This window comes from Miniopterus natalensis, chromosome 7 (assembly GCF_054644295.1).
Source record: "Miniopterus natalensis isolate mMinNat1 chromosome 7, mMinNat1.hap1, whole genome shotgun sequence".
In the NCBI taxonomy this organism is placed as follows: Eukaryota; Metazoa; Chordata; class Mammalia; order Chiroptera; family Miniopteridae; genus Miniopterus; species Miniopterus natalensis.
Genome location: NC_142087.1, coordinates 57,813,027 through 58,301,799, shown reverse-complemented (window position 1 = coordinate 58,301,799; position 488,773 = coordinate 57,813,027). Strand labels below are relative to the sequence as shown.

The following is a 488,773-nucleotide window of genomic DNA, read 5'->3' as shown; positions in this document are numbered from 1 at the left end:
CACACATACTGGGGAGGCCATGTAAAGAAGGTAGAGATTGGTGTGGTGCTTCTACAAGCCAAGGAATGCCAAGGGCTACCTACAAGCCAAGAGAAGTTAGGGGAGAGGCACAGAACTGATTCTCCCTCGCAGCTCTCACTAGGAGCAAATCCTGCCAACACTTTGATATTGTATCTCTTGCCTCCAGAACCATAAGACAACAAATTTCTATTCTTTAAGCCATCCAGTTTGTGGTGATTTGTGAAGACAACCCTAGCAAGCCAGTACATAGGCCTAGCATCCACCATGACATCTATGGTTTTTTGGTGGCAGTTATTCAAAGCTCCCATGGAAGCTCCAAAGAAGTTCTCATTCCTTAGAAGACGAGATTCATCAGTCCCAAATTCAACTGTTGTGGGAACATCATTCATTTCACTCCTTTTTGGTCTGTATCTCTCACTGTTTAATAATGTCCTTGCCTGGCCGATGTGGCTCAGCGGTTGAGCGTCGACCTAGGATCCAGACGATCGGGGTTCGATTCCTTGTCAGGGCACATTCCCGGGTTGCGGGCTCGATCAGTGACTCTCTCATCTTTGATGTTTCTATCTCTCTCTCTTCCTCTCCTTTCCTCTCTCTGAAATCAATAAAGATATATTTAAAAATAATAATAATAATGTCCTTATCTCCCCCCTTAGGGACCATTTCCTTTGATGCAAAGCACAGTGTCTAAATTCTCTTTGCATCTTGACACAAGCTATGATATCAATAGAAATAGCAGAAAAACATTGAGATCTGAGGTTTGTTTGTTGTTGTTGTTGTTTTACACAGCAAATCTTGTTCTAGCAGCAGTTGTTCCATGACCTTGGTTTTAATGTTACAAGAACGAGTTCTTCTCAGAGGCACTTGGGAATTCAAATAGTCACACCATTATCTGTGTAACAATTATTTAGTCTTCTTTCTGGGCACATAAAATAATATTTTATAGGTGGTTATCTCTGGGTAGGCAACTATAGGTACTTTTATATTCTTCTATTTGTTTATTTTTAACAAACACTGATTACATGTGCAATAAAAAGTTTTTGTGTAAAAATAAATTTTTATTAACTCAGCTTATACACCACTTACGGTGCACATAGACTGATTACAGCCAAATTTGGGGTCTTTTCTCTTCAGGAAAGAATACAAATAGAAATTAGTCTCCTAGTATTCAGTTGTAGTTCTTTCTGAGTTCAACTGAAGTTTAGCAGTCATATAAATCATCATCAGTCTTGACAAGATTCAGTGGGTGGCCAATTTAACATAGATTGACATCAAAATGTCAGCTTTAGAAATTTACGCCAAAGTGGATTTTTATTTTTGTTCCCGGAGAGGCTGGAATGAGATGACCTGAGGAGGTGGGAATGGAAACAAGAGAGCATTTAATTGAAAAAAAGAGAAAAGTCCATGTTGGTTTCAGAATCTCCAGTGCTTTATTAGAATTTCAGGAAGGAAACAGACCTTATAAAATTGGTAACTGAATACAGCTCCTCCAATATACTCTCCATCCCTCTAAGTCATTGGCCTTTTTCTAGCAGCTTTAGAAAATCAATTTTCCTATGGGACTTGCACTTGTTCAATTTTATAGGTTTAATTTAGTTAAGTCCCCTATATGTTTTCCCAAGAGTCTGATTCGTAAAGATACTTCTTTAAAAATCAAAATAGTTTATATGAGTATAAAATACAGCAATATAAGCTATTTATAATAGTTAACATTCACAATGATTTATGAATTATAGATCGTTTTCAAATATATAACTTAATTTTTTTCCCACATAGCAAACCTGTAAACATAGCTATTTTTAATTCCATATTTATAGATGAAGAATTTTAACCATATCCCGTAGTCACTCATGCTAGCCTAGCAATCATAATAACAACACAAGAACAAGAAATTACGCTTTCTGAGGGGCTAAAACGTGGGCCAGGCACTTCGCTAGTACTACTTCATATGTAAAGTTTGTTTCTAATCTTTATAATAGGTATGGAAGTTAAGTATTTTTGCTCCCATACAAAATATTTGGAAATTATGACACACAAATGTTAACTTGCCTGAGATCGCCTGGCTAGTAAGTAACATTTTCCACTCCCTTAGATTCAATTCTGATGCACAGATTCTTGTTTACATAAATGCTTATATCCAGTGCTTGGGAAGAAAACAGATTGGATTAAAATATGGCCATTTGGGGATTTTTGAACCAAGCCAGCCATCCTTTCCAAAGGCAGGGAGGGTCAACAGTCACTTGTGTGATCCAGTTTGGAAAAGCTCATGTCTGTCTAACTGCCTACAACAGAGAGAAAGTTAATTGTAAGATTTTATAGTTTTTCCTTCCTCCCTGGAACAATTAAGAAAAAATTAGGAGGCACAACTGCCTAGAAAAAAAAAAAATCTATAGAACAGGGAAAATATTAAAGTTTAAGAGGGCATAGCAGAATATGAAGTCAGAGACTTGGCTAAAATTGTCCCCTAGCTGTAACCTTAGGACCTTATATAAACTTGATCACATTTAACGTTACATAAATTTGTCCATAAAAATGGACATAGGGAGCATATTTAACCATGAGTTGTACATATACTTCTAATTAAATCAATTAAAAATGTGTGCTTCTTAAGTGAAAAGAAACTCACTACATTAATTAAAGAAATGAAATTTAAAAGGAAAACAAGGCTGCTGTTTAGTTTTTGGCGTTTTTTTTAAAGGAACTTATTACTTCTTATTTGGAATAAACTAAGCATTTGTTTTAGTTAGGAAATGTAATTATCATAAACTCTGAAAAAATGTTCTGTTCAGTTAGACATCAGAGATACTCAATTTAGAATAATACAGAGATTAGATTAGATTAGATAAATTAGATTACTAAAAGCCTATGATTAGCACACAATATTATAAATGGAAATTACGTTCTCCCACTTTGAGGATACTTTAAAGGTGTCTTATTTGCTCATTTATTCACATTGCAAACTCTTTCAGGTGGTTCAATGACAACAAAGCTGAGCACCTTTTCATTTTAAGACTTTCTTAGAGATATGCTTGATTAAAGTATATTAAAGCATTAAATTTTTAGAATGGTGTTTCCAGCCTAGGCTACAGACATGAGAATTCCTTAGGAGTTTTACAAAATACCAATCAATGTCTAGGACTCACCTCCAGAGTTCCTAATTTAATGGGTCTGGGGTATGGCCTAGGCATCAGGTATTTTTAAAGCTGCCTGAGGAGCACTAGTGTTTGAGGAGCCCCATTATTCCTGAAAGTCTCTGGTTGGCATCCACTAAGGCAGCCGCAGTCCAAGGCAGGGCTGGGGAAACAAGACAGAAGCAAAAAGTGCTCATTTCATGTGTTCCCTGGATAGATAACTGTCTATCCTCTTGATCGGTAAATATGTTGGGGAGTGTAGGAAGCTTGATTAAGGAAAGAACTCTATAATGGAGAAACATTTCTACATGATTTTTTATAGGATCTTCAGGATTTTTTCTGATACAGCTTGCCTACTTTGGCTGTTCATTTATTCAGTAACTATTTATGAGCACCAGCTGTGTATTAAAGATAGCGATGAAAAGGGAAATAAATAATATATAAACCTTACCCTGAGAGCTTACACATAAAAAGATAACGCATGTACACACAGAGCTACACATATTACATACACCCACAGACACGCCTCAAAGATATATGATCAATACTATAGCAGAAGTACAAGTCAACCAATCATATCATGAGCTCAGAGGAGAAAGATCCATTCTTCCAGAATTGCACATTGCCAATTACATTGTAAATAACTATAGAAAAAAACATATTTTATCAAACATATTTCTTAATATATGTGCATTTTGTTCATAAATAAAAAATTTTTGAAGACAAGAATCAGGTTGTGGGTCTGAGTTCTTAACCAGAGAGAGTACTCTATCTAGTTTGTAGAGAAAAGGATTTTGTAAAGTTGCATAGATAATACACCAAGAATTCTCAAAGCATTGAAAAAGGCTAATGAAACGGACTCTAGGCTGAGTTTCCAGGACAATTTCCATTCCACCTTTCGGAACCTGCTCAGCATTGTAATACTGTGCAGGAAGTTTTCAAATACGGAAGCCACAACCATAGCGTGAGGTACAGAGCCAGGCTGACTCTATAGCAATACGCAGAAGCAAAATTGATTCACTCACACCTCTCTTCTTTTCCCTACATAATTCAACTCTGAATCATCTGTGCATCTTTCATGGATGTACCTGATTGGCAGAACCTAAATCTCATGTCTGCATTTAGAATTAATAGCAATTATTATTTCCTAGCACAGCAGCATTTACACTGCCAACAACAAATGGTCTGAAATGAAAAGAAAGAACCCTGGGACCCTGAAGGTCTACCTTCTCCAGACACTGGAGGCTTGAATCATGGCAAGAGAACTACAAATGACATCCACCATAACAGTGGGTATATGTTAGGAAGAAAAAGTCACTTCACTAAATTTTCTAGGCTGTTGAGCCCTTTAGTAATTGACTAGAAAGCCCCCTTCTGGGAAAGGTCCGCCTTGCCCTGGAAAAGAACACTCTCTAAAAGCTTTCATTGCCCATGCCCCAGGGAACTATGCCTAGAGCTGAACTGGAAACCTAAATATTTTGCCAGGCTAGTCTTCATTGCAGCACCCTGATCAAGCCTCAGGCCTAGTGTAATTCTCTGTCTGTGTGTGCAGGTCTTGCAGCCTAAGTGCTCCCTGATATTGTCCATTTCTTCTCAGTCCTCCTACCCCCGTCCTTTCATTCTCTCACCCCTAGATCTTCTGTCCTGGAGTCACTGTTCCTGCTGCTTCTCTCCTGAGCTGTTGAGACCAAGTGAGATGCATATAGAACAATCTTCCTGATCAATAATCCCACTGGAAATGCTGATGGTCTAGTCATAAATCACTGTGCTTTTTATCAGTCCTATCAGATGTGATCAAAGAAGTCTTTGCTTCTTCTTAAATGGTCAGGAAAAAATAATAAAACAAAGAGAAATAGGCCATTTTTCATGGAAAAAGCATGAAGGGACCTGGAGACATAAGTTTTTCAAATAGAATATGCACAAGAAAAAGCATCAGACTAAACAGCACTATCAAATGAGAGCACCTCTAATACTGTAGTTAGGTTGACAGGTATTTCTACCAAGATTTCCAGCTAATGATCAAGTTATTTTTCTGTCCAAGACCATGTTTGTTCTCTCCAACTAGACTAACTCACTTGAAGATGGAGAAAAGTCTGGTACACATTAGATTTAGTTTGGAACACATTGTTTAGCTCTTGCTAAGTGAGCTGTACTGTTCAAGTAAATTTGGAAACTAACCTGGTATTACTTTGCTTATAATTTTCTTTTGTTATTTTAAAACTATCTGACCATTTCCTTCACAGTTTGCAAGATCAGTGAAGATCAGTGAGTGATTGTCTACTGGGGTGATTGTTCATAATTTAGAATGTTTTAGGTTCTTTTGAGTTTCCATAGCAATAAAATTCATATTTAAATAATTGTCTAATAAATTCTCAAACTTTGCTCCTGCTCAAAGCTAATTCATTATTTCTGTTGGAATAATTCTGTGGTTTTATTACTGCTCAAGTTCATCATTGGAAGTCTTAGCTACTATACTTCTATGTTCTTTTCTTAATTCACAAAGTTCTGGTTTTTCATTTTTCTAAATTCCCTGTCATTTTTTTTAAAGAAAAGAAAATGGATTTATTATGCTTTCTGATTTCTTTTATAAAATTGAATTTATTAAGGTGACATTGGTTAATAAAATTATATAGGTTTCAGGTACATAATTCTGTAATACATCATCTGTATATTGTATTGTGTGTTCACCACCCTAACTTGTATATATTTACTACTTTCAATCTCATTCTTAAAATTTCTCATTTTTAATTTATATTCCTAATAGATAATTTCAAATTATTTATGTTTTGAAAAGATACATTTAAACATTACTCTCAAATTGCAAACATTTTAGAACTTTATGCTACTAGAGAACTCTTGGCACTACACAAAATCCTACCATTGCAAAAACAAAACCAAACAAACAAGCAAAATGAATGAATCATGGATGTGGATATGTAAATTTACATAATGGGTGAAAATCAATGGCTTTTGTTCAATTAGAGACAAAAAGGAAAGAAGAAAGAAAGAAAGAAAGAAAGAAAGAAAGAAAAAGAAAGAAAGAAAGAAAGAAAGAAAGAAAGAAAGAAAGAAAGAAAGAAAGAAAGAAAGAAAGAAAGAAAAGAAAGAAAGAAAAGAAGGAAGAAGGAAGGAAGGAAGGAAGGAAGGAAGGAAGGAAGGAAGGAAGGAAGGAAGGAAGGAAGGAAGAGAGAGAGAGAGAGAGAGAGAGAGAGAGAGAGAGAGAGAGAGGAGAGAGGGAAGGAAGGAAGGAAGGAAGGAAGAAGGAAGGAAGGAAGGAAGGAAGGAGAGGAAGGAAGGAAGGAAGGAAGGAAGGGAGGAAGGGAGGGGAGGGGAGGGAGGAAGGAGGGAAGAAAGAAAGGAAAGAAGAAAGAAAGAAAGAAAGAAAGAAAGAAAGAAAGAAAGAAAGAAAGAAAGAAAGAAAGAAAGAAAGAAAGAAAGAAAGAAAGAAAGAAAGAAAAGAAAGAGAGAGAGAGAGAGAGAGAGAGAGAGAGAGGAGGGAAGGAAGGAAGGAAGGAAGGAAGGAAGGAAGGAAGGAAGGAAGGAAGGAAGGAAGGAAGGAAGGAAGGAAGGGAGGGAAAGAAAGGAAAGAAGAAAGAAAGAAAGAAAGAAAGAAAGAAAGAAAGAAAGAGAGAGAGAGAGAGAGAGAGAGAGAGAGAGAGAGAGAGAGAGAAAGAAAGAAAGAAAGAAAGAAGAAAGAAAGAAAGAAAGAAAGAAAGAAAGAAAGAAAGAAAGAAAGGAAGAGAGAGAGAGGAGGAAGGAAGGGAAGGAAGGAAGGAAGGAAGGAAGGAAGGAAAGAAAGAAAGAAAGAAAGAAAGAAAGAAAGAAAGAAAGAAAGAAAGAAAGAAAGAAAGAAAGAAAGAAAGAAGAAAGAAAGAAAGAACACACCACCCACTGGTTCTCTGATAGGATTTATGACTTTTTTTTTACATTAGTCCTGCAGACACTGTAGAATAGCAGGAATCACTTGGCTAATGACTTTTTTAGTAATAAGAATGCTTACATAGTTTCTACAAAAAAATGTTCCAAGTACTTGTCATTTATTAATTCATTTAATTCCCATTTTTAAAAAATAAGGAGAAATGTAGGAGTTTGTTTCTCTAGAATTTTCCATTTTGCAGATGAGGCAACACGACGACCAGAGAGGTTAGCACAGTCAGTATGCACAGAAGCAGGTTCTACATCCTGAAGTTTGGTTCCAGAGTCCATATTCTTGAAGCTAACCTATGCAGCCTTTCAAAGGTGGCCTCAAAACAGTTGGTGCTTACTGAGGTGCTTATAGTGTGCTAGACACTCACTCTAAGCACTTTCCATGTGTATAATTGTATACTCTCCATACCCATGGCAAGTAGGTGCCTCTGCCAGGCTGTGCAGGCTTCGCTTGCAAACACTGTGTGGGATCTATTGAAAGAGCAAGAGGTGTGTTTTGGGGTACTCCTTCCAGAAGTTGCACTCTGAATAATACCTCTGTTGGTCTATATCTTCCACAAGAGCTAAAGACAGCAGTCATGCTCATTTCACTAGTTTGTTTCAGGAGCCACATGACTGGCATTTGTAGGACCATTTGTCGTCTGCCCTGTCTCCTTGCTGTCTGCCTCCCTGCATGCTGCACTCTCTCCCAGGCTCCCTCCCACCACTTCTCAGAAAAGTTGACCTTGCTCAGAACATTTTCTGGCTTTGTGACTTATATAAACAGAGCCACTTTTCCTCTGAACCTCCTCCTGGGTAATTTAATTGCTCTAAAAGAGACATCACATTTATACATTTGAAGGGTACAGAACATGCCACTGTGGCATAAAACATTATTTTGAGCAGAAGGCCTTTGAGGTCCTGAAATCTCTTATGTGTCTAAAGCAATGTCTCCTAAAAGAACTCATTTATGATGATAGACCCCCTTCCTGCAAGCGAGGAGGTGAAAAGTCTCTATACCACACATGAACATTGACACAAACCTATTATATCTCTCATCAGCTCTCTGAAGGGCTCATTTATATTCCTAGTTTCTCTGCCTTTTCCCTTTTTTTGTAAATATGTATTAATTTTTACATCTCGATTGAAAAACATGTTCATTACAGAGGCATTGTGAAGATGCTGCCTAGCTCCTGACCCACTTTCAGCTGTTCAGCTTAGTCAACCGGTGGACCCTGAAAGCTATTTTGTATAATGTGACCTTGACTCTTAGTAATTGTAGCTCCAACCAGGGTGTGGGGCATTCATTATAAGTGTAGCCAAACAAGTGATCTTTGTAAGAATTTTGGAACTGGGACTGAGAAGCAGAGATATTCACATTTTCTTTGGCTGTGGGAGGGCAATTTTAATGTACCATATGGACCAGAGAAGAAGGAAAAATGAACATTGGGACACAGGTTTGGAGGAGAGAGAGAAACAGAAAAGAATGAAATCCTGATAGAAATAAGCAAATATGAGAGAGAGAGAGAGAGAGAGAGAGAGAGAGAGAGAGAGAGAGAGAGAGAGAGAGAGAGAAAGAGAGAGAAGGTTTGGGGAGCTTCTAATGATCTCGTTTCAGTTTTCTCTAGCCCACATGAAACTCTCTATGATAAATTACTGTTTTCTTCTTAAACAAGCTTAAAGTCAGTTTCTTATATTTGTAGACAAAACAATTCCAAATTATTAAACATTGCTTATTGTATTTTAAAGTACTGTTGATGGCAGGTGATGTGTTTTATGCATAAAATCTCTGAGTGTAGTCCTTTTGCCAGAGGACTGCTAAGAAAATACTTCTTAACCCAAAGGAATGACCCCTTTTGTTGATAATTGCAGATGTCAGGTCAGGACAGTGAGGAAAATGTTTTATGGATTGGATGACCTTCCAATACCTCCTCAGATTTCATAGTTTATAACATGCGTTAAGGCAATAGCACTAACGTCACACCTAGACCACAGACAATCTCCTAACTTGTGAGTCACACTTTCCACTCTGTTATCATAATGAAAACATGAGTTAATCTTGAGCATCATTTCTTGAAATGTCAGCAGGATCAGCCACTATGCCTCTGGTTACCCTGGTGATTGTGGAGGAACAGATCTGTACTCCTCACAGCTTCTTTTGACTGTCAGCTCCTGCAGCCACAGGCAGATGTTTCTGTGATTGCACCCAAACTCATTAAATCTCTTCAACCTGGAGCAGCAAACACAAAGATTTTTCAGAGAATGGTACCCAAAGACTAACTTATGTCAGCGATGTGATGTGAGAACAAATTATAATTTGCGAAAGTCAATTCATTCAATCTTGCCTTATATGTTTGTATAGCTTATCAGATATTCATGCTTTAACTTCAACTGAAAAATAAATGTGTTGTGTGATTTTTAACATATCTTTAATATTTTTAAAAGTTAAATATGTTTACTTTTATGCAAAGACTTTAAGCTCTGTGAGGCATGTTGTATTTTTATTTTTTTCGTACATCTCAAAATAATTTCTAATTTTCTTTGTGATTTCTTCTTTGATCCATTGGTCATTTAACAGTGTGTCTTTTAATTTCTACATATTTGTGAATTTACCAAATTTTCTTCTGTGTTGTTTTTTTAAAAATTGCATTATGGTCAGGGGACATAGTTTATGCTTCAATTCTCCAAAATTCATTGATGATTGTTTTATGGCCTAGCCTATAGGCCACCCTGAGGAAGGTCCATGTGTACTTGAAAAATGTGCTTGAAAAGAATCTATACTCTGCTGCTGTTGAGTACTGTTTTAAAGCTGTTTGCTTCATGTAGTTGTTTAATGATGTTGCTCAAGTCTAATTGTTGATCTTCTGCCTAGTTGTTCTTTCCATTATTGAGTGAGAAGCATGAAAGTCTTTATTATTGTTGAATGGTATATTTCTCCCTTCAATTATATTAGTTTTTTCTTTATGTATTTTTGAGCTCTTTTTTAGGTGTATAAATGTTTATAATTATTGTGTCTTCCTGAAAAATTTACCCTTTTATCATTCAGAGATATCTCTATTTTCAATAATATTTTTTGCTTTAAAATCTACTTTAATATTAGCATAATACCCAGCTCTTTTATGGTTACTTGTTTGAATGATATACCTTTACCCATCCTACTTGCAACCTATTTGTATTTTTTTTAATATGAAGTGTGTCTCTTACAGATGGCATAGAGTTGGTTCTTTTTTTAATGGAGGAGGCAGTTTTCTAATCAATCTATGTTTTCCAAATGGATTGTTTAATTCATTAACATTTAATATTATTGATAGGGTTGAATTAACATTTAACAATTTTCTTTTTTTTCTTTGTCTTATGGAATTTTCGCTTCTCTTCTGTTGCCTTCTTTTTATTAAGTGGATATTTCTTAGTATAACATTTTAATTGTTCAATGATTTCTTAATTTTTGTTTTTGTTTTTCCTTTAGTAGTTGTTCTGTGGTTCAATATATATTAAGTAATCAGAGTCTACTTTAGCTTTATACTGAATTAGTTCCAAAAAATATAGGAACTTTAATCCTATATAGATTTATTCCTCTTCCCCCTTATTGGTTATATAAATGCACATATATATTTATATTTATAAATATATATTTATATATTTGTATATATTACATATTAAATATATTTACATATAATGTATATATTTTGAACCCAATAATACATTATTAAAATTATTACTTTATATATTTGCTATTAACTGAATATGTGTGTCCTCCAAATTTTATATGTTAAAATCTTAATCCTCAATAGTATTTGGAAATAAAGTCCTTGGGAGGTAATTAGGTCATGAGGGTGAAGTCTTCATGATAGGTTTAGTGCATAAAAAGAGGGACAAAAGAGTTTGTTTCCTCTTTCTTTCTTTTCTTCTAGGTGAGGAAACAATGAAAAGATAGCTATCTACAAACCAGAAAGCAGGCTTTCATCAGACACCAGATTTGTCAGCACTTAGATTTTTTAGTCTCCAGACCTGTGATCCTTAAATGTTTGTCATTTAATCCACTCAGTCAATGGTATTTTGTAAAGCAGTCCAAACTGACTAAGATAATAATTATATATTTTTTTGTTATGCTGAGAGAATAAATAAAAGCAAGTATATATTTATAGTTTGTTATAACAAATTTATTAACCTTATTTTTAAAGATACATTTTTATTGATTTTAGAGAGAGAGGAAGGAAGAGGGAGAGAGAGAGAAACATCTATCCACTGGCTCCCGCATGCCCCACACCAGGGATTGAACCAGAAATCTGGGTATGTGCCCTGACTGGGAATCGAACCAGTGACCTTTTGGTGCATGGCACAACACTCAACCAACTGAGCCACACCAGCCAGGGCAAATTTGTTTGTTTGTTTATTTATTTGTTTGTTTTCTTTTATGTTTCTCTTCATTTATTCCTGTGGATTTGTGTCACCATCTGTTGTCATTTCTTACTCCTATATACCTTTTTCCACACCTACCTCCTTTTTGCTGTTATTGTCAAATATATTATAGGGCCATTAATACATATCATTTTATGCAATTTATTTTTGAAATCAGGAGAAGAAAGAAAAAGAAATGGCAATTATATTTTATTTTGTAATTATCTATTTATTTTCTTTTATTGGCTCTTTTTGTTTCCTTGTGTGGATTTGAATTACTGTCTAGTGTTCCTTGCAGATAGAACTTCCTTTAGCATTTCTTGGAAGACAAGTTGGCTAGTAATAAATTCCATTTTTCTTTTTTGTTTGTTTATTTTATAATGTGGGAAAGTATTTATTTGTCCTTTAATTTTGAAAGGTGGTTTTGCTGAATTTAAGATCCTTGGGTGAGGCCCGGCCGGGCATGGCTCAGCGGTTGAGCGTCGACCTAGGATCCAGGGATTGGGGTTGGATTCCCTGTCAGGGCACGAACCCGGGTTGCAGGCTCGATCCCCAGTCGGGGGTGAGCAGAGGCAGCCGATCAATGACTCTCTCATCTTTGATGTTTGTATCTCTCTTGCCCTCTCCCTCTCCTTTCCTCTCTCTGGGATCAATAAAGATATATTAAAAACATTTTTAAAAAGATCCTTGGGTGAGAATTTTATAAGTACTTTGCATATGTTTCCCACTGCCTTCTGTCCTCCATTTTCTAATGAGATGTCAACTGTTAATCGAAATGCCACTCCCCTTTATGTGATAAACCATTTTTTTCTTACTACTTTCAAGATTTTCTTTATATCTTTGACTTTCAACATTTTGACTAATATTTGTATGGGTATGTATCTCTTTGTGTTTATCTTACTTGGAGTTTATTGATCTTTTTGACTAAGTAGATTAAAGTTTTCATCAAATATGGGAGGTGGTCAGATATTATTTCTTTAAATATTTTTCTAAGCTTTTCCTCTCTTCTCTCTTCTGTTATTCCCATTTTACATATATTGGTGTAATTAACAGTGTTCCAGATTTCTATGAAGCTCTGTCTACTTTTGATATTTTTTATTTTATTCTATTTTGTCAGAAATATCACAAACATACTGCTACGTAAGTTAAAAAGTAAGAGAACTGTGGTTAAAGGAGACTGGCTGTTTTTTAAGTATTATAGAAATGTCCAAAAGGTGGATAAGCAACGCTGTTGTCTCTGAGAGGTAAAGAAGGCTGCAATACATCTTGAAGTGTTTAGGAAAGGGGGGACGCATGATAGAGGACATACTTTAGAAACACAAATCTGAATGCAGGTTGCAAGTAGATGTAGAAGTAGATGAGCCCTAGCCGGTTTTGCTCAGTGGTTAGAGCATCAGCTCATAGACTGAAGGGTCCCAGGTTTGATTCCAGCCAACAGCATGTACCTCAGTTGCAGGCTCAATCCCTGGCCCCTGTGGGTGCAGAGGTAACAAATCGATATGCCTCTCTCACATCGATGTTTCTCTTTCTCTCAAATGTATGAAGGGGAAATGGGCCTCATTTGGTAGCAGAAATATATCATCTTTTTAAAAATTTTGTTGGTGTCATATGCTAGATCAAAACAAAATGATGACTACAGCAACATTTTCATTTCTAATTATTTCATAGTGATCTGTAATTAGTTTTACTTCTAAGGAGCTAAAAGGCAAAATGCTTTTTATGTTTATTTTTCTATCCAAAGTAAGAGTCCTAATTGGCTATTATTTCTAAACCAACTTCTTACTAATATTCCCTGACAATCTCTAGAGAAATAAAATTTTCATAGCCTATTTCTCATTATAGAAAACTAATTAGAGTTCTAATTAGTATATAAATGGTTTTCAAAATAATCTTCTTTATAATACAAAATAATTTACTTTTTCAATTAAATATTCTGTTTGGCAAAATATTGAATTGGTTACATTTCTGAAAGACTTGGATTTTATGGCCCAGTCTCTGTTTTCCTTTTCCTCATGGGGAGCAAGGGAGAGAAGAAAAGAAAAACTGAATAATAGAGTTTGCTTTCATTGTATACTTTGTGAATGTGGTTATAAATTTTATTTTCTAAATCTTTTGTCATGTATTTTATTATTTATTTATTTATTTATTTATTTATTTATTTATTTATTTATTTATTTATTCTGTGTGTTTATGATGAAATAGGTGTTCCCCTAACAGGAGGGGATAAGTAAAATAATGGCCATTTAGTCTTTTTTTTTATTATCTATGTTCATTTCCTTTATTTTTTATTTATTTTATTTTTTAATTTTTAAATTTTATTTTTGTTAAAAATATTACAGATGTCCCTTTTTCTCCCCAATGACCCCTTCCACCCCATCCCATCCCCTTCTCCAGTCCCTCTCCCCACCATTGTCCATGTCCTTGGGCTGTGCATATATGCATGTAAATGTCAGAGGGGTGTGGGGGGTAGAGTAATCATGGCCATTTAGTCTTAAGAGAAAAGCCTACCAAATAAATTCAATACAATTTTAATAAAAATCCATTATGGTTTTTAAAGGATGAATATCAGCATTATTCTAAAATATTGAGTATGGAGGGAGATTATTTTAGCAAAATATATAAATGCCAGACCACACAAGTCCTTGTCTATCACCTGAGGGAGTATTATGTTTGCTTAAGAAAAATGAGAAACAATTAAATAGTTTTGAGAGAGGAGACAACATGATCAGAATTATACTTTAAAAGCCATACTGTTTAAACTATAGAGAATGGATTGAACAGGGACAGATTAAAGGGAATATAAATAGTCATGCTTCAATTCCTTTCAATGACTGTGCCTTCAGCAAATATTGTTAGAGTGCTTATCATGTGCTAGACCTAGCTAGAGATACACATTGAAGCTACTCTCTTTTTTACTTGGGTATATTGATAAATATATCATTTTAATATTTGCAGGTCTCTAACCCAAGACCCCACAGTCTTCCTATTTATTTAGTTTGCCTAGCTTGCTTTGCAGAAAAGAAAATTATCATCTGATTCTAACTCATTCAGTTTCTCTCCATTTTATGGTAAATGTTTACATATGTTTATATATATATACACACACATACTATGTGCCAAGCATTCTTGTAGGCACTAAACATATATCATTGAACTAAAGAAAAACCACCCCTCCTGAACCTTATATTATACTAAATCTGTACACACTAAACTAAGGAAAAAAGAGCTGAAATGAATAATAAATCAATATGAATATTAAAATCAGAAATAAAAAGGAGTTATTACAACTGATAATGCAGAAACACTAGGATCATAAAAAACCTACTCTGAACAATTATACATAATATATGGATAAATATATGAAGCATAATGAATAAATTTCTAGAAACATACAACCTACCAAGACTGAATCATAAAGAAAAAGAAAATCTGAACAGAACAATTAAGAGGGTTGAATCGATAATTAAAAACCTCCCAACAGAGAAAAGTCCAGGAGTAAATGGCTTCACTATTGAATTCTACAAAACATTTAAAGAAGAATTAATGCCAGTCTTTCTCAAACTCTTTCAAAAAACAGGAAAAAAACACTTCCAAAGTAATTTTATGAAGCCAACATTATCCTCATGCCAAAACCAAGTAAGGATACTACAAGAAAAGAAAATTACATTCCTAATGAACATAAATGCAAAAATCCCCAACAAAATATTAGCAGTCTGAATTTAATAGTACATGTAAAGGATCATACACTATGATCAAGTTAGATTTATTCAGGGACACAAGCGTGATTCAACATGCACAAATCAATAAATGTGATACACCACATTTACGAAATCACATGGTCATATCAATAGATGCAGAAAAAGAATTCAGCAAAATCCAGCACCCGTTTTTAATAAAAACTCTTAGCAAAGTGGGAATAGAGGGATCATACCTTAAAATAATAAAGACCATATATGACAAACCTAAAGCTAACATCATACTCAATGGGCAAAAACTAAAAGCATTTTTCTTAAGACCAGGAACAAGACAAGGATGTCAGCTTTCACCACTCTTATTCAACATAGTACTAGAAGTCTTAGCCACAGCCATCAGACAAGAAAAAATAAAATAAAAGTCATCAAAATTGGAAAGGAGGAAGTAAAACTGTCATTATTCACAGATGACATGATCATTGTACATCAAAAATCCTACCGAATTCCCTGAAATATTTTTAATACTTTGCATGATCTATCTATTCCTTGAATGTGTAAACATCTGAAAAACATTTTATTTTTATTTTTTTGTACAGGCAGATTTTAAAACTACCTAATTTCTTTAAAGATATAGATCCAGTTATACTACCTACTTTTGAAGTAATTTTTTGATGTTATATTTTTCTTGGAATTTATTCATTTCTTATAAGTTTTCCAAATTTTTGCCATAAAAGTCATTTAATTTTTTCTCTCTATGTTTTAAAACCCTGTGGTATCTATAGTCATGTCCTATTTTTCAATTGTTTCATTTTTTTCTCTTGATCTAGCTCACCAGAATTTTAATTTATGTATTCTATTAGCTGTTCCAAAGCCAACGCTTGAATTTATTGACTCTTTGTTCTATTCTTTAATATTTTTTATTATTATTATTCTCTTTTTACTTTTAATTTGGGGCAGTTATTTGTTCTGCTTTTATTTTTCAATGTTTAAAGTTGAGTGTTTTATATGTTAATTTTAAGCTTTAATTATTTTATTTTATAAGCACTTAATGTAATAGATTGTCTTCAATTACTGCCTTGCTGTATTATATGTCACAAGTTTTGAAATTTAGTATTTTTATTATCATTTGGCTCTAAGAACTATTATTTTTTCTATGATATTTTTGAGCCATAAATTATATTATTTCCAAGTATATGGGTACTTAACAGACTTACACATGGAAAGAAATGAAGAATTACAGGTGGTTTATAATTATATGGTGAATAAAGCATTATGGATTCTTTGTCTTTATATTCATTTTTCTGAACAATACAGAATCCTGTGAGAACCGTTTTTTTAAGTTTCCTTTCGAAGTGGTCTCATATACAGTGCTTGACAATGAAAAACAATTAAGATGCTGATCACACTCTTCCTAGGTTTTTTAATACAGTGCAATTCCCATATGTTAATCATAATTAGCTACCATCACTTAGCTTTCTCTGTCAAAAGAATCAGCTGGTTCTCCCTGTTTTCCATTTCCTTTCTCATATATATCTGAAACAAGGTCACTAGCTCTGTCAAGGACAAAAGTCCAGTTGTTAATATATGGTAATTTTTAAAGGTGCACATGATGAGAGTTTATAGTGACTTTAAATTTACAATCTCTTTAATAAACAAACAAAAAACTTCAGAGAAAATTAATATTCAAGACATGTGTTCTTTTTCTGGATATTGTTAACCAAAAGTATCTAAAAAGGCATTTGGTTAATTGAACATCATTCTGGTGACTGATTAAATCTATTTTCAGAATCAAGGTCTTTCTGCTCAAATAATCCATCTCTTACAACATAAGAATTAAATGGTGTAAAAATACTTAATCAAATGATTAAATATTTAATCACTCAACCAGTGTCTTTGTCTGACAGCTTCAAGTAATCATCTTGATGGATATACCTATAAATTCACTGGCATTTTAATTAATTTGATTACTCAAATAGTATTTTAAGCACCTACTATGAGTTTCAAACTATCCCAGGAACCATGAGGTACTCAAGAAATATATGAGGTTACTTCTCTCCATAGGGGATAAAATATACATTAAGAAATAAGAAGAAAACAGAATAAAATAGTAAATGTTGTGTATAGAAAGAACATTCTATAAAAATCAAATATTTAATTAACACTTTGTACTAAGTATTCATGCAAGAAAAATATTTTAGAAACTACTACGTGTAAAAGGCACTGGGAATACAACTATGAATAACAAAGAATCTCTCGCAAAGAACTAACAATAAAATGAAAAAAATATAGTAAGCAATTAATTAAACATGATAGGTTGACTGGTACGTACACCACACAAAAGCCAAAGTGTTTGGATGTCATGTTGGAGGGCTCACATCTGGTTTGTGCAGGTCAGGGAAGGTTGAAACACAAAGGCAAAAATCAAGGATAGAGGGTAAGCATAAACATTCCAGGAATCAGAATATCATGTGCAAAGGAAAAGAGAAAGGATAACACATTTGAAACATTACAATTAGCATAAGCAGTTGAAGATGACTAGAGAAATGGCCAAGAAACGCAGCTGACAAACTGGGACATGTAAGCAGAGTCTAGACATGAAAGAATTTATAAGCCATAGTAACAGACTGAGCTGTATTCTGAAAGCAATGCATCAGAAGTTTATAAGCACATGTGATCGAATTCATCTTTTGAAAAACTCAATCTTCATCATTGAGAAATGAATTGGAGAGAAGAAAGACTAGAGGCTTATATAGCAGCTGTGCCACTAATCCAAGAAAGGTGATTGAGACCTAATTTAAGGTAGTCAGAACTGGATAGAGAAGTGCTGATCCAAAAGTTATTCAGAAAATAAAATGGAAAGACCTGAGGATGTGTTATATGTGAAGCCACAGGAAGAATGAAAGTCAATGACGAAGTTTTAGTGGATGATTTCTACCATTTAGGGATGATGGTATCATTCACTAAGTTACGCAATACCAGAAGAGGTGTAGGTGAATGAAATAGTGAGTTTTAATATATTGACTTGAAAGTGCCTTTGAGATATCTACGTGAATATAGCCACTAGGTACAGATTGTATGATGGCTGCTCAACTCAGGAAAGATTCTGGATGAAATGTAAAAATCGGGGTCCATCATTACATAAATGATCCTATAAACCTCACAACTGTCTCATGAGAAAAGCATTATCTCTAACTTGTAAACAAAAACTCTGAGGCTGAGTTGTTAAAAGACCTGCCAATTTTTTACATCTGGTAAATAGTAGGACCAAGATAAAATCTACATCTACCTTGCCCCAAAGTCATTGTTTTTTAAAATTCATTTGCATATTAAATGCTTCTAAAGAAAATTAGTTCTTGTAAATCCATAGTTTATTTAAATTATTTTTTATTATAAAACTAAATATGTATCAAAATGAGTTACAATATTATTTTACCTAAACTTCTTATAACAATCAAAATAAAAATTACAAATCAAATGCAAAAAAAAAAAAATCCCACAAAATCAACAAAATTCATTTTCAGGACAATAATTAAATGGAACAGAAGTTATTTAACACCAAATCTATAGCTATCCTTTGCCTGTGGACTGATTTCCCAGAATAAAATGAATGGATGGGGAGGAAGATTACAAAGAAGCCAACACGGCATCTCATCTCGGGATTTTCAGGGAAGGTTGCAAATGAATTGGACCTCAGAAGACCTGGTCATTGTAGGGAAGGTATTAAAATGGGACAGGAGAGCGCATTGGGAAGAGAGGAAAGGAACAAGGAAAACTACACTTAAACATTAGACATAAAAATAACAGGGAGGAATGGTAAAGAAACCTGTACTGTAAAGAAAGCCCTGCTTTGTAGCTGACACAGGAATCAGCGGGTGGTGGGGTGAGATTCCCTGTGACACAACCACGCTTGTGGAGTAGCAGATGGGGTTTCCTCCAGCTACAGAAGGAGAAAGGGAGCCAGAGGGGCAGAGTGAGACACAGAAAATCCCAAAATTTATAGACAGACAAAGAAGGGGAGGAAGAAAAAAGAATTACGAAATGACAGAAAACATAGGTTTCATTTCTGCTATCCGGTGTCAAGTGCTGGCTTGTGTGCGCTGAATCCTTGGGGGAGCCTGCCATCCTCAGTTACCCTGCAGACGATTCTGGCATTGGCTGCTTTATTTTCCAGATCCAGTAATGAAGTGCGATGGGTTTCAAAGCCTGGTAATAAATGTGTCTGTGCTTCCTCAGGAGTCATTTTGATTGGCAAATAACTGTAACCGCATCATTACCGTTTAATGTCTCGGGCAGTTTCCGATGGTACCTGGGAAGATAATAAAGAAGTGTCAGTATTATTCATATCTTTTAATTGCTCCTATTCACATTTCTTTTGTTGTCCTGTGGGCAAAATTGTAACACTTGGCTAGGTATACAGTGGGTAAAGGAGATATAACAGTCCAGACTAAAATACATTCTTTAGTACCCATTACACTGGATAACTATAGGACTCTTCAATAAAACCTATTTACTGCTGAACATTAAGATAGCTTTTAACAGCTTTATTGCATGTAAACAATTAAAATAATTATATCAAGTTGTAGCAGCTGCTGTCCTGGTATGGCTGGCTAAGAAGTGAATTAAAAAGGAAAGGAAAATAAAGTATGGAAAGGGAAAGAAAAACAAAAGAAAATGTAAGTCCCAAGAGTAAAGGCAAAACCTTGGTGAAATCAGGTAATCTAGAATTTAGCATTGCCCTCTTTCCTCCAAGCCATTCACTATTTACGTGGTTGTAGGAATTTTTTATATACACTTCCATGTTTATAAGAGAAATAAGAGAATGCATCCCACGCTATAAGGCTTCAAGGAACATTTTGACCCCTTGGTTTGTGTGAGGTGTGAGAAACACCCCTTTACAGAACCCCTAAGCAGTCTCCTCACTTTGATTAAGAACACTTTGTCAACAAGCCAGGTATCCCGTGCCGTGATGAGTAAAATCATTTCAAAGGAACCCAGGAAACTGGAAATCTCGAAAGTTTTCCTTGACTGTATACTTTTGTGCATTAGTTTTAGGTAAACAGTTGTCTATTCTGAGAATTCAGTAAGAAACTGCGAATGACTTCTGAGTAAACGGGGTTATGTGAAGTTCTATGGGACAAGAGAAGGCAAGATAGGCATGCCTACCTATGTCAGGCAAGTGAAACCATACGAGTTCCGATTCAGTCTACATTCTGTTCTTTCTACAGTTTTATTAACATGCATGATTGAATAACTAGAGAAACAAGCATAGCCTGAGAAGACAAGACTGACACAAAATCAAGTATTATTCCCAAACTAGTACTAGGTTACCTGGTCCTATAATCCAGCATCATTTGCTAACTCATCACACATATACCAAGCATCTTTTATATGCTGGCATCCCGTTACTCATATAGAATGAAGAGGGCACGGTCCCTGACCTTGAGAAGCTCAGGGTGTATAGTGGGGAAAATTGACACAATAGTTACTACAGTGCTATCCATCCTCAAGAAAAAATGTGAACAAAATATATAGTGTTTCCTTAATTACATCAAGCAAGTAATATTTCTTCCCAACTGTAAAACCATGTTTCTTAGTTGTAAAGATGAATAATAATATGCATTTTGAAGGGCTGTTTGGAAAGTAATAATATGTAACTATCATTTATTGTGTCTGCTAAGTTTCAGTAACCATGCGTATCACATAAAAATTATTTACAGAGATGGGAAGGCAGGTTAGGTCCTGGTAGGACCTCAGATTCCGGTGTTAGGTAAGCTGGGTTTGAATTTTGCCTCTGCCAATTACTGGTTCTGTGACCTTGGCAAGCCAGTTTCCATATTTTCAAAACATGGATAATATAATAAAAATTTATCTCATGACATTATTGTAGAGATGAAATCAGTAAGGGCATGGTTTCTGGCACAGAGAAAGCACTCTATGGTGTTAGCTCTATGATTATGTCTGTTAGCTTCACAGAAAGCCTATGAAGTAAGGGTGCCCTTCCTATTTGGCAGATTGACACTCGGCTTCACAGAGCGAAGGACCCATGTGTTCCTTAGCCCATGAGCTGACCTAAGAGCAGATATTCAAATTCAAGTTCATCTAGCTCTGAAGATATTGTAATAAGCCTGGATTTCTATTTCAAACTGTTTCATCTATTCCTGTAAATTTACTTAATATACCCATCCAGGCTTTCTGTTGTTGCAATCCCACTTGGCTTTGAAAATCATTTAGTTATTTCTCTAGTGCCCAATATCATACCAGTTTATGGTTTCTGCCTTTTGATAAACAGAATTTTAAAATTTCAATTTATATGAGTCTTAATATCTCTTTCCTTTATGGCTTGTTCATTTTGTAGCTTGTTTCAGGAATCATTCCCCAATCAGAATCATAATTATCTTCTCCTATATTATCTTCCAAAAAAGTTATTTTTTATTTGTTCTCTTTAAATCACCTGTACTGGTTTATACCTGTGGTTTTAGGTACAATCTCATTGCTTTCCATTTGACAGTCAATAGTCAATTGTCCCAGGACCACTTGTGAAAATAAAGAACTGATTTATAATTTTCTCACCTACAATAACAGATTTATCATAAATCTAGTTTCCAAAAATGTATGGACCAAAATTTATCATATTGCCTATCTCTGTGCCAATATCACCCTGTCAAGATTGCTTATTAGGCACAGCTCCCTATTTTTTTAAGAATAGCCTTGACTCTTTAAGAATTTTTCTCTTCCATATAAGCTATAGACTTAGTTTGTTAAGTTCCAATAAATACATAAGGCATGACGTTTCTGGTTGGAACTGCATTGACTCTAAATATAAAATGAAGGATTGACGTTTCCAATCCATGGACATAGTGACTTCCTAAATATATTTAGGTATTAGCAAACATCTTTAAACATCTTATATTTTTCTCTTTACAGAATTGTGCATTCTTTTAGGTTCATTCTTAACTACTTTATAATTTACTCAATAAATGATATTTTTTAGAAATTATATATTTTGTTGTCATATATGTGTGTATAGTGAATAGATCATAATATATCGATCATAATATATGTACATATGCAACTGATAAATGTTTTGTATATAACAACTTGCTAAACTAATTGATTCTAATGATTTGTCTAGATTTTGTACATATTCCATTTAAAACCATTATATTGAATTTTTGTTGTTTCGTTCTAAACCTTATACTTTTTATTCTTGCTTTATTGGTTTCATAAGACTTTCAATACAGTGCTAAATAAAATGATGGTGATGGGAGAAGGCATCTTGTTTTTTAATCATTTAAAGAGAGTGCTTTAATATTTTGTTATATAGCAGGCTGTTTGCTGTGAGGTATTGTCAAAATATGTTTCATTCCTAATTTTTTCTTAAAATTATTTTATGAAAAAATTATCAAATCTATTTTGACCTCTGTTGACTGCAAAGATTATAATATTTTTCTCCTTTTACCTGTTAATGTGATTTTATTTATCAATGTCCTAAGGTTAAATTATTTATTTTTCCTTAATGTAAATCCAGTGTGGTCTTGATGTACCTTTCTGGGATTTGATGTACCAATATTTTGTTGAAAATTTCTGTTGAGTGGAACTACAGTTTTCCTTTTTCATGTTTCCTTGTCAGATTTTTGTATACCTATTAGAACAGACTCATAAAAATTGAGATGGGAAGTCTTCCCTCTAGTTTTAAAATCAGCTGGTGGAAGATTTGTAATTTGTTCCCTGCATGGGCAATAGAATTTGGCAGTATAACCCTCTGTACCTAGTGTCTTATTTGGAGGAAATTTTAAGTTTCTCTTTTAACTTTTAAAAGATTGAGAGACACTTCACATTTTTTATTTCTTTTTGGTTTTGTTTTGAGAAGTTAAGTTTCCAGGTATTTGATAATTTTGTATAAGCTTTTTAATGCATTGCTAAGATATGTTATAACATCCTTTCAGTATCTTTTTTATCACCTATGCCATATAATGTCGCTATTATCACTCCTGTGTGTGTGTGTGTGTGGTAGCCTTCTTTCTTACTTTGCCAATATCACTGGGTTTTGTCAATGTTACTAGCCTTTTAAGAAAACCAGCTTTTGTATTTTCAGTCTTCACCATTGATACTCAGGCAGTCTTGTTTTTTGCACTGTTATGATATGCATACATTTCACTTCTTATGACTTAAAATTTTAGTTACCACAGCATCTCCTCTGTGAGTAATTGCATAGTTGTGTCACCTTTTCTTAAACTCTGTTGGTGATTTGTCACTGAGCGCCTGTTATTTAGTTCATGAACAGACAGTAAAGTGCACAGCTGCGTTGCCTCCCAGTCTCCCAGTGGTGAACGTGAAAAGAAAGAATTGGTAAATGGTCAACAAAAATGAAAGTGCAGTAAAAAAAAATCGCTGAAAGTGATATTGGAAATGATTAGAAGATTTGAAAATGACAACAGCAAAGCGAAGACAGGACACTATCTAGGCTCGCATTGAAAAAGTCTGGTGAATTTCAAAAGCAAGGGGCAGTCCCTTCAACATCTTTTGGTTTAAATGTCCCTGAAAAGTAAAAAGATGTTTATGATTGAAATAGAATATTTCCTTCTGTTTTAGACAGAAGAAGTCTGCAATAAACAGAAATACCAATCAAGAATCCCATTCAGGTCAAAGTATCGAAGTTACCCTGTCTTATTGAAAGAAAATAATAATAATTACAAAGCAACTAGACATGCGATTTTATAAGCTTAACTTTGGAAGAAATATGACATAAAGAATACAACTGAAAGCATTGAAGCATTATGGCAGGGATGGGCAATGAGTTATTACTGTCTGCAGAATGGCAGAAATTTTTACCACACTTTGCAACTAATTTTTCAGAATTCAAATAGAATATAGAGGGAGTTATAATAGAAATAGCTGGCTGTGGGCCTGTCATTGTCACTGACACCTTGAGAGAGACTCTAGATACTAGCTAGAGGAATTTAACGACGGGCTTCATTGTTCCCTTTTACGTTTTGTTGAGGGTTTATCTATTTTTTTCCTAATTTCTTAGATCAAATACTTAACTCATTAATCTAGTCTTTATTACTGAAGTATGCATTGAAGGTAATCTTTTCCAGTTACTTTTGTGATTGTTTTGTGTGTTTTTTACATAAGAGTTTATTAGAAGATTATTGCTTAATTTCAAAATATTTAGCTGATGTCTCTTTGCTGTTAACACCTAACTAAATTGCATAGTGATAAGTCTTCATAATCTATATGCTGTCAATTATTTGAGGTTTATTTATGATTGCTTTCTGGCGCTTTATGGTATTTGCTTTCTGATATTTATTAGTACGTGACTAAATGTGTGGCCAACTTTTTAAAACATCTTTTGTTTGAAATCATGCTTGAGTTTATTTGGATTTATTGAATTTGTTGATTGTTGTCATTTATGTCTGAAAGCTTCTCAACCATTACATATTAAATGTTCTCTTTATATCCTTCATGCCTCTTGGTTATTCATATTTCATTTATTTTATACTATGTTGCATTCTGGATGACTTATTTTAGATTTATTTTATATTACAAATTTATTTTATATCACAAATTTTATATTATACCCAGCCGTTGTACTCAGCAGTCGAGCAGGAAGTCTCCATCCCCCATCAGAGCACATGTCTGGGTTGTGGGCTCCATGCCCAGTATGGGGCATGCAGGAGGCAGCCAATCAATGACTCTCTCATCACTGATGTTTTTATCTCTCTCTCTTCCTTCCTCTCTCTAAAATTAATAAAAACATATTTTAAAATATATGATTAATTTCCTTTCTAATGAGAATAATCTCTTGTCAGTATACTATGTTTTAAATTCCTATTATCATATACTTTTCATTTTTGTGTTTTCAATTAAAAAAGAAATTCTCCTTAGTCATTTTTTATGGTCTCTTACTTCTAATATTTTCAATTTCTTCTTTTTTAAAGTACTTTAAAAATAATTATTTTGTTTTGAATCCACAATGCTAATATCTGAGGAATTTGCAAATCTGATTCTGCTGTTTGTGTTTGTGTGTGTTTCTTTTGTTAAGAAAAAAAATACCTTTATTGATTTCAGAGAGGAATAGGGAGAGGGAGAGGGAGATAGAAACATCAATGATGAGAGAGTCATTGATCGGCTGCCTCCTGCACACCTCTGACTGGGATTGAGCCCACAACCCGGGCATGGGCCCTGACCGGGAATCAAACTTTGATCTAGATCCTAGGTAGATGCTCAACCGCTGAGCAACACTGGCTGGGCTGTGTGTGTGTTTCTCATGTGTAGCTCATAAAGCATCATTTCCGTGTGTGTGTGTGTGCATGTGTTTGATTGTGAGGTCATAGCTCTTGCCACTATACGTACGAAAAAAATCTTTAAGACTAAATTCAAGGTAGATCCTTTATGAGAAGATGTGCTTCTGATTTCCTGGAAAATTACATATCAGGGACCACTTTGCCACAAATCATTGGCCAGACTTCTTTCCCCCAGATCATTCAGGTTGCATGAATTTGCGCTTCAAAGCCATAGGGGAGCCTGGTAACGGTTATAAATTCTCAGGATAGGTCTTTTCCTTTTCATTCAGCAGCCAGGTTCATCACTGAAAATTACCTTTGGACTCTCCTATGACACTGAAAGTTTATTTCTGTGGAACCTACTCACTAAGAGTTAGCCCTTTGGGGTCTCTGCTTTGTGTGGAGTGGTCTCCTCTTAGCCTCCCCTTCTTGTGCAAACCTGACTTTCTTCCTTCACCCGTGTGTCCTCGGAGGCAATGAAAAACCAAAGTTCATGTTCACTGGGTTTGACAAATATTTTCAAGATAGAAGCCAGACTCTGTGCTCTTATCTTTACAAGCTCCGTCTCTCCTTCATTTTTGCTTTGTAAAATCCCTTTCTTTTTTTCTTTTTTCTAGTACATTGGAACACTTAAAAACATGCTTTAGAATATTTTTACATTTTTTCCTAATGTAATTCTGACATTGGTCACTATACCAGCTCTGCCATATAGCCAGAAATGGAAGCCCTCATTCATTTCTTTGTCACTTTGACATGTTTAGTTGTGTTTTATTGCTGTTTTAGCAGACTGAAATGATCTTTGTTTCATCTTTTCCTTTCTCTATGAACTAACATGTGAGTTCCATTAGCAGAGGAACATTTAGTTGTTGTTACTTTCATTTTTTCACTACTACAATTTCAATGCCTAGGGTAGTCCTTGGCACATAGGAGCTTAAGTATTTTTTTGAATGGAGTAATGATGAATTTCATGTGGTTACAGTGATCAGAGACTGAAGTAGCCCAGTCTTCCCTGACTCTCTTCAAATCTTCTCAACTTCTTTAATGGGACAGCTGGTCCCAAAGTTATTACACTGACATCAGAAAGCATTCATTTGGCATCTTACTGAAGTAGCAGATTCCAGAATTCAGATTTAAGATTGAGAAGACCAACGCCACCTGGGTCTGCAGTGTTGGCCAAAGCAGTGCTCCACTGGCCCAACACAAGTTTTTAGCTTCTTTAACGGCAAAACGCCAATCAATAATAGAGCAGCCCTGTGCTTGAATAACGCCAAGGAAGCATTTGAGTGTTTATTGTCCCCTTGCTTAAAACCATGGTAATGGCACTCCTGGCTCTCAGCTCTTCAGTAGTGCTCATTTGGAGTTTTATCACCTGTCCCAAGAACACCATCACTTGTCCACAGATTATTCTCTTGGGCTTAATTTGTTGTCGATGTTGTTGTTTTGTTTGCTTGCTTTTTGGCTATAGGCCAACTCCATGTGCCAGATACTCTGACTACAAACTTACATTTAGATCTCTGGCCACAAAGATTTGTCCCACATTATAACACTATTCCTAGGAGAGGGGTTCTAAATTTATGTGTGTGTGTGTGTGTGTGTGTGTGTGTGTGTGTGTGTGTGTGTGTACATAGGTGCTTATATTCCTTCAGTGAAAAGGCTCAACATTTTAGAGCAAAAACTAGATATATGACTCAGTCCTCACCCAACCTCAATTTATTCATTTATTTATCCACTCAATAAATCAATATTCCTTTTTTTTCTAGTTCCCATTAGACTTAATTAATGTCTAGTTTATAATCTATAGTTTTAAGTATGTGGCTAGGTCTATTTGCTTTAAATAAAACTATTTATTTCAAAAGTTTTACTATAAAAAATATGTTTTTATCTAAATGTGTTAATACGTCCCTTGGAAAAAATGCAACTCCTAAATTAAAGCTATAATTTCCTAACTTTAATTCATCACATGAAACCTTCCTTCCCTGTGCTGCTGAATTTTGTTCATTATCATTTGCAAAACACACTTCTGCTACTTTTCATATTACAATCTTTACTCTATATTAAACCTATCTCCTTTACAAGATTGTTCTAGGATAAAGCTGAATCGAATGTTTTATTGATGAGCCCCAAGAGAAAGGCTCTTTCAAAATCCACCCAGTTTGGAGAAAGCTATTGGCTACGTACATGTGGTATTATCTTAAATAACATCACTAATCTTTATAGAGCAAAAAAAGCAATATTTTTTTCATTGTTAAGTCTTAGTGCTGGATTTCAGAACTATCAAAACCTAAAGGCAATGCCTCAGGCATTTACATTGCTGATCATTAATATAAAATCGAGAAGTGCATTACTAGCTGTTGTTATCACACACTGAATTTACTTTTTATTTCTGGAGAGGAAAAAGGAATATATTAATGCTCCTGGTTCTCTTGGCTTTTTCTCCCTGCTGGTAATTAGAGTGCTTAGGAAATAAAATAGCTGCAGATCTTTATCAGGCACGCAAAAGGTATTAAAAACGATTGCATGTATCTTTCTTCCATTTGCAAGAAAGAGACAAGTTATTATTCAATTATTATGCATTTACCTGAGGCTATCTAAAAAGAGCCTGCTGCCACGTTTCTTGTCAAGCATTTTTGAAATTTCACTTTTTAAGACTATTTGTAGGATAAAACTCAGAATTACAAGAATGGTATTTTTAATAGGAAACTTTTATAAGCCGAGCACTAGAAACAAAGGATAATATATGAATTGAGGAATTAATAGAGAGAATATATACAAGAGTACCTGCATATTTTTTCTTGCATTTGAGGGGAAATGGGGAGATTTGCAAAAACAACAAAAATGTAGCTTAGTACTCACTTAATTTTCAGTTGTAGACACACTCTAAGAGGACTAAATATTTCTGATTCCAGTAGAAGAGATAATGGAAATATGAATGCCAATCTATAATTTTTTAAGTTTGGAAAACTAGAACATGGGGTTGTTTAAATAATTACATCTCTCATAATAAAATGCTTTACATGTCTTTCTAATCCCATTGTGGTCCTTTTGCTGATGCTGATCTCACAGCCAAATCCCACTGGAAACACTGGGCCATGTCATCAACGATCTTATAAATTTAAAAACCAAGTTCTCAGACTCTCAGATATATGGCACAAGATCCAAATATCTATATTCTAGTCCCTGTGTTGTTTCCAGATATCAAATTGCATTTTCAAACTGATTCCCCAAGTCCCCACAAACATAATCCAAACAAAATTAATAAGTGCATCATTCATCTTCTGAACCCCACTCGTAGCACACAACCTGTTTCAATTACTGGTTACCATTCATCAGGAATCATAAACTAGTGACTTTTAACCCCTCTTTTTCTCTACACATCTGCATAATTACCAGATCTCACAAATTCTCTCTTGAAAATGTCTCTTTGTGTGTGACTCACCTCTCCACCCCCTTTGGAATGTCTTAGTTCAGAATCTCACCTGATTCCTCTCCTAAAGTATTGCACCATTTTAAAGCTCTTGTTACTGCCAACAAATATCTCTTTATTCAAGTTTACTTGCCGTACTACTACTAAAACTATCAGCTAAAAAAATGTCAAATCATATTAATTCTCTGCTTTAAAAAAGTATCTTGGGTGTCCAAAGAGCAAAGGTAACCTCCTAAATATCAACCAATGCCTTCTAAAATCTCAACTCCACCTATTACCACAATCTCAAAGGACGGGAATCGCTTTCTACATCACAGTTCTTTCCATTGCTCAAATCTGCCAGATCTTTAATATTCCAGCACCTTTGCATATATTATTTCTCTTGTAAGGACTGTCCCTTCTCTTGCAACCACCAACTCATTATTAAAACCCCCTGCACATCTCCTCTCTGTGAAGCCCATTTCATCTGCTTTCATTAGAACTAGTAGTCTTCTTCTTTGCATTGCCACAAAAATTGTTCAAACGTCTATTAAAGTAATTACTTCACATTATTATTATTATTTGTCTATCTTTCTAATTGCTCTATGAGCTTTGTGGTAAATAGAATGGTGACCACATTATAACGAAAGCTATAGATGTTACCCTCACTTTGTATGTGCTCAATGCGTGTTTGAATAAAAAAATGAAAGTCTTACCACCTCTGTAAAGATGGCTCTATTTTTGCAGCATGTGCTGATTACCATAGTCAAAACTTTACCTAATACTTTAATCAAATAATTTGACAATGACTTATGTGAGTAAATCTTGCCTTAAAATTCAAGTTTTGAAATGTTGCTGTGTTTGACTTTGTCATTAAAATAACTCCTTACTTACTCAGGTCTCCATCCTCAAATTCCAGCACCTTTGGATGTGCCCTGCTGGCCTCTCTATTCTGATATTGGCCTGGGAAAATGTTGCATATCAAAGTTTCTGGAACTCAGCTTCTCACACAAACCAAAGGTTTACCAGATACTTAAATTCTGGTGTTCAGGGATTTATAATAAAAAGAAAGGGAAATCAATGTTATAGAAGAATGTAATACAGTAGGGTTTGCCTTTCTGCAATAATATATAGGGTGTCCCTAAAAATGTATACATGTACTTTGAATAATTATAAGGGCAGTGTTTATTAAAATATATTTCATTTTCAAAATTGAGCTATCAGCTGTTAAAGTGTATATAGATATTTTGGGGGACACTCTGTATAGTTTATTTTGCTTGATGGTGAGAGGCTCACCTAAGAAACCTCTTTTAATCTATTTCTAGTTCCCTATTTCAGAAAAGAAAGCTCAAAAATATTTTTATTTAGTAGAAACCAATTGAACTTCTGCAACTTGCAAGACATAGACTCACTTAAACTTGAGATTTCCTACCTTAAAATTTGCATTTAACTGTCATAGTATTAAGATGACTTTACCTTAATAAACTGACAACCTTATAGTACAGTAATTGCTTCTTAAATGCAATAATGTGAAGGTCTCTGAATCAAGTGAAATAAACTTTGGGCTATAAAAGCAATAAGCATTCTCATTCCTCCCTTTATTGCAATGTAAAAATTACTATCATTATACTTACTAATCTGCACAAATAAATATTCATCGAATGATCACATTTCCCTTTTATTAGGATTTTTACAATAATAAAGACATCTAAATTTCCCTTTTCATTATGTTCATATTAAACATCTCAGATGAAAACGAGATGAACAATGTGATCAGAGTAGTGAGAATAAACTATTTAAGAGAAAATAACTAATATTACTGCAAAAAAAAATCTCTCTCCTGAGATATTCTTTTTTTATTTCTTTTCTAACGCCCCCCCTTATCTCTCTTTCCTTCCCTTTCCTTTCTCCCTCTCCCCTCCCTCCCTTCCTTTTTTCATTTCTTCTTTCTTTCCTTCTTTTTTCTTTTTTGCTCTATTTCTTCCAATCATCAAGTATTTGCTGAGGACTGTATATGTGTCACACACACTGAAATCTGGGAATATCATAGTCAACCAGAAACAGTCACTGATCTCATAAAGTTTACAAATTAGTGACTTCTTTATACAACAAGATTTTTCTACACAAGCCCTAAGTGGAAATTACCACCTGGATGTCCTTGTACTATTGCAGCAAACAGAACCTGTCTACAGAGATTACACCGCCTCAAAATCTCTGAACCTTATGGACCCCTTTGACATCTTCATTCTTCACATCTGGTCACCAAAATAAGTTGCTTTTACTTTATATTTCTTCACCCTATATACCAGCTTTTGATTACTTCTTTCTCTGTCTCAATTTGGTTATTCCCCAAATTATTTTTCTTGTTACTGAGTGATCCCTGCAAAATCTAAATTGTATCATGTTTGAATGCATAATGAAAATGTGAAGACCTCTACAATGAAACCTGCAAAGTTTTACTTTGGGAGAAATAAAATAAAAGGAGGGATGTATTGTACTCAATATTGGAATACTTAACATTATAAAGATGTCAATTTTGCCAAAATTAATCTATAAATTTTTAACCAATCTCAATTAAAATCTAAGGTTTTCTTAAAAAAAAATTAACTAGTTAATTGTAAAATTCTTTTGGAAATGTAAAAGATCAAGAATGTCCTAGGCAGCTTTGAAAACCAAGGACATTTAACACAAAATATAAGACATACAGTAAAGATATATTAAATAAGACCATGTAGTGTTGATGCAAACAGAGACAAACCCACCAATAAAACTGATAGTTCAAAATTAGACCAGCATGTATGCTTTGACCTTACTTATATAACAGTGGTGCCATTACAGAGCAGCAGGGAAATTATTTTTTATTAAATCGTACTGAGCAATTGGCCGTATTTTCTTTCTACATCTAAATATCAGTATAAATAAATTTGGAATCCTGTAACAGTTATTCTAAGGAAAAGTTTCCCTTGATCTAGTATAGGAAATTGAAGACTGAATGGATTTACTAATAACTCTATATTTTCTTTTAATCCTAGGTGACTACTAATGGTAAAGTCATTGACAGGAACAAGGAAGTGGAAGGAGAATTACAGATTTGAGGTAAGAGGAGTTCATTGGTTAGGTTTTGGATACTTAGATAAGCTTGTCGTTGGCAGTGAGTGTACTTTGCTAGCCATTGTTACAGCAACCACAGGAATAATAACAAAAACAAAAACAAAAAACCTAAATGGATCAATTCCAGGAAAAGTTTACCGTCTGGAAACCCTTGTTTATTTTATAGACCTATAGAACATATTAACATTGCATATTCTTCAATGAATATATTATAGGAGATAGATGTGTTCCTAAAACTGCAAGAATGCTCCACTTAATTGGAATTATTAAGCTACTAATTATGTGTAAAATGACACAGAAGATGGAACGGTAAGGGCAGAGTTCTTTATTGCCTTTCAAAAGGTCCTTTGTCTGGTCCTTCCTTTCCTATGCCACTGACAATCCATGGTACTCTGCCACTTAGTCTTTGTACTTAGCCTAGCTGTGCGCATGCCGTTCAGTATATCATGGACCTTTAAAAATCGATAAAAACAATAAAGTCCAAGAGAGACTCTGAAGAAATGCAAAAACCTTGGAGCAAGCACTTGCATCTATTTCCTGCCTAAGGGCAAAACCAATCGAGGCCAGCCATTCTTCTGAGTTCTTTGTGTCTCTATGAACTTTTCAGAGAAGAAAGAATATTACTTATCCCTATGATAATGCTTCAGAGTCTTAAAGCAACACAAAAATCATGTTATTTTACAAACAGCAAAATTCTATGACAGGAAGGAGACAAACCAGAAGAGCGGCACCAATCTGCTGCTAGCTCAAATTCAATATGTTACCTGTTTGCTTTCAGGATTATTTCAAGAAGCACAGGTATTTTAGTGGGAACATGGTCATAATTATATTTTAAATGAGTAAAATGTTAATCTCTGGTACTTTCAGCAAGCCCATGGATAGTTTAATTACTTTGATTAACATTCTCCGTCATTAATGTTTTGTGTGACCTGCTGGAGCTGCATCCCTGAAAGAAAATGATCAGTTGATAGACTTTGTTGCTATTTTGATTTCTGAAGAAGCCTCCAAATCCCAGAGGCTTTCTTTGTCAGGGAGGAGAGGTGTTGAATTTCCTAGCTCTTCTTAATGTCCTCCTCACATGCTCATCAGTACAGACCAAGTACAGTTTTACATGGAAGAAAAATGACCTTCTTCATAAACTTAACATTTGATAAAACTGTGAAGTGTCAAACATAGAAAGCTGTTTGAAGTCTTTTTTTAAAGCAGGATTATTTGAAGTTTGGAAGGTAGTATATTATAGGGAAAGAAGGTTGGGTAACTAAGTGTCATGGGTATAGTTAGCATCTGAGTGACCTTGGACTGGTATTAAAATATCTAAATTCATTGATGTCATCTCTATGTTATAATTATCCACAGCTTGGTATCCTAAATGTATAAGTAATGCTTATAAATCAATAAGAAAAGTCTTATGATCTAATAAGAAAATAAAGAGGATATGAGCTCGCAATTCACAGGAGAGAGATTCTGAAGGCTAGTCCACATTTGAAGAAACATTTTCCTCACTAGTAACCAGAGAAATCAAAATAAAATGACAACTGGAAATACTTCATATCATCAGATTAGCAAAAATAAAACAAAATATAAAATTAATCCATTTTAGATATTGGTCAAAAGGTTGCAAAACAGGGGCTCTCCCACTTTTTGAGCTCCCCCAGTTACACCAGACAGTAATTTGGCTACACTTAGTGGAGGTGAATGTTAAAATGCCCTATGACAAATTTTACTCATAGGTATATACCTTAAAAGAATTCTTGCAAAGATATACAAGTAGTTACATAACGGGGTATTCATTATAGCAGTGTTTGCAATAGTAAAAGTAATTTATGACTATGTACAGCAATAGATTATTCTACATTGGGTAAAATGAAAGACCTAGATTCATTGTGTCAACATGGATAAATCTAAAAGTAAATTATTCATAAGGGAAGTTGCATAAGGTAGAATATAACATTTATTTAAAACTTTAAAACACAAAAATATTATACTATTTATAGATATATATCTGTATAATAAAGCTCAAGCATATATTGGTTGAAATCAAACTAAAATCATCTTTGTGCAACTGGGAAGGAAGAGAGATGGGACTGAGGAGTAGAATTGGGGGGATTTTAACATTATTTATTGTGTATTATTTTCCCCCAAATTATAGTGGGTTTGTTTTAACGAGGCCATTTTTAAAGAGACATTATGTTACATTTATTAGGAAGAGTAAAAATATGAAGCTATTTATATAAGCTTTTAAAAAACATTGTGTTGTGAGAAATTCATATACCAAAGTACACAGAATAGTTATATATCCATAACCCCAGATTCAACAATGGTCAAGTCCTGGTCAATTTGTTACATGTATATGACCACTCGCTACCCTCTTGGCATTCTTTTTATTTTTTTAAGCAAATCTCAGTCATCATCTCAAATAATACATTATTTCATATAAAATATAAAACATTTTATAGGATATTAACATTTGATAGTTCCGAGTAGTGAGTACATGAACATTTTTACGCTAACCATTGGACATTTCTGTAATTAACTTTTATTAAAAAGAGAAATAGTAAAATGGCAAGGGGGGTTAAAAGAAGTAAATAAAACATAAATAAAATAAATAACCCTTGACTATTTTTAACTGAGGTTTAGTGAGAGAAGGAAAGGGAGTGAGAGAGAAAGAAACATCAATTCCTTATTCCACCTACCCATGTATCCACTGGCTGTCTCCTGCACATACCCTGACTGGGCATCAAACCCACAACCCCAGTACATCAGGACAATGCTCCAACCAGCTGAGCTACCCAGCCAGTGCTAACCCTTGACTATTTATAATCATTTTCTCCAAAGTAATTGTTCATTTCCACCAAAAGACTTACTATAAGTTATATTCTTACTTTGAATTTCAAGTTATTGCTTTCATCTCTCCTCCAGTTATAGAATTCTCCTAACTACACAAAAAGAAGCAGAATTCCAAAAAAAATGTCATCGGAGAATATTATTATTATTTATTATTTTACAGAAGAGGGAGATGTTGAGTGTTTATTGCACTAGAATAATTTTCCTTCAGCAAGATTACTTAAATTTAGGAATTTCCTGGGCTGGACCCATCTATTCACTTTAAGCAAAGCAAAGCACTTGTTCTATAAAGAAAAGGTCAATGTGACATTTGTACTGTTGTCTTTAAACATTAGCTTTGTAAAGAAGATTTTCGGAAGTATTTTCATTAAGTTCACCAAAGGGCTCCTCAGATAGCCCCTGGCTTCAATAATCTAGAGAGGAAGGGGTTTTGCACTATTTTGGTTTATACAAATGGAAATAAATTCACACTCAGAGTTCCCAAGGCATGTGTCAGCCCCTATTTTTTGCCTGGAAAAAATCCTCCAAGTATTATGCAAGTTAGAAATTTAAACTCAGCCACACACCAGGGGATTGATCAATGACAAGAGACATAAAGTAGAAAGTGGTATAAAGAAATTTATCTTCCTTTCTTTTATGCATCGCACACATCATTTGCATGTAGGTGTCCAGAACAATTAACATCACTCAGGTGAGGGAGAAGATAATTAGCTACCAGGAGGAAGCATGGCTACACAGCACCATTTCCCCTTAAAATGTGAACATTTACTCTGCATTTCAAAGATTAATTTAAAATCTATTCTTAGAACTCATCAATTGAATTTAAGGTGAAAAAATGTTAGATGTCAAGAACTACTTGCTTAAATTCATGAATGGCCTAATTTAATTAACATTTTCTTAGATAAATACAGCCTTTACAAAATAAAAGATAAACCACAGAGATATTTGATAAACAGTTTAGGAAGAACTATAGTCACAAAATATGCCCAATAATTTTTATAAGAGCAAAAATGGAAAATATTATTTTTTAATGTATGTTAAATTTATTATAAACAATATTCTCATCAATTATATTTTAGGAAATTCTAAGACACTCACAAAATTAGCAGTATCCTCTCAGGAATGTAGAAGGTATAGCTATAAATTTTTTGCTTTTTAACTATGGCTTCTAATTTAAACAGAGTTGGTTTTATCTTCTACCAGGTTTTAAATGTTTTCTCCTCCACCCATTCATCCCCAAATCAGGTGGCCACCTCAGTTAACTACAAAGCTTAGTGGTTAAGAGCACAGATGCATACTTTTTATTCTTTAGCTCTTTGAATTTGGAATAGCAATTTAATCTCTCTAAGTCTGTTTTTTTTCACCTATAAAACAAGAATAAAAAGATAACTGCTTTGTGCTTACAATGAGAATTGAATGAAATACTGTGTACAAAGTTCTTTTCATTATGCTTGACAATAGTATGCATTGATTAAATGACAGTTATCATGATGATTAATGAATATGGCTAATGTATATTATTTTCTACTTATATATTTTCCTTGGGTAGAAATGTTGTAATGTTACCAGTGCTATTGATGTTAATATAGTTACTTGCATAATAACATTTTCTTCTTGGGTTAAAATTTTTATCAACGAACAAAAATGTCCTGCTTCAGACAAAAAATATCCTGGTCTGGGAGTAAAAAATCTGGATTTAAGTGCTGTCCCTTTAGGTGTAGAGTTAGCTGTCTTTCTTAGCCTTGGGAGGCATTAAGAGGACAGATCATAATAGGTTCTGTGTGCTATGCCGAATGCAGTAATTTTAGACTTTGTCTTAGAGCTGTAGTGGTAGTGGGGAGGAAGGTCAGCGGGAATTGAGGGACTCTGGGTAGGACAGTGAACAGTTACTCTGGCTAAATGAAAAGAATCATTTGAATGGGGGTGGGTTAGGCTTAGAAGGCAGGCCAAGAGAGGTTGTTGGAGTAATAAAGGCCAGAAATGTCGTGACGTGAACCTGCACTAAGACTACAGGAATGAGAAAGGAAAGAACAGGGTTTATATGAATGAGAGAGATGCATGGCATCACATGGAATATCAACAGATCTTGCCAATATGTGCCTGGTTGGCTTAAATACATTTCCTTTTGTTACTATACATAAGTGAGCCTAAAGAGTAATACAAGACCCATGACAATGAAAATGTCATGGTATGGGTAATACAGAACAAGAAAGGACTTTTCAGTTATATAATACCTTCCCCTAGAATCACATGAAAGTGGGGAAATCTGTCAGGAAGGTATTAATTTCAATTTTAAAGTGAATGCATAAACTGAGACTCAGAGAACTTGAGCAATTCAGTTATAGTGCCACAGTTTCAGATGCTCAGGTCTTCTGTGTCCCAGTCCTCTCCCCAGCTGCTGCCCCTGAGGTCACAGTGCACAGGCAACCACCCCCTCCCCATGATTAAAGCTGAGCCTCTGTGGGAGTCTCAGAGGGGATGAAAATACCATTTACTATGAGTAAGGCTGTCACACTCTGAAAAGGAGTCACCCTCATAAATGTCACTGTATCATTACAGAAGGATTCGAAGAGAGCCAGAAAGATCTGGTTCTGCTATATAGGAAATGCCTCTTGCAGAGGAGTCATATCAAGACCCCAAGGCCTTATTATCACCCCCCTTCCCCGTAATGATCCCTGGCATTGGCTACCTTCCCCTAGAATCAGAACTGAGAATGGCTGATTTGTCTGACATGATGGACACGTGCCCCAGACTATAGCCAAAGCTGACGCCTCAAGGACTGCTGACCCTTTAGCCTTACTATTCTTTTTCTCTCATTGTTATACTCATGAATATAGCAGCAGGCATGCTCCTGAGTCCTTTGCCCATCAGTTCCCCCTTTTATGATGGGTCTCTTCATTCTCTATTCTCTGTAAAACTCCAATCATTTTTCAGTTCCTAGCTCAGGTCTCATCACCTCTGTAAGGCTAACTTCCAGAAACCACCCACAACACTCACACATCCCAACATTTATTTGACTGTAATAAAATATTTTGTCACCTGCTCTTAGGAATTTATAAACACACACACACGTGTATATATATATATATACACACACATATAGATATTTTTTAAGTGAGAAAAGGAGTTATTCTTCAGCTTCCATCAAATGAACCATATAGTCTTGAAAAAGCTGCTTATGTTCTGTCATTAGGGTATTTATTGTTGTTATTGCTACTGTCATTAATATTTCAATATAAAATTGGCTAATATTAATAATACTTAGCAATCAGAACTAAGAATAATATATTTGAAGGTAATTTGCAATACTTTGCCAAGGTATGACTTGATTTTTCAATATAATTATAAGGTCCTCAAGAACCTTTCATATATTTATGTACTTTCCAGCGTGTCTAAAACAATGTCATTTACGTGTCAAGTAATAAATAAATATTTGCTGAATAAATATAACTTCAGCTCCCAATTTTCTTTGAAAGTGATGCAATACATTAGTGTATCCTCCAGCCCAGTTGCAAATTTCATCTATAAACTAAAGTTTGAACAATGAATGAAAATAGAATTAATAACTACAACTAGAGTTGACACACGAGTAACACAAATTATTAATACGAAATTTTCATTTTTCTACAGATTTCTTTTCTTGGATTGTGCCTTGGCTGCAAGTTTTCTTATTAAACTAATAAAGATGAAATGAAATATTAGCAATGAATCACTCTGATTATATTATGGTAATAAGTGAATTATTTTACCAAATGAACATTATAACAATAGCATAACCAAGATGTATAGGCAGAATTTTATATTCTCAGGTGTTAACCTAGTTATTGGTGAAATAATAGGTAGATAGATAAATAATCTCTGTCACCTTCATCAACTCATAAACCATTTTGTCTAGTGTACATTAACTAGATGATTGACAAAGTAATATAATACAACTTGTCAATATCTTTGAGAAAGGAGCTACATAGCTTTAAAATACTTACTCTTTGCCCTAGCTGGTTTGGCTCAGTGGTTAGAGCGTTGGCCCTTGGACTGAAGGGTCCCAGGTTCAATTTCTGCCAGGGGCACATACTTCAGTTGCAGGCTCAATCCTGGGTCCTGGCTAGGGCATGTGTAGGAGGCAACTATTCAATGTGTCTCTCTCACATCGATGTTTCTCTCTCTCTTTTTTTCTCTCTCTCCCTTTTACTCTCTCTGAAAAGCAATGGGAAAAAATCTCTTCAGTTGAGGATTTAGGAAAAACACACAAAAACCTCTTTGTATGGAATTACTTATTTAGGAGAAAGAGCTTGATATGACTGGCAAAATATTTTATGCACCCTTAACTTTCTCCTCTTCAGTCTTAAAGTACCATATAAAAAAAAAAAAAAGTTCTAATTCTGATGCATTTATAATGAGGGAACAAATGGAAAGTTGTGAAATGTACAAACCTCTATTCTTCTCCATCTCCTTCACTTCTGTGTCTAAAATTGGAGATGGGTAAGAATTTGCAAAATTGAATCAAACTAAAATAAGGAAGAGGCAATCTTTTTATTTGGTGTCCTTCAAAGGCCACATCTTGGGTGTATTGGAATTCTGACCCTGGGGCATTTGTCAGGACTTTGGCTCATGATAAAGTCTCCATTTTTATATGATAGTTGTTCAATTAATGTTTCCTTTATTTGTTTTGGTTCCATAAGCAGACTTGAATGAGAACAAATGTGTTAAAATTTGCATCTCTCAAAGTCTCTTACATAAAACACAACAAAGGTCATTTCAGGGCCATCGCAGAGTAGCAGATACCTGCTTGTCTTTCCAAAAAATACAACAGTATGTACAAGGTATATGTTAGCTGTCATAACATAAAGCACAGGACTGTAATACTTGAGAAAAAAGAATAACACTATGTGAGTTCCATGATTAAGTCTACTTTCTGCTTGGAGGCAGAAACATTCATTCATCTTAGAAACTCTCAGCCAGATTGGGCCAAGAAACAATAAAACATCCGTATTCAGGAGTCCACCTTGCACCCAGATCTTTGTTTCCAAATACCATTCTCCATTAAAAGAAACAGGGGTCCTTAGGAAAGAAGGCTGACTTCAGTGCTAAGGCAGTGAAAGTATGGATTAGCTGGATCATCTCATAACTCCAGAAAGTAAGGAAATGTTCATGGGACATATCAAACCTGGGACAGAGACCAGGTTGAAGGTGCTTTCACAGGCCAAACCTAGGACTGTTTGAGCATGAAAATAAAAAATGACAGAAATTAATAAAATAAGAATCCATGAAACCGTATTAGTAAATGAATAAATAAATAAATGGGAAGAAGGAAAAGCTCGTTTAAATATAGAAGGCATGTTTGAGTTAGACAATCATCAAGGAATTCAAAAACTAGTGGGTGATTGCTTGATGAGATAAATGACATTACATTTTCCCAAACTATCTCCAAAGTAATAATTAATTTAAATGCTCAAATGTTAACTTTATAGTGTGAATTCCTGGTGAACACCACCCTAAATAAATGATTAAAGTTAGCATCATCAAAGGGGGACTAACCAGCTGACATCATGTTACTCAGTGAAGAACTGAGAATGATGCAGCATTGCTTCTGAGAAAGCACGCCAGGGAGGGGTTACAGGGGTTGACCATGGCCTATCCTCTGGCTAAGGAGAGAATGGAGGAGTCTGAGAGATGTGTGCACTCGTCCTCACTTTACAGACAAAGGCACTGAGAACCAGAAGGTCAACTGACCTGTTCAAGTTGACCAATAATGAGTCCCAGACTAAAACAGTTCTAAGCCCTATATATTTTTATTCTTTTTTTTTTAATAATTTCAAGCAAGCAAAACATGAAATTAAGGAATGGAAATTAAATGGGTTTTCACCCAGAAAAAATGCACAATTTTAGACTCAACTTCCCTGGACATCTACTACCTTTGCCAATTTATAACTCTATTCTTATAGAGGCAGAATGCCTGTGACATAGAGTTATTCCTTTCCCTGGCAGCCCAATAAGCTCACATCAGGTCAATATATTTGTGAAAATTTTAACACATACACTTTCATGTGAAGCATACACACATATTGGAATTTTTTCCTGTTGTCCAGAAACTGTCAGAAACACCCAAAATGTTAGGCAGTACTTGCAGTATAAAACACTATACCAGCAATGTTTCTATGAAGATGTTGACATTGGAAATGGAGTCCTCTCACAGAGTTGCAAAAAAAGCATTTCCGAGGACCCACGTATAGGAGGATGAGACGTAGCGGTAAGATTTATTGGACCAGAAATGGAAGGCTGCTCCCAAATTTCCAGTGTCTCATCTCCATTCATCGAACTGTGGAAAAAGCTCAGCCTTGTCTTCATCAGATCCTAAAATAGGGGCGGTGTCCAGAAATTCTGTGCCATGCCAAAGCTTCGTCTAGTTCAGCCTCTGGCCCTGTCCAGCTATCATCGCCTCTGTTTGGGGCTGCACTCCAGCTGGCGCTGCACTGCCTTACCCAGGCTTGCCCTTGGACCTGTGCTTGGAGTCCATGCAGCTGCCAGGCCCACAAGCTGCTACGGAGAAAGAACTTGAAAACACATGAATGAATGCCTGTTACCCCGAGAGAGGGAGAGAGAGGGAGAGAGAGAAAGGCCACTGGCCTTTAAGCTTGGATGATCTTATCTTGGCCTTGGGGAGGGCCAGGCACTCTTTCAAACTGACCAATCAATTTGCCAGTCTTTTGTGGACTGGTGTGGGGTCCTCTCACTAACCAATCCATTTTCTACATCTTCCCGAGTTCTGTGTTTCTTATCCAATTTGATCCGTTTCCCAAGGTAGGCTCTGCCCCTTACATCACCATCTTGGCTCCTACTGCACATGTGCTTACCTTCCCCAGTGCCATCGTGGCTTCTGCTGGGCATGTGCCCTGCAGAGGAGTTCCCCTCTTTATTGTTTATTCCTCCCTGCCCCCCCCCGGCCCTGTAGTCTGGGCTAGTGGACAGATTGTACCCTGGGGAGATTGGAAAGCTGGTCCTTCCTCCCTATGTAGGGGAGGGAGGAGTGTTAGTTACCTGTTGGGTCAATGCTGCAGTCCTTTGCCAACTTATAACTGGGGAGCCTATGAATGCTGCAACTTCCCAGTGAAGCAGGCTTATTGTCCAAGTCAGCTCCCTAGTCTATTAGGCTTAATAATGTCTGATTCCCTTTACTCCCTTCCTTTATTAATATCTGGCTACCTACACTAACAAAGGAGTTTTCACTGAGAACACCTCGCTACTCAAAAACACTTAAGATATTACCCTTCAGAGTTTTCAAATCTCTGTTCACAGCTTCACTGCTATTTGGAAGCAGTTATAAATAATTGCTTCAAGTACAGAATTCTTTATAAGTTCATGTTGACTCCTTTAGTTTAAAATTTAAAAAGGTTATCAAAGCTTTCAGTTTCTCAGAAGTTTTATAGGAAAAATTTATAAAACATAACTACATATAAAAGATGGTGTCAGAGTAGAACTGCAACACTACCTCAAAAAATTCAAAATTTCACAGACCCAATATCCAATATCCATGCACACACAAACAGAGGGCCTCATATAGTTATAGAGAGCCATCAGCAGGCTTCTTACTTCAAAGGCAAAAGCACCCTGGGCTGGGTCTGAAATCAGAGTCTGAACAGGTACATTTGGATGACAGAGGATGGGTGGGGTTTGCCCAAAATGTCCAAATAGATAATAGATATGGAGGAATTCAGAAATGTAAAAGCATAGGTAAGCACAAGGTATTATATTTAACAGTCGTATCTAGTGTTCTGTAAGTTTCTTGTTCCCAGAGGTTAGAGTTTACCTGAGATAGGTTATATGAAAATATATTTTATATGAAGAAACTCATAGAAGCAATCACCCCATTGGTGACATGCCAATGAGCCTGCAGGAAATCTGCTGAAAGATTGGGGAGTCTGTCAATGGTTCCAGAATGGACCCCACCCCACTTCTTCCCAGTCTTGCTCTGGCTGCAGTGTCCCTGGGCATATCTGAGGCTATACTATCCTTAACAAACATTAGCACAAAGGGTGTGGGGGGAACTGCAAAGTTCTATTGCCATTCAAAGAGAAAATATGCCAAAGTTCCCCTGCAGCGATAAGGTGCGGAAACTCCCTAAACCCTGTATTAATGAAAAAATCACTTCAGCAACATCTACAAATTAGGTATGGTGATGTGTTTGCAGGGGAGATTAGCACCTACATTAAAGGTACATATTTTTATTGACTTAGAGATTTAGCATGGAATAACAAATAAAGTAAAAGTCTAATACAGTTATAGTCAATTGGGAGAGCTTTCTGCATAAGAAAATGGAAAGGCAGAAAGACTTCTACTTAAAGGAGAAGATTCCTTTTAACCCTGACAATTCAGTTCAAAATCACATAAAATTGTGACTCTTATATAACATTTATGTGCCCTAGGCACTGTTCTAATGTGTTAACATATATTTAGCTTTTTGAGATTTCTCAATGACTCTATGAAGTTAGTAACTCAACCAAGTTCACACAGTGAGTGAGTGGCTGAGACAATAGACAAAGCTATACATTATGGTCATGGAGACCTCGCTCACAACCACTGTACTATTAATCATCCAATATAGCAACTTCAGGGCTAGTCACTGAGAATCTAAGACTACATAAGATAAGGTTTTTAATCAAGAGAAAATAGCTATCTGGGGACAGAGAAAGGCAAATACTGTATGGCCTCATTTATATGTGGAACCTAAAAGTGCCAAACTCATAGTAACTCAGAGTAGAATGGTGATTGCCAGAGGTTGGGGGCTGAGAGGGAATGGAGAGATGTTGGTCAAAGGGTAGAAACTTCCAGTTATAAAATAAATAAGTTCTTGGGATTTAATGTATAGTATGGTGGCTATAGTTAACAATACTGTATTATATGTACTTGAAAGTTGCCAATATAGTAGATCTTAAATGTTTCCACCACACACACAGAAGGTAATTATGTGAGGTGATGGAGATGTTCACAAACATTTTGTAGTAATCATTTGGCAATATATGCACGTATCAAATCATGTTGGACACTTTAAACTTGACATTTTATGTTAATTACATCTCAAAAAAACTTGGGGGAGAATATCTGCCTGGTAAGATAAGATTTGATGGTGGAATGCACAGAGAGATGTGAGCTAGGACACAAAAGTCAGAACATCAAATCCAGTCTGGGAGTGAAATATGGGAAATGGTGGGAATATAAGAGTTTCCAGAGGATTTGGACTCTTTTTACAGGTTGTCTGTCCTAATATTTACTCAGTCTTTGCTCTGCTATCATGTGGTTGTGTATTTCATGTTGGAAAGATTCCTGCTAAATTTATATGAACCATGAAAGGGACAGCTGCCAGGCCAAGCTATTCTACTCTATAAGGAAATTCACGGATTGAGGAAACCCTCCCACTGAACAAGCTATTTATGTGGTGGACTAAACAAAGAGACAGCAGGACACAGTTGTGGCATTTGCCCAAGGCCACATCTGAATCATTAGCATGGCTCTTGGGCTGGTCTTTCACCTGAGCTATTCTGGACAGCAGTCAGTGACTGAACTGTCTCCTGAAACCAAAACTAATCACCTCTTCCATCCTCTGCTCCTAGCTTCTCCCTGAGCAAAATACACTTGCTACCATACTCTGCATTTTAAATCTTATTTATCTTCCAAGACCCCATTTAAATCCCACCTCTTCCTTGAAGCCATCCATGACCAATCCAGCTCATGTGTATTCTGCCCTCTTCTTAACCTTAAAATCATCATGTGTATGTTCAAATATAACTCATTTTATGATGAAATCATGCTTTTATTCCATCAAGAAATAACTACTGTATTAAGTATTCAGTAATACTGAAGAGAATAGCCTTGGAGCTAGACTGTGTGGGTTCAAATCCTGAATCTCCCACCTACTAATTCTGTCACCTTGAGTAAGTTGTGTGCTGCTATTTCCTCGTATTTCAAATGACTTTAATACATACCTCATAGCATGTAGTAAACACTAAATGAATTAACACCTCTAAGGTGTTTATAAGAATGCCTGACATGCACTATTTTAGTTTTAGACATTTTTACTTTGTTTCAGCTACTGTAATATGTGTGTCTCGGTACTGGGTAGTGCACATTTTGTCGTGTTCTTCACAGCCAATATGCAAAAAGTATGCAATATTCTGAATTAAAACCATAGTAAAAACTGATTGTATCCTGGAATATTGGGTTTTGAATGAATACTTTCCCAAATCTATTTACACCTATCTCAAAACTCAAACATTCACATCAAGTAAAGCACTGTGTGTGTGTGTGTGTGTGTGTGTGTGTGTGTGTGTGTGTGTGTATTTATAGTGTTTGATTGCATATTCTTACAATAGCCATTTGGTAAAATCAATAAAACCATAGGGTCTGGTTTTTGAAAAGAACAATCATCAATGTGTTACATAAAGTTAGCATCATAGAGTTGTCCAAAGACAGGAGAAAAACAATGAGTCATGGTGTTTCCCTTTTTTTTCCCTTTTAATCTATCGATACAATCAGGGATTCTGCTTCACTCAGGTTCTGAGTTCTGTTCCATTATACAGCAAACAATGATTTTTTTCTGTTCTTTCTTCACTAACAAACATCATGCCTGTGCTGCCTAGTATAATAATCACTATCTTCATGTGGTTAGCACATAAACTGTGGCTAGTGCAAATTGGAACGTGCCAACAGTATAAAATACATGCATGCTGCATTTATACCATTAAATATGAAAATTTAAAAGCACTGTTAACTATCTCAGTAATTTTTACATTGGTTGCTTGTTGAAATGATAATACATGAATATAACTGGTAAAATTATATTAGTAAAATCAATTTTACGTATTTCTTTGTAATTGTTTAACGTGGCTACCAGGAAATCTAGAATTGCATATGTGACTTGCATATATTTATCTCGGGCAGTAGAAGTGGGTCCAGGTAGTCAAAGTGTCCCATCCATATTGAGCCTCCAGTTGGTGTTAGGATACAGTGTTTGTCTTCTCTACTCCCTTCCTCATCATTCTTCTTTTTTTTATTTTTTATTTTCCCATCTTAACCATTTTTAAAAAATATATCTTTAGTGATTTCAGAGAGAGGAAGGGAGAGGGAGAGAGAGAGATAGAAACATCAATGATGAGAGAGTTGTCATTGATTGGCTGCCTCCTGCACACCCCGAACTGGCAACCCAGGCATGTGCCCTGACCGGGAATTGAACCCTGATCCCCTGGATCTTAGGTCGATGCTCAACTGCTGAGCCACGCCCGGCCGGGCCTCATCCTTCTTAATGCTTGTAGACAGCAGTGGCAGAAAGAACGTACTAGAAAGGTAAATACGTATTGAGAGATCATCCAATTTATTCTACAAACTATAAGAGAAAGTTTCTTAGCACCTATGGTCATGTCACTCTCTGAAAAAATAACTTTCAGTGACTTCTTGTTTTCCTAGGGTAACATCCAGGGTTCATCACACACCTTAAAAGGCTTTTTACGTAACCTGCCCCGGCCTTTGTTCAAGCTTCATCTCTTTCCACTCCCCACCTGACAGTCACATCACCTTCATGAAAATTTCCTTTCGTTCCTTCTAAAGAACAGACTTTTGTAAGTACCTCTCTCCAATTCCATATCATGTGAGTAACTTGTGTTCATGTTTTGGTTGCTATTACATTTGAAAGAACTTCCCTAATTCTCTAAAACTCTAAAGTTGGGTTAGACATCTCAAATATATGTTTTAATATTCCTCAGATGTGTCGCAATTCTGTATTTTAATTTTATATAAGTAATGCCTCATTTTAAATGCACATTAATTTTCTTCTGTAGTGTTTTTATTATTATTGTTATTTATAACTGCAAGTTTATACCTTTGACCACCTTCACCTATTTTGTCCACCCCCCAATCCCCACCTCCAGCAACCATCAACCTGTTCTTTGTATCTATGGTTTGGGGTTTTGTTTTGTTTTTTTCTCATATTCCACATGCAAGTGATAACGTACAGTATTTATTTCTCCATCTGACTTATTTCACTTTGTATAAAGCCCTCAGGTTCCACCCATGTTGTCTCAAATGGCAGGATTTCCTCCTGTAGTGTTTTACAAAGTGCTTATAGTTAAGCACTTTGAGCAGGAAATTCATTATTATATGGGTCTCCCCCAGGCAGTGCAGGATATGGACCTGGACCTTAACCCACAGCACTTCCTAATAATTATGTCATGTCATTCAGTAGCACCCAAGCTCTCCCCCCTCCATACATATATACACATTTAACCACGTTTCCACACCCTATGTAGGGAAGCTAATCACCCCTGGTTTGGACCCACATGACTATAAGCCCTATGAAATCAGAGACTATATAGAGACTGTATATGACTATTTGCTTGTTGAGTTCTCTGCTCCCAGTACAGTATCTGCCATACACAAGGGGCTCTTCACTTATTAAAGCATGATTTATCCTAGTATTAGTTTGAAAACATGACACACCCCTAGGCATTTTTAATGTAAAGCAGAGTAAGCTCAAGTGCATTCCTTCTCTTATTTAGCAAATATTCATGGAGGTGACCATCATCAGTATATTCCAGCCACTGTAAGTATCTATGAAATGAGAGTTGAAAAACTGTCTTTCCCTTCATAGCCTCTGAATTCCAAGCTCTTTAGTACATCAAGGTTTATATATTGGTGCATTTCAAATGAATTTATGCAACATTCAACTTAATAAAAAGTCATTTCTAATGGTTCAAATATTTAGTTCATGAATATTGTTCAATAAGCATTTTATTAAATTAGGATTAATATGTCAGCATCTCATTTCTACAAAAGATAATGTTTTTTACTAGAAATGAAAGTAGGTGTAACATTTAAAGCAAAAGGAATAATTGAGCTGAATTTTGTACTTTGTTGAGTAATTCATTGCTACCATATTTCTGTAATCTTCCAATTAGGTCTAGTTCCTGGTTGGTTGTTTTCTCATCAACTTGTCTAGAGGCTGAATTAATACTTACCTGGCCTGTCTCATTTCCATCTTCTCCTCTTGTCCCAACATTTCTCCTTTGCTACCCAATGTACCCAATGTTAGCAGAGCCCCAACATAATTTTTACAAGTGCATTTGTATCATTAGAGATTTTGTTCTAAATAGTGAGTTCTGAACCTCAGGCTCTGGCCATTAATGGTGCAAGATAGAAAATGGAATTCACGTCGGGTACAGAAATAAAAGCTAGATCCCAGCTTCAACAATTAATATTTAGACGAGTACTAAAGTATTCAGAAAATGGAAGTCAGCCTCTTAGAATACAACTAAGTCAACAAAATGTTTGTTTTGAAATACCATTATAAGCCACAAAAATCATTTTTTGGATTAAAGTTTGAGCATAAAGAAACTAAAAATAACATGTGTGAAAAGTTTTTTATTTTAAGGGGGAAAGAAGTTATTGATCTTGGTGGCTGCCATGAGAACAAAAATCAACATCTGCAGAACAGGAGTGATGACTGAATTGTTGTTGTTAGACAGATTTTTAAACCACCTGGTACACCATCTGCACCAAGAATCTGACAAACTTAAAAAAAAAAATTGTGTGCAAATGTGCAATCTTAGAAGTAAAACAATTTTTTCTCCCAGTTCCATACATAATCCACCACCTGAAAATATGTATTTATGTAGAATTTAAGAATAAACTATTTCAATTATTCCTATCCTTTCCCCAGAAATAGAACATTATTGTTTTAGTTAGATGATTCCAACAAACAGATTATCCAACCTTGTTGATTCTCAGCCAGAAATATATTCACCAAGACTGATGGTCTTATTTTTTCATTAGTTTCCTAGTCACAGCTCTTCTAACTAATTTTAGCAGTAAATTGTATCTTATTTAAGCTAATTACTATTCCATATGTTTGTCTTCTTTCTCAGATGTACTAAAATAACTCCTGGTCCAAGGACCATATCATTATAGTTGTACACATTCATGCAAATGTTTAGTTACTCATTAGCCATAAATTGAGCATTCACTGATAAAATGCAACACTGATACATATATCTAAATAAAATGCAAATATTGCCTACAAGGATGCTGCATTTAAATGGAGGAGGGATACTTGAATAAACTATTTTAATTAAAAGGAGTGTGAGTACAAGGAAGGAAGGCATGGTGCCTGGCGTACATTGAGAATGTAGATAATCATCCTCAAGTTTCCATACTGGAGTACCATGTGTATACCACATGTGTATGTATGTAAATGCATGTCTGTAACATGTGTGCCCTGTGTTTGTACCATTAGCAAGACAGGCATTTCTGAAAAACCAAAACACACTGACAGTACACCAGGTACTTGCATTTCTGCATATGTATTCCCAAAATGCCACCAAATTAGCTCCTGAAACTTGTGGCTGGCATCTGAAGTGACAGAAGTCCTGCGGAACTGGTCCCTTAAACCTATAAGTTTGATGCTAACTCCACGTAGCTAGTGTCAGAACAGAACTGAATTACATGTCACCCAGTTGGTATCAGAGGGCTAGTGTCAGAACATTAATGTTAATGGGCTTTTCAATTAAATAATGAATGTACCTAATATCTTCCTTATTCAGCGGCCTCTAGAGCTGGGCTTCATCTCACACTGTTAGGGTCCTCCGTTACCCTCACTTGCTGCTTCTGAGTCATGCAGCACTCAAATTGAAGAGTTCTCTGTGTTCTCATGGAAGCACTGTGGATTCCAGTTCCTCCTGGCATAGGCACATTCTTGTCTTCTTTGCATTATGGGACCACTCTGGCCACTAAAAAAGTATAATTGCATGTAAATACATTTCTCTCAGACATATGATATTTCCATAAATGGCCAAAGATGAAGGATAGGTGAGCATAGGCATGCACCGCTATCCCCACTTCCCTCTGACTTTTGCCTCTTACCTACCTGTGACGGGGAGTGTGTTCTCTGTCTTAGCTGCTTTGTGATTTGCTCAGGTCCCGGTCAACAGAGATAATGCAAGTGTTCCAGGGATCCAAGGACCTGAGGGTTCTTGGCTCCATGCAGGAAAAAATTCAAATTTAAGCCAGCATAGAGTTTAGAGTGAAAGAGAGTTTATTAGGAAAATGGTAGTACAGAGACCAGGCTACTCCCCAGACAGAGCAGCCCCTCCATAGTGGGATTTACTTCTTTTATTGAGGCTCACTTAATCAAGGGGGTAGGGCATTCAATAAGGAGGAGAAATATTCAAGATTTTTCTCAGAAAAGGGTAGAGGCTTCCAGGAAGAGTTTCATTGGCCATTTAGTATCCTTATATGAGCTTTCCATTTCTGTTCAAGGTGTGTGTTGTTTAGCATGCTAATGTATTACAATGAGCATATAATGAAGCTAGAGGTCATCAGAAGGGGAAATTAGTCCCCATGTTGGATTGAGCTGGTTTCTGCCAATTCTAAGCCATAAATCCGTTGATGGTTGGTCTCACTATCTCCTTGACAGTTCCTGTAGCCTTTTTCAGTCACATAGCCTATCTCAAAACCACCCACATTTCAGAATGTACAACTATATCTCACCTTTTCCTTATCTAAGGAAACTAACTTTGAAAAATATCTCCCTATAGGCAGCCAGAGTTTGTTTCCCTTGTGAAAGCCTGATCTATTAGAAGTAAGTGATTAGCATATAGACATTGTATAACTATAGGTTGATGATTAATTATAGTGTTTGACTGCCCTATTGCTAAAATTGTTTAACATTACATTGGAAGAAATATCTGAAAATCTGTTCTTCCTTGAGTGTGGAGTGGGTAGAGAAGCGGGTAAGGAAATAAAGAACTGAATGAAGTTAAAAGCACAAAGGAAATCCAGTGAGTAGTAGAGTATTTTGGACTTGGTTCTGGAGAAAACAAGACGTCTCCAAGTGTCCTTAAATGGGGCAGACATTATCTGACGTGACTTAAGAAGATAAACTGGGCCACAATGTGAAAGAAGCATTGTAGAAGAGCAATGACAGAGGAGTCAGGAGTCCATTGCCCCAATCGCACAGGTGAGGGGGAAAGGGGACCTGAACAGGAGCTGTAGCAGTGGCACTGAATCACGGGACACCATGACTGTCTAGACGCATGGAAGAGGCACAATTTAAAATGCTAGTTTGTTATGGAGAAGTTCAAGAGTTCATGTTTATGAATACTGAAGGTAACATGAATTTGGAGCCAGCCCAAAATGGAGATAGTGACTTTCTGGTGCTTTGGAGCTTTGGATGTAGCAGAAACACTATAATAGGGTCAGTTTTGATGTGGATTGATGTGAAATACTACAACAAAGAAGCACTGTTACATTTCCTCCTTCCAAATATTCATCTGTGCTCTCCTGTCACTCTAAAGCTAATGCTACCTAGTTAAAAATATTTTTTAGTACTGGAGAACATTCGAATCCCCAATTTCCTTTTTTGAATGCTATTTTATTTTAATGAGTGTCATTAGCCTTCATTGGGGTATGATTTGGGGGATGTCATATGGAGTCAATGACTCTTCAGTGAAACTCTCCTGTACCTAGAATGCATATAAATACACTAATTATTCCTAATTAAAACACCACCATTCATTATACAGCCTCTAGATTGGTCACATTATTATCTTAGAGCTAATTGGTGGTATTTTGGAAATATATATGCAGACATGCAGGCACCTGGTGTATTGTTGTTTTGTTTTATTTTGTGTGTTTTTTCTTTTTCACAAATGCATGCCTTGCTAATGGGCTATTTCAGGACTGAAACATAAAAGGGACTTTTGATATCACCCATTTTATTATGCAATATGTAGGTAAGCTCTCTTAGATTATGTCCATTTTTAAGTTGACAATATGCTTTATTGCTCTACTTCTACTATGTGATCATTTTAAGTTGAGTATCCCATAAAAGTAATGCCTAATGCTCCTGTAGGGCAGGCCAGCATGATGTCTTTATGAATGATGTGAAGATTAATTTAGTCAGCTGAACTAAATTATCCCATTTCTTAAACAACCCTATGATTTTTGAAGCACCTGCTCAATTTTTAATCAGCTCACTTAATACATTAGTGTTCTTCTAAAATATTTTCTATACAGTGGTACCTTGGTTTTTTAATGTAATTATTCCAGACGGCCGTTCGAGTTCTGAAACATTCAAAAACCAAGGGATCAACAGTTGACAGCTAGGCCTCAGGATCTTGCCCTCAGCGGAAGCTGTGTGGCATGTTCGACTTTCGAGGCAGGTTTGAAAACCAAAGCATTTCTTCCTGGGACTACAGCATTGGTAAACCTAAATGTACTAGTTGGCATAAAGAAAAGTTCTTGGCAAATATAAATATACATTTATAAGATATATTTTTTATTTTATCTCAAGAATGAATATAATTACCTTATCATTATTACAGATAATTAATTTTACTTAGTTAATTCATGCCCTTAAGCATAGTACTAACATTTACATAACCAGCAACAGAGAGAGCTAACATCCCTGGAATTTTTCAATCTTTATCAAGCTCTATCAGTCAGGGTTCTCCAGAAAAACAGATATGATATATATAGATATATATATATACATATCTGTCATATATATGTATATGTATGTAGAGTAAGATAAAGAGAGAGGAGATATATACAGTGGTGGGCAAAAGTAGGTTAATAATAATAAATAATATAATAATAAATAAATAATAATACAAGAATAAACTGTGTTTCGCTTACTCACAATTATAAACCTATTTTGCCAATCCCTGTATATGGTAAAGATATTTATTTTGAGGACTGATTGTGTTGGCTAGTATGTACAACATTTGTAGGGCAGACTAGCAGCCTAGGAAACTCGGCCTTAAGTTGATGTTGCAGTCCTGAGGCAAAATTCCTTCTTCTGTGGGAAACCTCTGTTTTTGCACTTAAGCCCTTTCACTTGTTGGATGTGGTCCACCTACATGATGAGCTAACCTCCTTTACTTAAAATCAACTGGTTGTAGCTATTAGTCACACCTGAAAAATGCCCTCACAGCAATACCTACACTAATGTGAGACTAAATAACTGGTTACGATAGCCTGGCTAAGTTGACACAGAAGACCATTACTCCTCCACGTGTCACAGTGTGTGTGTGGGGGGGAGGGTGCCAGTGCAGGAACACAGGGCACTGCCTTTTTACTGCCTTTTTGTTTCTAGTACACTGCAACCTAGACAACCATGGGTTTTGTCTTCAGACTTTAGAAAAATTATAAACTTGGCCTATGCTTTTATTTTTGGCCTTTCTATTTCTGCTTTCAGTGACTTCACCCCCATTTGCATCCTGGTCTTGATGCCACTCTCCTGGTAATCCTTGGATACTCAGAGCCTCCATAACAGTATCACCCTAAACTTACCCTCCCTGGGCAAAGCACGTTGGCCCCCTCTTTTACCTTCCTCAACTACAGCATCCCACAGAGAGTTAGACTCAGAGATTTTGGAATATACTTGTTTATTTGAGCCTGTTGAGTTTTTTTTTTTCAATCATCCTACACTAGAAAATCAAACAACACTTAAAAACAAAAAAGGGTTTTGTTGATTTTAGTAATTACACAAACTATGAGTGGCACAGCATCCCAGCTGAGCAGACCATACCAAATACCTTGGCGAAGCAAAAGAGGCATGCAAGCCTCCAAGATTCATGAAATAATGAAAACAATTATTAATGCATTTTTTTATATGTATTAGGCATCTGATATCTCTTTAAAGATAAACTTCCTTCAACTACCTAATGAACAAAGATATGTGATAAACTAATAAATATTCATTGCTTATAAGTATATTGTGCACATATACTTGCAAAATCGTATGAACTGTATATCACAGTAGGAAGTACATATTGTCTAGATCTATAAAAATCATTTGGTAGAACATGTGGATAAAACATAATATAGCAATGATCATTTGCTCTAATTGCTTACACTATCTTTCCAACATTTACAAATGTAGAAATCATTAATATTATTTGCAGTATGCCCCATTCTTGTTCTTACTCCTCTATCTGATTTTGATTATAACTTTGCATTTAACACAGAACCAGAGCTTTCAGTATTCTAACAGGAATACTTGCTAATCACCCTATGCAGAGAAAAATCACTGATCTTAAGAACAGTACCAAAAATAGAAGCAAACCGAGTTAAACACATTGAGAATTTTATATTTTACTACTGCTTTACCCTTCTAGTTAGAGCAGCCTGGCAGATGTCTCCTTACAGGGCTGAAACTGTGTGAGGCCCAGGTGCAGGAAGAAGATAGTACAGGTAACTCCACTCCTGGAGTCCCTTCTGACACATGAAAGGGACTCCTTCAGGAAAACATATTAGCCACACATTGTGCTGCACACACCTGACATGTGCTGACATGTGCTGACATGCTCTGACTGCTGGAAGGTGCTTCACCATCAGTCTTGGAAAAGCCGTCTTCTCTTCTTTGAAATGAAATGACAGTTTTCAGACTCAATGGGGCAATGTGCTGGAGAGGCAAGGAGATCATGTTTCATCAGCTCCAGACATCGTCTTCCTCTGCTTCCATAGGAAGGCAGGAGCCTGGGAACGCCAGCTTTGGTCTCCTGATCTCTCTAGAGGCTTGAGGGTAACTGTGGAGGCCAATGATCCTTTTTCTCTGTGACAACAGGGTTCTGAGCCCCATTAGCTGTATCATTGTCAAAAAGAGGGATTCTGTCCTTAGAATGTTGGGGCTCTCACCAGTGCAAGAAACCCATATGGGGCTGTGACTTTGGGAAGGTGTGGCAGTGACCAAGCAGCCCTGGTTGCTGTGTCTGAGGGATGCACAGCTCCTGGCACGTCCTTGCAGTCAGCAAGACCCTCAGCAAAGGCCAGCAAGTCCCTTTTCTGCAAAGTTTCTCTTCTCTTCACACTCTTCTGCTTTATGGAGTTCTCTGAGCTGCATGGGGCTGAGGGAGATCTGCTGCTGATCACATCCCATCTGATAGCCTTCTCTCTAGGCACCGGTCTTCTGGGAGTTTGACTGATTTTAGCTGACTGTCTACATGTGCCACATCCGGAGAGAGGATGAAGAATTTAGCGATGCCATCAGGAGTCATCACTCCTTGGAAAATGTTAGTTTATCTTCTGCTGCGGGCTTTCTTAGGCTGGAGCTGGTCCAAGCAAACATGCATTCAATCGCCCCAGCAGGGCGAGCGCTGCGGACTGTGTGATTTTAACCTGAGGGTAGATGGAGTCCCAGGCTGTGAGCCAATGGAGCTCTCTCTCCTGAAGTCCTGGAGGGGAACTCGCCTTTTATTAAATCAGGCAGCGCCCGTGATGTCACGTTCTGGTCAGATGTCATTGGCATGGCAACCAGAGATAGATAGCCTGCTGCACACGCCAGCTCAGACTCACCCAGTGAGTCCTGCAGCTCCATTGCATTAAAACAACTCAAAGCATTTTACATATAAAATGTTTCTGGAACCTCACTAATCTGAGTGCAAATTTTAGGAAAGGTGAAAAATGTAGTAAAGGTAAAATTATTCAGTAAACTTATCTAGAAAAATGCATATGTGCCAATATGTAAAGTTTGCTGCTGAAATATCAATGGGATAGTAAAAAAAAAAAAAAGTTTTTCAATGTACCAAACATGTACAAAAAGATTTAGATATGGTTGGGTTCACTAGAGAGGGCTTTGTAATTTACAGTGTCTTCTTATTGGTGACATGTATATTTGTTCCTGTTTTAAACGAAGCCTTTTCCATTTCCAACATCATCTTGAAAATGCCAAAGGATATTTGTAAAGAGGAAGGAAACAGGTATTTTGATAGGGATAGGGGACAAATTGCATATATATATATATGTGTGTGTATATATATATATATATATATATAATACTTGATAACACATGAGTCTGTCTTTTTATATGTTCTAGTGACCCACTAATGTGCTAATTCACCCGGAGGACTTAAAAAACACAACCCCTGACCTTCGGAAACATACAGCATAGACACATATGCTTGAAAAAATGGCACAGAGAAAATAAATGCTGAGCTATGTGTCTTCCAGGTTACACATGTGATTCTCAGAAGTATGGGGTGTGGCAATTAAGGAAACTAGATAAGATAGAATAAGTATTGTCTTTAGGAGAAAAGGGGGAAGAGAGCATGGAGCTTAGCATGGGGCAGGAGTGAGGCCCGAGGCTCAGGTGCCATTGTCTATTCTGACCACTTATGGGGAGATAGGGAGGAGTGCTCAGGGCGTGGAAACAGACACCTAGGAGAGCTTGAAAGATTAAAAGAGAATCATGAAACCCATGTGCAAGACAATCAGTAGGCACCACTGCACTGAGGATATAACCGCAGGCTCTGGTTAGGTCGCAGGCTGCACACTGCCTTTCCGTGCCTTGGTGAATCCTGCACTCTGGCTTACGACACTGAAGCTTCCTTTAAGGGCCAATTGCTATTTTGCACTCCCTGGATGCTTGAAGTCTTGCCTGGCCATCACTGATCATTCACTCATCGCATGCTGTATTCAGCTGCCCTAGGCCCCGGTGCTCTCTCAGCCTATCTGGTTTTCAGGGGTCTACAGATCTCCTGGAGCATTTGAAACTGGGCTTCAGTGGGGCCTCTGAGGTATCTTCAGTCCTCCCTGCTCCAACAAGCAAAACCAGACCTGGAAGAACCTCCTCTGCTTTTCATGTATCTGCATGTTAATAAAACAACACTAAATCTTCGGAGTAGGGGCCCATCGTTGTGACCTACCTGTACCCCAGGAAGCTTTGCTCCATCACGCTTACCACTGGCTATTGGAAGCAGCCCACTGAGTGAGGAGCGCTCTCCACAGCCTGCAGCTGCCCTGTTAGCGAGGGGCAGCTGTGTTGAAGCGAAAAGCTGAATGGCTGTTGATGCAGGAGGCCTCACTGAGCTCAGGCCCTGGACCTTCCTGCAGGCAACTCTTCTGAGGTCTTAGTTTATCTGAGAGCCGACCCCTGTTATCAGGGGTAAATGAAACAACTTTTGTAAAATACGTTGTAGTAACAAGAGGCTAAACATTCCTTTATTATTAAATAAACCCATCTGTTCAAGCAAATATAGACTCTCAAATATTTCCTATGACCCTTGCTTAGCACTGGGGATACCAGGGTAAAGGGATAGATGTGTTTCTCCCTCTTATGGAGCTTCCAACTTAGTAAGTTAGGGACTCAGAGGATGAGAAGACATCACTGAACTAGGAAGAAAGGAGACACTTGAAGGGTGCTCAGCTAAAAAGCATAAAAGATCAGGCACAGTAGCTGAACTGTAAGCTCTAATTTCCTCTACGTGGAATAAAATGTGTAAGACTTGAGTCTCCTCCTTCATGAGCTCTTTTTGTTAGTATCAGCCCGGCCGTGCCATAGAGGACCTGCTGCAGGTCTGGCACTACCGTCCCCTACAGTGTCGCAGCCAGATAGACACAGCACTCTCAGAAAGCCCATTTGTTGTTCTGGCATCACAGGCATCTTCTCAGGCTGCTGGAACAGAAGAGACCAGGAAGAAACAGAGAATGAATTAAGGCCAAAAAAAAGAAAAAGCAGAAAAAGAAAGAATGAAACAGAAAGACAAATAGGGCTAGAGGAAAAAAATCATTAAAATGTTGGCTTTTTCTTTTATCCCCCTGTCTTTAGAAGCTCACCCTGTTACTTTTTATGCCTTTTGCTTTCATTATATTTTTTATCAGTGCCACAAAATACAGCATTCAGTCATATTCAGTGATACAGGGTGGGGCACAAGTAGGTTTACAGTTGTGAGTGCATGAAACACAGAGTTTATTCTTGTATTGTTATTTATTAACTATTATATTATTTTCCATGGGAACAACTATAAACCTACTTGTGCCTCACCCTGAATAGATATGACTATGGTTGGTAAAAACAAAACCTAATTTGAATTAAATTAAAGCAATAAACTAAAAGCAAAAGCAATGAGAGTGACTTATCCTAACCTTCAAGGTTGGCATGCAGAACGAAACGGCAGAATTATCAGTAGGTTCAGGAGAATAAAAGCAGAAAATGCAAAGCTATCGTGTCTTTGACTCTTATTTCTTGCCCCCCGCCCCCCCCCCCCCCCCCCCGGGAGGCAGCTCTCTATTGCAGGCATGGTTTCTGGGATGCAGATGCTGAAAGAGTTGGGATGCAAGATATTTATCAGCCATCACTATGAAGGAAAGAGGGAAGAAACAGAATTAGGGGGAGGAAGAAATCTGAGGACCTGCCCAACCAGGCCTTCACCAACTAGGCAGGGAGCTCTGCAGCAAGTATTCGCCATCAGAGCGGCCCCCTCTCAGGCTGCAGCGGGGCTTCTCTATACCCCCTCCTTGCTCCTGCACAGGAGTTGGGTTGCCTCACGATGGGGAGAGAACACGACTTCTTAAGGAAAAGGAGGTTCCAGGTCCATGGAGCTGAGCAGGCACTGACAGTAAGCTCTCTGCTGCCTAAACTCTTAGATTCTAGAAGGCAGAAATGTCCCCTTTCCCACAAGAGCCCGAGCACTTAGAAATTAGACACCCGGGTCCATCACTACATGCATGACACTCAGTAAGCCCTGGTAAAATTCTTGATTGGTTTCCAAGCAGAATAAACTTAGACAAAATTAGGAATTTGTATTGTTTGGTTGATCAAAAAGAAAGGATTCCAGTGAGAAGGGACATAGAACAAGATACGAGGAACTTCATGGAACTTCTTTTCCTGGAGAACATTAATAGAAAAAGTAATAATTTGGGTGGGATTTTTTTCCAAGAAAATATGTACAAGACTTAATGTTGGCAGTTTAGTTTCTGCCTTAGTTCTACAATTAATTAGATGTGTGGTGTTGTTCAAGGAAGTTAGATTCTCCGGGATCCTGTTTTTCAATCTGTTAAAAAAGAGATTGGTATGAGATGTCACTTTTATTATACTATTTCATGAAATCTATAAGAATATAGATGGTGACATATTGGGTGTTTGAGCCATTCATCACTAAAAACGAAATGTCTGCCCCAAGGATTATGTGTATGTGTATGTGTATGTGTGTATGTGCTGTGTGTGTGTTTAGGATTTTTCTGATTGTAAAAATAAAGAATTTTTCTGATTGTAAAAATAAAGGATTGCATGATAAGTGAATAAAGAAGGCATAGAGAAAAAGGAAGCAACACTGAGAAAACAAATTGAAGTAAGGCACCTATGATAGGCCTTGGTAACTACAATAGAAGTATTTTTTGGAATCCCTAGGTTTAATGATAAGAAACTTTGAATTGAAATTTACCCTTTCCCAGTGATTAGCTCAGTGACTGTGGCTAGGCCACTTAAACCCTCTGAACCATTTCCCTCACCTTTTACAAGAGGTATGAATAATATCAAACATATGTACCTCAAGGGAATGTTGTAAGGTTATAATCTTGTAATATATGGGAAAAGGGGATTTATAAACTGTAAAAATGAATACACGCCTTAGTAATCTGGTGACAAAGCCTTCAGTCCTAAATAGATAATGCCTTTGGTGTTACAGAGAATTTAAACCATTAGCAGCTCTAGGTGGGTGGATTTATAAAAATACTTTTCATAATGGCGTGGGAACCTGGGATGATTTGAGCCATTAAACAATTGAGCAAGAGGTAGGGATGCTAGAAACATCTGAATTTCTCTTCAGATTCACATGACAGTTTTCTAATTTATCTCATGTATAGAAAACGGAGTTACGATAGGAAGGATATACTTCTGACTTCCAGTTTTTCTGCAATGTAGCCCTGGTTAGATATGTCATCTCTGCCCCAAGTCTGCCATTTCTTACTATTTCTTGAAAAATATATTTCTTACTCCTTAAGATAAAATGCAATTCATCAGCGGAATGAAGTAAAATTTAACTCTTAAAGAAATAAGACCAGCCATAGAATGAAAGCCCTCTTCAAGCCATAAACTTCATGAAGCCAATGCCTTCAATTAGAGCTCACTCTAAGCATCTATGTAATTTTCAACTTCTTCTCAGTCATCAGAATTTTCCATGGAGCAAACATAAACTCAGTAATGGGTTAATAGTTCTGTGACTGATCAAAGAATTGTAAAATCATTATTTTATATCACTCTAATTTACATATAAGAAATTGTACAATATCATAAATGATGTTCATAATCTCCTCACCTCTGAACCTATACTGATCAATTTTGTTTTATGATGGTAAAACCATGTGTAAATTAAATTAGTATAAATAAACACTTATAAGCCTGCTTGCTCAGGGAAATCCTTTGTAAAACAAAGATTAATTTTGTGAAATAAAGAGTGACTTACAGTTGAAGTGGCTTTTTATAATCATCTGTTGGGATTTTCAGAAATGAAGTATATCTAGGTATTAATATACAGTCACTTAAAGCTGAGAATAATATCTGAAATGATCTTGTCTAACCTCACTCACCTTTCTGAAACCCTGGAAGGTGAGGAGATCTGCCCAAAGCTCACAGCCCTGATGCTAACATTGCATCCTAAACCCGCCATGCCCCCAGCATGAGCCATCATTTCCAAAGGGTTCTGGATTCATCGACATTTGTGGTGCCCACTAGAGAGTGTCTTCTAGTTCTTGGTCCCCCAGTGTTTATTTTGGTGTGTTCAATAGCTCAGGGTGTTCCTATGGATACACGTAACCCCAGTCACAGGCTCCAAGATTCAGTCATGTGACGCCTTCAAACCAATTGATCATATAAATCAGATGAAGCACCTCTGAGGATGGAAACTTACCACTGTTAACAGATAATACTCTGGCTCAAATTTGAAGGTGTTTGAAGTAGCCATTGATCTTCTTACCTGACCTCCTTTCCAGGTAAACATAAATCCATGAGCTATGTGCTCACACATCGTATCTACTAAACCTCTTTTTTCTCAAAATTGATTAGGTCATTCACTCATTCCACAGGCACTTGAGAACAGGAAAATAAACTTGTAAATGGCACTATCATAATGAACTCATAGCCCAATGAAGGGAAAACTTAGGTGAGTAAGTATTTGGAAAACTCTGATTTAACCACAACCTAAGTTATGCGAGGCAGTTTAGAAACAAATGTTTGAGGGCATGTACCTCGAAAGTGGAAACAGGCAAAGGTTTCTAAAGTATGTGCACCTGACAGGCAAAGGTTTCTAAAGTGCATGTACTTGTGGAATAAATGCAAGGACCAGAAACAAAAGTGACATTAAAGAATACTTCCCGTTGGCTAATTTCAGAGATGGGGAAATGGAATCTCAGAGAAGTGACTTCTCCAATGTCCTTCAGCTTCTTTGTGGTAGAACTTGGGAAAAAGAGAGACTTTGCTGAGAAACGGGAGTTTTAACATGCCCAGAAAGGACCTAGAGGGAATTTAACAACCAACAAGGGGTGGAAAGGTCCTTCAGATCAGGGGAACAGCCATGAGCAGTTCCGTGTGGTGAGGCCATGTAGCACCAGGGAGGAAAATCACTATTAGTAAGAGTAAAATTCAAAAATCTCTAGTGCTTCTTTTATTATCCAGTTCCAATCTTCTCCAGCCTTCGCTGCCGGAGAATTCTTTCCTCTGTCTAACCTCATTTATTTGTTATAGTCTGTTAGATAGAATTAGAGAAAAGAAGTGCATGCAGTTGCTCTTTATTCATTATTTTTGCTAAAACAAATGGCTCTTCAGACTCACATGACAGTTTTTCTAATTTATGCCATGTAAAGGATTAGGGAGTAGATAAGGCTTTGCTTCCTGTCCGTTTGCACTGGTAGAGAAATGAGCCTCAGAGGCGAGAATCTCAGGAGTCAGGCCCCTGTGAATCAGCCATCAGGCTGATGTTCCATAGAAAGTAAATAAATGCTACCCTCTGCTGTTTTTCATCTGTAAACATGAGCGCGAACTCGGGAAGAAGAAAGGTGAAATCCCGTCTGCTTAACAACAAAATAGTAATGGGAAGCCTTAAAAGCCTACAATTTACCCAGAAGCTAAAACATCTCTACTCGAAATAACCAAAACAAAGAAATAATCTATGTAAAAGCCAGGAGCATTACAGGCTCTTAGCTCCAAATTACACCTTCCATTAAAGTGGGAAGAAACCACTGCGACGTGTTGTACAGATAAACAACAAATGTGCCTTGTGAGTCCCCTGGAAGCATGGAGGTGCTTGTGGCCTATAATTCAGCATAAGGAAGAGCAGATCGCCTCTCAGAAAATGGGGTGCCTGCTTCCGAGCAGACAGTTGCATATTCAGCAACAGAGAGAGACATGGATCCGGGATGGGAGTGTCCTGCATATGAACCAAATCTCTTCATGGCAAGATGAGAAATTTTTCAAGTGATGTCCTGAAACAATGGAATTGGATATTTAGATACCTTTGCAGAGTGGGGAGGTGGAAATTCTCTTTGTGGATTGCTTCCTTCTTCTCTTCTGCAACCACAGCCCCCCCACAACACACACACACACACACGTACTATGAATTTTGGACAGTCAGGTTATAAGACAAACCCCCACCTCCAGTCTCTAATATTAAACACTGAGAGTTATGACTATCTTCTAAAGACATCCTAAAATAACCCTTAAAAAATAGCCCTCAATAAATCTTGGAAATCAGCATTTTTTAATTAATTTATTGATTGATTCAACCAAGCTATCACTATGTGCCACAATTCTTGCTCTAGAACTTCTAGAAGGCCACAAGAGGAGACAGATGTGTGAACAAACACTGAAGAAAACAGCAGAGATCTAAATGCAGTCACTGGGGATTATCCCAGGAGGTATAGACACAGAAGTAGGAGGAACCTTTCAGGGAGAACTCCTTTGGCATTTGGACTCTCAGCTCCCCCAACTGTGCTGGCTTTATGCCCAGCTGGCATTCTCTTTCCTCACCAGATCCCCACTGCCTCTTGCTGCCCCATCTCCAGTGTTACCTCCCTCAGAACCTGCAAATCTGATCACTAATTTTTACACTGAGCTATAACTGCCGGGAGTTGTGGAGTGGGGGGAGGGGGTACATAAAATGCCAGGGGCGTTATTTGAGGCTTCATCCTGGACAAATGTGTGTCTGTGCAGGGTGTACAGTTAGGGAGGGACCAGGCATCAGGCTCCTGTCTAGGACCATTTACCAGTCCATGCTGATGTGGAAAGCTCGTACTGGCCACACAGGTCACCTGGCTATTTCTACCTTGGGACAAACACTAGTGGCTGTGTGACCGTTTGCTCTGCCCTCACATGCTGATGCAAAAGCCAGCTCCTTGCCACGTTTCTCTTCCCTGAAGAACCTGGGGAGTGTGCAGAAAGTAGCTTGCCTTTACTCAAGGATAAAACACATCTGATGTCATCTGCCACTTACTGCTACAGTTCTCTTCCACTGTTTCAACCTCCCCTTGCTTTGTAGTCTGAGGCCTTATGGATTTTCTGTGTTTTCAGTGATTTGAGAAGCTGGTGGTGCTTCCTGGGCTGGTTATCCTCTGATTGGAGGTTATTGCATTAGGATCTATGAAAGAGATATAACAAATCGCCTTCACCTGTTCAGATACAGTAAGTGTGATTTGCCAACCAAAACATATAGACTAACAAATGAATTCCTTTCATCTGAAAATTCTTACACTTTTACAAAAAATAAAGTCAACCTTTACTGATATGGTTACATTACTAAATTCTAGTACAGTTACATTATACAATGATTATTTAAATTATTATTTTAATCAATTATTGTGACTTGACATTCTTTCTGTTGCAGCTGTTGAAAACTCAGTTTGCACAATAAGTTTGGTGTGTTTTTTTAAGAGAAATGATTCAGTTTGATTCTAGTTATCATAACATTGGAGTATTCAGGGTATTTCTGTGGTATATGTGGAAAACAGGTAGGGATATTTGAGAATGGCATAAATAAAAAGTTCTCTGGCCCTCGAGTTCTCTATAGGAAGGAGATAAACAGAGTTGCAATGATTTTAGCAGTAAGTTATAATAATTTTGTTTTGATTTTGAGGTTAACTTACTTTAGGTTAGCAAATTAAACTGTTTTGCTTTTCTGCTGGTATAAAACTACCTAGTCAAACAGATGTTTGCTTAATTAAACAACAACAAAACATTTTGAAAACTAATCACAGCCATCACTGTTTTAAAGAATTATAGAGATTTTTACAGTGAATATATATATGTATATATATTACATAAAAATTGAAATATATGTAACTATAGGGGGTAGATTTCTCAGAAGAATATTAAAATTATTCACTTCTCCAATGTTGAGTGTAATTTAATAACTTAAACCTTTCTAAAAAATCAGTGTTTCATTTTTTTCCTAGGTTGTTTTAATTTCTTTTCAATTAGTTTGACAAAGACCAAGAAAAGCAAATGAAAGAGTGGTGAGAATGGGTGAAATCAATCAAAATATTGATTGAGGGACTCTCACTATACCTTATGACAGTTCTACACCATTTATTCATATAACAAATCCTATTTTAAAACTGTTGCAAAAATTCTAAGTTCAAAGTAACCCTGATATATATCACATTGTCTCGATATAAAAGGTCTTAAAAATAACTCCTCACTCAATGATGAAGTGTAATTTTATCTTTGTATTTGTAATTGTGTCATTTTATATAAAAATTATGATTATTTTTGTAACAGGAACTATAGGCACAAAGTGAATTGATGTCTAATGCAAGACTAATTTTAAACTAAGTGTAGAAGTACTTGAAATCTGTGGAGTAATGCACCTGAGGAGAAGTGCCCCCATGGACAGGAAAAGTGGTGGATCAGATCAATTCCACCACAGGTATTCAGTGCTTGTTATTTACAGGTCTGTTCTAGGACCTGAGAGTCCAAAAATGAATAAGCTACAGCTTCTCCCTGAAGGAAGGTGGAGAGAAGATGTCAATCCGTGATGCTGATCAAGTGTTAGCAGATGAAAGGAAACTGGCCCAAGTTTCAGATTCAGATATTTTAGAAAAGAATATGTGTGTGCTTACTCTTGAAGAAATGACTGAAGTTATCCAACTGAAGTAAAGCAAGAACATTGTTCTAAGGGGATGGAATGAAATCACCAAAAAATCTAAAGCATGAGATAAAAATACAGGCCTCTCTTAATAATATTTAAACACAAATTGCAGGATAGAATGTGGCTGGAAGAGTAGCTCAGAGTCTGTTTTTGCATGAGGAGCTTTGTTGGTCCTGATAAGAACCTGCAGAGGGGCTTAAAGCAGGAAAGAAATGGGGAAATATGGTTGAATCTTAGTTCTATATATTATAATGCTCACGAACTAGTCTCCTGTGGAGCAAAGCAGAATAGCTGAAACTAAAACATATTTTGCTGAAATGAGATTGGCGAGAAGGCAGAGACTAGCTCATCATAGGGTTTGAAGTCGAGCATGCATTGTTCTTAAAATCAAAACCACAAGGTAACAGCAAGGTGTGTTGGTATTGTTTTAATCACCTGCTTTTCACTGTCTTGGCAAGGAAGGAATTCCTGACCTCTGGTTAAGGGGGTGGCCAAATACATGACATCTGACCCTGGGCATATGAGGTAAACAGCAATTTATTAGCCACATGTCCTCACAGTCTAGGAGGAGGACACTGCATGCCACACACAGCCTCACAGGGGTCACACTCAGGAGCCAACTGAACAACCAGGGGCTGCGGGGGGTGAGTTTTGTAGTATGGAGAAAGTTGTTTCTCTTTTTCCTGTGGAAAGATGTGATTGGCTTGTTTGAATAGTTCTACAGCCTGGCAGGAAACTGAACCAACTCCTAGGGATAAGCAGGAGCTGTGCCTGGTCTCCATGAGCTAAGACATAAATGAAAGATGAAGGAGAGAAAATAGTGATGATTACTCTACAAAGAGAAGATAAATATAGTAAAACACACAAAACAAACAAAAAAAAACGACAAAGAAACTTAAGTAGAAGGATAAAGTTAACCCTAAGATTGGTGTGGGAGTTTTAAATATGGAAGACATTTGAACATATTTCATGCAGAGGGTACCAACAGGGAGAAAGAATTGGAAGCCTCCTAAGAGAGAGGGTAGTTGATAGAAAAATGTCTCTATTTTAGTCTAAGCTGAACACAAAAAAAAACGGAAGGGGAAAAAAGAAGAGAAAAAATGAAAATCTAGACTAAGGGTTCTTTAGAGGGAAAAAAGGCGTGGCAAAGGCCCTGGAGTGTTGAGAAGACAACAGAGTAGCTGGTGTGGGAGCAAGGGGCAGGGGCAGGAGCAATGAAAACTCAAGAGCGAATACTAGAAAGCGAGAAGTAAAACTTTGGAAGATACCAGAGTTCTCAGTGGGATTTGCTATTATTTCCTAGAAGTCCAAAAGGATTGTTTTCTTTCTTCCCCTGCTACAGGATTGTTACATGAATCACTTTCTGTCAGTGTTGTGGTATAATTTCCTTCTGGCATACACTTCAAATGATAACATCTGGGCTAAATATAGAAATAGGGATCTGGATTAAAATGAGAGTGTGACTTGATTGATTTTACAGAATGAATTCCTCACTTTTTCAGGCTTTATTTTATATGTCTAACATTCCAATGTCTTTTATAGATTTTGAAATTGAGTACCAGGCACTGTGCTAAATACATAAGCTTTAAGCCTGAGCAAGAGCAATAATAGGCCCTGCTCTCATGGACTCGATTTATTTTCCAAATGAATCACACATTGATTGGGTTCAGAAACTAGAGCAGTGCTACTCGAAGTGTGGTCCATGTGCCACCAGATAGGGACAGGGCCCCTAGTGGGTCTTCCTTGGGCTGGCCTGTAGTGTGTGGGTTATTGACTTTGGGCAGGAAAGATTTCACAGCATGAGTCCGGGTGATGTTGAGAGTTTTTCTATTAAATTTGGAGACAGTAAAATAAGGAGGGGCTTAGGGTAGAAGAAGCAACAGGAGAGAGCCTAGGCCTTGCTCTGCTTTGGCTCCCTAGAAACATTATAGGAAAGAAGTGAGCTCAGGTGGGGCTGCTTTTAGCTTATTGGAAAGTCAGAGAAAAAGGGGGCCTTGGAGACAGATTCAGAGGGTTAGCCCAGGATTAGGTGCCACTGCCCACTGGTCCCCTGGTTGCAAGTCTCACTGGGAACCCTTAAAGTTTAGGAGAAAGATAGTAAAAATTTCATGCCTGAGAAAAATTATAGGTGTGCTCCAAAGAGAGCCCACCCCAGCACCCTTTGCCTTGAGGGTCTGTACTCTCTTCTGTGGGCAGGAATGCTAGCCGAGGCCTCAGGGGAGAGTCTTAACAGAATATTTATTAATTTTCCAGGTGTGTCCTTCAATATGTTGCTTTATCAAAATGAGAGTATAAGGGACTTTGGGATTATTCTCTGGTCAGCTTCACTGCTTTACTTTTATCTTGGGCCTGTCTGGCTCTGTGTTTTTTTTTTTGTTATTTGTTCCCCTGCCTTCATCTGTCCTTGGGTTTGGCTGGCACAGATGGCACTAATTGGGTCTCTGTTACCTACCTCCCCAACCAGGGTGACTTAAGCTGTTTATTCTCTGGTTAGGGAGGAGAGGTATAAACCATTTGCTCTCAAGTGTTCTTGGTTAGGGAAGATAAGGTCTTGCAATCCACTAGCTGGCTGTAAATTGGTCAAATTGTTTGGCCCTGTTTAATTATCTTGTCTCAGTTTCACCATTCCATTTGCAAGGAATTTTCCTAGCTTCTTATTATCCTGCCTCATGTGGACCTACATAAGTTTAGGAACCGTTTGATACCAGTTGGCAATGAGTAATGAAATTGGGAGTGAGCATATGGACCAATCTGTAAGATTAAATTTTTTCTGGTCAATATAATAATAATAATAAATGAGCCTCAAATGGGTCATTGGGGAGAAAAAGAAACATCTGTAATATTTTGAACAATTATAAAAATAAATAAGTTTTTAAAAAATTTAAAAATTAGTCTCAATTGCCTTTTGTTTGTCCTTGTGTCTGTATTTCATTTTTCTACAAGTTTTCCTTTTTTTAAAATTTTTTGTTTTGTTTTGTTTAGAGAGAAAGAGGGAGGGGGAGAGAGAAAAACCCATGTGAGAGAGAAACATCAATCAGCTGCCTCCTGCACACCCCCTACTGGAGATTGCGCCTGCAACCCTGGGCATGTGCCCTGACCGGGAATGGAGCCAGTGACGTTTTGGTGGGTGGGATGACTCTCAACCAACTAAACCACACCGGCTCTACAAGGTTATTTTTATTGTTCTTTCTAAAAATAGCACTTATAACAGACGAAGGGAAAAATAAACCACAGGTAAGGTAGTTTAAGAAGCACTACCTTCTCACCAGTTATAGGCAGCTCTTAGATAAGAAATAGACATTGCATTTCAGGATTGCAGGGTTTATTTATGTCCCTGCCCCCTCTCCCATACTCCACATAACATAAGTCATGGAATCTGCATTTACAGATCTAAGCCACTAACTGGTATAGGATTTTGTGAGTAATAACATCAATAGAAAACGAAACCTTTGAGGCCACTTTTCTTAAACCCCAGAAAAGGAACTCAAGAAAATATTCCATTTTTGTTGCTAATTTCACCATAAATTCAAAAATAAATTTACTATTAACCACTAAGAATGAGGAACTCAGATAGATATCATCACATTTCAGGCTCCATTTTGAATATAAGTTAGCTTCTGGTTATATATGAAGTCTTTTAAATACCTCCTTTGTAAGTCACATGGATGCAAGTAAAGTGATTTCAAAAAAGTATCATTAAGCATTGGCAAACATAAATTGATTTGAATTGGATTACTTTGAATATATTATCATGCAAAAAACTATTTACATTTATTTTCATTCCTTTGAATGCTCTGATGTTACTAGTAGGGAAAATGAGTTGGACTACCTTTCAGTTTTAGAAATCTCTGGGACAATTCAGCCAACAAGCCAGGTTTCAGTTCTTTCAGGCATGTAACAAACCCAAGCAATAAATACATAAAAATGATTTAACCTCAGGACACAGTGTTACATGGAAACACAATGAAGCAAATACTGGATGCTGAAATGAGAAGCAGGCACAGCACACAAGAAAAACAATGCCTCCCTGCTGTTTTGTCCACGGGCTACAGAGAAATCTCAAATTAATTCTCTAGGTGGCAGCAGCATTCTAAAGACTTTGGTTCAGTAAAAAGAATGTCTGCCTTTGCCCAAAGAAAATCTAAGACAAAACCAATTTTGAAAAACAAGCTTTCTCTCTTTTATGTCTGGGAGATGTTAGAATTCCTTCACTGCACACAAAAAAAAAAATCTTAGGAATTTTAAAAAACCAATTGAATGCTATAATACTGAACTAATGGCCACAACAAAATAGTAATGACTCAACCGCTTCAGGTCTTCTACGTTGGAAAAGTAGATGGGTATCTAAATGTTATTTCAGGCAAAGAAGGGAGGTCTGAAAGAATGCAAATCTCCTCTCAACAGGACTATATGTGTCTGAAATTGAACTGTAAAAATCCTAACCATTTTCTTTAAGGCCTTGATCACAGTTAGATACACATTTCTTTGGGTAACTTAGCATTTAACAGACTAGATAGTCATCTATAATTTTAGATGTGAAAGACACACTCAAGTTCTTACCTTGCTGTCTTCTCATTTCTTTTTTCTCCCTTCTGCTGGATTTCTCTCTTTCCTCCTCATTTCTTACACCACTTTTCCCACCCTTCCCTTCCTGTTTATTTTTGTATTCTGGGCCACATTCACAATTTTAAATCTGTATCTTATTGGGCAGGAATAAAATATTTGGAATTTTAAAAAGTCACAAGAAAAATATTTTTGTAGGTGTTTTTCTTAGTGAAAGGTATTGGGCAAAACATAAAATTTATTTCAGAGCTATACATTATTTTTTAAAGGACTAAATGGTCTTGGTATTGAAAGGTAAAGTCTGGAGCTATTTTATTAAAAAAAGTGATTCAAAAATTAGAAATATGTAATAAATTAACATAATTTTAAATTTCCATGGGCAATCTGGGAAGTAGAGTGTCAGGTGCCCAGACCTGAAGGAAGAAGGAATGTGAGAAAAAGTTTCTGAAAAAGGAGGGCCTAGGTCCCTGCTACCCAGCAGAACTGGACATTGAGGGATAATTGTCAGTGACAATTATGCTGGGCATGGACAAGGACATTATGAACATTTCAAAAGGAAAATGTTTCTCTTACAGAAGCCCTTGCCTAGGATACCAAAACTTACTTTTGGGCTTCATTGCAACCAAGTCTAACCTGCTGAAGCTGATATTGGACCATGAACGTTGACCCTAAGACACCAGAGCGATACTGGAACTAACTGAATATTTTCCTGACCAGGGAACAAATAAATCATTTTGCCTCTCTAAACCCTACCAATGTTTAAGGACCTGATTAAAGTCCTTGGATTTCCAAGAAGCCTTTTAGAGCTTGTCCCTAATCATTTCTCATGGCCCAAAGGCCTAGATTTAATTACAGGTGCCATTTATTTAGTGACTAACATGGACCATCTGGTAGCCCCTCTCGACTTGTGATTCTGTGTTGTAATTTAGCTTTCCATTGGCTTTTCTTAAACTCATGCCATGTGAGGGTAGTTCTTTTCTTTTCCTCTTCATCATATTTTCCTCAGTAACTAACGTGGCCCAACTGTTAAGTTTAGTAAAATCTTGTTGAGCACTTATGATGAAGCAGCCTTCACTGTAGGCTCATGTGTGTATCAGAATCAGATGTACAGGGATATAAATTTGTCATATATAACCTGCAGATCTCAACAGCTTAAAACCACAAAGGCTTACGTCTCATTGAAACAACTGGTCTATCACAGGATGTCTAGGCATCCTGCTTGCTCACAGATCCAGGCTTCCAGAGCAGACACCATCAGGAACACAGCTACAACCTGGGCACAGAGAAAGAAATGATGGGATGCCTCACACTAACTCTAAATGTGTTTCACCTGGAATGATAAGCGGTACTTCTCCACATTTAAACTGGCAAAACAAGTCACATGGTCAAACCTTATATTGAGGGTGTAAAGAAGTAAAATCCTACCATATGCCCTGCAAGAGAGCTGGGAATATTTGCAGTAAAGAGAAATGTGTCACACACTACCTCAACATGAAAAAAACACAACCTCCAGTGAACACCTCGAGAGAATTATCTATTTATAACATCTATTATAAATTTTGCACATAAACTATTGAAACATGTCATATCTATCCAATCACCTGGCATTTAATTATATATTCTGTATATTTTCCTCCTTCAAATATTTATTAGACTTGCTAATAGTGAAGGATGAGTGCATCATAGTCCCAGCTTGGTCCTTCATAATATGTGCCAAACAGTTAAGCCTCATAGTTAAACACTCATCAAAGCTGAATGACAAGAAGCATTGAATTTAATTATTTCACTGACTAGTTCCTAAAAAGCAGAGCCAGTTAAAACAGAAAAGAAAAATAATTCAGGACTGGTAATAATCTTCTTAAACTTGTTTTGAAAGGTTACTTAAAATAAGGTGTGAATTTGTTTAAAAAATATGCTACCTAAAACATGGGCTTGGGGCAAAGTTTATACTGTAATTAATATTCAAAATAATGTAAAATACATTAACTGCACTAACAGCCATAAAATTCATAGGCTTTGGGGCAATCTCCGCACCTGAGTGCCTGTGGGAAGAGAAAACCTTGACATCTGCATTTAATTGGAAATTGCCTGTTGCTTTTGTTCCATAAAAAGTAATTTTATAAAAGACATCTGTGTTAGGGGGAAAAGGCAAAAGCAAAGCTCCAATAAAAACAACCTGCAGGCGTTGCTTTCCCCATATAGATATTGGTTCTGTAAATCCAGTCTTGCCTTGTAAAGTTAATGAGGCTCCTCCAAGCCTTTAAAATGACTACAATGTGGAATCCATATAACTAGAGAAATAAATGGAGGTTAACTGTACTCTGGGCTTATTATACTTGCTATGTTAACAGTCCCATAAAAACTAGGGCTAAGTGAACAGAGATATTAAACATTTTATTGCATATATACTAGGGCTACTGTGAACTGGGCAGTACAATTAGGCCATCACATATAAGGCCCTTGTGGAAAAGAAGGAAAGTGAATAATTCCAGAAGTAATATAAAGTAGGGGAAAAACCATGAAAGCTCTAGACAGACATTCAATAGCAGGGTAATTTAGGAGAGAGGAGCAAGGAATTGGACAAAGAAAAGATAGAGGGAGAGGTTATATTTGTAATACAATGATAAGCTATATCTGTAATAAGGACCTTTATTGTAATTGATAAAGGCACCTACCCTTTTTTTGAGGGGGGTGGTGTATGTGTATGTGTCTGGCTTGAAAATATTTTTTTATGAAGTATATTCATACCTACAACTAAAGGACCCAAATCCTAAATGTACAACTCAATGCATTTTTTAAAAAGTTAAACCATCCGTGTCATCACCACCCACACAAAGACTCAGAACATTTCCAGAACCCTAAAGGCTCTCTGATTTATTGCCTCCACAGTTCACTCCACCCAGCCGTGCTCTGTAGCCATATTTTAACTCCTATCGCCATAGATTGCTTTTAGCTATATTGGAACTTGTATAAAAATACCATTTTATGGCATGTACTCTTTTGTATCTAATTTTTTCCCCCTGAACTCTACGTCTTTGAGATTCACTCATGGTGTTTTTTATAGTTGTCATGTTTTTTCACTGCTCTATCATATTCTGTTCAGTGAATAAACCACCATTGCTTATCCATTCCTGTGTCCATGGACTTTAGGATTGCTCCTGATTTGAGGCTATTAGGAACTTTGCTGCGACCAGCCTTCTTGGATATGTCTTCTAAGGCACACGGTTGACCCTTGAACAGTATGGGTTTGAAGTGTGCTGCTCCACTTATATGTGGGTTTATTTCAATAAATATAATAAATGTATTTTCTCTTTCTGATGATCTTCTAAATAAAATTTCCTTTTCTCTAACTTACTTTATTATAAGAATACAGTATATAATACATAGAACATACAATATGTGTGTGAATCAACTGCTTATGTTATCAGTAAGCCTCTAGGGGAGTCAAAAGTTATATTATATGTAAATTTTCGACTGCATGGGGTTGGTGCCCCTAATCCCACATTGTTCAAGGGTCAACTATACACATTCTTTTTGGGTATATACTTAGTAGTGGAGTTTGAGGAGCACAAGGCATGTACATGATCAGCATCAGAGGATACTGTCAAATAGTTTTCCAGATGGTTGTACCAATTTATAGTGTCATCAGCAGTGTATAAAAATTAGATTCTCTATATTCTAATTAATAGTGGATATTGTCAGTATATTTATGTATGTATTTTAACTTTGCTATTCTGTTGATTGCATATTGTATCTTGTTTTGGTCTTCACTTGCATTTCTAGAATGACAACTGAAGTGAAGCACCTGTTTGCAAGTTTTTCACATTTCAGTATTCTCTTTGGGAGTTACGCATTCGGATCAACCATTTTGGAGAGGTTGTCTGTGTTTTTATTGATTTGTAGGTATTCTTTTTGTATTCCTAATACAAGTTATTTGTCAGGTAAGTGTATTACAAATATCTTCCCCACATTATTCCTTTCCTTTCACTCTCTTAAGTGTATAGATGTTTCTTAACTGTAATGAAGCCCAATTCATTAAACTTTTTACTTGACTTTGTTGCTTTTGCATAATTCTTTAAAAAAAAAATGTGCCCAACTGAATATCACAATATACAATCTGGCAGTTTAGAAGCTAAGTTTCAGTTCTACAATTTATTTAGAATTTGCTTTTGTTTCTGGTAAGAAAGAAAGGTCAAGGTTTGGGAACTTTTCCCCATATAGATATGTAGTTCCCATATAGGACGCAGCACTCTTTCCTGAAAAGTCCGTCATTCCTCTCCTCTGGTCCCGGCTCCAGCACTGGTGTAGCAGCTTCCTCTTCATCAGCTGATCCTATCCATGTGCATATGATTCTGGTATCTCTTTTCTGTCCCATTGATTTATTTAGCTATCTTTACATGATTTTTATTATTATGCTCTGTTAATTATATAGCCTTATAGTATGTCGTGCCAGTATAAATTCATCTCTCTTCTACCTCTTTGTGGCTGTTCTTGGCTCTTTGCATTTCCATGTACATTTTAGAGCTAGCGTATCAATATCCACATGCCAAAATAAATGACTGCTGGAGCTTTGGTTACATCTGTAGATAAATTTGAAAAATATTCAAATCCTTACATTACCGAGTCTTCCAATCTATGAACATGTTCTCTCTATTTATTTAGGTCTTGTTTAATTTATCTCAGTAATTTTTGTAATTTTAAGCATAGAGATATTTCACACTATCAGATTTATTCCTAAATATTTGATGTTATTATTAATGGTGTTTAAAATTTTCATTTTCACCTATTTGCTGCTATTATATCAAAATATAATTGAAGTGTTTATATTGGCCTTGTATCTCAAAACTTAATTAATATCACCTATTAATTATCATTTAGCTTTTAATTCTTCTGTATTTTCCACATATATAGTTAATTTTTTTCTTTTTTTATTGCACTGGCTAGGGCCTTCAGGACAGTTTTGAAGTGAACCAATAATAGCAGACATCTTTACTTTGTTTCTCATCTCTGGGATAAGCACTCAGTTGTTCTCCATAAATGTGATGATGACTGTAGATTTTGTTTATTTATTTTTGCAGATAGATTTTTTTAAAATCATATAAGGATGTTCTTTGTTAAGAGGTTTTAGGTCTTTGGTGCTTTTTTTTAAATCATGACTAGGTATTGAATTTGATTTTTTTAAATTTGCATCTATTGATATAAATATGTCATTACGTTAATGTGGTGATTATAATTGATCAACTTATTTTTAAAAATGGTTGACTTTTTAAAAATTGAAATCTGAATTATTCAGGTTTTCTCATTTCTTTCTGCATCAGATTTCTTAAGTTATGCTATTTTCAAGTAATCTTTTTACTTCAACTAAAATTTTATATTTATTGGCAAATATTTTTTATCCTATACTCTCATTAGCTATTAATATTTTGAGTATCTGTAGTAATGTACACCTTTTGAAATTCTCTCTTGTCCCTTGTGTTCCACTTAATGCATTGTTGTTCTTCTGTTTATATTTTCTTCATTCTACTTTTATTTGTGCTTAATTTGCTATAATTTTTTAAAGTTTCTTTAGGTGAATCTTTATAACATAATTTTCCAGCTTTTCTTATTGCCCATTCCCTATTTCCTTTCTTTTGTGATTCTCCAAAGACAGAGTATGGGTGTACCAAGAAGAGGGTGATCGTTTTTGTTTTTCTTATTACTTGGCATTAGTCCTTCTAGGGTCACAGTCAAAACTCTGAAAAGTGTTTACCTGGGCCTCTTTTACTTGGTGGGAACTGGAATCTAATTTTTTATCTTCCCAGAACAACAAGACTGCAGTATTCTCTACATAGGTCTTTAGTGTTTTAGAAGCTACTTGCTGTTTGGTTTCAGTGTGCTTTGTTCTGCACGCTCAGCTTAGGAGTCCGTGGATGCCTCGAGAGAACAGCGTGCACAGAATGTTGGGCTCCGTAGCTCTCTTTTCCCAGGGATCTTGGCCTCTCAAGTTCTGATTTCTTAATAGCCCTGAACTTCATTTTTGTGTGTGACTGCTGTGTTCATCATTTTACCTGCAGGAAGCTGGCAAATGTCCCAAGAAGGAGCAGCAGAGAGCTTGGAACTTAGTTTCTCCAGTCTTGACTGCCTTGGTTCTCCAGCGCTCCAGTGCTTTTGAGCAGCTGTTGCATGTATTGTATCCAGCTTTTACAACTGTTCTCAGTGGAATAGCTAGTCTGATACCAGCTTTTCTGATAATAGCCAATAACAGAAGTCTCCTCTCTTCTTTTATAAAAGTAATATTAGTTGACAAGAATATTGGCCCTGTTACATTCTAACATATTGCAGAAATGTGTCTATAAACATGTCAAAAATAAGGGTGTGTTGGGTATACAGTGCCTGTAAATGCCATGGATTATTTAATTATTTCACAGTAATCCTTGCCTGAGGAGATATATCAAAAAATTATCATTTTTCACAGTAATCCATGTTATAATAGAAGCAACTAATGTTACATATTTTTTCTACTGCCTATATATTAACAAATAATTGACTTTACTACTCCTTTCTTGCTTGCTTGCTAACAATTAAAGGAACAATATAAAAATATATCTGGACTCCTAATAATAACCAGGAGCCATTTTTTGTTACGATTGAATTCTATGGAAAACACAAAACTGACCCAATCAATGGGCTCATTCATGTGGACTCAAGGATTATGATCTGATTATGAATCAGATCAGAAACCTCTGAGACCTCTCTCTTGTAGATGACCCATAGCTATGCCATCAACAAAAACAAAGAAAGGAACAGACTGGGCAGTCAGTGTGAATCTACTCAGGCCACCAAAAACAGATCTTTTTAGAGATGCACATTTCACTTTTTTAAAATAAATGCCTCCTCTTGCTTAAATTGCACATAACAATACTGTTATTTTAGTTTTAGATAAAATTACACACAAGCCCGGCTGGGCGTGGCTCAGCGGTTGAGCGTGGACCTAGGATCTAGGTGACCAGGGTTCGGTTCCCGATCAGGGCACATGCCCGGGTTGCGGGCTCGATCAATGACTCTCATCATTGACGTCTCTCTCTCTCCCTCTCCTTTCCTCTCTGAAATCAATAAAGATATAAAAAAATAAAAATAAAATTACACACACAAAAAGACAATGTTATGAGGTATAGAGGAGAAGATACAGTTTACATATAATTCAGGAGTAAGACAAACTAACACTCGCCAGCCAAACAGAACCCGTGCCTGCAAATAAAGTGTTACAGGGCCCAGTCATATTCGACTGTTTACAGACTGTATGGCTGTTTCCACACTGTAGCTACAGGATTGAATAGTTATAATAGGGACTGTGTGTGGCCTGCAAAGCCAAAAATACTTCCTACTAGGTCCTTCACAGAAAATGTTTACTGACCCAGTAATTAGATATTCATACTGGACCTAATTCCCTAGTTTTAAGATAAGAAACTGATACCCCAGGGAAAGTTAGGAGACACAATTCCTAGGTATAAGAGGAACAGTTGAACACTAAACACACAAAGACAGGAGAATCTGCTTCCTCATGGAAGTTTTTCTGGTATGTCATCAAATCTACTTAAAATCATTTTCTTAATAGGATTGTCCTGATGAAGACACTGTTCAATAGAGTAAATACTCAATAACTTCTTACTATCTCTTGTTTCTCAAAATCTTCTCAGAGGGCACAAAGGAAATTTTTAGGAAAAGAGATAATAAAGAATTTTAATCAGTGAACTTTGACTTAGAGACAATTCTCTTTTAGCATGCCACCTACAGATATCAGAAACCTTTGCTTTCTAAGCCCTGTTTTAAGATTCTTAATGACCAATGCATAAGCATTAACATCCCTTTCACTCTTCAGATCAAGCAGGATAGGAGTTATGTTGCAAAAGAATCCTCTTAAAACACATAATTGGTTTTAAATATGACCTAATCATAAGGATTTAATATTTTAGATTTCATGGAATTTTACATCTTCAAGAAAATTAACTGAACATTCAGAAATTCCCTCCATGCATTCTGCAAATGTAAAGAGCTGACACCCAAAAACAATGAGTGATTTTTTTTTTCATAGATAATTAGGGAGCTGGGGTCATAACTGGGCATAAGACTTGCATCACATGATACTCAGGCCATTATTTACTCTTCTGTCTCTGACTCCCCTATTATTCATGCAGCACATTTTACGAGATTTCTTTTTCTCTTTGTTTCCAATAAATTTTTTTTTTCTGTTGTTGTTTTAACCAATTACCCCTGAGATTCATGAGTATACTGTTTAGGAGCATATAATTATGTCTTGATTACTGTTTGTTTGTTTGTTTGTTGTTTGTTTGAATCTAATAATGCTTTTAAGTCTTTTGAAATTCAACTTTTCCATTTCAATTAGTTTAGCTCTTAATTGACCGCAATTATTCATTTTATTCAGAGAAACTAAAGTAAGAGATGTGATTAAATTCTTCACTGCAATGACATGACATTCACTTGATCCTTCCTAAGTAATTTTGTTTTCGTTTTACATGGGATTCTTATGAGGGTGCTGTGAGGATTAATGATAAATGTATTACAGAGTAGTTGAAAGCTGAGAAGGAAATTTTCTTACAAATATAAAACATTACTAGTTTCATGCTCAGGTACTTGATAACAGGGTTAGTTTATATGTTTCTCAGCAGAAGGAGGAATCCAATTTAGTCATCTTGTGGGCCACTGGTTGACCTCACTATTCTCCATGGGCACAGAGCTCTGGCCCTCTAGCATGGAGCCAGCCATCTTGGAGACACATCCTTTTGTGCCCAAGGGATCATAAGTAGGAGTTGTTTATCAGGGTATGCATGCCTTCAAAGGAGCAGGTGAAACACTACTGCAATTCAGAATGAGCAGGGTACAATTTTACATTCTCACCTTATGACTCTATCCTACTAGTTAGTCAAGAGCATATGACATAAAGATCCAGTATGGGCTCTGGAGTTAAGTTGCCTGCGTTTTAAATTCAGCTACTACTTGCTTAAGTTGGTGGCTATGAAGAAATCATTAATATAGAGAAAATTTCTCTCATCAATAAATCATTAACTACTCTAGAGGGTTAGTCATTAGGATTGAATGGAAACACATGTAAGGCACTTAGCCAGTCCCTGACACATAGTAAAAACTCAGGAAATGTTAGTTATAATTATGATGGTTATTGTCATTGTTACTGTTATTAATAAGCCCACCTTTGCCACCTCTTCTATCATAGAATCATACAGTGTGGAAAGATCTTTAGATTCAAGCACACATTCATAACCAGACAGGAAGCATAGGGATGGACACTTGGCTGGACCCATAAACATATAAATAATGAAATATCCCACCAAGACAAGTCAACTTCATACGGAAGAGCCTTCTGTAGAATTCGAGAAACATTTAGTCCCAACATGAAAACTTCTAGTGACAGGAAAATTACAACTTCCTGAGCCAACATAATTCATGATTGGACAGAATGTACTTTAAATTTTCAAACCCAGTTCACCTGAGTGGTTAACAACAACAACAGCAATATCAGAAACCAACAAACCAGCAAACAAACAACAATCTGCTAGGCCTGAAGTTTGTGGTGATTTCAGTTATTATCAATGCATAACAAACCACCCCAAACATAGTGATAGAGAGCAATGTTTTTGCTCATGAATTTTTGGTTCAGTAATTAGGAAAAAAACAACAAAGAGATTGGAAACAACTAGGAAGACTTAATGGCTGGAGGCAAGTTAATGACTACAGGCTTGAGTCATCTGAAAGTTCATTCACTCAAATATCTGGTAGTTGGTATTCATTGTTGGCTGGGACCTGAACTGAGTTTGTTGGTTGGACACCTACATTTGGCTTCACCATGTGGCTATTTGAGCCTCATTACAGCATGGTAGTTCAATTCTGTGAGAACATGCTAAGAAAACCTGATGGAAGATGTATCACCTTTTATGATCTCACCTTAAAAATCACATAAAATCATTTCTGCTGTAATCAAAGTCTACCAAGAATGAATAGCAGTGAACATAGACCCCACCTTTTAGTGGAAGAATGCCAGAGTTACATTTAATTTAAAAAAAGTGGAGTGAGAGAGATTGTTGTAACCATTTTTGGAAAATGCAATCTGTCACAATGATAAGGAGATTCCACTGACATTATCAGAACTTGAACAGATTTTGGAGTTAATCTAATCTAGTTTTCTAATGTAGGCACAGGCTAGAGAGATAAACTAATGACATTTATTTGATCAGACCGTCTTTTGGTACTGTGCACCCTTGGAAATTATTCTCAAACCCTTTCCCAACTCCCCTTGCCTTAGTCTATTGAGGCTGCCATAATAAAATACCACAGACTGAGTAGCTTAAACAACAGAGATTTATTTCTTATAGTTCTAAAAGTAGAGAAGTCTAAGATCAAAGTGCCAATAAGGTAAATTTCATTCTGAGGCCTCTTCTCTTGATTTGTAGGCATCTCACTGTGCAGGCACATGACCTCTTCTTTGTGTGTTCTTGGAGAAAATGAACTCTGTTGTCTCTTCTTATAAAGACACAATTTCTACTTAGTCAGGGCACCACTTTTAGGACCCCATTTAACCTTACTTCCTTAGAGATCCCATGTCTAATATAGTCACACTGGGGATTGGTACTTCAAATATAAATTTGGGGGGACCCAAAGATTCATTCCCAAAACACTTGTCAGATAAAACCAATGATATTTTTTACTTATTGATTTATTGCTTTAATTCTCATGCAAGGACATGCATAGAAAGAGGAAGGGAGAGAGTAAGAGAGCAAGTGAGTGAGAGAAACATAGATATGCAAGAAAAACATCAATCAGTTGCCTTCTGTAGGTACCTCAACTGGGGAATGAACCCACAATCCAGGTATGTGCCCTGACCTGGAATCAAGCCAACAACCTTTCAGTGCACAGGAAGATGCTCAGTCAACTGAGCCACTCTAGCCAGGCTGAGATCAATGATATTTGTAATGCTACCTTTTATGTTCAAACTTATCCTGGAGTCACTGCCAGAAAAACCATCATTAATCCTAATTATTCCCTCCTGGCCCGGTCTTTCTCCTTAATTTTGTTTTTCCATGACTTCAGCTGATGGTACTACTTCAGATATAGACAGGCCATCGTCACTCTGTTTTCACTGTGTATTCACTGGAATAAGTATATCACTTTCTACTTGTCACCTTTTTCTGATAAATACCAAAGATTTGAACAAGTTGAATGTTTTTAAGCAGAAAAGTTGAGCTATGTTTAACTATCATAGCCTATGTCATATTTACGATTCACATAAAACATAAGGTTGTATATGAATAAAGAATTAAAAAACAAAACTGAAAAAGATAAAAATGTCTGCCATGTAAAAGTATAGGGACTACAAGAGATTTTCCCTTTTATGAGCTTCGCTGTTAGGATATTGTGTAATTCTTTTGTAAATATTGGAAACAGGCTCTATGAGATGGAATTATAATGATCCATTTTAAGATAGTTGAATGTGCCAGCTTGCCATTTAAGTGAAATAATTCTGCACTCTCTTTTTAAAGTTTATTGCTAGTTGATGTTCATTTTCTTTATGTTAAGAGAAAAACTTAGCATACTGGTCTCACTGCCTAGTACAAAAATAAACACTAATGACCATCAAGTCTTAGAAATGCAAAAGGCATGAAATAATTAAATTCGTGATGACCTTCTTCTGTGATCTGAGTTTGTGTTCAGCTTTGCTCTTTACCAAGGCTGCTCTCAAAGTTTACATGGGGATCTTGGTGAGAAATTTTGACCTTTAAAGAAACCAACTGTGCCTCTCAATATAGAAAAAAATCTTCATGCAAAACATTAATTTGAGAGAGAAGACTTTCAAGCCCTGTTTTGGCTTCCATAGATTTGAATTTTTATTCCACCTTCATGAATGCTTATTGTTTTTAACACAAAAATTATGATAGTTAATTATGCTTTCAATTATGCTTCTATGTATGTCCAGATATGAGTCAGTCAGACCTGAATAAAGAATGAACCACATGCAATCATCAATGCCTTTGACTGGAGATGGGTGAGACATCCTTGGGAAAGCCTGTTCTATAAGCCCCACTGGCCTCCCAATGAGTTACGTGAAGTCATTTGGGCAGAGGACAGGGGATGACGCAAAAAGATGGACAGCAACAGGCAGAAGGGGACTAACAATCAGGAGAGTATATAAACACCCATCAAAATATAAAAATTATTGATCAAAGTAATTCACTGAGCTAAACTTCCAAGTTTCATTTCTCTCTTCAATTTATCTTCCTAATTATGTGCCTTAAAGACTCTCAATTCTCTTCACATCCAGCTATTTGGGTTTTCTCAAATGAGAAGGTTGCTACCTTCCTTCTAACTTAGCAAGCTCTTGCTAATATTCCAAATTCAGCTCCAGCTTTATTTTTGTCTGAGAAATTTTCTTGACTTTTTTCATTACACTCTGTCATTATTTATTTAGAGTTAATTTAGCCCAGCCTTCAGAGGATCTCTTACATAAATTGGGACATTAAATTACAATTATTTGTCTACCTGCCTACCTCCTTCACCATACATTAGCCCTGTGAGCCTAAAAACTGAGCCTATTTACTTTTACATTTCTGTGGCCCAGCCACAGAGTAAATAGTATTTACTTTTCCACTCAGTGAAACGTGGAGGATGAATAGAATAAGGGATGAAGAAAGCTTGAGGAGGCGAACTGAGGACCAGAATAGAAGAATACATGTAAGTATGAAACACTGTGGTAATATGTTTTCAGGAGGAATTATAAGATGAGATTCAGAGTCAACTTAAAATTACATATGAAACCTTTAACAAGACAGGCTCAAGGCTTATTCTCTTTATAAAGTTTGTCCATACACAGCCAGTGGAATGATTTAAACAAGCCAATTACATCTTTGCGCAGGAACCGGAGGTCACCTCAATTCCTTGATACTACAAAGCCTGCATCCCACAGTTCCTGGATGTGCCCTATGTTCTCAAGTGTAGCTCCTGTGTGGTCCTACATGGCATTCAGTGTCCTTCTTTCTAGGCTGGGCTTTAAGTACATATGACTAACAAACTGCTATTGGTCTCATCTGTCCAGTGTCAGAGGTCATATATTTGACCTGCCCCACAACACTAGAGTAGAAATTCCTTCCTTAATAATAGGATGTAAAAGAGTCAGTAAAAACATCCCCAAATGGGCGAACGTGTTTCATGACCTGGTTCATGTGTGTCTTCTTCCTATTTACATTTAAAGTAAAAGTAAATTCTTCATGTATGAAATAGGAGCATTGGATTTAGTGGATACTGAGAAAACTTAATGTCCAGACATTCAAAGGAACAAATATGTCCTTGATTTTTATATAGTGTAATGTTTATGGTGCCACCTAGAGACAAAATACCCCACTAAGCTTGTTACGTTAACATACGGGAAATAATGGACCCAGGCTCATTCTCTCAGTGTAGTCTTTCTAATAAAAATGACAGAGGAAAAAACCTTCCCTTCATGTCTGTATTTGGTCTTCACAAAATGTAGCTCATCTAGTTCATCCATAAAGTTTCTTGAATACTTTCTATTCTCAGATAATTTGTTAATGCCTTTTGTGAGATACTTCACAAGAAACTACCAATTTTCATAGGAACACACTCTAAATTACCAAAAAGTAAAGTTTATAAGGTCAAGGAGAATGTCTTGTATGTGTATGTGTACATCTGAGTGTGCCCAGGCTAGGCCAGTGTCTGTGCCTCCAAGGATTTTACTGATTCCTGCTCTTAGAAAAAAGGTATTCACCAAAGGGCCAGCTAATGAGTACATCATTTCCAGTGTCTTAGATTTTACACCCTTTTTATCTATGCCTGGTTCTCTCAAATGAAATATACTAACTGAAACAATTCACATATTTACTTACATATATCAAATACTCTTTAAATATTACTTCTCTATTTTTTTTTCTTTTCCCCCTTACAATGAAAGCAATGTGGCCAAAGAAATTTAAATGAAATAAAGTCTAATCTCCATTTGCCACTTTCTTTGCACAAGACTGTGAGGATGGGAGAAGGCACTTTTCAAATCCTTGGCCACCTATAGACATATGATCTTGTTAGACAGCCCAAGTTTTTTGGTAATCTGCTGCCAAGAAAAGGTTTTAATGAAATTACTCTTACAGTAAATTACATAAATAAAACAAATCACTTATATGTACCGATGAGAGCAATATTGGCAAAATTGTACTGTCCCACAGTGGAAAATGTTTAAAAATGTATATAAAATTGAGATGAGAGCTAGCAAGTGAGGATTTTATAGTTGAAAATTCCTTAAATTCTCACCTATTAAAAATAGAAAAATTCTCTTAGATTTGTATTTAGAAAGTCTAACTACATAGTATCAAAAAGAGTTTAAGTAAGAAGAAAAAAACTTAGAAAAGTTTAAAGCAAACGATGAGCATTGTCTTTGCATGTGCAAACAAAAAACGAAGCAGGGTTGCAATATTAATAAGAGGCAGAGTTGCCCTGGCCGGTTTGGCTCCGTGGCTAGAGCATCGGCCTGCGGACTGAAGGGTCCCGGGTTCCATTTCGGCCAAGGGCACGTACCTGGGTTGCAGGCTCGATCCCTGGCCCTGGTCGGGAAGCAACCAATTGATGTGTCTCTCTCACATCGGTGTTCCTCTATCTCTCTCTCTCTCCCCCCCTCCCACTCCTTCTGAAAAAGCAATAGAAAAAATATCCTCCAGTGAGGATTGAAAAATAAAATTAAAATTAAAAAAATAAGAGGCAGAGTAGAATTCAAGGTAAAATGAGCTAAATAGAACAAAGAAGGTCGTGTTTTATTGTAAAATATGAAATCTGCAATGATGATATGACTGTCACAAATCTTTGCATGCTGAACAGCATAGCACCAAGTGAAACTCTTGTAAAGCAAAGTATTAAGTGAAACTCTTGTAAAGCAAAGAAACCTGAGAGGACATAAGTAGCAGAGGCTTTAGCACATCTCTTTTGATCCCAATCAGTCAAGCTGAAACAATGTGAATAAAGATAAAGAATACCGCCCTGGCTGGTGTGGCTCAGTTGGTTGAACGCTGTCCCATGCACCTGGAAGTCACCCTTGGGGTTCCCAGTCAGGGCACATGCCCAGGTTTTAGGCTTGATCCACAGTAGGGGGCATATAGGAGACAACCAATCAATGTTTCTCTCTCTCTCCCTCTCCCTTCCTTTCTCCAAAAATCAGTAAAAACATATTTTTTTTAAAAGAACACCTAAATAGTATACTGAATGAGCTTATTTAATAATTATACAGTACAAAATAACTTTCTTACTCTACACACACAAAATGTAGCCTCGTCAACATGCCCACATAATACTTCAAAAAAACTTCCTATGCATTAGGCACAAAGAATACACCTAAAAAGAGAGACAATACAATAGAGGCCATATTCTTTGAACACAAATCAATAAATCAGAAATTGATCAAAATTGAAAAACAAAAAACCCCAACTGCTTAAAAAATGATGTCACTCTTCTAAATTTGACTCCTGAGGTCACATACAAAATCAAAACTGTAAGTAATGAATACTTGGGAAATAATTAAGAAAGAACAAATAACCACATAAAATAAAATACATATGCTTGTAAGAAACTAGTGATACAAATTCAGCCTAAAACTGAAAATGTGGCTGAAAATGGAATATTACCTTCAATGCTCCTTATAACTCCAGCACAGAATAAGCCAATTTACACTCACTTTAAAGCAATGCCATTTCTGTGGGTCACAACTTTAAAGACCTTCTAGAGAAAAATCTAGTTTCTTGTCCTGTCAAAACAAAGTGTTGCCTCCTAGCTCTTATGCGTAACGGATCCCACTTCCAGGTGGCTCAATGTTTTTGTTCACAGAAGAAACAGGAGGCTATAAGCAGGTTCTTCTCCTTCTAGCCATCACCCTGCCTTCATTACATCACAATCAAGGCTCCGGGAAATGAGGAGTTTCCTAGCACCTCAGAACCAGTGCAGCCATTCAGTGTTAAAACTAATTAGATGAGTAATAAAAAAGATATGAGCTTCAGCACTTAATGGTGTAAAAACAAAGAATAAAATGCATATTATAATAATTAAATAAACCAGTCAAGGATTGAGAAGACTCTGAATAAATATTTAAGTGAATCTCAAAAATGTGTCAAAAGCTGACTTGTGAGTTTATACTTATTGATTATACACAGTAATCAACATGACTTAAAGCACAGAAATTTATGTGATGTTTGTTCTTATAGAAAAATAAGAAAAATATTTGTTTTAGTTATTTTCACAAGTATGTGAGCTGCTTGACAGCTGAGAAACTTTTTTCTTCTTTATTTCTCTAGTGCTTGGAGCAGTATCTGGCACATTATAGGAACTAAATAAATATTTGGTGAATATATGAAGTAAATAAACAGTTTAAATCTTTAACTCTGGGGGTCAAAGTTTGAGCAGTGACTAGTGAAGCACAGGAGTCCCCTTTGGGTACAGGTCAATCAGCAGCTTCAAATGCCCTTCAGAGAGTCACATTCCCTCCAGAAGGTGGGCAGACAGAGATGAACATTCTTTTAAATCTCACAATGTTTTGATGGCTGTGTAAGGACGTGAAAAGGGTGTTCAGTCTAAGTGACAAGGGTCAGTGCTTCGTGCTCAGAAGTGTCTCATAAAAGGGTGCCATTCATATTAAATTCACTCCTACTTTTCAGAAGAGTTTTGGGATTTATATTTAGAATCTCTTTATGAATGTTTAGATATAACCAGCTGAGTAGAGTGGGATGACCGTTTTGTGGTCTGTCTAATATGTGGTACACGTACAGGTAGGTTTGGCAATGTTGGTCCCTGATTTGTCCTATTCTTGCTGTATTTGTCATATAGATGTTTGCTCTATTGATTGGAGAGGAGAAGGTAAGACTCAGCTGTGAATTATGAGTAAATGTTGACATTTACTGCGTGAATAAGCCACCGAGAAGGGCCATGTGATGAGACATGCTCTGGTAAGGTCGGAGCCAAGCAGGTCAGGCGGGTAGGAGGCAAGACAGCGAATGCAGAGGTTGCTCGCTTCTCTAAACAGGCCTCCACCGAGGTCCTCAGAGCTGGAGCGACTCCCATCCAAGTCAGATCAGGGAGCTCATGTCCCGGTTGCAATCCGCTCTGAGAGCTCAGGGAGCCAGCTTGCACCTGCTGTTGATACGCAGGCCTTTAGCAGGGGAGCACAGCCCCTGCCCTTCCTCACTCTCTCTCCCTCTCACTCTTACACTCTCTCTGTTCACTGAATAACTTGCAGTGAGGCACACCGGCTTCATGTCGATTGTCCTTTGCATTAGAATTCAGTCCCCACACTGCAGCCAATCCACCATAACAGGACTTACCTTAAACACGTAGCAAAGCATGAAGACATGTCCAATTCCAGAAGAATCAGTCCCGCCCTCCATCAATTGTGTCATCTCTATTTGTAAGCATGTGAGGTCATTCCCTTCAATGGGCATGGGTGAGCACACAAGGTTGCCGTGACTTAGCAGCTATTTCCATCAAGCACTTAAGAACTATTCCAGGAAGAGTAAAGAAAGGCACATTGACCGACACTCATTTGTCCTTTTAAGATGCAGTCCATAACCATTTGGATCCTTAGCCATGCTGGCTGATTCTGAGCCAGGTGGAATAACCCCAAGTACCAGCATAACTATATAGACTTCTGAGGATAAATGGGTGTGTGATTCCCTTTCATCGCAGATCTTACTCTCAAACTAAGGATAATAATGAAAGAAAATATAATTATCACCAAATCAGATGCCTTTCTTCTGCTAGAATATGTAATGCAGTGGAAGTCATTAGGAAATCTTACATGGAACCAAGAGAAATTGAGTTGACTTTTCTGAATATCAACTTCCTTCCTTCCTTCCTTCCCTCCCTCCCTCCCTCCCTCCCTCCCTCCCTCCTTCCTTCCTTCCTTCCTTCCTTCCTTCCTTCCTTCCTTCCTTCCTTCCTTCCTCCTTTTTCCTTTCATTCCCTCACTTACTTCTTCCTTTCTCATAAAGGTTCAGACACTGACACTGAGAACACTTCATTCTGAACTTTAAATTTTGTAGTTTAAGAAATATAAGTTGATTGCTTTAATGCACTGAAATTATTGTTTTTCATTACCAGATTAGCCCCTCAGATCATTTTAAGGTTTGTTTGAAACCTTGTATCTCACTGCAGCCCAGTGTATTCTTTTCTGTGTGCAGAACTTTTAGAATCTGAAATCTATATTTGGCAATCTATTATCTGCTATAAGGGTCATCAATTTTATGTCTTCTCCACATTACTATTTTGAACATTTGTGTATGTATCACAAACATTTAGCGTGTTCCTATGTTATATGCATATCGTATGTCCCACAGTGTTTACTGCAACATCGGGCACCTAAGAAGTGCTAGGATGACAGACGATCCTGTGCAGCTGGCTAGGTTCACACATCACTGACATGCACACAGGAAGAAATGAAATAGGAAAGGCCAAGGCAAGATTTTACCTCTCTTTGGGGATACCATAGGCAGCTAGAAAGTGGAGGAGACCATAAAGGAAAAGATTGATAGACTTAATTTCAAGAAAAATGAAAAAGTACTCTACGCTATAAAAATAACAATTAAAAGTCAAACTGTGAACTGAGAAAAACTTACAACATATAAGACAAGTAATCGTCAATATTCTTTATATAGAAAGAAATACTACAAATGGTTCAAAAATAAATATGGACACTATTCTACATCTACAGAATATACCGATGGATAAAAATAACAAAGATCCATGTCTTCATTGCACTTATAGTCTAGTAGGAGGGAGTAGACAGAATGCATTTTAAAAATAAGTAAATTCTAAGATGTTGCTCTCTTCTGACTGTGGTTCGGGCATTTAAGCTACACTACATGCTCAGAAAATAAATATTCTAATTTTCTTTACATCACACACACACATAGACACACAAGAAAACACTCTGAAGTGGTAACTAACAAGGCAGCCGTGGAAAGTGCTAGCAAGGCAGCCTCAGGCACTTCAAGGGCAGCCAGTTAGTGTCATCATCAAGCTGAGGGTCAGGGTGGTCAGGCAGGAATGTGCAGCACAATTGCTTTGTTTGAAACAAAGCTGTTAACTTTTCAGAGCAGGAAACATTTGGCAGGATCAGAAGAAAGGGGGAAAGATGGGTGTTATTTGTTGGGGAGAAAGTAAATTACTATCCTGTTTCTTTTTTAAGACTATAAATCATAGCTAATGGTAGGGGAGACCTACTCATCATAGCTATATTGTGTCATTTTTTAACTCCTTGAAAAATGTTAAAATACAAATGGTACGCACAGTAAGATTTAGTTAACCAAATCCTATCACGTTGTGGATATGTGAGTGATGAAGATAGTTTTTTGTGTTTTTTATGCCTCAACCTGTCCAGTTCAGAAGCTGAAACACACAGAGAGAGCACCCACCAAAGGTCTTCTGACAGATGTTTCCCCTGCCAGGCCAACATGCCACTAAACTGGCACACCTGAAGGGCCAGCGAGAGCAGGCTGGCTGAGATTAGTCCACTGTAGTATCTCAAGCAAAAGGAGATATGGGCTAGATCTGCCTCAGCCTAAGAATTTTGTTAAAGCCATTGCAAGGGAGTAGGATCCAACTCTGTGATATTCCTAAGGTGGCAGTATAAATCTTTTTATAAAAATGACTGATCTGTATTTCAAAGGAAATTTCCTTTTAAAATCTGAGCAAAGTGCTTGAGGCTTTTCATAAGCATGGCATATGGAATATTAATACTCTTCCATCAACTCTGCATTTTACTCCAGTGAGATGCAGAAAAATCTCATTTTAGAGGAATCAGCCAAGTTTTTAAAGACAAGCAGATGATTTTTTTTTTTTTTGGACATATTTAGGTGTATTCACAGTCTTCTCAATCACTGCTAGGTGATATGCTTAAATACTGGCATCTCTTTCTTATGAACATTAGATTCAGTTTTAAAAGCCCTCTGGCAAAGCTCAGGTCCAGAAATGCTCCAATTTTATTAACATTTATAACTATGATACTATTTCAGTTGGGGAAAGAAATATCATGACTATTTTCTGTCTGGTTAGTAGATGTATTTGAGGTAAAGAACCTAGGCTTCTGAAAGACAAACACCCACATGATCTCACTTATATGTGGAATCTAAAGAATTTTAAAAACCGATGAACAAAATAGATTCAGTGACATGGAAGCATGGATCAGACTGACGAATCTCAGAGGGAAGGTGGGGGTGGGGGGGAGAGACTAACCAAAGAATTTATATACATATATGCATAACCCATGGACACAGACAATAGTGTGATGAAGGCTTGGCGGGGGGGGGGGGGGGGGGGGAGTGGGTGCCAGGTGGAAGGGGTCCATGAGGAAAAAAGGGGACATCTGTAATATTTTGAACAATAAGAAGAAAAAAAGTATCTAGGCTTCTTGAAATATATGCATGTTTCCTACCAAAGGGCACATTGAGATTTTTAGATAAGTGTTGCTTGAAATGCAGATTTGAATGGCCCACTGAACTGAGGTTGAGTGGTCCATTTGGCCACCTATGATCCATTAAAGAACCATGACTCATTTTATGAATTATTTTGCTTTTTTATTGAAAGACAATGGAATATGATGGAATGGAATGGAATGGAATGGAATGGAATGGAATGGAATGGAATGGAATGGAATAGAATAGAATAGAATAGAATAGAATAGAATAGAATAGAATAGAATAGAATAGAATAGAATAGAATAGAATAGAATAGAATAGAATAGAATAGAATAGAATAGAATAGAATAGAATAGAATAGAATAGAACAAAATAGATCAGAATTGATTACATATATATGTCACATGATATAGGTGTGTGTGTTGGGGGAGATGACACACACATTTCTGATTGTATATTTAGGTGAAAATGTTTATTAGAAAGTAATGGACACAGGAAGAACAAGTTTACTTCTGGATACTCTCAGACACAATGCTACTTTAAATAAGATGAAAATAAATATTTATGAAAAATGGTAAGCAGGGCAAGTTCCCACATTTAACTAATAAGCATTGACAGGGTTGTCACATCCCAGATCCTCTGTTGATGCTGAAGTCACAATTAACCCTCCTCAGGGGTTAACTGAATTATAAAACCACATTGATAATTTCCTAAATAAGTCTTATCTTTTGGGTCAAAATTTATTTGTAAATTATTAATTCTTACCTAATGCATAAACACTGGTATTTAATTGTATAATTAGCTATTATGCATTTTTTAAATAAATACATGAGTAAATCAGTACTCAGCAGTTAGGCGAATGATCTAAATCCATACAACCAGTAAGGGGAACATTCAGGACTTGAACCTGGGTATCCTGGGTCTAATTAGGTGTTCTTATTGTTTAAGGCACTCCAGAATATGGCCAGCTCACAATGTCATTGTACCTCTGACTTATTTCTTCATAAGGCATTCTCACCTTCATTCCTTTGCAAATGTCTGTCTGTCTTGACCTCTATCTCTGCCTGTCAAGATTTTATTCGTCCATAAAGGTTTTTTCTCAAATATCAACTATTCATAGTTTTAAAAACCTGGTAAGATTTAGAAAATCTTGATGGCCTGCCTACAGCCCACGCCAATTAAGTCAGTATCTCTGGAGGTGGAGAACAGGTATGAGTATTTCTTAAAGATTCCAGGTGATTCCAGTGTGCTTCCAAAGTTGAGAACCACAGCCTTAAAATCTTTCCTCATCTTATCATCAACATTTTAATCTTTGTCAACATTTGCTATTAGATTTTTATACTAGAACTACATTTTACTCATAGAGTCTTCTCTCTGCCCTGTTCCCATCAAACACAATACCTTACATATCTTAGACATTCAGGAATAATTTTATTTTTAATTTAATTTATTTTTAAATTTATTTTTAATTATAGCTGACATACAGTATTATGTTAGTTTCAGGCATCCATCATAGTAATTCACATTTATATACTTTATGAAGTATTCACAATGATTACTCTAGTAAAGTAATAATTTTCTTAATTGAAATGAATTGGATTCACCAGAATGAGTATGGAAAGTAAAGAAAGTGGTTCTAAACTCATTCTCTAGGAGATAATTTTTATTTTTTCCTCTGGAAAAGCAACTTGAACTTTTGGCCCGAAGTCCATTAAAGTGTAATTCAAATATAAGTCCATCTTTTAAGACTTTATGATGTTTTCTGACTTATTCTTTTGGTTGAAAGATTTTAAACTTAATGCACACATATTGAAATTTACCATTTAAAGTAATTACCCATTCATACTGTAATCTCTCCTATATTAAAGACAGCATTATAATGGACTGAAACTATATAACTGCCGTGCCTTTATATTTCCAGAAAGCCAAATGAGGACATTTTAGTCTGATTTACACTCTATATATTTTATTGCAATGGCCTTTCCTTGTTGGTACTGCAGAAATGTTCTCATACTGATAAAGCTCTTATCAACACCATCCCCATCAGCAACATCCCCTGCAGCATTACTGTCACTTCCTAGCTAATGTCCATACGATGTCATTGTTGCCCACTTTGGTTATTGCACAGCTTCCTTCCTCGCCACCTGCTCCTAGTCCATCCTCTTATATTTCTTCTACTTTGCATCTACAGGTAATTCTCTCTGACACAGATTTGCCTAGCTTAGTCCCCAACTCGAACACCTCCAATGGCTTCACAGACGTGTCAGCACCTGGCATTCAACACTTGCCATTCAAATTCCTGTCAAATATTAATTCTATGTGAAATTTGAGGTATTTTATCCCATAATAGATGCCCTTATACCTTAAAGTATGGAAACTCAGTCCTTTTCCCTGGATATAACCCAAATATGTTCTGCTACACCCAATATCTACCTAAGCAAATCCTAAAATGTCCTTAAGGTCACATTAACTCTATCCATAGAAAACCTTTGTGAAGTGTTGATCATATTTCTTTAGCATTTCTCTGGCTTTTCTAATGCAGGATCATGAATGGAATTTAATGGCTCGTTGATGGAATGTTATAGTCACAGCTCTGTGTGTATATGCAATTTCCCAAATGTCCATCTTTCATCAGTGTCTCAGAAATTCCATGACTCTAAAAGTGAATAAGAAACAATGGTCTGTGATAGCATTTGCTGGTATGGCTCTGTTCAAATTACTTATTCATTTCTTCATTCATACTGCAGTCTCCTAGATAACAAAGTCTGAGCCTTAATGATCTGTACAGTCCCCCTCAGAATTTGGCTCAAAATAAAGGAGGAGGGTCCTGTAAAGAGCATGTCCTAGAGAGGGTATAACCACTCTGGATTCTTAGACTGGTGTGATATATTCAGAAGAGCCAAATAATTTGCCCATTGCACTAGCACGTTTCATATAAAGGTGAAGTTGGAAAGCTTCATCCAGCCACAGGGAACTCCCTTCATCCCAGTGACAGCAACCATCCTATTACAGGTACAGCAGGAAGATAGCTTGAAGCAGGGCTTGTCACACTTGCCCAAAATTGGCCCGAGAACCCTGCTGTCCAAGTGGCCCGCCCATGGTTGTTCCAAACAAGGTAGGCCCTGCTCAGATCCAAGACCTAAGGCCTGTTAATGACTGCTATCATGCCAGCATTTCAGATGTTTGAGATGAGTAGTTCTTCTCATTTGGAGCAGGATTATATATTTTTTTCCTGGTCCCTTGGTAATTTATTTTTTGAGACGTGGTATATGTAAGTTGTTCCTGTTGTGGTTAAGGTGGTTTTTTGTTTTATTGTTTCTACCAAAATTTATGACAAAATGAAAATTTCCCTGAAGTGCGGACATATTATAGAAATCTTTAGCACTACAGAGAGTGTCTCAGTTACGTATGGCAGTGGTTCTCAGTCTTAAGTGTGCATCAGAGTCACCTGGAGGTGACTTGTTAAAACACATGTTTCTGCCCCCCTCTCCCCTCAGCATGTCTGATTCATTGGGTCTATAGCAGGGCCTGGGGTAGACACGCTGATGCTGCTGGTCCGTGGATCCCACTCTGAGAACCACTGATGTATGGGACTATGAGTCATAGTTAGGGAAGATGGGAAGGCTGCGAGGAAGCCATGCCATTTCTAAGATGCCATGTTACTTTTTTGTATGTGACTGTCACGATGCTGTCTTTGGACGTGCCGGACCTTGGTGTTCATTTGTTCGCCCCTGTCTACCCTCCAGGGGTAGAATAGGTTTCTTCCACTGTGGCCCGTCTCTTAGCCCACCACCTTCCCTCCAGTGGTCGTGGTTGAGAATCATCTAAAAGGCTACCAACTGCTTTGGAAGATGCTGATTCACACCAGCTCAGAGACTAAAACAAGACTGAGTCAAGGACTTAGTAAGAAAAGTATGTTTCCCAGTATTTCCAACTGAAGATGGTACAAAATATTAATGCTGTGTCTTCCTTCATCTTTGAAAGGAGTAGTGATCATTTTTCTGGTTTTCCTTTTCTTTCTTTCTCTTATTTTTACCCTTGGATTTGCAAGTTCAGCATCAAAGAAGTTCCTCATTTCCTTTTCTAAGCACTGGCCAGTCGGCAGCACTCAGCGAGATGACTCCCGCTCATGGCCTTAGGGTAAATAAGAGAAGGGTTTCAATTCTAGGCATAGGCACGTGAATGAACACATACACACGCACACGCACACGCACACACACACACACACACTATCATTTAAAGTCACCCTCAAAGAGAAGGACAGATTGCTTCAAATTGGGGCCATAGTGAGATGTCGCCCTGCACCTGTTGGAATGGCTGTCATTGATGGGCCAACAAGCGGGGGTGTTGGCAGAGGTGTGGGGGAAGGGTGCACTGGCACACTGTTGGTGGGAGTGCAAATTGATGTGGCCACTGTGGAGGACAGCGTCCAGTTTCCTCCAGGGATTAAAAACGGAGCTACCTCGTGACCCAGCAATTCCGCTTCTGGGACTATGCCTGAGGAGACCCGAAACTGATTGGAAGGCATGTGTGCACCCCTATGTCTACTGCAGCGTCGTTTACAGTCGCCAAGATTTGGAGGCAGCCCGCTTCCCATCAGATGAGTGGGTAAAAAAGCTGTGGGACATTCACACAAGGGAACACTGCTCAGCCTTAGAAAGACAGCAAATATGGCCTTTCGCGACAGCTTCGATGAACCCGGAGAGTTTTGTGCCGGGTGAGGTGGGCCAGTCAGAAAAAGACAGGTACCATATGATTTCAGTTGTGTGTGGACTCTAATGAGCAAAGTAAACGAACAGGATAGGGCAGGCTCATGGCTGTGGGCAACAGACTGCCTGCTGCAGACAGAAGCGGGGTCGGGGCTCAGTGGAAAGGTAAAGGGGTTAAGCAAAAAAGAAAAAACCTCATAGACATAGACAGTGCGGCGGTTACCAGAGTGACAGGGGAGTAGGGGAGGTGGAGTAGAGTATAGGGGGATAAATGGTGAAGGAAAGAAAACTTGACTTTGGGCGGCGAACACACAATACAGTACACAGATGATGTATTATAGAACTGTACACTTGCATCCTGTATAATTTTATTAACCAATGCCACCCCAATAAATTCAACAATTTTTAAAAAAATTAATATGAAGATAAAAAGTAGTTAGGGCCATTCCAGAGAAGGTTTTGTGAGAAAGTCTAATACAAGTTTATTTGAATTATTTTTCTATATTTCAACCTAATCTCAGGGGGAAAAATACTCTCAGCACACACACACTATGAAACATCTTTGTACTTGTAGCCCCTCGCAAGCTTCCTAACATACTATAAAGCCTCAATATATATATTGAGTAAATAAGCAAATCTTTATTTAAAAAGTTAAACATTTATAGATTCCAAATATACTAACAGCAAACAAAAGCTTTAACTTTGTATGTGGCTTCACAAATCTGGTTGAAAAATTAAAACTTCCATGAGAAATTTAGATGGTCTACTGTGACAAAATCCTAGGCAAGTCCAGCAAAACCATGCAGTGTGTGTGTGTCCAACTACTTTTCTGATTCATGAAAGTACTACTGTAATGAAAGGTTTTTTGAGAAATTAGAAAAATGTCTCCAAATGCTTTATATGTTTTCCGAAGTCTAACATTGGATCCTGCTTCACCTCTTGTGGGCAATAGGCAATTATAATTTTGGAAAAATTCTAAAACTTTGGACAAAAAGGGAAGGTTATGAATTTTTCTAGGCTAGAGATCATGTTTATTCTTCTGTCTTCCATAGTGTCTTGCACATAAAAGGTGATCAGTGTGTGTGTGTGTGGGGGGGGGGTGTTAATTGAGTAAACACCCAGAGAAGAGCTTGGGGCAGCCAGATTCCAGAAGATTTTTTTAAAATTACAAATAATAATGGATATGATAGACATAAAAATCCTGGATTAAAAAGGTTATGTTTGCACTGGTAGGTGGAGATGGGGTGTTATTACTATGCGGGGTGAAATACGCAGCATTCAGCCCTGCTGGGAAGTCAGAGTGTCAGCAAAATGGCCCACGCACATCTGTAATCATATCTTTATCGTCGCCCTGGGATTTGGACAGCAAATGGAGGTGGTTATGAAGCCTCCCTTTATGAACAGAATGTCTCCACCTTAAATGTGCCAGGATAAGTGCAGTAATGTTCCCTTCCTTCAGAGGAAGGGTCAAGTTACGCTATGGGCTCCAAGACAGAAACGAACACTAATGGGACAGATCTGTTTTTTTCTCCTATATTTTCTAACTGTGGCTCAGTAACACAGCAAAGTTTGTGGCTTAATTAACTCTCTATGAGTCTCCAGGGAAAATTTCTTTTCGAAGAGCTTCCAGTAAAAAAAAAAAAAATAGAAGTAATGACTGTCTCACCCACTCTTTTGTGGTGCAAAGTAAGGAAGAGTAGTCACCTCCGCCTGGGAAAGCTGCTGGCAGGCAAGTCTGTATCATACCACAGGCCTAGAATTTCATTGTCTCGGAAAGAAAATAGTGGTTTCGGGGCAAAGTGAACAAGTTTTTTTCTCTCACCCACTTATCTTTGTTTCTCTTCTTTCCCCTAGATGATCGACAGCTCTATTAAATATCCCTTGGCTAACCGGGAAGACAAATGGTTTGTCACAGAGATTGCTTATCCCAGAAGACACTAAACCTTTGTCTACCAGCCGGGATGTGCTGTCAGTGACACTGGGAAGGAACTTGTTAGAATTCCAGTTCTTTCCTCCCTGTGGACACAGATACAGAATCCTGTTTCCTATGGTAGGGCTTGCCTCCCTTCCCTCCCTTTCTTTCCCTTCCCTTCCCTTCCCTTGCTTTTCTCTCTCTCTCTCTCTCTCTCTCTCCCCCCCTCTTCTCTCTTTAATTTTTCAGCACATCCTTTCAATGTTATCTTTCATTAACTCTCATCTCTCTTCCACCCCACTCCCCAACCACCATCACCCAGAATATATGCTTCAAGAGAACAAGGGTGTTTTTTTTGCCTGATTTGTCAACATCTGCCTCCTCAGTGCTTAAGACTGAGCCCAGCACTTAATAAGGAAGAAATTTTGAGCAAATTATTCCTGTGTTATTAATAAGGAGCACGTAGGTGGTGCCCTACACAAAGTCCCAGAGCCACATGGAGCTGAGTTCCCTTCTGGGCTTGGCTCGGGCTTGCCTCAGCCCAGGGGAAGGAGGTGTTCCTTCTGTAAGACACCCGGGGTGTTTGCCACCCCTGCCCTGGAGACTCTCTGAGCTGAGGGGCTTAGCTCAGTTTTCTAGCATGAACAGTGGAGCTGGGGCAACACAAGTCCAAGTTCCATCTGACTGTAGCCGTGCTCTCCCCATTACACCAAAAAGGGAGTGTTTGCTTTTTAGCTAATGGTCTGTACCCAGTTCAGAGGTATATGGTGGTGAGGATGGTAGCCATACTCTGAAAAATTGATCGAAGCCCTGAAATCTCTACACACACACACAATTTTGCACACAATTTTTAATTGTTCATAGGAGGACCTGAAGCAGAGATGAATTCTTGGTTTGGTCATTACTCCAAGATAGTCATTACTTTGCTTGTGGTGAGCTAGTTTGGAAATTTAATAGAACACTGCCCTTTTTTCTAATAACGATCTACACTTGATTTTTAATGTAGAATCTAAAAGCATGAATTTTTCTCACCGGGTTTCTGAGTGTTGTAGTGTTCTATCCCTCTCTTGTCCCATGGTCAGCATCCAGTACTCATTACACTCCCACAATGAACACTGAGAAGTCCCCTTGCCCAGGACACTGCTAGTTTTTAGGAATCACACCTTTTGTTTGAAAAGGCATAGCCATGATGTTAGCATTCTGACAGTTAGTTGCAAACATCGACAACCCAGGGAAATTCATTAACTGTAAAATAAAGGATATGCACCCAATTTTATATGTAAATTTAGCTTTAAATCTCAGTAGAAATTTTCAGTATTTGAAAATGAAATCTATTTATGAATGTATTTTCTCTTAAGATTGACAATTCTGCTTTTTATTTCTAGAAATCTGAATTAATATAATTATAACAAACTTCTAAAAATCAGAAAACATTTATGAGTCAGACTTACTACCGTAGATCTGACTTACTGACCTCATAATTGGTCAGAAGTACATCTAGCCAAGGGACCTACCTTTTATTTATTTTTATTTATTTATTTATTTATTTATTTATTTATTTATTTATTTATTTATATATCTTTATTGATTTCATAGAGAGGAAAGGAGAGAGAGAGAGAGAGAGAGAAATAGAAACATCAACGATGAGAGAGTCATTGATCGGCTACAGCCCGCAACCCGGGCATGTGCCCTGACCGGGAATCGAACCCTGACCGCCTGGATCCTAGGTAGATGCTCAACCGCTGAGCCACGCCTGGCCGGGCTCCTCGGGACCTACTTTTTAAAAAATATATATATTTATTGAGAGAGAGGAAGTGAGAGTGAAAGAGAGAGAGAAACATCAATGTGAGAGTGAAACATGGATAGCTGCCTCCTGCACTCCCCCTACTGGGGATGGAGTCTGCAGCCTGGAAATATGCCCCTACCAGGAATTGAACCAGCAACCATTCGGTGCAAGGGATGAGTTCCAACCAACTGAGCCACACCGGCCAGGACAGGAACCTACTTTTGAATTAAAAAGAAAATAAGAATATTTGCTACAGAACCCATGGTTGTCATGGACAAAATCTGTTACAAGTGGTAAAGAACATCACTAAAAAAATTCTTACTTAATAATCCATTGGACTTTTATGCAACATCTTTTTAAAACTAGTTGTTTATTAGAAAAAAAATAATTATAGTGTGATCTTCTTGCTAAACAAATTTTTGTTTGATTCAGGATAAATGATAACTTTCACAGTGACGTTTCCTGGGTGGTTTTATTATACCCACATGTAAAGCCCATTTCCTGGACATTAGTTACTCGATTTGTTTATGTTTAAATGGCTCACGGATTTTTCACCTTCTATTTAAGTCCCTTAGATGCAAAGTTTCATATAAACACATAAATAAATTGCGAATAAGGCTTTACAGAAATGTTTCCTACTAACAACTGTAATGATTATGTGTTTTCTCTCATTTGTGATCTGAATCCTGATGCCACTTCCACCCTGAGTTTTGACACAGTAGCTTGAGTATCAATGCATTCCTAATTTAAGCAGTACAAATAAAGGCATTTTAAAAACAAAAATCTGTGTTTGCTTCTTGAATGAAAAGCAGCATAATTGTAATTAGGGACAAAAGCTGCTGTGGTTTTATTATTACAGTGATAGATAAATACTGTAACTACATTGTTGGCTCCTAAATGGAGTATAATAAGCTCTCTCAGCAGAAGATGGTTCTCTTTTAGATATGAATACATTTTGCCCTGTAAAACCAAAAAGTCATTGTGCTGTTATTAATTTCTTAATTATTTATTATGCAAACCATGCTCTATGAGATAAGAGCTTCACATTGCCCTGAATTCCTTGGTTCAAAAGAATGCTCTTTCCACCAATGCATAATAACTGAAATGCAAGAATAACTGAAATCTAGCTAGATGACATAGTGTTAAAGATAAGCAGAGAGGATAAATTGATTGGGAATGGCTGATGGTCCGGTACTTGGGACCATCTCATCTTATCTTATTCTTTATTAATGTACTAATTGTTCATTCGCTGATTTGTAGTGTGGAATATAACTTGCCTATACAGAGAAAAAATAAGCATAAGAACAATCCTCTCTGAATTTAGTGTAATTTGTCACTAATTTCAAAGTGATATCCAAACAGGTGATTCAATTTCTGGTATGTGGAGACCATACCTCAAACAGTTTTGCATTTTTGACTGGGTTGAGATATCTTTTCCTCTAACAGTTCCCTTGAGACTGTCATAGGGTCATTGATTTGATTTTCAGTTTGCTTTTACAGCTAGATTTCTCATGCTCACAGAAAAGAAGCTGAACCCTCTGCCCCTTAGTAATTTGATTCTTTGTGTGCACAATTGAGGACAGGGGAGTACGTTGCAATGCATTTCCAGCTGATCAATACGTATTGCTTATACAATATGATAAGGTAAAAGCTGGTTGCAATTAAGCTATAGGATGCTAGAATCTTCCCAAATTCTGGTATATGAGCAACCGGGGAAAAATCAGTAAAGGTACAACCCCTCGCCTTAGGGTTTCTCTACAGAGATCAAGTGGGAGCTCTTAGGAAACATCTGGGGTGCCACTCACCGCCTCTTCTTCCTCCAGCTGTGCACCCTCTGTACCTGCATCCGTGGAGCCGCAGCTTTCTGGCCAATATGTAGCACATACATCATTCCAGGTGGCACATGACTTCAGCAAAAAATAATGGCTGCGAAGAGGAAATTTTGAACCCTCCTGCAGCTGGAAAGCTGCTCGGCATGGCATTAATTGATGTGAGCACCGGAGACTCAAATCAGCTTCCCTCTCCCGTTCGCGGGCCAGAAGGCAGAGCCCGCCGGAGCCTCCCGGCCCACAGCTGTTTCGCACTTTCTGCCTCTGAGTGCAGAGGTGGGGCCGTCTGCGCGGCTTGAGGTTCTCTTTTGGGCACATTCCGTGCCCTGCTACAGGCTTTCTAATTAACTGAATGCCAGCTAAAGAAATGTTCAGCTATTGAAGCGAGAAAGTAGGAAAAACTAAACCAAAGAAAAAGCACATTTTTTATGATTATCATCTGATAACTCATATTCTGCAACAATACCTTGGAGGCAAGGCCCAATATTTTGAGCCAGTCGCTAGGGAACAAGAGCAAGTGCAAAAGAACAAAAACATTGATGCTGCATTAAGGAGGAGGGTCAGTCATCACAGTTATGCAAAGTAGACTGAACATTACCCTGTAGGGCTTTATGCATAGAACATAAGTGTTTGAGAATTATCATAAAGGTAAAATACATGAACTAAATAAAGTACAGCGTCCTGGTAAGTGTAATGCACCACGCAGTTTCCTTTTGATTTTGCTGGAGGTGTTTTCTAAATACCTCAAGTAAAATAATTTTCCCCACTTATGGTCTATATTCATGTAACTACAAATTTGTGCATATAATGGCATCATTCAAACCTACGTTCCTGTCTAAGTACCTGAGAAGGAACTTTATGGTTCTCTCTCTTCAAGCATTTGCCAGCTCTTTGCCCTGAGATCCTACTTCACAGTATTATCTTCCTGCTTCCACTCCCATATGTTCTACTCTCTCTGCTCTCCTGTGATTCTTGCTGCAGTTGTATAGATGAAAAATCTATTGTTTATTGCTGTGTAATATTCCATTATATATGTCACATCTTCTCTACCCATTTTATCTATTGATGGACACCTAGGTGGCTTTCATATCTAGGCTATAGCAAATAATGCTGCAATAAATGTAGGAGTGCATTTTTTTTTTCAAAATTATACTATCTGGTTGATTTTCTCAAGGAATCTTTGTTCTTCTCTGTCCTATAATTTTAGATACAGTTTATTAGATTTTTTTAAAAAAACAAACAGACATAAGAACCAATTTAGGTTGCTGATTTAGTTTTAAATCTACAGATCCATAGCCTTCATAGCATATTTTACTTCTCTATTTATTTAAATATTGAAATTGTCTTTAATTTCTTTTAACAAAATGCTATAATTTTGTCTATTTCAGCCTTGCATTATTGGTTACATTTATTTCTAAAACTTTATATATTTTATACATTATTAAATGAGCATTTTAAAATTACATTTTCTAACTGTTGCTAGTGGATGTGCAATTGCCATAACAATTATAACTATAACTGCTATATGTATATGTATATATATAGCAGTTACATATATAATTGATATGTACATAAAATTATCCAATTTTGTTAAACACAAGTCTTACTAGTTGCAGTATTTGACCTGCAGATTCTAATGTTAACCTTTATTGATGATCACAAATCTTTCAATCTAGGAAGATGGTGGGGTTGCACTTTTCCACCCATTTGAAGTTAAGCATATTCTTGATTTGCCTTGGCTGATGAAATAAAATGTGAGTGGAAATGACACTTGCCATTTCTAGGTGGAAAAAATATAATCGCTGATGATCAACTTCAATTTTCATTTCCACTCTCACAACAAGTGGTATCTTGAAAAGCATGTATGAAAGCTTGTGTCTCAATTGGGTCACCAGCAGCTGGAGTCCCTGGGAGAATGAAACAAGCAATTTCCTGTGCACCCTTCTTAGACATGTGATGTGAATAAAATGTAAGTTTTTGTTGGTTAAGCTTCTGAAATTGTGTGGTTCTTTGTACAGAATAATCTAGTCCATTTGAACTATTACAATCCTATTGAAATTTTACATACACAACTTAATGTCTATAATTTTTCTTACCATAAAGCACTAGTCAAGACCTCTAGTATATTATTGAATAAGTAAGGATATAGTGCACATTTCTGTTCATAATGATAAATATCATTTAGTATGAGGTTTGCCTTGGGCAATTTTAAGGATAATTTTAATCAGAGTAAAAAATAATTCTGTTCCTTCCCAAGTTTGCCAGAAAGGAGTTTAGTTTTTTCTTCTTTTTTTAAAAATCATCAGTTTGTTGTTAAATTTTATCAAAAGTTTTTTCTATATCTATTGGCTTGCAGATATAGTTTCTCTCTTTCAATCCTTTAATGTGGTGAATTATATTACTTGATTTTCTTAATGTTAAACCAAATTTACATTTCTGGGATTAATTGAACTTTATCACCCTTTAAAATGTATTGCTAGATTTAGTTCAATAACATTTTGTTTAAATTTTGCCATTTATATTCTTGATCAAGATTGGGCTATAGTTTTCTTTTTTCATATTTTTGTTGAGAGGTTTAGGTATCAAGATTATAAAACGAGTTAAAAAGTATTCCCTGATTATCTCTCTGAAGAAGTATATGTAATAGTGAACGTATTTGTTCCACATGTACAGAATTTATAGAAGAATAAATATTCACATAGTGGGAATGTACTCAAATTTTTCTTGATGAGGGGATATTAAAACTGCTGATGGGTCACATATATAAAAGGGATAAATTTTCTACCTTGGCATTTTAGGCTCTCTATGGTCTAGCTCTAAGGTCTCTTTACAAATCTGAAGCCTAAGGGAAAATATTATTCTTGATTTCCTAATACGTAGTTTAATGACAGAAGTACATTCTGAGTGATGTATCTTTAGGTGGTTTTGTTGTAGTGCAAACACCATAGAGTGCCCTTACACAGACCTAGATGGTCTAGCCCACCACACACCTAGGCTATACGGCGTAGCCTGTTGCTCCTGGGCTGCAAGCTTGTACAGCATGTTACTGTACTGGATACTACAGGTATTTGTAATACAGTGGTATTTGTGTACCTAAACATATCTAGACATAGAAAAGATACAGTAAAAATATGGTATAAAGATAAAAAATGGTACACCTGTAGGACCCTTACCATGAATGGAGCTTATTAGACTGAAAGTTGCTCAGTAAGTGAGAGGCGAGTGAATGTGAAGCCCTAAGACATTACTATACTCCTGTAGGCTCATAAACACGGCACACTAAGGCTACAATAAATGTACAAGACGCCCTGAAGTTAAATCAAGCACAAGAGAAAATGATGCAATCAAGAGATATGGTAAACGCTAGATGCTGCTGTGGGCTTAACACAGCATACAGTTTATGGCAAACTTTTCTAATAAGTGGAAAGGTTACACTCTAAAATAATGATAAAAAGGATAGTATAGTAAATATGTAATCCAATAACATAGTTGTTTATTCTCATTATCAAGTATTATGTACTGTACATAATTGTATGTGCCATGCTTTTATGCAATGGACATTAGGATTTGTGTACATGAGCATCACCACAGACAAGTGAGTAATGCACTGCACTGCAATGTTATGACAACTACAGTGTCATCAGGTGACAGGAATTTTTCAGCTCCATTATAATCTTATGGGACCCCTATCACATATTTGGTCTGTCCTTGACCAAAATGTTGTTATGTGGCACTTGGCTATATTTCTTTCTTTTCCCATAAATTTGTAGAATTCTTATTTTAAATCCATAAGAGAATGTGTATTGTCTCTGGTGGGTAAAATATTACCTCTTTCCCATTGAATTTATCTGGGATCAAGAGGGTTGAATTAGTTCCCTAAGGTAATATGAATAAAGATTTACCCTTTAATTTCTAACCTCCTCTGTGAGATTGTTTCTTGCTCATACACCCAGTCTCCTACAAACATGGTCTCACCACTGTGCAATTATAACACATTATATCCAGCTCATCTTCTCACCGTATCTGACCTGTTTAGAAGGCTTCTAATATTTATTACAGTTCATTGTTTATGTGGGTAGAAAATGTAAGGGATATTATAGACACACAATAAATATCTGTGTATTGGATACACTGTTGAATGAATGACTATGACAGTGTCTTCCATTAGATTGTAAACTTCCTGAAGACAGACTCAATGCACAGAAGGTGATCAACACACATATATTAAATTATGAAATACATGGAATAGACCATATAGTTTGAAATAAACGATAAACATACATGTGGATAAACTATAAAGTGCTAGAACCAACCCATTGATTAAAAAAAAAATCACTCTATTTTGCTACCCTGTTGACAAAGGAAATAAATTCACAAATAATACATATTTGAAACACTTCATGCTTCATGTTTTTTTCTGAAAAGGAACTGATCCTGCAGAAGAAATTTACAGAAGAAAGGATTTCCTAAGGAAATTTTCTCAGAAAACAGTCTATTTTGAAAGATTGCCTCAGGGACTGTTACTCTAAATGCTCACAGCAAAATGCAGAATAACATGGGATACATGTGCTCTTCATGTAACCAAACGAACCTTGCTGTTATGCGTGTGTCTCTTTTTCTGTGTGTGTGTGTGTACTTGTGTGTAACAAAGTAGAACATACATAAACATTTACAAAATAAAGTAAAGAATGACGTGCTTCCACAGTTAGGGACCACAAGGCATGCAAAAAGACAAAAAGTGTAATATTTTCTTTAATTAAGCATTTATAAATTAAAAACACAACTAAACATGCTAATTTAAAAGCTAAGGTTTTAAATAATTAGAGTTGATAATGTGCTTTTGTTTTTATTTATTTACCTGTGCATTTTGAGTGCCTATTAGTTATTGAAAATGAAAATGTAATTGAGACATTACCCTTGAAGCTTCGTGTATCTGGTTGTGATCCTTCTTATCACCAGGCTATGAGGTGAATCACACAGAGATTCTCTAAGGCCCTAAGAGCAGCATAAGCCATGGCCCAGTCAGGAGAGCCCTTGGGAGGTTGGAGAGAAAATATGATGCAGAAGTATTCAGGCTTCATTTATATTCCAAGCTGACGAGTTTGAATTGTATTCAAGAAATTACAGGAGTAGCAGGAATAAACTCAATTTAATTGTTAATTACATGATTTTTCAGTATAGTACATGGTTATGAGAAACAGTGTTGGGTAGCAGATAAGACCATGGACTCTGAAATAAGATTGTGCAAGTACATACCCAGTTCTACTTCTTATAAACCGCAAGACCTTCAGCAAGTTTTATACCTTCTTAGTTTCCTCATCTTTAGAGAAGGACAATAGTTGTAACTACCTCCTTGGGTGTTTGGGGAGGATGGATGAATTAATATATGTAAATTTGAAATAATGCCAGGCATTTTGAAGCAGCATATATATTATTATCATTATTATTGCACAGTATTAAAATAAAATTAACAGTAAACTCCCTAGTTGGGAGTGTGGAGAGCAAAATTTCACCTTAAAGAAAATAACTTTTAATAATGATCGAATATGTTGTATGTACTCCTCACCTCTTCTCTTCTGGTCAATTGAGATCAGACATAACTCTTTCTAAACAAAGATATTGGAAAGAAAATGACTAGAAAAGAAAATTGGCTACCTCTCTGGATCACACCCACACCTTTCCCCATCTCCTTCCCCCAGGCGCATTACCTCTGCTTTTTTTCTCCTAAGCTCCAAGGGCCCTTCTTTTGTCTCTGTCACTTGTTTCCTGAGCCCACACAGCCCAGCTGGCTCACTTCTTTCTATCTATGTGACTTTCTAAATAAACTTTCTCTTATAATTGGGAAAAAAGGAAAAGAAAATGACTGGAATATAAAATCTGGAATTTAGATGATTGAGACTTGAAATGGATAAGAAATTGTAACCTTATAGTAGCAACTTCTCCCAAGAAGTTTTTTTACTTTCTTCTATCAAACAGATGTAGGAATTATATGCTAAGAGGAGAATTTTATTGAAGGAATAAAATTTTGGAAATCAAGGTGATACAATCTTTGAGAAATGCTTTCTCTCTTTCTGTCAGCTTTGATCTTTATTATTCAGTGGTCTTGGAATGGTAGGCAACAGGATTCTTCAAACAGGCTCCAAACAGTTACTCTTAAGTCTTAAGTTACACATAACTGTTGGGGGTGGAGGTGTCGAGAAATAAATAGTTTTAAATGTCTAATACAACTAGATTTTTATTTTTATTTTTTTAGTGAGATTATTCTGGAGGAGGGACAGGAGTTAGGAGGCACTGAAACTAAGTAGATCAGGTATGGTTTCAATATTCCAAGGCAAGAAATGGTGACATTAGGACCACATTACTAGAGAGGGACACATATCTGAGGACAGACCATGTTCTGGGTTTGTTGGCTGTATGTGAGACTGAGGCAACTACATCAGCTTGATCTTGACAGTGTTAATTTTTCTTGAGCGTACAGAGGTTGAGGGTGTTGGGTTGATTAGAAAATCAGACGAGAGTTAAACATTTTAAGTTTATGTTGTCTGGAGCTGGTCTTACTTATGGTCTGTTGGAAATATAAGTCAAAATTTCTGCAAAGAAAATGCCTAAAATTTGTGAAAAGAAATTTATTTAACTTGGAGCCAAAGGTAAAAATAGATACAATCACCAAGAGGAAAACATATAAAGCAACCAAGAAAGGGGGGAAGGATGACAAGACCCTGGAAAACCTCCACATGAAAAAGGCAGATGAAAAAATAATGAGAAAGAAAAGTTATGCGTGTTATCCTCAATACCCACTTCCCTTTCTCTCCTTATGTAGTGATGTTCCCAGAGTTCCATGCACAACCCCTGTCCTTTGAGGTATACACCTATCTCTTGAGCTCAGAAGCCAAGTAGCCAACTCCCTACTAGACATTTCTTTTTTAATTTTAATTTTCTAATTACACTTGACATAAAATATTATATTAGTTTCAGGTGTACAGCATAGTGTTAGACATTTATTGAATTTATGAAGTGATTCCCCCTAGACATTTCCATTTCAACATCTTATAGACAATTCAAACTCCTCAAAGGAGTCCCTCCTCTGGCCCTATTAGATCAGGTACTCCTTTTATTTCCCTTATTCTAGTGAAGGGCATCATCATTCATCCAGTGACTCAAGTCTAAGCAATGCTCTGGATCAGCTATATTCCTTCTATATTTCCTACATTTAAGTTGACCTCATTCTAGGAATTTATATCCATTAGAGCTTTCTAACCTGTTCCTTCCTCTTAGTTAACCATAGTCACTCCCTTTTGAGTTAGGCTTTCATATTTTTCTAGTTTTGGTGCTGCACAATTTCTTAGTTGTGTGTCCTGTAGCCTCACCTCCCTCTGCAATGCCCCTGTGATTGTTTAGGTAATTTCCCTGCATAAAAATGTAGTAACAACTCACCGTGGATAAAATTCTAATTCCTTGAAATTGAACATAATGATACTTTGGGTCTTGGTTACTTACTCAGCTTTATTTTTCACAATTTCCTAAGTAAGAAAGCCCTAATATACCATGCTGGCTTGAGTTTCAATATGACCTGATGTACTTTACTTGAAATATTTAAATCATTGGTCACCAACTATGGCCTGTGGGCCAAATCAAGGAGGACACCTGCTTTTGTAAACAAAGTTTTATCGGAATACAGCCATGCCTCTTTATTTACACGTTATCTATGGATGCTTTCACACTATAAGGGGGAGTTGAATAATTGTGATAGATAGTATCTGGCCCTCCAAATCTATAATAGTTGCCCTCTGGCCCTGTATAGAGAAAGCTCTCCTAGCTCAGGACTAAATTAATGTTATAAATACTAAGGACACTTGATCCATAACAGGATTTCAGAAGTCGAAGGATGTTGTGTTTGCTGGCAAGTATTCATCAACTTCATACCAGTACATAAGTTCTATTTTTAAAACACCCTTTGGTTGCCATTTATTATAGGAAAAGCTTATATCCATTGTGTCTTCTTTATTCACAAGAACTGAGATGCTTAGGTCATCTTCCCACATTCCATCCTGACCCCATTACTCTCTACTTTGAAAATGTCCATCATTGATGGGCCAGGAATCTGAAATTCAAACACTTCCCAGCTTGTGACAGCTATGAGAAGGGGCTTCCCATACTTCCAATCACAGGGAACCTCACTGACTGGAGGCCTAAGCTGCTGAGCTTTGATGTCCGTGACTGCTTCTGCATGGAGGCCATGCCTCCCACGGGCTGTTTCCAGCCAGGGACTGAGTTCAGCATTAATTCTAAGGCAGACCTGTTCCGAGAACACATGTGCCCCTCTGATGCTGGCTTTGGCCTGAGGATTTCTTGAAGGCCTCGTCAAGCATTCCTTAGATCGCAAAGTGGCCTAGGAGGCTTAGACCCAACCTCCCTTCCTTCTTTCCTTCCTTGAGTCAGATTTACATCATGATCTGCCAGCTCTGCCTGCCTTCCATGGCTCCCTCCTTGTTTCCCTCTCACAGTCTATTACATTCTTGCTTTTTAGTTCTGTCTTGGTGTCTGTCCAAGAAACCTGGACTCGTTTCCCTTTTCCACAAAACAGGTCTTGTATTTTAACTTCCTCTCCTTTCCTTATTTCAATCTTTCCCCCAACTCCTTAAGAAAAGAAAATCAATTTATTTATTTATTTTTTTTGGTAGGGTGGTGAAAGGTCCCCAGTGGATCATTTTTTGTGAAGCAATGTGGTAGAAACATTCTGCACCTCCTTACCTCCTTAAAGGCATCACAGTTGGCAGAATCTCAGAATGAGGTGAGCATTATTTTCTGTGACCCACTCATGTGGCTTGAGAAATATCAGGCAAATTAGCCAAGTGTTTCTGTTTTCATCTCAGAGTTTTCTACTCAGATTAATGAAAGAAGTGAAGAAAACGAAATTGTGTTATTCTCACATGTGTCTCTTCATTGATTTATTAAGCAAATATTCACTGGATGCCTGCCGTGTGTGAGTTAGGCACTGTTCTAGCCCTATGAGTCAGGTCCTTCACTCACAGCCTTTAAGAAGTTAGTAACAAATATCGCATGCTATGCTATGCCTCTTGAGAAGATCTTGATGACTCATAGATTAGTCAAAAAATTACAAAGTACTCTTTGCCAAAATCTGCTAGCCCACATATTCTACAAATTAAATGTTAATCTGTGTCTCACTTTTAAATTGCAAATATACCTTTGAAAAGTTATGACTAAAATTGGATTCTACCTAGTGTTTTGATTCAATCAAACAATTATATCTCAAATACTGACTTGGGAAATTTTTCTGTATGAAGATTAGCAATATAAAATAGCTCAAGAAAGCATAAAAGAACCTAGTAAAAATACATGAAAAATATAATAACCAAAATAAATGTTAAAAAGAAAAGATGAGCTACAGCTGAGGAATTAACTAGCAAACTGGAAGATTAGATTTGGAAAATTCACCCCCTCAAAAATATGGCTAAGATATACAGAAAACAGAAGTAAATGTGATGACATACAGCTAGTTCCAGAAAGAAAGAAAAACTAAAATGAAGAGGTAGAAACACTTGAGTAAATAATGGAGATCATAGAGGAAAGAGGAAGGAAGGAAGGAAGGAAGGAAGGAAGGAAGGAAGGAAGGAAGGAAGGAAGGAAGGAAGGAAGGAAGGAAGGAAGGAAGGAAGGAAGGAAGGGAGGGAGGGAGGGAGGGAGGGAGGGAGGGAGGGAGGGAGGGAGGGAGGGAGGGAGGGAGGGAGGGAGGGAGGGAAGCAGACAGACCTCAGATTTGAAGTGTCTGTAAAAGGCCAAGGAGGAGAGACACTTAGACACACTGAAATGTAAGAATACTATAGATGCCAAAAAATTTCAAAAGCTTAGAGAAATAACAGATCATATTCAAAAGGAAAGACATTTTAAGATTGCAGTAGATGCAAGAGGGAATTTAGTTTTCAAAGTATTGAAGAAAAAGATCTTAGAACCTAGAATTTTTATCCAGCAATACTGTCATACTAAAATAATCAAATTGTACAAGCCCTTAGAAAGTTTATTCCACATCACTGATAAAGGATTAGTATAAAATAAATAAAAACTCTAAAAAATAAAAATAAAAGCATCAATAACCCAATTTTAAACCAGGGAAAACAAACATTTTTAGAAGAAGGAACACATATGACCTGTAAACAAGCTCGATATGATCAACGTCACTTACAATCAGAGAATTGCAATTTGGGATTTCAACTGAGGTAGCATTTTGGACCCACTCAATTAGAAAAAAAGTTTAACAATGACAAGAGGATATATTTGTTATACGTTGTTTGTTAGAACGCAAAATTTTACAATCATTTGGGATAATGGTTTCAATTTACCTCTTTTTGATTATTTATCTACTAGACCATTCTTATATCCACTGATCCAGCAATTCCATGTCTAAGTAAATGCCTACGAGAAAAACTTGCACCTGTGCAAAAAGAGATGTGTGCATGGACATTCTCAGAATCATCATTCACAGTAGCAACAGCATGGAAACAATGCAAGCATGTATACATATGCATATGTATATATAAATGCTGATGGAGCAAGTTTCCAAAAAAATTAGCAACTTAAAAAAGCACAAATTTATCATTGTACTACTGTGGAGGTCAGAAGTCTGAAACAGTCTCACTGGACTAAAATCAAGGTGTCAGCAGGGTTGTGTTTCTTTCTAGGGAAGAATCAATTTGTTGCCTTTTCCAGGTTTTAGAGGTTTTTTGCAATTTTTGGCTCATTGCTTGCTTCCATCTCCAAAGCCAGCAATGCCTGGTGGTGTCTTTCTCACATGGAATGTCTCTGATGTGTCTTCTCTATCCCCTTTCTTCTATTTATAAGAGCCTTATGGTGATATAAGACCCATGTAGATAATCCAGAATGATCTCCACATATCAAGGTCCTTAGCATCTACACCCTTAGTTATCCTTTGCCATGTAATTTAATGTATTCGCAGGTTCTGGGGATTGGGGCGGAGACATCTTTGGTTGATAATTTTTTTGCCTACCACAGTATACAAACATCAAAACAAATAAGCTGCTCCAATGTAACATCATAGGAATGAGCCCTAGCAATATAATAGTAAGTGAAAATAGTCATTCTCAAAAGATTACATATCATACCATGTCCTTTTTTATAAAGTGAAACCAAAAATGTTTTTAAATGCAGCATTCTAGAAATGTGAGTCCGGGGCACTGTATTTGCATCGCCGAAGGAGGTGGATGGGAAGTGGAAGCTGGGATGAGGGAGGTGACGTTTGGAACATGTACAGTGATGCCTCAGCTATAGCTTAGTTTGTAAGGAAACAACTTATCTTGCTCCATCAGGTAATTTTTAACAGTGTGGATTTTAAGCATGATGACTGTAATATGAAAATTTTTCTACATCTCACAGAAAATTCAAATCACTATTGCTGTCTTTTAGGTTAAAAAAGAATACCTGTGTTAAATTTTACAAACGCAACTCCATATATGCAAACAGTTATAAGGAACGAAATGGAAAAGCAGAGTAGTGAATTTAAACGCTCTGATCTGGGTGTTGAGAGTCAGGCCATGTGGCATCATCTTGCTGAGTGCTCACATCCACTTTGGTGATTTTCTCAGCTACACTCTGCTACAGTGAGATTAATCTGATTAAATCCTGAGTGAGGTTATAGATTCGGTTATGCTGAACTTTAGTCTTTAATTTAGCATTTTCCCTTTGAACAATTGTGCTCAGGGGAGTACATCCATACTGCGGTGTGAGAGGCAGGGCTCTCTGGAACCATGTGCTAACTCTCCCTTCAGAACATCACGTCCCTTCATCTATACTAATTAGAATTTCAGAAACTGAGTGGAAAATCATTTCTATGCAAAAGAAGCCAGATCTGTTGTTCAGAGCGGATGTGTCAATTCAATTTACTGGTCACTTAAGAGACCTGGGGCACCTCAAATTATTTTATAGTGCCTTGCACACATATCAAATGTCATGCTTTTCAGTGTTCTCTCAGATCCATTATCTCATTAAGGCTCTCTTGTGATCCTATATGATGGGTAGAAAAGGCATAATTAGTACCGTTCTACAGAAGAGGGTGCTGAGACACAGCAAGATTAACCTCATCTGAGTTTCAACCTCAGCACCGTCTGATGATAGAGCTCGTACCGGAATTCAAGACTTCACAATTCTAGCTATATTAATTAATGTTTTTCTTGCAGCGAATACCAACATGCATAATAGCTCATATGATAGAAGTTTCTCAGCCAGAAAAAAATCCCAAGATAAAGTCCTCCATAACGTGTGGGCAATTTTCCCCAAGTGTGAGAACACAGGCCATGGGCTTCGCCAGCGGCTTCTGAAGCCTCTCTCCCCCCTGAATGAGGCCAGTGTAAGAAGGAAGAACACGGAGAATGTGCAGCAGCCAGGCCCAGAGGTGGCATGCGTCATTCCCACTTGTGTTACATTCGTAAAACTCAGTTTAACGTCAAGAAAGGATGGGAAATGGCATCGAGTTGTAATGAAAAATAAGATCATTCACCAGTTTGGTGAACAGGCCGTCTGTTTTTGCCATCCTGGCCAAGCATTCTTTTCACTACACCAAGTTGCCACACAGGTTAATCTATATCCATTTCCCCACCAAAGCCACAAAGCCCTCAACGCCGAGGTTTATTCCCTGTTAGAATGTCTAAATGGTCAAGCGACCGTGTCCCATGAATGCTATGAGTGTGTTAATATCGACACAGATTTACAAGAGGTTCTCTGATAAGGGGACCTGGCTTTCGAGTCAGTCTTGCCGTGTTTAACATTGCATTGGCCACCTGCATGAAGACAGATGGAACCCTGACCTGTTTCTACTCACAACACTTCTAACGCCAAATGTGGGGGGATCTCTTCCACATCAATCAATTCTCCCATTCTCTGGAGACCACCTGGGTAACCTACAATTTCATTCAATTCTGACACTCGCTACCCAGAGTAAGAGATGCTTCAGGGAAGGCATAAAAGAAGGACCATGGGCCTTCGTGCCGTCTCCACGCGATACACTCCCAGCACCTAGGCATTTCACCAGTCCAGAAGTTCCAAACCCATTGCTTGGGGTGTTTATGGAGCTTCCAGTATACAGGCATGATCAGTTAAATGACTGGTCATTGGTAATTGAATCTGTTGCCCTCCCTGGAGGTCCAGGGATAGGGCTGAAAGTTCCAACCCTCTAATCACATGATTGGACTGTCAGGAGACTAGCCCCCATCCTGAAGCCATGAAGCAGTCTCTCAGCCAAGAGTCATCTCATTCCTTTACCAAAGGCACTCATCACTCAGAAATTCCAAGGATTTTAGGAACTCTGTGTCATGAACCAGGGGCAAAGACTAAATATATATTTATTATTGTATCACAACATCGAACACACCAATTTTATAGGTGCTACAATTTAATGAGGTAGCTAATGTTAAATGTCTGAAAATGGAAGAAGCTTCTTTATGATACGGTGTTTAACAACGTTCTCTATATTTAGTAAATACCTTTCTTTAATATATGTCACATACCAAATTCTAGTACTGAACAGTTTAAAATGCATTATTTCCTGGGTAAGGTAAGTACAGTAGATTCTCATTATCTGTGGCAACTATGTTCAATAAAGTTGCCAAGGGCACTGAATTAGCAAATCCTGAACCCATGCTCCTAGGGGAAACACATGGCTGTATTCCTTGGAGCCTCTGGTCACAACAATTTCATCAGCCAATCAATACACAATCTTGTTTTATGTGTGTGTCTGTTTAAAGACATCTTCTTTAATGCTTAATGTTCTCTCATTATCATTGAGTTCACAGCCAAGAGCCCTATAACTCATGGTTGAATAAAGCTTACCTAGCACAGGTATTTTCCCCACAAGGCACATCACAGCCTTCTTGTGTTTAGAAACACTAGACAGCATTTCAGCACTATAATTGGGAGCCATTATAAGCAACAAAATCACCAACAAAAAGCACAAAAAATGCATAAAACATGGCACTAAATATATCATGAAAAGGACAGTTGTTTACAGTAGGAGAACTGAACAAGGGGTAGAGTGTCACCTTGTTTGACCTCAGCTGGGGACCTGAGCATCAGACAATTTGAATTTTTCTCTGCTCTGTGCATGTCCATGCCTGACCACAAAAGCACTATGAGTATTGATTTGGGGGTTGCACATACATTTTAGTGAGTTAGCAAATTTACAAATACACAGCCTGAATAAGAAGGATTATTTGTACTATTACTATGCCCATTTTGCTAATGCAGAAATGTAGGCTTACAGTGGTCAAGTCACTTGCCAAAGTGATATAACTGCTGAGTGGTAGACTTGAGGTCGGCTTGGCTCCAGAGGCCAAGCTTTTAACCATGATGCTAATTATCTCGTGACCTCCTGGGTGTGTTCAGGAACCAATAACCCTCTGTGAGGAACCTTGCTCTGATTACTTTAACACTGAGTCATTAGACTAGATGACCTTTAAAATAAATTCAAGTCTTGAGATTTAATTATTTTAAGAGTTCTCTTAGTTGTGCAAATTCTAATGCTTTATGGGGCCAGATTTTAAACAAATTCTCTAATGAGCCATCACATTTTTCTATTAGCTTTCAACATTTTTAACTAGATTTCATGATGAACTATTTGCTTTGTAATATTTCTTTACCTCCCACTATAGTGTAAAAACATTAAATTTAGACTGTTTTACAAAATAGCCTATTTTACAAAAATCTACACTAAGAATTTCTCTGGATTTTGCCATTACCATTCAGGGCAAGCCACAGATCTAATTTTGTGTAGACTATTTTTCACTTTTTATTCATATCACGTACTTCTGCTGACCCTCAGGGGGTCACACACAACAATGTGGTCAAGAATTACAAATACTGAGTTGGCCTTTTTTGGGAACTCAATTGGACATCAGCCTTCATGTAGCTTTTGAAATTCTTCACCAGATGTGACATTTTGTATTATAATTTCTAACTTTAATTGCTCCTATGAATTACTCTACTTATAATTGGATAAAACACCCTCTTACTTTCCAGCACCCTGCCCATGAGCCCCCTTCCTGAGGCACCTTCTTCAGTCAGGGAGGAAAGGGGCAGGAATTGAATGGGAAACTGGGTACAATCTCAAAAAGGTACTTCCTGGACATTTAAACACAAACTCTCCAACAGCAACAGATTGTGCAAATCATTTTAGTGGAGCGGTTTCTGCCCCAACTACTAACACAGAGGTTACCCGAGAAGGACCTGTTTGTGGAACATAAGAATTCATCTTCTTCTTTTGCATCTTTTTAGCACAATATAATTAGAATTTATTCCTAGTAGTTAGGACCTGGCTTAATTTGTCATTTTTTTCTATGATAAAAATTACCATCTCTTCAGATTTCCTGCCAGAATATTTTTTGGAGAAATTATGTGAGTGACCCTTTGAACAAGTTTGCCCACCGCACCTGTCATTGGTCTTGACTTTTCTTACGTCCTGTTTGAATCAATGAATATTTCATGAATGGCCACAGCTACAATTATCTATAGTTCAGAGACAATGTATAAAGAAAATAGTATGGTGATCTGTGATGCTTTTAACCTTGTCACAGAAATTGGATTAAGTCGGTGGATAGGATGAAGAACCCCTGCACCTTTCCTTGTAAAATCAGAATCTGATCAAACCCCCGGCAACTGGCAGAGGTCACATACAAGAATCTGCCTCCAAACCTTAGTCACTGAGCACACAGCAGACACTGGCCCATGTACCCAACCCCTCAACAGTGTGCACTGCCTCTGGGAGTGTTCTGTCTACCTCAGCGGCCCCTGCTGTCCCCTTGCCCCTCTCTCTTAGTCAGCCAGCTCTGCAGAGGCTACTTCAGTTCTGCACCTGTCAGCAGGACCAGCAGAGGCCTATGTGCCACCATCCATCTTCAGAAGTGAGTCACGCTGCCCACCTGAACAGGACCCAGGTCTGGCTTCTGAGATGCTGTGTTCCCATCACCCTTCTGGACTTAGTCAAATAGTGTTTTAGAGGCTCTTTTAATGTTTGAATTCTTTCTTTAAAAGAAATATTTCATGTTGCATGAAATAAAGTTTCCTTCTTCACTGTATCTTCCTACCCTTTACCCCCCATTTTATCTTTCATGGAAGTCTACAATGCAAAATAGATAAAAGGTACTTACTGTGAAAAATAAAGTAGATGAAATCTAGGTTGAGGTGCTCAGATTTTCCTTGCTTAGCTACTATCCTTGCAAATGTCCCCTGAGACATCACCATAGGCCCCCATGGCTTTGGGGCCTGTGATCCAAATCCACTGGACTGGGCTTGGGCCTTAATTTCCTCCCACTCTCTGGAAATTCTCAGGCACTCTTCCTGCTTCCCCAAAGCTCCTTTCAGATTATGACTTATGCCAAGCCCCAGTAACTTGAGTGTGGCTTTTGGGCTTCCTCCATGCCACTCTCCCCTAGATTAGGACCCATTATCTGCCCCACTGTGAATGGAAAGATCACTCAGAACTTTGAATCTAGACACAGTTTCAAACTTCCTGCTTCTGCACCTTTTTCTGCCTCATTAGACCCTAAAGCTGACTGCTGTTGTTTGCTTTTATTGATTCAATCCTCCAAGCGAAGACCCCATTTAAGGCTATACCAGCGGCAAACAGAAGTCACTATGTGTGAAGACAGACACGTGCAAATTAGGTGTAACAGAGATCTGAGCCCTCAGGCTGGAACCCCTCCCAAGCCGTCATCCTCTGTCCCAAGTTGCACTTTCACTTGGGTATGATGCTCTGGACACCTGGCCCACAATTTCTCCCAGAGCTCTTTAGGCCCCTCCACCCACGAGACTGTTAAACACCCCGTCACTGACTGCTAAGGTAGGTGTTTTCATGATAAAGCTCACTCATGGCTGCACTCTGCTCAGCCAGATGGAACAGCAAGTCCAATTGTCCCCAGCATGCCCACTGAAGAGGGGACCTTGTGGCAGACCATGGAACTCTGGTCTAGGTGCTCTTGGATGAAGCTAATTGATGCTGGAGGTGATTGCCCAGGAGATTGGGCCCCATTAGCTCCAGCATGGCCGCCCTGAGTGCTGAGGGGATTAAGATCTTTGTACACACTAGCTCAGCTCTGCCCAGTGTGCACCACAAGCACATGAGTTAAACAAGAGCAAGAGGACTCAGCTCTGGGGCCTTGGTGACATATTTCCATGTGGAGTTCAAGCAGCTGTGCTGAGAGAACAAAAGGTATACAAGGGGAAATGACAATGGTGGATCCCTTTAAGAGTAGATAGGGTAATTTCTTCTATCCTCATGTCAGATACTTTCTTAAATTTCAGGTTCTAGATGTGCACCCTTGAGGTTCATTAGCTATAAGAAGGCTGTTTACCCGAGCCATGTATCAGCATCCACACGCAGGTGTGCGTGCATTTGCACCTGTTCCTGTCTGAATAAAATGTGCACCTAATTAGTTAATAATTTGGCATTTGCTTTGGTTTTATGTTAAGTGTTGCTTTTTGTTCTGAATGTCCATCCTTGAGATTCATTCTTATTTTTATTCATGAGATGAGTGCATACGGGGTGAGGAATTCTATAACTGAAAAATTTTGTTGAGATCTGATTATGATGACCAAACACAGTTGACCACCCCATAGTTCTGACCATTTTATTTTAGCCTGGAAAACAATGGCTATTGATCCTGTGCAGTTTAAAGGGACACAAATTCCAGTAGTTGGGGTATAGAAAGAAAACCACCACTTTTCTTATCTGGGGAAATACCATCAATGATGCATTACTTTACAAGCAAGAGTGAATGAAAGGGAACCAGCCACGGCACCATTTCTGCCACCAGATGGTGTTTGTCTGCTTCTGTGTACTAATTGCTATCAATAATTAAACACAGGTCTCTGATTCATATGCACAGAGGCAGTGATTCTTAAATTAAACATTTTAGAATCATTATAGTACATTTTATAGGTTCAGCTAAACACAGCGCTCTGGCTGATTATGATTAAACATACTGATACTAAATTACATATCGATCCCATAAATATCAATGCACACAGAGAAGCAATGAGAACACTTGTAACTAGAAGGAGCTTTTTAATTCGAGGCTATAATGGGGAAAGTTTTTAATGAAACATCATGCAGAGGGTTGGATTCTCTCAGTTGTCTGTTATCCCATAGAAAATAGATTTTATTTTTCCTTTCATAATATGAAACATTAACTATAAACTATGTCTAATTTTATGACCTACATAGCCTGCCTGTGTAGACTCAAATATTTTGAAAGTAAAAATAATTTGTGTTTTCTTGACATTTTCTTAGAACTTTAAACATAACAATTGTTCCCACTTCTGTGAATGTTTATCAATAAAAGAGATACTGGTTCACACCCAGCTGGGCGTGGCTCAGCGGTTGAGCGTTGACCTAGGATCCAGGCAATAGGGGTTCGATTCCCTGTCAGGGCACATGCCCAGGTTGCGGGCCCGATCCCCAGTCCGGGGCGTGCAGGAGGCAGCCGATCAATGACTCTCATCATTGATGTTTCTAGCTCCCTCTCCTTGCCTCTCTCTGAAATCAATAAAGATATTTTAATAGTGGTTCAAACTGGATACTGTGTGTGATCAGATATACTAACACTCTTAACTAGACTGAGTATTTGTGTCCCCCACACCCCCAGATTTTAAAGAAGAGGGAACAAAGGCCTCTGAAGTCCCTTACAGCTCTAAAATGAGATGATTCTATTATTAAATATCCACAGCAATTTGAGAGGAAGCTGCATTAGTGCAAATGGGAACTGAGATTGCTCATAGAAGCCAGTAGTTACACTGGATGATTCACTCACTTCCAGGCATTTCATCTGCAGATCCGTTGACTGATGCGGATGCTTTACAGTCTGCATGGTCATCCTCAATCAAAGCCGCCAGATGATGCAACACGTCCAAAGGACTATCAAATATGAGTCATGTATTCAATTGAGCTTGAAGAGACAATAAACAATGAAAATATGAGTAGAAGGGCACTGTTCTTTATAAAAATAGATAAATGAAGTAATGCTTCTTATTGCTGAATGGCTAACTATTTTCAAAAATATTGTGCCCTGGTTATAGAATGGTGGCAGGAGACTTCACTTTGGGGGGTGAACACACAATACAATACACAGATGATGCATTATAGAATCGTACACCTGAAACCAAAGTCATCCCAAAAAATTCAAAATAAAATTTTAAAAAAGAAAGCTTTGGGAAGTTATAGTGTGAGCATCTTAGCTATTCCTTCCTTAGAGCCTCAGATACTTTCTTAGAGTTTTTGTCTTCAAGGGGTTCCAAACACTTGGCAGTGAGTTTTAAATGTCATAGCTGAGGTATTTTCTTTTCTTCCCCATCATTTGGGTTTGCAATCAGAGTGCCTGTGCCAGGTTAGAGAGGAGTTCAATAGTAAGGCAACAAGCCCACGGTTTCAACAAGGTCAAAGGATTAACAAAAACGTATTCAGTGCAAACACAGCCCAATTTACTCAGTTTTATCAGTGTGACCTCAGGGGCTTATCAATCCCATCAGCACCCGTGAGACAGATTCTCCAGGGGTTTCTTTATAAGGTAGGTAAGCAACAAAAAAGAAAAACTGCTACTCTTCATGCCAGGCCTTAATATTCTCCTCTATAAAATAGATTTATTAATATTCTCATGAAAATATTAAATATGTTCCATAGGAAGGCTTGTCAATAAATGGGATGATATTAATTTCATGTTGTAGCCAGGTCTGAGTGCTGTATTTTATATCCATTCTGTTTTATTTTAAGATAAAACATTGTGCTTGTTGACCTCAGTGGCCTCTTTAAACTCTTCCTACCAAAAGTTATAATGACAATGCTTGGGTTTTGTGGTTTGCAGACTTTCACTAATGTACAGGAAATGATGTGATTTGGGATCAGCAATTTTCAGCCTTTTTCGTCTTATGGCACACATAAACTAGTTACTAAAAATCTGCACACACCAAAAAATGTATTTTTTGCCAATCTAACCAAAAAATGGTATAATTTTGATTGATTTATAAAAAATAATAATAGTAATAATTACCTACTCTCTTTGCTCCAAACTGATTTTTAAAAAAATCAGGTGCCTATACTTGTATATAAGGATTTCGGGTACCAAGAATTAACCAATCAGATGCAACCTTATTATGCAACATGACCAACAAGGTGAAATTCTATTATATGACCTATAGATTTATGGTTTAGACAAGACATTCACATCAAACAGCTATAGTCCTGTTAGCTGTTGTCATTTTTTTATTTGACAATCTAAGAAAACAAGAGTTCAGTGGCCCTGACTAAATCGTTAGGTATAGCAAGTTTTAAAAATTCTTGCGGCACAATGATTGCAAATTGCTCTTTTAGGTGGGGAAACTCATCACAAATCAGCATATGAGGTTTCCACATAACTGTAGGCTCATTTAGACTGCTTGTTCAGGGTTTTGAAGTAACCAAGAAACTTGATGTAAGGTTATTTATAGATTCAGTAAAAGAATTTTAATATATTGCTCTGTAATCTATAAGTTATAAAAAGACACAGTGAATAATAAAAAATAAATTAAAACAACAGGAATAGACAAGAAACGTAATAGGTTCTGCATGTTATAGAAAGGACCCATATGGTACCCAAGTACCCTATATACTTTTAGTGATGTAGAAAAATAAGATGGAAACATATTTTTATTTTTCTAACACTGTGTTTCAAGTGAAACCCCAATAACTATTGACACAATATAAACTAAAGCAAACATTACAACATCACAAGGGGCCATAAAGATGACAAGGAGATTGAATCGCTGTAGCTAAATCTATGGAGACCCTAAAAAGAAAACTCAGTTCATGGTCCAAACATGCTGCTTGTCCAGGCAGACAAGGAACATTATAAGCTCACGAAGGCCATGCGAAATGTAGAAGTAGCCAATGTGCAAGACTGCATGTGCCAGGCACGCTGTGACGCAGATGTGCGTGTACAGGTGGGCTCTGGAAAGAGAGAATTCCCATCCGTTGCCTTACCCAGATCAGAGCGTATTTTTGTGTAGACAAGAATGTTATTAACTTTTGAGTCTCTTCAGGAGGGCGCCCTTATCTTTGTCAGGATATTAGTGCCAAGTCTGGCTGATAAGAAGCCCATAATAGGGGAACGCTTTGGATATAGATCCTGAAGCATCCCTGGAAGTCACAAGAAGTGTGGCTCAAAGGATTTGGGCAATGCTTCCCACAGTATGCCCTTTAATCATTTAATCATCCGATTCTGAAAAGGCTCAGTGCCTTGGCATCTCTACAGTAAAGGGAGTCACTCCGACAGGTTCTTCAGTAATTGTGCATTATGCTTCACACCCGGTTACATTCATTTAGCCAGGCCCACGCACAGAAGGACGTTGTACATTTCAAGGAGCATGAGATTTTTTATTTTTTTTTACATCATTTTGGGTAAAAGTGCTTAACTTGTGTCTGGGAATTTATTATCAGCTCTATGCTCTTTGATTTTAGTTTTGACTCCAGAGTTATTGAAAGTAGTGTAAAAGCAGCGGAGAAAAATTGCTTCCCTCCTGGCCTTCTCGAATGAACCCTTGTGTGTAAGATCCACCTGAGGTTTTTTTCCTGGTTGTTCAGTGACCTCAAAACGTCTGACATAGAGAAAAAGTATATCCACTGATCACAGAGAAAATCTAGCTGTATTAGTGCTTTATTTTATTTGCTTTCCTCCCCTTCTTTCCTTCCTTCCTTCTGTTAGAGGTACCACTCACAGATACCAAAGAGCTGTTATCGGACGGCCCCGAGTGAGAGGGAAAGGGCCGTCCCCAACTTCGTATCTTGTCTTCTGATATAAATTAATTTAAATGAGAAAACTCCAGATGATTGTGTTGTGACGAAGCCAAATTTATTAAAGCAATTAAAGCATGCACCTTTATTTACAAAGCAAATCTACATATCTGGCTCATGAAATGAAGACAAGGCTCTCAGCTAACCTGGAGAGCGAGTTGGGTGGGGTTCTGAGGTGTTATATACTCTCCTATCAGAGGTTTCAAACGTCCTCTGCTGAATGTTTTGGTACAGATTACATCCCAAGGTCCTTTTTTACTTTGTTGTGGCCTTCCCAGAATTCAAGACAAGCACCTGGCAGTTTTATCTTGTCAAGCCTTGAGACTGCTGGCTTTTCCGCTTAGGGAGTAAAGCCCCTTTTTTCCTTTCCCCTTCCCCCCTCCTTTCCTGATTCTGTCTTAAGGAGGCTTTTAACCATTTGCTCTCAAGTGTTCTTGGCTGAAGAAGACAATGGCTTATTATTTGGCAAGCTGGCTTCAAATTGCCCACATTGTTTCACCTCGTTTTAACTTTCCTGTCTCAGTTTCCCTCTTCCACTTGCTCTGGAATTTTACTAGCTTTTCACCGCCCTGTAGTCCTTCCCTCCTCCCTCCCTCCCTCCCTCCCTTCCCTCCCTCCCTCCCTCCCTCCCTTCCCTCCTTCCCTCCCTCCCTCCCTCCCTTCCCTCCCTCCCTCCCTCGACCATGGACATTAGCATCTGTTAAGCCTTAGATGTTTTGATGACAGTTCATGATTTTTTAGAACTTCAGTAGAACTGATCGGCAATTCTGGAGCCATGACTGCACAGCAAATGGGCTAAACGTGGTTTGATGCCACAAATTAAACAGTAGGTTATACTTTAATTTTAAACATTTTATTCCAGTAAAAGATGAGAGGGGGCCGGAAAAATGTGCAAACCAGACTAAATTAATTTCTAACATATGTTGGTGGGCAGTTATTTAAACACATAACACTTCAATAGTTATGATTTGACTTACTAGGCTCTCACTGAGTGTTTCTTCCAGATAATGGATACCTTCTCAGGTATCAAAGGATTTCCTAAGTTAAATTTTTCAATTTCTTCTCTTTTTTTCTTCCTTGCCACTATTAAATTAATACCACTGAAACTTGATCTTAACTTTCCCACTATTGCCCATGAGTATATGTCCTGTTTTCCAAGAACGGGTACTCTAAAAGAGGCGAAACAAAGTAATTATTACATCATTTTTAGAGGCTCAGGATTTTTCACTCCTTTGTTAATTTCCCAGAGCAGAGAAGGATCTTCAGTTATATTTACCGATATAATTCTTTAAAATAAAAGTCACAAAAGTGACTTAAAGAGAAGTCACAAAAGGATTTTATTTCAAAGTATGCTATGAGCAACTGCCATTAGTGTTTCACTGGAGAGAAGGTCCGTGTTTGTGAAGAGAAGACAGGAAACCACAGATGAAGACTACACCTGCGAAGAGCGTGCTGTAAGGTAAAGAAGGTTCGCATAAAGCAAGGATGACGGTGTCAAAGACATACTGCACCGTGATTTTTTGGTTTTGGGCGTGTGCATTGCCAGACCTGGACTTGTGACACCGCAGGTGATCTTTGAAGCAGAGTGGATTCAGTAGTGGGGAGATTAAAGCAGTTTTCTCTGCATGTGAGAATTGTTTCTTAGTGTTGAGTAATTGAAAGGCAGCTTAAGGTCATAGAGCTCTAAACCTTCCCCTCCGGACCTCTCCAGTCTACTACCAGGCACTGGTGTCAGCTCCCTGAACTCTACCCTTCACTTCGTTATATGTAAGCAAATGCCCCAGGCGCTGCGGGCTTCCTAGGGCTGCCAGGTGAAATATACGACTCCCACCGTGCGCATTTCATTTAATGCTGGGGCCGTGGGAAGAACATTGAGAAATGCATATTAATTTTATGTAGAGGTTCAAGAAGTTCACGTTTCATAGGCATTTTCTTTATATAATCTTTGTGCAGAGCTGATTTCTAGCACAGTAAACCCTCAATTTTGTGGACCTCGATTTAACGGACTTCAAATTTCACAGACAAAATTTCAGGTCCATGTGTCATATGTGAAAATTAACACCCTGTTAATTTTACAATGCTTTTAACCAAGATGTGCTTATGATTAAATTAACAGGTTATTTTTGTTGTTATTATTAATTCACTGTTATGTTTAACAAATTTTAGCAAACCGGCCATATATTGAAAAAATGCTGTAGTAATTTAATCGACGTAAATAAATATTATATATCTATAACTATAGTCTATATTTAAATCCAAGAGTTGCCACTCAAACAATGTTCAGGGGAAAGATCTGCACATGCACGTGGTAACTGGTTCTGTTGTCATGTGGTGTGACTTTCTGCAGCAGTTTTAACAGTGCCCACGTTCCCACGGGCACTAAGCCACGCCCCAGCCGTGTGCATTTGTTTACTTGAGGTGACTGGTGAATGTGCCCATTTACTAGACCTATAAATTTAAAATTACAGTAACACATATAGAAAACTTTTCTGTGAAATTAAACTTTTCATACATACTTAATTTTAATTACACAAACATGTCTACATGAATAAAAACAGGTAAACTAATTTGTCAATTTTTTAACATACGCATTTGGAAAACCTACTTTACTATAAGATGGACTTTCGGCTTTAATGGACACCCCCTTGCTTGAATTAGTCCATTATATCAAGGTTTTACTGTACTTTCAATTCTCATACTAACCATCTATTTTTATAACATCTGTACCAGGGTGAAGGAAATAGTTCAGCCCGGCCGGCATGGCTCAGGGGTTCAGCATCGACCTAGGATCCAGGCGATCGTGGTTCGATTCCTGGTCAGGGCACATGCCCGGGTTGCAGGCTCGATTCCCAGTCGGGGCTGTGCAGGAGGGAGCCGACCAATGATGACTCTCTCATCATTGGTGTTTCTATCTCTCTCTCTCTCCTCCTCCCTTCCTCTCTCTGAAATCAATAAAGATATACTTGAAAAAAGGAAAAAAAGAAAAAAAAAAGAAATAGATCAGAACTGATATGTTACTGGTTACTGGTTACTGGTTACAAGGGGAAGTACAGATCTTTGACCCTAAGATAGAATTCAAAGAGAGTAGATAGTTGCAAAGTTAAAGTTTAGAAGAATACTCAGTTTTTGGAAAAAATTAAATCCCAGGTGTATAATAAGTTCTACACAGTCCATCTCTAATTTAGATCATTTTCTTGCCTTACATGCATCTGCCTTAATGTTTATCCTAACTTGATTATCTATGTCCTCAAAGATTGTTAAAGAACAACAGTTCAACTGGGTACATGTAAAAGCAGGTTGGCATTATTAAACAACATATGAATCAGAGAACATGCCATCCAGCAAATGGAAGGGAGCTCCCATGAATTGTACAAAATGGAAGGTTTCTAGAGGCCGAAAGAGGGTGAGACAAGGAAGTTTAAAGGGGGTTAGTTCAGGAAAGGTCACCTTTCCTTAGAGAATGCAGGGCAGCTTACCAGGTAGACGGCCTCCCTAGTGCTCACCAGGAACTTCCTGACTGATTCATTGAAATTCCGCTCCTGAGAGAAGCTGAGACTGCACTTAGGTTAGGTAGTAAGCCTTGGTGGGACTTTGCAAAATGACTCCACTTGGGGGCTGTTTTTCTTTTTTACAAAATTTACCTTCGTGAAATGTGGAACAATGTGAAGTGCACACACACACCAATTTTGGGTAAACTTTTTTGACATATGACATATACACAGAAGAGTACACAAAGTTTTACTGAGCAACTCAATGAATTTAAAAAAAAAAAAAAGCTTACTACTGTCCAGATTAAGATATAGAATGTTAACACCCAGACACCTCTACTGTGCTCCACCTCAGTTATTGCCTCCTGTAAAGATAATCACCATATGACTTATATTGATTAGTTTTATTTTTGTGTGTGAAATTTAAATTAGTGAATTTCATAGTGTATAACCTTTTCTGCCTGGTTTCTTTCGTTCAACATTATATTTGTGAGAATCACCCTTGTTATACAGAACAACATTTTTCATTTCCATATAGTATTCCACCATATAAAGTTATTTATCCAATCTAATATTGATAGGACAGGCTAGTTGTTTCCAATTTTGGGCTACTGCAAATAATGCTGCTATAAATATTCTAGTACTTCTATGTAGTATATATAATTTAGCAGTGGTTGGAATTGCAGGGTCATGATATACATGAAAAGTTAAGGTCAGTGGTGCATGGACAGGCTAAATAGCCATCTCAGATGGTAGATAAAGAAAAATTAAATTTACTTAATTAAAAGAGGGTGGGGGATGGAGATATCCAAAGGGAAGGGCTACACGGCATTGAGTCAAAGGGTACTGGGCCATGATGGCAGCAAAGATATACTTGGGACAGTGAAACAAGGAGGAGCATAGAAGAAGCAACAGGAGAGCTTAGGCTGGGCTGCTCTGGCTCACTGAGAAGTCAGAGAGAGAAGGGGCCTGGGAGACAGGTTCAGGGGGGTAGCCCTGGACGAGCTCCCCTGTGCTCCCCTGGTTGCAAGTCTCATGGGGTCCCCTGGGAGGGAAGAAGGGGGAAGGAGGTGGTACCGGCGTGCTCCCCTGAGGGTGGGGAGGGGGAGTGTACACTGGGTCCTTTGTCCTAAGCATATTTATCTCTTTTTTGCAGGTAGAAATCTTAGAGGCTGAAATACAATTGAGGCCTAGATGTTATCTTTAGGGAGGAAATGCTCAGGGGGTCTAAACTGCATGACCAGCGATTTGCTAGGGAAAGATAGGTTACCCTGGGGACAAGGTTCTTGTTTTCCCAGTTTTCCCCTTGCTAGGCATCCCTGGCTCTCTGCCCGGCTGAGTTTCTGTACCCCAGTTTTCTGTACCTGGCCTCTGCTCATGTGAAGTCTAACAACACGTCTATGTTCTACTTTAGCAGATACTGCCAGTTTCTCAAAATGCCTGTTACTAATATAAAAGCCCCAAAGGAATGACTAAGACTTCTTGTTGCCCCACATTCTTATCAACATTTGATAATGTTTTCCAGCACCTGTGGGGAGGTTTAATTTACATTTTTGATGATTGCTGCTGTTAAGCTCCTTTCATATAATCACGAGCCATTGGGATATTATATCTTTCTTAGTGAAGTGTGTATACAAAGCATTTGTCCATTTTTAATTGGAATATCTATCTTTTAAAAATGTACTTTCCTTTACATATTTCTAGATACAGTTCTTATTTCAGAAATATGCACTGTAAATATAGCCTCTAACTCCTTCTCTGTGGCTGACATTTTATGCTCTCTTGTGTCATTTGCAATGTGTATGTTTCCCTTTTTTTTTCTTGTCAAAGTTGCCGGGAATTATCAATAAGGTTAATCTTATCAAATAAATTATATTAGCTTGGTTGGTTCTCTTTACTGTAGCGTAAAAAATATCATGAATAAATTAGAACCTAATGGAATATTTGAAGTGAGCGTCAGTGGAGGCCTTTGGTTTATCTTTTTGAGAATTGCTCGTATATTGACAAGAATCTATCAAGCTGACTTAAAGGATTTCACTAGAGGTAGTGCTATAAGAATTCCAGTCAGACTAAACCCATGAGTGTTGCTAAATCACACACTTCAGAGTCAATATGAAACTTTAACTGACTCGTAAAAGAGAGAGAAGATGTGGACGGACATAGAAGATGGAAGAAGGCAAGTTGAATGTAAGAATCCATGAATCTACAGTCATGAAGAAAAAGGTCCATAAGGAGACTAAATGGGATAGTGGGTGACAGCTATGGCATAGTGCTGACCAAGCTTGGTAGAAATTACCGGGTAAAAGAAATATTAGTATATTTATGATCTAAGAAGTCCCCCTGCCCCCAGTTTTCAAGGAAGGGCTGCCCATTTCCCCTGCAGTCTTTAAGCTCCATGAGGTCCAGGATCATTTCTATCATCTTGGCCAGTTTATATTTCCTATTTACCAAAACCTAGGAGGTAGTTCGTGTTTAGTATGTGTTGAAAGAAAAAAAAAGGAAAGGGAGGAAGATGATAAGCTTTTTTAGGTTTGGCCTAATGATTTTTTTACTCAGGCGCCAATAAAACCTAATTTATATTGGCACATAGTAAATGCTGAATATGTTGAAGAAAAACCAACGTAGACCGGTGCATAATGAAGGGATTGCTGTGGTACCAATTGTGAAAACATTTGTCTTGCAGGATTTTGACTTGGGTGTGCTTGTAATGTAAATCGACTCCATTCACACCAGAGCCAGCGTTCTTAATAGAAGGATATGGAACATTACAACAATTATCCACTATCCATTATCAGATCCTTCACTCTGCTCCACCCACGTACCAGCAAAACGCCTTCCTATTACTAATCTAGGTATTGATCAAGAATACTGAAGCTCATTGCAACGTTCTTAAAACCTTTCAGAAATTTCTTGGCCTAACCGAAAGTTCTAAATACATCCACCCATGTTTTTAAGTAAGGCGATGAAGAAAATGTAATTAAACTATATAGCTGATAAGCTCTATAAACTATAAATCAAACTACATATTAAATTAAAATAAACAAAATGGATAAAAACAATCTTATCGTGAGTCATGGATTCAACTGGCTTTCTTAAAACCAAATTGAATTCGTCTTCTGTTCATTGCTTCTCAATATATATAAACACGTGCCATCGGAACAGGCAATAAAGTAGGGTAGGTGCTGAACTATTGCAACAGTCAAAGCATCATTCTGAGGTAAACACTGCCACTTGCACGGAACAGGCTGTTCCAGGGCAGGAACTTGTCGGAGGCCGTGTGTTTTGGGTGGCAAAAGGGTGGTTACCTAGCAACAGCCCCTCCTCCGAGGTCTCTGCTGCAAGGAGGGTATTGCTCACGTCAGCAAATTGATTACTTGTTTTCTGGATCTGAAAAGAACAATGTAACCATGTGGTAGGGTGTGAATCTCGAGTATAAGAAATTTGCAGGTTTTTTACTCTGTGTGAGATCAGCTTCTCCCTCCTCACCTGGTCCTGCTAGAAGCTCTTCTAAAGAGATTGGATATTGAATAATACGCGATTCGCCTAATGAAAAGGAGGAAAAACCTCTGGCGTTTTAATTAATAACATTTATTTTCAGTTTGCTTTTAAAGCAAGCAGTGAAACAGTTACTCTCCATCCACAGGAGCTTTAGCTCTGGGCAAGAGGTAATCTTATCACAAGGTGTCCTTAGAAATGAGACAGCCCGGGGGTGGGGTGGGGTTCTGTAGACACAGAGTTTAAACAATCTAGACAGATTTTAGATGACAGCATTTCCCACTTGAAGGTAAAGTTAATGAGATACTAATTTATAGGGAACATACACATAAGGTACTTATGTTTACAACAAATGAGGTTATCCATATGTTAGCAATAACTTAGCTAGAAAACACGCATATTAGTAAACCTCACGCTGTATATTTCGTCTACCTGAGATATGCACCACAAACAAATGTGGCTCTGTCTTTCATCTCCTGGATGTTTATTTCTAGCGACAGTCCCACCAGGTGCATGCTTAACTGAGGAAGCGAGTCATCTGAATGAAGTGAAAAGATAAAGCCACACATGGCAGATCCTGCCAATGGAAGATGAAATACAGTAGTCTGTGTGTTTTCATAGCATGAAGATACGACGTTAAAAAAAAAATCTGTTAGAAGAATGTTACAATGCCAAGTATGTGGGAGCCGTAGAAGAAGAGAAGGGACTTTCATTTGTAAAATTTTCCATGATGCAAAAGGCTGAAGCCAGTTTCTCCCCAGATACAGTCCTGACGCTCGGAGTGGCTGCTGGCCAATGTGCAGGGACCTGTCACTTGTACAGTAGCTTTTCTGAGACTCACCCAGCCCCCCCCGCCCCCCCCATCTCAGCACACACTGGGTGTCAGCTGCTCGCCGGGCTCCACAGCAAAAGAATTCTTTGCGGAGCAATAACTGACAGTTGGTGTTACAGCCTTAGTTCTCTCCTTTGGAAAATTCCTAAACATTTGTTTTTGAAAAGCAAAATTAATCAGAATCTGACACGGTATTTTTTCCCAGTTCCTCAACCCCAGGAAGATCGTGGTTCAGAAAAAAAAAAAAAAAATAGGTTTTCCTTTAAAAAATAACTCATAGTTATCAACATCATTTTAGATTTTGGTCTGATCTTGTGACTGTTTTTTGCACAGCCTGTTAGAAGCCAAGGCTTTTAACCAGAAATGTGATTCCAGACGTTGTCTTATTAGAGGCAAAAGTCCTGGAGGAGAGTGAGTCTGAGCACAGAAGGGATTCGCCCCATCTGTTCCCGAGTCTTCTAACCGGTCAAATGTCAGATGCGACAGGGAAGGGAGCTGACAGATGGAGCAACAGCAACAGCAAAATGTTTAGACCAAACATTTATTGCAAAACAAGTGATTATAAATGGAAAACTGTCCTCCTGTTTCAAGTGGACCCATGTGCAGTGAGTTGTTTTCTAACCTTAGAGATACCGAAGAAAAAATTCAGAAAACAAGAAAATACACACCAGCAGTTTACCACGGGCGGCTGGACGCAGAAACCTATCTTACTCTGCCCTTGCATTGCCTCTGTAACTCACATTGTTCCGAAAACTCCCAGCGCGTTCCCACTGATCTAGGTGATCAAAAGGTTCTCCGGGAGGCGCGGACAAGAGGTGAGTTTTCGGGTTCCTCCCCACGTGCCTCTGAGTCACCCCCCCCCCCCCCCAGCGTGGCAAAGCTAATATCCAGGAGGAGTCCAACAGTTAAAATAACTGATGAGTGTGTGCTGAATCCTCCCGAGAGAAGGGAGGAAGAAAGAAAAAAAAAAAAAAAAGAGCGAGAGGCGAGGCGAGGCGGGGGCGGGGGCGGGGCGGGGCGGGGGCGGGCGCGCCGGCCGCCGCGCGGCGTCAGGATTGCGTCAATTCGGCTCCAGCCGCGTCGGGAGCCGGGCGCAGCTTCTCCGGCGCGGGCGCGGGCGCGGGCGGATCGCTGCGCGAGGGCGCGCGCACCTCCCTGCCGGTCGCGGCTGCGGGCGCACGTCCCGGGCTCCGCGCCGCCGCCTCCAGCGCTCGGGGAAGCCGGCGCCGCCGCCTCGAGCCCGATTTCCCTTCAGCACCCCGGACAGAGCGCGCCGCGGAAAATGGCTCCGATCGCCACCAGCCGGGAGGAATTCGGTGAGCGACTTGCTCAACTTGGAACCGCCGCGGTGCTTCCAACGCTCCGCGTGCGCCGCGCCGTCCGTGCGCCCCCAGCCCGGCCCCGGCCCCGGCCCAGCCCCGGCCCCCCGGGAGGTGGACTGGAGATGCCCTTGGGAGTTCATCCGAGAGGAACTGAGAACAATGCGCGGCCGTCGAGGCTCCTCTCGGCCGCGGCCCCCTTCCCGGGCGTCTCCTTCCCACCCTCGCCTCCCGCTCGGGCTGCGGTGCGTCCGGGAAGTTCCCGCAAACGTCCGGGCAGCTCTGGGAATCGCAGCGCGCCCCGGGCGGGGAAAGGGGGCCTGTTGTTTGCTCCTGGGTTTCCTTGATCCTGTAGGTGGTTTGCATTTGCAGGTGAATTGAGGGGAAGCCAAATGATCTGCGATTACATAAGGGTCGGATCTTGGCGCACATCACGCAACTTAGGCGTGGGAGGCTTGGGGATGTGTATTTTGTTACGGGGTGGCCCCTGAGGATGTTTTCCTCCGGTCGGTTTTTATTGTATCCTCGATAGAGGCTGCTAGGGAAAGAGGCAGAGCCCTGGGGTGCTAGGTGGAGGTGAAGGGATGTTGGGGATGGAGGAGCTGAGCCCGCAGCGGAGCGCAGGTGAGCTGATGGGAGCTCGGGGAGCAGAGGGGAGTGTGCGGGCCAGTTAGCGAAAGGCTGGGGGAACTAGAATTCGTACTCCATTTTTCCAGTTCAGTTTTTCTTTTTTCCTATACCAAATTTTTGGCACCTTTGCTCTCGTCTCTTCTAATAAATAAAATCAGATGTACTTCTTTAAGCTAAAAAAAAAAAAAAAAAGAAAAAATCATATTTTTTAGGTCCCATTACATTCTGAAGATAAGAGATCAGAGTTTTACTTACTTTACAAGTATTCAGAAACACAGGGGATTTTATGGAAGTTTTTGAATAAGGAATGATATCTACAAATGCATGATAATTGCTACTAAGCTGAGTGAAATGACTGAGATTGTTGCTCTCAAAAGCTTAAGACCTTGTCAGTAGAAAATACAGAGGGAGCAAGGGAGTCTTTCTGTGTCATATTGAATATCTTGCCATTTGACACAAGTCTTAAATAGAGGCATTTGTGATGTTATATTCAGAATTTAGTTTCTTTCACAGCCTTCCCTTTGGGTGGTTGAGTTGATATTGCTGTGTTTGTTTATCACAAACAGCAGTATCAACTTTCCCAATTTCTGATTTGAAAGTCAGAAATTGTCTAACACTGAGGCATTTTCAGAGACTGTACTAGAGGAAATTCCGTTCTAGCCTGAGCCACCAGCCTATTTAAAAAACAGGCATTTGCTATCACTTTTATTGTTCTTCTTGCATTAGTTCATGGCTTTGCTTTTGCTTCCTGGCCTTGTTTTATTAGACAGTCCAGGAGGAGATACTTTTTTTCTGCCACGGAGACTTGAATAGAAGGAAAAACTGAAAAGCTGATACGTACTAAGTTTAGCTGATTATCTGTATCTCTGGCATCATTCTTCTTCTGTAGCGTTCACTGTTTTTTTCTGTTTGGGGAATTGAGAGGTTTATTTTTCATCTCAATGTGACTTAGTTTCTTGATATAATTAAGCTACAGGATATTTTATTGTTGTTTGCTTTTTTACCTTCTCAGATACTTCTGTTCTTGTTTGTCATTTCTTAATGTATGTTCTTTGAGCTTAGTTTTGTGATTATGAAGTAGATAGGCAGAGGATTTGAGGAAACGGGGAAGGGGAGGAACAAAAGATTATTCTTTCAGGGGTTATTTAAACAAGACTTAACCCTGTCCTGACTGGGACTTTTAACTTTATTCCTCAGTATTTGAGATGAAAAAAATAGATGGGAATGGAACTAAATACAGATAATATTACATTAGGTATATTCATTAACTTTCATTATGTTATACATTGACTAATCGGAGCAGTGTGTCCAGGTAGAGTAATACTGTTTTTTACACTATTTTTTTTAGTATTACTAATCATTTGTGGGAGAAATATGCTTCCATATGGAGCATGATAAGCTTCATGCATAATCAATGTTACCTAATGTCAGTGTAATTTAATGTGCCTTCATTCAAGGGAAGAATGCCAATTTTAATTTGATTACCATTTGCCGTGTGAAAATATGCTTGGAAAAAATTAGTTATGGATAAAATTGAACTCTAAATTATCCATACTCACTCTTCTCACTACGTGTTAAGGAATGATGATTCATTTAGAACCATTGTTCAGTGTTTATCCTATTTAGGTGTAATTAATTTGTACTTCAGATAATTCACTGTTGGAGGAATTTGGGGTTGATATACAAGGAGTTTGTAGTGTTATAAGTTATGTAATATTAACAGCCTGTTGTTCGTCTTTTATGTTAGTTTTCCCCAATATATGTACATTTCTCTTCCATAATTTGGATGGACATTTTTAATGAGTCTGTGACAATCGCAGATAATGTTCCAACATTTCTTAAAATTACTTGAATCACTGAGTCCCTAAGTGTTTGCTGCCTGGATCCTGGGTAAATAAAGAACTGCTAAGAATACAGACTCTCCCAGTATCTGAAGAATGTGCATTTAAAGTTCCATAGTCAGTAAGAATTGATGGTTCGGGAAAGCCTCAAAATGTCAATGCAAACATAACGCAATTAGTACTGACCCATCACGCTCTAGTTGACTTATGTTGTCTGTGAAAACAAAGGTAGGTCAGGGTCCTTCAGCATTCCCCCACCCCTCACCCAGACCCTGTTTCACCTTTTCATTTCATTTATGAAAACTACTGAAAAGGAGTTTCCATCCTACTGTACTTTTTTCCTGTGTGTCACAGAAAGGATGTGTTTATTACTGAAGGTGATGTGAAATATGTAGCTAACTCAAACCCAGAGCCGTTGGAAAGCAATTCAGCCTGTGCCACCTACAGCCATTGCCAGCTCTAGGATGCTTCCGTGTAGGCTCATGTCTCCAACTCTGCCCCTTTAATGTATGTTATTGGTCATTTGGTTTTTCAGATGAAATCCCCACAGTGGTGGGGATCTTCAGCGCGTTTGGCCTGGTCTTCACAGTCTCTCTGTTTGCCTGGATCTGCTGCCAGAGAAAATCATCCAAGTCCAACAAGACTCCTCCGTATAAGTTTGTGCATGTGCTTAAGGGGGTTGATATTTACCCTGAAAACCTAAGTAGCAAAAAGAAGTTTGGAGCAGACGACAAGAATGAAGTAAAGAATAAACCAGCTGTGCCAAAGAATTCATTACATCTCGACCTTGAGAAGAGAGATCTCAATGGCAATTTTCCCAAAACAAACCTCAAAGCCGGCAGCCCTCCCGGTCTGGAGAACGTGACCCCGAAGCTCCTTTCAGAAGGGGAAAGGGAGGGCGTTTCCCCTGATAGCTTGAAGTCCAGCACTGCCCTTAGCTCAGAAGAGAAACAGGAGAAGCTGGGAACCCTCTTCTTCTCCTTAGAGTACAACTTTGAGAAGAAAACGTTTGTGGTCAACATCAAGGAGGCCCGCGGCCTGCCAGCCATGGACGAGCAGTCGATGACCTCCGACCCATACATCAAAATGACCATCCTCCCAGAGAAGAAGCACAAAGTGAAAACCAGGGTCCTGAGAAAGACCTTGGACCCGGCTTTCGATGAGACCTTTACATTCTACGGGATCCCCTACACCCAGATCCAAGAGCTGGCCTTGCACTTCACAATCTTGAGTTTTGACAGGTTTTCAAGAGATGATGTCATTGGAGAGGTCCTCATTCCTCTGGCAGGAATTGAATTGTCTGATGGGAAAATGTTAATGAACAGAGAGATTATCAAGAGAAACGTTAGGGTAATTCATTTTTAGTGCTTAACCTATTTATAAACAATCTTTTATGTAGCTATTTTTGTATCGAAGGGGTTTTTATTAAGATGATAAGTTCTGTCTATATCATCTTTACCATCTTTAATTATTATTAATCATAATCAAATAGGGAGCATGGGAATAGAGTAGATGAAAGAAAATTTAATTCATAACTGGAAATGCTTAAAGTATTTTAATAATATAAAACAAATTGGCATTCTTTATGGGATACTTAAATATCACTTATATAAATATTTTTGGTAATTACTATCACAACTGTTTTGACTAAGATGCCATTTCAACTAAAAGGCAGGCACATATTTCTTATTCATGCACAAAGGAACAAAGATGTTTCAAGGTCAGCATAATTGAATCTGAAATTGAAATTTAAAATTAAATCAATGTCTCCTGAGGGTTTGGAAGTTGTATTGACTTTTCATAGAGCTGCTTTTCAAGAAGGAGACAGCACATCATATTGACTCATAAATGGTCATCCCTATGTTGTATAACAGGAAGTGAGTTACTCTGCCTTCAGAGTTATACTACTTCAGTAGCTCTGGGATTGTTAGCAAATGATCAGATGTTAATCAAATTTAATCCTATTTCCATATTACATACAGAATACAGAACTCCATTGAATTGATTCCAGTTGAGGTGTTTTAGAATAACTTGTGTCTCTAAGGCATAATTTCACAGAATTCCATAAAGCTCATCATTTTAACCATATCATTGCCTTTGTCTCTTTGTTGAAATGAATGAAAGTCAAGGTCCAGAAACATTAAGTAGCTTGTTTGAGACATCTGGCTGTTCAGTGGCACAGTGGGAATTCAGATCTGTGCCCTACTCGTATTTCTTCTTGAGGTATTTATTCATACAGCTACCCCATGTCAGCTGGTGTATAAATACATACTGAAGATTTTGGAGCTCTGGCCCAGCCATCATTCTTAGTTATAATCAAGCCCCAAGTTTACATTTTGTTACTTTCAGTTAAAATGTGTACTTTGAGCTCTTGGTAATCTTATATAACGTCCTTAAAGTACAGATCAAACCTGAGTACTATGCAGAGAAGGATCCTGTGCTACTGGCCAAACACAAAGCATTAAAAATTGAGTCAATTCTCTCCAATACTTAATTCACTCCTTGGATTAAACAAGGACTTTGGGTGGAGGCTAGTGGCAGAGAATTTTAACTCCAACATCCCTCTGGACCCAGGGAGTGATGGGGGTCAGAATAAATTTCAGTTGGTCTGAATTCAAATTCAAATCATCTCAGGGCTAAAGAATTGAAAATAAAATCAAACTTAACATGAGTCATTTTGCACTATACAGATTGATTCAAATTATTAGATAATCTGTTACTATTCATAACTTCAAAAAGTATAGATTTAATTTAAAGAGCAAAAGTTAAACATACCTCTGTCTGAGCCATGCTCTATCCTTTTAAACATTTTAGCAGTGGGTGTGGCGAACTCAGTACCATTTTAACATCCTGTAGTGCCCAAAGAGGCCACAAGGTGGCAGGCAGCGGTTTTCAGGAGGTGTTGGTGATGCACAAAAGCTCCTTGCCCTCGGATTCCTTAGCATGCTAAAATAAAAATACGTGGAAAAGTTACATGTAAATAACAACACTATTACATTGCTTTAAAATGTTAGTATAAGTACAAATTTCGAAACAAAAATAATAAAGATGCGTATACCACATGTCTCTCTTAGAAGTCTTCAGGACGGGGCGAGCTGCTGATCTCTCTCTGCTATCAGTCCACCACCAACACTCTCACCGTGGTCGTCTTAAAAGCTCGACACCTGCCCAAATCCGACGTGTCTGCGCTTTCAGGTAAGAATGCTGCCGAAAGGCTCGGGCTCAGGGTGTAAGTGAGCTACTCCCTGGGCAAAAGAGTTAACATAATCATGCTTTTAATTCACCTTTTATTCATAATCCACAAGTGATGCCACTGTTTTTCTGTTTTTCGTTTTGTGGAATAATAATGCGAGCCAGTGCCGTTAGCAAGAAGAAGAAAACAACATGGTTCTGAGATCTAAGCCAAAGAGCACAGTGTAGATGTCTGAATGGGGTTAAGCAGAGAGCAGTGATAAATGCAGGGGTGAGAGGCCATGGCCCAAAATACAGTGATGGATGTAAAGTAAAGGTTAGGGAGAAAAGTTCTTAATTTTAGTATTTTAAATGAACCTGCCTGTCTTTTCACTTCTATGATTATATTATGTTTCCTTTTAATTTTTCATATATGTGCTTTAAGAATTAGCTTTTTTGTTTTGTGGCTAATTAAAAAATACCTTGTTCTATAGTAAGATGCGAAAGAACACCTGACCTATGGGTTATAATGATCTGAGTTCACATCCTAACCCTCCCATTTCTTAGCACAGTAAGCTTGGCTATGTGTCTCTGTACAAACTGTACATCACACTTACCTTGAGGAGGACTGTGAGATCTAGAAACATGCACTTCATCAAATATCACTTATTATTATTATTATTATTAGTTGATAATAGAAGTTGAAAACATGGTATGGTCTTAAAGGTTTATATTAGGGAGCTAAAATTAACTCATGCTGCAACCAAGAAAAGGTAAAATAATACAATTAAATGTGTGATAATGTAGCATGATCCTAAAGTCCACACAATAACAGTGACACGGGGAAGGTCAACATCAGCAAATAGAAAGCAACCCTATAAGGCGATTAAAGAAGCACCAAAAATTTGAAGCCTGAAAGGGTATTGTCTCTGTGAACGCTAAGTGCCCGTTCAACAGAAAAAGCAACCCAAGCTCAAAGAGTCAGAGCCTTACCCAAAGCCATACAGCCCAGTGAGGTTAGGTGCTCGCTCCTGTTTTCCCTCCTATCCCATCCTCCGATGAGTTATTAGTAACCAGGCCGTGTCACTAGAACACTCCGTTCTTCCCCTTAACCTCTCTCCTGTCGCTGCAGTTCCTCTCTCAGCCTCTGGTTTAGAGCCGTTTTCTCTTTCGCTGCACATTCTCAGTCATTTCCCACTTGTTGACAAGAGAGGAGCCGACCTCTACGCGCCCTCTGCTCTGTCCCCTCTGTCCTGCCCCGTTTTCATTGCCCTCGCCTTTCGTGGGCACGCGGCCACCTCTAAGGGCGCCGCGCGCTGAGCTCAGCTCTCCAGCCGGGCCCGGGCCCTGTAACGTCTGTCCTTCCCCTTGCAGACCCCTACGTGAAAGTGAACCTGTACCACGCCAAGAAGAGAATCTCCAAAAAGAAGACTCACGTGAAGAAATGCACCCCCAATGCGGTGTTCAACGAACTGTTTGTCTTCGATATCCCTTGCGAGGGCCTGGAAGAGATAAGCGTTGAGTTTCTGGTGTTGGATTCCGAACGGGGGTCCCGCAACGAGGTGATCGGGCGGCTGGTCCTGGAAGCAGCTGCGGAAGGCACCGGTGGGGAGCACTGGAAGGAGATCTGTGACTATCCCAGGAGACAGATCGCCAAGTGGCATATGCTCTGTGATGGTTAGCACCCTAGCCATGCGTTGGGACTTAATGATTTTTACTAGGCGAGGAGTAATTTTCTTTCTTCCTGATATCTAATTGCAAGCTTGTGACAGCAAGCTACCTTTTTGTTGTTGTTGTTGTTAGAAATGGATTGAGTTAGCAGACCAGAAAGTAACTGTAAATTATCATGGTAATTTCCCCCTTTCCTAGAGACATTGGATAAATTTTCATAAGAGATTTAATTTCCCCTGCAGGTTACCAGTGATATAAATAAGAGTAGTCAAGCATTTTATGAATAGAGCAGTACATGGTTATATAGCAGTCCCCGTTTATGGCTGTAGTTTAGGAGGTGACCTCATAGGAGCATGTCACTGGAAGTCAATGGGATTGTTAAGATTTAGAAATGAAAAGCGTGTCTTATGAAAATTCATCCATTTTTCTTTAGGTGGGGAAATAAATTTTTCTTTAGATCCAAAGATATTAAAGAAGTGTTCTCTAGTTTGTTTTTATTAATTATGTCATGTGCAAATGGTGTCCTACATCTAAAAGTATATGGTCATTGCCCTTTGTTTTATAATTATTTGATGCCATTTTATCCTAAGAGGAGTAACTTAGGTTTGCTTCAAGGGGGCGGTGAACAAACTGAGTCATTATTTTATCAAAGGGCTGAGTTGAGAACACTGTGGCTGAAATACGACTTTTCTCCCCCCTAAGGTTATATGTGAGTCAAATGTTGTAAAATATAATCTCACATAGGACCATGGCCTGGAATTACTCACTGCCTGTCACAAGCATCGGTGTGGTCTAACAAAGCTCTGTTCACCTTTGTGAAGTTGTTGAATTAGCTAGTGGGTAAAGAAAGAAACTTCAGGTAGAAATCCAGTTAGAAATGACGTTATCTTATATGTGTAGTATGCAAGTGTGCATTCAAGGCTTTCCCTGGGACGCAGAGGGCAGGGCTAAGTAAGTCTTCACTAAGTCATTCTCCAGAAAGGACTAAGATACTATCTGAAAACAAACAAACACAAACAAATAAAGACTGAAGTTTTAACCATTGCCAGACGAAAAGCATTGCTTAAACTAACGAACTGGCAAGATTAAAAAGTAGTTCTACAGCAAGCCTAATATAATTTACATATGTTCACACAAAATAAATTCAGGCTGTCAAATTAGCACAATAAAGTATGTTTCAGTATCTTTTCTAGGCTAATTTGCCTTGAGCTGTTTTCTGTAGAACAGTTTATCAACAGAATTGTGTCTTCATACTGTTTTTCCACTGCCAGGGCCCTGAAATGCATTCAAAACCTAGAGTAAAGCAGTGCCCTGTGGCTATTTGGAAAGAATGGACTTGAGGTAATGTGAGTTTTTAGAGAAGTATGGGTGAAACTCGGGTACAGTTGAATTATTAAATATGCAAGTTAGAAAATAAAGTCTACTGAAAATTTTACATTTTGAGTCAGGTTTCGTGTCAGTACTTTAGCGGTTTTTGAGAATGTGTTTGATATCTCCGTGTTTGTAAATTCTATGACAATGCATTTTCAAGGCAACTTATACATGCTTTTTATGACTATGCTTAATGTAAAGAAAACGTTTTACATGTACAAAAATGGAAACCGACCTCTTTTCTGTGCTTTAAGATGACTTTGGGATTGAAAAGACCATTCCCCAATCATTGTCCTCATCCCACCACAAAGTCACCTCTCAACATCTTGGTCCACTCAGCATTTTTGTGAAAGCAACATGAAATGAATTGCCGTCAGTGTGTGGTTTGGGGGAGCCAATGGCCTTTTTATGTATGTATATTTGGTACATGGGCCATGGAATATAATATATTTTAGAGTTTTGAAAACGTGTCAGTAGTCAACCCTAAGCATCCTTCCCAGCTGCCAGAAGTTAGTGGTGGTACCAAGTAAAGTATGATTGTTGGAGGAGGGTGATTTTTTTTTTTAAAGCAAAACAACAAAACCTACAACAAACACTTTTTAAATTACAATGAATAATTTGTAAATAGTTTTTAGTTATTAAAACTTAAAGTGTTTTTGAGTGTGAAAAGTCTAGTCAAACTATTTGCAACTGCTTTTAAGTAAAGAAAGAAGAGAAACTAAAAAGTAATGGAAACAGGCAGGGACATGTGTGATCCCATCATCTCCTGACAGTTGTCCTGTTTTATAATGTATTACAATATCAATGTGAATATCTTGAATCCTGTTACCAATCCTGCACTGTATTAAACATGTAAATTAATTTGTTTGTCTAATTAGCCGATCTCACCGCCCTCATGGGGAGGTGCTCCCATTTGAAGAACTGTGTAACTCAGTGACTGACTTGTTCTGATGTTGTAACTCAATAGAAGTGATTTGGAAGGAAGCATGGCGTGTGAGATGGTGTCTGTCCTTTTGTGCCAGCAATGTATGATGTTTGTAAGACGATGTTTGTAAGACATGAATAAATTGCTGCTTTTGCCCAACCCATTTTACTCAAGCTTTCTGCAAATGGACTTTGTAATAAGGCTTCTCTTACTTCTTTCTAAGCTCTCACATTTCCCTAATAGATCCCCTGGCATAGATTAGGGAACATTAGTGATTCAGCACCAAGATCTTTCATGTATCTCATTTTATTTTGCTGAATCCTCATAACAACCACCTGGGACAATTATCATTAGCCCTGTTATACAGAAGCAAAACCTGAGACTCAAGGAGCTTAGGCAATGGACTCAAGTGCATATGAACATATATCCACATTTCCCTGTTTATTAGATGGATAAAAGCATGCCCTATACTACATAATAGAGATCTTTCCAGGATTCACAGAGGCAGTTTTCACCCCTTTTTACAGCTGCATAGTACTCCCTCACAGCATCATTTTTAAATAATCGTGAACATATAGTCTCCTATTATAAGTAAGGCTCTAGTAAAAATGAAATGTGTATTTTACTGATCTTTACATTCTATAGTAGCTAGGTTGCATATAGTAAGTTCAATTAATATTTAAGTCTGAGCCATCACAAGTCAGATTGGAAGCAAATTTAATTGATGATTATACAGAAAAACTATGAAAACCACTATTATTCTGAAATAGTAGTAGAAAAGAGCTACTCCAAAGATATAAAAAGGTTTTTTGTCATTCTGATGTACTTTAATAATAGATATCCCACCCTGGCCAGTGTGGCTCAGTTGGTTGGGTGCCATCCCATGTACTGAAATGTTGTGGGTTCAATTCCTGGTCAGGTCACATGCCCGGGTTGCAGGTACAATCCCTGGCAGGGGGCGTGCAGGAAGCAGCTGATCAAAGTTTTCCTCTCACATCAATGTCTCTCTCACTCTCCCCCTCCCTGTCTTTCTAAAGGTCAATAAAAATAGTTTTTAAAAATAAAAAGTAGACATCTCAACTTTTGTCAAATTAGTTTTGGGTTGAACTAGGTTTTTTGTTTGTTTCTGAGAATTGGATTTGCACTCCCAATTTCTAGTATTAAGCTAATACTGAAGTGTTTTTGTATTCCTTGTAGGATATCATCTGAGGTCAAAGAAAGATAATTTAAAAGCAATTATGATATGAATTTGATTTGAAAATTTACTGGGAGTGATTTGAAATCCTGTCATTGAGATTGTACAGCACACATGAAATGTGACCCAATAAAATGCCAAAGTTCATCTAAGAAAAAGATACTCGGCATAGAATTATGGGAGGACCTGCCCAGGTGGCCTGTGCAAAGTCATGCAGAGAGCAATTGCGAAATCACTGCAAGCAAGGAGATGTTTGGGCCAGCACCTCAAATGTCGGCAGGGCTCAGGCAGAGAAGTCGGAGCACATTGAATGTATTGCCTCAGGTTTACTACAATCATAGGTCATTTATTCAATGGAGAACCCTTAAATACACATGACCTTTGGATGGGAAATAGGTCTAGTTCTCAACTCTAATTTGCACCCCTGACCCAGTTTGCAGATAATACTGGTGATGCTAGTGACCTAGCTGCTCTATTGCCTCTAGTACTAACATCCACCACTGTCACATTCTATGATTCTGCATGTTCCTCCCAAATTTAATTCTATTGTGATATCATTTAGTCAAGTAACAACTCTGGTCAATTTGGTTCTTCCACATCTTTCTCGAAAGACAGTCTGGGGGGAAAAAAGACTGTAGCGAAATTTTAAGTGACAATGTTGAAACCAAGTCCTCTATTTGGCCAACATGGACCTTTTTTCTTTCTCTCCTGGCTCTTCCCCAGCTACTTCATCACCACCCTTGCACAGATATGCCCGATGAGAGGTAAAAGGATCATTCGACGTCTTCAGAGACTGAAGTACAAGTACAAGATGGTAAATTTAATAAAAGGGTGTACAAACAAATGGTAGATTCTGAAGGCAAACTTATGTTCCTCAGAATCGTCCTGTAGGTTTGGCCTTAGGATTGTTAATAGATTTGTGTTATCCCATGGAACATACCAATCGGAAAAGGTGGACTGAAACAAAGTTTTATATGCCAAATCCTATTTAATGCTGACTTCACTCCAAAGTGCTGCTTACATAAGGAAACACAATTTTTTAAATATACTATGTGTTTGTGATTGGTTTGGAGCAAGAAGTCTTAAAACTAGAAAGAGAGAGAAATTTGGGAAACTTGAATTTTCAGAAAGCCATCTACAAGCCCACTCTTGAAATTTCTGTCTTGATAGACTTCATGTAGGATCATATAATACGTTCTAAAAGCAAACATACAAACAAACAACAAACCAAAACCAAACAAAAACCTTAGCAAGACATTCTTATTGCCTACAACTTTTAGTCAATACTGATTTAGAGTTTATAAAGTACTTTGATACACTTTGAACTCATCAAATCTCCAAAAAGACCATGTTGATAATGTAGAAAATTTATTTTTGGACCAATTTTACAGATAAGGACACTGAGGCTTAGAGATATTATATAACTTGTCCAAAGTGGGAGAAAGGGAGATTTGAGCCTAAATCTTTTATGTTTTCTGTTTATTTTCATTCTTCAATACCATGCTATAGAGAATATTTTTAAAGTATAATCTTTTGATATGTGAAGATCTTCCTTCTCATTTTCTAAATATAAAGGTTGGTGTGTGTTTTTCACTTGGTGTTTCCTTCTGTCTGTTCTACACAAGAATTCTACTTGGACGTGTAATTGGCCTGTCAAATTTAGCACATCCAAAACAGAACCCACAATGAACCAGCTTCTTATCAACTACAGGTCTCTTACCACAGTCTTCCACTTCTAGTAAATGGCCACTCCACTCCAGTTAATTAGCCCTAAAATTTTGTGGCTTTAAATTCATTTATTTTTCTCAGACCCACATATCCAGGCCATCAGGACACCCTGTCAACTGAAAACAACTCACCATCCTCTACTTTCAGCTACCACCAGCTCTTTACTGGACTATTCCAAGACTCCCTAATGGCCTCTCTGCTTCCATCCTCAAAGTACGCGGCAGCCAGAATTATTCTTTAAAAACAGACAAACAAATCAACAAACAAAAAAAGTAAGTCATTCCATGTCCCTTCTGTTCCGAAAACCTCCCAGAGCCTTCCTCCCTGAACCTGGCCAACCTCGGCGGCCTTCCTCCCTCACCTCCCTGACCGTTCCTTGGTCTTCCTCTTCACTGTGCTTCAGTCTCATGGGCCCTGCTACTCCTCAGCCCCACCAAACACGCTGCTCTTTCAGGACCTTTCCCTGTACGTCCCGTACCTTGGATGCCCTGCCCTGCAAAATTCCAACATGCTTTGCTCCCTTATTTTCTCCAGATATATACTCAGTAGCCCTTCAAGAGAGACGCTTTCTGTGAACTCCATCACCTGCCCCGCCTCCACCTTCACTCTACTTTTCTCCATAGCTCTAATTCCCTCCTGAGAAAATACATATTTACTTCGTGATTATCTGTCTCCAACCACTAGGACTAGGATGTAGTCCCCATTAGAGCAATGACTTGATTTTTTAGTCCCAGGTCCTAGAACAGGGCCTTACACATGTCCTGTGTTTAGTCAACATTTGTTAAGCAGATGTACGAATGAAAGTAATCAGGCCCACAAATGTTCAAAGCAAACCTTCTTTAGTTATGTTCAATATTTGTGGGTTATGCCTCTTTAGTGAAAACCCATTCCTTTCTGTGGCAGCCCGGGAATCCATGGAATGAAAGGAAACAGATCTACAGTTAGGATTCCCTAGAATTCTCTGGGAAATGATTTGGGTATTCTATGGTGCAATGGAAATGAGAAGAGCCAGTCACCTCACTGTTTCCTTAATATGCTATCCTGCTTCCAAATGCTGTATTTAACAATTTAATAGTTGGGCATTTTCAGAGCCTAAGTCCCTAATTATTCACCATTAGGAACTTTGGGGAAAGGATGTCAGTAGCTGAAAAACAAAATTTAGGTTCTTTAATTTTCACTTTTATCCAATTTCTTAATTTAGGGAAGTTCAACAAGAGAGGAAAATCATTTCAAGAAGACTGTATGCAGGACTTTCTCTCCTGAGTCTTAAGCATAAAATACTTTCAGATATTGTACCTGACCTTCGGAACATGACTGTCATCTACTTTAATTGACAACTTCCCCTTTGCCATGAGGTGAAGAGGCTAACCTGTTACCGGTATGCTAGAAGCAAAGTGGATACACAATTGAATTCAACCCAGGGAACAGGAGACTGCTTCTTTTGTGGTATTGTGATTTGAAATAACTTTCAAGAGATAAAAATGTCACCAGTAACATGATGTGTTCCATATAGGTTTACAAGTCAACAGAGGGGGTTTAGGTCTGTGAGCTTAAAGGGGGCTAAATGCAGAGAGCTTTCTTCTCTTGGGAAAGGTGGCTACTGCCCACTGCTGCATCCTACAGTCCTGAAATTCCCAAGAATGGCAACAGACATATTCAGCTGTCTTATAAAAATCTCAAACTTTAATCAAAATACAAGGGATAGAGCCCTAGCCAGTTTTGCTCAGTGGTTAGAGTGTCAGCCTATGGACTGAAGAGTCCTGGGTTTGATTCCAGCCAGGGGCACATACCTCGGTTGCAGGCTCAATCGGTTGGTGTGAGAGCAGGAGGCAACCAATCGATGTGTGTCTCACATAGATGTTTCTATCTCTCTCTCTCTTTCCCCTACCCCCTTCCACTCTCTCTGCAAAGCAATAGAAAAAAATATCCTTGGGTGAGGATTCTAAATAAATAAATAAAGGAAAATTTAAAAAATTAAAAATATAAGGGATAGAATTTTTAGGACTTGCACATGCCATAGAGATCTAATCAACCTAACATGCTCCTTTAATAGATAACAGGACTTTAGTGACTCGCCTGGTAAATAAGAGTTTCATCTGTAGAACCTGCTCACGGATAGATCAGAGCATGATATGCCACTTCAGAGAGCTGGGTGTGCTAGTTTCCCAGTACTTCACATATCAGACTACCTAAACAACTTATTCATTGCCTCTTTGCATTGTCACAGCAATGCTCTCCCTTTGGATGGATTGTCTCCCTTAGGACTCTAAGGTATCAAGTAAAAGGAACACTAGGGCAGTCCTTGTAAGACACCCCCACCACGTTCTCCAAACATCCCTAATACTAGGGTGAGTGGAGCCCAGCTTTGTGCCTGGTAGACTCTTGTTGCCTTAACATTGGGAGATGGTTCAGATGACCTCTATAGTTCTCCCAGCCCCAAAACACTGGCCTCAAGTTAAATATTTGGCAGCATAATTATGGTGACACCATAAGTCATCAAAATTCCTCTCTGAGCTCTGGCTGGGTGGCTCATTTGGTTGGAGTGCCCTCCTGTACACCAAAAGGTTGTAGGTTTCATTCCAGGTCAGGGCACATAGGTTGTAGGTTCGATCCTTGGTTGGGGTTGAGTTCAGGGAGGCAACCAATTGATGTTTCTCTCTCACATCAATTCTCTATCTCTCTCAGATCAATAAAAACATATCTTCAAATGAGGATTTAAAAAATCCTATCTCTGAGAAGCAAAACTAGAGCTCTGAGATTTTGTAATTGCTCAGTTTCCTTGATCTAACAGTCTGGTCTTGCAGAGATCCAGGGATGTTTCCAAAGTATAAATTGTGTAGTGGCAGAGTACTTTGGAGTCAACTGGTATACTAAAAGAGCAATGGGAATTTATTTCAAATCAAGAAAAGTGTTAGGCACAGAATTGTAACTGATGGGATTAAAAGATCAATAAACATTGTTCTTGCCCTCAAGGCCTCCACACACACAAGAAATAGACACATGTACAAGACTTAAAGTACAAGAAAGAATGTGCTACATGTGTAATATTGATATAAAGTAAGATGGGATTACAGGGAATGGAGAAAATAATTGTAACAAAAAGATCTGATATTGCAGAAATAGCTTTAGGCTAAAATTTAAAAGTTTGATATTAATAGGCATTTATATAAGAAAAAATATGGATAAAACAAAAAAAGTGCATGGCTTATGACAAACTATCAGGCAAGCCGCTGTGATTGGGGGTAATTTGTTTGTAAAATAATGATAAACTATATGCATTGACCAGATTCTGGAAGGCTATTTATGATCTGTTAAGGCAACTTAAATATTCTTCTCTTTATATTGGGTAAATTGAAAGTTGTTTATGATTGTTTTCCTCCCATTTGGGTTCCAATTTTTAACCAAACAATGAAAGAAACAGATATAGAGTTTCAAATACTTAGTGGCTTTATTTATTTATTTATTTAATCCCCCCCCCCCCCCCCCAGGTAATACTTCACCTCAAAAGACTGCTGAAAAAAATGTTCTTTCTCCTTGAATATATATATCGAATTCTAAGCAGGTAGAAACAAAAGTTGAAACTGAAAATTAAATTTCATATCATATATTATTTTCCAGGGTTGGTTATAAATTTGGAGTGGTTCAGTGACAGCATGTCTTGATGACTGGTTGCTATTAAATCACAGAATTCCTCTCCTTCCATCCTGTCCCGGCCAAAGTGAATGTCTGGGTTCTTTTTTTCTGTTTGTATGAAGTGTATAGTTTTTTTTTTGGAGGGGGGGGCGGGTCTGTCACATAGGTTAATCAAATAACCATGTAGTTTAACATCTCTAAGAATTCTAAAGAAAATGACTTCTGTCTTGCACAGTGTCTTATAAGATCTAGTGTGATCATAAAGTAGAGGTATAAAACTTCCAGATTATAATCATCATCATGACTGCTAATATTATCAACAATAATATGAAGAATTAGCTTGAGGAACCGTTCCGCCTCATTCCTTTTTCCTCGGTGTCCAGAGCTTTGGGGCACCCTTTCACCGCCTCTATCGCATGCATGTCCAGGCGTTGAATCCCAAGACCTCGGCTCCTGGGGCAGTGCCCGAACATCCTTCCCTCTCCCTCACGGAAACCCAGACAAATCCAGGTCATATGATGACTGGGCTGAGTTTTGGTGTAGTGAAAACAGGCATCGATGTGTTAGTCAAGTAATCTAGCCTATTCTCTTCTTTTCGCTGATTTGTGCTACCTTTCCAGGGTCGGGAGGGATTCAGTTAAAACCAATCCATTTTCAGGAGACCTTCAGGGGACAACTCTGCTTCTGGCAGTGACCGTAGCTGAGGCCAGCGCTCCATCTGAGCGAGGAGACTTTCACACAGAGCACTGCCTCCCCATCGCGTCACATCGACAGTCCCAGCAGTCGCCTCCCCAGGCATGTGTTACAAGGTAACTCACGGTGGCAGGACCTTCTGAAGTCCTGAGCTCCTTCGCCTTCACCAACATGAAAAGATTGCACTTTCCCTACGCATCTGGAGAAGGGTGAGGGCCTATGATTTATTTGGGTCATTTAAGTGTCTTCAAAAAGTATGTTCTCATTTCATGTGGAATTTTGAAGAGCAAGGGATGCTTTGCTAGATAGATTCTCTCTTCCTCCGCCCTGGTCGGTATTTGGTGATTTTGAGATGAAGTTGTTGCCCTCTGACCCTGGCTCCCCTCTGTGGAGCTGGACTCGCAGCTAATCCGCTGTTGTTAAAGCCACTGAGAGTTAGGTGTTGTTTGTTACTGCAATTCTCCCAGAAGTCTCAAAAAATTCTCATCTCAGAAGTAGCGTGGTTTTCCCAAGGTCATACTAGTTTGAAGCAGAGGACCTTAACATCTTACTATCAAGTCTGTGATTTCCCCACCTGGCTCTTCTCTCAGACTTAAGTGCTAACATTTCCTTAGCTATTCTGTTCATCTAGCATGCTCTTTTGAAACCATTATATCTTCAGCTTATCAAAGTTCTAGCCACTGTTTCTCTTTGCAGAACTGCCTTTCTTTAACTGTACTAAATTTGATCTCATCCAGCCTAGCTTTAGTATACTACGGATTTTTCAAACAGTGTCTCATTCTTACATAAGTGGAAGACCCAAATACCATTTTAAAACTACGAATTTAGGACAATTTTCTTGTGCAAAGTAGTGATGAAAGGAAAACCTGGGAATGCTGGAGCCATGAGTTGAAAGTACAGCTGGCAATAGAGCTCAGGTAGCCTCCTGCCAACCATATTTATTTTTAGATCAGATGGCATGTTATTCAAATTATGCACACTCCATTGAAAATTTTTTCAGAAAATTAAAACATATACATAATTCTCTAAGAATACTAAAGAATCTAGGAAAAATGAATTAGTCGATTACTTCATTGTAGTGGAGTAAGAAATTTAGGTTACATTTCTTGATGTGTTTTTATGTCTGGAAGTATTTGTTAAGGTACTAAGTATTTTAGGGCAAAATTTTATTTTATTTTATTTTTAATTTATCTTTATTATTGAAAGTATTACAGGTGTCCCATTTTTCCCCCCAGTTGACCCTCTCTTTGTCTTTAACCTTTGGCATTTTAATGATGATGTGTCTTGCTGTGGGCTTCTTTGGGTTCCTCTTGTTTGGGACTCTCTGTGCTTCCTGGACTTGCAAGTCTGTTTCATTCACCAGGTAGGGGAAGTTTTCTGTCATTATTTTTTCAAATAGGTTTTCAATTTCTTGCTTTATTTCTTCCCCTTCTGGTACCCCAATAATACGAATGTTGGGCCTCTTAAGTTGTCCCAGAGGCTCCTTATGCTATCTTCATATTTCTGGATTCTTTTTTCTTTTTGCTCTTCTGGTTGGGTGTTTTTTGTTTCCTCATGTTCCAAATTGCTGATTTGATTCTCAGTGTCCTCTACTCTGCTGTTGATTCCCTGTAAATTATTCCTCATTTCAGTTCGTGTAGGCTTCATTTCAAATTGGTGCTTTATTGTGTCATCAATTTTCTCATTTTTGTCATATTCTTACTAATATCCTTGAGCATCCTTATAACCATTATTCTGAACTCTGTATCTGTTAGCTTGCTTGGATCTATTTCATTTAGTTCCTCTTCTAGAGATTTCTTCTGTTCTTTGCTTTGTGACATGTTTCTTTGCCTCCACATTTTGGCTGCTTCCAGGTGTTTGTTTCTATGTATTAGGTAGAGCTGCTATGTCTCCTGGAATTGGTAGAGTGGCTTTGTATAGTAGGTGTCCTGTAGGGTCCAGTGGCTCAGCCTCCCCAGTCACCTGAGCTGGGCCTTCTAGGTGCTCCTCTGTGTGGGCTGTGTGCACTGTCCTGTTGTAGTTGAGCCTTGGTTGCTGTTGGCGTCCCTGGGAGGAATTGACCCCCAGGCCAATCGGCTGTGAGGACCAGCTGCAACTGCAGCCAGAGAGCTGCTGTGCTGGAGACACTCCTATGGAGCAGGATTTACTTCAGTGGAGCTTTGATGTTCACCAAGTGCTCCCCTTGAGTGTGTCAGTCATGGATGTGGTAGGGTTGTAATCCAGCCTGGTCGAGTCTGACCACCAGGTGCACTGTCTCGGGGGCCTCCTGGGAGGTGCAAAGTCAGCCTGTGCCAGTGCCTTGCCCAGGGCCATCCTGCATGAGCTACACAGCAAACCGTAGTTGGCTGCTCCTTGTGCTGGGCTTGGAGGTGTCCAGGAGAGGCCAAGCTATGAGCCAGTGCAGGCTGCTGATAGTGCCCGGCCTGGGGCCACTTATCAAGCCGCATGGGGCCCGCTGCTGCTTGTTTGAGAGATTTTAGGAAAGTCCTAAGCATGAGGCTCAAGAGGCCACTTGCACAGAAAAGCCCCTGGAAATGGCCTGGATGAGCTGCAGGTGGGGAGGGCGGGGCCTCCGGGAATCACGGGGCGGGGCCAGAGGTGTGAGTCAGGCGCTGGTGATTCAAATATGACGCCCGCCTGCCGGCCGTGTTCGGGGAGGACTCGCCAACAGAGCCTCGGCCTCCGCCAGCCCTTCTGCCTGGGAGGAAGCCGCCCTCCACCTCTCGCCCGGATCTCAGGCAGGTTAGTTCCTCCCCGAGTGTCCCGGGTCCTTTCCGGCTGCTGCCCGGCGCTGGGCTCAGAGGGAGCGTCCGAGTGAGTCCGTGCCGGGCCCTTTAGAGGAGCTGCTGGGGCTCCCGCAGCCTCGGCGACCCTCAGAGACAGTCCCTTCTGGTTTCACAGCCCGAAGGTGTGGGGACGTCTCTTCCCGGCCCTGGAGCCCTGGGCTGGGCGCCTGTTGTGGGGCTGGAACCCCTCGTTCCTCCGGGAAACCTCCGCCACCGAGATTCCCTCCCGGGTTTAACCGCGGCACAGGGTGTGGGCCCACCGCGGGGTCTCCGCGATTCAGCCCCGATCCGCCCGCGTCTCTGCCCCTCCTACCGCTCTGGTAGCTTCTTCGGGTCCCTGGTTGTAGGGCTTCTGTTCAGCTGGATCTCAGGGGGCTCTGAGTGATGGTGGTTCTGGGTTTTAGTTGTAATTTTGATGTGGTTGCGGGAGGCGGCTGGTGCAGCTGCTACCTACGCGCCGTCTTGTTTCTCCACCTAGAGCAAAATTTTAATATTGTTAATAGTGTCACACTTTGTCGTCAACATCAGTGCTTTCAAAAGCTTTTTGTTATCTATTATTATCTTTTGCTGGAGGCTAATCTTGCTATGATGGCAACTCAATTACTACATGGAAGCATCTCTCCTGTTAAAAAGTTCTTCTTTCTTTCCCTTTGCTTCAGATAATGACCCCTAACCATTTAGCTGTGATTCTTACTGACCAAGAGGCGGCTGGGCATAGCTGGGAAATGCACAAACTTTACCAGCTGTCAGGTCACGGTTTGAACCCATCTTTCTCAACTATTGGCTGTGTGACTTTGAGCAAGTTATTCTGAAACCTGATTCCCTGATCTGGAAAATGGTGCAATGAACACCTATCTTTCCAGTCTTCATGAGAAAAAGTATGTGAAGTGCTTGACAACTCATCCATGCTCAATAATGAGAAGCAATTAAGATTTCAGCTTAAGATTTCAACCTGCCCTCCCCTATATGGCCATCAGTAGGGCTCTCTTTGGAGAACATGCACACCTGTCAGCTCCCCTTTCATTTTTTTCTCGTAAAGCAAAGATGCTTAACACCAAGGTCAAGAGTAGAAAACACTTGGCTGGAGCCATGTTTCCCTCCCGTGGTTATGCTTTTATATGGGCTTACGGAGTTGGCTCAGCAACGCTGTGACAAGTCTCTCTGTCTTATCTCTCTTTCCTATAGTTTAATTTTTCCTGGTTATATTCTGAACACACACTCCTTACAAAGTACATAGACCACATCTTTTTCATACCTTCATTATGTTTTATTCCTCTTGGCTCAACATCAGCACCATACTCACACCCTATATCTTTCTGTTTACTCTGCTTTGGTTGTTCTCAGCTACCAACATGGGAACTCCTGAGTCATCTTTGTTTTTTCCAGTTTGAATAGAAACTAAACTCTCACACGGTTTTTACCTACTAAAGTCATTTTAGCTTCACATACATTCCTTTTCTACTAACTCTTCCCAGAAATCCTTATGCACTATATCTAAGACATAGAGCCATGTCTAATCCATTGTGTGTTTTCTTGCTTGGTCTTATCAATAGCTTAGTGCTGATGCTGGGGTCCAAATACAAAATGTGGACTAAAAGTCATGAACAATCAACTGTGAACACAAGAAAAAGGCCAAGTGAATTAAGTCATGAACTTATCTCCTTGTTCCTCATATATTTAAAGACCAATGCTATAACCATTCCCACTTCTCAAGTGTTTAGATTACTCAACATAATTTAGTCTCTGTTTCCATCTGGGAACAGATCTAAATGGGATGTAGGGTACTGCAAGCTGAGCACTTCTGCCAACTTTTCAATCTGAGAAGCCCAGGGAATATTCACAGGGAGGCTGAGCTGTGTCTCACTCAGCAACCTCAGGATTGCAGATCATTTGAATAAGCAATTTTTCCAAGGCTGAGGTCCTGACCCTAGAGGGCTCATCAATACCCATAATGTAAAAAAGAAGGTTACAATTGTGTTATTCCTAGCATACAGACAACAGGTCTAGTTTCTATTGAGACCTCAGTGAAAATTCTCTGGCTTTGTGTTGCATTTTCATTCATTGATTGTTTCTCTTTCAGTCCAATCTAGCCACTGAATTTTTGTGATTTAAACCCATTAGGTGAATTTCCATGCAAGCAGAGATTATGTTTAATGTGACATCAGACATCTGCAGATAAATGTAAAACTGAAAAAGTCTAATTCATGGATGTTTGAGAAACAGCTGGATGACTACTGCATTCACTATTTCTCTCCCATTACCCAGATCATGGGGCAGGGGGCTCCATGGAGAGTGTGGCGCTCCAGTGCTCATAAGGATTCCACTGACTGTGTGTGTGTGTGTTAAAGCCATTAATAAATATTTGTGAAATACATGTATATGATATACTGGATTATAAGAGAAGTAAAGAAATAGAAAGGCGAGAGTCATCCCACTGAACACGTATTCTCTATTTGACATGACCTCACATGCACGTTTCATAGTAGTTATTAGAATGAACCCAAGTCTTGAAATGAGAAGACGTTGATTTCGAAGTTTGGAATTTCCTAATTGTGGGACTTTCGACTAAGCATTTAACAGCTCTGAGTCACAGTTTTCTTATTTGTAAAATAGTATAATAATGTTTTAATTTTCCAGTCTATTGGGAGAGTCATGGGATAATATGGTAAAGTGAGTTTTCAAGTCATCGTTGGGATTAAGATAAATACTTCTATAAAATTAGAAATTATCCCCACAATTTCCTTTTGCAGATAATGAATCCCACAGGCCACGACATTTGCTAATGCATTATATATTTGATTTGATTGGTTTCCATTTCCATCCATTTGCTGAGCAATAATTAAATATTTAGTCCTGGGCTATTTGTAATATATAGTTCCTACCTCAACCAGAGTAGAAGCTAGGATATACAGAATTGGCTGATATAGCATACACGTTTAAAAGACTAGAAGAATGCAATAAATAATTAAATGTATGCCCATTGAAGAGTGAGCCATTATTTCCATCCGATATTGTTGAAATAACAGAGCAGATGAAAACAAAGTCAGTCTTGAGTTACTGGGGGAATTTTGAAGACAGTGATATAAGGAGAGGCACTCGAAGCAGAGGCATAAAACCAAGTGTTCTCATAAAAACAAAATCAGATAGGGCTGAAGGTCAGGACACATCTAGGGAGAAGTGAGATGTATTCTGGAAAAGATACAATAGAGCTAGATCATTCCTGGTCATGAATGAAAGGACAAGAACTGTGGACATCATTTTGTAGACAATGGAAATATTTAAGAGTTTGAGCAGGGAGCTAACAGAAGCTAAATGGTGCTAAAATAAACCAATTGTCAGGAGTCTATAGGAAAGACATATGGATAACTAGGATGCAGACAATGGGGCAATATTTTCTCTTCTTATTGTTATAGTCAGTAGTCAAAGCAATGCAACATTAGACAATGTGAGAAAGAGGCTGCAGGAAGAGAGCTTGACTTTGTGTCTGTAATAATATATTACTTCTCATTATTACCCCTTGACACAGATCTCTTCGACAGAAGATTTTTTTATTGTTTTATTTGTGTTTGTATCCTGCCCAGTGGTCTCTACTATCGTCCTTCCTTTCTAAAATCAACTCATCCCTTCAGTGTCAGATCTAGACTCGTTCATTATTCCAATGCAGCTACCACTGGCTCTTCCATGTTTTATTATTCTTCCACTTCTTTGAGTCCATTCTCAAGTTATAATCTAAAGCACATAAATAAATAATCTAGTTATGTTCATATGTTGCACGGTTAACTTATGTATTTTGTATTCATCTTGAATCTCTGGTTATATCTCACACTTTTGTATGTGTTGTTCCATAATTTACACTTCTTTTTGTGTTGAGCATGTAGCAGATACTCAGAAATATGTGCAGAGGAATTAATTGATTGAATCATGGTAATCCCTTTATTGTATTATCACCTATTCTAATTTTCCATCATTTGGAAATCAGTCAGTCTGCACAGGTAGAATTTTAAAGTTGGGTAGAGACAATGGGGTGTTTAAGTCCCCAATTTTATAGCAAAAAAAAGACACAAAAGAAGGTCCAGAAAAATAGGTGCAGAAAAGTTTAACATGGTTCCCCTGCTAATTGATGACAACATTATTACTGGAAATTAGATTTCAGATGCAGGAGAGATCTGGATCTGTGAGTTGTGTGCTTAACACAACTTACATTTCAGGTTCTTACATTTCTGATAGATAAACATATGGATATTTCTTCTCAGGGAAAGAAAGGAGAAAAATGTTATTACTTTTCAAATTTTGGAGGGAAATCATATGGAAGGTAAAATTAACCAGTCCCTAACCTTATTCCCATAATAAAAAGACCTAAACAGAAATTCATCTCAGTTTATGATTGCTTTTGCTTTCTTCATAGCTTGGAGAATAAAATTAATTTTAAAGGACATTTTACATTTTATGACGTGCAGGAAAAGGAAAATTGGAAAACTTTACATAAGTCAATTAAGTCTAAATTACCCTGGTAATTAATATAAAAACACACATTATAAAAAGATAGTATTGATGAGGAAATGGAAGTTTAGGGAGATCAAGTGACTCACCTATCGTCACTTTTTAAAATATTACAGAAATTAAAAATATCAAATATGTTTAATTCAAGAGATGAGAGCTTCTTTCCACTTTGTTTTGTGCCTATTTCATATGGCATCATCACTCCAAGATTTAATACATTTTTAACTATTCTGAGCCTGTAAATTGTTCTAAGAGAAAAATTTATGGGGCGTTTATAGATGAAGTAACAAATCTAATTTTGTCCCAATTTTCTCTATGAAAGCGAGAAAGCACATGGCTTCTCCACCACAGAATTTGAAATGATGGCTTTAAATTTGCTCCGTTCTTGCACTGTAGCCAGTGGTGGGGGGTGTGTATAAGAGAACTGGAGCACTACTATGATAAAGGCTGCAGAAGCTTGTCCAAGTTCCTCCAATTTAGTTTAAAGTCTATATTCATTTAGAATTTATTAGTTTTCTGAAGGAATGCAGCAAATTGAATATCTGAATTTGGTGATCATACTCATGCTCCAGATTATTCAAGATACAAAATTTGACCAGGTCAACGTGGGGCTATTAAGATCAGTCTTTTACTCCGAAGAGGTGGATATATTTTCCGGCGAAAGTGACAATGAAATTCGAAAAGACTGACGGGCAGAAGTAATTGAGTTGGAACTTTAAAAAAGCATGTGATACAGTATCATATAAAAGAGTAATATGTAAGCCTGACAGGTACACGGCTTTGATGAAATAGTGAATTGGGTAAAAAATTGCCTGGGATACGGAGGCCAGACTATGGTGCTAAATAGCCCTCCTAATGGAAACAGCAAAAGTCCCATCACTAAGGTCATTTACAATTGAGTTGGTCAAAGTACTAGAAAATGTTTTCTGATTAACAACCGTGGAAGAGATAAAGTAGATGGTCTAGTAAGTTTTTCTTTGCTCCACTACGGACTCCAAGTGGCTAAGAATCGAGTAAGAAGTTGACAAGTAGAATATTAAAGAGAAAAAGTTTTAACAAGCCTGTTCATGAGACACTGTGAGTGTAAGAGAAAAATACTACTGAATCCTGTCTTGAGAGGCAGGTAATGGCACCATATTACTTGCTTTAACCTGAAGGAAAACAGGGCAATTCAATAAATCTCATTTCAGGAAGTAAACCAGTAAGTAAATAAGTAGGCAAATAAATAAGAACTGTCTTCTTCCAAGTTTGTCTCAATTAAATATATGTAACCATATTAAGCTCACACTTTGTGATCTACTTTATAACAAGATCCCATTTTTATTAGTCTTTGCAGTCTCAGTCCCTAGCACAGTGTCAGATATAGACCATAAACATTCTCATTGAATTAATGGATTAATTAATTAATTGATATACTACACTCTTCAAACTATTGGGTTATAAAACAATAGAAGATGTGATAGGGCTAAGACAATGATGCTATTTATACCACAGTGAGAGCTAAAAATATAAATCAGGATCCTTAATGAAGGGCCATGTTTTGTAATGACAGAATATTAACAGCTTGGAATCCAGAAAATGTCTATGAAAACTCGGATGAGGAGCGTCAAGAAGTTGATAGGATGTGTATGGACACTAGTAAGTGGTTGAATTTCATTGGCTTATAGGTATGTTTAGAGAAATTAGAGGAGACAAACTGACAGAAGAAACTTCAGTGAAGGGCATTACAGTGTACCAATGGTACAGTCATAGCATATATAGTAAAACACATGTGCATAAGCTAGAAATCACAGACCTGCATTATACCGTGAGGTGGGAAACAGCTACGTGTAAGTGGGAAAAATGCATAAGTTAAAATGTATGTAGGGTTTAATTGTTCTATATTGGCTCAACAAAGAATGGTTTTGCAGACATCCCTTAAGTTAAGATAATGCACTCTCCTATCCAAAAATAGTATTATTAGGAAATTATTCAGAGACAGGCTGCTTTCATTTATTTTTTATTTTTTACAATGTTTGTTAAGGTGAAGACACTCTATGCTAATTGCCTCGTTATCTGATTTAATTCTCTCAAAATAATCTTGAACTTCTCATTAAGGAGTTTTATTAGATGAGTAATATAAATGTGACTCAAAAATGTTAAACAACCTGACTAGTGCCCAGAGCTAAAGAGAGTGTGAAGCCAGGATTAAATCCTAGTCTCTTCCGTTTTTAAATAGCTTGTTCTCTTTGGTAACACCAAAACTGCTTCCAAGAAGAGGATGCAATTTTAGTTTCCAAACACAGAACTAGGCTACTTAAATGGAGGACACCCATTGTTCTTCTCTTTGGTTGCATCCTATGCAGGGCATTGAGTTAATTATAGGATACAAAGTCTGTTCAGAAAAAGAACAACTTGGCTGATGAAGTCACAAACCCTATCCTGGGAGGAAGGAGGAACTGGAGCTGTGTAGCTGCAAGAGGAGACATTTAAGTCCTAAATTATCCCCAGATCTTTGGAAGACCACAGTATTCAAGGGGGATTCATTTTTATGAAGTAATTAAACAAAGAGATTTATGGAAATTGTTTCAAACAAAAAGGGACTATTTCTTTTCCAGAAAAGCTCCAGACACATGTTCTGTTCATGGTTTTATTGTTTTGTTTTGTTTTGTTTTGTTTTGTTTTGTTTTGTTTTGTTTTGTTCCAGACAGGCTACGGCCAGTGGAGGTGTAATGCTGCCTTCCCACAGCATCAAATATAAACCACTAGAGAAGCTTTCTCCCTGACCAAAGGGTAGTGAAGACGCTCTTTTCTGCAATAGATGGATTTCACTGAGGAAGTTCCCTTCAAAACACAGGCAAAGAGAAGTGACATAGACCAGCTATTTTTCCTATGTATGACCCAGGGATGTCATGCCCTCCCTTGACTTGCTTTAATATTTATTTCTATACTAGCAGAAATACCCATTGTCTTTGAACACTTAAAGAAGTCTATGGAAATCCAAACTTTGTGAAAATGCCACGTTAAAAATTCCGTTTAAGAGAAAACTAATGATCTCAAATACAGATTAGAGCAAATAAATAAGCACAATATTGACTCTGAAGGGATACTAAAATTCCTTACTCTGCCTGTTGATCTCAGACCTGCTCAGTTAAATTTGGATTCTGCCCTTGGCTTTCTGGTTTCTTGACCATCACATGTGTTGCCCTTACTGTTCTCTACTGACACCGAACCCCTGATTTCCTTGACCAACGCCTTAACCCTTTCTATTTCTCAGTCTACCCCTGTGAACTGTGGGATTTCTTGTTTTATGAGTGAGAAGACTTCAGTCTTGTGCATGGAATCTGATTAATATAATGTAGCAAAATATTCTATTCCAATGCTTTTCAAGTGTGGGTGGAGAGAGAATATACAAATGCAGATTCCATGGCTCCATCCTTCCCCAAATTGACTGCATAGATATGGGATGGAGACCAGAAATCTGCATTTCCTCAAGCGCTCCCAGTGATTCTGATGCAGGTGCCCCACACCCATTATTTTATCATTAAAACTGGGAATATAACAATCACATCACTTCTGCTTACTTCAAGGGTTTTTGTGAGGCTAACAAGAGATAACATCTGGGTCGATGGTTATGATGGTTGTTATAATGATGATTGTTAGAAATGTTCTTTGCATGTTTTTCCCATGCACATTGCTTATTCCCTTTTTAATAGTCTATGTTTCCCTTCATAACGGGATAATGTCAAGGACTGAGAATGTTAGCCCTGGCTGGTTAGTTGAGCCTCAACCCATGCACCGAAGGGTCATGGATTCAATTCCTGGTCAGGGCCCATGCCCAGGTTTCGGGTTCAGTCCCCAGTCTGGGTGGGTATGGAAGGCAACCCATAAATGTTTCTCTCTCTCTCCCTCTCCCATCCTCTCTCTCAAAATCAATAAAAACACATTTTAAAAAAAGAATTGCAGAACTTTAGATATGGGAGCAATTGTGGAGATTCTGTACACCAAGCCTCTTTGTTCATTGACTCGTCCACCCACTTGTTTGTTTACTTGGAGACTGTTCTGGAGGCAGGTGCAGCATTTACAGAGATGCCACAGAAAAGAGTTACCAACCTCCGGGTGCAGGCAAGAGGATTTTTGAAAGTAAATCTTTGATCTGGGTCTTGAATATGAAGTAGAATTTTGAGGAATGATTTGAACAAAAGGCATTTTAATAAAGAAGTTTTATTCTGTCATGCTGCTGGGAGGGTTTGGAATTTGTTCAAGAAGCCACAGAGAGTCATGGGAAGCCTCTTTTGTTGTGGACACAAACATACATGCACGCACACACACACACAGTGAGTGATGATGATGTGAGCCATGTGAAGAACTGAGTGGGATGTAAAAATGAGGAGACACTTTAGAAGTTTATTGTAATAGACTAGGCAAAGAGTGCAGAAAACTGGAAGTGAAAAGGTGAAATGTGACTCAGGAAACATTAAATTAAAATGAACATATTTTTCCATGCTTGTCCCAAACAGGGGCTAGAATCCAGAGCTTCCTGATATACTGAGCCAAGGACTGGGAAGATTGGATCAGCTGGGGAAGTTGGTAGCTGGTGGGAGCAAAGAGAAATAGGTGGCAGAGTCCTGAGAGAAGATACCATTTATCAAATGAGGGTAGTGCTGGGTCTATAGTTGAATTGGATTAGATTTTGGGGCTTAAGCCCAGAAAAATCAGTTTACTAAAGCAAAACTTAAAAACAAAGAACCATGGCCATAATAGGCATCTTTTGTCCCTAAATTGTAGGCAATATTGCTGTTTCTTGTGCTTACATTATCTGTGCAAATTGGTCATAAATTACTAGATTTAAAATAATACTCCTTTACATCTCCCTGTAGCAGAGATTTAAAATGAGTTGTCAAAGTGAAAAGAAATTGAAACAACACAAAATGAAAAGAAACTCAATTGCTAAGGCCATCAAGTTATTTCTTTAATTCTTCCCTTGTTATTTCACATGTTTTTTAAGTGTTAACCTGATGTAAATTAATTACATTCTGGACTTGGCCTAATGGTGAATATGTTCCTGTTTGTCCAGGGAAGTGAGACCATTGATTTTGAAGATAACCATCTACAAGTCCCTACAAGTGTAAATACCAGAGGGAAATGCTGAATAATTTGTGATACAAAAGTGTATCATTAACTCTCTGCGTAAAGTGTGAAAACTGAAAAAGGGTAAATTGAAAGGAAAGTCAGGGAGCAGCTCCTTAAGATGAGACATGTTAGGGGCCTAATGCAGAAACCTCCCAGTGCGTAGCAGAGCTAAGGCATTTTAACTTCTTCATGGGCGCTGGGCAGAGGCTGAAAAGAGTTGTTAGAGAAAAATGATGCCCTAAAAAAGAAGGGGCAAAGTTAAAATTCAATCATGTTGTGATCCTTGAAATCATCAATTTTTTTCATTACTTTTCAAAAAAGGGAGACAAGATTGAGGTGATCAAGGCTACACATATCATTTATTACAATAAAAGGTCCAACAAATGGCAGAAGATTGAATGGAGTAAAACAGTGTCTGTGTTGCTAAAGCCAGTGAAAGAAATTTGCAGTTTATGACTCTTCTCTACATCTCATTTTTTTTGGAGTATTTACCTTGAACTCTGCTCCTATCATTCACACACACACACACACACACACACACACACACACACACACACACACACACACACACACACACCTGCTTCCCTTCACACACATTTCTTAGCACTGAGAGTTATTGTAAGCCTCATGAGGGGAAATAAATGGAGCAGGTATTTGCAAACAATGCATGGCACTATAGAGAAACTTGCTAATAATTGAGGGCAATTAACTATTTTACAATAAAATCACACATGTCTGTAGGTTAGCAATTGCACTTTTTTACCCTATCTAAATCCAATTAGGTGAATTTGCCAGCAGTTGGCATTGCAATCTTGGTATCTATGGTAACCCCTGAAAAGGGGGGAAAAAAGGGCAGCCTTTGTGTTGTTCTGTCTTCAGATTTAAGGAGTTCTTGGAATGCATGTGTTTTAAGCTATAAGAGCTACAATAAGTCACAGGGGGTTTTTGCTTAGCACTGAATCATGTCCCTTAAGGATGAAGTGTCATGTTCGAAGCAAGCATGCTGGAATTCGGGGTACAAAAGAGAGAGGCACTGCAATGTGCCTTGCCCTTGGACCTGGCCAGCCACAGCTGCAGTGATGCCAGGATTCTCTGCTCTCTGACATACAGATGAATGAAACAAAGAGGACAGTGGTGTCAAACATCTCTCTCCAAACATTCAGTGAACTCTGCCCCGTGGAGTTTGAATAGGCATTATTTCCACAGTGCTCAGTTGGATACTTTCTCTTTGTTATAAATGTTGGTAGAAAGGGCTCCCACATATTCATCCATTTCTTTCCATTGTTGTAAATGACAATGTTATAAATAAAGGAAAACATGTTTCCGATGTCCCTGCCTGTTCACTTTGATCACAGTTCCATTTATACCAGAGTAGCACAGCCTGTTTTAAGGGGAGAGCAAGATGCAACTTTGAGGACCTGATTTGAATTACAGGGTTACTATTGAGTAAAGAGGGATGGTCTTATATAAGAAGTGGGGCCCAGAAAGGAAAAATGACTGACCCAAGGTTTATAGAACTAGTCAGTGGACAACCACTTTCTGATTTTCATCATATTGCCCCACTCCAACATCATTGCAATGAGAAAGTGTATGAATATGTGTTCTAGAGGCTCTTGCTAGGCCAAAATGGCATCCTCTTGCATAAATTGTTTTCCTCACAGTTCAGCAGGAACATGTTTTGCTTCATATCTGATTAGAATTTCTGGTTCAATTGCAATTTAATTCTCTAACAATTATTTGGAATTCAATTTTAGCCTGAACTGCATCATTTAATTTTCCACGTGCAAATTACTTTGAACTCCCCAGAGATAACACTAACTAAGCGGAGGACATCATTACAGTGTTCCTATTACTTGATAGTTACAGGTACTAATGAATAAGTTCAAGCATGATGGCATTTATTTTCTACATGATGCAGGATGTCAGCAGTTCTCCAGTGGTCTGACTAATGTCAGAAGTTCCACTCAGTGATGTCAGTGAGAGTAGAGCATATGTTCTTATTTCCCATCTTATTATAGATTAAAATAATCTTGAAGAAAATAATTATTTCTCATGTACTTATAATTCTACACTTAGAATTAATAGCTATCATTTGTTGAAACTTAGCTCTTTCTTAGGGACTTCAGAAACATCACTAATCCCCATATCAACCCTCCAAAGATAATATTAGCCACCTAAATTCCCCTCTTATTTATTTCTGATAAGGATACTAATGCATGAAACAGTTAAGTAATTTACTCAAAAATCTCACAGCTAGTATGTGGTAGAATGGATTGAAACTACTAGAGTCTATAAGAGTCTAAGTCTTCTAATATTTTCCATTACACCACATACACAGTGTCTCATTCCGCATAGTACAATTTTAATATTTCTGTGCTGTGCAGCGCATTATATTAGAGCTAGGGCTTGTGGGTAATGAAAAGACTCTGAAAGGAAACTGAAGGCATAATCAATTCCATGAAGAATTCTGTAATAATAATAACACACTGCATTCTTCAACATTCTTCAATACAGTAATTTCTTTTTCTATGTTATATTAATAAATATTATCATCTGTATTTCCACACAAACCGGTGCTGAGGCACAGAAAACAACCAAACAAACAAAAACCCATGGAACCCATGACGGCTGGCCCTGATAAAGAGACTCTAGGGATTATCAGGGACGAGTATATCATTTAACAATTAATAATGATAGGGGACATTTGTTAACAGTTTACATTGTGCCCACCGCTGTGTTAAGCGTGACAGAAGTTTTGATGTGTCTGACCTTCACTCACCCCGGCAAGGTGGGGAACACGTGAGTTTAGGGGGGTTGATGGGCTTACCCAAGGTTCCTAACCAGTGAGAAGCAGAGCACGTGTGAGGATTTCCCCCAAGCCTTGGATTCAGTCTTCCTAAATCTTGTCTGTGCTCTTTCCTGGGTGCTTAGTTACCGCCCAGAATATGGCCACTTTCCTCATTATAATGGTCTTTTCCCAAGGCCAGGCCTCGCGGTTTGGAATGCTAAAGAAACAAAAAGCTCTCCTGTAACCTCAGCTGTGTTCCCAAGCTTTCTCCTAGGGACCAAGTAGACAAAGAATGATCTTAAATCACCCTCCAAACGTCCTGGGCATTCGGGACGGCGTGCTTGTGGACGCAGGGGGCTTTTTGCAGCCTTCCTCATGGTTGCGATGAAGGAAATGTGATCTTAGTCCACAGCATAGAAGTCATGCCTCCTTAGAGGTCTTTCTCCCGGATCAAAACCAGTGAGCCATGAAAACATCGTTTCAAAAATGACACTTTCCTGCTTAAAACCGTTCTACGTCTCTCCATCTACAATCATCTACATCTCAGTATAATGCAGTCTGATCTCCTTCCCATAATGTGAACATTTGCTACAGTGACTTTTTTCTCTCTTGTTAGGAACCTACCCATCCTTCTGTCCGACTGGAGCTCTGACTTTATGCCCAGTCCCCTTTGAGCCCTGTGTGCTCCGTCAGCACCCCTTAGCTCCACGGCCTCAGTAAGCGTTTACGGATTCACATGCGACCAAAGCTTGGCCAGTGAGTCTTCCCTGGGGAGCATGGACAGAGGATCACTTTGTCCCCTGAGAACTGCTGATGGCGCCTCCCCTCTGCACAGGAATGGGGAATGTGGTTAAGAAGGAAGGAAACAGCCCGGCCGCGTGGCTCAGTGGTTGAGCTTTGACCCGGGAACCCAGGAGGTCGAGGCTCCATTCCAGGTCGGGCCACATGCCCGGGCGGTGGGCTCGGTCCCCGGCCGGGGGCGCGCAGGAGGCAGCCAACTGATGACTCTCTCATCGTTGATGTTTCTCTCTCTCTCTCCCTTTCCCTTCCTCTTTCTTTAAAGACATGTTTTTTAAAAAAGAAGACAGGAAACGACCAAGCTGGCCAGAGACATCGAGAGAGAGAAGCAGAGTCCCGCCGAGTGGCCTGCACGCCTCCGTCGCACTGTGCTCTCAAGCCAGGTCCACTGGAATTTTCAGTGGTTCGAGTTCATTCATTCTCTTTGGTTGCTTTGCCTACTCTAACTCGGCTTTCTTACAAGAGTTTCATCTAACCTACGTGGATTATAAATCCCTCCTTGATCTGTACGCTGCCTACTTATCAATCTTGCCTGAGGTCACTGTCCTATTTGCTTATTCTTGTCACATGGACCTTCCATTTTCTATATGGCACTTTCCCAATTTTAGTTTCATATATATTATTCTGTGACACCAAGTCATTTACTGTAAGTAAGGGGTGGTTACAATAAGGTATTTTGAGAAAGAGAGAGAGAGACCATATTCACATAACTTTTATTATATATTGGTATAATTGTTCTATTTTATTATTAGTTGTGTTTGTTAGTCTCTTACGATGCCTAATTTATAAATTAAACTTTATCATAAGTGTGTATGTGTAGGAACGTGATAGCACGTATGTTTGGTTTGGAGCTATCCGTGGTTTCAGGCGTCACTGGAGGCCTTGGGACTATCCCCACAGATAAGGGTGACGACTGTATAGATAACTGGTGATTGTTCACCATACTAGAGTTTTATATCATGTGCCATTACCGTGTTTTAAATCCAGTGGCCTTTCATCTTCTGATATAAGAGATGATTACCAGTGTAAAATTTTGAGGTACACAGACTAAAATACAAAAAAAGGAAACAAAACAGAACTCACCTTAATTAAAGATTAAGAGGGACTTGTCAGCAGCCACAATATTAAAATCATCATCTTTCAATCAGTAAGAATGATTTCACTTGAGGGATCTATTATTCAATAGTCACTATTTGGAATAAAAATTTTATTGGAGTTGAAGATAAAATTAAGCAATAAATAGACTGTAAGAAACATTGTAGCCTGTCTGATTAGTGCCGCTTTATGAGAAAGTCGTGACACAGGCAAAGAATAATCTTTGGGATATTTTCTCCCCAGGCTTATAAAATCCGTTGCTTCTGAGTGGCTCCTTTTATATTTGTCAATGCAATACTTAAGGATAAATTATTTATTGAATATGAGAGGCAAAAAGACTAATGACCAATTTCTGGGTACCCTTATTTAAAAAAAACACACAAGTAAGCAATTCACGCAACCATTCATGCTGCAACAGGGATCTTGTGCCTTCCTGGGAAAGAAACAACGGTGACTTCTGTGTCAACTTGGAGTTTCATTAATTTCTGGAGTTTTACATCAGAAAAGAAAGGGCATTCATCACTGCCGCTTCTCCACATAACATTTTTGAATTATGTCTTCCATGGTCAGAGCAGGCGATTTAATTCAATAAAGAATTTATGTACCAAAAAAGAGACTAATTGAGTTGAAGAAGAGATGACAACTTAAAACACATTTTGGTAATAATTTTACTCAAATAAACACTCTGCTCAGGGCTCACCTGAAGAAACGTTATCTGTACTTCCCCTGCAAACCTGTGTTCCAGCATGATCCTGATCCTTCCAATTATCACCCATCACCTCACCCTGCTCTTCTGGTACTGTTTTAATTCTCTTCAATTAATACAAAAATAAAATTTTAGAATTTAAAGAATATTACTACTGGTGCTATTGCTTTGTACCTTCTCATAAATCACAGAACAATTGAATTGTTTATTTGAAAAATTAATCTTAGGTATGAGGTCAAAGGTAGAAGACTCATTGCAAACATCCAGTAAATATATTTTAACAAAGAAGAAGGGAGGGGAGGTGCCTGAAAGTCCTGAGAAGGAAAGTTTAGGGAACTCACACTTGAGAAGATAGCTCTAAACCAAGTATTTCATCTACATCCGCAGCCCACAAAACCCCGAAGACATAGGTGTTTTAATTTGTATTTTACAATGAGAAAGCTGTAGTTTCCAGGGACTAAATAACTTCTAAAGTCAAATAGCTGCCCATCAGGGCTCCAGACTGGACTCAAGCCCTGTCTTTCCTACCCCAGAGCCCATATCATTGCCCCAACCCACACTTTCTCTGCTATATCTCATTTGTAATTGCTTGGATCCCAGACTACTCTTCTAGTAATTATGTATTTTATTATATAAGAGGCACAGATTAACTGAGATTTTTTTTTTTTTTGACAGGATGCATGTGTATTTAAAGCATTTTAAGTGTCTGTGAGGTGGGAAAGTGATAAAAGTTGTCTGATTTTTGCAGAGAAGTGACCAGAATATGTTTGTCGCTGCTTGCTCTGTCTCGTCTCTGGCCGGGCCCTGGCATGGAAACCATTGTCCGCAGGTGTTCTGTTCTTTCTGTTCAGAGCAGGTGAATGCTGCTCTGCTATGAGCTCCAGATGAAGTAGTAAGGGGATGGAATAAAGAATGGAGGGGGGACTTCTGTGCAATTTTTAGAACAACTGCCGGTCCAGGCAATTCTAAACCAAACCTCAAAAATGAAAGTTTTCTACTAGAAGAAGGAGCTCTGGCTCTAGCAAATTAATCAAACCCAAAGGGGGTTGTGGGAACCTCGTATCTACAGCTGGCTGGTCAGAAGCGCAGGTGACACAGCCTGGACTTGCCCTTGGCGGCTGAAGCATGTGTGTTGGGAAGGAGTGGCCTTACAGGACTGAGCCCTTAAACTGTGGGATCTGATGCTATCTCCAAGCTGACTGCGTCAGCATTGAATTAAATTGTAGGACACCGGCTAGTGCTAGAGAATTGCTCCGAGGGCAGAAAAAAAGCCACACATCAGAATTTGGTACGGAATTGTAACTCATCATTGGTTTGTACTCCTCTGTCATATATCATTTATATTAATTATGGTTAAGGCAGATTTTTTTCACAGTCACTCTCAGTGTGTATTTTTTACTCATTTTCTTTAAAAGTTAATGTTTATTTTTAAGGCTTTTTAAAAAGAATAGTGTCATGTTCACAGGAAAACTGAGCAGAAAGTGCAGAGTTCCCACGTACCCCGGCACCCCCACATACACCACCTCCCCCACGATAAACGCTCTGCACCAGAGTGCTCCATTTGTTACAGTCAATGAACCTATGTTGAGACAGCACTGTCCCCCAAATCCATAGTTTACACTGGGATTCAAACTTGCTATTGTATGTTGTATGGGTTTTGACAAATGTATCTATCATATAGTTATTTCACCAACCTAAAAACCCTCTGTGCTCCACCTATTCATCCTTCCCTCTCCCCTAACTCCTGGCAACCACTGATCTTTTTGCCGTCTCCACAGTTTTCCTTTTTCCAGAGTGTCATATAATTGGAATCACACAGTCTTTTCAGATTGGCTTATTTAATTTAGTATTATGCGTTTAAGAAAAAAAAAAAAAAAGATTTCTCCACGTCTTTTCATGGCATAAAGCTCATTTCCTTTTAGCACTGAATAATATCCCATTGTCTGGATGCAGAACGGTTTATTTGTCATTCACCTACTAAAAAATGTCTTGGTTGCCTCCAAGTTTTGGTAATTATGAACAAAACTGCTATAAACATCAACATGCAGGTTTTTGTGTGGGCATAAGTTTTCAACTTATTTGGGGGAATACTATGGAGCGTGATTGCTATGTTATGTATGTTTAGTGCTGTAAGAAACTGCCAAACTGTTTTCCAGAGTGGCCGTACCATTCTCATTCCCACCAGCAATGAACGAAATCCTGGACTCTAGATCCTTGCCAGCGCTGGCGCCGTCAGTGTTTGAATTTTGGTCATTCCAATAGATAAGTAGTAGTACCTCACTGCTGTTCCAACCTGAAATTCCTTAAAGACATATAATGATGGGCTTATTTTCAAATGCTCATTTGCCATCTATATATCTTCTTTGGTGAGGTGTCTGTTCAGATCTCTTGCTTATTTTTTGACAGGGTTGTTTGTTTTCTTATGCTTGAGTTTAAAGACTCCTTTGTATATTTTGGGTAACAATCCATCATCAGATAAGTCTTTTGTAAATGTTTTCACTCAGTTGGCAGCTTCTCTCCTCATTCTCTTGACAGTCTTTTGCAGAGCAAATGTTTTTAATTTCAATGAAATTCAATGTATCAATTATTTATTTCATGGGTTATGCCATCAGGGTTGTGCCTACAAAGCCATTGTCAAGCTCAGCCATCTCGATTTTCTCCTATGTTATTTGCGAGGAATTTTATAGTATTGTGTTTCACATTTAGGCCCATGATCCATTTTGAGTTAATATTTATGCTGTAAGGTCTATGTCTAGGTTCATTTTTTTACATGTGGCTCTCTAGTTGTTCCAGCACCATTGGTTGAAAAGAGTATCTTGTCTCAATAGTATCATCTTTCTACATATTTGTGTGGATCTAGTTCTGGGCTCTCTATTATGTTACATTTGTTTATTTGTTTGCTTGTTCATTCATTTGGTTTTAAACATTGCAGCTGGTTTCTATTACAGATGAGAAAGGGCTTCAAAATTTTGCAAAGGGAGAGTGGACTGATTTTCAAGTCTTCCAAGCCCTACTTTCTTGTTAAGGCCATATCAGTTTTCCACTGTTGGCAACTTCCTTCAAATGATATATACACACACAGGACAAGGTAATACAGCCTATTTTACCCAGTTTCTAGTGAATAAATACACATCAGTTCTCTTGGGGAAAAAAACAATTCTTAAATCTAGAGCTGACTCAAAGAGCAATCTTTTATTTAAATATTACTACTAACAGAAAATTAAGTATGAAGTAGAAATTGACCAAAGTGTGAACTTGCCAATATTCTTGAGAGTTACAACATTTTTTATTATCCAAACTTAAATGCAAATATTTTAACCTTTCCTTTCAAATCTATTTATAATTTAATAACTGGATGTGTTCAGAAATTGCTAATGTTTTCTTCCACACCGAGCACAATTTGGATTGTTTGTAGTATTTGATTATTGATATTTCATAAAATATTGACTTTAATATGTAAAAGTAGAACAGCAACTGATTAAATTTTTTTCATTAAAATACTATTTTAAAGCCTGGCCAGCTTGGCTCAGCAGTTGAGCATCAAGGTTCGATTCCCTGTCAGGGAACATGCCCTGGTTTCGGGCTTGATCCCCAGCAGGGGTTGTGCAGGAGACAGCCAGTCAACTCTCAACATTGATGTTTCTATCTCTCTCCCTCTCCTTTCTCTCTCTCTGAAATCAATACAAATATATTTTTAAGAACACTATTTAAGAAAGACTCATTATTTATTTATTTATTTATTTATTTATTTATTTATTTATTTATTTTAATTTACAGATGTCCTTCTTTTTCCCCACTGATCCCTTCCACCCTGCATCTACCCCACCCCCAGGCCTTCCCCATAACAATGTCTGTGTCCATGGGTTATCCTTATAAATATATAAGTTCTTTGATTAATCTCTTTCCACCCACTCCCCTACCCCCACCTTCCCTCTGAGGTCTCTCAGTCTGTTCCATGCTTCTATGTCTCTGGAGCTATTTTGTTCATCAGTTTATTTTGTTTATTACATTCTACATATGAGTGAGATCATTTGGTACTTGCCTTTCTCTCACTGACTTATTTCACTTAGCATAATACTTTCTAGTTCCCTCCATGCTGTCCTAAAGGGTAAAAGTTCCTTCTTTTTTACAGCTGCGTAGTATTCCATGGTATAAATGTCCCACAGCTTTTTTATCCACTCATCTACTGATGAGTATGTGGGCTGTTTCCAGATCTTAGCTATTGTAAATAGAGCTGCTATAAATATAGGGGTGCATAAGTTCTTTGTGATTGATGTTTCAGGTTCCTTAGGATATATTCCTAGAAGTGGGATCACTGGTCAAATAGCAGGTCAATTTTTAAATTTTTGAGGAAGCTCCATACTGCTTTCCATAGTGGCTGCACCAGTCTGCATTCCCACCAGCAGTGTCCTAGGCTTCCCCTTTCTCCACACCCTCGCCAGCACATGTCCTTGTTGATTTGTTGATGGAGCAATTCTGACAGGTGTGAAGTGATACCTCATTGTGGTTTTAATTTGCATCTCTCTGATGATTAGTGACTTTAAGCATTTTTTCATATGTCTCTTGGCCATCTGTATGTCCTCTTTGGAGAAGTGTCTATTCAAGTCCTTTGCTCATTTTTTGATTGAATTGTTTGTCTTCCTTTTGTTAAATTGTATAAGTTCCTTATATATTTTGGATATTAACCCCTTATCAGATGTGTTATTGGCAAATATGTTCTCCCATGCAGTGGGCTCCCTTTTTGGTTTATTGATGGTTTCTTTTGCTGTTCAGAAGCTTTTAATGTTGATGTAGTTCCATTTGTTTATTTTCTCATTTGTTTCCCTTGCCCTAGGAGATGTATTGACAAACATATTGCTATGAGAGATGTCAAGTTATACTATAAAGCCACTGTAAACAGCCTGATACTGGCACAAAAACAGGCATATAGATCAATGGAACAGAACAGAGAACCCAGAAATTGACCCAAGCCATTACGCTCAGTTAATATTTGATAAAGGAGTCAAGAACATACAATGGAGTAAAGACAGTCTCTTCAATAAGTGGTGTTGGGAAAATTGGACAAGTACATGCAAAAAAAAAAAAAAAAAAAGAAACTAGACCACCAACTTACACCTTACACAAAAATAAACTGAAAATGGGTAAAAGACTTAAATGTAAGACGTGAAAGACTCACTATTTATTATTACTTATCTATCTATCATCTATCTATCTATCTATCTATCATCTATCTATCTATCATCTATCTATCTATCATCTATCTATCTATCATCTATCTATCTATCTATCTATCTATCTATCTATCTATCATCTATCTATCTATCATCTATCTATCATCTATCATCTATCTATCTATCTATCATCTATCTATCTATCATCTATCTATCATCTATCTATCTATCTATCTATCTATCTATCTATCTATCTATCTATCATCTATCTATCTATCTATCTATCTATCTATCTATCTATCTATCTATCATCTATCTATCATCTATCTATCTATCTATCTATCATCTATCTATCATCTATCTATCTATCTATCTATCTATCTATCTATCTATCTATCTATCTATCTATCTATCTATCATCTATCTATCTATCATCTATCTATCATCTATCTATCTATCTATCTATCTATCTATCTATCTATCTATCTATCATCTATCTATCTATCTATCTATCATCTATCTATCTATCTATCTATCTATCTATCTATCATCTATCTATCTATCATCATCTATCTATATCTATCTATCTGTCATCTATCATCTATCTATCATCTATCATTTATCCATTTCAGTGAAATGAAGGAGGGATGAGGAGAGAGAGAGAAACACTGATGTGACATTGATTGGTTGCCTCCCTGCCCAGACTAGGAATCGAACCCACAACCTGGTTATGTGCCTTCACCTGGAATTGAACCTGCCACATAGATGTTTCACTCTCTCTCCTTCCCACTCTCCCTGAAAAGCAATGAAAAAAATATCCTCAGGTGAGGATTTTAAAAAATGTATAATAGACCTAAATATGTAAGTTTAAATATAATTATACTGAAAGAAAACAAGCAAAAAAAATTGATAAATTGAAATTTATCAAAATGAAAATATTCTGCTCTTTGAAACACATTATTGTGAACAAACAGCAAGTCACAGAGTGAGAGAAAATATTTACAATACATATATCTGTGAAAATATTTGAATTCAGAATCTTTAAAAACATTTAGAACTCAATAATAAGAAACCAAACAACCAATTTCCAAAATAGGCTAAATTATTGGACAGATACTTAAAAAGCAGGGATGTATGAAAGTCATACAAGGTGCTTGATATCATGATTTCATATTCAAATGCAATGAGGTACCACTGGACACCATTAAAGTGGCTAACATAAGAAGCTTGATAGTAACAAACGTTGGTGAGAGTTTGGAGCAACCAGAACACATATTTTTCCGCATTTGTAAAATTAACCTATTTAGAAAATATTCATTCCTTATAGAGTTCAACATGTATTTATGATGTAAGTCAGTAATTGCTCTCCTAGTTATTTACACCAAAATAAAAATACCTATCTACCATAGAGACTAGTTTGTGAATTTTCATAGTAAATCTATTCATATTATCCAAACCCAGAAACAAACTCAAAATTGAGAGTGCAAAATTGAAAAAAATATATATGTTTTTTAAAGTTGAGACCAACTTCATGGAAAGTAATCATATTTCAAATAGGTTAAAAATGTTACCATTTGTAACATAACTTATAAAAACAGGATTTTGAACCTAAACAAATTATAGAAGTCAATATGTAGCCAGATATTTCATGTATAAACCTTTAGATTGGAAATTTTTGTGGCCATATAATATTCATTTTTTCCTGTTGGTTAGTTTTATAATAAATAAACAATTCTTAATTTAAACTCATAAAATGTATTTTTGCTCATCAAATACTTATCTTCTTATGTATTGCATTATTGCCTGAGGTTTTACTTCCATAAATTGTTTTTCTAATGAAAAGATCACAATGGATCATTTTCAATATCTAAGATTCAAGATTCTATGATCATTTTCTAATAATTATGAGCCAGAGTTGGTAATGCTCATCAATCTACTTAACATCTGACACATTAAGTATACCTCTTCAACAGAGCTGAAATCAGAAAATTATTACCTTTTCTAGCCTAGAAGTCTAATATAAATGATGCACAAATTGCTTAGTATTGCAATAACCCACTCAGAGAAGAAAATGGAAATAAAGAGCATTTGACAGGTTTTTTAAAAGCACTCTTCAGGGGCAATTCTCTGTTTATATTCATTTGTGAGGTTTCTAGTGATAATAGCTTCCTTTAAAATACTACCAATTGTTTAACAAGAGAATCATCACTGAAATGCAGACAGCTTCAAGTTAAAATAGCTTTGCAACTATTCTTGAAGTGTTATTTTCATTTTATACAGCTTTTATTGGAACCTAATTTCAAAGAAACTTAAACATCATTAAAAAATCCCAATTTACAGACTTAAAGTGTTCATATCTTAGCTTTTATAGTGTTTTTTTATTGGACAACAAAACCATTTTATCTTAGAAGTCATTTTCCTTGGTAAATTACTGACCCAATAATGTCTCTGTCTTTCATAAATTATCTTATGGCCTCTCATTAAAACCATATTTTATTGCCTGTCCAGCATGGCTTGGTGGTTGAGTGTCAACCTATGAACCAGGAGGTCAAGGCTTGATTCCTGACTGGTCAGGGCACATGCCCATGTTGTGGGCTCGATCCCCAGTACAGAGCATGCAGGAGGCAGGTGATCAATGACTCTCACCATTGATGTTTCTGTCTTTCTCTCCCTCTCCTTTCCTCTCTCTCTAATCAACAAAAACTTATTTAAAAAACAAAACAAAACAAAAAACATATTTTATTTCAAAAACCTTCAATGTGTCATGCAGGGTGCTTGGTTTGAAAACATGACTGTGTGAGGTCTCTGCCACTGAAGAACCCCTGTCCATCTGTTATTTTGGTCTCTAATTCTTTCTGTCTTTCTGCCTGCCTCTTGCCTATAGAGACATACACCTACATGCATGTGCACACACGCACACATGCTCAGGTACTTATCTACAAGACTGTACCCTTCCAGAGCTTTATTACTAGTGTTTGCTGAGGTTCTTTCGTACATCATTAATTTCCAGCATTTTAATAGTGCGCTCGAGTATAGGGTGTGTTTGAATATCTCTTAGTGGAGGCATGGTTTTCTGTCACAGAGCACATAAGTTTATCATCCTATTCCTCACTCCAAGTGACGGGCTGCCTGTAAGGGGATAAGTGGCTCATAGAGTTTTTAATGGACTAATAGTAGAACCATCTTGAAAGACATCAGTGAATTACTGGCAAGAGCTGGCAGCTATAGAGCTTTCGACTAATCTGGTCTTCTGGTAATCAGCTAGCTGTCTCCAAAACGAGTAAAAATTATTATGATAGATTTTCAGAAAGATGTGTAGATAATATCTTCTCTTTCTGTTCATATGGTGTGGCCCCTATTTACTTTGTAAACCTCTTATGTCTATTTATAATGATGATCCCAATTATGGAAACCACTGGGAAGGTGTGGGAAATAGCTTGAATTCTACTGCCTTGTATGGTGAATTGCAGTGACAGTTCTCGTTCAAATTTACATGTTCCCCATAATTTTTTCTTGTCTGGTTTACTGTTAGTGATTTAAAGGAGGAAGACAGAAAGATGAAACTCTGAGAACAACAATGAACATTTTAAAAGTATGCAAAAATGGCATCCAAAAGTTTTACCAGGGATTTGAGTTAAACACGGTGAAATTCTAGCCCCAGATGATGACTGAATTTTAATGATATCATTTTGTTCCTAAGGTAATGTCTCAGTCAGTCAAGTTTAGCAAAATGGAAAATATCTTGGGAATGCAGATGACATAGCCTGACTACAGCTGTCTCCTCACTTAATTCTGAAGCGTTTGTCTGTTTTACCTACATATGGCATATCTTTTAATAAATTAATAAAAAAGGAAAAACTAGTCTAAGTTAGTATGATGTCTCTTGAAGGACATTGAGTCTAGCCACTTAAAGGCACCAGAGAAACCCTGAACTTTATTATGTTTATCAATAATCATTCAATTCCAATTAATTAGCATATTATATATATATATATATATATATATATATATATGCATCTGTGTCTCAGTGTGCATTTGAAAAAGTAGCTCCTCTTCAGTCAAGTTGTTTTCGAATATAAATTGTCTCTAATTTAAACTGAATTGCTCTGCTAATGGCTTCAAATGTGTTGGATGCACCTTGGGTTCATGCTGACAGGTGACAGTGTTGATTCAAGAGAAGAATGTCATTTTTAGTTTTTCCTACCTGTCTACACTATAACTTGAAAATGAATTCTCAAAAAAGTAATATCTGTTAATATTTGGCCCATTGTCCTGTAATAATCCAATTTGCCTGTTTGGAAAAGAGTATGATTAATGAACTGAGCAAACGATAAACCAGAAATTGAAGAGTTCACATTCAAGGTAGCTTGCAGCTTGGCGGACAGGCCTGTCCTTAGGGCTCATTTTTGGTACAATGGTTACTGCACTGTGGCGGGTTCCATCCAGAGCTCACCTACAGTGGAAATGACACTCTAAATTAGTGTTGGGATTAGTTATTACAGGATCTCGAAGAAAATTCTACAGACACTAAAGTAAAAAGGCTGTAATAACAATTATAATTAAAAATGTGGGCAGAGTTATATTCATCACACTCACCACCTCATCTTGGCAAAACAGACATATCGTGATGTTATCAGCCAAGTTAATATTTCAGTTCAATTGATTTTACTAGTGACACGTAGGCATAATTCTACAAAATTTCCATAAAAACTATGTGGAGAAATTAATGAAAGTTCTAATTCAGAACATAGAATTCTTTTTCTAAGTCAGAAAATAGGGATAAAGGTGCCTATAATGAAGAAAACTTTAGTTCATAAAGAATCTCATATCCAGGCTTTATGTCTTAAATCATTTTTTTGTTTCACTAATTTGTACTGACCGTCTATTGTGTACCTGGCACCATAGTAGGTGCTGGGGAGGAGTTGGGAGTGTCATACAAAATCTATAAACTGTGGGGTAAGATATGGCCACGGCCCAGCCCCCTGCTTACCAGCTCTTTAACATTTAAAGGATTCAGTTAAACCTTCACTATCTCAGGAGAAGTTAACAGTGCTTATTTTAAAATGTCTGGAAAATGCTTAACACATTTTATGACACATAGTAGATGCTCTGTTAATACTGATTTATTCTCCTATTTTTTACCTTATTTTTGCAATTTAAGTATGAGTAATACATGATCTTTACCCACAAGGAGGTAAATAGCTAAATAACTGGGTATTACATGATGTAAACAACTACAAAGGAATCAACTTTGGTAAAAGGGTTCCTAAGGACAGACACAAATATATATATATGAAATCTTTCTTAATCTCAACATGCATACATAATACAAATCAAAAAGCATATATGCCATAGGCCCATATAATCCAAACATACAGAATACAGGAGATGATGGTGATGATAACGATAACATTTGGAAAACACAGTGCCTGGTATTGTGTTAAATGCTTTATGTGATTTTAGATATCTTCAAAATAGTGTAATAAAACTTACATTATTAAGATTATTGTATATGTAGAAACTGAATATTATAAATATAAAATAACTCTGCCCATACCACCAGTTAGTGAGTATAGAGAAGGGATTAAGCTCAGCTCATGTTTATAAAAAACAAATCTTTTATTAACATTCCAGCTTAGCCCTACAACTCCAATACCATGTTCTCAGTTTTGTATTTATAACATTTATTTATCTAAGATGAAAAGAGGACTGTTATAATATTTGCAATATTTTTATTAAAATATAGTCAGTGAAAACTCAGATTATAACTATACATTGTCAATACAATATTTACTTTGTAAATTAAAAACAATCTTACTAAGATACAAATTAACTATTCTAATTGTAAAGACATTATTGCACACAATGTTGTCTTTATGTGTGAGACAGCTTAAAAACAACCCAAAATACATCTATCTTGGAATAACCTAGAAATTACTGAATTCAGCCAACTAGAGGCCTTCCAGCTGTTTTCATATATAAACTAATCTGACTTTCATTTCTTTCCCACTGACTTTCTTCTCTGAGGTGAATTTTTTTCATGATACTATATTGCTTTTTTCCTCCTGAGGCACCAGCAATAATACATTCTTTATACTCCAAGAGCACGAATTTCACATGATATCTTCTTGAAATTACTTTCATTTGATTAATTTAACAAATTTAGAGACTATTAATAATCTCAAACATTTTAAATAATATAATTTATATGTAATTTCTCTATATAATCTTCATTGGTTTATCAATAGATTTTTAATCTTAGAGATGATGCATACTTTTATAAAATCAGCTGCATAAATAATCTCCCAACTACTTATTGCCCTGAGAAATAATTGTGGCAAAAACATAATTGAAATACACAGATAATCCTGAGGGAATATATATATATAAATTTTAGGAACTTGTTACAATAACACAAATAAGAAATAAAGTGGGCTTGAATTAGCACAGTGTCAGTGGGTTTGAGAGAAGACAAATTGAGAAACGTGACTTTGGAGTTTACTGAATCTTTAGAAATGGTTGGATATCTGTGTAAGGAAGGAGACTAATATAATTTTTGAATTTTTAACTGACTTGGGCACCATGGAATCATTGCAGCACAGAAATAGGAAGGATGTTAAGAGTTCACCTAGATCCAAGGTTCTGATGGAGGCACAGTATTTGGCAGTTAAATGATTGGCCTAAGATTTTTAATTTGTCCAATGAAAAATAATTAGGAGACTGGAGTAAGAACCCCAACATGCCAAATGTTCAGTCAAGTGTGCTTTCAGATATCCTTGATGCCTGAACAAAGAAATAGGAGAATCAGGGGTGAGTGAGCCTGTGTGCATGTGTGTGCACGTGCGTGTGTGTATGTGTATGCGTGTTGGGAGCTGCAGGTGATGATTTCTATTTGAGAAGACAGATTGTAAGCAGAAAATTTAAGTGTTTTTCTAACCTATTGTGTTTCAGAAACAGTGAAAGGTATGATATAATTTGTTTCTAATCTGATTCATCATTATGTTTATTTTATTTTATTTATTTTATTTTATTATTTTATTTTATTTTATTTTATTTTTTTTATTATTTCATTTTATTTTTAGTACACTGACAAGTAAAAGTGTAAGTTTCCACCATCTGAATATTTCATCTTCGAGACTCTTTCTCCACTGTGTCTTTCAAAGATGTTGGTGATGGTTTGGCCCACATAACATTTAAACCTCCATTGCTACTAAAAATTTACTATCAAAGTAATTTCTGTAATTTTTCTAAAATAAAAGCACATAATTTGTCCTAGATTTTAGAAACCTGACTTAAATTTCAGTGTTCAGCTCTCTCACTTTTCCGATCAGAGTGTCAATACCACCACCTCTGCTGAGGGCAACCCAGCAGGATCCACTGACACAGCACCCAATTGGAAGTAGGTTTTTTTTTAATAGGAATGTGGAAGGAAACTAGTCTTGTGTACCAACCAGTATATGAAAAAAATCATTTTACATTAGAGCTTTTTATGTCTTCACAATTACACTAAAAATATTTCCATGTGAAAAGGGCTTAATGATCTTACTAAACGCATTTGGGTTCCACAAACTGATAGTAAAAGCTTTTAACTCAAGCAAATTTTGGTCTGATGGTGCAGTAAAATAAAATAAGTTTGAAGCAAAAAGTTTGGAGGGAAAAAGTCCCTAGTCTTATACATATAGTTTATTTATCCTTCACATAGCTTAAAACAAGTATTTCTGATTAGCAGGCAGTGCATCTCCAAGTGGAGTTTTTGAGACCATTTTGTGGCTCCAACTTTTTCAATATATGGCTTCCAAAGTCTTTTTAATGATGATTTAAAAGCTTGCAGAATTGTAAAAAGCATTTAAAAATGAGAATGGGAAGATATTATGGGCAGTGCCTGGGAGGGAAGCACAATATTAACCTCACTCCACTGGCTGGACTTCTCCAGATGGCTTCATCTAACTGATTTTGCAGTCTCTTCTTCAAGAAGAGAAAAGTGATTAGTAAAATGCTTGCCAGTTTCTGCTATAACAGACATGCAGATAAATGTCAGTTTCCTTTCTTTTCATCAAAATAGACTTTCTTTAGGCTTCCTTTCAGAGCCAATTCACCCTATATATAGTTAAGGTTTATAGAGTAGCTTTCCAAAATTTTGGGCTAATCTTTTTATTTTTCTCTGCCAGTTCATCCAAAGGCTTCTTAATAGCTACCAATAAATACATAAATAAATAATCGGTACAAATTTTGTTGCTTGGTATTTAAGATTTTCTGCTATCTCATGACAACTTAATTTTATAACATAGTAACATATACTTTATATACATTTTCTTTCTTTTTTCTTTTTTTTTTTTTTGAAAGGGAAGGAGAGGAAGGGAGAGGGAGAGAGAGAAACAATGTGAAACATTGATCAGCTGCCTTCTGCACAACCCCTGCTGGGCATTTAAGCCCACAACCCATGCATGTGCCCTGACTGGGAATTAAACCTGCAACCTTTTGGTACAAGAGACAATGCCCAACCAACTGAGCCACACTGGCCAGGCCATAACATACGCTTTTCATTTTCATGCACCCATGGCACAGGTTAACCAGATGAAACTACTGGGGTAAAGGTATCATTCTTGCCATCCTGCATTTTGTTCCATATATTTTCATCCATAGGGATTAACACATTCTTTACTTTTAATTTATCTTTTCTGTTTTTATCAAAGTCCTTCCTAACTTATCTAATCCTATCTTTAGATGTCTCTCGTGGGCCAGTGAGGCCTGATACATAATGATGGCCTAGATAGGAATAAGGCCTTTCCCTATATTGTTGGGGTGTATCAGACTGAGAGTAACTTATTGGGAGAAGTCATGTAAGAGGGAAATCGGGAAACAGAGATGCCATATTAATCTTGGTCACCAAATTTGAACAGTACTAGGTAGAGTCAGGCAAACTGGGGTGCCAACAGGAGAAAGGAATTTTAAAGGACTGAAGAAAGGCAGGCCTGGGCAAATGCTCGGATGCCAAGCATGGGCTGCTCATGCGGCCTGTTTCCAGGCTGCTCAGAGTCAACGTATGAACCGCCAGGAGCACTTAGAGCAGCATACTCACTGTCTTTGAGTTAGCACTTCTGTGCAAATTTAATTTAATTTAATTTAATTTAATTTATTTTATCACCATGATCGCTTCTATGCCCTTTTCCACCTCCACCCACTCCCCTTCCCCCGCAATCACCACACGGTTGTCCATGTCCATGAGTTCTCTTTCTTTTTTTTCTTTTTTGCTCAATCCCTCTACACACATTCCAACACTAATTGAGTATTTTAATTTACTGAAGTCTACTATAGTTATTTGCTGTCATAAACAGCCTAAGGATGGTGCAAAAAGTACTCTGGGGCATGGCAGGGTCAACAAGTAAGGAGCTCTTCAAGCTCTCTTTCCAGAGCTAAGGGGCCGCTATAATGTCTTCCATAGAATATTACGTAAATGTGCACTTAATTTATTCCTCTTAGTGAATTCATATTTAAGCCTGCCTGACTTAAGCTTAAACAGTAACGCACCTAGTGTAATACAGCTAGTAAACTTGGAAAAGTATGTGAAATGCATTTAGAAATAATGCAAATCGGAGATGGAAATTCTTCAAAAATATCTGGAACGCGTCTGAGTGCAGAATGAGCATCCGCTGGGAATATTCCAATTTCACCTGCTGTCATCTCTCTAAATTACTTCAGAAATGCCGTGCTTGGTTGAGTGCTGTATACACAGGTGGCTCTGTATCAATGGTGTTTAATGATGGCATACATGGGGAAGAGAGAGGAGGGGTAAAATACCATTTTAGAATATGTGACTTTCAGTAGAACTACATTAGCAAATGTAAAGTACATTATAATAAAACCTCCATCACCTGGAAAGCTATTGAAGAAGAAAAAGTGTTCCAGCCACCTGAATTTCCCCGTCTGTGAATGATTACCCTGAATTCTCTCTCTGCTTCCACACTTGTTAAAATACTGTTTAAAATGCATGTATTCACTTTCTTGGATTAAAAAGTTTGGCATTAAGAATATTATTGAATAACTGTTTGAGGAAATCAATTATAGAGCTTGGTCAAAGACTGAGAGTAGGAAATAGATGAGCCTTAGTGGACTGAAAGGAAATGCCCTGAGTTTGACACATGCCCAGAAATGGTGTGTGCAAGTGACATACATGAGGCGTCAAATACATTTGTAATATTGACCTATATTTTTAGCATGTACTTCCAACTTTGTAATGTGGCGAATTCAATTAGTTGAGGATGTTGGTGAGTAGAAGCTTATTTTGCTGCGGATGTCTATGCATTTGCATAATGCAAATCAATGCTGGTGTTCCTTCTTGATTCTTTTAACCCTTTCTGGCTCTACAGCCCCCTGGAGGTTGGTGACAGATATGCATTGTAGTTATCTAAAAATCCTTTCTTTCATTCAGTATGAAACCAGGGACATCAAAGGAATAATTTCACAAGACAAAGTGTCAGCCTAACCAATAAGTAGAGATGTGACACTGAATATCAGTTTTTCATCTTCAAAACAAAAGTGTTGTATTTAATCAATAATTTCTAAACGTGAGTCATGTATGTTAAACGAACATCCATCTCAGTTTGCCTAGAAAATATGTGATTTGTGCCTGACCTCACCAAGTGATTATTATTAAAAAGTATTCTTTTTTACTTTCAGAAGTATCCTAGTGGGATAATAAATTATATATGGGCCCTATTTCTGGGCATTGTTGAGAGGTGAAAACTTATTCCTGGATTCTCAGTATACAAAAATAAAGCTAAGCAAAATCTACACATGATTTTTAATTCTTATAGAACATTATAAACAAAATAAATTTCCAAATGAGATAAAGACCAATCCATAAAACCAATAAATTCTAATAACCAACTTTACAATTTTGTCATAGATTATTTTGCTTTCCTGAAATTAAATCACTGATATTAGGCTTATTGGTATAAAAATGCAACTCAGGAGGAGGTTTTCTATTTAATCTGTGTTTACATTGTTGTATCTTTTAAATATATCAATAATACTTATTCTGAGACTGACTATTCTCCTAAGTTTTTTGTGCAGACATCACTGATAATTTCCAAGCTTTGTTTTTTGGGGAAAATGAGATTTCAGATTTTACCAAGCTCTACCAGTAAGCAATCCTGAATGCCATTTTAAATGAAGTTTACTTGATAACTCTGTGATATTTATCTATTAATATTATAACTATATTGAAATCTGTAAGTTACCTACTAAAATTATTTGCTAACACTGGGAGCACAATATTGTGTATTAAGTATTCATGACTCATTGCCAAGAACTATCACAAATTGACTTGCCTTAAGAGTGGTGTGGACCTCTGCATGCCTTTACCATGCCCATCATGAGCCATGCCACCCACTCACTGCAATTCTCTGTCTTCGTTCCGGTGCTTGATGTACTGTGAGATAATTGGACTTTCATTTGGTAGAAATATTATCTCAGACCCACATGCAAAGAAGGCATTAAAATTAAGTGGTCATATTGGGTTACCAATGTAACCAGACAAGGCAGAGTATGCTCATGACATATGCTATTATTACAAATGAAAGCACTCAATTAAACTTTTTAGAGAGATTTCAATGACCTCTCAGAATATGCTTGAGCACCCCTTTAGATGCCAGGCTGAGAAACAATCCAATTGGCAATTCTAGTTATAATTTGGTGATTCTAATTGCAATTTGGCTTTTGGAAAATGAATTACAGCACATTTCCCTCACATATTAAAATTATCTGCTTTAAAACATTTTTTAAATGATTTGGAGATTAGTTACATTTTAAAAATGTTTCAAAGGTTATAATTTCATCATGTTCTAAGATAAGGTGAATTTTGTAGACTATTTTTTAAACTTTTTTTCAAGCAGGCTAGGCTTTGGGAGGATTGAACAAAAATTAATCACAAAACAACTTTAATGGTAAGTCAGTGAATTCTTCTTGACAATATATGGGAAAACCAAGAATGGTAACCAGTGTGGGGAAAAATCCCAGCAAAACCTATAGTTCAGAGGCCCGGAGTCTGCCATGTCCTTGTTTTGCATTTGTTATACTGCTTTTGACATGTCACATTGTGTGGTGTCAAATACACCATGCAGTGCAAGAATGATATAATCAAGAAAAGACATTTTGAAATGTCTGCAAAGTGATTTTCCAACTAAAATTTTTCAAATGAGTCTCTCTCCCTTTTATTTTCTCCTTCCTCTACATTTTTTTCCCTATTCACCTTCTCAGAGGTAAGTCAATGCTTTGAATACAAACAGGATTTCTGTATTACTCCAATAACTATTCATAGATTGCCCAATTTCTGCAAGGTGACTATTCTGACAAGTTGGGACTTGGAATGCAGTATGATATAATGTTATCTTTTTTGTAAAATAATTGTGACCATAATAATTCCTCAATCTAAAATTGGAAAGCTTGTTTATTGTAAAAAAAATTGTAGGCAAACTGAGTTGCTGAACACATCTTGGCTTTTAAATTATGTTGAATAGACAGTTGATCCTTGAACAATATGGGAGTTAGGGATGCTGACCCCTGCACAGTAAAAAATCTGCTTTTAACTTTTCACTTCCCCAGAACTTAACTACAATAGCCTACTCTTGGTTAGAGCCTTACCGATAACATGAACAATTGATTAAAACATATTTTGTAATGTTATGTATTATATACTGTATTCTTACAATAAAGTAAGCTAGAGAAAATAAAATGTTATTAAAAATCATAAGGAATAGAAAATACATTGAAAAATACTGTACTTATTGAAAAAAGTCCATGTATAAGTGGACCCACACAGTTAAAACTCATGTTGTTCAAAGGTCAACTGTACTTGGGAATAAGCTGAAAAATATAAAGTCTCAGATGCTTAATCACTGTGGGAAATTAGGAGGTTAATGAATGGTTTGGGCCCATTATGAACATAAAAATAATACATTTTATAATATCACACTAAACTGTAAACTTCACAGGGTTAAAGAATCTCTCTGTCTTAGTATCAATAGTGCCCGCATAGTTCCCTGTTATAGAAGGTACACAAACAACATGGTTTTGAATGACTCAGGGTCAATGTCAAAGACACAATCCTCTGTGATGGAAGCCCGCAGTGAGTCCTGACCAGACTATCTTGCTGGGGAGACATGGGAACACTTATATGTTCTGGATACAAATTATCAAGCCATTTTAAATAATAATCTTGTTAATTTTAACATCTTTAATAACTATCTGAATATTAATTTCCTTCTAATCCTCATTCTGTTTGTACTGCACCTGAAATTCTATCACAGGGAGCATTACAAGTCTCCTAGATAAAAGCAGATGGGAAGCAATGCTCAGAGAGTTTAAACTATTTGACAGGAATCACTTAAAATATAATTATTAGGAAGGTAATACAATTTGCATCTCAGTGCATGGAACCATCTGTAGACAGGGCAGGCCCAAGCTGTCAGTTCTTTCAAACGATCTAAATTATGATTTGCTTGAGATTTGCACTGATTGATTAAAGGGATTGTTCATGGCTACCCATTTGTACAGTTGACCAGTAGACCCAATGCCATTTACTGATAAGATCATCCTTCATTCACTGCTCTACAGTAAAATCTTTGTTGTAATTCTTATTTGCACATATGTGTGAGGCTAATTTTCCCCCTGTTATATTGGTTTATTACTGTCTCATCATCACCTTCTTTTTATTGTTATTTTATTTTAAACATTGTTGATAACACACCAAAGTCTTCCCAGTGTCGTTGTTCAACACCAATTAAGTCTTTATATATATATATATATATATATATATATATATATATATATATATATATAATCAGTTTGTCAATATGTACAGCAAATTTCTGCAGGAATTTTGATTAAGACCATATTGAATTTAGAGGTTTATTTAATGAGATAGACACTTTTGTATTATTGTTTTGTATATAATTTAAATTTATTTCAAAATTTCTTAATTTTTTAGCTGGAGGTTTTCCACATATTTAATTGAATTTATTTCAATTAATTATTTTTATTTCACATTTATTTTTAACATTTCAAAAGGAATATACTTATTAATTCCATTTTTAATTATTTATTATTTGTGTATGTGAAAATATGCTATTTTTTATATTGACCTTGTTTCAGACTGTAAAATTTTCCCCAAGCATCATTTAAGCTGCATCTCAAAGGTTTGGATAAATATTTTTACTATTATTTAAATTAAATTATTTCTTATTTCCATTGTCTTTTTTCTTTGACCCATGAATTATTTAATACTCTTTTGCTTAATACCCAAGCTGTTTTTGTTTTTCTTTTTCTAGTTTAATCTTCATGTGTTAGCTTTTACTGAATTACTTTAATATTTTTTAAATTAAAAACATGTTCTTTGGCTAAGATCATCGTTAACTTCAATAAAATTTTTCTATAAATTTTGAAGAAATATGTATCTTGAAAATGTTAGATTATTAGTTAAAAATTATGGACCATATTATTCAACTCCTCAATATCCTTACATTCCCACCAGTTGTCTATGAAAGTTTTAATTTCTTCATATCCTTGTCAACTCTTATTATTTTTTGTGGTTGTTTTGTTTGTTTGGTTGGTGTGTGTGTGTGTGTGTATGTGTTTAAAATTATACCCATCTTAGTGAGTGTGAAATGGTGTCTTATTGTGGTTTTGATTTTCATTTCTCTGGTGACTAATGATGTGCATCTTTTCATGTCCTTATTAGCCATTTGTATATCTTCTTTGGATAAATGTATTTTCAGATTCATTTCACTTTTTTTAAATTGGGTTTTCTTTATTGAGTTGTAGAATTCTGTTTGTAACTTAGATACAGGTCTCTTATCAGATAAATGATTTTCAATATCGTTTCCTATACTGTGCATTGTCTTTCAACTTTATTGATAGTGTTTTTTGAAGCACAAAAGTGTTTTGTGTGTGTGTGTGTGTGTGTGTGTGAAGTTCAACTTATTTTGTGTTGTTGTTGATTACAGTTTTGGTGTCATATCTAAAACTACTTTGCCAAATCTAAGGTTATGAAGATTTACTTCTGTTTTCTTCTAAGAGTTTTATAGTTTTAGCTGTTACATTTAGTGTTTTTCTAAATCTATTTTGAGTTCATTTTTGTATGTGGTGTGAGATAGGGATTCAACTTTATGCTTTTGAGTGTGGATATCAAGTTGTTGAAAAGACTACTCCTCCACCCCCATTGAACTTTTTGGCAGTCTTGTCAAAAAATGATTGACCTTAAATGGGAGAGTTTAGTTCTGGATTCCCAATTCTATTCCTTTGGCCTATATGTCGGTCTATAGTACTATACTGTCCTGATTATTGTTGCTTTGTAGGAATTTGTTTCTTGAATATACTTGAATTCAGGACAGTTTGCCATAATATGAAAAATTTAATTAATTTAAAGATTGAATATATTATTTGGAGAAATGTTGCTTTACACTTAATATAAGGGTGTAGGCCCTTAGAGTTGCCCAATGAAACATTGAGTGTTTCAGTTGGCTCCTTCACTTGGCAGAGTCTGAACTCCACCAGCTATCACATCCTGTCAGACTGCCCAAAGTTCTACTCAGCTGCTGAGACTGCTTTTGGATTTGAAAATGCTGCAAGGAAAAATATAGCACCAAATGTCAGGCTCACTTATCTGTACTTCCCTACTGATAAAGTGTTTAGTCCTTCAGATCTTGGAGGCATATTAGCTTTCCAATGCTCCCAATCAATTTTTCCCCCCCAGAAAAATGTTATTGAGCTTTTCTAGTTCTTAGTGGGGCATCAGTCAGATAAGAACTTCTGCCAAAGCCAAAAGCAGAAATCAAATTGCCTTTCATTCATTAATAAAATATAACAATCATGTTGAAGAACAATGAACAGATTCAGTCTTTGAAAGGAAAAAATATATAAATTTATAAAAAATATTCATATGTATTTATACATAATTTTGAGGCCTATCATAGAAGTTGTCTCAAAATCTAAAAAGAAGGAAATATTGGCTTACACAGGAAGGTATTCCTTGAAAACGTAAGACCTGAGTTGATCCTGAAAGAAAAGTAGAACTATCAATAGACAAAGAGCTCTGTGAAACCAATTATTCAGTAATAGCTCTGATAAGCTGCTTAATGAAATAAAAGTCAAAGAACAGAGGAGACCTTGGGAAGAAAGTACACCTAGAAAAAACCCCCACACAATTCATATTATATATCCTGCAATTATTCTACTATTGCAATTAAATAGAATACTTTATATCAATTATATTCTACAAATTATGTTATCAGAATTACTGATGGACCCTACAAACATAAAATGTAGCAATTGTGGGGAAATAAAATTCAGTAATACAAGCTAATAATAATAAAAATGTCAACATTTCAATCAATAGCTGTTGTGAAGTAAATTAATGCAAATAAAACTCCTTAAGATGCTTTGATGGAAACATCTTTGAGCTATTAACCTCTTATTATTATTTATTAAAAGAGCTTATTTAATTCATTGTGCTTTCATCTGGAGATGGCATATATTATAATATTAACAGAAAGGATTAGTGATTTATAATATAATTTTCTTTTCTCTAAGAACAGCTGCATGTTCTTTGGATGAATTCCTGTTAAACCACAGAGCTCTGTTCTTTCCCTTCTATGCCCTTGTCAGAGCATTGGAATCACTCATTGAGTCTGACGAGTGATCCCCATATCCCTGCCCAAAGTCAGTTTAACCCATATTACAAAGCAAAGCTAGACTCTCCTCAGCATTTCAGGAAGAAATTCTTCTCTGTTTCGGAATGGTTGAAAAGTAGGAGTAAAGAGAGGAGAAAGATGGAGGAAAAAACCCTACAGAATTACTTATGGACTTGTTATGGTGACAGCAAGGGAGACAATGGCTTTTGTAATGATAATGTACTGTCAAACTTAATGGTGAGGTTATGTCTTCAGTCTCAGTTCAGAACATCCCACTTTCAGAATTAGTTTGTGGTTCTTTGCCAAGTAAAGGCCAAATTGGCATTATTAGCAATTTATTTTTTAAAAAGACTAGATTCCATTAGCATTTTGGTGTGAACATGAGAAGTTTATGAACATGAGAAGATAATCCAACCCTAAGAGGACAAGGAGCACCTCCATGGACCATCACCATTTAATGTCTGAAAACAGACCCGGCCTTTCCCTTTTTCCTTAGATGTGCCGACATTCTCTCTTTCTCCTGAATTCTAATCTATCACAAGAGGCTGGCTGCCAAGAACAATTTCCTCAAACCTGGAAAAATAATTCTATCTCAGGCTAAGAAAATCATAACATATATATTTTTGATGTCATTTCTGGGCTTTTTTTTTTTTTTTTTTTGCATGTGCATAAACTCAAATCAGTAAAAGAATGTGTGAGCTGATAAAAAATAAAATTCAGACAAACTGATTTCACCAAAATTGTCAGGAAAATGGTGCTGATTGCTCAGAATGTGAATTGTCAAACTATGAAATCATTTCTGACATTTTTTTGCCTCAGGTTCTTTAAACAAAATATGAGAACCCCAGGTGTGGTAGATTACAGTGATGACCAGAAATCCATACCTAAACTACTTGCCATGTGATTTTGCAGGGCGGTTTATCCCACCACTTAACACAAGGATGTACCACCTGATTTGCTTTGGCTAATGGGAAGTGACAGACATCACCCAAGCAATAGGCTTGTATATTTGAGCTTTGCCTTTTGTACCTCTGCTGTCACCATGACAACATGCCCAAGCTGCTCTTATGGAGTAAGATATGCTATGGTTGTGGGCTGGAATTGATTTGTAGAAGTTTGTAAGACTTCATTGTTAAATAATCAGGAATTTTGTAAGCCAATTGTTAAAACCACTGGTAGCCTAAAATTAGCCATGATGGGAGTATTTATACCATAGGAGTAAACAAATTCGACAAAGCAGGGCTTCTTTTTCTTTCTTTTTTTCCTTGAGAAGCAACTTAACAGAATACTACTGTAAGTTGAGCAGAACCAAGTCCCCCCATTTGCCCCAGATACCAACCAGCCAACTCCCAAACATGTGAGCAGACCCAGCCAAAATCAGCCATCTGCATGGCCAATTCTCACCTGACCCCAAACATTAAGAAATAAATTTATTGTATGCATTCTCTCTTCTTGAATCTAGGAAGTTCTATGACTTTGGTAGAAATGATGCTATGTGACTTCCAAGACTGAGTCGTGAAACACACTGTGGCTTCCAGCTGATTCTATAAGGAGACCCACTCATCGGAACCAGCTGTTCTCTTGGGACCTGGGCCACATTCACAGGCCACATGTAGGTATCCTAGACAAAATCTCCAGCTGAGGTACCTGATGACAGCCAACATGAATGCATCGTGTTAGACATGTGAGTGAGGAGTGTTTGATATGACACCAGCCTCAGCCACAGGAAAGGGCAATGAGGATGCTGGGGCCTAGTTCCTTTAGTCTCCTCACAGAAATGGAAAGGGGAGGGGAGATTAGATTTTATGATTCATTTGTATCTCAAGGCCTCACAAATACATGCTAGGTCACAAACCTATAAGTACAATTCAATTGAAAATCTGATTGTCTGCAAAGTCAAATTCTCGTATCTTCTCTTTTTTAAATATTCCCCAACTTCCTCTCTACCACCCTGGTTAGAATCCACTCCTTGCTCCGTGGTGCTCTCATGCAGCTGTGTCTTGTAGTTAAAGCAGAGCATTTACGTAAGGCTTTGCATGTGTCATCTCATTTAATGCTCATGACAATGTAATGAAGCAGGTATTGCTGTCCCTACTTTACAGATGAGGAAATCGGATTCTCCTACCTTTCTTCTTGATCCCTCTTTTGCCTGTCTCAAAACCAGAGACCCAGTCTACTCTACCATTCTTTCTTCACTCTCATTATTTCATAAAAGAATTATGTAAAGTACCCTTTAAAATGATCTAAAGACCTTCAACTTCACCACGCCCAACCTTTCAGGACATCTGTGTCAAATGAAATTTATGTAAGTGATTAAGCATATCAAAAATCCCTCCTTAACTTATCTTAACAAACTATAAGAAAAAATACTTTTTTTTTCACCTGATTTTAAAAGCTTTCATTCTGCAGCCCTAAAATTCCCTGTAGCTCTCTCTCAGTAATTGCTTATCCTGCCTGGTCCATCCAAGTTGACTTCTTGTGTCCATAAAGAACTTTGTATTTCCCTGCCTCCATGTTTTTGTACATTAACTGATATATATATATATATATATATATATATATATATATATATATATATTGCAGGGTATCCCAAAATATATATGTGTATATATATATATGTATACACACTTTTTTCTGGTAGCTCAATTGATATTTTTTTCTTTTTAGATTTAACCAATTGGAATAAATAATTATTCAAAGTGTGTATACATTTTTGGGGGCCTCCCTATATATTTTATTGTACATTTTATTTATATATGATACATCCATATCTAAATCTATGAATCTATAGAATTAGTAACCTATAATATTTAAGAACTGTGTATTTTACTTACTGCAAAATATATTTCAATAAAAGATTTAAAAAAACAGTATGGTGATACTTCTTTGTCTCTATTAAACGGTAACTGATTTTCCAAATTGTAGATGTAGAAACTGAAATAGTTAAAATATATCCATAATTATTTCAGTACATTCCTTGGATATTATATCTTAAAATATAATAAAATTACAGCCAAAGCACTAACTCCTCTATCCTTTAGTAAATACCACTCTCAACAAAGCGTGAATGACAGAATTCATGTTCTTGAGTGAACGCCAATAAATTGAGGTTCTTTTTGAAAGTGAAAGAAGGGTTGGCTAGCCCTTCTCAGTCTATGGTACTGCCTCCTGAACAAGTTAAACTTATTTTCTAACTCTTGACAAAGCAGATAACTCTAGCAAATAATTCCAAAGTTTCTTTCACATGTTGGAGTAGAGAAAGGAAAAAGCGAAAATCATATCTGTAACTCTGTTGGAAATAATATGGTATTTAAATAAGATATAATAGCAAATTGTTCTAATAAGAATGTTCTTACATGTGGAATTCTTAATGCCCGATACACTGACAGTCTTTTCTTATCACACTTTATGTTACATTATTTTCCTTGTGAAATGGTTTTATTATTTTTTGTACATTAAGTTCAAACCAGTAACCAATATTTCAAGCCTTATCGTTCTGGAGCAGCTATCTTCAGTGCACTTCAAATGGCATTAAGACACCAGACCGAGGTTCTACTGATTTTAGTTATGCTAAATTTCCCGAGATAGCCTATTTATTGCTTTTCAAACATAAAATTTGGATATAAAATAGGAATTCTGATTAGTCTTCCCTGCAGTCAGTACCTATGTGATTAAGGGTGTGAAGGTGTGAAAGCTGCTCAGAATACCTCACTGTTCTTTGTTACAAACCCACTGACACCAATGCTATGGCTTGAATTTGCTAAAGGATTTATTAGTAATAAAAATTATATATGTTTGTTTGATTTATAGGGCATCCTAACACCAAAAATATAATTATATTGAAGTTCTGCTTTTTACAGACGAATGACATGTAACACAGTAAATAAATGATCTAAGTCTAATAATGATGTCAAATAAAAACAAATCTGGACTTAGGTAGAGAGAAACTTTATTTTTTAAAGGCTATAGAACTCTAACATCAGGATTTGTAAGCATCTCAAAATAGAGAAAAAATTTTCTTGATGGAGAAGGGCCAGTAGAGCCAGCAGGAAATGTTGAGGGGAAATTGTGAAGTGAATGGAGGCAAACAGACATTGTGATCAGGGTGTTTGATAGAAAGTACTTTTAGCTATGGTCAGCTGATCCTAAAAATGAGCTACAAGGGGGTGTGTGTCCTGTACTTAGTGCTTGCTCACCATTGGGGGCAAGCCAAAGTTCAGGAACCTGTGGGGAGGAGAGAAACCTGACTAAAGATTTGTCATCTTAAAACAGTGGGTAAGTGATGGGCAACTGTGAACACTGGGCCCATGTTTGCCAGAAATTCTATTTTTAAATCAAATTTAAAACAAATGAACAAATATATTTGAGTGTTTACATCTATAGGACACTATGTACTGTGGAGAATGATAAACTCTTATTGACCATGACCCTCTCCCTCTCCTTGGAATTGAATGCTGAGAACTTTGTGTTCTAATATATACTGATTGCACTCATTTTCTGCCACTTGGAATGCTTCAGTGAATGAGTGACAAGGCAATGAAAATAGATTTGTGCTCATAGGCAATCATAGGCAAATGGTGCTAGTGAGTGCATTTTTCTTGGGTGTTTTTATAAATAATTTATGGCAATTGATATCATGGCATGTGTGTATATGCTTCGTGTATTGAGATAATGCCAAAAAAAGGCAAAGAGGCAAGACATAAAGTTTCTGTCAAAGCCAAGTGGTCTATGGTTGGATTGAATGCCTTTTCTTCAGGATGTAAGTTGAGGACTCTCTAAGTAAGTTGACCACCAAGTTCACACATGTGTTGTAGAAGTAATGCCAGAAAAAAGCATCAGGCAAAAAGCTAAATACCCATTTTATTCCTAGAACTGCCTGTAATTATGTAGATGATGGTGTGAAGTCACTTAAAACACTGAACCTCACTGCTTAATATCTACAGAATTAAAGTATTTGATAAACTTTAGTTACTCCCTCAACTTCAACAAACCATAATCATCATTGATAATTATAAAGTTACATAATAAACTGTACTTTCATTCTTCGAGATATGAGTTAAAAGTTAATGAGAAACATTTATTTGGTTAGAGGCAATGTTAACAGATGCCAAATAGTATATGCAATTAATTATCATATAAATGCTACAGATATCTGTTCAAAAACAATTCATAGAAGAGTGAGAATACCTCTAAATCCTTGAGAAAAAATGCAAAATGCTACTCAAATTTTGATTGATTGATTGATTTTTTTAAAACAGTAGGCAACCTTTTTTGCTATAAGTTTGGAAGCTAGTACAGTGGGGGGGGGAGGGGACACAAGACTTATGACTTCTCTGTTTTGAGAAAATCTAAATGGAACCTCTTGTGAAAATATTTTCTCAAGCTAATCCATATGTTTATTTATGAGAATTGGGTTCTGAAATATATGATCTCCTTTTATGTATGGATGGATGTAGTTTAATCAATATTTATAATATTTATATTTGCCAGCAGAGTGATATAATCTTAGTCTATAAAATATGACTTTAGGGTAATAGTAATATCAACTTTCAAACCCTAAGAAAATGAAAAATAAAACTTGATAGCTTTCTGATCTTATCAATCTAAAGATTAATGGTGGTTAATAATTAATTGTTTAGCCTCTTATTGGGCTGAACTTCTTAACATTTTTAATAAAATCTATTCAAATATATCAGAGGAAAAAATAAATTTGCCAAGAACACACATAAGTAAAATACAAACACAATTCACTTTTAGATATACTAAAGTCTAATACATGGCAGTCCTCTTAATTTGGCCTTAAATATGATATATTCAAAATAGGGTGTGGTTATTAAAGCTGAAATAAGAATGCAAATCTGAGTGGCCATAAAAGGTGGAAGAATATTCATTTATACTTAAAAAAATATCTGGCATTTGGGGAGTAGTATTTTGGTGTAGGAGGAGATAAGTATTACATAATTTGCTATGAACTAGCAAACAGGATTAATCTCTACCCATTTATCAGGAAGACTGATGACCCCTTTAACTGGTTAATGCAGTGTCCTTTTTCAAGCATCAGATGTCTTTGTGATGTGAATTTTATGGCTCAACAACTTTCCAAGGTTATTCTATTTGTGGTGCAGAGTAATTTGTCAATTTAACCACTGTTGCTTGGAATAACATTCATTCTGATCTCCAACTATAAGTTCATATTTACTGTGATAGATAATAAATTACCTGTCACTACTGAGTGAGACCCAGAAAGTTTACTGTTGGTAACTAAAAAGCAATCAAAGCTCATCCCAAAGTGTTCTTTGGACTTAAAATACAAATGCGTTAATATGCATATTTGTTGTTTACTATTCTTTATATTAATCTATGCTGCAGAATTTTCAAACTTTTGTTCTGTTCTTTCTTACAATTGGTGAAAGCAGAGCCAATGATTTTCAAAAATTCTACTGGAAGTTTATATAAAAATTTAGTAAGTTTTAGTCATGCTTTATAAAATATACTTTGTCTAGGAAGGAGAGAGAAAGCAAACATATAACTAATATCTACTGAGAGATTCTGTGTACTGGGCACTGTGTCACACCTATTATTTTACTTAAATTATAAAACATTTTATTACTGCAACTATTTTATGAGTTTAGGACACAAGGGTGAGTTGTCTTTTGAAGAAAGTGTAATAAATACACCCATGTCTCAAATATGAGGACTTTTCACAGCTAAAATGAAAAGCTCTTCTGATTTAAGTGTGAGTAATAGTATCAGCCAATCCAGAAATCTAGGAAACCATGCAGAGAAGGTACTGGATTCAACAATTATTTACAAAATGCTGCTAACTGTCCAGCACTATCGAAGTGTGGGTGGGTATCGAGTGATGATCTAAGAATTCATGCAAGTGAGATAACACCATGGGCCAGAGTAGTTTGAGAAGGCTAGAGAGGAATCCAACTAAGACACTAAAAATCTTTTTTTTTAAATTCATCTGTTGGTTTCAGAGAAAGGAAGGGAGAAGGAGAGAGAGAGAGAAACATCAATGATGAGAGAGAGCCATCAATTGGCTGCCTCCTGCACACCCCCTACTGGAGATTGAACCTGCAACCCAGGCATGTGCCCTGACCTGGAATGGAATCTCGATCTCCTGGATCCTAGGTCAATGCTCAAGTGCTGAGCCACGCCCGACCGAGTGACACAAAAAATCTTTAGCACAGAGGTCAGCAAACTACAACCCAAGGGCCAAATTGGGTCCTCTGCCTATTTTAGTAAATAAAGTTTTATTGGAACATAGCTCTCCCCATTGACCTATGTATTATGTATGGTTGCTTTTGCACTAACACTACAATAGCAGTTTTGACTAGTTGCTATAGAGACCATGTGGTCTGCGAAGCTGAAAATATTTACTCTCTGGCGCTTGACAGAAAAAACTTTGCTGACACCTGTTCTGGCACAATTTTGTCTGGGTTTTATTTATTGCAATATTCCTTCTATGTATTAAGCAACTACCCTTTGAGCTTCATAAGGTGTAATGAATTGTAAGAGATAACTCTGCCTCAGACAATTCGCAGTCTAAAAAATAGGACGAATGCACATGAAGACAAACTCTAACTTAGACCAGAGTAAGGGTTACCTCTCTCTTCAATATTTTCATCTCAGGCTTCGCCATTACTTGGGCCTATATTAAGAAACCATATAGTAGTTGAATTAAGTATTAAGAAGCATATTAAAGGAAGATATTGTTCCATGTTGGATTTAATATTAAATCTGCTTGATATATGTCTGAGTACTTTTCATGAAGAAGGAATACTTTGACCTGAACTTGAAAAGGGAAGACTTTTAAATTATGAAGACTGTGGATGACTAGTCAGACAAAGTAATAAAATGAGTTAAAATACAAGGGTGGGAATGCTCGGGGTGGGTTGGATGCTGTCCCAGAGTCCTGTTCTCATTCCTGGTTTGTTTTTTCCCCTTTCTTTTCCTCTTTGTCTCCTTCCTTCTTTGCTACAGGTTTATAAACTAAAATTATAAATAAATGTACAGAGAAGTTGTGCTCAGTTTATGCAAGATCCCAGAGTAGGATGAGAAATATGTATTTATTCCATAGACACCAAAGAGAAGATTAAAAGATTCTTTACAAGGAAATAAGCCCCATAACCCAATAACCCTAGGATGAGCCTATTTATAGAACAACTACTTGATATAATCAGGCAGTAGAGCTTACTGTCTTAATTGGAAAGGAAATGGAAAACCCATATACTATTGGAGTAAATATTTATTCAATAGGGTTTATTTATACTAGCAACCACTTGCTGATATTTTTATATTCATCTTGAATTATAAACATCTTTACTAATTTTTTTCCTTCTTAAGAGTATGCCTATAAGAACTTATTATTAGTGTTGTCAACAATTATAATTAAGACTAGGTGAATGGAGAAGTTAGGCCAAGAGCATGTCCAGAAATTTGTAGACTAAGTAAAATTTTCTACATTGCTATTAAAATGAGCTCAACTGCTGAACAAAGGGCTTAATGTGGGCACAGTATCACATAAAGATGTAAGGCATTAATAAATACTAAGAGGTTATTTTAGTGAGGATAGATACGTCATAAATGAGCAGCTTTAGGGGGGGTTTGCCATGGAAGAAGGGACTTAAAAGTGTATAGCTGTGAGATTTCAGTAAGTCTGAGTTATTTGTTTGAATGTCATGACACTATTTCTAAAGCTGAATATTGGAAGAAAGGCTGGTTTGAAAGCTGGGTTTACTCTGTTACTCCAGATACACAAGATGATGTCAGTGATTGTCTGGACAGGGTCTCAGAGATTAAAAACACTGCCTGGATTTTAAGATCTTTTCTGAAAAGATGCTTTAGCTATTGCTTACTTTTCTAACTACAAGAACTAATTCAGTATTTTGTACATGGCAGTAGATTAGTAATTTGTAATGAATCAATGAATAGCATATTCATTTTTAAGTGAATTTTTAAGAGTTCAAGAAGGTTTTCAGGAAAAGAAAGTAGTGTAAATATTTCTCAGTAAAACAGCAAGACTAAGTACTATATCCAAATGAATTTGATTCTGTCAAGCTCTAAATTTGGTCTCTCTATTTCAGGGGAAATTTGATAGTCCATATGTTTCTCAAAACTCAACCACAAATCATTTAGTTTTCTTGACTGGCTTAGACAAAAGGAATCTAATGTTTTGGACATCTTAGAATATTTTATGCCTCTTCTCTCTAGAGGTCATAACTCTTTCAGATCACTTATTTCTAATGCTATAAACCAGAGGCAAAATTGAGGTAGTAAAAAGTAATTTGTGAAAGTCAGGCTTGTTTCACAGGGGCCTTGGGTTAATGTGAACCATTAAGAACAGGCATGTTAATATTCACTTGCACTTTTTTCCTCTGTATTTTATGTTTTTTCCCTAAATTTAACTATTTAATTCATCTTAAAATCTGTTAGTGTTAGTATGAGGTGATAACCTGATGATTCTTCTAGAAAATGTGTTTGGTAATAAGTACTGGGAAGCTTCTTTTATCAGGTATGTATTTCAGTACAGGATTACATTTGGCCCATTAATCTTTCTATCAATTTTTACAAAAGTACCACATTGCTGTTTGAATATTGAGTAAAAAGGCCACTTTTTATTTTTTTCAAAATATTTTAACTGCTCATTGTTTCAGACAAATACATGTTCTTTATTTAATTCAAAAATCAACATTTACTGAGGATCTACAAGTACTAGGCACAATAACCAAGATCTATGTGGTCCCCATTTCATCAAGTTCAGTGTAGTCAGTGTACATTCCCGGTTAAAGCATCTTTCCAAATTCTCCTTTGTGCTTCTTCTGAGGTCCAACAGGCCAGACTTTGAAGAAGTCTCATGAACATTCTTTCATTTGCTTCCCTTCAGGCCTTAATCCGAGGGAGAACTTATCGGGCTACTTCAGTCTTTTCACTTGTGCTCTCATCAGTAATTTTGGCTCCCTAGAACTGAGACACTTGCAAAGTAAGGTGTATTCATACACTCCCAAATCCATGAAGGCAGAAATTTCATTTTTCTTATTCATTTAGTATCCCTAGCTCATGACATTGTGCCTAGCATGTAGTAAGTATTTGTTTAATATAGCAGATCTGTTACTGGTATTTTGATACCTCTTACAAATATAAAACATTGCTGCTAAATTGACAGTCAACAAATATTTGTTGGCGGTATACAACACCCAGGTGTTTCCAGGCTTCCACCAGGAATTTAAATCCTTAATCCTGAGGTATGTAAAAGGCCTGCTTTATTCTACAATGACTTCACACTGTGTATGTCCTTGTACGCATATAATTCTTAACACGCCCTAGGGCCCTTTCTTGAGGAGTTATGAGGACAGGAGGAAGAGGGACAATGCAGCTGTGGATTTCTGTCATCATAGAGAAACTATTTTAGTTATCTTTCTAGCTAAGAATCCTTTCCTAGTTCTGTACATCAACATCATAAAATGAAAATGGATGAGTATAGCTTTAAGCTGCTGACTTCTCAAAATGAATTCATCTATTTTATATTGCAGAGAATTCCTTTTCCTTTTCATTATATCATCTTCTTTATCCTACCTCCTACGTGTTTGTACAATTTCTCCTTTCTATCAACCTCTAATTCTACTAAATCACCAAGTCCCATCTATATTCAACACATCAGTTTGCATGGAATAAAGTATTGGGTAGAAAGGCAACCTTGGAAAAATCCCAAAACTGCCATTTCAATTAGCAATAGCTCTTTCTGTTTTACTGTACCTGCTTTTCTTAGCAAGATTTTACCAAAAGTTAGTGGAATCATGGAATGATCTGGTCATTCTAGGCCTGTTGGGTGGATTAAGGTGTTGTTGGTAGCTCAGTAGTAATAATTGAAGTAGAGTTGTATCCAGGAGAAAGTAATTTTAAGAGGGTCATCATAAAAATAGGCAGTCACAAAAACATATAGACACCTGGATTCTGGTCTTCAGACTACAGAAACCTGGGAGACATTTGAGGTAGGTTAATTTCTGCCAGTCATGCTGGCAGGAGCTCATGCATACAAACAATCTTTCCCAGAAGAACACTTAACTCTATTTTATGATTAGTCATAGATGAAACCAGGCCATTTGTATTATAATTGCTTAATATCTGACTATACTCAAAGTTTTAAGTTGACCTTTTACTTTTCTTCAATTCTTTTTGGCTATCAGGATATTAACATAAATAAATAATTAGGTATACATGCAACAAATATATGTAATAATAAATACTAGAAATTAAAAAGTTAAAAAGGAAAGGGGAAAATATTGTATAGATAGATGAAAGAGGCAATGTTATATAGTGGGTGTGGGCCATGAGTATTGATAGTTGTGGGACCATAGGCAAGTTGCTTAATTCCTCCCTGCCTCAATTTCCTTATCTGTAAATAGGGCCTAATAAAAGTATTTAGCTCAAGGGTTGTTATAAAGAATTGAATATTTTAATAAAGTAAAGCACTTAGATAAGTGCCAGTCATGTAGTAAGCTCCAAATAAGTCAGCTATCAATATTAAAACTATAATTATGATTGTTACAATCATTATTATAACTATAATTGTTATTGTTGCCACTACTATCAATATTTAAATAAATAATTATAGAAAAAAACTGGATTGAAATTGGAAAGTAATGATAGCTGAGGCCCTTGTCTTCCAAGAGATATTTCATTAATTTTCACTAATTGTTTTAGTTCACAGTCACCTATGTTTAAACTATTCTGATTTTATTATTGTGTATGGAATTATATGCTACTTTCTTTTTCATCTGTCTCATATGGTTTACTGCCCTGCAGTTTCCCCACATTAATCACTGCCTTAAAGACTGGGCATTTTCTCACACTCCCTTGGCATTCTTTTGTGTTTCTCTTACATTGTTGAACAGAAAGCTCAAACACAAATTGTGTTTGCAAAACCACAGGAAGCGATTAGAGAGGAAATTGTTATGAACACTTTCATAATTTCTATACATGTCAACATCATTAATTTAGATTTAGTAATTAGAAGTTATAACTATTGTATTTATAATACTTAATAGGTATATAGAGAATTTGATTACTTTTTTCTTTATATGTATATGTAGTTTCTCTTTCATTATATGACATTAGGTGATGCCGACACACAGGGGCTAGAGAGCCAGGATGTATCTGTCAGCTTTGGAAGAAATGATGGTGAACATGACATAGGTGACACACAGTTTACATCCAAGGATGGATGGCCTGAGGGCAGAGGGACCCAATGTTCTTGACTATAGCACTACCATCACCCCAGCACACAGAGTTGGCAGCTGTCTATATTTTTATGCAACTTTTAATATGTGAGCAAGCTTTTATTTGATCAAAACCACCTCCCCAATACCTATCACACCTGAAATTTCATCTTTTTTTTTTTTTCTAGGAGATAATGAATTCCTCCCTCCCCCTCCTTTAAAATGCAAAGAATAAAGATGAGAGAGAAATTAAAGCAGTATGTAGGTTAAATAGCTTTGGGGAGCCTTCCCCAAAGTGACCAATATTTTGGAGTGAGATGCAATGGATACGGAGGATAAAGGAGAAAGAATCTGGCCTCATGAGTCAGGCAACCTGGGCTCTAACTTCAATCTTGCACTACCTTGGTGTGCAAATTTTGAGAAAGTGTTCATTGCTTTTAGTGTCCTTTGCTCACTCATAGAATACCTCTAGGAGCAAAAGGATGCTCGTGGATGACATAGCTTCCAGTTTTAAAAATATTATAGGCCATTCAAGCAAACAGAATGGGCCCACGTCAAAGTTAAATACCAAGTTAAATGCAATATGAGCCTCTCAAAGGACTGGTATAAAAATATAAAAAGTAAAAGGACAAGTGATTACTGTGAACTGGATTACTATGAGCTGAGGATAAAATGGACTAAGGTCTGGGCAAAAGTACAAATGAGCTAGTGAAGTACATTATATTAGACAAGACTTTGGGTATAAACGTTGCATCCAAACTTTTTTTAAAAAAATGTTTTTATTGATTTTAGAGAAAGTAAGGTTTAAAAAAATATTTTTATTGATTGCAGAGAGAGGAAGGGAGAGATAGAAACATAGATGGGAGAGAAACATCAATGGGCTGCCTCCTGCACGCCCCCTACTGGGGATCAAGCCTGAAACCCAGGCATGCGCCCTGACCAGGAACCCAGCCAGGGACCTCCTGGTGCGTGGGAGGATGCTCCACCAACTGAGCAACACTGGCCAGGCATGCATACAAGCTTTTATCACCCATTTTTAATAGATTATAATGAGAGAGTTTAGTTTTATGATCTCATTAAAATTCTTGGTAGCTTCTATAGAATCTACACTTCCATTTTCATTCAGTTTGTTAGCCAAGAGTTCGCATTTGCTGTGTAACTCAGGATTTATATGGAAGGGAAATAATTGGGAGATCTAGGTGTTTCTCTCTGCTTAATAAAAAAATATATTTTTTTTTTAAAAAATTGCCAAATGGAGTTACTGATTTTTATTTCAAAGTAAGCAACTGTGGTCTATTCTCTGATAAAAATGAAGAATTTCCTTTTCAGTTGATAAGGCACAGGGTGTTTATCTTTGGCAATTCTAGAAAGAAGTTGGCTTGGGCTATTCATCTGCTTTTATGAGGCTTTGTTAACACAGAGACAATGGGGCTGAAAGTACCTTTTGACTTAGCGGATCCTTATCATATCTGGCACCCCTCCATGAAGGAAAATAAAAGTCAGGTGGCAGTTAACTGTGATGAACTTTTCTAAAATAAAAAGAAATGTGGGGAAGTTCACTTTATCTCCATGGCCTGGATGGCATGTGCTTAGCACAGCACGTGGACAAGGCATTATCCCACACCAATCCCTGTCAAAGCCTCCTTGACAATGATCTCAGTGGCCCAAGATGTCCCCTGGAGCTAGAGGCTGTGATATAGTTACTGTGCAGCAAGGTCAAAAACAGCGTAGGAAGAGAATATCATTTTGCTCTGGTATTCTATACTTGCTCTGTCTCATGCAGACCTCAACAAACATCTTTTAATTTATTAAATTGGAATGTCTCAAAAGCATTGACTATTTTAATGATAACTTGGAGTTTTATTTTGGAAGTGAAGTATCCTTTCTGGTTCTCTTATTGCTGCATCTGTATCTGGAATGCAGAGAAAAACCTTAATGGCCACCTAGTCCATTAAGCCTTCAGGGAGTCTGAAGGGTCAGAATCCCTGCTTAGGACCCTTAACAGGTGTTTCTTCATCACCTGTTTGAACAGCCCCACTTCAGGGAGTCCCTAGTGCTGGAGTCACACGGTCTCAGGGACACGACTCAGTTTGTCAGGCAACCTCTCTTTGGCTGCATCTTCTCTTAATATACACTGATTAGCAATAGTTCTAGCAGTACAAACAGTGCTCTGTCCACATATAAGTGCTTCAAATATTTGAAGAGCTCCTCTTTATCTTATTTGTCTTAGCCTCTCCTTTTATTGACAGTCTCACCTCCTGTAACTCTTAATCAGGTGTCTCAGTTTCTAAGCTGCTTATTCTGTCCATTCCTCTGTGGATTTGCTTTAATAGATCAATAACTCTTTTAAATATTTTATCCAAAATAAATAAATATTGTATCCGGAACTGCACACTGTATTCCAGGTGTGAGCTGCTGAGTGTAGAATACAAGGAAGTGTGATTTGGACAGTATTTTGTTAATGTAAATGAATGGTGATTTACATTGCAGTCATATTGCATAACTTATAGCCAACACAAATCTTGAGATTAGCTGGGTATTTTTAATTTTTTTTAACATGTCTTTATTGATTTCAGAGAGAGGAGGGGAGAGGGGGAGAGAGAGAGATAGAAACATCAATGATGAGAGGGTCATTGATTGACTGCCTCCTGCATGCCCCGGGCATGTGCCCAGGCATGTGCCCTAACAAGGAAACTAACCATGATCTCCTGGATCATGGGTTGATGCTCAACCACTGAACCATGCTGGCCAGGTGAAATTCCTTTTTAATCCAATCTGCGGACGCATGCTTTCATAAAGATACTTAAAAAAAAATTTAGATGTAAGAGTTAACATTATTTCTGTTAAATTTCAACTTGTCTTTTGGTCCTTGAATTTGCTACATAATGAATTTGTAAGTTTACGATTATAGGACATCTGGGACTTTATCTAAAACATCAGTTACATATGTCACAGGGAATTGTCATAGAAGGAATTTCCAAATAGAATGAGCCCCTCCGGTACTTCCTTGTCAATAGTCATAGCAGAATGCTCTTGTCTCACAGACTTCCTCTGCTGCTCTCTAACCTTCCCTAAGACTTAAAGTCTTAGCAATCATATTTCAGTTCATCAAGTACAGACTGAATGGGAGATTCTGGAACTAAGACCTATCCCTTTCTCTCCAAACCAGAGATTTATTTATTTATTTTTTAAATTTTAACTGTCCAAAGAGAAAGTAAGATTTAAAAATAGAGAAAGATTATTAATAAAAATTCAGTGCTTTCAGAATGGGATGTTTAAACATATAAGATAAGCAAGACCATGCAAGGAATTCTCACCAAAATAATCAACTAACAAGAAACAGGGCACATAGTGGAGGGCGAGACATGATTTGTGCTCTAGATAAGCGTACATTCTAACAAGGGGATTCAGGGGGACTCAATGAACAAATTACTAAATTAAGAAATAGTGAATGTTTTAAATGGACATTTTAGCTGGCAACATAGAAGAAGTTACAGATAAGTAAATGAATAGTTGTGAAATGAGTGTAACAGATAATGAAAGAGGTGGTTATGTGGTGACCTGATCCAAGGAAGCTCTGAGAGGAGAGACAGTTTGAACAAAGCTTTAAAAAGAATTCTGGGGAATGGCATCCCAAGCAGAACAGTACAAATCATCTTCATTGGTATCTGCTTTGTTCATATTTTGGCATATTTTGCCGCAGTATGTATACATATATATGTGTGTGTGTGTGTGTGTGTGATTTTAGTCATACTTATTTTGGAAAATGAATTTAATTCCATTACAACTCTTGAGACAAGTAATTATTAATAGTTCCAAGAATGTGACTGAGTTTTAAACAAGCATTGGAATTATGTATCCAAGGGAAAGTTATTTTTTTCCTTTTTTCCAAATGAAGGTATTTTGGGGAGTTACATGATTTTTGTGGAGGGGAAATTGGATGAGGGATGGGCAGGAGCAGTTCCAGCATGCTGTTGGTGACCTGCCATGTGCTTCTCCTAGAGTCCAGATGTGAGAAAAGCCACACATCCCAGGAACAGAAATTCAAGGGGTCCATGGAATTTTCTAGAGAGCTTTGAACCACATAGTCCAGGAATAAGTCTAAATTAGGAATGCTCCACTTGTTCAGGAACTAAAGAATATAAATTTGGTCTTAAATTTCAGGATATCTTCAGGTCTCCTCTGAAATGTTTTGATGAGACTCCTTAACTTAGATGCTCTTAATGGCTATCAATGGGCCCATGATACTACATACTTAGACCAAAGGTAATGCTCTGCTGAAAACAATCTTAGATATCCTCTTTAGGAATTTCTACAAAGTTTGATGTACATTGTTTGGCTTATGATCATTGGACAGGTAACAATTTGAAACAGTGAATTCACGAAGTTCATGCTTTCTGTCATTTGTGAATTGGATCTGGAGATAAGTCCAAAAGGGGAGTTGCTGAAATATTTGAGCACCTTGTGAATACCTATAATTAAACAGTGTTACATGGGCACCACTTTAAAGAGTAATGTTCACCTGAGTGAATGAGCTTTAACCTTATATTATTCACAAAAAATCAGTCTCATTAATTTAAAAATTACATCAGATATTGTAATTATGAGCCTATAGAACTGAGAATTATGTTTTTTTGAAAAAAATAATTTATTGTTTCTTTTCAGTTTAGAAATCATTTTTCTCTTATCGAAAGGCAAAAGTTGTACTCACAGTCTTTTTATAATTAAGGCAATTGTAATTTTTAAAAGTCTGAATGAGTTCTAATTTGATTGCAACACTTAAATGCCAAAATTCTATATATTAGAAAGGTCTCTGGAAAATTCCCACAAGGCAGGACACTAAATAATACTATTAGGAAGGAGGCAGGGAGCAGGCAATGGAGAAATCATGGGGATCACATGGATTAAGCAGTCTCCACCCTGGTTCATGAGCACTTTTTAAATTCAATAATAATTATTCTGTCTCTATCAACAAGGTAATAAAAAATGGACTATGACCACTGAATGAAATGGAATTTGATCACCCTGAGGCTGAATATGCTTGGTGACTGCATAGATATTCTCTAACATTGCTTTTCGGTTTCAACACTGACAATTTTGACAAACTCAAACTTGAAAGCAATTATCTCAGGATTTCTAAACTTTAGCTTCCTAGGGAACTATAGATTATATCCAACACCTTCTTTCCTTAGTACACTGACATGATACATAACTTTTGAATTTATTGCATTTTAATTAGGAGCAAAGTGAGAGATAATATGAAAAAGTCTGTTACAGAAGAACCAGTATATTGAAGAGCTGAAAACTTTTCTATTTGTTGAAGAAGTGGGAACCCCTCTCACCTGCATGAATTGGTGCCAGATTTATGGGGAAGGACTGTCCTAGTGAGTAGAGATGCCCTGGTAGAGGTGCTGCTTTCTCCTCCAAGCTCTGGGCAAGGTGCCTGCAGGAACACGCCCCTCTAACGTGGTACCTACTCTATGACTACGCCATAGTATACAGTAGAAAACCTCTGGAAATGTGCTCTTTATAATATGTAAAAAGGAATTAGGAACCCGAGGCATAACTGAAAGACTCCAGACTAAGTTTAAATCCTGTCCCTGCCATGGTGGTCCTGGGTGTGTTGCTGAGACTTCTGCCCCCACATTGACAAAACAAGATTAATCCTTGCCTCATGCACTCTCAAGTGAAGATTAAATCAGAGGGTAGATGCAGTATCTTCCCTAGAGCCAGGTGAGCAACATCTCACCACCTTTTTCAAGATCTGTGTCTGGACTGACTTTCCTTTAGTTTCTCTCAGCGTGCATCTCCTCAGTCAAATATATTCCCCTCCATGAGGACACTGTGTTTCTCCAAAGTCTGAGGGGTTCTTGCCTTGGGAGACTCAACGTTCTCCCCCAAGCATTGTCAAGGTTTACTTTCCTCTGAGTTATTTACTTGGTTGGCCACTTTCATTTGTAGGCTGTTAGATCCTTGGCAACAGGAACCACGTACATTACACACACTCCGGGTGCAGGCTCATTCCTCCTCCCTTTAATAACACCCACAGTGGGTCCCCGTCAATCCTCCACCCAGCCAAGTTCCCCCCTTGGTGAAATGAAAAGGTTGGAGAGGTGCATATTAACAGAGGAAAAAGCTTGCTCCTGTCTGATTGATTTAAATCCCCTCTGGTGTTTTTCTTTTTCTATTTTCCAGCTCAGTTCCTCAGTCCTTCTTGCCTTTTTTAGACCTGTTCCCTCTGGACACATCCAGTATATTTGTCAGCCAGGTTATCATTCCATCTCTAATCAATCAACGTCCGATCCATCAAAAATGACTTGGTCTGTGTTCCCATTTCCATTGACCAGGTATATGATATTTTATATTAAGTACCATAAGAAGTATTTATATTAAATATCACAATTATAATCCACTTAGTAAAATTAGGTTGGGGTGAGGGAAAGGATCTGTTCATTATAAATAAAAAAAAAAAGGAAGTGTGAGCACTTGCACCCCAATAGGGAGCCTCTGGGGCCTGCCTGTGCCACCTCCCTCTGGACTACCCTTCAGTGAGCAGGAAACTCACTCCCACGCGGGGACTGGCCTGTGAATGGAAATGGCTTCTGGACCTTGGCGTTTATGTTCATTATAGCATTTGGACTGAGGAGGCAGGAATGGGGGAGGGACGATCAGAAAGAAAGGGACCTTGCCCTGAGAGAGCTGCAGGGGTGTGATTTACAATTTTCTCATAGCTGTAGCTGGTCTAAAATAATGTGTCTAGATGTTACAACTTAATTGGTCTGGGTGTCTTTTCACCCCCGCTTTTCCAACTGGGGCATCTTACAATTACCAACCCATCCTTGGCCCCTGGCTGACCTCAATAGCAAGCCCACATTTAGGAAAGTCATGAAGGGGGAAACTGGGCTGCTGTCCGAACCTAACTTGTTTTAGGAAAACTCAGATTTTAAAAGTAGAATTTTGGAAGAAGAAGCAAAGCGGTCTAGTTATCATGAGACTGGAAGTCAGGGTACCTGGTTCAAAGTCCCAACCTGGCTTCTGACAAGATAGCTCATGAGTCTGGTCAAGTCACTAGGTCTCTAGATTTGGGGTTTTTAATGTTTAAAATGAGGAGATGTAAACAGACCATCTCTAAAAATCCTTGTCAGCTCAAATACGTTGTGAGCATATAAATCACTAGACCTCATAACATAATGACCACGTGAGGTAGACATTTGCAGGTAAGGGTCTCCTCCTAATATTCTCAAATCCCTCATAAAAGCGGACATTTGCTCTGTTTCTGGGTAAGGCCCATTTATACCCGATTCTCACAGAATCTCAGGTAATAGATGCCAACTCATACACAGATCTATGAGTGGGTAAGTGACCGGGCACAGGTTGCTGTCTAAGGTAATATCACTGAAAAATATGCTCTACACATTCAAAGTGCTTGATAAGTGTCTTTAAGTAAAATAAAATATAAAATAAAAAAATAAAATAGTACCTGAATTATTTTCTCTCTGCACATTAGTAATCAAAATTTGGCATACTGTGTACATCACAGTAAACTTTTCTTATTTTCTATTCATTTTTTAATTTTTCATTCAAATTAAAGTGCATAATTCATCAACTAGTTGTTTAGAAGTGGTAATAAACATTTAAATTAAAATCAGCCCTGTGCACCTGGACCTGTGGCCAGCTTGCAGACTCTGGCTGCCTTTTTGCAGAGGGTTTTCCTCCGTCAGCTGACACAGGCGCCCTCCACATTGTACACACTGGCTCTGCCTTTGTCCTTACAAGCTGATACTTGATACTTGGCATTGACATAAAACTTGTGGGTGTGGGAGGGTTTAGAGAAAATTCTAACACAAAACATCCTATTAAACTGTACTGGAGAGATCAAAAGCTCCTGTTGTATTTTGACAGAATTATTTTTATTAAAATACACATCCATGAGCAAAAAATAAAATTAAAATCAGATCATTCACCGGTGGCAGGTGCTACTATGAAGTGTGAGGTGGACCTTTACCTGCCTGATTGACAGTTTACTTCATAAACAGCTTCATCGAAAAATAAGGCCCTATCTAGTGTTATCGATTCCCAAAGTCACCTACAAAATGTAAGTTTTTGTTTAAGTTTTGATTTGTAGTCTAGGCTTTCTAGGCTGATTAGAATCTGTAAATCGTGCACAAATATAATTTTGTCTATTTCTTAAAGAACTAATACTTTTATTTAGAGAGAAAAAATGACAGAGAAAGAAAAACTTCGATTAGGCCACGTTGCAGGCAGGGTGGCTTTCCCCGCTCCATTTATAAGTACAGGGCTGGAGAGAGCAGCATGCAGGTTTTGGTCACTTTGTAAAAATCAAGTGTTTTAAACTGAAAACGTAAACACTTTTAAGTGCTGAATCTTCCCCCAAAGCAGAGTGTCGTCAGCTGGAAGGGACAGGCCTTTTCTTACACAGGTTGGAGTGGAGGGCCTCCTCTGAGAGTCCCGGTTTCCCATTTGAAGGAAACTTTCCTATCTCCCAAATCCCCCCACCCCCTGCAGCTCCCTGGGGGGCTTATTAATCTCAAAATCACGACCGGAGAATCCGGCCTGACCTTTGCCTCAGAAAGTCACCATTCCCTCAGCCGCTCCTGCAGCTAGAGGCCCACTGAGCTGGAAACCCTAAGGGCTTTCCTGTCACCGCCCAGGGAGGGCGGCCAGGGTCATTTCGTGGCTGTGTGAGGGCTGACCTGATCCCACTCTCCTCCGTGGGGCCTCCTCCAACTTCAAGCCGTGTGCGAAGAAAGTTTCCATCAGTCTAAAAATGCTCCCCTGATCTGATAGAACTGTCAGAATTTCTGCTACCAGGGCTTTGGCTATTTTCTAAAACTGCTGAAAAGAAAAGAAAATCCCCACAATTTGGAATCCATTGACTTAAACTGCTGGGAGGAAAATTTAAAAAGGAAAGAGAGCCTGGCCAGGCGTGGCTCAGCGGTTGAGCATCGACCTAGGACCCAGGAGTTCGAGGTTCGATTCCCGGTCAGGGCACATGCCCGGGTTGAGGGCTCCATCCCCAAGGACTCTCTCATCATTGGTGTTTCTCTCTCTCTCCCTCTACTGCCCTCTCTCTGAAATCAATAAAAATATATTTTAAAAAAATTTTTAAAAAAAGGAAAGAAAAACTATAAGAATGAAGGCTGTCATTCATGTAACACACACACACACACACACACACACACGCACGGGACAGAGCAAAGGAACTGTCCTCTGTGGAAAGGATGGACCAGGATGGAGACCAGCAGTCTGAGTGCCTGACCCTGTCCTGGGTAACTTCTGAGCAGAGCCCTGATCAGCGGAAAGGGGCCGAGGAGGGCCAAGCGCCTCCATGCCAAGCAGCCCGTGCCCCTGCGGTGCATGAGGAGACACTCCTGTGACCTGAAATCCTTGCTGGCCTCTGACTGAAGTCTTCATTGCCAGATGCTCCACATTTTTCTGCTTCACTTTCAGTTAGGAATGGCTCTGAATCCTTCAGCTTTAAGTTTCCCATCTCCTTCTCCCTGTTCCCCACAGTCTCTCATTCAAATGACTAAAGATCTGGAAAAAATTAAAGGTACTGGGAGACCGGGATGCTGTTAAGGGACCCTTTGCAAAGTGGGCTTTCTGAAGAAAATAATCACTTGTTAACATGTTAGCAAGTTCTAACCCAGGTGTAACATTTTCTGAAAGAGGCTAGCCTGTCCTAAGCCTTCACTGATGCAGTGGGAGTGCTATTGTGTGACTTAGACATGGACGCTGTGAATATGCGCAATGCTGGCTTCTACGGAAGATAACTTAATTGCACTGGAGGCAGATGATCTTTGCCAGATCCATTTTTTTCTTTCCTGTGATTATAATTTTCTTACCTTGTGTGGGAAGAATATTCAAATAAATGACTCTAGGAGGTCTCTGGGATATTAGTTAAGCTACTGTCTGTGGAAGTTTCAAGTACAGTTTAATTGGACATAATTTAACATATAATCTCCTTGAGGACTTACTCTGAGCCCAGAACTATGCCAAGAGCCATTAGGATTTCGAAGGAGTAATTTCCACTCTTAAAGTTTTGACCATCCATTTAGTGAAATAAGTAACAGTTACAAAACAAACATTGAAAAAAGGATATGTGTGAACATCCATATGCAAAAATGAAACAAAACATTATTTTAACAAACGCACAGGTAACTAACCATCCTGGTTCTGAGTCTTTCCACTGCATCCAGGAGCACTCAGTGATGCTGGAAGTGTTATGCTCCCTTCTAACCCACCCTTGTTTGAAAAACGGAGAAAAGAGATCTGATACACACAGAGGAAGGTGAGCGGGATAAAGGGCAGTGCGTCTCAAAAGAGGAAGCCAGGTAGTAATTTAAGGAACTTGCCTGCAAAAGACAAATCTATGGGATAGAAAGAACTACCTCCAAACATATGAACACTTATTTTTCAGAAGGATTGTATTTGCTCCCTGCGGCTGCACACAGTAAAACCGAAGCAAATGGGAAGATACTCCAGAGAAACCAATTTTACTCGTGGTATACAGTTGTTTCATTAATATTAGTCTTCAAAAAATTAGAAATGAAAGAACTATATACCGTATTTGTTTTTTACATTTTAGAATCAACAAAATCCAGCTATGTTTTTATTGTCTCCGATGGATGTTATTCCTATTTTATATATTTTTTTTCTGGTTTGTTCTTTTGTTTTTTCTTTTATATAGTAGAAATTCTAGAGCACTGTGCTTCATCCTTGAAATAAATTTCAGAGGTAAGAATTAAATCATATCTTCCATGCTAGGTCCCTAATTGAGCCTCACTGGCACCTCGGATTCATGCTGAAGACTGGGTTTGCTGTCTGCCACTGAAGGGATTCAAGCAGACACAGCAGGACCATCTGCAGGAGTTCCTAATTAGGTGGCAAATTTTGCTAGGACAAACTCTTAACACTCCAGCAGCTCTAAGGCCTTTTTGTAACATTATTAGTTGTAGAATCTTCAAAGTGATTCATAAGACATTTTCTGTTAAACTTGTTCATGGCTAAAAATGACTTAGATAACTAATTTTCAACTGATCTTTTTCTTGTTTGAAAATCTAACACTGTCTATAGAAAGCCCAGCTGGGTTTCAGGCTGGGAAACTTACTCTCTACCTTAAGCACTTAACAGAAAACTAAGGCTATTTCTACCTCCGACCTCAGCCATCTTCATTCTGTTCAGAGCCTGAAGAGGACTGAAGGCTGTAATTTTTGAGGTAGTGGTTCTTTTCCCTCACATATCCTATCCTGACTGTTCTGCAAAACCCATAATAGCTTGGCAGCATTTTTGATACCTTAAGAGGTTTAACGTGTGTTCTTAGACTCACAATGAATCAATGCCTACCAATCTCAATAGGGACTTCGTCTTACTTTTTAATTTGTCTAACATTTGGACCACATTATTTTCTTAACATTTAGACCACGTTATTTCCTTACAGTCGCCAATGTCTTCTCCCATTGAGATTATCCACCAAAATCCACTATACTTCACATTCCTGGTGCATTTTGGGTGTTTATTAGGTGCACTAACTGCACCAGCAGGCAAGAAGGAAATGCACAGCTAGTGAATATTTCATGGCTTCTGCTGGCCAGGAAGTTGGCAGAGGCGTTTCTGCATCCCAGTACAACTCCATTTTTGGAAAAAACAAACGGAGGCTGCATCCATACATATGTAAAACAACAATTAAGCCCAATAATTATTTCAGTTGGGATTTGGGGGCCCCATAGAACAGTGTGGGATGGTTGTTGAATGCTAGGATTGCAGGTGACTTTAATCAGTCCTTTCCTACAGTCTTACTGTAAGGATTATGATTAGATTAGTTATCTGGGTAGATGGACAGGTAGATACTATCAATTTTCTAAACTATAGCAACAGGAAGAATTTAGAACAGGATTTTTATATGAGGCAACCAGTATGCTAAAAAGTCTTAATCCATGTCACAAAACTGTTTTGGAAACTAGTGGTGTGCCTAGAAAGAATAAAAGATGATAAAGCAATTGTGCTGAAGACTGCAAAAGGCTTTCTTGCCCAAGTGGGACTAGACTGTTTCCATTTCACTATTTTTAAAATGTATCTTTATTGTTGAAGGTATTACAAATGTCCCCCTTCTTCCCCCACTGATCCCTTCCACCCTGCACCCCCCCCCCCCAGGCCTTCCCCACACTATTGTCTGTGTCCATGGTTTATGCCTATATGCATATAAATTCTTAGGTTAATCTCTCCTCACCCACCCACCCCTGCCATTTCTCTTCTGAAGGCAGAACTAAGTAGGAGAGAGTAAGAGAAAGACTTCATCTCCACACAATCAGCTCTGCAATAATCACAACGGTGAACGACTGAATTCCTTCGCCCTGAGCTCCCAGTCTCTGAGGTACGGAGCTGAAGCTGAATGGGTGCAAACCTGGGATGCGGGGGAGGGTGTTGCCAAGATGAGGAGAGAGGTCTAGGTGACTGAGAAAGTCTTTCTATTAGAGTTCAGGATTCAGGTTATCTTCCTAGAAGGGCAAACATAAATCCAGAATTCTGCTCAGTGGGTATAGAATTAACACAGTCCAAGTGCTTAAGGCAGTAGTGTGCCCCGATGGCTCCTAGAGCTCTCCCCGTCACACAGGGGCTCCTGATATGACACATGAGGTACACGGGCTGAGGCCCTGGCAACTTTCGGCACTAACTTCCATTGTATTTTGTAGCTTTCTTGCTGGCTATCCAACTTTATTTACATCAACAGGCTCTTTCGGAGGCATTTTAATGAACTATGCTCAGTAACAAAATATGACCTCTCATTTGGGCTCCAAACCTACTGACATGTGAATTAATTATTTGGATTTATATAAATAACTTATTTTTCCAGAAATCAGGTCCTCTCTAGGTAAGGTTGGCCCCAAGAAGATCTGTCCCCCACATAACACTTGAAGGCATCTAAAGAAACATGGATTTATCAGTTTAGGAAATTTCTCCTGACTGGACTCCCCTTCTCCTCCCCCCAGTCTAATTGGGTTCTTTTGTTTTTTCTAGGATTCCTTTGTTTCCACCTTATTAGTGAGTCATTGGATTCCCTCCTAAGATTAGTCTCTTTGGTTATTGTTTTGATTTTTCCCCAAGATGCTGTTCCTATATTTTTTAGTAAGGAACACACATAGTCATTATGTGAAGAAAAAATTGTATTTTCTTGCTTGCCTCGAGCCTGTTCCTGCAGCAACTGGCTTCTGACCTGGTGGTTTTTACTGGTGCTTTGCAATAAATCCAGCACTATGCCCAGTGTGCTCGGGCTCCACTTCTCTAAGAATGATAGAGAGAAGAAAAGTGAGTTGGGCGCAAGTCCAGTGTTCTCCAGCTCTGTCACTGTTCTCATCGTTGTCATCAACTTTCTTAGTCTTTGCAACTTGGGAAAAGTTCTTGTTTTTCATCTACTGACTTATGATTTACTGACATCCAATCTGATTTTAGCATCTTGAGTTTGGGTGTAAACTCCATTATTGTTACAGAAGTTTCTTCGCATTTTTGAATAGTGCTCCCTATTATTATTTTTTTATCAACCTGTTGTGATTGCATATAGGAATTAATATTTAATGAGGACCCACTATGTGCCAGTTCTGGTACCTGGTAATAAAGTAACATGCATTACTTTACAATTGTTATATTGTACCTCCCACTACTGTACTTTAATCTGAGAGCCTCTCTTTAGATAGCTTTATACTTTCTAATAGAAGACATACTCTGGCATATTCTTAAGAATATGTAAATATTTATTTGGATCAAAATAATCAGAATTTTAAGGTTTTCAGTTTGATTTTATTCTTTGTCACCATGAAAACATTTATTTTCCTGTGCCACAGCTTTTTTCAGAAACTCCCTTTCTGGTTACTCACCCTCAGATGGGTAGACCTGTCTGACTTTGGCTGACCAGACTGCTTCATTCTCACTCTTACTATCCTGAACAGAAGTACTTAGATAATTCACAGTATCTAGCATGCATTCCTTCCAGGATTATTCATTTCTCCGGTTTTGTTGAGATTACCCATCTAATTTGTAATACTTAACTATCCACGCCCCTCTCATGTACCTGACATAGGGCCATTTTCTATGAGTTGCAATTATGAATAGATTTCTTTTTTTATTAAGTAATGGGAAAGCAGGCTTCTGACCATCTCAAATATCAACATTTACAGTGTGGAATAATGCATGTCTGGTTTCATGGTTGGTGCGGACCCTCATCTCTAAGCCAGGGGTAGGTTGTAGAGAGTGTATGTTCCACAGTTTTCCATATTAATTTTTGGTACAGCCGATTGGTCGATTTCATCAAGCCAAGTCCAGAAATACCAATAATATCTTTTTTTCTCTAGCTAGCCTTATTGTTCCTAACCTTTGTCTGCAGTGTACTTGCTTCTCTATTTTCTACATCTATGTAAATATTTTAGTTAGAAGGCTGGAGAAGCTATGTCTTGGCTCTTTGCTAGATATCACTCCAAACTTAATTTTCCACCAGAATTTCTTTCTGCGATGCTGACAAGCTGTAGAGGTGAGTTGAGGAAAAAAAAATTCAGAAGGTCAACAGAATATATCCCTGGATTAGAGGGCAAGACATGTGAGTTTAGACATAAGGAACTAAATTTATATAGTTTCCAAAAGAGAGGTCTCCAAGGGAGACTCTCAATGACATGATCTATAAATATCGTCACGGTAACAAAATCAACAAAGCAAATTATTTACAGTCACAAAAGATAATGGAACCAGAATGATTGTCTGGAGCTAAGGGAAAGTTTACAATATAAAAAGAGAAAGTTTTTAGCTAACAGGCACACCAAGCAATATAACTAACACACAAAAGTCAAGGTCTGTCACAGACCTGTGATAAAATATAGTTTAAAAATTTTACAAGAATAGAAAAAAATGTATATTCTAAAAATAAAGAGTAGAAGATTTTAAAATATTTACTGTCAAAATTAAGATCAAGTCCTGGTATTTCCTGTTCTCTAGCTATAGGATCTTGAACAAGCTATTTTCAAATATGTATAGTTAGAAGAACATTAATTACTACATATAAATAATATTGTGCCTACTATAGCCTCAAATTGATTTTCTATCAGTTCTATAATCATATCAGGTCATACCTTCAACAAGGACAATATGTGGTGTCATCGTACTTTCTTGTTGCTACAAAATTTATGAAAATACTCCTGTCCATCCCTTCATCTTTTACTATCTGATTTTCACCCTCGGTTTCCTGCCGTGATTGCTCTGTTCACTAGTAAACTCTCAGTTCCCAAGTGGAGACGTATCACCACGTGGGTTCTTACATCGCCGGCCTGACTCCTTTGACGAGCCAGCTCCTGCTTCGAGAAGCCCTCCCTGCTTGGCCATGATTATCTTGGTAGCTTTCCTAAGTCTCTGCATATTTCTTCTTTATCATTTTAATGGTATGGACCAGGTGAATAGAATCGTTGTGCCAGGTGAATAATAAAATACACAAACATTCTTATCGATCTCAACAAATATGATCTTGGTCGGTTAGCACCCATCTATAAAGCATCTTTCATTCTCTCCTCTTTCTAGCGAGCGCGCCACAGAGAATCTTATCTCCCGCTGTTTTTATTTACCACTAACAAGCTAAAGGTTTCCGAGTCCACAACCCTTGTCTCTATGCCTCTCCCTCTCCCCTGCAATCCAGGCCTATGGTTTGAAACCAGTTTCCTTATGCAACTAACCAGATATCCCAAAAGCACCTCAAACTCCATCAAAATTTGAATTAAAATGTATTTGTTATTTTCATCTCCCCCTTTTATTTCGCTTCTGCCCACTCTTTCTCGATTCTGCGTCACAAGCGGTGATACGGTTCCCTACCTGGTGTAGCCAGTGCCCCAAACAGAAAATCTCGACCATATTTGGTTCCTGTCCCTTTCTAGAGCACCTGTCAAAATCTCTCTAGTGATGTGACATGGGTCACGTTGCTCTTTCCCGTTTCTGAGCCATGGACCTAGTACATCTAGCTCAGGATCTACGCTCTGGTGGGTGCTGAAAGAGCCACCCGGCCATTCTGCCGGACCCTAGCTAACCTTCATTGTAATCCACTCTCCAGACAGTGCTAAAGAGCTTTGCGAGTTTTTAAAAATCACATGCTTGTTCATATTACATCTTTGCTTGAAAACCACCCCTGGCTTCACATCACTTAAAGTTTGGTAAATCCAAACTTCCCAGAAGTTCCATCAGTTACACGGTAAATCCAAAACTTCCCAGAAGTTCCACCAGCTACACGGTAAATCCAAACTTCCCAGAAGTTCCATCAGTTACACGGTAAATCCAAACTTCCCAGAAGTTCCATCAGTTTACTTCCAAACTGCATTTCCTGATTTCTCTTCTCCTGCCCTCCTACACGTAGCACACAGTAGACAGAGTAAACATGCCCCGGGCATTAAATGCCCTTTCTTCCATGTTTTGTACAAACTGTGCACCTTTCCCACTGACCTGCTTCTGCTTCAACTCAGAGTTCACCTTGCACAGGACTGATACAACCAAGACTATTATCTTAATGTTAATAGCAAGGCTGTGTGGTGGAATTTGCAATGAAATATAAAATTATCCAAGTACAATATTAAAAAGCTTACTTACCTACTCAGTCTGATCTAGTGACACTGTGCATTAATGCTGTATATAGTAGCCTCTTATTTGTTCAGAATTTGAAAACAGTAATATAGTTTGGGTATTCAACAATTCAGATTGATAGTTAACTGATAGCATGTATTATAAGATAAAAATATAACAAGTAGATTATATCAAAATTATACCGAATAAAATTAAATATTTCTGAAACATTATATATTACAAGTTCACACATAGACTCAGTCATCATTACATACATTAATTATAACTGTACCATAAATATATGAAAGTGAAAGACAACTAAAATTTCTGGTCAACAAAATGAAGATAGAAAATTTATAGGATATTTCTCTAAAATATACGATTATACAAAAAAATGTGTTTTCATGTGATTTATTCATTCCACCCATTATCTCTTGCATGTGTTTAATATTAGCCTTAGCCTAATATTTTGATTTTATAAGGTGAAAGTCAATTCTGATAACTGAATAATAAAAATTGCAATTAGTAATGGTTGCTGTCAGATTTTACTACACAGCAAGTATATCAATCAAAAAAACTTAACATTTTTGAAAGCTCTCCTTTATGATATGTCAGGGCCTGGTTCCAGACCATGGGAAATATAATGTTAAGAAAAGTAACAGGGGATCCTTTCTCAAGGAGATTGCGATTTAGTAAATTGTGGACTCTACGGGTCACGTTAGTGATTACAGCAATAATAAATATGTAGAATGTTTGCTTAGCTTCCAATCGCTTGAATATGAGAAGGTCACAAAGGCTCAATGGAAGAATTTGAGCCAGACCTTGATTTTCCTGTAATCAGAAGCTTTTATGATCCACTATTCTACTTTAAAATGGGTGTCATGCTTTGTTTAAAAATAAAGGTAAAAATTAAAAAAAACAAAACAAAAACAAAACAGAAGAAATCCAAGCTCCATATGCTGTAATTTAAAGTTCTCTGTGATTCTTCTATAATCCAACTTTCCGACTATGTTCCTATGTTCTTATGGGTCACCCAGACATTATTCACTTGCAGTTCACCAAACGCCCTAATCTCTAAACTTAGGATACCCTTGTTTTTTGTAATTTCTTCCATTTGAAGTCCTACTTTAGATCTACTAGGAGGTACTCCCCCTTCCCTGACATCTCGCCTTTCTTGCTATTTGAAATCAACCTCCCCTCCTCCCATGTTTCTATCAGGCTCTGCTCACTCGTCTATTCAATTACCTGCCAAGTTCCAGCTTATTTCAGAGCCTGGTATGCAGGTGTCTTTCTCCCACACATTGATGTAATTGCTTTGAACTCATGGACTCTATTGTGTGTTCCTTCTTCTTTTAAAAACCTTACCACAGTTGAATGAATAAATTTGAGAAGGAGCAAGTCGATCCATATTTTAATGAATGAATCCATATTGAATGCATAACTGAATGGATGCCAGTTATTTAGATCACATGTAAAATCTCTCATTCCAACCATTTCAGTCTTGATAAATCTTCAGGGAGAAAGTTGAACCCTCCCACAACCAGAAGTATTGCCACCTATTGTGAGTTTTACTGTCCATGCTTGTGATCAGGTCAGTGTGATAGACAGGCCTGTGCTCTGCAGATCGAACTCTGCCTTCCACGTGCAAAATTAGCTCTTTTCCATTTATCCCTTGGCCTTGAAGTTTCCAGTTTAATTTTTGTCCCGAGCAGTAGTTGTGCAGTCTCCTGGTTACAATGTTCTTACATCCCATGGTGAGAACATGCATTACAAACATTAATTTACCCAGAGGTTATCAACTACATTGCTATCTCTCCCCTCCGTGATTTATCTTTTAATTACTATATACATAGTAAATAATAAACTGTGCAAGGTTAATTTCATTAATAGTGATAATAGACAGTTACCCACTTGGTATAATTAATTCCCTCATTTAGTCACCTAGCACATGCCAGGCACTGTGCTCAACTCTGGAGAGATAAAGACGAATATGGCAGGGTCACTGTTTTGTCGGAAGGTGGACTGGAATGTAAATAAATCATTTTAAGAAATGTAATAACTGCTCTAATTAAGAGCAGAGTGACTTTGTGGACAAGGGTGTCAGGGACTCTGCCTGTCAGTGCCTGGAGAGGTAAGAACAGAACTCTGGACATGTCAGACTTCTCTCTTACAGACCTATCACAATGACTGGATAGCTTCGTGTTTTAGATAGATATCCATATTAATAGAACAAATACACTTACTTGAAGGAATTACTTGTTAAATTAGTTTCCCCTTTTGTGCTCTAAGAAGGACTTAGATCCTGCTCAGGGAGTTGAGTGGTGCTGAATGAATACTTCGTGCTTCAGTGGATGGAGATGAGCGCTAAAGGAAATCTTGTGACATTCAAAAGGGATGGCAAGTGCCTGGTCAGGTCAGAGGAAACAAATGCTAACTTCGTTTTGTTCGACTTTCTATATTTGTTTTATGAATTAGACAAAATAGCGCTCTCTCCCATGCTTGGAAAAGTGGCCTGAGTGGAAGCAGCCCCCGTGGAAGCTGTGTGCCACGTGCACGGGGCAGGCGGGGGGGCATCCCGGGCTCTGGCCTAGGAGCCGGGCGCAGGTGCGGCGGCCAGGTGTGCGCGGGAACGCCTTGTTGACCCGCCGGCTCCCTCCGCGCCGGCCGCGACCGCCCGGCGATGCCCCGGACCGCGCTGCGGGGGCCTTGCAGGTAGGCCGCGCGCCCTGCTGCCCTGTGGGCCCCAGGCTCCCGAGGGCTCCCCTGGCTCCCCAGCCTGTGTATCCCTTGTGCACTCCCCCGCTCGCTGTGTGCAGCGCGGCCCGGTAGGCAGCAGACCCCGCGTGCCTCCGGGTGCGGGGCAGTTGCGGGCAGCCCGTGGCGCGGAGCCGAGCGGGCGCTCAAGGGGCGGGGCGCTGCCTTCTGGCCGGGTGCCGGGGAGGCCAGGCGCCTGGGGACACCCTATTGTTTGGGCTGCTCCCCCTGCCCAGAGGCAGAAGGCTCCAGGCTCTGTAGCTGGGAAGGCACCCGGCGAACTTGCAGGGGGGGGAAGGGAGCTCCTGTTTGCCCGAAGCACGCGACGGGAACGGAAATATTGGGGCTCCCCGGCCTCTCCCAGGGAGGGGCCGCAGCTCCCGCGGCCTCCCAGCGCGCTGCGTCCGCCTCTTTTTCTTGTTTGCTGTTCAGAAGCTGTGCGTTCAGCCCTCCGTTGTCGTTTTCCAGGGAGCAAACCAGTCTGCTGCGTTATGAGTTCAGTTACTTAAGAACGCCACTTCAGTCAGCATTTATACACCTAGAAGATACCTGGCCCTCTCTCGTCTCCCTCCCTCTCCCCTCCACCTCTCCCTTACAAACACCTCAGACTCTCGGGTGCACTGGTCAGGGCACAAAAGATGCAGATTTACAAAGTTCACTAACAGAAACTGAAAATCAGTAGCATTAGAACCCTCCACAAATACAACCATTATCAATCGGGCCCTCAGTAAGTCAGGAGAGGGGACTAGAGTGGAATTCCTTAGAAAGTCAAAGGAGTGGTAAACAAAGGGCATTATAGCTTAGAGAGCCTCCCCACAGATGATGTTTTTCATGTAAATAGGAATAAATCTCACTGATTTCAGTTTGAGGAATATGGAGAGGCACAGTAGCTATTGAGAAGAAAGCCAATTCACTAGTTACATTTTCCTCTCCCGGCAGCCGTGATACTTGCTGTTAAAGGACATTTTCATGTACTCCTCTCTCTCAATATTAAAATATGTGTATGAGGAAAAAGAACAGCACAAAGGACACAGCTAGCAACAATTCCTGTGCTTTACCACCAAATCAGAGTGGCTGACATGGAAAACAGAGTAACAGATGGTGGGATGGATAGCTCAGAGGGGTAAGTGATTTGTTCAATGTCATAAGAATGTCTGCACCAGAAGTTGAAACAAAAACCAGAAAGACCTTGAAGCTAAATGCTCTTGTTTACATTATCTCTTTTCACTGAGGAATAAAGTTTCAGTGAGTCGATTACAAGGTAATTGTAAAGTAGCTACAGTTCTTTGTTAGATCTAATTATGGAAATGACAGTTTTGTTGGCGGAAAGGTTAGTCTTCCACTTTGCCTGACTCTATGCTATTGAGTGAGGGCCTGAGTCTGGAATAAATATTTTGTCTCTGTGTCCCATTCTAAGCCCTTGGGTTGCATTATTTAGGCGTGCAATTTATGGATATATTTACCATAGGGTGAGTCAGGTTGACATTTTAGGTGGATTTCCCTGACATCAGTGTACACAGGATGAATTGAGTGGTGTGAGAAGGGGGAAGGGCAGTGAGACTATACTCAGGAAGGATAAGTTATGGAGTTGTTTCAGTCATGGAAGTTCAATAGCAGAAGAGGCTGAACTAAAGCTAGGACTTGGAGGAAGGTGATAGAGTGTTGACTTTGTTATTGAGAATCAGAGTGATGTATTTTTGGATATACTGAGGTTGAGATACAAACAGGGTTTCTGAAAGAGGCTTTCAGGAGACAGATTCCGTTTTGAAGTTCAAGGTGAAAATTGGGTCTACAGTTACAAACTTGGCAGTTACTCACAGGAAGGTGATAAATAGAGCTCTAACAGTGAGCAAAACTGCAATGAAGAGGTAAAAGATGAAAAGAGAATTGGGAATAAAATCATCGAACAAGGTGTCATTTAAAACCTGATGGATCATTCATAAAAGAAAAAAATTACAAATTGGAATCCATCAAAATTTAAATCTCCTGCTCTTTTGAAAGATGCTGTTAAGGAAAACTACAGACTGGGGGAAAATATTTTCAGAACATATATCTGATTTTAAAAAGCTTGCATCTAGAATATATAAAGCACTCTCAAAACTCAATACAAACACAAAGATCTTGATAGAAAAATAGACAAAAGGTTTGAACAGATACTTTAACAAAGAAGATATAGGGATGCCAATAAACAGATGAAGAGATGATTTTTCTCTTCTGGTGAGTGCTTATATACAGTGGGCTGGGAGCACTATTAATTAAAAAACATAATAAAATAATTATATACTTACATGCTGCTTACAATTTGCCAGAAACAGTGTTAAGCACTGTACAAGCATTAAACTTACTTAATGAGTTAATAAACTAGGGCTTTAATAAAGCATTTTGTAGATGAAGAAAGTGAGGCACAGAGAGGTGAAGTAATTTACCCAAGGTCACACAGCTATTAAATGGCTGAGACCAGATTTGAATGCAAGCAATCAGGCTCCAGAGCCTGGGCTGTTGGCTATGACTGACTGCATGACACCTCTCCAATTACCAGCAATATATTGAGCACCTACTCTCTGTGGAGCACTTGGTTGTACATTATAGTCATAAGGAACTGATTAAATATAATTTCTTTCCTAGAGTATTATAAAATCTGGATAGAAAGAAAAGCCTTTGTACACCAAACACTTGAGTGCATCTAATCATGATCCAATTTCACAATAAAGAATAAACGATAAATATACAGAGCATTATCATCATTTTGTTTGAAGGGCAGGGTCTGACTATGAGGAGGAGGGATTATTGAAAGCATTCTAAGGTCTGTACAGTTTAGAAGCTTTCCAGAGAAAAGCAAAGACCATAAAGCTTTAAATGCATTCAAATAAGAGGAAAGAGTTTAGACATTTGAAAAATAATTGTATCTAATCTTTAATGCTACCATGATTTTCAACAAAAATATTTAAGTATCTCTTTCATGCTTGTCCAGGATCCTTGCGTTTTAGGCTGATCCTAATAACTGAGTGTAAACAAGGGCGACCCATGTCCAAACAACACAATGATCTAATTTCAAATACCTCCTGATGTTAGACCTGCCACTGTCACGTGAGCTGACACAATCCTGCAAGCCAGCTCTTATTGCAACACCACCAAAGACCCATCCTGGAGAGCCCTGAGTTACTGTTTGTTTTTTTCTTCTAAATTGGTAGCATCTCTCTTCCCAGAATAAGAACTGTGGAAGAAGATGGTGATTAAAAAAAAAACAAGAAGATAAGCAACAGACATTTTTCTTCATTAACTGCCTCCGATTAGAATAAAATCGTGTCTTTCAGGCTGTCGCTACAGAAATCACCAGCCTGTGAGACGTAGCATCTTCTCCCGCGTCTCAGATTCACTGCACCCTAGCAGCCCAGCCTGGAAGGTAGCCAAGGATCTGTGCCCCTAACAGCTGGGACTGTGCAGGGGGCGGGCAGAAGAAGGGCAGAGACAAAGAGTGAGGCAGGGGAATGGGGAGACAGAGGAGGGACGGGGGCAAAAAGCAAACAGTGCAAGAGACCGAGCGAGCCGCAGAGAGCGAGAAAGCCAGACGCACACGGGGAGCAGGAGCGGCCGTGGGAGAGGGGAAGAGGGAGAGATGGGGAAGGAGGGGTGTAGGTAAAAGCCAGATTTTTATTGGAAGCAATTGAAGTGGTTGCTATGAGACCCGCTCAGAGCACAGGACCAACAGCCAGCCGGGCGCTGATGGTTCTTACCTCGCACTAAACCTTTCTTTTGACCCAGTTTTAGAGTTGCTCAACCTCTGAGCAAGCCCCTGCCACGGGCGGCTCGCTCCGTCTCTATTGTCCTCGGGCCCCTCCGGTGAGATGGAGGTGGGAAGCGAAGCCAGCTGCTCCCCCAGCGGCGCGTCAGCGGCAGGCGGGTCCAGGGAGTACAAGGTGGTAATGCTGGGAGCAGGGGGAGTTGGTAAAAGCGGTAAGTTTTCACACCGACGCTGGGCGAGGAGGACCTCTGCAGAGGCCGCTCAGCAGAGGAAGAGATCATAATAATCGAACAGTAATAATGCTGAGCTGTCAGGGGCTAGCTGGCTGGAGCAGTCAGACACCAAGGGTCTGGCAGGATGTTTGAGAGGGTAAGGACTGTTAAGAGATGCTGATCAGTCAGGAGAACTGGGAGACAGGCACTGATGATATTTAGAACTTTAAGAGGATTATTTTTTTCCTTTGATTTCCTGCTGGGTAATTTTTTTCTTAATCTATATGTCTTTAAAAAAATATAATAACAAGAAATGTATGAAATAGTCATGGAATGAGAAAATGTGCTCCTGTTCTCAAAAATACCCATAGAAAGTGCTATGAATATTCAACGAAGCACACATATACACACAGACACACATGCAGGATTGTCAGTGCTGATCGTTGTGCTTATTTCTTTGATTAGGGGCTTCCTGTCGCCCTTTTCTTATCTGTGATCTGACATAGCGTGTGCGGGCTTTAATGCCAAGAGGAAAGTTGGTTTTTGAAAGTGATAGCTGTTTAAGGAATGGTATTCATTGTGGGACCTGTGCAGGGCGGTCAAGCCAAATGTTGTGATTAAAGGAGAAAACTGCAAGAATAAAGAATTTAGGGTGTTTATGAAGATAAAGAGTGGTATATTGGCTATGATGCATAAAAAACAGATGTTGTCAGTGGTTGGGTTTCTTGAAGCGCTTACAAGGCCAAATATAACAAATTAAACAAATAGGTATTTAGTAATGTTTGAGGCTAATTAAATGTTGGTAATCTGGGGCCTATGGATATCATTAGAATATAAATAAACGTAACTTTTTATATAAATATATAAATATAAAATATCCCACAGGGCATATATCTTTGGGGATGTCAAAAGGCAAAATAAATATTAGAGTTGGTTCTTATGGACAAAAAGTTTTTTTAAAAAATTCAATAGTATTAGAGCTTGGCAAAAAGATTCAAAGTTCAAGCCAATATTATTGACATAGACCCCACCACCATCACTACTAAAAAAAAAAAAAAAAAAAAAAGGGCTGGTAGTAAGTAGTGGATGTGTAGTGATAAGAAAGTTGATCAGTAAAGGAGGGAAAAAGAGTGTGACTTGAGCGGACAGCAAAGTAAAGAGGTTAGAAAACTAGCAAGATAGATAAAGTTGACTGCCCCCCGCCCCCATCCAAAGGAATTACTATAAAAAGAAAAGAAATAGGTCAGTCTGGACATGGACGGTCGCTACATGCATGTCAAAGTGAGAAAAGTTAGTCACCTGTCCTAGGAAGGAAAGATTAAGTGAAACCTTCAGAACTGTGTATGAGTGAGGAATTTTAAAAAATATTTCCTTTTTTTAAAAAGAGTAATGATTTGAAGGGGGAAGGAATCAAAATAGGTGAGGGTTAGGGAGGGAGGGAAGGAGGAAGAGTAAAGAGAAAATAACTCATATAAAATAAAACTAGCCCGGCCGGGTGTGACTCAGCAGTTGAGCGTCTACCTAGGATCCAGGAGATCAGGGTTCGATTCCCTGTCAAGGCACATGCCCGGGTTTCGGGCTGCAGCCGATCAGTGACTCTCTCATCATTGATGTTTCTATCTCTCTCTCTCCCCCTCCCTTCCTCTCTCTGAAATGAATAAAGATAAATTAAAATAAAATAAAATAAAATAAATAAAATAAAATAAAATAAATAAAATAAAATAATAGAATAAATAAAAATAAATAAAACTATGCTTTGAAAAAACCTAGTCAGTCAGACACAATGAGAAAGAAAGAAACAATGTGAAAATAAAATAGCAAAAAGAGAGAGAAACTGATCTAAGGAAAAGGCAGGAGACGAATCAACAGAAATGCCACTCACTAGTAGCTTGTGAGGTCAGAGAGATGATGCTGTAAGGGTCCCATCACTTGCCCATGTATTATTACCTTTGTTGGCTGGCTTGGTATTTTCTTGTTTCATCAGGGGGTTGGAGGAGGTTGGAATAGAGTGACTGGGTTTTAGTCATTTGTTCCACAGAAATGAAACTTGGAGAGAAAAGATGTTGGATAGGAGCATCCTTCAGCAGTGTACTTACCCCCGAGATGGTATTAGATCTCCTATTTTGACTTCTTCCATCTATTGTTTACACTGACTGGTCACTGTCACCTCTCCAATAACTAGAAATTTTTGATGTACCAGAATGGTCAACAGAGTGACCTGGTTTGATTTTGCTTGCATTTTGTACAAAAGCAGCCAGTTCATAATTAAATACTTGAGCAAAACCTTTCCAGCGTGATAGGAGTAGCCAGCTCGTCTCAGAGAGGGTTAAAGAATGTGAGTAAGTTCAGTTGTACTAACTCTGTACATAGCACACTTGGTGGCTACTTTCGGAGAGGATGTAACTCATGCTACAGTTCCAGGCTTAGGAGGTGCTGTCCTTAGGCTCAAGGACAGTAGAGTGACGGAATCGCATCTTCCCCTTGGGCTTCGTCCCTGTGATTCACCCGGTGCTACCAGTATATAAATGTTCAGGCACTGATTCTCAATATGAACCTTCTCTTGAAGGTCAAAATGTTTGCTTTCAAATGAACTAAAATTTTTTTTTAATTAAAAAGCCACTTATTGTGTTGCTGAAGATCTGGATCAATAGAAGAACAATTTACTTTCCTTCCCTCAATTTCAGGGGCTTATGTGAAAGGACCATGCAAGTCAGTTGCACTGGGTTGTATGAGGAGATTTCAAGGGGAAGCCTGCTGTTCTGCAGAAACTAAGGAAGATGTATCGAGCTATCAACTCTTTCCAGTTCTGAGTCAGCTCCGAGTCAGCCTTGATCATGAATGAAAAATGCAATTTACTGGGACCTTAACTTTTAAATGAGCACAATCTTGGAGATTTTCTGTGCTTACTAAGAAATTAGGGTGTTTTTTTCTACCCATATTTTACTAAGGCATACTTTGGTAAGTGGGAAATTTTGAAAGGATTTGCAACTTTATTGGAGCAGAAATTCCCACAAGATTTAAAATGTATGTACTGTATGTGAGAAATTTCAAACCATAAGTAACCAATCAACACGTTATTTAGTGCATACTATGCATGGGGCCTGTACTAGTTACTAGAGAAAGGAAACAAGAATGATGTGAACATTTATGAAGCACCTGCTATGCGCTACCTGGTTTTCTTGCTTATATTCAGTCCTCTCCATAATCTGATTAGGTGTTGCCATTTTACAGATGGAAAAACCGAGGCCCAAGGAAATAGCTTAGGCCTGGTCATGGAGGTAATAATTTATAGAGTTGGGTGAAGTTTGATCTAACTCTATTACACTGTGTTTAACACCCTGGGCGAGAAGAGGAAAGCATTTCACCACCTGCTATTAAGAAGGCAGGACTGTTGGTATTGTGTTCTCTGCCTCCTGAATGTTATATTTAGAAGAAAGCTAAATTATCAAGACTAACACTCTCATTTATACATGTACACCTTTTTAATCTTTAAATTAATATAATTAAACATTGTACATAGTGCTTATATTCTACATAAATAAAAACAGATTTATGTTGTATCTATATCTATATAATGGAACATTATATCCAATATTATCCAAGAATGCTATGAGTGCTGAGAAAACAGGATAAACAACTATTCCCAACCCTATTTGAAAGATGGAGCAACTCAGGCCCTGAGAGTTGAAGGTCTTGCCAAATTCACACATAGGGTAGTGGCGGAGTCACATCTAGAACTCAACTCTCCTGACCCCCTTGAAGCTTTTTTCCACCACACCCCAATCTTTACAGAGGGTAAGCACTAATTATGCACTGAATTCCATGTAACTTGGGCACATTCTTAGCCTTCTTTCTGTTTTTATTCCACTGCCTACCATCCCTTTCCCTCCCTGAAAAAAAGAGAAATTAAAATCTCGCAGCTGCAGTTTGAGAGTTTACTGGAATTAAACAATCATAACTGTTTTCTACCTTTGTGGTTTGATTATAAAGGTTGTTCCTCAGTGACAGAGCACAATTGATGTCTCCTTGCTTTCTTCATTCTGTATTCACATCTGGTTCTCCCAGTGCAGGCTCAAATTATTCAGGATATCTAATTCAACATGACTAAAATCTTATTTCCTAAAATGTACGTTAGCTATTCTGTTTTACGATTGTGTTTGAGGATAAAATAATTTAAAAAAGCAAGTAGGTTATCTATTCCCTATGTTCCGATAAGGTACCTGAGGCACAGAAATATTAAGAGATTTGTCCAAGAATACACAGAAATAAGTAAATACAACTAGGAAAAGCACTTATGTTTTCTAATTCTAAATTGGTCTTTTTTTCCCATCAAATTTCATGAGAAAAGTATCCAAATATCAGATGTGATCTACATGTTTTTTTTCTAGTCCCTAGGATACATCTTGGAAATGACCTTGGTGAAATTTTGTGTAAAATTTTGTCAAGTGTGAAACTGGTATGAAATATGCAAGTTATTGGGAAGGGAGAGGGGGTTATTCCTAACTATGATTCCAGACATGGCCCCTGCCCTCTAGGAGGGCACTATCTCACAGGGAAACACAACGCACGCTACAAAATAAGTTTATGCCAGGCCTCTGACAAAAGAGCTATGGAGCTCAGGTAAGGGGTGGCTAAATCAGCGTGAGAAGGAAGGAATCCCAGAGGAGATGATATGTGAATTATATTAAAGGGTGAGTAGGATTTCTTGAGATTGAGAAGGGAAAGTATAGGGAGATCTGGTGTTGGAGAGGAAAAGAATTTGTTGGAAACAGAACATGCAAAGGCAAAAGGAATGTGAGGTCTATAATATTTTATAACTCGACACTTGGTGGCTTAGTGTCTTTTGGGACAGTTGGAAAAATATCTCTTCGAACGTAAAAATCTTAGAAATCTCTTTAAGATTTGCTTAAAACATATCTTTGGAAACTGAGAAGTAAAACAAAACAAATAAGCTAAAAACAGAAAAAGTATTAGGGAACTCAGAATTTATTAGAAGGCACCCATTGTAAATTTTTGGTAAAAGGAAAACTCATTTGTAAAATAAGCAATCACATTCTGCCCCACATCCTTCTGCAGTTTGTCTCTTTTATACGTTCAGAGTTTTATGTAGCAGGAATTTATAAAATGAAAGCAATAACAATATTTTCTGAGGTAAACAGAAGGCAGTGCAGACCAATTCCTTCAAATGCAGTGAAGTGGTATAAAAAGGTAGAAATCAAGCCTTTATGTGATGAATTAAATCAAGGCAAACAGCCGAGTGCATCATTCACTTCCCTGAGGCTCTGTGTTTTGCGTCATTAGCAGAACTTTGGATCTGACAATACTGAACAATTTTCACATTGTGACCATGTGTTATTTGAACCCTCTGAATTGCAAAGGCAAACGAAAAAGGGGAAAAAGAAATGGTTTCAAAACTTGGAGGGGCCCTCTGTTCTCACCCTTAATTGTCACCACACTAAGTGCACTGCAGATCATCACTCACTGCAATGCTGTCAACAAGCATTAGCCAGAGGTTCAAATAAGGATCAGTAGCAAAATAAATTGATATCTACTCGCTCAAGTAATGACTGAAAGTGTTATTCAGGTACAAGGTGCTGGCTGACAGTATTTCCAAGATTATATGCACTTTATACAGTTTACATTGATAAAAAAAAGTTAATACAGCTCTGTCATCAGCAGAGAAAGAGCCTAGAAATGAATAAAGTTGTATTGGGCCCTGACTACCACAGGCTGCTGGGCTCCTGACATTTACATGTTCACTCTGGTGTCCCAGTGGCCAATGGTCTGTCACATTCACCTGCCCCCATTTACTCTTCACCTTGATATTGTGCAGTACAATTAGTGTCTGCATTTTATACATAAGAAAACTGAGGCCCAAGGAAAAAAAGAGACACAGAGATATTCAATGATGAACCTAAGGTGCCTACACATATATGTCTAAGTTCAATGCTTATAATGTTTTTATTTTCCCACACTGAGGGTTTTTATGTTATTTCTTGAGAGCTGGTACAACGAACCTGAGTTGTAACTTCAGCTGAATCTTCATAGATTATATTTTAGACATCAGACAAAAATCATGTACACCAAAATACCTGACAAATTTTAATTTTCTACACAAACAACCCTTATTAGGTGGGGTAGGAGGAAGCATGGAAGTTCTGACCAAACATTTCAACATGTAGACATCATGGATATATTATGTTCTGGTCCATTCAGAAACCCCTGGGAGTCTCAACCACATAGAGATGAAATGACAATTCTTTCAACTTGAGAGAGGGACCAAGTGACCCAGTAATGAAAAGAAATTATTAAAACTGAGATCATCCTAATGAAAATAAACAAGGTGCTGAATATATCAGTTGAATTTTTGAAATCTATCAGGTGCTGATCTATTACACGGAGAATGTTTTCTATCTGTCTCTATCTATCTGTCTATCTATCATCTATCTATCTATCTATCTATCTATCTATCTATCTATCTATCTATCTATCTATCTATCTATCTATCTATCTATCAATCATCTATCTATATCTATCTATCTATCTATCTATCTATCTATCTATCTATCTATCTATCTATCATCTATCATCTAATCTATCTATCATCTATCTATCTATCTATCTATCTATCTATCTATCTATCTATCATCTATCTATATCATCTTTCTATCATCTGTTTATCATCTGTTTACATCTACTATCTACCTACCTATCCACACACACACACATACAACCACACACTCAAAACGTACACATACACGCAGTTGACCCCGAACAGATTGAACTGCACAGATTCACTTATATGTGGATTATTTTTCAGTAAATATTGTAAATATACTTTATCTTCCTTATGATTTTCATGATAACATTTTTTGAATTTTTCAATTACAGTTGGCATTCAATGTTATAGTAGTTTCTGGTGTACAGCATAGTGACTAGACATTTATATAACTTACAAACTGATCTCCGGATAAGTCTAGTACCTCCTTGATCTTAATGTTTTCTTTTCTCTAGCTTACTTTATTGTAATAATACAGTACATAATACATATAACATAAAATATGTGTTAATCAGCTGTTTATGTTATTAGTAAGTCTTCTGGTCAGCAGTAGGCTATTAGTATTTAAGTTTTGGGAGAGTCAAAAGTTATATGCAGATCTTCAAGTGAGTGAGGGGACAGTGCCCCAACCCTGTGTTGTTCACGGGTCAACAACTGTGTGTGTACATGAAAAATACCATCCCTGCCCATTCGTTTAGTAAGAATAGAGGATATGTGTGTGTGTATATTTCTGCCTAGACCTGTAAAAGGACCTGAACTGTTGCCCAGAATTAGACACAACCCCCACCTGTCCAGTGGGGTAAAAAGGGTGCATAACCAGAGGATTGTAATGCAGTGGGTTAGGTACAGAGACAGAGATGTACACATGGTATTTTGAAAGCAGTGCAAACTGTGGTCAGGAAGCTTGAGTGACCTAACATAGGCTTGTCAGCTACTCAGCTGTAGCGTTGGAACCAGAGCCTCCTGACTTCCTTGCTCATAGACGTTTTCCATTAGACTGTGCTGCCTCCCATAAACCAGCGTACAATCTACTTCTACCTGAGTTTAGGTTGCTGATGGTGACTGGTTTTGACTGTATATGTCTTTGCGGTATGGCGAATTATGATTGGTGGCATACCTCTGCATTGTTTACAAGCTTGTAGGAAACTTTCTTATTACTGAATTTGGCTGTTTTTTGCAAAGCCCATCAATGATCTCAGCTCAGCCACTTAGGCTTTGCTCATAAATGTCAGCCCTCTGATGACCATCACCAAATGGTGCCATCTGCTCTTCTGGTTCATCAGCAGGCACCAGCTAAGTATCATTACTGGCAACTGTGCCAGCTCATCCCTCCTGCCCTTCCTGCCTGCCATAACCTGCCCCAGATAACACCATAACACCAGTGTCTGAATGTGATCTGCTCCAGTCTCCACACTCAAAGGGACCGGCATGCTGCCACTGCCAAGTGTGTGGGAGGGACAGCAGTCTGTGCCAGGTTCTCCCTGGAGTATCTTGAAGGATGGACAATGTTGGAAGATTCTGGAGGATGCTGAGGAGGGCGGCCTCCGCCTCTTTGGAGATGCTGTTTTAAGAGGGGAATCAGAGTCCACACAAGGTTTGGAATTCAAGTAAAAAAATCTTTAATTCAACTGGAATGAGATTATATAGAAAATTTGTGGTCTCCAAATGGAACACCAGACAGGGATTTGCAACTAATTCGATGTTTTCATGCAGTAGACTGCTTGTACAGGGAAGGCATTACTTGTGTAGCTACCTATTGAATGGATGGGAAAACCTTGGTTTCTCGCTCCACAGTTCCTCTAAGTATGCTTTAAAATGAGAAGCAAACATGTCAGTGTATGTTTTCGCTTAAACCTGTGTACACTCATGAGGAGGAATGAGTCTTTTTTTGTCTAAATTCTATCTTTTAATTTCTTCTCCCCAATGAAGAGCAAATAAGAGCCTACCTTTCTGAGTCTTACATATGCCTAACCCTGTTCTAAGTACTTTATGTCCATTATTTCATTGAATCCTCCCAAACACTGCAGCAGAGGCATGACAACTATCCCAATTTACAGATGAGAAAAATGAGGCTTGAAGAGGGTAATTTGCTCAGGAACCCAGAACCTGTCGTGTGTGTGCAGGTCTTAGCCAAGGCCAGGCCCCAGGCTCTTCACCATTGTCCACTCTGCTAATCACTGTCCCATGTTCTTGATCTACCCTTGATCTGCAGGATGTGGGCTCAGCATACAAACCATGACAGAACAATGCAAACTGGAGGTTTGAGCATCCTAGGAAGTTCAGATCTGTGTTTTTCCATCTGTAAAGTAGGGATAATGACAGTTACTACTGCAGGGATGCATACCCATAGACTGTTCACCACGAAGCCTGCCACGTGGTGAATGCTGAATAATGTTTGTAACGTGACTTTGTTTTCATTATTTGTGTTTAACAGCATTTGATCTTGCACAGGTCACTTAAGCTCTTAGAGTTTCCATATTCCTCATCCTAAAAATGGCATTAATTAAAATGACCTCAGAGAGTTGCTATATAATATTAGAAAATATTATGTAAAAATGTGAGTTATAGTGCTCAAGATACTACATCTTCATTAAGTCTATTGCCTGCTTCCTGCCTCTCTCCCTTCCTCCCTTTGTTCTTCCCTCCCTCCTACCCTCTCCCCTCTTTTCCTCCCTTCCTCCCTCCTCCCTCCCTGGCACACCTCCACCTATGGCAGTTTACCTCAGTAGGGTTGGGGGCTGGGGTGTGATAGCAGAAGATCTTGCATATGTGTTTTAGGAAAATGTGATTTGGGTTAAGTATTGTAAATGTGTCATTATATATCCACCTGCTCTATGGCTACTTTTGCTCTTTATAGCTTTGTATTGATTAGTTTCAGCTTTAGGCTCTTGAGTGGTAATTTCAATGACAATAATAATGGTGGCTTGCTAGGTACCCTAGTAAACAATTCTTTTATTCATTCTAATAGACCCATCACACACACACACACACACACCACCGTCTGCTAGAGAAAGGATTTGGGGACAATAGCCTGGCCTTGCTGCAGTACCTACAAAGGGTCTGCTTAAAGGAGCTACAGTTTATAACAGTCATGTCTGTGCTTGAATCGGAACTGAAATAATTTATCTAATACATATGTCGTAATAAATATTGAATAATTAGATGTTTCCTTTGTTCTCCACTGTAGCAATGTTGCTGCATTTAAATGGAGTCATGTTTAATAGTTGCAGGAAAAGCTAATAATAAGCTACACACATATAGATTTGTATAAATTAAAGAAATCAGACAACTTATTTAAAATAACAAGGAGTATATCTGTTGGTTGGAATTATAAATACTAGCTAATTGGTCCCCTCCTGTCATCTTTAAACCCCCACATCCCATCCCATCGCTTTCTGCTCTCCACACCACCATCGGGCCGGTTGTCCTGGCGCTCCATTTTGCTCCTTTTTGTCCCCTGCTCAAATATCTTCAGTGGCTTGCCCGTTGCCAACAGGCTGACATCCAAAGCTCACAGGACTCCTGATGTCCGAGACATGTGGGACTATCTGTCAACAGATCGTCAGGGAGGTGTCCCCAACGCTAGCCAGACAGGAAGGCCTGATGTACTGGATGGCACAGAGCAGTCAAGCCAGAGGACAGAAATTTGTGAGCCAGAAGGGGTCAGTAAGGAGTTGAAGTAGAGAGTCAAGGGCACCTTGGCAATGGAGTCAGAGGAAGTGTAAGTGGGAAGATTCAGAACTGAGGTTACAAAGGCCGAGATGTAGCAGAAATTTATTCTAAGTGGACCCTGGAATAACATGATTTGTTGGACTGCATCTCTCTTTGTCTCTCTCTTTGTGTCTCTTTCTCTTTCCTCCCACAGTGTGAGCGACGCTCTGATCTAAAAAGACCCATAACTACCATAACTATCTGTCTTCTAGACAAATTATTCTTTTTTTAGTTCCCTCAAATTCTTGAGACTTTGTCCCTATATAGTCCCATAATTATTTTAACACAGGCTCTCTCCTCCTTTCTCTCTATCTAGTTTGATTGTCCTTCCAGATTCTACATAATTATTTCCTGCTCCTTAATATCTTCCCAGTGTACTCCAGCCTAACATTTCTCCCCTTACACTTGAAATTATTTCTGACTATTATTCATTTTGTAACTGCTCAGACTTACATAGTTTCTTCTAGCATCTGGTTTGTGTTCTTAAAATGTTATTTAGATCTTGCCTTTTTATTTAACTTGCTACCTTTTTATATTTTATCTCTCATCCTGATTGCAAAATCCTACAGGATAGGAAATTGATTTTATGTTGTCTTTTCTCTCCTGTGAAACTTATAGTAGTAAATTCGCCCGGCCGGGCATAGCTCAGTGGTTAAGTGTCGACCTAGATCCAGGCGATCAGGGTTCGATTCCCGGTCAGGGCACATGCCCAGGTTGTGGGCTCAATACCAGTAGAGGGTGTGCAAGAGGCAGCCAATCAATGACTGTTTCATCATTGATGTTTCTCTCTCTCTCTCTCCCTTTCCTTTCCTCTCTCTGAAATCAATAAAGATATAGTAAAAAAAAATTAAAAACAAAAGAAACTTATAGTAGTAAATTCACAAAAGTATTTACAAATTTAATTTTCCTCTTTTATTTTTGAGAAAAATGCAGAGAGTAAGACACCCCACATATATAGTGAAATACAACAAAGCAATATTGTAAAATTTGATGATACAAAGAGTCATGGATATAGAGACAGAAATGGGCACCAATCAAAATGTAGTAGGTATTTGAGTGTAGGGTAGGTTGTAGCTTGGGAGGAACCTAGACTCACACCAGCACGAATGTTCTTTCATGACAATGAATTTGAAGATAAATAAGCTCATCCTATATTTAGGTTACCCAATATCACAAAGAAGCCAAAGTAAGATTGTGGACCAAAACTTGTCAGATAGGCAAGAACAGTAAGATGCAAATGCCTCATTAAAAGAAGTGATCACATGCCAGGCAGATACTGTAGAATCAGAAGTAATGCAAATTCCTTGAAAGCCAAAGGGCTGGACAGCTGGCATCCAAATACATATGAGACGCTGAAAATAACTCATGTCTTATTTTCCAAACTGTTTTCCATTGAACACCAGGGTGGGGGTGGAGAGAAGTAGTTTATGAAATGTTCTGGGAAAACCTTAGTGAACAAGCCCTTACAACTTTGTTTCCTCTTGTGTTTTTTAGTTTAACATGATTATTAATACCTGAATTAAAAATTATTTCTTGATTAACACAGAGAAAACCTGAGTTAAGTTGTGTTTTGAAGCAATTGCAAGTTTCCATATATTTTTCCTTGGAGGGTGAAAATCATCCCGGGGCATGATTTTAATTTGATAACCTCTATTCTAAAATGAAGGGATGAACCTGGAGATTACTATGCTAAGTGAAATAAGTCAGTCAGAGAAAGACAAGTTCCATATGATCTCACTTATATGTGCAATCTAAGGAACAAAAACTCACCAACAAAATAGAAATAGAAGCATGGATACATGGAATAGACTGACAGCTGTCAGAGGGGAGGGGAGGGGGGGATGGATGAAGGAATGTGAAGGGATTAAGCAAAACAACATAAACACACACACACACATATATATATAAAACACATAGACACTGACAACAGTGTGATGATAGCCAGAGGAAAAGTGGGATGGGAGTAGGTAGAGGTGGGCAAAGGGGGATAAATGGGGTGGAAAGAGACTTTGCTTTGGGCAGTGGGTGCACAATGCAGTGTGCAGATGATGTTTTGTTGAGTTGTACACTTGAAACCTGTATGGTTTTATGAACCAATGTCACCCCAATAAATTAAATAAAAAAATAAAATAAAATGAAGTGAAAGATGAATCCCAGAGAGTAGCAGATAATCACAGAACCAGATTGTAATCAAAGCATCACACCTTCTCCCTGATTTCAGGAAGCTCTAACATCAAGAACGCAAGATCCATTTCATAGGTAAAATTGTTGCTGCTATGAAAAAAGGCAAAATAAACAAATAAAAAACACGGTCTTTGCTAGTGTTAAGAGCTTTTGCTTTCTATTTTTCCCCCTTTTTCTTAACTACTCACTCCTTTCTATATCCTGGGTTATAATGAAAGAACTTAAGCAGTCTAATATCAGCTTCCACCGTTTCTTTAGACCTACTCCATAATGGCCTTTAATATTTTTCTGCCCTTTAAAAATGTATCTCTCACCTACTTCATCACAGAAAAGCAAACAGCAAACATTTTTACATAGAATACTCTGCTGTGACAAGCACACAAGTTCCCTGCCTCTCAGCTTATTTGCCTTTTCTTCGAGTGTCATTCTGAGACAGCCAAACATGTTTGAAGAGATTGAAATTCTGCTCTGCCACTTGGAAGGCAAGTAAGTGATTTTTCTGGGTCTTCCTCTTTTTTCTGATCTCTTGATATTGGAGGACCCAAGGCTTATTCCTTGGATCTCGACTAATTTCCTAGGTTAATTCATCAAGCTCCCTGGCTGGATTTATGTATCTTTGTAGATTAAACTAAATTAATATCCAGATTAAAAATGTGAGAAGCCATCACTAAAATGGCCCTAATTAAAGAGACTAATAATACCAGGTGTGGAGTAGGATGTAATGGAGTATAAGTTGGTACTACCACCAATTTATATGGAAAATGATGTAGCACTATGTATGAGGTTGAAGAAATGCATAAGCTGACCATATAACTTAGCAATTCTACCACGAGCTGAACATTCCCCACGAAAGTCACGTATGTGAGGAACAAGAGGCCTGGCCAGAACATGCATAGCGGCATTATTCCTGATAGCCCCAAACTAAAAGTTAAATATTTCATCAGTATAAGATTGAAGGAATCAATTGTGTTAGAATATTACACATACATTATATTATATATCTATATATAGTATGTAAATAAATGGTAGAAATAACCATAGAGTCTGGGCTATTGGTCGCCTATTGAAGAAGGTAGGAGGCAGCGATTGGGAAGGCACAGGGGTCCTGCAGTTCAGGACATCTTCTCGTTTTCAGTATGGGTACTGGGAGCATGAGTTGTTATTTTTTGATAACCATAGAATTGTGAAGTTTTCTGTTGTGCATTTTCTTAAAGTATGCTAAATTTCACAAAAGAAAAGATTTGTGAAATTTTAAAACATTGTATCTCAGTTCAGACTTCCTTCCTCCACTCCGGTCATGTAGTCAACTCTCTACTTGACATCTTCACTTATATAATAACAGAAATGAAAAACGTCCAAAACTAAACTACGGAGCTTCTTCCTAAATTTGTTTCTCCTACAGCATCTCTCTCATCAGTTGATGTCAACTCCATCCTTCTAGTTGCTCAGGCATTTGCTCCTCTCATATTTTCACATTCAATTCATAAGTCAATCCTTTGGCTTTATCTTTTATACATATCCAAAGGTGTCCTATTTTCAAATGTGTACTGTTACCACCCTGCATCAAGTTACCATTCTCTCTTTTTTTGTTAATTCTCACCCAAGGATATTTTTCAAGTTGATTATTAGAGGCTGAAGAGAGGGAGAAAGAGAGAGAGAAACATTGATGTGAGACAGATTGATTGGTTGCCTCCCATATACACCCCAACTGGCTCCAGGGAATGAACCTGCAATCCAGTTACATGCCCTTGACCAAGAGTCGAACCCACAACCCTTTAGTTTGTGGGCCCACATTCTACCACTGAGCCACACCAGCCAGGGTGTTACCATTCTTTTTTGCTTGTTTCTGCTGTATTGCCCTAACTGTTCACCATGTTTCTATCAGCAACCCCTACAATTTAGTCTTAACACATCAGCCAGAATGGTCCTTTTAAATTAAAATTCAGATTTTGTCATTCCCCTGCTGAAAGCCCTACCACAGGCCCTGTTTCACTCATAGGACTCTTAATGGCCTGTCACTTCTCTTACCCTGCTTTCATCTCTCTTGCACTCTCTGCTGCAGCAACACTAGCTTCCTTGCTATTCCTAAAATATGCCAGACAGGCACACTGTCCTTTTAGGGACCTTGCTCTAGCTTTTTCCTCTTTCTGGAATACTTTTCTCTGGCTATGTGCTTGGCTTGTTCTATCTCTTTCAAGCGCTGCACTGTTATTATCTCAATGGGTCCATCCTAACCAGTCTCTTTTATTGAAACCCTCACCTTCTTACAATACCCCTGTACCCTTTTCTCTGTTCCTCCCTTTTTTCTTTATACAGCACTTATTATCTTCTAATTTAATAATGTGTTATGTTATTGGTTATTGTTGGCTTTCCAGAAACAGAATGTTTGTTTTGTACTTTCGAGTTTCTAGTGCCTACATGAAATAAATAGTTACTTGACTTTGTGAAGCTCAATTTCTTCATCTCTAAGGTATGGGTGATAATGCCAGCTCTTGACATTGTAGAGAGATAAAACGCAGACACATTTTACGATCTCTAGATGTGTATACTCCAGTTGCATTCAAAGGCTTTCAAACCTAACTTTTCAAATGGAAGAGTAGCTCTGATAAGAAGATTAAATATAATCCAAATAAATCAGTATTATAGTAGGTATTTGATGGTTGAAATTCTTGTTCTTATATCTATTAATAAAATGACTGATACTTGAGATGAGTAAGAAAAGGAAACATTAATAAGTTTAAGATAAAAATTCAAACTTACATTTGCACATTCTGATGGAAAGGGGGTAAATGAAAGCTTATTTATAGATCGTAGTAATCTTAGAAATCTCTATTTAGGATGTTTTAAACTAAGCCATTCATTTACTTAGTTTGCAGCTTAAATGTACCGAGCTCTTGCTTCCCAGCCATTGTTCTGCCTACTAGAAACAGCAATGAATTAGCTCCAACCCCTACCTTCAAAAAAATCTGGCTTAATGGTAAAGAGAGACGACTAATTGGGAGATAATGACTACTAAAGCTTTTATTTATTTATTTATTTATTTATTTAACATATCTTGTTTTATTTATTGCATGAGTTCTTTGTAGGTAATACAGTATATCAAATGAAATTTTATAAGCTGAACATTTTCCTAATAACAAGTTACAGCATCAAGAATGTGATCATTTCCAATTGTGGTTTTTTTTAAATTTATCTTTATTGTTGAAAGTATTTCAGATGTCCGATGTCTCCTCTCCTGACCCTTTCTTCCCTGCACGCCCCCAGGCCTTCCCCACACTATTGTCTGTGTCCTTGGGTTATGCATACATGCATGTAAGTTCTTTGGTTAATCTTTTCCCACCCACCAACCTGACAACTACTAAAGCTTTAAAGCTGATCTTGTTCATGTTCAATTTCCTACTTATCTTTTTCACATACACTTGCCTCACGTGATTTACCTAGAACCCAAATAGGAAATCACAGAACAGCATCCCCTCCTTTCCTGATTTGATCTTCCCCTGTCACAGTCATGGGTCAATAGGATGGAGGTTCCCTCATGTGCACAGCCCAGATGTCACCTTCCTGTTTCTCAATTTCATTTCAAATACTCCCTTGACTGTCCACTCACCCGAGGCTGGATTTATTTCCTGTAGAGTGTGCTCAAGAGCGTAGTGTTAAGATCCTACCATCAGCATTCAAATCCTGATTCATTTGCTTAGTAGAGGCTTGATATTAAGCACATTACTAAGCATCTCTGAATCTCAGTTTTCTTCTCTGTCAAATGGGGATGATACTAGAATGGTCTAGCAGTGAATTAATAAACAGCTTTCCAATAAATTAATGAGAACAAAGTGTTTAGAACAGTATCTGGTGCTTCAATATAAGTACTGGTTGTTACTAACGGTGCCACTATTATTATTGTTATTATTATGTTTTGCCCAAAATGCTACTCAGTCCTATTCAGGCAGAAGACTATGCTTTCTACATTGTGTGCAATGCTGAGATATCTCTTCTTTTTCTTTAGTCCCAGAAAAGCTATTCTCATATACCTCCCTGCCTGTAACAACTGTTACTTGGAGTTTAGGGTTAAAAAAAATTCATGCAATCCTGAGCAAATGAGCTACAGTGATGGGGATGCTTTTGTTAACTAGTTTCTAGGGAAGACTGCCATTTCTAATTCCCAAGCCTCCAGCCTTTCCCAGGAAGGAAAAGATATGTTTCTGCACTTTTTTGAAAACTCCCTGACAGGAGTCACTACCTGGAATCATTCTGGACACTCAAAGGACTTTCTAAAACTTTTTCCAACACTGCAAGCTTCTATCAATTTTTTTTCTTAATGTGGAAAACCTCATGTGTAACAAGAGTTTAGAGTCAAGTGAATTGAAAGGAGAATTAGAGAAGCCAGGATAGCTTCAGTGGTTTGTTCAATTTGAGATGATCATGGAAGGTCACACCTTTTACATCACTCTGGGTTGTTCCCCATCACTCTTGGCATGTGCAATTATTTTTAATTTTCAAATTTTATAGCTAGCACTTGAGCTATACCAGCTAATCCCCCTCTAACTAATAAGGTCCTCTGTTTCCACCTTTATTGATTAATCATCTCTTGGAGTTTTTAATATCCATTTGTGTTTAATTTGCTGATATTAAAAATGCCTCATTCCTGAAAGTGATGAATGGTCTTCCAAAAGACAGGACTTCGGTTTTGATTTATGTAATATTGAGTTCACCGAGCCTGGCTGGAAACCTGCCATTGTAGATCATTAAAATAAAGAGCCCTGTAAGGGACACTTTTCAGGTCTTTAAGAACTTCCCTACAGCCTGGTAGATATACTGTTTTTTTAATATTTTGTTTTTGTTTTTAAATTCAGATTTCTGTGTAGACCCTTCAGTACCATCTTCCAAAATGACTCCCCTGATTGGAGCTACTTTTTTGTTGCACAAATCCTTTGCTCCAGCCAGTGGCACCTATGGTATCCCAGACAAACTTTAACTTAACTTTTGCATAAGTATTCCTACTCAGAGACCTTCCAGCTCCATGACCTTCTGGAATTTTCTCTGCCTATTTAAGTCCCATTTATTCTTCAAGAGCCAAGAGGTGAATATCCAGAGTAATTTATTCTTCTTCTCAATATTTCTAGCTTCTACTATCTGTACTATTCATTTTGATTTATATATTTAACTTTCTTTGTGTATGTCCTAGCTCTTCACTATAGTATAAACTTTGCTAAGTCTAGTTTCATATACTCTGTGCCAACAATTCTCAAAGTATGGTCCTGGATCTTAGCTGCTGAAGCATCTGGGTACTTGTTAGAAATTCAGATTCTCAGGTCCCACCACAGATGTACAAAATCGGATACTCTGAGGTTGAGGCTTGTAATTTGTATTTTAAAAGTTGTTTTGGTGTTATTGATATAAGCTCAAGCATGAGAACCAAACAGGTCCTCAAACTTAAGTGCATATTGGAATCACCTGGGAGAGTTTTTTAATTTCTTATCCATGGGTAGCATCCCCAGAGATTTGCATTGTATTGGGGGCAGCCGGAGCACTGAGATGTCTTCAAAGCTCCCCATACACAGTGGTCCCTCGGTTTTCGAATGTGATCCGTTCCGGAAGACCGGGTTCTGAAACGTTCGAAAGCCGAGGGATCCACAGCCAACAGCCAGGCCTCGGTTCTTGTTCAACTTCTGAGGCGTGTTCGAAAACCGAAGCATTTACTTCTGGGTTTACGGCTTTCGTAAACCGAAATGTTCATTAACGGAGGCGTTCGAGAACCGAGGCACCGCTGATTATGTTGTGCAGCAATAGGCAGGGCTAAGCATCGATTGGACACTCACATGTTCGTTTGTTAAAATGGGTTTCTTCTAGTTCTAACAAGAGCTAAGACCCTGTGGATGGGAACAGACGCATCTCTTCCTGAGCGTGAAGCTGGTTTAGGAATTCTTCCTCCATTTCTTCCCTTTCCTCCACTGCCTTTCTTTCTCAGGCCCTGAGGTTTCATGTTTGGCCTCATTCTTAACAGAGAACTGCACATTTAGCATATAATGTACTTAGTCAAGCAGTTGTAACAAAAGATTTTGTGAATCGTGTTAAGGAATTTCCCTGGGATTTTAGTTTTTAAAAATAATTTTAGGCCCTGGCGGGGTGGCTCGGTTGGTTGGAGCATCATCCTGTACACCAAAAGGTTTCGGGTTCGAGTCCCACCCGGGACACACACCCAGGTTGCGGGTTCAATTCTTGGTCAGGGTGTGTATAGGAGGCAACCGATTGATGTTTCTCTTTCACATCGATGTTTTTTTCTTTCTCTTTTTCTCCCTTCCTCTCTTTCTAAATTCAATAAAAATATGTCCTCAGGTGAGGATTAAAATTTTTTTTTAATATTTCTAGTACGAAATACTTGATACATGTAAAAGAACGTATGCTCTGTGGAAGTCAATAATAATAATAAAACAAACAACTTTGCATCTCAACACTCAACCTAATGAGTATTTTAGTTGTTTTATGAAATATCCTTAATCACCAAATAAACTAACAATTTTCAAACCATTTTAGATATTAATATAGGGGAATAAAAAAGATATAAAATCATGAGTATCTCTCCATTAGTCATCAGAACATGGAATGTACATACTTTTTCCTATGCTAGCAGGTCTCTTTGGTATGAAAATATAAATACACATTGTCACTGGAACAGGAATTTGACACGTTATGAAGTAATCTGCACAATCCTTCTGTGATCTAGTGAGCATGCTTTGTTCTTTTTTGAAAATGTGGATTTGTTTTTGGGTTTGGGGGACCAGTCACCTTTCTAAATCTCAAGGTACAGTGCTGATAGCCTGACAAGGGAGAACATGGTCCCTGGCTCAGTTCTGTGAATTACTAGCAGATACATCGTGGAAATTCAAATGAGCCAAATTGTACAGCCCCATTCAATTTCTGTGTTTGTTGTGGGGTGCTGATCTACACTATCTTCATCAGAAAATGTTCTTTCCTAAAACTTCGAATAGACCCTAAGTAAACATTTGTTGACAAATTAACGTGTCTAGTCACTCCTCTGTTTCTGTCCTTCTATCTTTGACTCCAGTGCGAAGTATTTTCCTTGCTCTGGTTGCCCGGTTTCTGGAGCTTGTGTTCCATAAGAGACTTCTCCTGATTATCCAATATCCCTGCAAAGTTTAATTATTGTGAAGGTAGATGTTGTATATGGTTATTCACTGTGCCTAGTAAGCCAGAATCTTTCAACAGAGAGCTGAGAGACCAAATGTCTCCTATTTTTAAATTCAATTAATCACCTTTAATCTTAGAGTAAGAGAATGCAGTACATTAGATAATATCCAAATTCCACGTACTTTTTTTTCAGAAATAATAATGTTAAATATCTTGTTCAATCAAATCATCATGGCAATTGAGTTAAATACTTAAAATCTGCATTTCTGAAGTACTACTTAATTTACCAAGTCAGCCAGTGCATGAAGTTATACGGCAGATAAATTTGTAGATAGATATTAAAGATATAATCTCCTCTCTGCCATTTTGGTTTAGATAAAGTGATTACATTGAATTTAAAATGAAATTTACTTTTTTTACATATGAGAGGGTGATTTAAATGAATTTGCTCCTAAATAGTAAGTTTTAAATTTATTTGTGTATTTGTCTGTGTTTTCAAACTGGATTTACCACCTCAGTTTTTCTAATTGATGGGAAAACATGTTGTTAATTTATGTCTGATATTTTAACTTATTTTTATGTCTCATTTCCTGAAGCTATCTCTCCATATGCCATTCCATAATATCTATATTAATTTATTAATTAATTGTGAAGTTTTTATACAAGCAAGAAACCAGGCAGATGTGTTTAACAGTTTCCCCAAATACATTTCCAATGCGAAATTCAGTATCATTTTGTGTATCATCAAATGCCTGTTGTCCTGAATTTCTCCTTTAGTACATTTAATGACACTCATCTCAATTCAGAATAATTAAAAATTCATAGTGCCATCAAGAATCAGCGGAAGAGAAAATATATTGCACAATATATGAACACTAGTAGTAAGAAAAGACTGAAAGCAAGAGCAAGGTAGATTTGAAGCTGATCTATATGCAGGCATTTCACATCCAGCTCCAGCCAAAATTCAATAAATTCTCACCCTCCATAAATCCCACTCCTCTGATATTCAATGCTGTGAAAATATATAATCGCTCAATTTTCCGCTGACTTTCTTGGCCTGCTATATCTTCCATCAAAGCTATACTGAGCCATAGAGGAGTCTGAGCCAAAATGAAAAACCACTAATAATGATTTTGATGATTCTTTTCATTATTTTTGAATTTTAAAAATATTGCATTAAAATTGGGTTCTTGATAAGTGAATATTTGTCCCCTCCCCTAAATTTGGTGCTTGCCTCACCCTACTCCCACCCTGGCTTCCATTTTCAACTTTGCTCTACAGGTACATTGTTTCCTATGTAATCCAAAACTTGATAGCTCATCTTGCATAAAGTCTCTACTATAATGTAAAAATGAAGACTGGGTGATGAAAGTAAAGTTTAGTTTTCCAAGAGGCAGTGTCAGTACTGACGTGACAACTAGATCCCACAACAATTTGCGTGATCTTTACCAGTCCCCACAGATGTCTCTGCCTCTCATATCTCCCCTTAACCGAAGTGCTGGAGTTAACTCATGCACAAACGAGACTTCTTTTCTTTCTTTTCTTTCTTTTCTTTTTCACTGACCTAACACAGCGCTGATTTCTCTGGAAATTTCACTTCTCCATGCTGACAGGTTCCATCACCGTCAGGATCTGCCTTCCCTATTCCCTTGTCATATATTTGCATGTGCCTGCTTCTGAGAAACACATCACCCACCACTCCTCAGCTACTAGACACACAAAGGGGCTGTGACAAGTAGAAAAGAAGGGTTTGTACAATAAATTGTTGATGGTAATAAACATTTTAAAACCACGTTTCCCTGAGATATAGCCAAAAGTAAGGGTGATTTGTTGCTGCAGAAAATCAGGGAAACACATTTTCATCTCAGTGAAAATCAGCTGGTAAGCTTTACCTTTGTTAGTGGAGAGTGAGCCAAGGTGGACTCTGATGATCTCCGGGAGATGTGCATTCTTTCTTGATTGACAGTGATTCAATTTAATGAGAAATACCACAGTAACCTTCACTCCTCTGGGGCCCAGCTCTCTCATTTAAAAAAATGAAAGCATTGAATTAGTTTAACTTGAGATGCTTTCCAGCTCTTAAAAGAATTCTCCCACCTACTCACATGATTCCTCACGAAGTTCCTCGGTATTTGAGTCGAGCTAATGAAATAAGTGTAAGTGGGATTACACTGTAAGTTTATTCTTTTTTAATCTGTGATAGCCATTGTGTAAAAATATTTGGTTATGAAAAATTGTGCCATTTAAACTCCCTTTCAGTAACATCAGTACTGAAACTTCCCCTGACCACTCCAGACTGGCCCGATACAGGCAAAATAAGAGACCTACCATAGGATCCAAGTTCCAGCCATGATTCCTTGCTTTAATAACACTACAGTGCTTGCAATTTTATACTATCTTCCCTTGCTGCCATTTCTTGGGCATTTACTTGATAGTAAGAAACTTTGGGGACAAAAGTGTTGCCTGCATGCTGAACTTCTGTCCTTATAAGTCAATATGAAGCTTGTATTTGGAACTACGATCCTCCTAGTTTGCATGCATTTTGGTCTTTCACAGGAAGGACTTAAGATATTTAATGTCCCCCCAGAACACCTATAGTTAATCTTGAGACTATATTTAAGTCTCACAAACTTATATGTGCACTCAATATTCAGTGAGAGTTTAGTCTACCATTTTCATTTAAAATCAACACACTTGATTTTTGTTAAGTTTTCAGAGACCAAGAGCACCTTTTACACAATTATCTCAAGGCATCTTATTCAAACCTCATAGTCCTGGGAACCAGTCAGGGTTTTTTGACCCTTTGTTTTAAGGAAGAAGAAACAGATCTTGCATTAATAGTCCTAAAATAAATTGGACCCTGAATCTTCTAACTCTAAGAGCCTCAATTTGGGGATTGAAGGAGTTAGATCTGTAAGGAGCTCTTGCTAAAAGGGAATGTTTCCTGGGATGGGGTTACTGCATGGGCATCTTCAGAGCAAATAATTTTTTTCTCTGTCCTCTAACAATTTACAAAGGTGATGGAAATCTTAGTAGCTGGGAAAGTAGGACTATTTTAAATACTGTGCCTCTATGTGATGACACAGGTAGAAAAGTTGTCTGACCATAGCTGTCATTCAAGTTATCCAGAAGTAATGCATATGAAGTGATGGATGAATCAGGATATCAGTGCTTGGAATTATTTTACTTAGATATATGTAACTAGTGCTTAGCTATATATAGCTAAGATCCGAGGGAAAATGGACTCATCAGAGGATTTTAAAAATATTGCTAAAGAAGGAAAGGTTAAATAAAACAGGATATCTTCTCTTAATTACCACAGGCAGGGATGGAACCAAGAGCATTCAGAATCCTAAATAGCAGATAATCCAAAGGTCATCTTTGTCTTTGGAGCATATAATACAATTTCTTTTGTAGCCCATCTTCCTTCTGTGTAACTGAACAGCCAATTTTGTTTTAATTTCCGGAGAATAATCCAGTTTAAGGTGAAGGGCTCAGGCACACACGTGGCTCCCAGGAAATCAGTCCAGGGCACAGGGTACAAATGAAGATAATCACGACCTTGTGCTTCAGGTCAAATTTACCAGAAGCAAGAGGCTTCCAAACAGTGCCACGGAAAAGGCTGCGTTATTCAGCACTTGATTTCCCCAGCAGCTTTAATACCCTCATCTGTTATACACCCAGAGCACATCCACACTGTAAGTGCCAAGATAATCCTACTTCTAGTTAAGAATCTTAGTGAAACTCTTTGGTCTTGGTGACAAAAAAAACCCCCAAACAAAACAGAAACATAGCATACCTCTGTTTCAAGATTTGCATGTGCAGTCTAGTCACCCCATCCACCCCAAACCACTCCATGAATTAGGATGTAAACACTTTGAGGGCAACAATTACATTTTCTTTGTCTGGAATCACAGCACAGAGGTCGTTGCCAGCAAAAGAACTAATGTTAAATTTACATATGATAGAAAAAAGAATGAATGAAGCTCCTTCTTTTTATTTACTTTAAAGTTTAGAAGGAAGAATTTGATTAAAAAAAACAACTACCTGGGGAAGTATAGTATAGATTAACTTTTAGTTCACTGTATTTTCAATGAACATTTATTCTTTATATATATATATATATATATATATATATATATATATATATATATATATATAGTTGATTTCAGGGAGAGGAGGGGAAGGGAGAGATAGAAACATCAATGATGAGTCACTGATCCGCTGCCTCCTGCATGCCCCCTGCTGTGGATCGAGCCCCTAACCCGGGCATGTGCCCTGACCTGGAATTGAACCTTGATCTTCTGGATCCTAGGTTGGTGCTCAACAGCTGAGCCATGCCAGCCAGGCTGAACATTTATTCTTTATTTTTCTCAAATAATTGATGACCGTACCTTTACCATATATATTTTTTTCACTATTAACACTTCCAAACATGTCTCCTTAGATTGCCTTTGTCAGGGACAAACATTACATGAAGGAGCCCAGGTTCCCATCTGGCGTTTACCATGGATTCAGCTGTCTGCTAATGATCCAAGGAACAGGAACTGTGAAGATGGCGAGAAATAATTTTGACCAAATGCACTGTGTTCATCAGAGTTCAAGTTCAAGAAAATGTCTGTGGTCAAATTTCATGAATAATTCATTCTGAATTTTGCTATTAGCTGTTAATGAAAATCATGAAATGACTCATAATGGACTAATTTGCTATGACAGTGTCTATTTCCCTCCATCCTGTTTCTATTCTTGCCCTGAATTCCATCAGTTCTTTCACTATAAGGAAAGAAATTATGTAATGGAGATATCCATATAAGTCTACCCCGTGTGTTCATGAAGTATAGGGACTGGGCAGCCCTCCATGCTGCTGCATTTTTCTAATAAACTACTCTGACTACACTGCCTACAAATAAAATCAAACTTATTAGAAATATCTGAGCACTTGTATTTGTGCACCATTATCTTATATATCCTCATTTTATAAGTGTTGGGCAGCTGCAAAATGTCTCTAGCAAATAATGACTGCAAATAATGATAATAATCCTTTAATAATATTTGAAAGTCTTCAAAGTGTTTGCTCTGTTTTTACAGTTTTCTAAGAGCCAATAAAGTATGGTATATGGCCTAAACTATGATATATGCCTATTTCAAAGGTGATGAATCAGAGATACTGTTGACAGTTTAGCTCAAGACTGTGCAGCGATTATGTGGCAGGAATTGAACTAGAGCCCAAATCCTCTGATTATTGGCTCTTAGCTGTATAACTGTTTCTAGATGAGGCTGGTGTTTGAGTAATGAAATTAAGATACCACACAATTATTAAGACACAATAGATTAGCAACTGTGTGTAAGGTGAGGCAAACTTTGACTTCTAGATGTGTCTCTCATATAATTTTCACTAGCTGTATTTCCTAAAAACGTTCTTGTATTTGTCAGTGTCGCTGGAACAATACATGGTTGGTTGGGGAGTGGGGCCTCTTTCCTTACTCCCTCCACGCCTGTCTGCTTCTCCACTCATCTCCCCTGTGTCCACTTGCATGGAGGTGTTCGGACTGGTGAGCAGAGGAGTGGTAGCTGGTCCCCAATACTAACTGCCACACAAGGACCACCAAACAACTGCAGAAACTTTATTGCAAGCATAATAAAAGATGAACAAATATCGTTCAGTAATCCTGAGTTTTCCCTGTACTATGGGAGCAGCTAGACGAACGCCCTCAGCCGTAGCTGAAAGGAAGAAGATGAAGATGGTACAGGAAAGATATCTGACAAAGGGCGCTTTTGAAATTCTGTCATGAGTGGTTTTCACTCATAATATTATTGACTAAATATACCTAAAATCAGAAGAAAGAACTGCACCACTACTGTTGGGTAGGGCTGAGGAAGGTAAACTCACAATTAATTATGATTAATCAAAAACAAAAACAAAAAGTTTTGTGTTCAAAGAAAGAAAGAGGTGCTTAATTTAAATGCCTCATAGGGTTGTTTTCAATAGTCTTGGGTATTGAAATACATATATATATATAAAATCAGAATAGTGCCCAGCACATAGTAAGAGTGCTGTGTTATTATTTATAGCAAATATTTAAACATATCTAGGTGTTACGATGATTATTTTTAAGATGACATTTTATTTTTATCTATTCAATGTTTCATGAATACTTACTCTGGGCAAGTGTTGTGTCACCCATTGGGAATCAAAGCTAAACAGTGCATAGTCCCTGCTCTGAAGAAAGATTTGGATTCTCACTGACCCCTGCTTAATCCTGTTGTTTTTGAAACTGTCTTTGAAAAGCCATTGAGTGTGGATTCCACCTCCTCACCCCCCAGCAATGTGCCAGATATGGATGGCATGGTCTTCTCTCCGAGTCCTCAGGCTTCCTACTGTGTGCCCTCGGCCCTTGGCAGTGTTTGTACACATCCATTAACAGATTTAAATCTGATAATTATTATATCAATTGCTGAGGAAACTGGATTACTTTTGTTACATAACAGGGACCATCACGGGTCATTAGAACTTCTGGTAATTTGCTATTAAGTATCATGATTTTTTATAGAGAATCACAGGTTCATTGAGACTAAGGTGAACACCTGCCCAGGTTTGCCCAGGAATTCTGGTTTATTCCTGTTGTGCTGGCTTAATTACTCCCAGAGCCCCTTTCATTCTCAAAAGTGCCCTGGTTTGGATAATAAATTACATAGTCACCTTCCTTAAAAAAAAAAAGAAACCCCAGGAAAATTCATAGGACATGATGGGAATAAGGGCCCTGTCCTTAGAATAAGTGGGTGGTAGCAAGTGATAGTAAGCCAGCCACTGCTGTCTTGGTTTCAGTTTCCTCTGCAGTAAACTGGGAGTTTCCTTCCCAGCCTTGCTTTTTGAAAGTACCAAATGAAATAAGCATATAATGGGTTTTGAGGAGAAAATGAGTGCTTCAATGTTAATGCTAATGTTTCAACTCTAATGGCAGGAAAAAAATAAAGCAGGAAAGGGGGAGGAAGGAAGAGTAGGGGTGGGGAGGTAGGGAAGTAGATTACTTTGGTATTTAGTCTGGCACTGCTCCAGGCTGTATGTCTGAGTCAATGTGATCAAACCTCCAAATACTGCACAAAAGCCCCACTGAATGGTGAAATTCAGAAGCAATAAGAGAAAAGAGAGTATGGGAATCAGAAAGTCCCAGATTGAAATCTCACAGCTATCACTTACCAGGTGTGTGGCCTTGGGCAAAACAATTAGACCCTTCTGAAACATAACACCCTTTTAATGTCCTAGAAAAAATGCTACGAACTGCCTGCTCTGGACACTATTGTTTTAATTTCTAATACAGTCTAGTTAAGACTGTACAGTTAAATACACACAGGCTTTGTGCTGGCTACAGAAATAGATGCGGTGATAGGATGATTGGCATAAGGATGTGCTACATTGCTCATGCTGTTTAAATCTGAAAGACGTTACATGACTTGTCACAGCTGTAAAGCTAGTTAGTGTTCAATACTGGACTGGAACTTGAGTCTCCTGACAATACAGTATTTGCACTCCAAATGTAATAAAGATAAAAGAGAGAGAATGTCAAGTTACAAAGGGCCAGGCTTCAACTCAACATGAAGAAGTATTTCCTTGGGATAGAAGTTGTCTGACCACAAAATGTCACAGAGGGAAGCATTCAAAGAAATGCTTTGGCCATTTTTGAATGAAATGTTATTGGCTACCTGAGAGATGGATACTTGGCGGTAAGATTCTATAATAAACATCTGTATATGTACAAGCAGAATATTCTCTTCTCAATAGCCACCTATAGAAAGCGCTCTTGCCGGTTTTCTTTCTGTCATCCTATACCCATGCTTGCTGACAGTGTTTATGAAGAAACAGAAATAGAGGTTATATCAGATTTGACTGCAGATTTCAGATTGAGCTTCTTAAAAAGAAACTACAAAATCTTTGATGTTATTATCGCAAGACAAAACAAACCCCTCTTTGTCATACTAGAAGGTGTCCTGAGAGGGAGGAAACCACCATGATGACTGCAGGAGGCAGGACAGCTCAGTGGGTAATGATGCAGCTCTAGAGGCCGACACCACCTGGTTCAAAACCAGGCTCTGAAATTGGTGTTGATGCCAGAGAGCACCGGGGAAGGACAAGGGAGGCCCGGGTCCTTGTGACCGCACAAGAAAAGAATTCAAGGACGAGACAGAAAGATTGAGCAAAGCACAGCAAATTTATTAGAGCTAAAGTAAGGAGGGAGTCTGGTGCACTTGGAGAAGGAGACGCCTTGATGGGGTCTGGGTAGAAGGTTTTTATTAAATGTAGGCAAGGAGGGGTTAGGGTGTTCCTCGGCTCTGACACTGGCCGGGTGACTACTGATGTGGCTCATCCTCATTCCTCCTCTCAGGTGGGACACTGGTTTCTTTTTCTGGTTCTCCTGGAACTGCCGCGGTGATGCAGGGGTGAAGGAGTTCCAAAACCACAACACAAATTTATTATAATGATATTATAATGGCCCTGTCGGTCCCTTGGAGGTCAGTATGACTGCCGAATCTGATTGAGACCTGTTTTGTTTGTCTTCCTACAAACAAATCGGGAGGGGAAAGTGGGGACCAGGTGGTCAGTGAAAATCCTGGGGCAGTGTTCCAGCCAGGATGGAAAAGGGGAGGCGTAGAGCTTGAGGCCTTTGTTCCCTATTCTAATTTTCCTGCCTCAGTGTGACTAAAGATCTTATTTAACTGCTCTGTGCCTTCTGCCTCATCTGCACACCTTCTGTGTTCAATAAGGATTAGCTGGCCCTGCTGGTGTGGCTCAGTGGTTGAGCGTCGACCTAGGATCTATGAGATCGAGGTTCGATTCCTGGTCAGGGCACATGCCGGGGTTGTGGGCTCGATCCCCAGCAGGGGGCGTGCAGGAGGCAGCCAATAATGACTCTCATCATTGATGTTTCTACCTCTCCCTCTCCCTTCCTCTCTCTGAAATCAATAAAATATATTAAAAATAAAAGGATTAGCTGCTCTAAGAATCATCATTGTTGTCATTAATATGGAATTTCTCATATTTTCTGGGCCACAAGTAAACCAGTGTACCTATTTAATACTTTGTGTTCTATGGTTTGTGTGCAGAAATTATCATTACAGTAATTTAATATTTCTACTATTATAAAATATATGTGTTTCTAATGTGTATGCATTTATATGTCTGCACACTGTTAAAATTTTTATGGGGACCATTTGAAGTACATATATATTAGCCAGGTCTTAAATATGGAAAGAGAAAGTATTAGTGGCTCTCGGTTTTGCCTACTTTTTTGAAACTTTAGGACTGAACCTCACACATAGTGAAAAACATTATAGGCTCATTGTCAAAGAGCAGGATTCGAGAACAGTTGCCATTAATGACTAGCCCTGCAACTTTGAAAAAATATTTTTACAGCTCTGAGCCTACATGTCTTCATTTGGAAAATCAGGATAGCACTCATTTATCCACATCCTGAGGTGGTCATGAGACACGAGTGGGAACTAAATGTAAAATTACTTTGAAAATTGAGTGTCCTATACAAATGTTATCTGTTCTATACATACAGATGGCCATGCATGCATTTCGGGATGTGTGGGCATTTGCCTGGCAGAGCAGTCAGTAGTTCATGGAATAACAGTGGACAGACCCCCAGCTTTGGAGCTCTGCGATTCACTGGCTGAGCACAGATTCCAGTGCCTTCCCTTAGTAAAGAAGACTCCATGGTTTGTCTCAGAGAACTGATGAGATGGTTAAAGTAAATGCTATGCATAAGAAACTGAAAATGCCTGACAAGTATTAAGCACTCAATTGGTTATAATCATTTTTATCACTAAAAACGGGGAGGCAGGGTGGGATAAAATCCAGCTGAGCCTGCATGTGATGTCTAGTTACTCAGAAGGGCAGCAAGAAGGAGTGAGAGTCTACACTATAAATTTCCCTTAGGATTAACCCATGCCCAGCCCATTCTGGTTACAGGAATTTCTTGTCTTATTTAGGGTCATGGTCTGGAGAGATCCTTCCAAATGTCTTCAGAGCTTGTTCCTTTCCTTCCTATAGGGCTTTAATCAAATGTTATCTTTTCTCTGAGACTGTCCCTAGCAACTTCCCCATCCCCATCCTCCACATATTCTTCAGGTTTCTCCTTCGTACTTACCATAATCCAATATAATTCATATTATACTTTTTGTTTTCCTTACTGTCTGCTTCTTACCCACCCTCCCCTCTTCCCCCACCATACACTCCTAGTTAGAATAGAAACTATGTGGGCAGGGATTTTTTCCCCTTTTCTGTTCACTGCTGCTGTATTCCAAGCTTGGCATATAGTAGTTGCTCAATAAATACTTATTATCGAAAAAATATCCATTTCAGGGAATGAAGGCTAGAGCTACACAGCTCTAGCAGATGGACGTCTCATGAGGACTTAATGAACTGCAGACATCAGAGTCAACACATTTTGGGGACTGCCTTGTTTCTGCCACTATCTTATCAATGCAGGTTTCACTCCTATTTTAAGCTCTTCTTTAGAAGGAAAAAGTAATATATTCTCAGAATCCAAATAGCATGCGGCTGTGAATACCACATTATAAGGCGCAGGAAATTGAATAGCAACTAGATGTTATCACCAAAAGGAACCTTTCTAGGAATCCCAACAACACTCCAAAGCCAGACCTGTGTTTAATTGTCCTCCGTCTCAGCTTGTTTCCATTGAATTGGCTCCCCGAGGTAAAATGATAAAAAATGATACCCGGTATTACAGGATTGATTTTGCAAATATTCTTTTATTCACTAAAGCCAGAAGGAAATGAGCTTTGGATTCATACAAAATTCAATCATCTTCTAAAAGCCCATTTTTCTCCCCTTTCCTTTTTGTCTGGGGAAGTTTTAAAAAAAGTGAGGACATTTCTGCTCATTTGATGAGGCTGACAGAGTTCTTAGACAAAGTGGAGGAGGCAGAATAAAACTTTGCGGCAAGAGGGAAAATGGCAGCAATTTTGACTGATGGCTGCAACCACAATTCCAATTACGGTGAAATTATGCTGAAAATAATATGCATGTATATTTAGGCTGAGAAACAAGTAACATATTTAAGCAAAGTCTACAGGAACTGCATATTTTAAATTGTGTGCCTTAAGACAGGATTCAATTTAATTTTCTATAAAAAGCAAGTCTTTAAAAGATGTAAGATATTTATGTATAGAGTATGCTCAGGCTTGGCTATATCTAAGGCTCTTATAGTTTCTGAACTATTTAAACATTTACATTTACAAAGGAGTCAATTTCTTCTCAAGGAAATTACAGAAAAAAATAAAGAAAATGACAGCAAACTCTGGTCACTGTAACCTCTGTTCATAGCCCATCACGGAAGGACAAACTAATATTTTTTTTGCTCGTATCATACATACGTTGGTGCAAAAGAATGGATTTTTTGTTGGTAATGATGGCCATATTAGAAATAAAAGAGGCAGAGCTATTTATTGAAAATTTAAATATACTCAGAGATTATCTAAGTATGATACCAAAACATGACATATTTGGGTTTAAACAACAACCAAAAAACTAAGAATTATAAACAATTTAAGACACGTTTTGGTACTGTACCTTAAAAAGAGCCGAAGGCACAGAACTATAAGGGATAATACACAGTTCTGGATGGGATCCAGTTTAGACACGTGAGCTATGAAGGACATAATAGGGACCATTGGGGAAACTTGAATAGAGTCTAAATTTTAGATAAAATAAACACAGAGAGGGAAAGACAAAAATTATTGGATTAAAATAGTAAGTTATAAAGCACTATGGACACTGTGACTTGATTTTTGCTTAAAAATACATTTACAAATGGAAGGAACCTTCACTGGGTCCAGCAGGATGGACACTAAGCAGTTGGGATGTTGGTCTATCATCTGATTAGGAAGATGGGAACATTCAATTGTCCCAATTATGCAACCCCACCCCCTTTCTCTTCAAACAGCCAGTGTGGCCCTTTGGAGAGTCCAACACTTAAGTCACAATTCTAGTTAGAAATAGCAATTTACTCTAATGTCACTGTTTTTTTCCTTTAAATTTCTTTTGTTGAGGTGATGATTTTATGCTTGGTTTTAACATACTGTGTTTCACAGCCATTTAATTTTTAAAAATTTAAATTAAATTTATTGGGGTGACATTGGTTAATAAAGTTATATAGGTTTAAGAATACACTTCTATAATACAGCATCTGTATATTGCATTGTGTATTTACCACCGAAAGTCTAATCTTCTGTCATCACCATATATTTGACCCCCTTTACCTTTTGCTAATTCCCTTCCACTCCCCTTTCCCTCTGGTAACCCCCATACTGTTGTTTATATCTATGAGTTTTGTTTTGTTGTTAATTCAGACACTTATGGCATCTGTTAAAACACACCAAAGGGGTGTGTGGGTTGTATAGTGGAAACAGAAGTGGGCGTGGGCGTGGGGTGCCTGAGAGGGCCTTGAGGAGGGGCACCATGCGTTATTCTTTCTTCCCACCGAACCTAACTCCTAGCGAGTGCTTAAGAGATGTTGAAAGAAAAAGTAAGTGGATGTGAAGAGAGTTTCTCTTTCTTTTGTTTACCTATTAGTATCAACTCCATTAAGAGATTAACTGGTTACCAACTTGCAAGACATGGGAGGTTGCAAGCACCTGAGCAAATAAGATTCAGAATAAGCAGATCCAGTGAATAGCAGAGATTCTGAGAAGGGAAAGATTCGTGAAAGGAACCAGCGTGGGGGGTGATCCCCAGGGTCCCTCTGACCAGCATTTCATCCTGGGCATTTGGCTGGAGTTGAGGACCAGCTTGCCAATTGATTGCTTTGTTTTTCACTGCAGCATTACGGTTGTAATTACCTGAGGATTTGAAGAGCTTCTTTCCATTTATCTTTAAGAGTAATATTTTATTCCTTCTACACAATTCTGTATAGTCATAAAAACCTCAAAAGAACTCTTAGACCTAAGCAGCTGGCTGAATTTTTAACGCCACCAACAATCTTGGGAGCAGAGTGATCTGGAAAAAGATTGAGATGATAGCTTCTGACTCCGGAAATTTCTCGGTGAGCTGCTCAAGAACAAAAATACTGACAATTAGAGTAGCTAGAAGTGTGAAGAAATAGTCTGAAAACATTTTTTCCCCTTGGTAAGTGTCTGATTCAAAGGGAGGCTAAGTTTTTGTGAACTGAAAAGGAACAGGATACCACCACCCCACCCATTAGGTTTTGGGTCATAGCTACCTTTGACAGTCTGGTGAAGTCCATAGGACCCCTCTTCAAAATCGTGCTTTGAAACATAAAATGAAGGTCATGAATCACAAAGGAAACCAATTACATTGAAATATATTTATCATAGTATTAATAGATATATTAATGAATGTAAAGCTTCTCCCATAGCACACTAATAAAATCAACTAGAAGGGAAATTACGGTCATTTCTAAGGAGTGATCATCACCAGCTACATCTTGAGATAGCTGCACAACTTGCAGGTAATTTGAAAATAGCTGTCATTTCTATTGGTATCAGAGTCACAGTTACTGTTCACAGTGCTCCAGTTGGTTGACTATATTCATGGTAGAAGGAAGTGCCAACTGTCAGAGGTCACTTGAAAATAAAGATGTTCTCTTTTTGTCCCATTCAAATTCACAGACCCCCTAAATTAAGAACCTGTCTTCAGATTGCATTTAGTTCAGCCTCTCTAGGGGTATATTATTAGAGTTGAAATAAAAAACATAGTCTCAAATAATTCAGAGTTATCAAAGAAAATTAAGGCTGACTGCAAGGCAGTTTGGAAAGGGAGGATCTTTAAGAATTTTAAAGATATTTAATTCCAAATTTCAGAGGAACTTAGACAATCAAGCAGGCCTTCAGATTAGAGATTCTCATCCTTTACAGAATGAATGATCTCCGTCATTCGGAAGAAGAAATCCAGAAAGTTCTTGGTAAAAGTAAACATTTTTCTTTGCCGTAATAAAAACCACAAGAGAAGCTAGTATTCTTGTTTGTTTCTATGCTAAATTGTTTCGGAGGCACATTTTATGCAAGTGTAAAAAGAAAAGGTTAATTGCCTGTTCCTTCACAGGGTCTGAGGAGTGATAAAACTGCTTGTACACAGAAGATAAGCTGATAAATATAGAGCCGGCTTGGACCTGCAGGCGGCACGGGGACTGTCGCAGCATGCCCAACGCTCGGGCAGACATTTAGCTGACTGGATCACTGCTGTCTTTCTCCCCGGCATTATCACGCTGTAAAAGGGCTGCTCTGGTAATTTTCAACTGAATGTATTCATTGTGTCGAAGAAATTCACTACATAATAGCCGATGCACTTAATGAACACTGTGGTAAACAGGAAAATCGTGTTTTCATATAAATAACAGGATCGATAAAAGCTGCTTCTCTTATCCCCAGCTACACTCAGTCTGGTTAAACATCCACCTGGTGTGACCTGAGAACAAATGTGGTTTTGTCATTAGCCACTCATTGCCTTTTGATAGCAGCACTTTACTGTTGGTACCTAGCACAGCCACTGGCACTCAGAGACTCGCGGTAGTTTTAAGGAGTTGGACCAAAATCATCCCCCTTATAATTACCTTCTGCATTGATATAAATGAATAATTTAGAGGACCACAGCAGGTTTGTCTCCTAAAGTATTTCTATGTGAAGAAAGAAAAATGGGGCTTATAGCTTTCCTTCGCAATCTTACGTTTCAGGTCCTATTGAAGGGTTGGTAATTCATTATAATTCCCTGCTACCTCGTATTTTCTGTTTGACTGTGTGGTGATGTGCCTTCTTAAATAGAGCCATATAAAATTATTTCCCAGTTGAAGAAAATTTCTAAAGGGAGCCGGTGCCCTCCTTATTTTTCAGCAACGTGCAACATTGCTATAAACATCCCTTCCTCTATTTACCTATGCATTTAGCACATATATATATATTTAAATATGTCTTTATTGATTTTAGAGAGAGGAAGGGAGAGGGAGAGAGAGAAATAGAAACATCAATGATGGGAGGGTCATCACTGATCGGCTGCCTCCTGCTTGCCCCCAACGGGGAATCGAACCTCGATCTCCTGGATCCTAGGTCGATGCTCAACCGCTGAGCCACACCCTGCTGGGCTTAGCACATATTTTTAAGAGTTACTCTGTGCAAGGCTTTGTTCTAGCTACAGGGACCTCTGAAATTTGTATTTTAGAAGAGGTATATATTGAAGGTAATGCGATATGCTGCAATAAAAATAAGGCAGGAAAAGAGGGGGCGAGAGTGATGGGAAGGCCATTATCTTACTGTGTTCAAGCATCTCCTTTCTAAGGTGGTGACATTGATATGGAATAAAATTACCCCCCGCCCCCCTTTGGCTCTGTTTATGAGAAGCACCCGGCTGCTGGCTTCTCTGTTCAAAGAGTGGAGCAGTTAAACTGCATTCTTCCTCCCCCCTGTTGTCGTTTCGTTGGTTTCAGGGTCACTCCCCGGGCACCAGCCCCCACCCTGTGTGCTCAGGCAAGTTCAGCTAGGAATATCTGAGTAGAGATAAGACTAGCCTGTTGTGACTAAGTTTAGAAAGCCTCTCTGTTCTGTTTTAAACTCTGATCCTTTATAAACTGTAAACTTTCCTGTAGAAGGGGCTCAGAGTTTGGACTTGGACTCCTCTGGGCCCGCTGGGGGAAAATAAACCTCCTGAACCCTGAGCCCCCAAGTGCGGCTTGGCCTTTCCGTAAGGTGAGCGCCCCGGGTCCCGCAACAACATCTGTGCAGAGACCAAAAGGACATGACGGGGGAGATCTGTGTGAATATCTGGGCAAAGAATACCCCAAAGGAGGCACCACTGAGGTACAGGGTCACGGTGGTGACAGGAGCCAGACCAGGAAGGCCGTGAAGACCTTGGTCAGGATTTTAGATTTCATGTTAAGTGTAATAAGAAGACAGTGAAGGATTTTGAGCAAGTATGTGACATGATTTAAGTTTCCCAAGTATAACCCTGTTTCCTTTGTGAAGATTACGCTGTGGACAAAGGACAAAAGCAGGGCGATTGCTTAGATGACAGAGACAAGCCTAATCCAGTTGGGATGAAGGAGGTGGTAACAACTGCTTGTATTCCAAAATTAACAGAAATAAACTAAAGATTATTTAGAATAAGCTGAATTTAGGGAAGTTCGGAAGTCACATAACCATGAGGACAGGCCCCTGCACGAGTCAGGCACAGTGTTTCTCCCTGAATCTCTCTCTTCCTCTTTTTTTCTTAACTTTCAAAACAGTGGTTATCATATCAATCAGTTACTACCTTACCAGTGTACAATTCCTTATTATTCCAAATACTACTGAAGCTGCTTTGAGAAATGTCTTCTCTTCACTGCCAAACCAAATGACAACTTTTTACTGGCTTCTCAAGTACAGTTATACAACTGACTACTTTCTTCCTCAGTCCCCTGACCACCGTGATACTGTGCAGCCTGGTTCTCTGTGAATCTCTCTGATCCCTGGCTCACTCATAGGCTCCCCTTCTAATGAAATAATAAATGTGAAGCATGAAATAGTGATGTTCCCCAGGGTTCTGCCACTGTCCACAGCTCCTCTCACTACATTTCCCCAGACAAGCCATATAGTCTAGTTGCTTCAAGTGGATTCCCTGGAGTCAGATGTCCTAAGCTTCAGTCTGAGATCCAACCATAGTGAGGTGTGTGACCTTGGGCTGATTCACCTCTTGACCAGTCCTCCATTTTCTCATCTGTAAAATGGGGATTTAACTAGTACCTACCCCATAGATTTGTTGAGTCTTAAATGAGGTCATTCATTTAAAGGACTTTGGAAAGAACGCAGCTTCCTATAGTTGCTTAATAAGTTGTAGCTTTGTACCTAACTTAAACATCATCACCAAACTGTTCAACTGTTAAGTCACTGAATTTTAAAACTATTTTTAAGCCAAAGTATTTTTCCAAGTTTCAGGTTTATATAACCATCTGCCAAGAGAGTCTTTGGATATACCACAGGCCCTATACTCTCAACATGTCAAAAACCACACTCATCATTTTCTCTTCAATGTTTTTTCTTCTCATTATATTCACATTCTCAACTGATAGATATCCCTAAGCTGAAAAATCAGTTTATCCTTAATTTATTCCTTTCCATCACAACCCACATATGGTCAGTGTCCTGCTTATTTTACCTCTATATGTTCACCCTTCTGTTATCTAGTTCTATCACCAGTGTCCTAGCCCAGGGACTCATAGTCGCCTTGAGTAATATTACAAGAGTTTTCTGTCTACCGTCTCAATTCCCCTCCTGAGAGTTATCTGACTAAAATACCAGGTCAACCAGGTCACTCCTTGCTGCTTGTGCTCTGAGATGGCTCCATGACTTAAAGCCTGTTCCTTAATACCAATTTACTATAACAACAGGATCAAGCAGCTGTCTACCTTCCCAGTTTCATTCCCTAACATCCCCTGCTTCAAACTTTTCATGTTAGCAATGTCAAAGGAACATTTATTCATGCTCTTCTTTCTTCTTTAAAAGCCCCATCTCTCCCCCTATACACACACAGCTCAAACTTAAACACAGTTCCAATTTCCTGTTCAACACTTGGCCTAATCATTGAGTCTTCTCTGGCCTCCAAGTTGGGTTAAATTGCACTTCTTTGTCAATCTCTCTACCATTGCATCTCCATATTTTATTATTTTTCTATGTCAAGAGGACTTTTCCCTCAACTAAACTATAAGCTTTTTATGGCAGAACCATGTATTCATCTTTTTTTTCTCCAGTTTCTAGCACTTATGTGGAACCTAGGGGCTTAGCAAAGTGTTAGTTAATAGAATAATTTCATAAACAAGATATTTCCAGAGTTCCCCAGTGTCTCTTAAGATTACATTTTCTGAAATATTTCTTTGAAAATGTCTATTTGATTGTACCTTTGAACTCTTAACAGCACTACAAGATAAAGACAGTGCCTCTTAAATTTGAGTCTATACATCCTTGCTATCAGGGTATGAAATTTCTCTTTGGGTCTTCTTAATTTTGTGAATTTGTTTAAGTAGCAATTCATAAGTCAATATAAGCATATTCTGGATCATTCACGATGACCACTTTGTAGCCCAGGCTTGCCACTTGGTTTCAGTGCACATGCTTTCTGTTTCAGTACAATGAGGATGCACCAAGTGTTCAATTAGATGGCTACCCCTCAGCTTTTCATTCAGCATGAATCTAGGTCCATGACACCGTTGTAATATTTTATTGGAGACACGCAAGGTCTTAAATTTGAGAAATATGAGTATAAATTAAAATCCATTGTCTCAAAATTAAAGCGCTCTATTGCTTTGAACATAATTTTGTAGTCTAAACATAAATGCTACTCACCAAACATCCCATGCTATTTCAACATCATGCTTTGGATTAGCCATAATCTACATATTTTGCAGAATTTCTACCTGCCATTTCTGCCTTTCGGAATTTTATTTATTATTCATTTCCTCATTCAAATGCTGCGTTCTGTATAAAACCTTCCACGGTTGTCATAAGTCGTAGTTACCTAGTTTTACTTTCTTTTCCAGTCTTTTGTTACTTAGCACCCAATTCCTACTAGCGTGAAAGTGTATTTGTCTCACATCTTCCACTTTTTTAATCAAAAGTTGTGGTGGGTGGGTGGGGATAGGAATATTATTCATTCAAGTGACTAAAGAAGATAAACCGCTTTAATTGCTGTTGAAGTACCTGTGTACATACACATGATTGAAGATGTTTCCTCTGCAGCCCAAGAAGTTATACTGATTCAAATTAACTCAAGGAAAGCATAGAGAAATAAAGCAACAGCAGAAAAATGTCCATTTAAAATGATATATGTTTCTGTCCTGTGGTTTACTTTACATGCTCAGAAAAGGTGAAAGCAGGGCATTGCTCGTGATAAAGAAACTCAGTAGAACCTCATAACTCACAATGAAATAAATCTATTTGAAATTTTATTGTAAAGATTATAGAATATAAAAATGTTGGTTAAGTTGTAGTTAGAGTGACATATGGCCAGTTACCTCAGTAAGCATTAGAACTTGATGCTTTGATTGTGATTTTTTTTCAAAAGGGTCCTTATTGGGACCATTGCTGTTTCAGAACTTTGTTGTAAAAAGCATTTCTTCATTAAAACACAGCAAACCAGAAGAAAATTCCAGAAATTATATTGCTCTAGTGTTCTTTAAATGTTTTATGGAGACCTGCCTGGCATCTACTGATCACAAGTACTGTGTTCTGTCTGAAATTGCATCTCTTTATTTAATTCCTGTGTTTTCCTGAGTGAGATGTGCATTGCTTAGTAATAGCATGTAAAAAGAGATTTGTCACCTCTAAAATGTACATTACTTCGAGCTACTGCAGTCAGGGGAATAAGCTATTCACCAATAATAAATGCACTTAACTCTCTTCTGAAAAGGCCATGCATTACTCTAACTTGAAACTAATGCTTAACAAATGTTTTTATTAGTTTATTATGTATTCTGCTGTATATCCTTATGTTGAGTTGAGATTTCTGGAGTTGCAAAAATGCCAGCATTACCTCTGCCTTAATCTACTTTCCTTCCACAAAATTTAAGATTGAATTTCACTCATTTCTGTTCTGAAATTTGGGACCACCTTTCATGGGCATCCATCCATTAATTTAACTGACTTTATTGATTGAATGTTAGGGAAGTTGTGAAATCCTTTGTCTGCTTCCAGCCCTGCCACTGTTTAGCTATGTGTCCCTAACCAAATCTCTTAGCTTCTCTGGACATAAGATCTTTTCATGTGCAAATAAATAGTTGAAGTCTTAAGATGATTTCCATTGTAAGACATTGGAATTATGCGTTGAGGACTTGGTACCTGGGTGAGGCCTCGCTCCTTCCTGTGATTTCCACCAATATCAACTTTCAGACTTTGTGGGTTATTAATAGACATTTCCATCATCATTCCCATGGCTCACTTTTTATTTTTGACATAACATGCCTGGTTGCCTGTTCAGCACTAAATTGAAATAAGTTTCTAAATCTTGATTTTGATAAAAGTGTTTTAGCTCTCATTATTTGTAATTTTCTAAGCTGTCACTGAAAAATTGTATTGTTTTTACCTTAATGTTGCCAGAATAATTTATACTCTAAAAAAAGGAAAACAACTTAGGAGTCAAAATTAAATGTAAAGACTTTGGATTGGATTCTTGATTGGAACATACTGTTAAAGAAGGGGGTCATAAAATTTCTTTAACAAAGTTTAAATCAGTTTTTAAAAAGGAAGGAAATTAAATTACTTTATCAAATGTGCCAGTGGTTTAGAGCTACCAATGTCCCCAAATCATTTCTTACACAAATACTATGTTCTCTGTAGTATAGGGTCTTGTGCTTTAGTTCCCTGCATATAAACGAGAGGTTAGCTACTTTTTCAACCCGAAGGGTCACCAGTGGACCCAAAAAGTCAATAAATATTGGTCCATACTCTTACCAGGCTGAAGGCACAGACCTTGTGCTTTTGATGGCTGGCTGGGAATAAAAGTTCCAAACACACATATGGTGACTCTTATCTAAAACCAGCCTCTTCCCCTGAGAGATTGTACAATATGATTCTATACTAAAATTTATAAAATACATTATCTCTTTTTTACTCTAATCTACTACTATTTACTGAAATATTTTTAAAGAAAAGGGATGATTCCAGCCATGATCTAATCTTTATGATTTGATTTAAATCTGCTCTTCTGTGATTTAACCTTCTTGTTCTTGTTTTTACTCTCAAAGAAAATATGTAACTGCTGCCAGAGCCATCTCTTCTTGAATATGTCCCTAGCTTGAATATGTCCCCAGCCTTTCCCTTTAAAAATAACTACAAGTTTTTAACTTTTTCTTAATGAAGTCCATTTATCTTGGCTGCCACACAGTCTCTAAGTATCTACATCATACTTGACTTAGCATGCTTTTGTATACTGAATGCTTTATATGCCTCTCTGAACCCCCAAATAGGCAGGTCAGAATTGCGTTTTCCTTTTCATGCACCCAGTGGATACAACCTCACTAACCCATATTTAAGCATGTAGTCATTCCAGCCTGTCAAAGAAGATGAATATTTCTCAAAAGTGTATTAACTTTTTCCAGGGCTGTTCTAGAAAGTCAAGGCTGTTGGAGAGGATATTTAAACTAATAATCTTGGTGTTGTGGAGCCCATCACTTTACTGGTCCTCATGGGAAAAATGAGTGGCTTATCAAAAGTTTCTAGGGGTATGCACACAATTTGAAAATGCATACTAAATATTATGATTCAATATTTATTTTCAATAGGATATTAGGACTCAAAATTCCCATGTTATAAACTACAACTATAAGGCTCAGCAAAATCTCTTCAGCCACTGAAGACTGTAGAGTGTACTACAGGATATACAGAGACATGCAGAACTTAGGGAGGAGAAGGGAAGGTGATATTCTTACTTGTAACTGGGACAGAGCTGGCCATTTTGAGGCATTTGCTTTTCTCTATGCTGAACCCCAATATATACGTTTGCTCTCTACTTTCTTGAAGGCATAGTAAAGGGCTTTCCATAATACATTATGCATGCTGCAAAATAAGTTTTAATAATAAATAATATAACCATATTCCCTAATAATGTTTATCCATCCACATTCCCAATATCTGAATAGAAATTTATATAAATCATTTAAAACACTTGACCCTCCCTGTAGGATACAGAGCTCTGACAATAGAGTCAGGTCTCCTACGCTTATTTTTCTGTCATGGACAGGAAGGTCCTGAATTATATGGAACAAAAACGTTTGAGAGTTTCGAAAGACTGAGAAACAGTAGCCTGTTTTGTGGAATATTTACTCCCATGAATCTAACTTATACAGTTTCAAAGTCATCATTATGAATAAATAATTTTAAAATGTCTTAGGGAGCCAGGAAATAAACCATCATAAAATGGTTGAAAGCACTGGTTTTGGAATCCGGAAAACTTGTGATCAAATTATGTCTCAATAATTTATCAACGATATGATATTGTGCTATTTACAGTATCTCTGAGCTTCATTTTCTTCCCTCATAAAGTGAGGATACTATCTTGGTGACAGGGATTGCTATAATAATTTAAATGAGTGTGTGGGAAGCACTTGCCATAGAGTATGCATGCCCAAAAACTTAGTTGCTGTAATGATTGAAAAATCTTGGGCATCTGTTTTTTGCCAGACTCGTTAAGGCTGTGTGAGGGCTAATTGCGCTTTCCTCGTGCTGGGGTGGTTTGGGACGCCTGGTTTGTATGTAGGATGGAGCTGAGTAAGGACAGATTTCGATGGCCAATCTGAAACCCATGGGATTCTTTTCCTACTAATTTGCTCATTGTTTTGCTGAATTACCTTGGGTGCATTTCATCCAATTAATATAGGACTGTATTTATAAAGCTCATATGTTTACCAATTCTCTCCTCCAAGGAGTCAGTGTCATTGGCATCAATCAAGTTATTGGATCTAGCTTTGTCAGTGGAAGCTATATGGATATGCTCTGGAATAATACTGAGGGATTGCCACTTGTCTCAAAGCATCTAATGACTCCATTGCCAACCACTTGGGCACTTGACTACAGGGACAATTTTATCTGCTGGATTATTCTGGTGTTATTATGGCTATATCAAGGGGCTTAGAAGTAAGTGCCTCATTAAAAGAGATTAGTGGCATTCAGCCTCCTGCCTGACTGAGAAGTTCTACTGCTCAGTAACGCAGTAAATGTGCTTGACTGTGGATACGGCATCTGATGAGGGAATAATATTAGACAGGGTATCAGGGTATCAGACTTGATTCTAGTCTGAATTTTGGGGTGCTACATTGGGCAATTCAATCACTCACTCTCTATGAGCCCTGATTTCAGATTAAGAGAGCTGGGGTGCTATTCTCTCAGTGGTATTCTCTACTCTAAGACTCTGTGGTGCTCCGAAAAGTCTCTTTTCATACTTCCTTTCAAGTTATTTATTCAACATTCTATGTTGTCATGGATAAAGTTCAGTTAACAAAAAGAATAAAGACTGTCCCTGTTGCAAACGTCCTGGACCCTCTCTGAGACAGCCTCTTGGCCTCTCAGGTAGATGACCCGTAGCTTACCTACCACTTGGAATAAATGTTTAAATCCCTGAACCTACTTCAGGGCATCCCTTAATATCAAAGGTTGCCCAGAGCCTGCTAGTCAATTAATCTGTAAAAATGTTAAAAGCTAAAGGCAGGACACAGTGCAATCTACTCTCTGGGATAAAAGACAAAGGTGTATGTGGTGTCCACCCCAACAAGAAGCTCACAGTATAGCTGGAGAAACTGCATGTTTCTCATGGCAATAGAACAGTTCAAGTTAGTAAGGAGTCAACATGATTTGAGTCTGATAAGTGTTTACAGAAGTTCAAAAGGGGTTGGGCCCGGCTAGCATGGCTCGGTGGTTGAGCATCAGCCTATGATCCAGGAGATCATGGTTCCATTCCTGGTCAGGGCACATGCCTGGGTTGCAGGCTCAATCCCCAGCAGGGTGTGTGTGTGTGTGTGTGTGTGTGTGTGTGTGCAGGAGATGGCCAATCAATGACTTTCTCATCATAGATGTTTCTATCTCTCTCTCCCTCTCTCTTTGAAACCAGTAAAAATATATTTTTTTTTTAAAAAAAAGGGGGGTTGGGATAGCTGTTCATCAGTTAAAGAAAACTTCATATAAGTATAAAAACTGGATTAATTTGGGTAAGCTGAGAGGACAGTGGGCTATCCTACGTCTGCTTGTGGTCCTATTTCTAACCCAATGATGCTATCTTAGCCCAATTTCTGACATATATCTTGTCTCTCTTGTCTATGATCATTCCTATTAAATCCTGATATTGCTCGAGCTTGAACTAGTTCCAGATCCCTGTGACTGTGTGGCTTTACCCAAAACAAGGATAACTAGTGGTTATATAAATGAACCCTAACACTTCCATGTGCTACCTGTGTGACCTTACTTAGATGTTGTATGTGCTCAGTAAATCTATGCAATTCCTCTTACTATCTTAAGAAAAGTTTCATGGCATCCCTTATTGGAATAATATAGAGAAAACTTGATTCCCACGCATTCCTCCAGCCTGTGGTCCCTGTGGAAAGTTGTCCTTGGTGGGAGGCCAGGACGGCTGATCTGCCAGGCTGAAGACTGGGGGCAAGTGGTTTCTGAGGAGCAGGAGGCAGGAAACAGTATTAGTCACAGGCTGAAGGCTGCAATGTGTTGAAAATGGAACAGCATTTTTTATAAACTGTGATTTTTAAGGATAGTGGAATTCTTGTGTGTGTATGTAGCCTGCACACTCACATACTCAGACACATCAAATCTTTTTAGTGTTATTGAGCAGTGCATCTCAAATTTTAATGTGCAACAGATCACTTGGAAATCTTGTTAAAATGCAATTCTAAGCCAGTAGGTCTGGGGTGGAACCTTAGAGCCTGCATTTCTAACAAGAAGAATCCAAAGCTGGGCCACTCTGAGTAGCCAGGTAATGTGGAATCTTAATTTCTCAGCCTGATCATTCACAGCTAGGCCTTTCATGCTGCTGGCCATTTATTTAACTCCTCCTTCTGTACATGCAAAGGTAATTTTTGTGTCATATACATTTAAGTAATTATCTAATATGATTTCATTCTTATGTGGAAATTAATGAACAAACTGAACTACCAAGCAAAATAGAGATGGACTCATAGATAGAGAGCAGGCAGACAACTCGGGGCGGGGGTTTGGGGTGGTGGTGGATGGATTGAGCAAAAAAGAAAGAAAAAGAGAGAGAATTCATGGACATGGACTACAGTGTGGTGGTTGTGGGGTCGGGGGTAGAGGTGGAAGAAGGCATAGAGGGGATAAAAGGTGATGGAAAAAATAAATCGAATTTTAATAATAAAATAAAATATATATAGAAAATAATTCTTCAACATTACTGTCAACAGTTACAACCAGGCTTGTGATTCTAAACCATCTAGCAGGGCGGCAAAGTACTTGGCTCCTAAACCACTACCCACTTCATTTATTTTCTCATTTTAATTATCATTTTAACTTAGGCATAATAAACTGACCACGCCAAACTAAAAATAAAATCTTCCTGATTCGGTTCCAGTGAGCTTTGCTTGTTCATTGTATAGGTTCCTCTTCTCATACCAATCCAAAAAGTCCAATATAGTACTTTATGTTCCCCAGGTAGAACACTCCCAAATCCTCCCAAGGATATTTGGCTTCTGATTTAATTCTAATTTCTTGGCCAAAGCTATTTGCTGCATTTGGCTCTGCGTTAGACGGTATACAAAAAGGAACTGTCAAACCTTTGGGTGGGCTACATTGCTAGAGAAAATATCAACATCTGCTGCTCTCTGATTTTTTGATGTTGTTGGGTGGAGGGTGGAAAATGGCAGGATGCTATCGCCAAATCTTTACCCCAACTGAAATGCCTTCTGCCTTTCACACTAACTAAATAGCGAATGCCAGTTTAATGCACACACACGATGAATCCCCAGCAAAGCCATTTCAAAATGATCCATGCTAAATGCTCCCAACTCCTTTACATTATTGAGAACGTGCTACAACATGAGATTCATAAATGCCTAACTTTAATAGAGGCTTGTCCTTTTTCAATGTGAGGTAATATCAAGAAAGTGTGTGGTGCTATTTGGAAGGAAAATCCTGGAGATGAGGTTGACAGGTTTATGGCATCGGCCTTGTCTTATTTGCAGTAACTCATTTTATATATAGTGCTTCACAATGGGAAAGCCAAGGGCTAGAGCCTTCTGTGATTTAACACAAACAATAAGTAAGATCGTGGTATCAAAGAGGGCAGAAAAAAATGTGTGATGATTAGAACAATATATCAGGGAACAAGAGGAGGTAAAAAGAAAATCTGGATACAACAAATAGGAATAAGCATTTCATTCTGTTAGCAATCCTCCCTGCCTTAATAAATAGATAACAACGTAGTATATCCAGAAATAGTTTCCACTGGCACCCTGCATTTATACAACCCCCTGGGATGATTAGACATGCTTCTCAAATCTCCATCACAGAAACCCGAAGGAGGAATTTTTTTCCCATAACTCAGACCTTGGAAAGCAGAACTTTGTGACTATGATTAAATAAAAGTTTATTTTGGACATTTGAGGTTTCAGGAGGTAAGAATAATGAAACAGGGAGTGAGCTTTGTTTGCTAAAGGTGACTCAAAGATAACAGCTTTGTTCAGTCAAAATCTATTGTCCCCGTCATTCCTCCTGGCAAGGCCTAGGGAACCTATGATTGCTGAGGTCCTTCTGATGCCAGAGCAATTGAGATGTGTTCAGTGCCCAGAATCCATCTTCTGAGTCTCCATAGAGTTTGAGTTCCCAAGACTGGGGTTTCAAAAATCTAAATTCTTTTTACTACCTTCATGATTTATTTCTTCAATATGTTCCAAGTGTAATAAAATGGCTGTCAAGTGTGACTTCTTGTTTCATAAGTGCCACCACTTACACTGTCCCCTATTGGACATTTCTCAACCTAAAACATGATGGGTGATGGAGTTACCTTTAAAACACAGTGCCTGTAAGTACATATTTCCCTGGAAGGACACAGCTCCGGGAAGCTCCCAATCATCTTCCATAATAGATGGTTATTAACTCTGATGACAGTGTCTGCACAGTCTTGGGAGGAATATTACTTGTGTTGGTTTTCAGAGCCAGTGTGCTGCGGTGCTGATGGGTTTCACAGTGACGGCCTACCTTTACAGAGAGCTCGAGTCATTCCTTAGCACCCTGGGCTTTGTCCTTACCTTAACTTTTTAAAGTATAAACACTTATTTGTACCATTCAGTATATCATTGTGAAAGAAACTCCTGGTAAGTTTCGGCTTGTGTGTGTGTAATAATAATAGTGAGTTACCCAGTGTCCACTGTGAACAGACATAAGCCCGTTATTTACATGACCTCATTTAATTCTCACTTTCGCAAACTGCTTGGACTCTGTCTCTGGGTAAACATTTACCTCCGTTCTCTAGGTCACCTCCGCACACCAAGGAAGCCAACAAAACTCGGAGAACAGCTGAGGGCTCTAAGTACAGAATTCACCTTGACTGGATCCTAATTTTTAAGTTGCTCTTGCTGATCCATAACCTTAAAGACCTGTTTGCCTTAAAGACCTGGAGAATCTACCTGCCCTAGCTCACTTATCTTATTTTTCTCCACTCATATTCTTGCTTAGTAGATCCATAGTTTGCCTATGAACTTTTAGGCTCCTTTGAATCCTAATTTTTCCCTGTTAGGCCAGTATGTGAAAAAACACACACCTCACAACCAGCCCTACCGTTCTGTCCCTGTACTAGATGATGTCATTTATTCACTGTGAAGAACTGTGGATTTTCACTTTGTGCTACATTTCACATCATATCACTTCTAGTAAAGGAGCTACAAAAAAAAAAAAAAAAGTAGCATGTACCTTCCCAGAGGTGGATAAGGTTGAATCTATTTTATTTGATAATTTTTTATTATTTTCTGGAGGACCCAACTAACATCATGGGTACCCTCTTCTGACTTAGAAGTAGATACACTTAAAGTTGAGAGACGGACCTAATTAGTTTGTTTCTGGCCCAGCCTCTGAAGCAGAGTTGTCAAGCACCCACAACTATAATTTCCATCTTAGTGTCCTAGAGCCAATTCATCATTGTTTTCCTCACAGGCATCCATCAAGCACTCCCAGAGGACATGGCCCTGGATGTGGCTCTACAGGGAGAGCAGAAGGAATTGAATATAACTAGCTCTCTGTTTTTGAAGTTGTTATTTATATAAGCAATTGAGAAACAATCCTTAATTTATCAGGCTGCCCTTCTCTCTTAAGCATGGCATTACTGTATTTCAGAAGGCATAGCAAACGCACGATCAGAATCAGCTGAAGAATTTTTCAAAATAACAATATATCAGCCCCTGGCTGATTCCAGGAGTCTGGGGGCAGAGAGGTGACCATGAGCTGAAAGCTGTAAATATCACCATGTGGGCATCTCAACAGATTCAAGATTTTTGCTTTTCAGACTCAGATACAAACTTTTATGAGTACACCATGCAAATAATAAATCCTAAAACTAATTTACCCTAATCAAATTTTCTGTATAGAAAGAATCATTTAAGAACCAGAAGGGCCAATTTACAATAAGAATTATTCTTTTTCAAATGACCAGAAGCTTCTTTTCTGCTATTCCAAGAAACCCTTCAATTATCAAGGCACCAAACAGAGTAGGAAAGCAGACAGGTTTTAGAACATGGAACAGAGGATAAGGAATTGAAGAAGGCTGTGGAAAATGTTAACGGGATTATTCTGCGGCTGACTTTCTGATGACTCAAATACTCCTTTTCCTGATATCATTTATATCTCTTTAGTCACTGCTGAATTAACCCTGGCATGTAATTACTTTTCAGGTAATTTTCTCGATTCCATATAGATGACTTTTCTTTATTATACTCTTTTTTTAAACATGCTCTTTGACATCATCAGTTTCCCCCACAGGAGTGGCGCATTAGTCTTTCTGAGATGCAGTGATCTTCCTAATCTTATTTGTAACACATTTATAAATTGCCTCAAAGGGACACCTTTGGATCTCACCCTGGAGTTCTTTGTGTCCTCAGCTGGGTGATGTCATCATCCAGTCCCCCTTCGGGTCTTCCTTTATTTTTTTTCCTTGAGGGGCATTTGAATACTGAACCATGGCACACTCTAGCTGTGTTATCTTTGTGGTCACACACGTACTCAGAGGGAGCCTGGGGACAAAGCAAACTAACTTTCAACAAAGGAACTGGCTCCTCGCCTTTTCCTCTTCTGGTACAAAACTGCAATCAGTGAAAGAGTGTCACAAACCCAGTGCACACCAGGTGCCCTGCTGTGGGCACCTTTGGATGTCGGCGTCCTAAAGGGAGTAATGGTAGAGAGTGACCAACAAGCTCCATGCTGCATTTAGGCTGCTGTATTAGAGGCAAATACCAGTAAAGCAAGTGCTCAGATTCCGGGGTAGTTCATATGGATGGTTCCTATTAAGTGGATGCAAGATCCAATGAGGAGATTTCTCCCACAAGGACCTCTGATTTCATATGGTGGCATAAACCAAGGCTCCCTTATTTTCTGTGGTTTAAATCTAATATAATTTTATACTAGACTTGGGTATCTGTCAATATTTGACAACACCCTGTCTTTTTTCCCCTCCTTACCGCCTTTCCTAACAACCAAGTGTATGAAATAATGAAATCAAAAAGTGTTTAGGAAGCAGTAATTATATGCACAGAGCCACTTTTCAGTGAGATAAAAATATTGAATCCCTGCCCCCAGCCCTCCAGATAGCACAGTCAAATAATGAAGATAACAACAAACATTACTTATCTAGTTACTGCTCCGTGCAAGTCATTATGCTTAGTGTTCCCCTGTAATCCCATTTAATCCTCAAATCAATCCTATATTTATTTTATCCGTAAGGAAACTTTCGCTGCCTAAGGAAGCTACGGTAGATTCCCACGGAGGCATAGCGATCAGAGTGCAGGTTTCCACAGCCTGGGATTGAAGGCCAGTCCTGCCCCTTATTCGATGACCTTGGGCAAGTTTACTAAGCTCCCTGTGCTTCCCGTTTCTTATTTATACAGTTAGAATAATAGGCATACCAAGGCTCAGGGTTCTTGCTCACAACCCCACCTGTAATGAGGTGTGTGAAATCCTGAGCAGAGACCGCAGGAAATGTGTAATAAATAGTCCACACAGCCAGTGAGGAGCAGCACCCTAGCACCCTGACTCCAGGGCCGCTCCCGCTGTGCTGTGGCGATGGGTCAGAGGTGAAGGACAGCGCTGGATTAGGCAGCGCTGGATTAAAGTCCGGCTCCCCACTGAAAGCTGAGGGGCTGGGGGCTGACGAGTTATTTAAACCTCTCTGTGTCTTATTTAATCATCCTCAATAATGATGTCTATCTAAATTAAAGTAGTACTGGGACTTGGGGAAACATGCGACGTGCCTGGAACTAGTAGGCAAGACACCCACCCTCTTCTTCATGGGCTACTTGCAATTCCCATATCTGCATGTCTGTGTGAAGAAAGTGAGAAGGGAGACAGAGAACAAGTGCTGAAAATAATTAGAACCACTGGAGATTGGCAGGATCAGGGAAGTTCTCAGAGAGGAAGAAAAACTGAGCAAAGTGTTGTCGAGTGTAGATACAGAAGGAAAAGAGCAAGTAAGAGACAGGGCTGAGGGAAGGGGTAGGCTGGAGGGTTCACAGATTTATGGACTCCAAATTCATTCTAACAAAGTAGGAAGAATTTCTGAGCATCAGAGTATATGGAATTGGAATTAGTTCTATATGCAATGGAAATTAGAGTCTTATGTGGGTGATTATATGATAAATCCCATGAAGCATTCAGGAAGTTAGAGTTGGGAAATAGTATCATCTGTTTTCAAATTAGATTTTACATCATATGAATCACCATGGATATTATAATACAAACAAATAAGTTCAAGTAATAAATCATTCCCATACATAGCTCTTTATTCCTTAAATGATCCTAATTAAATTTCTTAGAGGGTCCTTATTTTTTAATGATTTAGGTTCACATATTTTTCACATATATCAATGGTACTATTTAACTTTTTAAATTATATATGTAATAAAAGTTAATACAGGTAATTAAAGGTTGACATTGTGAGAAGGAAAAAGGACTTGATTGTTATTTATTAGCCATTGTTGAATAAAAGGACAGAGGCAGTAAAAGGAGAAAAAGCTGAAGATAAATTCCTGAGAGAAGAGTGCCATTGTCCGGGAAGCTATTGTCTGGCAATCCTTGGCTTGTAAAACTTTGGTAGAGCCCTGGAAACCCTGTCTGTCTCTGTGTCCTACAGGATGTGAGCAATCTTGGGATAATCTAAAAAAACACACAAAAAGGGAGTGGAAAACAGAGGAAGGTAAAGGAAGCTCTAGCTTGAAATAATACCAATTTCATCTGGACAAAGGTAATTAAGGGGTATCCTAAAACATGTTATAGACTTAAAAACAAAAGGAAATATCAAAGAAGAAAAATAGAGATCTGGAGTCATATTTTGGTATCTTGACCAGGGCTTTCAAATTCTTTTATCTTTAATTATAAGCTTTTGAAATGTTATTAATTGATGTATGAATAGTCATAGTTCTTTCCACCTGCTTTTATTCAACTATGTTGAGATTTTGCTCTAGATGTATCAGTGGTACTCAAACATTTTGGTCTTAGCTTATAATTATATGGGTTCTTTCTTTTTTTTTTTTTTCTTTTTTTTTAAATATGTCTGTTGATATCAGAGAGAGGAAGGGAGAGGGAGAGAGAGAGAGAGAAACATCAATGATGAGAGAGTCATTGATGGGCTGCCTCCTGCATGCCCCCCACTGGGGACTGAGCCCACAGCCCGGCGTGTCCTTGTCTGGGAATCAAACAGCAATCTCCTGGATCAGAGGTCAATGCTCAACCACTGAGATATGCCAACCGGGCTATATGGGTTATTTCTATTCATATGTACCATTATAAATTAAAACTGTTTTTATAAAACAGCCAATTTACTTAAAAGTTATAACAAATGTTAATGTATTTAAAAATATAACAAGTAACATTTTTAAAAGTCGATATTTTTCAAAACAACAAAATATTTTAGAAGAATGGCATTGTTTTAGATATTTTGAAATATCCATAGCTATCTAGCTTGGAAGACATTTGGAGTCTCCTGTCTGCCTCTGTGTTCGGTATGTTGCAGTAAGTTATTTTAGTTGAGGGTATGAAAACAAACCCAGCTTCATACAGCAATAAAGTGGGAAAAAGGAGAACCTCATGAACCCTGCAGGAGAGTCTCTCAGACCCATAGGCGTTATTTGGTCACACTTTGGAGCCGCTGCCCTGGACAGAATGAGCACAATTCAATTTTATAAGCACCGACTGAGGAAGCACCTGTGTTGTCTGCCACACGTTGCCTCCTGTCTCCAGGTAGCCAAGGGCCTGACCTATTGAGCGCATGTTGGCCAGCAGAAGAGGCGCAACCACGGGCGGACCTCATCTCGGGGTTGTGTCAGGGAGGAAGCATGTTTGTCACAGAGGCTGGCTTCATGTCACATAGCTAATCCAATAAAAAGAACCAACCAGTGACATGTTGAAATTTAATAATGGAGTCACGATCTGCCCTAATCTGTGCATCTGCAAATTTTATCTTGTGTCAGATAATTACCTAGACGTAATCCTCACCTCCGTAACATTTTTCCATTTGAACAGATGTCATACCAGGTCCAACTCATTCTTTGCTTCTGTAATTGTAAAACTGATGATTCAAACTAAAATACAAGACTTTGGCATTAGTCTGTTACCTTTCATCTTTCTGAGTTTGTTCCATGGTTCCAGACTGTAACAATGGCTCTAAACCTTGCTCCTGATACCCAATCTGTTACCCTTTGCCTTAAGATTTATGTCACTTTATACACGTTGTGAAAAGAAGTGTATAGTTTAAAATAATATTTAACATATAAACCAAAAATGCCGTAAAAAAGTGTACTATTATAAAAGTTATTATAATTATTAGTACTATTAATGTAAACAAAAATGATCTAGGGAAGGGCATGGGAAAGGTGTGCCTTTTATGTCCTGCTGCCCTTTTCAGAGCTTCTCTCCTTTTCTCCTGGAAATCTTTTCCAGAAGCATCTGTGGTATCGCAAAGGACTGTAAAAGCTAATAGAAGCTAAAGATGTTTTAAGAAGACCATCTAGGAACCCAGAATCATTCAAGGCACAAGGCCTTAAATGGGAAATTGCAAGCAAGGGGAAGAGAGATTTAATGGGCAGGAGAAAACTGTTCATGTACTTCACTGCCCTTTCGTTAGGGAGTCAGCTGACTGGTGCAGGCGAGGACGAGTCTGTTCCTCTACCCTCTCAGCTTCTCAGGCTGGGGCCCTGTAAGCCGGACTGAGAAAAGATAGATTAATAAGAGAAAGCATACACGTGTATTTAATATGGCACTGGAAACTTCATAAGGAAATGAAGACTTGTGACATGGTTAAGTCTAAACATTTTTGTAATAGGATTGATGAAGAGTGGAAAGTCATGGAAAATGTGATAGGACAAAAGAATATGAGATAAGGGTTGTAAACTGGTAGGTAGGGTTCTCAGGAAGGTCTGATTGCTCAGATTCCTCTCGACATCCCTCTGTCTTTGACATAAAGTTGCGCTTTTTCTCTGTGTATAGGGAGGGCAGCTCTCGCAGGCGGATTTTATGACCTGCTTTAGGGAGACTGTAGTGGTTGGAGTCCTTCCCATACCTGTCTTTTTTCAAATCCCTTCAGCTTAAAATATTCAGTATGCTAAGGTATCATATTTTGGGGTAGCTGTCCTAGAAAATATTAAGAATATAAATTCTGATATAGACTAAATATTAATGTCCATGACAACTTCTCTTTCAAATTAAATGCATTTTAAAACTGAGCACTTTGGGACTCTTTCTGGTTGTCATCACCCATTCACGTGAATGAGACTCCAATAATGGCCTCCGTTAATTATTATACTCTAAGAATGGAGATAAAGAAAAAGATATATTTACCTATGATTATAGATGTATGCAGAGCATCAACAGTATTTTATTTACCTAGGGAGATGGGTTTTATCCTAAATGATGAAATACTTGAGAAATGATTGGTGAAAATGTCTATTTTTCTTCTTTGTTTCATTGAGTACAAAATAAACTGTCAGCACAGAGCAAATAAGTGATGACTGGTAATACTGAGTTTTAATATCCATCATTTCTTTTTGTGTCCCATCGATCATCCTTGAAAAATCACTCTGTGAAGAACGATAGAATTTTTAATGTCCTGGAAAGCACCATTTCTTCCTGTTAGCAGAGGGTTTATGGGGAGAGGAAGAGGAAGGGAAGTGAAGAGGAACATGCCTGGGAAGGGAAGCCCTCAGTGGATGTAGAGCTGTAAGCCTTGCATTTTCCATCCCTCTCCCTGGTCTAGTGCCATTGCCTCAAGCAAGTGGTGCCCTTGTCTAATCTATCTCTCAACTCTCAAGTCTCAACCCCTTCTTTTTAACTATCCTCATATCTACACATGACAATTCTGCTCTAGGAAAATAATAATTGGTGGAGAGAATCTTACTCTTCGAGGCATAGATTTGTCTTTTGCCTGGTTTGCTGAGATCCATGCATTCTTATATAAATATGTTGAATTATACTTTCGAGTTCGAAGGCACCAAGCCACCATTGCTGGGTTCTTCTTTCTAAATGTTAATTTTATAGAAATTTAGAACCCATATTATCCCTAGAGAAAACAGAGGAGAACACCATTCACGTTAGAGATGCACTAATTAGAGTAAAGGAATGGTGGCATTAGAGAGGAGATTAGGATTCTTCTAACCTGATTCCTGATTCAGTTTTCTTTTCAGTCTACCCCAAAATTCAAACTATTTGGTACTGAAAGCTGCAAAGAGAATTAAGGAGGAGTCTTTGGATATCTTTGCCAAACTCCATGAAGATCCTGGAGTTTGGCAAAGACATCCATTCTTAGTACTTCTCTATTACCTTGAGTTGAAAAGGATTTTTATCATTCCTGTTTGGAGGCATTCCAGGTTGGTGGCCACCTCATCTCATTCAAGGTTCTCAGCAGGGTGATGGGCCCTCCTGGAGAAATATCCCATGCTATGTCCTCTCATGAGGCTGTTTCTGCCCAACTCAGTGCATCTTAGAAAATGTAAATGTGAGTGCTGGTTGAAAAATAAAAGAACTATCAACGGTTTTCATCTGAGTTTAACTGTATATCAAGAGAGAATTTTAGATTTATTCATTTTTTATTAATTTAAAAAATAAATATTTCTCTCTTATCCATGCTATATATTATTCATCAACTATCCATGGTCCACCCCTGAAGAGTACACATTTTCAGTTAAGAGAGAGGACTTACTAAGAAGCAGTTAGCACAATGCAAAGTATCTGACTTTGGAGTCCTATCACCCCACCAATTTGTTTCCTTGATAGATCAATAACCCAGGTCAAGTTAATGCGTGGTTTTTAAAATATTTTTGTTAAGTTGTTCTTTAAAGGAATTTTTGGTAGATCAGGTACCTAACTTAATCACATTAAGGTTGATATCTAAAAATTCCATCCTAAATTTAAATTCTTTTGAAGGATATAATTCCCAGCTTATTTTAAATAAAAATGTTATATTTCTTACAGATATATTCATTGGGACATAAATTAAATAAATAGTAATCCAATACTCAGTATTATCCTTTTAAAACTACACACACAAGTTCTTTAATTGTTAAAAATGTGACATTTTTTCCTATTCTTCCTGGAAATGATATTCTTTTTTTCCCCACAGAAGTTCATCCTAATGTAACATTTCTTTATATTTTAATAATGATTCAATAATAATTTTACTTTTTTCATGGCAGTTGTCACCATCTAACATTCTATTAATGTGTATGTAAATATGCCCATTTTTGTTGTTTTGTTTGTTTCCCTCTCTAATCCCCACCATCTTCTAGAACGTTATTCCCTAAAGGGCAGAGGTCCATTTTGTTCACTGGTGTGTTGTAAGCACCTAAAGCAGGTCTGGCACTTAATAAATGTTTTTGAATAGATGAAAGAAAGAATAAATGAATGAATGAATGAATATTAGGAATGGGGTACAGGGAATCCTAGTGGGGAGGAAGGAGTATCCATTTCAATTCAGTGGCAAAAGAAAACCTCCCAAAGGAGGTCACATGTAAATAAAATTATGAAACAGACAAGCCAAGCAATTAACTGGGGGAAGAGCATTACAGCAGAGCAAACGGCAACAGCAAAGCTCTTCCTTTGGATATGTCATAGATGGAAAGTTGAAAAACTCCCAGAAATCCAATGTGGGTAGAAAAGAATGACTAAATAGAAGAGAAAATTAGAATGGAGATAACAGAAGCAGATCCTAAATGGATGACAAATTAGTGTTGATGATGTTGAGAACAATGAGTTGAAGGAAGGAAGAAGTGTTGCAGAATTCTTAATCTGGGTGCAGCTTTGTCTTTCCCTCCTCCTATTTTGCAGACAAGAAAACTCAGAGAGAGTTTAATTTTATCAAGGTACTACAACAAACCAAGTGAGGAATGGGACTAAACCTTAGTGACCAGACTCCCATCTCCCCTATTCCACTGACAGGCCTTCAAGTTCCAATGGGAAAGCAATGACTTGCCAATCTCTATCTCTATGTAGATTATATTCTTCAAAGTGTTTCAGTTTAGTACTTTCCATAAATATCAAATTTCTATTCTTTCTTTTATTTTTTGGGGGGTGGTGGTAGGAGTGTAAAAATGAAGTAGTGTGATTTTATGCAATATTTTAATAATTTAAAAATTTTGTATAAAAATCACTTCCTTCCTTCCTTCCTTCCTTCCTTCCTTCCTTCCTTCCTTCCTTCCTTCCTTCCTTCCTTCCTTCCTTCCTTCCTTCCTTCTTTCCTTCCTCCCTCCCTCCCTCCCTCCCTCCCTCCCTCCCTCCCTCCCTCCCTCCCTCCCTTCCTTCCTTCCTTCCTTCCTTCCTTCCTTCCTTCCTTCCTTCCTTCCTTCCTTCCTTCCTTCCTTCCTTTCCCTTTTTCCTAACTGACAGTCTCAGCCTCTGGGCAAATACCACCGACATTCCAAGGAGGGTTACATATAATATTGTCAGATTTTTCATATAGGTAAGTTTGATGGTTTAATACTGAATTATGCAAAACAAGAAGCAGTTGGTTTAAATTAAACTTTAAAATGAAATAGTAAATTATCGGAATATCTGAATAATGAAATGAAAATTTAAATAAAAAGCATATGCATGAAAGAGTTCAATCAAAATGGGTTTGCTTTAAAAAAATGATTGTATGTAATCTCTCACCACTACTTTTGTATGAACATTGAAGATGCAATTGCCCATTATTTATTGTATGCATTTAATGAATATTTTATAAGGTCTGGGAAAGCACTGCATTTACATAACACATGTTAATGGTATGGCCACTAATAAAGAAAAAGAGTTTTTGATATAAAATCCATCAGGTAATTCCTGATGTTATCTGCAGCTTAATGTTAAGTAAATGTTCATTTCTTTAGGGGAAAAATGTATTCTTGTTTGTTAACAAGAGTCATCCACTAACTATAATGCTTTTAGAAATCAAAAAGGCAGAGGCTGAGTACACAAAATATTTTTTATTTTATCCCAAATCACTTTTATTAAAACTACAGCAGATGACTCAACTTTTCTGATCTGTAAATGTCTTCTCTGCTTGTATTCTCTCTGCACTTTCTCTGTATCCATAAAGCCAGTGAAAGACAAATAGACATAAAGAGAAGCATTTATATGCATGGAGTATGACTAAGCCACACTCCAGACCAATGAAGTCAGAATCTGGGAGTGGGGGCATCAGCAATTTTTATATTTTATTTATTTAATTTAATTTAATTTAATTTAATTTAATTTAATTTTTATTTCAGAGAAAGGGAAGGAGAGGGAGAGAAAAAGAAACATCAATGATGAGAGTCATTGATCGACTACCTCCTGCATGCCCCCTATTGGGAATCAAGCCTGAAACCCCAGCATGTGCCCTGACTGAAAATCAAACCAGGACCTCCTGGTTCAGAGGTCGATACCCAACCACTGCGCCACACTGATCAGGCTCACTATTTCTTATCCCAGATTTTTTATGGTGGTCACAGAGTTGGCCTAAAAAAAATTTTAAAACCACCTTACCCATCATTTTAGACATATTCTTAACTAGATAATTAATTTTTAAATCTATAAAATTATACAGAGATTTCCACTATGTAGATTGCTGTAACTTAAAAATTTGATCTATGGTAATAATTTTTTGAGGTGCTCAGCAAAAATTAAAAGATGCTTTATTTTTAAAAAAAATTAGATGCATCCCTCATAGAAATTAGTAAGGAAAAGAGTAACATTAAGATCTAATTTAGTTTTTCAGAGAATGATTTGGGGAGGGTGGAGGGAAGGGGGTGATGCTTTCTTTTTCTTCATTTGACATTTTGATAGTTTTTCTCACTGTCCTTTTCACATGCTGGAGATAACCATGTGTTCTCCAAGACTCATTTCCTTTTCCTTCTGACAAGCACCTCAGCCTTACAGCTGTTAGGTGGAGCCAAGTATCGGAGCCTGACAGAAGAATGTGCATATAGTAATATATAATATTTAGAGGACTTTTCCCTAAAAACCCCGCATGCAATCTTCCACGAATTCTCTCTCTTCACTCTTCTGCCACTTTGTTAGAAAGACTGAAGTGGGCAAGCTAACAAAATATGTACAATATCTATATGAAAAAAACTATGGAATTTGGAAGAATGAATTCAAAGAAAAATTAAATAAATGGATAGTCCTCATTCATGAATAAAAATACTCAATATTGTTAAGACACCAGTTTTTCCCAACTTAATCTGTACATTTAATGCAATCCCAAACTAAATCTCATCAAGTTATTATATGGGTATCAACAAACTGATTGTAGCCCAGTCGGGCGTGGCTCAGTGGTTGAGCGTCCACCTGGGATCCAGGCGATCGGGGTTCGATTCCCGGTCAGGGCACATGCCCGGGTTGCGGGCTAGGCAGCCGATCCGCGACTCTCTCATCATTGATGTTTCTATCTTTCCCTCTCCTTCCCTCTCTCTGAAATCAATAAAGATATGTTTTAAAAAAACACAAAACAAAACAAAAAACAGAAACTGATTGTAAAGCTTGAATGGAGAGGCAAGTGACCCAGAATTGTCAACACAATAGTAGAGGGGAGCAAAGTTGGAGGACTAACACTACCTGACTTCAGGACGTACTATAAAGCTACAGTAATCAACGCAACGTGATATTGGTGAAAGAGTAGGCAAACATACCAATGAAACAAAATAGAGAGCCCAGAAATAGAGTCCCATAAAAAGAGTCAACTGACCTTTGACAAAGGAGTAAAGGCAATACAAAAGAGCAAAGAGAGTCTCTTTAACAAATGGTGCTTGAAAAACTATTCACGTGGGGGGAAAAAGTATCTTGGCACGGACCTTACACAAGTCACAGAAATGAACCCAAAATAGATCATAGGCCTAAATATACAATTCAAACCTATAAACTCCTAAAACATAACATGGGAGAAAACCTAGAGGACCTTGGGCCTTATTTTGTTCATGAGTTATGCCTTTCTTAGATTAAATACCAAAGGCACAATTCATGTACCAAAATAAATAATAAGCTGGACTTCATTACAATTAAAGACTTCTGCTCTGCCAAATACAATATCAAGAGAATTAGTAGACAAGCCACAAACTAGGAGAAACTGTTTACAAAAGATACATCTGATAAAAGACTATTCCTCAAAAAATATGAAGAACTCGTAAAACTGAATTATAAGAAGACAAATAACATGATTTTGAGGATGTAAACCCATACATCATAAAATAAATAGAATTTAGTCTCTAGTTCAATTGATAGTATTCAGCAACATTCTTATATTCAACATTGAACTTGATAGGCATTTAGGAGAGATTTTTCAAAAATTGTTTGTTTTAAATATTATCCCTGCAAAAAGAAATGATTCTGAGCTGTCGTATCAGGCATCTACTTTGTAAAACACAAAAGAAACTCTTAAATCAATCTTTCTAAAATTATCTTTGAAGTTCTGGAACAAAGCTCAGCTGGCTCCCTCTTCTTTGGTTTTGTCTCAGTGGTAGATCAGAAGATTTGAGAATTGAGGGCTTTTTCAATTATACAGTAAGCAGCAGGTTTCCATTAAAGCACAAACTCCATCATCTAAATATATGCTAGGTGTTCTTATAAATAAGTGTAACAGATAAAAACCTTTGCTTTATTCATTTATTTCTGATACTAGTTTTATGATTCTGAAGTCTAATATAAATATATCTGTCAGTTCTTAAAATGCTTATATATTTTTCCTTAAAGTGTGGCCCAGACTTCTTCAGCCTTCTTAATGCTTTCCTAAGCTTATGGTAATTAACTTAGCCCATAACCACACACAGTGTTTTCTAACATTTCTTGGTAGCTTCTATGACTCCCATGTATTGGCTCATGGTAGATCAAGGGTTTCAATGTGTTGATTGACTTGTATGGCATTTGTGCAGAGATATAGATCATTATTAGCATTATTAAAGAAAACTACCCATGAACAGTAATTAAAGCATCAAAACTAGATTTTATTCAGGAACTATGGCAATAGGGGAAAGAGATCTCAGTTTAGAACTAGTTTTAATTCCAAATGCAGCAGGGACAAGTGGGAATATATAGCAAAGGAGCAGGGTGGGGGGTCAGTGAATGGAAAATTACTAAGAGGAAACAACAGGAGTAGGGGGGATTCTGGTTAATCGGAGTTAGTAGGATACTTTATGAAGATAGGCCAGGTAATTAGAGGTTATCTGGAGGACGCTGGGGATTAATACCATGGGTGATCATATATCTAGTGTGGGGAAATCACTCTAAACTTACTCAGCAGAGCTCTTGCTAAAACTGGGTGAAGCAGAGATGAACACAGAAGTTAAAAGTCAAGACCTGCTTCAGAGGAAGGTTTCGAGGAGTCTGACTCAAGTTTGGTCAAGGAGAGTCTTTGTTAGGACCATATCGCAATAAAGAAGAAGGTGAAGGGTGTTCTAAGCCAGAGGATGAAGGCATGCTAATGGAGGAAAGTACTTCAGAAAGTCTGAGAACAGAGAGTAGCTGTCTGGGTAGTGTTATAAGTCGAGGCTGAAAAGGTGTGATGGGCATATGCTAGTGTTACATGTTAATGACTGTGGTCTTTATCCTAATACTTGCTGACATATGAGTGATGTAATTCTTTTTAAAATGATGATTCTGTGACCATCATGAAAGTTCTAATGGAATGGAAATAAAACAGGAACAGAGAATTCAGTTTTGTGTCTATTGCAATAGAGATTTTCAAGAGAAACATAAGATTCTGAACTGGAATAATACCAGAAAGAATCAAGACATATTTGAAAGATATTTTGGAGGCAAAAATAAAAATTCATCATGACCAGATGGAGGACATGAGAGAGGAAGTATCCAAATGTTATTGGAGAAATTGAGGTGTCCCTTTTCCCATAGGTCCTGGGGATAGAGTTCTTATGATATCTTGAGATAAAGAATTTTCTCTGAGACCCACACAGGAGGATGAGTGATTTTTATTTGCATAGAATTTATATTCCTGGGTTTGCGAAGTCCCATTCCAGTCATAGGAGTGTAGCTGGGGTGTCAGTAAAGATAGAAGCAAAGCTAGTGTCCAGAGTTTCCTTTCCATGTTGGAGCCGGGTCCAGTTCAGCATCAGGCTAGTTGTAGTCCATTAGTCCATTGTCTGTGGGGGTCCACATGGCCCTGGACCATGTGGGAGAGCATGCCCAGAGCAATAAGAGTCCCAAGAGCCTAAGAGGAACCAAGAGAGACTGAAAGAGCTTCCTTTGTTCAGGGGATTAATTATCCCAAATGTGGAGCCCTTGCAGTGGCCACACCCATTCTGGCCAATTATCTTTTTTCTCATGTGTGACTGACAGTAAGTGTCTTCCCTGTTACCCCAGTTTTACTGAGGATGTGTCTATCTTCCCTTTGTTCCTTTCCTGTTGTTAATAACTAGGTTAGCCCTCACCCGTTTGGCTCAGTGGTTAGAGCATTTGCCTGTGGACTGAAGGGTCTCAGGTTCAATTCTGGGTCCAGGGCACATACTTTGGTTAAGTGTGAACCAGTTCAATGGATCAAGTTGACAAAACCCACTTGGCAAGCATGACCAATGTATACTCAATATATTTAAGAAGGACACAGGAAAGCATAAGATATTAGAAATGAATCTTACAAATATTATCCTAGAACTTACCCTGGCTGTTGCTATGCTGTTCTCTAAAAGATAAGAATCACCTTGGAAAATTTTGAACAGGAGCAATCTCACATTGAGGCTAGGATAACTTTTCCATACACTTTAGAAAATCTGCTAAGTGAGCAGATTGAGAACATTTTTCAGAGTTTACCCTGTAGTCTAACACGAATGGAAGTCTTTTTGTATGTACTTTTTTTGAAATGTACAAATAGTTTTTAAATGTCCTACAAAGTAGTGAACCTCTGAATGCTGTAAGAATGGATTTATCGTATTAAAAAGTCACTCACAGTCAAAATCATTGTCAATGTACATTATTAGCAATTCTTGTCTCTGAGACTGTAAAACTGAACTCAGCAGGAGTCCATTAGCCAGAAATAAGAATGCTGAGAAAGGAGTGCCTCATGGAAGGCAAGCACAAGAATCAGTTAGATCTCATCAAGTGTCTTAAAGCCCTTAGTCAAAATAGAATTATTCATATGAATCTGGCAAATACTGGTTTTTGACCACTGAGTCTCTGTATCAAAGTGAACTATTGGGGTAGCTAGCTATCATTTGTTTTCATGAAGGCTGTTGATTTTCATATGTTAATCTTAAATTCTTCTACCTTGCTAAAATATTTTTATTTTTTGAGTTCTTTTATCATGATTTCTAGGAGTTTCTATCATATCATCTACAAGTAGAAATAGTTTCTAATTTTTATTTTCATAATTTATCTTGTGTATATTCATTGGTTAATTCATTCAAGACAATATTAAATAGTGCAGGTAGTCATCATCTTTTATTATTTTCTTGGCCTTAGTGGGGATAGCTTTTTTTTCCACAGTAAGATACTGGCATTCATATGGTGATATATTTACATATTTCATCGTATTATGAAAGTAGTCATTCATTTCTGCTTTTTTAAAATCTTCAATAAGAAATAAAGTTGTATTTTTCAAAGGCTTTTTCAGTATAATGGAGATAATAATGTCATTTTTCTCCTAAAAACTAATAATATGGTGACATATTAATAGACATACTAATATTGAACCAAGCTCACAATCCAGGACTGAAACATATTTGGCCACATGTTGTTTTCAGTTTGTTTACCTGAAGAGGAAGCATCAAGAGTGGGGGGATTCTTGCTGAACAGACTTAAATTCTTGTTGAAGACAGGCCACAGTGATCAGACATCAAGAGTTACCCCAATAAATTTAATTTAAAAAATTTTAATTATAGGGTATGAGGAATTTTATCTGATATTGAGGGTGATCAGATATCAGGGGTGGGAGAGTCTCACTAAACTGATTTAGCAGGATTCCTACTTCACGTGGGGTACACAGGATTAGCAAGGTCAGGGGCCAAAGTCAACACCTAGTTGAGAAGAGAGCTTGAGAGGAACCTGACTCGTTTGGTCAAGGCAAGAGTCCTTCTCGCTCTCTTTTCCTTCAGAATGCCCTTGTCTCCTAGTAATGGAAATTTACATGAGGAAACTATAAGAGGAACATTGAAAATGTATTATAAATGTATATATTTCAGAAGAACGTGGAGTCTTTAGTGGAGATACTATAGAAGTAATGAAAATTAATAAAAGGTTCTAAATAACATGGATTAAGCAAAATAAAAGTGACCTAAACACTTTCAACAGTAAAAAGCCAAGGATAACAACTCATATAATACTTTATAAGTAATATAGAGAACCTTGTTTTTACTACAATGCAATTTTTGTTGAAATATGCTTCGAATCTGGACATTATTCCAGACAATTATCTGGCATTATTTTACACTCTAGGTACATTTTTCCATCTAAAATTTTCTCTTATTATAATCATTTTGTGGTTCATGTGTAATTAGTCACTCACAGAAATCAGTTGCTCACTAGAACCTGTTAAAAGATTGATGGTAACTATCTATTGATGAATTGGTTGATTATTATTAAACTGAATTTATTTTTTTTCCAGCAATGACAATGCAGTTTATTAGTCATCAGTTCCCTGATTACCATGACCCCACTATTGGTGAGTAAAAACCTCTTTTCTACTTTGGCTCAGATAAAGGCACTCTAAATAAGCGGCTTGCAAATGTTGCTGATGTCTTTGGAGAATAAGAAATATGTTTTACACTATGACTCAGTACACACACACACATTAATATATAATATTTAAGCTACCACAATAGTAGCTTCAAGAAACAATATTTGTTCTTTCTTCTTGCCATGCACTCTCATATTTTCCGTCCTATTCTATTTCTTCCTAATTGATGATGGTTGAAATACATCGAGTTGATTTTGATTTCATGATCCACTAATGGATATCTACTGCATTTAAAAAACTGTGCTCTGGATAATGTAACTGATGTGATTGTCCATTTTATTTGGTTATTTTCTCACTTTATCAGTGTCTGGATCTTGTATTGCACAAATAGTTAACCAAGTTAATGGTGCATTTGGAAAGGACTCTAGATATAGAAGTCATTTTATTTACCATCATTTTGCAGATGAGGAAACTGAGACCCAAAACATCAAAATATTGTTACAGCAAAAAATCCAGCCATGTTTCATTCTTCCATCAGTTTCCTTTTTATCACATCAGGTGTAGGACTATTGCAATTGGGAACACCTTTCCTTCCTCAATCAAAGTAGCAACTATGTCTTAAAACTGCTTTACTGCTCATTCAAAGAGCTACTTTAAAGAACTAGTTGAAAATTTCCAAGTAGAGTCTGTTGTAGCATTCTATGTCTAGAAACACATTGGCATTGAATATAAGCATTATTTCATGATATGGAAAAACATATACTTCTGGACCTCTCATGGTTGCCTGCTCGTTTAGACTGTGAGTTCCTTTGACTACACCTCATTCCTTACCTTTGTTATTCCCTTGGTCTGAATATCTCTTATCCTCACTTACAATGGGTTTCACCCTCATCAAGCAATTTTAATTCAAGTTCCTACTGTGTATATAGAATATTATTCTATAAATAATTATCTTGTATCTCTTCCTGCAAATCCTGCAGGATATTTGCTTGAAGGCTACTGCTGAAATAAGTAAAATGTACTCATTTTTAATTCTCCCAAAATTCAACAAGACCTCTTCATCGGTTGAACCAAATTAGTAAGATTTAAGTGCAGGCAATTAGCATGTTGTTAATCAGAAAGTACTTCCTCAAGGAGTTGAGTTTTGTTTCTAAAGCAAAAATAATCACTTTGTAAAGTTTTAGAAGCGATTAGCTACAGTCCATGTTTGATAATCCTCTAAATCCACTTTCTTAATATCTTGATTCTGGAATGTTGATAGCTTTGCATATCCTATTATGAGTTACAGAAGAGAAATCTCTGGGAAAAATCTCTGAATCTTTTACCTTGTTGGAGAATGTATAATATATCATTTATGAAATGACAAATCACTTCTTTTATTATTTTCCATCATTGTTTCAGCTTTATATGCACTGGTGTTTCAAAAGCCTACCTTTTGCTCACTACACTCTCATGTCTATGGCTTGAATAGTGCAGTATATGCGAATAAATCATAAATCCCTCTTTCAGGATGTAATGATGAAGGAGAAGATGTAATGATGACTCCTTTAGATATCCACAAGGCACATCCATCATTTGAGATTCCATACTGACAGAGAGCTGAACTCATACCTTTACATGGCTATAAATAAAATAGCTTTAGAAGAAGTTTGAAATGGAGACACAGAGCACTAGATTACTTTCAATTCAATTTTCTCATTATTTCATTTCTTGGCATCTCTAATGGGAATATTGGTTAACAATTTTCCATTGGTATCCTGCTCCAGGAAGGTGAAAGTCCCAAATAATTGACTTTTCTCCTGCTTAAGCTACATAACTATAACTCAGTCTAGCTGACTTAATGGCCCCTCAAGAGGAAATTCATATTAGTACATTTTTAAAATCATACAAATTAGAGAAGAACACACCTATCAAGGATACTTATCTCACAATTTATATAATAAATGACTATTTTTCAATTCCTCTTCAGATCTGTTTGTCATCCTACTGACTGAGGTTTTTGAATAGTTTTCCTCTGAAATCTTTGAAAGATTTGTATGGTTTTATTTTCTCCCTATATTCAGCTTAGAATTATTTTCTTTCAAATCTATATCAATTCTGAAAATGTAGGTTCCCTTTAGCCTTCACAAGAATTAGGCATATTATCTGCTACCAATGTTCTTAAAGAAGTAATTGCTCCCCTTACGTACAGACAACACTTTCAAAGTCAGTAACCAATGGGTCTAGCTTCTGCAAATCCATAGAAAATACCTAAGAATACCTATTGAAAGATGTTGAGTCTATTCTTCCATGTAAGGGAACCTCACTCAGAAATTAAATTAAACTCCTTATAAAGTTACCAAACATGAATAAATTCAAGCTTTAATTTAATCTTTAAAATAGACTATCTCTAAGTATTAAACATTGTGTTAAGTACACTTTGCTCTTTCTATAGTAAATTATGGAAAAATACAGGAAAGAACATTTTGACTAAAGGCCTTGATGTCCAACCTTTCATACTAATAAGCACACATGTCAATTTTGATTAACAGTAAGTCATTAGAGGTAAACACTGTATGAGTCAATCAGCAAAATAATATTTAAACACCTAATATTTACAAAAGAACCTGTTTATCCTCTAGAAATAAAAGATTAAAATAGTACAGTTCAAGCCTTTGAGGGATTTTTATTTCAGGAAGATAAATAAGACAAATACAGAAATATTTATATTATCTTTGAAATCAGTTATTACTGTAAAAAGAAGCAAAGTCCTAAGGGGGTTTGAAAGAATGGAGAGGCAGTTCAGTGACCCTCTCTTAAGTTGTATTTTCTGTCATTTAGGGTCACAGCTTCCTATATGTTTTAAAAGCGAAGAAGCTCCTGCCCTCCATTCTAGAATTCAAGATCCTTTGAGAAAACTTTTCAGAGAAGTCTGGGCTTCTTAAAAACATTTGAGAAAATGACCTAGGGCATTTTGTTTTGATACATCCTTTTGATCATATTGTAACTTACTTGAAATTAAAAATCTTATTATTAGAAACCCACACTGGAAACCTATATTTTCATATTAACCATTGTCATCCCAATAAATTTAATAAAGTGTTAAAAAAATTTTAAATCTTATTGTATATAATTCTAATTTAATATGAATTAGATTTCAAGCTGTTGATTTTTTTTTTTTTTTTGCTATAGAATATGGTGTCCCTTTCCCCAAAACCAGATTATATATGTATCAGGTTCTCATTTGTGGACTGTACATTTAGTTCAAATTATTGTTTATTGATATCTTCATATATTGAGAGTTGTTTCTATTCATGCTCATTGATAATCAAATGAATACAAACATAGAAAATATAGAATGTAAGCATAGAAAACCAGGTCACTTCACTTGGCAAATTGATACAGATGGAAACAAGATATAACCTCAAATAGCTTGCTCTGAGTAACATGTTTAATGCTTCATGAAAAATTCTGAACCATGAAGGATTTGTGTTCCTTCTCAGCTGCAGAGCATTATAACTTTGATTACATCATGTATGCAATTGGTGATTATCTCTCACTGTCCTCAGGCTGTTGTTTTGGTCCCCTTTCTCTGCAAGCCTATAAAACTATATCACCTATTATGTGCTACATCCTATGCTAAACATGAATATACAGAGATAAAAACACAATCTGTGACTTCAAAGCATTTCCAGTTGGGTGGGAAAAATTAATAAGTGTATAAGACTGTGGGATGGGTTCATGAAATAAAAGAAAGCACAAGATGCTGAAGGACAATGTAGCTACATTTTACATGACCTGAAGGGAAACGAAGCACATATAGAACAGATGCTCTCTACATTGAATTTTGAAGGATGCATAGGAGTAGGGAAGTGAAGAGGGAAGAAAAATAGATATTCTTAGAAGAACAAAAAATATAAGCACCCAAGCAAGACAACACATGTACCGGGATCTTATGCCAGAAACCCAAGAGAAATCCTTGATACCTATTTCAACTGCTACATTAAGTCATTCACCAGACTCTGTTGTTTCTACCTTCTAAAAATACCTTGAACCTGTCCCCATCTCTCCATAACCTCTGTTGCCTCCTTTTTCTAAGCCATTTTCAATTTGGACTAGTTCTTTTCATTGGTTTTTACATATAATCTAGAAATATCTTTATAAACACAAATTTGGACCGCCGAACAGTTCCCAATGTTATCAATTATGTTTAGGATGCAGAATAAAATTCTAAGAATACAGTGAAGATTCTTATGGTCTTACTACTTTTGCTTACACACTTGTTACCCACCACCCCCTTTTGGGGGGCTTCAATTACATCTACCTTCTTTTAGATTCACAAACTAGCCAAACCCCTTTCTGCTTTAGGACAGTTTTGCACATATTTTAACTCTGAATGCTCTTTACCTCTCCACACTCCATTTTGCTTTTTGGTTAAATTTATTTATTTATTTTTTATTTTTTTAAATTCTCAACCAAGGATATTTTTTCCATTGTTTTTAGAGAGAGTGGAGGTGGGGGGAGAGAGAGAGAGAAATATCTATGTGAGAGAGACACATTGATTAGTTGCCTCCCACGTATGGCCCCAGGCTGGGAATTGAGCCTGCATCCTTGGTAAGTGCCCTTGGAATCAAGCCTGAGGCGCTTCAGTCCGAGGGCCGATGCTCTGAGCAAAACTGGCTAGGACTCAAATTTAAGCTTAAATATTGCTTCCTCAAGAAAGTCTCCTTTGAGAGTATTATGCTAAGTAAAATAAGTCAGACAGAAAAAGAAAAATACCATATGATTTCACTTATATGTTGAATCTAAAGAACAAAATAAATAAACAAAATAGAAACAGATAACAGATTGACAGTTGTTGGGGGTGGGTGGGTAGGGGGACTGGGTGAAAAAGGTGAAGGTATTAAGCAGGGTAAATTGGTAGTTACAGAATAGTCACAGAGATGTTGATTATAGCATAGGGAATATAGTCAATAATATTGTGTTATCTATGTACAGGGCCAGGTGGGTACTTGAAGCATCGGGGAGCCACTTTGTAAAATACATGATTTCCTAACCACTTTGCTGTGCATCTGAAACTCTTACAGAATAATATTGAATGTAAACTGTAATGAAAAACAAAAATAAATGAATAAATAAATAAATAAATAAATAAGTAAATAAAATAAATCCCCCTTTGACTACCCAAAATAAAGTAAGTCCTTCTTTCATGCATTCTGTCAGAACCTTGAATATTTCCTTAATATCATTTATATATGTAATTAAATAATTGTTTAGTTAATTATCTTTTAAATTAAAAAATCATGAGGGTAGGAACCACCAATATATTATTCACTAGTGTTTCTCCAGACCTTACCAGAATGCCAGGCATAGAGTAATGCTGAATAAATATTTGTTGAATGAAAAAATGGATAAACAAATATATCTCTAGCAAGCATTTATCATTTTTAGATTTTGCTGCAGTTAATTTTAGAGTCCTATAGGGCAACTAAACTAATCAAAGGTGTGCTAGTTAGTGGTCTTTAGTAGAAATTCCCTATGTATGTTAATGGCTATTTCTTAACCTAAAATGGTTACCAGAAGAACATTTCCTTGAAAAATTAAAAGCACTGTGCTGTAGAAGTTATTATATCTTCTGCTTCTTCCTCTCTATTCAATATTAATTCATAAACAAATATTTGTTGATGATCCAGGCATTGTACAAGGCACAGAAATCAATGACATAAAATTAGGCAGAAATGTGTTTCTTATTATCTTCCCTGCCTAATTTTATTTCAGCATCTTTAAGAGCAATCATACCTCTTTATCTGTAGTCCAATTGTCCCTTTTTCTCACTGCATTGGGATGACTTGAGGTCATTATATAAGTATCGCACACAATTTGATTAGAGTAAACTGGCCGTAAGTACCTATTCAGTAATTTCTTTCGGTTGCTTTTCTTGCAGGAAAACAAAACAAAATAACTTTAACAAACAATTCAGAAAACGGTTATCACTTTATTAATTTACCTGAGATTCATTTATTCAGTACTCACAATGCCCAGAAATTCATATGACCAACTTTCCAGCTGTACCTACATATCCTATTTTCAAAGAGCACATACTCTTGTAATTGACTCAGCGAGGAATGCTTTTCCTCTTTTAGTGTTTCAATTTCACTTAAAAGCCATGAATACTGCGTAATACACTCATCTGAAAGATTTATATTTTTCCTGAGCAATTGGTAATAACTGTAACAAGCTCTACAGGAAGAAAATAAAATGTCATATATAGAGTTAAGTCTCCTTGAATGATTTGGGAAGCTTGGAAAACAAGGACTTCACATAAGTGGCAAAGTACATTAACAGTATGGACATTTCCTCTGTTACTAGCGCCACGTCCAGTGACTGGTATTGCACCACAATGCATGAGCATGAAAAATACCAATGTGGTTAGGCCAGGGTAGGACAAATGCACCATGTTTAGTATACATTCCTTAGCACTGCTGGTGGAATGCAAAGTTCCTAAGCTAAGGATTTTAGAGAAATAGTGTGTTTTAGTCACATTGAAATGGCTTGCTCAGTGTCTAAAATGTTTACTAATAGAGTCATTTCTTTGTGTTAGTAAAAAAAAAAAGAGTAAATTCTCAGAGGAGAAGTAAAGCCCAGAGCCATTAGGAGTCATTTATACATTAGCATAGATTAATGTATTCTAGTATCAAACCAAAAGCTATGTCTACAGAGCATCCCTGAAGGGAGAACATGAGACTTGGAGAAGGGAGGGTATCACTACCAGGTAGAATAAGTGATACAGCATAATTGTTGAAGGAAATCAGTGTTTATAAACTGAAATTGAAAAACCGCATTTCTTAGTGACTCTGGAGTTACAAAGATGGTAGAATATAACGAAAATTAGTATAAATCAGATAGATCCGAAATTTAATTCTGCCTTCACTTCACGCTGGCCCCAGATTTTCTTTCCAGACTCATCCGGTAACATCTTTAGTTTGCTGTGCTCCAGCCACACTAGTCTTCCTTCAGTTCCTTAAATATGACAAGCAAACTCTTCCTTGCCTTTCAGCCATTGTTACCTTGAATACCTTCTCTCTGCTTTTCATTTAACAAGTTCGGGTTCATCTGTTAGATCTCAGCTTACATATGTCCCCAGAGAGGTCTTCTTTTACCTCCTTACCTAAAGTAACTGCTCAGCACATAAGCACACACAGGAATGTACATTTATAACATACAAGCTTATTCTCAACATCAACACATAGCTTGTAAACTTAATATTTATAAAATTCCACATGAGAAATTGTGGTGTTCTTTGCTCTGTCTCCCATGTGGGATGTAGACTCCACGATGGTAGAAGCCATGTCTTCCTTCTTCACTGTATTTCACGCAAGACCTAGCATAACGCAGGGTTTGCAAGGGGTACTCAGAGTACCTGCTGAATAAAAGAATGTATGACTGACTTTGGTGTCCTCCTTTTCTTTCTTACCTAACTTACGTTTTATGATCCATGATTTCAGATTCCTTAGCCCTCTCTCGTTTGATACAGTGAACTAAGCGTCGCACAGGTGAAACGGAAACCTTTGCTGAAACTTCATTGGGACAGCTGAGCAGAAGATGCTGCCTGGCCTCACTTTAAATGTATAACCATGGATCTCAAATGGGCTTTGGATGATGCCTGACAAACACATTTAGGTTGGAGTCTGCTCATTCTTTCACTCAAGTAAAACCAGTGACTTCTCCCATCTTCACACTCTCCCCGATGACCTTGTTAATTTACTGAGAAACATTGAAGCAATCAGGAGATAAATTTCCAAGAGTCTTATCCAGAAGATACTTTCAAAAGTACCCACCCCTCTGTACCCATACTTGTTCTTCCTACTAACTTTATTACTTAGATGAACTTCCCATGCTCCTACGTAAGCCAGTAACACACTGTCCGTTCACTAGATCTCATACTGCTCTTCTGCTCAAAAATGCTGCTCAGACTTTCTCTTTTATGGAGCATTTCCCATCATCATAAAAACATGCTGTTATTTCTTACATCCTAAACATAAAAAAATTAAAATCCTGTTCTGATTCTACTTCATCCACCAGTTCTTAGCCCATTTTCCCACTGTCTTAGCTGTAAAGCTCCTCAAAGAGTTGTTTATACCATCAGCTCTAATACCCCTTCTCCTACTTTCGTCAGTCAATTCTAGCCAGGTTTCAGTCCCATCGCTCGACTGAAATTGCTTTTAGCGAGGTCACCTTGACTCCATAGCGGCTAAGCCAGCGGTCAGTTTTCATTCTGTCTGTTTTGACCTACCAGCAGTGTTTGATATGGTCTACCACTCTCAGATTTCACCCACATTTTTCACTTGGCATCCAGGGTGCCACACTCTCCTGGTTTTCCTCTCGAACAGCTTCTCTGCCTTCTGGATGTTGAAGCGCCTCTGAGACTCAATGCTGGGTCCTCTCATTGTCTCTGTCGACATTCCCTTCCTTGATGACTGACTCCCTTCCTTCAGTGTCCTGGCCTTGGGCACAGTTCATACCCTAAACTCCGAAATGTGTATCTCTACCTCACTTTTCTCTTCTGATTTCCAAACTTGTATAGCTAATTTCCTATTCGTCTCCATTTGAATGTCTAATAGGCATCCTAAATTACCCTGTCGAAAACTGATTTCCAGTTGTTTAAAAAAAAAAAAAATTCCACCTTGCAGCCTTTCTCATCTCAGTAGCAATCCCATACTTTTGAATGCTTATGCCTAAAACTTTTCAATCTTTCTTAATTTCTCTCTTTTTCCACACCACATGCCCTCAGAAAATCCTGTTTGTTTTACTTTCAAAATATATCTAGAATCCACTGACTTTCCACTATTTTTGCTGCTACCATCTTGAGATGAGCCAGTAGAATTTTCAGGCTGCACTACTACACTAACTCGAGGAGTCTCACTGCTTGGACTCTTACCCCACTCTCTAGTCTATTTCACTGTAGCAGACAGAGTGATATCTTAAAAAATAATCTAGATGCTGTCACTCTGTTCAAAACCCTCCAGTAGTTTACTCAAGGTAAAGGCTAGCATATTGATAAAGGGCTATAATGCCCTCAAGAATTACCTGCCTTGCCCCTCTGAGTTTATTTCTTACCACTTTCCCTCATTCAATTGATTTCAACCACTCCAGGCTCCTTGCTGCTTCTGGAACATGCCAGATAATTTCTCACCTTGGCCTTTTTGCACTTGATTTTCCCCTGGAACATTCTTTTCCCGGATGCTCACAGGACTAACCTCATTACTTTCTTCAAGTCTTTCCTTTGGGTTCAAATACTTTTGCTCAGTCACACTTACACTGGCCACCACCAGAACTCCTGGTTACACGCACTCATTTACCTATTTTTCTCATAGCATATATTACCATCTTACTTACTATGTAGTTACATCTGTCTCCCTTAGCTACCGCATAAACTCTGTTTGGGTCACTGAAGTCTCCCAAGGATCTAGGTCAGTGTCTGATTCATAGCAGATGATCAATATATTAGATGAGTGAATGTGTAAAGTAATTACCATCTCTTCAACCTTGAATAAATTATCATCTATTGCTAACCTTTCCTCATCTACAAAAACAAGATGAGGACACTATTTATCATAACTGTTCTGTGAGATAACTTAGAAATGTAGATATAACTGCTTCACACTCTGCTCTAGACAAAAGGAATATTATGATTTCCTCAGTACAAATAAATTGAACTGAGTATAAAAATGGTAATAAGGAAAGCTGTCAGGAAAAGACCACCTAGGTTTTATTTTCTTTTTTTGAAGGCCCAGTGAATCTATCCAGAAAGGATGACAAAGTAATCAGAATGACAGTTTATTAACTTACAATAATATTACTGTCACCACTACTACAATCACTCAAAGCACATATAATTATGATTTTTTCCTGTGGCTAAACTACATAAAAAAGAAAAAAATCTTAATTACAAATCCCTAATTCAATAATAAATAAAAAAAACTAGATATGGGCAGAGTAATCTCCATGATGGCTATCATACATGGAAATACGAAAGTTGCCTGTTAGGCTTCAAATCAGTCTAAAGGGAGTTAACAGAACAGAAAGTTTAATGACAGGCTAAGTACGTAGGACACCTCCATCAGGACTGCACTGTTCTTTCATAGGAGGCTACAGCCCAAAATCCAGTCCAAAGCTGCTAAATTTTGTAATAACAACAATGTTCTTATAACTAGTCTTTTAATAGAGTTTTCAGATAGTACCATAACCATGGAAACTTTTAGTTAACCATCTGTGATGATGAATATATTCAGTAGCTGATTAAAATTATCTGTGGTCCCTGGCTGGTTTGGCTCAGTTGGTTGGAGCATCTTCGCATATACAAAAAGGTTCAGGTTTGATTCCCGGGAAGGGAAAATACTTAGGTTGTGGGTTCGATCCCCAGTTGGTGCATGTATGGAAGGTAACCAAGCGATGTTCTTTCTCACATCGATGTTTCTCTCTTTCCCTTTTCTTCTCTCTAAAATCAATAAGCATATCCTTGGGTAAGGATTAAAAAAGAATAATAATAAATAAATAAAATAAAATGATCTGTGGTCAATCATAACAACTAGAGACATACACCAATTCTGTCATTTCATCTAGATATAGATGCCCTTGAGGACAATAGTGTGCCTACAACAAAAACAATTCTCAACATTTTCTTTACTTATTTAATGATTATAAGTGGACACTTAGTATGAAGTCAAATGAGCTGTATTTATACTTTTTCTTTTTTTAGTAGTTTATTTTTAAAGACATTTAAGTATTCTATTGGCTCCTAATGAGCAATCTTGCATAGCAATTAGAGCAAGGAAAAAAATATTCATACTGGTATGTCCTAAAAATTGGCCGATTGCTGATAGATGCAATATATGAGATAAAAATTATTTTAAGCATATCTTAAAAGAGCTAACAAAATTTACATTTTCCTCCCCTAATTCATGCATGTGGTTTTTCTTAAAAAGGAAAGTGTAAATTAATCCATATAGGGAAACATTTAGAACTGTAACATACCTCTTGGTATCTTCAATCTTTAGTGGCATTTAGATTCACTTACCCAGTATCAAATGTTTAGATATTTGTAGAACTAGAATCTAAATCCATATTTGTTTGACCCCAAAGTCAGAGCATTTAACTACTGCTTCCTAATTTATGGCCTCTTCAGAGGGAATCTTTGTTGTTAGCTGTGGATGATTCTGCTTAATGCTTATCATTTAACTAGTGTAATTTTAGCTGCTATGTTTGAGATGACCTCTGGAGAATAAAGAGGTCAACATTTTGACATTTCATATCAAAGCTATCCATATCAGCATGCATTTAACTCAGCATGAAGTGAGGACATGGAGAGAGGCATTTAGAAATAGTTGGCAAGTGTTGTTTCCTGTAAATAATCAAATTGAACATGTCAGACATATGTCCATGTTCCGTCATTTGCTTTATTTGATTAAAGACAGTCCCACAGTGTGCATTCGAACGAGGACAAAGATTGAAAAACCGATTTGAAAAGTACCAAGCACCACACCAATGTGAGCCACTATTTTTCTATTAGAAGACAGTTTAAATATTTTATCTTCCTTTATTTATTAGTCATGCGACAATGACAGTAATCAAATTTTCCAGACATGCACTTTATCTCTGAAGGTCAGAGATATGTGCCAAGTTATTTGGGGTTAGATCATGCCCCATCTATGAAAAGTTGGTTCATCTTTATGCTTACTTGGCTATCTGAATATTTTATGTATTAAAAACACACACACCTTATTCTGTTTTTATTCAGAAGCTAGATAGTGTCATTTTTTAAAAGTCAATATTCCTTTTTCTAAAGTCCTATATATGTCATGCATCTAGGAATAGTGAAACCTTCCTTAATCAGAACAAAATTAACTAATGGAAAGATTCTCAGCAGTGGCTGTATGGGGCCATAGTAAACCTTTGTAAGAAAAGCCAGGGCTACAACGATCAGCATGTGGTTTGTGCTGTAACCTTAAACTTTTATTCGTTGTCATGTGTCATGTACATTAATTTTATCCCAACTATATTAATGGTTCACGTTGTATATTTCCATCGAGTTGCCCCTTTATCTCTATCCCCTCCTCACTATCACCTCTTTAAAGAGTTGTTTATACCAGCTGTTTACATTTTCAAAACTCCTATTCACTCTTCAAACGACTCTGCCTTCCACAACGAATACCTGACTGAGGATAGACCAAGTCAGCACCCTGGTCTAAATCCAAAGGGCACTTGCTAGTCCTCATGTTACTCAACTTCTCAGAGGTAACCAACCAACACTGTTTACACTCTTCGGGGAGAAATGCTATCTTCCTTTGTTTTCTGCAAAGTCAAAACCTCCTGGTTTGTTACTTATTTTCAAACAGCCTCAGCTGCCTTTGACATGTTGTGCTCCTGTATCTGGCCATTATATTGAAACATTGCTCAAGGCTTAATCTTAGACTCTCTTCTTACCCTTGGCTCTTTCCTCAGACAGTCTCACCCATTGTCCATATGCCTGTGATAATTACGAAGACTTCTAACATCTAGACCTATGCATCCAGCTGCTTACTTGACATTCCTATTTGCGTGTCCTGATATGTCTCAAATTTGACTGTTTCAGATTAAACTCATCGTCTACCTCCACTTTTTCTGCTTTGCTCAGTTAACATGTATTCTTGCTTCAGAGCTCATTGAAAGTGTTGCCACTTCAAGGAAAAGTTCCCTCACACCCCCTTCAAACATGAGTCACCCTGTCTTCATGAACACGATTGTTGTTTTCATGAACACATCCCTGCATTCAAATTTCCAGTGCCTTTCCCAGTAATGGAGCTTTGAAGAAACTCAATTTGTATCTAGTGAATGAATTTATATATTTTATTTTTTGTCCTCAGGAGAAGCTTAATGACTCGATTATGGTAACATTTCATACACCCAGCCTAGAGCCAATCAATCTTGAGAAACCAAAAAGGACCCAGTTTAAAAAGGTATTAAAAAGAAAGGATCTTGGAGTCTCTTGTCAAAGTCAGTGTACCCTTTTCTTACTCATTCATTCACAGTTTTTAATACACTTATTTATCTAGTTGTCAAGTCTACGGCATTAGATACCAAAAATTTCAGTGGAATAATTGATCATACAGATGGTCACTCTTATAGTACCAAAGGAATAGCTCTGAGAGGAAGAAGCAGTAAGTCAAAAAGGCCCAATGCTTTGGGTCCGGATGATGCAGAATAAAACAGTTATGTTACAGGAGTGTTTTGAACATTTTGGAAGCATACGGAAAATATCCCTGCTGTCTCGGCCCCAAATAATCGTATGTTCTTCTGTTAGAGTTGTACTTTCCTTTTCTGAGCTCATCTGCAAACACTAGGAACAATAAATTTTGTCAGTGCATAATGAAAGTTCACCATTCACCAGTGGGAATGAGAAACTGCAAGAGCAGTAATTCTTAGTCCTGGTCCCCAGACACTGTATCACTAAGATTCACTGGGAAAATGGAAATGATTCGTACATGTTTATATTCATCACACACATGCACACAAACGGGCTAGCTATATCTCATATTCATTAAAAGCCAACCAGCCAACCATTGTGGTTGATCATAAAATAGCGCAACAGTTTGTAAACGAAAGTACCAGAATCATGCATTCAGATAAGATTGCTTCCTTCAAAGTCATCGTGTCAAATAGCCATCCTTTCAGGGATGTTGCAGGCTTTGAAAGCATGACTGTATTGTGCACGGCACGCACCGTACACAGAGGAAAGGTTCACTCTCAAAGAAAGGGTTTGAATTCTGGGAAAAGGAGATGAACTAGATGATTGGTTTGGAGAACATTTGGTACAAAAACGATGTGTGCCAGTGCCTTCCCCCCCCCTTTATATGGCTAACACTCAACTAACATTGGAGCTTATGTTATAGAACTTCTAAAATATTTATAAAATCTATAATATTAGGGTGAGTAGCATTTTCATGTGATGAATTTATTTTTTAGAACAGTCTGTTTTCAGCAGGTTCCTTAACCTTCTGGAACCAGAGTTTCTTCCATTACAAAATGTGATTACTACCTGTCTTGTCAAAATGTGTGGTTGTGATAAGTGATTCAGATAATATATGTGACTGACATTATCAGCTATCAAAAGTCCTGATTTAAAAATGACCTTAGTATATATTACGCCATGTAAATGTATGCTAACTTTTGTCTCTATATAAACTAACACATACTAGATATAGTTAGCCACTTTCCCCTGGGAGATGGAACATAAAAAGTAAAAACCAATAAAATCAGTAGGGGTGACACTCAAAAAGTCAGGAATGGGGAGAAAAGACACTGGCATTTGTATTTCCATAAGTTTAACTGAAATCTGAAAATGTATTATTTTCCTGTAGATCCTCAGAAGCACAGTATACAAATCTTCCAGAGTAAATGATCTCTACTATATTTTAAACAAGGTAGCCCTATTGTATATCAATTCAAGTTTAAACTGCAGCACTGAACAGCTCGCATATAGATAATAGTTTTCCCGTTTGGAAAACACCGTGATTTTGATTTATAGAAGCAAAGTAAAAAAAGAAAAGAAAAGCACTATCGGAAGGCAATAAGGTATTTTTCCATCGCTTTGCAGTCCAGTAAACTTTAAACAAATAGTCTTGACCTTTACACAATAATGTTCAGCCCACAGTAATTTATATTTCTAGGTCATACGATATAAAAAGGAGAAATGTGATAAACACTGAAAAACCTTACATTTTAATAGTAACCCCTTTCACAATTGCTGTTGTTCATAGCTGAACTCTTCATGGTGTCCTGGGTATGGACGGAGCTGAGCACAGACCTAGGAAGAACAGACAGTTGCCCACTGACGGAATTTCAAGGCCACCAAAAAGCCCTTCTGACCCTAAATATGTATTTTACCAACTGCAACCATACAATCTTTCATTTAATAACAAAATATCGATGCTTCCTTTTAAAGCACAAAAGTATATTAAAAGGTATATGAAACACTTAACGCTCTACCAAACATTACAGGCAAATGACATTTGTAATAACTTTTCTAGCATTTCAGAAGGCAAAATGGTCCCTCTGAGTTCGAGAAGTCCCCCAAAGCACCAAACGTGTAATACTGGAGCTGACCCCGAGGTGACTCTGGAATTAGTAGAGGGAAAGGGGAGTGTTTATGGGTGTGGAGCCAGGAGTAAAGAGATAAAAGGAACAAGTTCACATCAGTGAGTGCAATGTAAATTTCTTCAGTTAGGCCTCGGAATAGTTCATTTTCAGGATTAAAAACTCCTCTTTGCCTGATTTTAATTTGTTTTTTCTCTCTTCGTTTTTTGTTTTTGTTTTTTTTAAATATATCTGTATGGATTTCAGAGAGAGGAAGGTAGAGGGAAAGAGAGAGAGAGAAACATCAATGAGTCATTGATCGGCTGCCTCCTGTACGCCCCCTACGGGGGATCAAGCCTGATACCTGGGCATGTGCCCTGACCACAGAATTGAACCTCGATCTCCTGGATCCTAGGTTGAAGATCAACCACTGAGTCACGCAGGCTGGGCTATGTTATTTCTTGTTACCAAAATTCTTTTATCTAAATTTGTTTAAGGTACAATAAAATTAGAAGTGGGGGAAGATTATACAATTTATGCCAGGCATTAAAATTCTCCCCAACCTCCGCACTCGATTCTTTTCTTATCCCACTCTGGTCCCTCTTTCATCCTGCAGCCAGAGGGATTTATCTGTCTCTTGCTTTGTATTGCACTTGAGTAAGAACACTGGCTGGCACCTCTAGTTGTATTGTGTGACTCTTGCCTACCTCACTGATGTCATGCGGTATCCTGACCCACTCTCCCCTTGCCCATTTTTCTCTAGTCAACATCAACTTTATGCTATGCCTTGAACACACCAAACTTGATCCTGACCCTGGTATCTTTACCCATGAGTTATTTCATCAACCCAAAGACTCTTCCACCTACTTCCCTTGGCTGAATCCTTTTTTCATTCAATTATCATCTTAAATGCCTTCTCTTTAGAATCTATTCTTCTACCTTTATACAATTTTCTGCATAATACTTATCAATATCTGTTTTTCTTGGACATATATTTTGTTTCCTTGCCTATTACAGGAACAGGGAAATTGTCTCTCTATACCGGTCCCCATCACCCAGAATTGTATTTGGGAATACCTATTGCTTAAAAAGCAATTGATTGTTCTGCCACCTTTCTCACCAAATTATGTGAAGTTGAACATGTGGAAGCTTCCCAAAGACAGCACAATTACCCCTACATTAATTTTTTTTCCTATTGTATTCCTGTAAAACTTACCACAGCCTAGAGCTCTGGTGTGTGTGCATGTGGGTGCATTTTGAAGTAAAAAAATCTAAAGTTCTTCAATTAAACTGGTAGTGTACCCATAAGTAATACAGAACCAAGATGCCCAATGGCTATTCTTCCTCTGTGGAACAAAAATACAGCCTGGGATTTCCATGGAAACTCTAACCATTTTTAAAAAAACACACGTTTCTTTGATTTTCAAGAGTTTGTAATTATTATTAATGAGTCCAACATGGACAAATTGTTTCAGAGGAAATGCAATAGTTTTCTTTTCAGATTATGCATGAGCTGGAAAAATTGTCCATTAAATTGAGATGATGTAAAAGGCAGAAAAAAATAACTTAATTTTAATATTATAACTGAATGTTCAAGGAATAAAAATTGGCAAAGTTCAATCAAGTTGTGAGAGGCAGGAAAAAAAAGAATTAAATGTGTTGGTGAGAGCACAATAAGGTACCTTTTCAATTTCCTCATTATAAAGTCATTTTCACATTAACTCTCTTCTACTGGAAGACTAAAGCCAAATTCAAGTTCAACAGCAATTGTTCATTATGAGATTTTTCCCTACAAATCTGCAGTGTTTCATTCAGAGACTAGGGATGAAGGTTGTGGAGTATAAGTTTGGAGTGTGATAAATAATATTGATTAGTTGAAAGGTTTGGTCTAAGAAGTAGGGAAATATTTGCCGGTACACATTTTAATAAGTGATATACTCACGAATGGAAAACAGCTCCTAAATTGCAGTGGATATGATTGTTTTGGGGAACAAATGAACAAGCATAATTTATACTGTGTGAAACCACTCGACAACAGCTGGGAGAGTTAATCCAGTCTGGTGGTGGCAGTAAGGCCATGGAGACAGAGTGGGTAAAACTGGACAATTTCCAAGATGCTCGTTAATCACGTGGCTAATCTGAAACCGAATGGCTCATGCAAATAAAAGGTGAAAGCGACTCCCTGCTTTGGAGAGATACCAGCCTGGGAAATTGTGTGGATTCTTAACGCTGCGTTAAGCAGGGGCCTGGGCTGTGTCAATGTCATGCTTTAATTGGAATACAGTGGTGGGTGGGACATGCTTTAGAATTAAACATAAATTTCCATAAAATTTAGTCTGGTTAAAATGGAATCCAGTGATGCAGAGAAGCATTTCTGAAATCGTCTTTAATAAGACTATGGAAGTATTCAAACTGTTCAAAGAACTAGGGAAGGGTTATGAGACTATTCCAGCTGCCTAATTCCTCGAACTCCATCAGTGACCAGCTTTCTGTTTTCTGACTCTTCTCTTTTTCTACTCCATTTATACTGAAAGTGAAAACAGGCCAGCTATTTAAGGAGGCCCGCTTTCCCCGACCCCTGCCTGGGCAGCGTGAGGGCGAACAAGACAAACTCTTGACGTACAAATTCCATTTGGGCCATTTTGTCTTAAGTGACCTGTCCATGTCGTCAGTCAGGTGGACTTATTAAAAAATATAGCTGACATTTTCTTGCACTTATTTTCATTCTTTGAAAACAGTAACAATCTTATGTGTTTTTTTTTTTAATTTGTTAATTATTTTAACCAAAATTTTTATCAGTTACACATGGCGAATTGGAATGTCTTAGACTGTATTTAGATAAATTTGAGTCTTTACTGGTATTCCTATCTAATTCATATTTTGGAAGAAATACTAAACATTTAAAATTTTTCCTCTTTGAAGATCATTTGGAAAAGTGGGAGGTTGGTACATTTTCTATTGGATACAATAGTGCTTTGTGTTGCTCTTTCATGAGTTCAATTTAGTATCTTAACTGATGCCCACACAACTTTAACAGGACAAACATAATCCATATATTTTTTTAACCAACTAGGAAATTGAGCTCCACAGAGACTATAGATTCCTCAAGTTACACAGCGAGGAAATACAATTTTATGAATCCTTTGTTTTGTATATTTGTTCTAATAAAAATATATTAATGCCATTTGCTTAAAAGAGTAAATGATTTATCAAGGTGATATTACTACCCTTTTAGAAATGATTTTTTTATAACTAGAAAGAAAGAGATTTATCCAAAGCTATCCAAACTTTGTTTCTCATAGCTGTGGAAATATAAAATGTGCTCAGGGGTTTAATATTGATTGGTGAAATAAGGTTTATTTCATAATGAAATAGGTGTTCTAGATAAATAAAATTACCAACTCTAGCTATTTTTTTTTTTTTTTACTTTGTATTGCTGTTTATTGAGATAACATAAGAAAACATGGCACAGCTTAATAAATTATTAAGAGGAAAATATCCTTGTAACCCCTGAAAGAAGATTAAACTTTGGCAGTCACCCCAAAAGCTTTCCTTGTGCCCTCTTCACTACAAATAATCTCTATCTTTTATTAATTCTTTCCTAAATTATTTTTATAATTTTATCATCCACTTTACTATAGTTAGGCCTTACCTTCCCCAACTTCCCCAAGTGTATGTTGTGTATGTATATGTAGGTATAATTTTATATATATAATTATATACATATAAAAGTTTGTGTGTATATATATACATATGTAATCTATATATCTCCTCTCTATCACTTTGTTTCCAAGCAATGTATTGTTTTAAAAAAAAACCACATGTAATTGTCCTCTGATGTTATCCATTGTGTAGTTTCATGCATCAGTCTTCACTCTGAACTTCCTAAAATTTGTAGTTGTCTCTAGAGGTTTAATCAGATTCGAGCTTGGTATTTTGTGGGAAGACACCTTCTTATGTGGTATGTATCCTTGATCCAAAGGCACATGATATCTGGTTGTCTCCCTTTGTGCAAACAGCCATTGGCACTAAAATATTAGATCCTTAATCCAGTAAGGGCTTTAAAACGGTGATGCTTCAACTGTACCTTACTATTTGGAATGTTTTATAAAGTGAAATATTCTGTCAATGCTTTGTGGTTACCTAGTGATTTGATTTGTATAGGAATGGCAATATATTTGCTTGAGTCTTTCCCTTTATTCACCAGTTTACAAAATAATGAGTTGACTCTCAGCATCCCCTTAAGGTGACCAGTTATATTTTTATATCATTATTAATTTATGGATTGAGACATATTTGATGCTTTTTATTTCACTGCAGCCATTGCTCTTAGCACTGCTTATACGGGACCATCTTTTGCCAGTGCCAGTCACTTTAAGGTGACTCCTGAGTCCTTTGAACACAATGCTAGGAGGCATGGATATAGTTCTTCTTATCTGATATGACAAGATGTTCTAGGATTCTGTTGCTCATTTCCCACCACAGAACTGGACACAGTCATTTCTCTAAGGAGTCCTGGTTCATTTTAGTACAAGAGCACAACTTGTGTGCCAGGAATAGTCATTACTACTGGCTGATTAATGTTCCTGGAACTTTGTCAGCGAACAGAGCTGGGAAATACAATTACTAAAAATTCAAAATAAAATTTTGCATATGTTGGCCCCATTCTCTTCACATATATATATATTTTTTACAGTTGTAGTGTATCTCTATCATCAGAGCATATAGTCATTACATATGCTCCCTCCGTAGTCTTAATTCTACGTGTAAATATAATATAGAAGTAATGTTTATCACCATTTATGTTGATCTCTGCAGTTGTTTTGGTCATCTGCCATTCCTTCTTTAGTATATTTTAAAGATAAAACTTATCAAACAGTATTCTTAAGTTTTTGCATGTTGATGATAGTCTGTTGCTTTTATACTTGAAAGTTAGTTTTCAGGATATAAAATCCTTAGTTCACATTTTCTTTTCTTAATTACATAAAATAATTACTCTGTGTGTTTTTCTAATGAAAAGTATGAAGGCAATCTAATTTTCTTTTTATTATTTATATTTCTTTTTGCCTGGGAGCCCCCAAAATATTTTGTTTTTCTATGAAGTCCAATGATTTTATGAAGCTTTGTCATAATGATGGTGATACTAGGTTGATTATCAAATCTACACAGTCCATATTTTAATACATAACTTCAAATACTTTTTTTTTTAATTTCAGGAGATCATCTTGAATTATAGTTTTTAATATTTTCTCTCTTCTTATACTTTGCTCTCCTTTTTTGGAGACTACCATTATTAATATTTTGAAACCTTTATGACTTCTTATATATTTGTACTTCACTTGAATTATTTTTATTTTCCTTTTAATTGCTTTTGAATCATATTTGAGCACTTTACTTCATTATTGCCAGCAAAATGAGAGAGCAGAGGGATTTGTCCACATAAAGTCTGCTCTTCCTTTTAATTTTCTTTGTTTTATTTTACACTATTCTAAGGCATTGCATTTATTTACCCTGCATTCTTTCTTCTCTAGCCTTTTATTTCTGACATAATTTGTTCTTCCCTAACTTCTATCATGTTACTTCTGAGTTCTCCTAATTCTGATTTGTTACTTAATATCTTGTATTATTTTCTTAGTGCATTTTAACTCACTTAAAAAATATTTAGCCTGGCTGTGTGGCTCAGTTGGTTGAGCGTTGTCCTGTACACGGAAAGGTTGTCAGGTCAGGGCACTTACCCAGGTCCCAGGTTTGATTCCCAGTCAGGGCATGCACCGAAGGCAGCCAATGGATGTTCCTCTCTCACATGGATGTTTCTCTCTCCCTCCCTCCTTTCCTCTCTCTAAGTACGTCCTGGGGTGAGTATTTAAAACAAAATACATTTAGTAACATTTCCAAACGTTGGTGTGGGCTTTCTAGCATACTCTTCTTGTCTACAGGAATGTTATCTGCTCCTTTCGCTGTTTTTTCAACCTAAATTTGTATAGAAATTGGCTCCAATCCTTCTATACATGTTGAAGTGAAAGTCATTTTCCTGAAATTTTAAAAAGAAGCACCATTTAGGATAGTTTCTCTAACTTTACAACTCAGGCACAATCTTTCTGTTCTAGGCTTAATTTTTGGAGCTTCTGTTTTTGTTATTTTCCCCCCTCTCTTAGCTAAACCGTTTTTTCCTTTGTCTCTATCATTCTCAATACATTTTTTCCCCCAAAAAGTTTCTCCCTAGTGGAACTTGTTCATGGAAGAGAGCTGCTTAGTGTTGGAAATATTTGGGGCACAGTCTATGTAAGCACTTTCACATCTACTGAGGGTCTCCTTCCCCCCTTTGGCTGTTGACATGTGCAAATCCCTCTCAGTTTCAGGTGTTACTCCTCAGCTGGCTTTCTGACATTTTGACTAAATACCAGTTGGTGATAGTGGAGTTCTCAGATCCCTCAGACATTATGTGGCTCACCCGTTTTCTCCTGACAGTCGCTGGCCCATGTAGGACAGTAGTGCGTCTCTAGCCATTCATGTTTGGGGGATATATGGGATACTTTGTCATTCAGGTTGTGGCTATGCCCTGGGGCATTTTTTATGGAGGAATTGAGAAAGCTTTAAAGTCTGTGCCACCACCATCTTCCCAGAATCAAACTTTGACTTTTTGAGAAATACAACACAGTTTCATCTTAGATCATTGCCACAAAGTAGGGCAATGCCATCCCTGCCAACGTGGGACTTGCTAGAGTAATGGAGTGAATCCCTCACAGTGGAAAACGGATGTGTATTTGTTTCCTTAGGAGTGTTTTCTCACTATCATCTCATTCAGACAGATTATCTCAGTCTCAAAAATATGCTCTTCTAATCTCAGAGATGTCAAAAATATTTATTGCAGATATTTACAATATTCTCTTTGTAAACATTTGCTTCTATACATGGAAGTAGAAAGCAACAGTACTTTATTATTATTTATTAGGCAGTTTGTGCCCCATTTTTGTAAATCCACTTTACAATAACCATTTAACTTGCAAATACCTTGTTTTTATAATCAAATTTTATATTCTCAAGCTGTTCATGAAGAGTTAATCATAGCAGGCTTTGAGACCAGATTGAATAAAATGAGATAAAATTGTCTCAAGCATTGATGGTAGAGTTGAGGGCTCGTGAGACTCTATAATTTAATAATTCTATGTTATTAACACTACTCTTTTACTTTTCCCTACTCCTACTTTCTTTTACCTACCATGCATCATGCTTGCTCGCTCCCATGGGAGGGATATTTAATATTTGGTAGAAAGAAACAGATTTTTATTTCTCTGAAGCCTTGGAAAGTGCATAAGAAAATAAAATATATTCTTTGCACTATTTGAAATGAACTGTGGTGGGAAGATAGGTGCTGATAGTAACATTTCTGAGTACTGTGGCAGGGGAAAGCTACTCTTGATTGTGTTATTGGTTATATTTTATGTAGGTATGAGTAATAGAGACTTATAAAATAGCATTTGACCATAAAAGAAGAACTGTTCTTATATATCAAGGGGTCTGGTGGCAGGTAACCCAGAAATTGTGACAGTGAAGAGAAGAAGCCTTTGGACCCAATATTTTTATGAATTCTACTCCAACGTCCTCTCTTGTGGTTATAATGCTTATGGACAAAAGGTAGCTAAAGGAAATTGAGACTGTACATCTACATTCAAGACAGAAAATAGAAAGGTGAACAACAAAGGACAAGACAGAGATGCAAGACAAGTCTTCCCCTTTTAAAATGCCTTCCTGGAAGCCTCCTCTAAGAAGTTGGCATGAGTGAGTTTCATTGTATTCCTTACCTACAAGAAAGTACTAGGGGGCTGATAAATGTTATATCACTGCTCTCTGAACAAAATTGAGTTTCTCATATGGTAAACAGAATTCTAAGAGGACATGTAATGACTTACATCTTTTATGTATCTCCTTACCTTGAGTGTGGGAAGGACCTATAACTTGCTTCTAATTAGTAGAGAGGTGATGGACTGTCAGTCCCATGAAATTTTATATTATAAGGCAAAGGTGAAAGGATTTCTAGATGTAATTAAGGTTTCTAATCAGTTGAGTTTATGTTAATCAAAAGGGAGATTATCTTGATGGGAGTGACCTTATCAGATGAATACTTAAAAGAGAGTTTAGAGGTCAGAGATTCTCTTGTTGGCTTTGAAAGAGTAAGTTGCCATGCATGTTGTGAGTGGTCTAGGTGTTTAGGCTATGAGGCTGACCTCTAGGAGCTAGAAGTGCCCTCTAGATGACAGCCAGCAAGAAAACGGGGACCACAGTCTTATAACTACAAGAAACTGAATTCTGCCAGTGACCCGAATGACCTTGCAAGAGGATCCAAAGTTGCAGATAAGAACACAACCCTGCTCACACCTTGATTTCAGCCTCCTGAGACTCTGATAAGAGAACTCAAATATGCCATACTCAGACTTCTGAGCAGCAGAAACTGTGAATTAATGAATGGGCATTTCTAGTAGTCTATTTGTGTTACCATAACTGGGTGGCTTAAACAACAAAATTTATTTTCTCAGGGTTCTTGTTGCTAGAAATCCAAGATCAAGGTGGAAGCAGAGTTTATACCTCATGAGGCCACTCGTCCTGTCTTCCTGATGGCTCCCTTCTCTCTGTGTCCTCATATGGCCTTTCCCCTCTGTGTGTGCAGAAAAAGAGCTCTGGTGTTTCCCCCTTTTCTTATAAGGACACCAGTTCTATAAGATTAGGTCCCCCACCCTTATAATCTCATTGAACTTTAATTACCTCCAAATATGGTTACATTGGGGTTGGGACTTCAACATATGATTTTTCTTTTAACATATGAATTTTGAAAGAACACAATTCAGTCCATAACAGCATTGTTTTAAGCTGCTAAGTGTATGGTAATTTGTTTCATTGCAATAGAAAACTGACACAATAATGAGAATAGAAGAGATATTGGGCAAGTACCTTCCAATATCTACCACAAATGATGGCAGTTACAAATACGAGCAAACCTTGGGGAATTAGATGGGCTATTACCATAAGGTTGTAATGCTAACATTTCAAAGCACTTTCATCTGGGTTTACTGCAATAACCAAGTGTGAGGTAGGGAGGTTCTATATTTCTGTTACCACTTTACATGTAGTCAGTTCTGCTAAACACAACATACATTCCTAAAAAAAAAAAAAAAAAATCAATGCACTATGTAAATTACACTAATAAGGAAATAAATGAGCTTATGGAAATAATGGAGTAGGGGCTCAACACTCAGCTGGAGGGTGAGCTACCTTGCCAGGGCTGGGATCCTTATTAATAGAAACATTTTCAGATTATTTTATAGTAACTAAAAGTTTGAATTCAAATGTTCTCATCGGGTCTATAGGCATTAAGGAGGGGAGAAAAAAAGCAGCTTCAGAAAATTACATCGATCTCCAGTGAGTGTAGCATGAAGAGTTCATTTTTCAACCCAGTCAAAGACCATTTGCCTCCCAATTAATATCATTTAAACTACTCACTGCCATTTTCTATTTGTAACAATCTTCCCATGTAAACATGGATCATACTGTACCTTCATTAAAACTATTAATAAGAATGGAAAACACATTGTGGCAAATGACCAGGTTTACAGTAAACTACTGGAAAACTTGCTACATACTGAAACAATCTACTATTTACCATGTTGGATGGAGTATTTCAAACATTTACTAATCCCTCAGATAATATTTTATCCTGGCTTAGACTTCTCCACTTTATCAACTGAGATTGCGAGTCAAACACCTATCTGAAGCCCATCTCCTTGCACAGTGATGGTTCAAAATGCCATTCATACATTTTGTGGAAGGACATCATTAATCTGAAAAAGCAGATTTGCACTCCATTGGAGTAGCCACATACTCTTTTCAGATCTAATTACATATCTTAGGATTTCATTCTCTCTACAAATGTTAGTTTTATCTTTTGATTCTCAATATAATTCTCATCCTAAAAGAGATGTAAGAAGTCAAGGAATTCTGATGTTTTTGCCATTTATCAGCATTACACACTCTTTTTGTCACCTTTCTTCTGCAAAGATTGAGAGAAATAAAATTAAAGCCTTTAAGTCTCTAAATAAAAAAAATCCCCAATGTCCCCACAGACTAAGCACTGTGCCTTATTCAATTTCTACTTCTAAATGACTTTATAATTATCTGAGCCATCTCTGTTTTTGGAACTCCTCCTTAATTCTCCAAGTTGAACTGTTTGACTCCATTTATCCAATGGAAACACCTTCTCCTGCCTCACAGATATCTCAGTACTTCTCCTAGCTGCAAGTGTATGGGACATGCACACTTGTATATGAATCTACTAGTTGTTCTCTCCCTTGCCTCACAACCAGGACCTGTGTTGCTTTTCACAACTCCCCAAAGTTTCTTTCACATTGGAGTTTAAAGAAATGGGACCCTCTGGAGTTGCACTATATATAACTTATATGGTTATTAGTGTTGGCATTTTTTTAAAATCCTCACCTGAGGATATGTTTCCACTGATTTTAGATACAGAGGAAAAGAGAGGGAGAGAGAGAGAGTGAAAAACATTGATGTGAGAGAGAAACATCGATCAGTTGCCTTCCATACACACCTGGATCAGAGATCAAACCCAAAACCTAGGTATGTGCCCTGACCGAGAATCGAACCTACAACACTTTGTTGTATGGGAGGCCTCTCCAACCAACTGAGCCACCTGGCCAGGGCCAAAATATTTTTTGATCGAATAAATGGGATGCAAGATTAACATCACCGTTTCTCTCTGGCATAAAAGTGTGGAACAAAGTGAATGTTTAGATGGGCAGTAACTTTTGTTTTGTTTAGTTTTTGGCTTCTCAGACATTCCTTTTTTCCAAAGTTCAACCATATCATTGAACATAACAAGGGAGGGAGGAGAGGAGACAGGAAAAAGACACACACATCTGGAAGTACCGGCTGATAACACCTATCCAAGTAGAGGGGGAGACTGGTGCCAGTGACACAGCCTCCAGATGTGGCAGATACCTCCTACATTTCATGCCTGAGAAGGGAGAGAAAAACTGAAGCATACATTATGTACTATAAAAGCAGATGCCCTTGTCATCTGCTCCATGGCATAGCCCTGAAACACCAGGCTGTTCCCACCAAGTGGTGGTGGAAAGGTAAATGGAGACCAGATGTTTGAAGGTAGCACATAGACTATAAATGAGAACTGCTCCTGTGGACAAGAAAAGAGAAAACTAAATCTTGCATGGTGTAAGAAGCCTGTAAGAAGGAGGGGGGAATCAGTGCTAGCTAGATCTGGGCAAAATTCTTTTCATTAATAGAGCCAGGCTGGTAGGTGGCCAAGCTCAAGTTCTCTTTAGAAAGATGTAGGCAGTGACTTCTCCGGGATGATTTGAAGGTGCTCAAAATTGGAAAGAACTTAGACACTATCATTCACTTAACCTCCTGTGGATAGAGAGAAGTGAATTCTGAGGACACCATGCAGACCAGGGCAAAATTAAACCGTGGTTGCACTGATCAAGCAGTGAAGCTGCCACTGTGGCCACTGGGAATGGTGTTTGTCATGATTTACATCCTCTTGGAAATTTCAATTCCATGGCACAGGGATCCTCATATGTTTACTTTTGAATCAAGGATTTCATTTAATATATCTGCTTAGTAAGTCTTGGATCACAGTCCTATAACCTTGTAACAAAGGAGGCTGCAAAAAGGAGTGGCTCCTTCTATGTCAGTCATGGAATGGAGGGCTTAAAAGATGCTGGGCGTCTGCTAAGCTGCTTTTCCTGTCTTACTAAATGTGGGTTCATGAAAGATTTAGCTCTCTATTATTTATATCTAAATATTAATTTACGGGTGGCCCAGGCTTGGGAGTTATGTATTCACTCAGTTCAATTAAAAAACAGCACGTAACCTTCAAAGTAATCCTCTTTACTCATTTGATTAATCTTTGTAAAACCACCAGTGTAGCAAAAAACCCCAGCTTTTGGTATCTAACAGATCTAGTTGTCTCTCAACCACCTCTTAGTGGTTTTTTGAGCTTTGTTAAGTTTAGTAACTCTTTTTTCAGAGTGCCAGACACAATCAGAAAAGGTAAACGAATTTATAGACCACTTATTATGTGCCTGTCAGAGTGCCAGAAAATGCACACACAAAGATGAATAAGGCATGCTCCATGCTTTCACATAGCTGAGACCATTAATAATAATAATAATAATAATAATAATAATACTGATAGCAAAATGGTTAAAGTGCTTTAATAGAGCCATGGGCAGAAGTCCAGGAAAGGGATAACGTTTCTCACTGGGCAGGTAGAGGAAGGCTCCATAGGGAAGTGTGGTGGTTAATCTTATGTGTCAGCCTGAATGGGCCATGGAAACCCAGGCATTTGGTCAAACATTATTCTGGGCATGTGTGTGTGGTGTTTCTGGATGGGATTAACATTTGATAGTAGATTGAGTGAAGCAGATTGCCCTTCCTAATGTGAGTAGTCCTCACCCAGTCAATTGAGAACCTGAATAGAATGAAAAGGCTGAGTAAGAGGGAACTTTGCCTGCCTGATTGATTAAGCTGGGACATGGGACCTCTCCTGCACTTGGGCTGTGAATTATACCATCAGCTCTCCTGGGTCTCCAGCTTGCCAACTGCAGATCTTGGAACTTCTCAGCCTCCATAATTGTGTAAACCCATTTCTTATAATCAATCTATTTATCTATCTTACATATCAAGAAGCAATTTAAATGTATAATTAATATTTTATCAAATATTGGTTCTGTTTCCGTTAAGAACCTTGACTAGTATAGGAAATAAACTATGAAATATTACCAGAATGGTAGTAAGAGTTACAATATAATTAGGTATGTCATTCATTTATATTTTAAATTCATTTTTGGTCTTCTCTAATGAAAAAGGCTACCAATGGCTGTGAAAAAAAAATTCTATATTTGTATTTTTGAGTCTATGGAGATACATTTAAAGATTTCAATAATCAATCCGCTGTCTAGATCTGTCTTGGCCAGTACAGTAGCCCTGAGCTACATGGGGCTGTGGTGTACTTGACATGTGATTTGCCCAAATTAAGACGTATTGTAAGCACAAAAACATAGTGGCTTTCCCCAACGTAGAACAAGAAAAAGAATGTAAGATATTGCATTAATATTTTTCTATGTTGCTTAAGCATTCAAATGATATTTTAGATAAATTTAGTTAAATAACATATATTGCAATTAATTTTTCCATTTTTGTTTACTGCTTTAATGTGGCTACCAGAGCATTTAAATTGCATATATGGCCCATATCATATGACCACTGCACAGTACTGCTACTCTAAGGAGCATGGAAACAACCTGGAACTTCTTAGAAATACAGAATCCCAGACCCACTGGAACAGACTGCGCACAGGATCCCCAGGAGATTTGTATGTACAGGAAAAACTGTGAGACACTTCTCTAGCCCATCACCCTAAAAATACTCCCCTTTTTTCTCCATCTGTAGAGGAAGTTTCATTTCTGCAGCCCTTATTTCTAGAGAGGCTGATAAAGTAAGGATTATCCGACTTCACAAAAGGCAAGCCTAGAATTCTAGATATGATTTTTCTCTGTGTCAAATTTATCTTTAGTATATACATGGGGTTCTGTTGTTAAAATGCCATGCTCAGCAAGCTTGGGGTACAAAACAACTTCATTTTATCAGTTTTGAGAAAGGGGCAGCATGAACCGTTTCCTCCCATGCATACACTGCTCTTCAGCAGGCTGTTGCCAAAGCCGGGGGTCCTCTGTGGGCCTCAGTTGGCCCTGCCTCCTGCAGCTCCTTTGTTCACCCGGTACCCTCCCAGTGGCTGCGTGCAGAGCTGTTCGCAGTTTTCCCTCCCCTTCCATCCTGTTTTTATCATCTCTGCTGATCATCCCCTCAGGCTCTGCTCTCTGTTTCTCTCATGACAGCTAATTTTGTGCAAAAGTAATCTCAGAGTAAGGTGTTTGTGCTTGATAATAGCTTAATATTTTACCTCTCCTGTAGTTTTATTGCATTTTAATAGGGAGTTCCTGGAAATAAAATGGCTTATCTTAACTAGAGAGAATAAAGCAGAAGGGGTGGAATTTGGGGCATCATGCCAGGCCAATGAGAAAGATATTTGGGACAGGAGGGTCCCTTGGTATCACTCTCTTTTCTATTCCTATAAACCACATCCATCAGCATGGTCAGAATTTACTCAGTGGGAACTAAATATCTACAAGTTGTCATGATATGAGATAAACATTGATAGAGACTAGAAGAAATAAGATCACTGGAAAAAATAAAGTTATGGGTTAATTTTGTGCACATATTATGTTACCATAAAATATGAACAATTACAGAACTGGAATTGGGTAGTTTCTCCTTCTTTATAATTGAGAACATCCCCCTTTTAAAATGTTTTTAAATAGTAAAAGTATAAAACAAATACAGAAAAGTATACCAAACAATGATTTAACACAAAGTCGATATCCAAGTAATCTCTGACTTGGTTAAGAAAGTATTTTCCAATAAATATAGCTTAGTTTGGATATTTATTTTTGAATGTTATAGAAATGGAAACCTTCAGCATATGATCTTTTAGACCTAGCTTCTTTCACTCAGCATTATGTTTCTAAGCTTCATCATGTTGTAGTGTGCTGTAGTTTTCTAAATTTCATAGCAAAAATAATCCACTATGTGACTATGCTACGTTTCTTTGCAAGACTTCTATGAAATCTATATGCATCCACCAGCCTCCAACTCCAAGCAGGCTTTGTTATACTTCCTTTGTGTCTTCATTTATGGAGAAGGGTCACATCTTACTGACCTTTCTGTTCCTAGTACCTAGTATTATTTTTAGAAACATATTAGAAACCAAATAAAGATTTCATAAATATCAGGTAATAAGTGAATGAAAGTTCTTCTGCAGTAGCATGCTTTTCACAAGTTGTGTGAAATTGAGCAAATTATATAACTTCTCCGGCTTTTAATTTCTCATCTGTAAATGGAGGTGGGGCTGGTTCCTTCATAGGGTTATTATGAGAATTTAATGACATAATGAATGTAAAAAATACATATATTTTTACCATGCCAGCACAGTTTCAATGCTTTATAAATGATAGTAATAAATGTAATAACTTTAAAAAAAACCTCAGTCTTTTGCTCACTTTTAATTGGAAAAGGTTGCCACTTTTTGATTGATTTTTAGGAGTTCTTTACATATTCTGGATATGAGTCTTGTGTTGCTATATATATATATATATATATACACACACACACACACACACACTTTATTCCACACCATGGCTTGATTTTCCATCTCTTCATAGTGACTTTGAACCATTTTTTTGTTGTTTAAATGTAGTCTTAATTTTAATAAATATTTTCCAACTTGTCATTCTTTTACTTTATAGTTAGTATGATTATATTAGCATTTATTTTAGTATTGAAGAAGTCTTACTACTCCAAACAATGAAGATATTCTACAGTATCTCCTAGAAGCATTGTTGTTTTACTTTGCATGTTTATATTTATAACCCAAGTAGAATTTATTTTACTGTATATTGTGAGGTAGCAGTCAAGTTCCATTATTTTTAATATGTATATCTGATTGACAGCCCTCTTTCTTGAAAAATTTTCTTTTTCCTGTTGCTCTGAAATGCCAGCTCTGTCATCTAAAAAAGGATGCATTAGTATGTGGGTTCCTGTTCTGTCAATTTATTTTTCTGTCCATGTGCCAATATCACATTGTCTTAATTGCTGCAAATTAACAGTAAGCCTTGATATATGATAAAACTTATTGTTCTGTTTTGAGATTGCCTCAACTATTTTGGACTCTTTTTTAAAAATCACTAAAATATTGAAACTTCTAATCCATAAACATGACATACACTTCCACTTACTTATATCATTTTTAATTTTTCTGGTAAAGTCTTACAGCTTCCTAAGTTTAGAAGTCTTGCAAAGTTTTTCAAAGATTTATTCTTTGAAAATTTTTTTTTTGATGTTATGATAATACCATTAAATATTTTCATTTCTTATCTATTTGTTGCTCATATACAGAAAAATTGTGGGTTTTTTTTCTGTTGACTTGTTTCCAGAAAACTTACTATATTCATTTATTCAATTTGCTAATTTATGTATAAAATCTTTGACATTTCCTACATACCCAAAAGATATTTTCCATGAATAACATTTTTCCCTTTATCAAGTTTATTCACATCAGTCATATTCTTGCCTAACTGAAAGGGTTAGAACCACCAGTATAATGTGAATAAAAGTATTTATAATGAGTGTTCTTATCTTGTATCTAATCTCAGAGGAAATGGTTTTCATATTTAATGTTTGATGTTTAATGTTTGATTTAGGTTTTGTTTAGATACCCAGTATTAGATAAAGCAAGCTGCCTTCTATGCCTAGTATGCTCAGATTTCGGGGGGGGGGGGGGGGGAATTTGGAATTTTTTTAAACATAATAATATAATATAAATGGAATCATATAGAATATATGTATGTTGGCTTGTTCGATTAGCATAACTCTATGGAGATTCTTCTAGATTGTTGCATGTTTAAACACTCCGTTTTATTGTTAACTCACATTCCGTGATATGTGATATGGTTGTGTTACAGATTGCATAACCTCACTGAAGAATATTTGGGCTATTTCTCATTTGGGGCTATTATGAATAAAGCTACTATAAAGACTTTGAGAACATTTTTTAGTGTATTTTTGTGTGAACATAAGTTCATTTCTCTGCATAAATGCCCAGCAATGCACTTGCTGCTGTATGTATTACATGCAGGATCTGTCTATCTATCTGTCTATCTATCTATCTATCTATCTATCTATCTATCTATCTATCTATCTATCTATCTGTCTGTCTGTCTGTCTGTCTGTCTGTCTGTCTGTCTGTCTATCTGTCTATCTGTCTATCTGTCTATCTATCATTATCTATCTATCTATCTGTCTGTCTGTCTGTCTATCTATCATTATCTATCTCTATTATCTATCTATCTATCTATCTATCTATCTATCTATCTATCTATCTATCATCTATCTATCTATCTATCTATCTATCTATCATCTATCTATCTATCATCTATCTATCTATATCTATATCTATCTATCTATCTATCTATCTATCTATCATCTATCATCTATCTATCTATCTATCATCTATCTATCTATATCTATATCTATCTATCTATCATCTATCTATCTATCTATCTATCTATCTATCTATCTATCTATCTATCTATCTATCTATCATCTATCATCTATCTATCTATCTATCATCTATCTATCATCTATCTATCTATCTATCTATCTATCTATCTATCTATCTATCTATCTATCTATCTATCTATCTATCATCTATCTATCTATCTATCATCATCTATCTATCATCTATCTATCTATCTATCTATCTATCTATCTATCTATCTATCTATCTATCTATCATCTATCTATCTATCTATCTATCTATCTATCATCTATCTATCATCTATCTATCTATCTATCTATCTATCTATCTATCTATCTATCTATCTATCATCTATCTATCTATCTATCATCTATCTATCTCATCATCTATCATCTATCTATCATCTTCATCTTCATCTATCTATCATCTATCATCATCTATTTTTTTTTTTAAATGCCAAACTGTTATCCAGAGTCATGGTGCTACTTTATATCCCCACGAGTAATGCATGAATGATCCAATTTTTCCACAATCTTATCAACATGATTATTTTTCTTTTAGCCCTTTTGATAGGTATGCAGCGATAGCTCATCGTGGTTTTAATTTGCACTTATCCAAGGCTAATAATTTTGAACATGTTTTTATGTGCTTATTGGCCACCTATACATCATATATGGTGAAACTTCTTGTCATGTCTTTTGTTTGTTGTCTAATTAGATTTTTTGTTTGATTGTTGAGCTTTGAAAGTTCTTTATATATGCTAAATACTAGTCCTTTGTCAGATATGTGATTTGCAAATATTTTCTCTCAGTTTAGCTTGTCTTTTCATCTTCTTAATGGGCATTAGATAGAGCAAAAGCTGTTGTGCTTTTTTTTTTTTAATTTTGATGAATTCCAATTTATAAATTTTTCCTTGTATGAACTGAGCTTTTTGTGTCAAGTGTAAGAACTTTTTGCCTAACACTAGATCCTGAAGATTTTTTAATGTTTCTTCTAAAAGTTTTATAGTTGTACATTTTACATTAAATCTGTGATCCATTTTAAGTTACTTTTTGTATAAGGTATGAGACTTAGCTCAAGTATCCCTTCCCCCATTATGGATGCTTAATTTTCCCCACATGATTTATTAAAAAGGCTATATCATTCCTTCACTTGAATTGCTTTTTATTTTTGTCAAAATGTAGTCAGTTATATTTGTGTGGGTTTATTTCTGGATTCTTGTTCACTCCATTGATCTGTGCTGTTCCATTGAGCTATACTTCTGTTGACATCATATAGTTTCGATTGCTGTAGCTATATAATAAATCTTGAAATCAGGTAAACTGGTTCCTTCCACTTTTGCACAATTGTTCCTTGCACAATTGTTTATATAATCTAGTTCTCCCTTTTCATAAAAGTTTTAAAATAATTGTGCCCAAAGATACACACATTATGAGATTTTCATAAGAATTATGTTAAATCTTTACCTCATTTTAGGGAGAATAAATATCTTTACCAGGAAAATGACATGCCTCGGTATTTAGTTAGATCTTCCTTGATTTATTTCCTTAAGTTGTGTAGTTTTTAGCATGTAAGTCTGGAATGTGTTTTGTCTGCACCAATTGGTGTCTTCAAGTTGCCATTTTCTTCTTTCCCAAGGCTGGAAAATATGAGGCAAAAAGAAAACCCAGAGAACTCATCACCATGTTACTCCTTGGGTCCTGAAGTTCTTAGCTAGACTGTCCCTTTCTCTCCCCACCTTTCAGAATCTTCTTATGCTTGTTTTATATACAGGGTGGGGCAAAAGTAGATTTACAGTTGTTTGTATGAAAATAATACAATAATCAATAAATAATAACACAAGAATAAATTCTGTTTCCCATACTCACAACTGAATACCTACTTTTGTCCTGCCCTGTAGAATAGCTATGGTTTTATGTTGTGTGTAGCAGGTGGCACAGGGAGAAGTACATCTATTCCACCTTCCCAGAAACAGCGGTCTTGGTATAAATCAAACCCCTGTCACTAGATGTTCTCATATTGTATGTATGTATTCCAGGGGCTCCCTGGGGCCTTTTCAGAGGTGCCCACTGGGTGAAGGTGAAGAGCCTATAGGAATCTGAGGCTCCCATGGTTGCCCTGGCGATAAAGCCTATTTTTATTTCTGTGAAGAAACCATCTGCTTTTAAACTCATTCTATCTCACAGAACTTCTGGAAGGCAACCATCGCACAGATCATGGCCTTAGGATCGTGAAACCATTCATCATCATGGTTGTGATGGATCAGGGCAAGAAAGGTAGAACAAGAGATGCCATCATTTCTTGCTGAAGAAGTTGGGGAGAAGAGAACATCTGCTTCTCCTTACCCCAAAACAACAATAAGGGAGGTAGAGACAAAGGACTTGAAGCTTCAGTGTCAGTGCCTGTGGCATAGCCCTTTTGCCTCTTCTATCTATTGACAGAAGAGAGTCATGGAATCAGGTTTCCCATGGATTTCTCTACCCTCTCAGGCTAAAAACAAAGGGTTAGAGGGCTCTAACAGTGAAAGGATGTTCTGAAACAGTTCCTGGCTCCGGGGGAAAAAACATTGATTTGGCTGTTGTCTCAGAAACCACTGCAGATCTACTGGCTGGAAGATGATTGTTATTTCTTATCAAAGGCTTTTCCATTGGCATGTCCTTGCTCTGAGAAGCCATTGTTTGCAGTGGCATCTTCCAGCAGTGGACCTCTGCAAGTACAGATCTCCAGGTGGTGTCTTGTTGTTCCATAGGAAGCACTCCAGCTTGCACCACCTCATTGGATCTGATGTATTGGCAAGGGCTCCTGCAATGCCAGGCAGAGAGAGCCTGCCTGCAGACCCTCCAGAATGCATATAGTTGGCCACCTTGGGGTCAGACTTCATAGAGCAGTGACACTGAGCTTCTCCCTGGGGACAGCGTGGAGATGCTAGTTTTGTATGAACTATCCACTACATCTTATACATCTAGGGGAAATATATATATTTTTTAAATATATCTTTATTGATTTCAGAGAGAGGAAAGACGAGGGAGAGAGAGAGATAGAAACATCAATGATGAGAGAGTCACCGATCAAGCCCGAAAACTGGGCATGTGCCCTGACCGGAAATCAAACCCCGATCACCTGGATCCTAGGTTGACGCTCAACCGCTGAGCCACGCCCGGCCGGGCTAGGGGAAATATTTTAATTGCTGTGTAAGTCATGTCTTCAAGGAGCTCTCACCCCTCACAGACCAACATAAACTTCATTCAACTCCCAATTCAACAGTATGGGGAAAAATCCAAACTCTGCCTTATAATTTCGTTGAATTTACAGGACTTATTTTCTGGCACCCATTTCTCCAGCTTTTATTTTCATGGTGGGAAGGGTGTTCTAATTTACCCTTAGTCATCTCAGAACCTAAATTCAACCAGTTTTCAAATCCTTTGTCAAACCCAACAAGTATATATACCCTTACTAGATTTCATTGAATGTTTAGGAGGTGGAGATGCCTGGAGTGAGCCTGGCACCTCCAAGAGGAGGGGTTATACTAGAATACATACAGCCCCCTAACTCTTTTCTTGAGCTCTTACAGTCTTCCTCCTTCCAAACCCTGTTTTATATCTGCTTCCTTTGAGAACTGACCTCAACTCATTTAAGCTCCTTTCGGTGTCTTCTGTATTCTTAAATAAGCACATTTCAAATGTTTCTAATGTCATACTTATTAAAATACTGTGTAATTGCCTGTTTAGCTTTCCCCCAAGATTACAAACTCTTTGTGGGTAGAAATCAACTCTGTCATCTTCAACAATGTAGATTCTGTGCTTATCAGAGTGTGAAGCACAGATTACACACTCAAATACCTATTGATGTCATTATTGATAAATATACTGATACATTAGATTTGTATCAGTGCTGATTCAGCCATGATTTAACCTTTTGTTCAAGTGAAAGTGTCCAGTAAAGTATTTTCCAAAATGCTTCTACTTTACACACACAAACTCAAAATTAAGATAATTCATTTAAGTAATCTTTGGCAAAGTTCTTATATGTAGATTATTCAAGCTTTTAAATTTGTATTGTCATTTAAAAGAATTGGATCCTATGTATTGACTAGCAGGTCCCATTATCTCCATCTTGCACATAAGATCAAGTGGCTGGTCAATCATAACATTGTTACCCAATGGGGGCGGCCCAGAGCTAGACATGTTACAGGAAAGAACTGAGCCAGGCTGGGTTGTTGTTAGCTCTCTGGGAAGTGAAGGTCACAGTGATGGAAGTGAGCCTAGGTGGGGCTGCTTTAGCTCACTGAGAAGTCGGAGAAAAAGAGGGCCCGGAGACAGGATCAGGGGGCGAGCCCGGGTTGAGCTGCTGATGCCCTCCACTCCCCTGGCTGCAAGTCTTGTGGGGACCCTTAGAAATAAAAAGTTTATGCCCGGCCCAGCTGTTGTAGCTTAGTGGTTGAGCATGGGCCTATGATCCAGGAGATCTTAGTTGGATTCCAGGTCGGGGCACATGCTTGGATTGTTGGCTCGATCCCAAGTTGGGGCGCGTGCAGGAGGCAGACAATCAATGACTCTCAATCATTGATGCTTCTCTCTCTCTCTCCCTCTCCCTTCCTCTCTCTGAAATCAATAAAAACATATTTTTAAAAAAATTAAAAAAAAAAAGTTCATGCCTGGGAAGGGACATGGGTGTGCTCTAGAGGGAGCCCTCATTGCTTCTTTGTCCTGAGGGCTTTTCATACATTTTTTTTTTTCTAGAGGCAAGAATCTTAGGGGAGGGTTTCAGTAGAACATTCATCAGCTTTCCAGGTGAATTTTTAATATGCTGATGCATTAAAATGAGTGTATAAGGGAGTCTCGGATAATTCTTTGGTCTGTTTTACTTTTGTCTTAGGTCTGTCTGGCTTTAATGTGGTTTTTGTTATTTGTTCCCCAACTTCATCTGTCCTAGGGTTTAGCTGGCACAAATGGCATTAATTGGATCTTTGTTCTTTATTTTTCCAGGCCAAGGTGATTTAAGCTATGTATTCTCTGGTTAGGAAGAAGGGTATAAACACTTTGCTCTCAAGTGTCCTTGGTTAGGGAAGATAAGGTCTTACAATTCACAGGCTGGCTGCAAGCTGCCCAAACTGTTTGGCCTGGCTTAATTTTCTTGTCTCAGTCTCCCCATTCCACTTGCCTCAGGATTTTCTGAGCTTCTTACTGTCCTGCTACAACGTCAATATTTAGTGATGGGTCTGAAGCTTTAATACAGGTCTTTGATGATTTCTTCTAGTAAAATACTACTGGAGAGGGAGAGTGAAGAAGACACATCCTAAGAGAAGCAACAGTCTCAAATCAAACATTAGTGTTTTCAAATGAATTTTACAGTGTTATCAGATGCCTCCAAGAAAGCGGCTCCATTGTGCTTTTCTGTGCAAACAATATAGTAGGAAGTTGCTACCATTTCTGCCTGATAAAGCTTTGTGTACATTTGGCCTCTTGCTTGGGAAGATAAATAAGCTCACTTCGGGGTTGGGTCTATAAGCAGATGATTGAATTTCAGGGAGGTGTTTATGTGCATTCAAGAAGAGTATTTCTGTCACTGCATTTTCACATGGGAGGTTTCAAAGGGAGTGGATAGATGGAAACAGAAGGGAAGATTGTTTATTGGGAGGAAATGAAAGGGATTAGTTTCTGTGGAGGCCAGGCAGGTGACCTAGATTCACAACACTGGGATGTGTACTCTGATGGATACTTTTTAAAAGAGAGAAAGAAATCTTGGAAACAGGGCCTGGCTTAATTTCCAGCCAATTCACATAAAGTCTCTTTGAAGGGGTTTTTCTAATCTCAGGAGAAGCTTTTATTTGACATATGTTTCATGTGGTGGGTTTATCTAGGGCTCAGATAATCACACAGTGAAGTTCTCATATGGATTACTCAGCATGCTTCTGGCCTCAGCAGGCTCTTTTTGGGGCCTTTGAGTCGAAATAAGCAAACATGAAATCTGAAAGACTTACATGTGATCCTTGGGTCATAGCACCCTTTTCAAAGTAACTATTCATATTTCCCTATGAAATTGAAAAACAACCCTATGTGTCTTCAAAAAATATTGCAAGTAATTCCACAAGATTTCTCTCTTGTGAGAGGAAGATCAGTGAAAATACAAAGAGCAGTGGAATAAAAAATAGGAAGATGGTGTGGCTGTCTGTAGACTGAATGGTTTTAGAATGGCCATGAGTTGCTAAAAACACACTAGATTGACCTCCCTGCAAGTTATATTTCCCACAACTTCAGCTTTCTAGAGCAAAGTAATAAGAGATAAATTTCCTTGAAGGTAAGCTGCATGTCCTATACATTTTTGGATCTTGACATTCCACTGCATATATGTGTACCTTCCACCATGACTGTATAAATTCCTTGAGAGTAGAGACCATGATACCATGATAGTGTGTGTGTGTGTGTGTGTGTGTGTGTGTGTGTATCTTCAGTAGCTAGCAGAAGTCTAAATTTTTGGGAGATGCTCAGTTTCATGCATTGAAAAAGGACCTCCTGTGATTTACCTTCACTACTTTCTAAATCAAAAGGTTGTGAAAATAATCATTTATTTATTTGTGTTTCAAAATCAACAATATACATAATGTATTGAATTGTGCCCAAATTCAATGCTGCTCTAAATGTTTTTCATGGTGATTCAGTTTTCTCTTTACTTATATTATAAATGGTGAATAAAACAAAATAGTGATTGTAGCCAGAGTCTACAAGGTCATGAGTTCGAGGCTGAGAATTTCCAACCATGTTTCACAAATGATGGGGTGCTCACTGTAGGTATTTGAACAGGATGAAATATATAGGTCAGGGTTTTCATGAATGAGAAAATAATGGGTGTAATGAAATAAGATGTTCATCTCTCACCCAAGAGCTTCAGACACACATATTCACAGATAAATGATACACAGGTGTGGCAAAGTACAGAAGCAAACATGTTAAAACTTTTTGTAGTTTTCAGTGTACAAGCCTTCACCTCCTTAGTTTATTCCTAAGTATTTAATTCCCTTTGATGTTATTATAAATGAAATCATTTTCTTAATTTCCTTTTATTGTTCATTATTATTGTATAGAAATACAACTGATTTTTGTGTGTTGACTTTGTAGCCTGCAACTATGCTAAATTTGTTTAGATGTTCTAATTGTTTTTCTCTTTTTCTGAATTTCTTTTTCCCACATTAACTGTTTTAATTTTACAAACAAATTGGGGCATTAAATACATGCACAGTATTCTGCAATCATCACCACTATCCATTTCCAGAACATTTTCATCTTCCCAAAGAGGAACTCTATAACCATTAAACAATAACTCCCCACTCATGCCTCCCAAAAGACCCTGGAATCTTTAGAAATCATGAGCTTTCTACATGTAAGATCATGTTATCTGCAAACAGAAAATTCTGTTCCCATTTGGATGCCTTTTATTTCTTTTCCTTGCCATATTGCTTTGGCTAGAACTTCCAGTACTATGTTAAAATAAAAATGGATAAAGCAGGTATCCCTGGTTTGTTCCTGGTCTTAAGGAAAAGCTTTTACTCTTTCACCACTGCGTATAATATCAGGATACAAACTTGTGGTGCACAATTAAGAAAGAACTGACACATTCATTCCATGAATTGTTTCTCTAGGTAACATTACCAGGGCACCTCAAGTCATGATATTTTCCTGATAAAATAGAAATACATGTGACTTCACTTTAAGCAGAAACTCCCTTTCCTGTATTTTCCTGGGTTGTATCCTTTGCACTCTCTGTACTCTACTTGACTAGAGTATCTGCTTCCCTTGCTTAGTAACCTATTTCTTAATTGAATTTATTCAGGCAACATGGGTTAACAAAATTATACAGGTTTCAGGTGCACAATTCTACAACACATCATCTGTATACTGTATTGTATGTTCCCCACCCCAAGTCACGTCTCCGTCCATCACCATTTATCCACCTATACTCCCTTCTACCTTCCTCCAGCCCCCTCCACCCCCAGCAGTCACCACATTGTTGTTTGTGTCAATGAGTTTTTTCTCTTTTTTTCTTTTTTGCTCAATTCCTCCACCACTCCTCTCACCCTGACAGCGGTCAGTCAACTCTTTATTTATAAGTCTGTCTCTGTTTTGCTTGTTAGTTTATTGTGTTCATTAGATTACACATATGAGTAAAGCCATATGGTACTTGTCTTTCTCTGACTGGCTTATTTCACTTAGCGTAATGCTCTCCAGGTCCATCCATACTGTCACAAAGGGTAATATTCCTTCTTTTTTACAATTGAGTAGTAGTCCATTGTGTAAATGTACCACAGCTTTTAAAGCAGTATGGAGTTACTCAAACAATTAAAAATGGAACTACCGTATGACCCAGGGATTCCAATTCTGGCAGCTTATCTGAAGAAACCCGAAACACAAATTCGAAAGAATATATGCACCCCTACATTCATTGCAGCGTTATTTATAATAGTGAAGATTTGGAATGAGCTCAAGTGTCCATCAGTAGATTAGTAACCTATTTAGAAAGTTTTTTCTTTCTTATTAAATCTAAAAATTAATCATGCCTTTTCTGTTGACTATATTTAAATATAAACTTTGTCTTGTGTTTTTTCAGAAGATGCTTATAAGACCCAGGTTAGGATCGACAATGAGCCAGCTTATTTGGACATCTTGGACACTGCTGGTCAGGTAGGTAATTTTCTTGGATCTCTCCAATTTCTGAGGCCAGTTTAGGCTTTAACCTCAAACGCATTTACCACAAAGAAGATGAGTCTAACTATTCAAACAGACAAAGAACATATTTTCAACAGCAGTCAGAAATTAAATAAGAAAAAAATTGACAGGAAAATGTGACTCATTGCCAACCAGGGTATTTCAAGATTCTCTTCATTTTTTTCCAATATAAAAATATAAGTGTAGATGTAATATTGCTAGTGAAATTATAAAATAGTTTATTTTTCTTCCTTAGATGTTCTCAAAACTGTGTCTGAGACCCCAATCTGATGATGGCTTTTATTAGATTATTTTAGTTGAATATAAAAAAGGAAGGCCTATTTAGCAAATATGCCCATGAAACTAAGGCTGCCAGAGAGCTTGATGGAATGAGTAACATAACCAAGATTTAGCATAATCTAACACATTCGTTTAAAAATCTGCAGATAGGAACAAGGAGAAAGAGAACTATGAGGAGGAAGAGAGAATAATTTGTATGATATAAAAATATAGAACTAAAATACTACACAGCAATTATAAGTAAAATGGGAGGAAAGGAATCAGAATTAAAATATTTCAAAGCCTTGCAATATTTTGGAGGAAGATAGAGATTTTCTTTAACTTCATTCTTTTAAAATAATTAGGTTAAAATTATAAATATATCTATTAAATGCCAGACACAAAACAAATAACTCTCTACTTTGTTATAAACTTAAAACTACTCTAAAAAATAAAGTCATAAAAATATAACGTAAAAACTAGTAGAGGGAAAAGGGAAGAATAAATTTTAAAATTATGCATATAATACAAGGTTGAAAATAAAGAAAAGAAACAAAGGGAAAAAAAGTGAAGGAGTGTAATATAATAAATAAATATAAATATATCAGGAATCAAAATAAATGGAACTAGATATACTCTCTCAGAATAGGCAAGTAAATTGGTAGCATCATATTGTATAAAATAACAAAACTAACCTCCTGGATTTGTTTGGTTTAAAAGAGACATAAGGGTACAGAAAAGTGGCAAATAAAAGAATGATTATTTTTAAAAAGTAGGCAAAATCAACCAAACCTAAAGCAGATATACCTGTATTAATATCAAACAAAATAGATTTTATTGGAAGAAAGCATTATTAAGATGTAAAAGTGTCCTTTTGTAATAAAAATCATTAAAAAGATTTTAAAATTCTAGTCTATAATATTCAAGACAAATGGAGTGAACAGAATAATATATAAATCCAAAATCATGCATAGCAGGAAATTTTAATGCACCTCTGTCGGTAAGTGCTGGATTAAAAAGTAATGTAATTGTAGATTTGAAAACTACTTAACTTACATACAGTTCTGCAGTCAATATGAGAGTAGGCATTCTTCACATACATATGTGGTTTATACTTTTTACTGATTTCTAATGTAAGCAAAGAATGTGTTCTGTAGAACATTGATTGTTTGGTATATGTAGAATTTTACTTTGACTTAAAATGGGATAAATTTTTGTAATATGTTTGATCTAGTTGTTACCTCTTGAGGAGAAAGGAAAGAATTGGGAAAGGGGAGAGGTACAAAGTAGACTTCAACTATATGTGTAATGGTTTATGTTTCCTAAAGTTCTGATTAAACATAGAAAAATGTTAATAGTTGAAAACCTAGGTCATGGGCACAGGGAACTTCATTGTAATATTTTCCTTTGTACTTAAATAACTTACATTTAAAAAAATGTTTTATTATTTCATCTGTTTGGTGTAGCTATTTAAAAAATAACTGTATTAATTGGAATACTGATACTCTACTAGCCACTAGAAATAGGTGGTCTCTTTCTATATTTATGAGCTATATCCAGACTATTTGAAACCTATATATTAACAAACTCAGTTGTTTCCAGGAACATTTGAACAATGGACTTATGGGGGATGGTACTCTTGAAGCTTTGGGGAGATTTAGAATAGAAACATTTCTATTGACTCATGGAAAAAATACCTAGGCCATCAACTGCATAAAAATCTAAAGAGATACAAAGGCCCATCACAATGTCCTTAGTAATTCAGGGCACGTGAAATGCAACTATGTGAGATTATATGTCTACGTATCTGTGTGTATGTATGTATCTCACATTCTCAATATGATTAATTGGGCATCCATAGGGTTACAACACTGGATTAATTGTTCCATAGGAATACAAAAAATTTAAATCACTTTAGTCCCTGGCCTTGGAGAGTTACACTTTTATTTTTGCACATGTTTGAGACAGAATCTACTTGAAACTGAAGAGATGTCAAATATTTCTGCCTAGTCTTTGATTATATCACCTCTAGCTTTCTCTCATAAACACTGAGTGTTCCTTATCCATGTTTTAAGTATCTAATTACTTACCAGTGTGATATGTAGAACATTAAGATTTCTATTTATCATTTATATTTTTATCTGAAACTTGACAATTTCAAAACTAAAGCTGTCGAATTTAAATATACATAATTTGATTTACACATATCATAAATGTACTAAGTAAAATTACTACCAAGACTCTCTAAAATATACTTTTGATAGAAAGATCTGAAAAACAGAATGTCATTCAGTGACCTCATCATTCAAAGCTGCATTTTTGTGGTGGACAATGCTAGAGCTTTTCATCCTATAATTACTGCTGGGCCACTGTGCAAACAGAACTCTCACTAAGAGTAGTCCCTAGTAGAAACTCTGTAGTCAATTCATAATTGTTTCTACTTAATATCCATGTAAATGACTATAATTATGAATATTTAAGTAGATGGGGCTTTAGAGATCAAATATTTTAGCTCCTTTGTTTACAAATAAAGACACAGGGGCTCAGAAGAGGTAAGTGCCTTACCTAAGGTCATGTGGCTTCTAAATTCCAACACTGGAGAGACTTAGGTGCTATGCTCATGAGTCATTCCTGAAAGCCTACAGTGAGTGATGTGAACAGTACTGTACTATTCATGACTAGTAATGCTTACTTCTTGTGTATTACTTTTTTGACAATGTCAGTGATATTTTGATTGAAAGAGTCTTAGTTGAAAACCACTAGTTCAGAAAACTGGCAAGAACAATGGGTCAAAAACTCAAGATGGAAAAATCCAGAAATAACATGAAGGAAAAAAATGCCATTACTACAAGACTTTATTTACAACCATCTTCTTTTCTTTCTTTACATCTTTTACAATGTTTTGCACAAAGGATTTATCTTCACTGATTCTAAACATCGGGGGTATTTGTTTGCAGATTTTCCTTGAGTTACATCATCAATATATTGGTCCATTAGGAAATATTTAGATGATATTAATAAATAACAGTATTGCATGTATTTGGCATCTCTGTGAATGATCAAATTAGCAAGAACAATAGGGACAAGCTGTCCCACTTTCTGTAACTCTTGTACAGCTATATTATGAAGAAGAGACCCAGTTAAGAATATGTACTCAGTAAGAGTGAATGAAACTTTTGGGTTCATGACCAGTATTTTTCCTACATTTGACATAAATGGGATATGTAGAATTAGACAAAATACTATTGTCTCTGTGATTCACTTTCTTCCCATTTTTTAAAACATAAATAGCTTAGGTTAAATGTTATTTAAAACCTTTTGTGCTCTATCATTCTATCATTCTCAAAGCTATTTCATTCATTCAACAGTTAATTATTACATTTTGGGCACTGATGATTCTCTTTCAACAGTGCTATTCACTATGACAGATTCAAACAAATTTGAAAAATGTTTCCCACCTTTAAGACATTTGCATTTTAGTAGCGGAGGCAAGGTATACCTGGTTTGTTAAGAGAAATGTCACTTATGTGTCATAATGATAGCTTTCAACTAAGTTAAAGAATAAAAGCCAACTATTTTTGCCCTGGTACAGGATAACCAGAAAATAATAATGGCCTTTCTCCCAAAAGACCTTTACGTTTACTGAGAAGGTATATTTATACACATAACTTCAAATTATGAGTCAGTGAAAAAAAACACAAATAGGTAAAATGCCTATTATCTCAGACAGTCTAGGAGTAGGACATTTTGATGATATAACCACAGGCATTACAAAAACTTTTCCTTTGATTTCTCATTTTTCTTCCTTCAGGAATATAGTAATATTATGATGTTAAAACTTTTCTTCTCTGCTTGTGGTGTGTGTGTGTGTGTGTAATAGAGAATGAGAGAGATTGTGGATGGGTTTGGAGCATCTTGTATATCTGGAAAACCACCAGGGGTCACGAGAGGAATCAGAGGAAGGAAAATGGAAAACTGGGTTCTTGAAACTAAATCAAAGCTTAAGGAAGAAGCTTGATGTTTTTTGTAGGTCATATTTCCACACTTTATAGCCCAGGTTGGCAGGTTGGGAACATATATGATAATAAGGGCATGAATTTGGCTGGAGTGACCTATGGATCCTTAGTTTGGTAAACAGATTGCAGTAGAAAATCACTTGGGAAATACTACTAGTTCTTATTATATACGTTATTGCTAATCTATCAAAATGTAAATGGGTCAGTTAGTCTCCTTTACAAGATTAAAAAATCCTTTAGTGAGGGACTCTGTCTTCTTTTATGTCACCATCTACGCCTGGTATCTTGGTAGGTATACTGTAGGTGTCTCTTAATCATGCAGCTCTTTCAGTCAATTGGGAAAGAAAAGAATAAGTGAAGATTTTATCTATTTATATTTGTTTTTGGTTTAAGACTCTTGGTGAGTATTTTCTGTTAACCCTATGCATATGCCTGAGGGCCCTGGAAAACGCGTGTTGCATTTGACTTGAAATTCAGGGACAGATGGAGTTCAGGGAATGGAAATTCTCTACTAGAAATCAATTCTGTGATTAGACAGCAAAGTTTCTGAGATGCTCCCATTCAAGGAAGTCCGGTTGTTCTCTGGACCAACTACCAGTAAATAGCATGTGGATTTTTACTTCAGTAAATGGAGACAAACTGTGACCAGAAGAACTGGAAAACATATTGCCCCAGAGCCATTAAGTGACTTCAGAGCAAGAAACTCTTCTAATTAACTTCTTTTCACCTGAGGGGCTGAATTCAGAGGTCGCCTTCCTATTCTATGAGCCCCCAGGCTGACCTAGCAGCAGGATTAGAAAGGAAAAGCAACTCACCCTTCCCCTTCCTTTACCTTTCCAGGCCTTCAGTCCTGCCAAGCCCTAGCTAGGGGCCTTTCAGTGCCATTGACATTGCCCAAGGATGTCTGGAGTCAAAGGAGGGAAGATACAAAAAGCCCAGCGCCTCCTGCCTTCTCCAGCACCGCAAGAGCCCCAGTGCCTGTCCATAGAAAGGGGCTCAAGAAAGGGACATGGCATTTCCCTCTATGTCCCCCATCCCAGTCTCACTCTAGGACCTAGGGCTGGCTCCTAAGTTTTCATCAGTTTTCAGCCAAGTTCTGTGTTGGTCACTCACGTTTGTACATATGAAACCTTGGAGTTACACTGAGTGACCCCAGCTCTGGGACCCCTGGCTGCTTTGGTCCTGGAGTCACCTTTGTCCTACCTGGTCCATTCTAGATGCCGAGGCTTGGGAGGTGAAGTCAAGCCTCTGCCTAGCATATGGGAATGTGTTTTACTCTCCTCAACTTGTTTTTATAGCCCTACTTTGGGCTGAGGAGAGAAGGTGGATCTCTATCTTTTTTCAGAGCTCTGTTTAATATCTGCTTCCATGCTATGGTTACATTCCTGTTTTCTATGAATGTGTCTGCAGTCAATTAAAGAAGCAACACACACACACACACACACAAATAGAATTTGACACGGAGCCACTTAATAATAGGATTATCTTGGAGCCTGTTAAGTTTATCAGTATTCCTAAAAGTGCTCGGAATTTTGAATTCTTTCTAATGAAAATGAAAATAATAATGAACATCTCATTCAGAGATTACTCAGAGTTATAGGGGGTCTATGTTAGAACTGCAGTTTGAAAACTAAATGATAAGTTTACCCACTAGGATAGCAAGTATCTTTAGCATCACTAAGAAATCAAAAACATGTTTTTCCTTCCAGGATCCTAATCCAAACATTTTGCACCCTGCTTTCAGCTTTGATGCAAAGCTGTTTGCCTCCCAAAGACTCTTCAGATAAACACACATTCATACCCTAAACTTAATACTTCTGTGAATCACCCTGAAAGTTATCTGGGTTCTTCCAGGCTATTATCCAAAAATTCTGTTCTCTCATCCTGAACTAATTCAAATTTCAAATGAAAGCTAAAATGTCTTATCTAATGGAAATCCAAAAAGCATTTTTATCAGTAATATTTTAATGGGTCATAAACTGAGTCCATCAAAGTATAAAAATAGTTTTAAAAACATTTTAAATGGGTCTCCCCTTCCTTTCTTTGTTGCTGATGGGTTTATTCTTATAATGCAAGAAAGCCCCATTTATGATAAAATGCAAAGTGCCATTACTTTTCCTTGCAGATATCCAACTTTGATTTAAAAATCAAATTGCTGTTCTGGGAAACCCAAAGTGTTTCCTCATAGAATGACTTTTATTTTGGACAGGTTTCATGTATAAGTTTGGTAGCGGTCTCACTTGATATCTACCCATGTTCTAACTCCTAAACTTTTCTCTTTTATTCTCATACCTGAAATTTCAGAGAAAATAAAATGTTGAGGAACAAAATATAGGCATGATACAGAGGAGACAGACATTTTTATGAAAAACAAAACTATAATGAGCTTAATCCGGTCAAACATAATCTTCTCCTTAAACTACAGGGAGTCAATGGAACCAATAGTTATAGGAACTCTGGTGCCAGTGCTATATGAAAGGCATGCATCCTTCCTCCCTCAGATAATAATGTATTAGTCAGCGTTCTCCAGAGAAACAGAACCAATAGTATATCTATGTAGATAGATGATTTATAGATAGATGATACAGATATAGATAGATATAGATATAGATAGATGATATAGATCTATAGATATATATGATATAGAGGTGAGCAAAAGTAGGTTTATAGTTGACTATGCAAAACACATTTTATTCTTGTATTATTCATGATTAATTTATATTTTTCCATATGAACAATTGTAAACCTACTTTTGCCCACCCCTGTATAGATGTAGATAATAAGAGATTTGTCATAGTAATTGGCTCACACAATTATGGGGGCCAAGAAATCCCACAGTCTTCAGGCTCCAAGCTGGAGAATCAGGAAGGCCTGTGATGTTAAGTTTAAGTCTAAAGGCTTGAGAATTTGGGCCCTGATGTAAGCCCTGAATGAGTCTAAAAGTCCAAGAACCAAGAGCTCCATTGTTGTAGTGGAGGAGAAGATGGGTATCTCAGTTCACGCAGAGGAAGAGCTAATTCACCTTCCTCCATCTTTTGGCTCTGTGTGGATCCTCAATAAATGGGATGATGTCCACCCACTTTGGGGAGGGCCATCTGCTTTACTCAGTTCTTGGATTCAAATGCTAATCTCTCCCAGAAACAACCTGAAAGATACACCCAGAAATGATGTGTTACCAGCTATCTGGGGATCCCTTAGCCCAGGCAAATTGACACATAAAATTAACCACTATAAGTTCCACTTGGGAAGACTCTTCTACTAAATGGTATCAATATCATATGACTTCATTTCAGTAGTTATGTTAGTTAAAGAATTATTGGTTCTTTCGTTTTGCAGCTCTGGTGAAACCATTTGACATGTAGCTAAGAAATCATACCCCTGGTGGCTCCAGGGATGTTCTTATAAAAATTTAACTCTGAGGGGTCAAGTCACTGGTGGGGTCATATGTCTTCACAAAAGATCAACGTGGTGCCATGTTTGTTCCTATCTTGATCTTATACTGCAGTTGTAATATGAGAAATGTGTAGTTATAATTCAGTCACTTAGCTGAGGGGTAGTATTAGAATAAGTTTGCTTGAGTCTTGAACTTTTTTAGCTAGATCTTGATGAGGATCTCAGTATGCTTGTAATCATATTAGGGATTCAGCACTCCTGTGTTGAACCTAAGTTTATATGTCCAGCAATAAACTGACCAGCCTTACTGTTCAGTAATTTCCAAAACCCCACTTCTGGAGTAACTGGTAACAACTTTAATAGTGTTTTTAACTAGACATTTATTCGTCTTTGAGAGAAAAAAGACTGAGAATCTGAGTCACTTTAGGAAAGACTGAAATTCTTGAATTGCTTTTAGACTAGAGAATTGGAGTAAATGCTAGTTGGGTATATAGTGACTATAAAAGTTATGTCTTTTTATTTTCTTATTCTTTTATGTATAAACCTTATAAACTACAATGAATTTTAAAATAATCCCCAAAGCTATCTTACCAATTCGTCCCATGACTTAGTGGTGATGGTTGCACAACTTTGCAAATGTACTAAAAAGCACTGAATTATATACTTGAAAATGGTCATTTTTATAGGATATAAAAACTTTAGAAGAAAGGTGATTGATTAAAATATGCAAATATATGATATTTTGAGAAGCATGTTTAATAACACAAAGATTTTTTTTCCTATCCTGGGAGAATGAAGAGCAATACATAGATTCCCTAAATAATAATTATAATAATATACTAGTCAACATATTTTTCTAGTAATAACGAAGTATATGTAATCTTGATTAATTTTGTGCTAGCTGATACCGCTGATATAGGATCTGTTAAGAAAATATAGTTGGGAAAATATCTTCACAGTTTATTAATGTTACAGACCTGATGTTTACCTTCAGGTTGGACTCATGATTTTTTATGAGTACTACTACATGTGTTGGCAATAACTCAAAGAATTTGCCCCAAATCTGAATTTTACATGCCTTCTAAGATTTTTGCCCATGTAAGTTTGTTCATGATGTTAGATAATATAGATTTCTGTGACAGTCCTTAAAATTCCTTCTGAGGTGACCCTCAGAACAGTGAATCTTCATGAAACTTCATGTGTCCTGAGACATCTACCACAGAAGAGCAAAACTTGTAAAGGGCTTGAAACATTCCAATTAATCTAATTTTTAAATTAAAAAAAAAATTCTCACCCAAGGACATTCAGAGAGAAAGAGAAAGAGAAACATAGATGTGAGAAAGAAACATTAATAGGCTGCCTTCAATATGTGCCCCAGCTGGGGATTGAACCTACAACCTGGGTGTGTGTGCTGACCAGGAATTGAACTGGCAACCTTTCAGTGCCCAGGACGATGCTCGACCAACTGAGCCACTCTGGCCAGGCTCCAACTAATCTGTGGAAATAAATCTTCTGATTATTTGTTATTGATATCATTTACTTTTGATCTCATTACCTGTCTGGGAGTGTGTATAGTCTCATTCATATTTTCTTGGAAATTTACCTTTGCAAAATTTACTTTAGTGAAGAGATACCAGCTGATTGCTTTCTCAAGGCTCTTCATGAATGATGATCTCCCTAGTTATCAGCTTAGAAATTTCTCAGAAATGTATGTAGGCATAAGATAAATGACTCATTATTTTCCATAAGCTGTAATGTCTTCACCAGGCCTGTGAGAGAATACTTCACTCTGTTCTTCTACTTCTTACAGTAGGAACTCTTTTAACCAGCCTTCTCTTTAACTCACTGCCAGGTTAACCAGTGGCCCCTACTTCTTCTCTAAATCCTGATTCACCCTGGCAGCCAAATTACTCTCTATTCCATCTGCAACCAGCTTTCCTCATATGCTTTCCAAGAGTTGGTGATGTTGACTCTTCAACCAGATTATCCCCGTAGTACATAATTTTGTAGCTGTATTATTTAAATAAGTTACATGAACTGATAAAATATTGTAAGAAGAGAGTCAATATTTTTTTTATTGCTTTGAGAGAGAGAGAGGAGGGAGAGGGAGAGAGAACATGAGTGAGAGAAACATCAGTTCGCTGTGCCACTTATTCATTCATTGGTTACTTCTTGTATGTGCCCTGGCCTAAGATTGAACCAGCAACCTTGGCATTTCAGGAGGATGCTGTAACCAAGTGAGCTGCCCAGCCAGGGCCGAGAGTCAACTTTTAAACTAAATTGAGTGTGTTTCAAAATAGTATGTTATTGATGAGTCTCAGCTCCAGCCACCTCTCAAATTATGTTTGAAATAGGGGTGGGCAAGATGGTTTAAAAATTTGTCATTAAAAATCTATGATTCTGAACTTTGATGGATTCAAATGCCTTAAATTCTTGTTCCACTTTAAAGGTATCGAAACTTCAAAGCATGAACGATGCATTATGGATGTTTTGTGCAAAAATACAACTCCATTTGGCAGACTTATTTTTAAAAGGGGGCATGTTGGCTCACCATCAAAGATGGGAAAATGAATATACAATTGTATGTTTTAAATGAACATAAATGTTTAAAGTATATATCATTTAAAACTATTCCCCTTTTAAACTGTTGTCGATTAACCAGCATGAGGTCAGATCAGGTCTTTTATTGTCCCTAATTGTCCCTAGCCATAGGACAGCCCAGACATCAAATATCCTTTGCCTGAATCATCAGTAAACATTCTGGCCTCTACATCTTTACTTTCCTGGGCTACAATCTGGCTTCCCTGATTTACAACAGTTTCTACTTTACCTCCTGCCAAAAAAAAAACCCCCTCCTATCCAGCCTGCTTTCATCTCCTCTTAGCTGCCTTCTGTAACACCAGGATTCCACTGCAATTTGTGACACATATCAGGATCAAACCTTTTACCTCTGCCTCACACTGTCTATTGTAAGTAGTGAGAAATTGAGTACATCTGAGCTTTTTGGGTATCTTTCCTCTGCTAGGTACCAAGAGAGTAATAATCAGTATAGCACCAGATGCAGGCAAGCAAACCCTCATCCAAGAGACCGCTGCCAGCTGCCCACTGATGGTGCAGCTCCTTAGAATAATTAAAACAGGCAATTTGACCACAGATGCCTTTCTCTTGTTAATCATCAGGTCATTAGCCTTAATAAGATCAATCTGTGATTAGATTCACCGTATCTCAATCCAGTGAAATGGAGCAGAGAGGAAATCAAATTTCAGTACGTGTTTCATTTCTCTCTAACCTTCATCTCATGCCACAAAGCCCCTGATTGGTCTTTGGAGGTTATAGATGCACTATCTTGACACCTAAGTGAGCAGAGATTCAGCAGCCTGACAGTAAAAGGGGGCACATAGAGGCATGAAAAGGACATTTTTAGTGATCTGCTCTTATTCCTGAGACACTGAGCCAGGGTTGGCTGGATCACTGGGGATTTGACCCATTTCTTATAATTATTAGTGTCCTCCACAAGGATATGGGATATGGGTAGAAACTAGCATTGCTCTTACAGTGCTAAGGGTGGTAGATTTCTCTCACATGTCAAGGATTGCCTCAAACCCTAAGTAAATCTAGACCTTCTGATTCCCCAGTGACTCAGTCTTGTATGAAATGCCCAGAATCAACAAATCCATAGAGACAGAAAGTAGATCAGTTGTTGCCAAGGTCTGGGGGAAAGGGAAATAATCACACATGACATTTAGGGTGATAAAAATATTCTGGACTTAGTGGTGATGGTTGGACAACTTTCCAAATATACTAAAAAACACTGAATTATATACTTGAAAATGGTGACTTTTATAGTATATGAATTAAAATTCAATTAATAAAAAAAAAAACAGTTCAAATTTAACAATATCACAAGGATCAGGCTACAACAGATGGATTATATTGGAACATCTGGGGCATGTAAGCAGGGAAGAGGGGATCCTAGCCTCTGCTCCGACATTGACTTTCTGTTTCACATGGGAAGCCACAAAATCACAAAAGGTGAGAAGTGGAAGGACTTGGTGCCCCTCAACATTAACCTGACAGTAGCCTCTTTAAAACAACTGGAGAACATTTGGGGACAATGTAAACACCAAAGAACAGTTAGCTCATAATCAAGCCACTATTGTTTATGAGCAATCATGGTCAATGCCATCATGGTTGGCTGGCCTCCTGACATCACATCAACCTGTATTTTTGTGTATTTGTTTTCTTACTGATCTACCTGTCAAGAGTTTTATCATAATCCTTGGATACTCCAGCCTCTATCGTTCTGCATGCAGTTTGAGTTCCAGCAGCAATAATTCTTGGCTGAATTAATAATAGTACTACTGAACAATTTCAACTTGTGGATATAATTCTTGTGGTCTCTATTTTGAAGCATATGATACTTAACTGTTTCTTGTGGGTTTTTTTTTTTTCTTTTTTTGATCATTTAATCGCTGCTTATCTGACCTCCTCAGAAATAGGTTAAAATATGACCTCATGTGACCTACCTTAGCCCCTTCATGTATGACATGGAGACAACAGTATGCCTGTCTGGCCTCCCAGAGCTCCTCATATAATAAATTGGTTGCCTGACATAAAATACTTTGATATGCTCAATAACCCAAGTATTGTTAAGAAAAACACAATCTGTTGCTTTCTTACTTATTGTAACCTAAATCTGCTATACAAAGAAGGAAAAATAATATATTGAAGAGGGTAAGAGAGGTGATGAATGTAAAATGATTTATATTTTTTAAAGGATAAGGCTAAGGAGAAAGATGATTGATGTCTTTAAATTAATGAAGATAATAGAAATGGGGAAGGATGGAACCCTTTTGATACTCAGCAGAGGCAAAGTTTGTCTCTCAAAAGAATGTATAGTACAGTTTTACACTACAGGGTGCAAACTAATGAAAAATGTATTTCTAGAACAGTTTACATATATGATGTATCTAGTTCATGACTATACTTATTCAGAATACCACCTGTATTTACATTATTGTTATAAACTTACTAATGCACTTTTGCTTTTGGCCATTTCTGTCTATTCAACATACGCTCTCAAACGTTTCTGCATGATTCTGAGAGCAGAGCAGGAAGGAGTGGATTCCTGTAAACTGACAATTGTTTGCACAGTCCTTTGCAACATTTCAGTTAGCAGTGTTGCCAGTAATTAGTACGACTCCTCAGCAATGGTTTTGTCAACAATGGATTTAAGATAATATGATTTTTATGTTTGTTCACAACAATTGAAAACTCAGTATCAGTATGAAAAAAAAAAATGTACAGAATTTAACATCAGTTGTTTTAAACCAAAGAGGTTGACAACAATCATTTCTCTGGCCTCCCATGAGCCAGGTCTATTCTAGAAAGGCCTTTTTGGTAGAACATGGAGAAAGCCCTGACTCAATGTGTGGGACCTAAAAATGCATTTGGAAAATCAGTTTAAATGCTATGTGGCTACATACATATCTCATTAAGACTAAAACAATTTTTAAAGAAAAATGAAAATTTTAAATATATTCAATTTCAAACTAGTAAGTAAGACGTTACTTAAAAACTAAAAACCTGATCAAGTCTCTGTAACATGGATTTCATGGGGGAGTCTGTATCTTGAATCAGGAAGAATATGCTTAATAAGAAGGATTGTGTACTAGACTAAATTTTTATCATTTACCTATCTGGTTTCTTTTGGAAGTTGATACCCACGAGAAATACTGTTTGCTACATTTACTATATTTTAAAAAAATGTATAATGTCGCTTTATTGAATTTTACCCTTGCTCTTCTCTATGAGAGGTTTTTCTTGTGAATTCAGGAACATATACCCTGTAGTTTGCAAGGGAATCCTGTTCATCAAACTATAAGCCTTTCTTTACAAGTCTCAGATGATAAATAGAATTTTGGGGGGAAGATAAGGAAAGTACATGTCTGTGCTCAGCCTGCAACTTGTAGCTGCAAGGACTCTAGATAACATCTGGTCTCTAGTGTAATTCTTCCGCACTTTCTTTTTTAAATCCCATTCTTTCTGATATTTCTTTTAAACCAGTATTTTAGAGATAATAATTGAAACTTCTTTAAAGGATAGCACCGGGGATCACAACTGAATTTGGAAGAACTTGGTGTGTTATAGGAAAGAGACCCTGTGGAGAGTAGCTCTTTAAGATTGTTTTTTTACAAGGATAACAAGCCACTTCCAAAGCACAGGTCTGGGTGACTGTAAGAAGCAAATTGTTTTAACCAAATGTTGGGCGACCCATGCCTTTCCAGCTTTCTTGCCCCGATAGGCTCGAATCAGAGCGACATGGAGTCAGACTAGCATTGGTGCCTCTGCAAATGCCCCCCACACATTGATAATGCCCTTTCTGCCCAGCCACATTTCAAAAGTGCATATCACTAAACTGTAGGTAACACTGAGATGGCTCACTCTTCCATGAAATATCTTCCCCTTTATCACTCTAAGTGAAATAAGCCAGCGAGAGAGGAAAACAAATATCATGTGATCTCACTTATATGTGGAATCTAATGAACAACATAAACTGACAAACAAAATAGGTCCAGAGGCATGGAAGCGTGCAACAGACTGACAGATTTCAGAGGGGAGGGGCGTGGGGGGTATGGGATGAGATTAACCAAAGGACTGATTGGCATATATGCATAGCTCAGAGACACAGACAATACAGTGGTGGAAGCCTGGGGTGGGGAGGGGGTTATATGGAGGCGGGCAAAGAGAGGGGGAAATAGGGGACACTTGTAATACTGTCAACAATAAAAATGAATAAATAAAATATCTTCCCCTTTAATTGTTTTGTTTTGTTTTTAAATATATCTTTATTAATTTCAGAGAGAGGAGGGGAGAGAGAGAGAGGGAGAGAGAGAGAGAGAGAGAGAGAGAGAGAGAGAGAGAGAGAGAAACATCAGTGATGGAAGAGTCATTGATTGGCTGACTCTTGCAGGCCCCCGACTGGGGACTGAGCCCACAGCCCAGGCATGTGCCCCGCCCGACCCAGGAATCAAACTTCCATCTACTGGATCCTAGATTGATGCTCAACAGCTGAGCCATGCCTGTCCGGGCTCTTCCCTTTTAATTGTTGATACTTGGACTCCCTTTGTCATAAGTCAGTACCATAATAAAGGATAAGGTTTTGTTGAGGAGAGATTTAAATTTATATTTAAATGATGTACCATGACTTACAGATAAACATGACAGACTGTCAAATGTGTCTATTTTCTCTTTCAAAACATGTTAAATGATATCAAAAGTCTAACAGTTGGTATTAAAAGACTAAAACTATTCTCACAAAGACAAAGAGTGAGGACAGCAGATGAGAAATTGCAACACATTTGAGGAAGAAACACAGTGAACAGATGAACAGGGCTGATTTTGTAGACTGGAGGGAACTATAACCTAGGTGTCTGCAGAGAAAGATTACAATGAAAAATAATGAGATTGATTCTGTAGATTCCTGGAAAATATGAGAAGTGGAGGTATAGCACTGGGAGGAGTAGGAGAGGGAACTGATGCTTTCTGATATAGGCCTTGAAATATGATTTAATTTTTTACATCATGTACATGAATTGTTGTAATTTAAAACAACTTAGAACTCCTAAGAAATGGTTTTCTATCATGTGAATGTGAAAAGCAGATATCGACTCTTTCCTTCTTGTGTATATATCATCCAACCTCTAAGAAAGTGCCTTTGGGGAACAAATTGGAATGCAGATCAATTGGGATGGAGATTCAGGGTTATTTTTCCTTTCCTAGTCAACTAGATTGATTCTTCAAATGCTCTTTCCATCCGGGAGATGGGTTTCAGGCTATTAAATCCAAAGCCCCATGTCTTTCTGTCCCTCTGCAGATCCTCATTCAGAGTCTCCTGCCACCCCCAAGTCAAAGGAAACAAATTGCCGCTTCATCTGGTGTACACCTCTCCCCCAAACTCCCCACGTTTTGGAGCAGAAAGATGTGTGGTCTGGGTTTTTGGCTTTGAGGCCTAGTCTATGTCACAGGGCATCTAATCAGAACTCCAGGTTGTAAGTATGGCTGTGGCAATCTCTATTTTAATTTCTCCCCAGCTGTGTGCCTGGCTGAAACACAGATGGGAAGTAGAGCTGTGGGAAATCAGAAGAACTGAAAAGTGAGTTGAAAACCCAATGAAGCCTTAACAAGAGAGTCGCTATGAGAGTTCTAAGCTCCCAGGGTGGGCAGGATTCTCTGACTTTCTCATTTCTTTTCCTATACTTTGGGGGGCAACTGTGTCTGGAATTATACTGGAGAGGAAAGTAGGTGGCTGGAGGTGACTAGAGAGAAGAGTCCTGATATCAAAATGTGTTGCTTGCATTAGATTTGTTCTAGCTGACAAATTTTTCTCTGATTAAAGTGACCATGGGAATCATCTAACAGGACACTTTTCAGGATATAAGGGATGTATTAATAAATAACCAAGACAAGTCAGCATGACCCAGGACTCTTTGGGCAAACTGGGACGTTCCCTAATTTGTGTTCTGCCCAAGTCCATTAGCTAGAACACACGGGCACGTCCTGAACTTGTATTTGTGTCCTTACCTCCATTCTCATGCGCCCATCTTATATGGCTCTTAGACTGGTCACTCAATAGTAAGAGTCTTGTTTATGATGGCCCTAGAACCTGGCACATCTTACTTCATTCTAAATGGCAAACCCTCCACTGTAACTGCAGACTGCAGACTGTCACTGAGGAAGATCAGATATCAAAGATCAGGCCCTGGGTGTAAATCTGTGACAGCCAAACCTCTCCCCTCTCCTCCAACTAAGCCTGCTAATGCCTTTGAATGTTTGAAAAACATGTCAGGCCATTATGGTATAAGAAAATTATTCCCAATCCTTGTTTTCCATCTCTCATTATGCTTAAAGATACTACAAATGCCTCTATTCTCTGCATAAAATTAAATTTAATTCATTCTAATTAAAATTGTATTATGTGTACCACATTTAGAGTGGTAGGAGGCATGATGTATCACACAGAGATAGAAATGAGTGTTGAAAACTGCATTCTATAAGTAGTCCTGCTAACTTTTTAAATTAGGTACAATCCAATCTAATTCATATAGATACAGACACTGATACACATATGGACAAATTATTCCCAGAAGAGTCATTTAGTTCAGATATTTAGGTATAGAACAAAAAAATATGCTAATAAGTAACAGCACCTACCTTCTAGGATAAGAGCTAAATTATATCCTTGGGTCAAGAACTAACACAGATCTAGCTCTTCCATGAATCACACTCCATTCTACTCAGCTGGAAATTCTATACTTTCTCCCCACATTCAGTTAAACTTTTCATATTGAGATATATGAGAGAGAGACAGAGAGAGATCCCTTCTCTCTTTGACCCATATTTCTTCTGGTCCAAAGTACCTTTTGCCCGGCAAAGAAAGTCTAGAACCAAGATGAAAAAAACTTTTTTAAAAAAAAGTCCATCTTCTTTCGAGCTTCTGAAAACATAGTTCAGGAAATTCAAGACTATTAAGGGATATTCAGGGCTAATTTTGATCCTGAATATATATTTTTTTACTATCTTGGATCCTAACTGATTAACTGATTCCACTTTCATTTACATGTCTTCTGAACTGACGGAGTACTTTATCTCTAAACCTTCTGTAGCAGGAATGATATTTTTGAGATTTTAAGACAATATATTATCCTTGGTCATTCCTAATTCCCGGTTGTTTGACAATTCCCTTAACCAGAACAAAGTTGTTAAGATTCAGATTGTAGAGCTTTTTATACTGTTTAGCAAGAATACTCTGTTTGATCCCTAAAATAATATCCCCATTAACAAGTAGGAAAATAGTCTTTGATTGATTGTAATCCCTCTGAATTATAGAGCTGTATACATGATTAAATAGAGCATTTAAAGAATTTATCCTGTAAATTACTTTAATAGCTGATAGGAAACATTAGACTCATTGGGCTTTAAAAGAGAGTGGACTTCTTCCTGAACACAAGACTTCTGTTTTGTGTTGTGTTTAATAGAGCTGTATTAGACTTACCCAAAAGGAGGGATAAAAACACATGAGCTGCATCAGTGATTTTCCAAGTGTGGGTTCTAGATCAGCAGTATCAGTATCACCTGGGAACCTGTTGGAAATGAAAATTCTAGGCCCAGCAATCTGTGTTAAGAAGCCCTCCTCCAGGTGATGCTCACACATGCTAAAGTTTCCAAGCCACTCTGGTCTACATTAAGAGTTTGCTAAAAGCTGGACTTCTTTTATAACAATGCCATATCTGCTTGCAAGTTTGTACCCCTTCAGACTAAACTATATTCTTTCATCGAGTTCACATATCATGGTCAGTTTATTTAATTTTAATTTTTCAGAACTTTAGTTTTGTTTTACAGGCTAATGTACAATTACATAAAATGTGCATCCAATGTGTTCACAGAATTTAAAATTTGCTTTTGTATGATTTTTAAAAATAACTAAAAATTAAATAAACACATTTCCAAATCAGTGCTTCTGTGTGCACAACAATGCTATTTATCTGATATTCATCCTTTCTGATTTCTCATGCAAATATTTCAAATGGCATAACCAGCTTAAAATCCATTGAATTCTGTTTTGACTAACATTTTGCCTCTTACTTGTTGACAAACCGATATGATTTGCTCTATGTAGCTCACTCATCTTGTCAACACAATCCTTAACAGACGGAAAATGAGTCACTGTACAAGTCTGAGAATGAAAAGATATGCTTTAAAAAATAAAAAATAAAAAACAGAAATTAATGAAAGATCACACTACCAAATAATTACATGAACCACTGTGTCAAATGTAACCTCATCACTGCCTGATTGAAATAAGCTTATGTTTATTCTGTCATGGGGAAACACTCAAGAAAATCAGTGTTTGCCCTTGTAGCTTTTCCGTGTCAAAAACACTCAGTTAACGCAGTGTTGGTGCCCAAATTCTCAGAGGTGCGTTGTTCTAACAGAAGGAATCTTTGCCAATGTGTTTTGCCTCTTCAAAGAAGAAATATACGCCTAAATGAGTGTTAAACTAGGATCCTAACATTTTCTCCCCCATGGGACAAGAAAAGTTTTCTAAAGAAGCTAGATACACCCCTTGGCTATGCATGTGTGTAGAATGTGATTATCCTTTGCAGAAAAATCTCTTATGGAATAGATACCAATAAGCAGTTTAATTAAGTTAATGTTAAATGGTCAGCGATATAAATGCACCTATAAAATATCTAATAAAGTACAAGTGCTAGTTATCGAATAGAAAGAAATTACATTAGAGAAAAGCTAAGGTGAGATAGAAATCTACATTCAATAATGTAATTAATTATTAAGGACACTGTTGAGAAACACTATTTTCTAAATAAAATAGAACATAAACCCAAACACTAATGCTTGAGTTTTATTAATTAAGACAATCACTCTCAGAATGCCTGTAATCAGTGTAACTGCTTTCTTGCTTCTCCTAGAAGGCTTACTGGAGAGAGGCCTTTCAGAAGTGATACAATCTCTCTCCTAGGACGGTTGAAAATATTGGCACTTATAAATTATACATTTTTATGGAAATAAGTTTGATCCAGTAAATGGGCCCTAGGTGGAATATTTGAGTGTTAGATCTAAAAGATTTTTAGCAACTCAGAGGCTCCAAGCAGAACCCCAAAAGTGGTGACTTGTGGGCATACCTGTCCCTGTCTATATAGGGTTTGTGTGCTTTGAAGAGTTAAATCATACAACTAAAAACTTTCTTGAATCTCTTCTTGATCTCAAAATCAGGAGCTACCTCACACAAATCCAGATTTCTGGCCCCTTTACCATATGAAAACTGGACATTGGAGCTAAGTAGAGCATGTTTCATTGAGACATGTACCTCTTCTCCATATCACAATACCCACCTGGCCAACCACCCCTTCCTCAGACTCAGTGATCACCTGCCCTATGCCAGGCATAGCCAAGGGACTAGGGGGTATAGCTGCAAATGAAAGGGATGAAAATCTTCGAGTTTATGAAGCTTACATTGTAGTGGGTAAGACAGTCATAAACAACATACTATGTAAACAACAAAACTCAATGGTCTCTTGGTTGGAATAAGAGCAGGACATAAGGGTGATGTGGTTTGAAAAAGGAGATCAGAGAAGGTCTTTCTGGAAGGTAACATTTGAGTAAAGTCCTGAGAGAGGTGAAGGAGTGTGCCATGTGCACATCTGCTGGCAGAAGGACCCTTGAGGCAGGAGTTTGACTACTATATTTAGGGGCACAGAGAAGAGGCCAGGTGGCTCTAGTGGAATGAGCAAGGGGACTGTCAGAGAGGTTAGTGGGTGGTCCACTTTTCAGGACTGTTGTTTCCACTGAACGGCCCAGGGAGCCATTAGTTCTGAGCGGGGATGAGACTTGATCTGATTTACATTTGAGAAGCTCACTCTGAGTAGTGTTGATAACAGACCTGGGAGGGACAAGTAGGAGCCCAAAGAGTAGCTGGGAGGTTATTGCAATCAAGTGACAGGTATTGGTGACTTGCACCCAGGTGGTGTCAGTGCTAAAAGTAGTTGAATTCTGTATATATCTTGAAGGTAGAATTGACAAAGTTTGTGGTACATTTAATATGAGGTGCAGAAAATAAGAGAAAAGTAAAGGGTGACTCCATTATTTAGGACCAAAGCAACGAAGTCAGAGTGACCATTAACTAGGAGGAATAGGGCACATAGCAGTAAAATTTTACTGAACAGTAAATATACTAGGAACAGACAGAGGGTTCAGATGGTGAGAGGCCACTCCTCTACTCTCTGAAGGGTGGCAGGACATGCTTATCTTCTAATTATAGGAGTTGAGACCTCACATTAGTATCCAGTCTTTGCACAGAGGAAAACAGTCCATATTCCAAGTCATATTGAGTTTTTGTCTGATCAATTGTTATTTATAGGTCCTAAGGGGTTGTTTCTACTTTGAAAAGTCAAATAGAATGTAAGTAATTGGCATAATCACTATTTTGTTCACTTAAACAATTTAGATAGCAACTCTAAAATGACAGATCTCACTAGTCACACTTAAATCAGGGGTGGGGAACCTTTTTTCTGCCAAGGACCATTTGGATATTTATAATATTATTCACAGGCCATACAAAATTATCAATTTATTGAATTTAGAGTCCCGCCTGCGGTTGGCTTAGCAGGGCCAGACCCAACGATTTTGCAGGCAACATAGGGCCCTCAGGCTGGACGTTCCCTACCCCTGAATGATACCTTGAGAATTTGAATACCAGGAAAAAATAGCCTACTCTTTTACATACTCATACAATGGAAATGAGAAAAGTGAAGTATCTTTGGTACTAATTCCAGTCCTACCACTAGCTGGGTGACTTTAGACAAGTTACTTAATCTCTGTTCCTTAGTTTCCCTCTTTCATAGGGTTGTTCTTAAAATTAACTGAAATTATAAATATATTACCATATCTAATATATATTTTTAAATTATTTATATAATATATAATAACACATGACTGACACAATTATGAAATAAATGTTCAGAATTCTACTTTAATGTGTTAGATATTAGCGTTTTAAAGCAAATAATAATATATTAAAATTTTCTAGCACGTTTTTCCCATAGGAGATTGATGTGATTCCTTCACAACAATTGTTTTTTAGAAAGGATGGGAATCATCCTCACCTTTTCTAAAAGTGAAGAAACTGGACACGTGAGGACTATTGCTTGCTCAGGATTGTTGGCGGAGGTCATCAAGAGGCCGTGACCCTGGGTTGACCCGAGAGCTGGCCCCAGGCAATCCGAGGCTCCTCAGCCCTCCTGTCTTTTGACTCTACCTTCCAGCCACCTTGCCCCCAGCTGGAGCCCATTTAAGGAGAGAGCAGTGTGCTATTGAGACCATCTGGATGGTTCATGTGTCGGGACCCACTTAAGGCCACTATATAAACTCTTAGATGGGTGGTGGGTGGGTGTTGAGACCTGGTCTTGGCGCTGGGGAGGCAAGTCTCTCACATAAAGCTCCCTTGTTTACTAAACTGCCACCTCCCAGTCTGGGATGGCTTGTGTCTTCTTTATCCTTGCCTTCCGAGTATGGGGGCCAGTTTCTTGTGGCAGCCTGGGAACTGCTGGGGTTGCGAACCAACAGAGATCATACGATGGGTTCGTGGCAGTTTCCGTTCTCGAGGCGCCCCTCTTTCCCTGGGAATGTTGCCGCGTGAGACTGTGGCGTCTGAGGCTCTGCAGGTTCTAACCCTCTGCGACTGCTGTGCCAACACTGTAAATGGGGAGGTGAGTGAACAGAACAGTGGCTTCAGGGCAGCTGCTTTTTAGAAGCCTTTGTTTATGTGCCTTATTTTGGACTTACTTGCACTCTTCTGAGGAATCTCTTACCCTTTGCTAATGAACTACTTCCCAGTACATCTGAGCAGCAAAGTTTCACCTTCCTGGAGAACCTGCTTGCCTGTAAACAGCAACTTTTGATGCTTTAACTCAGAAAAGCAAGTAATAGCGGGGTGAGGGAGGGAGGTCAGTAGGGGAAATATTTTTGGCAAGGGAACAGCTTTTGGTGTCCCTCAAATCACACCATCTTGACAGTTTCCCATGCGATTCTGTGCACAGCCGGCCTGTTTTCTTCCCTGACAGCAGCTCTCGGCTGCGGTCATGCACATCTGCTTAAAATGATGTGTGCTCCTTGCTCATTTCGCTCTTGCTTCTGTATAGTCTGTCTGGATATCCCTTTCCCACATTCAGGGCTAAGCTATTCCTCCCCTCAAATGTGGCTTAAAATTCCCCTTCTGGCTGTCCATTAGCCAAATATATGTGTTAGAAACTTGCATGTCAAACCTGATGGAATAAGCACAGTTTTCCAAGACATAAACTAGGAATAAATGGAACCATGGTTTGCACTATAAAAGGGCTGCATTTAAAGTCTTAGATTAGTGGGGTTTCGTACCATACAGTAAATGGCATTGTTGCTCCAAGAGTCAGCTGGGTATTGCGTGGAGTGCACGAATTAGCATCAGGTGGACTTAAATTAAAATTCGCGTCCTCCTCACTGTGACTTCAATCAATATATTGAATATTCCTGGGCTTCATTTTCCTAACATATAAGGTGGAATTCTTGATACTTTTCAATATTGTATTAAGTCAAGCTTATGAAAGAGCCATATAAACTATAAAGGAATTGGTATGAAGTGTAATTCTTTATTCCCTAAACGATATTTTTGGAGGACCTACTAAATGCAATGTTCAGGCACCTTAAACAGGCAGCCCATCATGCAATAGAGAATGTAAAACAAAATACTTGTGTATGTATAAGACAATATATGTATAGTAATATATAGTAAGACTATATACATGTATACATACGTATGCGTGTGTACATATGTGTATATGTATGTGTGTATATATATGTGCATGTATATATAAACATGTGAGACTTCAAAGATCTAAGAGCATTCATTTCTACTTTGAAAAGAAGTTTGAGAAGATGTGACCTGCAACGTTGAAACTGAACTTTGAGGAATGAAACGGGCAAATACAGAGGGCATTAAAATCTATCTTTCCTAGGCCATTGTTATTCAGCTTTTGTTAGATTAGCTTGCACAACACATTAAAACACCAGTGTTGGCTTTTTCTCAGAGTGTTAATCTATAGGATTTATACTTAAAAACCTTCATTCAGGTAGACAAACAATAGGAGAATGCTCAGATTAATGCAAATTGCCGTGGACTTGCATGAAATCCTCTGGAGCAAATTCTTCTGGTTCTAATTATATTCAAACTATTGCACTTATTTTCTATACTATTTGATGTGTTAAGAGCTATCAAAAGTCACACTATTTTTCTAGAGAATTGTTTGTAATCGGAATTGTAGTTCAGTTTTTGGAAATTAATAGCTGCTTCAGTAGATTAAAAATATATGCTTTGGCCAGTGTGGCTCAGTGGGTTGGGCATCGTCCCATGCACCAGGAGGTGGCCAGTTCAATCCCCAGTCAAGGGCATGTACCTGGGTTTTGGACTCCATCCCTGGTAGGGGGCATGCAGGATGCAGCGGATTGATGTTCCCCTCTCACATGGATGTTTCTCTTTCCTTTCTCTAAAAAATATAAACTATTCTTTAAAAAAATATAAAGGTACTTTTACCTGAAATAAAGAACAAGCATTGGAAGTCAATATGAAATAAAGCAAAAGTTTAAAACAGGTGTTTCCTTTCAGTGGTAATGGATTAAACTTAGCAAATCACTTTAGGGGATAATTAAAAAGTTGCTTTTGTAAGAAATTGTCTGTGGCTTTAGATTCATTTGTAACTCTGTTCACCTTAAGTAGGTGGTTAAAAGAGGCAACAGACTTAAAGACAAACAATACTAAGAAGAGCCAAGGTGTACTGGGTCTTTGTGTCCCAGGAGCTCTTGGATATGCTTCACAAAAAGAAATCTTCCGACCTTTAGCTGTATTAATTTACTTGGTCCTCACATCAACTTTATGAGGTAGGCAGTCTTATTAACCCCACTGAACAGGTAAAAAAGTGAGTCCCATGGAGCTATCAAGTGGCAGAATCAGAATTCAAACCCAGGAGCTTGGGCTCCAGCTCAATCCCCCCTCTCTGGCTCTTGCTAGTTGTAATTTCTTGACATTTTCTACTTATGTCCTGAATGACTTGACTCCATTACAAAGTTTGTTATCAGTTTCTTATTTAATCTCTTTCAAGCAAATCAGAAATAATCTATTATGGGTGTTACTAATAATCTTTTATCAGAGTTGGTTAATATTTCTTTTCTTTTTGCCTAAATATAAAATAGAATATTTTCCATATTTGGATCATCCTTCAGCTAATAGTGCTAAATTCTAATACGAGTAGACAGTTTCTCTTGGTGGAAGCAAAATCATCTCTTAAAGTGAGTTTCCAATTGGAAACGACCACTTTGATAGGTCTTTATTCAGCAGCTTTGGAAAGATGGTACTTTTAAGAGGAGGAAATGACTTGCAGACCTGGGGAATACCTACCAAGTGAGTTAATCTGTACTGAATCCTGAAAATTAGGTGAGAGACTTATTTTATACTGTCATTTTGCTCTGTCCTAATTAGGACAGAAACTGCATGATTTCACATACATTCAGTCTCATTGCAAATAATCTCTGGAACTGTCATTTCTACCATTACGTTTTCTGTATGTGTTGCTTAAAAGTCCCTTGTCTTTATTTTCTGCATTTTCCCATTTTTTGAGTTTCAAACATTGTGTCAAGAGTACAGCTGTGGGTCCCCCCCCTTTTCTACTCACATCAATCATTACCTCTGTATTAAATACCAAACTTTTGAAACGTCTTGGAGACTCACATTTGAACACCCTTGCACTTATCTACACTGTGTCAGGAGCTGAGGCTTTAACACAGAACAACCTTCTGCAGCCTCTGTCAGAAGTAGAGAACTCCTGAGGCATTGCCCCTTCCTGCATTTGCCCCCCAGATAGCTAAGGCCAATCCCTGGCCTCCCGAAGGGTTTCCTTCATCTATTACCTCTAATAGTCACAATCACTATTTCCAGGGCTCTTTCATCTGCTAAAATTGGGTTAGCTTTTATTTTTCCCCAATACATTTTTATCACGTGTTTACAGATTTATGGAACTCCCTGAAATACTCCATCCATGTCTTACACTCTTTCCTGTTCAATCTATATTCGGGCAAATTGGATCCAACCCTGAGATACGTAGTACGGGAAACTTTGTGGTTAGTTGATAACTAAATCAGCTTTGCAGACGGATTTGATGTTCTCCAGAACACATCTCCTACTTACCTTTTTATTTTTTCTCTTCTACTTAACTCCGAATCCACACACACCAGCCAACTTGCCACCATGTCGCCAGGAGAGCCAAGCTCTTACCATCCCCTTTGTCTGATTCTCTGATACACCTCTGAGGTTTAAGTAGCAAAAAACTTCAGAATCATTCTGATAGAGTATTCTCCACATAAGTGTGACACATCAAAGCAGACATGCTTAAAGGGGATTTTAAAAAGAAAATTGGTGACCAAATTATTCAGTAATAAAATACTAGAATTAGGATTTGTTTCATTGGTTTTCGTGAGATAAAAAGATCACTCAATGAAAATGTATGTCTTCACAAACTCCTGTGGTGTTAGAAGCTTTCTAATTATCTCTGTTCTAGAACATACACATTCTCTGTAGAGCAAACAACTATTTATTAGAAATGGCATTTGTCCACTTAAACAGCATCAGTTTAATCAAAATTGTCATATATCCAAAATCTGGGAAATAAAAACATAGTTCAAGCCTTGATGTGGACCCCAGAATATTGAAAATCTGCTTGATGATGCAAACCTAACTCAAATAATAAAGGTATAATCAATTGTTAATTATATAACAGGGATGTAATTAGTTGCTAATTTTTGATGCTAAGTGAGAAAAATATACACAACAGGTGGTCAGTAATGGCTGGGTCTGTTAGCCATCGGTTCATGAAAGAAGAAATGTAATTGAAGAGTGTGTGCAACACGGGTCGCGGAAGACAAAGGGCGGCTTCCCAACAATGTAAAGAATTGAAAGCCTGAGTTTTCTGACCTGGCTGTCATTTCTTTATGTGTTTATTTTTGTTTCTTAGTCTTCACCTGAGGATATGTTTTTATTGATTTGAGAGGTCTATTGGTTGTCTCCTATATGTGCCAACCAGGGATCCAACCAGCGACCTAGTTATGTTCTGACGGGAACCAAACCCGCAACCTACTGGTGTCCGGGGAAGATGCTCCAACCAACTGAGCCACCCAGCCAGGGCTGACCTAGCTGTGTTTTAATTAGCTATGAGAAAGTGATGTCATCACTGCTTTTCTGGGCCCTGATTTTCTCATCTGCAGAATGAGACTTGCAACCGATAATCACTAAATACTCTATTAGCCAGAAAAAGTTCCATCGCGGGAAACAATGTGTGTGAAGGCACAGTGGTGAGAGGAGACAACTAATGAGTAAGCATGAAGTGACCTTGTTAGAGAGTATTAACATGGTCAGGATTAATTGGATATAAAGCTGGATATGCAACATGATGTCAGAATATATAGAGTCGTAAAATCAAGCAGGTGAGTGTAGATTTGATGTGAAAGCAAATGGGTAACCACTGGACCTTTGGAGGCAGAAGAGCGGCATAATGAATGTAGTGTTTAAGGGTTAGTTGGACAGGGAAACAAAGGCATGATGGGCTGATTGGAGAAGAGGGAGCCTGGGGTTAGGGAAGCCACCCAGGAGACTGACTAAGCTGGAGGGTGAGATATATCCAGCACCTCCTAAGGTCTAGGAACCCTTAATCTGTGTCTGGTTGTTAAAGAAAAATTGGAGCTGGACAAGTAGTTAAAGTGGTAAAGATTTATACAGGACCATTACAATAAGAAAAGGAGACCGCAGTATAAAACCAGGGTTAATTCCAAATACAGCATGGACCAGCAGGAATTTATCGCCAAGGAGCAGAGTGGGGATGGGTGGATGGGAAATTGCAAAGAGGAAACATGGGAGATAAGGGAGGCCTTGGGCTCAGGTGACCTGGTGGGATTCTTACTGCAGGCAGACCAGGGTGGCTGTCGGACATCATCTGGAGGGCGGGTGGAGGTTGAGGACCCTGGTTGAACACCCAGGATGGCAAGCAAGGACCATGGGAGATCCTGACTGCGTCTACTTAGCAGGATTGTTGCTAAGATTGGACAGTGCAGGAAGAAACATCCAAACATCAAGACCTAGTTGAAAGGCTCGGGGAGCCTAAGTGGAATTTGGTCGAGGAAGGCATCTTCGGCAGCTGTACTTCAGATAGCATGGAGGGCAAGCATTTTGGGTAGCTTTCCCTCATTTGTGTGATGACATAGAAGCTGCTCAATAGACCTCTAAAATTTTAGGATTATCTGGTAACAAAGCATTCTAAGTATCACAAAACAAGATGATTAGGATTTTTACCTGGAGAACCAAATAGTAATTTATCTTTTTCTATTCAGCCAATAGGAATATGAATTACTTTGTGTGATAGGCTTTTTAGAGCATTTCGTGTGTGTGTACAAATATATACATACATATACACACACAGGATAGGGCAAAAGTAGGTTTACAGTTTGTATGGGAAATAATACAATAATTAATACATCCTACAAGACTGAACTTTGTTTTGTGTACTCAAAACTGTAAATCTACTTTCGCCCCACTCTATATACATACACATCTCACACATCATTTTTTAAATTGTGGTAGCCTATCATGTGCTCTAAATCAATTAGCAAATGCAATTTTGTCATGTGAATTTTCTCATTCACCGTACTTTTGGGGGATCATCCTTTGAGTATCATATTGGGAATGACGAAAATGTAGTGGATGAAATCCTTCTGTAACAGCTACGCTGCCTTCTCCCGAGGTGCACTGCTGTAGGTTTTATTAGCAGGAAGGCAGCTCACAGTATGAGTGACCTCAGGATAAACAGGAAACCAGCTGTGATAAAAATATCTTTTAGTGGATTTGTACCACGAGAGGCAGTCATGAAACTTGAAGTCTTTGAGAAAGTACAAGTCAAACAGACTGGGAGAAGACAAAACAGACTTCTATGGCAAAGAAATTTGATGCATCCAGAGACAGATTCATCTTATTAGAGTGAGACAAATGATTGAAGGTAGAAAATTATATAAGAAACATTAAATTGTTTTCTAATTAATTTATATTTCAGTGGGATGTATGCTTACATAAAAGGTAGACTAGACCTGGCCTTAATTTTATGGAAATGAGTAAATAACTATTTGATTCCATTTTTATATCTATCCCCCATTCTCCAAACCGTACTTTTTAAAGTGTATATCATTCAGGGAATGGTAGCATTACTTAAAATCATTTAGCTTAAAGTAAGTAATTAAATAACATAATTATCTATTGGGCTCTGATCCAGGCACCATCCCTAGTGCTTTGGAGGATACAGTGCCCGAAAGCCCTTCTCTCAGGTAGTCTAGAGTCTAGTGATGAGAGGAAAGCACATTAATTAGGATACAGAGGAAGAGTTATAAGTACATAAATTTGGACTGTTAAGTACTGAGAATATTTGGCAAGAGAACAAAACTAGAAGATAGCTGTCAAAAACTGTTTTCATAAAATCTTTAAAATATGCTCTCAATGGGACAAGTCTCCACCCCCCTAAAATGTAACAAAAACAATCCCTGTTGCCCAAAACTAATCCAGACTTGTCAACTTTATACTCTAATTCCTATCCCCATGATCAATCAAAAAGACTTGTCCCCTAATTGTGGCTTTCAACCCTGCCCCAATTGGATGTTCTTTTTTCGCATTAACCCTATTTCCAGTTACCTATCAAAAGTTCCGTTTAGGTTTTTAGTGTCAACTCTAGACCAATGCAAATCTTTATGTGACGCAATGGCCCTTAAGTTATTTACTTTTTCAAGGTCTTTTTATTCTGACTTACATTGTTTTCCAGGCTCTGGAGCTACACAGACTGGAGCCACATTAAATTCTTTCCTTGGAGAGGCAGTGTGGTGTGTTGTCTCTAATTCCTGACTAGTAGCTCTAGGACTTTGGCCGTATTGTTTAGTATCTATTTCAATTTTTTCCTCTCTAAGGTGGGAGCTAATAATATAGACCATGGAGGTAGAACATGAGCAAAAGCCCAACCAATGGCTCAGTATTATTGATTGAACCATCTATAGCATTTTTCTATTTATTCTCTCAGTCCCAAACTGGTATCCATCAAGTCTGTCTTTAGTTCATCCTTGAAATGTCAGAAATATTCCTCTTCCTTCCATTTCCCTGTACCGTGACCTCTCACTCAAGAATTTTCCATTCTATTTCTTCCCCCATGGAAATTCGCTTCAGAATTACTGCAAATGCCTTCAAGAGTTTTTCTCTTCCTTCAACCTCTCTTCTCTCTACTCATCCAAGTATTGCCAGACCAATCCTATTTAAATAGAGCCACAAATTAAAAAAAAAAAAAAATCTCTTGTTTTTGGTTTCCTCTCACATCTGATCCAAAGCTAGTTGTCAGGGCTTTCAGTTACGTGACTTCACTTGATAATAGGAACATGCCACTCTTTACATGACCCATACTCATGTCTCTCTAATATAATTTCCCATATGAAGTATATATGCCAGTCCCCTGCCACATGTCCCTCACTTTCTCCCCAAAAGCATGCTTCACACCACCTTGCCCATCTATCCTTGCCTGGGTTTGTGTCCCTCTCCGGGGTCAGGAAGCCTCAGAAGTGACTTAACATCTGAGCAGCATTGCCATTGACCCTCCGTCTGAGAGACCTGCCCAGAGAGCCTCTCTTTGGAGGACTCCTCACATGTGCTCTTGGCTGCTTTTTTGTTACACCTGTCGATGGGGCTGCCTTCACAAGGGCCTGTGATTTGTGCAGCTGCCCAGGGCTCCATGCTCAGAAGGGCCATGTGTTCATTTTAAGGCCCTGCTGTTGCTGTCTTGAAATTCTTAATTTTTGAACCAGGGTCCACATGTCTTCGTTTTGCACTGGGCCTGCAAATTATGCAGCCTGTCTTGCATTGTAACCTTAGCATTTTTTATTTTATTTTTTCTTAGCATTTATTTTAAGTTGTATTGAGGCAAGAGCTTTACAGGAGTCATCTTCATTATAGCCAGATTCTAGGCACCATGAATCCTCCAGTGACCATCAGAATCAGAGCCCTAAGAGTTTTCAAGCATTAAAATAAAAATAGTTTAACTATTATCCTCAATTTTAATGTATTGTCCTATCTTCTACAAAGCAACTTTTCTGTTATCTTACTTGAGCCTTGCTACAGTAGTAGCACAGAGTAAGTCTGCAAAATATTTGGTGAGACTTACATTGAAAAATACAATTAGAGACTTAGACTCAGGAAACCTGATACTGCAGATCCTTTTGATATTGAGGGTATTGTCCCTTAGCTGAAACCCCATAAGGCGTATTGCTTTCAGTTCTGAATGCTTAGTGAGAGATTTGTATCACCTGACCCATTAATGTGTGGTTTTTTGACCACAAAAAAAGTGGTATAATTGATTCTGTTTCTATTGTAGCTTTGCTTGTCTAAAAGCTGAGATTTTGCAGATTAAATTGTATTCTCACTTTACCTTGGTTTTGATCTAATCCCTCTGTTCTTTTCCATATTTATCCACAATTTTGTTACATGTATTGTGTTTTATTACATGTATTATATGTATTATTTTTGTATTATATGTATTGTTTTATATCTCCAATTTTAAATGCCTGTCACATAGTAAGTGCTCAATGAATATTTGATGAATATGTTAGGCAGTATTCCATGATTTAATGCATTCCCGAAAGGACATGAGTGTCAAATATTGAAAGACGGATGACAAATGCATAATGGTGGAGATAGTTAAGTCCTCTTTAAACTACAAAATAATACAAAGCTCTGAATTACATTTTGCCTTTCAGAATTAATTTTTGACCATATGGTATCAGCATTTATAAAAACCCTTTGTTCATTTCCATTTCATTTAAACACCCTTAACCAGCTTCAGACATCAGATCGACACTGAAGAACCACCACTTCTCCTGATTTCAATCTTTTTACTTTGCATCAAATATAATAAATGTATGATAACCTACCCTTTCATCACTTTCATATTTTTTTTCTTTAACAACATGCAAAAAAAAACAACCACCACCACATTGCTCCTCTGACAGACTCGGAAAAATTGAACTATTGACTGGTACGCAGGTCCCAAGTGGTGTTTAACTGCCATCAAAGGCCGAATTTGAATAACAAACGGTTGTTTAATGGTGACAATACATAATCTTTGGAAACTGAGTTGCATTAAAGTTGGAGTTGCTCTTTACAATCAGTAAATTTAAAACACATCCACCCCCAAGCCCTCTCTGCCTTCCTTCTGAAAACTCTTGCCCTTCTCTGAACCACCATGGTTCATCTAGCCCTCAGTGGTTCTTCATTTGTTTTATCCTGGTCTAGTTGAGTTTCTCCAACCAGGATAGGGTCACACTTTGCTTTACTACTTACTTAACTTACCACCTGGCATGGTGTTAGGTAAGTAAGTGACTTACTTTTCAATTTACTGTCTTTACTAGGACGATGGATTTGGTGTGGAGATGTGGTTATCGTGGCTATATGGCAGCCGGTATAGACTGGTATGTGTGGTGGTCTAGGGGTCGGTTGAAAGGAGGGTCTGCCTGTAATGCTGGAGCATTTTGTAGATAGCGAGTCGTGTGTCTGTTGCAGCAGCGCTAGCTGAATGCAATGGTGAGCTGGTTCAGTCCCTAGGGTTCTGAATACCTCCTCGAAAAACTTACTCTGATAATCAAGAAACTGGGATATGAAGTTAATAAATTCTTTGTTTTCAGAATTGAGAATTCTCCCACTGTTTTAGAATATGTCCTTACTGATTTCAGAGAGAAGGGAGAGGGAGAGAGGGAGATAGAAACATCAATGATAGTCATTGATGGGCTGCCTCCTGCACGCCCCCTACTGGGGATGGAGCCCGCAACCCGGGCATGTGCCCTGACCGGGAATCGAACCTCCACCTCCTGGATTATAAGTCGATGCTCGACCCCTGAGCCACTCCGGCCAGGCGCTCTCACTATTTTAATACAAAGAAGCAATAAACTGATCAAGCTGCATCACTGTACTCAAAAAAGCTTACAGAATATTAGAAATGCTTATGTTTGTAGCATTTTACATAATGGGCCAGTTTCATAGATATTTAGCTATTTATGGACAGAAAATGGTATCTTGTAATGTTCCTGAATAATTAACCAACAAGTTCCATTTGTAGCAGGAAACAAATGAAGGAGATATTAACATTCAGGATACACAAAACATGAAGTACAGGGATCTTTAATTCATGGGTGAACAAAAATGGAAGCAACATGTTGTACATCAATTTTTGTTTTTTTTTAAACGATTCAGTATCATATAATTAAGTTGATACATAGCTGCAGAGTTTCTGCTCAACTTTCTGGCCCTATCAGCCTAAAGTGCATCTTTAAGTAACAGACTTACTCATATATGCTATGAAAAGAGTTGGTATGGATAAGGTCAGCTAAGAGGAGGTGTCCCTTCATTCACTGAGATAACTATGTCGTATTGGTAAAAAGATTCTCCTATTTGAACAAAAAAATTTAATTTCTGATTAAGCATATTTGAGAAATGCTTTCACATTTATATTTAATGAAGCTCTAAGAGGATTTCATGCCTGTTCTCACAGTGAAAGGTTCTATTCTTCAGAATTTGTACCGGAGATAATAATAGGATTAATTTGTATCATATTTTAAAAATTCATCAAAGCATCTTCCAATCTGTTCTCTCCTTTGATCCTTTCTACAGTCCCGTAAAATGGGTTAAGTGTGAGTTCTAATCCCTTTTGACAAAAAAGGAAATTGAGGCGCTGAGGAGTTAGGTAATTGGTTAGAGGACATGCTCTGAGTAACAGACCTAGAAGTCATGTTCTGAGAGAACAATCTGGGAGGCACAGATCATAAAGACCACTTTTGAACATGCACACAGTTATGTACCCTGACATCCAGGTGCAAAGCAAAATAAAATGAGGAGCCCTTTAAAATACTAATGCTGGAAACTCATACCTAGAGACTCCAATTCAGATCAGATGTGAGGCCAGTAAATCTGTTTTTAATAGAACACGTATGTGCCTTTGAAGTAAGTTAACCGACATGGTTGGATATGCACTCATTCATTCAATACTGTTCCCTGTGAATTTTACCTTCATGTGCTTTGCCCGTTTTCTTAATAGGTTGCTGGAGTTTCTCAAATTTATTAGTCTTTTCTCTGTGGCATAGTTATTGTTGGAGTCAAATTTATTGTTTCCTTATGTCTGATGTAGGAAAAAAACCTACTCTAGTCCAAATTTTTAAAAATTCAAGAATTTAAAAGCTACTTCATTTCTCACAGCAAAATAAAATCCACATCTAGAAGAGTTTGCAAATAGGAAATACTTAGTTTGGCTCATAAATACAGATGAAAGAAAATATTTTTTTTACTCTAAAATTTATAAAAGGTAGAAAAATGATAAGTGACATTTGTGAGAATGACGTAAAATGGACACCTTTTATGTAACTGTAACGTTGGAAGGAGAGTTAGGGTACAGTGTCTGGTGATTTTGGCACTGTTTCTCAAAAATGCATATTCTCTTTGATCTTGCGATACTATCTCTGAGCTACACATAAATCTGTGCAACAAGGATGTTTAAGAATATGTATTGCAGCATTATCTGTAATAGAAATAAATGGAGGACATCTAAATGCCTTTTCATAGGCAGCTAGTTAAATTACTGTACATGCATAAAAGAAATTGTGCATTCATGTAAAATAATAACCAATACTTATATATGCTTAGGTGGAATGGTCTTTAAGGTACATTTGGACTATTAAATTTCAATGAAGGTTAAAAGTAAAAGTTGTGTATGTTACCATTTGAGTATAAAAAGGTGTATAGCCCGGCCGGGCGTGGCTCAGCGGTTGAGCGTCGACCTGGGATCCAGGAGATCGGGGTTCGATTCCTGGTCAGGGCACATGCCTGGGTTGTGGGCTCCATCCCCAGTCAGGGGCGTGCAGGAGGCAGCCGATCAATGACTCTCTCAGCATTGATGTTTCCATCTCTCTCTCTCTCTCTCTCTCTCTCCCCCCATCTTCTTTCCTCTCTCTGAAATCAATAAAGATATATTAAAAAAAAAAAGGTTTATAAAGGTGAAATGCTTATGTACATACACATAGTTACTAGTTTCTTTATCCTTACAGAAATAGTCTGTCACACACTTGGGAAGGAAAACCGGGAGTCTGCAGTGGAAAGAAAATTAGTTTTATATACTATGTACTACTTAAATATCTTGCAATGTGTATTTGTTGTTTTAATACTCAATAGGTAATTACATAATTTTAACACTTAAAATAATTGGCAAATAAAGTGAACTGTAAGTTTTAAATTACATCTTCAGTTTACTTTAGTTAGCATTTTATTATGGTTCAATCATATACAACTGATGTAAAAAGTCCATTTATATTTCCTTAAAAATCATATTTCTATGATGATTCTATCACTTCTATTTGAAAACCAATAAGTTTGGGAAACATCATTTAGCAATTTCAGTCCATAATTTTCTAGTCGATCCATATCAGCTTTGAGATTTCAACTAAGGAATAGCGTTTTCAAAATTAAAGAATGTCAGAACAACAAGGGATCTCGGGCATTTTTTTTTTTTTTTTTTTTTTTTTTAGAGATAAAGAAAATTGAGACCAAGTAGTTTGTTTCTCTTGTGTTAGTACATTTGACTCAACATAGTGAAATTTAGAATTAAACTAAAGTAAAATTTAATACTAAGTAAACTGATACAGTGAGAGTCAGAGAATGTGAATTATTCACACCAGCTTTACATTAGCTGGCTGTCCATCCTTGGACAAGTCACCTTTCCTCTCCAGGTTCAAGTTCTTACAACTTCACAATGATTGGCTGAGCCCAGTATAACTATTTGCATCCATTCCATTTTGACTGAAAACAATGTGAGATTCATGCACTAACTCAGGACCTTATTAACATTATTACTTTCTCTAGATTTGTAAACATCCCCATTTTCTAACATTTCTAGATCTATGTAAATGCTCCCATTCAAAAGCCAAGCCATGTTAAATCAAATTAACATGTATAGACATTTGTGGAGACAATTACACTGAGCAGAATATTTTAGTACTACTTATGAACACTTTTCTGGGTGAATTCACATCTTTACCTCCTGGTTCAAATACAGTTCAAGTTCATGTGAACCTTTTATTTATCTCAGAAATTGTCGAAGTTACATTATATTTTTGTGGTGGTCTTTTATTTAGTGTGGCTTGTTCTACAACCAGAGTCCAAGTTTTTATTTCTTATTGCGTGAACCTAATTAGCTCTTGTGATTTTTTTTTAAATGTATTTTATTGATTTCAGAGAGAGGAAGGGGGAGGGACGGGGAGAGAGAGAGAAACATCAACAATGAGAGTCATTGATCGGCTGCCTCCTGCACGCCCCCCACTGGGGATCGAGCCCACAACCCAGGCATGTGCCCGGCCCTGGATTCAAACCTCGGAAGACTGGATCATAGGTTGATGCTCAACCGCTGAGCCACACTGGCCAGGCTAGCTCTTGTGATTTTAACAGATTCAGAATAATAGTGAGTGAAAACAGATATTTCAGACTGAAACTTTTCAGATTGCAATTCAGACCTAATTTTGAATTTTCAGTTGCCAGAAAATTGTAGTTCAGGGGGTATTTAACATGAGAAACTCATATAGCAGTGTCCTCAGGTTGAGACATTGTTACACTGTGGAAGGTGATGGAGGAATCAACAGGATGTAAAAATAGACCCATGACTCAGCATCATGATCCCTCTGTGCACCTCAGTGAGAGAAACCTAAGAACAGCCAAATGTATAAAAGGATCTGCCATTGGCTATGCTAATAACTTCCTTTGTTCACAAGGATAATCAAGGTTGAACTCCAATTTGTCTTCATATTTTTGAGGAGAAAATGAATTCCTCTGTTTTAACGTTTGGAGTGTACAAATCTAGATTCCTTTTCCGAAATGAATTCACTAAATAGAAAACTATTAAAAGTATATAATCTATTTGTATAATACCCAATATTACTTTAGTAAATCTGCTACCTAACATATCTCCCCCAAGATTTCTTAAATCTTCTATGATTAAAGATTAAACAATTTAAAACTCTGCTTTCATAATGGTATATTTAGACCCTATACTGCTTTTCTTTATGCAAAGCCCACAAATACATGTTTAGACAATTTCTACCCGAACACTTAGTCTTGATTTTCGACCTGTTATTTTATTGGTGGTGTATGTTGGCTTCACTGTCTTAACCTGCGTCACGGTTTTGCTCTTCGCCTGCAGGCCGAGTTCACGGCCATGAGGGAGCAGTACATGCGAGGCGGGGAGGGATTCATCGTGTGCTACTCCGTCACCGACCGCCAGTCATTTCAGGAGGCTGCCAAGTTTAAAGAGCTCATTTTTCAGGTCCGTCACACCTATGAAATTCCCCTGGTGCTGGTGGGTAACAAAATTGACCTGGACCAGTTCCGCCAGGTGAGTGCCCATCTTATCTGTTAGCCTCTGCCTTTTCCAAGGAGGACACTTAGTGTCCCAAGCATGGCCACTTTCCAAGGTTCATATGGGGAGTTCTGAGAAAGAAGTGATGCACATCATTTATCTAAGAAATCTTGGGGGTCCTGTGGTATTTTGTGTTAGCCACCACAATACGCCCCGTCTCACATGTGACTTTTCAGTGTCCTTGCCACTCCCCCATCAGGAGGCAGTCTGTTTCTCCCATCCTCTTGGATCTGGGCTGGTCCTGTGATTTATTTTGAGCAGTATAGTATAACTTCTAGGGTTGATCCTTAAGAGTGAAGCAGGTTCTACCTTTGCCACTTAAAACATCTACAAGTAGGGTCTAGCCACCGTCTAAGGAAGACCACGCTAACCATTGGAGGGGGCCATGTGTATAAAGCAACATCCAGTCCCACAGCTGTCCCCGTCAAGGCACCACACACGTGGGCAAAGCCAGTTTGCTATGTTCCAGCACCAACCACTACCTAACTGTAACCTCATAAGATACCCTAGCTAATCCACATGGAAGAGAAAAATCTCCCAGGTGAGGCTTGTCTGGATTTCTGACCCACAGAATCCTGGGCTAATAACATGGAATTGTTCAAACCACCATGTTTGGGATTATTAATTGTTGCATGAAAAATTAAAACAGGACCCTTGCCACCTTCCAGAATCAGAACAAGCCATTACTTCTCAGGTTGAATAAGAAATGGCTTGTTCATAGCATAAATCTGCTTCAAGTTGCCCCTGCTGTACCACTGTGATCCTCAGATAGCCTCACAATTTCTTCAAGCAAACCAAATTGATAATGCAGAAACCATGTCTAATTTAGACTGTGATCCATTACCAGCGTTCATGTGGATCATCATAGTTTATTCTCATCTTATGAGACACTATCAGGGCCTGATGGGCAAACTAGGATGGCTTTGTCCCTGAGATGTCTACAGAGTAATACTTAAGCTGTCCTTAGGACTCCTGAAGAGACTAAAAAAGAAAAACCTAGTTCAGGGACCAAATCATCTCACAATTTCATTGCCATGATTCATTTTGTGTAAAGTTATATTCTGAAGTTGCCTGCAAATCAACTTTTTGTAAATCCAATTCTCTCAATGGAGTGACTTAGTTATAATTTGAGATGCTTCATCTTTGTTTGCATTGACCTTAAATTTGAACTGAGTTTCAATAGCTTGTTATTCTAGTTAATGATTTATTTTTAGATTTCTTAAAGTAGCCTGCTAATAGAACCTTGGCTAAGGTAAGAATTCTCTCTAAAGCAATTTGTTTTCTCCTACGTTAAGTGTTTTTACATTTGCATTTTACATTTTAAGTTTTCTTAAAGTGAAAAGTTCTCATATGGAGCTAATGTTTATGAATTTATGCTTAATTCCTATGATTTTGTGCAATGCATTTTTGTGATTGTTTTTTCGTATATTTTCTTTGAAAATCAAAGCGTCTTAAAGTGGTAGCTGTTTTTGGGAGCTATCATACTCTTTTGTCTCCTCTGCACCTGTTTTTCTGTCCTGCTTTATTGCTTCTTTCTCCAAAGCAATATTTAGTGTAATATGGTTATATTACTATGGGATAGAAATTCAAGTTTTTCTCGATAGCTAAATGTGAATCTATTCTTAGGCATTTGACAGAAAGAAAGCAGAGAGGTAGGTATAGGTCTAGTGGTGAGAACTCAGATACCCTTCTGAAGGGTGAGCGTGCTTTACTATTTCTTTGGGACTTCTGGGTGGCATGAGGGGAGCACCCTGAAATGGAAGTGTACATCAGTGACCACCCTTATTGCATTTCCCAGAGTGCATAGAGAACATAAACCTTTAATTGGATGCCAGTCAAGAGAGCTCTAAGTGACTCTGAGAAAGACGGTGAATTTGAGAACGTAAGGAAAACTTCAGGCAAAAGTGAATCAGGTTCTCTCTAGAGTGGTTGTATTCCATGATTCCAATGCTGGCTGACATTGGCTTTCACCTCGCTCCCCTGGCCCTGCTCCTGCTTTCCTACGCTCAGTAGTGGTCCTTCGCATGTCCCAAAGGGATGTTCAACAGGTCCCCTATCTCAGCCTGGTTAAATTGCATTTTAGCTGTGACGTGAATTGCCAGCATCACAAATGTCACTGAAAGAAATACCAAAAAAGACTTTAAGCTGAGTAATTTTGCAGATTGGATAGACTTTTCCTTTTAGATAAAAGCAAGTAAACATAGTCACAGAAAGTGCAATAACCATGAAAACTCAAATTACAACCTTTTAAAAAATGTCCATGTGCCCAGGTCTCCAATAATGAAGTGTTGATATGCAAATTTGGTTTCTGGCTGTGGTGTTTGTGATGGAAATAATTATTTCTATAATTGTAGAGTGGTTTTTTTATTCATAATGCTTTCTGTTCATTATTTTAATCCTAGAACTGCCCTGTGTAATTTTAAGACAAGCATATGATGTGTGGTGGTGATATTTCTGAAGTAACTATACTGATAGAAATTGGCTTTAAGAAACTTACTGTTTGTAACAAAATTAAGACTATGATTGCTAACTTATTATACCAGTATTTAAAGGTTAGGTCTCGTTTTTTCATCTAAAAACAAAAAGATGCTGACACTTGAATTATCTGTAGTGCAAAGGACTTTTGTGAAGACTCCTAGAGTAACAAAGTTTAACTCTCACAGAGCCTGGGGGAAATCATGCTGGGGCTTTGTGTAAGGCCTGGGAGCCAGAGAAGTAGGATCCCCACTCGGCAGTTCTTCCTCCTTGGTCTACATGGAAAGAGGTAGAAAGAAAAGCTGTTTCTTACCATGCTTACTTGGTATAGAGTAGGTAGTGGCTACATTCGTAGTGCATTTTGATGAATACTCAGTCTTTTCTGTCAAGAAAAATAAATGAGTTTTAGTGCCTGATGTTTTTATGGTTTTCCATTTTGAGTTAAAGTATTGAAGGGCTCTGTTTAAAGTCTAGTATTTTATCTTGGAACAATATTCATGTTGACGCTGATGATATTGATGATACAGCTAGTATTTGGAAGGCTCTGTGCCAGGCACTTACCACACATAATTGTATTCCTTACCATAAGCCCATGAATAGGTTCCTGAGACAACTGACTCATTATTTAATACATCCAGTAACTTGCTCAAGGTCACAAGCCTACTTAGAGCTGAAAGGCAATACCCAGGGCATTCTGATTTGAAAATCTCACTCTGTTATACTGTTGGCTTGCAAACCATTGTTATTTTTTATGAATTAGTGGGTTTTTTTTGGTGTGTTTTTTAATCAGCTTTAGGATCTTAGCATGTTTCTCAGAAAATGGGACATCTTACTGGCACGTTGAAGCAGAAAGGATCACAGTGGTAACTGGTGGTGGAGAGGGGAACTCCAGGACCTTGACAAGCCAGTAATAGCCAGAAGTTAGGGGGAAGAATGCGAGGGAAGGTAAGAGTAAAGAAATGAGGTTCAGTACTACTGGAAAGCACTGTTTTCTAATCAGCTAAACAATGTGTCCAGAGTCCATCCAGACCATTCTAAAACCTTTTTTCTAAAGTCCCAGGCAACATTAGGTCCCTGAGCTGCTTTGTCCCTACTTACAGTCTTCTGCAGTCACACTGGGAAGTGGATTGGGATAATTCCTGTTTTTGTTTTTGCAAAACCCTGACTAACTGCAAGTAAAAATGGTGCTAAGAATGGAAGGGGCTCCAGGGATTTGAGAGCTAGATTACCAAAGTTTGACGTCAGCTGAAGACCACAAACTGTCTTATCCTGATGATAAATGACAAAATCTCAGGGCTAACAATCTAATTGCAGCTTACTGCTTACCACGAAGCCTTGAAAATCTCCGTTCCACAGCCTGAGTAACTCTTCCAATGCTGACTTAGGATTGTGAAAGACCCTTTGTTCTTCAGTGAGATATCTAGGAAAATATTCCATCCCTGTACTGAGAGGGCGTATGGAATCTGTATGGACCAAGAATCACTATATTAAGAAAAATAAAATCTATTTAGAGTTATAGCAATCATGTACTTACCTTTGCAGAGTGGTGGCAGCTTTGGAGCGAGGTAAAGGAATGACTATGCCAGTCTTTGTCCTCAAGGACTTCCCATTCTCATCAGAAAGGATCTATACATATGAAGTAGACAGCAAACCATATTAAACAATAAAACTAATTTTGAACAATATGGCATCGTGCATTAAGTGCAACTTTTGTTGAGAATGAGAACTGAGAATTTGGGCAGCACTTTTGAGGAAGGAAGATGCCAAAAGGAGAAGCACCCTGCCCAGGTAGGAAGGATCAGGTGAATGGTGATAGTTCTTTTAGGAAGGACCAACCAGAGTAAATCTAGAGAGTAGCAAGTGAATTGTGGGGCGGGGAGTATGCACAAGCCATGAAGGCCAGGGAGGGGGAGGCAGTGGACGAGGCCAGCCTGCCCAGCACACACATATCAAGCATCCTCAGAATAGTTTCATAGACAGGCCTGCCTTGAAGACATATGCAGGAAACAAATATGACTGGAGTGTGTGGGATATGCTGTGATACAATAATTCATTGCAAATACCACTCAAATAAAAAAATAGAGTAGCACTTCATTCATATTTCATCACCAGTACCTTAAATAATCCATATAAACACATATTACAAATAACAAGGGTTTATTTTTTTTATGGGAAGCGGAAGGTTTGGTAATTTACCCAATATTATGGGGATAAATACTCAAACTTACCAATTATTTAGCCCTATTTTTTCCTTTTCATAGCATTTTCTTTATATGCTATTTCACTTAATTAAGATGCAAAGGTATTCTAACTAAGATGGGAAATAAAGCAAAACAAAGCTTAGAGATGTACATAAGTTATCTAAACTGGTAGGTTGCAGAACTAGAATTTGAACCCATATCAGCTTTCTGATGTTTTTTTCTGGCTAACATTTTTTTATTCAATATATTTACCAAATATTTAATAATTGTTCAGTGGCTAAGAGGTACTTTTTTAGAAATCTGGTTGTTCAGGAGTGAACAGAACATAAAATCTCTATCAGTAAGAATCTGAAATTATAGCGGAGGAAACAGAATGAACAATTTGCGGGGGGGCGGGGGGTGCGTATACCAACTGCACACTGCAAAAACTAGGTCTATGAAGAAAATTACCCATTCATACATTCATACATACACGTGTAATATATACATACACACATATGTGTGAAGAGAATTTTTTCAAACATTTGAGTAGGGTCGTGGCCTGAATGCCTTTTTATAGCAGGCTAGCTTTTGGGGTAGGGCAATAATGGAAGCAGGGAGAGCAGTTAGGAGCCGTGGTTAACAGGATGAGGAACGATGGGTAGCTTGGGTGAAAGCAGCACCCTTACTAATCAGATTTCACACTCTTGAAGAACAGTGACTGGATGACAGGTGACAAAATCACACTGAGATGTAGCAGATTTTTGTCCCTACCTGAAGGGTCTCTACACTACTCAGTGGTACCTGAGGTCCTCATTCCATCTTCATCACAATACAGTGGTATCTATGATGGACTTCTCAAGATATAGTTAAGAAATATATTTAGCAAATATTTTAGAAAGTAATAAAGTATATGGTCAAAAGAATCAGTCACAAGTTTGAATCTTTACTGAGATGATTCCTATATCCTTGTACAAATCAGGGACAGACATAAGATGTACACCCAATTTTTCCTTCAAAGAAGCGCTTCCTGTCCAGAACAGAGGTAGTTGGTACAGTCAGTAGGCATTTCCCAGCTGTCAAATGCTTCAGGCTCAGCTACACAAAGTCTCCATGCTTTAGGTGATTACCTTCCGCGGGGAAACCCATTTCCATAGAGGAGTGGGCATGAATGTCCACCCATTGCAGCCCCACATTCAACACAGTCACAGGCTTCAGTGCATGGATTTTGCAAAATCAATTTTGAAATGATTTTCCTTATTTTCAGCTATAAAATGTAGAATAGCAATTCAAGTTAACTGAACTCTGAATTGGAGTTTTGGACAAATTGCTTTTTTCCCATAGTTCACGAACTTAATAAAACTACCTATGTGGAGATAGATGAGAAACACATAAAAAGACGATTGGCCTTTCCAGAAGAGCTATGCTAATTTTTTTCACGTATGGTCAAACTCATCTTAGATGACACCTGTGGTTCTCCAAGTGTGTTCCCCAAAGCCAGAAGAATCAGTCTCACCTGGAAACTTCATTGGAAACACACATTCTCAGGCCCCATCTCGTCCTCCTATATCAAAAACCCAGGGGGTAGGGCACAGCAATCTATTTGAACAAATTCTTTGATTCTGAAGCAGGCCAAATTTAGAGAACCACTGGGCTAAAATGCAGATGAAAGAACATGAAGGGTCATTTTACCCTTTAGGTTCTGTTAGAAAACCCTAGATCCTACAAGCATTTTAAAGGGCTTAAGTACTTGAGATCTAAAAACATTTAAACTAAAAAATTTTTAGAGATAAATGAATGCTTATATAAAAACAGTGATGAAAATATTACAGATTAAATCTAGTTCTCGAGGAAAATAGGTCACAAAAAAATCTAAATTCCTCTGTAGACAGTGTGCACCTACCACTAAATGGCCTTCCATTGGACAATTTGGTCTTCCGTTGGAACAGAGGTTGTGAACTGACATCGCAATTGTTTGTTTCCCTTCCTTATTTAAGTGATGTTACACCGAATTGTTTGGTCTTCAGGGATCATCGACCACATTCATAAAATTGACAAGTCAGTGAAAGCTTACAGAAATAAGCATGTTTCTTTTTTAAGGAAAAGAGGAAAGAAAAGCTATGTGGGGAATAGATTGGCTCCGTGAAATGAAATCCAAGATTACAAACTTGCTCTAAATGGATCTCTTATAATTTTTCAAAACAATTGCTTAAAAGAGCTTCCCTAAAGTAAACAAATACCAAGTGGGTGAAGTTTTAAATTATTGTCCTATCCAAGATTTCAGCTCTCCATGCCCTTTTCTATGTATACTGGCCTGGTCTAACTCTGACATTTGTGAGAACCTCCAAGTCTGTCAGGCTGTATATGTAATAAATCTGTGTGTGTGCATGCAGTTATATGTGTGGGTCTAGGTATCTTAGAGACCATGGCAATTCTGTAAATCCAAGAGAATGATACCTATGGGTTGAATTGCAAGGACTCTGAAAGAGGAGCACTTTTCCTTTGCACATTGGGAATTTTTAACTTCATCGAACTACATGTTTAGGAAATTACACAATCCATTTTGCCTGTAAATATCTTATTTTTAAATCATTATAGAGGCACGGGAAATTGCAAACAAATATTGTAGAAAAGGCCATGTGCTCTTTTCTTAGTATTACCAGTGTTTATATCTTACACAAAGATAATATAAAAAACAAGAAATTGGCTATTGGTTCAATCCATAGAGATTATTAAATTTCACCAGTTATACATACTCATTTGTGTGTGTATGTGCATAATTCTATGCAGTTCTGTCACACAGATGGGTAGTTTACATCACCACAATCAAGGTTCTCAACTGTACCATTACAAAGACTCTCTGCTGTTATCTTTAGAGCCACAGTCATTCCCTACCTACTCCAGCCCCTAACTCCTGGTGACCACTAGTCTACCAGTCCATGGTCTATCTCTACAATTATTTTATTGATTGATTGTTCCATATATGGACTCATCATATGCATCCTTTAGAGTCTGGCTTTCTTCATCCAGCATTGTCCTGAGGCACATTCAGAAAGTTTTTGTGTATACGATAATGTATTTCTTTCATTACTGAATAGTATTCCGTTTGGCCTTACCATGGTTTGTTCGTTCATTCATCCTTTAAAGACATTTAGGTAGATTACAGTTTGGGGTTATTATGAATAAAGCTGCTTTAAACATTCAAATACAAGTTTCTTCATGAACACAAGCCTTTAATCTTCTGGGATAAATGCCCAAGAGTGAAATTGCTGGGTCTTATGGTAATTTCATTTTTAGTTTTGAAAAGAAATGCCAAAGTAATTTTCAGAGTGCCTGCACTACTTTATATTCTCACCCTTGCTGGCTTTAGAGATTAGTTTTTTTAAACTAAATTTATTGGCGCGACATTGGTTAGTATGATCATATAGGTTTCAGGTGTGGGTTTCTATGTTACAGGATCTGTATATTGCACTGTGTGCCCACCACCCAACGTCATATTTTCTCCTGTCACAATATATTAGGACCCCTTTCACCCTCCACCCCTTTCCCTCTGGCAACCACCACACTGCTGTTTGTGTCCACGAGTTTCAGTTTTACAACCCACATATGAGAGAAATCATATGGTTCTTAGCTTTTTCGGACTTATTTCAATTAGCATAATATTATCAAGGCCCATCCCTGTTGTTGCAAATGGCAGTATCCCATTCTTATAGCCGCATAGTATTCCATTGTGTACATGCACCACATCTTGATCCAGTCCTCTATGGCAGGACACTTTGGTTGTCTCCATGTCTTGGTCACCGTGAATAATGCTGCAATGAACATGGGGTGCATATATCTTTGCAAATACATGTTTTTGTGTTTTGGGGTATATACCTAGGAGAGGGATTACTGGGTTATATGGTAGCTCTATTAATTTTTTGAGGAGTCGCCAGACTGCTTTCCATAGTGGTTGTGCCAGTCTACATTCCCACCAGCAGTGAATTGAGGGTTCCCTTTTCTCCACACCCTCTCCAATACTTATTATTGCTTGTCTTGTTGATAATAGCCACTCATGACAAATGTGAGGTGGTATCTCATAGTTTTGATTTGCATTTCCCTAATTGCTAGTGAGGTTGAGCATCTTTTTATATATATTGGCTGTTTGTATGTCTTCTTGGGATAGTTGTCTGTTCAGGTCCTCTGCCCACTTTTTGATTGGGTTGTTTGCTTGGTGTTGTTTTATGAGTTCTCTATATATTTTGGAAATTAAACCTTTGTTGGAGCTACTGTTTGGAAATATCTCCCATCTGGTTGGGTGCCTCTTTGTTGTCAGTTTCATTTGCTGTGCAGAAGCTTTTTAGTTTGATAGTCCCATTCATTTATTTTTGCCTTTACTTCCCTTACCTTTGGGATGAAGTTCATAAAATGTTTTCTACAACCAAAGTCCATAAGTTTGGTACCTATGTTTTCTTCTATGTAACTTACTGTTTTGGGTCGCACATTTAGGTCTTTGATCCATTTTGAGTCTATTTTTGTACGTGGGGACAAAATGTAATCCAGTTTCATTCTTTTGCATATGGCTTTCCAGTTTTCCCAGCACCATTTATTGAAGTGACTATCTTTCTTCCATTGTGTGTTTGTCTCCTTTGTCAAACATTATCTGCCCATGTACATGTAGTTTTATACCTGGGCTTTCTATTCTACTGATCTGTGTTTCTGTTTCTCTGCCAATATCATGCTGTTTTGATTGTGGTAGCTCTGTAGTATAATTTGAAGTCAGGTAGTGTGATACCTCCAGCTTCATTGTTTATTCTCAGGATTGCTTTGGCTTTTGGGTGTCTTTTGTGATTCTGTGAATCTGATGATTTCTCGTTCTATTTCTTTAAAAAAAATGACATTGTTCATTTTAGATACTTTGTTAAATGTGCAGTGGTAACTCATGGTTTTAATTTGCATTTCTTCAATGACTAAAGACATTTTCATGTGTTTTTCCCCCACCTATGTAGCCTATTCAGTGAAATGTCTGTGCATGTCCTTTGACAATTTTATAATTGTTTTTTAATAGTGAGCTTTGAGAGTTCATGTAGTCTAGATTTAAAGCTTTGTCAGATATGTATTTTGTAAATATTTTCTCCCAGTCTGTAATTTGCCTTTTCATCTCTTTAATAGAATTTTTTGCAGAGCAAATTATTTTTAATTTGGTGAGGTCCAATTTATTGAAATTTCCTCCTATGGATCATGATTTTGGTATCAAGTTGAAGAACACCACTTAGTTCTAGGTCCCAAAGATTTTTTCTATGTTCTTTGACAGAAGTTTTATGTTTTACATTTAAGTACATGATGCATTTTGAATTTTTTTGTATATAGTGTTATTTTTATTTTTTAATGATGGATGTTTAATTGCTTCAGGACCATTTATTGAAAAGGCTATCCTTTCTGTCTGAAAATGCTTTTGCACCTTTGTTAAAATTAATTGGGCATATTTGTGTGGATTTATGTCTGTGTTCCCTATTATGTTCCATTGATTTATGGCCTATCCCTCTGCCATTACCAAACTGACTTGATTACTACACCTATGTAATAAACTTTAACATTAAGAATTCTATTTTCTTTTTAAAATTTATTTCACCTATTTTAGTGTCTTTGCATATGAATTTTATAACTTTCTCTACAGCTACAAAGAAACAAGATTTTTTATAGAAATTTATTAAATCTATAGGTTAGTTTATGATGAATTAGCATCTTTACTATGTCAAGTCTTCCAACACATGAATATGATATACCTCTCCAAGTATTCTTTGACCTCTTCATCAGCATTTTATAATTTACCAGACATATACTATAAATGGTAGACTCATACCTAAGTATTTTAATTTGGGGTGATTGCAAATGGTATTTTAAAATTTGTTTCAAGTGTTACTTGTCAGCATATTGAAATGAAATTGATTTTTGTGTATTAATACTGTATCCTATAACCTCACTTATTAGCTCTCAGCGTATTTCACAGAGTTCTTGGGGATTTTCTATGTAGATAATCTTGCCATTTGCAAACAGGGACAATTTTATTACTTCCTTTCTAGACTGTATGCCCTTCTTTCCCTTCCTTGCCTTATTGCAGTGGCAAGAACTTCCAGGACTATGTACTATAAGTGTAAGAAAAACAGGCATTCTTGCATTGAATCCAGTCTTAGAAGGAAAGCATTCAGTCTTTCACCATTGTGACTTTAGCTACAGGTGATTTGTAGGTGCTATAAATCTAAGACTGAAGATTTGTTCTTTTTCTTATACCTTTGTTGGTTTGTAATCATTATCTATAAGATGATGTTGTTAAGAGCATGCGAGTATATGATTGTTGAATCTTCCAGATTGCTGCTTTTTCTATTTATGTCCTTCAATTTTTTTGCTTTATTCCTCAAATTCTTACTATGCCTTTAAGTTATTTTCTCTATTCCTTTATCTTCTTTCATTCTGTTAAAATTGTCTTCTTGTAAGTAGCATACAAAAATATTTTTAATTTTAACTCCAATTTTATAGACTCATTTAAAGACAATTTTAATTTGCATATTTTAGAATTACTGATATATTAAGATTTAGTGTTTCCTATTTATGTTGTTTTTGTTCCTCTTTTAACACATTCCTGTCTTTTTTTTAACAATTCTTTATTCTTTTTTTATCCCTCATATTGCTTGGAAGTTATAGCTTACATTTCTATTTTACTCTCCAATATTTCACAAACATACTCACTTTTACTTTTTCCTAAGGAGAGCCAAAATTATTAGGTGTTATTCTCTTGTCAAAGCATTATCATACTCAACTGCCCTACTATTTTTCCCACCATTATCTTCCATTTCATTGTTATTCAGAATCCTACTTCTATGTTTAAAAATTTTGAAATAATTAATATGACAGGATATCTGTAAATTATTATAAGTACATAATAATAAAATGCACTTCAATAAACTTTACACTCAACTTAAAAATCAGAACATTCTTAATACCATTGAGGTTCCCTATGGACCTCTCCATGACTGCTGTTCTCTTCTGAATTTATATTTATGTTCATAGTAATTTGCTTTAATTTACTCTTACTACATGTCTATGTACTAATCATCATTGACACATTTGACACATTTGTGCACATTTTATAGGTAAACAAACATAAAAGGCAATTGTTCTCAAGGGTCTGTTTACATTCTTAAAATTACTGGACACTCCCCTGCCCCAGGGAGCTTCTGCTTGTCTGAGTCAGATCTATTGATCTTTACCATATTAAAAATTAAAACAGAACTTTTAAATGTATTGTTAATTTAAATGACTTATAAATAGTATAAATAATAGTAAGCTGATTACAGATTAATATCGACAACAATTTTTTAAATGAAAACAACCTATACTCCAGCCTTCCCCAATTAGTGATAGTGACAGTTTTATAATGTTTGCAAGTCAATTGAATGTTTGGCCTGGAAGAAGACAGCTGTGTTCCCCTATGTGCTTCTTTTATTCAGTCTGCAGTAAACATGTTTTGGTTCAAGTATATGAATAAAATTTAAGCTCAGAAACGTGAAGGTATTTTTCTAGCTCTTCCAGATAGTTGTGGATATTCTCCTTCGACAATACAGGATAAATCAAGAAGGAATTTTCTTAAGAATTAGTTGCCATGTGGCCTTCAAAGCCATGTCAGTACTCTCCTTCCTTGAAATTGATTGGCTTACCTTGCATTTTTAATAGACCTTTTGCCAAGTCATGCAGGGTTTTATAACATTATGCACTGAGCTTTTGGAAAATAATAGTTCACTAAAGTAACGCAGATCTTCCAAATGGTAAGACGTATGAAAACAACAGATTTATTCATTTTACTATCAATCTCATTGAAAACTTTTTTAGAAGTGGGAAATTGTTAAACTGAAGGTAGAAGATACAAGTTTTCCAAAATTCTAATTTTGGCTTGAAAACTCAAATTTTATTTGCGACAAATATTTCCCATTGTTCTTCAAATGAAAGTTTCATTTCCTTAATTGTCAAGATAATGTATGCCTCATACTCAAGTCTGAATAACTATGGTTTATCTATTAATTATTCTTTCAAGCAAAAATAGTATTCCATAAAGATGTGACTAGTTCAGCTCATAGCCTAAACAATTCTGTAAGGGCTTTAACTCAAGACAACCATTGTACACTAGCAGCAGAAGTGCTTTGTTCGTACTTCTCATTTCATTACACAAATATTAAAAATATGTGAACTCAAGGGTCAATATTTAATGAAATTAATAATGTTTACTGCTTCATTAAGTTTATTCTTAAATTAAACTGCCATTCTTGATAATGTGAGCCTGTGGCAGCAAAGAATACAGTAGCACTCGCCCGCTTTGGTGCCACTGCCTTGATTCATCCTGAAGCATCAGCCGCTTTACCCAATATTGTTACTGCAACAGCAGTCCAGGTGCCAGCATAGTGAAAAAGGCAAATACAATCTTAACAATGTATGAAAGTAGTTTTGTTTGATCTCAGGGATCTGCTGAAAAAGTCTTTGGAATGCCTAGAGTTCTATGTTTCATATTTGAGAATCACTGTTAGAGATAAACCCTCTTTACTTATTCTATCCCTTGCTATCTTTTCTGTGATGTAATTTCATAATTTTTTTTTCACTCCACTAACATCCTCAAATTTTCTTTCCTCTCCAGTCCTTCTGCCTCAGCTTACAGAGTTGAGTCACTATTACCCCACATATCTTATGATTGAAATCTGCTCAACATTGATTCTTGAAAGAGAGAGAATTGTTTGATAAAATATTTATCCTTTGAAGGGAAGCCTATGGTAGAAATTTAAACCAGAGAGAAGATGCTATGGTATTAGATATGGCCAATACCACAGGAGAAACTCTTTCACTCAAAGGTATTCACAGGTGTGCTTTTTAGCTTTTTTCTTACTGAAAGCTACTGCATGATGGGACCTTGCAGTGCTAACCTGGCACATCCTGCAACTAATTTTATCTGGGATTAGCTTAATTTTGATAGGTACTTGTGTCTGCCTCTATTATGCCCTGGACTAGCCTTGACTCATATAAATCTTGGCTCTAAGATAGGTATTGTGAAAAACCCCAATGATACTATTTTTTAAAATGTTTTTAGTGAATTCAGAGAGGAAGGGAGAAGGGAGAGAAACACCAATGATGAGTCATTGATTGGCTGCCTCCTACATGCCCCCTGCTGGGGATCGAGCCTGAAACCTGGGCATATGCACTGACTGGGAATCGAACCTCAATCTCCAGGATCATAGGTCAATGCTCAACCACTGAGCCATGCCGGCTGGGCCAGAGAGATTATTTTAACTTTAAAACTCATTTAGTGACTGAATGGTGTCTATTACATTTGAGGTATTATAATGATATCTTCCACCTAAGAGAAGCAAAAATTTTCCCCAAATTATAAAGCACTAAATCGTGTAGAATGAAAAGTTCCTTATTAAAAATAAATTATCCCGTTTCTTAATCAAGATTAATTAAGACAGCCCCAGGTGGTTTTGCTCAGTGGTTAGAGCACCGGCCTACTCAACAAAGGGTTGCGAGTTCGATTTCCAGTCCAGGGCACTTACCTGGGTTGCAGGTTGGATCCCCATCCCTGGTCGGGGCACGAGCAGGAGGCAACCAATCAATGTGAGACTTCTCACATCTATGTTTCTTTCTCTCTCCCTCCCTCGCTCTCTCCCCTCCCCTCTTCTCTCCTTCAACCCCTCCATTCCTCCCTTCCACTCTGAAAATCAATGGGAAAAATATCCTCATGTGAGGATTAAAAAAAAAAAAATAAGACATATAATGTATGTATGCTCTGTAAGTAATACTTGATCAAATATTACTAGGATTTTGTTACTAATTAACTTAGTTCCTGATCATTTTCATTAATTTTACTAATTCAGTTCCATTCTTTGTTTTGAAATTATATAGTTTTATATTTATTGGTTTAACTTGCTCAACTTAATAACACGGGTGGGCAAAAGTAGGTTTAGAGTTGAGTACACGAAACAGTTTGTTGTATTATTATTTATTAATTATTGTATTTTCCATATGAACAACTGTAAACCTATTTTTGCCCACCTCTGTATATGGGATTATGTGTAATACAATGCTGAGGGATTATGTGCTATTACTAAGATTTTTAAAAATGTAAACAGTGTTGTTAAATGGTGCTACATACTTCATACTTGAATGACTTTAGGTGTTTTCTCAGAGCATAGAATCTCTTTGAGATAATGATTTTGTTTTCTTTGGATATATACCTACCTAAAAGAGGGGTTTGGATCATATGATAGTTCTATTTTTAATTTCTTGAGGATCCGCCATGTTCTCCATAGTGGCTGTTTCTATTCCCACCAAAAGTGTATCCAGGCCCTCTTTTTCCATGTCCTTAGCAGCATTTGCTGTCTCTTGTCCTTTCAGAATGGGCTTCCTAACAGGTGTGCTGTGATGGCTCATTGTGGTCTTGATTTGCATTGTCCTGATGATGAGTCATGAGTACGTTTTCATGTACCTGTTGGCCATTTCTATGCTTCTTTGGAAAAACGTCTATTCAGGTCCTTTGCCTATTTTTAAATTGGGTTACTTGTTTGCTTTTTGCTTTTGCTGTTGATTTGTATATTTTGGATATAACCCCTTATTGGATATGTGGTTCGTAAGCCTTTTCATTTTACTGGTGTTGTCTATGGCTAGAAAGAAGCGTTCTTAGTTTGATGTAGTCCTATTTGTTTAGTTTGCTTTTGTTGACTTTACTTTTGGTGTCAAATTCAAAAACAATTGCCAAGGCCAATGTCAAGGAGTATACCTCTTTGTTTATCTCTAGAAGTTTTATGGTTTCAGGTCCTATATTCAATTCTTTAATCTGTTTTGAATTGAAATTTTTATGTGATGTAACTTGGAGACTCATTTTTATTCTCTTGCATTGAGTTTTTCCCAGTGCCATTTATTAAAGACCCTGTCCTTTTTCCATTGTATCTTCTTGGAGTGTTTTTTTGTTTGTTTTTTGGGTTTTTTTTCCAAATTAATTGACCACATATGCCTTTTTACAAATGATTCACAAAAATTCACTTCTTTTTAAAAATTAAAACAGTACCACTAATGTAAACTGTCTTTGATTATCTACACTGTACCCACCCCATCCCCCAACATTTTGGTTCGCATCCCAGAGAAAAACACTGTTGTCAATCTGTGTGTACTTTTCTAGACGTTTGTGCCTGCCTATTCATGCTTTATTAAGTACACATTGTTCTGCAAATTGCTTCTCCCAGTCTACCTGTGACTGAGAAATCTCTTTATGTCAATTAATAGGTATCAGACTTAGCAACTGATAGAAGGGGCAGTGGGACTTACTAAAGATGCATAGTACTCCTAAGCTCGAAACTATTTAGTGAAAATCTTGGACAAGAATCCAGGTGTCTTAAATTTCAGTTAAAGCCCTTCACCTCTCAATGAGGAGAGTCCAATCACATTGTCCTGTAGTGGCTTTTTCACTTTGGTGTTATAAGCACTGTTACTTTAATGTTGAATTCTGTGCTCAGGTATCCTTCTCTCCCCAAACAACTCAAATTTGGAGACTGACAAACATGAAGCAGAGAGAAAAATGTTTTTGAACAGAATTCAACTAGAACTCCTAATATTATAATGCAAAGGAAGATGCTTCATTTTCAAGAAATTATGATGCAATAGCAAGAATCTAAAACACTTGTTTGTTGTCCTTACTGTCAGAAAATAGGGAAAATTTTAACTTGATGTAAAGTCTAAGGCCTAAGTATTCTGAAATAAGGTAATGTATTTATGGCAGAAAAAAGTCACTAAAACCATAAAGATTGAGGTGTGGTGAAAGGGTTCAAGAGAAGTTCCCCACTCACATCCTAAACCTGATTGCATGACATTAAAATGCCAAAGCTTAATGCCTCCTCATAAAACTATTTGCAGGTTTCCTTTTGAGGATAAGAGGGAAGCTCTCTCTCCACCCCTCTACTTACACTTGAGTCCCCTCCTCTCAAGTAGGATATTCATAACCTGAGGATACACTGGAGACAGACTGAATAAACACCTGCACTTTCTTGTCATGCTAGCTGCCTGGAGTGGTAAAACCAGAAGTCATTTAATCCTTTGCTAAAACTCCTGCTTTTCACAGAATAATTATGATTTGTCTCTGAGAATTTTCACATAAACAGGCTTCTAAAAACTGTTCAAAAGTATCTCTATGTATGGAAAACTCTCACCTTCCAAAAAGTATGATAGCCTTATACCACAGTATCCTTTCTTCCACATAGAGCACTGTAATTTTATATGAATTGATTATAATTGCAAATTGTCTTAATTTTTACTCTACAAGGCTGCCTTATTCCCTCTTTAGCGTTTATTTCATAGTCTATTACCAGTTTCATTATCATATCACAGTCCAGCTCATAGCACCGATTGAACTACTACATGTTTACTTTAAGTGTCGCTCTGCTAATAACCAGACTGCTCTTAACTTACTCCTTCGGGAAGTAGTGAGGTTCTCTCATGACTGTTGTGTGCTCTTTACTTCTTAGCTAAGATTTTCTGCATTGGAAATTGAAATTTTTCCATTTGTCTCATTGATGATTAGGTTCCCATTGATTTTTCTGTTAATTTCTGTTGAAATTTGGCCTCCATGAAATTCAGTCTGAGACATCAATGCCTTTTTGATGAGAATGTTTTTATTTTGCCAGCAACCTTACATAGCACTTACTGCTTTGACTATGGCAACGCCCCTTGTTTTCTCTATTTTCATGTCATTGACACCACAGGGTTAGTAGGGATGTGACAGGAGTGATGTACAGCTGTAAGAGCTGTGCTATTTTTACCAAACGCCTTCAGCCTTTGATATAGACAAAGAGCTCTATCAGGCTTGCTGTCCTGAACACAGCTCCCAATCCCTCAATCAGTAAATTACTGTTACTAAAATTTGATTTGTTCGATGCAAAGATCTCTTAAAGACATTAAACCTGTTGTTCATTTACATTTCAATATCACTTGTCTTAATCTGATGAGCTAAAAACACTTTTATGAATATGAGGTTTTTTGTTTTTTTAAAATATATCTTTATTGATTTCAGAGAGAGGAAGGGAGAGGGAGAGAGAGAGATAGAAACATCAATGATGAGAGAGTTGTCATTGATCAGCTGCCCCCTGCCAGCCCCCAACTGGGGATCGAGCCCGAAACCCAGGCCTGTGCCTTGACCGGCATTGGAACCACGGTCCTCCTGGATTCTAGGTTGATGCTCAACCACAGAGCCACGCCCAGCCGGGCTGAATGAGTTTCGAAAGAGCAAACAAGATCAAAGAGGAATACAAGTGAAAGAGAGTACACCATCCCATGGCACAATGAAGACAATAGGCCTTTCTGTCTTTGACTCTTTCTTTCTCCCATCTTTGTTACAGATATTTGGAAATTTCCAACTAGCAATAACATTAAAACCTATTTCAAAGATACTGTTCCATTTCTAATATGGTTCCTTTCTTAATATGACCAATTCCATGTTTTTAAGAACCTACAATCAGAGTTAGGTTTAAAGGTCATGGTGAAAATGTGAGGTCTCCAAAATGCCCTGGGCTTTGGATTTTAGGCATATGTGATAAAAATTTAAAGTCCACTGTGCTGTAGTAATAATTTTTTATCTTAAAGCCTAGTGGAAATTGAGGTAGTAAGCAAAGATAACCAGTGTTACCATACCTCAACACACCCAAATTAGACCACTGTGAGAATGGACCACCCAGAGACTACCTGACACAACATTTTGAGTTCAGCATGCAACTCTCCCAGGCAAAGTAGAATGACTTAGACACTCTCTTTATAAGACAAGAGGATTTCAGTTAACTTTATTTGGTCATTTTTATCTCTAAGGAAAAAGAGATATGCTTAGTTTCCTCATAAACATTTTCTTACTAATGCATATTTTATATCTATAATTTCTAGTCACTCTGTTTTTCAGATAGCTTTGGTTTTCTTCAATTGCATTTTCGAATGCTGTGCTTTGTTTAGGTTTGACACAGCTCCAGATTCTGAACATATCGGGTCCAGGCAGCACAACGGCAGATTATGTTTGATATGGGCAGGACTATTTAGGAACGCAGATCTCAGCTTCTTAAGTTGGATTATTTCCTCTGAGGCACAAGATACTCTGAGAACAGAGATGTTTCTTTTTTAAATAGCATAAGAATGTGTAATTCAATAGACTCTAATTAAGCTAGTAATAAAATACATTAATTTATGTATTAACTTAATCATAGTAAGTCCAGTCCTGGCCTAGGTTTTACAGAACAAGTGTTCACTTGACCTACACATATGAGAGTGATTTACCAATGCAAGGTAGAATATACAGTAGTTCCTATTATCTGCAGGGGATATGTTCCAAGACCCCCAGTGGATGCCTGAAACCGCGGATAGTACTGAAACTTATATATGCTATGTTTTTCTACTTTACCGGCTCCTCTGTAGCCTATCCAAATAGCCAGCATCAATGCTCTTGAACTTTGGGGCAATTACTAGTTAAATAAGGGTTACTTGAATACAAGCACTGCCTTACCAAAACATTCAATCTGGTAACTGAGTTGGCTACAAAGTGACTAACAGGCAGTTAGCAGATACAGCATGGATACATTGGAAAAGGAATAATTTATGTCTACAAGGGACGGAGCAGGACATGAGATTTTAGCATGTACTCAGAACAGCGTGACATTTAAAACTTACGAATTTTTTCTTTCTGGAATTTTTCATTTAATATTTTGTGACCACTGCTGACCTGGGTTACTAAAACTAGAAACTAAAATTGCAGATAAGGGGACTCCTGTATACTAAGGTCTAAATTGGTACTCCAGGCGAGACAGCTTATAGAGTTCAGAAGAGAACTCGGAGTGTAGATTGGGGGAGACATCGTGAACTTTGGCAGGAGCTAGCACTGATCCGGGTCCTCGGCACTGGATAGGCTGCTTGTTTTTAATTTAATTTTTTAGAGCAGTATTCAGTTCCCAGCAAAACTGAGCATAAAATACAGAGTTCCCATATAACCTCCTGCCCCCACACAGACACAGCCTCGCCCCATCAGCATTCCCCACCAGAGCGGTACGTTTGTCACAATCAATGAACCTACACTGACACATCATTACCGAAGTCCACGGTTTACATTAGGTTCATTCTTGGTGTCATACGTTCTGTGGGTTTTGACAAATGTATAAATGACATGTACTCATCACTGCAGTATCAGAGAATAGTTTCACTGCTCTAAAAATTCTGTGCTCTATCTGTTCATTCCTCCTTCTTGACTTCTGGTGACCAGTGAGCATTTTAATGTCTCCATAGTTTTGCCTTTATCAGGATACTGTATTGTTTGAGTCATATAGTATGTAGGCTTTTCACATTGGCTTCTTTCATTAGTAATATGCATCTAAGTTTCCTCCCTGTCTTTCCATGGCTTTAGAGCTCATTTCTTTTTAGCACTAAATCATATTCCCTTGTCTGGATGTGTCACAGTTTACTTATCCATTCAACCTCTGAAGGGCATCATGGTTTTGGCAACTCTGAGTATAGGTGCTATGGACAGCCACACACAGATTTTTGTGTACATTGGATGGGGTTTTTATTCCCCATGTAAACAAGATGCAAAAGAATATTTTAATGAATTGAGTAATTGGAGATCATAATAATTGTTTATATTTTTAACATGGACATATAGGACCATATGACAACTCAATAAAAGACTGTAAATATCTGGGAGGTTTCATGTACATTCAAGTGTCTATTTTAAGTATTCAATTAGGAATTTAGACTGAGCACAACATTAGAGAAAGGCAAGGAAGAAAGACTGCTCTGCCAATGTTGGGTCTCCACTTTGTCATTCAGCTTTGTCCCCATACTCTGGGTTTCACCAAATCTAAGCACTGAAGTTATGCAGATATTTTTCTTTTTAAGCCATATACCATCATTCAACTTTGAGCTGAGTATTTCTGTTGGAGAGCTCCATTTTCCCCTTCCTCTTCCCCTTCCCCCAAAAGGCTTATCAAAACCTTGCAACTACAAACTGAACCTTATTCCTGATGAACATAAATTTCTTCATTGTGTCCATTTCCGGTGATATTTTACAATTGTACTCCAGGCAACTAACCTATTCTTTAATATAGCTCTGTGTTTATGGAAGATGAGTAAGGTAGAGGTGAGATGATTTATCTTTATTATTTTTAAAATTTGATGTTTATGTATTTTTTCCAATTTGTTAACATAGCTAAGGGAATGTAGAACCAAACTGAGGGAGTCTAAAATTCCATATTAATGACGTTGGCATTACATAGCAAACACCTAAGGGGGCAAAATTCTGGGCCTCTTTATTGGCTCTTAAATTCCTTGTCCCTCCTTCCCTTTCCTTTACATTTAAAGAACTGCAAAAACCGAGTATTCCTACCAAATAGGGTTCAAACTGTCTAGGAAATACTATTAAAAACAATTTGCCTACAAGAAAATAAAAACTAAAATCAAAGTTCTCATTGTTGGGCATATTTTTCTATGCTCTTCTGCTAATGGTAATTTTGATTAAAATTTGTTTGGGAGTCCTTTAGAATGGAAGAATAAGGAATAGTAAGAGTAAAGAGTAACCGTATGTACTCCCCTGTAAAGAAATAGACACTTCGAGTTGGAAAGCAACATGATGATAAACTATCCTAAAACTTTTGTTGGGAGTGGTTTCAACATAAAGTCAAACTATTTTCCTAAGGTCATCTCAGTGGTGGCCAGAAATGGGGCCCAAATCGCCCAGCTTCCTGCATTATAGCATAATGCATAATACTGTGATGCCTAAGCAGGTCAATATGTTTAATGATAATTAAAAGAAATCACTCAGAAGAGTCCAATCATTTGGAGAAAATGGGAGGTTTCATCTCTTTAGATATATATCCCTTGTAGAAAACAAAACAAGTTCATAGCACAAGGGCAAATCTGAATAAGTGAATGTGATTCAAGTGGAGACTTGAGAGGATTCAAGGTAATAGAGTGTAACTAGCAATATAACCTAATGTTCCCTCTGCATTTCTCTGTCACTTCGTTGTCAACACACATGCCTGCTTATGTTACATGAGATAGTGTGTGTGTTTATCTTCTGTAATTATATGAATAAATGTTTGATAACAGTATACATTTTTAAAAGGATTTCTGTCAATAAGGTGTCCATCACAAAATGACTTTTCTCCTTAGGTTTAAGGCACATTTGTCATTCATCAACCCATTCTAAAAGAAATCACTGATTTTCCTACTTGGCGCATTGTAAAACCGGCACTTTTTTTCTGGTAATGACCCCTTTGAATTAATATAGTCAAGATCACAAGTATCCCACTGTGACAGGGATGTTAAGATATTAAATGTCTATGGCTTTGTACAGTCAGTGGTAATACCAGACTGGGGAAGACTATACCCACCTGAGACCGCTCGGATGGGTGGTAGTTTGTGAGTAGCTTGGGGCAGGATAGTTTGTCTAAACTGTGTGTCAACCAGGTGCCCCAATAAGTGGGAGCCCTTAAGATAGAAAGGGATTTGAGGAAAAGGCTATCCGACCCAGAACAGATAGGGGTTTGGATGTGCTGAAGGATAGTTGGGAACTCTGGAGAGGAGATGCCAGTCACTGTATCTTTTTGAATATGCAACTCGGGGCAGTGGATTCAATTTCTCTAAACTGAATCAGACACTCCACGACAGCCCTGCAGCATGTTGCCGGTACCCCCAACTCCCTGTGCCGTTATGTGCCACCCACTTCTGAACCTTCCTCAACTTGGCCATCTGTGCCATACCCTGGTCAGTTAGTTGGAACATCGTCCCATACACCAAAAGGTGGTGGGTTCGATTCCCAGTCAGGGCACATACCTAAGCTGGAGGTTTGATCCCCAGTTGGGGCATCAGACGGGAGGCAACTGATCGATGTTTCAATCTCACATTTATGCTTTTCTCTCTTCTCCCCTTCCTCTCTTTCTAAAAAAAAAAAAAAAAAATCAGTGAAAGCATATACTTGAGTGAGGATTTAAAAAAAAAAAATCTTGACCATCTGCTTTCCTGGACCTCTGGAGGCTATGCTTGACCAGGTTGTTACGCCAGCAACTAAACCTGAACTCTGGAAGCTCTATTTCATGTTACTTGTTATACTGAAGGAGAGAGCACCAGGAAATTGCATATGCACATCATCAGGTATAAAACTCTAGTTGAGATTTTTTTCTCAGTAGGAGGCATGTTTTTCTTTAAAGAGACCACTGTATTCTCTCTTGATATTGAGTTGTGCAATGCTTATCAATTTAATACTTAAATTTTATATATTTTATTTCCTTAGTAACTCTACCAACAATACCTTAATATTTGGGGTGCTTTATTTAGCCTTATATTTGATTCAGTATAATTGGTCAAAATTGCAGTACCTCTCTTTTTCTCTAAAACCACATTTTAAAATGAATTAAATGGAACAAAATATTATTTTTAAATAGATGTATAAAATATTTTTGTTACTAAAAATCCTTTTATCTACATCACAATTTTATAACATGTCAGTCATGTCAATTTCTCTTTTCATTCTAGAAACAACCCTGCTTGACCTAGAATTTGAACTACATGATCCCTTAGGAAAAAATATGGCACTGAGATATCATGCAAAGAGAAAATATTAGACTTTATTATTTTTTTCTAATCTAAGGAAATTTGGGAGGCAGCCAGCCATCCCTATATTATCTCATAATTAAAAACAGCCAGTCTTACAAGCATCATTATTTGGAGTTTAATTTACACATTGCCCTCCTATTATTCTCTATGTTGGTTCATTTCATTTGTTGTATTAATGCTCTGCACCAAAAATTATGTTAGCATTCATTATGTGCTACAAAATAATCTGCCAATTCACTCACATACTGCATAGATTTCATTAAATCAAGAAAGGGCAATAAAACTTAACTGCCCAGTTACCTTCTCTCTTCTAGGATTCATAATTTACATAATTTCCCAAATGTTCCTGCAGACCTGCTTGACCATTAAAGACTGTAAGGTAACTGGTGTTGGAATCTCTCTCTTCATAATAGAGGCAAAATAGCGAGGACATGAGTTCATAAAATTCACACATCTCAGTTAATGGTCTTTTCCTATTTTGATATCTAACATATTTTTATTAGTGGAGTCTATTCATAACCTGTTAATTGTTAATAAACTCATTATATTCTGTTCACAATACGGTTACTAAAATCTGTCTAAGGTATTGATCCCTCTGTTGTCTGACAGTTTTGATGATGCTTTTGATGGGAAGCAAATAATTCAACTGACAGAAATGGACACATTTTAGAATTTATACCTTTAAAATGTTTACTTTAATCAGCTCCTATCATGAAAATTTATAGGTAGCAGTAAATCAAAGATTACCACTTTGCCTTTATATTGTTATCCACTTAAAGTAAAAATTTTTAAAAGTTCATTTTGAAGAAAAAACACACATTGAATTAATATGATCCCGGGTCTTCCTTATTAATCAAACACTTTCTAAGGAGGAGGCAGTGTTGTTTTTGGACTTAAATCCTTCAATCATCATGTCAGAAAACTAATATTATAAGTCTACTTCCATGTCTGGTCCCTTGCAGATCTATGAAGTTTATAAACTATGGGAGCATTAGTATTATAAGGCTATGGGATTGATTATTAAAACCACAATTCCAGAAATTACATATGCAAATAAGTGTTAAATCATTCTAAAAGGTCTTGCATTCAGTTTAAGTGACTTTGATTGCTGATCTTTAATATCCATATGGAAAAGCCCTATGATGTGAAATCTAATGGGTGGTTATTGCTGTCCCACTAGGCTTCTCCTTTAATAATAAACGTTCATAAAAATATATTCATAATATTTCCTCTCTCTCTCCCCATTGCAGACTCCAATTTATTCTCTAACTGGCAACCAAGTGCCCTCCCATTTTGTTTCCATTAGTGGTTGGTGTTTTTATCAGGGGTGTACTCGAGTTCAATTTGTCACCTCCGAAAAGGATGTGACTTATAAAGGCAGCACCTAAAGGTTTTAAGTTATTTGTCCGTGTTTATTTTCCGTTTCAGTTTCAATGATTTCATTTTATCTTGCTGCTGGCCATGCCTCTCTTAACTAATTGTTTACCTGACGATATGAAGTAGCAACAAAAGCAATTCAATATCACAGCGGCCGTGAGAATCAATCCAGTGTTATGATCTAACAGCTACTGAGCCTGTCACTTTGACAACTTTTTGGGAACAGTGTCGGGGGGGGTGGGGGGTCTGTAGTAGAAGCTTCCGGCAATTGGGTAAAGAGTGAACTAGAGCTGAGGGCGTGGAGGTTTGAACTTTCAAAAATTTATTGAATTCATTACTGGGGTGATAAACTGTGACAGGATTACAGATAACTTTTTTTAAATCTTCACCCGAGGATATATTTTGCATTGCTTTTTTAGAGAGAGGGGCGGGGAGAGGGAACATCGATGTGAGAGACACAACGTAGGTTCGTTGCCTCCCGGATGCACCCTGATGGGCCGAGCCTGCAACCAAGGTACGCGCCCTTGGCTGGACTCAAACCCGGGACCCTTCAGTCTGCTCGCCAACGCTCTAACCGCTGAGAAGAACTGGCTAGGGCTACAGATGTCTTTTAAAGAGACTTGCCTGTAAAGTAGGAAAAATTGTTGAGGTGGCATCCGAGATACTTTCATGTCATTTGCACTCATTGCATTTAACAAACAGGACTATTCAAGATTAAAATTTTCTAATTTCACTTAACCAAAGTCTTACTCTCTTTGTGTCTATTTCCTAGAGCTGGCTAAGAGGCATTTTACTCATCTGACAGACTATTCTGTGATCTCTAGGTAATAGCAGGTTACTGGATGACTATTGCAGGTAACCTAATGGTAATGCACGGATAGGACTTTCTAGGCTGGTCAAATGAATGTCTCTAATAATGAGGGTGAGATTAGAGAAGGGATATTGCAAACAAATGAGGCACCCAGTAGCCCTGGAATGGCACATTCTAAGAGGTCCACATAACTCTCAATGGCCACAGTGAAGAGAAAATGTGATAGAAATCTATCAATTGTGATAAAAGTTAGACCTTAAGGTCCTTTTATTTCATCGTTGTATATGGAAATTTCCAAAGGGAACATTTCTCAGGTGACTAGTATGGCCTTGAGTTCTCATAGTTATGACCTTAGCTGCTGACATTAGGGAAGAGAGAGGTTGATCTCCTTTGAGAGTCTGTACCTTTTATGCTGAAAGAATTCAACGGACAATCCACGGGGACAGGCAGCCTCAAGACATGTGAGGTTCAAGAGCTGTCAGCTCCCAGGAGAGGCTGCTTAGATCCTGGGTTACCAAAGTCGTCTTAGAAAAGCCTCTCAGATTCACTGCTGTGGTCTGTCTTCCAACTGACGGGAGTTTTAAGAACATTTTTCTAAACTGTTAAGTCTTGGGATATTATAGCCCTAATGCTGTGACATTTATAACTTGCAATTATTTGTATGATTACATAGAATTTTATTGTCTTGCAAACTTGCTAAGATTTTTGAAGGCCAGATGACCCCTAAACTTCTATAATGTATAATATAGTAGAAAATACACTAATTAATCAGCTACTGAGTTGTCACATAATTTTAGGGATACCATTTAACACTTCTGGTTCTGATCAGGAACAGTAATAGCTGTATTGAAGCTTCATATGAAGATCTCTGGAGAGTCAAACATCTGAGTATTTGGAATCACCCAAGATTTGAATAAAACTTTTCTCTTTATATCTATATGCCTAAAATTATAAAATGCTACTTCAAAGGGTTATTTACATATTCACAATTCAGCTATTTCTGAAAATAGCACTGGGGCTTCCCACTGAGAGCAAAGATTTACTCTTCCTCTCTGTTGGACAAAGCAAAAGGAAATCAGAGAAACTTCAAGCATTCACCTACAGTAACCAATTTGCAAGAGTGCTATTTGGATTCTGTCTCCTGCTGAGGCTCTAATGTCCAATTTCTGGGACAGGATTTACACATGAAGTATGATAATGTTTGGCAAGGAAATTAACATAGTCATAGATGGAACAAATACAGAGTACCTCAAATTAACTACAGAGCAATTATAATGACATTGTGAAGTGTGGAATAGTCCATTAAGCAATATTTGATCACCAGCTGCCTCTGTTCCTGGCTTTATTGTCAGGAACAAAACTAAGCCTTACTAGCATTTTGTGTAGTATTCAGCATTCTGCACCAGGTCTGCCTGGGGGTCTGAAATGCATTTTAGAAGCGCACGCATACACACACACACCCGCACACCCACACACCCACATCGAACTCCGGTGCATTTCTTTAGTTGCAGTTCACAAATATTCTTAGTTTTTAACTTGTAGACCTAACAACTGATATTTAGATATAGAGTAAAAACATTTTCTTAATTTTTTAAATTTTAATATAAATATATAATTCCACCTATAATTTTCATATTTGTACTTTAAGTGTCATTTTTTTCAAATCATAGAGGGATCTATGAAGATAGTATACTATCAGATTCCCTTGCTATCATGCTGCTTCCAAACAGAGGTTTATCCATCCTCCTGGGTGCTATCTCTATTTAGTTTTTAAATGTTCTAGACAAAACTTACAACTTCCCTCTAGTTACAATTCCAGAATAAAAATTTTCTTTTATGACAAGAAAATTTCTACACATATAATCTATCAAGGTTATGATTGTTTTCTTTCATTTTTGTGTAGAGAACACCGGTGCTTATATACATACACACCCACATATGCAATTAATGTGAGCTCATGGAGGACCTTGTACTGTTCATCACCTTATCAGTATCACCTAGAAGAGTTTGTCACACAAAGAAATGCTTAATAAACTATATGACTTATATTAGAGGGAGATGCCAATTTGGAAGAGGGATACAGGCAGGTGCTGTCAGTGAAGTCCCTATTTGCAAATCATGTGGTTGGGCATACAATGACCCCCTTAGCTACCAACCTCCAACTCACTGTCAAAAATTAAGTGTGGAAGAAGGCATATTATAGACCCTGATTAAGAAAATTATATACAGGTTTCAGGTGCACAACTCTAAAACATCATCTGTACACTCTATTGTGTGTTCACCACCCCAAGTCTCCATCCATCACCATTTATCCTCCCTATACCCTCCTTTACCTCCCCCTCTCCCCCTTCTCCTGGCAATCACCACACTATTGTCCTTGCCCATGAGTTTGTTCTCATGGATAGCTGTCAGCCTGCTCTCTACCTATGAGTCTGTGTCTACTTTGCTTGGTATTTAATTTTGTTCATTAGCTTCCACATACGAGTGAAATCATATGGTACTTGTCTTTCTCTGACTGGCCTATTTCACTGAGCATAATCATCTCCAGGTCCATCCATGCTGTTGCAAAGGGTAAGATTTCCTTTTTTACAGCCAAGCAGTAAATATTATAAATCTAAAATTTTTCTTAGTTCTCCATAATTTTTCTAGAATTACAAGCAGCAAAGCCATAGATTCGAGAGGTGTTTGGAGCCAGAATGTATCATCCAATTAAAGCTGTATGCCTCAGCATTAGAACCTTTTCTCATCCAACCACTTTATTTGCCAGAAGCAGAAATCAAAGCCTGCTAATGGTGCCAGTGACTAGACTGGGTGATCTTGATGTAAATTTTCAGCCTTTTCATGCTGACATGAAAAACATCCTCTTTGACTTAATTACCTACTTGGTTCCACCAGCCAGCCCCAGGACATGGTGTGTAAAGCATCAGTGTGAATTAACTGGTTGTTTAACTGGACTGATGTTTCCTTATAGGTCAACATATTTAAAGTATATAGCCACCATCCCATATATAAATAATTGGTCATCACTGAATTTAATAAACACTGCTAAAAGAAAAACATTTTAAAATTGAAAACATGGAGTAAAATTGTAAGCCTCATAATAACTGCTATATCGTAGTCTGAGATCCCTACTCCTCCCATTCTGGCCTGCAAGCATTGGTAGACGGGTGTCAGGTAGGGAGAGAATGGTCCGGCACTGCCTCTAATTTGATGTCTTCAGTGCCTCAGTAGTTGGATGATTTCCTGTGCTTGAATACTGGCTCATTAAACTTATCTTTTACTACTCAGCAATAAACTTGAATGGCAGAAAATAGTTAAAAACTAATCAAATGGAAGGCAAGGGCCTAACGTGATCTCATTCTTCTGAAATAGGGACGTATAAGTGGCAACTAGAGGCTAATTTGGAAAAAGCATGAAATGCTTATTTTCTTTAGCAAGGATAAAATAAGGTCCTTATAATCATGTAAAAAAATATTTAAATTTAAATGAGCAGTGAGCTCTAGAATGATCTATCCCTGTGCCTGGAATACAATTAAAAATGTAAGATGTATGCTTCTATTATAAAAATTCAGATTAGATGATTCAAAGTGTAAATTGAGTAAGGAAAGCAGATGGAAACAGTGCGGACTCAAACAATGGTACAGTGAGGGTCTTGGCTGACTGGTTTTAAATTTGCCTTCATGCATGGTGGGTCCAATCTGCAGCCACACTGCTGATTATAAAGCATGACTGGAAATAGTAAATCAGCTGTTCTCTGTCCAGTTCAGGAGTGGTCATGCCATAATAATCTGAATCAGAAATAGCCTTCTCTTTTGTTCCATGCAGGCTGCTGATTGTAGGCAGGAATAGATCTGAGAGAAATTATGAATAATTAAAGTTTTGTCTTTTACTCAGTCCCGAGTTCTTTTCCCAAAGGTGTCCCTGTGGGTATTCAGCTCTCCATACTCAATGCCAGAACAAACACAACAGGTGGTATTTATAATAAAAGTCAGCTTTGCTCATTCAAACTTGCTTTCATTCATTAGTCCAATAAGCATTCCTTACTATCTAAGAATCAGTCACTGAACGTGGATAAGATGCAGTTCTCACCCACTGCCTAATGGGACATCAAGCTCTTGCTGTAATAGGCCATGATGTTGAAAATGCCAAGAGGAAATTATAAATAGGGATCACACGAGAGGGTCATCTAACCAGCCTGACCATGCTGAGAATGCTTCCTAGAGGAGATGATATCTTTAAAAGTCAACATTAGTTAGGTAAAGAAAGACACAAAAGGAACAGAATATGCAGAAAAAAAGATGTCATTTGTGGGAACACTGTGTGCCTGTAGAGAGAAGCAAGGATAGCCAGGAAGCTGCAGAGTTACTAAGAAGTCAGATCATGGAGAGCCTTGGGCCTTTACACAAGAATTTAGATGTATTTTATTTATGTATATACATGTTAATATATAAAAATATATATTAACATATATATCTTAATATTTACATATATTTTTATTGATTTCAGAGAGAGGAAGGGAGAGGGAGAGAGAGAGAAACATCATGATGAGAGAGTTGTCATTGATTGGCTGCCTCCTGCATGCTCCTTACTGGGGATCGAGCCCGAAAGCCGGTCATGTGCCCTGACCGGGAATCAAACCGAGATCTCTTGGATCATAGGTCAATGCTCAACCTCTGAGCCAAGCTAGCAGTAGATAGAGATATTAGTGGAAGTTTTAAACAAGAGTAACTTATTTTTATTTATATGTTAGAAAATACTACTGAGGCAGGATGAAAAATAAATTGAAGGGGCAAAACCTGAGTTCTATAACAAAAGAAGCACAAGAATTAGAGCCGAACAAGATAGTGGCAAGGGGAAAGCAGACAGGGCACTATTGAGATGGCAAAGTCAATGAGATCTATTGACCAACAATGTGGAAGAGTAAAAGAGAAGGTGGTTGAGTAAACTCACAGGTATGTTTGTTTTGTTAATTTAGGGGGTAAGTTGTGTCATTCACAGTGACTTGTTCTAACTATCAGAAGCAGTAAGCTTGTGGCAGGTAGAGAAGCGATGGAAAGAAGAGTTCTGTATTGGACACACATACTTGCAGTTATAATCACTGCTCTAAAATAGAAGGGTAGAAACCTGGCTCAGGATTCTGGTTGCAAAATCATCAATGTGTATGAAATATTTGGAGTATGATGAAGTTTCAAAGGAGGGAGGAAAGCAGCATTATTGGCAATAGCCAAGATATGGAAGCAACCCAGATACCCATCAGTGGAGGAGTGGATAAAAAAAAAAGGTGATACATATATACAATGAAATATTACTTGGCCATAAAACACATGAAATCTTACCATTTGAAACAGCATGGATAGATGTAGAGTGTATTATGCATAGTGAAATAAGTCAGAAAGACAAATAGCATATGATTTTACTTACTTGAGGAATCTAAACGAAATAAACAAAATAGAAACAGACTCTGACACAGGAAGCAGACTGGTTATTTCCAGAGGGGAGGGAGGTTGGGGGACTGGGTTTAAGATAAAGGGATTAAGAAGTATAACTTGGTAGTCATAAAATAGTCACTTAGATGTAAAGTACAGCATAGGAAATATAGTCAATAATATTGTGATGACTATGGTGCCAGGTGAATGCTGGAATTTCAGGGGAGCACTTTGTGAAATGTACGATTATCTGGCCACTGTGTTTTACACCTGAGACCAGAACAAAGTAATGTTACAGGCGAACTGTAATTGCAAAATAAAATTTAAAAAAATACTAGAGAAGGGGGGGAAATATGGAAACATTATCTAGAGAAAAGAAGAGGGATAAATACCTAGGAAAGAAAATGATAGAAATGATCATAAATAAAGTAAGGAGAGAACAATTATGCAGGCAGCAAAGGCAAAAATAAGTCCATTTCAAGAAGGGCAAAATAGTTTCTGCTACAGATGGTAGATTGAATACACATACCTATTTTCAACCCTCTCAAACCCACTAAACCAATAGTAAGGGAGTTTTCTTGATCCTTTTGTTTTATCCTTTTAAAAGAAAACAAGATGCAAACAAAAGTTTGAAAGCTGGAAAGCAGATTCTAAGCCAGCAGTAGGTGAGAAAGAAACTGATATATTTGCCACTGTATGTTTTCAACCTTCACTCTCGTCTGCTCAGCTCCCAGAAATCCAATAGCCACATCAGAAGATTGAAGTCAGTCTATCTGGCAGGAAGAAACAGCCTATGAGAATCTAACATATAAATATATTGAGATCAAGACTCAGTCTAATCCTAATCAGATCCATCATAACGTGAAGCCCACAATCGATAAGTCTTGCCCATGTACTCAGTTTCTTATAAACTTTTTTCTTATATTTACTTAGCTTTTTAAATGTCCCACTAGAGGAGCTATCCCTATACTAAAGAATGAAATCGTCCAGCTAGTGAAAGTGGATTTTAAAACTGTGAAGGCAGATCTCAAAGGGCTTAAATTTTCTACTGTTCTTGGCAGGAATGGCAGTATTTTTAAAAAGATCTAGATCTCTGAATTTCCAAAGATTTGACCTTCAAATACTGTATTTTAATGCATATGATAGCTGTCCATTTTCACAAAATATATAACAAAGAATTAAAGGCACCACTTAAAAACACACCATAAAAACATAATGCTATCATTTAACAATGTTCTTCCCCTGCTATTGGCTGTTACTTATTAGAAAAAAAAAATTTGAACGTGTACGAAAATAAGACCCTCTAAATAAATGAACATGAAAAATGCATTTCTCAAAATTATTTGGGAATGTGTTTTCTGGTGGTATTTACTAAGTTGACAATACTCAGTAATAATATTATTCAAGGTTTTTCCTTTTTTCCTCCCCTTGTGATTACTTTTCTTACAAATTGAGAGCAAGAAAAGCAAAGAGGCATGAAATTGAAAACTAAGTTAATTTGAGACTTCATTCCTTTTCTGTCTCTTTCTAGGTACTCCCTTTCTCTCTACTCCTTTAAAAGTGATAACTTGTATGAATAATTTTTATCAACAAATCAGGGCATGTTCATGGAAAAAAACACAAAAAAGATTTTATACATGGTTCAACTGTTTGATTTCAAAATAAATTATGAGTATTTGAATATGTGATGGAAATAACTGAACTGGGAGTCAGAAGATCTGAGTTATATGATCTTGGTTATAAGAGATCTATTAGTCACCTCACTTCTCTGAGACCTAATCTTTATATTAGAAGTCAGAGGATTGAACCATTAAATGGTCAGTGAAGACCTTGCCAACTCTAAACTTTCTGAGGCTAATATAGTTCAGCAGCTAATTGAATCGACTTTGTGTGTGTGATTTGACATTCAGTCATCTGTTGACACTTTAAGAGTTATCATAGCTTAAGAGAACCTACTGCCAAGCCATCTCCTTCCCAAGTTCGATGCTGAGAACGACACCATCTAAGATTAAATCTTTGGTATAACACATTCTACCTTTTCCCTCTGTGCTCTTTCAAATGCAAATAGTGGAGTCCCTAGAACTCGGTTATTATTAAGTCGATTAGATCAATCTGTTAATCATGAAGGATGGGAAAAGAACAGGATAAGAATATAAGAATATTTGTGTGGAAATGGACAAAGGAGATTAAAATGGGTAGCATAAGTGATAGGGTCTATTCTTTTATTTTTCCTGAAGCTATGTGTAATGGTAATAAAAATTATCCTGGTTTCTAATCATACTGCAACTACATGAAATTAACATGTTGAATAAAGAGTGCAGAAGTGGCATTAACTAAAGGTTTTGCCTGCATGCCAAGCATCTCTGTTTTCACATATTCAAAAATTTGTTTTTCATGGAGAAATACCGACACCAATAATTACATAATACACCTTACTAGTATATTATAATACATAAAATATTATGCCCTTTCTGAATCTTTCATTCAAGACTAACAACTCTGTGAAGTACACAAACACACATATCAATATATCAATACCTATATCTATATCCATATCTGTCTATAAGCAGAAGGCAATTTGGGTTTAGGAAGAGTAAACTAACATGCCCAAGGAGGAGAGCCATACTTTGAAACAAAAAGAAGCATAAAACTATCAATTGTCATTCGACTCAAAATAAGAATACCATGCTAAAACTTCAGAGGGAATAAAAGAAAATATGGGAGATCAAGAAAGATCAAGGGTGAAAAGAATTGCAGAAAATAGGTGGCAGACAGCACAGTGGGGAGAGCTGAGAGAGAGGAAGGACCTAGAGGGTATTGTGCTAAGTGAAGTAAGTCAAACCGAGGAAGACAAATACCATACGGTTCCACTTATATGTGGAATCTAAAGAACAAAATGAATGGGGAGGCAGGTTATGGATGCAAGGACTAGACTGGCAGTTTGAAGGGGGAGGGGATGAAGAGGTTGGGAGGTGCAGGTTGGTGGTTGCAGAGTGGTCCTGGGATGTGATTGCAGCATGGGGAATATAGTCAATAGTGTTGTGGTGGCTATGTGTGGGGCCGGGTGGGTGCTCTGTAACATACATAATTTTTTTGGCCTCTGTGCTGTGCATCCGACACTCATGCAGAATGGTGTTGAGTGTGAACTGTGATTGGAAAATAACAGTTGTTTGAAAAGTCAAAGAGAAAGCAAAAGTGATATATTTTTGGCGATGGCTCTTCATGGTCACAGCAACATGTTGACTATTCTGGTTGTAAAATTCTCTCCCTGCTTATGTTACTGCTGTAATTAGTTAGCTAATATTAATAGGAAAAGAGCAAAAGGGAAGCCAGACATTATAAGCACTGCCATCTGGACAGCTTCACCAGGAAGCTGCAACTTCACACTCCCCAGGGAACCACTGGTCCATTCCCTGTAGATCATTGGGTGTAGGGGTCCAAAAAAGGGGGAGATGGACACATCATAGTAAAGTGAGGGTGAGGTAAGGAAGCTGCTTGTCAGTCTAACCTGGAACAGAGAGCACTGGCTAGAGGGGTGAGGCCACTGTAAGTTTGTCAAATCTTAGAAGGGTAAAATCCCCAGGCAAAGGACTGCTCTCTTTGTTCCTCTGGGTTTGCTCCTGCTTCCTTGCATTCACCCACGTTGCTAGAAGCCACGTGGCCCAGGGCCATGTGGACCCCACACACAATGGACTAGAGGACTGCAGCTGGGAACACAAGCTAAGCTAACCTGATGCTAGACCGGACTGTGCAAATATGGAACAAACTTTGGGCAATGGCTATAATCCCAGCTTTGCTAAGGACATAGGTACACTTCTTCTGTGGCCAGATGGAGGGAGAAGGGGACCTTGGAAACTCAGGGGTTTAATTTCATGCAAATAAATGCCACTTGTTCTCCTGTTCGAGTGTTAGAAAATTCCTTTCTCCAATTGTTCTTGCAATTCATAACATAGTGTGATGAAGATTCTGTAACCAGGATCTTATTAAAGTACACTGTACATCAGGAAGTTAAACTGGCTTCACAGTGTCAAGGCCAGGGAAATACAAGACGTTCTTGATCCTGCACGTACGTGAATAGAAATTATGCATTTAGCCAATTATTACTTTTTCTGTTAAAATATCTTCAAATCTAAGGGTTTCAACAGTGCAAAAGAAAACAAAGATACATCTTTTGTAAAGATTCCCATTTCATTTACACACAAATATTAGTTGTGTTTATGCAAAACAGTTTGACTAAAACATGGTTCTCAACAAATCTGTGAGTATAAATGTGGAAAAAGAAAACCCTCTACTACATAGACTTCAATTAAATTATAATATTAAGAAGGCGGCAGCAGGAGTCCATTAAAGATTCAGTTACCTTCTGTGGTGAACATTAAGAAGCTATTACTCAAATTCTATTTAAACTGTTAAAAGAAATTAAAATGTATAAGAAAGACCATTACATATCAAGAGCTAATTTTCTAACGAAAGCTTAGCAGCTGATAGATTGTTTAAGTCTCTCCAAGGTTTTAGGTTTGTACTCAATAATTCAGAGACGAGAGCAGGGTTATGCTGATTCATAATTTGCTCCTGTCCATCTCTCCATGGAATGATGCTGTGATGGTTAATCAGTCTTCATTTCCAATTCTGTGTCTAAAGATGTGCTCTCCAAGTTAAACTCAACAATTACCAGCAAGAAAGTGACTTTGTGTTCTCCCAGGGCCCACAGGTCACTCACATTGTGTTTTGTGATTCTTAATTCAGTTGTTTTTGCACTATGCCATGTAGCCTCTTCTTCCAAATTATCACCAAGGACAGACAAGTTAATTTTTTTTATTAGCTTAGAAAATGTACCTCCTCCTTTTCTTAGAAAAGAGAAATTACTTTTAGGACTGCAAGATTCCTTCCTTGTAATTTTACTTTTGAGGCAGAATTGCTTTAAAAAGTTTCCAATATCTTCTTTAATCATCTTGAATACTCTTTCTGTTAAGCAGAAAGAAAATGTTGTTTGTTTCTCCTTAATACCCTCTCACCATTTTTTAAATTCAAAAGAAATCATAATCAAGGAGTAACTGGAAGAAGAACAAAAGAAAATTTAAGAACTGTAAAATAAAACTATGTTCCTAGGTTTTTCTTTTTAACTTGATAGCAAAACTTCAGATATGGAAGGATCAATTTTTATAATACTGTGATAAGTGACAAATTGGGATGGCCCTGGATGCTCATTTCCTTCCCTCATTTGGGCGCCTAGCAGAGATCCAGTTCCCTGGACTAAGGGAGTCTGTGGGACAAGGCCATTGGATGATGCCCAGATTCCTGATACACAAGGATGCTTCCAGGGCCCTTGTATGTACTCATTACCATAGTTCTGGGTCCACAGATCATTTGAAATAGTTCCTGTTACTTAAAAAACTGAGTTACCTAAGAGCTCGCAGGCTGACCTATACGGTTTTTGCATGTAAACAGATGAAGCTTGCAAGCAATCCTTCCTGGTGGCCAAGGCAGGCCCCCCTTTCCTCCTCCTTCGCCACCGCACCTTTGGCTATGGTGAAAATCGAAAATTTATATCTGACTCGCCTAAGCTATAAAACAATGAATTGGGGGATTTTGTTTTGCTCTATTAGTTCTCTGTTTATAAGTTTCCTCCCAGTGGATATATGTTCATAACATATACATCCTTGACACTAGGTTATCTATAGAGATAAAAAGCTCCTAGCTTAAACAAATTCAGTATGGATTTATGTGTCCAGGTACTACTTTATTTGGAATAAATCAGATAATGTCCTGATCCGGTTCTATTTTGGCATCATGAAATATAAAATGTTTAATCAGTAATTGTTGAAATATACTACATATAATTTTTGTCTGAAAATAGTTTCCCAAATGAAACATCAGAGCAGATAAGTAAATATTAGAGGAATATTAAGTGCCAAAATGTGTTACTACTTATTACTTACAACAGAATTAAGAGGGTTCAGGTGGTGATATTGGCTGGAACAGTTCTAGAAGACGTGACTTTAGCCATGCTCTACACACATGAACTGGGTAATTATCTCCCATGATGAGGTAGTTATATTGTAAGAGTGGCCCACTGTGTGGTGTAGACCATGACAGTCAGAACATAGACCATAACTCATTAATTAATAACTCTGTAGTTCAGGTAACAACAATGATAATAAACACATACTTGTTTCTATTGATGAGAAAGTTCATCCCTAGGGTGGAATACTCGGTTTTTAGGAAGAAAATTAAACCTTTAAGAAGATTAAAATTAAATCTTTAAAATTAAATATTGGTAAGGCTTAGTGGGGAACTGGGAGGTTGTGACCCTGTAGACTGATGTCCCTAGAATTTCCAGTTGCACAGGAATGAGGAAAGTGGAGGATTATTCTTAGTGAGGAAGAATCGTGGTTCTTTGCAATGCATAGATGGAACGGCAGGTTGAGTGATGTGGTTTTACTAGCACAGAATTGAGAATATCAATATGAGTGAGTCTCTCTGAAGAGTGTCAAATTAACGAAAGAAAAAGCTGCTCATTTCCTCCCTGGGCTTCACTCATTCTGAAATAGGACCCAGGCACCTGGCTACTTCCTACGAAAAAACAAATGGTAGCAGAGAACAGAGTGTGCAGTGAAAACACCAATTACTCTATCAGTGATAACAACAGTAGAAAAGGTTGAATAATTAAATGACTATTGCACACAGGTTTCATGGGATTTGTAATACTTTTTTTCAATTACTCAGGGGCATAATGTGGAAAGGAATAAAATTGAAAAGCAAATTGAAAATCTCATTAGGGGTGTGAGTATTTTAAGTGTTGATACCAGGTTCTACTTCTTCTGTGATGGTTTAGGATTTTCAAGGAAAAGGCAGACAGGCCTGATAACCAGCAAGCAGGCATGAGTGACTGATAAAAAAGTGTTATTTAGTGTGTTCTGGGTCAGGAAGTTATTGGAAATGCTGACTGATTGTTGAACAGTGTCACCACTGTATAGTATTTCTCCATTTCTTTATAAACGGCTCTTTTATTCAGTTTGTGGATAAGAGTTGCTAGTGCCCCAGATCAATGTCTTATATTATTTCATCATTGCTTGTTCCTTTTTTATGGAAGCAGTACCTGATTCAATTAGTTTGCCTTCAGTCTCCCAATTCATAGGTATCGGTCATTTACCTCTGCTTTTCTAGAATTTATCTGGATTTATCCTTGAAATGCATACCTTTTGATGGTTATTTGAAAGGAATTAGATAGCGTGATATAAGATTAGGATTGAGCTATTTTGCAGATGTATTCCAAGGTTATGCACTAGAAGAGGGACTCACCAATAGTGGAAACACAGCTGGAGAAATGGGGAAGGTGCCATTCAATATGCTAGGAGTTACTATTTTAAAATAATCAAATAGTTCATCTCCTCGAATTTCCATCAGAGTATGTTTGGCTTTTAAATTTAACTTGGAAGATATTTGCTTTATTGGTTTGTAAGAGGTCCCACTAAATTCTTTGTTACTCTTATCTAGAGAATTTTTCTATATCTGAACTATAGAAACTAGGAAAGGCCAATTTTTCTCTCATTTCTAAAGACATCAAATGAAGAATCAGGAATAGTTAAGTATTGATATATTTAATGGGAGAATAATGTTAGTAGAAAACTGACAATTTGGATAAGGGTCCCTTGATTTTGTCAAGCTCCACTGAGGGAAGACATTAATCCCTACTACACGGCCTATGCTATGGCCAACACTGGGCGGATTCTTCATATACTCTTGCAACATTGAATCCACAATTGCCTAATAGATGCTCCAAGGACCACATGTGGCTTATAGTGGTTCAAAAACTTTTAGTCCAAAAAGCACCGTGTTCGTTTTGTTTTTTGTTTTGTTTTTGTTTGTTGTTTTTAAGCAGGCTGGGTTTCCTACTCCCAGTCTGATTCAGTATATCTGGGGTGGGGCCTAAGACTTTTCATTTGAGAACAACTATTTCTGAGGATTGTGAAGAAGTATACATGGATAGAAGTCTTTCTGGCCATTTCCATACTAAAACAAGTATTCAAAGTGCCCTTTCGAGTGATGAGAATTACAAAATGCACACACACACACAAATCCCAAAATTCAATAAGAGGAAGATTCTGCCAAACTGTGTCTTTCAAAATTCTCACCTATAGTAGTTTAGTTTATTGGCTTATCAACACAGTAAGTTCCACAATCCCTACCCAGAGGATGGCCGTGACCTATAAATATTAGCCTACAGTTACCTGAATTGAGGCTTCTGCTCATTTCATTGGATAAAAATGGAATAGAACAAGAAGCATGTGAATCCAAAATCAGTATATTTGAGGGTATTTAAAGATTCTAAATAGTAATGAATTGTTTAGTATGTATTTTATGTTCTCAAGCATTATGCCTAATCTATTCATAGGTGCTATTGAAAATATAAAGAATTAAGAGATTTGTCCTTGGCTCTCAGAAGTTTCAGAGCTTTATTAGGAAGGTTAGACATGCCCATGATAGTTATATTACAATGGAAAGCAATTCTTGCTCAGGAGGCTGCATCACTGCTGTTGACAGATATGGGTTCAGGCAGTTTGAATGTTGGGTTGTAGAACAATGATACATACATACAATAAGGGCATTATCAAAAAATGTATCGAGATCGTGTGAGAATTATGCCAAGTTTTGATGAACTCACAAAGTATGGAATTGGCACTCCAGTTCCCAAGGTATAATTTGAAAACAGTGACGTCAAATTGCTGAATCCTGCTTCGTGATGAATGCAGTTACATTCAATGACACAATGAAATATGTTTGGTTCTATATATCCCATCATCTCTTTCTCTCTGGAGTATATTACAGATGTATGTAATGGTAATATTTTGGAGGAAAAAAGATTAATATGCTTTTCTCTTTTGCTTTTCAACATGCCTAACCTTCTGCCTTATCAGGTTTAAGCGTCTAACTTCCAGAGTAGAAGGTAGGATTAGGATTGTGATAGCAGGAATCCAGAGAAAAAGATAGAATTTATGGCATTCAAAGTAGTAGTATGCTGTGACAGAACAGGATTAAAAGAGAGAGGGTTTTCTAATTTCCTTTAGCTCCTGTTTAGCATGGGCCTAATGAAGTATATTGGATAGATTGACAGAATTAGAAGACAGATGACTGACACACTTTTAAAAACTCTAGAACACTTTTCTACAGGATCCCTGAACAAAACGATCCTAAACCAACATAGGATGAGTGTCAAGCTATTAATGGAGGGGGAATAGCGTTGTCAGACAGAGAAATGGTTTCTCCTGTATTTCGAAGCCTTACTCTGTTGTCTCTCATGTGAATGATCCATTGAGAGCCGGCATGGCTGCTATTCATCATTCTGTGGTGGGGCACTTGGTGGGGTCATCACAGAGACGTGGGCTAAAGAGTCTGAAATAAATACATCATTAAACACATGGCAGAGACTTAGAGGCATAAGAGGCAATGGGGAGGGCTGAGTCAGCTGGACTACGAAGAGACAGACACAGGCTACTATCCAGATCATAGTCTCTTAGCAGTGAACGTCAGAGATGGAGCTTAGGTCACATATGTCTCAGAGGCTATCACCAGGAAAGGGGTGAGAGATCTCCTTTCCTTGATTGGCACTGGGTTACTCAAATCCCTTTCCCTTCCTCATGCACCATTTGAAAGTGGCTGAAGGTGGAGGACATGAATATGTAATATTAAGTACATTATCCAGTGTAAACCTAATTACATGGTTTGTTTATCTGGTCCTAGTAAACTTTAAAGCAGATTGCCCCAAATATGACACACACACACAACCCCTCATAAAGATAAAGGTTAATTCTCAGAGATAGATATTAAGGAAGAAAAATAATTTCCTTACACAAAGTGTGACCTGCACAGACCTTTGGCATCCTGGGGATACATGAACATGGCTGTACAGAGTGAGGTTATCTTTCTCTTTGGTTCATATCTTCTTTTCCAGGCTTTGCCTAAGGGCTTACCCACGGGGGGGGGAAAAATGAAAAAGCAGGTTTATTACAAAGCGCTCTATAGCCTACTGAGGGCTACATAGAGAATGGCAGAAACGTTTCTATATCTCAGGATAGATAGCACTTTCTGGAAAGGGTATTTTCATTCTATTTTCCCCATCCTCTCCCCAACTAGAGATCAAAGAAAACCACGTAATTTTTGTTGAAATTATAATGGGACTGAAAAGCCCATCTGGAATGGTGAAGTAAGGACTTCCAAAAATCTGCTTCTCCATAAAAGTAATGAGAATACTGGCAAAAAATGTCAGAGTCAACTTTTAGAAACTCTGAAAATTAACCGTATGCTTTCAACAATCAATGAGTATTAAAATAAAAACGGCTGAGTCTCAAGAAGAGCAACAAGCCTTGGGGTGTTTTAACTTGCCTCATTCCCATCTCTCTCTCCCAGCTGCAACGCCTGGACACCAGAAAACTGTTAGGTTCCAGAGTGGCTTGTGTGTTCATGCAGGGGCAAAGCAATGGCCCTTTCCCCATATCCATGTCACATTCTATTGTCTGGGTGCCAAAAGAAATTCTACTTGAGCCCAGAATTGTACTCTTTAATGAATGTAACTACATCAGCTCTTGGTCTTCTCTTTCTAGCCACAGGCTCTTTCCAAGTCCAAGGGCTTGAGTACTACCAGATAGCACGCAGTCCCCTCCGTAAATCTTTGGTCTATAACTTGCTCCAATTCAGGTACCCCAGTTGCAGAAGTAAGGATCAATGGATGCAAAAACATTCTGGGACATGCCACTTCATTGTACAATTGCAACATTGTGAGGGATAGAGACCCTTTCCTGGGTCTGGCTATGACGTGTGGGCTGTAGTTGCCCAACCAAACCAGCAAGTCTGAGCGCTTTCATCTAAAATGTCTTGTTCTATAAATATCTATCCTTTTCTAACTTATTTCTATTTTATTATCTTTCTGTGTATTCAATTATAACCTCACGTATTAAGGATCTGTTAGACTGAATCAGAAGAAAAACAAAACACACTAGAGTAAAAAATAACACAAGTGTATCTCCCAACAAATAACTCAGTGCTGTTGTCCACAACTGTATAGTCTGATATAAAAATACGCTGAAAAGAATCTCATGGACAAATAAGTGAGAGTAAGAATTACAGAATTTGAAGGGTCCTCTGAGGGCTTTAGTCCAGGGTTCTCAACTGTGAAACTATTGACATTTTGGAATGAGTAATTCTTGGTGGTGGGCGGTGGTCCTGTGTGTTGTAGGCTGTTTTGCAGCATTTCTTTACTCTCCTCCCTAACTAGATGTTAATAGCTCCACCACTGTAGTTGTGGGGATCAAAAATCTCTCTCTGTGGGGAGAAATCAATAATTCTTCTCCTTCCCTCCAATTGAGAATAATTGAGAATCACTTTTTTTAGTGTAATCCCTTTAAGTCCAGAAGACAAAATGAACCCTAATGATTTCCAAGCTACTTGCTTTTGATGGCATATAAGTCAAAGCAAAATCCAGTTATTACACTCTTGTGGCTTTTTGTCCAGTGTTCCTCCTGACATCACTCTCAATAAAAACAGTGAAGACGTACTGGATCTTAAAACACTAAAATTCTGCTGATTTCATGATTCAGCTGGAATAATGATATATATGGAGAGAGAGATCATACACATACACACACACACACGGTGCGCAAAAGTAGATTAATAGTTGTAAGTATGCAAAACAGTTTATTCTTGTATTATTTTTTGAGCCCCCGAATACTGCACCTCCCTTCTTTGAATAATATTATTTTTTAGTTATGGCATTATTTGTTTGTATTGAAGCTGTAAACCTGCTTTTTCCCACCCCTTATATAATTCCATATTTATCAAATGTTTGCCTGTCTTTTCTACTGTCTCCCATCTAATATCTGAAACAAGTTAGAAAACTATGCTATAGACAATAGAATAGGATTCAGTATGCTCTTCGAGCTTAAACTCTATAACTATTATCTACAGTGCTGACTAGACTTCATGAACTTTTTAAGATGAGAGGGAAGCAAGATGTATGAAAGATATATTGCTAAGTAATCCATGAAAAGCTGTGAGATTACAGCTGAATGGTGACTTTTAGAAGGTGGAATCTTGTGGCATTTTCCCCTTTCTACTTACATGTTGGGTCAAGTGAATAGATGAATTTATTCCATTTTCTGTTCTCATTACAGGTTTTGTCAGGAAAATTGAATTATCACAGAATTTTACTGTGTGATATATTTGGTGAATTATAGCAGTGAGCAGAAGATGGTTAACCTCTTATAATTGTATATCTTGAGTGACTACTCTGCCCTTTCCAAGTGCTTCTGGAATAAAAATTTACCTCTTAATCGCTATATAAATTTTAGGATGGTAATGCTTAAATGAAACTGTTTGAAGGGTTAAGAGTATTTCCCTGATGAAGAAAAGTTCCTATCCAATAATATAACCTCAAACAAAAGCAAGTTCCCAGCAGGCCTTGTTATCTGAAGAATGTAAAAATTATTTCAAATCTCATAAAATAACATTTGCGATAGACATGTCTTAGCTGTGAAAAGCAATTTACTGGTTTTCAGAAATGAGAACCTTATAATACATAATTCTGCTGACAGATTGTTGGCCTGGAAGACTGTTGACTCCCCCAAAAGATCACCGTAAAAACTTGTTAAATCAGGTAAATCTAAGTGTGTTACGCCTACCGAAGTAAACAAGAATACCACCTTCATAAGATCTTAGTGTAGTGTCTTGAAATGGGGAGGTCAAGGGAGGATATTTATAAGATTTTTCACATGGGATGTGTGATTTTTTTTAATTTTTATTTTTTAAATATCTTTATTGATTTCAGAGAGAGGAAAGGAGAGGGAGAGAGAGATAGAAATATCAATGATGAGAAAGTCATTGATCGGCCGCCTCCTGCACACCCCCAACTGGGGATCGAGCCCGCAACCTGGGCATGTGCCCTGACCATAATCAAACCCCAATTGCCTGGATCCTAGGTCGATGCTCAACTGCTGAGCCATGCCCGGCCGGGCGGGATGTGTGATTTTAAAATAAGTCGCAAAGAGGTAAATGGTTGAGGTTGTTTAGAATTTATGATATACTGGCTTTGGATTGATGGATACAGCAAGGTGCAGGTTTTAAGGCAAAGTTTGGTGAGCAAGCTGTAAGCCTTTATATGAAGCTAATTTTAGTTGGGTCACAGTCTTATAGAAACAAGTACTTCCTGGAGAAAATACGTTATGTTGTTTGTTCTCAGGATTTTTTAACTGTATGCCTGGTCCCATAATGTTTATCACATGGACATGAAAATATGCCTGATCCCAATAAGGCAGGGATCAGAAATTATGCTTATTTCAGTTCCAAGGTGAATCTGAATTCAGTTACTATTAAGACCCTAAAGTAAATGTAGGAATGAATATTAACAACAGAGTATCCTGGGTAAGACAGAAGGCTCAAAACAACCCACATAAGAATGCTCTAGCCCTGTGTTCATTGGGAATGCTGGGTTTAATTTTGTCTCTCAGATCTTTCACTTGCCCCTTATATGCTCACTATACTAAAGATCCTAGGCAAGGAGCTATAGAGCTATTATATGAACAATACATAGGCCCCTGCCAATCAAGCAAAAGTTATATCCTCTCATTCTCTGACTTATTGGTTGGAGAATTGGGATCCTTATTAGCTAAGAAAGCAATAAAGGTTTATGTATTATAACTACTTTGTGCAAAGTTCTGGGCTATAGAATATGGATAGCTGAACTCGTATATAAGATGTGGCTCTTGCCCTCATGACCTAACTATAGAGATAAAACAAATTTTTAAAGGATAACCTATTTTTAAAAAGTGACAGAATAAATTTGTTAATGCAATTAAGGGATTAAGCAATGTAATAAACTGACAGTCGTGTGAAAAGAGAGAGGAATAGGTTGTTTCCTTTGAGTCTAGTTTCAGCAGAACTTCCAAGTTGAAAATAAGGTTCCTTTGCATAGAATAAATTCAATCCTTTGATCAGTGTATAGATCCAGATTTTCTCTCTAAGCATTTATTGCAACCTATTTTTAAGCACACAAGTCAGAGATTTAGGAAGAAGTATTTGAGTTGCATTTTTGCAGAGCCAAAAATAGCTTGAAAACCTATGCAATCAGTTAAAACTATTGAGCCATGTACACAGGACTTTAATAGCTTCTATAGGAGCTACACATCTATAAGAGAGAGACCTCAGATCTCAGAGGTCTCTGAGTAGAATTATAGAGTAGAATTATAATAATATAATAATAATAGGAACTTAAAATTGGAAGAGAGCCCAAAATATAGTTATAGGTAAGAAAACAGATCCTGCAATACTGGTAACCTGTTCAAGTAAAAGATTCTCTGTTTCCTTACTTTGGGTTGTATGCTTTTTACTTGCAAATGTTAGGAAATAAATACTCATGATGAAGGAATTGGAATTCAGAGAACAGAGACTTTATCAATTTATTCCAAATGGTGCATTTATGTTGCTAAGCTTAGAAATAGCCCAAGTTATGCCAGCGATTCATTTGGGTTCTAACTCATGCATGATCAAGGTTTATGAAAATATAGTAGTTTGTCACACACAGCAATGCAGTCTCAATTATGACAGTCCTACAGCAACTCATTAATTACCCCAAACAGCTTAGCAGATAGATCTATTTTTTAATAATTATTGTATCAATAGCGAAGGTATAAGTAGCTAACTAAGTTTACATACAAGAAAGGTATCACAAATTTATCTCAAGTCATTTGGAATTCTTAAAAGAAAATCTCAAAGGAGAATTAAATTGAATCCAGTTAATTTTATAGACATGCATATTATAAGCTGTACGGGCAGGTGATACAGTTATAGAGGGCATGTGATCATAAATAAAGGGCACATGTTAGAAAACGAGAGCGTTTGGAAGTGGACTTCCATTGCTACTTAGCTTTGACTGTGCCCAGTTTCTCAGTGACATCTCTGACCAGAAACCAATGGCACAAGTGAGGAACAAGCCCCAAGTCTGAGTACCATGAGGTGAAAGTCGCATCACTTCAACCTATGTCATACCCCATATTTAGCCACATCAGTTCAACTATTCAGGGCCTTATTAGTATTTTATCACGTCCTCTAGTTCACTAGGATGTTAAACTGTGATCCTTTATAGTCTACATTAATTATTGCCCTTCTTTCTACCTTCAATTTCTATCAAAACTGAACTTTTCTGAGTTTTAGAGCCATGTTCATGGATTTTAAACAGCTAGAAGCCTAATTCATCCAAATGTATTAAGTTATACATGCAAGAGAACTATATCATAATCTGCTACCAATTTACTCTCTGAGGGTACACTTTGTATTTGAATGGGTGTCTTTAGGACTCAGTGACTTAATTTAGAGGTGATAATTTCATGGTGGACAGTTTAGAGTGATAGTAGATGGTGACCAGCGCTGTTATGTCCTTGTGTGGTACTTCTTGCTGGAATCGGGTGCACAGCCCAGGTGTCTGGACGCAGGCAGAGATTAGGGATGGCTCTGGAGGCATACATGGAATTGAGTGTACCCTGCAGGCCAGCTCATCTCTGCAGCCACCTCATAGGCAGACTTTACCCATTAGAGACAGTTTCCTGCTGTGAGACCCTTATCTGGCTTTTAAGAGCGCAGAGGTTAAAAAAATAAATAAATCTCTGGCTTTCAACTTTTCCACCAGTGTGTATGACTGGTTCTCGAAATAAGATGTGCTAAGCCCTGTTGAGCCCAGTTGCCAAGAATCCTTTTGTTTTTGTTTTTCTGATTTGTTTTCAAAGCAAATAATCTACAGGCAAAATTAGGACATTTAAATTTGCTGCTAGCTTATTGTCAATATTAAACAAGGTTCTACTTTAGAAAATAAGTTGTAAGCACGTCACAAGTGTAATGTATCAAGTGGTGCTTCAGAGGTAGGAAAAAGAATGATCACCTCAAAATGGCCATGCATCTGAGAAATAGTCTCATCTGGCTGTGTTTGAGCACCATCTGAATGAAGCTGTGGTGTCAGTTGAGTAAAATTCAGTAGTTTTGTGTGGTCACTGGCACTGATCCCTTAGTTCATGAATTCATGAATTTCTTTATTTTCTTTGTGCCCTTACTCATGAGCACCTCTTATATGTACACTACTGTCGGGGCGAAGTGGAGGGTATAGACGAATATAACATCTGGTTCCTGATATCTGAGAATTAGAGTAGTTGGGGAAATGCATGTAATAGTGACAGGACCATTAGAGGGAATGTCTAACGTGCTGTCAAGATGGTAAGTTCAGAGGTGGACGAGATCATTGAGTCTGGGAGCCAGGAGTTCAAGAAGCATCCTGGACAAAGTGGGACTTGAAGCCTGGACAAAAGAATAGATAGGGACCTTACCCTTTCAGCTAAGGAAACAACTTGAATGGCTCTTCTATGAAGGCCAAAGGAGAATCAGAAGGAAAATTGTGAGTCTTTTACATATTACTTCTATGAAAATTTGTCTTTCCATTTCTCCATTCTCAGTAATCTTCCCCCAGCCTTTGAAATCATCCCATCTTCTAGGAATGCCTTTGCCAGTGACTCTGCTTGACTTGTAAAAGGAATTCATGTGTAAAGGCTATTAACACATTCATCATCAAGTGCAGCCTGCCACCAGATTTATGTCCAGACCAACCTTACTCTTCACAGTGCAATCCATTAACTGTGCATAAACATTTTCAAGCAATTGAGATAATGCGGGTAATGGCGAAACAGCCATAGCCATGCCCCGGGGTAAAGTGATTCAAAACTGCTGGCATTTTAAATTTCCTGGCGAGATTTTAACTGATTATTCTTTTTAGCAAATTAAACAGAAATAGGTAAAACATGGGAGTGGGGTGGGGGAGGCATCCCAAAGAATTCTCATTGCCAGCTATCTTAACTAAATGTCCCTGTGTGGCCCCAAAGTGGATTCACTGACACTGTCCATCTTGTGTTTATGCGCGTGCGCGCGCGCGCACACACACACACACACACACACACACAGATACAAGTGGCAGTGTTTGTGCTTAAGTAAAATATTTGCTTCCTAGGATATTTTAAGAATGTGAGGGAAGTGTACTTTGGGCCTTATTTTTAGAATATTTAGCATAAGAATTATGGATTATTACGTTTCAAAGGAAACTTTGACTTGAATGTAGTTGTAATAATATAGATGAGAAAATCAAGGTCCAGAGGGTTAAATGGCTTGTCCCAGGAGAGACAGATTGGTGTTGGTGGAGCTGAGAACTGGCATATTTCCTGCCTCCCTAGGATTTCCCAGCTCATCTTGCTGGGCTGGGTTAGAGAAAGACAACTGATGGACACAATCCTGCTTGGGTTTATATGAGATGGCGATGGATAAACGACCCGTGGCTCACTGTGTGGTTTAGAGGGTTCTGCATTTAAGAGGGTTTTTCCTTGTGTTTCTCTTGCTGAAGCCCACTCTCCAACATAAACGTAAGTTGGTGCTTCAGTGGGGGTTCTGGAATTTGAATTTGGGTAATCTAAAATATGTTTAGATGCACTGGCAAACTCAGGCACTAAATCAAGATCTATTCCTTTTGATTTCTCATGCTCTAATTTCACAATTACAAAATGATAGAAGGCCTGGATATAGTGATCTAATGTTTACAGACCTATCTTAGAAAAATGACATAATCAATGATTTTTTTTAATTAGACAATTTCAAGCACCAGAATAGTTGCTTCAAGTTTTTGCAATTGCTCACTCCTAATTTAGTATCTTATTTGTCCTCTTGGTACTATTTGAAAAGGTTAACTACTCTGTAGACTCTGAAGTCTCTTTTCTTTTTGGCCTTTAATTTTTACTGCCTCATGGGATTTTGTCTTCAACTCATTTTGTTTTCTTTACAAATAATGTCTGAGCAATCTCTGTTTCACCACTGTCTCTAAAGTCAGTGCTATAAACCTCAACACCTTTTGATATCCAAGTCTCTGTTGTATACCTGCCAAAGATCTATAGAAATAGGTCATGCTAACTTTCTAAATCGGGAAACTTCTGAGCTTGCTTGCTTGATTCCAATGCCACTGAGGTCAATAAAATGATAAAGTTCTGCTTTGAATTTGGAGCACTCTATGTGTGCACGTGTGTGTGAGTGTGCACACGCATGTGCCCCCTTTAATTCTTTTTCCTTTGTGACTGTTTTATGCACCAAGTTTCCAGACATAGGGTCACGCTCTGGAAGGATCTTGGCCAGAGCATAAAGAGTTTCATAAAGATGCATTTTGTAATTTCTAAATTATTATCCTGAGATTCACATTTTATTGCTTCCTTTTGGAATCTTACTAGTGGAGACATAGAAATTCATAGCAGAGAACTTTAAAGTTGCCAGGGATTGTTGAAAGGCTGAGATGGCAGATTTGAAAGTTCATGGGTTTAGTCATATACTCATAATATAAAAAGTCTTCATGTATGATGCTTTTAATTTAACATGTGGTCATTCTCTCCCACAATTCAAGCATGGAATCTGTCCTTGGAGCAGCCCTGTGCTTACCCTTTCTGTAGCGCTCATCACTCTCTGTGTATTGCCTATTTACCTTGACCATAGTCTATAGCTATTTGATGACAGGGACTTAACTTTATTCCTCATTATATCCTTAATGCTTAGAATGATATCTAGTGCACAGCAGGTGCTAGGTAAATATGTTGAATTAATTGATTTCAACAGCCATGATAACAAATATCAGTGACTTAGAAATTGGTGGGAACCTGATGAAGTCACTTAACTTCTTTGGGCCTCAGTTTTCTATTCCTTAGAATGAGATTAGAAGAGGTTATCTACAAATTTTCTTTCAAAATTATCAGATTGTAATTCTAGGATGGTCCATTGAAGTTCCCAGGACCTGATCATCTTTATTTCTTGACTACATTTTCTTTTGGATAACTTCATACTCAACTAGTCATTCCTCATGATTACACAGTGGCTGCCAAGAGTCCATCTCAAGGGCCACACAAACGGGAAAGAGATCATCTCTTCCCTAATAGTTTGAACAGAAGTCTTGTATCTGATTCCCCTTCACCTGAATAATGGGGTCCTATGCCCATCATGACTGTCTTGACAAGGGATATAATTCACTAATTGATTTAGGCCTGGGTCAGGTGCTCACATCTGGATTGGGAGGTTTAGTCAGCCTTATACAAAACACACAGATAGTAAGATAATTACCATGTGGGGAATTCAATGTTGTTGACCTAAGGGAGAAAGTGTGCTGAGTATTCAAAAAAGAACTTCACATGTATCAACTGCAATGAATGAATGTCATAAATATCAAGACTTCCTAGCATAGGCATACTAAATGAAAGTTTAACATTTGGAGAGAAATCATGCCCTTCTAATGTGTGTACTTTGGAGACTGAGTGAGGCTAGAAGGAATATGGATCCTACCCAGTACTATAATGTGTACTTTTCAACTTGTCCCTTATTTGACACACATCTGTTATTGGTTTATATTATCAAAAATAGTTTCACATGTTTATTCTTCCTTGCATCCATCCTAGCCTTAAAGCCAGGGCCAGGAATTTACCATACACACACTACATGTGCATTGATTTTTATATTAATTAAGCTATGGCTTGGTGGGAAGTTTGTTTTGCCATAGTGGGAGCTATGAGGACCGAGGACATTCTTTACAAAGCCGGAATACATTTTTTTCTGAAAGTGAAAACTGAAACTGTATCTCAGCTTGAGGAAGGAGGGTAAAGATGAGTCTAAGTTTACTTGTGTGTTTGATAAGCACCTGAGAGGTACACATACAAGACTTCTAGTCACCTTACCTCTTGTAATTTTCATGTACATAAACTAATTTTCTTAGTTATATTCAATAAAATTATAGTTTGAGGGGAAATCAAATGTTTTATATCAATAGTTTATATTCGCACCTTCTATTTCAACCTCTCTGTGGCTAGGTAATTTACACACATTTGTTAGATGACAGGCATTGATGATAATAAACCCAAGGCACTTGGATTTCCTAGACTGTTTAATAACATCCCTGTGCCCTTTCCACCAGATGGAAACTAAGTTAAATTGTGGGTGATATATATTGATGGGCCAATGAATACAAGTAAATTAACAAATGATAATCATCAGATGTGCAACACAACAGAAGGTGAACCTGGCAAAGAGTCTGAAGAAATACTTTCCCCTGGAGAAAAAATGTCATTAATAGACAAATTATTTCTATATCAGCCCCCAGCAAACACATTCCTTTTACCTCCTCAATTGGCTGGAAGTTGCCGGACACAATCAGGAAACTCCACAGAAATGAAATTTAGAAGGGATGATTGTGAAATCCTAACTTTATGCTTAAAAGAATTTGTTATATGAATACAGGATGCAGGTTATACAAGATCTGGGTGACATGAGCTTTATGACAAAGCTCTGAAAGGTTGAGAAAGAACAGGGACCCAATGTGACCTAATGGTGCAATCAGTGCTTCAAAGCTTGAGAGATCTTAGAACTGAATTAACAGGAAAAAGAGATTGCTCTCTTGTACAGTTATGGGAACAGATACATATTCTATATTACAAGATAACATTAAATTCCACAAATGGGAAGGAAGAATAAATATAACACAATATAAATTAATATACTTATTCTGTTGGTGTAATACAGTTACTGAATGGTAGACACAGACACAGGAATATAAAGAGAAAGCAAGATCTTAAAGGGAGTTTAGGGTATGCAGTCAGAAACCCAGTGTTTAGATTAGAATTTATTTATTTATTTATTTTTAATATATCTTTATTGATTTCAGACGGAGGAAAGGGGAGGGAGAGAGAGAGAGATGGAAACATCAATGATGAGAGAGTCATTGATTGGCTGCCTCCTGCACACCCTTGACTGGGGATCAAGCTCGCAACCCGGACATGTGCCCTGACCGGGAATCGAACCCCGATCACCTAGATCCTAGGTCGACGCTCAACCGCTGAGCCACGCCCGGCCGGGCTAGATTAGAATTTAGATTAAAGTTAATTTTGATTCAAATTTTAGATATAAAGATGAAGAATTATGGGTTATATATTTTTACTGTTAGATGAAAGAAGCAAACCATTAGGAGCGAGACAGTTTTTCTAGAAACCACATTTTACCTAAATTCATCCTATAGCTTTTCATATAAGGGAAGTTAGAAAACAGTAAGATTTTATCATTTGTACTTTAAAAACTGCACATTTTCCTGAAGGAAACTGATGTTTTATTCAGTTTAAGCTTTATGGATGAAAAGCTGCTATAATGACAATTGGAGACTGATTTTTGTTTTAACAAGCTTAAGGAGAGCAAGGAATGGGAGAGAAAATATGTGTAAGTTTCTCTGATATTCCTATCATATAATTCTTATTTTGAAAATTTTAAATGGGATTTTCATCAGAGTATTTATCAAAACACACCATAGACATCATTAACTCACTCTCACTTCCTTCCTCTCCGTAATCTAGCACATCCCTCTACTTAGTTTTTTGTTGTTGTTTTTAAAAAAAGAATCCTATCATTATTGTTGAAAGTATTACAGATGTCCCCTTCCCCTCCCTCGTTGACCCCCTCCACTCCAATCCTGCCCCTTCCCCAAGGCTTCCTGCACTATTGTCTGTCCATGGATCCTTATGTGCCATTTTTTTCCCCCTCTCACTCATAGATCAGGATTTAGGTCTTTTACAGTAGAAATCATGTGTAAATTTCATTGTGGAAATGCCAGTTTAAGTTTGAAGTGCAGCCTAGTTATAAGGACATGGGCTTTGCCATCTGACAGGTGTAGATTTTAAACCCTCATTCTGGCAATCAAGCATATTGTTAAATGTCTTTAAGCCACAGTTACCCCATTAGGGAATGACAATATCTATTTCAGAATATTGTGAGAGTTAAAAGCAATATCTGTCAAACACTCATAGCAGTTTTGGTATACAGTAAGTAGGGTTGCCAGAATTGCCAAAAAAAATATATATATATATATATGGGTGCTCAGTTAGTTTTGAATTTCATAGAAATAATAATTGTTTAGTATAAGTATGTCCTGTGGAAATAAATGAAGACCAACTTATGAGAACAAGCAAAGGCTGCTTATTTACAGCAAGGGAGTCAGTCACTGTCCCTTTCATTTTGCCAACGATTCAAAGGCAAGCAGAGAAGTGAGGAAGTCTTACAGTAGAAAAAAGGGAATATTTCAGGAATGCTTTGGTGGAGGCTGTTAGCAAGAGAAAGCTGCAGGTGTGCTAACTTGAAATGGGCATGCTATGGATTACTTAGGGGTGCATATTTAGCTTCCTCTGGTTGGTTCTACATTGTAAGCAGGGACAAAAATAGGAAAGTTTGACCAGTTATTAATCAAATCCTGGCCATTTGGGGCTGATTGTTAAGAAACTTGTTTGGAATGTCCCTAGAGATAGTAGTCTGACTTTCTACATGTCTGACTTCCTGGGCTGGTTATTGTAGATAAGGGGTTGCTATCTTTGACAGGGAGCTGAAGGTTGTGTGTCAGATTTGTTTTTATGTATGACTTACCCATTGTCCATTTCTATATTCTGTCTCTCAGCCCCAAATACTGCATTGTGTTCTGGCAACACAAATATTAAATACTTGCTAAATGGTTTATGTTACATAACTAATACTATGGTGATAATGACGTGTGTGTTAGTCTCCCAGGAGCATTTGCATTTTATAAAAACACCTAAGAGAACATGGCAGTTTAATGTAGCAAAGTCAGTCTCATATGATGTAATTCCAGACTATGGGATTTTCTTGAGGGAACTTTTTAGGTCGATCAAGTCCTCAAGTCACACCATGCTATTAACCATCTGCTCGTAAAGTCAACTGAACCCAAGAAAAAACTTTTTTGGATGGAGGAAATAGCTTAGATTAGGGAGAAAACATGTGGATCTCAAGCAATTCCCACACCTCTCACTTCAGCAAAGTCCAGTATTCCCACTGTATTTTCTTTCTTTCTTTCTTCACTCTCTCTAGCCCTTCTAATGTTTATTGATTCTGCTTCCTTTATCACTTTTCATTGATTGGTGGGTGTCTATAGTTATGCATTAAGGATATTGATCCTGAAGGAATGACCTTCTAATGGGGGTCAGCTGAAATCAGACATGAAACTTGGCCTTTTCTTGATTTTTGTTAATTTGGTTTATTGGGATTTTGCTCTTCTCATTTCTAGTGTATAGTGATTTGGTTTGGGATAGAAAAGTATTTTTAACATGTTAACTAGTGGGGCTGTTTTCTGCCATGTTAGCGTTTCCCTTGTCATTCTGGGCTGGGTGTTGTGCTGCACAGTGCCAGGACCCATCTGGCTTGAGCGAGTTGTTGCTGGAAGTTGCTTTGCAAGGTGAGGTGTGCACCACCCTGGCAAGCTCCTCCTTCCTGAGGCGAAGCTGTGCATGCCAGTCTCTATAACATATGTTTCTGTTTTGGTTGCTTGTTCTTTTTGGTTTTAAACAACAGCTGCAGTGAACTATTTAGTGCTTAATCAGAACCCATGGGCTTTAGGGTATCTTTAGTGAACCCACATGTTTTGGTTTTCAAGTTATGAGGCCCTCAACCAAGAAGATGTTGGGGGTTTGTAACACGGTTTATTGGAAAAACAAAGCAATATGAAGAGAAGAGCTTTGGGACCCAGGCAGAGCTATTTTAATATTTCATAATAACACTGCCACTTAGTAGCCATGGGAACAGGGACATGCTGTTTGGCCTCCCTGAGCTTCAGTTTTCTCATCCATAAACTCAGACTTCAGCATAACACCCCTTAATTGCCATGGAAAATGAAAGTAATGTAAAACATACATCGTGGAGGGTTGGCATCAATACCTAAGGAGGAGGAGAAGGAAAGGACTACTGGAAGTCATCTTAAAAAATCAGGGGTCTGGTCCACCGTGTTTTCTAACCAAAAATGCTACTGTAGAATAAACTTTTGGGAGAATATTTCCAAAAGGGCTGAAAAAGTGGAAAAGGGCTATGCCCTGTAATCTTACTCTCCCCTATAGAACAGAAATCAACGTAAGTTCTATGGAGTCACATGAAAAGGATATTATTGCATGAACCCAGCCTTTGGTAAGCATTTAATCTGCTTCAAGAAAAGGAAGAAACAGCCTGGCCGGCGTGGCTCAGCAGTTGAGCATCAACCTATTATGACCCAGGAGATCGAGGTTCGATTCCTGGTCAGGGCACGTCCCCAAGTTGTCGGCTCAACCCCCAGTCAGGGGCATGCAGGAGGCAGCTGATCAATGACTCTCTCATCATTGATGTTTCTATCTCCCCCTCTCCCTCTCCCTTCTTCCCCCTCTCCCTCTCCTTCTTCCCCCTCTCCCTCTCCCTTCTTCTCTCTGAAATCAATAAAGATATACTTTAAAAAGAAAAAAGGAAGAATCATATACAAATCAATTAGTAGTAGAGTGGAATATATAATCAGGAATCAGATCGTGTGGTGCCACCTAGGAATTTCAGCATTTCAGAGAAGAGATTAATCATCCATGAGTTGGTTGAGTTTCCATATTACCATGACATTTGCACTCCCTTCTTCCACATTTCCCCCAAAGGGTGACTCATTTTGCCTCCTTTGAAATATACTTGGTAACATACTTCATTTATTTTTCTACTTAATGTTTTACTATTACTTATCTACATTTACTTAATATCCTTGGTACCATGTAGACAACAAACTTAGAGTATGACACTTCCAAAATGCCTTAATTTCAACTAAAAGAATGTTTTAAAAATGTACAATTTAATAACAAAAATAAACGATAAAACCTGGGCAAGATGGTTTAATAGCTCAAATAAGAACTGCAAAAAGACCACAATTTGCCCCCAATTGTATTTTTCTTTATTCATCTTTCTTGTACTTGTGGTTTTTTAATCTGGAGAATCTTGTCATTGGAGAAGGGTTTGAAAAAATTCTTATGCAGATCACCAAACAGCTCTGAATAGCATTTCTCTTTAACATTGTCCCTTGAACAGGTGTCAGTCCATGAACTGAACATTATTGGTATAAGTACAAAATTTGAAAGAATTAAATCTTTATAGCAATTTAACATTGCCATATTATTCAAGGGCATAATTAGTTGAATTGTTTCATTAAAGAGGTTTTAGATCAGTTTGTGATTGAATTTATATGATAAATGTTGCATATATCTTGAGCTACATAGACAGCCACAGGAGGACTGTGTCCACCTATGACAGTTGAAAAAAGAAAACTAAATGGTCCTTCCCCACAGGTAGTTTTGAGAATACTGCATTTTCAAATTCACTAGGTCTATCTGAATTTCTTCTCTTAATTCATGTCTAGTGCACACAGCCACAGAGTCCTTACCATGGAGAGCAGCATTCTTGAGATACTTGATATCACGGAAAGGCTTGATTAAATCCTTATGCAAATCACAAAACAGGTTAAAATCTGTGAGGTACTAAAATCATAACTTTTCCTTTTGAAGGACAGAGACTGATATATCATCTGAGAATAACTTAGTGACCTCAAAGTCAAGGGAACATGACCAATAAATTACTATTCCTCAACAGAAGCTAAAAAGCCTGGTGGTAATTTTTATCTCTATTATTGTTCATTTGATTTCTGTGGGCTTAATTTTCCTATTCTTTGTGTTTGTTAACCCAGCATGAAAAGGTTGAGATATTACCAAAAGAGGTCTCTCCTCAGTTATTATTTTGAGGTAAAAATCTAAAGAAAGTAAAGCTTGGCTGCTCTGCCTTCTCATCACCTATTTTTCTCCTTCTGTCTTATTTTCTGGTGTCCAGTGCCCAGGGTTCTCAGGCTGCATTTTCATTCCTGTGACTATCCCACAGGCATGGGCTCCCAAGGTTGAACAGAACACTTGAGCTGTACCATCCCCGCCCATCCACTCTGTGCAGGCCTACCTTGCTTTACTGGGTTTTGCTTCATTGAGCTTCAAAGATGTTGTGTTTTTAATAGAAGGCAGGGTCCTCCACCAGCAAAAAGGTTAGGACTCGCTTTATTGTGACCCTTGCTTTATTATGATGGGCTGGAACCAAGACCACTGCATCTCTGAGGTATGCCTGTAGTTTCCTTTAGCCCAGCTCAGACACCGATGAGCCTAAGCCTAAAATAGTGGCTTTGTAAACCACTGCTTCCAGGGAAGCGTTATGCCATCTGCGACCTGAAGGTCAAGGAAGTATGGACACTTTCTTGGGAGAAATAATAGATGATCAAGTATGAGATGAAGCCTTACTTACTGTTGGTCTGGTTAAAGTTGATGTGCCATAGGCCTTCATGGAGTATTACTGTCCCGATTGCTTTTCTGTTCACAATCTGAAGTGAGGAGAGGAAGAATGTAAAAAATGAGTTCTTAAGTAAGAAATAAGGACATTACACCTAGAAAAGGAACTTAATGATCAGCTAGTTCCCCACCATCATTTTACAAAACAGGAAAATGCAAGCCCTAAGAAGTGATAGGATTTGGATACTTTTATTGAAAACAAGTGCATTATCATCGATAATGAAACAATTTCATATTAGGAGTAACACAAAATTATCAATTTTATTTAAATAGTGTTATTTTGAGGAAACAATGAGTATTCTGGCCAGGACAATACGGTACACATTTCTTTATAACTCTTTATTAATCTACAGTTATTCTGAAAGAATCTGGTTTCTATGTTATTGAAAGTAGATTCCAACATTTGTAGGCATTAATTTCTTCACACTGAAAATATTTTTTTAAAAGTTATCATTCTAAGGTACCCTTTTAACTTTGTGTGTGTTTCTCTGCATATTTGTATGTGTCATATCTATTGAATCTTTGGTATATCTGTTGAGTCTTTGGAAGAAACCAGAGAATGTTTAATAAAGTGGACTCATGTAAGCTTTGGAGAACTGTCTTTATAAGTGCATTGATTGCGGCCAAAGCAAAACATGGATTTCCAGAAATATTCTATCCTAAAATTTTGCTCTAGTTAGAAATAGTTAAAAATGAGGCCTCTTTACTGGAAGCTTCATGGGTTATAATTACCTATGAGCCTCAAGTAGAATTATCTGTCTCCTATGTTGAATGGTAGTGTGAGGACAGTTTAAGGACTCCTGTTTGACCAGCTCATTCAGAAAAATTAAATGAATTTTGTTTTGTGCTTAGATGGTTTAGCAATCATGTCTGTTATGGGACTAATTTATGTCAAGCATGTCAAAAGCATTCTGAAAGATGCAGTGAATTCATTGTGGCATCAACTGCTTTTAGCTTAATTTGTAGGCACATACTTAAGTGGACAAAATATTGAACATATCTACTAGAGGGTGATTTTTTTTTTGAGAAAATAGTATGGTTCTCCATTGAATAACTATATTTAAATATATTTCAATTTTTTAAATCTTTTATATCAGTAATTAACATTCCTTTCCTTTATTACTTAGTAGAAATTTATGTGTAGATAATCCTGTTTTCATTGCAAAAAATTTTGAAAGCTATTCAACATCATTGTAGAAGAGTGTGTGTGTGAGAGAGAGAGAGACCACACACGCACAGGTGATAGCAAAATTCTGCTCCCTCCCTTATAGCAAATATCCAGTCATATTTAGGCAGGCCAAGTTCAGTTAAAGCATTATTTTAAAAATAAGATGGACCTTTGGCTTTGTCTAATCCAACCCATCACTTATAGGAGGGAAATTTAAAGTTCTTGGATCTGATATTTCATATGAACTGCCCAAACCTAGAGAATGAGTTGGAAGCAGATACAAATCTAGACTGAAGACATTTTGATTTTCAATCTAGAAAACACTCATCTATACCACATGCAAACCAACCAGGGTCCTCAACAAAATAGTCATTTTCTCTCCTCCCTGTAAACTTCCATAGTAAATGAGTTTTGTCTTTTATTTATTTATAATCCCTGGGGAAGAGCAAAGTATGGTGGGGAGAAGATGAGGCTGATGGAGTCCACAGCAGCTTTTGGGGGTGGAAGGATGGGGGGGCAAGTTATGTAACATCTCTTTGCATTTTCACCTTGTAAAAGAGAAGCAATATGTGTTTGAGTAATTGCTGAAAACATTAAAATAGATAGCACCTTTAAAATTCCACAGCAGTATACCTGGTAGGCGGGAAGAATGGCACAATGTTTCTCCCCACTTCCCCTTTCCTCAGATCCATGCCTTTTCTTCCTGAACAGTTTTCCTGAAAGTAGTACAATATCTTATATTTCTGGTGGTTTGGGGGTCTTTTTAGTGCTTACCAAAATGTTGGGCACAGTTGGCACAGTTGTTCCTCAATAAATATTTGTTGAACAATATTGACTAATTTGAGTTGAATCCAGCAATAAGAATAAATTGAATAGGTGACTTCTCTAGTTTAATTTCAATTTAGATGACTTGAGTTTTTGACTCAGGAGAATCAGTTTGAACCCGTCTGTGACTTTCAAGCTGCATGATTTTAGGTGCAATTTATTTTTCTTAGCTTAGTTCAGTGTGTTAGTACATGTAAATGTACATATACTAAAAAAGCTAGATAAATTAGAGTGACTTTATTGCTGACAGCTCATCCTCTCATTTAAAAGATACGACTTGCATTCATGACCATCTTTAGAGTAGTATTTATTAGGAGTGCACTTAACCATTTCTGATAGTGGGAATTGCTTAAAAAATCAGCTCTTGAGTAATATTACCTAAAAGCAGGACTGTCTGCTTTGATCACTTTGTGGGTTGGGTGGAGAAGTGACTTATCCATGAGTTTATTTCATCAACCCTTTCCACTTAGCATTTAAATTATTTGGAAACTGCTTGATCGCACATTTATTGCAACACAAGGCTATTTACTGCTGCTCTGGGCTCAAGAGTAGCCCTGATGGTTGGGTTCATTCCTACCTGGGCCAGACACGAAATGATTAATGGGCAAATCTAATGGCACACACTGGACTATAGGCTGCCTCCTTCCTAATTCCTCATTTCCAACCCATGTTTAACATTGTCTATAAAACTGCTCCTCAAGATAGTGTGCCCTGCAGCTTTCTCCTATGAGTCAGCATATGACCTAGGAGAAGATAGTCAAGTGTAAAAATACGAGACATGACATACTATGGCTTGGGGTTTTCTGAGTGTGTGTAGGATCAGAAGAAAATCAGGTGGGTAACAAGTCTGATCATCTGAGTCAATGTCTAGGAGCCGGGAGATTAATTGCTGTTGCAGGGAAGGGGAGAGGCAGTCGAGAGTAGGAGCAGGGTTAATCACTCAGGTGATTTTCCCAGCCATAATTTCCACTTGATGCTCAAGGGTGGGGAAGAAATGATAGACAACCCTTCTTGGCCATCCCTTTGCAAGTTTAGATTGTTTTACTTATCTGTGTTCCATACCTGCAAGAAGAGGTATGGGAGACTAACAGTCAAAGATATAAACTTAGTGTTCTTCTTCCTGCCTCCAGTCCTCTCTCCTGTCCCTTCACTCTGTCACACACATTATCTGTTCTTTTGGCACTGTTTTCAGGGCCATCACCCTCTCATGGAGCATACCCCCATCTTCCTGTTAGAGGAAAGGATTTGATAAAACATCCCCTCTCAAGGCAAACATGTCCCAAATACCAGTGGATTTAAACCCAAAATCAGGAGCTGGTTTTGTGGAGAATGGGAATTTTCTGTCCTTCAAACCCATCTTCCTCTGAAGGATTTGCTTGTTTAGACATAAAATCAGCTTTATGAGAAAACAAGTATTTTAACACTGAGATGATCCTAAACACAGGTGTTTAATTCATTTTATTTGAGAAACCTCTCCTGCCTCTCATGGTGTACACAAAGAAAAGAATAAGCTATGGAGCACACTCATTTACATAATCTGTTCAGTTTAAAATGATAATTAGTTAGTCCCAGGCTAAAATGTACAACTCAGCAGGCTAAAGTAATTTTAAAATCATTAGACTTATACATCATGGTCAGGGGGTCAGCGCACTCGAGTTTCATTATGCAATAGGGAAAAGCACTTCCAGTTCCTACATCTTTGTTCTGCGCCCTTATTTAGAAGAGTAAATTAGAAAATACTGTGAGGGGAAGAATCCATTTCTATCAATTACTTTCTGAAAGAAAGTACAATTGGTGACCCAATGATTCTGGTTTTAAGTGAAGACTTTGATCAACCTCGAATCATTTAAAGGCCCTGGAAAGGAAAACACCCAGCAGATTATCATCAAAGAGCATTTATCATAGTCCCATCTATGACTGAAGAAGGATTTGTTCACTGTCTTGCCTCAAATTCCCATCATACCCCCTGTGTTTTATCCACAAGGCACAAAGACCAGATGGACAGCGTGATGGGAAGGACCCCCGCTCTCATTTAGATTTGTTTCCAGCTCCAGTGATTAGCAAGTTTCTGTCTTTAGTTCCAGTAGAATTTGGGCCTATACACTTAATGCATCCGAAGTTGAGTCTTCCTGCGTTATTCCAGCGAGTCTGGTGAACAGGCAGCACGTAATTTCCTCTGGGCCATTCACGGAGGCTCTTTCTGCAGCTGCGTGAGGTCTTAGCTGAAGGGGTTCACACTGGTGTGGTTCCATTTATGTGACTCACGTGAACCATTACTATGAGTAGTAGAAACTGCTATTGCAAATAACTATTGTGAATAGAAAACAATGTCTCAGGTAACAACAGACTAGGATGCTTTCTTAGCCTAGCCTGGCAGTTGCTTTTGTAACTCAGACTTTCCTAACAGTTCTGTGCCACAAGCTCGTGTTTCCAGATAGTGGCTTTATCTGCTTCCACTATAAGGAAATGATTGCAGAGTGGGCACAGCTGGGAAGTTATCGGCCTGTGAGGATCACATGGTGGCGGTTGTTATGAACCCTCTCAAGAAGAAAAGTTGGGTAACTCTGAAAACCCTTACAAATTCTCATTTCTTGGTTGCTTCTAAAAATTTTAATTTTTCTTCCTTCATCTCTCCCTCATATTCTGGTATGGTTTTGTGGGGGGTTTTTTGTTGTTTAAATATGGCTTTCCTCAAGCTTCTTTATTTTTATACTGTATTCCTAGTGTTACTTTTTAATTCCTTTCATTGGTTTTTGAACCAATTTAATTTTATGTTTAATATTTTCATTTCAGTTTTGCTATAAATTTATTTTCTGATCTTTGAATTCTCTACATTACAACATAAATATATATATATACATATATATATATATATATAGCTTTTGCTACTCTTACTCCTATTTATTTTAGTTTTAATTACTTTTTAATCCACATCTTCTCGCCTCACACGCCAGTTATATTATTTCTTGCAAAAATCTTCCTAGAGCTCTCTAGTTTCTTTGTATATAGACAAGGTGATTTTGCTCCCACTAATCACATCTGTGTAATCTCCCACATTTGCTCAACTTGCACTTTACAGTTTGCTAATGCTGTACGGCCTTAAATTCTTCAAGCATACTGGGCCTGCCTGTTCCTGCGGCCTGGAACCTCACGGGTGCCCACATGGAAAACTACGTGTCCTACTAGAAGCTAAAGTATCATCTCATCCTAACAAGTGTCTAACCCCTGCATCCTTCACTCCAGAATGAATTTATATACTTACCCTCTTTTATTTGAATGGAAAGAAAGAATGAATGAATTTATGCTTCCCCACACATCCTTTCCATTAGAACCCTCAGAATTCACCATGATGCTCAACCTTCTTGTTTTTGTCTCCTACGTTAGATATTCAATTTCTATTCAAGGTCAGGGTCCTGGTGATATTTATCGTTAAATCTCTAACTTTGAGCTTAGTGTCTGTGTAGTATGATCTCTGGCAATTTTTTTTTTTTTTCTTTTTTGTAATGCATGTCTGTGATTTAGCTTAGATTGTCAAGGCATCCACTTCAAGAGGGCTATCTCCACTAATCACATTGCCGGCCACAGGGCTAGCTATAAAGCCAGACTGCCCCCCTCCCCCGGGTGCTTTGTTTTAGAGATCTTGGTTGATTTTGAGAACTGAATGTTTGGGCCACTAGTTTTTCTTCTTCCATCATGCTTTAAATTTCTGCTCTTATGTTTTAACTTCACCAAAAAAGAATGAGCCTGTGAAACCTCCCCCACCCCCCCAACATCAATAAAAGAAGAACCTTAGGTCCTTTGCATGAGGTTGGGCGCTCGCTCTCTCTCTGTGTGCGTGCGTGTGTGTGTGTGTGTGGCCCCAGGTATACTGTGGGGCTGGTACAACCACACATTGGTTATCAGTAGGCTAAGACTGGCACAAAACTGTCTAGTGCTGAAAAGGTAGTGAACAAATGAATTAATATTTGTTGATCAAAGCTTAACTACAGATGAATACCTTAAGATGAAATAAAAATTTAATTGAATAGTGCGGCCGGTGTGGCTCAGTTGGTTGGGCATTATCCTGTGCACAGAAAGGATGCTGGTTTGATTCCAGGTCAGAGCATGAGCCTGGGTTGTTGTGGGCTTGATCCTGATAGGGGGCATGCAGGAGGCAGCCATTCGATGTTCCTCTCTTTCAAAATCAATTTAAAAAAATGTTTTTAAAATATGCAATTTAATATTCTACTCATGATGAAACCACATAGAAAACACCCAACTTTACTATGCTGTTCAAGTAATTTGGTCAAAAAATTAATGACACAAATAGTCATTTGTTGTGGTGTGTATGTATACATGTTTGTTTTTTGTACCTGTTGCTCCTTTTTTGTTGTTGTTACTGAATTCTCTGTGGACTTTAAGGAATTGAACAGGTAGATGTGTGGTAGGCAGTCAGATAAGCATGAGCAGAGCAGGACAATAGGCCAGGTACTGAATGTCATCAGGGCTGAAAGTCCTGGGCATCTAGCAGTGGACACCTAGCAACAGGCAGTACTGGGAGAGCAAGTATTAGAAATTAGGACCTAGCCCCTGAGGTACTCTTTCCTTCCTTAGATAGTCTCCAGTCATGTGGGTCCGGTGTTCCCCCTGGCATTTTCTCCCCTGGCATGTAGCTTAGTCATGGGGTAGACTTTCCCACTTTTAGAGAAGAACAAGGGGGCTGGAGGAGAACCCCATCTAACTTCCATACAAGGACAGAAGATAACAGGAGCGGCCTCTATAGAAGAGGAAAACAGTTAACTACCTCTAAGGTGCTAAAAGGAGCCCTGGTGCTGACCAATCAGTGGAGACCATGGCCCTGAAAGGTTATACCTGGAGAGCTGATTAATATTCTATTGAGATCCTCTCCTGGGATCTGTCCTAAAATGCCCACTCTTATAAGCCTTCATGAGGTAGAGCCCAGCATGCTCTCCCTCTTGGGAGTATGCCCATACCTTTCCCCTCCCCAGTCTCCTCCCTAAGGCACATTACCTTTACCTCTCTCCTAAGCTCCAAGGCCCCTTCTTTTGCTTTTGTAAATTGTTTTCTGAGCCCATTTCTTCTACAGTTCATCTCTTCTACCTCTGTGACTTTCTAAGTAAACTTTCTCTTACAGTTTGAGTCTTGGCTCTGAATTCTTTCTTAGCCAGAACTCAAGTACCCAGGTTGCTGAACCGAGGTCCAATCTCCAGTAACATTCTGGTACCATTTCACTGCCAAGACATGGAATTGGACAATAAATTTAAGCATGTCAGTGGTACGTTAGTAAAGTTATTGTTTCCCTATGTGATGTAAAACAGGAACCCCCATCTCTTAAGACCTGGGGATAACATGAACATGATAAATTAATTCATATTTGTAGAGTACAGTGACATGCATAACTACATGCTTTATTTAAATATAAAAACACTTAATAAAAGACCACTGTGCTGGAGAATACAATATCATAAAGAAAGCGGGGTTTACTTAAAAAGAATAACAACAAAATTACACCTAAAATAATAAGGATTAAACAAGATATTCTTTAGAAATAAAGTTTCTGAATTGTAATATTTCCTATGTTTGACATATTTACATGGTATTCCAAATCTCTGGTGATTTTAATGAAATGAAACTAAGAGGCTTCAGTATCAAGTGTTAGAATACAAATTAAAGGATCACAGCATTTACATTGTTTTTGCATAATCCTGTTACTTGGTGAATACAAATTTGGTAACTCCTGTGATGTGGATGCTACCAGTTTCTCTTCAACTGTAACATCTCATCATATAGTGCAGAAGGAGAAACACTTGCTTTGTGTAGGAATGTCTCACTTTTGCTCAGAAACTGAGTTTCTTACCACCTCTGTCTTTTATAGTTTGTTCTATAGAACAAATGATTTTTCTGCTCTAATAGCTGGTACAGCAATGCTATCGCTCTGTCTTCTTCTAAATTCTGTACAAATTTCATCACATTTAACTCTTACAGTAGAAATGAAAATGGTAAATATTTTAAAGACAGTATTTGTGAGCATTTTGATGGCTACTATGTCCTTTCTGACTTGAATTTTTCTGCATTCCAGTTCTTTCTAGAAAGAACCAGCCCGTTGACTGAATGCACTGCTTTTATTTTCACTGTTCTGCTTATCACATTTTTCCCAAATGCTGCTGTGTTCTATTCTAGATGCTCCATCATCAACCCCATCCTACCTATCAAGCATATTGACCATGTCTCCCAAAGATCCCTTTCCGCTATAATCAGTGATGTGCCTACAGCGTTCTTTGCTGTTTGTTTCTTTGTCCATGTTTGCTATGCTGTTTGATGTCTTCAGCTAAGGGAACGTGACCTATTGCTGCCTGTAGCAACCTTTCCAAATCCAACCTAACCTTCAAGATCAAAATGTAGATACCAAAAACTCCACAAAGACTTATTTCATGACTGTGCTATCCAAAGAGTTCACAATCTCCTGCATATTTACATGTACAAAGAATTAGCACCATATAGTCTACCACTGAAGAGCCTCATTGCTTCATGTGTGAATCCTGTCCTCAAATTTCTCAGGGGAAAAGGAAAATAATTTGTGTTAAACATTTTATATAATATGTTTTTCACAGTACCAATGGTATATGGTGTAGAAACAGACATAAGTAGAATTATGAAACGCCCTTGTGAAACCAGCCTGTCTGGTTTTGCCCATTGTGGGCATCAGTATCTTAACTGTCTGTATCTGGTAATGCACAGCTAGTTCATTCTGGTTGAAAAGTCCACTCATATTTATATCGTATTTTATATTTTTAAAAGAGGTTTCATGTAGAGTATCTCATTTTACCTTAACATTAAGCACACTAAGCAAATGTTTCATTAATAATAGTGATTACTGTTTTTAATAAAAACTCATCTCATGAAATAGCAACATGACTAATATATTACTTTAATAATGTGTACTCTAGTAGAAATATGTTTCAATTTAAATAAATTATTCATATTATACATTATTTAATAGAAAATTTAGCACAAAAATAATATAAAAATTTCTGTACTAACCATGATAATGATTATTTATTACAAATAACTACTTATTGAATGCTTGCATTGTACATGCACTTCACTAGATACTTTCTAAATATATATTATTCTCACAGTAGTCCTGAAAAGTAGATATCCTCACTATTTTATATAGGGAAATTGAGGTTCAGGCATCCTGGCTTGACTCGGGTTCCACTATTATTACTTGGCTAACCAAAATTTCAGGCCCAGATTTCAGTGGTTTCAGATTACTTTGTCTTTCCTCTGGACTAAAGCCCCATCTCAGTCCCAGTTTAAAGATAAGTCACACTCATCAAAAAAACCAATGCAGACAGGCTTTGAATTTCAATCCAGTTTTACTTCCATTATATTTCAATTGCCTTCAAAAGCTATGCTAATCTGTTATTTTAAACTCCTTTAGTACATCTCATAATTATGACATCTAATAAATGTTAACCTTTTTATGTAAGTAATTTCAAACCTATGTGAACATTATCCAATTAACTCTTCAAAGACATTTTTGGATAATAATTGTGAAATTAAGTATTATAGATCAAACTGGTCACAAAATTGATTTTTTTTTTCTATTATGCCAACAAAACTCTGCAAATCTAACCCGTTGTCTTTCTGTGAAACCCCTTAAAAAATGAAAAGTACAAAGGAAATCAACTCTGAGAACACCGTGATCAAATGGTCGATTTAGCTTTAACTGAATTGTGAACTTGTACCTACCAAGTGAGTTCAGGCCTGTTTAAAGTAACAAAAAAAACCTCTGCTGTGATTCAAATACATTTTCTTGCTCTCCAGCTCCTCTCCCTGTGAGCTGAGTCCAGGAATACCATTCTCTGAGATAACCAGGAGTTGTGCTCAGTCTTGTGTCTGGGCTGCTGATTCCAGCTTGACCAGGTTCGGATAAGAAATTCAATTTAGCTCTCCTTTTTACTTCAGAGCCAGATTGTAGTCTGAGAAACAAAAAATATTTTACTGACATCTAGGTTCTTGTTATTTGAAGCATGGTCATCAGACCAACGGCATAGCACCCTCTGGGAGTTTGTTGGTGATGCAAATGAGACAACTAATTAAAATAAGAACCACCAAAATAAAATACCGAGTATCTAAAAAGAACCTTTAGTAAAATCTCTCTGTTCACTCTTACTCTCTAGGGTAGATCAGTCTATCAGATATGCAATCAGCCTGAAGAGCCCAAGAGACTTGCATCAATCTTTCTTTCATTTCCTTTCCCCTTTCCCTCCTTCCACAAAAATGCACTGGAGATCTTGCTAAATGCCAGGTATTGTGATAGACCCTAAGGATACAAAACAGGGAAGATAAGCATACTATCTTTGAGAAAGTAAAATTCTTAAGCATAAAACAGTCACAATCAAACCCTTTGCCATGTTATCATATAATAAGTATAATAAAGAAATGGATATATTCTAACAGATTCCTCCAGGCCAAATATATCATTCAGGATGAAATGGTTTATGCTAGAAATGTGTCCTTAATTTCAATGCCTTAAAACAGCAAAACTTTATTTCTTGTTTACACTCTTCAGTCTTGGATTGGTAGAGAGTTCTACTTGACCCTAGTTAAGAGAAACTTATCTGGATGTCCATGACTTTCAAGACAGAAAAATGGGAATATGAAGACTTGTATGCTAGTTTTTAAAACTTCTACTTACATCTTATTGGCCAAGGCAAATTACATGGCCACAACTAACTTCAAAGTTGGCAAGGATATATAATCCTATTATGTCCTGGAAAATAAAGAGCCAGAAATTGTTGGTGAACAGCACTAATATAGCATCTATACCAAGAGACTTGCCTATCACACTTAGCACACTATTCTGTATATTTCTAGGTCATTAAGTATTTTTTCTTTTGTAAGTTATCTTCATGTACTTACAGTCCCAGGATTTCCATGTTTGTGTTGAATGCTCAATACTAATACACAAGTAACTCATATTTACTTTATTTACCTTATGCTAGCTTGAAATAAAATCTGTCCTTGCATTCTTTGGATAATTAATATTTGTAACCTTTATTGATTTTTTCTCATCACTATGTATATGTTCTCTTGATAGTTCATGACTTTTCAGTGATCACATATCCAAAATTTTAGTACATTGCCCTGTTTCAAATGAATCATTCGATTCTAGTTACGTTGTTCCACCAAAGCATGACTATTCATGAATTTTCTAAGAGTATTTGTTATCTATTGCATATTGATAATTTTACCTATTTTTAAATTTATTTTAGTAAAAAAATTTTTTTCAGAACCCATTATTACTGAAGTTATACACAAAGTTCAACCATTTGATTGTACATAACTTTTTGAACATCTGCTAGATTTTTACAGCCTGGGAAGCATTCCTGGATCTCTGACACATTGTCCTTCATGGTATTAGGCATTTTTGTAGGACCCTTAAACCTCAGTCCAGCTCTGTGTTTCCTCGTTGTGGCCCTGCTTTAATAATTCCTGCTTTACATGTCCTTGCACACACATGTCACCTACAAATAGGCCTTCAATGTGAACCATTTATGAACTTTCAAAAATGTCTCTGTTATTGGTGTACTGGTCTTATCATTGAATATTCAGTAGGAAGCCACAGATAATGCTGGAACTGCCCAATAATCAAAAGGGTAGCATGTACATTTTTTCATGTCTGTGCTATGCAGCTCTTCATAGATCTATCTGAATTTGTAACTGAATGAAAGATGGCACATTAGGGACAAATAAGAAGTAAAACAATAATTGAGAATTAGAAGAGGACTGTGAGGTCATCTACTCTAACTTCCCAGCAAAGCCTGAAATTCCTTGGACATTGGTGATGTTGAAAGGAACGAGTCTGGCATCCTCAACAGAGAATGACATGAACTAAAGCAAAGCTGAGAAAACTGTAAAACTTCTTGGAGAGAGAAGAATTTGAAAGGCTTATCTAAAATTTAGGATCCAAATGAAGAGCACAGACAGTACTAGAAAGCCAAAACTGAAAAAACAGCTTGGGGTCACGATGTCCAAAGGCCATGCAAAGAAAGTAGCTTAGATTACCTATTTTAGGCTTTGGGGGCTTCATATTGGAGTTAGTGAGAAGGCATTAAAAGTTGCATTTGGAGCAGTTGCTCTGAACTTTAGCTCCTGTTCTCAAAGAAATCCAAGGAATTTTCTCAGGAGGAAAGAGATTGAATGTCATAGATAGGGCTTTTTGAAAGGGAAGCAGTTATTTATAGTATGGTCAATGAGATTCCTTGTTTGAGATTAATGGACTAGTCACTGCACAGAATAGCCTTTCTATTTCCAGGTAGTTGAATGCGGATGACCTAATAGTTCTCTTTCATCTTGGATTTTCATGGTACTGGTTGCATTAATTAGGAGAAGATACTGTATAATGAAGCTCGTCAGAGAAAAAAATTAATAGGTTACTTTAATAAGTTTTTCTGTGATTTGTGTTGCTGATATGAACAGCAATTATCCAGCTAAGTAATGAGCCACTAATGAGCATGTCTTTCTTAGATTACATTGCAAGTGCACTAGAGGTTTATGCTATAAAGGCAGGCGATGACTTCTTTTCTATAGGCAAGCAATTTTGACAGGAGTATTTGTGAAAACCCAAAACAGTGAATCTCATTTATTAGTGTGATCCCAAAACAGACCTCCTTCAATGTTCCCCTACAATTCTTTAATTCTCTGCCTCTTCTTTAGGCAGTTATTCCACTACACACAGATTCACGGAAAACCTTTTACAGGGCTGGTAGTAAAAGTAGACTCACAGGTGAGATGGGGAAGTGTGAACGTCTATCGCAGTGGATGCACCAGACAGGGTGGCATTTAGAACTGTCTCTTACTAGCACAGTAACTGGTTCAATACAGCTTTTGAAACCCATTTCAAATTTTCTAGTTTCATGGCTCAAAATGAAGCCTTGCTTGATGAAAGTCCACATAACATGTGATTGGGCAGCTTAGTATGATGGAGAGAAAAAGAACACATGGATTTAGGAGATTTGAATGTAAGTAATCTATGTCTATCTCTAGTTCTAAAATTTTGGTCAAGTGTTTTACCTTGTCCGTACCTTTTTCATTTGAATAAATAATTTGGCTCAGATTTTTCTCTAAATTTCTTTTCAGTACTAAAATATTATGACTCAGAGATTATTTTCAAAATGCAATATAATCAGAATTTATACTGAATTTAATGTTTTGACTATCTTTGTCACCATATAATACAATAAATATGTATGATCTTTATTCTTTTTTTTTTGCCTGTCTTATCAATAGTATTATAAAATCCTTAAAAACAAGGGCAACTGGAATACAAATTTTACCCTGTATAAACACATTCTAGATAAAGGCTTTTTTTTGTAATGGTATATCAAAAGTTTATATCAATAAGTTTGGAAAAGCCAGATCTTTACTGTAAACCTTGAGAGGTTAACATTTCTGGTAGTATCAGCATAGTTTTAAATTTAGTATCTGCTACTGGTAGAGAACTAGTCTACAAAAAACAGCAGGATTTTACTTTGGTTATTGCCAGAGTTGTTCATGATTATTTATTGAGTCCAGTCTTCAGTGAATTATTGCACACAGTGATTATTTGCATGAGCAAATTACATATCTTACCATTATTTCAGGTATTTACAAAATAGAGCAAATGTAGTTTTAAGAGGGAGCTCCACTAAACACCGATGATCTAATTTTCAGTTTAATCACACTTTTAGTTGTGAGCTCCCTTTTCTTCTTATCAAGTAAAAAGATACTGAATTCTTCTTTTCCTACTTAGCTACCTTTATGATTCAAATGAAGTGGACTTGTTTATTTAAACATACATTTTTATCATGCACCTATACTGAAATAAGATGTAGAACTATCCTTTTTCTTTGGAAAGAAAACAATAGCTCTTCTCTTCAGTGCTAAGAAGTGGGAATGGAATCTCCACACAAAATTACGATTTTATCTGTCCTTTATGTGTGTTTTTTTGCCTGAATGCATCTCTCTTTTCTATGAAGTACATCATTTTCCAGATTCTCTTGATATGTTTAAGTAGAATGCAGACCAGCAAGGCATGCTAAATAGCCAGCATCTGTGTTGCAAAACATTATGTTAATGTTTTACATCTTCCCAGCAGTAACTAGATCTTTTCAGTTAGCTCACACAACTCTGAGGCAAGAAATAGGTGCTAAATGATTTTGCTTTTGCTCCATTGAGCAAAGCAACCTTGAGAGATACCATGCTAAGCCTTCCAGATACTTATTAATCCTTCGTTTGTATTTATTCCGGCATTCTGAGAATGCTGACTAGCTGGCCAACAGACAGCTCATTAGAGTCTGCTGGGCTCTTCCTATAACCCACCATCCACATTTGTCAAAAGAACTGGAGTCTGTCTTCATGTCTCCATAAGCCAGCATCATCAAAAACCCTACCTCAGCATCTTTAGCATCGATTGTTACCAACACCAGTACCTGCTGAAGCTCCCAAGCAAATTTACTGCTAATTTGCTTTATTTCCAATGAGATATATACTCACTTTCTCTTAATATCATCTTGTCTGTAGCCTTTGTGTTTTTACGGGACAGTAGTTTTCACAATAACAAAATCTCAAACACTGGAAATGTTTTTATTTTGTTATTCTGACTCAGTACCTGTGGTACTGTTTTCAGATACCATATTGTAAAATACCAGCAGTGTTCTCAGAACACAAACACTGTTCAAGTCTGCTTAAAACGTGAAATGCAAGACCATTCTCAAAGAAAACAGGAAAACTGAGAACTTGATCTTGTCTAGAAAATGCTGAGGAAGAAATGACCCACCCAGAATAAAATAGCCTTATTGTTTTAAATTTAAGGTAATAAATATATAAATTGCAAGACTCAGAGGCACATAATTTAAAGGACCATATCATGGGGATAATGAAATTGACAAAGAATTGTAAGAAAATATGACCAATTCAACAACTAATACAAGATATATATTTTGAAGCCATACACCTCCACACATCACAGGAAACTTCCTTCCATATTTCTGTAATAAAAATTTATTTTCTTCAAGGAAAAAATAATTGCACATGCTGAGCATAGAAGTTCCTACTTATAAATAACTGTCTTGTATTAAATATGGCCTCCTCTGTTAGAGGAGTATTGAAAATTTTATAACTATTGCATTTGCAAATTCAATAGTCATTTACTAAAGTCAAGTCAATTTAGGCTCATTTCTCTACAAAATGTTAATATAGCATAGCTACGGTCAATGTGTATTCCACAGACCCCTGAGGCCCTGTAAGGTCAAAACTATTTTCATAGTAATATTTAGTTGCTACTAGCCTCTTTTACTCTGAAGCTGCTGGCCCTTGAGCACAACACAAAGCAGTGGCACTAATTTGTATTAGTAGTCATTGTATTCTTCGTGGCCATGCAGTACTAAGGAAAGCAAAGAAAAGGAAAGAGAAAAGAAAGCCAGTTTCACTTAAAAATGCTCTTGATGGACATGTTATAAATTATGAATTTTATTGAATCTCTACCCTTGAGTACATGTCACTTTAATATTTTGTTGGTAAAATGACATAAGGCATTACTGTGGCATATAGAAGTACAATAGTAGTTGCAGTTTCTCTATATAAAGATTTATCTATAACCTGGGTTGCAATATAAATAAATGTGATTCTTTTGATATTGTTTAATCAATGTGTTAGCATTTGGAAAATCAGTATCACTCAGTGAACCAATATTTTTCAAATGATTATTACATGATGTTACAAAATCAGGCATAAGTAAAAAAAATCCATTCAAAATGTGAGATAAACAAACAGATTTAGGTGCAAGAGGGTACAAGCCATTTACTCATATGGTTTCAAATTCTACACTGCAACTACCCTTTATTCATGTTTTGGTATAATAGCAAAGAAAAACAACTACAATTACCCAGAAGGGCTATTCAAATACTCCTCCCTTTCCCAACCTTGTAAGTCAAGTTTGTGTTGACCTACTACATCAAAACAATATATTTTAGCATATTATTAGATATAACTCACATAAACCATTAGGGGCCACTGAGCTAGATAGAAACTTGATCTTTAGTCTCATATTTTGATATCCAAAGAAAGATGGGTATTTTCTTTTGTTCTTGCTTGTTTGCTTTTGCTTTTTTAACAGCAACAACAAAAATTCTACCTTGGTGGAAGCTGCCTCAATAATTTCCAAACCTCTCTCTTAAGAAAATTCACTCTCCTTGCTCTTGTCCTCACATTGCCTAGAAACCTGCACACTCTACATCAGATCTCTTTTCCCTGATTAGGGCACATCTAGGAAAACAAAGAAGGACAGAGTGGGTTTTGAAATTCATTTCTACCTGGAAATTAAAATAGGAGTTAGAGATTATAAACTTTGGTCAGTTGGTGATGGTAAAGAATTTCAAGCAAATAGAGGTGGACTTGGGTCACAGTGGACTGTGACAGGTGATGCCTACTTTGAGGACCAACGTCATGAGTTAATTATATCTTGTTAAATAATGAGAGCTTTGGGATATGTGGATGACATTTTACTTTCCTAAGAATATAAACCTTAATCCATGCTGTTCTTGGATTATTCCTTCTCTGTCCAATTTATGCTTGATATGTATATTATCTTGGAAATGAGATATATTTGTAAAAAGGTCCCTTGGGACATCCTGACTTTGAAAGATTATTGTCAACATTTTTTGATATAAATCCCACCATCTGTGATTCTGTTTGTAATTATTACTATAATTCTTCACTTATAAGCAGCTTGATTCACTTGCTAGTCAAATGCCTTATACCCCTTTGGCTGATGTTTTTCCTTTAGACCTGAATGTAACAAAAATTGTGACATTAACAGACTGTTTTCTTAAAAGCAGCATTGTACCTCAAAATTTACCTATCCTTTGTCCTATTCAGGGTCCAGCCCAATTCTATTTCTTAAACTGGAAACATCTCTTGAAAAGTAATTAAAACAGAGTTCTTGCTGAAATTGAATTTTTAAAATGAATGTTTCCATTTTTCATTGGAACAGTCAGTGTTGGCTGCAAAATGCTTTATAGGACTATTAATAAACACCTTGTGCAGAAAATAACATCAGGTTGAAATGTACCAAAATATGCATTAATTGTCCCATAAAACATGCTCTGTTTTGTCTTGTTACTTAAATTAGATGGAGTTGCCAAGGAAACCCTTGCATCTTACAAGACCACTATGGCTAAAAGAGGGCATACTAAATTCCGTGCTCCACTTACAGAAAGGCTAATAGGAAGGCTGCTCAGAAACAGAGTTCTCATTGTTTACACTTGACTGCAAACACACTCACACTGACATACAGTAACAAGCAATATTAGTTGGAGATCAAACCAGGTGAGATACCAGTTATTTTTAATGGGCTGTTGAAACTGACAGCAAAGGTTTTCCATACAGTCACTAAAGTCAGATAGCACAGGAACATAAAACTGTTCTTTTAAGCACCCAGCTCTACATTTCCAGTGCATGCACAAAGCAGTTGATTTTATATTTCAAGTGAGATTTTAAGGCCTGATCCTCAGAGTATTTGAACTATTTCCTTTTATTTATCCATTAATTTCTTTCTTCATTGTTTTACTACAGTCTGTTATTAAATACAAAGTGCTTTGATAGTGGCTGGAGGGTGCTACTTTTTTATTCTAAAGTTTAAAATAAAAACTTGTATTTTACTACAGTAAGGACATTACTGAAGGTAACGCTTGCCAGCTCCGATAACCAACAACAACAAAAAAATCTCAGTGCTTAACAAAATGAGGCTTTTTTCTAGTTCATGGCATAATATGATACAGATTGAGCAACTCTCCTGGGTGGCTTTGTTCCAAGTAGAGAGTCAGGGATCTAGGCTCCTTTCATCTTGTAAAACTGTCATCTTCAACACGTGATAGCTACAGTTGCCGCAGAAGGGTAAGGAAAAGTGTGATTACACGGGTGGCTTATGGTAGAAGAGCAGGGATGTTCCTCATGTTTTACATGATCCCTCCTTGTCCAGTGGCCTCTTCACTAAAAAGTCAAGTTATAGTCCTCCTGTCACATTGCACATCCAATGACAGAACAGCAACTGAATAATCCAATAGATCTTATTATTCAGAAAAATGAAACAAATGGGAAACATGGCAGCTGCCGCTCCCCAGTAAATGTGGAATCCAGTTTGACAGGTATTTTAAAGGACCCTCCACTGACGTTCAAAGGAAGGCTATCTGGTTAGTGTCTGTTTCTTCTCTTGCCCATTGGTGTCCGTGGGACCTGAACTTAACCTCTGATTTGAGCTTTGAGAAACATGCTTGTTTCAAGGCCTATCTAGATCTAAAAGCTGATTTTTGTCCATGAAAAGTTGGGAACTGAAGGATTGTTTTGGGTCTTGAATAGTCAGCCATATTTAAGATATAAATCTGATTTATTTGCTTTCTTAAAACATCTTTTTTTCTTGTTTCACCTTTAAATACATTAATTTTATAGCCTTATAACATCATTGAACATAACTCTTACACTATTTCAATTTGTATAGAGTATCAATTTATTTTCTATCTCTGTCACCACTAATCTACATGATGAAGATTACTACTACCTGTGTGAGTATGCCTTTTAAGGGTCTAAATTCTACCAGATAAAGGAGAAATATAAAAAGATAATTAGCTCTAGCATCACAAAATTCACTTCTAAATAACTTATAACAATGTATTATTAATGGCCATTTGAGAAGTAAATAGGTTTCTATGAATAAAAAGATATAAATATTTGTGCATTCAAAAAGTAACAAGCTATTTCCATTCATCTTCATAATTTATTTTAGTATTAAATACTGTGGCTCTTAGTTCTTCAGATAATATGAGGCTGGGAAAATTTGGTATATACAGTTTAATTTAACCAAAGAAGGAAATAGAACTTGAGTAAAAAATAGGTTAAGATGATGAAGTCGTTGGAATTTACTGTTGATAAGAACAGTTAATGTTTACTTAATATTAAGTAGATGTACAGTGCCTAGAGTAGACGTCGATGAATATTTAATTAAAAACGTATCAGTGAATGAAGGGTGCTTTTATCTACAACTTACAGAGGAGGAAACAAAGATTTAGCAAGGTTAAGTATCTTACCCAAGGTCACAGTGCTGGTAGGTGACAGAGCCATGATCCTCTGAGGGCTAACTCCAATATCCAGAGTGTACTGCCAGTTAAAATCTTATAATGAAATATGTTAGATGCTTGTTTTATTTTATAAATAAGGCATAAGGTTTCAAATTGCCTGACAACAACCTGGTTTTGAGATTCTCGAACATCCACATAAAGAGAAAATGAGAACGAATATAAACATCTATGTAATCGGCAATGTCAGGTTATCAAGAGAATCAATCCTGACCATGAAAAAAGTAAAAAGACACAGCAATAAGATTCCTATATGTGGTTTGAAGAGTCACTTTATGAAAAAACACACACATCCTGAATCCCAGAAAGGATTTATAAAATATCTAATGCCTCTATTCTTTTTGCCCTTACTGTTTTTAGCACTTTCCCATTTTTATCTTACCAGTGTGCAAACAGGAATTGCTACTAGACATTGTTGCTCATCCGTCTTCTATATTAGTATATGCTACTATAAATCTTTTCCTTAAGACACAAAGCCCAAAACAGCTGACAAGGCTACAAACGTTATCTGACCCGATTTTCTTAACTGTAGTATTTTTCTATTTGTTCAGCCTAAAATTCCATTCACTTTTTGTAACCATACCATGCCACTGTTTGATCACACTGAGCATGAGTGTGACAAACTGCTCTCTCATTCTGCATGAACTAGTTTTTAAATAAGTTCTCAAGCAACTCTGGCATTTTAAAATGATTTTTTAAACCCATGTGTAAGACTGAACATTTATCCTAATTATAGTCCTAATTAAAATTCTTGCTTTCAGTTTTGACTCTATTTTCAAGTGTATCCAATTCTTACTCTGATGTCCCACATATTCTGCATTTTCACTTAGCAAAATGCTGTTTCTTGCATTATTTACACAACTGCTTCATGAGTCATTTTTATGAGTCAAATACAAATAAGTCAATAAGCAAATAGATAAATAATGTTATGGACAGGGCTCTACGGGAAGATCTGTAGCTCTTCACATTTCATGTCCAAAGTGACATTAAATGGAGTACATTGTTCAACAAACTGCAAATGTATATAAAGCACTAGCACCAGGTTAATAGTTTTGCATATTGTAAAACAGACCATGAGGAGAAACACTGTCATATAGGCGTTCAGATCAAGCATCTTCCCTTTGCAACTCAGGGACTGAGTAGAGAAAGAGGTAAGAATGGCAGTCATCAGAAATGGATGCTAGTGAAACCTATGGCGAAGATGAAATTGCCAAGGGAATGCATGCAAAATTAATGGAATGGACTGGAGAATTTTATTATGAATTCATAAAAAAAAATTGGAGACATTCAGAGAAAAAGGGTCCAATATGAAGCTAAGAGAAAACTATGAGAGATTGAAGAAGAAAGTAGTGTCCTGAAAACAAAAGAGGGAACAATTATCTTCAGATAGTTCAGCTCTGAAGTTGACCTCTATGTGCAATGTAAGCAGGTTGAAGTCAGCATAATAGTTTAAATATAAAACCCTATGGAAATTAGGAATTAAGATCCTGTGGACAGCAGCTAATGTTGAAACCTGATCTTATGTAAAGTGGATAAAGTTACTAGGAAATAGTGGTAACTTGGAGCACAGTAATACTACTATACACTAATATTATTACTAATATATATTGTATTACATACATTATATATCATATCACTATTATAGTACATATATTCACTTACCCATATACATGAGTTCGGTATATTTTTAAACATTTCTTTTGGTGGTCAAATGGATATGAAAGATGATTATTTATGAGAAATACAGAGTGAGAAAATCTGCTTTGGATAAAGGGTTTGACTAGGTTACTTCTATGGTCCATTGCAAGAAAGCCTATAATCTTATTATTGTGTAACACCTTAATACCTACTTATATTACAGTCCCACGAAACGAGAAGAGACTTTGAATCCACTGTCCTAGCTCCACTAGGGGCTGGGAAGGTAGGGAGTTAGAATTTCATTAGGTTCCCTGTATTTTTGTTTTTTTAACCTTTGAAGGCCTGACAGAGGTGGCTTATATATTTATTTTTCAGAATATTTAATTCTCTCCTGATAGCTGCTGAAGTTAATATGTTGACAGTGTGACAGTAGTGAAGGATAACAAGCAATTACAATAAACACTAAAACTAAAATAAACAGTTTATGCAGTGAGACGGGCTGCGTTTCCATGGGTTGATCGTGATTAAAGACCCCTGAAAATCCTCCAGAATGACTCTCCAGCATGCGGAGATTCTGAGAGGAGGCTCCTTATGGCTCCATCTGCACCTGAGTTATCACCAGCCTCTCTCAGACACTGGAGATTTTCAATTAAGCCTTTGTGAACAGAGAGAGAAGCTTTTATAAAGCAATTGTCTGGGAATCGGTGGCAACTGCATTTTGAACATGCAGCATAGCCGTGAATTGGCTTAGGAAGAGAGGATGTCAGAACAGACAACATACAGCACAGTTTAAAGTCCCACGACGAGTTTGCTTTCCTATAGCCCGATCAGGAGGGGCAGTCTGATTGAAAATCTCTAATTTTCTTTCCAACTTAATATCTATAGGTTATGAGCTCTAGTGTATTTATATATTTTTTAATACCTTTTCTTTAGCTCAATAAACTTTGGGGAGGGAATGTCAATAGTATAATAAACTATTGGAAATTGAATAAAAGTAAATTAGCTTTCATCAATACACATAATCTCAAAGCTTAAAAAAATAAAAGGACTGTTGTTTCTCATAAGTGGTTTCAGTTCTAATTTTGTATGACTATGGGGTAAAATTTTCTAGAATATTAAGTTCACAAATCCTAGACTGCTTTGTTTCTTCCAGAGTGAACAGTAATGAATCTGAAAGGAAACTTTGCGACGGTTGTTTAGGACCTTCTGTACTCCGAACGGTTATTCACAGATTGTTGTTCAGTATTCATCATTGGATACCCACTTTCTCAAATACATAAGCTGAAAAGATAGGCTAAAATTCTGCTGGGCTCAAAAGATCAGATAATAAAACCATATACATATTCCATAGTATTATATAATAGCCTACATACCTTTATGGGAGTTAAGATTTATGATCAAGAATAACAGAATATTGTAGACATGAAAGGAAATATACAGGATGGTACAAACCCTGTATTTGGCAAATAAGAGTATAGAGATTTAAATATCTAAGTTACGCAAACTCAAAATTTTAGTCAAAATGATAGACAGAATTTTAAGCCAGGTCTTCTCTATTATGTATACAACTTGGCTACCTTATCATAGAAGGTCATGTCTTGTCATTATAGTGTTCTCTAACCTATTTAAATTTGCCTTTTGAATAAGTAAATCCCTTAGTTCCTTCCGCTAGTGACAAACATTGTTTCCCATACTTGCTTTCCATGTCAATGCAGTTTATAGCAAGGGCATGTTTGTGTAACTCAGTTGAAAAGACAAACGTATTCCCAAAACCTCCGGGACAATCCTGCATCTGTGCGAGGAGTGACCCAGAGTGATGGTCGCAGCCGAGCCTCTATCATCTTGATCTGCCTGTGCTGAGACTGAACGCGAGGGCTCTTATGATTTGTAACAAACAGATATGAAAAAATGCCTAATTTTGCAAATGAATTACTTTTAACACAATAAAATACAGTACAGGGCCGTGAATTAATTTCCATAATACTATCACTCTCACTCCCTTGCAATGTTTTGATTTTCTTTTTGCTTCTGGTGGGATAGAAAGAGATGTTTTAGTTACAGATCCAGATTTTCACATGTAAGTGTGTTTTCTTCCTGTGGTTTGAGTGAAAAAAAGGTGGTGACGTCACTGCAGTAAATACATTTTATTCTCTCCTTTGCAGTACTACAGCCCATTTCTCTGGATTTTCAGATTTCCCTTAGGATCTTGAGTTTCTTTTCATTGTTATTTAAAAAATTCTTACCCCGGGATATGTTTTTGATTTTGAGAGAGAGAGGAAGGGAGACAGAGAGAAACATTGATCGGTTGCCTCCCATATGTACCCCAACTGGTGATCGAACCTGCAGCCTAGACATGTGCCCTCACCAGACACTGAACCCATGACCCTTTGGTGCATGAATGACACTCCACTCAGCGGAGCCACTTGGCCAGGGCTTGAGTTCCTTTTCGGATTATGGGCCTGGTTTCCTGTCCTTGACACTTCCACACAGCAACAAAGTAAGCGAAGGAGCAGGGAAGGAGAGAAATATTTACGGAGGGCCTACTGTGTAGATGGTCTCCGTAGACAAATGTTTATATCATGTAAATCTCTCAATCACCCTATGAAACTCTAACAATTATTCCCCTTGTTATAAATGGGCAAATATGAATTCATAGATATCTAAAATCAGCCAGTAGCTGGTGCAGAAAAAAAAATGGGAATTTAACTTTTATTGCTTCTACCAAAAGTTTATTTACTACACTTGAGGTCCTGAGATAATTCCTGTCTTTACTTAAGGACTTAGGAACCACAGCTGAATGCTTTACAAAATAGGACTTTAATCTTTGCAATTCTGATAACTGAGCTCTCTGGATGAACCCAGTATACGTGTGTCAGGAAAAGTTGTTGAAAAGCACTTAAGAGACTCAAAGAACACTGGTTCTGTTGACTAGATAAGAAAAATAGAAGAAAAGCAGATTCTGAAGACGTATGATGAATTAGTTGAGGTTGGAGGAGATCGGAGGAAGGTTGTATGAGAAATAAAAATGTTGAAATATGTGGAAATAACATTCCAAGTTTTTTAAAAACCACACTAAAAAAGGGGGACTTTTTTTATAACTCAGTTTAAATCCTGTTACATACTATCTGTATGAACTCGGTCTCCTTTTTTATTTATTTTATTGATTGATTGATTGGTGGGGAAGAACTCGGATAAAGTTATCTACCTCGTCGCAATGCCTAATGAAAGATGAGTCAATGAGAAAGCCCCCGAGTCCAGTGCTCAGCTGGCTGTGGTCTGTGGTCAGGTGCAGCTGTGGCTGCTCCTGCCTGTTCCTCTCCATAGTTTTCAAAGGGAAAACATTTAAAATATTAATGCCAATTTTTCTACAGCCTTGGACGTCAAGATTTTTCTGAGGAAAAGAAATGCCACAGGTAAATGGTGTATGCCTCTCACCACTGTCAGCTTACTTGACAGTTATTTTCATCATTTTTTATTATGTATTATTTCTCATAATGTTGAAAGAAAAATTGCCCCCTTCCCAGTTAGCATGGCAGGCCTCAAAGGTTTTCATTCCTTTTTTGATAAATGACATGATATGAATCAGCTTTTACTGCACAATATGAACTGTTTTCTATAATAAAAGTGAACCATACAACAACAGCATCGCCTTTATTGGATGTGAGGTTTTTTATTGTAGATGTTTGCACTGAGACATCCATGTAAACCATTTTTTAAATCAGAAGTATAAAGAGTGTCTTTAAGACCTCCCTATTTTAACCTACAAGACAAGACAAAGCAAGCCTATGTTAGCTTATGTGCCTACCCCTCATCATCAAGAAAATTGGGAGGAAAATTCTGGAAGAAGTAATGAAGCAGCAAGCATTGTAATTAATGCAAAACCCTTATTTTGATACAATAGGTTATTCAGTGATTTATACCATTCAATGCAATATCATATAAATGACTTATTTGATTTGGACTAGGTAGATATTTCTGCTTTAAAAATGAGGATTTCAGTGATTAAAAAGAACCAATTACTTGACTGATATCACCAAGTTAGTGTAAGAGCCAGGCACAGGTCTCTGCTGAGCTCTTATTGACCTGTCTGAGCAGTAATGTTGGTCTTGCTCTCTGATGGGCACTATGGAAGGAAGAAGACCTGGCCTTACCAAGAAGGGTTCAATGTTTTCTTGGGGGTAAATAAAATATAGGCTTATGAAATTACTGTATCCTTTTGTATACTAATTACTTGCTCAACTTGGAAGCCCAGAAAGTATATGATAGCATCAGGAAAAAAAGTGCTAATTGTGGGGTGCTAATGAAAAATACAGAAGGGCTTGGATATGAGAGAGGGCTTTCCTGAAAGCTACCAGGCTGTACTAGAAAAATGTGGAAAGAAAAAAAAAAATCAAGAAACCTTTTGGTTACTCTCCATCGTCATCTCTATCAGACAAAAATAGTTTGGGAGTCCAAAAGAATTGTGATTTGTCAGCAGTGTTCAGCATAGCTGATCACTCTCTCCTTGAAACACTTTCTTCCTTTGCATTTTTTTTTTGGGGGGGGGGGTCTTCTGTCTATTTCCTCTTAGTCATTTTCCTTTGGTTCTCTTTATGGCACCAGTCTTCAAACTTTTTCTTTTCCTAACTGCACTCCAATTACTAGATCTCATTTGGTCTCATGACTTTATTTAGCATCACTATGCCAAAATCCCCCTAATCATCTCTGTTGCTGAGACCACTTACTTAAAATTAAAACAAAACAAAACAAAAAAAGTCCAGATAAGAAATGACTGGATTTTGTGAAGTCAGGATGGGCATCATGGAGTTGGTGGGCTTTGAGCTAGTTTTAAGTAATGGAATAGGTTTTTAGATACAGAAAAAGGACATGTGCAGTTTATGGGGAATGGTTACAAATGCTGTGTTCTGTGCAAGGGCCAAGAAGTAAAATGTTTATGATTAAATGGTGAATTAATGGCAGACAGTACAGAAAAAAAGAGCTTAGAAAATTTGATCGGAATCTTATTACAGATATAATTCAGCTCAAGATATGGAATTTAATTTTACATGTTATCGACTTCCTGTAATCGACTCATTTAAAGGAACCACTTGTAGTATTCCTATTTGGTTTGATACTAGAGTCAGTTTAAACTATTCTTAAGATGCAGTGGGAAACTAATAAAAACAGAATTAAAACACATAGTCTTTTTGAGGGCTCCAAGTTAACAGTGAGCTTGTGAGGAGGAACAGTTTCCTAAACTCCAATATTTCCCCTGGTACGTGGATAAAAATACTCAATCAGCTATTACTTTGGAGAGAAAAATATTGTTTACAAAACATGACTTTTACTATTTTGTAGAGGAGGGCAGAAGGAATAGCACTAGACCTTTGAATCAAAGCTGACATTAATAAGGAAAGCATTATATGCCATATTACTGATAGGAAGTTGACTTGTAGTGTGTGTTCACTTTACATATTCATTTGACTTTTTTATTTAAGAGTAATCTGTGCAGTAGAGCAGTAGACTGAAAAGGACATCCAACTAGAAGTGCGGTTTTGCTGAGCTTCACTAGGGATTCAGTACATGAACTTAAGCATATCCCATAATCTACACATTCCTTACTGTTTTATCAACTGCAAACTCTACTTTCCCTACTTCATTGACTCAACTGTCTTTGGATTAAAATAGATAATGAGTGTGAAACCACAAGGCAAATGGGAGGTGGGAACTATTATTATAAATAATATTGTATACGGGTAGACAAGGACAGATTGGAAAGTAGAAACAATTGAGAATCGAGACTTACATGAGATGACTGAGGTTGTGAATGTCAGATGCATTGAAGTGACTATAAAAAGTACCAAGTACTGCCCTGCCAGTCGTGGCTCAGCAGTTGAGCATCCAGCTAGGATCCAGGAGATCGTGGTTCGATTCTTGGTCAGGACACGTGCCTGAGTTGCAGGCGGCAGCCGATCAATCACTCTCCCATTATTGATGTTTCTCTCTCTCTCTCTCCCTCTCCCTTCCTCTCTCTGAAATCAATAAAGGTATATTAAAAAAAAAAAAGTACTAAATGCATTATATGTAACCAACAATGGGTTAGCAATTCCTGTACTTACAGAGTAGTCTGGGACACAAAACCACTTGCCATATTCTAACTAAATGATAAAACAAGGAACTAAAGGTACATACCTAATTTGGTCAAGGAGACACTGTGGGATGTGCTTGGGTGTGATATAAACAACTGATGAACATACTGAGTAAAAGACTGTATGGTGTTGAGAAAAAATAAGGAAAGGGGGAGTGTTAACTCATGAGTATGTTAATTCAAACATATTTAATAACTTTGAGGATCCTATAGTCCTGTTGTTTCTCCTTCAAGTTAATTTACTGATTAAAGACTATAGATTTATTGCTACATTGGCTTATATGTTCTAACAAAATTCGGCATTTAGGGAGGGAACCCTTAGGCTGAGAAAAGGTGGAGAAATCACTCCCGTAGATTTGTGTCAGTTGACCTTCCAGGAATGGAGCCATCCAGGCAGTTGTTGATGGCATCTTCTCTGTTCTTGTTATTATCTGAAAAGATGGAGCCAGCCCAGACAAAGGGGTAAGATAAGAGCCAACAGGGTCTCAGCTTCTTTGACCACCAGTGTGCTGCTAATTGGTGACATGAAAAAACATTATTTAAATTTCTACCTATAGGCACCTTCTCAAAATAAGAAACTTTACAATGTAGTGGTAAAAATTTACGTTTTTTTTTTTTTTTTTTTTTTTTTGGTGTAAGTTGGTCTTCCAACCAGATTTTTTTCTGAGTTGAGGGCCCTGCATTCTTTCACTGGGCAGGACATGCATATGCCTATTGATCCTTCTGTTCAATTGAATATTATTTTAGTAGGAAACACAAGAGGGAAAATTAGAAATCTTAGGATGTCTAAATTTTTCAAATTGTGGGGAAGTTATAAATGTGTGAAGAGGGGACCATGATATAAAAAAATTACAGGTTTTTAAATTACTCTAGTTGTCAACAGGAGTTAGCTCTATGCAAAAGAAATGAAGTACAAAGTAGCTCCATCATTCTGATTATCTTTTAAGGTGATTAAGCAGAATTACTATATATAAACTAATTATTTTCAATAAATGCCTTGAAATCTATAACTGAATTTAGAATTAAATATAGAATTAAATATAAGCAAATATGTAACTTAAATTCAAAATTTCATTTTGGGCCTTCTCATTTGGCACTTGGGGAGTACCTTATATTTGATCAATTATAGTTACTTGTCTAATGAATGGCCAGGAAATGACAGAGAAAGGATTCAAGCAAAGGTCTGTTTGAATACATAACACTTTGAATATTCTATAAATTATGTTGTTAAAATTTTGTGTAATGTCAACATAAGAAACATCCAAACCTGTAGAGAATTATTTTATGCATTTATTTGACCCAAACTAATGACAATTGTCAGAAAGCAAAATCTCAACAGATTGAGAAAATGCTCTGGAGAAGGGCAATTTTCCAGCTTATTTTATACACTGGAATCAGAGGAGGAGACATGGAGGGTTACATAAAATCAATTGGTGGTAGATTAAGGAGGAAGGAGAAAGCATAGTGGAGAAATCTGCAGGTTAGAGAAACACATACTTCTTTTACATCGGTGGGTACAGGATAGTAAATAATCAACATTTATAGCACAGAAAGGGTACTCAGGGAATAAGAACAATGAGGGGTTCTGTGGTCTCCTGCTCTGGTGCTGGTGGTTGTGCCTTTGAGGGGCAGAAAAAGAAAATCACTCTGACATTTTAAAGATATGTTATCCTAGAAGCATAAGAAAAATGGACATAAGTCACTTAAGGTAAAGACTGACCTTTGGTAAGAAAGCTACAGGTCTGCGATGTGACTACTTGCTATGACCATCCTAGTTAGGAACCTGGGATCAGACCATCCTGTGTGTTACTTTTGGTCTCTGAATTTGTCAGGCTGGCCATGTGCTCCCCACCCTGCCCTCACTCCAGACATGTCAAGTTTATTGCACATTTCCACTCACAGCAAGTTCTTATGAACCACAATAATTCAAAGGAGGCTAATGGTTACTGAGGTATTGAAGTCAGTGATACATGTAAAATCTGAACTGAATATTGAAGGATAGTTAGGATTTATATTGACAGAAAAAGCATTGTAGTCACTGAAGATAGTCATTCTATTTAAACTAAAAATTTCTGTTTTAGTGAACAATAGTAATACTATTATTACTACCAAAAATGTTTTACATTTATTGAGTGTTTACAATCAAGCACCATGCAAAGCATATGGGAAAATAGTCTCATTCAATTCATATAAGCACCCTGAGGATTGCCATCATTCTCATTCTAACAAAGAGAAAACTGAGGCTGAAGGGAGAGTAGTAATTTACCTGAGAGCATAAAGAAAATAGCAAAACTATGGCCCAAACTCGAGTATATCCAAATCTACCTCAGTCCATAATCCATAGTATTCTGTTGCCTTACTCTGTCATTCCATTTCTAAGTTTAAAAAATCATGAAGGAAGACTGGGATTGTCAAGGAACATTTTAAGCAGGGACTGTATTTTGAGTTTGGCCTTTAAAAATATGTACAATTCAGCCTGGCTGGTGTTGCTCAGTGGTCGTGGGTTGACCCATGAACCTGGAGATCACAGTTCGATTCTGGGTCAGGGCACATGCCCAGGTTGTGGGCTCGATTCCCAGTAGGAAGCTTGCAGGAGGCAGCTGATTGATGATTCTCTCTCATCATTGATGTTCTCCCTCTCTCCTTTCCTCTCTTTAAAATCAATAAACATATTTTTAAAAAATATGTAGAATTTAAACATGCAAAGGATATGAGAAGCTATGATAATGTGAATAAAGAATATAGCTATGGACAAAGTGGGTGTGGTACTTGGGATGAACATTTCCCATTTTCCTAATTGACTTGCAAGCAAGGAAAACATGGCTTTGCCATTGTCAATCCTTTGAAATTTCCTTCCACTGAAAGTTATCCTTAAGCAGTTAAGAATGTACGGGTGCTGATTTATGGTGGCTGATCAAGGGTTCCAGGAATAAATATCAAATTTGTATTTGTATTACTCAAAAGGGAATGATACGTAACCCCACCATAACTGAGTTGACACCTTCCATTGGATTGTTAAAATTATCATCTGGCTCTTATGTCTCTGTCCGCTCAGTGTTCACAAATAAGTATTTTCAATGTGAAGTCAGCATTGACAGATGCAGTGTTCTGTCCTGTGAGACTTGCCAGACATTTGAGAAAATCTTGGGAAAATGAACTATTGAACTGCTCTCTTTTCCTAATGTACTCCTCACAGTTGCTCCTGGGATGCTGTAAGCAGAGCCAGGTAGTGCTTAATGTAACTAAGAACACAGCCATTTCACACGCAGGCCTCACTCAGGCTGTGGCCCATTGTCCCCTCTATCCAGCCTTTGTATAATTTATAAATGTTGTCAACTAAAAAACAAGATCAACAGTGTTATTTGAAATAGCAAAAATCACATAATTTTAATTACCCTTGAAGTTCGTGTTCAGAAGTACATTTAAAATTGCATAGACCAAATATAATTTGCACTAAACCAGGTAAAAAGCCTCATTTTTTCCTACTTATCTTGAAATCCCCTCAGTGCTGCTGCTTTACCTTTACTCCTAGAGCGCTCTGTGTCGCAATTTCTCCCTCACCACTGTGCCTACTTACCGACACCCAGCTCAAGCTCCACCTCCTGCATGGAGCCTTCCCTTGCCACTCCAGCCTTCACTCTCTTCACTGTTCTCTCAATTTCTATAGTATTTTGAGTGATAAGTACATGTATCACACTATTAATGCCATTTGGGGTGTTAGAATCTGCACAGGCATTTGTTTGATTAAGCACTAGTATTTAGAACTGAAGGAATGGGTCTTACAGGTATCCATAGACTTTTTAAGTGCAAACTGAGTTCCTGGAACAACTTGCCTGTTCCACTAGCCTATGATTGATCATGAGTGACTGTATCCATCAATGACTCCCCTGTTTCTCACCTTTATCTGGTATTGGATCCTTATGATCATTTCCTTTCCAGCTCCTAGAAATGATCTTGCTTGTTCTATGTCTATCTCTGACACTTTATTGCTTTCCCAGGAGATGTAAGATTCCACCTCCCCATGCCCTGTGTTTAGGGGTCTCTGTCATGTCCTTGAAGCATTTACATAATTTTGGTGACCATATTGTACTTGGGCTTAAAAAATTTTTAGAGTTTATCCACTTTTCAGTTCCTGGGATTAATGTCCAGAAATCTTAGAATATTCTTAGAACATTTATTTTATAGCCTACATAGTGTTTTATATGCATTCTTTATCTGAATTTACTTGCACTTGCACAGTACTACTGTCCTATATTGCATGCATGTATATATCTATATATCATCTTGCCTGCCAGGCAGCCATATGTATGAATAAATGTGAAATTATATGTGATAAGTATCTATATTAAAAACAATAAGTCATCTTGCTGCTTGTTGTGTAGTTAACAATTCAGTTAGAGCTGAGTAACACATCACATAACACCCAGGATTAGGAGCATATTAGGTGCTAAGTGAACTACTTGTACTTAACTTATGAGGAATTTCTAATTCTTAATGTTACAATAATCCATGGAAGAAAGACAATTCTTTAATTCAATAGACATTAATTTGGGCTGCTAATGTCTGGAATACCACCAGTTTAACCATTAAGGCTAGTCCAGTCCTTGCATCCAGATAAAATAAATATTGAACATAAAGAAACTGCATATTTTGCTTATGTTTTGAATGATATTGAGCAGTTAGTACTTTTAAGTAAAAATATATTTTCAAGATTTTATTATATTCACAATTACCAAAGAAAAACTTGGTCATTAGGGAAAAACAATTTTAAAAAGGGAGCAGAATTACACACTGCCGCACGCCCAGAAGTCAAAAGGCAGAAGTTAAAAGGCAGAAGTTCATCATTTCTAGCTCTGCCCTGTCAGACCTTTGCTAATAACTGTACCTGAATGGTTTCATTTAAGTCTGCATAGCTCTCCTTATCCTTGGTTGTCCTACAAGATGTGTATTAACAAGTGTGCCAATAACTGAAAAGCAAGAGAGGAGAGTCAAGAGAACAAAAATTCCCCCCATCACAACTAGCTTATATGCATTAGTACATTTTCATAGACAACTATCAATATTTATCAATAACCCAGCTTGATTCTGCCATCTCTGATGCTGGAAACTCACAAGGAATCTGCTGCCAGCCGTGTGGAGCGCAGATCTGACCTTGAGAATAACTGGGCTGAGGCTCTGGGGGAGAACCAAGAGGCTGCTAGGGGCGGGTGGCCAGGCAGGGTAAACAAAAGGAATGGTTCACACCTCCACGGCATTCTCTCCTTTGCTTTCAGTGTAGAGAAGGCACAAATTCCCATCCGTCCTCAGAATTATAAAGAAAATCATTCTTCAGGGGCTGATGCTTTTGATCCAAAAACATATAGATTTAAGCAGAGACAGATTTATGCTATTTTAGAATGGAGAGACTGGAAGAAATCTCAGGAAACTACAATTTATAGAGTTAATGTACATTACTCCCCAAATGCCAGAATGTATAAAATCAGAAATTTCAGAACTCAACTAACTTCCCTTTTTTTTCCAGAGTGGATATTCATTTCTTTTTATATTTATTTTCCATTTGTGATTTTTTTTTTTTCAGTTTGAAAGCACTTTCACAGATTTTATTTTAGTGGCGTAAGCAGTATAGTGCTTGTGTTTTCACTATATGACTTGACAACCTCAATCAAGATACTTATTATCTCTGTGTAAAGCATTTAGAATGGTACACCTGCCACATCATAAGTGCTCAACAGTTGTTGGCTATTTCCACATCTCATAACATACGTAAATCAGCTATTCTCTTTATTTCATGGATGAGGAATCGATGGTGCCTGCTTAAGGTTGCAGAGTAGTCAACAGCAAAGTCAGAGATGCTCTTTTGCTCTTTGCACAATATCACCTTTAGGTTCACATAGGTGTTAGCTAATGATCTTACTTGTAGACTATTTCCAAGTCACGTTGATTTCTCCTTTCTTAGCACCTCTATTACCATTAGTGAAGCATTTTTCACTAATTCTTTTGTGTTATGTTTCTTTCTACTTATTAAACAGATTATAAACTCTGTAGGATGGAGTAGTATTTATATTTCCACCACATCTTTCACAGTCCCTGCTGTGATACTGTAAGAAAATGTGCCCAGGCGCCTGTTAAAAATAGTCTTGAGTGAAGTCTTCCTCTCCATCACATTAGGGGTCAAGACTTGCAGTATGGAAGAGACACTAAACTCGATTATGCTGAAATAAAGAGTGGAGGGTGTATAAAGACGGGGTGAAGTAATGGGAAAAATTACTGAAGGATGTCAGAGGTAACGTGGTCATCCGGGTTTGCTAATTGTCACTTATTAAAGTTAGGCTCCTACCCTTCCTCAGAAATGGGGAGACGGGGGCTCTATCTTTTCTAGTGATAACATTTCAAAGGGATGGTTTCCAGGTCTTTAAGGATGACATTCCTGGATTGTAAAAGATTTACATCTCAAAGAAGTAGAGAATGAGTTTACCATTGCGAATTTTCTGAAGTGAATTCTCTAAAGCTTCATTAACTTATTTCTAAACTTATTCTTTAGGATCCAAAAAGACAGTAGTGAAACTTCTTATGTTTACAACGTGTACTGGTTTGCTAATATTTTTTGTGGGGGAGGGGTTTCACAGAAAAGTAAAAGTTTCTAGTGAGTCAGCAAGTTTAACGGGTCCCAGCCAACCTCTTGTCCGGGGGACTTTGTGCTTCCAGCGCTGTGGCGGACGAGCCGGGCATTGCTCTGCTTTGGGTGCTGCCTCTGCCCGTTTTTTGGTGGAAGTTGTCAAAAGCATTAAGATGCTCACAAAACAGCTGAGGCAAATACATGAAATAAAATATTGCCTGTTCAGATCTAGACAGTTGGAATGTTTAAATCTACTTGGAATCTTCGGCATCTGCGGCTAACGAGGGGATACAGGGAGGCATCGAGCCGAGCGTGAGAGCTGGCAGTGGAGACTGGAGCATCACTGGCGTGGTGCTGGTGAGGGAAACTGCATAACTGCTTCTCAAAATGTGAGGTAACTCTGAGTATGTATGTTGTCACTTTTCAGAACATATTTAAGGTGTTTAGCAGGATATTATCTTGGTTTCCGTAAGAGTCAGTTTTAATGTGTCAGTATATATTTAGAAGAGGTTCTTATATAGGAATAGCTACTGGACTTGTTATAAGTAATCAAATGATCACACGTTAGGATCTCTTAGAGAGTTAACAGATCAAAAGAAAAGGAGAAATGATTACAGTAAGATTTCCAAGGGTTAACTAAAATCATCTCTTTCCTTAATGGATGGAGAGTCACCATCTGGAGCTGCCATATTTTCTGTAAAGTTGGTTTTTGTTTTTTTTCTTTTGGTGACACTGTGAGAGAGGAAATGAGCATATAATCCCTGTTCTGACAGCTGAAGGGAGCAGTCCAGACCTAATTAACTAAGGGGCTTAATGATGTGATTTCAGAGGACATGTGTACATACACCAGTCCCTCTCAGTGCCTTTACTCCGTAAGCACAGCCGCCAGCCACAGACAGGACGAGCGCTTTCAGTAGCACAGTTCATGCCAGCAGCTAGAGGACAGATGAGAAAAGTGGTCCTGAAAGCCAATATGCCAGTGAGGATCAATGAGAGAAATAGTGGATAAATTTGTAGTTAGAATCATGCCATTGTTCTTATGTATTGGCAATCATTCTGCAAAACATATTTTGCATTTCTGATTATTTTATTTTGTAGGTAGAGTTTAAAGAGTGAAAGAGTTACAATTCAATGCCCCAATACTGGATGAGAATTTGGTATTATTTACACATTCTCGCTTTTTTATGCATGCAGTAAACTTATTCTAGTGTTCACATAATAACTAGACATTACTATTGGCAGGGATATGATTTTTAGGAGAAAGGAGCCAGCCTCTTTAATAGAGTAAACTGTGAAAATTCAGTTTTGTTAATACTACATTCCACAGTCATATTCTGTGTTTCTAAAATCTCCAACAAATTGGAAATGATGGGTGACCTCTAACCAAATAATGAGATAAATCTCACCAATGATTTCCATCATACCAATTGAATGCTTAGTTCACAGTCTATCTTACTGGCCTGTCAGCAACATTTGCCAATAATCACTTTTTCCTTGAAACATTAAGCGTCCCTCAGGTGGCTTCCAGGAGTCCATTCTCCATCTTGTCTTCCTATTATTGGCCACTGCTTCTAAGTCGTTTATGTTGGTTTTCTTCATTTCCCTGATCTGCAAATGTTGAAAGGCACAGGTATTCATTTATACTCAAACACCCACAACTATGTCTTAAATACCATCAACATGTAATTAAATCCTAAATGTACATCTCTAGTCTTGTCTTTGATAGGGATGTCAGCCTTTTTTTTCCCCCCATTTTTGTTAGGGTGACATTGGTTAATAAAATTACAGGTCTCAGGTGTACAATTCTATAATACATCATCTGTATATTGTATTGTGTTTACCACCCCAAGTCAAGCTTCCTTTCATCTCTTCTTAATAAATCATCTCAAACCTAAAACTTTCTGAACACAGATTTTTTCCACCCTGCAGAACTTGTCCATCCACATTTCCCCTCCATCTCAATAAATAGTACACCATTCATCCAAATAACCAGCCAATGAAACTAGGAGTTATCTTTTTTTCCTCAGACCCACATGCAGTCCATGGGCAAGAACTTCAAAGTATGTACTGAATCTGACCAATTTCCCCCATCTCTTCTACCCTTATCCAAACCACTATTGTATTTTTTTCAAAATACTTCAATAAATTCCTCCATTCCTATTTCTTCTTAGAATCCTATTCTCATACATATTGATCCTTCTGAAAATGTAACCCTGATATTGTCACTTTCCTTTTTATTTTTGTTTAAAATATTACAGATGTCCCTTTTTCTCCCCAATGACCCGTTCCACCCGTCCCATCCCCCAGTCTCTCTCCCCACCACTGTCCGTGTCCTTGGGCTGTACATATATGCATATAAATTCTTTGGTTACTCTCTCCCCCTCCTCCATCCCTCTGACATTCATCAGTCTCACCTATGCTTCCGTATATAAGCGAGATCATGTGACGTTTGTCTTTCTCTGCCTGGCTTATTTCACTTAGCATAATTTTCTCCAGGTCCATCCATGCTGTCCCAGAGGGTACGAGATCCTTCTTCTTTACAGCTGTGTAGTACTCCATGGTGTAAATGTGCCACAGCTTTTTTATCCACTCATCTACTGATGGGCACTTGGGCTGTGATTCCACTTCTAGGAATATATCCTAAGAATCCTGAAACACTAATCAGAAAGAATATATGCACCCCTATGTTCATAGCAGTGTAGTTTACAATAGCTAAGATCTGGAAACAGTCAGTTTCCTTCTTAAACCCCTCACCATGTTTCTTATCACACTTAAACTCCTGCTTAGGAGTTATTTGTGCTATTTTCTGTAATGCAACTATTGTGCATGTGGGATGTAGAATCAAAATCCTTGTATTTCAATCTAGACTTTACTTTGAAACTTTTGGCAAATTACTAATTCTCTCTCTGAGACTTATCTATAAATGGGCATGAAAATAGTATGCTAATAAATTTGTTAAATCTGAGAATGAAATGAGGTGTTTGATAAAACTGGCATTTTCTACTCTTGTATAATCTTTATGAACACAGAGAATGAGTTTACAATAAGTACTCAGTGAAGGTTAAGGGTTATCGTGATGATGTTTCCTCAGTGAGTTCCATGAAGACAAAGACTGGGTTTGTTTTGTATATTCTGTGTCCAGAACCAACTATAGCATTAGCACATATCAGAGGATTAGTAAGTACTTGCTGAATGAGGGAAAGAATGAAATAACATAATAAAAATTATTGTCTAACCAATTCTGTCCCTTTTCTCCTTTTGATTGTCTCCATTCCAGCAGTTTATATATTTACATTTTTCTAAGACCTGGAAATACCCTTCTTCAGAATTTATCCTTCCTAACAGAGTCCTTCCTCTCTTATCATGGCTTTTCCTACTCTGCTTTACATTAGACCCCAAAGCTAGCATTGATCAGCTGTCCATTTTTATTACAAGAGCTTTGTTGTAGTTGTTAATCCTCACTCGAGTATATATATTTTTTTCCATTGATTTTTGGAGAGAGTGGAAGAGGCACATAGATCGGTTGCCTTCTGCATGGGTCCAGACCTCGGACTGAGCCTGCAGCGGGGTATGTGCCATTGACTGAGAATAGTGTTGGCCTTCCGTCTGAGGGCAACACTAACCACTGAGCCAAACCAGCTAGGGCTACAGGAGCTTTAAAAGTCTCTCTCATGTTCTCATCTCATTACATCAATGTATTGCCTTAAATGTTATTTCTCTACTGAATAGTCCTAAGAAAAGAAAGTATGAGAGTGTGTGTGTGTGCACATGTATTAAGTTTCTTCTGCCCTAGGAACTAACTTTGGGAAATTGAGCAAAGAGGAAATTCATAGATTGATATCAGAAATCTATCTGTTTAGGTCCTGAAGTCAATGTTTAGTCCGAAGGGTCATGGCAGTCATTAGCGCTGTACATAAACTATACCTGGCTCTTTGAATCTAGACACATAGCACATTAACTCTCCATTGTTTCTTTGTGTGGAACCAGGTGATTGGTTCTAGCCAGTGAATTTTAAGTGGGATGATGTGTGTCAATTCTAGTGCAAAGCATTTTATCGCTACTGTGAGGCCCTCCAGAGCTCTCTTCTCTCTCCAGCATGGTGATTGACCTTATTAGAGATGGCAGCTGTTCCACCAGGCTGGGTCCCTGAGTGGCGAAAATGAGCAGAGTCCTCACGCAATCTGTGATAAACACTTTTGTCATTTCCTGCCACTGAGATTTGCAGTCTGTGTTACTTCAACATAACCTATCCTGACTTACACACGAGTTGATCTTCTCGAAAAAGTCATGCAATGAGAAAAATATAAATGAGAACATGCTATGTGCTCAAAAACATAATAAAACTTGAATTCTCAGTCTCTGCTATCTTACTTTTGCATATAAACTTAGTAGAAAAAATATATATTGGTAGTTCTTGGGCTTCTGTCACTACATATTAAAGATCATGAAATTTCAGAATCTACTCTATACCTCTGATTTAAAAAAAGTTTTGCTGTGGGTAAACAAAGATAAGACACCTAGCTAGAAATCTAATTTTCTTTTTATTTCATGCTAATACTGAACCAAAAATGAACTAACAAATGGAATAAGGCTCTATCTCCATGGTGTCAAATAATTCATTTGGTTTAGTTATCTGAATATTTGATATGATGTAGAGAAAATGTTTGGTTAACTGACCAGGTATCTCCACACCACATACTTACTATCTAGCGAAAATATAACTCTGATGTTTCTGTACTTTATCGTTTTAGCTCAGGCCAAGGCTTTCATAGAAAGGGGACTGATACTTCTATTTGCAGGGTAGGGAGAGTACATGTTACTCTCCAAGGGAAAAAAAGCCCTCTTTCCCCTTGGAGTCAGACACTGTCTGAGAAAATGACCCTACTGAGTCACCCATGCAGTTAGAAGAAAGGGAAAAAGTAAATTAAAATGAAATACTATTCAGTCTACCTTTTAAATGCGCAGACATTAAAATAAAATTGGTCTTGAATTCAAACTTAAAGGAGAAAAAACATTCTGTAAAGGTCTGAATTGCTGTCTTTCTCTTAAGTTCTATGGGCTTGGAAATATCTTTTTAACTTTGTTGAAAGGAAACGCTAACCTATTGGCTCCTAGTGACACTGATTAATTGCTTTTTACAGCATTGGTAAAATTGTCAATTCCATTACTTGCTCATTCATGCCAGGCCCAACATTTTCTACAAACTCTTTTGTGTAGCCTTTAGGACCTATAGAAAAACAATCAAATGAAACAGGGAGGGATTTTCCTACGAGTCTTTTAAACTAATTTTTATATGAAAGAAAATAGAGGAATCATCCAGCTTCTGTGTTATACAGATCTGGTAAATCTAGTTCATGCCAACTCTTCTGACATCTGTTTGCTCAATTATTACTTCTTCAGGCTCTTTGCCTTACTTGACAGAATATATTCGAATTTTTGTACTCATTAAAGCTTCATGGTATTTGTTACTTTTATTAAATTGAATAATTACTTATGCACACTGCATGATAAATATGATAGATTCATTGAGGGGAGGAACTATATCTGATTTTGTTGAGCCAGCATATAGCACAGACTTGGCACTAAGTAAGTACTTAAAAGAAATTTGCTCGAAGGGGGACATATTTCCATGTTTATCTCTGTATGGACTAACTATTGAAGTCCACCATTGTGAATACTTTAGCTTGCCATGCCTAAGATCTAGAACAGAAACTACTTTCTCATCCATCAGTTTATGTTCCTGATATTCTCACTTGAAGCTGTTTCCCAGTGCCGTTGCTCTGCATCATTTGCTTCAAGCATATACAAAGAGTTCCATTACTTTTGCTTTGGGTTGATTTCCTTTGACTCACTGAGAAAAACAGATCGAGAGATGTTGGTTCTGCTCAGACTTTATGATCAGTTCATAAATATTTGGAGTTTTAAAGACTTATTTACATGCACACAAATATTTATTAAAACCCCCAATATTTGGTATTTGCATGGAAGGGGGCTAAAAACAATTTTGCTTTCCTTGGGTGGGTAGGCATTTACAGTGTATTAAAAAATATGCCTTTTTATACTGCTTACAGATGTGGTTATCGTGAGAGGATAAGTCATGGCAAACCAGGGGTGAATTTTAAATATAAACGTCTGCTCACCCACACCCTCCAAGTTCACCCTGGCCCTGGTGTGTGGGGAGCTCCCCAAAGTTAACAACGAGCATCCTCCCAGCTACCCCAGCCCTTCCCTCCCTGCTTCCTCTTTTGTTGAAAGCCAATGCTTATAGATTAATAGAAGCAAATTTAGTGTTAAGTTCTATAGGGGAGAAAGTTTTCTGGTACCTTCTTAGGGTCTGACAATTAAACTGACAAAGACAGATTCGCAGAAGAAAAGCATACACATTTGTCTAATATAAATTTACATGACATGGAAGCTTCATAAGAAAATAAAAGCCCAAAGAAATGATTAGAACTGAGTGTTCTTATGCTGTTCGATGAGGAGTGAACAGTCATGGAGGAACAGGATAGGTGAGTATAGTGAACTGAGGGAAAGTTTGTAAAGCCTGTTGGGGTTCTTCTCAGTGTCTGTGTCTTTGAAGATAAAGATGTTCCTGACATCCAGGCATACAGAGCACCTCTGGCCATGAGGGTTTTGTGACCTCTTTCAGGGAAGAGAGGTGGGGAGAATATCAAACTGACCTTCTGGCTTCTGCTGTTTCCTCAAGCTCCTAGAGCTCAAAATAGTCAGTATGCCGGGTGGCATTACAGAGTCACATTAGTTCTGATGGACATTTCTGAATGAAAAATGTGCTCACTGTTACTTTGTCAGTTTGTTGTTTTTTTTCCTGAATGTTTGAGTGCTTTTTTGGTGGCTACAAACACCTTTTTATACTTTTGATGTTTTGCCTCAATTTAATAGCGTTTGTAGAAAAATATGCAGCTGGCTTCTAAAAACCCATCGCTATCTCCTGTTCCTAGAGGTATTAGGGTAGTTCTTGAGGCTTGCATTAGGATAGCTGGGATGGAATGGGACATTGTTAATAACTGATTTGTTTGCTGGGGATGAAGAAATAGGGGTTGACAATGAATCACTAGAAAGCTGGTTTGCTATTAAGATAAAGAGACACAAGGGAATGGGAAACAACATGCATTTGTGAGAAAGGAGTTCATTGATTTTATTTTTTATATCATATATTAAATTTTGAGAATAGAGGAAATTCAGTTGGATATATTAGGGGACAATGAAAAATTTGGGTCTGGATTTGGGGAGCAGGAATCTATTGCATACAGATGGAGTTTTAAAATATGGCAGTGAATAAAGATGACTATGGGATATGCATAGGCAGGGCTGTCTCTCATAATGTGGACCTGGCCGGGTCAGGAGTAGAAAGAATGCCCCTGGAGGTTCCAAGGCCAAGTTACCTCCTTCCTTTTCATCTCAAAAGCCCTTCTGCCCTCCTATCCAAGCTTTATATACACATCCCACACTGAACTGTCACTTGACCACCTCCCCATACTTACTGTTTGCTTCCTGGAAAGGAAAGATGGCCATTGGGATGTTGGATCTAGAGATGAGGCCCAGGAGGTAAATCTAAGACGATTTGGGCAGGTAATTCTGAGGTCCCACATATTAAGCTCTCTATAAAGGTATGGAATCTAGGTTAGTATATAATGCTCATGTCTTCACCCTGTGAGGATGGGTATCAACAGAGGAAGTTCAGAGATGTGACCACCTGGGTAAAGGCCCTGGTCACTCAAGTCCAAGGATAGTATTACTAGTAATAAGAGGCTGAGTCCAAATCTCTGGGCAACACCTATCCTTAGTGTACGAGCAGAAGAGCAAGAGAGGTAGGAAGAGAATTACATTTCACAAAATCTAGTGAAGAATATAATTTAACAGTAGAGTGGTGGTAAAATACTACAGAAAAAAAATTTTAGAAGGTAAGATTGCAAAATAATCCTGGGTTTGGAAATACTAATTGTTTCTTTAAAAAAAAAGTTTTAAAAAATTAACAATAAAATAAGCCTTTAATCTCTTTTTACAGTAAAATAGGGTATGATTTTTTTTTTTTTTTACATTTTAAAGAATTGTGGTAAAATGTGCATAGCATAAAATTTACCATCTTAACCATTTTTAAGTGTAAAATACATTCACTTTGTTGTTCAGCCAATTTCCAAGATTTTTATCTTGCAAACCTAAAATGCTATACCCATTAAACAACTTCCCATTTCTCCCTTTACTCAGCCCCTAGAAATTATCGCTCTGCTTCCTATAAGTGAGATCATACAGTATATGTCATTTGGTGACTGGCTCATTTCACTTAGCATGATGGACTTAAGGTTCATCCATGTTGTAGCATATGCCAGAATTTCCTTCCTTTTTAAGGCTGAATGATATTCATACAATATTGCATTATGTATATACTACATTTTGCTCATCCAGTCATCTATCAATGAACAATTGGGTTGCTTCCAACTTTACATTAGTATGAAGAATACTTCCATGAACATGGGTGTGCAAATCTCTAAGACCCTGCCTTCAATTTTAAATATATTGTTAGATCATCTGGTAATTTTATTTTTTGAGAAAGTGCCATATTGTTTTCCATAGTGGCTATACCACTTTACATTGCTATCAACATGCACAAGGGTTGTAACTTTTCCAAAATTTCACCAATACTTAGATAGTAGACGTTGTAATGGGTATGAGGTGGCATCCCATTGTGGCTTTCATTTATATTTCTCTGACGATTAATATGTTGAGTATCTTCTCATGTGCTTAATGGGCATATCCAAGTCCTTTGCCATTTTTATTGGGTTGTTTTTTGTTATTGAATTATAAGGTATTATCAGATATCTTTATATATTCTGGTTGTTAACCCCTTATTAGATATGATTTTAAATACTTTTCCCATTTTGTGGGTTACCTTTCAGTCTTTTGATTGTATCTTTTGATGCACTCCAATATAGCTATTACTTTTGTCACCTGTGCTACTGATAGATTTGGTAGTGATTTCTTAGATATACTAATGTCATGAAGCTTTCCCCCTTTTCCTCTAAGTTTATAGTTTTCTCTTTTTTCCAATTTGAGTTACTTTTTGTGTATGTATAAGATAAGGGTCCAACTTCATTCTTTTGCACGTGAATATCCAGTTTCCCCAACATCATTTGTTTAAAAGACTGTACTTCTCCGTGGAAAGGGCTGGGCACCAAATTGCCCGTATAAGAGGTTTATTTCTGGGCTCTCTATTCTACTGGTCTATATGTTGCCTTTATGCCACTACCACACTATTGATTATCATAGCTTTGCAATAACTTCTGAAATTCAAAAGTATGAGACCTCTGACTTTTGTTCTTTTCAAGATTATTTTGGCCATTCACCATCTCTTGAGATTACATATAAATTTTAGAATGGGTTTTTCCATTTCTGCAAAACACGCCATTGGAATTGATAGAGATTACATTGATCTGTAGATTGCTTTGGCAAGTATCAACATCTTAAGAGTGTTAAATTTTCTAATCCATGGACACGAGATCCCTTTCTATTTATTTCTTAGTAATTGGTTACTTTTGCCACAGAAGTTTTAGTGGAGAGGTGAAGCAGTTGAAAAATTTTAGTAACTTGAATTATGAATGGCATGTAAGTGTGGACTATTCCTTGAACAAACAAAATTTGAAAAAAGATAATATGGTGACCAGAAGAAATAAGAGATCATCCAGGAAAAATATTTCAAACTTGCTTGGTGAAGGAAAGATACTAGTAAAGAAGAAAAAGTTGAGTGTAAGAGGGAATAAGAAGAAATTATTTCTGGAGGGCATACAAAGAATAAATTCATAGATCAAGTGGTTTTTAAAGAAGGGGCGTTTCCCCATCTTGTAAATGGAGCTAGAAAGAAAATGATGGAGTCCAAACTCAGAGAAGGTTGATGATAGATAACAAAGGGAGCTTTTGCCCAATAGCCTGTCCTTTCTCTGTGAAGTAGAGGAGCAGGGTCATCAGCTGTGTCGGATGGTAGAAGGAGCTGGCTATGAGACAGAAGGAATGTGTAAAGATGTAAAGCGATCACAGGAAATATGAGGGGTGATGCCACATAAAAAGCCAACAGAATGGCTGTAAAGGATTGAGGATCCAGCTAAGATTTGTCAAAGAGTCACCCAGGAAATTTGTACAATTTTATCTGGCAGGATTCAAATACTTAAAAAGGCCTATAAGTTTGTAGGATTTTTGTATGAAAAAAGAAAAGGTTGGAGAGTTGAGGGTGCTGCTGAGTGAATTCTTTGTATAGTTAGGCAAGAGGTTTGTGTATGGAAAGGAAGTATTCTAGACAAAGGTGCTCGTTTTGAGAAAACAACAAAATAGTAAGTCAAAGGACTGCCAATTGAGGACAGTGAGGAAGTTTATGACAGTGCCAAATAGTCTCTGCATCCAAAGAAACTGACTTACAAGGAGCAGTTCTGAAGCAAGAGAAAACACTATGTTATATTAGTGTCATTCAGCAATGAACGTGGCTGTTAGAAGGCTTGGGGTCTCAGGTCAGCTGTGGCATTAATTTACTGTGTGACCTAGGGTGAGGCACTTAATTTCTCGAGAATCTTAAGTCTTGCAATTAACTAATTTCCAAGTTCCCTTCAGTTTCTAATTATTTGACTAAGCTCCATGGAGTTTTGTCTGCCATCACCATCCAGTGACCCTACTTTCACTATTTTGTATTTCTTTGGACCTAGGATAAATTGCCATGCCAACAAGTCACACATGGACTGACAATCATAAAAAAGGTTACAAAGGGAAATGTGTCAATATATCTAATTCCTGCCTCACTTGAAAGGTCAATGCAATTCATTCCACTACAACACAGCTCACATTTGAGGGAGGGAAATATTGACTGGTAGGAATGCAATTCCAGGTATAAGTACCATACTCCATTAATTAAGCTATATTACAACAGAAATCCCATCATTCTACTTGGAAAGGAAACAAGACAATTTTGCAAATTGTTTAGTGACTTTTCCCCCTTATTCAGTCTTAACACCTTCAGTGTATCTGTTCAAATCAATTCCTTATTTTAATAAACATTATAAGCATGCATACATATACACACTATATAGTAAGCACTATACTGAATTCTGGGTAAAAATGAGTGAATTATAAATAAGTTGAGGCTCGGAGAGGTAAAATAGTTGTCTAGTTCCACATAACTACTAAGTGACTGAGCCAGGATTTGAATAAGAATTTGAACTCGTGTTTATAAGCTTTCATTTTGAACTCTTAAGCATCTGCATTCATGTTTATAACCACTGCAATAAGTTTCTTCCATTCCTTCAAGGAGCTTAATTTCAGGTTAAATTAATGAACATGAAAACAAGTATGGAAAGAAATGTGATAAATACTGTCACAGAAGAATGCACAAAGTACATAAGAGAAAGCTTTTTAACTCATCTCATCTTGGAGGGGTCAAGAATGTCACAGCAATAAAATCAACATTTCATCTCTTCATATATATAGATGGTTATTGGTGGCTCACACTGAGAAGAAAAGAATTTCAGCTAAAGGAAGAGAGGTACAGAAATAATGAAGGGACGGCTAATGGCACATTCAAGAAAATCTGTTATTTAAAATCAAACTATTGGTGTAGCTTTAGTCAAGACACCAGGGGCACTGTGGGAGATGCTTTTGTAAAGGTAAATAGATGCTGCAAGCCTGTATTGTGTCCAAATGCCAGGCCAAGACAAAATTTGTACCACTGTGCCAGAAAATAGGAAAAAGTCACCATGTAGGTGGCTTTTCACATTTACCCTATATAAAATGCCATCTTTCATTTTGATATTAGTATATTAAGACTCCTCTCTTCATTTGATGTTTTGCTTTGAAAATGAACTGATGGTAATAATTAATAGCTTGAGACTTTTTCCTTTTTTCCCCCTTCCTTCCTTGTACTGTCTGTATTTGGATGGGAATACTGGGTTGAGTATTAACTAAAAATCAAGTCTCTGCCCATTGTGAACTGGCACAGGAAAGGAGGAAATTTAATATTGCCAATTAATGACATGTATCTCCATTCTTTCCAAAAAATATCAATCTAGCTCTTTGGCTTTTAAATTAATTCCTGCTTAAGGCCATCTAATTTCAGGTAAATATTTCACCAAGTCTAGGTGTTGTTTGTCACTGTGAGATTCAGAGTCCCATCTTCAAGAGCTTGGGCTGGGGTTTTCACAGATGTAGAATGAGATTCATGTCAAAGAAAGGCCCTTATACTTCACAAACTTAGCTACTCTTATCAAGAAACATGACTACTTCCGAGTAGTGCTAGCAAAATTCCTAGGAAGGGATCTCATTAGCTTTGTCTAGGTCATATCTACTCTTTGTTTGGGGCAACAGGGAATCAGTCAATAGTATTAGGTTTGATTTTATTGCTCCTCTGAGTTAAACTTTTACACTTCTGCCTTCCACAATTTCACTTACTCATCCTTTTTTGTTCTTTAATTAAAGTGGGCTTTGGAAGCTGTTCATAGAAACCTGCTTCTCTCTGGTAACTAATTAGGCTAACCTCCACTGAACTCCAGGCCGTCATGTTTGTGCAAAGAGCTTCTGAAGAGTTATCATTGCACCTGTACCCAGGATGAGGTATCCATGGAAACCTTGAACTTCTAATGACTGGTGGTTGGCAGGCTCAGGCACCCAGAGGGCAATTTATTGCTAGGCTGCATTGAGACCAGCACTTGGCCTGCCATTCTGATTTAGATGATTTTGTTAATGGTAGCTCCCCACCAAAATTTATCTAGGGCTCATCCCAGTATCATTCTGACAAACTCATTCAGGAAGATAATTGTACAAAACTCAACTAGAGCAGTGAGGGTGAGGAGCTGAAATCTCCTGTAAGGATAAGTCAAGGACACAGAAGAATCACTGTGCTGTTTTACCTTCATATGGATATATATACACACAGTATGTGCCTAAACATTTAAATACAGGTCCATAAAAAAAGTCTTTCCCCTTAGGCCAGGGTGGGAGATCACCGATGTGGACAGACACATCAGCCTCCCTGCTCTCCCTAGACCTCATGTTTCCTTTTGTCCCCTTGGCATGTGAGGGCTGACCTTAGCAGTGAGCCCACTGCCTTAAATACGGGAGGTCATGTATCAATCCCTCCCTGGGCTGTCGGGGGTTCCTTTTAATCTCACTTGTAATTTTCCAGGGGAGGTTTACAAAAGCCAAAAACAGACTTTTAATGTTGTAAAATACCTATGGAGACAGTGAATATTTCCTTTTTCATGAGGACAGGCTGTATGTCAACTGGTCTCAGAGAAGATAAAAACAGCTTTCAAGTTAAACTTTATTGTATTTAAATTGTGCATGAAGTAGGTTATTTGCCTTACTCTTCTGAAGTGATTCACTTCACTCAGGCATAGGCATCCATTTCTTGTTATGGAATGCCTGATTCTTGTAAGACTTTTTCTTCTGACACATGCAAAATATTCCCCCCACTAATTTGCAAATGTAGTCATTATGCATTCCAAACATTAGATCCAGAAACTAATAGCAAAATTAATGGATATTCCAAGGCCCCACTGAGAGGAAAATATAGGCCAGGGAAGCTTACTGATGAAGGATGGACTGAGTGCCTCTAAATGTTAAGGCAATAATGACTTTTCAAGATAGCTAGAAAAATGGAATCTCAAATTTCAAGTAAACACTATAAACTAACCAAGACTGCATCACAAATTAGTATGTTAAATGAGTTCAGTTTTAATTATTTATGCTAATACTTCATAGCTTTCTAAGAGATGGCACATGTTTAGGCAAATAGGAGAGGTTAGTAGAAAATCTTCCAGTAGCAGTCTCTTACTCAGGTCTGCAGATGAGAGGATAACAAGTGATGCTGTGAATCTATTTGTGAATCCAATTTATTCCACAAATATTTATCAAATCATTGCTATGCATAAATTCTGAGAACACAAAATGAGTATGATAGTCTCTACCCTCATGAAGTGATGTTTGTGAGGAAATAAGGGCATCTAGCACCTAAGATACCTGGAACTGTGTACAGGATGGGGGTGAAATCATGCTTCACTTTAAAGACAGTGGAAGTAAATTTTCAAGGAATGTGGTGCATTATTGGCAAATGTATTTTGGAAGAGGGAATGATACCCTCATGAAAGTGGGAGCAGTTTTAAATGGGTGGGGTGTAGAGTACAGAGGGGATGGGTGGGTTGTTTGGCAACAGGGTGAATGTTCATTATACTCCTGTAAATGGGACATGAAAAGAGATTGATTCAAAAATATAGGGTAGATATGCATGGATAGAGAAAGGCAAAAAATAGCAATGAGTTTGAGAAATCGCTGAAAGTGGGGGGTAGAAATAATCTTAGATATCAACTAGTCCTCGTTTTTAATTTTTAGATAAGGACAATGGTGTCCAAATTATGTGGTCATTGCATTGTTTGAAGAACATGAATTTAGCTCACATTTTAAAAAATGAGACTCATGTAAAAGTAATTTCTAAGTTCCCACTGGTTTCCTCTTCCCTGGAGCATTATTTATCTGACCTAGATTACCTTTCTATTTCTCTGACAATTTAGGGTTCCCACCTTAGACACACACAAAGCAGATGCATTATGGCACTCATCTTGGTGATATTCACCTAGACTACTCTTGTCTAATAACAGTGTATTGGGGCTCTACTGTGTACAAATACAGGGTGTTGGTTAATTTAAGATGAACAAAAACAGCACAAGTGTCCATAACAGGTTATATGTGAGGCAAAATATATTTGAATGAAGTCATTGAAGAAAATTATTTCATAGGAAGCAGACAGGGCCAATGATATTGCCAAGTGTATATTTCAGTGTTCTATAATTTTGCTTGTGTATTCAACAAAGAAATTAAAATGCAGTGGCCCAACTATCTGCCTTTATGCTTGTTACTCCCTCTGCTAGGATAGTTAAAAAACCTTTAATATCTGGTATGGATATGCATCCTTTGAAGTTAGAAAAGTAATGATCTTACAACCAATGCTTCATTGTTGTTGCTGCTATTTATCTGTTTTAGAGATACATTTTTTGTCACACACTTTCTATAAGAACAAGGCAAAATGGAGCCATCGATTCATATTTCTTTTCTATGAGTCATTTTTTCAGTTTAAGATTGTGCAGGATGAAGACTGTGTTATGAAAATAAGACAGCACCGTCTTCTGAATACAATTAGTGAAAGACATTGTCTATGTTTTCCAATTTTAAAAGAGTTGCTTATGGAAGGAAAAGAGATTATTCTGAATGTTTTTCTAAGGCCAGCATATGGACAATAAATTGAAAATCTAGGGAGAACATTTTCTTCTTAACATCTCATCCAGAGAGAGCTACACATTATGGTCTGGAATTCTCTTACAGGTGAATAAAATCATTACTGGAAGTCTCCATAAAAAGTCTGCATGTCTCATTTCACAGGAGTGTTTTAGAAGCAATGATGTCCATTCTGATATCATTCACAACACCATCTATCATTCCATGATTTCAGAATTTTGCTGAGTTAGATGTCCCTGAAAAAGATACTAATCTCAAGAGCAAATTTAGGTTGCTTTAATAGTCACATGTTATGAGAGGGAAATAAACTGATAAATTTAACCCCTAAGGCAAATTTTGTATTAATTGGAAGGAGGGGAGAAATTTACATAGTCAGCTTTAGGAAATAGTAGGAGTCAGGTTTTCAAGTCAATCTGACTATGCTTCTAGGTGAGGGGTGGGGAATCTTTCTTTTTGCCAAGAGCCATTTGGTTATTTATAACATCATTCATGGGCCATACAAAATTATAAAAATTACCTATGAAAAAAGCTCCTAGATTTATTGAATTTCGAGTTCTGCCTGTGGTTGCCTTGGCAGGGCCAGACATTCCCCAGCCCTATTCTAGGTGAAGGAGACACAGAGGTAAAAGGCACACTGAGCGTGTGCCTGTGAAACTTCCCCTTGGTCCAGAGTAAGAAAAGTATTAGTTGTGATAGAAGACTGAGTGATCAAAAATCAAATCTTAGGGAATTAAAAAGAGAAGTCTCAGGTGTCAACAAATATTCATGAAGCAGAGCCAAAAACGTTTTAGAACAGCATAAGGGATTAGTAGAATGTTGAAGATATAAAGGACAAAAATGTAATAGAGTAAAATAGGATGAGTTTTAGGATCCCTGGTCAAGTGGCAGAGCTCTAAGCACTGCGCTCACCTCCTCCCATGACCACATTAAAATTACAACTAAATTATAGAACAACCATCCTTGAGAACCACCTGAAGACCAGATGAACAGAAGTCCTATAACCAAGGATCTAAATAAGCCTGATGAGACTGATAGGGGAGGTGGAGTTGTGGAATGAAACAAAGGGCTGCTGGAGTCCCAGGCATTCCTCTTGGGGAGCCATACTCGGACTCCCTCTCTCTTGGCTCCAGAGTGGGAATGGCAGCTCCAGAATGCCAGGGACATATGAAGAGGAAATGAATCAATTGGCTTCAGGGTAAGGGCCGGAGGGGCAGGAGTCATGTTTGCAGGTGCCATTGCTCCTTTGTTGAGCCCTCCCCCACCCAGCCTGCAGGCATGGGTGGGTGCCAAATTTGAGTTCTCTTATTACCTGGGCTGCCTATATTGCAACTCCCATCCGGTGGCTGGCCTCAGCTCACATTGGAGTGCCCATCAAAAGGTCCCAAGCCTGGCAATAGTGGCAGCTGGCCTCAGTTCACAGCATAGCATCTCTAAAGGGTCTCTAAGCCCAGCACAAATGGCAACCAACTGCAGATCACTGTGTAGCTCCCCATAGGAGGCCCCAGTTTGGGAACAAGTGGAGGCTGGCCCTGGCCTACACCAGAGCCCCTCCCATGAACCTTCAGAATCAATACACCCAGTAGATGGCTTCAGACCAAAACAGAGTACCACCCAATCAGCTCCACAAATGGCATACCAGAAGGGTGGACTTGGCTGACACCAGATCCCACTCAAGCAACTCCTGCTTCATGGGCTCAGCACTGGTACAGTGGCTTGTCTGCTGTGTCATATCCAGTCAGCCTGGGTGTATTTTATAAACATCGATGTGCCAGCAGCAGTCTATAACAGGAGGATACACACAAGGGAGTTCATCACCACTAAACCAGTATAACAAGAAATGTTAAAGGGACTTCTTTAAGTAGAAAAGATGGAAAGAAGAAAATTCTCATTGACAAAAGCAAACATTTAGTAAAAGCAATGGATCAACTATAAAGCCAGCACAAAGGTTAAGGGGCAAAAGTAGGAAGATCATGTGTAATTATAGCAATAAATTAAGGAATACACACAAACATGTACACACACAAGATATAAAACCTAAACATGGAGGGGGTGAGTAAAAATTGTAGTGATTTCAGAATGTGTTGGAATTTAAGCCACCACAATTTAATACTGCTATAAACATAGCTTGGTACATATGAAGCACACGGTAACAACAAACCGAAAATCTATCAAACATACAAGAAATAAAGAGAAAGGAATCCAAGAGTGATACTATAGAAAGTAATCAACACAAGAAAACTACAAAAACAATACAAATAGAATGACAATAACTACATAATTATTTTAAAATGTGAAAGGAATAAATGCTCCAATAAAAAAAAAACATACATGGTGGTTGAATAGATTAAGAAAACAAGAGGCAGACATCTGCTGCCTACAAGAGACTCATTTCTGATTGAAAGGCAGAAAATAAAAATATGGAAAATATTTCACGCAAAGGAAAAAGCTAAGGTAGCAATACTTCTATCAAGCAAAAAAGATTTTAAAACAAAGGCTGTATCAAGAGACAAAAAAGGGGCATTTTATAATGATAAAGGGATCAATCCAACAAGAGAATATAACTTATAATCATCTATGTGTATCAACATAGGAGCACCTAAATATATAGACAGTAATACAGCATAGTAGGGCACTTTAACACCCTACTGACATCAATGGACAGATGATGCAGACAAAAGATCAAGAAAATAATGGCCTTAAATTACACATTAGACCAGATATCATTATCAATGACAAAAAGTTGAACACTTTTTGTTTAAGGTCAGAAATAAACACAGGTGGTAAAAGTGGATATCCTTGTCTTAACATAGCATTAGAAGTACTAGCCACAACAATCACAAAAAGATAAGAAATAAAATGCATCCAAGTTGGAAAGGAAGAAGTAAAACTGTCATCATTTACAGATGTCATCATACTATATAAAAAGAAAAAAAAACTATTAGAATTAATAAATGAATTTAGTACCGTACCAGAATACAAAGTAAATATTCAGAAATTGGTTGTATTTTATACACCAATAATGAACTATCAGAAAGGGGAATTAAGAAAATCCCATTTGCAATTTCATAAAATACTTAAATTTAAGGAGGTAGAAGACCTGTACTGGGAAAGCTACAATTCACTAAAGAAATTGAAGAAGATCCAAACAAATGGAAGCATATACCATGTTCATGAATAGGAAAAACTAACATCATTAAAATGCCCATAATACCCCCCCCCAAATCTACAAATTCATTGCAATCCCTATCAAAATACCAATGGCATTTTTCACAGAGCTAGAGCAGGTCATCTTAAAATTTATATAAAACTACAAAAGACCCAGAATAGCTAAAAACATCTTGAGAAAAAACAAAGTTGGAGCTATTCTGCTACCTGTATCAAACTATACTACAGGGCTATAGTAATCAAAACAGCATCGTATAGCATTAAAATAGGCACTTGGATCAATAGAATAGAGAACCCCCAAATAACCCCACACCTATATAGTCAATCTATAAAAAAGGCAAGAATATACAATGGAGGTAAAGGTTGTCACTTCAATACAAGAATGAAACTGGGTCACTTTCTTACACCATATAAAAGAATAAACTCAAAATGGATTTTGGATTTAAGACTTAAAAAGTTAACTGCCTATGTTTTCTTACATTTTACATTGCTTTTAGTAATATTTTTTTTATATGACTCCACAGGCAAGGGAAACAAAAGGAAAAACAAATTGGGCGACAACAAATTTAAAAGTTTTTGCACAGCAAAGGAAACTATCAACAAAATTTAAAAAAAATACAAAAACCTACTGAGTAGAAGATATTCACCAATGATATGTCCAATAAGGGGTTAATATCCAAAATACATAAAAAAACTCATACAATTTAGCACCAAAAAACCCAAACAATTCAATTTAAAAATGGGCAGAGGACCCAGAGAGACATTTCCCCAATAGATGGCACACAGATGGCCAATAGACATGAAAAGATACGCAACGTCACTAATCAGAAATGCAAATTATCACAGTGAGGTATCAATGAGCAGCAAGCATAGGTGAGGCTGTGGAGAAAAAGGAACCCTCGTGCAGTGTTGGTGGGATTGTAAATTAGTGCAGCCACTATGGAAAACAGTAGGGAGGTTCCTCAAAAAATACATGACCTAGTAATTTCACTTCTGAGTATTTGAAGAAACCCAAAACACTAATTCCAAAAGATATATGAAGCCCTATGTTCATTGCAGTGTTTATAATAGCCAAGATATGGAAGCAACCTAAGTGTACATTGATAGATGAGTGGATAAAGAGGATATGGTATGTGTATACAATAGATTATTAGCCCTAAAAAGAATAAAATCTTGCCATATTTTGTTACAACATGGATGGACCAAGAGGGTATAAGTCAGTCGGAGAAAGAGAAATACCAAATGACTTCACTTACCTATGGACTCTAAAAAGCAAAATATAACAAAACAGAAACAAACTCATAAACACAGAGAACAAAATTGATGGTTGCCAGATGATGTGAGGGGGGTTGGATATATAGGGGAAAATGTAAAGGGATTGAGATATAACAGTCGTGGGAATGTACAGTACAGCACAGGGAATATAGTCAGCAATATTGTAATAACTATGGTTTCAGATGGGTACCAGACTTATCTGAGGGATCACTTTGTAAGTTACATAAGTGTCTAATCAGTATGTTGTACACCTGAAACTAATATGTCAACTGTAATTTAAAACAATTTTAATTAAAAATTAGTTTTAGACCTGCCACTAGATCTTGATATTAAATGTGTTAATCAAGTATTACATATATTATTTTAATATGTTTTTATTGATTGGAGGGAGAGAGACATCGATCAGCTGCCACCTGCACACACCCCACCAGGGACCGAGCCTGCAACAGGGGCGTGTACCGTGACTGGGAACGGAACAGGTGACCTCTTGGTGCATGGGCCCATGCTCAACCAGCTGAACCACACTGGCCAGTGCTACATACATTGTTTTTAAAAATTAAAATAGGAAAATGAGAGAGGTGAGGAAAAACAACAAACTACTAGGATCCATGGTTTTCAACAGACTGTGGAAAAAATGCAACTCTACCTGCAGTGATTAAACATAACTGTGGTTGCTTCTTGAAAAAAAATATATTTCTGGTTTTAGCAAAATGTTTTTGACACATTTAATAAAATATGCCCAAACGTGGACTCAACCATTTTGATAGAGATGGTAATGCAGTAAACTGTATCAAAATATTTCCTACAATAGAAAGTCCCCACTCCTGGTGATCTTTGTAAAGGTAAGAATCAAACTTCTCACTCATCGGGACTGCTGGTCGTATATTTTAAAAGAATGAACAAAACGAAAAGTTCAAAGTATAGTACACTGTAATAAGCATAGCTCTTTGTTTATCTAATTAATAGCTCTTAATAACCCCATTTAGATGTGCACATTAAGTATTAGAGAGGCTAAGTAACATAGTTAAGATCACTTAACTTGTAAGTAGGCACAGATGGGTTTAGAACTAAGACCATTTGATTTCAGAAACCATCCTCTTAAACAGGACACTTTTCTCCCTTGCACCGTAGTGAGACCTCCTGTTCTGACAGAGGAGACTGTTCTCATCTGCTTCTGGGGAGGATGGGGCACAGATAATGTCAGTGAGCTGACAAGTACCTGTAGCGATAGTCTTGTTTGCCATGTGCTCTGACATGACCACAGTCTCCAGGAAAAAACAGGTGTCACCGACTCGGAGATGCAGTCTCAGGCTGCTGCTGCTTAACAGACTTGTCAGGATTACCTTCCTTGCACTGGCATGCTGTGTGCCCAGCCATGGAGGCAGGTCGTGCTGTCCACCTGGGGGAGGGAGCGGGCAACTGGGCTTAGGAAACAAATGGAAGGAGTTTCTAAGGCCACAGGGGGTTTCCTGTAACAGTTAACAGCTGTCATCTGTGCAGCCACTTGAATCTACACATCATATGTTTCAAATCCAAGGGGATGGGAACTCGCAGATACACATTCTATGATACAAGAAATTTAAATTTATAAAATACATAAAAAATATAAATTTGAATTTAATAAAGTGAAAGCAGCAGAAGAGGTGTCTGCAGGCCTCAGCTGCTGTCTAAATAGGGGGACATGGCAGCAGCCCCTCATCTCCACATGCATGCCAGTCTGATTGTAGGAGGAGGCTTCTTCTCTAAACCTTTACTTCCAGTGTGCTCTCTTCAAAAATTCACTTGTCCCACCCTGGCTGGTGTTGCTAAGTGGTTAGAGCATTGGCCCACTTGCCAAAGGGTCATGGATTTGATGCCTAGTAAAGGGCACGTATCTGGGTTCCAGGTTCCTTCCCCAGCCTCAATTGGGGCATGTTCGGGAGGCAACCAATATATGTGTCTCTTTTGCATCGATGTTTCTCTCTCTCCCCCTCTCTCCATCCCTTCCACTCTCTAAAAATCAATGGAAAAAATATCAATTGGTAAGGATTAACAAAATTCACTTGTCCCATGCTTTGTCTCTTCAGCCCAGACTTTGTGTGCTAGACAAAGAGGCATATAAGGTAGTGAAAAGAATCCTGGGTTTTAGTGCTAACTAAAGCACTGAAGAAATATACTCTCTTGGAAATCCAGGCATTCCCAAAGTCATTTATATTAAAAAGGAATTTGGAGTATAGGATGCCTAGGGACAATTTAAGCTCTAAAATTCCAATTCCCTTCTGTGTAAATAACAAGAACCTTTGGCAGGAGGGTCACTTTTCAGAGGACTATGCAATAAGTGTGTGCCTGCAGAAACTAATCATTGACAGATGTTGTGGAAGAGACATACATAATGATTTGGTGATTTGAAGATGACCCTAAAGGCCATTGTGATCCTGAATTCGTTTGCTTTAAGGATATTCTATACTCCTCAATTCTGGTAGCCCAACGGATGCCCCTTATTTTATAGGTCCAAAGTGCTTCATTAGTAATTCTTACTATGTACATATTTATTAGAGTACATTATGTGTGCTAGAAGTTTACTATGTTACTACATAGTCTACAGTAATTGGCATAAGAACCTTCTTAAGGAGATAAAATTGTTCTTTTATCTTAAAGAGAAGGAAAATGAGTTACTTATCCAGAGTAAGAGGTGAACCTGACTTCATGTAGTACTAATAGCTATAGGAAAAGTATCATTAGTTTTTGAGCACTTATTATGTGCTACCCACTATGATACTGGTGATAACACAGAAATAACCTAAACTGGAGAGCTACACATCTGCCTTTATGCTATGGAAATGTCCCTCTGGCTATATAGTGTTAAGGGGTAGATTTGAGGCTTCAAATGTGAAGGTGTGAAAATTTAGGGGATAAATAAATAAGACCCTGAATTAAGGCAATAGCCATGCAAATAGAGGGAAATGTCAGCATACACTATGAAAACGATAGAAATAAAATGACTTGATTAGCAATTTGATTTAGGGGTGTGGGAGCTAGAGGGATCTAAAAGGACTTCAAAGGTTGTCATCTGGATTACTGGAAGTTCTCGTACCATTAACCAAGATGTAACATTTTGGGAGGAAAAATAATTAATTTTGATGTGCTTATGACACATTCCAGAGGAACTCCCCAGCAGGTGTATATGTGATTCTGGACTTAAACTGAGAGTTGAGGTATGAAGACATCAATATGTGACTCATGAGCACAATAATGGTGACTAAAGCTATGGATCTGAATAAGAATACAGTGGTACCTCGGTTTTCAAATGTCTCCGACTACGAACATTTCGGTTTATGAACACCATAGACCCTGGAGTCAATGCTTCGGTTTCCCAACCCGCCTCGGAAGCCGAACATGCCCCGCGGCTTCTGCTGAGGGCACAATCCTGAGGCTCAGCTGTCGGCTGTGGATCCCTCAGTTTTCAAACGTTTCAGAACTCGACTGGTCTTCGGGAACAGAGTACACTAGGAAACCGAGGGACCATTGTGTATGAGGAGGAAATGTCAAATGAGAATAGAAACAATGCGAGGATGGGCCCCATGGCCATGCACATAATTGCCAGAGGCATGAGGAGTGAGCGAGTGAAGAGTAGGATTCTCAGGACGTTCAGACCGGATATTCTGAAAGAGAAATCAGAGATGAGAAAAATCCGGAAAGATGGTCACCGAGCCAAAGGAGAAGAGTTTAAAGAAGGGCGCAGTCAACCTGTCAGATGTTGCAGATGGTGAGAGGTTATTGAAAGCATCTACTGGGCTTGGCAGCAAGGCTGCTATTCATACCTTTGAAGACCACTCTAGGAGAATGGGCGGGGAGGAGGCAGGACCCAGATTGTGCGTGTTGACATGCAGATCAGAAGTGATTAGGATAAATGGGCACATAAATCTGAGCTATTATTTCTGCGATTGTGCACCCTTTTCCTGCGCACTATCCTGCCTCAGCCCTATCCTTCCTTTTTTTAACCTTATACAAATACTCCCCTGAATGATCTGCCTTCAATGGTGAATGAAAGAACAGGTATAAGAAAGTAGAATTGGAGCCTTAAAATAGGTGACTTGGGTATTTTTCTGGGAAAGGGGGACTGTTAGAGAGGAAGGCTGAAAATATGGGACAAAAGGGGTAGAAGTAGAGATGAAGGACCCAGAGAATGGAGAGATACTAGGCTTGACAGACTCAGTAATGTCTTTCATTCAGGACTAGAGAGAGTAAGAGCAGATGTAATGATACAGGTGAGCTCCCAGGTGCTAGTGTTGGATGCTAAAGTCATCCTTTTTGGATGCTTTGATTTCCTCATTGAGGTGAAGGAAGACAGCAAGAGCATCTGCTGCAAATAAGGGTAAGATCAAAGACCTGAGATTTTAAAGAACTAAATGAGGAATAGGAAAGAGTACTGACTAATAAAAAGTACGATTGCCAAGGGCACTGATGGCTCTGCCAAGATTGAAAACTAAATTTACAGTAGTGCCAACAAGCACAGGCTTATGCATTTTTCAAAAATTACCCAGTATGTAGGGCCAGAACATAAAGAACACTGGCTCCTTTTTGCCTTCTGTAGATCTCAGGATTAGAACTTATATCAAACTTACTTTGCTCAGGTTCATCCTTCTTTTCATGGCATACCATTTCCAAATATAACCCCAAAGGATACACAGGTTGACCATGAGCTTGAGGAACCCGGACACCTCTGGCTTTCCTTTGGACTTCCTCAGTGTCATCTCCCACTGCGATCACTAGACTCCTCAAGAAAGCATCATGACCCAGGCTTCTTTTCTGTTTAGTTTCTGCAGTGCACATGTTTTATTCAGACAGTATATGTAATAGGGCATTTGTGACACTAGAAATGCATTTTAATGTAAAGGACTTAAACCCTTCAATTGCAGTGAGATTCTAGCTTCTCAGCTCTCTAGTTCATTAACAGAGTTTTTGCTGTGGTACTTGGTTGGTTCTTCCTTGGTCATCTTTCTCTATTTAATTCACCCATGGATTCAAAGATGTTTACTGAGCATGGCTCATGTGCAAAACACTGAGGTGTTATTGGGGATGCAGCATTCCTTGCCCTCATGGTCTTATATCCTGCAGGGATCCAGACATTATACAGTTATACAATTTATTACTTAGTTATACAATTTATTACTTAATTATAATTGTTATATGTTAAAAGGATAATACTTCTTTCTATTTTTACCTAATATAAATTTATTCATGTAATAAACTAACCACTAAGATATTTTTTCATGCTTAGAGAGTAAAAATTTTGGCCACTTCCGAAAGTTAATTATTCAGAATAACTAATTCCCTTAAGGTTTGGGAGAATCACTCATTTAATATACATCAAATATACACATTTATTTATTAGTTCAAATATATGAGGATATCCTTAGGCATGCACATATATATGTATACTTATGCATACATAATCCGGCATATATATTTCATATACTGCCTATATATATTGATTTATAATTTTAACATATTTTAAAAATAAAGCCCTTAGGAGAAAAATTCAAAGAAGCAGCCAGATATTGCTGTTAGCAAAATATTGAGCATTAACCTTGTCTTTTTTCCCTTCATCGCAGCTACTGGCTGCCATGGCAACTTTCCCCCCAGCATACCGGAGCTGCTTGGATGAAAAGCACAAGGCCTTGGAGACTTCAAATGTCTCTTGTACAAAGCAGTCTAAACCCTTTACCCTGGAGCCATTACCATCCTGTGCCTCAGAAGGACTGGCTATGCCATTTAATTTATTATGTCTCGCTTTTCTCTCTATTCAATCGATATCTCTCCAGAACAGCAGGAGAGAAAAAATCTTTACATTTTCTTGCACAGAGTAGGCACTCAAGGAGAAGGTTATTTTTTATTATTCAATTGATGGGTACCAAAAGAATTTCTTATGAATCTAATTAAATTAGGCATTTAAGCTCACTAATTTTTTCTGATTGTAGTCTTCATTCACTCCTTCCTCTCATGCTCTGGTCTAAACCATGTTAAATACTGATGATCCCACCAAAGCTCCATTATCACTTCTGCCTCAGGCCCAAGTTAGTCCCACCTAAGACTCCTTTCTGCTCCTGAACACCAAAGCCCTCCCACCAACCTACGTAATTCTTGTCATTCAAGTCTCATATGAAGGAAGGCTCGCTCCCTACCTCAGGAAGCCAAGAACCAATAATAAGGGCCTGGGCATTACTTATAAATGCTGCTAGAATACCCCGCACTGGCCACCATCAGCGTAGTGATCAGAGTGATCTGAAATTTCCATTATATTTTTCAATTGCCCTAACCAACAGCTAGTTCCCCTATTGATTGTAACCCAGCTGTATTCCCACGGCCAGGGCCCTAGTGGTGTCAATCTACAAATATCAAGTTCCTACTAAGTGCCAGCCACTATGGTGGGGATGAGGTACAGAAATAAGACAAAATTCCTGCTATAGCAACTCTTATACTGTCCTGGAGGTAGACAGAAAATGAACATGAACAAAGTGTTAAGATGATTTCAGGGAGTAACTAAGTGCCAAAAAGAAATAGGCAGAGAAATGGGATAGAATTAGTGGCAAAGTACAAAATATTTTTTAGAGAAAAGCTAGGCAAGGTATCTCAGAGGTATATGATAAGAATACAACTGATAAAAAGTACTGGGGGGAGCACAGTCCTAGGCAGAGGAAGTAAGATGTGCCAATATTTGAAGTCAAGAAGATCGCACTGGGCATATGAGAAAGTATATAGCTGGATGTAATGTGTGTGGGAAGCGTGGTGTGAACTGGGCATGGGGAAATGGACAAAGGTCACATCAGGTAAGGTTTATAGGTCATGGTAGGAAGTAGAATAAAAATTTAAGCAGTGTCAACATTTGATCTAAAGGAGTTGGAAATTTCCTCTGACCTCTTCAGACATAAAAAAAATAAATAGCATTTATTGGGTGTGCACAGGATGCCAGGAACTATGCTAAGTGCTTTTCATGTAATAGCTCCTTGAATCCCATTAACAATTCTAAGAGGTGGGATTTTAAAAATGAGGAAATTCAAGTATGGAAGAAAGGCTAAGCAACTCTCCAAGAGCCCATGGCTAAGAAGTGGTATAGCCAGAATTTGGATTCTGTAATCAGATTGCTAAAATCCATACTCTTATCTGCTGTGGCAAGATTTTGCCAAGTATCTTGCTGGAAGCCACACTATGACACACATAAATTTGGAATTAATACCCTGGCTTTTGGAATTGCAGTTTGATTGACTCAGACTATTTTGGTTGGCAGTGACTGTTTATGAGATGTTATCAGCAACATTAATGAGTATCTGCCACCAACAAAGTTTGTGGCTAAGCATGATGGCAATACAAATGGACAGAATACAGCTACCTTGAAATTTGTTTGGTGAGATAAAACAACTAAATTGTAAGACCCATAAACTTGCCACATGGATGATGAGTTGCAGAGCAAAGCATAAGCCAAGGAGATCACCAAGACTAGAATGATCTGTGAAGTTTTGAGTAGGTCTGGAAGAAAAATGACTTACTAGACAGGGAACAAAAGCAAAATGAAAAGCTTGTAGAGGAGTTGTGTGTCATAAGGTATAACAGGCACTCCATGTTACAAAGGGAGCCTCAGGCAAGTGGGCAACCAAAATAGCTTAGTTGGTTCTTATTCTACTTTCCCTGATCTCCACTCCTTCCCAGGCTATAAAGGAAAATTTCAGGGGCTGGGAAGTTGGGATAGGAGGGTGGTGGGAATCTGCATTCTCAAAGCCAAGGTGTGGAGTGTTTTCCCTTCTCCCAACCCCAGAGAAGAGTAGAGGGATGCTGACCCTCCTTGACAATCTCTTACAAGTTAGAGGAACTTGCTAAGGACAAGCATCTCTTTTCCTGTTGAACCTCTGCTTAGGTCACACACTTGTTTCTCACCCATCTTGAAAAGAGAATTGGAGGAAAAATAGGCCAAAGGGAGCAGGTGGGGATGAAAGACCCTGTAAGCTCAGTCTTTGGGCTGTCAAGAATGAATTTCCCATGGTCAGTGACTGCATCTGAGGGTGAGACATTCTTGTCAGTGCTTTGCTTGTTTTGATTTTCCCTGCAAGGAGTTGGATATGACATCTATGCACATACCTTTAAATTCTAAAAGAAAATAAATAATTCACAGACTAAATAAGCTAATAAATAAATCAAAAGCATTTCCACTGGAACTGGTCAAGGAAACTGGCAAGGCTACTCCTATTAAAATTGATCGAAACCGAATATATAACTACGCAAAACAAAAACTGAACAATGTAAGTTTGGGCAGCTTTTCCTTTAAGTTAACAAATAGAATGTTTTGGTCCCAAATTTGCCAGGAAACTATGATTCCTGCTATCTTGATGATGTAGGCTGTATAATGAAAATTAACTCCATGGCTAAGGATGGAGAGAAATACAGACAGGGACACGTTAAAAACAATCCCAGAGACTTTGTTCTATACACTAAATGTTTTAACAGTGCCCAGCAGGCTTAGCCACGAAGATATTTTTGCTTATGAAGCCTCTCCTGGGAGAGCCAGACCCATCTTTCTGCCAATCTCGCCTCATTCAAGGTTAGCAATTATAGCTAAGCAGTATCAGAATTTCCTTTTGTGCTCTTAAGATTTATATTGCCTACTAGACAATCACCATTACCCTGAATACCTTTACAATAACTTAATTTTATTTTTACCGAGTTCAGGTAAAAGATAAAAAGATGTAATGAGCAATGAAGCTCCTGAAGTCAGCAGATTACTGGAAATGAAGCTCTAATTGACCAGCATGCGTGCCTTGCCCACCAGCAGCTGAGCAGGGAACAGAACAGGCTCTGCTTGCTCCAGGAGTCTCATTAACCCCCCGCGCAGCTGTGGCTGTGCTCTAATACCCCCTCTGGCAAATGGGAAATGGCATTTCAGGGAGTACCTGGCATATTACACAGTGATCTTCCTCGGTGAAAAAGGTCATATATATTAAAAAGATGGCTCCCCTGGGTTATCGAAATTTTTTATTACTTTTATGAAAAATTTTTCTTTATTCCTTTATTTTCCTGCCAATGCTTTGTAGGGCCTCGAGATGGCACTTTTAATCACAGACTCCCTTTCTTTGCAATTAAGGGGCATGGTGGTATAATAGTATCTGCATTGATTGCTTGCCCCCCCCAATATAATCTTTCTATAATATGTATTTTCCCTATGTTTCTATATTTAAAATTTTCTTTTTATGTAAATGCAATATAAACTATTCCATGCCATTTGTTTGCCATTTAAGAATCACCTTATGTTGAAACAACTCATGTCAGAATAATCAATTACATACATGGGATACTAGCAAAGGGAACTGGTCAGATCCCGTGAAAAATAGACTGACCTGGAAACAATACTTGATGGAAGATTAGAATTTGATGGTGGTTTTACTTAATAAATGTGTGACCTTGAACCATTTGCTTAAGCTTTCTGGCCTTGAAATTCCTCATTTAAGAAATTAAAAAAAAACAAAAAAAAAACACTAATTCCCTTATAATGCTGTACTTCTTTTTTAGCAGTTACTGTGTGATGTAGATAGACATTTATAATTGAAATATATTTTACTCAAAATTTGGATAATGTATAACATATTAATTATATTATATGAATTACCCTGGTTTTAAACCTAATATAAAAGCTTTTACTTTTTGTTATGTTATTCTGGTTCTAAGCCAATCAGAACACCATTAGTTGATTAAAATTATTCCTAATGATACTGTTGAAATATTTATGACCTTCAAATTGACCATAATTACTAAGCATCAAGCTTAGAATCTGTAAAAATTATTTTTCTTACATATTTTGACTCAAATTCTTCCATTGAACTTATACTATATCAATTCCAACATCAAAGGTAGGGATGGCAAATTTATGGTTTGTCAATATTGGTGTGAGATGGAAATTTTTAAAGTATGCTTTCACTTTTTTTCTTAAAAAATAAGAACTTTAGGTCACTGATCTAATAAATTTTGAAGGAAATATAGAAGAGATTAAATAGTTTACTAAGTTCAATTTCCATTTAGGTTTCTCTAGGTAATTTTCATGTTCATTACAGCTATTAAATAACATAAGATTAATATTCTGATAATGAATCTAAGAATACATGCAATTACATTTCATACTTTGAAATAGAGGGTTTGTAATTTCTAAATTACTTACTCATCAGTAGTTACCAAATTAAATATACTTCAGCTGCTACAATTAATAAAACAGGCAGCTATGTCATCTGTTGATGGTATTTCACTGTGTATGATTTCAACAGACTTTTAACTGAATTCTGATGTTGTCAATGATTTGTAATCTTTGCATTTTTATACTTAGGAAGCATTTCATAAATATGTGTTTGTATAGAAAGATTTTTCAAATGTGTAAAAAATACTGTTGATTTCATTAAAGTCTTCACTCAAATCACTTTTTATTTCTATTCTCCCCAAAGAAAAATTACCTTCCTGTTCTGGTGGAAATAATCTCCATCTGTCAAAAATAGTCCAAAATGATAACTCAATGTCAGGGTGCCATTGAATGCACCTTCATTTCCCCCACTGATTTGAAAAATGCCACTCCAATAACATATTAAGCTCCTATATATATTTTGGTCTTGTTTCTGGGTTCTCTATTTCATTGTATTGGTCTAGCTGCCTAGCCCTTAACTAATACTCCACTCCTCATTTGGGAAATATGCCTGAATTGTTATATCTTTAGAGGAAGCCTTAATAGGGAGAGTCCAACTTAACATCTTTGCAAAAAACTCAGATTTAGTTTTCTCTTCTGCATGATTGTTTTCTGTTATATTTAAAATTTTCCCTTTTCTACTTTCTTTGGGTTAAATTTTCTGGGCATTTTTTCGTAACTTTTTAACATTGCTACTTTATTGAATTTGAGGGTTTCCACTGTCCTAAAACATGCAACTATTGCTATAAAGATCATTCTAAACAGCGCTTTAGATATCCCACAAGTTGCAATATGTTGTATTTTTTAATCATTCAGTGTCAAATATTTTATGATTTTTATGTAATATCTTTGACTTGACTATTTTTCCAAAATATTTGGGAATTTCCTAGTTACCTTCCTATTAAAACTAGCTGAATTCCATTTGTTTGGGAATATGCTGTAACTTTGATTCTTTGCAATGTTTTAAGCCTTTCTCTATAGCTCAGCATGAAGTCCATTTCTATAAATGCTCCCGGTTCACTTGAAGAGAATGTAAATTTTTCCATTGTTGAATAGGTACAGCATCTTATATGTGTAAATTAGATAAATAGTGTTCTGTTTGAACTAACTTTTTGCCTATTCTTTTAACTGCTGAGTGAGATGTGTTAAAATCTTTCACTATAATTTTGAATTTTACTTCTATCAACTTTTCTTTCTTAGGAACTAAGACTATAATTTTAGTACATACAATTTATAAGTATATCTTCATGATAGATTTATCTTTTTAACTTGCTGTTTACTGTGTTTGATATTATGTCAATATATAAGCTTAATTTTGTATTAATTTCCATTCAAATGTTAGTCTTTCCATAGCCTTACATGTAAGGTGTTTCAAGAACAAGTGATTTTTTAATAATCTGGTCTGACAATCTTTGCCTCTTTTAATTGGGAAGTATACTGCATGTACATATAAATGATTTTGCTGGATTCTATTATTTCTGTAGAATTATTTGCTTTCCCCCCCATCCTTTATTGTGAGCTGAGTGTACACACTGCATTATTGACTTTAGGTTTCCCCATTAGTCTTTTGACCACTGATTGGGGTGTAAGAAAAATGATCTCTGCCTCTCACCCACCTGCTTTGTCAAGGGAACATCATAGGCTGAAAGAGCACCAATATCTGGGTTGAGTTCTAAATGAGACAGGAGAGGCAAACTGAAGCCCAACTGCCACAGTCTCCTCTCTAGTTGCTAATGGGGAGCAGGAGCAAGATATAAATATTTTTGCAAGCCATGGAGATTTTGAAGATATTTTTGTATTCATATAGCCTTATAAAAGTTGATTAATCTAAAAAAAAATACCAGAAATGAGGTGTTGCTATAGGAAAATGTGAAATATGAGTCATTGGCTTTTGGGTGGAGAAAACTGTTATAGGAGATGGGAAAATAAAGAACAACACATGCTGTGGGGTATGAAAACATGACCAGCTACTTAATAAACCTATGACTTAGTTAAGTTGTTGTTAAAACAATGTTAATCACTTCAGTTGGATGCTTTTAGCTGTATTTCTTAAGTTACTATAAGACAGAAATAAGCTCAGAAAAGAACTGATGGTATTTGCTAGCAGGAATGAAAGAGAAAGGAGAGAATTTAGACATTCCTTATACTCACCTGTTTATTAGCCCTTGGTGAGGTCAACCTATCACAGACTAGAAAGGACCTGGCTTTGGAATCAGTAGACCTGTTTCACATCCCTGCTCAACCACTTGTTGGCAATATGGGATGCTCTATCAGTTAAGAAAGGCTGATTTAACTCAGGTTATAAACAACTCCAAAATGTCAGCAGCTTAACAGACCGAAGTTTCTTCTTTGTCACATACCCAGCAGGGGTGAACTGAAATCTCTACTCATCATAGTCCCAGGCCCAGTCACTCAAGTTCTAGACTGATGGAGTTTCCAGTTCACCATATACCTCCATTTGCAGAAAAAAACTGAGCATGTAAATATATAAACATCAGGTTAACTTTAAAATAAAATAAATAGACTAGTATGAGCTCAATACTGTCAGACATATTGAGTAAGGCAGCACACTCCTGCTTTCTCAGAGCCAATGTGAATATTCTAGTAGAATTTAACAGGAGTGCTACATTTTGAACAAGATTACTCGCACCCAGCTACCATGACACATAATTCACTGTTTAAATATTTGTGCATTTATATTTACATCTTAATTAATACTTAGTAAACTCAAGTATATTTATGACTCATCCTTTTAGCTCATCTAATGGTGATTTAGGCACCAGGCACTGTGACAGACACCAAGGGATGATAAATGAGGCAGAGACTCTGACCTCAGTCAGTGTATCACCTCTAGAGGACCTATTGCACTAGCATGAGCCACAACATGCTAAGTGCCACACACGAAAAAGAAATGATAAAAACTCACAAAGCTCTCAGCCTGCTCTGAAGAGCTCAGCTAGAGAAAGGATTATTTATCATAATGGTGGCATTTTGCTTTTTTTTTTCACCTGAAGATTGTATTTTAAGTTTCATGATGACAACTTCATCCTGACTTACTCTTAACTGAAAGCTCTGAACTATAATAACTAGTAGTTACAGAGCTTAAAAATGTGTGTTCAGCATGGTCAAAGCACGTTGTATTGACGATTTTACTTAACAGCCTTACAGGTGTTATCTTACGTTACATATGAGAAAACTGAGGTCAAAAGGTTAAGAAATTTACTCAAGTTTGCAAAACTATAAGCAGTTTTAATCTAAAGCCATGCTTTTGACCACGTTACTTCTTTTTGAAGTCTGAAGAGTTAATTTCCAGTTCCATTTTTAATAAATTCTAACCAGGTGCCCTTTCAGAGATTCTGGTTTCTCTTTGTCCTTCAGGTTCAGAAATTTGAGAAACCTTCCCTTAAAACATATTGCCACATTTTACTTTTTTTTTTTTTAATGTAACAGGCCTACAGCCCTGGTAGAGAACATGCTTTCTGATCTAAGCATCTCTCCTTTCCTCTCTTTTTAATATTGTTTTTATTTTCCCCTTAGGTCTCTACAGAAGAAGGCTTGGGTCTGGCCCGAGAATATAACTGTGCTTTCTTTGAGACCTCTGCGGCCCTCAGATTCTGCATTGATGATGCCTTTCATGGTTTAGTGAGGGAAATCCGCAAGAAGGAGTCTGTGCCATCCTTGACGGAAAAGAAATTGAAGAGGAAAGACAGCCTGTGGAAGAAGTTAAAAGGCTCACTGAAGAAGAAGAGAGAAAACACGACGTGCTAGCCTTACATCTAAGTCCTCACTCCTTACTCTCCCTCTTTCTGAACTTTATCAGTTGGACAACTTCAGATTTGCATTCTGCTTCAATTCTCTCTCTCTCGTGCTCTCATATCTGCCTGTAGGTAAAAGCAAGACCTGCGTTAACTGTACCTCTTGAGATAGTTTTGTTTCGCCCTTAACAGTTGGATGAGTTTTGTCAATCAGCTGGATATGCTGTTTAGTTTTTA

The 488,773-nt window shown here is 37.6% G+C and overlaps 2 protein-coding genes across 2 annotated transcripts; both read left to right on the top strand.

The window, feature by feature from the left end:
* Positions 1–130,786: 130,786 nt before the first annotated feature.
* SYT4 (synaptotagmin 4) lies at positions 130,787–140,690 on the top strand. Its single transcript, XM_087819068.1, has 4 exons — positions 130,787–130,919; positions 133,929–134,743; positions 136,468–136,588; positions 137,939–140,690. The coding sequence occupies exons 1-4, from the start codon at positions 130,886–130,888 to the stop codon at positions 138,244–138,246; spliced, it is 1,278 nt and encodes a 425-aa protein (XP_087675194.1). The 5' UTR covers positions 130,787–130,885; the 3' UTR covers positions 138,247–140,690.
* An 82,159-nt stretch (positions 140,691–222,849) lies between these two features.
* Positions 222,850–488,573, top strand: RIT2 (Ras like without CAAX 2). Its single transcript, XM_016225037.2, has 5 exons — positions 222,850–222,958; positions 286,318–286,374; positions 327,263–327,336; positions 363,947–364,138; positions 488,319–488,573. Exons 1-5 carry the CDS (start codon positions 222,850–222,852, stop codon positions 488,547–488,549), a joined length of 663 nt encoding a protein of 220 aa, XP_016080523.1. The 3' UTR covers positions 488,550–488,573.
* Positions 488,574–488,773: the final 200 nt, after the last annotated feature.

Excerpts from the sequence above, each read along its gene's own strand:
- SYT4 (XM_087819068.1), top strand. The coding sequence starts at position 130,886 with ATGGCTCCGATCGCCACCAGCCGGGAGGAATTCG. Across the intron at positions 130,920-133,928 it reads CACCAGCCGGGAGGAATTCG|ATGAAATCCCCACAGTGGTG; the intron begins GTGAGCGACTTG and ends TTGGTTTTTCAG. Across the intron at positions 136,589-137,938 it reads CGACGTGTCTGCGCTTTCAG|ACCCCTACGTGAAAGTGAAC; the intron begins GTAAGAATGCTG and ends TTCCCCTTGCAG.
- RIT2 (XM_016225037.2), top strand. The coding sequence starts at position 222,850 with ATGGAGGTGGGAAGCGAAGCCAGCTGCTCCCCCAGCGGCGCGTCAGCG. Across the intron at positions 222,959-286,317 it reads AGGGGGAGTTGGTAAAAGCG|CAATGACAATGCAGTTTATT; the intron begins GTAAGTTTTCAC and ends TTTTTTTTCCAG. Across the intron at positions 286,375-327,262 it reads TTACCATGACCCCACTATTG|AAGATGCTTATAAGACCCAG; the intron begins GTGAGTAAAAAC and ends GTGTTTTTTCAG.